General features: G+C 37.1%; 3 protein-coding genes, 1 long non-coding RNA gene and 6 pseudogenes across 23 annotated transcripts, besides 5 other annotated features; 4 read left to right on the top strand and 6 right to left on the bottom strand.

The window, feature by feature from the left end:
* On the top strand, nt 13672–15723 carry RBMXP1 (RBMX pseudogene 1; annotated as a pseudogene).
* HNRNPA3P4 (heterogeneous nuclear ribonucleoprotein A3 pseudogene 4) lies at nt 78596–79783 on the top strand (annotated as a pseudogene).
* Nucleotides 116720–117919: an enhancer, noted in NCBI's record as "MED14-independent group 3 enhancer chr6:48078458-48079657 (GRCh37/hg19 assembly coordinates)". NCBI's record gives its function as "activates an origin of replication core promoter dependent on BRD2, BRD4, P300/CBP and CDK7 cofactors, and independent of MED14, by STARR-seq in HCT116 cells {active_cell/tissue: HCT116}" and the evidence as "EXISTENCE:reporter gene assay evidence [ECO:0000049][PMID:35650434]".
* Nucleotides 116720–117970: a biological region, named in NCBI's record as "MED14-independent group 3 enhancer GRCh37_chr6:48078458-48079657".
* Nucleotides 116969–117468: an enhancer, noted in NCBI's record as "NANOG-H3K27ac hESC enhancer chr6:48078909-48079408 (GRCh37/hg19 assembly coordinates)". NCBI's record gives its function as "activates a minimal SCP1, AML or CMV promoter by ChIP-STARR-seq in primed H9 embryonic stem cells {active_cell/tissue: H9 hESC(primed)}" and the evidence as "EXISTENCE:reporter gene assay evidence [ECO:0000049][PMID:30033119]".
* PTCHD4 (patched domain containing 4) lies at nt 117444–371968 on the top strand. Of its 9 annotated transcripts, none has more exons than NM_001384253.1 (5): nt 117444–117592; nt 158715–159688; nt 160000–160411; nt 219527–220007; nt 348705–371968. In NM_001384253.1, the coding sequence occupies exons 2-5, from the start codon at nt 159684–159686 to the stop codon at nt 350336–350338; spliced, it is 2532 nt and encodes an 843-aa protein (NP_001371182.1). In that variant the 5' UTR covers nt 117444–117592; nt 158715–159683; the 3' UTR covers nt 350339–371968. The 9 variants fall into 9 exon arrangements, with proteins under 9 accessions (NP_001371182.1, NP_001397839.1, XP_047274786.1 ...); NM_001410910.1 differs by lacking the exon at nt 348705–371968 and adding an exon at nt 326706–329031; XM_047418830.1 differs by lacking the exons at nt 158715–159688; nt 160000–160411 and adding an exon at nt 126456–126514.
* Nucleotides 117469–117970: an enhancer, noted in NCBI's record as "NANOG-H3K27ac hESC enhancer chr6:48078407-48078908 (GRCh37/hg19 assembly coordinates)". NCBI's record gives its function as "activates a minimal SCP1, AML or CMV promoter by ChIP-STARR-seq in primed H9 embryonic stem cells {active_cell/tissue: H9 hESC(primed)}" and the evidence as "EXISTENCE:reporter gene assay evidence [ECO:0000049][PMID:30033119]".
* Nucleotides 254194–254488: a silencer, noted in NCBI's record as "tiled region #3755; K562 Repressive non-DNase unmatched - State 24:Quies". NCBI's record gives its function as "represses a minimal TATA promoter and a strong SV40 promoter by Sharpr-MPRA in K562 cells {active_cell/tissue: K562}" and the evidence as "EXISTENCE:reporter gene assay evidence [ECO:0000049][PMID:27701403]".
* An 844-nt stretch (nt 371969–372812) lies between the features above and the next one.
* On the bottom strand, nt 372813–375685 carry LOC107986601 (uncharacterized). Its single transcript, XR_001744150.2, has 3 exons — nt 375481–375685; nt 374000–374103; nt 372813–372902 (listed from the first exon to the last, which is right to left on the bottom strand). It is a non-coding gene; the product is annotated as an uncharacterized LOC107986601 (long non-coding RNA).
* A 26574-nt stretch (nt 375686–402259) lies between these two features.
* On the bottom strand, nt 402260–446609 carry OPN5 (opsin 5). Of its 9 annotated transcripts, none has more exons than XM_017010416.2 (8): nt 446445–446596; nt 442007–442126; nt 436669–436839; nt 433078–433412; nt 420246–420487; nt 416910–416967; nt 410648–410778; nt 402260–404658 (listed from the first exon to the last, which is right to left on the bottom strand). In XM_017010416.2, the coding sequence occupies exons 1-8, from the start codon at nt 446572–446574 to the stop codon at nt 404619–404621; spliced, it is 1227 nt and encodes a 408-aa protein (XP_016865905.1). In that variant the 5' UTR covers nt 446575–446596; the 3' UTR covers nt 402260–404618. The 9 variants fall into 9 exon arrangements, 8 of the variants coding, with proteins under 8 accessions (XP_016865905.1, XP_016865899.1, NP_859528.1 ...); XM_017010410.2 differs by lacking the exon at nt 446445–446596 and having other exon boundaries at nt 433078–433170; nt 433330–433412; nt 442007–442410; NR_033806.2 differs by lacking the exons at nt 410648–410778; nt 442007–442126; nt 446445–446596 and adding exons at nt 434870–434949; nt 441359–441573.
* On the bottom strand, nt 405091–405251 carry RNU1-105P (RNA, U1 small nuclear 105, pseudogene; annotated as a pseudogene).
* Nucleotides 475385–475875, top strand: RPL27AP7 (ribosomal protein L27a pseudogene 7; annotated as a pseudogene).
* Nucleotides 506627–530061, bottom strand: ADGRF4 (adhesion G protein-coupled receptor F4). 2 transcript variants are annotated; one of them, NM_153838.5, is made up of 10 exons: nt 529847–530061; nt 521303–521411; nt 520363–520417; nt 517755–517906; nt 516033–516284; nt 513464–514843; nt 511794–511835; nt 511290–511349; nt 510196–510252; nt 506627–507432 (listed from the first exon to the last, which is right to left on the bottom strand). In NM_153838.5, exons 2-9 carry the CDS (start codon nt 521393–521395, stop codon nt 510199–510201), a joined length of 2088 nt encoding a protein of 695 aa, NP_722580.3. In that variant the 5' UTR covers nt 521396–521411; nt 529847–530061; the 3' UTR covers nt 506627–507432; nt 510196–510198. The 2 variants fall into 2 exon arrangements, with proteins under 2 accessions (NP_722580.3, NP_001334784.1); NM_001347855.2 differs by having other exon boundaries at nt 529935–530061.
* On the bottom strand, nt 513040–513358 carry RN7SKP116 (RN7SK pseudogene 116; annotated as a pseudogene).
* On the bottom strand, nt 530847–572169 carry ADGRF2P (adhesion G protein-coupled receptor F2, pseudogene; annotated as a pseudogene). Of its 2 annotated transcripts, NR_184444.1 has the most exons (11): nt 571982–572169; nt 565064–565240; nt 555150–555250; nt 550756–550798; nt 549507–549658; nt 548337–548570; nt 546015–547376; nt 541608–541649; nt 538040–538099; nt 534893–534969; nt 530847–533651 (listed from the first exon to the last, which is right to left on the bottom strand). The product of NR_184444.1 is annotated as an adhesion G protein-coupled receptor F2, pseudogene, transcript variant 1 (transcript). The 2 variants fall into 2 exon arrangements; NR_184445.1 differs by lacking the exon at nt 565064–565240.
* Nucleotides 572170–576716: the final 4547 nt, after the last annotated feature.

The following is a 576716-nucleotide window of genomic DNA, read 5'->3' as shown; positions in this document are numbered from 1 at the left end:
GGATTTAGGAGTGCTCCTGCTGGGAGTGTTAATCCTGCTGGGAGGTCCAATCACACAAGAATTGGACCTCTAGTTATTCTGTACCTCTTCATCATGTGCAAAGTAAGGAATGTTAAAAAAACAAAAACAAAAACAAAAAAAAAAACAAAGCACGTATTTCTGTACGAGTGAAATAAACTAAAATATTCCACACATAGAGTAAACCTCTCCTTATTTTGGCAGTTATAGAAATATCCAAACTGTCTTCTCATTCTATTTATTTTATTTTCACTTCTGTTTAATGCAATCCTAAACCCATTTATGTTTTCATTTTTATGTATTATATATTCGTTTCTAGAATCTCGACTTCATTCTTTTAGGACTACTGTCTTCCACGAGTGGATAGATTTTTTTACCCTGCCGATACATTTATTGTGTTCTTTATTTATTTAAATGGAGTAAAGAAAGTAATTTTGTGAGTCTAGTCATTCCAAAATTTAAAGATTTCACAGGTCTATTTCTATTGTAGGCTGTTTTTTACTGGTTTTAACTCAAAATACCTTGTTTCCTTGTGTGTTTATCTACTAGCATGTCTTTGTTATTGCCTATAAAACCCATGTGATGAGTCCCTGAAACCTAGGCTAAAGTACCTTCTTTTTATAGACAACTTATATTTGTTTCTCTCAATGGTACTTAGGCCCCATCACCAGTGTGGGAACAGTAAATAATAATATATTAAAGTTTCAAATAGTTAGAAATAAGATGCTGAATGTTTTCATCACAAATAAATGATAAATGTTTAAGACAATGAAGGTGCTAATCACCATGATCTGATCACTATACAATGTGTGTATTGAAACATTACTATGTGCCCCATAAATATGTACAATTACTATATGTCAATTTAAAAAAGTAATCCTAAATCCCGGTGATGTGAATCCCAGGTCTACAAATCCAAATAACATCAACTAACGAATAAATTTTCTTAAGGGAAAATCCTCTGTCTGTCTTTCTGCCCTTATTCTGCTCAGAGTCAAGTAAACTCTCCCTGAAATTCTCTGGAAGTGTGAGGAGGAATATGGATTTACCTTTCTTACTCTTTTTCAACATGAAGTAATGACTCAGAGTCCAAGTTCAATGCTGAAATAAAGAGAGTCTAGTAAACTCAAGCAGAACTTTAGATATCTGTCTCTATTTTCCATACATGTAACTCGCTTTCATAATTTATTCTTCAAGCAAAATTGACTTAAATTGCTTTGCTTATACCTCTGAATTTCAGCTTTCTCTTAAAGTTTGGCCTGGTAATTTCTTACTAGCTTGTCAGTTTTTATAAGATAATTTTTAAGATCTCCTACCTAGCATTTTGTTTGTTCTCTATCAACTTAATTTTCTGAAAAGCATAGTTGATTATAACTGAAAATATTGATTAGAACATTGACACATACTTTGTTCTTGATTAATATTTGCATTTGTATGTACATTGCAGCACTATTTATAATAGGAAAGACATGGAATCAGCATAGGTGCCCATCAATGGTAGAATGGATAAAGAAAATGTGGGTACATATAAACCATGGAATACTACACAGCCATAAAAAGGATGAAATCATGCTCTTTACAGTGGCATGGATGCAGCTGGAGGCCATTATCTTAAGCAAATTAATGCAGAAACAGAAAATCAAATACCACATGTTCTCACTTATAAGTGGGAAGTAAACAATGGGTACACATGGACACAAAGATGGAAAAAGTAGACACTGGGGAATACTAGAGGTTGGAGGGTAAGATAGGGGCAAGGGTTGAAACACTATTGAGTATTACACTCACTACCAGGGTGACAGGATCAATCATACCCTAAACCTCAGTGTCACATAATATACCCATGTAGCAAACCCGCATATGTACCCCATGAATCTAAAATTAAAGTTGAAATTCTATTTTTAAAAAATTAAAAAATAAAGGCATATCTCTGCAGCAGTACCTGGGGCGAGGCACCCTTTCCCTACCAGTTTACAAAAAAAAATTTAAATTAAAATTAAAAATAAAAGTAAATAAATACATTTTTAGTCTCTCTTAGACACATTTTAACATACCACTACCCCTTTATAATGGCTTTTTAGTTGAATGTGTGCATAAGTGTATGTAGGGCACATGTGAGCATGCTTGTATATATTCAGACCTTAACTGTAATACAACTCTGTGCCTTTGATAAGGCACTGATTGCCTTTGGACCAATTTTCTTAGTTGTAAATTGAAGCAGTAGAATTAAGTGATCTCAAATATCTGCTCTAGTTTTATGAACTATATTTCTATGATATAAAGGTTGCATTTTGAAGTAATGACTGTCTTTTATCCTTTATATCTCTTCTATAATTTTCCAGGCCAAGATATTTTTCACAAAGTCCTGGGGAAAAAAAATCTCAAAAACAAATAGAAGTGGTTCCTTACTGCTATAAAATAAAGGTCAGCTCCTTTGCACATGCATGAGACACCAGGTGCCATGGATCCTGTCTGCCTTGCCAGGTTCACCCTTTACTGTTCCTTGCCACACAATTTCTGCTGTAGAAACAACATATTGATTCATGCTTCTTTTCCTCTCTCCATCCTTTTTACTGCATTTCTTTGTTTAACCTAACTCCTCTTCATCCTTTCAGATCAGCCCAGGTATCCTCTCTTTCAAAATTTCTTCAAATTCTAGGACAGGCTTGGTGTTTTCTCTGAGAGATTATGCTATCATAGCACTTACTTAACATTATGCTGAAACCACCTGCTTCTGTTAACCATCCCTGATACAAGCCTGGAAACTCCCTGAAGACAACACTTGTCATTTATCTTTGTAGCCTCAACATAAATAATGTATAATTGCTAAAAGAAGATTAAATCTGATTTTCTCCTCATTAGGTAGTGACTTTTATTTCTGACTTTCAATATGTTCTACATCAATACAAACTTTATTGTTTTATCCATATTTTATTAATTATTTTAATACTGAATTATCGATTGCTTCTAACAGTAGGACTTCGGCATTTTACTAATCTCTTAAATATGACGTTTTATATGATGGTCAATATTTCTTCTGAAAAACATACATTCAATTTTGTAATTAGTTTATACTGCTGAGATAGGAAAAAAGATTCAAAATTTTTTTGGAAATTTACTATGCTGAAAAAATTAGACTAATAGGTTCATTTCATACATTGAAATGTATCTGAGAATTGTGCCATTTTGTATGAGATGGATAACAATTTTATGTACTGTTTAATTATTCTATTATTAATAATTGAATAATTAAAACATAGCTATAATTTATTAAGTACTTATTTTATTTCAGATACTCTTCTAAAAGTTTTAAACATAACTCAGGTGATACCTACAACAATGTTATTAGTGCTAGTAGCATTGTCTTTATTTTATAGAAATTTACACTTAACAGAAATTCACTTTACAGAAAATTAAATAGAAGCCTTTCTTAGTGACTAGTTGTCCGTGAATTTTTTATTTGAACCTAGTATACCTACTGAAGTGGATTAATTTAATTGTTAATCAACTGAAAAATAATAATGGTATTAGATATATATAGTAAAAGAGTATCTTGCTAGGGTAGTGTGGAGGGAAGATAAGGAATTAAAGCATACATCCTAACCTTTAGGGGTTTGCTATCTTATAGAGGAAACAGCGTATAAAAATCTGCTGTTTCATGAGTTATTCATTTTTTTTATTGCTTAGATATTTAAGGAATGTCTAAGTCATTGTTTTTTGGTACATTTTCAAGAATAAACATAGGAAAAAATTAAATTATAATTAATTCAAATAGTAAGGTTTGCTTGTAGAAAAAAATGTGTTTTTTCCCATCACTTTGAAAATGCTAGTGATAGTTTCCTTTGCCATGTCAAAGATTTTTAGCTTGATGCAGCCCCATTTGTCCATTTACTTTTGTTGCCTATGCTTTGGGGTCCTACACAACAAATCATTGCCCAGACCAATGCTGTGGAATTTTCACCCTTTGTTTTCTTCCAGTAGTTTTACAGTTTCAGGTCTTAGATTTGAGTCTTTAATTCATTTTTAGTTGATATTTGCATATGGTGTGCGAACCCCGAATATCTGAAACAGATCTCAGTTGATTTAGAAAGTTTATTTTGCCAAGGTTGAGGATGTGCACCCGTGACACAGCCTCAGGAGATAGTGACAACATGTGCCCAAGGTGGTCAGAGCACAGTTTGATTTTATACATTTTAGGGAGACATAAGCCATCAATCAACATATGAAAGCTGAACATTGGTTCGGTCTGGAAAGGTGGGACAACTCAAAGCAAAGGCGGGACAACTAGAAGTAGGGAGGGGGCTTCCAGGTCATAGGTAGAAAAGTGACAAATGGTTGCATTCTTTTGAGTTTCTGATTAGCCTCTCCAAAGGAGCCAATCAGATGTGCATTTATCTCAGAGAGCAGAGGGGTGACTTTGAATAGAATGGGAGGCAGGTTTGCCCTAAGCAGTTCTCAGCTTGACTTTTCACTTTAGCTTAGTGATTTTGGGACCCCAAGATTTATTTTCCTTTCACAAGTGTGTGGCAAGGGTCCAATTCCATTCTTCTGCATACAGATAAGAGCACAGTGAATCTACAATCTACAGAATGAGAGAAAATATTTGTAATCAATATGTCTAATAAAATGGAAATATCCTAAATAAACAAGAAACCCAAAATTCTCAACAGCAAAATAAATAAATAAATAAATAAATAAATAAATAAATAAATAAATAAATAAATGAAAAGACCTGGGCAAAGAACCTGAATACTGAATAGACATGTCTCAAAAGAAGCTATGCAAATAGCTAACAGTCAAATGAAAATATGTATCATCACTAATCATTAGGGAAATGCAAATTGCTTGAACTCGGGAGACAGAGCTTGCAGTGAGCCGAGATCACGCCACTGCACTCCAGCCTGGGTGACAGAGCAAGACTCCATCTCAAAAAAAAAACAACAAAAAAAACCATAGATACCACCTACACCTGTCAGAACAGCTATTTTCTTTCTCTTTTTTTAAATTTTTGTTATTTTGCTTTAAGTTCCGGGATACACTGCAGAATGTACATGTTTGTCACATAGGTGTATGTGTGCCATGGTGGTTTGCTGTGCGTATTGACCCGTCATCTAGGTTTCCTCCCCTCACCCCCAATCCCTCAACAGGCCCAGGTGTATGTTAGAACATCTGTTTTCAAAAAGACAAAATATAAAAACAAATGTTGGCAAGGATATGGAGAAAAGGAAACCCTGTTCACTGTTGGTGGGAATGTAAATTAGCACAGTCACTAAGGCAAACAAGGTGGAGGTTCCTCAAAAGACTAAAACATAGACCTACCATATGATCCAGCAATCCCATTGCTGAGTATATATCCAAAAGAATGGAAATCAACATATTGAGGAGATAGTTGCACTTGCATGTTTATCGTAGCACTATTCACAATAGCCAAGCTATGGTATCAGTCTAAGCATCCATTAACAAATGAACGGATAAAGAAAATGTGGCATATCTACATAATGTAATTCCAGTCAGCCTTTAGAAAGAAGGAAATCTTGTCCTTTCAAAATAGGACAAGTATACTTAGTATACTGAAGGACAGTATACTAAGTTAAATAAGCTTGGCACAGAAAAGCAAATATCACAAGTTCTCAATTACATGTAGAATCTAAAACAATCAAACTCATAGAAGCAAAAACTGAATGCTGGTTATCAGAGTGGGGGTTTGGGGAAATAGTCAAAGGGTATGAAGCTGCAATGAGACAGGAAGAATAAATGTTAAGTATTTAAAGTGATGGATATGTTAATTAGCTTGATTTAATCACTCCATACTCTGTATATACATGATAACATCACTTTGTATCCCATAATTATAAAACCGGTCAAAAAATAAAAATTAAATAAAAATCATAAAATACTGATAATAAACATTTGATAAGATTAATACTGAATAACAATATTTTTACTCATCTAGCCGCTTCATTTATAAATAAAAATTATAAGATTAATAATGTTGATAAATGTTGAAGGTGAACCTCAGCTGAGCTTCCCCAAGGACTGTCAAAAGCATAAGGATTATTGTTAAAAGAACAGTGTTTTTTGGACGTGCACTTTGATAGTCCCAGTTATTATGGTACAAGTCATTCAATTTAATTGATTTAAACTGAACCATCTGCTGTCTAATTGGCTCATAGCCAGTGGGATTTATGTTAGTAAATGAGTATCAGAGAGAGAAATAATACTAATGGGAAGTTTATGTTTCACTAAGAATTTCTTCTAGTGAATCACTTGAAACTGGAAGGTGGAGGTTGCAGCAAGCCGGGATCGCACCACTGCACTCCAACATGGGCAACAAGAGCAAAATTCCGTCTCAAAAAAAAAAATAAATATAAAAGAATGTCTCCTTGTTCATCAACAAAAATTAAACATATTAAAATGTATGCAAATCAAAAAGCCTACTTTCAAGACTTCTTCTAAACAAGATAGAATAAGTAGGATTAGATATATCCTCCTGCCCAAAACATTTTTAAAATGCACAAAATAAATGAAACAAAGGTTTTGAAGACATTGGATATTAGACAATGACAGCAACAACAGAGATAGTAAATAAACAATGTGAGCTCTCTGATTGTCCCAGTATACTTTCTGAAGAGGTTTCCAGGTGGCAACGAAAGAGGAAAACCAGATAGAGCCTATGTCTTGAAGAGACATAGTAGGGAACGTAGGGAAGACAAAGTTGATAGAGTTTGCAATGCAGAGTACCAGAAAGAAGAGAGCTGCCCAGACAGAGACCTCTAGAGATCTGGAAGAGTTCTCCCCGAGTCATGAGCCGAATACTAATCAGCACAGGAACACGGGAAAACAATTTGAGACCAGAGAAAGAAATGCGTGAAAAGACAGAGGTAACAATCCTTTGTACTTACACAGGGCTGGAAAAGTAAATCGTCATTTCCACTAACTAGAGTACAAATCCTAATAATTCACAGGGTATTGGGTAGAGTACGTTAAAAATTTGTGCCTCAATTGTGGAGCAAAATTAGCCATAGGTCAAATTCTGCTGTGGTCCTGCCTAACAAAATTTAAAGGCAATAAGCAGATACAAACTGCAAGAAATGTTAAAGGAATTCCCACAGGTAGATGGAAAATAATCCAGATGAAAATAAGCATTTGCAGAAAGGGGTGATTTTGTGCCTCATTATAGGTCACATTTTTCTGCTTCCTTTGCATGCCTTGGGATTTTGCATCACATATAGAACTGAAAATTCAACTTTGTTGGGTTCTTGATTATTTATTTTTCTTTTTTTTCTGCATTTTACAAATACTCTTGAGCTTTTTTCTGGAATATTATTGATTTGTTGACAACAGTTTAATCCTTTTGGGTTTTCCCTTTAGCATATGCTAAAAGCCCATACAGAGGAACAATAGTATAAAATACCTCCTAAGAACATTTCTGCTTTGCTGTTTGAAATGAAGGCCAATTTATCACTACTGTGATGATTGTCTCATAGAATATTTTACCAAATGTTTATTTGAGATTATCTGATGTCATGATAGCCATGATCATGATGTCAGACAGCCATGGTGGCTTTCTTAGATCATGCCCTCACAGACCTTGCAACCTGACTATTCCTATCTGTTGTTTGTGGAATTGGCAAGCAAATTTTGCGCACCTGTGACAGAATTCTTGATATTCTTCATGGATTTTGTCATTCTGTTCAATGAGAGGTTCTTGCATGAGGACTTTAATCATTAATATTGAAATATAAAACTAAAAAAAAATGAAATGAAAATTTGGTACTGGATTACCCCAAATATTTATTTTGGACATGAGTACTTCTCAAACTACAGAATTACAACCCTCAAGTTTTCTTCACCAACAAGGATATTGTAACACAACAAAAGAGAAAGTTGATATATTTCAGTAAGTTACTGGAAAGTGTGGTGTCCTCAGTTCTTAGTCTTCTTGGGAGACTTTGCTTGTTAAACAAAGAAAGCAGAGAATTTATTGAAGAAATAAAGACCAGAGAGTTTATTGAAGGAAGTAGACTCCAAGAGAGGAGTGAGCTGACTAGGCTGGGAGCAGCGACAGTAGCAGCAAGGGTTAAGTGTCAGCAGAGATTATTTAAAGAGGCAGAATAGGCTGCTTGGAAGAGAATGGACCAGCAACCTTGAGAGTTCTATGTTGTGGTTTTTATTATGTCACACTCTTTCTTTAAGTTTGCACCTCTGTATTAAGTCTCTGCCTTTGTCTGTGTCTGGTTTCCCATTTCTGCCTTAAGTCCCTGCCTTTTCCCCCACCTAGTTCCCACCCCAGGTTTGTAGGATTCTCCCTTACTGTCAGTTGATGCACATGTGCAGGCCCAGGGATCAATACAAATCTTACCTAATGGCAGTGTGGTTCATTACCAACATCCCAGGAAGGTCGTATAAACAGCAGTTAAATCTGTGGTTATAGTGCCTTTGTTTCTCTTAGGAATTTCCCCTTTGCCCTTTTCCCCTCCTTATCAGCATGTAGCTGACTACATTCTCACAGTTCAATCATAGAATGAGTGATTACTGGGCATCTTAAGAGGCATTTTGGAGAGTTCCTTCTTACATTGGTAATTTCCCTTCTCTCTGCTCATACCTAGCATGCATGTTTTGGGTGGTCTCTGGGCTATGAGATTTTCCAAAGCTTACTTTTGTAGGGACTCCCCTTCTTGCTCAGTCTAACTATCTGCCTGTTCTAACAAATACATATTACACTACAGGTGAGATGGCTAGATTATGGAAAGATAACTCTGATTAATTTACCCAAGAGTAAAATTATTCTGAGGCAAGGAGGATAATCCCTGACTACTGATCCAAATGGTAAGATGTAATAGGCAATGGGTGTGTCACATTGCTGAGTTTATACCTCTAGAGCATAATCTAATACTTTCATATACATTTAAAAAACATTTATGAAATTTTGGGAAGAATCCTTCTGAATTTTTATGTGTGCCATGTTGCTGATCTTACATACCTACAATGTGTCCTAATTTTTGCATATACATAAAAACAAAACTTTTTGATATTCTAGAAAATAAATCTACATTCATATGAGTTTTCTCCAATTGTTCTGTTCTCCAATTATTATTGTGGAGTTTTTGCACATTGGGATTATTTGAAAATAATTCTAGACTCATAACTCATCCATGGTCTGGGTACTATGGGATGTCTAGATTGGTTATAATCTGCTCATTTGTTAATATTTAGGGATCTTCTAAAAATAATTCTTTCACAGTTTGTTTCATCTGGAACCTCAGTGTCCAAAGTATATGCATAAAAGTTACACGGTTTCTAACACAGAGAATAAAGAAATTTCCTCTGATAATATTGACAAATTAATAATTATAGGAAAGACACTGAAAGAGACTAAGGATTGTTATAAATTTTCAAGACTTGGAGTGTTTTCTGTTAACCAAGGCAAATAAAGTTCAGTTTACCTCAAGGATTTACTATTTATTTTAAGTCTCAACATTCACTTTTTCTATATATTCCTTTACTTCTTGTACAATCAGACAATTTTATTTCACCTGGAGAGCCATACATTATCATTTATAGTTGGTTTATATTCTTCTAAATCTCTTTGAATTATACAGCCACTTTTGGAGGTTTTGTAAGTTGGTAATTTCTCTTTCCAATTTAGATTTTCTGTTTCCCTTCTTTTGGGCCTGTGAACATTTACAAACAGAGAACAAGGATCCCTTTAAACTGCTCTTGACTGTACTTCAGGATACTCTTTGAAAATGTTCTAAAATCTATTTTCTTTTTATTTTTATATATTGAAAAAGTTTTCTTAAGTAGTTGTGAAAATGCATTACATTGAAAATTTTCAATTTTTTTCTTGTATTTCAAGGCCATTTTTGAATTATGCACATCTGGGTTATTTAAATCATTTTCTGGTCTCTCCCATTCTGCTGTTTATGACATTTTTTTTCCAGAAAAGGGGTTAACAATTAAGTAAACTCATTGACATAGATATGATTGTCCAGAAGGTTTTTTAAAAATCCATAAATTATAGTACTTAACATGGCTTTAGACTGGGATTTAAAAGCAATCTGAAACTTCACATTCTTGCCATGATGTTATAAGAAGGATTAGATTTACCATCCTGCTGGGAAACAAAACAAAACAAAAATAAAACAGATGTCTTTCAGACATTGACTTTTAAAAGACATCCCTCAGGACTTTGATTTTTCAGAGAAGTGAAGCAGTTGAGACTAATCTTGTAACTGTTCTGGTTTGCTTCCTAGACAAAATTTCAAAAGCACATGCACAGAGAGGTAAATCCAAAGCCCCCAAGCAACCTCATGGAGGTGAAGAATGTAAATGGGGAAAAGGGAAGGTTGAGGCAGCTGGAAATTGTAGGGGCAGAGATCTTGAAAAGAGAGGGCACTATATCATTTCTTAGGTCTAGTAGTAATTGTTTTATAAATTTAGGAGCCCCAGTGTTAGGTGCATATATATTTAAGATTGTGATACTTTCCTGTTGGACAAGACCTTTTATTATTATGTAATGTCCCTCTTTGTCTTTTTTAATTACTGTTGCTTTAAAGTTTGTTTTGTTTGATATAAGAATAGCTACTCCTACTTGCTTTTGGTGTCCATTTGCATAAAATGTCTTTTTCCACCCCTTTACCTTAAATTTATGTGAGTCCTTGTGTGTTAGGTGAGTCTGTTGAAGGCAGCAGATACTTGGTTGGTGAATTCTTATCCAATCTGCCATTCTGTATCTTTTAAGTAGAGCATTTAGGCCATTTACATTCATTTAGTATTGAGATGTGAGGTACTATTCTATTCATCCTGCTATTTGTTGTTTGCATATCTTGGTTGTTTGAGTTTTTTTGTTGTTGTGTTGTTGTTGTAATTGTTGTGTGTGCATATTGTTGCATTATAGGTCCTGTGAGATTTATGCTTTAAAAAAGTTCTGTTTTGATGTATTTCAAGGATTTAGTTCAAGGCTTAGAGGTCCTTTTAGCAGTTCTTGTAGTGCTGGCTTGGTAGTGGCATATTCCCTTAGCATTTGTTTGTCTGAAAAAGACTGTAACTTTCCTTCCTTTATGATGCTTAGTTTCACTGGATGCAAAATTCTTGGCTGATAATTGTTTTGTTTAAGGAGGCTAAATATAGGGCATCAACCCCTTCTAGTTTGTAGGTTTTCTGCTGAGAAATCTGCTGTTAATATGATTGGTTTTCCTTCACAGGACCCCCTATTCAACAAATGGTGCTGGGATAATAGGCAAGCCACATGTAGAAGAATAAAACTGAATCCTCATTGCTCACCTTGTGCAAAAATCAAGGTGGATCAAGGACTTACATCTAAAACCTGGAACCATAAAAATTCTAGAAGATAACATTGGAAAAACCCTTCTAGACATTGGCTTAGGCAAAAACTCCATGACCAACAACCCCAAAGCAAATGCAACAAAAACAATGATAAACAGGTGGGGCTTAATTGAACTAAAAAGTTTCTGCACAGCAAAAGAAACAATCAGCAGAGTAAACAGACAACCCACAGAGTGGGAGAAAATCTTCACAATCTATACGTCTGACAAAGGACTAATATCCAGACTCTACAAGAAACTCAAACAAATCAGCAAGAAAAAACAATCACTTCAAACATTGGGCTAAGGACATGAATAGACAATTCTCAAAGGAAGATATACAAATGACCAACAAACATATGAAAAAATGCTCAGCATCACTAAGGATCAGGGAAGTGCAAATTGAAACTACAATGCAATACCAACTTACCCCTGCAAGAATGGCCATAATCAAAAAATAAAAAAATAATAGATGTTGGTGGGAATGTAGTGAAAAGGAAATGCTTTAACACTGCTTGTGGGAATGTAAACTAATATAACCACTGTGGAAAACGGTATGGAGATTCCTTAAAGAACTAAAAGTAGAACAACAGTTTGATTCAGCAATCCCCCTACTGGATATCAACCCAGAGGGAAAGAAGTCATTATACAAAAAAAGATACTTGCACACACATGTTTATAGCAGCACAATTTGCAATTGCAAAAATATGGAACCAGCCCAGATGCCTATCAGTTAATGAGTGGATAAAGAAATTGTGATATATATATATCCCATGTGATATATATAATATATATATATATATATATATATATATATATATATATATATATATACACACACACACACCATGGAATATTATGTGGCCATAAAAAGGAACAAAATATTGGCATTCTGGCTTTCGCAGCAACCTGGATAGAATTGGAGACCATTATTTTATGTTAAGTAACTCAGGAATGTAAAACTGAACATAGTATGTTCTCACTTATAAGGGGTAGCTAAGCTATGAGGATGCAAAGTCATAAGAATGATAAAAGGGACTTTGGGAACTGGGGGAAAGATTGGGAGTTGAGGTAAGGGATAAAAGAGTACAAATCGATACAGTGTATACTGCTCTGATGATGGGTACACCAAAATCTCACAAATCACCACTAAAGAACTTACTCATGTAACCAAACACCACCTGTTTCCCAAAAACCTATGGAAATTTAAGAAGAGAGAGAGCTATGCAGACAAGAGCTTCAGAAATCTAACTACAGTGCCCTTTTATATCATTGTTGAATACTCAGATATGCAAGTGTGGAGTAAAACTCCATGAGGCCAGGCAAAAAAAGCAACCAAGTATCTATAAGAAAAAATTTCCAGAGCTCACACAAGGCAAGCTCTAACAACATATATTGAACTCCACCTAGCCAGAGTGAAGAGTTCTTGATTATTTAGCATATTTAAGAGAGTAACTTTTCATCAGAGGCGACAGTATCTTAGTAATTTGGACAAATTATCAGTGGAATAAAGGCAACTCTAGACTGCTCCCAGAAAAGCTTTAAAAAATGACTCAAAGGGATGACACTCATCTATAAGTAACCAACTTCCTGTCAAAACAAAGCCTAACAATTTTTAAAGGAAGAAAACAAGAATCCAGCCATACCAACATCAAATCTGTAATGTTTAGCATAAAATAAAAAATGACTGCTAAGTAAAAAAAATGTAATCCAAAGCAGGAGAAAAATAATCAAATACAACTATAAATGACATAGATAATGGAACTAGCAAATACATTAAGCAGTTATTATAAATATGTAAACATATGTAAAGAATAACATGAACAAAATAAAAGGGTAAATAGAAATTTAAAAAACAAACAACTAGATAGAACTTCTAGAGTTGAAAACTAATGTCTAAATGAAACTTTAACTAGATAGGATTAACAACACATAAGACATTACACAAGAAAATATCAGTAAATATTCAAATTTAGCAAGGAATCTATTAAAATTGAAAAATAAAGAGAATGAAATAATTTGTTTCAGTAACCCATGGAACAAAATAAATTTATGTGCAGACATGGAATAGGAATTCCAAACAGGGTAAGGACAGAGAAATAAAAAAAAAAAAAATTGAAGAAATAGAGGTTACTATATTCCCAAATTTAAATAAAGTTACAATGCTAACTCAACACCTAGAAAGATTTTAAAATGCCTATAAAAATAAAACAAAGCACATCAAAATAAAATTGCTAAAAACCTATGATAGAGAAAATATTAACAGTATCCAGAGAAAAAAGACAAATTATATAAGAAAAACAAGGATTAAAATGTATGCATATTGGTTGTGCAGTAGTGCTAGTGGCTTCGCAATTTGGTCCTCAGACCTGGCAGCCGCCACTGGTGCTGAGCTGGTAGGAAGCCCCTGTCGGTGAGCTCGTTGGAGCTTGAACCCATTGTCACCCCTCTGACTCACCAGCAAAAAAATAAATAAATAAATAAAAATAAATTTAAAAAAAATGGTTGAAGCAGATTGCCCAGAAAAGTTCTTCATTGGTGGGCTTAATATGGAAACTAATGAGAAAGCTCTTGAAGCACCATTTGGCAAATATGGACGAATAGTGAATAGTGGAAGTACTCTTGATGAAAGACTGTGAAACCAACAAATCAAGAGGATTTGCTTTTGTCACCTTTGAAAGCCCAGCAGACACTAAGGATGCAGCCAGAGACATGAATGGAAAGTCATTAAATGGAAAAGCCATCAAAGTGGAATAAGCCACCAAACAATTATTTGAAAGTGGTAGACGTGGACTGCCTCCACCTCCAAGAACTAGAGGTCCTTCAAGAAGTCTGAGAGGTGGAAGAGGAGGAAGTGGAGGAACCAGGGAACCTCCCTCATGGGGAGGACACATGGATGATGGTGGATATTCCATGCATTTTAACATGAGTTCTTCCAGGGAACCACTCCTAGTAAAAAGAGGACCACGACCAAGAAGTGGGGGTCATTCTCCTAAGAGATCTGCACCTCCTAAGAGATCTGCACCAGTTCACAGCAGCAGTGAATGGAAGGAAGAGCTCCTTTATCACGTGGAAAAGATAGTTAGGGAGGTCCACCTCGAAGGGAACTGCCGCCCTCTCGTAGAGATGTTTATTTGTCCCCAAGAGATGATGTGTAGTCTACTAAAGACAGCTCTTCAAGCAGAGATTACCCAAGTTCTTGTAATACAAGAGATTATGCACCACCACCACGAGATTATACTTACCGTGATTACAGTCATTCCAGTTCATGTGATGACTATCCATCAAGAGGCTATAGCGATAGAGATGGATATGATCATGATCATGACTATTCAGATCATCCAAGTGGAAGTTCCTACAGAGATTCATATGAGAGTTATGATAACTCACATAGTGCTCCACCTACACAAGGGCCCCCACCATTTTATGCTGGAAGCAGTCGCTATCATGATTACAGCAGCTCACGTGACGGATATGGTAGAAGTCGAGACAGTTACTCAAGCAGCCGAAGTGATCTCTATTCAAGTGGTCTTGATCGGCTTGGCAGACGAGAAAGAGGGCTTGCCCCTTCTACAGAAAGGGGGTACCCTTCTCCATGTGATTCCTACAGCAGTTCAAGCTGCAGAGCACCAAGAGGTGGTGGCCGTGGAGGAAGCCGATCTGATAGAGGGGGAGGCAGAAGCAGATACTAGAAGCAAACAAAACTTTGGACCAAAACCCCAGTTCAAAGAAACAAACGAAAAGTGAAACTATTCTGTCATAGCTACCGAAGGACTACTAAAAGGAAAAATTGTGTTACCTTTTTTAAATTCCCTGTTATGTTCCCCTCCATAATTTTTATGTTCTTGTGAGGAAAAAAGTAAAACATGTTTAATTTTATCTGACTTTATGACATTGCTTTTTAACAAGCAAATGTTAAATGTGTTAAGACTTGTTGTACTAGTGTTGTAACTTTCCAAGCAAAAGTGTTCCTAGAGGCCACTCCTATCTGATTTTTCCCAGTAAATGAGGCAAGCAATTCTAAGATCTTCCACAAAACGTCTAGCCATGTAAAATGGAGAGATGAATCATTCTGCCTATACAAACAAGCTAGCTATTAGAGGGTGGTTGGGGTTTGCTACTCAGAAGATTTCAGGGTGTCTTCCAGCTGAAATCTCAATGTTCACAGCATGAAAAACCTGAAATCAGAGGCCTATGCAAGGCAAGTGCTATTCACGCAGTAGATCCAAAAAAGCAAATGGATAATGCTGGCCATTTTGCTTTTCTGACATTTCCTTGGGAATCCCCAAGAACCTCCCCTTTCTCCTCCCCGAATAAGACCATTTAAGTGTGTGTCAAACAGCCACAGAATACTAAAAAAAAGTTTGGCCAAAACCAACCATGAAGCTGCAAAGGTGTCTGCTCTTACTGTTTCAAATTTTTGCAACTCTGTAATGTCTCACTTTTAAAGGAACAGCTTGATTGCAACGGAGAAAATAGATAAGCAATAAAGTTATCTCCAACTTCCTAAAGGCTTATGACTTCTAAAAAGTTAATCTATCAGCATTCCACATCAGATTTAAAGCATCAAATGCCTGTGAAACAGCAAAGATGGTTGAGGATTATGCTCATTATGGTCGTGGAGTGCTGATTTATTCACAGTAGATAAAGCTGGCAGTCAGATAAATCAAATGCTAAGAGTTTTTGAAGCAGAAGGTGGCTGATTGTCGATAAGTCACTACAGTTACATAAGAAGTGCTGTCAGAACTGGTTTGGTGCAATCAATAGATTTTGCCTTCAAGGGTTCCTGTGGACCTGAGGATGGCATCAGTGTTGATTAACATTCATAACTAGGGAGTGAGTAGTAGTTACTTAAAACAATAATTGACCAAATGGAAAAGGAGAAGTAATTAAGGAAATTGGTAAGTGGAGGTAGTCAGGAAGTTCTTGTGTTCCTTTACATAGATTTTATAGCTTTGGTTTTCATTTTGTTTAGATAAAGTCAAGGGACAACTCTTCAATTTAGAACTTAAGTTGAATCATAAAAATGATGAATAAGTGGTAGCTCTGTCTAGTGAAATGTCTATGTCTGTCAGTAAGTGAAACATTTTTTGGTGGTGGCTTATCCAGAAACAGAGTTTAGTTGTAGAATAAAACTTAGAGAGTGGTTGGGGTTTGCTACTCAGAAGATTTCAGGGTGTCTTCCAACTGAAATCTCAATGTTCTCAGCATAAAAAACCTGAAATCAGATGTCTATGTAAGGAAAGTGCTATTCACGCAGTAAATCCAAAAAAGCAAATGGATAATGCTGGCCATTTTGCTTTTCTGACATTTCCCTGGGAATCCACAAGAACCTCCCCTTTCCCCTCCCTGAATAAGACCATTTAAGTGTGTATTAAACATAGAAAGTAACAAACATGCTAAGATGGCAAGCACACTGGAAACAAGTAGTCCACTTTTGCTGATTGTTTTACAAGCTCACTTTACCTCCCAATCTTGGAAATAAGTTTTAGTTTATTGCTTTAGAGACTAGAGCCAATAGTATAATTTTCTCAAAGGAAATAGACTTGAGTTGTTGGATTACAGGAACTAACTCAACTTCTAAGATTTTTTTTTTGTCATAATTATGGCACTGTCATGTTTTACCATTTGCAACTAGGGATAGTAAGTACAACATTTTAAACTCTCGTTTGACAGACTACTACTAATCACAGACCTGTAATAGGTAATGACCAAATTTATGTGGTTGTTGCACTTCCATAGTTGTCTTAGCCCAATCCTTCCATACTCTTATGATTACTTGGGTTAAAGCTTCTGTGAGGACCTTTTTGGCTCTTGAGATATACTAGATATTTAAGATATTTAGATATCCTAAAGATAGCATAGGATATAGAGATTGTACAAATTGTGAATGAATATTAAGTTCAAAGCAAGGAGTATGTTAAAATGACCAGACACCTGTTTGATAAATAGTTTACTGACCTAGCAGACTTGTGGAAAAAGAATTAGATCTTGATTCTTCTGGGTTTATACTGGTTGTAAAACAGAATGATATAGAAAATGTTTTCCTTGTTTAACTGGTAGTTGAACATAGAACTTGGGTATTATAGATCACTTTTCACTTTTTGGAATGTTATGTATTGAAACTTAATAAAACTTTAACATGGCAAAAAAAAAGTATGCGTGTTGCCTATGGAAAATATACAACCAAAAAGTTAGTGGAATAACCTCTTAGAAGGTGTAGAAAATATTATTGCAACCTAAAATCTATATTCAGTATAAGTGCATATTTCAAATACAAACTCAAATAAACATCTCTGAATATAGCTAGCCCTATAAATATATAAGCAATTGAATTAGTAGTTTGTAAACTTTACCTCAAAGAACACACAGTCCCACATACATTCATAGTTATATTCTATAAATTGTTTAACAAATAAATACTATTCTTACACATTTTTTTTTTCAGAAAACAGAGGTCAACATTATCCTGATAACAAAAGTCAAAAAAGAAACTTCAAGGAAATAAAACTGGGACATAATATCTTCATAAAGATAGATACAAAGTTCTTAACAAAATATTAGCAAATGTTGTTAGCAGTAGGTGTCCAGGTTCTTGGCGTCTTGAACAAGGAATTGAACAAAACTCACAAACAAAGCGAGGAAAGCAAAAGCTGGGATTTATTGAAAATGAAAGTACGCTCCACAATGTGGGAGCCTGAGCATAGGGGCTCAAGAGCCCTGTTTACAGGATTTTCTGGAATTTCAATACTCTAGAGGTTTCCCATTGGTTACTTGGCATATATTCTATGTAAATGAAGAGAATGAGGTGAAGTCACAGAGTCATTTACTTGGGTTGTGCCCTGTTGTAAATGGAGAGGATATTATTTGGTGTGTGTGATCTAGGTAAATGGAAAGGATGAATGTGAAGTTACCAAGTGTAAATAGCATGAATGGAGAGGAGGAAGTGCAGTTACAAAGCCATTCACAGTCCTGTCATTGCCGAAGTGCTTTCATTTGATTTAGTTCTAGAAAGTCAGCATGGATTGGTCTTAAGTTCCCTGCCTCCAGGTCCTATTCTCCTGCCTCAATGTGATATATCATAGCCCAGTTAGTTTTATAGCAGAAATGCAAGGTTGGTTTGACTGTCAACCTATATAATTTACTACATTAATATACTTTTTAAAAAGCTATGATTATCACAAAAGATGCAGTAAGGGCTTTGAGAGCATGTAATACCCATTCAACTTGATAAAAGTCAAGTTGAAAAACTCTCAGCTAAAATCACACTTAATAGTAAAAGATTTAGTGTTCTTCCTTTAATATCAGTAATAAGGAAATGATTTCCACTCTTATTATAAATTCATTCAATAAGTCAAAACATAAAACATATGAACATTAGAATGGAAGAATTAAATCTGTCATTTACATATGACATATGCAGAAATGTGTATGTGCATATACATTGAGGAATCAAGACAAAGCTACTAGCTTTTGTGAGTAGGCTAGCAAATGCTGCAAAGTATCGGGTCTCCACACAAAAATCAGTTATATCTCTATATACTAACAATGAACAGAAATCGAATTGTAAAAAATATCAGTCATAATAGTACCAAAAACATGAAATGACTAGTGATAAACTTTAAAAAATATGTGCAAAGCAAACAAAGAATATTGCTGAGAGAAATCTCTATGCAATCTCAATCAACAGGATTACTTGTTGAAATTGACAAGCTTATTTTAAAATATACACTAATAGATAACAAATAAATAAGTAATTTTAATTTTTAAAGAAAATGTTAGAGGACTTACACTGCGTGGTTTCAGGATATAATATCAATACAGACATAATCAGGCCAATTTGTTGTTGTTATGAAGACAGACATATAAATCATTAGAATAGAATCAAAAGTCTAGTTAGCTAGGTACATAGATAAGACAGATAGATATTAATTTATCTTTCACAATGTTGCCAAGTCAATTTAATGAGAAAATTATACTGTTGAAATACTATGACTGGAACAATAGCATATTTTTATGGAGAAAAATAAAACTTTGTTCTTAATTCACATCATACAACAAACAAATCAAAATAGATTATAGACCTAAAATTAAGAGATACAAGTATTAAACTTTCAGAAGATCAAATATTTTTATGATTTTAGGTTGGTTAGCAAAAATATTTTATATAGAACATAAAAAAGTATGAATAACAAAAATATTCACATTTAGAATATATCAAAATGAAAAACTGCTGCTCTTTAAAACATACCCATAAACAAATAAGGCAAGTCATAGAGTAGAAGAAAATATTGGAAATGAATATATTTAACACAGAAATATAAGAAATTCATCTAGACTATATAAGGAACTCTTAAAATTCAATAGTAAGAAGAAAAAGAATCAATTTTAAGTTAGAAAAAAGATGTAAATATTTATTTGATTTAAGAAGATATACAAATGACCAATTAGCACCTGGAAAAATTGTCAGCATCATTAGTCATCAGGGAAATTAAAACTAAAATTATAATCGGATACCACTACAAATCCAATAGAATGGCTAAAATGCAAGACTAACAATACCAATATTGATAACTGGTTACTCACATACATTGCCTGTAAGAATATAAAATGACAACCTTTGAAAAATGCATTTTAGCAGTTTTATATAAATTTGAACAGATATCTACCATATGACCTAGCCATTCCATTTCTAGATATTTGCCCAAGAGAAATGAAAACATACACCCACACAGAGACTTGTACACAAATGTTTATAGCTTTTTTATTCCCCATAGCCAAAATCTGGGAACAGTCCAAATAGCCATGAACATGTGAATAGATAAACATGTTAGCATAACATACAATTGAATGCTAAGAAGCAATAAAAAGGAATGAACCGTTGATACAACTTCACAACATGGATGATCTCAAAAACATTATGTTGAAAAAGAAGTCAGGCACAGAAGAGTAGTTACTTTTGAGTCATTCATATGAAACTCAGGAAAGAATTCCAATCTTTATAGGCAGAAAGCAGATCTGTGACTGGGGCTAATGTGGGTGAAACAGGATTGACTGTGAAGAATCACAAGGAACTTTTTCAGGTGACGAAAATGTTCCATGTCTTGAGGTAATGATGGTAGTTACCTGTCTGTACACATTCTTCGAAACTCATCAAAATATACACTAAATTGGGATGCATTTTATTTTAAGTAAATTATCCCTTGATAAAGTGTATTGTATTGAAATACAACTTAATCTAAGTTTTATATCTTAGAGAAAATTTAGATTTCCAAAATAAGAAATATGATTCTATATATTTTCATAAGTCTGTGCATCAGTCTATACACCAAGCAGTATATAAAATTATTATACTTATTTATGTTTTAATAAATTAATTTAACATAGTGTAATAACATGATGTAATAGAGAAAACCTTATGCTAAGGATGAGAATCCCAAAGGCAGATTCCAGTTCTGCTTATTGCTGGATATGTGGTCTTCATCAAAGCTACTGACCCCCTCCATGTGTCACTTTTCATACTTAATAATGAATATTATAATACAAATCCAATACAGTGCAGTAATATTCAAATGACAAGATGATTTTGTCCTTTACCACAACTTTAAAGCATTATGTAAAGATAGCCTTTTTTCAATATTATCATCAACATTACTTTAAAAAGTAGACATTGGCTTTGTTACAACTTGTTCAGGGAGTCTATGTTTCCCACAATAAGAGAGAGCTGCTTTATGCTCTAATGTCATCCAGGATTCAGAGAATTTTTAACTTTAATATTAGATCATATTTACTTCAGTGAAAGAGGTGAAAGGCTATTGGAAAAAATAAAAATGGATGGCAGCTTAGCCATCAAAAAATACAATAAAGCTTGGGCATTGTGGCTCATGCCTATAATCCCAGCACTTAGGGAAGCTGAGGTGGGAGGATCGCTTGAGTATAGGAGAGTGAGACCAGCTGGGGCAACACAGTTAGATGTTATCTCTACAAAAAATTTAAAATAGTAGCTGCATGTGGTGGCATGCACCTGTAGTCCCAGCTGCTCAGGAAGCTGAGGTGAGAAGATTTCTTGAGCCCAGGAGTTCCAGGCTGCAGTGAGCCATGTTTATACCACTGCACTCAAGCCTGGGTGACAGAGTGAGACCCTGATTTAAAAAAATAATAATACAATATGTACCATCACATACTGGAAAAAGAATATATACCCTTTTGATTCTAGGTGAGATTTGTTTTCTATGAATATATCTTAGTTTGATATGTCTTATTGGAAGTAAAGTGTATATATTATTATTTATTTGTATGTCTATTTAAAACTAGTAACAAGGAGCTAGGCAAAGCTCAAATGAGGGCATCTTTTCCAAATTTTATAATTCTTTGCTCATTTATGCTTAAATATACATTGATTTTGCTATATGCTAAATTTTTAAATTTTTGTTCTGTATATGAGTGTATTTTGTATTAAAATGAATGACCAACTATAGCAAACCTACTGTAGAAAATAGTGAACTGTGATAATAAATACTTTCTACTCTCTTGTTGCAAAATAAACTGGATCACTTCTTTAGGATTAAGTAGCAAAATAAAATAAAACAAATTCTAACAGAAATACAATGAGTAGCAGAGAGACAAGGAAAAAATCTTAGTTTTATAGCTGTATTCAGTTGTAAAGAAGGTAAGACATATAGTACAGTAGAAGATTGAAAAGTCAAGGAGGAAAAGAATTATTTAACTAAATAAAATGGTTTGTGAAAAACTAACAAATGGAAGACCTCCACAAAAATTTGTAATGGTTTCCTGGCAATGTTATTGGCTAAATAATGGAGTAATGCCCCTGAGAAATTCTAAGTGCACTATTACTTAGGAAATGTAAAAACTTGTTTGGGCTAATTGTTAGACACAAAGAGATTGGACCTCAGATTGAACAAATTCCACAGTAAATGGAAAGAACTTGGCTTTCTGAAGGCTTTGTGAGGGCAATAGCTTTTTTCAGTCAGTGAATCTAAACCGCAAATTTGCTTGGTCAATAGATCAACATTTGCATCTGGGAAATCCATTATTTCCCTTCTATAAGGCCTCACTTTAATCCTACATTGTGATTTTACTAAAGAAAAGTGACTCCTTCACCTCCCCCAGAAAGTTAATATTTTCTTGTCTATTTAGCATTGTGAGTTAACTATTGTTGTGATTAATGCAGTTTCTTGATTTCAAGTTGTTCTCATTTGTTTGAATCCTGAAATAGCTTTAACGAATGGACTGTGACTATAAACAATTCCAATTAAAAAGCAATCACTTTTCAACTAGCTTTACAAGAATTGATTTTCTATTAAAATACTCAGGCCGTGTTTCAATCACAATGCAATAAAGTTCCCATTTTAAATTACAGCAAATGAGATTGAACCACTCTAAACTAAACACACACCTAATACTTCCTAATATTAAGACTCCAAATTTCCAAATTATAGGAGAAAGACCAGATCATTTTAATCCATGAAAGTTTAATTTGCTCCTTGACCTCTCATTCTTCTCCTACAGAGACTCTTCCTTATTTTATCCATTGAAGATATATTACACGTACAAGGCACTGTTTGAGGCAAGTCTTGGAGCAATAAAATAACATACCTGACCACCTCACAGAAAGATCTTACGACCACCATTTGAAGATTTTATAACAGAAGACTTAAACTGTATGTAGTAAACTGACATGAAAGTCAAAATTACATGCAGTGTCTAATTCATGTTGGCCTAAAGGATGGAACAGATCAGATGGTGTAGTGTTTTTTTTTTTTAATTTTAGGGAAAATAGGGATCAGTAGGAGGTAGGCTGCTCAAAGGGTGCTTTATAGGAGAGGTGAGACTTTATATTTCTATTCTATACATATCTTAAAATATCTTTGGCATGCCAGGGTATGAGCTATTCTTGGAAATGCAAAGATAAATAAATACATACCCTGAGTTTATAGACTAAGGACTGAAACATACCTACAAACAAATAACAACAATATTACTTCAACTGAAAACAGAGGAATGAGACAGAGAAGGCAGCTTAATGAATTGCTTGAGCAAAAGAAGAAAATGGAAATGGGAGATTGGCATTTTTTGAATAACTAGTGTCTGCTAGATACATCATTTTGTATATCATCAATTAAAAAACACTGCAAAGCATTATTATTATTATTATTCTCATTTTAGAGGTGAAGAAATTGAGATGCATAAAAATTTAAGTATTTTTCCCAAGATTAATGGTAGGATTAAGATTTGAATGCCAGCCTGCCAGCTTCAAAACCCTTCTTCTCAAAAAAGTAAGTGTCTAGGAACCTTCCAGTTATAATCCTGAATATAATTCTACAAGGGTATAAGACTGCACTAATTTATCACAGGTAACTGTCTAATATCATAAAGAAATAGACCTAAGATCTACTTCCTCAAAAATATTTAGGCTCTATATAGGCCTCTGCAAATTTTCTTTGCAAATGGGATGCAAATGGGGTACAAATGAGAGGAATTTATTTTATTATAAAACTAGCACCAAACTTTTGATACTGACTTTCTGCTTGGAAACTTCCAGCAAAGTTGATTTTGGGGAAAAGAGCAGGAAGCTTTGAACATGGAAATGCGGAAGCAATATTTCGTTCTAAAACCTAAAATTGAAACTTGGATATTATTCCAGTCGCTAATGCTGCATAACCATCCCCATAGTTTATTGACTTAAAACACCTGTTTTAGCTTTCTCATGATTTTGAAGGTCATAAATTTGGGAACGGCTTAGGTAGACAGTTTACCTCTTGCCAAACTGGCATTATCTGCAGAGACTGGACCCATAGGATATGCTTTCAAGGCGATCTCTTCACACGCATGTCTGGCATCTCTGCTCTTTGGCCTCCATTCTCTCTCTCAGATCCTTGGCCTCCATTCTCTCTCTCTGTCTTCCCCCCCCCCCACCCACAACATGGCATTTCAATCAATCTGGGCTGTTTATGTAAGTTAAATATCTCACATCATGGCCACGCTTCTTATATGGCATTGACTACTCTCAGAGTAAGAACTACAGAAGCAAACAGCCCAAGATACCCAGGGTAAGTTGCAGAGATTTCTATGACCTAATTTCAGAAGTAGCAAGACATCACTTTCCCAGATTCTATTAGCCAAATAAGTCATTCAGACCAGCCCAGATGTAAGGGGAAAGGAGAAATAGATGTCACCTCTTCATAGGGATTTGTGTATAGAGGGAAAAAGAAAATTGATGGTACCTATCTTAAAGACAAGCTTCTGCTGCCATGGAACAGTTCTATCGTAAATAACTATTGAGGCTTTTAATCAATCATCATCTAATGTACCCTAATTTTAAAGTGTTTTTATCACAGGTATGTAAATTAAGTAAGTAGAAAGCAGCACAAACTCCCCACTAGAAATTACGTGGGCCAAAATAAGCAAAGAATTCTATCAGCAGGTAGAGTGATCTGCCTAGAGCACCACTGTTTTTTCAAGGATGTGAAAAAGAAGTTTGAAAACATAGATTAGTTTGACTGGAAAGTGCATACAACTATTAATGAGCTTGATCCTGTGATATGAGGATCAAATATTTTGTCCAACATTTCCATCTTCATTTTGACTGGTGAAATACACTGGGTGTGATTTTCCTGCTGAAAAGGCTTAGTGAGGATTTGGTCATGTAGCCTGAGTCAATTCCAAAGATCAATAAGATCCCCACCCTCAAAGACATGAAAAGGAAAAAACAAACAAACAAACAAAAGCATTATCTGGTATCTGGTAATGATCTATCTGAATCATTCTGCAATGCGCAACAAACATCTCCACTCAAGACCAAGCCTGACTCTATCTCCAATAAATCTAAGCTGGTACCTGGCAGAGAGAATGACCATGTGGGAAATTCATAAAATAATGAGAGACTTTCCACCCAGACCCCAAGTCACCTACGTTGCTACACACTCACACACACACACATCACACCTTTGTTCTGATAGCTGTCTCTGTGACCAGGCAGCAAATGAGCTGGTGGTTTTCTTATTTTAACTCCTCTGAAGATTTTCACTTACATAAAATGGAAATGAGATACATCAAAGAAAAATTGTGATAGAAAAGTTAAACAGGCAAGGAAGACTTTATTCAAGACTATTGCAATAAGAGAGAGAGACTGAATTCAATTCCACTAACACAAAAAGGTATTAAGCACTGGAGTGAACTAGTAGAAAAGTACTGATGGGCATTAGGCGAGAGGTTGGCCATTTGATCAAGCCATCTATATTTGCTAATTGTTGCTTATGTAAGTTAAGTTCCTACTCTCCCACCAAAACTGGGAAATAGGAAACTCTCTCTTGATATTTACATTTCAAAGGAATGGCTCCCAGGTCCTTGAGAAAGATATTCCTGGGTTGTGAAACTGGTAAGATACTAGCACTGGAAGAAAATTAATATCTCAAAGGGACAATATCGGGGGAAATTCAGCCAGATATCAGGCAAAATTCACCCCCGATATTTCATGTAGTTTCTTTTCTATTTTCCCTAAGTGTGGGCCAGTATGAGAAATAAAGGGACAGAGTACAAAAGAGAGAAATTTTAAAGCTGAGTGTCCAGGGGAGACATCACATCGGCAGGGTCCGTCATGCCCCACAAGCTGCAAAACCAGCAAGTTTTTATTAGTGATTTTCAAAAGGGGAGGAGGTGTACGAATAGGGTATGGGTCACAGAGATCACATGCTTCACAAGGTAATAAGATATCACAAGGTAAATGTAGGCAGGGCGAGATCACAGGACCACAGGACGGGGGCGAAATTAAAATTGCTAATGAAGTTTCGGGCACGCATTGTCATTGATAACATCTTATCAGGAGACAAGGTTTGAGAGCAGACAAATGGTCTGACCAAAATTTATTAGGTGGGAATTTCCTTGTCCTAATAAGCCTGGGAGCGCTACGGGAGACTGGGGCTTATTTCATCCCTACAGCTGTGACTGTAAAAGACAGCCACCCCCAAAGCAGCCATTTCAGAGGCCTACCCTCAGGGATGCATTCTCTTTCTCAGGGATGTTCCTTGCTGAGAAAAAGAATTCAGTGATATTTCTCCCATTTGCTTTTCAAAGAAGAGAAATATGGCTCTGTTCCACCCAGCTCACAGGCAGTCAGAGTTTAAGGTTATCTCTCTTGTTCCCTGAACATTGCTGCTATCCTGTTCTTTTTTCAAGTTGCCCAGATTTCATATTGTTCAAATACACATGCTCTACAAACAATTTGTATAGTTAACACAATCATCACAGGGTCCTGGGGGGACATACATCCTCCTCAGCTTACAAAGATGACGGGATTAAGAGATTAAAGACAGGCATAGGAAATCACGAGGGTATTGATTGGGGAAGTGATAAGTGTCCATGAAATCTTCACAATTTATGTTCAGAGATTGCAGTAAAGACAGGCCTAAGAAACTATAAAAGTATTAATTTGGGGAACTAATAAATGTCCATGAAATCTTCACAATTTTATGTTCTTCTGCCATGGCTTCAGCCGGTCCCTCTGTTCAGGGTCCCTGACTTCCCGCAACAGGACAGACAAAGAATTTACAACAGGACATTTTATAAAGTAAATGCTCTAAGAAAAGGGAGGTCAACACCTATAGTCTGGGAAAAACCTGTCTTAAGTTTTTTCAAGCTGAGGAGAATGTCAAAACCTTCTTGGTCAAATACATTTAATATACCAAAGCTAGTATATATTATCTAAGGAGTCTTACCTCAAAAGGGATTCTAGGTAACTCACATGAAAACTCCAGCCAACCCTGTCTCTACAAAACAAAAAAGTACAAGCTAAAAGATGAACTCTGAGCCATAGCAAGGACTTTAAACTGCCTAATGGACTGGGAAACATCCTTCAGCTTCAATTTCTCCCTCCAGCCAAGTTGGAATAGAAAGTAATTGTTATGATGATGTCCTGCACAGAAGAAAACCCAATCTCTACCCAGCTTTATCCAAGCTTAAAAGAAAGCCCCAAAGCATTAATTTTGCAATACGTAGAGAGTACTAGATTCAGCAATCTTATATGCTTTGTTAAAACTAATTTGCAGCCTTAAAATTACATTTTATATAGGCCATGCCCCTTCAGGCATTTCAGTTGTACCTAAAATTCTATGAAATAGAATCCCCTCACAGAGGAGCTGTCAGTGTCACAAGCCTAAGAATGTTTGCCCTTGAGATTAACACTGTGGTTCTGAAAAATGCTGTCTATGTGTTTTACCATTTCTGAAATACTCTGCTTGTAAATCACACAGAGCATTTGCTGACATTTTCTAGGAGGCAGAAATTTACCGCTAGGCTTCTGGCATAGGACATAGAAAAATAATAGGAGACAAAAAACAGGCACTTGCGATCTGAAATTTATCCATAAAACTAAATTCAAAAGATAAATAAACTTGCATATGCTATATATTGTATGCCCCAGTCATAAGACAGCATTTTAGGATACTTCAGAAAAATTATAAGCTTTTTGCCCCAAATCCTTTCTGATGTTTTAGTTTCTATAATTAAGCATTGATAGATTTTACTTGAGGCTCTGCTATCAGTAAAAATTCAAACATCTCAAGGAAAAGTTAGAGTAGACAATGATGATACACTGGCCCTTCAGTACCCTGATAGTTCAGAATGTAGATAATGAAGTTTGAGGAAGAGAGTCCCCAACTAACTCATGGTGGATGTCTGAGTTGCTAAAACAATAGTGCTTGCAACTATTGTTGTTTATTATGCCAGCATAACATAGCCTACATAAACATTAATTTTTTAAAAATATTAGAAAAAATAACAAGCAAATTGGACCTAAAGAAAGTCAAAGAAATGGAAACAAATATAAAAGTGTAAATACTGTAATAAAAAACAAAAATCTACAGATTTATATATAAATAACCAAAGCTCGATTCTCAGAAAACACTGATAATGTTTTATCAATGAAATTGATAAAACTTTGGTGAGACTGATTAAAAGAGGGTAATGAAATAACTAATACATGGAATGAAAAAGGGAATAACACAGTAAGCTCCAAACATTAAAAAGACAATATGATAATCATACATATATGAAGGTTTGCTTTATGTATGTCTAACTCATCTGTCTGAAGTTTGGTCAGGCTGAGGGCAATGTCAAAGCTGTCTTGGTCAGGTATACAACCAAAGCTGGAATATGTTATCTAGGCAGCTACACTACAAAACGGATACTAAGTAACTCATAGAATATATAAACAAAGAGAAGAATCTTACTACAGAAAGGACTTTAAACTCCCTAAGGGACTGAAACACATCTTTCAGCTTCAATTTCTCCCTCCAGCCAAATTGGAATAAAAAGTAATTGTATTATTAAGTAACACTAAAGAATGGTGGAGAAAGGAAAGTCTCTTCAATAAATGGTGCTAGGTCAACTGGATATTATAGATTGCAAAAACCATTACAAATAATTTCCTTTTATCAAGAAGCAAAGTCTCCCCTCTGCCCTTTGAATCTGGGTTGGCTATGTCGCCTCACTTGGTCAGAGGGAAATGGGAAACATGATGATGTCAACACAGACTGAAAAGTGCTGGTACACTCTGGCTTGCTCTTTTGTTTGTTGTTGACCTTGAGAATTCCACATCCACCACCATGAAAACAAGCCTGACCTATCCTCCTGAATAACAAAAGCCAAATGAGCCAGCCAGCTAACCAACAGACATATGGACAGACTCTTGGTAACTGTATTAGTCAGGGTTCTCTAGAGGGACAGAACTAATAGGATATATACAGGATACGTATATATATATATATATATATATATATATATATATATATGATATAGATAAGATGTGTATATATAGGATATATATATATAAGATAGGATATATAGGGGGTTATCATATATTATATATAATAGGATATATATATCATATTTTATATATAATATTATATATATTTTATATAATTGTATATATAATATATATGTAATTGTATTATTAAGTAACACTAAAGAATAATATAATATATATAAAATATGATAAATATATGATATATATCCTATTATATATATTATATATAATAACCCCATATATATCCTATTATATATATATCCTATATATACACACATCTTATCTATATCCTATAGATATATATGTATCCTGTATATATCCTATTAGTTCTGTCCCTCTAGAAAACCTCTAGAGAAGAGATATATCCTATTATATATATATAATATATATAATATATAATAACCCCATATATATCCTATTATATATATATATCCTATATATATACACATCTTATATATATCCTATAGATATATATACATACATATCCTGTATATATCCTATTAGTTCTGTGATTGAGTCCAGCAGATTACAGATTACCCAGGTGAATTGACAACCCACAGAGTCATAGTGGGTTAGCCAGGTATGATGGCAGGTGCCTGTAGTCTCAGTTACTTGGGAGGCTGAGGCACAAGAATTGCTTGAACTCAGGAAACAAAGGTTGCAGTGAGCCAAGATCCTACCAGTGCACTCAATAAAATAAAATAAAATAATATAAAATAAAATAAAAATTAATAAAAGCTTAAGTTTTGAGGTGTTTTGTTATGCAGTGAAAGCTAATTGATAGAGAGATTTATATTTTAAAAAAGAACATTGACCACCTTGAAGCATCATCCTTAAAAACAATAAAGCTTCTAGGATAAAACCTAGGAGAATATATCAGTAGGATAGGGAATTCTCAAAGACAGCATAAAACATAAACAATATAGAAAAAAATTGATAAATTGGACTTCATTATAAGTAAGAATGCTCTTACTCAAAAGACAAAATTAAGGAATTGAAAATGTAAGGGGCAGAGTGGGAGAATAAATTTACGACTCCTTTAGTCAATATATGGCTCACAAGTAGACTACGTACAGAACTACATATCAATTAAAAAAAAGAGAGATAACCTTAAAAATGGAGAAAATATTTCAATCCTTCACAAAAGATGACAACTTAAGGTCAATATGCTCATCATAATTTGTAATCAGTGAAATTAAAATTTAAAATGCTCTGAGAGATATGAGACATGTAGGTGAAAGGAATTTTCTAGACAAACAACTCTTGCAAAACTTCCAGAAAAGCTGAAAAAATGAAAACGTAAATTGCATGTGTGAAGCCATCAAAAAGCTGTTGAAGCCACCAAAACCAGAAGGTCTAACATATGCAGACAAGAATAACCTAAGAGAAGCAAGCTTTCAGCTCGTTTTCACTGGGAGCACACACCAGTTCTGAGTTCAGGGAAAGAGGTGAAAAAATCCATTTTTAGCTTTTTTTCTTCCTATGTTGTATTAATTATTGGTGATGAATGATTTATTTTACATATATTGAAGGGAGGATGTTGACATAAAATAGACAGTGTACCTCTGCCGACTTGACATGATTCTAGACTAATTGGTTAATAATATGGCATTATGTTAAAACAAAAATGCATAAGGGACATTGGTAAAGCCCATAATATCAAGACATCTGCGCCTTTAATCCTTGTCTAATATTTGATTGATACCTGCTATGTTATGATTTCATATGACAGGACGTACTCAGGAAATAGAGCTTTTCTTTGTAACAACGAGTATATCTCTTTTGTGAGCTGTTAAAGCCTTCTTCTCTCAACTCTAACCACAGCATCTGAACAAAGTTATTTTGTACAGTCTTCTCCATAAACTCCTTTTTGACCCATTTTGACATCTCAAGAGAGATCAAATCTGTACCTGCCCAGAAAGCTAGGCGATATGTTTGGAATACAGATTTCATCCAGCAGCACAAACATAGAACAGAAAAACGGATTATCAACTAATAGTTTTGAGAGTTGATCATTTCCTCTATGAAAGCTCTTGGAAAAGATTTTGAGAACTCGTGAAAGGGTATTTTTGTAATGAAATCTACCTGTTCCCCAGCCTGTGTTAAAGAAGTTATAAGGAACTTTTAAATGTTGAAGTAGCCGAGGTAGATAGAATGAAAAAAAAGTATGGATGACATGCAAGGCCATTCTTAAATTCTTATATACTTTTTTTTTTTTTTGGAGACGGATTCTCTGTCTGTCGCCCAGGCTCCAGCGCAGTAGCGGGATCTTGGCTCACTGCAAGCTCCGCCTCCCGGGTTCACGCCATTCTCCTGACTCAGCCTCCTGAGTAGCTGGGACTACAGGCGCCCACCACCACACCCGGCTAATTTTTTTGTATTTTTAGTAGAGATGGGGTTTCACCGTGTTAGCCAGGATGGTTTCGATTTACTGACCTCGTGATCCGCCCGCCTCATCCTCCCAAAGTGCTGGGATTACAGGCGTGAGCCACCGTGCCCGGCCAATTCTTATACACTTTTAGTATCTCTTATTTATAAAGCACACTTCACTTATAAAACATGTCATGTGTGTTGTCTCATTTAATCTTCCTGTGTTTTCATCTGCTACAAGCAATTTTAGCATATCCATTTGAAACTCCAGTCTTGTGAATATTACCTCCATAAGAAGCAAACATAGGATTTTGTGAAAGAAACTAGCCTTACTTCATGACTGGTATTGATGGATTTGAAGGAAATTTCTCAACCTCTTTATAATGACCATCCATTTTATGTCATATTTTCAGAACAAAAAAAAATGTGGTAGGAAATTACCTGACAGCAAAGATTTTTAGAAATTACAGTTGAGTTTGATGAGAACTTGTTGGTTGGTCACTGAACTGGATTACATTCTAGGTGCACATGGACTCTAGAAATCTAAGCTGGAACTACATAGAGGTATTTAGGGGCATGTATATCTCTAGCTTCTTTTCACATAACAGACCAATTGGGATATCTTCACAGTTTGTCATTTTGTCAAATGATAAAACATTGGGGACTATTAAATGATTTTACTAATTTTAAAGTTTAATAGGTATTTACATTCAGACATCTGATAGACAAGTGAAAATGGAGAAGAAAATCTCCAGGAAAGTTAATTATAAGCATACAGAATACAGAGAATTACCAAAATGCAAGGAATAGAAAGTTCCCGGAAATTGTCTAATTTTTTTCAAATAATCTGTAACTATTTCTACCACAAAGTAAAGACTCCTAGGAAGGTAATTCCAAATTCCATCTTATAGAAAATTTAGTGTCTACTTATTTACAATCAGCATTTAGTATCTACTTATTGTTTTACACTGTGCAAAGTATTGTGAAAACAAAAACAAGCAAAATCAAACAAAAAAACAACCTTCATATAAAATTCTGGATACTGTGGTCTAAAATAGAAATAGACAAATTTCAATATTCAAGGAAATGGAAGTAGAAAAAAATTCATGTTTGTATTTTTGGAGAATCAGTTTGGCAAAGTGAACATGGACCTGGAGAAAAGAAAAACTCAGCATTGGAAATTACTTTCTGAATGTATTTCAGAGATTTTTCTGAAGATGAAATTTTGTATTACTCTTGAAGTCTTACAGGGATAGGATTGCAGTTGTTGAGCACTCTTGACAGATTTTTTAGCCCCATATTAAGAAGAAATTTCTTAAAGAGTTCACTAAATGCCAAATGAGCTGCCTCAACAAATAGTGAGTTCCCCATTAGTAGATATGTTTATGTATAAGCATGACAAGCATTTGGCAGGGCTGACTTTTCAGATTCTTTTTTTTTTTTTTTTTGAGACAGAGTCTCGCTCTGTCGCCCAGGCTGGAGCGTAGTGTGCAATCTCGACTCGCTGCAAGCTCCGCCTCCCGGGTTCACGCCATTCTCCTGCCTCAGCCTCCCAAGTAGCTTGGACTACAGGCGCCCGCCACTAGGCCCGGCTAATTTTTTTGTATTTTTAGTAGAGACGGGGTTTCACCGTGTTAGCCAAGATGGTCTCGATCTCCTGACCTCGTGATCCGCCCGCCTCGGCCTCCCAAAGTGCTGGGATTACAGGCGTGAGCCACCACGGCCGGCCCCAGATTCTTTATAAGACTTGAGAGTTCATCTTGTAAATGAACCAACTTTGGTGGGTTCTCTTTCATTTCTGAAGTTAACAAGTCAGTTGAGTAGAAAAAATTAAAAATAGCAAAACTAAAGAAAAATGTACTCGTAATTAACCAAGGGACACTGTAGAAAGGAAGATTCTGACAATAAAGCCCTAAGCTGAGTAGGGTCGGGGTGCCGTGCTAGCCAGTTGTACCTTCTTTGTAATCAGTAAAAGGAAAGTAGGTCTGTGATGAAACTACGCTATGAAGAGAACAGGGCTGAAGCAATGAACTTACACCTATTGGATAAGGTGGGGTATGTGAAAACAGTGAGGGTGGGAATAGCAAGAATTATTAGAGGAAGTGAAACAATGTGGCCTCAAGGAATGGGCAAAATCAGGTCAAGAGGAAGAAAAGGTATTTTAGGCAAAAATTTAATTCTAAAAAAGGATTCTTCCTTTGCATGAATTTTCGTCACTTTGCTGTAATACTGAAAGCATGCTTCTGCTTCTTGATGTTTTGATATTGTGGTGTTGGCATGCATCAAGGGCAATCACAGTGTTGATGAAATACGCTGAGCCTGGGCCAAAATTCAGGCTCACACAGCCCACTGATTCTGTATTAGGAAAAATCCTTGTGCAGTGGAGGCAGTGTGTTAATAATTACACAGGTTGGGTAAATTGCTTAGATAAATGTAGAGCAGTGTCAGATATTCCTATGGGGACCACCTGATTTGTACCCCGCTGGAAGTCATATGTCCTTTCTTCAGTGTTTGAGAATATGACAAGCCCCAGTGAATAGAAACAAAGAGACAGAGTCCTGAGTAAACACACATATTAATGTCAGAAAGATTCGGAAGCATCAATTCAGGATGTAGAAGGATGGTCCTCAAACAAGATTCAAATATAAACTGCCACAGTTTGGGTCAGTGAATATTTCTAGGGAAATCTAGCAGTTCATCTGAAACCAAAATTCAATCATACTGCAGTCCAATAACATTGTACAGTCAGTTCTGTTACAATACTTGTGTTGAAAATCTGAAGTTGTTCCAATGTGACTGATATATTAAGAAAAAATTAGAGGACAAGCCAGATTTTTTATACACTTATGCCAGACTTTTTATTCATGAGAAATACCAAGAGAATGCAAAAAACTGCACCCAACTCAGCTGAACTATGCAGAATATACAAGATGCACTCACCTCAAACATCTACCAGCCACCTCAGCACACCGCCTGTGTTTTAAATTCTGAGCTGCACTCATTACTATCTGGTGGTACAGTGTTCCACACCATTTCAGTCAACCTTCCTTCCATCACTTCACAGTAACTCAAAAGCTGCAACTTTTTTGATGCCCACTTCCACAAGGGAATTTAAGTCTTTTTCGAGAAATATTGCATTATTTATTTATTTCTTAACCATTTAATATGTGCAAAACTGTGCTACTATTTTAGTTAGGTTCTTATCTTTTTGTCTAATGTGTTACTAACAAAATTTTCAGTGTTGTGCTCCTAGCCCCCTTTTCTCATAAGCCCTATGGTTTTTCTTGTGTTAGTTTGTATAATGTGATTTTTAGCAACATATGCATCATCTTAGAGCAGAACTTACCATACTATGAAATTTTTGTCTGGAGGTGGAGATGTCATTATGTAGAACAGATGAATAATCCATAAACAGGTATCTCAGACGTCACTGATCCAAGCTTGCTACAGATATCTGATTGCCACCTTGTAGTGAACAAAAAGAATACTCGGAAAACAAAAAGCATCTGTGAAAAGAGGGAAGGAAAAGAGGAAGGAAGAAAGGAAGGAAGATAAAGAAACATATCGATCATAATTGCTCCCATGGCAATCCATACTGTGCTGTTAGGTAACTGTCCTTTTTGAATAAAGTTTGTTCTCATCCACCATTCCACCTCCACCATGTATCACCCATCAAAATCAGTCTCTTTCAGTGATAAATACACTACATGAGCTCATCTGTCCACTTCTCCCCACCGCAGTCTGATCTCAGAAGAGCTGCTTAAGGTGGCTTTTGGATACAAAGAAATAGTAAGTAGCCTAAAATATCAAAGCTAAGGCTATCAACTAGTATAGATCCACCTTTCTTTACATCAGGCCTTGGGGGAACTTTATCAGATTACACCATATAGGTACTTCCTATAGTTGAGCCTCTGATTCATTCAGAAAATCTCTCAGCATCTCAGTTACTCTTCCAGATACAGTAAATCTTCATCACTTGTGGACTCTATATTAGTGAATTAATCTACTAGCTAAAATTTCTTTTAACCCCCAAATCAATACTTAAAATGATTTCAGAGTCATTTGCAGAAATGTGTAAAGTGTTAAACAAATTGAGTTGCTGAAAAGGGTGTGTTCCCAGCTGAGGTCACACAACGTGATGCTCTGTCTTCTCTGTTCCAGCTCATACTGTAAACATGTCCTTTTTGTAATCTATGTAATGCCATTTTTTTTTTACTTTTATACTTTTTTTTTTTGGTAATTTCATGGTTTAAAATGTTCCTGTGAATGTAGTGCTGAAGTGCTGCCTAATGTTCTTCAGTGCAAGAAGGCTGTGACGTACCTTACAGTTTAATGTGTGTTAGATAAGCTTTGTTCAGGCATGAGTTATAGTGCTATTTGCTGTGAGCTCAATGTTTATGAATCCAATATATATATTACATAAGATATCCTTAAAGAGAAACATACATAAAACAAGGTTATGTATTTATTCATTGACAAAAATGTGACCAGAGACTCAAAGGAGCTTAACCTCTTGGAGGAATGATTCAGTATTCACTAATTCAGTGTTCTCAGTGACTTAATAGAAAGTAACTACTGTGAATAAGAAGAACCAACTGCACTGAAGATTAGTGTTATAATTGCCCTTTATATGTCAATATTTTTGCATTTCCCTCTCTTTTCTAGAGATTAGTCACAGAATCCACATCGAACTACGTATGACTTATTTACTCAGATGCTGCAGAAAGAGAGTAATATTGGGTTGTGATTATGTTGATAAATCTGACAACGACCAAAATGGACAATTCAGGGACCCCTGTGTTGATTCCTCTGCTTTTAAGACCTGGGTGTTGACCTACCTGCTTGGATTGTTTTTGATTCTTGTACTAAATAGATTGGTAGAAATTGTGGAAGCTTGCTTTCCTTAGATTTCATAATAAATGTAGTCATTTGGAATGCAAATAAAAACGTAACCAAAAGTGTAAAAATGTTTTTTGACATACAAATATGTTAATAGGGTATGACAAGGTTAAGTAATTGAGAGAGAAATTACTTACTGTTCTTTCTTTATTCTTTCCTTTCCCTTCATTCCTTCTTCATTTTGAAAATCAAGATTCCATGCCAATAAAGAGCACTGTGTATCAGAACTAAAATATTTTCTGCATTTTGGAACTTTAGACATCAACTTTTTAACATACACTGAAAAGTCATAGCAAGGAGTATACAATACAAATTGTTATTGAATTAGTCCTGTGGACATCCCCACCAACACATATCATAGACCTTTGAGTAATACTATCTGGGGAGAACAACGATTACAAGCAATATTTGTATAACTAAATGTTTACAGTGTGAAGAATATGCTCATAATAATTAAGTCAAAAATTATCTTCTTAATTATTTAGCTTATCTTTACAAACACACACATACTCAATACATTATTATATATCTATAATAGTAAGTTTTAATTCTAAAAACTGTCAAGTACATCAGATTAGGTCTAAATTATCTGCACTTATGCATAAGAAAATTAATGTTTCATTTATAAAGTCATTTGCCACAGTAAATGAGATTAGGTCACAACAGAACTGGATTTTAACCCAGTTTTTTCTCCAGATCTCTAGTTAATCTTCTATATGTGCAGTATCATAAGCATAATAACATTGATTACTATGGATTAATTTTAAAATAATATTGAGAACAAATATTTTCATGCTTTATGAATTAGAAAAATTTCCCATAACTCTATTGGTAGACTATAGTTTGAATTTTCTAAGAAAATTATTTTGTTTGCTAAAAAGTGATTTTCAATGAGTATACTGTTTCATAAAGAACAAGGAATTATATCATTAAATATTACTTCCTAGAATTTAATTTACCTCATGGAATTATAATAAAAACATGGTAGTATATTGATTTATTTTGAAAGTTTTCAGAAAATTAAATCTTATTTTGATAGAATGATATTTGCAAAAACAATAATAATTGGAAGACAGCAATCTCTCCTAATAACATTTAGTAATTTTTGTTTATCCTGGCAATTTTAGCCAAAGTTTCTGAAATAATGTAGTTGACAAAATGGCTGCTCTGAAATGTAACCAAAAAATGACATTTACCTGTGATGACAGTGTATCAAGCTTTTAAATAGTGAGTCTTTTGTTTTAGAGAAGCACAAATAAGTAGAATACTCACTGTGCAATGTGCTCTAAGATAAGAAGTTTACATAAGAATTCTGAAATACATTAGAAATTGTTTTAATTTTTAATTTTAGTTTTAATGGAAGTGAACCATCTGTCTGCCAATACCTAGAATGATCAGAGGGCATTAAAATAACTATTAAGTTGCTGTCTTGTGGTGCTGAAATGTAGAGTGCATATGGCAACCTGCACCTATAATAACGTTTTTATTTCTCTTGATTTTTATCATAATTCCAGATGTTTATTTGCTCTTTCCTAGTAGCCTAGAAATGTAAACCTTCAATAATAAAAAAGCCTGTTCTAGGTTCTTAGATTATGAAAATAATCAATAATGAGTACAAGAAAAATGGATTATTAAGCCCAAAAATAATCTTTAATATAGGATTGTTGTAAGACTTAGATGAATTAACTGTAAAGTATTAGAAAAGCTTTGGGGACATAGGAAGCATCATATGTTTAATAAATTAATATGTTGTTATAGATATAGCCTCTACATATTTAAAAATAATTGACAGTATTATGGGAAAATATATATGAAAATAATTATACTTACAGTTTTTAAGATAACTTATTCAAAAATTTATCTAGCTTGAAAACCAAACAAATCACGTAGTATTTGAAGAATACATTTAATGAACTTTATTAAATTTCTACACAGGGAATTATATAGTTTCTTTTAAGGAATCTGTCTGTTGTTTCAGGTACAAATAGACTATCACAATAATTAACCATGTAACAGACTTCAAAGCAAATTTCATGAATGTCAAAGAAAATAATGAATATGTTCTTAATAAATTTAGAAATAAATAACAAAACAATAGCAAAAAAGATGTATGTTGGTAATTTAGAAAAAAAAAACAATAAAACCACGCAATTTTACTGCCATTTTTCACTTAAAAATTATGAAGTACAAGGAATTGTATAATAATTAAACAATTACATTTCAAAAGTTGTGAGAAATAACTAAAATGGTGTTTAAAAGACATTTTAAAGAAATAAAATCCTAGGAAAGCAAGACAGAAAATATCAAATAAGAAGGATAGAATAGTTGCAAAAACACGGTAATAATATTTTTTAATAAAAAAATACAGCATGCAGACAGATAAAGCAGATATAGGAATAGATATTTTAAACATCAGTGAAGTTGAAAGCCTTACAGTTTGATGAAACTTCACCCTAAAAATAAAATACAATGGAAAAATCAGTAGATACTAATGACTTTTAAAAGACATAACTTTTTTAGCTTTCTCAGTACTAGATAAGTGATACAGTAGCTGTCATATATCCTATCATAGGATACATATTATCAACACAACTTATCCTAATGATGGTAACTTTGATCACTTGGTTAAGATGTTGTGTGCCAGGTTTCTTTACTGTAAAGTTATTATTTTTTCCCTTCTTCATACTCTATACTTTGGGACAAATCACTTAAGTCTTTCCTACACTCAGTGTGATGGAGGAAAGGATATAGATATATTCCACTTCCTAGTGAAGGGAATATGTAACTTACATTATTTGGAGTTCTTCTGTGAGAACGATTTGTCTTTCTTCTCCATTTACTTATTTATTCAATTTACTTGTTATATATATGCAGCCTCTACATATTTAAAAATAAATTGCATGTGAACTCCTTTTTTGCCATTAAAAGTTATGTCAAAAAACCGCAATTACTTTTGCATCTACCTAATATTTACATCAGCATGGACTAATAATGTATATTTGTTTTGTACTTTGGGTTGTAATTTAATACCACATATTTATCGTGTTGCTCAAATGTATCCAGCTTTGTCCATTGGGAGTTTTTTCAGGCGGGCTTCTATGTCCCTTTGGCATAACCCCTTTGTGTTTTTAGCACATCCTTACTTTTTAGCATTACTGGATAGCTCTAGGCTCATCTGATGTTTTTCTCTCCTCCAGCCCTAGAGTCTGGTTCTTTTTATTGGGATCTGGTTCTTTTTATTGGGAAATGTCATTTAGAAATCAAGATTTGGGTACCAGGTATATATACTTGTTGCTACTTAGATGTTACTGTTTCCAGGCCCTCTGAGCAGAGGGCTAGCAAATACATGTGTGCATATGAACTCCTCTATACACATTTCCATAATTAGGTCTGTAACAGTTCACAAGTATATATGTATTAAGCTAAATATGAATTCATACTAATATCTTCAGCTCTCATTTAGTACCACAGAATTCATTCTATCCTTCCTTCCTTGCTTGTCTGCAATTTCTCTCCCCAATGTGAAAAACCGAGCACTAAATGTCCACCATTAATTTCCTTTTTGTACATCCCTAGTATACATGTAAAGCAAGTTTAGAATTATTAAACTGTCCTTCTTGCCCCAACTCAGTGAATAACAAACTTACTGCTTGCCCCGCCTCTGTGAATAACAAATTTACCAACTAGAGTACAGAATTGATATATATAGCTCCTTTTTGTCTTTTTTTATTACAATTTCCCATTAAAACAGCGCTTCTTAAATTTATGTATGAGCTTTATTACTTTTATTATGTTAAACCCCTAGGCTTTAAAGGTTGATTTGTTTCCACAGCATAGCCTGAGTTACTCTGATGCAAATAAAGCTAAGCAAGAGCTTTCAGGAAGATTTATTGTGCTATGAAATAGTATATTCTTAAAGTGATTAAAACTCAATGAAGTTTTCTATCTTGTTAATTTTACATGTTTTGGACCTTTCACAGTTTTTATCAAGCCAAGACCTTAAATGAGTATTTCTCAATTCTTCCAAGCATGGAGAGTCCAGAATGATTTCAGCTATAGGCAGACACAGTTGAAAGTAATAGAGACGAATTCTATCAGGTTGAGCTGGGCTGTACATAAGAAGGCCCCCACTCATGTTAGCTTTTTTTACATCGTTACACCGTTCTTTAAATGCTTACATGCTAATAAGAGGAACTGAGCTCATCTGCAGAGTTCTAAGATTTTACATACAAATGCTTGTGTAAGCAAAGTAGCTTTCTCCCTAGTACACATTTCTCTAATCAGGTGAGTTAGGGAAGGGCTTCAGAGGGACACTTAGATAGCAATACAGGTGGTGATGTTGTGTTTTGGCAGGGCGAGGGGAGCTGAGGGAGGAGCAGAGAGGTCTAGAAAATGTTTAAAATATCTAAAAGAATTTTAAGTTGAATTAAAATAGGCTGAAGCAAATGTTTATATCTTGGTTGTATAGCTGTTTTTTGTTTTTGTTTTTGTTTTGAGACGGAGTTTTGCTCTTGATGTCCAGGCTGGACTGCAGTCCCGAGAGCTCGGCTCACAGCAAACTCCACCTCCTGGGTTCAAGCGATTCTCCTGCCTCAAGCCTCCCGAATAGCTGGGATTACAGGCGTGCACTACCACACCCAGCTAATTTTTGAATTTTTAGTAGAGACAGGGTTTCATCATGTTGGCCAGGCTGGTCTTGAACTCCTGACCTCAGGTAGTCCACCTGCCTCAGCCTCCCAAAATGCTGGGATTATAGGCATGAGCCACCGCGCCTGGCCAGTTGTATAGCTCTTTTAATGTTGCTCTGTAAATATACATTAACTGAATCAAAATTGCATCCTGAAACAAAGAAACTGGAAAATAAGTTTTAAAACTGGAGCACTGGTGACTAATCAAAGATTTTACCAGAAACGAGGGAAAACAAATTAGGACAGGAAGACGTGGTTTTCCAGAAATTTGTTAAAAAAATTTAATCTTTATTCTGAGTTAAATGTACCACATTGTCTTCATTTACATCTTATGTCTTTTTAAATTTACTCTTATACAGAGTAAAATATGGGATTATGTGAAGCACTGAGTTAAGCTGAGAACAGAACTGTAAAGTGTTGGAGCAGTCAATTAAGACAACACATGGAAATGAAAGTAACCACCAAGTGTTTATCTGCCTACTGCCATAGTACAGGCAGGAGGTCAAATCAGAGAAAGTGCTGGATCCCTCACCATTCCATTTTCCATTTCAAAGGCCCCCATACAAAGGCCTCCAAATGGGAGCACCTGGGATGCAGGGATGCAGACAGGCTTCTATGTGGGCAAGGCCAGACAGAAGGGCCTGAGTCCTTGCCTCAGCTCCTTTCGGTGACTTGCAGTGCATTAGATATGGGCCACATCCAGTGTGTGCAGGGCAGCTGTGCCCCAGAAATAATTATTATTAATAATTATTATTGTGTATTCCTAAGTTTTTAAAAATGTGTTGACATTGGGAAAATATATGATTTTTCTTCCTTTTCCTTTGATTTTCTTTTTATTTTATTCTAAGTTTGAAAGACTTTTGAAATGGTCACAAAAGATTCCTAAGTGTCCTGTCTAATGAACTCTTCTAAGTTATCTTAAAGTTTCATTGTCTTTGCTCTGTTTCACTATTCTGTAAGTTGTTGAAAACTGATAAGAAGGCAAATATATCTATAGATATATATGCAAATATATACACACGAGAGTTGCATCTGATAGAATGCAACTGATTATTGCCCTATGGACAAACTAGTTTTGCATTCCTTTGTAAATTCATATCAGCATTCCTATTGCTTACAATGTGTGATTTTTCGAATTATCCAGGTTTAACCTCATACTGGTTCCCTCATTAATTAAACAGTTAAATAAAGTCTTTGACATAGATATTCATTTTATGTCATAGGAGATTCATGACTTTGTCATATTTTTTAAAATTCTATAAGTAATATATACAAATTTAATTAAATATTACTAAAGTCTGGGAGACAAAAATGGCAAGCACCTCAGCAAACTATTCCCATGTGCAATCTTGTTCCTTCAAAAGTCAATACTCCTAAATACTCTGGCCAGTCACCATATTTATAAATAATTTACTTACACTATGAGGTCTTTTTGTAAGTTTTAGATGCATTGACTTCTTGTGTTGATGAGAGGACAGTTTTCTAATATCAACTCTACACCTCACTCCTGACATCAATTTGCTCTTATTTCAATTTCTAGTAGACCATTCCCCTTACCATTTGCATGGATTTACTCCTCCCTCAAAAGCTTTGAAAATAAATGCCATCTCTACACAGAGACTTCCCTGTCTAACCTTTCAGCTATTATCTCCTCTCTTTTACTTTCTCTCTCAGTGCTTTCTAAATTTGCTACATCACACATACAAATAATTTATAATTGGCATTTTGCTTGTTTCCAATAATAGTTGTTCTAATTGTTTTGTTATTGTTATTGTGTATTCCCCCACCAGATTGTGAGCTGCATAAGAGCAAACACCAGTCAAGTTATTGAATGCCTTCTTGGTAAGAAGAAACCAGACGTGTGTCAGAATCAGCCTTTTTGTCCTTAATAATTTCACTATCTAATAGAAAATATAGACATATAAGTATCCCTATAAATGGTATATTTTAATTGCCCAGGATTCCATAAATTTATTTCAGAGCCCATTTGCAATAGAGCAAACTAGAATCATTTGTAGTAAAATTAAATTTCATCTACATTGTCACAAGCACCCATGAAAACATTGTCATAAGCACCTATTATGGGTAAGGCAGTCAACTGAGATCCTAAGGCTCCTGGTGATGCATTAAAATCGCATTAAGGAATACAATGAAACATATATAACTTATTTCAAAAAGGAGTTACACCAATAGATGGTAGCCATTGTCAAAGACCAAATGAAAGAGGCAAATAATAAATGTTTTCTGAGGGTAGAGTGACATCATTCTGGCAAGGACAAAAGGGGCATGTTTCAAAGAATAAACTATGTTTAAGTTGGAGCCTCTATATATGACTTAGGTAAATGGAGAGAGAGGAAGAGACACCTGAGAATGTGTACAGTAGGTTTAGTCAACAATAAATAGATTATTTTGTCTGTGGCCAATGCAGCATATATAAGAACCTCCTTCTGGAGGCTCTATCCAGCCTTTCTGAATCACAAGACTAGTCTACCTGTGTGATTGTCCTGCTGAGTCTTCTGCCTCCCTGAAACCTGTGAAGATCATAAAACTCTTACTCTACTTAAGTTATAACAGATAGTTAGATCAAAAAATAGCTCAGGTTTAATGTAAGCATTCCCAGTGGGGCTCTTTCAATTCAATCTCAAATTATATTTGCTCCAAGGAAAGCACACAATGAATCACAATGAAGGGGGGTTGGAAATGCATCAATAGATAAAAATAGCAATGACTGTCTTCCAAGTATACATAATTAGGGAGAATTCTGGGGTTATAGATGACTGTTTTAGAGAACATATGGGGACAATTTAGTCCATCTTTATTAGCTCTACATTGCAAATCAGCATTTTTGAAAAGAACTTTTAAATTAATATTCTAATTTCTGCTACGTTAGGGTCACTGAGGCCAGGGGCTCCTCGCCTCAATTATGGGCAATTCTTTGCCCCTTAGTTTTCATCACTGAGCACAGAAAACTGCTGAAGGCAGAAGGCAGGCTCTGTTGTTTCCTCTTCTCTCGGAGTCCAAGAATGGTAATTTAATTCAATTAAAAATTGTATTCATTCAAACTATGGCACAGATCTCTGACTTGCAAGAAAAAGCTTCAATCAAGTTAATTTAACAATTTTTTCCAGATGTCTCCAATGCCCTCTAAGACTGCAAGCCTGCTCTTCCCCAGTCTTCTCTACTGTTCATCCAATTGCCTCTCAGATCACTGAGAATTATTCCTTATTCTTCTTTCTTGTTTCATTCCCAGTTTCCAAAACTTCAAATGGTCACTGGGTCCTGCAAATTCTGCCTCTTCGGTATCTCTGGACTCTGCCCCTTCCTGTCAGATTATTCCTGGATTATTGTGATAAACCTCTAGCCAGTTTATCTGCCTCCAGTCTTGTCTCCTAAAAATCTCACTTACTCAATTGCTAAATAAAGTTTCTAACACTTGCACTTGTCTCTCCTTCTTCCCTGCCATACTGCAAGCTCCAGATGGAAGTTATGCTTATTAATACTGTTTCTCAATGCCTGAAACATGTATGGTATGCTAATTATGTGAGAACACACAAAATGTTTTCTTGAAAACTACCATCGTTTATCTCATTTTTGTCCAAAACTCTCCCTATTGAATCCCATCCCAGTTAAGCAAACATTTAAACAAATATAACACAAATGTCATTAATAATATTTTTAATCCAACCCCTAACTGGAACCATCAATAATTTCATTAAAAATATCTACAGAAATGCATTAAAGTCCTCCCTACTTTTTAATGTCTAATGAAAGAAAAAAGTCAAAATAATAAATCAAATCTTATCTGTGCTGAAAGTAGGAGAAACTCAAATTTTATACTATTACTCTAAGTAAAATGAGCCGAAAAATTATAATTTTAAAAAATTTATTTTAACCATATTGGAAATTGATGAGAAATATAAAACACCTCTGAATGTCATTGGCCTAATGCAAGGTTTTCAGAATTAAATGAAGGAAACTATTCCTACAAAAATAGTGTCAAATAAGGCCATAGATGTGGGTGAGTTGTGTGGAGGAAAAGGATCAAATCTGCACCCATGCTGAAGATTGGCATGGGTCATCACTCATGGCAAATAAAATAAGTTGTGTGAACAAACAGTACGGTATTTCTGGTATTCAAAATAAGATGGCTGAGATGTAGACACAAGCATATTTTGAAAGTACAGACCACAGACAACTGTGCAGGCACAAATAAAAATACATATAAAATAAGGGATCAAACAAAAATCCTTGAGCCATTGGAAAACCCTTACTTTACCCTCCTATCTGAAGATGGAAAAACAAATCTGACCCTGGAAAGCACCTCCCACAGAACAAGGTGACCCCCAATCATGGGAAAGAGCCTGCCTTAAGCAGACCAGGAACTTCGTAAAATATCCTAAGAGGAAAATCTCCCAGAAAACAAGATAGTAGAAAAAAAATTAGATAATGTTTTCTCAGGGATTAGTAGACCAAGTAGATAAAAAAGCTATATTGCAAATACCTTTAGTATCAAGCACCATTAATACAGTTGACCTAATAGAGTAATTCTCAGAATCTATGTTGCATCCAAATACCAAATCATTTAATTTTAAAAATAGAGAACAAGCCCAACAAAAACTCTGTAATCAAAATTTATGAGAGTGTGACCTGGGCATTGGATATTGATCTTGAGACTCACTGATCTAATAAATATATACCCAAATATATATCATACAACAAGGATACACTTTATAAATTTGGTGTCCATGGAACAAATATCAACCATATATTAGGGCTAAATAAATCATCATAAAAAAACTCAAAGGACAATCAAAGTATTGAACATGATGTCATTTGACAAGAGAGCAATATAATCCTAGAAATAAGTAATAGAAAAATCCCATCAACTTAAAAACTTTAAAAAATCTATAAATAATTTTAAAAGATCTTTTCTGAATAATTTTTGGACCAGTGATGAAACTAGTATCACCATCTAAATTTTAACAGCTCCATTGAGATACAATTCTCATGTCATATAATTCACTGATTTTAAAGAGAGAATGCAATCTTTTTCAGCATATTTACAAGATTTTGCAACCATCGCTAGTCTTATTTTAAAATATATTCATCTCCCCTAAGATAAACCAAATCCATAACCATTAGCTATCACTCATTCTCTTTTTTCCCATGCCCCATTAAGCCACTCTTAGCCCTCTTCTATTAGTAACCACTAATCTACTTTCTGTCTCTTTAGCTGTGACTCTTCTGGACATTTTACATAAATGAAATCATACAAAATATAGTCTCTTGTGACTACATTCTTTACCTTAGTGTAATATTTTCAAGGGTTATCTGTGCTGTAGGATTTGTAATTACTTAATTTCCTTTGTATTAATGAGCAATATTCCTTAGTATGGATATTCCTTAGAATGGATACATTTTGTTGATCCATTCATCAGTTGATGGACATTTGGGTTATTTCTATTTTTATTATACATAACACTGCTATAAACATTCATGTACAAGCTTTTGTGCAGTTCTATGTTTTCAATTCTCTATCAATGTGTGCATAACTAGGAGTGGAATTGCTGGGTCCTATAATAACTATGTTTAACGTTTTAAGAAACACTCAAATTGTTTCTCAAAGGAGCTGCCTTAGTAAATTCTAACTAGCAATTTTCCAGTGTCTTAACGTTTTTGCCAACTCTTGTTATTGTCTAACTTTCTAATGATAGCCCTCCTAGTGGGTTTTAAGTTGTATCTCATAGTTTTGGGTTTACATTTTCCAAATGCCTAATGTTATTGAACATATTTTCATGTGCTTACTGGCCATTTGTATATCTTCTTTGGAGAAATGTCTATACAAATCCTTTGGACATTTATTAATAGGGTTTTCTTTTTATTATTAAGTTATAAGGGTTCTTTATATATTATGAATACAAGTCTGTTATCAGACATATGATTTGCAAATATTTTCTCAAAATTCATGATTTTTCTTTTCATTTTCTTGATGGATGGTAAGCTGTTATCACAGTTCATGGTGTCTATAGGAATTTTCCCATGTCCAGCCAGGACATAATAGCTTGGAGGTTCCTTATTTTATTGCTTCTGAGATGCAACAGCGTCGGTCATGCACATAGTCTTTCATACTGCCAGGGAGGGATGTAATTTTATTTTTGAGCTAGGTTTCCTATTAATTATCCTGGAGTCAAAGCAGCTGACTGATCAGTCAATGTTTGATCAAAGATTAAGTTTAAGCCCCCTGTGTCAATGAGACTTCCCTGTGTTGATGGGTTTGTTTGAGGATTGGGGAATGGTTTCATATCTGCCCCACATCCTAGTGATTGTTCCCGAGTGGGTGCAGCTTAGCATATGGGCACAGCCTTCCAACCCCCAGAGATCTAAGAAGTCTGTGATCCTAAGAATGGTCCTCTTCTCTCTCCCTTTCCCTGGTTCTCTCTATTGAACGTCTAGCTACTCAGCTATTTTCATTGTGTTATAAAGCCACCAAGGCCTCCTAATGACTCTTCATTAAAATCTGTGTTATTTTCAGCAAAGCCGTCAGGCATGTCTCAACTTTCTGTTTCAAAACAGCCCTCTCCAGGAAAGCTGCAGAGCTCTTGGTCCTTATGACCTACTTTCCACACTGAGCTGAACTCCTATTCCACTGCACCATAGCTGGGACCAGGGACTCACTTTTCTTAAAGTGTCACTCTCACTTATTGAGTGGGAGCAGGGACCAAAGGGGCAACTCCTGTTTTTTTTGGCTTGTTATTGTTAGCATGAAACCTCTGACCTACAAGTGAGCTGGAGCAGGGGCAATTGGAAAGGCCTGATATTTCTGGCCTTCCACACTTTAGGCATACCCCTTGCTCTACAAGTGGAGTCCAGGCAGGGAAAGGGTAGGACTTCTGCAACATGAGGCTAGGGAGAGGTGATGAGAAAAACCAGCAACTTGCCTTTCCCAGTATGAAATCTTAATCCCAGAATGATAGCTTTGGGGAGAGAGACCCTTTGTCTTCCTGGTTGTACATGCATCTGGTAGAGTTTTGTAAGAACTGGAGTGGTGGGTAGTGATAGTGGGGTAAAACATGTCTCAAATACCAAAAATTTTCTCTAGCCTTACCAGAATTTAGTAGGTTCTCTTGAATATTTTCCCCCATTTTCCATATGTCCTTAGCACAAGTTCTAGTGACTTTAAATTATAGTTTACCTATTTTTTATCAGATAAAATGTTGTTTTGCTATGCTTCCATTATTCAGGAAGTCCCAGCCATGAAATATTATTGAATAAAGCCAATGCAATTATTGCAAAGCAGCATTCAAAAATTATTTTTACAAATATAAGGGCTATGTTTATTTATCTCTAATAAACCAACTTGTGGGATTAAGAAACACTCTCCATTTCCTTTGTTAAATTTTCTGAAAAATACCTACAACACAATGAATGCTCAAATCGAGTTTCTAGTATGTTTTTCTCTTCCACTTCTGCTCTTGTAATTGTATCAGTGTCAAGAATCAGTGGTGCTTTTTACCTTTCCTGTTTAGGACTAGAGGTACTTCTTATTTTAGTAATATACTATTTCTGAAAAGAAAGTTGTTTCTGTTAAAGATCAGCTGAATTCATTGCAAAATCATAATACAGAAAAGTTATTTTTTAAAAGACTATTTTTAGAGCAGTTTTAGCTTCACAGCAGAATTAAGTGGAAGTTTCAAAGATTTTCCATGTATCTCTTGCTCCCATACATGCATAGCCTCCCCATTATCAACATCCCCCCACCAGACTGGTCCATTTGATACAATTGATGAACCTACATTGGCATGCCATAGTCACCCAAAGTCCATTGGTTACACTAGGGTTCACTCTTGGGGTTGTAGATTCTATTTGGAGAAATGTATAATGACATGAATTCACTATGATAGTATCCACACAGAACAGTTCCACTGTGGTAAGAATCCTCTGTGCTCCACCTATTCGTCCCTCTCCTGACAACCACTGATTTTTTTTTTTCTGTCCCCACAGTTTTGGCTTTTCCAGAATGCCATGTAGTTGGAACTTTTCATTTTGTAGCCTTTTTAGGTTGGTCTCTTTCACTTAGTCCTATGCATTTATGTTTCCTCCATCTCATTTCATGGCCTAATAGCTCTTTTTATTTTTAGCACCGAATAATGTTCCAATGTCTGGATGTATCCCAGTTTGTTCATTCACCTACTGAAATACATCTTGGTTGCTTCCAACCTTTCATAATTAGGAATATAGCTGCTATAAACATCCATGTGCAGGTTTTTGTTTAGACATAAATTTTCTACTCCTTCTAGTAGATACCAAAGAACCAAACAAGCTATATATATATATACAAAACTAAAAACAGAAACAAAAACAACAACAACAACAACAAAACCCTCTACTTTAGTGTTGGCAAGATAACGATAAAAGAATGCTAAAACTTGTGGGTGAAAACATGATGAACAAGAATATATTTAGACAGTCTCAAAGAATCTCCCCATTAAAGTACTAATTAATTACCAAAAAAAGGAATATTAAGTTTACAGAGGAGAGCAAGTGGCCACCACGTAAGGTATAATGGGATAAAGCAACATCATAAGCAACCAGATGGCTAGCACTAGAAGGAGCACTGCATAATTTATGTAGAATTCTCTCAGACAGCATAACCTGAATAAAATTATGAAGACACTTCAGACAAAGCCAACCTGGAGAACATTCTACAAAATTATTGATCTGAACTCATCAGAGGGAGGCAGAGGAACTCGTCCAGATAAAAGAAAGCTAAGGAAAGACATTCAACAGTTGAAGGTAATGTATGATTCTGGATTAGATCCTAGGTCAAGAAAAGCAAAACCTTCCTGACATTATTTGGTCAATATGCAAAATTGGAATATAGAATGTAGATAAAATAGTACGTTAAATTTGTTAAATTTGATAGCTGCATTGTCATTATGTGCAAGAATGTCCTTGTCCTTAGAAAATGCACACTAAAATATTTAGAAGAAACGTGGTGTGATATATGCAACTTTCTCTCAAAAAGCTCAGAAAATATATATATATATAAGATGGGTTGTTATATTCCTAAGTTTGGATCAGCTACCAACATTTTATTCTTTGGCTTTCAATGTCATGAAATATCGCCAAGGTTTTAAGCACTAAATTTTGTCTGTCACCTAGGTTATCTTCTTTTCCTTACAAGTGCTTACCTCATTTATATTGATAAGTTCATCTTCAGCAAGTTCTTCTGGATATATATATAATTAATGGCAGAAGTGTTAACATTCCTACACTCAGATATTTCTTCTGTAACTCCCTTTACGTTTAAATTGAATTTTACTTCCAGTGTCATGAATTTTTATTTCTTGGCTGCACTTTCATCTTTTTCAATTCCCCCTTTTGATTATTCATATTTTCAAGTCATGTGCATTTATTACTGGGAGATAAGGTGGCAACAAATCTATACCACTGTTGTTGTGTGAGTATCGAATAACAGATGTCCATCGGCCAATCACTGCCAGACTTTGAGAGACGTGATGTGATAGGTCATTGATCATGGTGCACATCTGTTATTTATTTAGTGACTTGTGAACTGAAGATCTCCTGGAAAGTTATGAATCACTTTCAGTTGATATACTATGGTAACTAAAATTTAAACCTTTTTTATTGGAGGGTTGGTGTATTTAACTAAACTGTGATAACTGAAATTTGTGCATATCAGAATTGTGCAAAGTAAAAACTCCCTGTGTGTGTTATATGTGTTATGTGTATTTATGTGTAAGTATTTAAAATCAGTGTGTATGCTTATCTGTAATTCTACATGTTAACTAAATTTTCTGATTTAATAACCAATCATCAGTCACGATGTTTTGACTAAGAGGACTACTCTAATATTTTACTTTTCAGAATAGAAATATCTTAGAAAAAAATACACACACACCAAGCAAAAGAAGATCACTGAAGAAAAAGTATTTTAGTTTAGAAATTTATATCTAACTTTGAGATTTGAGAAATCCTTTATTTCAATTCAGAAAAATAAAAGTAAACACTATTCTACCCTCCACCAGGTAGCATTACTTCATAATAAAAATGATTGAGTTCCCCAAAAATACAAACATGCTTTAAAACATAAGAAAAATAAATAGATAGACCGGAGATTGCCTGAAGATTCACTGCCAGATATTATTGAAAGTGCATGGGAAGCTAATTTGTTAACTTGCTCTTTAAAGACCCTTTGACTTATGAAAACACAAGAAGTTTGTAAAATGCTCTCTTGTTTAGATTTGATTTCTGAGCTGCGTTAGTTCCCTAAGGATAATCATTTCTGGCAAGGCCGTAAATAACATTATTTTAAAAAAATAAAAGGTCGAGTGAACAAGGTCCACTGCTCACCCTGCTTTACTTTCCCCGAGATGGTCAGTCTGAGTCAGTTCATCATGTTTTTGGCAATCCCAGTCTCTTGAATCACCAATTACTTGATAATGGTGCCAAAGAACAAATGTTCTTATCTCTATATACCCTGAAAATCTCTGCAATACTTTATGTTTCAGAACTTTAATTTCATATTCTCTCTGAATCTGAGATTTTTGAGTATGATTGAGTCTGCTGTTGCAGCACTCCCAGGACTTGCCCAGAGTTATTGTGATGGGCAAACTATTCATCCTCATTCTGCAGGAACAGAATGTCTTTCGAAAAAATTTCATCAGTCTAATGGCAACTACCCAGGTGGCACAAGTAATCTATCTTTCTGAGAGCTGCTAGAGAAAAGTACTGTGCTTATCAATCCAAATTATGGTAAAAGATGACACAATATTTGCCTATCAACCTGCTCCAGTGTCATATAAGCACAGAATAAGCTTCATTCGTGAATGGTTTTCTAAAATTAAATTAAACAAAATGAAACTCCTTCCCTTTAATTGAGTTTGGGTATTCTGCTGCTTGGAAAGAATAACACATCAGCCAGTTTACACATTAGCAGAAAGCATTTTATAGAAGAAAGGCTTTACCACCCATTGGTAGAAAGATATGGGGCCCTTCATTTATTCAACAAATCTTTTTGTTGAATAAATCTGAAAATGGAAAACTAAAGCAATTGCCCCTGAAAAAGATATAACTTTGGTTGTTAATCATTCCAATCAATAGTTACCTCAATTATTGCAAAGGTTCTGCAAAGGCAAGGGCAGAGCAGGGATGTTCATTGGCTAATTAAATGTATTATGTTCCAATGCACTACTATGTCTTCATTTATACAGATCTCATTGAAAGTAACCAAATACACACTGCTTCAGAAATATTGTAGAATGCATATTATCTCTTTATCACTGTACAATTTCTAACTCGATGGATATCAACAGTACAATTACTATGAAGAGAAGAGTTTGTGATCTGTATTTGGTTATAAAAAGAAAACTTTATACTTTAAAATGGTAAGGATGACTGACACAAGACACAGGAATGAGAGTTTTGACTGAGAAGGTGGCATAATTTTTGAGTTTGACCCATGCTTGGGGAAGATGGAGCTGTTATCAAAACTTGTATTCAGAAGTAAGCAATCTTGAGAAAAAGAGCAATCCTGTAGGCCTCACACTACCTGACTTCAAAATACATACAGTCTCTGACTTACCATGGTTAAACTTAGGATTTTTTGACTTTACAATGGTGCAAAAGCAATAAAGCGTTCAGTAGAAACCATACTTCAAGTATCCATACAATCATTATTTTTCACTTTCAGTGGAGTATTCAATAAACTACATGAAACATTCAAAACTTTATTATAAAATAGGCTCTGTGTTAGATGACTTTACCCCACTTTAAGCAAATGTAAGTGTTCTGAGAACATTTAAGGTAGGCTAGGCTAAGCTATAATGTTTGGTATGTTGGGTGTATTAAATGTATTTTCATCTTATGATATTTTCAACTTATGATAGGTTTATTGAGACTAGAACCATCTTAAGTCTAGAAGCATCTGTATATGTATATATAGACACATAGATAAAATAGGCAATTACTTATATTGATGTCAGAAGTCAAATTTTTCACTGTAAGAAAAAACATAAAAATTATAAAATCAAAAAGGTAAAAAGCCTGTAATGTTAAATTTAAATTGCAATTTTATCTATATACCTTTACTTTTTAAAAAAATTATGTTTCCTAGGTCTACTCATTACAAAATTCAAATGACAATGATAAATCAGGGGCAATAAGAACCTCTGGTGTCAAGATTGCAGACTGAGAGTATCATAATGTTCCACTAAAACATACTAGCTCTTTAGAGAAATGACGGATTTAAGAGTGGGGAAGGAAATATATAAAACTAACCTGGGATATCTTGACATATCAGAAAGCAAGCGAATTATGAAAGACATTGTAAAAGAAGTTCCAAACTGTATAGTTACATAAAACAGGCAAATCAGAGAAGTGTCCACATATATAGGAGCTGATGGGAAAAGGCTGTCAATGACCAAACATGGGATAACTTGATCATCAAGAAGTATAATGAGAGCAATGGATTAAAAATACATAAAATATTTAAATATCATAATATTTTTAAAAATTACCTATTAGTCACTGTTGGAGGTTGCCAGGGTGACAATATTTTAAATATTGGTAAATAAATAGAAAACAATCAGGTATTTATCTTGCCTTTCCTGTGTAGACTATAACTAGTTGATGAAAGAGTGTTCTTTTTTATAGAAAAATCACAGCTAATAAGAGCACAAGTAATGAAAGAATCAGAAAAAAGCACTATTTTAAAAAGTCTAATGAAATTCTGTATATAGGCAATAGTTTTCAATAGTAGCTAAAGCCATTTAAGGAAAGATTGCTTGAGAATTTAAATGATGTTAACAGGTTTATAACATCAGAATCCGTGGATCAATCTTTATAAGTAATATGCCTTCTGGTGTAATATGACAATAAATATACAGCTCTACCTATGAATTACTCCAGCTTCTCCTTCCCCACCCAATAAAAAAAAATTGAATCTGAATCTAATCAAGTCTCTATATCTGTCAAATTTATGGGAAATAAATGGGATAAAGGAATATAGTAAACAACACCAGGAGGCCACCATCCGCAAAATGCAGAATAAGGCAAATTTTATATGAAAATTCACTATTTCCTTCAATATATAATTGGCATTTTAAAGAGGAGAGGGGAACTGTTATGCATTAAAGGATATATAATCTATATACAAAGTATGGGTTTGCTTACATCCTCATATTGGCAAACAAAACATGAAGACATTTTTGAAAGCAATAGATTGTTTGAACATAGATTGGCCATCAGGCAAATTTAAAGAATTTTTCTTTATTTTACTGGATTAAAAAGATGATTATATTATTAAAATTATTTATCTGTTGAAACAATGAAGCATTTGTGAATGAAAAGATGATTTCTGGATTTTTTTTAAAAAATAATCCAGTAAAAAGAAAAAACAATGGAGAAATGTGGATTAAAGCAAGAATGGCAAAATATTGATAACAATTGTAGCTGGATAAGTCCATGGAAGTTCAGTATACTATTCTCTTTAACGTATGTTTAAGTGTTTCCATACATAAAGAACCTAAAAGGGGAAAAAGTGAACTTCAACCTATACAACCTGAAAGTACAGCTGGGGAAAGAAAATTACCCACTTTTCAGTTTTGTACGCCTTTGGAAATTTGTATATTCACTCATGCCGTAGGTTAAATATATATATCTTACCAATAGTTTAATTATTTGAAAAAAAAGGGCATGTTTTAAAGAAGCAACGTTACCACAGAGACAGAGAGGTCTGTGTTCCAAAGTTTTAGAAATAGGTAACAATAATCAAGATCAATGGTTCTCAAACTTCTGGTCCATTTTCACTCCTAAAAATTGTATATGATTCTAAAGGTCCTTTTCTATGTGGGTTATGTCTATGCTTGTTCTATATTAAAAATTAAAACTAAAAAAATTCACATATATTTAAAACAATGACACACTTATTATATGTTTTCACAAATGAACTATTTTATGAAAAGTAACTAGATTTTCAAAATAGTTGATGAGGAGAGTGACATCGTTTTATTTTCCTTCCAGTTTTCCTGCTGTCTGGCTTAACTGAAGATTCTCATGTTGGTTACTCAATGTTGAAATATATTATTTTGCTTAAAGTTGATAAAGAAAATTCAGCTTCATGTAGTTTGAAAAGGGAAGATTATTTTCATAGCCTTTTCAGATAATTGTGGCTATTCTTCTTTGATACTGCCCCAAAACTAGATAAGCCATAGTTTCTTAAAGATCAGGTGCAATGTGAAATTAACCCTTCATACTCAGTGACGATGAAATCCATTTGTCTCTCTTGCACATTGAATGGTTCTTTTACTGATGCCTAAACTTTATTATTTTACTAATTGGCCATTTGGAAAATATTTGTTCATTGAGTGATGTATATTTCTCACTGGTGACACATTGTATTCTACAATATTAAAAATCACATATAATATAGCCACCAATCTCATCAAAGAAGGCCAAACTCATAGTGACAGATTCAAATGTTTAAAAATTCTAACTTTTACTTAAAATCACAAATTTTATCATGGTCAACAAATACTATCATTGTTTTCCTTGAAATGGCAGGCTTATCACATTTCTTTTCAATAAAATGTCTGACAAGTAAACACGTCTGTACAACCATAGTTTGTGTGTCAATTGTTCTCTCAGGTAAAGTGGTGTTACACACACACACACCCATAGCAGCTCATTCAACTGAAAACTCAAGGAATCACGTAAGTGTGTTTTTTAGAGACAATCATTATACTTTGGTATGCATCAGAACTGCTTTAAGAATGCATCACATTTCATCAAATGGAATACTAAAAGCATCTACTCAAGCATTGAAAAAAATCAATAATTTTTAGTGCTTCATCAAGGACATTATTAAGTGTAACCAGAACTTTAATCATTATGAGGGCATGGCAGTGAATATACTGACTACTAGTACATTTTGGTGCTATTGCCTTAATTCTTGCTAAAGTGTCAGCAATTTTACCTACCATTAATGTAAATAGCATGGTGAAAAAGGCAAATAATATTTATGAAAACAGTTTTCACTTTATGAATCCCAAAACTGGTCTCAGAAACCTCCATGGGTCTTCAGGCCATGCTATGAGAACTGCTAGTCAGCTTTGACCATATTACTTCAGTTCCCTTACACGTATGATACAATTGTTAACAATTTTAATATAGGTAACTCATTGGAATTACTGTGCAGGACTCAGAGAAGTGCAGTATTTTAAAGCTTATTAAGTCATTAACAGCCTCAGTCAGGCCAATAAGTTCATATGTATAAGTTTCCAGAGGAAAACATTCAACCTATAATAAATTATTTATTCATTTTGTTTTGATTTTCTCAAAAGAAAATTTATAGAATGCTACATTTTACCTTCCGGGCATTTGAAAACTTTTAAATACATTTATATAAAGCATATAATGATGCTGAATTATCTTTTTTAAAATTTTTAGATAATTGGATACTCACATGGAGCTGTTAGAAATAATAGAGAGAGAGATCATGTGTACTCATCACCAAGTTTCCCTCAATGATAACACCTTGCAAAACTATAGCACAGTATCACAACCAGGACGTTGACATTGATGCTGTGAAGATACGGAATATTTCCATCACCTCGAAGATCCCTCCTGTTGATTTTTTGTAGCCATACTCATTTCATCCTTCTTAATTCCTGGTGACCAATAATCTATTCATTTCCATAATTTTGCCATTTCAATAATTTTATATAAACAGAATCACACAATGTGTAAATTTTTGCAATTAGCTTTTTTTGCTTAGCTTAGTTTGCTGGAGATTCATCCAGGTTGTTACATGCATCAGAATTTTTTTCCTTTTTATTACTGACTAGTAATCTACAGTATGGATATACCACAGTGTGTTGAATTAATCCATTGAAGGATATTCGGGTTGTTTTCTGTTTGAGACTATTAAGAAAAAAAAAAAAGCTGCTATAAACATTCATGTACAGATATTTAAAGACAAGTCTTTACGTCTCTGAGATAAATGTCCAACACTGCAATTGCTATGTGATTTGGTAGTTACATACTTAGTTTTTAAGAAACTGCCAAACTATTTTTTTAATGGCTGTACTATTTTATATTCCTACTAGCAATGTGTAAATGATTTAGTTTTTCTGCTTTCTTTCCAGCATTTGGTGTTGTTATGATTTTTTAATTTTAGTTCTTCTGATTGGTGTGCAATAATATCACTTTGTGGTTTAATTTACAAGTATTAGATCATTGTTATAGTCCCATAGGTTTCTGAGGCTCAATTTACTTTTTCCAGTCAATTTTCCCTTTGTTGTTCAGATGAATAATTTCACTTTTTTTCCTTGTAGTTTACTAGTTTTTCCTCCCTCCCCTCTGTTTTGCTGTTGTACCCATCTACTGAACTTTTTATTCTCAATTGTTCTTCTCTCCATTTGTTTTTCCTTGATATCTTCCATTTCTTTACTAAGACTTTATTATTATTATTGTTTTTATTTATTTTTCTAAAGCTTTCTATTTGTTTTAACAATGTCAATAAATTCTTGATGCAGCATTTTTGCCATGAGTTCTTCAAATCCATTGTAATGGCCTCATTACTCCTGAGCAATGATGAAATCCTGATTCTTTGGTAGACCTCCTCTGAGACCACCCTAAAGGGAAGAGAAAAGGGCACCTCACTACTTATGACCTCTATAGGTTAGAGCCGTAATTTCAAAAGTCACAATCCTGGATACCATAATCTCAAATGTTGAAATTCCAGAAGATCAAAATCCCAAAAATATCATTCTAGAAAAAATGATATTACAAATTTTTAAAAGACACTTATTTATATCTTTAAAGGGGGTTTATTTGAGAAACATAAAAGCACAACAGAACACTTTACAGGCCACTTTACACAATAAAATAGGCAATAATAACATATTTTTGTAAGCATAAACAGTCTCAAGGGTATAAGTTATGAGCAGACAAACTATATTCATAAAGATATAGGTCAAAATAAAATTGTATACATCCATATCACTGTGGTTGGCAGTTGTGTGTACTCAACTTTATATTATAATAATTGCAGTTTTTATATTATATTTTATATTATAATAATTGTCATCTGAAATAGTGTGACAGACAACCTAAGTCTTTTGACAAGATCAATCAAAAACTGTGATGGGTTACCACCACATATGCAGTTGCCCAAAGAGTAGAGCTCTCTAGAAATGTTATCTTTCACAAATGCAGATGGACAAAAAGAACATCTCTTCGTTTATTAAGGAAGTTTCAATATTTTTACATACACACACAGTGCATGAACACAAAATTAGCTTTGTGATAATGCACTTTTGTGGAGTCAAATTTGAAAAAAAAATGCATAAAACGTATTAAAACTCTCTTAAAGTCTTCATTGTACAATTTATACCTCCAGTATTGGAAATGATGCAAGGATGAAAGACAGCATAGCAAAGTGTTACAAAAAAAAAAAAAAAAAAAAAAAAAAGCTGACAATTTAAAATAATAGAAAAAACCTTAAAAAAATAAAAAACAGAAAAATTTTAACCTTCCCCCCAAAAAAATTGACATGTGATAAGGTGTATTACAGGGACAGACAATGGGTAATTTGCACAGAGGTTGTCTGTAAGAGCTGACTGACTTTCACTATCATCAACTATATTTTGAAATCTTACATCATCACAATGAAGAGCCGCTTTTTTTTTTTTTCAGGGTATGGCTCTCCTCAGAGAATACATTCACATTCATATTCTAGTTGGTGCTTCTCTTTTAGAAATTCTTCCATGATTTGTTGTACACCAAGCATTCCCTTTTAAATGTTCCCATCTTCTGTGCTATGTTTCTATGCTGTTTTCAGCATATGAAAATTTATTTTGCATATACTCAAATAATGACCAAAAATTTGGTGAAAACAGTACTGGGATACAACAGCAATACCACTGCATGTTTTCTTATCCTGCCAGGCACATAATTACTTTGTAATTAGTCACTTCACTGGTTTCTTCAGGCAAATGTGGCTTTAATTTATTGAAAGCTCCCAGAATTTCTTCAGGTGGAAGGAAAGCCAATGCAGACAAATAAAGCATTTTTAAACTGAAGTTTTTGTTGTCACCCTATAGCATGGCCAATCCACTCATTTGAATTTTCCATCAAATACATTGGGCTGAATGAGGAAAAAACGTTATTGGTAACACATTGAAATTCACTTTTAAAAATGTTGATTCCACCTAATTGCAAATCTGTCATGGTTCGGGGATTCAAGTGAAATCTATTTTTTTTTTCTGTGAAGTCCACCAAATCTTCAAATAAGCAAATGAATACTTTACCTTTTCCAGTCATCAATACATAAATGAGCAGATAAGTCCTAAAATGTTCAGGTACAACAGGTGCATGAATTGCATATAGTTGATTAAAACTCGAGGAATTTTTAAAGTGCCATCTATTAGCCAAAGTGCAACACATGCTAGTTTTTCTGTTAGGATTAGTGGTAAATATAAGAAGCCCATATATTTTGACAGTCAAATCCCTAACCAAGAATAGTTCACCATTTGATGTGTTTTGTAACACGTAGAGGAACCTCTCTATCAGCAAGTGTCTGGTTCAAAAGTCACTGAGCTTATGGAATTCTTTTTATTCTCAGATGAAGGACATTTTTTTGAAGGTAAGCATGGTGCTCTGTTGAAGGGGCAGAAGTCATACACAACTGAATAATTTGGCAAGGAACATTCCTTGTGTTCTTTGTCTGCATTTTCACTTCTTCTGTGATCTTTAAAACACTAGAGACATTGAAGGCAGATCTTCCCCATCTAGTCTACTCAGAGTCGCACACTAATCTCTGAAAATATCCTCACAGACACACCGTAAATGATATTTTACCAGGTTTTTAGGTCTTCCTTAATCCAGTCACATTCACACCTAAAATTAAGTGCACAAGTGCACCCCTTGTCAACTTGACACCATACACAACTTCTTAAATTGTATTCTAAATGAAACAGTAACAAGGTAATAGTTCTATTTAACATGATGCAACTATCACCATACTTGACCCCATACAGAACTTCTTAAATTATATTTAATTTCCAAATGAGACAATAACAAGGTAATAGTTCTATTTAACATGATGCAACTATCCTGTGCACCGAAAATGCATGAATTCCTTCCCCAAGATTTGACTTTTAACATTAGGGGTTTTAATTCTTCAGGATTGTGATTTTTGGGAGATTAGTTATCAGGGATTTTAAACTTCAGAAATTTTGATCTTTTGGGATTCTGATCTCTCAGGATTTCAACATTGGGGATTTCAGCATTTGGGGTTTTGCCTTTCAGAAACATGATCAGAGCCCAGTTTTTACTAATTCCAGGAGTGGGGGTGCCCTATGGGGCCAGAAAGGATGAAAGTCCCAGCTCCATACTTGGCCTTCTCTGAGACCACACCTATGGTACTATTAGGGGTGCCTCCTTACAGCCCTGCAAGACTGGATCCCTCCTCAGACTTTGCTGGCATGGGTGGAGGTGACGGCTTAGGAGTTTTTGTTTTTGTTTTTGTTTCACGTGGGGTTTCTGTTTAAAAGTTTCCTGTCTTGCTAGGCTGCCTCCTTCCCATTTCTTTGGCAAGAATAAAAGACTTTGGGGGAGGCATTTTTTTATCTGCACTGGTTCATATTTCTAGGTTGCTGGCTTCTTTAGCTCCCTGTCTGCAGTATATGATGAAAAACAAAACCCAGTGAACTCAACAACCATATCATGTCTCAGGTCCCAAGGTCACTAGTTTAGTGGGTCTACCTTCTTCTCTTCATGGTTCAAAATCTTCTTTTTCCTTTACACACAATACCAGGGAGTTTTAGTTATACTTAGCAGGAAGAACACGGAAAAGTAAGTCTGTTCCATATCCCTAGAAGTGAAAATCCAAGGCATGAAATTTTGTAACTATGGCATATGACATATGTAGATAAAATCACTTTTCTCTATTCTATCTGCATGTTATATTCTTGTATTCAATTTAGTCCATAAATAAGTACTCAACAATTAAAAAACATTGTATTGCTTTTATTGGCTATTACTTATCCTGAATACAAGTATACGCTTTGTATTAACTTGAACTTTACATTGAGTAAATAACGTTCCCTACAGGTATTACTTCCTCTATCTTCTGCAATATTTATGAATAGTAGCCTTTTCCTCCCCCCTTTTCACTTAAAAAATGCTTAATTTCTCTCCTCCTCCCTGGCATGAATGGTTTCTGATTAACTTATTTTGAAAAAGAATTAAGAGAGGTAAGATATAAAGGAAAACATGGTTATTGAATACCCCTCCTCACTGGTTACAGCCTAAGTGGAATCCCTGATAATTAATTCAGTGCTTTGAGTGCTTTTCTAAGGATTTAATTATGCCTCACAGATAAAGAAATATAAAAAAATTATGAATAAGGTAATACAATTTTATTGAACATTAAAAATGGAGCAGATCCAGAATCCTTTTCTTTGTAGCTTAGAGTAGATGCAGACAGATATACATGTAGTTGGAGAAAACAGAAAAACAGAAATGGTACTTGAGACTTACCTGAAGGACTCTCTGAGAGTTAATATTTTAAGTCAGTAGGGACATATGTGAGCCATCAGTTCTTAAAACACTGAACCATGCTCTCTAGAAGCCATGTTAGTATGTCAATCTAACATCGGTGGCTAATTTCTCATAATGAAATAATATATCAAAGAAACATGGGGCAAATACCCCTTGAAACAGAACAAGGAAGGAAAGCATTCAAGTTTGTTGCACTATCTGCAAACACTTGCGGATCAGAGCACTAGATGACAACACCAATTGTGATGGTTAATACTGAGTGTCAACCCGATTGGATTGAATGATGGAAAGTATTGTTCCTGGGTGTATCTGTGAGGGTGTCACCAGTGGAGGTTAACATTTGAGTCAGTGAACTGGGAGACACAGAACCACCTTCTATCTAGGTGGGCACCATCTGATCAGCTGCCAGCACAGCTAGGATGAAAGCAGGCAGAGGAACGTGGAAAAACTACACTGGCTACGTTTTCTGGCCTCCATCTTTCTCCCGTGCTGGATGCTTCTTGCCCTGGAACATCATACACTCCAAGTTCTTCAGCTTTTGGACACTTGGACCTACACCATTTGTTTGCCAGGGGCTCTCAGGCCTTCGGCCACAGAATGAAGGCTGCGCTGCGGGCTTCCCTATTTGTAAGGCTTTGGGACTCAGACTGGCTTCCTTACTCCTCAGCTTGCAGCCAGCCTATTGTGACACTTCACCTTGTGATCATGTGAGTCAATACTCCTTAATAAATTCCCCTTCATATGTACATATATCCTATTAGTCCTGTCCCTCTAGAGAACCCTGTCTAATACAATTTCTCTTAATGAAATAATATATCAAAGAAACATGAGACAAATACCTCTTGAAATAGACCAAGAAAGGAAAACATTCAAGTATGATGCACTATGGTGTGCTATCTGCAAATGCTTGCAGATCAGAGCACTCAATGACAACACCAACAAGAAATGAAATGGAGAAGACATGCTGTAGAGGGAGAAAGGCCACAGGAAGTGCTGAAATGGAAATGGTGAAGCACTGCTGTTTGGTTTTGTAGCTACACACATTGGTGTCACTTTGAACAAAGCCCTTATCTTCTTAGTTTTTCTGAGTACTATTTACTTTATCTGTTAAATAAAAAGCATGCCTGTAATTTTAAGATTACAGTACTGTAATGTACCCTGTTAAAGCTACATGTCTGGCTTCATAGTCTTACACCAGATCTGAATAATAAAAGCTAGATATGTTTAAGTAACAAATGGGTGATTATTATTTATGACAGGGAAAGAATGAGTAGGAAATTCCATCAAACTTGATTCCAGTTGAAACTTGATTATCACATTAATGCCTTGATCAAAGGCATTTCCACTCAAAATTGTCTCCATTTTATAACATATAAATTTAAACATTATTTAACAGGCAAAATCTAAGAAGAATTCACAAAATGTCACTTCCTTGGTGAAATGTATACATTGAGGAGAATTAGCCAATCTGCCTACTCTTCTCCAGGCCTCCACTAAAGCAGTGCTTCTGCAATGGAAGCCTGGTGCAAAAACAGCAACAAACAAGTTTGACAAACAAAGAGCTTGCCAGTCCGGGGGAGGTGAAATGCAGAAGAATCTCCACTTTTGTAAACCTCTATCTGGAGAAGCTTCATTTCTATTTTAAGCAACTTCTAACCTACAATAGGGCCACAAGAGTTTCTTTAAAATTTCTGGACAAGAGTAAAAATAAAAACAGAATTCAACTATTGAATGACTGAAAAATTATAAATGAAGAAAAGAGAGCAGAACACAACTTTTCACAGCAACATATTTCCAAATAAGGGTTTTGCATTCAATCTTTAGTAATGTTTAGTTTGATTTTTGAGGTCTTAAATTATGTTTCATGCTGCCTTTACAAAAATACTTTCTTAATTTTCTACTAGAGTGGGAGGCAAAGAGTACAACTTTCAAGAAGTGGAAAATGTAAGGTCTAGATATATAGTTCTACCAGAGTCAGATCAGAAAAGCCTCATCCTTATAATTACTAAGCTAGCACTTGAGAAGTGCTTTCATACCCATGCATGAATATGCTCACAATAAAAACTAGAAATAAGCATTTCATAGGTAAGAAAACAGGATTAGATTACTCGTTTTACTTGCTTATATTTAGCAGCTAACAAGTAATGGGAAAATGATTCAAACCTAGGACTCAGTATTCATAAGAGACAAATGAGACTGGAGAAGAAAAACTGAGGCAAAGCAAAAAGCCATTTGATATCTTCTCTTGCAATTTATGTTCTTCCTATTCCATAATTCTGACCCTATTATCAGACTCTGTTGTGCAAGTCAATTTTAGTGATAGATATAATTTTGGAGACTACTGAAGTCTTGTTGTTTCCTTACCTGCAGCTATATAGTGGAATTCCATCTGTTTGTTGAATTGCAGTTAGTTTCGTTTCTTGAGTTTAACATTTTAATCCCAGCATGAATGGATTATATTTGAGAGATCGAGCATTTGTAGTTTTATCAGGTTTTACTTCAAGGTGGCATAGAGGAATAGGAAGAGAGAGAATGAGATTACTGAGATCACGAGGTAGGAGTCGGTGAAGGGGTGTGTATTCAGGAACTATGACCTCTAAGTATGACCTGTATCAAAATCATTCTTAAATTTTTCTATATCCTTTTAGTTCTCAGCATAGAAAAACATACTATGAGTAATAGCAGAGGAAGATATGAGAATTTCAGGGCTGCACTATTTTAAAAGTTTACTTTTTAACTTTTTTTACAAGTAAAGAGTATACTAACAGTATCCAGAAGATCAAAGAACTTTCTCTTCCTTGAGTTACTACTTTTGTTCAAGTGTTTAAAAGTAGGCAAAAAGGGCATCTATCTTTCTGAGATAGATGTTAGTCTCAGTAATTGCTACCAGTTTGAACTCAAATGCCTGACAGGCGCAGTGCTAAATTCCTCAAGTGCTTTAGCATATATTATCATTTCAACAACCCTGTAAAATAAATTATCCATAATCACCATTTTGTACATGAGGAAACTGGAACCAAAGAGGCATAACTCTTGCTATTGTCATTTAATTATTAGCATGATTGTCTTAGTCCATTAAGGTTGCTGGGTGCCTTATAAACAACTAAAATATATTTCTCATAGTTCTGGTGGCTGAGAAGTATAAGATCAAGGCACCAGCCTATTCAATGTCTAAGTAGGGTCCAATCCTGATTCATAGATGGCAGTCTTTTCACTATAAACTCACATGGGGGCAAAAGGGGTAAGTGGTATCTCTCAATCCTCTTATTATAAGGGCTCTAATCTCAGTCATGAGGGGTTTGCCCACATGACCTAGCAAATCACATCCCAAAGGCCGTACCATCTAACACATCATCATCACCTTTACCAACAACCCAAGGTGATGGTGATGTATTACATGGTGAGGCCTTGGGGGTTAGGATATCAACATATAAATTTGAGGCAGAAACAAACATTCAGACTATAGCATAATTTGAGCCATAGTTTGAGCCGTATCTTTAAGAATCCAAAGCCCTAGAGATGAACCTCTGCATTTAGAGTTTTCTTTGCAAAGAGGGTGGAAGGGATAAAAACATAATAAAATCAACAATACTTACAGTTTATATAAAGTGAGTGTTAATTTTATGTCAAGCGCTGTATCAAACATTATACATGAAGTTTTTTTAAAAAATTCCCACAATTTTATGAGGTAAGAATTATAATTTTGCCATTTTGATGATGAGAACATTGAGACAGAGAAAGTGAATAACTTTTCCAAATGGTAGGACATGAAATCTAAAAAAGATAGCTTAATTCTAAAAGTTGTTCTCCTACCAATCAGGACTCAAAATGGATGATGGTTCAACAGGGGCGTCTCAACAGGGTGCTGTTATGATGGCATTCTTGCAGAAAGCTTTGCATGTAATTGATAAGTTTCCAATTTCCACTGCTGTTAAGATAAATCTTTTTCTCTGTGTAGATTATGAAAATTGTGACACCTTTGAGAACTAGTAATAATGAAAACTTTGATCATATTAACTGAGACTATATTATAGAAATTCAGTTAACACCCAAAATGGATGTTTTGTTATGTGATCTTCTCACTCCTGACATTTTTCTGAGATGGTCTTGTTTTTATAGTTAGAAGTAAACTTTTATTTTAAGGATCAGTTTTTTTAATTGGGCATAGAAAGTTTAAAATTGACTGGTCTGTTTGAAATTTTATGCAGCTCTCATTCTAGGATTAAAAATCTTAGGAATCATTTATAATACTCCTTGTCAGGGATTTCTCCTCAATTAGATTCCTGGGAATGCTTTCCCTCTGCCCTCCTCCTCAATGCCTGGTCCCCTTCTGCTTCATCATTCAATAATCAGATATCAAGCGATGACTCACTCTGCCCAGATAGACTGACCTGGTACCCTGATAACTTCTTCTCACTCATGTTATTTATAATTTCATTCATCTTTGCTGCAATTTTTCTGGGCAGAGATTTGGAGTCCCTACAAATACAATGCTGTACATCAGGGAATTATTCTTAGTGTCCTTATTAAGAAGGATTCATTTATTACACAAAAGTTATGCTATTTCAGTCCAAATATAGAGAAAATGTTCTCTTTATACTAGAGTATATTTATTATCAACAAGCCAATAAGTTACCCAAATGTAAGCTAGCGCTAGTTCTAGTTACTACATTGATTCTCGTGTTTACATAAATTTGTAATAGCTGTAAACAAAACAAAGATAATAAATAAAATAGCTTACAAGAAAATTAATTATTTCTTTTAGTTGGTTAGGCTTTTTTGTTGCTAAAGCACACTAGCTTACTAGTATCATGATGCTACTCTAAGGAAGGTCGAATTTATGGCTCTCTAAATTATGGTTTTAATGTAAAATACACAAGAACCTAAAGGTGCGATTCTGGCAACTTTGCCCCCTTTGCATTATTAATCTAATCATCTTTATCTCTTTGATTAGTCATACACTTGATTATTTCAGTGTGAGCTGGCAAAGGCAAGCAATCACTCTAAAAGTACCGGTGAAAAGTAACATCATACCTAGTAATGGCAACTATGAAAATGCTTTCTGTCTATTTGCCAAAAATGTGGAATGAAACCCTTAACTGGGATTAAGTGTCACTAGCATATACTGAAAAGTGAATGCGTATTGGTTCATCTATATTAGATTAAAGTTCTATGAGTTCATTTCTTTATCTGTTAAGATGGGAATAATTAATTCACGTTAAACTATAGTTGAGATAAGAAGTTACTATATATATTATGTATATATACATAATATACATATATATTTATATGAAAGTTATATTTTGTGTATATATACATATTATGTATAAATATACATAAATATACATATATATTTATATGAAAGACATCTGACACATTATAGATTATCTGGAATTAGTTCTCATTGGTCCTCTACTCAGCTCAAGCATTACTTAACACACACTTTAATGCTTATCAATTTTAAAGGCAGGGAAGGTCATTGCAATACCTAACTTTAAAATTAAATCATATTTTTTGGAATTATTTTAAGACTTTCCTCCTATCAGTTCCCAGTCTTATCCACTGTGGTATAAGCTGAGATAGCAAAGACATTGAACAACTCAAACATAACCCAGAAGTGCTGCGTTTTGTTTGGAAACCAATCTATCTTTCCAAAAGTCCTTGAATTTTACAAGCATAGTCATATATCTAATTGAAAGTGATTTGGAAAAATTCAATTTGATATTTAAAGAGAGTCATTAAATGTAAATATTAATGATCCACTGATTTCACTTGTGATGCACTTACAGAAGCCCAACAAATTGGAAACTGAAAAAAAAAGATCTCACATTTGATAAGGTGTCATCTGCATTAGTAATCTTTTAAACACAAATTTAAAAGGCAAAAATCTAAATTTATTTAATCAAGCAATCTTGAGCTTTTGGTTTGTTTGTTTGTTTTAATTCTTCTATTTAAATTCAGTTCTAGAAGTGTCCTGAAGATACATTTATGATGGTGGAAAAACTACCCTGATTTATGGTGATTTATATGTATAGTCCATAAGCAAACACCTGGAAAACTAAGTTAGCTTTGATTGTAATTTGGGAAGATAAATTGATCTATCTTCACGTTTTTTTTATCTTAAAATTGTGAACATCTGTGTAACTGAATTTTTGGTTCCCAAAATGAAGAAATGAAAATAAGTTTTCTAAAGCAAGAGTAAAGGAAAATTATACAGACATAATTTTAAGTTACTCTGTTATAAGAAGTTTCCATTTCATTTCCTTTGGCACATTATCTAACTGATTTCCTAATAGACATAATAACTCCTTTAGCACTATTACTATATATAGTGGCAGTTTATTTTGGCCACTGATATCTTTCTTTCTCCTTCAAATCTCAGCACCCAGGTCTCCCAACTCGCATGCTATCACTGAAAAATGCACTTCAAGCCACTGTGGAGGCTCCTTAATTTGCTATTGTGGTTAATCCCTACATAAGAATGAAAATACTTGTTATTTCCAGATACTTATTGTTATTCTTTCTGAATCCATGTACTCTTCCTTCTGTCATATCATTGTTTTCCAGTTCACTCACTTGTTTTTGTTATTTTTATTGTCCATAAGGATGAATCCATTCATACTTCTGCTGCTCTCTTACAAAGACTCCCTGATAAAGAGAAATATTTAGCATGGTTGTTAGCCACTGAGTATTTGAGGAAAAAAATCCTGAAAGTTATATTTTTAAAGGGAATAGTAGAACAAGGAGACTTTCTCTCTTTTGGCTTCGTGGATAGGTCTGGAGAGAAAATTATCTAATTTATTCAAAATAGCACTGATTCTATGAACAAATTTCTCATAGTTGATAAGAGAAAAAAATAGGATGCAGGAGTACAATTCTGTTTTGAGAATGATTTTAATGGCACAATATTTTTTCTGTATCAGGAGGTAATATAAACCTAAGATCCTGATAAATATTACTCTGAAGCACAGGCAGACAATTTTTTAAAAGGATACATACCCACGTATTTACATATATACCCTGAAATATATATCCTGTCAGCTAACAGGAATGAGAAGCAATGAGCCCAGTAGTAATGAGAACACCTAGCACCTAGTTCGCAGTTTCTAATACCGTTCTTCAGTAAAAGGAACCAAAGATTCTTAGAGAAATGACTGATACCAGGGCTGGGACAATTAATGTGCAAAAAGAACCTGGAGTATGTGGTAGTTCAGAAAGTAAATAAGGGCTTTAAAAAGAACCTCCAAGATAACAAAAATATCTTTATAGTGATGAAAGTAAAGAACTATTACTTCTATCTCCTTAAAATCTCTTCTATCTTCATATAATGTACTTACACTATGACTACAGTAGTGAATACATGATTTATATCATGTCAATTGTTTATTTCATTGGATCGATTATGACTCGTGTTTGCATGAGCTAGAAAGCCCTTTCAAACTATCTTCAGTAAAAATTGGAATTTTTAGGATTATATAAATTAAGAAAAAAACTCATCTCTGTTCTATTGAATCCAAAAATTAATCATAAGATATATAATAACCCTGATTTTAGCAAGATCTTTCTCTCTCTCACCTCTTTTTCAATGTCTAACTTAAAGAATCCTTGTCTTTGTCCATTTTGTGTTGTGGTAACAGAATACCACAGACTGAATATTGTATAAAAACAGAAATTTATTCCTCACAATTCTGGAGGCTGGCAAGTCCCAGATCAAGCGAAGGTGCCAACCTCTTATGTGGACTTTCTTACTATAACCTCACATTTTGGCAGGTGGAAGGCAAGAGAGAATAAATACAATCACCATACCAGAGACTGCAGTCACCACCCAATGCCCTGCTTATTAGAAAGCATGACACTCTTGCCTGTGGCTCTGAAGAAGTGGCTCAGAGATTTTTCCTGGTTGGAGAGGTAGAATAGGGAGTTCCAAAGTTATCCCCAAAGGAATTGACTTTGTTTGAAACACAATGTGAGGAATTTCAAAGTTAAGGTTAGTCTTCAAAGCAAGGGATATTTTGGTGGTAAGCAATTATAACAGTTTGGTAGCACCATTAGGCCAATAAGCCAAACCACAGAGTATCCATTTGACTGGAGAAAACCAGGGAAAGACAAAGCTAGGAAGAATCCTTCTAGAGCCAGAACAACAACAACAAAAATGGCCTCAAAACTACCTCTGCAAAAGGACTTAAAATTAAGTTGGACTATGGAGCAATTTATCATCCTGAGATTCAGGCGAAAAACTGGCCAAGCTTAATGTCATGGCATGATACAAACAGAGGCAGACAACTCACAAGATCAGAAAAAAGAAAAAGAAAGCACTGTTAAAATCACTGTGATTTTAGTGTGTCTATATGGATGCTCAAGGCTGTTTCCTCTAAAGGGTGACATTAGAAATAGTGAAATATGACCCCTATATAGTAAAAAGAGAAAACAACAGAAACTGTTTGCATAAATGCCGAATATTAGATTTAACACAGAAAGACATCAAAGAAAGTCTTATACATATGTTCAAATAACTATGTACATAGAAATAAAGGAGGATATAATGGCAATATCTCATTAATAGAGATTATTAATAAACAGATATTTATTGTTAAAAAACCTGAATATTAGAGTTGAAAAGTGCTATAACTGAAATGAAAAATTTACAAGGCATGCTCAACCTTAGATATAAACTGGTAGAAGAAAGTATCCTAAAACCTGAAAGTAAATCAGCAGACATTTCACTGTCTAAAGAACAGAGAAGTAATAAGAAGAATAATTAATGTACCCTAGAGAAATGTGGGAAATTATTAAAGTAGCAGCATAGACATAACACAAATACAAGAAAGACAAAGGGAACAGGAAAAGAGCAAAGATATACGTTTTCTAAAATAATGGTTAAAATGTGTAAACTCTTATTAGAAACATCAATCTACACATCCAAGATGTTCAACAAAATCCATGTTAAATAAACACAAAGACATCTATATCCAGACACATTATCATAAAAATGCTGAAAGACAAAGACAAAATCTTGAAAACAGCAAGTAAAAAGGACTCGTCATATTAAAAAAAAAAAAAACAATTAACAGCTGACTTCTCATCAAACACAAATAACATCAGAAGGCAGTGGGATAACATATTCAAAGTGCTGAAAATGTAATGTCAACTAAGAACGTTATTTTCAACAAAACTATCTTTCTCAAAATTAAAGGTATAATAAAAAGTTTCCCTAGATAAACATAAATGGAGAGAACCTGTTGTTAGCAGAATCACCTTATAAGAAAGACTAAAAGAAGGACAAGCTGAAAACAAGTGATTCCAGATAGTAATTCAAATCCATATTAAACAAACAAATAAAGACAGCTGGTAAAGGTTATTATATGATTTACAAATAACAGCAAAAATGCATATTTATCTACTTTCTTCTCTCAACTTATTTAAAAAGCAATTATTTAAAATGAAGTGTACAAAATAGAATTTCGAGGCCTATAATGTATGGAAACATATTTAACTATAACAGGGAAAGAACCTTTGTGAGAACAAAGCTGAGTAATCAACTTTATACTTGATCTGCTTTCTATTTTTATTCATAATTGTAACAATATATTGTTGGGTTTGCAACATATATAGATATAACATTAGTAACAACAGGGTGGTAAGAGAGAAAATAGCTAGATAGGAACCAAATTTCTGTGTCTCCCTAGAATTCAGTCAGTATACATGTGAAATACATTTTGATAAATTAAGCTGCATATTATGGCTCTAGAGCAACAACTAAGAAAATAACTCAGTAGAAATAACAGCAGAATACACATTCTTCTCAAATATACATGGAGAGGCTTACAGTCACTGTAAGAGAAAGACATTGGTAAGCTGCAGACATTTTCCCAGACCCAGGACCAAGAACAGGATGCCATTTTTAATCAGAGCACATACAAAGTCAGCTACTCTTTGATGACCTGGCCATGTGGCCATGCAGGCATTTAAGTCTCGTGCCAGAGATTGGAGGACCTGCTCTGGAGTGGGATAGAGGCCTCTATATCCAGAACCGGGGAAAAAGCCTCAGCAGCAGATGCTAGAATTGTGCTCTCTGCCATCAAGATCTTGGGGAAGAAGGAGAGCTGCTATAGCTGCAGTTTCTCCTGGGCAGCAAAATTGCAGCCAGAGCCAGCCGGGTGACCTGGAACTGTCTATGTGTGCCGTTGGTTAGTGCCCTAACCAGTTCCCCTGTGACTGTGGTGCAGCAGGGCTCTCTCCATTCCATCCTAGGCAGAAATACACGCATTTAGAGTACCTGCTTGCTTGGATCAGTAGCCTGACATTCAGGATATTAGATCTTTGTCAGATGCCTAGTTTGAAAATATTTTCTCCCATTATGTAGGTTGTTTGTTTACTCTATTGATAGTTTTGTTGTGCAGAAACTCTTTGTTTAAAAAGATCCCATTTGTGAATTTTTGTTCTTGTTGCAATTGCTTTTGAAGTCTTCATCATGAAATATTTGCCAGAGCTGATGTCCAGAATAGTATTTCCTAGACTTTCTTCTGGAATTTTTATAGTTTTAGGTTTTACATTTAAGTCTTCCATCCATATTGAGTTAATTTTTGTATACAGTGAAATGTAGGGGTCCAGTTTTAATCTTCTGCATGTAGCTAGCCAGTTATCCCAGCACTATTGATTGAATAGGGAGTTATTTCCCTATTGCTTGCTACTACCAGCTTTGTTGAAGAACAGGTGTTTTTAGGTATGCTGCTTTATTTCTGAGTTCTCTATTGTGTTCCATTGGTCTACATGTCTATTTTTTTTTTACTAGTAGTGTGCTGTTGTAGTTACTGTAGCCTTATAGTACAGTTTGAAGTAAGGTAGTGTAATGTCTCCAGCCTTGTTCTTTTTGCTTAGGATTTCTTTGGCTATTTGGGCTTTTCGTTGGCTTCGAATGATTGTAGAACAGTATTTTTCTAATTATAATTCTAATAATAATTAATTATCAATTAATAATGATTAATTCTAAAAACATCATTAGTAGTTTGGTAGGAATAGCATTGAATATGTAAACTGCTTTGGGCCGTATGGCCATTTTAACAATATTGATTCCTCCTATACATGAGCATGGAGTGGTTTTCCATTTGTTTGTATCATGTCTGATTTTGCTCAGCAGTGCTTTGTAATTCTCATTGTAGAGCTCTTTTGCCTCCCTGTTTAGCTGTATTTCTAAATATTTTATTCTTTTTGTGCTTGTTGTAAGTGGGATTGCATTCTTGATTTGACTCTCAGATTTGATGTTATTAGTGTATAAAAATGCTGTTGGGTTTTGATTGATACATTGATTTTGTATCTGCAACTTTGCTAAAGTTGTTTATCAGACCTAAGACCTTTGGGCAGAGATGATGGCATTTTTTAGGTATAGAATTGTATCATCTGTGAAGAGAGATATTTTGACTTCCTCTCTTCCTATTTGAATGGCTTTTATTTCTTTCTCTTGCCTGATTATTCTGGCTAGGACTTCCACTACTATGTTAAATAGGAGTGGTGAGTGGACATTTTGTCTTCTTTCTGTTCTCACAGGGAATGCTTCCAGCTTTTGCCCATTCAGTATGATGTTGGTATGGGTTTGTCATAGGTGGCTCTTATTATTTTGAACTAGGTTCCTTCAATGCCTAGTTTGTTGAGAGTTTATAGCCTGAAGATATATTGAATTCTGTTGACAGCCTTTGTGTGTCTATTCAGATGATCTCATGGTTTTTGTTTTTAGTTCTGTTTATGTGATGAATCACATTTATTGATTTGCATAGGTTGAACCAACCTTGAATCCCAGAAATAAAGCTTACTTGATAGTGGTGGATTAGCTTTTTGTTGTGCTGCTGCATTCGGTTTGCCGTGTTTTGTTAAGGATTTTTGCATCTATGTTTATTAGGGATATTTGGCCTGAAGTTTTCTTTTTTTGTTGTGTTTCTGCCAGATTTGGGTATCAAAATGATACTGGCCTCACAAAATAAGTTGGGGAGGAGTCCTCCTCTTTGATTTTTCAGAATTGTTTAGTAGGATAGGTACCAGCTCTGTTAGAATTTGGCTGTGAATCTGTCCCATTCAGGGCATTTTTGGTTGGTAGGTTTTTATTACTGATTCAATTTTGAATCTCATTATTGTCATGTTCATGGATTTGATTTCTTCTCAGTTTAATCTTCAGAGGTTGTACATCCATTTCTTCTAGGTTTTCTAGTTTATGTGAATAGAGTTGTTTGTAATAGTCTCTGAGGGTTTTTTGTATTTCTCTGGGGTTGGTGGTAATGTCCCCTTTGTCATTTCTTGTCATTTCTGATTGTGTTTATTTGGATCTTCCCTCTTTTTTTTTATTAGTCTAGTTAGTGGTCTATCAATCTTATTTATTCTTTCAAAAAACAAACTTTGGGTTTTCTTGATCTTTTGTATGATTTTCTCATCTCTGTGTAATTCAGTTCAGCTCTAATTTTGGTTGTTTCTTTTCTTCTGCTAGATGTGAGGTTGGTTTGCTCTTTTTTTTTCCAGTTCCTCTAGGTGTAATGTTCAGTTATTAATTTGACACTTTTTTCTAACTTTTTGATAGGAGTGCTTAGCACTAGAAAATTTCCCCTCACACAGCTTTACTGTGTCCCAGTGATTCTTGTATGTTGTATCTTTGTTTTAATTACTTCCAAAGGATTTCTTGAATTTTCCCTTAATTTCTTTGTTTGTCAAAAAGTCATTCAAGAGAAGTTTGTTTAATTTTCATTTAGTACTATGGTTTTGAGAGATCATGGTATTGATGTCTATTTTTATTGCACTGTGAACAAGAGTGTGGTTGGTATGATTTCAGTATTTTTTTTTTTAATTTGTTGAGAATTGCTTTATGGCTGAGTGTGTGGTCAGTTTTAGAGTATGTGCCATGTGCAGATGAGAAAAACGTATATTCTGTTATTTTTGGGTGAAGTGTTCTGTTGCTGTCTGTTAGGGCTATTTGGTCAAGTATTGGGTTTAGGTCCAGAATACCTTCGTTAGTATTCTACTTCAATGATTTGTCTAATACTGTCAGTGCAGTGTTGAAGTATACCACTATTATTGTGTGGTTCTCTTTGGTAAGTCTCTAAGAACTAGTTTTATGAATCTAGGTGCCCCAGTATTGGGTGGATATATACTTAGGATAGTTAAGACTTCTTTTGAATTGAACCCTTTATCATTATCTAATGTCCTTTTTGTCCTTTCTTTATAATTGTTGGTTTAATGTCTATTTTGTTAGAAATAAGAATAGTAACTCCTGCCCTTTTTTGTTTTTCATTTACTTGATAGATTTTTCTCCTGTCCTTTAGTTTGAGCCTATGGATGACATTGTATCTAAGATGGGTCTCTTGAAAACAGCATCCAGTTGGGTCTTGCTTTTTTATCCAACTTGCCACTCTATGCCTTTTAAGCAGGGCTTTTAGCTTGTTTACACTGAAGGTTAGTACTGATATGTGCTGATTTGATCCTGTCATCCTGTTATAAGCTTGTTGTTATGTAGACTTGATTGTGTGGTTGCTTTAGAGTGCCAATGGTTTATGTAGTTAAGTGTGTTTTTGTGGTAGCTGGTAATGATCTTTCATTTCCCTGTTTAGCACTCCCTTAAGGGTCTCTTATCGGGGGAACCCACCCCCAATATTTCAATGTAGGTTCTTTCTATTTTCTGTAAGTGTCAGCTGGCTGAGAAATAAAGAGAAAGAGTACAAAGAGAGGAATTTTACAGCTGGGCCTCCAGGGGTGACATCACATATTGGTAGGACCATGATGCCCACCTGAGCCTCAAAGCCAGCAAGTTTTATTAAGGATTTCAAAAGGGGAGGGGGTGCAAGAACAGAGAGTAGGTCACAAAGATCACATGCTTCAAAGGGCAAAAGGGGAACAAAGATCACATGCTTCTGAGGAAACAGGACAAGGGCAAAACAGAACTACTGATAAAGGTCTATATTCAGCTGTGCATGTATTGTCTTGATAAGCATCTTAAAAAACAGATAACAGGGTTCGAGAGCAGAGAACCGGTCTGACCTCAAATTTACCAGGGTGGGGTTTTTCCCCTCCCTAGTAAGCCTGAGGGTACTGCGGGAGACCAGGGCATATTTCAGTCCTTATCTCAACTGCATAAGACAGACACTCCCAGAGCGGCCATTTATAGACCTCCCCCCAGGAATGCATTCCTTCCCCAGGGTATTAATTATTAATATTCCTTGCTAGGAAAAGAATTTAGCAATATATTCCCTACTTGCACATCCATTTATAGGCTCTCTGCCAGAAGAAAAATATGGCTCTATTTTGCCCAACCCCCAGGCACTCAGACCTTATGGTTGTCTTCCCTTGTTACCTAAAATCACTGTTATTCTGTTCTTTTTCAAGGTGTACTGATTTCATATTGTTCAAACACACATGTTTTACAATCAATTTGTACAGTTAACACAATAATCATAGTGGCCCTGAGGTGACATACATCCTCAGCTTACAAAGATAACAGGATTAAGAGATTAAAGTAAGACAGGCATAAGAAATTATAAAAGTATTAATTTAGGAACTGATAAATGTCCATATTAAAATGAAATCTTCACAATTTATGTTCCTCTGCCGCAGCTCCAGCCAGTCCCTCCTTTTGGGGTCCCTGACTTCCCCCAACATCTCTTGTAAGGCAAATCTGATGTTAATAAATTTCCTTAACATTTACTTGTCTAAAAAGGATCTTATTTCTTTTTCACATAAGAAGCTTAGTTTGGCTGTATAGGAAATTCTTGCTTGGAATTTCTTTTCATTAAGGATGCTCAATATAGGCCCTAAATCTCTTCTGGCTTGTAGGGTTTCTGCTGAAAGGTCTGCTGTTTGCCTAATGGGGTTTCCTTTGCAGGTGACCTGCCCCTTCTCTCTAGAAGCCTTTAATATTTTTTTCTTTCATATTGACTTTGGACAGTCTGATACTATGTGTCTTGGGAATGGTCTTCTTGTATAGTATTTTGCAGGGGTTCTCTGAATTTCCTGAATTTAAATGCCAACCTCTCTAGCGAGGTTGGGGAAATTTTCATGTGCAATATCCTCAAATATGTTTTCCAAGTTTCTTGGTCTCTCTCCCTGTCTTTCAGGGACCCCAGGGAGTCATAGGTTTGGTCTCTTTACATAATTCCATATTTCTTGAAGGATTTCTTTGTTTTTTAAAATTCTTCTGTCTTTATTTTGGTCTGAGTTAATTCAAGAAACTGTTCTTTTAGTTCTGAGATTTTTTTCCTTCAGCTCAGTCTATTCTGCTGTTAATACTTTCAATTTTGTTACTAAATTCCTGCCATAGGTTTTTTTTTACCTCTATCAGATCAATCTGTTTTTTTTCTTGAATTGGCTATTTAATCTTTCATCTCTTGAATCATTTTATTGAATTCCTTACATTCTTTGGAATGGGTTATTTGGAGGTAAGGAGACACTGTGGTTTTTAGAGTTACCAGAGTTTTTGCACTGGTTCTTTCTCATCTTTGTGGACTGATGTTCTTTAACTGAGGTGTAATTTGAGTATAGTCAGTTGGCTTCATTTCTGGGTATTTACAGAGGGCCAAGCCTTTGCATAGATCTTATTTGTGGTTAAATTCTTGACTTTGGTTTCACAAGACGGTGTATTAGTAAAGTATTTTTGTTGAAATCTGGGCTGTCATCCAGTTGACTGCACTTCACCACAATGGCTCATAGGTAGGTTCTTAGCCACTGGCTCCTCTGCATTTCCTTGTGCTTGTAGCCATGCTTCCTCTCTGTGCTCTGAGAGTGGGCTCCTCTCCCACAGATCTCAGCCCTGCGGCTAGCACAGGCTTTTTCTTCCCTTGCCAGCTTGGGAGAAACAGGGGTGGGGACCTTGCAGTGGCAGTGGCAGAGGGTCTTTCACTTGTTTCTTAGGGCTCCACCTCAGAGAAATGCAGAGGCCCTCTTATCAGAATGATCAGCCTGGGGTGGGGCAGCTTTGTTGTGAGACCAAGTTGGGGGAGTTGGGAGTCTTGTCTGGTGAAGAGCAGGTGCTGGTCTCATGGAGAAGACAGCTGTCCTCTTCTCCACACGGCAGCTGTGGTGTGCTGGAGGTGTGAGTAAGGCACTCAGGTCTTTGTTCCTTCCCCAGCCTGGTGACAGCAAGGGCAGTTACCAATCAGCGGCAGTGGCAGAGGGGCTGTCTATTGCCTCTGGGAACTCCACCCCAGAAAGACACAAAGCTGCTGCCAATGGGAACTTTCAGCCAGTGGTGGGGCAGCTGCACAAGCTTATTTACTTCTCAGAAATCTTTAATTTCCTGATAGCCATTAGTTCCTGAAATTTATAATAGATTTCATGGCATCTGATGATAATTACACAAGTGTAAGGTTATAAAGTTTTGTGAGGAATAAGATTCAGAGAGAAATGAATACTAAAAATTATTTTTAAATTTTCTATTTATATATTGTTATAATGAGCACTAAGGCAAAAAAAAATTTTAAACATTTTAAATATTTAAAAAACTAAAACACATTAAAAAGCTATAAAAGCATTAGAGGACTTTATCCCTATACATTTGGCTTGCCCTTAGAAATAAATTAATATTCAGAAAGCATATTAATACCACAGATACTTCTCCACAATAGTAGCAACTACATCTTTAATAATTAAAGAAGACAGGTATATATAGAAGAGTGAAAAAAGGACTGTAACAAATAATATTATTGGTTTTTGTACATGTCGATAAATTCTGATAATGCTACTAAGGCAATTTTCATAGAGCTTGAGGAAATAGCATTGAGAGTTTATTATGTGTAACTCATAAATAGAAAATATAAGAGAGAGCATGAATGTGAGATAGTGACAGGCAAAATAACCCAAGTCCTGAAGTGATGGTAAGAAATGATAAAGGAGTGGTAGGATTAGAAATAATATTTCTGATATTGAATTCGAGTTGGAAGAGGAGAGTCTGGTCTCAAAATGGAGGTGAAACTGCCTCCCAGTAGCCCCAAGCCTGCTGCCGCCAGGGGGAGGAGGACCATGATCCAAAGGAACCATAGCAGTTGAGAAAACTCTTTACTGGTGGTCTGAGCTTTGAAACTACAAATGATAGTTTAAGAGAACATTTTGAGAAATGGGGCACACTCACAGATTGTGTGGTAATGAGAGACCCCCAAACAAAACGTTCCAGGGGCTTTGTTTTTGTGACTTATTCTTATGTTGAAGAGGTGGATGCAGCAATGTGTGCTCGACCACACAAAGTTGATAGGTGTGTAGTGGAACCAAAGAGAGCTGTTTCTAGAGAGGATTCTGTAAATCCTGGTCTCCATTTAGGAGTGAAGAAACTTTTTGTTGGTGGTATTAAAGAAGATACAGAAGAATATAATTTGAGAGACTACTTTGAAAAGTATGGCAAGATTGAAACCATAGAAATTATGGAAGACAGGCAGAGTGGAAAAAAGAGAGGATTTGCTTTTGTAACTTTTGATGATCATGATAGAGTTGATAAAATTGATGTTCAGAAATACCACACTATTAATGGGCATAATTGTGAAGTGAAAAACAGGGGTGGGGACTTTCTAAACAAGAGATGCAGTCTGCTGGATCACAGAGAGGTCATGGAGGTGGATCTGGTAATTTTATGGGTCATGGAGGAAACTTTGGAGGTGGTGAAGGTAATTTTGGCTGTGATGGAAGCTTTGGTGGAAGAGGAGGTTATGGTGGTGGAGGTGGTGGTAGCAGAAGTAGTTATGGAGGAGATGATGGTGGATAGAATGGATTTGGAGGTGATGGTGGCAGCTATGGCAGTGGTCCTGGTTTTAGTAGTAGATGGGGCTATGGTGGTGGTGGACCAGGATATGCAAACCAAGGTGGTGGATATAGTGGCGGTGGTGGAGGATAAGATGGTTACAATGAAGGAAAAATTTTTGGCAGTGATAACTATGGTGGTGTTGGGAACTATAATGATTTTGGAAATTATAGTGGACAACAGCAATCAAACTATGGAACCATGAAAGGGGGCAGTTTTGGTGGAAGAAGCTTGGGCAGTCCGTATGGTGGTGGTTATGGATCTGGTGGTGGAAGTGGTGGATATGGTAGCAGAAGGTTCTAAAAACAGCAGAAGAGGGCTACAGTTCTTAAGAGGGGAGAGAGCAAGAAGTTGTTAGGAAAGCTGCAGGTTACTTTGAGACAGTCGTCCCAAATGCATTAGAGGAATTGTAAAAATCTGCCACAGAAGGAACGATGATCGCTAGTCATAAAAGTTACTGCAGCTTAAACGGGAAACCCTTCTTGTTCAGGATTGCCATAGCCACAGTTTGCAAAAAGTGCAGCTATTGATTAATGCAATGTAATATCAATTAGATGTACATTTCTGAGGTCTTTTATCTGTTGTAGCTTTTTCTTTTCATTACATCAGGTATATTGCACTGTAAATTGTGGTAGTGTTACCAGAAAGAAAAAATTAAGGAATTTTTAACTTTTCAAAAAAAAGAAAAGAAATAAGATTTCTTTAAGTTCTTCAGTGTCTCTGATTCTAAAAGAGGAAGCTTCATTTAGCATAACATTTTGTACGGTCTCCTTCTTCATAAGTCAAATGCCCAGAGCACTTGATGTGCCTTCCTATGGCATTCATTTCATTCTTCCCAGCCTTAAAGTAATCTGTTTACTTTTCGTCTCCTCCATTAATAATATGAGAGGGCATTTATTGAAGAGTGACTGTGTGCCAAACACTTAAGAATGTCTCTGATATATGTTATTTCTGATTCTTAAAACAGCTCTGTGAAAAATACATTAGTATCCTTGCTTGTAAAGACAAGATCAGGAAACGAAGGCACAGAGTAGTTGACTCATTTGTCCAAAGTCTCCTAGTAAGTTTTGAAGCGAAATTTAAGCTTAAATACATGAAACTGAATGAATATGTTCTTTTTACTATGACTCTTGATAACCTCCTGAGGACAGAGACTTTGTCTTACTCATTTTATTCAAGTGAAGTGAATTATGTAATATAATCTAGCATCATGTAAATATAAGTGGACTAGGAATAAAGAACTTTGGGTTCTGATCACTGGTTAACTGTAAAGTCTTCTTGAGTAAACAACTTCCTCTCTGCCTGCTTTCATGCTTTATTTCTCCAATTGTTAAATGGCAGTTCAATGTCTGGAGTGAGAATGTGGATTTGGAAACAGGTGTGAAAGAGAACTTTCACTGATAATGCATCTTTATTTCAACCAGAGACTATAGTATGTTTAACCCCTCACTTAGTCACTGGGAAATCCTTTTAACCCTCATTGTGGTACAAACATCTCAATTTTGTTTTTATACTTCTTCATAGAATGGTAGCCACAGAGAATTATCTTCAATAGTGTCAAAAGAAATCAGTTATTCAAACAAAAGTTTGGAACCCAAACAAGACCAATAATGTATTTATTGGTAATATGAGCTTCCAATAATGCCCTTGAAAGCTAACACAAGGAAAATCATGTCAGTGTATTTAAAGCATCCTCCTGTTCCTCTTTTTTTTTTTTTTTTTTTTAGTTTATGTTAGCACACCCTCAGGTATATTTTCTTTTTGGCTTGCCAGCAATGTTAAGTTAGCTGGTGTTTTTATGAGATGCCACAAACATATTTTCTTTGTTGTAGATATCTACAAGAAGCAAGTGGCTTGAATTGTCACTTTCTCTGACATATTTTGCTGCTTTTTGGTTTCTGATATCAGTTTTTCTAACTCATGAGTTCTCAGTCAGGGCTGAATGCTCCTTCCTTTAGCATGAGTTGAAAGACTGTGGTAACCCACAGAAAAACTGACTGTGATATTGCTTTTCAAAGTTCTCCAAAAGTTGAAACTGTGCTTCTTTTACAGCCTCCTGGAGAGTATGCCTATATGGAGCATCTTGCAGGCATTTCACATTCCTGCTCTGACTTGGACTCCATCTATAATTACATGGTGATTTTAAAATCCATTTGAAAGAGGTATGGCTAGAGAGGATTAGCCAGCTTATTAAAATATCCTTTTTTTCTATAAGGTTTTCTGCTTTTCCACAGCCAAAGCCTTCACATGGTTGGATGTGATATGACAGTTTGAAATAAATGAATTGAAAAATAAAACTGTTAGCATTTGAGATTCAACCAAATCAGAGAGATATTTTTTATATACAAAATAGATATTTTATGTGTTAATTGCTAGGCATATGCTGGCAACCCTAGCTCAGCTGTGTTGAAGTTAAACAGCTTTAGATTTTAGGATTCGAAACAATCTTCACATGATATTTGGAAGGGGTTACACAGCTACTTTGCACTGGCAGATTCACCTCCATGAATAGAATCTTCGTTTTTCCTACCTGCTTTCCTTTTGCAATGATACAAGGTGATGTTCGCCACGGAGAATTTCAATAGGACCCTGTTGTCAGAATCTATCACGATATTAGGTTTATTTGGCAGTCGGTTAGGAAGTAGACTATTTTATTTTTGGCCATTAATTTCCATTGTGCATTTCATTGAACACTCTAGTTTTAATTATCTATTTCCAGAACTGCACATTTTAAGCCACTGTAATCACACAATGTTTGTGTTGTCATTGGTTAAATTACAATAATTTCACTCCAGAAGATTTGTTACCTTCACATGGGAGAGTGATTAAAAACCCATTAACAACTAGCCATTTAGCCATTATTGGCCCCACACCCTCAAACGCCATGGAATTCTAGAAAGAAATATAAATGAGGGAAGCAGATCCCAGTGAGAGGGTCTATTGTGACCAGGGCAGTTTATGCCCCGCCTACCTGGATTCAGGTAGTTTAAATTTGTTTACTCAAACTCAGATTGCAAGTTCACAGCCCATGTGGGGAACTTGGAGTGAATAATCAGTTCTGTAGTTTCTCCATTTCTGGCAGAGGCAGGAAATGCTGGTTTAAGGACTAACAGTTTTCTTCCCGGCTCTAGACAGTGTGAATGGAAAAGGCCTATACCTACCCAGTACATGGAAGTTAAAAACGTAATAGGCAAGTGAATGCCCTAATCAAGATGAACTTTGCCATGTCTCCAAAGTTACTTCAGTGCAAATCAGAGCCTCTCTGTCTTTATAGTTAAGAGAATATGGTTTTCAATCAGCATTCTTATTGGCTGTTTCAATACTAATTCCACTAATCATCTCCTAGATTCTCCATTAAAAGGTTAGGATTGGAGAACTATTAGAATTGCCAGGTTCCAGTGTCTAGGAACTATATAAACTCAGCCTGTATAACACCATGCCTTCTCAGAGCTGTAAAGATATTATGAATTCCCTATTCCACTCTCATTTTATATGTGAACACTCTATAAGCCCAGCTAGAGTGAATTTCTGGAAGTCGCACAGTTGGTAAGAATGAAAGACTGCAATGTAATTCCTTTCCCTCAGTTTTCCTAAGATATATAATATTGAATATATGTACATTCTATTCTACATTGCTTCCTTTTGAGCTACCCTATCTTCTCCATACGATAGTTTATATACTGATGTATACATGATTAAGTATGGAAACTAAATTCCCCCAAAAAAGATCTGTGACATTTAGAGTTAAGTCAGCAACCAGCTCTAGTAGCTGAATATATTTTAACTGCTGTGCTGTTACCAGCATGAGCTATTGATAAGCATTCTTCCTAATGCAGAACCTGCCTGGCAGAGCAGAAGCTGATGTCTCCTATGATACATATGACCACAACAGAAACCCTGCCTCAGACTGACTAGCAGTCTCAAAACCAAGGTCAGCACTTAGCAGGGAGACAATACATGGTAGTGGGTTTTCAAACATGGATTATAAATGAATTACAAATATACTATACATAGCAGGATAGGAATGGCAACATATTATCTACAAACCAATGCTTAAAGGATATTGGTCTTATCTTCTGAGACACTTCTACAATGTCCCTACCTTGAACTTCACCATATCCTCAATAGCACTCTCTGCTCACAAATTGAGAGGTGTTTTTATATGTCACTTCCATTCCTCTGCTAACATATTTACTCAAACATATCCAGCTTCTTTATGTTCAGAATACATCTGTTTATAGAACATCCAGCACACTTGGAATAGATAAGAGTCTCAGTAAATGCTCCATTTTAGTGAAAACCCATGGAGGGAAAGCAAAAAGGAAAATAAATTACAAGATAAAGTAAAACTAGCAATGCTAGAGGGGTCTAGCCACCACTATGGGAGCTACAGAAAAAATTTGACTACCTCATTTTGGTGGAATCAGCTCACACAGGAAGTGATATTTGAGGATTAGCAAATTTCTAGTTCAATGAGAACAGAAATGCAAAAAATAATTGCTTTATCTATTTCAACTCTATTCAAAAACATTCATTTGGACCTGGTTTTGCTACTAAATTGGTTTTTAAAATATAATTAAGGACTAGATTTTTGGAGGTACACGAAAATGAAGGAATCTGGAAGATGGCACGTTTAGAAGTTAAGAGGAGGAAGAGTTAATTTTTGTCACAGGAGGCCATGTTTCTGAATTATGAACCATGATATAAAACTCGAAGTGCTGGTTAGAGGGCTGGTATGAAAGATATGCCAATTTAATCATAAATCAGTGAAAGTTTAAAACAAACAAAAAACCCAAATATATATGCCACTAAGTTAGGGCAGATTTTTTTTTTAAGTTTTAAGTATAATAGGAAAATGTTTAAATGTTTACTACCCGCACAATAGTTTAAAATTAGATTATCTTCATTCCTCAGCTGCTGCTATCTTTGAGGTCAGCTGCATTGCATAAAATAATATGGGAACCCTTGTTGCCTGTTACGTAATTACAATCGTGGAAGAGATAAAGATTACATTCCATGTGCTGAGACTGATAGGAGCTGAGGAATAATGTCATCTAATGGATTTTTGTTTTATTTTCTAAAATGTCTTTGTCCTCTGGTTTCCTAGGTCTTTTCTGTGTTAAGAGAATTGGTGCTGCTTTGCAGAGAAACATTACCTTTTTTCTAGCTAATCTTCTTTGTCATTTTCCCCCAATACCTTCAATGAATGTTTACCAAGAGACAACTAAGTGCCAGGCACTGTTCTACGTACTGGGAAGATGAAGGGAAAAATGAAAATATTTTACCAAAACACGGTTTCTTATTTATTCTGAATGAAATTAGGAATCTACTTTGGGAGATAACATTGAAGATAACAACCAGATAACTGCTTGAAAAACTAAAATATAAACAGTTAAAAGAGGCTGTAACTAGGGACTAAAAATAAAGGTAGGAGGGATGGAGCAAGAGAGTTGCTTTTCACCATAAGCTCTTCTGTATTATTTTATTTTTTTACTGTATTTATGTATCATTTGTATATAAATTAAAACTAAGTAACTGATGCCTTGAAAAGGAGCATGGAATGTGCTTACGTCCTTAGAATGAGGCTGTAAAAGACACTGAAAATAAGAATAATGAAAAACAGACTAAAGGAGTAAAAGACATGACCCTTAAGATTTGTCAGTTTAATAGAGAAACATCACAAAGCATGAAAAATCATCTAATGCTATAAATTAGAAAGCGGGTTGGTTTTGAATTGGGGATGCTGTTTTGATATATTTATATACATACATGTATGTATGTATATATAGTTCTGCTAAACTTTCTTAGGATATTTGGAATCATGGCATCACTCCATTGCATTTAACTGAACAAATATTTATTGAATCCTTATTATTTCCTGGGCACTACCCTAGATGCAGAAATTCTACCATTGAATGAGGCAGACATCCTTCTCCCCATAGAGTTTACTGTTTAGTAGCAAAACTAAGAGCCAGGGAGATTAAATTCATCCTGCCAAGACTCAAATATCAGGTTGATTATACAGCAACAGTAGACTAATTGTTTTCTCTCTCTCTCCTTTTTTTTTTTTTTTGTAAGAGACAGTCTTGCTCTGTCTCCCCGGCTGGAGTGCAGTGGCACGAACATAACTCACTAAAGCCTCAAACTTTTGAGGTCAAGGGATCCTCCAAATTTAGCCTCCAGAGGAGCTGAAACTACAGGTGCCACATACAGCTAATTTTTAAAGAGATGCTATGTTGCCCAACCTGATCTTGAGTTCCTGATCTCAAGCAATTCTATGGCCTCAGCCCCTGGAGTAGCTGGGATTACAGGTGGGAGCCACCATGCCTGGCTGTTTTATCTCTTAAGTAATTTAGAACCTCAACATTTTTAACTTCAAGTGTCAGCTCATTCCTTTAATTTGCACTGTCGTACTGAGTTCAAATTCATGTTTTGGAACAGAAATCTGTAATTTCTTCATTAATCACATATGTGCAGTATGACAAAATACAAAATATATATGTCACTTTGTTAGGCACCAGACAGAAAGAACACATATACTATAGTCTAGGAAGCTGGTGGTCCTTGTTAACCAGGGTAAAATATTTGGTCAAACAGTTGCTTTTCATGATTGTAGTGTCAGACACATCACCCAGGCTTGTTGGAAGAATTAGTGGGTAGTTATTTGTAGCCATTAACAACAGCATCCTACCCATGAAAGCCAAACCATGAATAAAGTTAGCCAACCTATCATCAAAAATGGAAGAGGATAAAGTTTTAATAAAAGACGTGTTCTCTGCCTGACACCTGTAATCTGAGTTGACTGAGCATCCACTAGTGTTGGGCCTGACAGGCAGTAGAAACCAACTGTTATTGCAAAGCAACAGCTTGAGTAAGACTGTGCTCCCTGGGCCCTTCTCTAGTATATTTCATAACAATTCTCTGCTAAACGTAGGAGTCATCCCAGGGGCAAACACCAAATAAGGGGCAGTGCCTCCTCACACACTATTAAAGTGAGGGGCACAGAGAAAGCACAGAGGGCATTAAGTGAAAGAAAGAGATTTCAAGCTTATTAATCATTTCTCAGGTAAGATTTGGAAAGCAGCCTATTACTAAATCCCTTGTGACTCGGGTTATAGAGGGTTGTCAAAACAGTTGGTTTCATCAGGTTGTAATGTGCAAAACAGCCATGGCACTCTGCTACTGCATGTTAAACCAACAGAGCGAAGCAATTAATCTTAGAGTCTTTTAAATGGCATTTTTTTTTCTAAAAGAAAAGAAGTAACATCATCAGCTACATTTATGCTAAAAACTGGCACAAAGTAAAGGATTAAAAGATAGGAGAACCAATACTAGCACCCTTCTAGCTTATTTTCATTTAATAGTTTAGCAATTCCATGACTCAGATATTGCTTCCCAATTAAGTATATTCATCAACGTGGAGCCATTTTCATTCCTCTAAAGATTAAATATTGATGCCTTTGTACACAGTGGGCAATGATTATACATTTCTCTCTACATTTATGTTAACTTCATTGCATCTCAGTTATGACAAAATATTTTCCCATGAAGTTTTTGTTTCTTTCTCTAACTTCTAATCATTTAAGAAATTTAATCAGTAAAGAAATTATAATCATAAAACACTTTATGGTCAATAAAACAGAACTTCATGGTCTTTAGTTTTTAGTTCAATATTCATTCAATGACTTCCTTTCCTTAATAAAAAATGATATTAACAACACCAATCATTTTCTTTCTTATTCACCCTTATAGATATCTCTATATAGCTTCAAACATGGATGGGGTTGAGAGTGGATAAAATATACTTATTACCATAGAAGAAGAAGTTTAAAATCAAGTAGCCATAATAAGGTGATATAGTAAGCGACCGATCAGAATAGATTGGTTTCTCTCAACCTTTTTTCATTATTGTTCCCAGCAAAAAGACTTTTTATATTTTTTTATTGTTTCCTCCTGGTGAATTTTAATAACATAGCACACTATGTTATTTTTATATTTTGACCTTTCTGGAGGGCTAATAGTTAAGATTTTTCTGCTCCTCAAGAATCAGGTTTTGCCTTCTTGGGAAATGCAGGGCTCCACTGAGAATACATGGAATAGGTTAAAAACATTCTTCTTGGCCGGGCATGGTGGCTCACGCCTGTAATCCCAGCACTTTGGGAGGCCGAGGTGGGCAGATCATGAGGTCAGGAGATCGAGACCATCCTGGCTAACACGGTGAAACCTCGTCTCTACTAAAAATACAAAAAATTAGCCAGGCGTGGTGGCGGGCACCTGTAGTCCCAGCTACCCGGGAGACTGAGGCAGGAGAATGGTGTGAACCTGAAAGGCAGAGCTTGCAGTGAGTAGAGATCTTGCCACTGCACTCCAGCCTGGGCAACAGGGCGAGACTCTCCATCTCAAAAAAAAAAAATTCTTCTCAAATATTTTCATCACAGCATCATGAAAGAAATTTAACAATGTATTAAGTGTCTAGTATGTAGTCCAAAATATTTACAAAGCAAAATTTCTTCGAAGTTTTATTTAAAAATTCTTACACAGTTGCCATTCTAATTCAGAATATACCCATGCTTTCTTTGGTTTACAGTACATTTTCCCCAAATCTTTTATTAAAGTAGACCCACTCTGAGAACATGTCATGTGTATCCTGTGGCTCTTTGTATCCTGTCATGTTGTAACATATCCTATTTTATCACTGATATTTCTTTTCAACAATCAGTATTGAAAGGCTCATGGATTCTTGATCACTGACTATAGATGACTAAAATGACTCATGCTGATATGGTGCAACTCAACTCAGGGGCTTCCTGCCACTCTTCTACCCAATTCCTGGCCTTCTCCCTCAAGGGAAAAAAATATATTCCTCTCCACAAAATTTTGGGTTACATGTTTAAGAAAGGCTTCATGGGAAGCAGGAAACCAGAAGGAGTTTGCCAGGATAGACAGAAAATCAACGATGTCTTTGAATATATTTCTGCCTGCCAGATTTCTTTCTCCCTGCCTAAACATTCGACACTGCAAGATGTTATTACAACAACATGGAAGGTAAACTTACTTCATAATATGTTGAAAAATAATTTATAACTGTTCTAAATTTTACTCCTAAAAATATGCTCTTGGATTGTCATGTTGCAATACCTGTCTCTGGAATGCAGTGAGTTAAAATATCATGAAGCACTGTGTATCATACAATACTAAACAAATAGTACTTTAAAGCTGCACCACTAATGTATGCTTACTGAAGAGAAATTAGGGAAATGAAACAGGAATAACATTGCTATAAAAATCATATAATTATTTACCTACTACTTAGAGATAACTGATATAAAGTAACATCATTTCAGGTCAATAATATCCTTTAAGATATTTTTAATTTTTTTGCTTTTTAATTTTTACATTAATTGTATTATACTTTGTATCCCCCTATTATGGACTGAGTTTGTTCCCCCAAAATATATAGGCTGAAATCCTACTCCCTAATGTGATTGTATTTGGAGATACAGCCTTTAAGGAGGTAACTAAGGTTAAAGACATCATAAGGGTAGGGCCCAAAGCCATTAGGACTGTGTCCTTATAAGAAAAGGAAGAGAAGCTTTGTACTCACACAGGAAAGGTCATGTGAGAACACTGTGGGAATGTAGCTATCTGCAAGCCAGGAAGTAAGGCTACACCAGAAATCAATTCTAGTGGCATCTGTTTCTTGGAATTTCATCTTCCAGAATTGTGAGAAAATAAATTTCTGTTGTTTAAGCTACCCAGTCTGCAGTATTCTCTTATGGCAACCTAAGGAGACTAATACAAGCTTATATATTTTTGGGGGGATCACTTTAAAAGACAAACACCTTTTCTTTTAATAAATATGTTTCTATTATTACTTGAAATGGTATAAACTCCTATTTATTTCAAATAAGAAGACAAAGGTGTTTCTTTAGCATTCTAGAATTATGAGAAAGCCTAATTAAGTAAAATTAGATTTTATTATGACTAGTTCTTCAATTTTATAACCACTAATGGTTGGCTTCCAGTTAACACATTCTACCCACCTGTTTGTACTCTATTAATTACTTAATTAACCTGATTTTTTCATCATCCCTACTTGAGTTGGGGGTAACTATAAAGAACACCTTTGGTTTTCTGCAGTTGTCTTCCTCATAACTGTTAAAGACCTGGATGGATATTTTGTCTGCTTTAGACCTTGTATTGAGGAGTTTAAGAGCCAACTCTGACATGTATGGGGAAAAAGTAGAATAGAATTTCAATAGAATTGGGTATGGAAAGGGATACTTCACTTCAGGTTGGTATCACTTCCATGGTCTGCCTTCTACTTGAGATCTTATGTCCAGGTGATAACCAAGGCTGATTATTTGAGCCCCCAAATTGAAAACTTTATGGAAACGTATACTCAATTTTTATAAAGACTTAACTTTAAGGATTGGTGTAAGGAGCTCCCAGTTTTGTTGCTCAAATCCGTAAACATTTAGGCAAATACTTATGCAGTAGTTAGGTTTCTAGTAATTGTTACAGAACTGTTTCAATGTAAGATTGTCCCTGGGCTCTTAGAAATACCGTAATCCAAATACCAACCGTTAAAACAGATACCAGCTGCTGGACACAGCACAGAGTAAAATGGGTCATGGTGACTTTACTGATCTTTGGGCTGACAGGAGCACTTGCACAGTGAATTCTACAAGGTACTCAGAGGTGGTGTAAGGACATGGAGATTCACTCATCATCTCATTCTTTATTCTAAGCATCACAATCTCAAATTTCAAAATGAACATTGTTCTTATTCCCAGAATCCTATTTGTGTTACTAATGTTCATAAAATAGAATGCAAAATCTTGATCTATCGTTACACAAACAAACCCTCAAGTAAGTCTGCATCTTGATTACATTTTTGAAAGAAAGTACATGAATGTAAAGCCAATATCTATATATTGTTGTCTTTCTCACTGCAATAAACTTGCATATATACACACCAACAGCATTCATATTAAATAAAAACAAATTTTGGGGATCATATTCCTTTAGCACAGATTAATTTTCATAAGGCCACTGCCATTTCTTGCATCTACTGTACTCTGTAGAGTGAATGCCAGTCTTGTTGGTGCTGTGAATGACAAATCTATGTCTGATACAGCTAACCATGTTATTTAAAGTAGCTCTAACTGGAGGAGGATCCTATTTTGTATAGCATTCTCTTCCCTTGCTCTATTTTCCCTTTATCTTTCTTTAGAGTTCCTTATTTGAAGTTATTGACCCTTCCTAACTTCAAAGATGACATGCACTTTATCTCCAAAACTGCTGGAAATTTTCTTTAAAACAGTACTAGTGCCTTAGGGGGGCATGCTAAAAGAGAAATTACTAGGTGCCCATCGATGGTGGATTGGATAAAGAAAATGTGGTGTACGTACACCATGGACTATGCAGCCACGAAAAAGAACAAAATAATATCCTTTGCAGCAACACGGATACAGTCAGAGGCCATAAACCTAAGCTAATTAATGCAGAGACAGAAAACCAAATACTGCATGTCTCATAAGTGGGAGCTAAACATTGGGTACTCATGGACATAAAGATGGGAAGAATAGACATTGTGGACTACTAGAGAGGGGAGAAAGAGTGAGGCCATGGTTTGAAAAACTACCCATTGGGTAATATGCTCACTACCTGAGTGATGGCATCATTTGTACCCCAAACCTCAGTGTTATGCAATATGCACGTTACGAACTTGTACATGTACTTCCTGTTTTAGATTTTAAAAAAAGTTGAAGTAAAGCAGACCTGGGGTATAGGTAAAGATTTTGGGCAAATATTTATGTGGAGTGCCTTCCCTTGCCCCCAGATGCATTTCTGATTTTCTCATTGTCTTTGGTTTTAAGCACTTTTATCATGGTGTGCCTAGGTACTATTTTTCATAGACATTATCCAGTTTGTGGTTTGTTAAGTTTACTGGGTGTTTAGACGTTTATATGTTTTTTACTACACTCAGGGAACTTTCAGATGCATCCAGATGGGTACATGCCCTCAGGAAAAGTTGCAACTAATCAGTCTCAATTCATCACTCCTTTAAGAGCTTTTAATTCTTGCCTTTTATTTTCTTAGGGCCCTGCCTCTGGAAGGTTTTTTTCTGTAAAGCGCTTTGAGACTGCAGGAATTTCTACTGGTTTTAAAAAACTATCTTAACTATTTGGCAACCCATGTGATAAAGCTTGGGAATTCCACAAACATACTGAGAAAGAAACCAGCCAAGAGTTGAAGTTCCTTGAATCTCCAGATTTTGGGTTTTTGTTTGTCTGTTTGTTTGTTTTACTTCAGTTTGATGTGACTGCTTCTGGGTTCTTTTTTTCTCTATTCCCCATCAAATATCCTCTGCTCCCAAAAGCATAGATTCCCAAACGTTGTTCCATAACAAAAACTATCAAAGGCCTCCAAAATAAAAGCAGGTACAAACTCTGAAAAGGTCTCCCCTCTCTGGAATTTCAGTATCTCTAGTCCTCCTTGCTTTTGCCACTCCTGATACTTTTAAAATCACAATGTTTGCAATTTATTTTGGTTTCTTGGTTTAGTTTTGTTTGTTGGTTTTTTTGTTTTTTCAAAGAAAGCATTGGAATGCTACCAACTACTCCAAAACACAAGTCTGTGGTATGGTTGTTAATATCTAAAAGGTCCTCAGTTGACTCTAATTCTGCATAAAATTCCATATCACAAGATTCAGTACATTGAGACAGTGAACATCTTCTAATCATATAAAAACACCAAAAAAGTAATGAATACATAATTTATAACTTTTTGAATAAATTTGTTTGACCAAATAACTTTTTTCATTTTAGCAAACTGAGATCACCTGACATGAGAATTTAAGGAAGGGGTATTAAACGGAAGCATGATTAAGAAAATATACATTTTAGTAAGACAAATATTAGGGGATATACCACCACAAAGCCAGAGAAAAATTTGAGCACCAAAAAAAAGTAGAAACAATTGCAGATGATGGAAGAAATTACCGCAAAAGGGAAAAAAGTATGTTTTGCCTCTGTAATTATTCTAATGTTTGGTTTTTAGCCAAAATGTAACAGAGTCCAAAGAGAAAAAAAAAGTATTGTTCCTTCTTCATTCTCAGTAAAGGATCATACAATTTAAAAATAACTGACCAACAGCAGTGATTTTTTAGGTGTGTTCTGTGGACTTCTAAGATTTATTTTGCAAGAGATGTGGTGGTAGCCTGCCTCCATCACGGCCCTGCAGTGATTCATGCCCACTGGTATTTATGCCCTTGCATAATCCCCTTCCACATAGGGCTTACCCGAGTAATTAATAGGATTTATCAGAAATGAAGGAGTATGGCTTTCAAAGCTAGGTCATAAGGGACATGACAACTTCCTTCTTGCTTTCTCCTGGACTGAACTTTCTTCTGGAAGTCATCTGTTATATCGTGAAGACACTCAAACAGCCCTATGGAGAGGTCCATGTGGCAAAAAACAAAGGCCTCCAGCCAAAGGCCAGCAGCAGTGGGCCAGTAAGCCACTTTGAAAGCAGATCCTTTTTCTCAGTCCAGCCTTCTGTTGAGTGTAACCCTGACAGATTTTCTGCGAGCCTATGAGAGACATTAGGCTAGAACCACCCAGCTTTATGATTTTTGACTCACAAACCTGTGTGAGATAATAAATGTTTACTAGTAAGCCACAATTTGGGGGAGGGGAATTGATTACACAGCAAGAGATTACTAACACAGATGACTAACAGGGGTATTGCATAGTAGAAGATAAAAGATAAAAGAGGAGAAGATAAAAGATAAAGCAACTACATGGAAATTGTAGCACTCCATCTTTCAGCTTGATACTATTTCCGACATTGTTCAGGAGTAGCCCTACCATTTGTATTCTAGGCATCGGAATATTATTTAAGAGAAGTCCCTTGAACAAATCCATTACAAGTGATAGTCTCCTTTACTAGACCTTAAAAATTTGCTTCCTGGCCAGGCAAAGTGGCTCACACCTATATCCCAGCACTTTGGGAGGCCAAGGCTGGAGGATCTCTTGAGGGCAGGGTTTGGAGATCAGCCTGGGCACCACAGTAAGAACCTATCTCAACAAAATAAAAAAATTAGCTAGGCATGGTGGCACTGCCTATAGTCCCAGCCACTTGGGGAGCTGAAGTGAGAGGTTTGCTTGAGACCAGAAGCTTGAGGCTACAGTGAGCTGTGATCATGCCACTGCATTCCAGCCTGGGAGATGGAGTGAGATCCTGTCTCTAAAATTAAAATAAAAAGATTACTTCCTGTCCTACTTTCCAGATTTTCCCCTTCATCCTCTCTTCAAACTCAATAATCCCTAGCAGTAACAACCAATACCCTCTTGCTAAAGAATACTATATTGTAATAAAAGCCATGTTGCCAATGTAATTAACACATATATTAGATTATCAAAAAGAATCAAAGCAAATGCAGAAGGTAAAGGAAAAGTGACACTCAGATGTCTACGTTGTCATGTTTGTAAAACATATCATTTTTCATCTGTTCTCTCACACATCCATTTAGATTAACATGAATTTTCAGCACGTGCCTTCTGAACACTTGCCTCTCTTTATGTGCTTTTTAAAAGAGTCTATCAGCAATTTTAATATCCACTCTGTGAAAGAGAGTCAGCTGGAGTTGTGGGTTTACTAAATGTGTTACTAGACAAAAATCATTAGTGAATCTTAACTCCTGCCTGAAATAAAAATATAAAAAGTCTGAGTCATAGGCAGCCATTTGATCCATCCCACAACACTGAAGGAAAGTTCACTTCTTTTTAACTTCCCTCACTCCTCTCTGGCCTTGAATTTTCTCATCTGTCTATCATAGTATATCTGGAGTTTTGCATCCAGATGGAAAAAGGCTAAATAGCAACACAAAGCATTTACTCAAACTGCTGAAAACGTCTCAAGAAGGAGTATAAAAGTTTCAGGAAGGACAATTACATAACCATTTGTCTTAAAAATCCATAAGTGAGGCTAGGACACACAAAGAGGATCAAGATGAGATTTGGCAGGGTGGAACCGAGAGCTTGAGGGAAGCTTAGTTTGTATTTACTTGAAATTATTTTAATTATGTTGGACCACAGCCTTATAAGTTTGTACTAATGATATACCACAACTGTGTTGAGTACTATTTTAGAAAAATAAAAACTGATACAGAAGTTTAAAGGTGATAGTGAAGAGAAAAAGTGAATGATGGTACTCAGTATTCTGTATAGATTTCCAGAGATAATTTATCATTTAGTTTTTAATGGATATTTGCATAAGAATATTAGTGGGCAAGGTGACAGTTGATAACATTTTACTGATTCTAAGATTATTCTTTCACCTCTTTCCAAAAGAAAGACATACATTTATTTCCATCTTAGTTGGAATATACCTACATAAATGGTGACTCATAAAAAAGTTACAATGCCAATGAATTTTTTATATTAACAGAGAATGAAAATGTCCTCAGCCAAGAGACAAGCCAATACTTTGGAGTCTTGTTCACCAGCAAACTTTGTGAACAGAGACATTCCTGTAATCCCTGAAATAACACAGCGTAGGAGACCACCTAACCCTCTTACCATGCAGAAAGCATGAAGGCTTTGGACTTTTAGGTCTCTAAAGAATGGAAGATAGAACAATTAAAGGATGCTGGAGAAGGATTTTTAGCAGTCACTGATTCAGCCAATAAAAATAAGAACAAAAAAGAAAGACAACAAAAAACTCAAGTTTATCGAAAGAATAAGCGTCAATTCCATGCCCCTGTGGTTTTCTTAGTCTCCTTTATGTGTATTGTATGTTTAGACTTTCCAAAGCTCTTTCTCAGACTTTATTCTTTACCTTAGTATTCTCTCTGTTAACTTCTCACCCAAAGGTCCTTGAATTTCCAAATCTTTATTGTCGTCCAGACCTTTCTCCTGAGTCCAGATCCCTGCATCTAATCACCTACTCACTGTCCACATGGTATGCCCTAAAGGAAATTCAAAACCAGTAGATCCAAAGTAAATTCATCATCTTTTCTGCAAAACAACTTCTTACCCAGGTTGCCCTAGCTCAGTAAATGAGAGAACTATTCATCTTGTTTGCAAGACAGAAATATAGCAGTCATCCTTGAAATAGGTTGTTTTATCCCCTACAGAAACAAATCTTTCCTTGCTTGTTTTTATGTCTGAAATCTTTCTAAGCTGTCCTCTCCTTTCCACCCACAGCACTTCTACCATCCCTGTCCAAGGTAATCTCACTTCCTGTCAGGCTTCCACAACAGCCTGCTCACCACTCTCTCCTCTTTACGTAGGCTCCAACAATCCATTCTCCACAGAAGGGGCAGAAAGATCTTTTGAAAAAGAAGATCTTATTATTCCCAACCCGCAAATTCTTACAAAGGCCTTTCACTGTTCTTAATGTGATGGGCAAAGTTCTTGCAATGACTGGAAAGCCTTGTTTTTTCCTCACTCCTTCTAGGCATCATCTTCTTCTTCCAGGTCCTGTAATGCCATGTTTCCTCACACACATGCCCTGTCTTCCATCAGTCTGTAAAGCTTTCTTACAAACACTCTGCCTAGTCACCTCCAATTCATCCTTCAGATTGCAACCCAAATAGACCTTCTTCAGGGAAGTCTGTTCTGAGCCCTCAGATTAGAACTATTCCCTAATCTGTTATGAGATCTGTCTGTAGTTTCTGTATATAAATTCCATAGATTGTTTCTTTTATTTTTTTTTTTTTTTTACCAATTTGAATGGTTCTCTGCTCTTTCCAACAACTGATTCTAAATAAGAGACATTGGCAGAAAAGGAAGATTTAGAAAAATTTATTTGGAATTAAGAAACATTTAGATATTTGTTGTCTGTATCTTATTTTTGGTGAAAAGGTGTTCCAAAACCATTTTGCACTAAAAAAGGAAATACTTCTCTTCTTTCTATACATATCTGCTATGGTCTGAATTGTGTCCCCACAAAATGCATATGTTGATGTTTTAACTTCTGCTGTGGATGCATTTGGAGATAGGGCCTTTGGGAGGTAATTAAGGTTAACTGAGGTTTAGGAGATGATGAAGTCTTGAGAGCACAGCCTCATAGTTGAGATCAGGTCCCCTATGAAAGGGCTTGAGGGAATGGGTTGCTCAGTTTTGTTCTTCTGTCATGTGAGGACACAGTGTTCATCTTCATTTTGCTATGTGAGGATACCTACATGCCATCTATGAAGAAGAGGCCCTCACAAGACACTGAACTTGCCAACATCTTGATTTTGGACTTCTCAGCTTCCAGAACAGTGAGGAAATAAATTTCTTCACTTTTTAATAAGTTACCCAGTCTCAGATCATTTGTTATAACAGCACAAATGGACTTAAGATAATACAAAGGTGCCAAGGATACACAATGGGAAAACAATAATTTCTTCAACAAAAGATGTTAGAATAACAGCATATCCACATTCAAAAGAATGTAGTTGGACCCTTAACTTATACCCTATGCAAAAATTAACTCAAAATGAATTAACTATAGTTACACACCATACCCCCAAATATGTATAATTACCATTTGTCAACTAAGAATAAAATAAAACTTAAAAATGAATTAAATGCCTAAACATAGAAAACTATAAAACTACTAGAAGAAAGCATAGGGAGAAAGCTTCATGATATTGGATTTGGCAATGATTTATTGGATATGACACTAAAAGCATAGGAAACAGAAGCAAAAACAGACAAATCAGACTACGTCAAACTTAAAAATTGCAGTCCCACAAAAGAAATTATGGAGTGAAAGCAACCTAAAGAATGGAAGAAAATATTGCAAACCATATGTCTAATAGTTAATATTCAGAATAAAGAACTCCTACAACTCAAATAGCAACAACCAAAAGCAATCCCATCTAAAAAGTGGACAAAGAACTTGAATAGATATTTTTTCAGAGAAAACATATAAATGAACAGTAAGCTAAGGAGAGGATGCTAAATATCCCTAATCATCAGGTAAATGCAAATCAAAACCACAGTGAGATATCACTTCACACTCATTAGGATGGTCACTTTCAAAAATACAGAAAATAACAATTGTTGGCAAGGATATGGAGAAATTGGATTCATTGAACACTGTTGATTAGAATGTAAAATTAAGCAGCTACTGTGGAAAATAATATGGAGGCTCCTAAAGTAATTATAAATAGAATTACCATATGATCCAGTAATCCCACTTCTAGGTATATAGCCAAATGAATTGAACACTTTCTCTCAAAAAGGTACTTGCACACTCATGGTCACTGCAACATTGGTTACAATAGCCAAGAAGTGAAAATAACCTAAATTTTCATGAACAGATGAATGAAGAAAATGTCATATATATATTATATATATATATATATATATATCAATTAGAACTATTCCCTAATCTGTTATGAGATTTGTCTATAGTTTCTGTATATAAATTCCATAGCTTCTTTTTTTTTTACCAATTTGAATGGATCTATATATGGAAATATATACATATATATATATATATATATATATATATATATATATATATATAATGGAATATTATGCAACCTTAACAGAGAAGAAAATCCTGCAGTGTGTTACAAGGTGGAGGAAATAAAATTGTCACAAAAAAACCAAATACTTCATGACTTCATGATTATTTAGATATCAATAAAGATATCTAAAATAGTCAAACTCCTAGAAACAAAGTAGAATGGAGGATGACAGGGGCCAAAGATCAGGGGAAAAGGGAGATATGGTTCAGTGAATACAGAGTTATATTTTTGCAAGATGAAACAAATTCCAGATATCTGTTACATAAAAATGTGCATATAACTAACACTACTGTACTCTACACTTAAAAATGGTTAAGACAATAAATTTTATGTTGTGCATTTTTGATCACAATAAAAACAATTAAAAGCATGGGAACATGATGATATATTTATTGATACACAGAATGTCATTACTTAACATCATCAGTAGGTTCCTGGAAACTGCAGCTTTAAGCAAAAGGACACACAGCAGGTCATTGAATAACATTGTTTCCTTCAATGTTGTTTTGTTCTAAGGTTGATGAGAAAAAAATGGTTTTTCACATGTTATTTTGCTTAAAATAGTTTAATAAAACAGCACGGCAAAAAATAGCGAAAAACCTATGGATAATGTTAAGTGAGAATTTACTGAATTTACTTCTTTAGAACTGAATTTATAATAATCAGCTTAACATTTGCAGTGAACTGGCTTCCTGCAATGGAGTGACTGAAACGGGAATACTTGTTTATTTGAGCAGGCATCCTAGAGATTTATCTCATTCTCTCTCAATGTATACAATCATAAAAAAAAATCAACCGTCAAGTTTCAGACGTTTTTTACTTTAAGATTCCCAATAAAGATGAATTCTAGCAATGTTTGGTTGGATATGTAAAGCTAGAATTCAGGTCAGGCCTAGAGATCACCCATATTTAGAGGTGAAAGGAAAGCTGTGGGAGTGAGGGATATAAATAGAGAAGTGCAGAGTGCTAGGAACCTTGGGGGACATTAAAAATATATGGGCCTAATAAAACAAGAGCTGGAGTAGGAAAGTTTAAAAGGTCATAGGGGATATTCAGCCACAGACTTCTAGCCTTAGCTAAAAGATTGTGGGTATATTCCAAAAGGCACCAAATAAATATTTTTTCCACTAAAACAGTGTTTTTGGTCTCTTGTTTCTTATGTTAGTCTAAAGTAATAGTTAATTTCCTTAGGAGATCTTTTCTTCTGTATTTTACAAAGCATTTATGTTCCACACACACGCACACATACAAATACCTTGGGCAGAGAACTAAATTCAATTCTAAAGCACAGCTTGATACAAGTGTCAGAGAATTAAAAATAAAAAAAAAAGCAGCAATTAAAAAAAAAAGCTACTTGCTAAAAAATCACACAAGACCTGAAATGCAAAAAAAGGGAAAAGTATTTGGAAGATTGCAGAGATATTCATGCTTTAGAAAAACTGGATGAAGAGGCAATTTCTACCTAATTGTTGTATCGTCAATTTGCCAATGATGACAACCAATTTGCACATTTAACTAAAAAGAAAAAATATTAAACAACATCTGAATGCAAACGAGAAGTTTTGGTTGTTCCTTTTAATGGGCAGGTGAAACAGTTCTACAAAACCAAACATTCAACACAGAGAAATAAAACTATCAGCATTCAGTTTAACATTTAACTAGTAATTGTGGTAGTTGCCCTTAAAAATGTATATACATACACAAATACTTTGTATAAAAGCAACACAGAATGTCGTATGTCTGGGAGAGAATGAAAATGTATAGCTATAGTTCTCAATGAAGCTGTCTGACCATTTGACTACTTTAATTTTAGACAAAACTTCTATTCTCAACTTATTAAACATAATTGATTGGATATGCCCATTGCCAAAGCATCAGTGATTTGTAATCTGTAATGCCAAAAAAAGTAACTGAAATAAGAATAAGAAATTCAACCTAAAATGATTAAGGATGTCTTTGGAATGGATAATTGCCAAAAGATGTAATTTAGAGACAAGTTAGAAACTCCTGTTGTTCTGTCTTCCTAAGATTTTTTTTAATCAGATCAATCACTTTGCTTACAATGCTACAGTTACTCTGCCAAGTGGGAACGCAGAGAGGGAAAATAATTGTATTGAAATATGCAGATACAAGTATAAAATATATAAAATAAACAGAACCAGGATTTAGAGACATGTATGTGGTCTGTGGTCCTCTGCAGAAGCATCATTCCCCTGCAGTGCTATTCTCTCACCTCAACATTCCTGGTTGGAGGAAGCACTAGCCCATCCCTTTAACTGTAAAATAGGGCAGCAAGCCCAAGTTAGGGGCTTTTCTTCACCCACTGGGCATACCTGTCCTGTACTTGTCACACTTTCATTATTTACTTATCTATTTTTCCTGCTAAAGAGTAAGCTCTTTAAAGAAAGGGGCTGTTTTATCTTTGCATAATATCAAGCAATAAGAAACTCCTTTTTTACTAAGTTATTTGTTGTTTTCCGTCCTCTACTCAGTCTAGTAAATTCTAAGACAATTTATTCTCTTTTCAACCACGTTCATTTTGGAGATAAGAAGTTTCTATATTCATGGTGCAATTCTTGGCTTTACAACAGCCTTAGTGCCATACCCGTGGCTTCATCTTCCAGCTGGAAGAATTGACCTCCATCCAGTGCCTAAGGTATGACTATATTGTGGGAAATCAAGATCATTATACTTTCATTGTCCTATTCCATGTGTCTTTGTATATTTTAAGATCACATTTTTAAAGCAAATACTTACATAACAATTACAACATGTTAATCTACTAACTCATATAACCCACAATAATCCTTCAAGTCAGGAACCTTTATTAGCATCCCATTTCAGAGAGAGAAAAACTGAGACAAAGGGAGCAATAGGCAGAGCTGATATTTCAACCAAGGTTGTCAACCTGAATCTGTGTCCTCCATTCTGGCCCTATATAGGTACATTTCTCCATGATAGGTAAATTCTATCTGCCAAGTGCATTGAAAGCCCCTTGAGGGAAGAAGCTACAATGAATTTGAATTAAACAGTGAAATTCGAACCTGGAGATAGAATAACACTAAATAACTGTGCAAACTTTGATGAATCAGTTAGCCTTTCTGGGTTGATTATAATATGAGTATCTCCAAGGTCCATTCTTTAATATATATTACGATACATGAGATACTCTCTACAAAATAGTTGGCATGTCTGAGACCCTGAGTAAATGTTAGTTTTCCCCACCTCCAAAGCACTGTGATGCACTGAAATTTGCATTGTCCTCACAGCCCAAAAATAGAGAGATAAAATAAGCTTTAGTAAATACAAATTACCTGATGAATAAGAAAATAGAGCATACAATACTGAAAAAGAGTAAAGCAACCCAAACTTTCCATGCGCTTGAGGTCTGCAGTTTGTTTTTCATTGATGCATTTTCAGTGGCTGACATGATGGCATGAGCAATTTAGATAATCAGTAAAAATTTCTTAAATGAACAAACAAAATGTAAAATCTACACTGATATTTTATTGTTTTTAGCAATTATTACTTTACATCATGTGGGGATTTGGAAGAACATTTTGAAAAACAAAAGACATGAAAAAGAAGAAATTAAAACAAAAAGAAAAAATAAAACAAGATGTTAAAGAACATATATCAGACAAATTTCATTGCATTTTTATAAAGGTATACATGAATAGTGTAAAAAAAGGGCTTTTAAAATAAATGTACTTGTCCTTCATTTTATAAAGCAGCCAACATTTAAAAATCTAATACAATTTTACTGTTAAAATCAGTTTCATTTCTTTGGACACTAGTATATTCACTTTCATACATACAATGAAAAGTGGCCAAAGTATTTGCTGTAGATAAATTAGTAACCATTGAGAGCCACATTAGGGAGAATTACAAGCCTCAATATTTTATATATTGATTTGTAGGTGAGACTGCGGTCATTACAAAATTACTTAACATTTCAAAAAGTGAGGATCGGCTCAGTTCAATTACCAGTAATACATGGATAATAACAACATCCATCTCAAAAGGTAATTGTGAGATTTTCAGAAGCTAAGCCATGCAAAATCTCTAGAACAGTGCCAGCCACAGTGAGAGTTCAACAAATATTTGCTACTACAATAAATTAGTTATCTCCGATAACCAAGATGAAGGAGAACAGTAAGGATACCAAAGATCATGTACCCATGAGAAGATCTGTGTCTAAATAATTAATTTGGTACAGTGTTATGGTCCAACTTCTACAAAGGCTATATGGTGGGAATAAATTGTAGAAAATGGACTTCAGAAGATTTAGAACACTGACTTATTGATCATTTTAGAATTTGAGATATTACTGGAGAAATAGCGTTTTAATAACATAGAGCAAACTAAGCAAGAAATAAATATATTTCTTTGTTGTCATTTGAGGTAGATTTCCTTGTAGTGAGATGGGGGATGGTGAAGAAGGCAGCAGAAAAATGAGGAAAATCTCTTAGATGCTCAAATGTTAAAAGGCAATAGTATTTCCCAGACGCAGCACTGGGAAATGATGATGATTGTCATGCTGCTCCCTCTCTCTCCTTGCCAATAGTAAAGGCATGAGGACTTAGTCGGGTTTGAAACACTTTCTCTACATTCATCAGCTATATAATGAATGTAGAGAAAGTGTTCCAGAGTTACCTAAGCTCTCTAGGCCTCAATGTCTTCATCCGTAAGCTGGTAATAGTAGTAGTAGTAATCATAATAATGCATACATACATACATTAATGGATTGCAGTTATAATTAGCAACACTATAGGTAAAGTATCCTAATGAATACAAGAACCCTGATGAACAGTAGTTGTTGTGTTATATTGAAAGAGAAGCTGAGGTCCAAATTCTGTTCCGCTATAAAATAGGTGCATGATATTGGGAAAGTCATACCAATTCTCTAGGCTCAGTTTATTCACATAACAGATAAACCCTGTGACTGCTTATGAAAAATCTATCTACTTATAAATGTTCAGTGTCTCACTCCTCTACAGAGAATGAGAACTGTGGTGAAGCACTTGCTGTGTCACTTAATATTTAATAGACATTTATATATTCTTCAAAGACTCTGAATTATGAATTTTAGTCCTAAAATACCTTTCCCTTAGACTTACTAGCTTTATCCCATAATATAGTAACGTGTGTCTGAGAATGCATGTCATATGCACATGTGGAAACCAATGTATACTTGTGTGTGATGAATATTGGACAGATCAATAAGCAAAAATAATGGGGACATTCAAAACTTAGGAGAGTTCCTCAGGAATCTTACTCTGAATGCCAATTACATAGCATTTGTCAATTGTGACTGTTGATATGTGGAAATTTTGAGTGAGTCTCAAGCTTCACTCAGTAAACTATGTTGTGAAATTAACATACATTTTATGAAGGTCTAGAATATTAGTGGCTCTTCTATTTTCAATTTAATGAGCGAATATAAAAATGATTAGATTTATAAATGGTAGATAGGACCCAAATTTAGTTCACCTTATCTCCTTCAAACTCTAGTTCAAGTTTGCTGTTTAGTATTTCTTTAAGTACAAAGATTTTCTTTTTTTTCTTTCTTTTTTTTTTTTCATTTCTGGGGGAACCTATGAAAAACAAATTGATGAATCCTTAGGGCATGCCATGGTGTCCTGGTCCACTTCTGTGAAAGCCAATGTCTTCTTTGGGATATGTTGCTTACATCCAATAACTAATTAAAATCATCAATATAAAATGAACTTCATGTTTTAGTAATTAATTAGGAAATTATTTCAAGATTGAGCTGTTGATAATAGCCATCTTAACAGAGTATAATGATTCAAACAGCAATAATGTCAAAAAAATTACATTTTGAAATGCAGGTTTTGTCATAATATTCTGTTGAACATCTACTTAGCTTGTATTTAGGCTGTTCTGTTGTTTACATATGTAATTCTGTCTGTTATTACATGGTGTTGATTGTGTCTACCTCCCCTACCTAAGCATGGGCCCATGTCTTACCATTCTTTTTTATGCGCCACAACATCTATTATTTACTTCAAGAGCTAATAAACATATCACCACTTTTGAAGTAGCTCACCCAACACTTGGCAACAGAGTAAGCATTCAGGAAGAAAAAACGTTGGCCAGGCGTGGTGGCTCACGCCTGTAATCCCAGCACTTTGGGAGGCCAAGGCGGGCAGATCACAAGGTCAGGAGATCGAGATCATCCCGGCTAACACGGTGAAACCCCATCTCTCCGCAAAATACAAAAAATTAGCTGGGCGTGGTGGTGGGTGCCTATAGTCCCAGCTACTCAGGAGGCTGAGGCAGAAGAATGGCATGAACCCGGGAGGCAGAGCTTGCAGTGAGCCCAGATGGCGCCACTGCACTCCAGCCTGGGCAACAGAGCGAAACTCCATCCCAAAAAAATAAATAAATACAAAAATAATAATAATAGAAAATGTTTTGAAATTTTACTAGAATGAAAAACTGTGATAGTATGGATTTATCTTCTAACTTTTGAAATCTTAGGAGAATTGCTAAGCTGTTCATGCTTCAGTTAAAACAAACAAACAAAACAAAATAAAACAAAAACAAAATTAAATTATCTCCCAAAAATGAAAATCCATTTTACTTTATGAAACCCTTAGGAATTTTTACATACTGCCTAAGAAAATATCTAGTGATGTTTCTTATGGCAAACTATTCTTCAATTCAACTTAAAGCAATTATAAATAGAGAAATATTATGCATACATTAATATAAGTATGATTGAGTTTTTAAGGCAGACATAAAGCACCTTTATAAAGAAGTTCACGGATCTTCAAGGCTATGTGTGTGGTCTGTAGTCTTGGTTTTAGAAGGTCGGTCTGGCTCTCTGCCACTGCCAGCGTCCCATATTAGGTACAAGATTAAATGAAAAGCTGAAAAGAAAAACAAATAGGTTCAAAAGTTCAGAAACACAAAAGACTTGGGCAGGTGTTTAGAGAGACCAGTACTTAATATCATAGACTTCCAAATCAGAGATAAGGCTTGATATCAGGCTCTGATACCTACTAGATTCGTAATGTTAAGTGCTTTATTTATTGTCTGAAATTTAGTTAATTTATCTGTAATATAAAATTACTATTATGTTCTTTATCAGATTGTTGTTAGATACGATCATTTATGGCATATATGAAAATGTATTAGATACATTTATTATTTGCATTTTTCAGAGATATAAGAGAGGAACTTTGATGTTAGTAATTCCCAAGAGAATTTTCTCCAGCGATCATGCTTTCATGTAAAGTTTTTCATCATTTGAATTCTTTTTTAAATTTTTTTAAAAATGTTTATTTTAGTTTCAGGGGTACATGTGCAAGTTTGTTATATAGGTAAATTACATGTGTTGGGGGTTGGTTGTACAGATTATTTCATCACCCAGGTAATAAGTGTGGTACCCAATATGTAGCTTTTTGATCCTCCTCATCCTCCCATCCTCCACTCTCAAGTACACCCCAGTGTCTATTGATCCCTTCTTTGTGTCCTAGTGTATTCAATGTTTAGCTTCCACTTTAAAGTGAGAACATGCATTATTTTGTTTTCTGTTTCTGCATTCGTTTGCTTAAGATAATGATCTCCAGACCCCTTCCTTACACCATATACAATAATCAACTCAAGATAGATTAAAGATTTAAATGTAAAGCCTAAAACTATAAAAAAAAAACCCTTGAAGAAAACCTAGGAAATACCATTCTGAATATCAGCTCCAACAATGATTTCATGACAAAGATGTTAAAAGCAACTGAAATCAAAACAAAAATTGACAAATAGGACCTAATTAAACTAAAGAGCTTCTGCACAGCAAAAGATACTATCAACAGAGTAAGCAGACAACTTACAGAATGGGAAACAGATATTTGCAAACTGGGCATCTGACAAAGCTCTAATATCCAGAATCTATAAGAAATAAATAAGTTAACAAGCAAAAAACAAACAAGAAAAAGTGGACAAAGGAAACAAACACTGTTTTGTTTTTGTTTTTGTTTTTGAGACAGTCTCACTCTGTCACCCAGTCTGGAGTGTGGGGTGCCATCCTGGCTCACTGCAACCTTCACCTCCCAGGTTCAAGCAATTCTCCTGCCTCAGCCTCCTGAGTAGCTGAAACTACATGTGCATGTCACCACACCCAACTACAGGTGCATGTCACCACACCCAGCTAATTTGTTGTTGTTGTTGTTGTTGTTGTATTTTTAGCAGAGATGGGGTTTCACCATGTTGGCCAGGCTGGTCTCAAACTCCTGATCTCAAGTGATCCACCTGACTTGGCCTCCCAAAGTGTTGGGATTACAGGCATGAGCCACTGTGCCCAGCCAACACTTTTCAAAAGCCGACATAAATGTGACCAACAAGCATATGAAAAAATCAACATCACTAACCATTAGAGAAATGCAAATCAAAACCACAATGAGATATCATTTTGTACAAGTCAGATGACTATTAGTAAAAAGTAAAAAAAAGAAATAGCATATTGGCAAGGTTGCAGAGAAAGGGAACATTTATACACTGCTGGTGGGGATGTAAATTACTTCAGTCAATGTGGAAAGCAGTTTGGTGATTTCTTAGAGAAATTAAAGCAGAACTACCATTCAACCCACCAATCCCATTATTAGGTATATACCCAAAGGAATATAAATCATTCTACCATAAAGCTACATGCATGCATATGCTCATTTCAGCACTATTCACAACAGCAAAGACATGAGTCCACCTAGATGCCCATCAGCAGTGGACTGGATAAAGAAAGTTTGGCATATATGCACCATGGAATACTACATGGCCATAAAAAGAATAAGATCATGTCCTTTGCATCATTTAAATTCTGATCTTAATTATTTATATGCCACGGTGTAGAAAGCTGTAAATCCTCTCTGCCCTACATTATGTTGTTTACAAGATTTATATCAGAGGATGGAATAAAGACCCAGAATGCCTACCTACCAGATACATAGATGACATAATACTGACATAAGTAACAAATTCACTGGATGGCAAAATCAACAGGCCAGAAAAATGGGCACAGACACATAAAAAGTATAAAATCTAATAGGGATTGAAATAAATATTCATATTTCATTCCCATCCAATAAATGAACTATACATTTTCAAGGTAGAGGAGATTGGTTCTGGGGAAATATCAGGATTTGTGAATTGACCATGTGCTTCCTCTATGCCGACATCACTACTATTATATTAATTGGGTCCAAAACATATCTTCTACTTGTTGCTCTTGTTTTCTTATCCTTTGGAGTTCATTTATTCTACCATATCTACTCATTCCTACTTCTATCTATAGATTGGCACCTATAGACTGAAATGAGTGTTTTAAGAATATGAGTATTTAATACTTAATATGTATATTAGATGCTATTTCCTCTCCTAAAATATCAACTAAACTAAAGGATCAAGAACTAGGAAAAGTAAGTTCTAACAGTCAGAGAAACCTGTATTTGTATTCATATATACACATATACACACATGTATTCAGATTCTGTCATTTGCTAGCTGTGTGCTTTGGTTGTATAACTTTTATGAGCCTCAATTTTCTCTTCTGTGAAATAGGGGCAGGCAGTACATATACCATAGAATCTGTGATATATTTAAAACTTTCAGAAGGCTTTTAACTCCCTTCCTTCTCCTTCATGGAAGGCAGCTGCTAAGATTATAAAATAATTTGCTCTAAATGAGGTGAACTTGGGTCTCCTTGTGAGCACTATATTGAAACAGTAAATAATCAATGTAAAGAGAAGGTGAACTAGGATAGTGTGAAATAGGGGCCCTGAATATAAACAAAATGGTTAAAGAACCAAAGGATAGTTAGATGAGAAAATAAAACTTGGTGCAGTGTAGGGCTGGGCATAAAGTTTGTCTTCAGATACATAAAGGAATGTGATACAGAAGAGTGAGTCTATTGCTGCAAAGAACAGAAGTAGGAACCAAGGGTAAAAGTTACCAAGGGACTGCTTCGGGTTTACTATAAATAGGAATTATTTATTATAAATAAGAATTTAGATGGAAAACCTCAAGCATTTGATGAAAAATGGTCAGATGTACTATAGAGACATCCTCACACTGGGTAAAAATAAATGAGCTCTAGGTGACAACATTCATTTCATGTATATCATATATGAATATAAAGATACAAAAATAATTCATTATAAGCCTGTAAGTCTATTATTTCATGATAGATGACACAGAAGTTCCTGATACTTGTAAGAAAGAAAAATAATTGATGGCAATTGTGGAATCTCTGTGTCTTAGTCTGTTTTGTGCTCACCATAACGGAATACCTAAGACTGGATAGCTTATAATAAACACAAATTTATTTCTCACAGTTCTGGAGGATGGGAAGTCCAAGATCAAGGGATCAGTATCTGGTGAGGGACTTTCTGCTGGGTCCACACATGGCAGAAGAGTAAACAAACTAGGTGAACACTGCATAAAGCATTTATTATAAGGGCCTCAATCTCATCTATGAGGGGGGATCCATTATGCTAATCACCTCTTAAAGACTCTACTTCTTAATACTATCATATTCAAATGATAGCACTCTGCTTTGGATAACTTGAAATATATACTTGTAAGACATGTAGCTATTGCCTCAAGTATCATCACCTCTAAAATAGCAGGGCCTTAGCCCTCTCAAAATTTCTCCAAGTTATATGCAGGAATAACCAAAAGTATGCCTCATTTGTATTCAATTAAACCTATCAGCAGCGTATGTCCCCAGGTTTCTGTCCTGTTCTTACTCTTGTAATTTTGTTTTCCTGAATATACATCTCCTGAGCAAACCAGAGTAGCCTCACAACAGCCACTGCAGCCATGGGAACACCATGTCGAGCGATGAATGTTCATCTGGAAGTTCCCAAGGCTGAGTTCCATGGCCCACGGTTTCATGCAGAAACAACACCATCTTCCGCATCTCCAGGCCATTGTTTTGTTGCATGGGCCCTGATGCAGGTTTTCCCATGCTCAGAATTTCCCAAAGTCCCAACTTAGCAATGCCATCAGCCCTCTGGCTCTACCCTACCCTGTCAGTTCAAAACCAAGCCAAAAGGCCAATATGAAACAGGCTCCACACCAGCTCCATCCTTCCCTTCTACCCCTTTTTTCCTTTCTTTCTAATTCCTTGCTCCTGCCCAACCCAATGAAGACCAACTCTGTTTCTAGTTCCCAGTCACTAAATAAAAGCATCAATGCATAAAACCAAATAGATGTGGTTGGTATAGATTTATGTTGAGAATGCAAATAGGCAGTATGTTGGTGATGATATTTAGAAGGGGGGAAATTATTGTTTATTTTAGCAGCAGCTGGCCCAAATATCCTGTTTCATTTTTTTTTGTTTCAAGAGGAAGGCAGATTGCAAAGCTTTCTAAGATAACTTCAAATGTGCTAATATTATAATTCTATAAAGAGATTTCTTTCATGCGCTATAGAAATAGGCCATTAAATTTGCATGTCTAAAGGAACTTTTCACTAATTACTTTGCTTAAACTCAATTAGTATATCAGCCCATGTAACTGGCAAGAAAAAGGAGGACAAAGTAAATTATCCAACTTTCTTTCAGTGTGTGTATTAGAGAGGAATAAATCAGTCTCTTTTAACAGTTATACCTATATTTTAATCTGACTTTATAATGTGAAACAGTAAATTGCATTGACCTATTTTTAAAGGGCTTATCTGCTTGGTCTGCAGTCTTAAATAAAGACTGATTTAAGACTCTCCCTTAGAGGGAAATTGAAGATAGTAGAGTTAATATTTCAATATTTTTGTTTCTATGTGTCTTTTCTAGAGAAAGAAGGTTTCTTCTTTTCTGTCTCTCACCTTTCTATCCCCATGAAGTAACTTAAATGCAGTAAAACATTTCTTCTGTTAATCATGTTTTTGGGGCCTATTGCTTCAACAAATACATGACTGTATGAATCCTATTGCCATAATTTTACAAAGTAGAGGCTCTTCTTCCTACCTGGTTTATCAGAGTAGGTTTGCAGTGGCTATTCCAAAAGCAGGAATTCTAGGAACATCTGGCAGAGAGGAATTCAGTTTTAAGAGACATAAATTGTACTTAAATATTTCACTGAATAGCTGCTTGAGTTTGTACAAGGAACTTAACCTATTACTTCCTACTCTCACCATCCATGAATATGATTAAATATTCTATCCTTCCCACAGTTTTAAATAAGGATCAAATGAGATACTAGACTGGAAAATATTTATTTATTTATCCAATCTTTAAATACTGTTTACTTTTATACACCATGTAATTCTGTTTAAAATAGTATTATTTATAAAGCAAATAGCGTCCTACGCAAACCTTTAAATAGTGTTTACTTTGTGGGAGCACTATTCATAATGTTTATAAATATCAATCCATTTTATTTTCAGAACAGCCAGGTGAGTTGCAGCTATTACTATCCACATTTTCTAAATGAAAAAACAAAGGCACAGAGAGGTTAAGTAACTTGCACAACCTTTCCCAGCTAGTAAGTAGCTGAACTGAGATTTTAATACAGTCCATCTGGATCTGAAATACATCCTCTTAATCCCTCTGCTGTGCTGTTTCTCACTTTGAAAACTCCAATATGTTGTGCCAATTTTAGGCACTATTATATTACTTTTTACTTTAATTGCTTTACTCTCAAATGCGGATAGTCATACGCTGAAGGTTTACAATGTTGTGTCAAGGGTGTACTTCCAGATGCAGCCTAAGCCACAGAAAATTTATTAGAAGATTTGAGGAAGAAATAAATAATTAAACTGTTAAATTATTTAAAGTGTTCCCTTTATTTTAAAATAATCACAAATATTTTTAAAGAATAAAGCAAAAATCACAAAATTTTCATAGCAAGACATGAAAATTCAAATAATTTTAATGTGCAGAACAGAGAGCTATATCCCCATTAGATGCATATTTTGATGGAAATGATGGACAAGGATGAGAAGCCTTAGGAATAGTCAGCATCTCACTGAGAACAAAAAAAAAATTGATAATAATGATGTGTTTCTGAGTTATATATGGGATTTCTTATGTGGTACCCAGCAGACAGCTTTATGATTCTCATATATCTTTCCATTTCATGTTAGTTCCCTCCTAGATTTTAGATCACCAAAAAGGATTCTCTGGATTTGCACCAGGAACACCAGGACAAGACACTCATCTGCAGCTGTTGAGAGTATCACAGCTGATGGATTACAGCTATGTCTTCGATGAAAACTGCCCTCAGCTGGCTGCAAGGAACAGCCTCACTGAAAATTATGCCTCTCCTGGAGGTAGCTGTGGCCAATGCCTGTGGAGATACAAAGGCTAAGGCCTATACCTCAATTTGGGAAAACTCTGAAAGCCCAACCCAGCTGGAGCTTCCAATAAGGGGTGAGGCCTCAGTTGCATCCCCATGGTAGGCCCGCTCCTTTCTCTGCCTGTGTCCTCCATACTTCCTTAGAGATTTATCTCAGCATACTCCCCCAAAACCTTTGCATGCAACTCTGTCTCAGAGACTGTTTCCAGGGAATCCAATCTAAGACAACTGCTCTTTGGAATGTTCAGCTCCTGTGGTGTGGACTTGACAGATTAATTGACCATGATCATTGTTCTTTTTTTTTTTTTAAAAAAAAAGTCCACAGTGTTGAAGAGCAAAGCTAAATGAGAATGAAATCATCATGTTTTCAAGTATCAGAATGGGCTATACAAAGTGACTCAAAGCCATGTTCAAATGTGAGGATTAGAACCAGAGCATATGAGGGAACGAGATCTGGCTACTCAGAGAAGACATGGCTGGTACCACTTAACTGAGGTAGACAGTCTTACTGGCACAAGAGTTCTTTTCAAGGAGTGAGAACAGTCCTGTGTTAAAGGCATGACTCAGAGATGGACAGTCCAGAAGCAAAAAAAATCAATATGAGAGTGTACAAATGGACTCAATAAGAAAATGACAATAATGCTGCAGTATTCTTACAAGGCAGAAGAAAATATCCTAGTGAATTGCTGAACTACTCCTGACATTGTCTTCATCGCGAATCTTGTTATTGATTAGTTGTTGCCTATATAGGTCCCATGCTCACCACTTATTCCTAAGGATTTTGTCATCTTTACATAATAAAAATTTAAACATTTTCTGAAAATTATTCTCAAGCAATGGCAAAAATAGAGCATGAGATGTATAACCAGGTTCCCATCTGAGACAATGAGCAGGTTATTAAATAGCTCTGAAATCAGTTAATCTCCAGAATCCCTATTTTTCTTCTCTGTAAAATGAGGCAAAAATAATTATATAAATATTACAGACTTATTGCTAACCTTAAATGAGTTATTGCAAGTGAAAATTATCTCTAAATTATCACAGGTTTACAAAAATGTTTATTTTTAATCACTAAAAGAAGCTTTTATAAAAAAATTAAGCATAGCAATTTTAATTCATTCCTTAAGAAAATCAGAAACAGTATCACACTGAAAATAACACTAGATAAAATATAAAAATAACTTTCATAAAAGGTACATGATATTGGAAATTACCAAGTCAAAGCAGATGAGAAAATGGAAAGCAACAACTAAATGAAGAGGGAAGTTGCTTTTGCTTTGAGGGAATTTGCAAATTGTAGCACATTTGAATTTTCATTTTGATGACCAGCCAAGGCAAGATGGATAGAAATCTAATGGAGGAAATACAATGGTGAGGATTCTAGTAGGACAAAGTTCTCATAGTAATATGAAACACCAAACAGCTGCATTCTCAGAGTAAAAGTGAGTCAATCAGCCTTCATACTAATTTGTAGCCTGCACTTCACATTGCAGGGCTAGCTCTACTAACATCCGACTTTGATTCAAGACGGCTTTCAGGCCGGGCATGGTGGTTCATGCCTGTAATCCCAGCACTTTGGGAGGCTGAGGCAGGTGGATCACCTGAGGTCAGGAGTTCGAGACCAGCCTGGCCAATATGGCGAAACACTTCCTTTACTAAAAATACAAAAATTAGTCAGGTGTGTGAGCGTGCACCTATAATCCCAGCTACTTGGGAGGCTGAGGCAGGAGAACTGCTTGAACCCGGGAGGCAGAGGTTGCAGTGAGCCGAGATTGTGCCACTGCACTCCAGCATGGTTGACAGAGCAAAACTCTGTCTCAAAAAAAAAAAAAAAAAAAGAAAGAAAAGAAAAGAAAAGAAAAAGAAAGAAAGAAAGATGGCTTTGAGTGGGTTATGTCCCAGGCACCTGGGGCATAGTTATATCCAAGTTTTACCTGGAGGAAGTTGCATTCATGCTGTAGCTCAAGCATGAACCACTCACATACCAATGGAGGCACAGGAGGAAATGGAAAATCAGAGGAAGCCACAGAGAAAACAAAGTCTTCACGTCTGGTAATCACTGGAAAAATACTAAAAAACATAGTGCTTATTATACATAAAAGAACAACAGTTTATAATATCTGCAGAAAATAGGAAAGTATAAAAAAAGTCATTATGCATTTGAAAGAGAGCTAAACAGACTCGAGAAATTAAAAGTACAAAAGCTGTAAAAAAAACTTTCAAAGGCCCCACCTCCTAGGACCATCACCTTGAGGGTTAGGATTTTAAAATGTGAATTCTAGGGGCACACAAACCTTCAGACCGTAACAACATTTATTGGAAAATGAGTTAAAAGGATGTGCTATATGCACTTCACTTATTTGCCTTTTTATGCGGAGAATAATATAATGTACTCCACAAAACATTGTCTTTTTTGCATCCATTATAATGTTTATGTAAAATTAGTTAAAATTGCACAATAATTACCACTTAAAAGGTGTTTCTACGTGACTGGCTCTAAATTGGGCTTGTTAAATATATGATTCCATTTAATCACATATTGTTAACCTCATTTGAAGATAAGGAAACAGGCTCAGTATTACACTGCTAGTCAGTAAATAAGGAACGATTTAAATTCTCGTCTGACTTCAAAGCACATCCTCATAATCATTATTCTCTAATTTTATTTTTTTAATTTGTTCCTTTCATGTTTGAGGAAAATATAGGTGCCACACCTGGAAAGGAGTGAAAAATATGCTGAAATAACAGTTATCCGTCATATTTATTAAGCAGTGAGCTACTTCTGTACATTACCCTAATTTTTCAAGAATAATAATTTATAATTAATATTTATTCAATTAAGTAGTCAATTTGTACTTAGTGGTTAAGATAAATTTATATTTAATTTGATTATTTAATAGAGATAACTGCTTCATACATTTTTTATATTAGAGAAAGCATAATTACTGCCAATATTGATCTACTGGTATTTATTTTTAAAATTTTGAAAAGTTTAGTTCACATTTGTTAACCTGAAAATCTGGAGAGTGACTGTGATGACCATTCTGGTCCTTATGCTTTATCACCTACCACCATTATTGACCAGGCAAGAGTAGTATTTCCGATCTGGGCCTGCAAACAGAGAGATGTCTATATGGTTTCACTTGGGAAAGGTTCTGAGAAATTGGAACTATGATGATTACCTTCCTTTTATTTGTGTAATGAAATGAGAAAATTTTATAAATTTGAAAAATGTGACAAGTTGGAAAATACACTTCCAGAGATGGTAGTCATCTAAAAAAAAAACAGTGTTCACAGAATTAGTTTAGAAGTCAGGGATTTGGATCTGTGATCATACTTCTCCACATAAAATATGGGCTATTCTTCTCCCTGAGTAGCCGTCAACCCAGGTGTAACCCAGTGGTGCTGAATTTAGAGGCATGACATTCCCAGTGTCATGTTGGAGTGGGGATGGGGCTGCCTATTTTATATTTGAAACAGCTCCCAGCCATGGTTGGAATCATGAACATATTTCATTATTGACAAGTGAGGGGTCAGCCCCTAAAAGAAACAAGCAGGCAAGCAGAAGGATGGTTTGAAGTGGTCTGGTGACATTGTTGGAAGGGTTGTAGAAAGTCCCAGCCTGAAACAAGTCAATTGCAATGTTCACAAGCATCCAGGTGCTGTGTCTATAGAAGGATACCCCAAGTCTGATGTGTTGTCAGAACCCAAGAAGATAATAATGCCACAAAGGGGACAGGCAAAATAGAGAAGATTATTCTGAAGGGCCATTGCCTCAAAGGTGATAGGAGGCTCTTATTACTGAGACAGATCAGCTCTCCACCTCTGTCAAGTTTCTCGAGCATAAGATTGAGGACCTCACTGAGCCAGCCTTCTTTGCTTTCTTGATATCAGTGCCGGAGGAGGGGTTGGGACTAGGCTGATGGGGCTGAGGACCTCACTGAGCCAGCTTTCTTTGCTTTCTTGTTATCAGTGCCTAAGAAGGGGTGAGACTAGGCTATGGGACTGGGGTTGACATTATCCTATTAAGAGAAGAAAGAAATCTGTGAGGGGAATGGAGGATCTCACTCCAGCTGTCCCTGTTCCTGTCATGACTGCCTCCTCACTCTGTAGTTGCAAGGCCTCACAGAGGAGCCTCAGCTTTTTCTTATCTGTCTTTAGCATCAGCATTGACACAGAATCATACACTGTGAACTAGAGTGCTTCCACAGATAAGAGAAACGCTGCTTCAAAAGATCTCTAATTAATTCATTTGTTCTTCCTCAACAGACACTTAATAATCACCAGGATGGTTAAAAATCCTATGTGACAGACAATCTAGCATTCACCATTTAAAAAGTCTACATATTTACATCAGTATAAGATATTTGCCAAAATAATTAAAATTTTAGTTAAATGTGATGAGTATCTCTCCACAAATAAGGCACTAACTGAATTAAAGAAGATAAAAGATCACTTCACACGCACAAACACAGATCTTATTAATATGAACTGAAAATGAATCTTCAGAATCTATGTCTCTTACTTTAGAACATTGGGACTTTGGTTTATTTCCTTAAACTTATCCAAATTCCAAAGGTTATTGATTCTGTTACTGACCACATTTGTAAATTCTTTCTTTACACTAGAATGTAATCCTTTAGTATCTAAAGACTGAATACCATTTAAAGGGTCAAAGTATTCCCTTTCTATCTTCTCTTCTGTAGTGAGCTTCAACTCCTTCTTTCTCTTTTTTTATGTCTCCTTGTTAAGGAAACAAAAGTAAACAGTAGTTGAGTATGTCTGTTATTTCCATCAGGTTAACAAAAATGTGAGTCCTTCTTAAATAGTTCCCTGTTGTTCAGTTTATGTTCTTGTCTGATATTAACAAATATAATTTCTCTTATTGTCTTGGGCTATTTTCATAGATCTCAACACAGTCTGAGCTTTGGGGTATCCTGACTGTATTGCTACCGACCTAGATGCTCTGTCTAAGGCATTGTTTTCACATTAAGAGTTAATGATTCTAGTGATCTCTCTGCATCCATTCTCCTTCCTTTTGTATGTGTTGTTTTAAAGGCTAACTTCAGAGAGCTCTGTATGTAGTCAACGTGTTCTCTTTTCATCTTCTGTGGAATTATCAGAGTTTCACTGTAGAAAATCGCATCTTTTTCTGTATCAAATTTTATTTAAATGTATTTATATAACAAGAAAATGAATATGGATTTACTGGAAAATTAATACAGAAGTTTAGAAAATGAAAAGATAAATTTCCCCTGTGCCCACAACAATCCCAATTCCATACCCAGAGGTGGTTGTCATTTTTACTTTTATGTTTCAATATCACTTTATAGTGATGTTGTCATTTAAAATAGCAGAAGATATATTATCTGAGCATCTAAACACCATAACTTTCTAAAATTTTAGTATGTGTTTTGATCCTCAATTTATAAACCAATGTGCTATAATAATTGAAGAAATTATAGTTCATGATGCTATTGTGCTATATATAGGGCATGATGCTTGGTAAGGTGCTGCAGCTGGCCAGTTTGTGTTGCCATGGAATCCTGGTTCTTTGTTATATAGGCAGAGGATGTGGAACCTGAAAAAGGGGTTGCATTGACGTCACAGTATTGCTGCAGGAATGACATAGGTCATCTAGGATTATCATTTGTTCATATGTTTTGACAGTTAAAGCTCTTTTTAAACCAATGAATTGTTCAAGTATGTATTATATACCTTTTTTATTATAGTGCACTATGGATTTGAAATGTCTAAATGGTGGAAATAGCATTGAACTAAAACATGGCAAATCGTGATTATTATGGATAAATGATACATATGTGGGTATTTGGATTGTTAAAAAGCAAACACATGTATTGTGCAATTGTTTTCATGTTGGTACATATATAGTTCTGCATCACACTATTTAATAGCTGCATGGTATTGTACAGTTTACATATCACTTGTGATTTCAACAGGAAACACTTTTGGGCAGGTTGAAGGGAACCAGCAAAAGATGGTGAAATACCCAGGTATTGGCAAAGGAAGAAAGCAATTACCACCTCTCAGCCTGAGAAAACAAGGAGAGGATGTTCTTTGTTACTGGATTCCAGTGAATGCTGTGGTCATGGGAGGCTTGCCCAGACTTGCCCAGTGAGAAGTCTGGCCATCGGTAGAGGGATGCAGCCACTACCAACCACAGTATGGCAGAGAAGTAGCAGAGAAGAAATAAAAGAAATCCCCTCTCACTCTCCAATTCTGTTGTTGCCTCCATGCGCCAATCCAAACCGAAAGCCAGAAGGTAAGGGAACCCCACATCAGCCTCCAAGCAATAAGAGCAGGACAGAGAAAGGATATAGAGGGGCAATCACAGAACAGTGAACAATGCATGTGTAGAAGGGTCATTCTGTAAACCTTTATTAAAGGTTTAATTTTAACTCAGTGAATATTAAAATGTTCTGCAGAATGAGAGGCATCTTAAGTAAAGTAAAAAGACAAGTACCAGATTGGGAGAACATATTTGTAAAGATAAAAATATTATATATATATATATATATTTATATATATATATAAAATAGAAAAGATTACTAACCACAGTATATTTTTAAATGTTACTTTAAGAACAAACAACCTAATAAATCCATCTACCTATTAATATCTATCACTTCACAGTTACCTTGTGTGTGTATGTGTGTGTGTGTGTGTGTGTGTGTGTGTGGTAAAACCATCTGGACTCTACTCAGCAAATTTTCAGTATACAATACAATATTATTAACTATGATTCTGATGCTATACATTTGATCTCTAGACTTATTCATCCTATATAACTGCAACTCTGTAATTTTTGACCTACATATTTCCTTCCCCTCCCTCCTCTCACCTCACCCTTTGTAACCACTGTTCTACTCTGTTTCTTTTATGTATTCTATTTTTTAAAAAAATCTGTGTGTAAGTGAGATTATGCAGGGTAGTTTATTTCTTTCAATGTCTGGCTTATTTCACTTAGCAAAGTGTCCTTCAGGTTCATCTATGTTGTCACAAATGTCAGAATCTCTATCTTTCCAAAGACTAAATAGTATTTAATTGTGTGTGTGTATACACATACCACATTTTAAAATCCATTCATGTGTTAATAGATATTTAAGTTGATTCTATGTTTTGGCTATTGTAAATAATGCTGCAATAAGCGTGGTAGTACAAATATCTCTTGGACACGCTGATTTCATTTTCCTTTTGAAACATACTCAGTGGTGGAATTGCTGTATCATATGGTAGTTCTGTGTTTAACTTTTAAGGAACCTCCGTGCTGTGTTAAACTGGCTTTACCAGTTTACATTTCCAACAGTTGTATACAAGGGCTCTCTTTTCTCCACACTCTCACCAATACCTATCACTTGGTTGTTGTTTTTTTTCTCTCTTTTTAAGTTTTATTTTTAAAATAATAGCCATCCCAATAGGTGTGAGGAAATATTTCATAGTGGTTTTGATTTTTATTTCCCTGATGATTAATGATGTTGACGAATTTTTACATACCTTTTGGCGACTTGTATGTTTTCTTTGGAAAAAAAGCCTATGCAGGTCCTGTGCTCATTTTAAAATCTGGTTATTTGTGGTTTTGTTTTTTGGGGTTTTGTTGTTGTTTATGTTGAGTAGCATGAGTTTCTTATAGATTTTGGATATTAATCCCTTATCAGATATATAGCTTGCAAATATTTTCTCCCAATTTGTAGGCTGCCTTCTCATTTCATTGATTGTTTCCTTTACTCTGAAGGAGCTTTTTAGTTTGATGTAGTCCCACTTGTTTATTTTTGCCTTTTTTGCCTGATATTTTGGTGTGATATACAAAAAACTCATTGTCAAGGCCCTATGTTTTCTTCCAGGAATTTCATAGTTCCAGGTCTCACTAAAATAATGTTTAAATGATGAACGGTATTTGTCGTCTTAAGATAAATACTTGGTTATGTTTTACTACTTTTTTAATACAGTAAGAAATTTAATTTGATGATTTTAAAAAGTTGTATGTTCATATATGACATTGGGCTATTAGGTTTTTATGACAGTCTTGTGGTACTGGTGTTATAGTAGCCTTGTGATGAATAAGGAAACTTTTATCTTTATTCTTTGCTTTGAAACAGCTTAAATAAAAAGAATTATTAGACAACTCATAAGTCCCTTACAAGATGATTTGAATTCACAAAATAAGCAGATGTCATTTAAAACAGTACTACTTTGAAGTTTTTTTAGTTGTTTTTAGTTTGTTAAGGTATTTTACTTCATTTTCCCAGACACTTTTGTCACTTTTGTTGTCCTAGAAAATGATTATTTCATTTAAATTTTTAAATATATCACCATAAATTTGCACATAATGTTATCTTATTTTTCATTTTCTCAACATCTGTAATTATGTCCTGTTTCTTTTTCATAATGTTATTAGTGAATTGTCTTTTTTCCCATTAATCAGACTTGCTAGCATTTTTAATATTTTGTTTATTAATGTTTTCCAAAAATTCATCTTTTAGCTTTCTGTTGTTGTTGTTCTCTGTATTATGAAGCCTAGATTTATCATTGTTTATATTCGTTCTCTCTATATTCTTGGAATTATTTTCAACATCTCTAATTAAAGGTTTAATCTATTATTGATACTTTTCATTGCAGATAAGGCTATAATTGTTTCTCCCAGAATCAACTTGGAGGGAAAGATAGTAAAAGAATAGTTTTTATTTTTATTTATTTATTTTTTTATTATTATTATACTTTAAATTTTAGGATACATATGCACAACGTGCAGGTTTGTTACATATGTATACATGTGCCATGTTGGTGTGCTGCACCCATTAACTCATCATTTAGCATTAGGTATACCTCCTAATGCTATCCCTCCCCGCTCCCCCCACCCCACAACAGTCCCTGGTGTGTGATGTTCCCCTTCCTGTGTCCATGTGTTCTCATTGTTCAATTCCCACCTATGAGTGAGAACATGCGGTGTTTGGTTTTTTTGTCCTTGCGATAGTTTGCTGAGAATGATGGTTTCCAGCTTCATCCATGTCCCTACAAAGGACATGAACTCATCATTTTTTATGGCTGCATAGTATTCCATGGTGTATATGTGTCACATTTTCTTAATCCAGTCCATCATTGTTGGACATTTGGGTTGGTTCCAAGTCTTTGCTATTGTGAATAGTGCTGCAATAAACGTACATGTGCATGTGTATTTATAGCAGCATGATTTATAATCCTTTGGGTATATGCCCAGTAATAGGATGGCTGGGTCAAATCGTATTTCTAGTTCTAGATCCCTGAGGAATCGCCACACTGACTTCCACAATGGTTGAACTAGTTTACAGTCCCACCAACAGTGTAAAAGTGTTCCTATTTCTCCACATCCTCTCCAGCACCTGTTGTTTCCTGACTTTTTAATGATCTCCATTCTAACTGGTGTGAGATGGTATCGCATTGTGGTTTTGATTTGTATTTCTCTGATGGCCAGTGATGATGAACATTTTTTCATGTGTTTTTTGGCTGCATAAATGTCTTCTTTTGAGAAGTGTCTGTTCATATCCTTTGCCCACTTTTTGACGGGGTTGTTTGTTTTTTTCTTATAAATTTGTTTGAGTTCATTGTAGATTCTGGATATTAGCCCTTTGTCAGATGAGTAGGTTGCAAAAATTTTCTCCCATTCTGTAGGTTTCCTGTTCACTCTGATGGTGGTTTCTTTTGCTGTGCAGAAGCTCTTTAGTTTAATTAGATCCCATTTGTCAATTTTGGCTTTTGTTGCCATTGCTTTTGGTGTTTTAGACATGAAGTCCTTGCCCATGCCTATGTCCTGAATGGTATTGCCTAGGTTTTCTTCTAGGGTTTTTATGGTTTTAGGTCTAACATTTAAGTCTTTAATACATCTTGAATTAATTTTTGTATAAGGTGTAAGGAAGGGATCCATTTCAGCTTTCTACATATGGCTAGCCAGTTTTCCCAGCAGCATTTATTAAATAGGGAATCCTTTCCCCATTGCTTGTTTTTGTCAGGTTTGTCAAAGATCAGATAGTTGTAGATATGCAGCATTATTTCTGAGGGCTCTGTTCTGTTCCATTGGTCTATATCTCTGTTTTGGTACGAGTACCATGCTGTTTTGGTTACTGTAGCCTTGTAGTATAGTTTGAAGTCAGGTAGCATGATGCCTCCAGCTTTGTTCTTTTGGCTTAGGATTGACTTGGTGATGTGGGCTCTTTTTTGGTTCCATATGAACTTTAAAGTAGTTTTTTCCAATTCTGTGCAGAAAGTCATTGGTAGCTTGATGGGGATGGCATTGAATCTATAAATTACCTTGGGCAGTATGGCTATTTTCACGATATTGATTCTTCCTACCCACGAGCATGGAATGTTCTTCCATTTGTTTGTATACTCTTTTATTTCATTGAGCAGTCGTTTGTAGTTCCCCTTGAAGAGGTCCTTCATGCCCCTTGTAAGTTGGATTCCTAGGTATTTTATTCTTTTGAAGCAATTGTGAATGGGAGTTCAACTCATCATTTGGCTCTCTGTTTGTCTGTTATTGATGTATAAGAATCCTTGTGATTTTTGCACATTGATTTTGTATCCTGAGACTGCTGAAGTTGCTTATCAGCTTAAGGAGATTTTGGGCTGAGACAATGGGGTTTTCTAGACATTCAATCATGTCATCTGCAAACAGGAACAATTTGACTTCCTCTTTTCCTAATTGAATGCCCTTTATTTCCTTCTCCTGCCTGATTGCCCTGGCCAGAACTTCCAACACTATATTGAATAGGAGTGGTGAGAGAGGGCATCCCTGTCTTGTGCCAGTTTTCAAAGGGAATGCTTCCAGTTTTTGTCCATTCAGTATGATATTGGCTGTGGGTTTGTCATAGATAGCTCTTATTATTTTGAGATACGTCTTATCAATACCTAATTTATTGAGAATTTTTAGCGTGAAGCATTGTTGAATTTTGTCAAAGGTCTTTTCTGCATCTATTGAGATAATCATGTGGTTTGTGTCTTTGTTTCTGTTTATATGCTGGATTACGTCTATTGATTTTCGTATGTTGAACCAGGCTTGCATCCCAGGGATGAAGCCCACTTGATCATGGTGGATAAGCTTTTTGATGTGTTGCTGGATGCGGTTTGCCAGTATTTTATTGAGGATTTTTGCATCAATGTTCATCAAGGATATTGGTCTAAAATTCTCTTTTTTTGTTGCGTCTCTGCCCGGCTTTGGTATCAGGATGATGCTGGCCTCATAAAATGAGTTAGGGAGGATTCTCTCATTTTCTATTCATTGGAATAGTTTCAGAAGGAACGGTACCAGCTCCTCCTTCTACCTATGGTAGAATTTGGCTGTGAATCCATCTTGTCCTGGACTTTTTTTTGGTTGGTAAGCTCTTAATTATTGCCTCAATTTCAGAGCTTGCTATTGGTCTCTTCAGAGATTCAACTTCTTCCTGGTTTAGTCTTGGGAGAGTGTATGTGTCAAGGAATTTATCCATTTCTTCTAGATTTTCTAGTTTATTTGCATAGAGGTGTTTATAGTATTCTCTGATGGTAGTTTGTATTTCTGTGGGATCGGTGGTGATATCCCCTTTGTCATTTTTTATTGCGTCTCTTTGATTCTTCTCTCTTTTCTTCTTTATTAGTCTTGCTAGCGGTCTATCAATTTTGTTGATCTTCTCAAAAAACCAGCTCCTGGATTCATTGATTTTTTGAAGGGTTTTTTTTGTCTCTATTTCCTTCAGTTCTGCTCTGATCTTAGTTATTTCTTGCCTTCTGCTAGCTTTTGAATGTGTTTGCTCTTGCTTCGCTAGTTCTTTTAATTGTGATGTTAGGGTGTCAATTTTAGATCTTTCCTGCTTTCTCTTGTGGGTATTTAGTGCTATAAATTTCCCTCTATGCACTGTTTTTAAAGTGTCCCAGAGATTCTGGTATGTTGTGCCTTTGTTCTCATTGGTTTCAAAGAACATCTTTATTTCTGCCTTCATTTCGTGTACCCAGTAGTCATTCAGGAGCAGGTTGTTCAGTTTCCATGTAGTTGAGCAGTTTTGAGTGAGTTTCTTAATCCTGAGTTCTAGTTTGATTGCACTGTGGTCTGAGAGACAGTTTGTCATAATTTCTGATCTTTTACATGTGCTGAGGAGTGGTTTACTTCCAACTATGTGGTCAATTTTGGAATAGGTGTGGTGTGGTGCTGAAAAGAATGTATATTCTGTTGATTTGGGGTGGAGAGTTCTGTAGATGTCTATTAGGTCTGCTTGGTGCAGAGCTGAGTTCAATTCCTGGATATCCTTGTTAACTTTCTGTCTCATTGATCTGTCTAATATTGACAGTGGGCTGTTAAAGTCTCCCATTATTATTGTGTGGGAATCTAAGTCTCTTTGTTGGTCTGTAAGGACTTGCTTTATGAATCTGGGTGCTCCTGTATTGGGTGCATATATATTTAGGATAGTTAGTTCTTCTTGTTGAATTGATCCCTTTACCATTATGTAATGGCCTTCTTTGTCTCTTTTGATCTTTGTTGGTTTAAAGTCTGTTTTATCCGAGACTAGGATTGCAACCCCTGCCTTTTTTTCTTTTCCGTTTGCTTGGTAGATCTTACTCCATTCCTTTATTTTTAGCCTATGTGTGTCTCTGCACATGAGATAGGTTTCCTGAATACAGCACACTGATGGGTCTTGACTCTTTATCCAATTTGCCAATCTGTGCCTTTTAATTGGAGCATTTAGCCCATTTACATTTAAGGTTAGTATTGTTATGTGTGAATTTGATCCTATCATTATGATGTTAGCTGGTTAGTTTGCTCATTAGTTGGTGCAGTTTCTTCCTAGCCTTGATGGTCTTTACAATTTGGCATGTTTTTGCACTGGCTGGTACCGGTTGTTCCTTTCCATGTTTAGTGCTTCCTTCAGGAGCTCTTTTAGGGCAGGCCTGGTGGTGACAAAATCTCTCAGCATTTGCTTGTCTGTAAAGTATTTTATTTCTCCTTCACTTATGAAGCTTAGTTTGGCTGGAAATGAAATTCTAGCTTGAAAATTCTTTTCTTTAAGAATGTTGAATATTGGCCTCCACTCTCTTCTGGCTTGTAGAGTTTCTGCCGAGAGATCAGCTGTTAGTCTGATGGGCTTCCCTTTGTGGGTAACCCGACCTTTCTCTCTGGCTGCCCTTAACATTTTTTCCTTCACTTCAACTTTGGTGAATCTGACAATTACGTGTCTTGGAGTTGCTCTTCTCGAGGAGTATCTTTGTGGCATTCTCTGTATTTCCCGAATTTGAATGTTGGCCTGCCTTGCTAGATTGGGGAAGTTCTCCTGGATAATATCCTGCAGAGTGTTTTCCAACTTGGTTCCATTCTCCCTGTCACTTTCAGGTACACCAATTAGACGTAGATTTGGTCTTTTCACATAGTCCCATATTTCTTGGAGGCTTTGTTTGTTTCTTTTTATTCTTTTTCCTCTAAACTTCTCTTCACACTTCATTTCATTCATTTCATCTTCCATCGCTGATACCCTTTCTTCCAGTTGATCGCATCAGTTACTGAGGCTTGTGCATTCATCACGTAGTTCTGGTGCCTTGGTTTTCAGCTCCATCAGTTCCTTTAAGTACTTCTCTGCATTGCTTATTCTAGTTAGCCATTCATCTAATTTTTTTTTCAAAGTTTTTAACTTCTTTGCCATTGGTTAGAACTTCCTCCTTTAGCTCGGAGTAGTTTGATCTTCTGAAGCCTTCCTCTCTCAACTCGTCAAAGTCATTCTCCATCCAGCTTTGTTCCATTCCTGGTGAGGAGCTGCGTTCCTTTGGAGGAGGAGAGGCGCTCTGATTTTTAGAGTTTCTGGTTTTTCTGCTGTTTTTTCCCATCTTTGTGGTTTTATCTACCTTTGGTCTTTGATGATGGTGACGTACAGATGGATTTTTGGTGTGGATGTCCTTTCTGTTTTTTAGTTTTCCTTCTAACAGTCAGGACCCTCAGCTGCAGGTCTGTTGGAGTTTACTGGAGGTCCACTGCAGACCCTGTTTGCCTGGGTATCAGCAGCAGTAGCTGCAGAACAGCGGATATTGGTGAACCGCAAATGCTGCTGCCTGATCATTCCTCTGGAATTTTTGTCTCAGAGGAGTACCCGGCCGTGTGAGGTGTCAGTCTGCCCCTACTGGGGGGTGTCTCCCAGTTAGGCTACTCGTGGGTCAGGGACCCACTTGAGGAGGCACTCTGCTCATTCTCAGATCTCAAGCTGCATGCTGGGAGAACCACTACTCTCTTCAAAGCTATCAGACAGGGACATTTAAGACTGCAGAGGTTATTGCTGTCTTTTGTTTGTCTGTGCCCTGCCCCCAGAGGTGGAGCCTACAGAGGCAGGCAGGCCCCTTTGAGCTGTGGTGGGCTCCACCCAGTTTGAGCTTCCTGGCCACTTTGTTTACCTACTCGAGCCTGAGCAATGGTGGGCACCCCTCCCCCAGCCTCACTGCCGCCTTGCAGTTTGATCTCAGACTGCTGTGCTAGCAATGAGCTAGGCTCTGTGGGCATAGGACCCTCCGAGCCATGTGCGGGATGTAATCTCCTGGTGTGTCGTTTGTTAAGCCTGTTTGAAGAGTGCAGTATTAGGGTGGGAGTGACCCGATTTTCCAGGTGCCGTCTGTCACCCCTTTCTTTGACTAGGAAAGAGAATTCCTTGCACTTCCCAGGTGAGGCGATGCCTCGCCCTGCTTCGGCTCACGCATGGTGCACTGCACCCACTGTCCTGCACCCACTGTCCGGCACTCCCCTGTGAGATGAACCCGGTACCTCAGTTGGAAATGCAGAAATCACCCGTCTTCTGCATCGCTCACGCTGGGAACTGTAGACTGGAGCTGTTCCTATTTGGCCATCTTGGCTCCACCCTCAAGAATAGTTTTTAAAATGCTTTTCATTTTTACTTATATAATAGGATGAGGTTAAAATGGACGTTTTGGCTGAAACTCGAGAACACTAGAAATTACATCTCAGGGTAAGATAACCCTATAAAGAATAATTTTCAATCAGATATTTGTAAGACTTTAGGCAACTGTTAAGTTCCTCACTCACATCTAGGCTATTAAAGGGTCAGGAGTTTCATTTGGTAAAAATTGTGGAAGAGGATTTCTCTGGATTGAACTTTGCTGAAGAATCACAACCACTGTCTCTCTCCTACAAGGAAGAAGAGTGAGGAGTTTGCTACATCCCAGCTCCACATCACTGGAAATGGGATTTGAGGTAATGACTAGGAGTTTAACCTGTATTCCCTGCAGTTAGAAGGACAGTATTGGTAGCCTGGGGTCTGAGTCTAGACTAAGAAATGAACATGCAGCAGGCTGTAGTGGTTTTGTGGCAGCAAAATCATGACCTGAAGTTTGGTGGGAAGCTGTTCTTCCACAGTTTATTGGGAAAAAGACTTGTAATTTCCATTGACCAGACCTTCATAGAGAGGCAGCATCATCTCTCTCCCAATCCCTTCATCCAACCGCACCAGCTAATTAGAGGACCTGATTAGCTAGAAGGAGAGAAGGAGTAAAAGAATTAGGGGAGGAAAAAGAGGGGAAGCCAATCAGCTTCCTTTCTTTTGTTGTTTGTCCACAGTAGGACCTACAAGGGAAAGGGGGATATGCCTGAAATCAAGGTTAGATTCTTTGATGATGACATAGGACTGGACATTTTAGGGGCTGAATTGAGACTCTAGTAAATGAATGAACAGGAATTATTAATTTATAATAAATCGTGAGGCTACCCAGTTTACCTGAACAGGGAAAAGGGGAAGAAATATCTCCACTCATCAACTGTAAAAGACAATGAGAAGCAAAACTAGAATCACTTTATGACTACATCCCATGAGTCATGTTTGTTCCCATTATAGTTATATTGGCTTGACCTGATGATTTCTGAGAGGAAGTGTTAACATCCCCTATTATGGTTATGTCTTTACCTACTAGTCCTTATATAGTTCACTGGGTTTGCTTTAGCATATGTTAAACTGTTACAGCTAGGAGAATAAAGACTCCTAACTGTTTTATAAGTTCCTAGTAAAAGGGACTTTGTGTCATAATAAAATAGGCCTCTTTACCCAAATAATTGATCTTCACATTGAATTCTATTTTTTAATTATATCACTGTTGCCACAGCCATTTTTAAAATAAATTTTACTAGATATTTTTTTTCCATCCTACATTTTTAAACAGTGTATCATTTTGTTTGGGATGTGTCTCTTAAAAATACCATTTAGTAACTTGGGTTGTCTATTTGTTCTTATTCTGGTTTCTTTTTTCCTTTTTTCTTTTTTCTTTTTTCTGTTTAACTTTTTAAATTCAATCCAATGTTATCTCTGTCATAGAAAAATTTATACCTCCATATTTATTTTGATTACTTTTTATGTATTTTTAAATTGCTTATTATTTTTTAAAATTATTTTGACATAATGAAACAAACATGGTAAAACATTTTAGGTTATTTGTTTACCATGTAATTTTGTTACCTAAGTTGTTCTCTTGAGGTTTTGGTCAGGATTCTCTATCCCAAGTGGTAGATGCACGACTCAAAATAATATAAGAAAAAAATGTATATGTGTTTATGTGAAGGCTGAAGCAAGAAACACACAGAACAATGAGAGGAAAGTGACCCTCCGTGTCGACAGAATATCAGGGCTTAAATAGCATCAGAGTAATCTCTCCACCTTCCTGTCGCCAAGCTTATCTTCCTCTCTTTATTGTCATCATTTTCTCAGGCTTCTTATTCTTGCAGCTCCTACTTGAATAGTGATGGCTTTAGGCTCATATTCTTATAATTCTAAATCCTGTGGGATGAAAGAGTTCTTTTCATTTTTTCCTCAGTAAAACAAAATTGCAGGAAAGGATTCAGATGAACTTGGTTTTGATCACGTTAGAACAGTTACTGTTGCTTGGGAATTGAGTCATCATGACTGAAAAGAGAGGTTCTGTTAATGGGAGAATAAGGGAAGGAATTATATTGCAAGGGACGACATCACATTTTCAGGAGGCCTCATTGATTCTGGGTCAATCTTGTTTACTCTACTGTTTAGACATTTTACAATCCATATTCATTATCTTAGTGACTTACATTAAAATTTAATACATATTTGAAGATATACCTATTTTTCTACATATATCTTGATTGGTTTAAGTATCTAGATGCAGTTCCAAATGCAACAGAAACTTCAACTTGTTTCACATCTCCTTATGCACATCCACTCACATCCACCTACCATGTTGATATCACCTGAATTGTAACAGGTTCATATTGTTTTCAATTTTATGAGATATGTGCCAGTAATTATTTGCTTTCACTATACTCTTCCTGTCCTGTTACATTTCAATAATAGTAATGTTTTCTGGATTTGCCATGCTGTGGAAAATTATCAACCCAGCATGTGGTGTTCAGTTTCATTAATATGGCCAGTAACTGAAATTGCTTATGGGGAATTTCCAATGAGGTTATCTGCAGAAAATCTACTTACGGTAGACATTTGTTTGCATAGTAAACATGCACCTAAAAATTCTGGTGTTCATTAAATCTCTGCATAAACAAATTCAGTTTTAACTTCTGCATCAAAACACCTAATTCAGAAAGCTCCATTCACAGCATAGCCTAGAAGCTCAGGGAGGCCAAGGAGTTTGCTTCAGACATGCAGTGAGGCAGTGACAGACTGACCCTATAGATGCTGCATTCTAAACCTCATATCGTAATTATTTCCCCATTGCTACAAATCCACAAGTACATTGCTTGTAGGATCACGAGAAAAATATGGCTGAAGGTAAGTTTTTTCCTGGATTCTGAAATAATCAGAGAATATTCCTAGGATTTATATTCTATATTTCCATTTCAAAGGCTTTCCTTTTCAGCTAGCCTGTCTCTCATCTGCGTCTCTCATGTTGCTGTTATCCTGTGGAATTAATATCCTGTACCCAGCTTATGGAGGACAAAAGAAGCAAGCAGATTTGAGTATCTTCTGTGAGGCAGGAAGTGCAAACAGCAATGATACCAAGTTCTAGAACAGAAATTCCTAAAGTGGCTAGATGGCCTGCTTCTTCAAGGCCCGTTACCACCTGTCCAGCACGCTAGCAACTGCTGGCCCTGGAAGCAGGTATCCCTTTAAGGGCTGGAATTGTGCAGGCTGGCGACCACTATTTGGAGATGCTGCAGTTTGAAAAGCCCTCTCCAAGTGTGCATTAGTAATCTGGATCAGGTCCACACCAGCTCTGCCAACCTCATTACTGCCAGGAAGGAAGCAGCTTCTCAAATGAAAGGAAGATAAATAAGCTTCTTTGTCATAGCAATTCCAGACAAAAATAGCTGAAATGTTATTTAATATGAAACAAATTACTGTAGAGGTTCTGAGCTTGTCATTTTAAGGAATCTGTGTCTAGGTACTTAAGTCTTCAAAAAAAAATTAAGATACAATATGCTGTGTATGGAGCAATTTCAAATGGCCCCTTTTTTGGTATAATACTTAATTTTACTTTCAATTTTTAATTATAGCTTATATTTGATGATAATTCTTATTTCCATTATTTGAATCTCCTTTTACCCATAGCTACTCAAACAGGATGGGGACATCTCTGGAGTTAACAAGACCAAGAAAATATTTTTGTTAAGATTAGTCTCTTTCTGCAAGCACTAAGCGGTAATAGATATTACCAAACATAAGCATAATCATGGCAAGAAAAACATCAATTTCATAATCATGAAACTCCAGGCAGGTGCAGTGGCCCACGCCTGTAATCCCAGCACTTTGGGAGGCTCAGGTGAGTGGATCAGTTGAGGTCAGGAGTTCGAGGCCATCCTGGCCAACATGGTGAAACCCTGCCTCTACTAAAAATACAAAAATTAGCCAGGCATGGTGGTGAGCACCTGTAATCCCAGCTACTCAGGAGGCTGAGGTGGGAGAATCACTTGAACCTGGGAGGTGGAGGTTGCAGCGAGCGGAGATCCTGCCACTGCACTCCAGCCTAGGCAACAGAGCGAGACTCTCTCTCAAAAAAAAAAAAAAGAAGAAGAAGAAGAAGAAGAAGAAAAGAAAAGAAATTCCAGTTACTTTTCTCCATCCTTGACTTATCTCATTTTTTTTCTTTGAAGTTCAAGTAACTCCTGTGTTTGCTACTTTGCACCTTGCATCGGAACTTCAGTTCTCCTTGTTGCAGTTGTTTTGTGTTGGGAAACCATGACATTAATGATGCTTGAAGGTATCTTCAGGGGTTTTTTGCTCCTGGGCTTTTCCTGATGTCCAGGAATGCCAGTTTGGGTGATTGTGGCTGGCAACACTAAAAAGGGATATGGGCCCTTCTTACTGAGGCCGTGAGACCTGACAGGTAGGTGATGTACAGGAACTCAACTACTAATCAAGAACTTAACTGATGGAAGCGACCTAGTCTCTGCTTTCTACTACCTTCTCTTTCTGAAATTGATGTTAAGGGACACCTGTACCCTCTCATTCTTGCTGCAAGGCTTGGCCAGACTCATCCTATTTCACATATATTCAGAAAGGTGAGCTGTTACTATTTGCAGATGGACTGAACTTAACTTCTGTATTTATGATGGCTTTGATTTTTTTCTTCCTACAGCAAACCTAAACTGTACTATATCTCTCTGTTTGTTCTTATAATAGCTTCCTAATAAGGGCCTATCTTCTTGTCTATATTATAAGTCCTCAGAAGACAGGGGCTTTGTCCTTCTTATTTCTAAGATGCTAGACATAGAGTAATTGGTCAGTGAAACCTTGCTGATTTAAATAATTCAAAGACCCAAAGTGAACTTTATAGAGGCAGGTTGGATAACACCCCGAAATATTTCTTACTCTATTATTGACTGTTCTTAGTGATTTATTAATTGTAAAAAAAATGAGCATGCTACTTGGAATTCTTTAGATTTGCATTTAAATTCCAAATCTATAATTTATCTGTGGTATGATCTACACTTCTTGAGTTTCAATTTCCTTGTCTTTCAGATGGGATAATGATGCCTCTTTTAGGAGATTTTCATAAGGATTAAACTAAGTGACATAAAACTGTTAAGCATTATATCTGTCATATACAAGATGAATTTCCACATCTTAACAATAAAAAGATCTGTTAATTATTTTTGTATTTCTTTGTTATATTTTAAATTAAAACTATTAATAACCATTATTTTTTAAATTATGCTTGTCTTTCTCAAGCACATTTAAATTTTATAAGCTTTTATTCTCTAAGTGGAAGCTAAATTTAGTCAATAGTTTTCTAAGAAAAGAGTTTTTGATCTATGGTAATACGTTAATATTAAATGTTTAAATTAAGTAACAAAGAAATATAATTATTACTTAACTGTTTGTCATAAGTTTACCTAGATTTACATTGCAAAAATTATTTTAACAAGAAATAAAATTATGGTCATTTTTGGTTTTATTCCTATATCAATATTTGTGTATATAACTACAAAATTTTCAGTTGAAACAGTCAAATAATCAATGCATTCTTTTTACATTGATTATTCTAGTGTATTAATTCTTACTTGTCTAATGCAATATATATTTATTCTAGTTTTGTATTGATTATATACTTCAATGCAAAAGAATTCTTGTGGTTCCCTTACGTTTAAATTCTCCAAGGTAGCATAGAAGGCCCATCACAATATTGCCCCATGCTGTTGCTGTCTTCAGATTCATCTTTCAACTCCATCCCACATTTAGTTTCTTCTTCAAGCACAATGGCACAATGAATTTCTTTATTTCTTTTTTTTTTTTTTTTAGGCAGAGTCTTGCTCTGTTGCCCAGGCTGGAGTGCAGTGGCACCATCTCGGCTCACTGCAACTTCTGCCTCCTGGGTTCAAGTGATTCTCCTGCCTCAGCCTCCTGAGTAGCTGGGATTACAGGCGCCCGCCACCACGCCCAGCTAATTTTTGTATTTTTAGTAAAGATGGGGTTTTACCATTTCGTCCAGGCTGGTCTTGAACTCCTGACCTCAGGTTATCTGCCAACCTCGGCCTCCTAAAATGCTGGGATTACAGTTGTGAGCCACCACGCCATGCCATGCACAAGGAATTTCAAGACATCCCCATTTACTGTGTCCCCTTATGTGTCTGTGCCTTTGCCGATTTCTTCCACATTCAATCTCTATCCTCCTTTCTCTATCTGCTGAATGATTTTTTCTTCAAGAACTAATTGAAATGTCACTTCCTCCACCCTCAGATAATTAGTTCCTTCCTCCTCTGCACTTCTACTGTATTCTTCTCATAAAATTATTATAAAATTTAGGTTATCTATAATTGATTTGTCTGCCTATCTATTAATATCTATCAGAAGCTTCTAGAGAAGAGACCATATCCTATTCATCATTGCTTCCCCATAGCCTGGCACAGTACCAACAAAAATATTGTGAATATGTCCAAGTAAATTTGTCTTTTTTTTTAAATGTGTGAGGTGTGGCATAAATGTTTTAATTCTCATTATTTAGATGATAATATGAGGTTAGGTTCCAAAATCACAGAGTAAATCAAAGCCCTAGCTGACATCAGAGAGCAGGCATCCTGACAACTGATGCACTGCCTTTTGCTCTCTACCAATGAATTTCACTCACATCTTCGTTTCATAGAAACACAACAGTTATATTTGTTTTTTTTTTTTTTTGGTTCCTTTTGTTTGTTTGTTTTTGTTTTTGTTTGTTTGTTTTTGAGACGGAGTCTTGCTCTGTAGCCTAGGCTGGAGTGCAGTGGCGCAATCTTGGCTCAGTGCAAGCTCTGCCTCCCGGGTTCAGCCATTCTCCTGCCTCAGCCTCCCGAATAACTGGGACTACAGTCACCCCCCGCCACGCCACACCCGGTTAATTTTTTTTGTATTTTTAGTAGAGACGGGGTTTCACCGTGTTAGCCAGAGTGGTTTCGATCTCCTGACCTCAAGATCCGCCCGCCTTGGCTTCCCAAAGTGCTGGGATTACAGGCGTGAGCCACAGCGCCTGACCTATATTTCTTTTTTAAAAGAAGATCACTATGGAATAAGTTTTCCTGTTCCACAAGGAGAAGAGATATCCTATGTCAGACAGGTATATCTTCGTAGGTGCAATCCAAGGAAATATTTGCCAAGACAACTATACATTTTTAGTGTAAATGGATTTTCATTTATACATATTATTTCTTTAAAAAACTTTAGGTACACTGTATACATGTGAAATTATACTTTATAATTGGCAGTAAGGAAACAGACACGTATAAAGTACACAATTTGGTAAGTTTTGACACATATATACCTCTATGAAACTATCAACACATCAAGATAATGAACATGTCCACAATCCCCGAAAATTTTCTCATGTCCATTTATAATCTGTCCTACATCTTTATAATCTATACTACCCTGTCCCCAAAATGACAGTGCTTGCATTGAAGTATTTTCTCTCTCTACCTATTATTTTGCTTTTTCTAGAGTTTTACATAAGTAGAATCATACAGTATGTACTCTTATTGTTTGGTTTGCCATTTTTCACTCAATTTAATTATTTTGAGACTCATATATTCTGTTACACATATCAACAATAATCCTTAAAGTCACTTCTTCCTCTAACCTGCTGAGATTTCAAGGAAGAGAAACCATATTTATCTGTTATCTTAAAATATCATTATATTTACTCACATTTATCATGTTACCCCAACTCTTCCTTATATTCTTAGGCCATCAGTCACATTTCTTTCATTGTATTGTCCTTTGAGATATAATCTTCTTTATTCAATCACATATCTTGGAAAGGAAGGATTTGAAAAGCTATCCTCAAGTATTTACAGAGGGAAAGTTATTTCTTGACTCGGTCAAATCCATATATCTTCTAATGTTCTGTCAGTGCTGCTCTCAGTTGATTGTATTACACAGCATTCAGTGGGGCCTTTGCAGACTTCCTTATTTTCTAATTGATCTCAATGTTTCTTCATTTTATCTGTAATGTAACCCTGTATCCTCTTTCTTCCCCTTATCTATCAACCCAGCAGAAAATTATCCCAAAATTCTCCAAACAAGTTCCCTCAAGTGGATTCTTCTCATCGTTACCACTCGTGATTCATATCTTCATTTCCTCGCATTATTTCTTCACAAATTAGTCCTCTGGTTGTGCCATAATACTGTCATTCATCCCTGTAACTTTCTTTTTTGTGCCTTTATTTTTCAGAGAAAGAAAGAATAGGATGCTACTGGTAGAATACATTCCTTTTTATCTGAAACGCCCTTTCTCTTTCAGTCCGATTTTTACCAACCATTTTTTCTAGAATCACTTTGAATTTCGTCTAAATCTTCTGAAATACATCCATTTTAAATCTATGCCTCTTTTCTATGTGTTCCCATAACAATTCATATGCACCCCTATTACACATTTTATGTCATTAATTTCGTGGTAGGATGAAGTTTGCATAAGACTATTTTCTTGTTTCTTGCAAGCTCTCAAATGACAGCTTTGAATCTGTGAAAATGCCTTGCCCTCATGGGATGGTCAATAAATATTATTTCAGCAGCTTCAGTGTAATTCTCCCTTCTCAAAGGAGATGTAAAAGCTTCCATGGTGACCTTCCCATCATCCCTATTCATGGACCAGTAGGTTTCTTTATAGTCAATTTCCTTCTTTTCCTCGCCATTTTTTTCTTCCTTTAAAGTTATAGTTAATTAATATATGAAGGTGGGGAAAAGGGGTGACAATGTAGTAAGAGGTGATTAAAGATTAAAAGTGGGCAGGGAGGTTGTCAGATTTAATAAAAATTCTTTTCCAGCAATTTCTCCCATCCTATACCTTGAAATTACATGAGGAGAAGCAATATTATTTCTTCTGTTTAATGGTATACTACTTTGATCTATTTTAAATTATCACCCATTATTAACACATCATTTTACAAATCCACCTCTGCATAGTCCCCAATACCTTTGTCCTGCTTGCAAAAAAAGAAAAAACAGTTAACTTTCCCCCAAAGTTAGGAAATAAAATTTAAAAAGTTTAATTTCTATAATACTTTAAAATGCATTCTATGGCTTGGAGTGATTCACCTAACTGTCCTGAATTCACATTTTTAAAAAGAGAACTGCTTGGGCAAGTCACTTCACCTTTTGGGGATTTCAATTCTTCACCTGAAAAATGAAGGGGTTTGAAGTAGATGATCTCTGAAGTTCCTTTTATCTTCAAGTCTCTATAAATCTGTGACTCTAAAATATGTGCCTTGCAGGAATCCTGCAAGAATTAATGCTTTTAAAATAATTTAAGACTCAAAGATGAAAGGTTTTATACTAGTGCCAAAAACTATTTTTATCAAGCGAAGCATGCCAGGGAAGTCTGTTGTGCCTGGGGATAGCTGCTGTCAGTGGCATCCCCAGCACTGCCTGTGCCCAACACAGCCCCAGATAGTAAAAGAGAATAAAAAGAATTCCACAGAGGGAGCCAGAAATCATAGTGAGTGGAGAGCACAGACATTCCTAAAATTCAAACAAGACCATGATACATGATAACATGATATACTGATAATATGTTCGTGCAAAAACTAGTGCTTACAGAGAAGTGTTCATGAAAGGATCTTGCCTTGGTGGCCTCACTGAGACCCATTCCCATGCTAGGGAAGGGGAGTTGGTGACATTCCTGTGTATCTGCTTGCACAGTGTATTCCCCATGACGTTTTATGCTAAACCTGTCCTGTCCTGACCCTTTCTGCCCTATCACAGCAAACCTGTTTGGTACCCCCATTTTGGCTACCTAAGTAACTAAAGTGATTATCCAATCATTGATTAAGATGTCAAGACCATTTATAAATTATTAATTTGATTTTTCTCATTTTGCCTGAGAGTAGTCAATGAGCTATCAAAAATTATAATTAATACATAGTTAGTCCAGGACTGAATACCAGGTCTATGGCTCATAACCAGTAGTTATTTCACCACAGCTTATTATCTTAATATTCTCTCATCTTAATACCTCTCAATACTGGCCGATGGATCCCCTAGCTGCATATTGACAAAATGCTTCAATGTTTAAATGCAAAATAAAAAATAGATAGTTTAGTATTTGGTAAGGCCAGTGGAGAAGATATTGTAAATTAACACTGCAAGAGCTGTTATGAATTCTTCCACACCATCTAGGGATAATAAAGGAACCATGGCTAATAGGCTTATCTCATCAGTGGATTCCTATTTTAATTTCTCCCTGGGTTTCATTTTCCAAATATGGAATGGGAAAATTAGAATTAAAACCACTGAACTCAGAGAATCATTTTTGTTCAGGGTAGATGAACCCCAACAAATTTAGGACAGAAGACAGATGTATGAAATATATTAGAGTAAGTTGTCTCGTGAAATTTTATCTAGGTCTTTATTGTGTGTGTGTATGTGTGTGTGTGTATGTGTGTGTGTGTATGTGTATGTGTGTACTCTTAATCTGGGCATCTTAGAAAATAGAATTTCTCGTGGTGGCTCATGCCTGTAATGCTAGCACTTTGGGAGCCCGAGGCAGGTGGATCATCAGAGGTCAGGAGTTCGAGACCAGCCTAGCCAACATGGCAAAACCCCGTCTCTACTAAAAATACAAAAAAAAATTAGCTGGGCATGGTGGCACGGGCCTTTAATCCCAGCTACTCAGGAGTCTAAGGCAGGAGACTCACTTGAACCCAGGAGTGGAGATTGCAGTGAGCCGAGATTGTGCCACTACACTCCATCCTGGGCAACAAAGCGAGACTCCATCCAAAAAAGAAAGAAAGAGAGAAAGAAAGAGGAAGGGAGGGAGGGAGGGAGGGAAGGAAGGAAAGAAAACAGAAAAGAAAAAGAAAGTATAATATCTGCTTCAATAGACCTTGGGTGTGGTCCAAAGTTCTGTACTCAGGTGATGCTGATGCTACCAGTCTGAGGACCACATATTAAATAGCAGTGCTCTACCTTTAGCATGCTTCAGAATTACCTGAAGAAATTCTAATTTTGCAGAGATTCTGATTCAGAAGGTCTGGGTGGGGCCTAAATATCTATCTAACAAGCTCCCATGTATTTGATTGAGGTCCATATTTTGAATACTACTACTATGAGCATTCCTTTTATAATTTCATTTTTATTCATTTTTATTATTTTATTATTATTTTTTATTATTATTACCTTTACTAGCCACTCAACAATGACAATAATTATGCTTTTTGTTTTAGGTTAAGAAGAGTAAAAGCCATAAAAAATTTAAAAGGTTAAAATGAGTGCCTAATGCATACTAACATATAATGATTTTTGTTAATCTGTATGTTTCCTCACATCAGTAATCCTAAATGATGATAATTTTGCCAAGGTTTACCTTGCTATTGGTGACCATCAACCCAGAAGTAGATGTAAGTTATCAGAAATTGCTTACTGTGAAATTTTCAAATAAAATTTTCAAATAAAATTTAATAGAAAAAGCGATTTCAGGTTCACACTTGTTTGTAAGTGTGAAACTGAAAACTTTGCCACAAATTAAAGTTGTAAAAAAATGGACTCTATTTAAATAATGTGGGAGCATGCTCTTTTAAAGGATGACTGAACGTGCTATTGTGACTTTACATCTGTCATGAATGAAGCAATCAAATCAAGACTGAAGTGAAACTGTTGATGAATATTACATGTGTCTTCTTTTAATGATTTGAACATTTATGGAGCCCAGCTGCCTACCAATGCGCATTCTACATTATGATGTATTGTCTGCATTATTGAATGGCCAGCCCCATGCACGGTGATTTCAGGGGATTCAGAAGCCCTTTATACCCTGGTTTTCTCGTGAAACAGTTATTTTACCCCTTCTGAGATTTTTTTTTCCAGCCTAGTGTAGAAAAAATCATAGGCTTTGGAATTAGGCAGGTCTCAGTTAAAATCCTGGCACAGATATTGACAGAATAACCTCTATGATTCTGCTGCAAAATGGCACCAAAAATATCTGCTTGACAGTGTTGTTGTGAGCATTAGAAACAATATAAGTTAACTATCCATTACTTAAGTAAAATGTTCGGCAGATAGCAGCTATTTACTATGGAGGGGCAATGTTTTCATAGGCTTCCCTGAGAATGACGTTCCCTCCAGACAAATCCAATGATCATGTAAAAATGACAAATGTTAATCTAAAAATATTGACACAATATATAGTAGATATGCAGTGACTATAATAATTGCATGCATTTCTGAATGCATATTTACTTAATATTTTTCATAATTAATTTTGGAATTTCTAACACTAAATGCATCACCTACTCTGAACTTTAAACAGACAATAATAAATTTGTATAACACTGTAGATTCTGAATTAACTGTATCAGATATTATGTTAAGAACTAATATATATTGCATAGTCTACATCTAGTGATAAGGACTGAAACTGGAGAAATAGTTCTGAGAAACTATATAGAACAGTGATGAACATTTAAAAATAAAATCAAATTGAGTCTTCAACTAAAAGAGACTTCTGAATCAAAGAAGGCAGATGGAAAATACGAAAGAAAGAAAAGAATAGAATTTTTAAAAGAGGCAAAGTAATTACAGGTAGTGCAGAATGTGGACAAATGGCAAGCCCTAATCATTAAGGTAGGCATAAGATGAGACACACATGGGACATAAAATTGTGATTCACAACTTTGGGAATAAGAATTTCAAATGCAATTGATAAATACATTGAATGCTTTCACAATGAATAGGTTTTGCTCAACTGGCTTTGTGAGATATCAAATACTATTTAAAGAGCTGATTAAGTGGATTGACGTTTAAGAACAAAAAACTACAAAATCATATACAAGATTGCAATTCAATAACGGGTCAATAAAGGTTAAAATTAAAACAATAATCTATACATTAGTTTTCAAAAGATTCATTGTTGGTCTCTAATCGTACATATCTGAATATGGTTATTAGTTGTCTTTACAATGACTATATGACTAAATGCATTAACATGTGTTAAGATTTTATTATCTATCACTAAAATCTGTTAAAACAAAAATTTCTGTGTGGTTATCGCTATTGTGATTCTTCTTTATCCCACAGAGACAGAATAACAGGATTTCAACCTATTCCACTACTTAATTTGTGATCATAATTTCCCAGAGTCTCAGAGTTCAATATTATGGAAAGTATTAAATAAAGAATACTTAGATTATTCCTAAAACCATGTCTGCTTTAGAATACAGACATGGTAAATTCTTCTGCTATCACTACTATTTAATTGCTATTAGTCTTTTGGAAATTTCTGCCCTTGCTGCTACTGATCTCACTCCATTATGGCACTGGTGTACCTCTGTCTTCAACATAGGAAAGCTTGCATCATAGTAATGATTACCCCCATTCCTATTTATTTATTTATTTGTTTTGAGATGGAGCTTCACTCTTGCTGCCTAGGCTGGAGTGCAATGGTGTGATTTTTGGCTCAATGCAACCTCCGCCTCCTGGGTTCAAGCGATTCTCTTGCCCCAGTCTCCTGAGTAACCTGCATTACAGGCGCCCGCCACCACACTCAGCTAATTTTTTGTATTTTTAGGAGAGACAGGGTTTTACCAGGTTGGCCAGGCTGGTCTCGAACTCCTGACCTCAGGTAATCCACCCGCCTCGGCCTCCCAGAGCGCTGGGATTACAGGAGTGAGCTACTGCACCTGGCCATCCCCCATTCCTTTAAACTAGAGATTTGGGCAAAGCTTATGTGACAGGAGAAAAGAGAGCTAATTCTGACTGTGTGAAACATGTAAATTTTCACTGCACTAAAACCACAGCGTTTTAGTTCATCGAATGCTTAATGGTATTCCTACAAGATTTGTCAGACTTAGCTGGATTTTTGCTGATTTTCATATCACAGCTTTTAAGAGATAAGTCACCTTCAATAACTTTCACATTTACACAATCATCCAAATTTAGGAGCATTCATTTTATGCACAGCTTTTGTTTGCTCTATTCCATAGTCGTCTTTAACACTATCAGTTGACAGTCATTAAACGGAGCCCAAAAGGTCAATTGCTTTTTATGAAGAAAGGAAATATTGTAAACTACAAATCACTTACCCATTTAAGAACTTAGGATTTTCATTAGATTTCCTTAAACCAAATCAACCTATTTGTTGAGCATCTAAATTATGTTAAGAGAGAAAAATTAATCAGTTCTGATTTAGGGGACCCACCCTTCCAAACGGGGCACACTAAAAGGCTGTCAAATGAGACCTCTAAAAAACACAAAGAATATTGCTTTGTGTTTTATCAGATCAACAAAACACTACATGCTACCTTATAAAACTTATGGGAAATGGCAAGGAATCTATGATCCTGAGTTCCCTTATTGATGGTCTTGTAACCTAGCATGCCCACTTAAAATTTTATTTTGATTTTTGAAATAAAATTATGGCTACAGTCTTACTTTACTGCAGCCAATTGGGTTATATATTTTTAAATAACATTAATATTCTTACTGATAAGTTAGTTGTTTTTATGTCAACATGTTCTGTATACTACATGATTTAACTAAAATCTAACTGCTTAAGGACCACCATATAATTGTTCCATTAAGACTAAATATACATAGATAAAATGACTGACCCTTGTCTTACTGGCCTAACTCAAAACTGAGAGCTGAAGGAAAGGAGAGTTCACACAACAGTAGGTTAATTCTTTTAGATAGGTATGACTTTTTCCATTTGCTTTGTCAGCTTCCTATTTAAAATAAATATGCAGGCTTTGAAGAACGATAATTCTGAATTTGAATCCAGGCTCTGCCATCTAGTGGTTATGAGACCTTAAGAAAGTTATTTATCCTCTTAGAGCTTCAATTAGTTTACCTAGAACCCTGTAACAATGATTACTGCCCACCTAGGACTATTTTGAAGATTAAATAAGACAATGTATGCAAGGGTCCTGTCTCTTAGTAAGGGCCCCATGAATGTAAATTAGTATAATTAACATCATTAATATTAACAGCATCATTATTACATTATAATTCCTTATTAGTAACTTATATTAGTAGACAATTTTGTTTATGAAATTTGTTATTTTATTGCTTAAAAGCATAAAGATATTAGTTATAGTCATAGAGGAAAAAACAACTACTAAATATAAGACTCAGAGTGTTGGAGCTGCTGAAAATACTGGATAGACTGAAGATACTGGATAGATCAGAAGAAACTGGACAGACCAGAGGAGAAAAAAACTGAAAGATGGTCACAAAGAGTTAACATTAAATCCATTTCACATTTTTCTGGGCTGAGGCTAGACCTGTCCTGAAACAAATGCCATGTCACATTACTGCACAGACAAAGACATAGGCATAGAAAAGAGGGGAGGATTGGTGGGTAGGTGATAGGAGTGGAATTGGCAGCAGTCTCTGTGTCTACCATGTCAGTGTTTTAAGTGCTAGGCTTCTCTAACTCTGCTGAAAGCCTACTTTGGAACAAACAGTTCCTTTATATTTAATATATAATTTTGAAAAAAATAGTAACTAAAGGCATTATTAACGTGAAAAGATTCTTATTCACCCATTTAGAAAAGAACAAGAATAACAAAAGTGGTAGGACAGATATTAACATTTGTGGGGTGATTAAAAAATACATAGCAACCATAGAGCCTCAAGGTGGAATTGTTTCATTTCTTTCTACATATTGGATGTTTTCCTTGATACACATACTCACTTTATAACTTTATAAGTCTGAGTCTTTTTCCCCCATGAAAATAAGAAAAGCTAAGGGGAAAAATGCAAACGCCACTTTTTATTTACATCATTCTACTGTCTCCTACTCATAGACACAAAATGTTTAGTTCATTTGTAAGCAGACTTGCTCTGAAAAATAAGTGAGTATATCTTCTCCTTTTTGCCTCCACAATCCCTGTTCTGCCCTGCTATTTTTCATTGATATATATTAGGGAAAAAAAAACAGAAATTGGTAATATTTCCTTGTATTTGAATTTTTTTGATTTTTTTTTTTGATGGATACTAGACTTTTATTAAAGAATATTCTTCTAGTGCAGGAGTCTGCCACCTACAGCCCAAAGGCCAGATTCAGACTGCTGCCTGTTTATTTATAAATAATGAACTAAGAATGGGGTCTTCTTCTTTAAATTGTCAAGGTAAGAATATAAGAAAAGAATAATAATTTTGTGCAAGTGAAAACTGTATGAAATGCAAGTGTTAGTGTCCATAATTAAACTTTTATTAGGACATAACGCTGCTCATTTGTTTACACATTGTCAGTGGCTGCTTTCACACCACTACATCAGAGTCGAGTATGTGACACAGACCATATTTTGCACTCTTATTGCTTTGCACTGCTCTTTGGTCCACTGTAAATCATAGTGACACAATTATAATTCTACAACATTTCGGATGCTGTGAATATTGCTGTACCACTTTTTTTTTTAATTATTGTTACAGGTCATGTCAAAACCAAAAAATATTAGACTCTGAACGTTGCAGTCTTATAGTACAATGGAGTGTGGATTCTTTCATTGTCAAATTAGATGAAAAAAAGTTTGTTTTTTAAGCAATGACACGATAGCTCAGCTAAAAGAATAAAATATTGCCATTACCAGACTAAGCACGCATCACATCCCTAACTCATAGATAAACAGCAATCTGAAAAAAATAGAAAATTGTAAATGGAATATCTTATCATGACAGAATTTCTTCAAAAAATGAAATACAAAAATGAGGCTGCAACTAAATTTCTCAGCAGCTCACTTATCAGCCAAGCAAGGAAATCCTTTTGCTGATGTTGTAGTATAAAATCATGAGTGATTGCAGCAACTAAAGAAATGCAGCTAGAGAAAGTAATTAGGACTGTCAACTTTCTGGCAAGAATAGTTTCTCAAAGAATTGAAAACACTGTGAGTATATCAATAGTCAGCTAAAAATGAAAAAGGCAAATGATCTTGAGAGGCTTTTCTTGGTTCTTGATGATCAACTCATGTTATCAATTCTAGTCAGTTGTTCCTTATTAGAGAAGTCAATGGCAAGTTTGAAGTGACTGGAAAATTAACCTCTATCAATATGCTTATATGTGAGAATGTTCTAAAAAAAGCCAAGAAAACACTAATTAAGCATGACCTGAAGTGGAATCTGCTAAGATGTGTTATAACTGATAGTGATAAAAATAAGTATGAAGCAGAAAATAACTTAATTTTTATAAATTTACAAAGCTTGTAAAAATGTAAGGTATTTAAACCCCTTGCTATGCATGTATTATTCATCAGCAGGTACTTTGCAGAAAATATTTGAATCCATTGTGTGCTATTGAACCATACCATCAACAGTAAATTTCCTTCACTCTTGCAGACTTAACTATCGGGTGACTGTGAGCTCAGGGCCCAGACTAATTTTTTTTTTTTTTAATGAGAAGTACTCTTGCTGGTTGGGTGGCTCACACCTGTAATCCCAGCACTTTGGGAGGCCGAGGCAGGGGGATAGCCTGAGCTCAGGAGTTTGTGACCAGCCTGGGCAACATGGTGAAACACCGTCTCTACTAAGATACAAAAAATCAGTCAGGTGTGGTGGCGTGCACCTGTAGTCTCAGCTACTCAGGAGGCTGAGACAGAAGAACAGCTTGAACCTGGGAGGTGGAGGTTGCAGTGAGCTGAGATCGTGCCACTGCATTCCGGCCTGAGTGACACTGGGAGACCAAGCGAGACTCTGTCTCAAAAAAAAAAAAAAAAGAAAGAAAGAAAAAAAGAAAAGTACTCTCAATCACTGTTATAAAACACTGAGCGGTTTTGAAATTAGATATTCCTGTAGAATTAAAAGTGTTTCTTAAAGAACATTAAGAAAAGCCAAATAGTGCTTATATGTGAAATGTATATTTCAGTAGTCATTTCCACAAAAACTGATATTGAGTCACAAATAATGTCAAATGTTCTATATGCATTGTGCTGCCAAACATTAGAACAATTAACTAGATGTACACTCTTCCACAAATTAGTAGTGAGCTAAACTACTCACTACTAAAATTTTCTGACCTAAAAATACAGTTACAGCAGCATTTTTGTGACTATGATGAAAGTGCAAAGGAATTTTCATATTTCAAAATCCATTTAACTGCAACTGTGGAGTTTCCATCTAACATTCAATTGGAAGTGATTAATCTGAAATGTAATCACATGTTAAAAGTCAAATATCAAGAGAAGTATCCAGTAGAATACAGAGATTCCTTTTATTTAAGATATAAACAAATCCAATTAAATCATATGCTTTGTAGATTGCTAACAGTAGTTGGCAATAGCTGTGTGAAAGAAATTTCATAGATGAAACACACAAAATTTCATTCCAGATCAACATTAAGAGATTAATATTTGCAATTAATTTTGATGGTTGAGAACGCTAAATTCGAACCCCATATAGGAGGTTTTTTTTTTAATCACTGCTATAGCAAATTACCACAGACTTAGTGGCTTACAACTCCCATTTATTATCTCACAGATATTTAGCTCAAAAGTCTGAGTATAATGTGGCTTAACTGAGTCCTCTGCTTAGAAATCTCTTGAGACGAAAATCAAGGTATTAACATAGCTGTGTTTCTTTCTGGAGACGCTGGGGACAATTCTACTTCTAAATTCATTCAGATTTTAAACAAATTTGATTTCTTGTGGTTGTATAACTGAGGCCCCCATTTCTTTGCTGACTGTCAGCCAGGGGCTAATCTTAGCTCTTAGATACTCCAGACACATTCTTTTTCATGCTTTCCATGTGGCCCTTCCACCTCTGGCAGGTTAAGTGCCTCTCATGCTTCTAATCTCTCTAACTTATTTTGCTGCATCTCTCTGACTCCAGCTTCAGAAAGTTCTCTGTCTCAAAGTGCCCACCTGAATAATTCTGGTAAATCTTCCATTTTAACCCCCATAATCCTAATTATATCTGCAATGTCCCTTTTGTTATAGAACATAGTCAAAGGCTACAAGGATTAGGATGTAGACATATATCTAGGGCCATTATTCTGCCTACCATATCCAACTAAGCAAATGTGATTACCCAAAAAGAATTCCATTCTTCTTCTTAGTAGAACTATGTTACAAAAATTATACTCTATTATTACTATTGTATTTTGTTAATTAAATTATACTCTACTATTACTATCTGTTTTGTTAAGTAAAATATATGAGAATTTGTTTTTCTCTTGTTATATAGTTACCCATATAATATTCTCTATTTTGCCTTTTAGCCCATAAGCCTAAAATATCTAGCCCTTTACAGAAAAAGCTTGCCAATACCCTATCTAGTGAAAAAGTATAAATATGTATATATGAATATATATTAAAATATATATATATGCAGACTTTCTGGAAGAAAGTTTAAAAATATTTTTCCAAAACTGAAAAAACAAAAACAAAAAATACTGTGCAAATATGCCGGTAATTATATTACTTTTTTTTCCCCTGGGTAACTATTTATATGCTTATATTTAGTAACAGTTTTATATTAAATGATGTTTATTTAGCATTATTTAAAAAGGCAGAAATATGGAACTAAGCCAAACATGTACCAATAAGATGGTTAAATAAATGAGAGTAAATCTGTTCTGCACTAAATTATATCAAAATAAATATAAATAATTATTTCGTATACCATTCGTTATATACATTTCAGTGTTTTTAATAATGTCAATTTCTTATATTTTAAGGAGAACTCTAGTTATTTTTATAAATCTAATTGACTTAATTTTGTGGGAATATAAAAGAAGTGATTAAAAACCTTTGGTTTAAAGTAGTTAATCCTGAAATCAAGCTCTGTAAATATTGTGTAGGGATATGGAGAAATCCTCAAAAAGAAAGAGCTAAAGAAAATGGCAGGGATGGCATCTTGGGAGTATAACTGAAAGTAGGAAGATGTGGATAGAAGAGTCTTATTTTTAATCACAGGGCATATGTGCTATTTGAATTATTTTGACAAAAGTATAAAAATATGGAATTATGCATTGTGTGTGTGTGTGGTTTCATCTGTTTAAGAAATATGTGATGGAGACTGTCCTATCATCAGGAAATTATTCCAGTTCACAGATCAGAAATGACTGAGGAATTGAGAGTACAGCTAATTACTAAGGTTGCTTCTTTTGACCAAATAGGCCAGAGCTTGAATAAAAGAAACATGGATTGAATGAATTTTTATAAGACCTAAGAAGAAAGTTTCATAAGCCACATTTTTTCTTTTGACTCCCCTGTTCTGATGTCTTCCTTCTTCATTCATTTCCTGACTCCTGAACTCTGCTGGCTACAGAAGAAAATCTTAAGCCAAGCTGTTTTTCCTGTGGCATATTTGACATAGGCATTGGAATATTTCCCCTGGATTCATGAATAGGCAAGGTAGGAGAAAGTCAAGAAATAGACAGTTATTCTTAAAAAGGACATATCCAAAATAGGCCAAGAACACAGAAAATTTTTCCACTCAACAGCCTGAATATCAGAATGAACAGGGCCTTTGGGTGGGCAGGCCTGATTTTAAATTTCAGTAACTCCTAAACCCTGGACCTCAGTCCTAGCACCTGTAATAATGGATAGCAATTTCTATGCCACAGTTTTCTTTAGTAATGAATTAGACAATAAATACAAAGTAAATAGCCTACTGTTTAGCATAGAGTAAACATTCAACATAGCTAAGTTTCTCTGCTGACTATCATAAATTTTTCACACACAACTATATCCTTCTTAATGCCTACAATCCTACAAATAATAGCAAAACATATCTATATACACTTATAGCTATTAAATATAGGTAAAATAATTTCACTCTCAAGCAATTATGTACTTCCTTTGATGTCAGATAAGCACTTTGAAGGCAAGAAGCACATTTAATAATTATTTTATAACTTTATATAATATGCATACTAATTCTATTAATATATTTGAATAAATATATTTGTTATTTCACTTAATCCTCACGCTAGTCTAAGAGGTGTGAGCTTTTATTATCCCACTTTACAGATGAGGAGGCTAAAGTTTAGAGTGGTTAAATAATCTGACCAAGGTAACACCACTAGAAGGTGGCAGAAGATGGATTTGAGAGATTTGAACCTAGATTTGTTTGTATCCAGAGTCTATATATCTACCATGCTGTATTGCCATTATTCCTAAAACAGAGCAGAAATGTCAGTCTTGCTGTTTTTACACTTATTTTTCAAGTGAATTCAGGAGGTATGCTGCCCGCTTTTAATGTACACATCCACATTTAATCTATCACCAAATTACATCTATTTTCACTTGTAAGTAGCTCTCAAATTTTTTCATTTCACACCATCCTTGTGCTATTACCTTCATAGGTAGGGTTTTGTACATAGGAGGGTTTTGTACATTTTGGTTATTCAGTAACTCTTTGGTGAGTGCATTGAATAAACGTGGTTTCCATGCCTCTTTATATTTTTGTACTTGCCCACCTTGCCTTTGTCTTTTGCTACTTCTGCCCCTGCATTTACACTTCAGCCATAATGAACTTTGTTTAGATCCTGAAGATCACCAAAAACAGAAACAAGTATCAGAAACATACAATGCTAAAAACAAGAAAGGTAAGCCCCAGACAATCCATTAATACCGGGAGAGCTGAGGCTGGTGGCAGGGCAGCTAGGAGGGCCAAACAAAGAGGTACTTGGGAACAAAAGGAGAATGTACACAAGGCAAACAGGAATTGAGACCCACATCATCAGCCACAAAGATCACGCCTCAAGATTGAAGTTAGCCTGTTGTGTCTTATCCTTAGTGACATTTATACTTCTTTTATCTTCCGTAGTTCTCATCCATACTTCTCTGACACTGGGAAAGCTATTCTAGAATAAATTAAGTAGCTATTATGTGATTATGTGTCAGGCATTTGCTAGAAATTAGAGTACAACTCTAGAGAGCATTAGGAATTCCCCCCAGGAAGCCTACAGTCTATGTAGGAAGTAGGCATGGATTACCTCAATACAATAGAATAAAGACTACACTAAATTTTACAGCTGCTCAGCAAAGAAGGGGCACTTTGCCAAAGATGAGGTCTCACAGAAAGACGTTTCATCACAGTTTCTATAAATGCCTATTGATTTTGCCTATGTCAACAAGATAACTAAATCCCCAGACAGTCTATATGTTTTCTGGAGATGTGTCAGTATATGTGGCATGTGAACAGTCATATAAAACTTGGATATGTACTCATTTTGTTTACATTGCTTTTTTTTAGCTAAAAGGCTGAATATTTGCCAAGGTCATAGTAGAATTCTTCACTTTGTTTGACAGGCTGAAGACTAAATTTTTGAATGTCAAACATAGTCTGAGTTTTTTATCTAACATCATTTCACTTATATTTTCTGAGGAAATTTGTTTTTTCCAGCAAGAAATCTCTATTTGAAACAAAGTCATCTGCTGATTCTGCTACACCAGCAGTTAGGCTCTTCTATTTCTTTCCTCTCAATTTCTACATCAGTCTGAAGGGCAAAAAAAAAAAAAAAAAAAAAAAAAAAAATCATCATAAGGGGCAGGGTTTTGAATTGTATAAGAGCAACTAGTTCTTTCCTATAATAATCCCAAATTGGCTATAAATTCTACCCAAATCTCTTCACCAATATACTATAATATTGAATGGGAAGTTATTCAGAAATCACAGTTTCAGCTCCTAGGAGCAGTGGTATATGAAGGGTTGCCATGGAGGTGGAGAGGTGGAAGCACTCCACCCCAGGTATAGGCAATAATAGCACTGGCTGTAGGAAATTTAAAGAAATAATAAAATAGACTAAACACTGGTCTGCTTTTTATTGTCACAAGGTATTTTCATTCTAAACAATGTCAGGGGTCAAACACTCCGCCCTACTAGATTAGAACACTCTCTCTGTGCCAAACCCTCCCTACAAAGTCCCCTTCTCACTGCCTTTTTCTCCTCTGCCCTACTTGGCCAGGGATGCTGTTACCAGAAGTAGGGAATACTGTACTCTTCTATTGTTGTTTTCTTTACAGTGATATGAATGTTGATATTTGATAATGTAATGATAAATACAGAGCCCATTAAGTGGCAACATCCCAGTTGGTTTCCCATTAGATGCCTCTTTAATGGTGAGTGTGATGCCCACTTTTGCTCAAGAAAAGGCTTCATAAAATTCTTTAATTTGTCAAACTCTGATGGGAGAATTGTCAGGGAACGGGATTCATTTTCATGGTTACGACTATGCAAGGTAATTAATGAGAAACTCATCCTTAATAAGCAGGTTTCTCTCTGGGTACAGTAACATCACCAAAACCTCAGTTTGGTAACCAACAACCCAATTTGAATGTAAGCATACACTTTTGGGAAAATATGCAATTTCTTTTTTTTTTTTTTTTTTGTGATGGAATTTCGCTCTGTTGCCCAGGCTGGAGTGCAGTGGCGCGATCTCGACTCACTGCAAGCTCCGCCTCCCGGGTTCACGCCATTCTCCTGCCTCAGCCTCCCAGTAGCTGGGACTACAGGCGCCCGGCACCACGCCCGGCTAATTTTTTGTATTTTTTAGTAGAGACGGGGTTTCACCGTGTTAGCCACGATGGTCTCGATATCCTAACCTCGTGATCCGCCCGCCTCCGCCTCCCAAAGTGCTGGCATTACAGGCATGAGCCACCGCGCCCGGCCAAAATATGCAATTTCATAACAAACATTAAGAGAGAAATATATTCTGGTTCTTCCAGAAGAAAGAGATACATTTTTAGAGTACTTTGAAGAAGGCCTTGTTAAAAACATTTCAGAAAAAAAAGAGTTTCTGCTGAGAGAAAGGTAAAAAAGGAAGAAGAAAATGAAAAAAGGAAGGAAGAAAAAAATGTAGAAAATCCTTCAGTTATGTTATAGATTAAAACTGACCAACTTATATTACTATTGGATTTAAGAAGAGAATAAATCTAAAAATGCTTTTAAAAATTTGTTGTACTTCTTCCCAAATTAGAAAATGTTTATTTAAATGACTAAAAATTGAATGTGCACAAAGCAGCATGTCATCTTTGTGCATTGATCCAATAAGACTCTGCACCATACTATAATTTGGCAGGCAGTATTTAATCTTCAGTCCAGCTATTCCTCTGTGGCCACAATATTCCAAGTATTTTTACAGTTTCCATCTTTTTCCAGACCAATGCCAAAGCTTGTGTTCTTGAGTGGTGGGCCACTCCCAATCTTCAATGGCTCTCTGTTTGGTATTGTGCAAATACATGAATCACCAGGGAAGACAGACTGAGACTTGAGTAGGGAATCAGAGGCTGCTCTTTTTTAAGATGTGGCAAACCTAGCAAAGGAATCCCAGGAAATCAAAGTCTAGAATATCATAAAATCACAGCTGGAGAAAATTTAATCATCACCTAGTTAAATTCTATTACAGGCACACTTCATATTATTGCACTTCACTTTATTGTGCTTTGCAGATATTGTGTTTTTTTTCTCCTACAAACCTTCAATTTGTAGGAACCCTGCATTGAACGAGTTTATTGGTGTCACTTTTTTAACAGCATGTGCTCACTTTGTGTCTAGATATCACATTTCAAACTTTTAAATTAATATTATATCTGTTAAGATGATCTGTGATCAGTGGTCTTTGATGGTACTATTGTAATTGTTTTGGGGTGCCTTAAACTGCACCCATACAAGATTGCAAACTTAAATTACTGTGTGTGTTCTGAATGCTCCACCAACCAGCAGCTCCTTCATCTCTCTCTCTCTCATCAAGTCTGCCTATTCCCCTGAGATACAACAATATTGAAATTAGGCCAATTAATAACCCTAAATGGCCTCTAAGTATTCAAGAATGTGAAAGGAAGAGTTGAACATTTCTCACTTTAAATCAAAAGCTAGAAATGATTAAGCTTAGTTTGAAAGGCATGTCAAAAGTTGAGACAGTCTGGAAGCTAGGCTGAGAGAAGTAAAGATGCTTCAGATAAAAACCTTGAAGCTAGCAGAGGTTGTTTCATGAGGTTGAAGGAAAGAAGTCATCTCCACAAAAATGCAAAGTGAATCAGCAAGTGCTAATAAAAAAGCTGTAGTAAGTTATCCAAAGATCTACCTAAGATAATGAATGCAAGTGGATACACTAAACAACAACTTTTCAATGTAGACAAAGCAGCTTTATACTAGAAGAAGATGCCATGTAAGCTAGAGAGGAGAAGTCAATGTCCTGCTTCAAAGGACAGGCGGACTCTCTTATAAGGAGCAGATATGTCTGGTGCCACATTGATCATTCCCAAAATCCTAGGGCCCTTAAGAATTATGCTAAATCTATTCCACCTGTGCTAAACAAATGAAACAACAAAGCCTGGATAAGAGCACATCTGTTTACAGTACACTTTACTGAATATTTTAAGTCAGCTGTTGAGACCTATCACTTAGAAAAAGAGTCCTTTCAAAATATTACTGCTCACTTGTTAAAGCAGACTAAATATGGCCTGAGTAGGGCTACATACTTCTATATTTGAGTCCTTGTGGATGAACTGTAACCTAGCTTAATAGTCAGACAAAATTGAAAACCTAACTTAATAGTATGCGCCCATAACAATAGCTGAGCGTTGGGCAATCCCAGCAGCCATACTTCAACCACTCATAGACTGCTGAGTGTTAAAACTGCACTCAAATAAGGCTAACGCAGAGCTGTAGCAAATCTTGCTGTTTCTGTACATAACTTTACCTTTTTTCTCCATAAATTCATTCCGAGCACAAGGCATCCCTGGAATATCTGTGAATCTGCCGTGATTCTGAGGGCAGCCTAATTCATGAATCATTAATTGCTCAATTAAACTCCTTTACATTTAATTTGGAGTAAGTTTTTCTTTTATCACATTGAAAATGCACCTGGTTACCCACCAGCTCTGATGGAGTCATACAAGAAGATGGTCATTGTTTTCATGCCTGCTAATACATCATCCATTCTTCAGTCCAGGAATCAAGAAGTAATTTCAACCCTCAAGTCTTATTATTTAAGAAATAAATTTTGTAAGGCCCTTAGCTGCCATAGATACTGATTCCTCTGATGAATCTGGGCAAAGTAAACTGAAAACCTTCTGAAAAGAATTCACCATTCTGGATGCCATTAGAACATTTATGATTTATGACAGAAGGGCAAAATATCATCATCAATAGGAGTTTGGAGGAAGTTGATTCCAACCCTTATGGATAACTTTGAGGAATTTAAGACTTCAGTGGAGAAAGCAACAGCAGATGTGGTAGAAATAGCAAAATAGTTAGAATTAGAAGTGAAGTCTGAAGATGAGACTGAATTGCTGCAATTTCAAAATAAAATTTTAATGGATGAAGAGTTGTTTCCTATAGATGAGCAAAGAAAGTGGTTTATTGAGATGGCATCTACTGGTGAAAGTGCTGTGAATATAGTTGAAGTGACAACAAAATACTTAGAACATTACATAAATTTAGTTGATAAAGTAGCACAGGGTTTGAGAGGAATGACTCCAATCTTGAAAGAAGTTCCGCAGTGGGTGAAATGCGATCAAACAACATTTCATGCTACAGAGAAATCTTTCATGAAAGGAAAAGTCAAGAGATGTGGCAAACGTCATTGTTGTCTTATTTTAAGAAATTTCCACAACCACTCTAACCTTCAGCAACCATCACCCTGAGCAGTCAGCTGCCATCAACATCAAGGCACGACCTTCCACCAGCAAAAAGATTACAACTTGCTGAAATATTAAATGACCATTAGCATTTTCAGCAATAAAGGATTTCTTAATTAAGCTATGTACATTTTTAGATGTAATGCTATTGACAACTAACAGGCTATGGTATGGCATAAAGATAATTTTTATATGCACTGGGAAACCAAAAAATTTGTGTGACTTGCTTTATTGCAATAGTTGCTTTATTGTGATGGTCTGGAAATGAACCTGCAATTTTTCTGAGATACAAAATATTAACTGTACTTTGTTTTGGTTTGTACATATGAATCTAAGGTTTATTGACATGGAATGATTTGACCAAGGTGATATAGTGGTTAAGCAGTTAAGTGATTAAACTAACTAGTACAAAAAAAAAAAAAAAACCCACAAAACTTGATTGTCTGAAATCTTCTCCAGAACTTTAACTACTTTCCACCATAGAAAAATACTACCTCTGGGGAAAATTCCATACTTATGATTCATTTATAAATGGGACAAAAGTGAGTGTCTACAGGCTTTCTTTTTACACTGTTAAACATATAGTTGGATATTTTACCATTAGAATAAGAATGGTGTTTATCATAGGCTTTAAGCAAACAACATGCAACAACATAACAAGACTGAACCCATGAGTCATCTTTGATGTACCCTCTTAAATAGGATGAATTTTAGGTCATCAATTAATGCAAATTCTATCTAAACTTCTTATTACTTTAAGAAAAGATGCTTGCATGGACTCCTTACATCACTGAGTTTCATCTCAAAGATATAGTGAATAGAGATAGAAGATTTTCCAGGTGAATAATATATATGCTTATATTCTATTTAAATAAAGATAATTTAAATAAAGATATGCTTATATCCTATTTAAATAAAGATAATTTTTAAAAATATCAGATATTATTGGGCTTCCTTCCTGTACCATTATAAAGCTTTTTAACATAAATGAATTAAAAATCAGTAAGTCAATTCATTTGAACAGATTACAGTTCTATTTTCCATTTAGAAAGCAGTCTCCAGAAGCAAATTTGCTTCATACAGAAAAACTCAGCATCAAGGTTAGTGTTAGCTGCCCAAGACCCAAACATCCCCAACATCTTATCATGCTTCTTCCTAAAGAAACTGGTTTAAAACAAAACAAAACAAAACAAAACAAACTCTGCATAAACTCCCCCGTGACAATGTGCTCAGAGAGGAGGCTGGCCCCATTCCCAGCACCAGTGTGAGTCCAGATTGGCTTCAGCCAATTACCACATTATCATTCCTCTCACCAGTGATTGATTTAGACATGGGCATGGGAAATGAGACTTAAGAGGAAATCTACTGGAGGCCTTCTGGGAAAAGCTTCTTCACTCTTACAAGACACAATTGCTGAGGCAGCTTCTTCCTTGGGATCTTGTCTGTCTGCGTGTGTTGCCTGTGGAGCAAGCATGAGCACAGAGCTCAAGCTGTGGGCATGGGCAAGGCCGAGAGGAAAATGACCTGGGTTCTTAATTACACTCTTGAGTCTCTAAATTAACCAGCTCTATAACTACTGTTCTTGTGGACATCTTGTTATGTGAGATAAGAAATGTCCTTATTATTCAAGCCAGTTACAGCTGCAGACAACCAAAATGCTAAAGACCAAAATTGCCTCTAAAATGTAAAACGTTATATCTCGGATACGCCCTTCTGCATACAAGAGGCCTGAGCCAAGCGATGAGGCTAATCCCTGGCAAACTCCTTAAACCCGTCACAGAAGAAGGTCAAAGAGCATCTTCTTAAAACCCACAAGCCAGCATTCCTTGAGATGGCAGTGGCAGAAAAAGTCTGATGTAAAATGACAAAAGGGGGTCAGATGATAGCCCTGAACTTATAATCAGGACTGAAGGTGAACAGGGCAAAGAATCCAGAAAGAGGGTGAGTTTGCTGCCTGATCATCAAGCTCATCTGCTCTTCTCCCTTGGCACAAAGTTAAACTGCATTTTTTTCAGCCTCCCTGGAGGTTAAGTGCAAATCAGAGAGATGCATGAAAAAGTGATGTTTCTCATGCATTTCAGAAGAAACCATCAAAACCTCCCAGGTGTGCTTCTTCCGGCTCTTTTCCCATTTGCAACTCTGCAACTCATAGGCTAGGAAATGACCTCAGGAAGGACTTTGAAGTCATCAGCGGAAGGTGGATGAATGACTTTGTGGAATCCAGGCCTGAGCTTGATTCCTTTCCTGGATGACCAGAAATATCCACAAGGGACTGCTAACCTTGAACAAGATAAAACTTTGTTTTATTCCACTGAGCTTTGGAGGCTTAGCATGTTAGAATGGTTAGAATTGGTAGTATTAGAGCATAAATTAATGTGGCAAACTTACTGAGTTTTTGTGAATACTGCTATGAGTGAATTGAGCAAGTGAATAAATGTAATCTATATTTATGAACAAACAGGACCAAATAATTAGGTGTCTTATTTAAAACATCTAGGAAGTAAATTATGGAATTGGCCTAGAACTCAGCTATTCTGTGTCCAAGTCCAGTTTTCTCTGGTGTCTCATCCTGCAAAAGTACAAGCTAATAAGTCCCAACTTGATTCTAAGTCTTGAAAACTCATACTGACAAAGATATATCAGAAAACATGAATTCTGTTTGAACTAAAGAACCAATTAATGTGTTGTTACTAATTGGTCCCTAAATGCACCACTTTCAGCTTTATATTAAGCCCTATTTTAAATCAGATTTGCAATAATTACCATGTGATTGATATCCACTGATGTTTTAGTGAAAATTAACCTTCTGTGGGCTAATCTGGAATATTGCTAACATTTCCCTTCTTTTTATCATATAACTTATCTTTCTAATGAATCCCTAATAGTATTTGGCATTGACTTTTAACAGTATAAAAATTGAGCAACCATGCTTTTCTTCCTTATTTTAAATTATTTTTCTTATTAAAAATATATATTTTTGTTATAGAAAAACAATTTTTAAATCACTGATAGACCCAGACTTTTCACTGTAGAAATGGGAGGTTGCAGGAAAACAAGGGAAAGGGGCTACAATAATCTATGTAGCAATAGATGAGAGTTGGAGTCATAAATATAAACTCATAGTTGGCTTAATATAGATGCAGATAGTTATATAAAAACCATTACAGATACACAACACACACACACAGATATAGATAAGTATACATCCATGTAATGTCATTGCTCTGTCAGGGATTAGAAGCAATGATAACTCAGTAACAACCAGCATATCTGGCACCCAGATCTTTGTTTGTAGTACCATTCTCCAATAAAACAAAGGCTGCTTGGAGAAGTGGCTGATTCTAGGACTGGGATAGGACAGATACACAAGATGAGCCTGCAGCATTTTGTAGTACCAGGAAGTAGTAATACTCCTAGAAAAGAAGAAAATACCCCACAGTAATGGAATATCACAGAGACACAGGAGGCAACTGAAAGAATTCCTTTCAGTGGCCAAAGCTGGAAAAATTTAAGCAAGAAAGTATTTTCAAATTATAGCCCAAAGTAGAAAAGAAATATCCAGAAATATCCATGAGTCCATGCCAATATAAATAAAAGACTGGCTGGATGAATGAATGAATAAATAGAGAAAATAGACAAATATCTTGTGCACAAGATTTGCAAATTACGGACTCCAACCTTAAGGAGGAAGGAGGTAGAGCCTAACTCTCCACTCCTTAAGTGTAAGCTGCACATAGTGACTTCTGTCCAAAAAAACACAGTACAGAGGATAGTAAAAAGATTAACTTTACAGTGGAGAAACCTGAAAAATGCCACTTCAGTTGAGTGATCAAGGTTCACATCAACAGTGATAAGTCACTTTGAAAGAATGCACCCTCGATATTATGTGATGAAAATGGCACTTTACCTTTCTGTTCTTCGTCCCAAAAATCTCCTAGCCCCAGACTAATCATGAGAAAAACATCAGACAATTCCCAATTGAGGAATATTCCACCAAATATCTGACCAATACTTCTCAAAACTGTCAAGCTCATCAAAAGCAGGGAAAGCCTGAGAAACTGTCATAGCCTAAAGGGTCTTAAAGAGACAAGACAATGAAAAGCAATGTGGTATCCAGGATAGGATCCTGGAACAGAAAAATAACATGAGGTAAAAAGTAAGGAAAAGTAAATAAAGTATGAACTCATAATAATAATGTATTAATATTGATTCTTTAATTTCAAAAATTTACCAAACTAATGTAAGATATTAATAATAGGAGAAACTGAGCATAGGTTATAAGGAAATGTTCTACACTATCTGCCAATTTCCTTTCATTTAAAGCTATTCTAAAATTAGCAAATGCATTATTTTATAAGTTCACCCACAATCCCATCATCTAGCAATAAACGGAAACATTCTAATGCATCTTTCATCTTTTTTCTATGTGTATATTTTTTATTTTGCAAAATGGTTTCATATTGCACCTAATTCTTCAGTTAACATTCAGTGAATGTATTTCCATGCCATTATAATTCTACAACATGATTTACATTTATGTCAGAGTGGTTCATCTCAGGTATATACCATACATTATTTAGTCAATTATACATTGGTATCTTTATTCTTCCCTAATTCTATTAAATTTATTGAAGAAGGAAGTGTGGGAAATGAAGCGAATAAGAAAAAAGACAATAACACTGACATATTTGTTTGTTGTGAGAAGAGAGTACGCTGCCTGATGCTACCGAAGGAAATGAAATGGGCTGAGAAGCAAGATAGCCAGAGACCAGTCTCAGCTTTACAGAGAACTCTGAGGGTGGCCTTGAAGTCACTTAATCTCTGTCATTTCTAGTGTCCTTACTTATAAAATGGACTTGATAAGTTATGCAACAATGTCCATTTCTAAAATCTATTACTGCATATTTTGCATAAAGGCTATTAAAAAATTTAACGTAGAGGATATAGCCAAGTATATTTAATGTAATAACGAAGGTATAGAAAATGGACGATAGATACATTTCCTCTCTGCTGTATAGCCAAAACTTTCCCATCATGTGTCACTAATGGAATACATTATATAAAGTGAGAAAAAGATCTGACAGTGGCATGCAAAAGTGACTCCACTGAAGGAGAGGAAAGACTAGTCTATGAATGTGGCAAAGAGATTGAGTTTGACTGAATACAAGAAAAGGCAGTGTAACAATAGAATGGGCTTCCTAGAAAAATTTGTGAATTTGGGAATGTTGTAGCATGGGCCAGATGGAGAACTACCAGAGATAATATAGAAGCTATTCCTGCACTCAGTAGAAATTCAAACAGAATGGCCGCCAAGGTCACTTTCAATTTAGAAAGGGCGGAATTTTTATTTAATCTTATATATGACACCTTCTTCTAGACACTTTTCCTTAAGCATTGTCGCTGTTTCTGAGCTCTCTGCTGTGTCATTGGTCTCTTAACTGAAGAATCAATTCCAGTAGAAAAAAATAAAAGGTATATATTATGACAAGGAGTCCTTTAGCTTGTTTGTATGCATAGATGGTTCCCTTTCTAAGTATCTAATTAAAAATGGGCACTTTCACTGTTATTAAGAAATTGTGCACAGAACATCTCTTGAAACTCAATCTTTTCTATGAAGTCATTCCAAAAAGAACAGAAACTTTGGAAAGCAAATCTCCAGTTCACAATCACACTTTAGAGTTTGCCCTAAAAAATTCATATATATATATACACACACACACACACACACACACACACACACAAACACACACTTATTAATATTAGTTTTTGAAGTTGACCTGATCTGAAGCTGAGATCCTCATCTTCACACTTTTGGGTGCTGAAGGAGGAATTGTATCTGGTGGGGGTTTTCTTTCTTATACAGTGAAGGAGGTTCACTGTTTTTTACAAGTGACTCCAATAGGTTTCCCTCTACCCACCCGACTCTCTTTTTTTTCAGGCAAAACTACCTGGTGTGTCTGGAAGTGTCTGTTTCTGGAATTCCACTCACAGGGGAAAATTAGCCTGAACCAGATGGCTTGAAACAGTCCTCATGGGTGAGGGGTGGAAGGAGACACTGGAAAAGGGGACTGAAATCAGCTTTAGGAACTTTCTGTCCTTTAATCTCAAGAATACAGAAAGTGAATGTAACATGTTATGAGAAACCTCATATTGCCTGTAGATCTTCACTTTCAATACACACACACGCACACGCACACGCACACAGGCTACTGCTATTGGCAAATGCCTCCTCTCCAGCCATCAGAGGAAAGAAGCTATCCAGACGGTCCCAACGCACCAGGGATAGATGGAGTCTCCGCAGCCCTCAGCTGCAGCGGACTGGTCTGTGGAATCACAGCGAGGAAGGTGTTGCGAGGAAATCCCTTGCATGCTGTGTGGTGTGTTAAAAATGCAGCATCATCCTCTCTGCTCCTTTTCTTCGCTGAAAAGCAGAATTCGAGGGCACAGGGAAACTGGAGGGGCGAGAAGGCTGTCTCCTGGAGCCCTGGGGCTGTCTCCCTCCATGCCCCACTCCTTGGGCTCTAATTGCCCTTGCTCCAATGGGCCAGCAGCACCTTCACCATTTATTTCCTCTTCAATTCACTCCAGCGGGGAGGGAAGAGGGAACACAAAACTCTAAAAATAACTGTCAGCATCTTAAAAAAAGAAAAAAGCTTATCTGCCCCCCCACCCCCAACGTGCTCCCGCCCTTCTCCCTCCTCTCCCCCCCTCAGCCCCCCCCCCCTTTATGGGGCACATGTCTGCTTCTTACAACACCGAGGCACATGGTTCCAGTTAGGCACCGAACCCCACCAAGACAGAGAGGAAATCCACATCTGTGGGACGCTCCACACGGAACCACCTCCAGCGAGGGAGGCCAGGGGACTGCAGCACCGAGATGAAGGGCTAGACCGAGGGAACGCTGCTCATGCGGTGAGAGCCAGCGCGGGAGGCGGCGAGGGCGCGGGGAGACCGGGGAGGGGGTGGGCCCCGCGGCGCCCGCCGCCCGCCCCCACGCGCGCTGTCGGTATTTGCCCGCCTTGCTGCAACTTGCTGCAGTGTTTGAAAGAGTAGTAGGAGCGCATGGAGGTGGGGCCGGGGAAAGACCAGGCGGAGTGGTTGTGGGGTGAGCGCGGAGTGGGTGGGGAGGCGGCGGCGGTGGGGAGGGGGGACTGGCCCCAGGGGGTGGGATGGGGGAGAACGGGGTAGCCCGGCGCTTACACATGTCACATGTGCTTTTTAAGACGGCCGGGAGCGCCTGCGAGCTGGATCTGGTGGAGGATGCTGCGGCAGGTGCTTCGCAGAGGGCTCCAGTCGTTCTGCCACAGGCTGGGTTTGTGCGTGAGCCGGCACCCGGTCTTTTTCCTCACCGTGCCCGCAGTCCTGACAATCACCTTCGGCCTCAGCGCGCTCAACCGCTTCCAGCCCGAGGGCGACCTGGAGCGCCTGGTCGCTCCCAGCCACAGCCTGGCCAAGATCGAGCGCAGCCTGGCCAGCAGCCTTTTCCCCCTGGACCAGTCCAAAAGCCAGCTCTATTCGGACTTACACACCCCTGGGAGGTATGGCAGGGTGATCCTCCTCTCCCCAACCGGGGACAATATTTTGCTCCAGGCTGAGGGGATCCTGCAGACCCACCGAGCCGTGCTGGAAATGAAGGTGAACCACAAGGGCTATAATTATACTTTTTCCCATCTGTGTGTGTTGAGAAATCAGGATAAGAAATGCGTGCTGGATGATATTATTTCAGTGCTAGAGGATCTCAGGCAGGCTGCCGTCTCCAATAAGACAACAGCCAGGGTGCAAGTGAGGTATCCCAACACTAAATTAAAGGTATGCTCCTTCTGCATGCTTCTGCCAATTAAAGAGGCAGCACTTCATTTCTTGCCCTAAACAAGCAAAGAAAATGCAGAGGTCTCATCCTTAAGACTCAGAAGCTAATGCTTCTTTCATTTCTGGGGGGAAAAGATGGGCAACTGAGTGAAGAAAACAGGCAATGAATGGTATGACTAGATATTAAGAAATTCAAGGCCAAACAAAACAAATACCAAAAATAAAAAAAAAAAGAAAAATGAAAACAAAAGTTATTTCTGAGACCCTGCAATTACATCTTTGTTCAGGGTTAATAAATCAGTGAATGGAAGGGGGAGGGGGAATCCTCAACAATTTGTGGGATTTCTTTTCATTATGGGGCTCAATGTATTTCTTATTACTGATTACACATCCACCTGGTGTCATATCCACCTATTTACATCTTCAGCCTGGCTTGATTGTTAACATGTGGGGAGTTTGTGTTTTGGTGCCGTGTGAGTGTGTGTCTGAAAGCAGTGAGTTATGAATGTAGTAGGGATTCCAGGAATGATGTGTATGGGTGTTTGCATAGCAAACGAAGCAGGAATTTTCTGTGTATAAAAATAGGAATGTGCACCTAACTGATGTACTAGATAACTGAGTCCAGTGATCTTCCTTTCCCATAAAAAATTCCAAATGAGAGCAAGATTATTACAACAGCCTTATAACAAAAGGAAAGAAAAAAAAATCACAGTCAGCAAAATTTACAAAGAACGGTCATTTCAGCATTAAATATATTGTGCTGTTTAGACTCTCAATTTAAATTTTTTCTCTCAAATGAGATTTCTAAACTCATTCTACACTGTCAAGATTGAGCTGCTGCAGGCAATGAGGCATGCAGTCTCCAGGTGACTGAAGTTTCAGGGACAAATGTGACTTCCAAAAGAGTCACTGCACCATTTGTCTGCTTGACCCTGTTCATGCCCAGAAGCTGCACAGCCAAGAACTCCCAAGACAGGTGTTTCCAAAGAAGAAAAAAATTTTTTTAATGTATGTGAAGATATGTGTGTGCATCTGTGGAGATAGTGGAATAGAAAGGACCCCAGTTTCAATAAATGAATGACCTAATATAGGAAATCACTAATTTGATATAGTCGGCATCTATACATTAAAAAAAAAAACCTTTTTCAGGAGTTTTGAGAGAAAAAATCTTTTTCCTAAATTGAAGGAGGATTTAATGCACTTAGAAACTAGAGATTCTTCAGGGAAACCTTATAACCTGCTTTTTTTTTTTTTCTTAACATGGTGTCCCCATTTAAATGAATCCAGAGGCTGACAAGGGTTTCAGCTTTACAAAGCTGAGCAGCCCCTTGATGTTTAGTGAAACGAAACAGATGATTTATCAGCTTTAAATCTAGGTTAGGGTTTGCCTGCTTCAAACTTATTGATGGGAGCATGTTGGATGTGTGGTTAGGCAGCATGCTTTTCATTTCCCCGAATCCTTTGCCATCAACATTATTGCTTGCTAAAGAAAAGGATGTGGTGGAGAGGTAATCTTCCTAACCTATACTCTTTTAATTGAGTTATTTCCTATACCAAACACCTGGAGTAAAGAAAGATTTGAAACTTTGTCATATATAAACTTCAGTTGGTTTTTCCTATGGAGTCAACTTTGTAGTTCATTAGTATGCATTATTGGTTGGGTCCTCTAGTGCTTGTATTTACAGTATCCTCCAGGTGTAAAATTTTTGTTCAATCAGCCACTGAGGAGATTTTGTTTATCTGGTAATATCATTATGCTATTTACAGTATAAAATCCCTGAGGTATTCAGTTTACTCATTTAATAATCATTTGTTGTGCTCTTATGATTTACTAAATGCTCTCCTAAGCATGTGAGACAGAGTTTGGGGCAAGAAAAGCAAAGTTCTCACTCTCGTGAGGCTTAGCAGTAGTAGTCTGGGTGACAGAGGGATCCCGTCTCAAAAAAAAAAAAAAAAGTAGATGTCAGTGTCCTCACCCAGAGTAACCTGCAAGCTGGAACTCTGCAATCTTTGAGTGCACCATTGACCCAACACCATGCTAGGCCTATAACAGGTGCTTCATGGAAAATTTATGCTGTTTGGTGGTTGATATACATCTTAGTAGAAGTCAGAGGGTAATTGCTAAAGAAGGGAATCATTAATTACAAAGGTTAATATCATAATAGCATAAAAAGAACAGAAGTGTTACACATTAGCTAAAGTTCTTATTCCACAATATTCTAGTATCTATCAATGTTTCCTCAAATGTGTTGTCTTAACTCTCTCTGCCTGGCATCAGTGGGAGTCTTTAAACTATGTTTGGGTAAATTGGGCTTTTGAGATTTTCTGAAAGCAATGGGCCCTCTCAAGTGTTCAAACACAATCTCATGCAATACATAATGGAATATTTAAAATATAATCTTAGGAGTACCATGGATGCCTAGAATCTTGTCAAAGGCTCTCCAGGGGCTCCCAGGATCAGAACTCCCTGGCAGAGAGCAAAATGAGATGGCCTTGTTTTAATTACATGTTATTTAAAAATGATTTTGGTTCCTGTGTTTCAAGGGCTCTCAAAGGATGCCTCTATGATGCTAATACACACTAACATGTGAGAACTCCTGGTGTACAAGATTTGAGGAAAATTTTTATATGTATTTTTTTAGCCCTCAAATTCATTTTGCTTTCTCCTGTTCTACTGGGTCACCACTCTTCCCAACTCTGACCAATATGGAAAATTTTAGTACTGGAAAATGCTATTGGAAGGCAGAAAATTAGGAAATTGCAGAATAAATAGCGGTGGATGCATAACATGAGTATGAATTGGCAATTACTTGACATTAAAGAAGCAGGTCAGTGCTTAGGGACAGGCTGAAGATGTGTAAACACTGATTGACTGACAGAAGTGGTCAGAAACCTTTGTTATGACAACAGAAGGTCATCTTCCAAATATTATTAAGACACCCAGGGAGTCCTGGACACAGAAAGGTTTAGAACTTCTGATAAACATGATTATGTTGACAAGGTGATCCAGACAAGCAGGGACACAGAAAGGTGCCTTCCATGGAATTCCAAATAGAGGCTTAGATAAAACTGGTATCAAAAAAGCAGCCATCGACTTAGAATACCACAAAAGAAATGGTACATATACACGATTTCAAAAGCTGTGTAGAAAATATGCCAAAATCTTAAATCCCTACATCTATATGACATGACCTCTGAAATTATTCCCTTCATTATAATCTTTCTTTTATATCTCTCACTAGGCACACAAATCATATCGTATATCCTTTCTGTACTATTCACTTTCCCCACCCCAACCCAATCTAGTTCTGTGTAGATAGTATTCACAACAAATAGTCATTAACTTATTGATTAATTTGCACACTTATACTGCTATATCACAAAATTATCATCACTTTTTCAACTTTTGTGGCTTACTTTTATTATAAAGGTATTCTTTGTATTCTCCAGCTGTCTTTAAAGTGCTTTTGACCCAAATATTTAGGGGCTATTTTTTTTCAACTATTAAAATATACACATCATACTATTGTATACAGTAATAGAAATGGGCAGACTGAATTTTTAAGTAAAATACTTAACATGTTGTTGAAGTCTACCTCTTGATTAAAGTGAGATAGGCCTTCAGAGTCTTTAAGCAACGACTTTTCTGGACTCTAAGAAATGTTTTCATTATCATTCAAGGAGGTCAGGTGTTTACAGGTAATATTTCCCTGTTTTTAGGTAGGCCAACATAACCTCACTTCTCCACCTGGCTAGTTTCATGAAAGCAACAATTCTCATATGTCCCCAGTTCTTTATTTTAGCTGCAGTAAAGACACAGGTAAAGATTTAAGCAGACAAATGTAGTCCTTCGATATGGGTTTGATTCCAAGTCTAGATCCCAACATCCTGGCCAACGGTGATAGAGAAATAAAGCAAATCTATTTCCCTGAATCCTGCCATTCCCATTATATGCCATTAATAACCACACCTCTGAACAGATGTTAAAGTGAAATCAGTATGTACTTCAATGTACCACATTTGAAATAAGAGCAAAGATAGACTTTCCTGCTTCTTAACAGAAGACAGTGTTCCTTTGGGTACATTTTGGGTGCATGCTCCAGGTTTGGAAGATGTTGCCGTTAATTATTTAGCTCCAATCTCAATGGAACAGTAACTTAAGCCAACATGAAAAGTGAGGACCAGCATTACTTGGGGAAATTTTCAAGCAAAGTTATGCTATGGACTTCTTTCTCTAATTCTAAAACCGTATAAGGTATACATGTCAGGATCTTCTCTGATATTTTGATTTAAGCTTACCTTTCTGACTGAGTAAAACATCACTACCTTACTGAATGTTCAGTTTGTATCCTACATGGTGCTAGGTGTTTCAAACACACATGCTATTTAATCTTTACAAGTTTTTAAGTCAGGGGGATTATTTCTATTCCCATTTTTATAAGAAAGAAAACTGAAGACCAGGAGGTTGACTTCCTTGAAGTCCCCAAGCTAGTACTTGCTGGAGCTTGGATTTAAATCCAGTTCTGTCGGGTACTGAAGCTCATATTCTTAACCACAATACAATATTAGATCCCATGACATCCTCCATCATTCTCTGTAACAACAGCCCTTTATACTAAGAAAGAAGTAGGGCTCTAATTCCTGACATCTGAAATCCATGACAAAATACCAGTACTAATGTTTCACATTATTTCCCTTACTTGCTCAGAGTGACTGGCTCATAGGAAGGTGACACAGAGTGAAGCTTCTAGTTTGGGCAAATTCTTACTATCCCCTTACTGTGGAGAGTTTAGCAAATTCTTCACTGGCACAGGATTTCATCTTTAATATCATTTTCTATCAAGTCAGAACAAACCAAGGTAAGGCTCCAGGATTAGCTAAAAGTAGATTCCTGTAACCTGGCCCAAAGTTTTGAGCCAGTGGCTTATGTGCCAAAGAAGCTTGAGTATTCCTGGCTTCAAATGGCCTGAAAAAAAAAATTTATGGGATAGCACAATATGCTCTAAATTGAGAAATATTCAGGAGACCTGAGTTCTATGAGACCTAGGTTTCTGTACTGGTTAGAACTCTCAGTTCTTTAAGGATCAATTGTGTGACATTAGGCAAGTCTCGTCACCAATGTAGGCGTCAGCTTCTTTCTCTGTAAAATGATAGAGTCAGGCCAGGGATTGTCAGGATTCTTGTCAGCCAATGAAAGTCTATGATTCTTAGGTACCATTCTACCACATAGTAGATAATTATCATTATAGTGGATTTGGGGATATATTCTAGTATGTTTTTCTTCTGGAGTAAAGTACATGTGCTTTTTTCCATTTGAATGATGCTACTGAAAGACTTTGATCATAGCACCCAACTGAATTATTGTACATATTTTTCCTGGCCATCCTATTGGGATAAGTTCTTTTATTGAATTTTTCTGAGCACCCAAAGTGGGCTAAAGAATTGCTTGGCACTGGGGCCTAGTTTCTGCTCCTTGGTTTCAGCAAGGCCTTAAAACCAGATTTAAATCTGGTTGTAAATTTTTCATAAGTACTTTTTTAAGCTTCCTTTTATTTTCCTAAGTCAAGGATTAAAAGAGGGTTAAAAAAAAGTGGGGGGTGGGGATAGAAAGCGTTCTCTCCATTCTTCTTCCCATTTACTTATCTTCAGCTTATCTGATGATAGTTTCCTTTAGTGGTTCAGAACCACCAAGGACTTGGGGTGGGGGTGGAGAGTAGAACTCAAAGACATACCCACATCATGATGGAAGTGTATAAGGAGACCAAGATCATCCCCACCCCGCCAAAAATACCATACTTCTTTCCATGTCCTGACACCATAAGCAATAATGCACTCTAACCGTTTTTATTTTCTTAATCTTTTCTACTTTAAATAATTCTATATTACAAGTGAAGCAATCTTTATGTTGCATTTTTCAAAATACATTGTGTATGCAGAATATTTTGCATTTTAACCCACTAGCGATTACACCGTGATTTGACCACATTGCTTTTAATTCTGTTCTAGAATTGACCAGCTTTTGCCCAGACCTGTTTCAGATACATCCAGACATAGGCTCAATATAAATATTTTTAAAGAAGAAATATGAAAATTCCAACCTCCTAGTTTTGCCCAAGACACCTTTTGATTGGACAGCAGATCTATTTCTTCCCTAACTTAGTTAAACAAATCACTCAAGTCTCCTCCCCAGGGTGGAATCATGGAATGACTCATTTCTCTAGAGTGTTTCTGCCAGTGTGCTGGTGGACAAGGGTACATTTACAACAGCCCTGGCATGCAGAAGTATTTAGGCAATGGTTCTGACTTAAAAGCATGCCAAATTGCATTGTAAGCCACATAATTAATTTCAGTTTGTTTTCTAAGACCTTGCTCCTCAAAGTGTTTTGTATAGACCAGCAGCATGAGCACCACCTGGGAGCTTCTTTGAAATTAAAACTCCTCAGGTCTTACAAAAGACCTACTGATCAGAATCTGCATTTCAACAAGCTCCCCAGATGATTAATATGCCCCTTTGTGTTAGAGACGCTCAGATCTAAAACTCAAGGTTGACCTCAGCACTCCTAATTCATGATGTGATTTGGAAGACTCATATATTGTTGAGACTGAATATGCCATAAGAAAATATGGTAATTGAGACTCTCAGCATATCGTTTATCATGGTGTTATCATGGAAACACCAAAGAGGTATCTGGAGAATTATCAAGAGGCTGTTCTATATTGAAAAACCCTCATCCCTATCATCTACAGTTGAGCCTGTCACCTGTTTAAGCTTTAAGCTGATTACAGTCGTTCAATATTTTCTAAAACTGTTGAAATTAAATCCAACCATCTCTTTAAGAAAAAAAAATCAGCAGCATTTTTCTCAAGTCCCTTTGCAGTTATTTCACAATAGTGGCAGCATTAAACCTTAGTTACTCCAATTATGTTAATATTATATGAGAACGCAAGATATGGGAACCATACATGGGAGTATTTGGAGGAAAATGAAACACAAAATTACAGAAGAGTGTACCTTTAAAGTGGCATTGTAATCTATGCTTTCTTCAGACAGGATTATTATGGAAGAGCCTCTCACTGAAATCAAGTCTCATTTTCTGTCATTGAGATGAATTCAGGGCCTCTGAAAGGTGCCTGATGAACAGCATTCAAAAATGAATGGATTGTGTTTAGTTACAGGATTTGTGTTGGAACAGTCGATGGTTCTCTTCTGGAGCTCCCCTCCCAACATGGAGAGACCTCACCTGGGATCTTCTAACTTTGCCATTTCAAAGGCTGAAGGCGTGTCAGGCACGGTGGCTCACGCCTGCAATCCCAACACTTTGGGAGGCTGAGGTGGGTGGATCGTTTGAGCCCAGGAGTTCAAGACCAGCCTGGGCAGCATGGTGAAACCCCATCTCTATGAAAAAATACAGAAATTAGCCAGGTGTGGTGGTACACACCTGTGGACACAGCTACTTGAGAGGCAGAGGTAGAAGGATGCCTTGAGCCTGGCAGGCTGAGGTTGCAGTGAGCCAAGACTGCATCACTGTATAGCCTGGACGAAAGAAGGAAACCCTGTCTCAAAACAACAAAACAAAAAGACTGAAGACAGAGCATAGGTTCTGGGTTCTAGAAAGCTAAAAAGGTATGTAAAGGGCTCTCATAGTTTCAGGAGGTTATGAAAGAAGATCAGGTATTCATGACAGATGGAAGTTTGTTTGGATGTTAAGGGTTCAGCCTCAAAGTTTACTCTTCCCTTTAAATTTGAGCTCCGTTCTCTTACCTCACCAGGTCCTTTAATGACATGGAGAGTGAGCATGTTCAGTTCTGATTGTCAGTGCAGGCCATACTAATGTGGGTAAGACAGACATCGTGTGGGTAAGATTCAAAAGCCATTCACATACACATTCATTTAGGAAACTTTTGTGTCTGCTAAGTCACATGCAATGTGTTGGCCACTGGAGATTCAGTGAGACAAAACAGATGTGGTCCTTGCCCTCCGGGAGCTTGAGTCTTGTTAAAGAAAGCACACACACACACAATCACATAGATAAATTCATAATTACAAATTATCATGGATGAAAAATACATGATGCTGTGAGAATAGAATACCAAGTTTTGGGGTAAAAAACGGTTTTCTTGAGAAAGTGACTGTGAGCAGAGATCTGACGGGTGAGAGGGAGTTAACACACAGGGGTGGGTTAATGGTAGAGACAATAAAGAATATGATGGAAAGGACGTGGTGCCCTAGAAGCACTGAAGGAAAGACACTGTGGATAGAGGTTAAAGAGTGATGGTGGTGAGTGCTGAGGGTCATGTAATGAATTTCTTGAGAGTCAGCATAGGTCAGGGTTTGTATATCCAGATTGTGTTACATCTCAGACCTACCCCCATTAAGTCTATGACTTTAGGTACTTTTTTGTTTGTTTGTTTGTTTGTTTGAGACAGTCTCACTCTGTCGCCCAGACTGAGTGCAGTGGCGTGATCTCGGCTCACTGCAACCTCTGCCTCCCGGGTTCAAGTGATTCTCCTGCCTCAGCCTCCCGAGTAGCTGTGACGGCAGGCACCCACCACCAAGCCCAGCTAATTTTTGTATTTTTAGTAGAGACAGGGTTTCACCATGTTGCCCAGGATGGTGTGTATTTCTTGACTTTGTGATCCGCCCACTTCCGCCTCCCAAAGTGCTGGGATTACAGGCGTGAACCACCCCGCCCTGCCCATTTTTTAACTTCTTTGTAACACTTCCCTCATAATAGCCCTTACCTTACAGTATTGAGTGTATTAAATCAGCTCATAATACCTTAGGCAGTACTTCTCATACTCTAATAATCATCTAAGAATCTTGTTAAAAATGCAGATTCTTCTTCAGTAGGTCTGGAGTGCAGTGAGAGTCTGCATTTCAAGCAAGCTCCCGAGTGACACTGATGGTGCTGGTACATGATCCACACTCTGAGTAGGAAGATTATAAGGTGCTTAGAACAGCACCTGGTTCATTATACATTCTTAACAAATGCTAGTGGGTTAAGTTCTTGAGCGTTGACCTTCAGCATTGACCTTCTGCCCTTATCCGGAAGACAGGGAATTACCTTCTTTTGAATTCATGATTAGATTTAAAAATCATTTTTGTTTCAACTCTCAAAGCTGAAAATCTCTCCTATTTTTGGTAGTCCTCATTAATTCCTTAGTAAGTGTAATAAGATGGACATAGACCCTTCTGCCTTTTGCACTGAAGAACTGGAGCTGCCTGCAGGTCATTATTCGGAATGTGACCTCTCTTTGCTAAGGACAGTTAAAAGTAGCAAAGGAAGATCTCTTGGACCCTTGTCTCAGTGTGCACTGGGTCTGAAAGTATTTTCAAGATTGTATTTTTATGATATTCTAAATAGAGCTAGCCTTGACCACTTTCTTCCCTCTTGGTTTTGTGAGATTATGGTTTTTCTATTTCTCTGATGGTTCTCTACCGTTTGCTGGCTTACTTTCTTTTCCATTCCCATAAGCATATTTTTTAATAATTTTTTTTCTCAGAATCCATTCTCTTAATATTCTCATTCAAGCCAAGCATCTGCTATTTTCTTCCACATCTGTAACTTTTTCAATGGCATCTCTATGCTACCATTAACTCAGACTCAGTGTCTCGGTCATCTATAATTAAGTTTCCCCCACTCAGTCAAAACATATAAACAGTAATATCTAATTAATCATCGGACCATAATCATTCTACAGCAGTAGTTCTCAAAGTGTAGTCCTTGGACCAGCAGCATTGTCATCACCTGGGAACTTGTTAGAAATGCAAATTTTCAGACCTAATTCGGGATCTGCTGAAACACTGGGGCTAGCGCCCAACAAGCCCTGCAGTTGATTCCGATTCCACTTAAAGGGTGCTCAGTCTTGGCTGAGTGTAGAAATCATTAGTGGAGCTTTAAAAATACTGATTTCATGGATCCCATCTAGAGAGATTCAGATTTAATTAACCTGGAGATGGCCCAGGCACTGTGACTTTTAAAGGCACCTCTGGTGACTATAACAGATTACCAATGCTCAGAACCAAAGTCTTTTTTTCAAATATATTTTCATTTTCATTCTTGGCTGTCTCTACCTGAGGCCTTCATTGTCATTTATCTATTCAAGTGACAACCTAATCTTTCTCACTATAATTTATCAGGCTTAAACCTAGTCTACATTACAAGATCATGTGAATCTCTTGATTATTCTCTTCCTTAACCAACACTTACAAGCACTTCCCATTTCAGGAAGAAAAAACTACAAACTCCTGACCATGGCCACTGAGAACTTCCCTTAGCTCAGCCTTCAAGTTCCCTTGTAGTTTCAGTTATCATTACATCAAATGCTGCAACAAACAAAAACAATCACATCTTGAACTTTCCTGGTTTCTTATCATCATTCATACTCTTCCTTTGGCTTGGAATTTATTGCACAGTCAAAATCATACATATCTCTTAAAAGCTGAGGCCTTAAAGCCACTTTTTCCATGGAGCTTCTCTAAGTACTTCCAGAAGTAGAAAGCATTTTCATGTACTTTAGAGGTAGGTAGTTCCCTTAGTCTCCATCTAACTTGTGTTATAAATGTACAGTGAATCTCTACTAAAGTGTAAGTGTATGTGTCTAATGAACTAATAGGGCATTTAGCTTTCTTAGCATAAATTAATTTGCCTGGGAGGATATAACCAGCAAGGAAATCTGCAGGGCAAGTCCTTGAAGGAAGTTGTAAAGGAATCAAACCAAAGCCCATTCCAGTCAGTCTGATATCCTATGATTTGTCCAAGCTCTGGCTACAGAAAGACATTGAAAGCCATTTTCATGAGTGGTCCTGAGATACACGAGGCACAAGCAACAGCTTTGGGCTCAGAAAAAAAAAACAAAAAAAACAAAAAAAAACAAAAAAAACCGCCGCCAGAAGAGGGAGGGAGAGACTTTTTACCCACCTGTACACAGCACCCATGTGGCTTCAGCTAAGGAAAGGTTGCAGAGAGCATATGCTTGGGCACCTGATGGGTTGCCAAATATAGCAAGTAAAAATACAGGACACCCAGTTAAATTTAAATTTCAGATTTTGTTTTAAAGAATAACTTTTTGGTTTAAGTATGTAATAAATATTGCATTCTTTACTTATCTGAAATTCAGATTTAACTGGGTGTGCTATATTTGATCTGACAAAAATGGCACCATGAGAGCTTGCAGAATCACATCTGGAGACTTCAGCACAGACTTCAGTGTCACATGGTCACCAGTGCTTGCAGTTCTAACTCACAGCAGTGATCATCAGCCAGAAGGTTGAAGAGGAAGACCATGAAAGGCCTAGAGGAGACTACTGAAACATATTCTGTATTCTAAGGACCCCTAGAAATGCATAGGTGAAGGTCTGCAAGGGCCAGAGCTCCCATCATATTCAAGTGGGAATGCCAGCAAGTGAAATTTAAGTTACTCTTAATATGACCTCTTTTGTATACTCTGGCCTTAAGAAACCCGAGTTACATTTATTGTTTTAATATATCCAAGAAAGTACACTCAATTAAGATTTCACTGAATCCAAATGTCTTTTGTTTTATATTTAACTATGAGAAAATAGAAACTATATATACATCAGAAAAATTTGATTACTGAAAATAAATGACAGGCACATATTAGTGAAAAGTTACAGACTGAAAATATTAACAGGCTAAAACCTGAACCCCTAGACAGTATAGGTTACCCTTTCTATGTATGAAAAATTTCATTAAAAACAAAGGTGAAGCATACTGTTAACATTTGTACTATAGCACTAATAAGTATATGTGTTACTTAGAACCTTTCTTATTTTCCTTCAAAATTATGAAGCTTTTGAAAGTAGCCTTTTATAAAGCTTTTGAGGATATGTATTGTATCTCGTTTACATTTATAGCCTTCTCCACATAATTTAAAAACAGTTTTGCATATAAGAAAGCCTTCAGTAAATGACGGATGAAATGAAGTAAATGTAAATGTATTTGTTTAGGAAGGGAGTTCTCATTTAGTGCTGATTCTGGTTGCCTGAATCTGTTTAATTCAACATTTACCATACTTTTCCACTAAGAGTGGGAAACATTGGATACCATCCTAATATTCCATATGTGGCTCTTGCATAGTACCCTTCCTTCATGGGAAAAACCTAGCTTGTCATTTCTTCTTCCCAGGAACTGAGTCTTTCCGTACAATTCAATGTAGGGGACAGTATCTACAGGGCAAAGACCTGGGTAGGTGAGGCAGAGCCTGCATAACAAGGCATGAGGCCAGAGAGGGTAGGGCGCCAGTAAGTGCCCCAGGAGACAGATACTCACCCTGCAAGAACACCTCAGGGGAATGAGAGAAGCTCAGGGTTTGAACTAGTTTAATGACCCCCTTTTATAGATAGAGCATACGTCTCTGAGGGAGTAGCACATAAAGCTGATATTAGCAGCTTGGCTCTTATTTTCATTTCATTCTTTCAATTATTTTCACCTTGGGGATTGTTTTTAAGGAATTGGATTCTTTCTAGGCTGTGAGCCTTTAGACTTTTTTATTAGCTAATCACATCTTATTAGAGTATCTCTTCCAAAGCAGTGTTCAAATTTATATTTTTAGAGTTAACTTCTCTTAAAAAGTGGTTTATAAACTGATATTATCTTACTCATCTTCCTCTTGATTGAAAAATATTTTGGTAATTGATAACTAACTTGATAAGAGCTTCTCACTCCCCATCTTTCCCTCTCAGCTCAATATCCTGTGAATTCATTGACTGGAAATTTATTTCCCATCTTTAACTATAAAATACACAGTTGTCATCATAGGTTGCATGTCTTTTTTATCCTATTTATTTTTATTGTTTTATCATAAACTTATAAGCATCCATTGACAATCAGACCCACTTAGACTAAAGCAACAAATGTTTTTACTGGGTGGATCCTGTTTCTTGATGGACTAGTAGGGGAGCCAGTTATTGATCGAGTCTGTCTTTAAAATTTTTTACATAATGATGAAGTGGGTAACACATAGGAAATAGACAAATCTATGAATCAAATATCTCCACTTACTTGCTGTATGACTTTGGATGTGACACTTAACATCTTTGTCCCTCAGCTTTTCTGGGATCAAAAAATGGTATTGTTAGTATACACCCTGCAGATTTTCAAAATTTTTAGCACTTGGTAGTTTTTAAAATAAATTGTAGCTAGTTTATATTAATATAAACTCAGAATCCTAACATCATTGGAAGATTAGGAAACCACGTGATAAATCACTTACCATCCCTGCACTAATTCTATAAAAAAATTATTTCCAGCCTTTAACTATAAAATACACGGTTGTCATCATAGGGTGCATGTTATTTTTTATCCTATTTATTTTTATTTTTTTATCATAAGCATATTTATAATCATTTTACCGGTTGCACAAAAGTTCACCAAGTAGCTATGATGTAATTTACTTAACCATTTATTGGTAACTTTAGAATACTTCTGGGGCAGTGTTTTGGGACTGAATTTTACAATCCTTAACAGACATAAGGAAGAAAGTAAAACCTTCTGACTTGCTAATAGAAACTGTAGGGAGAAATAATTCTTGTATGATTTAGAATGTTGCTTTCATAAGTTTAAACTTATGAAATTTATGCTTCCATAAGTTTAAACTTTCATGTAAACTTAAGAAAGCAAAATATAAATATAGGTCAACAAGTTCCAGGGGAGCAGTTGTTTCAAGAAAAACCTTGGATAGAAATTAGGAGGACCTGAGTTATTTATAGGCCAACTCCAACATGCTGTAAATTGCTTTGTTAAGGACTATATCCAAGATTAAGCTTCTAAGAGTACCTTGTGGCTTATCCTATTACTAAGTAATTTTTACTCCTTTTCACTTGGTATAGTTCAATGATTCTTCAAAGAAACACTTCAGGAACTTTTCAATTATGTAATGTCTGGGGCCCCTCTTAAGATCGATTGAATCAAAATATCTGGGGAAAGAACCCAAGCATTGGTGTTTTTCAAGATCCTTGAATGATTCCAGTGGATAGCGAAATTGAGAAATACTAAAGAACCTGAAACCGAAGAAAGATCCCCCTATCTTACCTAGCTCTTTTGTGGACGGGATGAGAGGATAAGGGAACACTTTAAAATAGCACCCATGCTGCTTTCCCTGAAACTCAGCTTCAGGCCAAGTTTGGGGTCTCAAAGGAGAGAACATCTGCCCTGACACCAGGTACCACGGTACCATTTTCCTGCCTGGTAAGTTGCCCCCATGGGAGCTCTGTAGCTAAAGGGAACAACTTTATCCTTTCCTGTACTTCCCTAATCTATAAATATTGGCTAGAAATATGGTGTCTTAATCAATTTGCTATGCTCCTAAGATGTCCCGGATTGCTTATCATTGGGAAAATATGTCCGGAGACACTTTAAAAGGCACACTAGTTTAACACATTAATGCAAGGGCATTCATTTTAAAAAGGAAATATGTAGACTCATGGTAAATATTTATTATGTTGATGATAGGGTCAAAAGTAATAAATTTTCATAGCTTAATGAAGTAAAATATTAAAACTTACTATAGACTTTTGATTTTTATTAAATTGTTATTAGCTCTCTGATTTCCATCAAGATAAACTAAATTCCTAGGCATCCTGAGATGGTCATTGTTTGTTTGTGATTTTGCAACTAATTTATTAATGTTATCCATTGTTAACCTATACTTTTGCTAAGCATATAGTAAGAGATAAGTATATGTCAAATTAATGAACGACAAAGTGAATTACTCTTTGACTTTTTAGCTGTCACGTTTTGAATATTAAAAGCATGATATTAAAGAATTTTAATCAGTCTTAGCTTAAACAAGACTTACTTGACATTCTCCGGCCAAATTGCATGTTTTCTGTCTCTTCACCTGTAAACAAAATGTTATACTCTTCTTCTAGATGTATTTACTAGTTTTAGCAAACCTGAGATCTCTCATTCATTCATATAAGGATCCTGGCTCCCCCAGATCAGTGTGGCAAGTCAACTCATATTCAAACAGTATTAACATAATATCAATTAGAGGAAAAGCATGTTCATTAAAGTGCAATGAATATTTAAAGTAGTTCCAGCTACATCGAAGCCATAATCATCCAAGTGCCCTTCTTGGGTCAGTAGAAAGCTTTTCCATTAGAAGTCCAGTGGGTTCACAAATCATTTACTCCCTCTTTTATTATTTTTAAACGGCAATTATAAATCCCTTGATACATAAGGTGAAAGGATGTTTTCTCAGTTAATATGAGTGATGTAGTATACACCACTGGCCACTGATAACTGGAAATTTTACATTACAAAAGGAGAGCCAAACATTTAGTACCCCATTATCACCTTTATATTAAATACTCTGTCTTTGACAGAAAGGCAAAAGCACTTTACATAGTTGAATCCGTATCTGCCTTATATTTTGCAATGCCATATAAAATAGGGAATTAACTCCTTTTCTATTTACTGCTCTAACACACCTCCAAAGAGTTTAACGTAAGCATCATATTTTGTGCATAGAGTTTCACAAAATGTATCTCCAAAAATTGTGGAGGGTTGTCTCATCTACGCACTTCAGGGAGCTCTGTTATATCTAAATTTCCTTAGTAACTTACTCACTATTTAATGTCTCTCCAGAAGAAAATTTTTTCTCATTTCTCTTTAAAACAAGCGATTGCTATTTGTTATTCTTCTAGTGGAGAAGGAGAACCAGTCATTCCTTTTTTTTTTCTTAAACTGTTCTTTACCTGTGACCTTGGAAATGATAATTATATTTTCTTAGCCTTCACCTCTCTGACTAAAAATCTCTCACACATAGATCTCATTCTCAACCTCCTACCCTTTTTGTTTTTAGCTCCTGAAACATTAAACTTTTAAGTTCAAGAAATTAATGCACCTCCTAAGTGCATATGATGTGTTATTTATAAAGATATCTAGGTGTCTTCTCAACTTTCTCCTCCCTGTATTTGTCTTATTTCAATGAATACTATTCTCAAAAGAGATGTATTCTGTGCTTACATTGTTTCAGACACTGTGCTTGGCACTGGGGTTATAGAGATAAGTCACAGGCTTTCTTTTTCAGAAACCTACAATCTAGTCAGGAAAGAAGACAGGTAAATAGGAAGTTAGCAGCACAGTCGGGTAACTTGAATCTTAAAAGTTAGTCCAAAATGATCTAGAGTTCTAAATAATTCAGAATTGTTGTTACATCAGATTCAGCCTCCTCAAGAGCTCTATACTTTTAAAAAATGGGCTTTACTTGTTGGTGAAAATCTTTCAGAGCTGCTTATCTCAATTGGTAATAAATGTTTTCTTTTTCAAAATTTATTCATTAAAATTGAGGTCAATGGAGAGCTGCTCTCTGCAAGCAGGGAACTATTTTGCTATGATCAGTTACTCTGAAGGTTATGAAGTCAGCATAAAATCCCAATAATGCTATAGACTTAAAAAATGAATACAAAGCAGGAAAATTTTATGGGTATGGACCAAGAAATATTAAGATGAAAAAACATGAGGGTTATTAATCATCCACAGGACCTGGCCAGAAGATTGTCAGATAGTGGAACTTTCCATGACCCCAAAAATTATCCTCCCTTTGGTCTTTTTTCCCTAGTGTGTAAGAACTGTTAAGGTAATTGTGGGACTACTTAACAAGCAAAAGTGAAGAGTATATATGACTTCTTTTATAAATCCCGAAGCATCCACAGCTAAGATGGTAAAATTATGAAGTAACTATAGCTAAGATGTTGAGCATTTTTAATAAGGACTAAGAACAAAGACTTAATTCCTACTTTTGTTTTGGGTAATACCTGATTTAATAAACATTCTGACTTCATGCCTATTTGGGTGATTTATCAGCATTTTTATTCCCATTAAACAAAGGGGGAGTAATTTTTATACCTTTATAAAAGGTCATATTAAATCTTTAAATCATTAAATCTTTAAAATTTGTTGATTAAAAATAATCAACAAATGTTATCTCACAGTTTACTGATTGAAAGGTTGTTTGCTGTGTGTTCCTGAGAATTGATGTTCATCTACAAATTGTAGGACTCCAAGTCTCTGTGTTAAGAAATATAAAATGAAAATGTGCATTTTTCTCTTTTTTCTTAAGGATTATTTTGTACTAGCAAAGTGAAGTACAGCATTACACAACTGCCCAATTAATTCAATTATCATGAATAGAAAATCTAGATATTGTTATCTGACTGTCCTATGACAGCACTTTTGTTTTAGTTATCTCAGTAATTATTTGGCTCTGTATTTTGTTTCCTTTAATGCACACACAGTAAGACTTCAGGTTGGGAAGTCTCTTTCTTTAAATTTTTTGAAGACAGGGATAGGTCAAGTCTCATCTGATATGGATCTATGGGAGCAGTTCCACCATGTAATGGTGGTGTGTGCTCAATGGACCAAATGCTCCATGTCATTTGGAACAGGACCTGCTCCAAATAATGTGCATGAATTTATTTGGTTGTCACCAACAGCCCTTAGAGCACTATATTATTCTCATTTTTACAGTGAGAAAACTGAGGCACAGATAGTTAAGTAACTTGTTAAAGTCCACTCAGATTGGATGGATCCAGTATTCCTACTGTAGCACCTACATTCTTACTCATTCCTAAAGCATTGACCAGCCATATAGTTCCCTCAGTCTTCAGTTTCGTTGTCCATAATATATCTAAAGTTGTTTTTGATATTTTTCATGGGAAACTCAAGATTAAAAGTGGAAAAGGATTTACTGTATCATCAAATTCATTCTCACTTAGAACTAATAAAAGTATATTCCCTATAGCATTTTTTCCAGAAGGAATTTAGTCAGTTTTATTAAGTTCAATTTATGTGCACATCATGTAATTGATCGAATTTCTGCCACTTTTCTTGGAAGACTCATCTGAAGCCCTAATAAACCTGACTAATATCGTGACACTTCTCTATTATAAAACTATTTCTCTTTATTATGATGTTCCATTATTCCTTTTTCTATTAACAATGTAGAATGACCTTACATAATTCTTCTTTTCTTAATAAGCCATGTTGATACCTAGTTTTCATTAACAGGCTAGAAATCGAAAAACACAACTTGGCTTTGTAGAATAGAAGCCAACGTAAACAGAAACATATTTGATGTAGTTTTACATTGAGGTCTTTCTGCCACAAATTTTGACTGGGGGAAACTGGTAGCCAAAGTTTTTCTTATCTTATTTAATAATGACTACTCTGAGAGTACCCAAAATATTGAAGATATGGTGAATAAACATTTATGGAGTCCTTACTGATAGTAATAGATTGTGTGTTACCAAAGCAGTATGAAATAGTAGCTCAACCAGCAAAGAATTTACGATGTAGTTCACATGTCACATATATACAGAGAGTCTACAAGGCAGTAAAGGCCTAATGATGGATGCAAGCACTACTTGCTATGGATAGGAGTTTAGAGGAAAAATGGATCACCTTTATCTTTCCCCAAGGCTTTTAGGATGAAGTGAGATTTGAGCTCATTCCAAAAACAAAGGTTGGAATCAGGTGGAGAAATGCAAGAACACTTTGCACAAAAGAAGAACCAGTCTTTAGAGCATGCTCACTTGGGTAGTAAATCAACATTTTTATCCTCATTAAACACATGAGTGCATTATTTTAGTCTTGAGAGCTAGGCAAGGTAGGCTAATTAAAGACACAGAAAGCCACCTTGGAACAGCCCAATGTAGGACCCTCAAGTATTTCAATATTTCAGAGAACTCGAAACATGTGTAAGTTCTCTAGGTCAGGGTTTCTTGACCTTGGCACTATTTGGGGCCAGATGATTCTTTGTTGTGAGATTGCCCTGTGCATTGTGGGATGTTTAGTAGCATTCCTGGCCTCCACCCTCTAGATGCTAGTAGCATCCTCCTCCTCCCCCAAGTCGTGAAAAACAAAAACAAAGTCTCCAAACATTGCCAAGTGTCCCCTGAGGCACAAAATTGCCTCCTGTTGAGAACCACTGCTCTGGATCTATGAACATTGAGTGAAATAGTTCTCACAGATTTCTCTGCCCACAAGCCATCAAGAAAATCGTCTTTGTACCTCATCTAAATCCCTCACAGTGAATGTTGTCAATCATCTTCTTCAGTGGTCTCAGAATGTGTGCCTTCCATGTCAAAAGTACACAGGCCACTTGGCAGGAAGCCAGACTCTACTCTCTGAAGAATTTCTAGGATTCCCAGTGAAAGCCACTAAGAAACACTCACTAAAATATATTCTCCACTGAGGAAAAACTCTCTAACCTTGTTCACTTGTGAAAGTTGTAGTCCTATTTAGATTAGAAACCTATTTCAATTGTAAATCCTGTTGGTCTGGGAAGCTCAGCATTTAGGAGAGAACACAGCTGGTGCTTCCTGGATGTTAAATAATTCATCTTCCTCATTTTGGAGAGTCAGAAACAGCGAGCTGAGATGCTAAATCCTCAGTAATACTGCAAAACCTAGTCACTGGCACAAAGGAGGGAAAAGGCCTACTAAATCACAGAGGCCATCCTCCACAGCCTTAGGGGAAGCTGTAGAAAAAATGTTATTTGCTAACTTGATTTTTCCCCATTTTGGCAACATAGGAAAGATAGGTTGCCCTGAGAGAGTTTTGTGAAACTCAGTTAAACAAAATCAGCCTGTTATATGTCTCTCATGCAGACAGTTCATTTTTCAAGTGAAGTATTTTGAACTTTCTAAAAAATATTTTCCCCAGAGATTAGAAGATAATCATGGAAAATGGGGAACCACCTGCTCAATTGCAGTTAGTAGAAAATAGATGACATTTGAATGACTGCTTGATGATAAATATTTCTCATTAAAATTTCTATTCTCACATTTGGCTATTTATTGCATAATCTATTTTAGGCCAAATTTTCCTAGTACCTGCTTTAAGTGCATCTAGCATTTTCATACAACCCTGGAAACCACATTAAATTCTCCAAAATGCTCAGCTTCTTCAACAGTGTTTCACAACAGTTCATTACCCCTTTTTCAGGTAACTAGTAATCTTAGAACTTCTATTTCTGTTCCATGAAAGGGTTTTTTTTTTTTTTTTTTTTACTAGAATGCTTATTTTATATCTTAAGGACACAATATCCATTTTCATATGTGAGAGAATTCTTATGTGTACTATTACATTTGTATGCTCTTATCTTAGTCATATCAGGCTGCTGTAACAAAAATACCATAGACAGAATGACTTAAACAACGAAGATTTATTTCGCACAGTTGTGGAGTTTGAAAAATCAAGACCAAGGCACTATCATATTCATGGTCTGATGTGGGCCCCAGCCCCTGGTGCATAGACTGCTCTTTTCTCTCTCTGTCCTCACATGATAGAAGGGGCAAGGGAGCCTTCTGGGGCTCTTTAATAAAAACACTAATCTCATTTGTGAGGACTCCACCCAGATTACCTAGTCACTTCCCAAAGGCCCCACCTTCAAATAGCATCACATTGGGGATTAGGATCTCAATATACTAATTTTGGGGAGAGATAAACAGTCCATAGCAGCTCAGTTAAACCAAGTTGCATTGATTATGGGGCTCTCATGAGAATTTACAATGCTGAATGATCTCAAAAATCATTATGTTTTGATATGTGCTGCCTAACTGGTTGACTCTATAAGACATAAACAATCAAACACATTTTTTCATTGGTCCAGCTATGTAGTTTTGCATTTAGGTCCACTGAGAGTAAATGCAGAGAAAAGTAAAAGGTAGTAATAGAAGTCTATGTGCAACCATTGTGGTTATCAAAGCAATGCAAGTTTCTAAGTGATAATTAGAGGGGGATTTTCTTGGGGTATATAAATAGATAAAAATTGAATTTCCTAACTGGAAGCTGGCCAGGAGTGGTTTGTAACAGCTATATTCTCTTGAAAAAAACACTACAGTCATTAGAACAAGAGAAGGGAAGGGAGAGAGTTCTACCAAATAACATCTCAGTTTTGGTTCATTTATTAAACTTTATTCTCATCTCATAAGAACAAAGGGGGAAAAAATCATTCTGGTGATTGGACCTATGGGCCAGGCAACCCAATATTCAGGCTCTCATAGTGAATCCAAGACATTGCAAGCAATATTCAGTTTATGACAGTGGTGTCAGAGGAGGTGTTATGAGCATCCACACTGTTTTTTCCTTCATGATGTTTTCTTCAGAAAACATTTAGAAGTTAGGAATATAACCTGATCTACTTATAGCTTCTTAATAACCCAGATTGTTTTAATATGCCCCAAAGAGGAACAACTTAATTAAAACAAGCCTCAATTTTAATACGTTTCAAATATTTCTTCCTGGGGAAACTTTATTTTATGTGCATTTTATTTTATTTGAAAATTGACAAGTTGTATAATAAATTAGATGTTATACTGCAGGACAAGATATGTATTATTAAACAAACTGCAGGACCTCTTAAAAGTCAGAACAATTGAGAAAGCTGTTCCAAAATAATATCAGTAAGTTTAGAATTATATAGAATAAAAACTGAAATTGCTGAAGAAGTTTAAAATAAGGGTCCATGGAAGTAATATAGATAATACATTTCAAACAGTTGTTTATAACTAACATTAAAAGGTAGAAAATAATCAATCCATCCTATTAATTGAATATATATTCATTCAATTTAAACTGAAGTCATGGTACTGAGACTATAACTGACACTTCTAATTCTATCAGAATCCTATTAAGAGGAGACTGGGAGAATTCACTCAAAAAGCTTCATAGGAACAGTGCTTCCCCCAAAAGCTACTTGCATCTTCAGTTATTTTGTTTCCATAAAGGAGCAGCTCCAATACGAATGAGTGATGTAAGAAGACTTAAATGTGGGCAAATGTCTGGGAATCAGTGGCCCAACAATATACAATGAAAAGGTCTTAACCATGAAGGAATGACATTAAAAATTAGCTAAAGTAAACTCGTTCAGAGATAGCAAGTTTTAGGATTATTTTCTGATTTGTTCTCCTAAGTAACTTACATTCATTTGTCCCCTGGTATTTACTCTCCAATTTTCCTTTTTCACTGGATGTCTGAATATCTAGTTCCAACAAATTGTTAAGTAAAGAAGCTGGCAAAGTCACAGCTTATACCAAGACATGGCAAGTGTTAAGAATATAGCTAATATTCTTGATATGGATTTTAAACACCTTGTTAAAAATTTGTTTAGCCATTGATTTATTCAACAAACATTTCAGTGAGGATCCCTTATATACTTGAACCTATGCTGGACCCTGAGGGAATGAAGATGCGTTAAAGTCAATCTCTGTACTCAAAGCTGCAGAGCTGAGTGGGAAAAAAAAAAAAGAAAAAAAAAATCTCTGGAATCAGACCAACTTGGAATTGCATCCTGGCCTTGTTACTTTATAGCTGTGTGATATTGAATAAATGATGTTATCTCCAAGCCTTTGCTTTCTTATTTTAAAATGGGGATAATTACAGGAAATATCCTATACATCACTGGAAGGACTGAAATGAGACATGCTTTTCAGTGTCTACAACAAAATAAGAAATGAGTAAATATTAGCTCTTATGCTCTGAAGGGAAGAACAATAAATAAAAATAAATTCAACAAAACCATAGAGGTCTCTAAAGGGGGAGTGCTAGGCATCTGTTGTCACCTTATGAAAAAGAAGAATGAAAATGAGCCATCTTTTGTGGGTAGAGGCATTGCTAGAATAATCAAAACCTGAGATGTTAGAAATATTACGACTCAAACACTTTTAAATGTGATCAAGGAATTACTCTATTTCTCACCTCTGCTGTTAGAGGAGAGAATGGAATCAAACCATAGTAAAGGATTAGGCCAAAGAAAACTTTCTAATTCTAAAGGTTGTTAGTAAAAATTAATCACTCCACAAAACATATTTTTAGAAGTACAGCATGCAGTTGTCTCTCCTGGACAATTTAGATGCAGGGCCGACTGGAGCCAGAGGGGTAAAATCTTGAGGATCTTCCTCTCCTCCTGTGATTGATGTAGGGATGATATGCAGAGTTGACAACTTATAATAACCATTGTGGCAGAGATGGAAGGGCTGTCATAAAAGGTCTGGAGGCATAGGTGGCAGTTGTATTTCTATAAGAAATGGGGCATATTCTGTAATGTGTGGGATTGCATAATCTTTCAAAGGTTTGATGTGGAAACACTAAGATATAAATTCGGCTTGCAAATTCTACCTAGAATTGTAGCCTCTAAATCTTATGGTGCTATTCCATTGAAGTTCAATGGTATGAATGCTGTTTGACAGGATTTTGAGGACTTCATTATTTGGAATCCATGCCAAAAATATTTGGAGATTTAAACCTCAAAATTCCTATCTTATTCATTTCAATAAAAGAGGATTCTTAGCATGATAAAAAAGTGGGAATAAATAAAATTGGAGCATACCAATACCTGTTTTTCATGCTCTAGGCCAAGTGTCAGTAAACTGCATAAGCAAATGAGCATGGCTGTGTGCCATTAAGACTTTATTTAAAAGAAAAACTGGCAAGGGCCAGGTTTGTTTGGTGGGCTGTACATTGCCAACCCCCACTTTATATTAAAAAACACAGTGTCACTCAATCATTATTTTTTTCAAAATGATAAATAATGTTTTTCTTCTACTGGAAAACAGATACCCTCAGCTCCAAGTTTGCGCTGTAAATCTGTTTTCTTTCTGTCTTCAAAATGTTGCATCTACAACTGCACTTCGACTGGAAGACTCAGATCTACAAAGAAAAAAATAGACAAATGTATTACAAGTTTCTATTACATACTTGCACTCAATTTGGAAGTAATTTGTGGACACTAAAAGACTGGATGAAAAGAATGTAGTTCCAGATAACAGCAGAATACCCTCATGGTGTGTCAAAACTTTCTGACAGGAGGGAGTAGAAAATGTCAGATTCTTCCTCTTTCATGCAAAAAAATTGCTCAGTTCATGAAACTGCCTTAGGATGCAAGTACAAAAATTAAAATATTAATGAAAATACACAAAACAGCAGCTTTCAACAACCCCCACCAGTCTCAGGAAAGAATTCATAAAATAAGAATTTCACTGGGTCCTGTAATGAGGATCAATTGGGAAAAACAAGGTTCCTATTCTTATTCATTTCTCCTATTCTTCCCCGCAAACTTCACAGTTTTTACGTTCTAATTCTCATATACTGCAGGCAATTTTACTTTAGATTTTGGATCAAGGGTCTAAACCTGAAAACTCTCTGCTTCTGCCTCCAGGTTAAATAGCATCTTGTCTTAAGATCTGCTAGAATTCTGTATAACTTTTACAGTGCATCTGATAAGCTTTATCCCCTCCAGGAGGCAGACAGCCTCACTTTTATAAATACTTGGCATCTGGAAGCATGTTTTTAATTTTTGAATATTGCAATGAGCTTGGCACCTATTTTTGGTGGCATTTCTTAGAGACATTGTACATAGTCAGAACAGCAAGCACAGGCATTTGAATTTAAGGAGCGATAACATTTTTGGGTTTGAGACTGTATCCATGCTTTGCTGTTACAAAGAAAATGCATTATAGCAAATGACTTAAACTAAAAATAAAGAAATTTGCAGAAAGGGCAAATGTACTTAAGGTAAAACTTTGAGATTAAGATAAAAAATAGTGAGATAACAGAATCTTAACATTCTAAATTACAGTCTTGATTTTGAAAGTCAAAAAAACGCTGCCTTTCAGCATAAAAATAATTAAGTATTTTATAGGGAGTGAATAATAATTCTCTAGTAATTCTATGAGGTGTATGTTTCAGATTGACATCTGGACATTACTAATATTGTAAATACAGAAGAGAACAGTTTGGAGAAGAAGGTTAGATTTGTTGAAAAACCATTCTGGGAAGTCTTAGAATCGATGTGGAAATTTACTGAAATACTTTTGTGTATTTCTCCATATTAAAGGTATGTTCATACCTTCTAGCAGTGAATATATTTAATACATTGGTTTGTGTGTGTGTTTGAGCCTTTTTCAAATGCACTGTGTTTCTCTCATTTCTCCCAGCTCTAATGTTTGTTCCCCAGTATTATCAACATAGTCACCGATACTGTCTCTCTGTTCTGTACAGAATGGAAATCCAACAGATTACGTTTGATACATTAGCTGGGGACTAGACCCAAGATCACAAAGATTCATCAGAAATCTGAGCAGACCTTGCTTTGGCTCTTTCTTTTTGGCTACTATTCCTAGGTAAAAATTAAGGCAATGGGAGAAGTCAGGTAACAGTCTGAGGTGCTGGATTTTGTTGGCAGTAGTTTCTGATTAATCACCTTATTGATAGATGTAATATTTATTCAGTTTTCAATATCAGATGTCTGCCTAATGTTTTGACTAAAGCAAGACCTAGAAACTGCAGAATAGAAAGAACTGCAGGGTAGAAAAATAAGAAAACTGCAATGCAGTGGCCTGGGAAAGTTGACCAAACTATTGGTCAAGCAAACAGCATCTTGAATAATAAAATTGGGTCAGCGTCTTGGTTGGAAAGGGCATTCTGATCCGTTTCTCTGTTCAGAATGCTGAACTGATATTTCTATCACACCTTTCAGCCTCTGTGAAAGACTTATTTTATTGGGAGCAGGGGACATTTTCACCAGACATAAATTGAAGCTTATATTTCTATTGCATTTTGCATGGAGGTGCCCTGTATTATATTGTGTTGTATTGCATTTGCCTTTAGATCCTTATTTTGAAGATTAAATAACTAATATTTCTGGAAGAAAGTGATTTCTCCAAGGACACAAAGCTGAAAAAGAATAGGCTTAAACATAAATCTTTTGACTGCTTATGGTGTTTGCCTGTCTGCACACTGCCTGATAGGAAGCTATGTAGAAATCACCTGTTTGGGGGCTTGGATTTCGATTAATAATTGCTCAACGTGAGTGGTGACAGGAAGCCAAAGGATTAAAGAAAGGGTGGGGAGTCTTTCTCTTTTCTTGGAGTTAATCAATGTGAAGAGAACAAAGCATTTGTGTCTAACAGTGTATCATTGGCCTTTTGTAATATCTCCCACCATTCAGCTTGTGAACTTTAAAATAGAGGAGGCTAGTCTGTTTGTTTTCTGCAGTTATGACCTTGAGTGCCAAGATTCTAATTAATTTGTCAATATGCTTCTGTGCATGTCTTAAACTATAGCAGTCAGCAAAGAAATTTTGCAATGAGCAGCTCTTTCTTCCAGCAATCCAAACACTTTTAATTTTTTTTACTAGTTATATAAACATTCACAAATAATTTCAGATAGCTTTTTAAAAGATAAGAAAAAGAGAGTAAAAAAGAAAATAAAGATGTGACTACATGTATTCTAGCAATTACGGTTAAACTTCAAATTCAGGTCAGTTTTCTGGATGTTAAGCGATCAAATTAAAAAAATAAAACAAAAAAATGCATGACCCTCTCAACAGGAAGTAAGGGGGCTACTAGTTTTTCTTATTGCTGAATCTTGAAGAGTTGACATACCGGACAATAATCTCAATAACATCTTTAGCAAGCACAGAGGAAATTTGCACATAACTGCGGCGATCAGTAACCTGTGATAAAAGTTGAGAGTGCTGAATTAAAACACTTTAATGATGGAAGTTCTGTGAGAGGGCTAAATGATATAGTTAGGTGTGTAGACCTCTCATGTTCAAACTGGTACTGAGGAGAGATTTTAACATAGTCCACAGAGTCAATGGACAACATGTTCCTTAGGTAGTCTTTACCAAGTGTTACTTTATTTAGATAAACATTTGGTTAGAGTTGGATTTCTGAGTGTTTGAAGTTGGGTTATTTGATAGGGAACTAAAGAGCTGATGTCCTATATTACTAAGTAAGGGAAAGTGAACATGGTCAGAAACTACAAGAGGTGGTAGCAGGACTGATGTTTCTTTGTGAAAATTGAGAGTCAAATTACATTCTCACCTGGGTGGAGGTCCACTTTCTCTCAATTCTGTGGTCTAAATCAGTTTGCTCACTCAACTGAACTTGTCACTGCTAAGTTTATTTAGGAAACAAAGCTCATCTCACTGTAATCCAAAGAAACTGGTAATTTATACTTACTGAATATTTGGATTTTAGTTAAAACATGATATTCAAAATGGAACTGCCGTAATCATTACCATGGATTATATATATAATGTATATATTAACGATGCAATTTTGAAGACATCTCTGAATACAATAAAATACTTGGTACTTCAAATCCATGCTTCACCAAAATGAGATTTTACGTCTTTGTAGGTGCTGCACTGAGGCAGTGTGATGGGTCAATAGGAAGATTGCTCTTGGAAGTTAGACCAATCTTCTAGTTGGCTTCTAGTCTTAACTCCATCCATTATGAGATATGTTGTCTTGAACAGCCTCTTGACTTCTCTCTGTAAAATGTGAATACTAATAGTATCCATTTCACAGAATTGTTGAGGCATTAAAACATAGGAAAGCACCATCTGGCATATAGTTGACACTTAATACATAGTTTTTACTTTTTCTCTTTCTTAATACCTCTACCATGCTCTAAAGTTGTTCATAAAAAAATACTCCTTGTTCGTAATATAGAACCACCCTTTTGGCCTTCAAATTTACAACTGATGATTTTAAACCCTCATTGTGGGAGCTAGGAAATAGGATGCACCAGACATTTTTTTTTTTCCTTTCTTTCTGACTCCTCTGAGGCAAAAACTGACTTATAGTAGGTGTTTCACTGAGGGAGGGAGGAAATTGCCTCTGGACCATGGTGACTATGCTTCCTGTAGCTCCACTTGTTATAAGGAAAAAGTTAGGATGAACACTTGCCAGGGATCCATTATTGCACTTCACAATAGGAGAAAATAGTCACTATAAATAAAGATGGAAAAATATCAACAAAGATGTAACAAGAATATAGAATAAGAGGGAAATCAGCCTCCTTGGATTGATAGACCAACCTTATTACCCAGTGTGGCATGGCCTTAGTAGTATGAGATTAACTCATGCATGTACCTAAACTAAGAATTAGAATCATAGCGTCATAAAGTTTTAGGATTGGGAATGACCTTAAAGGTTGCCCATTCTCTTGCTGTTCAAAGTGACATCCACTAATCGGCAGCATCAGCATAACCTTGAGCCTGTTAGAAATGCAGAGTCTTGGGCCCCATCTCAGACTTATTGAATCAGAATCTGCATTTCCACAAGCTTCCCAGGTTTTTCTTCTGTACACAAAAGTCTGAGAAGAACTGGCCAGGACTATACTCATCCAATTTTCATATAAGCTTCAAATATGATATCATATGTAAATATCACATATTCATCTGAGTCCTTGATAAAAAGTGTTCATGGAAGCAATGAACAAGGTTGGGGACAGAGACCTTCAATATTCCTCTGAAAAAACTCAAGCCTAATCTAAGTACCTAAGTCCACATATTATTACACATTTCAAATTCATCTAATTGAATATCATCACCCAAAGTATTTTTTCTCTACCTTTTCCACAGTAATACCATGAGAAATTTCCTCTAGCATTTTAATTGTGTAATACATCATACATACAGGAGAATACATAAAAGAAATAGGTATAGTTTAAAGGATAATTATCAAGCAAACACCCATGTAAACACCACCAAGGTTAAAACATAAATCACTGCCAGTAGCTCAGTATCTCTCTGGCATCTGTCCCCAGAAACATACTTTCACCTCCTCTCCAGTGTTAATAACCAAGGAAGTATGACTTTAGTGACCATCTCTTTCCCTTATTTTCTTTTATAGTTTTTTCAGATAAGCATTGAATCCTAAATAAGATGATCCTGTTTTTCCTATTTTTGAACATTATATAAATGGAATTCTATAGTATATGTTCCTTGCTAATCGGACTCAACCTTCTATTTGTGTGATTTATCCATATTGATTTGCTTAGCCTTATTGGTTCCTTTCCTTTTATGTTATAGCATTTCATTGAGGGGTAATTTCACAATTTATCTACTCTAAAGTTCATGGGCATTTGCATTGTCTGCTCTTTGGGGCCACTGTAGATAATACTGCCATAAACATTTTTGTGCCTGTCTCCAAGTGCATGTATGCTAAAATTTGTCCAGGCTCCCCAGCTAAGAGAGTAATCTCAGAATCATGGAGTCTCTGCATTTTTACCTTTATCTGATAATTCCAAAGGTTTCTCAAAGTGGTTCTGCCAATTTATATTCACACCTACAGAATAAGTAAGAATCTTATCATTGTCCATAACAAACCTTTTCAGATGTTGTCTTGACGAAGTCCAGGTGCACTGGGTTCTCTATAATTCTTTGATAAATCAACCTGTGGCTCTATTTGAAAACAAAAGAAAATAGAAACCACAGCTCACACCATCTTTTCATTATCCCAGTCTCTTGTGTTAATTTCTTACTCACCACTCCTTGAAATATCATGCCTTAAATCAACATCAATCCTTATAAACTCAGGTTAGAAATTCACTTTTTTTTTTTTTTTTTTGAGACAGACTTACTCTTGTCGCCCAGGCTGGAATGCAGTGCCATGATCTTGGCTCAAATGCAGTGCCATGATCTTGGCTCACTGCAACCTCTGTCTCCCGGGTTCAAGCGATTCTTATGCCTCAGCCTCCCGAGTAGCTGGGATTACAGTGGGCACCACCACACCTAGCTAATTTTTTTTTTTAAGTAGAGATGGGGTTTCACCATGTTTGCCAGTCTGGTTTCAAACTTCTGACCTCAAGTGATCTGCCCGCCTCGGCCTCCCAAAGTGCTGGGATTACAGGCATGAGCTGCCACATGCAGCCTCTAGAGATTCACTTTCTTCCTTTCCTTAGAACCCAAATTACATTTGCCCATCCCCAGGGCTCTGGTACTCCTGTTTTCTGTGGCTGCATCATCACCATAGGCAGCTCAGTCTCCTCACTTTCTCTTAGAACAGTGGGTGGTAATTAACCCCGGTCAGGAGACACGGATAATTTAAAGGCATCATTCGACAATGTTTTCATCATCTTCTATTCCTTCCTCAGTTTCAATTCCTTTTTCCCTAAGTTACCCCTTCATTCTCACTGAAAGAGGAAACAGAAACTAAGTATTAGTTTTAGTCTTTATTTTTTCTTTTTGGTCAGCCACCGAGAGTGACATTACTAGGCCAGAACAGTGGGCTTATTTCTTCTATGATTTTTTTTTATCTGAACAAAGATAAACAAAACAAATCAAACCTCAACAATAACAAATAAAAGGAACTTTTTTTTTTTTTTTTACTTTTAGCATTTGGTGGCTCATTTTAAAGTTAGCCTTCTGAACACTATTCTTATGGATTCGTGAAGGTCTTTTAAATCATCTTACTCTTTTTATTATTTTGACCTTTTCTTTTAAAAGTTAAGCTCATTGGAGAATACTGTGTGCCACCTCATTTTCTATAGGCTCTTCCCCTTTTCTTCCCTCGATGGAATTACTTCTGTTTACATAGTCTGAGTGATGTTTTTGAGACTTTTCAAATCTTTGATCTTTCTTTTTCTGTTATGAGTTACATGTCATAAATTCTGTCAACTTCTTTTCAACTTTTGAAGTCTTCCTTTCTGAAGTTCACAGTGCATGTCTGACTAAGCCTAAGCTTGATCAAAATGAGATTTAAAAAAGAAGGAAAGACACAAATCTGTGCATACTTCCTTTCTAATAAAAGGGAACCTTGGCTTCTAGAGTTTATGTGCCTCTACACTGCTTCGGTGTAAGCATGTCAACTTTAAGTACAGTAGTTCCCGCTTATCCACAAGGGATGCAGTCCAAGACTCCAGTGGATGCATGAAACGTCAGACAGTACCAAACCCTGTATATACTGTTTTTTCCTACACATACATACCTATGATAAAGTTTAGTTTATATGTGAGGCACAATAATATATTGACAATAACTAATAATAAAAGAGAACAATGATAACAATATACTGTAGTAAAAGCTTTGATAATATGCTCTCTCTCTCTCAAAATATCTTACACTATACTCACTCTCTAGTCATGACGTGAGATAATACAATGCCTACATGATGAGATGAAGTGAGGTGAATTGCACAGTCATTGTGACAGAGACTTAGGCTACTACTGATCTTCTGTATTCCTAAGTCTGTGTAACCATCCTTTACTTGCAGTAAATGGCTTGGTGTCACTCATCTTCAGGGGATCCCTTGCTGAAGAACAACAAGTTGCCATCAATAGAATGCATTTTCTGTTCATGTCTTCCACTCACAAATGTAATGACTTTTCCATCTTAACTAATCCCTTATCAGGCACAGTGGCAGTAACTTACAGTGTGAGGTGCCACAGCAAAATTAACCTAATTTTCTTCCTTTCTCACAATTTCATGAATAGAAAATTGGTTCTTAATTGTAGATCTTAGAGACCTTAGCATGTGACTTTTTTCTTTTCTTATTAACAACTTTCACCTATTGTCTTTAAGAAAGCACTTTGTGGGTTCCTTTTGGCATATTGGAGTTGCCAGCATCCCTACTCTTGTGTTTTGAGGTATAATTAAGTAACGGTTCCTTGAACACAAGTACTGCAGTACCACAACAGAATTTCTGATAACTGTGGCAGCTACTAAATGACTAATGGGTAGAAAGCATCTACAGTGTGGTTTCTCTGGACAAAGGGAGGATTCACATCTGGGATTTTATGGTGTAGGACAGCATGAGATTTCATCACACTACTCAGGAGGTTTTGCAACTTAAAACTTATGAATTAGTTATTCCTGGAGTTTTCCATTTTAATACTTTCAAACCATACTTGACCACAGGAAACTGAAACTGCACAATGTGAAACTGTGGATGAGGGGCACTACTGTAATTTTCTGCTCCCTCACCTGAGCACTTTGACCTTTTGTCCTGGCTATGCATGACCTTAGTCTGGCTTGGTAACATCAACTCTTTGTCTTTGCAAATTGTATTTCTCTTGAAACTCTTCGCTTAAGTATCTCTCTGCTTATACACACATACTTAATTTCTCGGAAGTGAAAAAAAATTAAACTTTTTGCCATTTTCCTGGTGTGAAATTTGACCTAATACCACTGAGATGACATTGCAAGCACTGGAGGAAGCTCTAGGACAGTGATTCTCAAGCTCGAGGGTGTATCTGTTAAAAAAAAAATGTTATTCAATGACACCATTAAAGAATGTAAGGCAGGGTTTATTCAGGGGGTGATCTTAGTAAGTACAGGGAGCACTGCAATGGGATTTTTCAGTGGGGGAGAGAGATAAGGCTCAACTCTGAATACAACCAACGAAAGTGCGAATTTATAGCCAAGGAGCAGGACGGGTGTTTATGATTAGAAAATTACTAAGAGGAAACATCAGTGGCAAGGGAGATTCTGGCTAAACTGAGCTGACAGGATTCCTGCTGAAGGCAGGCCAGGGTTAGTAGATATCAGCTGGGGTATAATGCAGAATGAGGAACCTGATCAGATATTGAAAGTGATCAGATACTGAGAATAAAGGATTCTGTCTAAACTGACCTAGGAGGATTCTTGCTAAAATTGGACAATGCAAACATGAACATGGAAATCCAAAAGCCAAGGCTTGGTTAAAAAAGATCTCAGAAGAGCTTGAGTAGAGTTTCTTCAAGGAGAGAATCTTTGTCAGAACAGACTCAACTGCAAGTTTATTAAAACAGCTATTGGTAGGCCCTATCCCCTTTTTCTGATTCATAATTTTTTAATATAATTTCTGATTCATAATTTCTGAATCATAATTCAGAGAACTGGCAGTTCTACCAAGTTCTCAGGTGAGTTGAGGCTGTTGGTCCAGGGAAAACACTTTGAAAACCACTGCAACAGAGTGAAATACCAGAATCTTCTGGAAGATTGATTTTCCCAATTCAGAGTGACCCAACTCATCTTTGTAATTTGTTATTATTTATAATAATAGAGTCTGAGCTGTTAGATGTATTATCATCTTCCAAGTACGTGTTTCAATGGTATATTATATGACTAGGAAAAATCATAATATTTCAATGTATTTCTCTGCAAAATAAAGAGAGCCTTATTCATCTACTACACAAATAATAAAAGGGGAAAATATAATTTCAGCGCAAAAGTAAAGAAAAAGCATTTTGCATTTGATATACATTTTGGTATACAAGAATAATAGAGCATCAGGATGAAATGGTTCAACTCTTATGAGAAATATGTCCCCGCCCCTTCTTCGGAAGGGTGAAGTGAACGCAGAATGTGTGTAGCAGCAAATGATTCTGGAAAGGAAGATACCACCCTGTCCCTGACGAGGTAGCTTATGCTCAGATACCTGTATCCAGCATGTTATTATTAGTCACTTCTTTAAGACATTTTATCTCTTAATCATTTTTTAGGAAGTGAGGAGATTAAGGAGTGAAAAGCAAAATTTTCATTGGCTGCAAAGAGAGTTTATTCTGATAAAATATGGTGCTTGTGGTAATTAGATCCGATGGAAGTGCTGGCAGATCTGGAAAATTCTGTAGTATGCCATGGCTCAGGAGTAAAAGAAATAGCAGTGAAACAAATTAAAACCTGAGTATTACTCTGGGTGAATTTAACTCTCACTTAAATGTCAACAATACTATCTCCAAGATCCATTTTATTGTTTTTCCACCCTCAGCCTTGTTCTATAAGATATTAACCAAATGGTCCCTGGGTAATCTTCATTTTTTTCCAAGGAAATTAAGAGAATGAAGTAACGGTCAACTGCCAACCTTTACATCTAGCCCCTACTTCTAATTCCTCATGTCAAGGCCCACACCCAAATGCCCCATTTATCAGGTTCGACCTGAACAACCACATGTAGTCACCCAGTAATAACTGTCCTTAGACATCTCTCCTTATCCAAATGGGCCATCACTGAGACCTAAACCTGTCATTTTAGGTCATGTGTACCTGCATTTCTTGTAAAATAAACATGACTATTATATTTGTCACACAACAGACACTGTACAGGTAATTTTAGTCAAAAGCTTACAGTATACCCAAACTTCCTGTTTTTCCCTAATATCCAGGGGCCCAGGATTTTCTACAAAATATAGTATCCACTAGGGCCATAATTCTTTAAGGGATCCTTATGTTTGACTTTTCAAAACCTGTTTATTTTATGGATGGTTACTTCAGGGACTTGCTGAAGGTGCTTTCCAAGGTAACAGATTGTTGCTCTGGACTGCCCTGCTCATGAGAAGCAAACAGCATCCAATTTAATTATTCATTAATTCCCTCCTGAATTAATATTCTTAAGAATAATTTTCCATAAAATGGTGCTCCCAACCCTATTGTCTAACACATTATCATAGCATCTCGTAGTAAAAATTTCAGGCCCAAGTAAAAGACCAACACAGGCTCTTGAAATCAATGGAAAAGATGTTTGAGAGAAGGCAGAAACTATGTAAAAACACTCAGTGTTGGTCCAACTACCCTTTTGACATGAAGAAAAAATATTAATTACCTGAATTTCATCCACCTGCCTGTGAATTTCATGTTTTGCTCTTTTCTATTGTCATGACTGGTATTACAAGTCTCCATGCATCTGGATGTAGAGTTTTCAGTAAGTATAATATTTCTTAATGCCTAGATTCACTGTGAAAAAGGCCATACATATGGCCTGGGGCGTTTTTTGCAATGTGAGCACCACAAACTCCACACTAAGTCCATTGAAGGAAAAAAGGGGAAGGCCGGTCTCACTAGATGGAGAGGTGCAGCCACAGTGACACTCCTGTTGCTGAACTTGGATGGAGGCAGATGCTCACATGGTTGGTCTTAACAGTTAGGGATGAAAGAGCACATCAGGCTCCAAAGATTACCAGAAAGGATGAAAAAAGTACAGACTGTCACATTTTTTTCAGAGGTCCAGAGGGCTTCTCACTCTCAGCTTCTTGCAATCTCTACAGAAATAAATGTGAAAAATTCTTTAATTATAATATTCCGGCTCCACACAGTTCAGGATAATGGGATTTCCCATGATACTGGAAGGAGGTTGAGCAGAGTAACCTTTGAGAGATGATTTACTGTAGTGGCTATAAGTTGATTTCAAATTTTTGAATTTCATGTATAAATTAGACCAATTGGTTTCTTTTTATAATCATAACCCTGTCCTTTTCTGTTCAGAAAAGACACACAATTCTAAAAAAAATATTTTTAGCTGATAAGATGCTTACAACTCTTTGTTCAATAAGTAAATTTTGAGAGCTACTTTAGTGTAGACAATTGCAAAACAAAAGAAAACAAAATCAAACACCGATTCCACCTTCAAGGAGTTTCCAGTAAAAAGGTAGAGAAATAAAAATAATGAAAATGCCGTTTAATAATGACAAATGTCATTGGAGTGATTCAGAAACTACCACAAGACATTAGAGGAAAGAGATTTATTTCAGTTTAATGTTCTTAAAAATTATTATGTCAATTCTAACTTGGTATGCCACAGATAAAAAGTTTCCTTGCAAATAAATTGACAGAAAATTCTGAAGTTTCCTCAGAAATACTGTAGCTTTAATGGACTTATTGAACAACTTAAAAACATGTCCATTTTATTATAACCAGAAAATGTATTGTCAAAATATTCTTAATACAATATGTTATTGCTTTGTAAATAAGAGCTCATTTTTATAATTCTTGATTACTTAATTTCGCTTCTGTCTATTTAAAGTGTTGCTGTGTCATATTAAGTTAGAATTTTGGAAATGTCCCTTCCCACTACATAAACACACACACACACACATACACACGCACACACACACACGCATACACAGAGAGAGGGAGAGAGAGAGCGAGCTATTTTTCTCCTTACAGTATACTGCTGACTCATGTGGCCTTGAATAATCAAGCTACTCTTTACAAATAATTCTTAGCATATTCAATGACCTAATCTAACACCACTCTTTTTATGACTATTTCCATCTTTACAGATGTCTGGCTACGAAACAGGAAATTTGTGAGGTCATCTCTAAGGATTTTCTTCATATTGCACACAGCAGAGAAGAATGTTTTTTTTTCATACACACTTTCTTTTAACTAGTTTTTAATATCTGAGATAAATTTTCTACAATGTGTCATTGCTTTATAATGAGCACATTATCCAAAAAAAAAATGCCTGGGGTTTGTGGAGAATAGCCATGTCAAGGACAGAGGGTACATCATTATATTAAAATGCAAATTTACCATTAAAAGGCAAATCCTTCATCTCAAATGTTGAACAGGATGCAACTTCAACTTGACTGGAGGGAATTCAGTGTTTTAGGCATCGAAAACATATTCCGACTGAAAACTATTCTTAGGATCTGAATCACTTTTATTTCAATGAATTGGAAAATATGAGTGCATTTTAAGCCCATGTCTTATAAAAAAATCATTCTGAGATACTTAAACAAATGTCAGCAAATGGGTTGTCATCCCTTAGAATTTCTCCTCTGCTTAATATATTTTCCCATCCCTTGTTTAATGTATTTTTGGGGAAATGCTTCATCAATGGAGACTATACAAGAGGTGTTACTATTTTGCAGTACTGTTTGCCTCCCTGAATTTTCCCGAATGTGTTTTCCCTATTCCCATGGATTCCCCCCACGGCTTCTATTCTCACATTCTTCACTCTCTCTGGACAGGTATGGCTTTAGCCACAGTCTGTAAGCTGATAACCTATGCCATTTTTATCCTGTTAATGAAAAAATTATTCTTAACACTTGTTAAAGAAAGTAATTATTCTTTACTCAGAGGGACACTATTGTGATAGGTGCAGGGACCACTGCAGTGGGGTCTTGCAGCAGGGGAGAGAGATTGGGCCCAACGCTGAGTACAACATGGGCAGAAGGTAATTTACAGTCAAGGAGCAGGGTGTGGGTCACTGGATGAAAAATTACTAACAGGCAACATAGGGATAAGGGGGCTTCTGGCTAAACTGATATGATAGGATTCTTGCTGAAGGCAAACTAGGATGTTTAAACATTACCTGGTGAATGGTGGCAGAGGAGAAACCAGATGTGATTAGAATTAGACTAGATATCAAGGGGTGGGAAATGGAGGGGTAGGGGTAAGGGTCTTGCTAAAATTGAATTTTACAAGAAAGTGCACAGATTAGCCTAGGAGAAGGTTCAGGAGCCTGACTTAAGTTTCCCTGAGCAAAGAATCTTTGTCAGTTTCGCCTTTTGTTCAGGAAAAGAGACATTCTCCTTTCCTTGGAACAACATAAGTCCATTGTTCTCATCAGATAGTCTTATCCATTAAAGACTTTCTGAGTCACCTTTTGGGACTTCGTAATAGAGAATATTTGCTGGATGGTACAAGCAGTCAGCCATTTAATTAGGGATATTTCTATGAAAATAAAGAAAAACAAAGATTAATAGTTAGAAACCCAGTTTCTGAGTTCAGAGGGCAGTCAGTAGAGAAGATTTCTAGATGTTTGGTTGGTATCACTGCAGTTTATTTCTTGTTAAAGAAAAACTTATTTTATTAGATGGTGGAGGATGATGGAGTGAGGATGGCAGTGACAACCTGAGAAATTTTCTGACTTGCAGTTTGAATTGTTCAGTGATATTACTGGGTATTCTGGTGAATGTTCTGAGTGGCCTACACAGCAGCAGACATGAAAGTTGCCTACACATGATTTGTGATGGTGATTGACTTGGAGTTTATATCAAGTAATCCAGCTTCAGCTTGCAAAATCCTGGAAGAGAGCTGTTTTCATTTTTAGTGGTGCTAAGTCAGGAAGGTAGGATAAAAATTAGAATGTTAGTTTCAAGAGTTGTAGCCAGATATTCAAGAAAAGTAGAATTCAGAATCTAGTCCTGTTTACAGGTAAATAACAAAAGCTTAAAGATAGCAAACAGGACTAAAATTTAATACCCTCAAAAGTGTGCCATAATTTTCCATGGAAACATAATTTTTCTCTCTACAGTCACCCTTGTTTCTATCAAATACAATAAATTACAGCAAGACTAATATAGTTGCAAAATATGTCTTGTCTCATTAAACATGGCCTGATTATTTACATAAATGCAAAATAAGTGGTCATTGACTACATAGACCTTTTTTTCTTATTTATTTATTTCATTTATTTTATTTTTAGTTTGGTGGGTAATATTCATAAGGGATCTCAGATCAGACTTTAAAATCCTCTCAAGGATAGGAAGCCAAGCCAGACTTCACCTGTAGTACCTATAGATTTGGGTAACTTCTCTTCTTGAGGTCTCTAAGATGTTCTGACTTTCCTGGGCCTACCAGAAAGTGACATTCCTTACTCACTTGTAATGCTGGAACCCTGTAAGTCAACTACCTTGGCTTTTCAAGGGACATTGTAAGCTTTAGCTTCATAAAGTCAACCTTAGTTTCTTAAAACTCTGTGGTCATATCTGATTTTATGCATCATTTTCAAGTATAATACTCTAGTCAAAACCTTGGTAATGTAACCATTGTTTCTACTTATGTCCAGAAGAACAGATTCTGTTTGAACTTATGCAAATAACTGTATTGCCATGAAAAATAAGAACACTCAATAAGCGTTTCTGAATTCTGGAAAGATCAGATAGGGAGAAAAAGCAATCGTTTCACCTTTTTTCTCAAAGGCATATTTTACTAAATGGCTACAAATTATAGAAACTTAAAAGAAAAGGAAGGGATTATTTAAGTCTAGAAAATTTAACATTTAAAAATAGCAAAATTTCAAGCAGAAAAGCCATAGGAATTAAAATTGTCCTCATCAGTTCTTTCAGTTTCATATGATTAATTTTTGTTCTGCTTGATATTGGGCTAACAATTTTATCAATCCATCAGTTTTTTCATTAGTTGTGGAAATTTTTTCTCACTTCAGTAGCATGGTCTCAATGTTATCAGAGATTTGTCTTTCATAGTACTGTATATGTCAGAGTTTTTTATAAATCTCTTTGAAGATGAAGCATTTGGCTTAGAATTGATTACAAATGCTTTCAGAGAAAAATCAAAGTAAAAAACTATCTGTAGTGACAACAGATTTAAAATTGTTCAGGTTAAGAATCTGATGAGAATTTTCCGATAAGGAAATTTGGTTATTTCTGTGGCATGTAATGTTTAAAACAGTAACCGGAATTATGATTGATAGTATTATACCAGCACATATCAAGTTTGTAGGAATTTCATAGAACTTCTGGAACACATATTAATAACATGTAGTCATACAAACATCATATAAAGAAGATTTAACATTATTCTTATTTGACAGTGCTTCCCATATAATTTATTATAACAAATAACTGAATTATTTTTAATATCTCATTTTACAGAGTGAAAGAGCAAATCCTTTGAGATTTTCTGGGGGCCACCTGAGAAATCTCAAAGTTAGTTTGAGGTAAAAAAGAACTTCATTTAGAATTTAATTTTTGGAAAGTTTATCAAAAATGTCAAAAGCCTTAAATATTTGATTAGGTGAGTTGTCAGATTACTATGAACAATATTTGGGTTATCTTAAATAATCAAGAACATGATAAAGGTTGACACAAAGCAAGGGAAATTATTTTGCTAAGACACAAAATCTTTGATTTATAGGAAGATTATTTAAAGGGTAAAGAAAGCCCTTTAATTTCTTATTAAGAACAGACCAAAAAAATCCAAAAATACTCGGTTACTTAGAGAAAAAAACAAATTGTAGTTTTGCACCAGTGCACTTTTGATATTGTCTTTAAAATTTTTTTCTTTCTTTAAACATAAATGAATCCATTTAAATTTTAGCTAGCTTCATCACACATAAAATTCCTTTTTCAAGATTTCTTTTCCACAGACCTTCTATGACTTTTTTATATCCACTCAATTTTTGTCCTGTATTTTTCCTCTTTATTATTCTTGAACAACCAGTCATTCTACTTTAAAGCAAAATTACTCACTTTTAACCTTAGCCAAATCAAACCTTTCATACCTCATATATTTTCTCATCAAAAAAAACAAAAGAGAAACATCCTAGGCCAATTGTGGTGACTCATGCCTGTAATCTTAGCACTTTGGGAGGCCGAGGTGGGCAGATCACTTGAGGCTAGGTGTTCGAGACCAGGCTGGCCAACAATGCGAAACCCTGTCTTTACAAAAAAATACAAAAATTAGCCAGGCATAGTAGTGTGCATCTGTAATCTCAGCTACTGGGGAGGCTGAGGCACGAGAATCACTTGAACCTAGGAGGCCGGGGTTATAGTGAGCAGAGATCGCACCACTATACCCCAGCCTGAGCAATAGAGCGAGACTGTCTCAAAACAAAACAAAAAACCAGAACAAAAAAACCACATCCTGGTTTCCTTGCCTGCTTTTTATATACGTTACTTTCCTTCACCCTTATTATTTCTGGTAGTTTTGATTACATATGTTGAGAGAAAATTAGGAAGTAGACAGTTGTGAATTGTCTTTCCCATACTAGGAGTCTATAGCAAACTAACAAATGTTATTAATATAACATTGCAGGTTTCTCATAGTCATACACTTCTTCATAGTACAATTCTTCATGTTTACCAACAGACCCAAATATATTTATCTTATCTATGCAATATGAAAACAAGATGCCAAAAGTTTATGAACTTTAATTTATATTCATTAATGAATGTTCCAGTAGTTTATGTTAGAAATGATCTAGATTTATAATAAATATCTGTTACTTAGCATAACTCTAAAGTTGCAAGTTAACAAGAGATTTTGGAAACAATTTTAAGGTAGACATATTATAACTTTACACAAAGCTACCCATCATCTCAAGCTATTTTCCTGTTACCTATTTTTAACCTTATTTGCCTAGTAAACCCAAACAGAATTAAAATTTGTTTATGTTATAGTAATACTGACAATTTAAAAGATGTAGTGTTTTCATTAAACCAATAATACTAAGTTAATCTTATTTATCAATGTTTTACCAAAGTCACATGAACTGGAAAAAAACATTTGGGTTAGTTTTTATGTTCCTGGGAGTTTAAGGAAGATTTTATTTATAATAAGCACTTATTTATCTCTTAGCCAATTTGAATAGAACTTTTTAAAGGGATTCCATTAATTAATTTGGTAGTGTTATCTGGATGTAGAAGAAAAATATTACATATACATATCATATATACATACACATGTATAAACATACATAAACATATAGACAGATGTAAACAAAAATCTTATCGCTTTCATTCAAAAATTTTAGCCATGACTCAGTAGAACACAGTAATATATAACTTACCGGTTCATATAAAATAGTTGGCTCTCATCTTTTCTCCACTTTACTTTTTTATCTGAATTGTATTTCTTACCAAAAAAAAAAATGGGACAAATTGAGGTTATGTACTCAATAAGAGCAAAAACTTTTTACGAATAATCATCAAGAAGATTTTTAATATTTTCGTCTGCCCCAATATGTAATCTTGTGGAGGCTATGGACTATCTTTTAGGCTGAGGGTACATCTAGCAGCTGTCTAGGTGTCTCCAAAGCCCATCTGAGTGGATGAAAGATCCAATCTATTTCCAATTAGATGGTTTTCTCTTTCAGTCTCAAGTGGTTGTTTTTGAGAGACCCTGAATCCCTTGAGAGCTTCCAGTGGAGCATAGGGGACCTAAAGCCCCAGTGAATGTAGGGAGCTAAGGAACCAAAGTGTGAAGGGAAAGGTCTGGCAGGAATTGGCAAAGGAATAGAGGCAGAGATGGGTTTGAAGGGGACATATAGAAGAAGGTGGTAAGAGGAAGGGTGAGGAGAGAAGTTGATGGGAAGGGAAAGGACATAGAAGAATGACTCTCAAGAGATCCTAAGTTCCCCAAAGAGACCACTGAAATTCCAAATTGTCTGCTGCAAAATCATGTTAACAAAAAGGAGATGGACAAAGCTGGCAAAACATATCGTTAGTAAGGGTTTGAGATGAAAGGCTTCAGTTGACTAAGAAGTTCCCATGAGGAAGCCAGTATCAAATATAGTGAACAAAGAAACCTCACAGCCAGCCAGGAAGAAAGACTTCTAGCCCAGGGAGTCAGGGACTAATTCCCACTCAGAACAAGAAGCCATGAACACTTTCCAGCCCAGGAGGTTTCTTTCAAAAGAAGCTTGCTACCAGAAAGAACTTCTAACACACATATCTCATCAGATAGTTTTAAAGATTTTCAATGGTCACTATGCCAAATTCCTTAGGGTGATACAGAAGACCTTTCTAATGTCTCCCTCAGGTTCATACTTATTGTCTGTTCTGGATGAGCAATAGCTGTGAGGTCATGTTCAAATTGCTGTTGGAGAGAGTGGTAGGAGTCATTGCCCTTTAAAACTAGGGAGATCTCTTTATTTTTCCAATTGAGTAGCCCTGTCCCTGAGTGCCATTCCATTCCTTCAGAACCTCTCTCAGTATTTTCTTGCAAACAGCTCCAATGAGGTCCAGGCAACTGCCAGCTCCAGTTCTGAGAAAGTGTTATTTTGGGGGTGTGTATGTTATTATTGGTATTTTTAACAATGCATTGACACAGCAATATGCATTTGAAAAGACTTATCCTAAATACCTGCTTATGTAACAAATTACAGGGCTATTGCTTCAAATAGCCCTGATCTTTCAGTCAAAGCAGACACCCACTTAGCAAGTTAATTGTTCCTCCACAAAGTACTTCCATGTAAGTGAAGAATGTTAGATTGTTTTCTTTATATAATCTCTCTAAAGAAGAGAATCTTTGCCCTTATTCATATGGGGTGACATAGTCACCTTGAATTCTCTGACTACTTGCAAAATTATAGGAAATTAATCTGTGTTGCAATAAGGGAGAATGACAGGCAATGTTTTTAAGAACAATGGACCAAATTTTTATATTTTTGTGCCTGTAGCTTTGTTTATAACAGGTGCTGTCAAAAATTAGTTTTTTCTCAAGTGTGTTAAATTGGGAGCAACGTCTCTGTGTACCTTTTATTGTATTTGCATTTCCCACTGTGTATTTTTTCTTGTCACTTTAACATTATCAGGTCATTTCAATTAAGATATCTACCATCCACGGGGAAGATGAAATACATTGAGTTTATCTTAATACTGTACCAGACACAGTGTTCTTGCCATTCTTGAGCAAACATCAGTGATGTCTGTGACATGTTACAGTGTATTATAAAGAATGTTTAATATCTATAGCAAGAATGAAATATTGCATTGAAACAGATATATTAAAATTAAAGTTTGCTGCAAATTATTTTGATGAGGTTATGTTTCTCTAGCAATCCAGTAGAGTGTTCAAATAATGGGGCAGCAAAAACAAAATGAAACCGTGTGATGTAGAATCATGTCATCTGGCTTTTGCATACTACCATTTTATGTATGAAATTTAAAGATAGGTGATAAAATAAAGCAGCTTTGAGAAGCTCCTTCATGCCTGCACCAGATGCTTTTAATTATAGAAGGATCCTTCAGTGGAGAAACTTCTGTACTGTGGAATCAGGAGGTTTGGTTCTTACTTCCATCTTGCAATCTTGCCTGCAGAGAACGCCACAAAGCTTCAGGCACTCTTTCCACTATGGAGCTTGTCCCATCCAGAAGCCCCATCTGTTTTGTGCCTGAAACAAAAGCAGATGGCAGTGCTGACACGAGGCCTGACTCTAAGTCCCAAGGGATCATAGAATGCCTACAGTGAAGGAGGGTAAATTCTGTGAGCTCAGTTGTCCCAGCAAATTTACCTTCACAATGAATTGTTTTCCAGAGTAGAGAAAGCCTATGTCTAGGTGGTCATTTGAAGTATATTAGAAGGAAAATTGAACCAACTTTTTTAGGTTTCTCCTAAAATTACCAGGCAGAGTCTGCCTTTCAAACATGTGTTGACCTAAGAGCAAGTTCTAGGTCGTGTTGAGAGTGGAACCTCCTGGACTGGAACAGACACAGTTGGAATCTTTCGTTCATTTTAGCTAAATACACCCTACTTAGAGAGTCCTGGACACTTTCTGTATTTGTAATGTAAGCTGAGGGTTGATAGAATATTGCTTGTGTCAAGAGCCATGATTTGTTTTTATTTATTTTATTTAAGTTCAGTGAATCATTCTATCATAATTTTGTAATGAGGTAATAACTGTTGATGGAGCCCTACAAAATAACAGACAGGGTGCTATCTCTCATCAAATATCATCAAACATAATTCTTATAATAAAGCTTATGAGCTAGACAGTCCCATTTTATAGCTGAAGAAAGACACTTAGAGACTCTAAGTAATTTTGCAAGGTCACAGCAGTCGTAAGTGCTCAAGTCAGCATTCAAACTCAAGTTCTCTGAATGTTAAAGCCAAACCACTACTGCAAGCCATATTGCCTGTGATGCCAAGGTGGTTTTGCCATCATTGCTATGGTAACCAGGTCATATGACCCCTAGCATGAACTATGGGTCTTTCCTCTGAAGACCTTGAAAGAGATTTCAGTCTATTTCTTAACACCTTGTAAGAACAGTTTTGGGAGCATTCTCTATGCTAAAGTTTTGACCTTTTTTAAAAAAGGTAGTTATTTGTGAAGAAAAAATATTGATTGCTAAATTATGAGAAACCGAGCTGCTGAGACTAGGCCCTATTTGGGAACATTCAGAAGAAAATTAAAACCAACCTAAAAGAAGAGTGCAATTTCCATTGGAAGTTTTGTCTCCAAACCTCATGAAATAGGAGGTAGGCGATATCAGAAGGGATACAATTAGGAGGGATATTTATATGTGATAGCAAGAAGCTGCATTCATGCTTATGTAGTGGTGGCAGTTAAGCTCTCCAGGGCTAGAATGAGCATTGTCTTGATTTAAATTGGCCTAATTTTGACTACCAGACTCACAAGTGATGACTGCTTTCATTATAAGGAGACTATCTAGCTTAATATTTTTCTCTATTGCATAAAAATCTAAGTAAATCAATTGTCAAAACCTTTTGGGGTTATCCGGTCATATTTTCTTTGCTCATTGTAACTTACTACCACTGGACTTATTAAGGTTACCATATTTTCAAAACAAAAATGGGGATATATGATAAATAAATGTTTTTAACTTGCAAACATTATTAATTTAAAAATCTCACAAAAGTATAAAACTAAAAACACACGTAAAGAAGTCATCCATGAATTGATCTCATTCAACAAATGAAATGGCACGAAATTTTACCTTCCTTATTAAAGCTAGTCCAAACATATTTAACATAGTTTAATGTGCTGCTGACTTATTTCCTTGCTTACAACATATTTAGCTTGATTGGGTCACTACTCTCCTACATCAGGCAAGTATTTGTAAGTGGAATGCAAGCTAACTTTAATATTAGCCTTAAACAAGACAACCAGAAAGGCAATGCTTTTTTTTTCCTTTCAAGAAATTAAAAACAAAGAATTATTTTCTAAGTATATAATGATTTTTGGTTAATCTTTTGTAATAAGTTAAATTATCAGGTGAAACACATACACTTTGCTTTTGAGTTAATTTTTCATTCAGGTACCTTACAAATTTAAAAACAAAATTTAATTTACCTTCCAAAGGCATTGAGGTGCTCCTTTCCTAGATATCCAAGAGTATGGAATTTAATACAAAGACTAGGCTATGCACTTGACTAAAATACATCACATCAGCCCAGAAAATGTTAACACTCTTGCAAAGGTAAGCTGTTGCACCCTCGTCTCCTATTCTGAGAAAAGTAATATTTAACTTCCACATGGAGTGGAAGATAAGAGCATACTTACTTTCTTGGCTTTATTAAAAGACTTTCAATTATTTTAATATCTTTGAAGCTGAATATCTTGGTTATAGTAAGGAACAATTGTACAGACCTCATTAGAATGTATATCACACACTGTATTTTCAAAGCATGTCTGTCCTTTTGGGGATTAAAAATAAAAGGTAATTTAGCAAAGATAAAATGGACTTAAGCAAGTGTTGTATTCTTTATCTAGTATTTTACTGACATAATTCAATAATTATCCCTCACTGTGGCTTTGAGGTAGTTATCTTTCAAATAAAGGAAGGAGAGAGATGAGAGAGGAAAGAGGAGGAAAACAGGGAGAAAGGGTTAGAGAGAGAAATAAAGGGAGGGAGAGGGGAAAGAAGAGGAGAGGGAGAAAGGAGATAGAACAAGGAAGAGGGAGGGAATATTTTTCACATAGTAGGACAATGAGATATTAAAATCTCAATCATATTCAGTAAAGATACAAGGGTGTCACTTTTGTTTTATCAAAAGATTAAGACACAACTAACTTCACTCCCAAATGTAAATAAAGGCTACGTTATTGATTTCACATTCTTTCTTATGTGCATTCCTGTACATTTCCTTGAGATATGTACTCCATATTTGTTTCATTTGGCTTCAGAAAGGTACCACCTTCATCCCCTATCTTCAGTGAACTTAGAAGTCTAGTTGGAGAGATAAAAAAGATACACAGAGAACAACAGTAAAAGACAATATGCATTAGTAATCCGAAGACGTTTCTTTGAGAATAAAAATTTGATATAACCTTAGACAGCAAAGCAAAATAGAAATTAGAAAAGTGGACTTCATAAATGACAGTACTGTTTCCAAACTACATAAATCAATGGCATATTTCCTAGAAGTTGTATTCAACTTCATATTCCAGACTTCAGCAATTACAACTATCTGTATAATCCAAGAAAAAAAAAATAAGCTAGCTTTCACTTAGCATGATAGTTTATGCATAGCAAATACTCAAAAAATAATTATTGTTTGGTTGGTCAAATGATTTGGCCTTGTTTATGAAATTAAAGAAAACAAATGTATGAGATGGAAAGGTACAAAGGCAAAGATTAAAAAGAACCTTATGTGGGCCAATTCAGAAGTCAAGTTCAATACCAGGAGAGTGATATTGAGCCAACAAGGTCCCCATGATCTTTTCTTTGAAAAGAAAACACCATTTAGCCAAGTGCAAGGCCAGATCAGCTCAGGAGTTAAGTGTGTGTTAGCACTTTTCCCTACCATTAGCAGCCAGAAATCTGTTGCTATTCACTTTTAGAGGTAAAATACTATCTTTTATTATGTCTCAGTGGGCAAAACCACAGTCTTTCATGAAGCAGAAAAACTTGTTTCTACTGTAGTATGTATAATATACTATCTATACTAAAGAAAATATAGATTTTATACTATTTTTAAAAATAGGATTTTTTAAAAGACAGTATAAAATAACCTAACCAAGAAATCGGAAATGACCTATAATCCTATATTAAAAACAACTCAAGTTTAGTTAGACAGATTGCTTAGAACTTGAGCCTGGGCACAAGGGAATCCTGATTCTTGATCCTTCTTCCTCTCCCATTGCCTAAGTGAAATTTGTTATTTTTGTTGGTGAGTCAATCAAATTTTGTAATGATAATATAAAATAACCTAACAAAGAAATCAGAACTGACCCATAATCCTATACCAGAAACAAGCCAATGTATTTCCCTTGAATATTTATATATATATACATTTATTGTTACATAGTAGTGGAGATCATGCTGTAATGTGTATAGTTTTGCAGCCCCAGCACGTATCTTCACTCTTCAGTAACGTCTTCTGTATTGTAAGTCTCCATGCTGCTTTATTCTCTTAGCATTTTATTTATGTGCTTTGTCTCTAAACAAAAATATAAACTCTTCAAAGAAAAGACTTTATCCTCCCTTTATTTGTCTTTATCTTGGTTTCGACATGCAGGATAGCAATGCACTTTCCCAGATATTCACTACATGTATTATTAGTTTGGTGCAAAAGTAATTACGGTTTTTGCCAACGAAAGTAGCAAAAACCGCAATTACTTTTGCAGCAACCTAATATTTGTTTTAATTGATTGAATTTATGAGAATCATTAGAATGAGTAGATCACTTTTAACAACTTTCATAATTTTAGAAAGTAAATTTTTTCCAAGAATCCCTCAACACTCCAGAAGTGGTGGTTCTTTGGAAAAAGCCCAGGTATGGGAAAAATTTATTTTCAGAATAGTGTGCATTCCATAAGATCTGAAAAACCTCTTTTTTAATGTTCCCATAATCAGTTAGGTAAGTCTTGCCTTAGACAAAGCTGTAAGGAAGGAAAAAAAATCATGCCATGCCCTATCTCTAGTGCTCATAGCCATCCCCAAGGCATACCTGGAGTTCATTTTTCACATTGCAGCGAAAGAGAGCTTTGGAATAAGCAAATTTCACAATTTTCACTGCCAGTGTCCATCTCTGAGAAATCACTCTTCTCTTACCCTCCTTCATTATATATTCCAGTAATTCTCCAAGTCTCAGGAATACAACATGCTTACTTACACAAAGGGCAGATCTACACCTTTGTGTATGCTGTTTCCTCTGCTTAGAAGACCATTTCTTTCCATGTCCACCAACCAAATCTTCCAGCTTTATTTGGATAATTGATATTTATGATTCAGGACTCAGCTAAGGTAACATCTTCTTTAGAAAGCCTCCTTAGTACCCACTAAGTTAGGCGATTCCTTCTCAGTGCTCTCTTGACATCTTGTGTTAATCACTGCCACAGTACATATATTATTATTTTTTTTTTTTTTGAGACGGAGTCTCGCTCTGCCACCCAGGCTGGAGTGCAGTGGTGCCATCTCAGCTCAGTGCAAGCTCCGCCTGCCGGGTTAACGCCATTCTCCTGCCTCAGCCTCCCGAGTAGCTGGAATTACAGGAGCCCCCCACCACGCCCAGCTAATTTTTTGTATTTTTAGTAGAGAAAGGGTTTCACCATGTTAGCCAGGATGATCTCAATCTCCTGACTTCATAATCCGCCCTCCTTGACCTCCCAAAATGCTGGGATTACAGGCGTGAGCCACAGCGCCCGGCCAGTACTTATATTTTTTTAAAATGCCTGCCTACTTACTTATCTTTCCCTGACCCCACACCATAGGCCCTTTGAAGACAGGCACTGTAGCTGTCTACCACTCTATCCTCACCCCACACCATAGGCCCTTTGAAGATAGGCACTGTAGCTGTCTACCACTCTATCCTCGATAGCGGTATAGCACAGAGCATGTGCTCACTGAATCTTTCTTGGATGAATAAACAGTTGCCTCTTTCCTTGCCTCTTTCCACCTGTGCTGTGTGTCACATCCTTGGGTACCCCCACATATTCACCACACTGGCACCCCATGAAGGTACCTAGAATGCCGAAGGTTCTCATCTTCCGTAACTTTCTTGTTTCCATGAGGATGTTTTGAGCTCTACTCTGAGTTTTGCCTCCCCAATTTGTCAGTGTGATCTACTTTTCCAGTCAAAGGTGTTAATGTTCCAGATGTCATAGTCCTATAGCCTCTGGTTGTAAACTAGAGCCTTTTTAGAAGAGAATTTCTTAGTCCAAAAGAAAGGCAATAATGGCAGGACTTTTAATCTTTCTACTGAAGGGGGACATTATACATAGGGATTTGCTGCTTTCCTCAAATGCTCCTGCGTTAGTGGTGGCCAACTTCTCTTATGTAGGTCAACATCAGAGCTAAGTGTTGTTTGATATCGGAATGCCTGCTTTTAAGAACCACTGTGATCTCTTTGTGAAAGACTCATTCATGTAAGAATAGTAATATTGCTTTTTATGGAAATACTAGTATTTGATAAGCAAATGGTAGAGAGAATACTGGTAGACATCTGGGGATAAAATGAATTTTACTATCTAAGAAATAATTTAATTCATCTGGGCTACAGAGGTGATTTATATCTAGGTAAATTAGGGCAAATTCCTTATCCTTCTCCATTTGAGAAGAACTCTCTCCAGAGATTACTCAAAGAAAGGGCAGACACATGACTTGGTCTAGCCTCAGAAGAAGATAAAATGCTTCTTGTTTCTATGGAAATGAACACTGGTCATTTTGTGTTTTCCCTTCCTTTTTATTTCTTTTATTTTTTTCTCTTGGGGCAGATTTCTGCAGCATACTATGTAGTGTCTAATGACTTTACCACCAATGAATCATTAACTATAGGGAAGGTAAGACCTTTAGCGATAATGTAAGCGACACTTTTTATTTTGGAGATGAGGGTGCTGGCATTCAGAAAAGCTGAACAGCATGTCTTCTGTCACCCGGCGGTATAGTAGCAGAAATGGAACTTGAAACCAGGAGTCTTGGCCCTGTGCCCTATGTTCTTTCCACCATATTACAAACATTTGCTGGGAAATATGGAATAATCTTAGATGGATAAGTGAATAAACAGTATCATTCAAGCATTTTATTTATAACGTATGTTAATAGAAATAATAGCCAATTATTTCTGAGCACTATTCTAAATACTTATCATATATCCACACATTCAATCTTCTCAATGCCTATATAATTCTCATTTTAACCAATAATAAAACTGACACACAGGGAGCTTAAGACCCTTGCACATCTTGTCAGTGTTGAGTTTGGGACTCTAAGCAAGGCAGTGGATTCTTGGCTCTGTGTACATAACCATTACGTTATAGTACCTATCATTAATATATACATATAAAAATTATTCAAATATATGGGCAGTTGTGTTAAGAATGTGGAGTCAGACACACGAATCAAGTGATTGGCTGTGCCACTTAGTAGCAGTATAACATTTCTTTCACTGTATCCTCTCTCTTGGTCCCAATGTCCTTATTGTTGACTTGAGGCTACTCCAGTATAGCACTTCTTCATAGAGCAATTGGAAGAGTTGCCTAAGATAATGAGAATAGAATTCTTATGTCTTAGAACTGATTCTACCACATGTGTTAAAAATTTCCAACCAAGTCCCAGTTAATTGATATGTTGGAGTTCTCTTTTAAACTTATTTTATATTCTGGATGGCTAGAGTTTTTATTTTATTTCAGCAATACAGAAATCTTGTTTTTTTAATCTTCTTCTTTGAAAAACATGTGAACTACATCACGGCCTTTTTCTAGCTTACTAATGTGACAAAATAAATTGAATTTATTACTTATTTAGGGCATGTTAATGCTTTAAAGTCTTCATTTTGAGAATGACTTTTGATTCTTCTTTTAAAAAATAAATACCTTGTACAAACTAGGTATTTCTCATTATTTTCTCATTTCTACTAAATATGAAGTTCTGGTGTGGAAAATAAAGATAACCAATATTTTCATTTAATCCTAGTTTATGTATATACTTGACCCTGGTAATAAAACAAAGATATATAAGTTAGAAAATAAATATGAGGAAAAATCTGATTAAAAAAAGAAACAATATTCCTTTGGAAATGTCACCATCTACTAAACACAGGAAGACTTTCTTTTCAGTGATAAAAAACAACTAACCATCTAAAACTTTCCAATATCTTTGCAGTGTCTGCCTCATGGAAAATCAATGAAATCTGAATTGCAATTGTCTTGGACAAAAGCTGTGCTGTCATATTATCTTGCAGTCACAGAAAGTGTCTGAATGCCAACCTAGTACATAGGAGGAACAAATACTGTACTTGCTCTCCTATAGTTTCAAACCATCATCAAGTAATTTTTTTCTCTGCACTATTGTCTGTGACATTAATGTCTCCATCCTCTCTTATCACTTTAATTTTTTTTAATCTTCTCTCTGAGAGTTTAGTTTTCTACTCTAGAGCTATTGAAAGCTCTGCATTGAGTGGGAGTAATTTTTAAAGCTACAGAACAGTAACCTGAAACTAAATAAGAGCTTTCGAACCCAAGATTTTTTTTTTCTCTTCAGCATTACTGCTGCTGGAGAGATAATGTGATGAGATGATTTATGGCCGTGAGATAGCATCATGACCTGTAATTCCAATGATTCACCTTGGAACAATTTACCTACTAGAAACTGCCTCAGCTGACATTTTCTTATGCTGCATCAAGAACCTGAAATACTACAGGGACTTCCTAACTGAGCTCTTTCCTTTAGAATCACCTTTACTTCCTAAATCATTTTCCACAGTGCAATGAGAGTGAGAACTTTTGAAAGTAAATCATGTCATTCGCTTGCTTAAAACTCATCAATGGATTTGTATTGAAGGATAATTAAGTCCAACTCCTTAATAAGGCTTTCATGGCCTTTACTGAAGAGGCCCTGCTGCCTTCTGTAGCCTCAAATCCTATTACTCCCTTCAGGTCCCTGAGCATCTTACGCTGGCTTTTGCCTGCGGGCCATGATACATGCAAATTCTTTTTTCTGGCACTCCCTAAGTCCCCCTGTCTGTTGACTAGCTTCCTGCACATGCTTGGTGTGCAGCAAAAATGAAAAAGAAACATATTTGGGGGAAATATTATACTAGAATAAGCAGACTGAGAAAGAGATGTTGTTGTTTCTTTTCTGTATCAGCCTCAAATTTCTACATATGCCTCTTTTCATTTGAGTTCCTACTGTTCTCAGGCACCTTGATCTGTCTCCTACTTGTCCTGGTCTTAGCAAACTAGTCTCTAAAAAGTAACCTATAATTAGTTATATATATCTTAAGGTGAATTTACTCAGCTAATAAATATTATGGAATGTTTATTACACATCAGGCTTTTTCTAGGCACAAGGAAATTATCAGTGAACAAAACAGGAAAGATGTCAGCTTTCAACAAGCACACACTCTAGCAGAGGACACAAAAAGGAGCAATTAAATGATAAAATAAGATCATTTCAAATAGAAATCATTTGTAGGAAGAAGATAAAAGGTCTATGCAATAGAATGATTGCAAGGAAGGCTGGTTTAGGTCTTGTGGGTCAAATATTTCTTTGAAGCTAAGTCCTCGGTGACCAGGAAGTAGTCTTGGCAGAAGAAAGCATTTCAGGCAGAGGGAACAGCTGATGCAATGATCATAAGGTGGAAATTAACTTGGTTTCTTCAAGGAATAGGAAGAAAGGTTAAAAAAAATAGTTGGAGCAGAGTTCATGAGAAGGGTGATAGGAGACAGGTCTGAGGACTCCTCTAGAAATGGGCTAAGCAGGGCCTTTGAAGCCTGGCAAGAGGCATCTGTTGTATTCCTATTGCAAGTGGAAACCAGGGGAGGGTTTTAGGTGTAGGGATGATGTTGTCTCATTTAAATTGTACAAATAGACTCTGGCTTCCATGTGGAGAATAGATTGAAGAACAACAGTGTACACAGGGATATGAGCTAGGAACCAAAGTCATCTACTCTTAATGATGTCAGTTCAGTTCAATGAAGCACTCACATAGGAGAGCATTGAAAACAGCATGTTAGCATCTTGTCATATTCTTACTTTAAGACTTGTCTTTATTGGGACATAAAGGTGATTTACACTTAAAGGAATTTCAGAACTTTTGTAGGAGGTTTTTGGGGAAAAGAAGAAGTTGAATCAGTATACGAGTATGAGTCATTGCTAGGCAGTTGCCTTAGTGGAGAGGACGACATTGGAAAAGGGGGTCTGCAAGTGAAATAACTTTTAATCATAAAGAACATTTCATGGGAGCCAAACTGGCTGCCCTGAAATCGCTCCCCTAGGACTCTAGAAAGGACTGGACTTGGACTCAGAAGATCTGAGTTTCAACCTTGGAATCATCCCTTTAGTAGGTTTAACTTCTCTGAGCTTCTAGGTTTGCTCATCTATTAAACAAAAGAGCTTCATCATGTGATAAGTAAGATCTTTATCAATTATACAAATAATCCATTAATGACTCTATTAGTTATAATGATATCCTTTCTGACATCCAGGCATCTCCAGTGAAACTTTATGCATTGTATTTTCATAGAAAAATAGAGCTGAAAATTACTTAATTATTATGTAAACATTTGTTTATATACTCATAGTTGCTCATTTTATAGATAAGAAAACCAAATAAACTAGCCATGAACTAATGAATTAGCCATGAACTAAGGAACTTTTACCATTAATGTGAGCTGCACACTGCAACTCAGCTCACATGATTCCTGATTAAGTGTTCTTTCATTATTACTTGTAGTCATAACTTCAAGGAAGTTCTGTCCACAGGATAATTACAATATTTCTTATATTAATTCTTTGTCTTTCCTACATAGAAGCATCTGTGAGCTGGTGAGTTTGGAAGCGAATAAACTCTTCTATAATCCCTTACAAAATAGTATAATTTTCCCATACAAATAATGTACAAAAGTGTATTTCTCAGAACTATAATTAGTTGGATTTTTGGGCCAACTGCAGGTACAAAATGTGGACCTTTTAATGGAGCTTTCAATTCCAGAACATCCAAAAACCTTATTTATTTTGTTCTGATGCATAGAGAAAAATATGAGTAAGAAATTCTTTCTATTTGTTATATTAATTTTAAAATAATGGGAAAAGAGGGATAGAAGTGTACCTTTTATAAACTTTTTTTTTGTAAAAATGGGAATTAGACAACTTCAACAGAGGAGTTAGCAGCTAGCCAAACTCAATGAAGATCTGTTGTTTAAAAACCGACACTAGCCTTCTTTAAAATTTTGTCTTTTGTCCAGATACATTATCAGCACCCTCTTTTATTCACTGTAATCTCCAAATGAGCCCCAAGAGATGAATAAATCATTTTGTTGCTGCTAAAGATCTCTTGAGAAATCTTTTTGATGACATAAATAAGTAAAGACAGATAGCTGCACATTTTAAGTAAATAGATAATGCTTTTTAAAAACTTTCTCTTTCAAATAATCAGAAGTAGAATTCCACATCAAAGTGGGATTTCAAAGGTGTAGAAACAAGGGTGGAGCTAAAAATTATACCAAGCTTAAAACAAAAATAAATGCGCCTAATTGGGGATCAATTAGTGTCAACTTAAAGAGCAGAAATTTTCCACAATTTCTCAGTTCTGGGATGAGATCCCCGCCTCCTTTCTCAAAGCATGCCCACCTTTCTACTTGCAGCTCATGGTAATATCCCATGAGATTTAATCAAGAGAGAGCCTTGGGAACCACAGCCAAAATTTCCATTTGATTCCAAAAGGAAAAAGATGGGAAAATTATAAAGATTACATGGAAGTGGGAGACATTCTGAGAAAAAAAAAAAAAACTCAACTGAAATTCTTATTGGATTGTTCCTTTAGAGTTAGTAACATTGAGATAAATAGAATGATTGTATTCATTTAGTATGTAGGGAGAAAGTGGAGTGACTATGAAATTCCTTTCTTGTTCTGAAATTGAGGCAGTAATTAAGAGCCTACCAACAACAACAAAAAAGCCCAGGACCAGACTGATTCACAGCCGAATTCTACCAGAGTTACAAAGAGGAGCTGGTACCATTCCTTCTGAAACTACTCCAAACAATAGAAAAAGAGGGACTCCTCCCTAATTCATTTTATGAGGCCAGCATCATCCTGATACCAAAACCTGGCAGAGACCCAGCCAAAAAAGGGAAATTTCAGGCCAATATCCCTGATGAACATCAATGCTAAAATCCTCAATAAAATACTGCCAAACCGAGTCCAGCAGCACATCAAAAAGCTTATCTACCACAATCAAGTCAGCTTCATCCCTGGGATGCAAGGCTAGTTCAACATATGCAAATCAATAAATGTAATCCATCACTTAAACAGAACCAATGACAAAAACCACATGATTATCTCAATAGATGCAGAAAAGGTCTTCAATAAAATTAAACACCCCTTCATGCTAAAAACTTTTGAAAACTAGGTACTGATGGAACGTATCTCAAAACAATAAGAGCTATTTATGACAGATCCATAGCCAATATCATACTGAATGGGCAAAAGCTGGAAGCATTCCCTTTGAAAACTGGCACAAAATAAGGATGCCCTCTTTCACCACTCCTATTCAACATAGTATTGGAAGTTCTGGCCAGGGCAATCAGGAAAGAGAAAGAAATAAAGCGTATTCAAATAGGAAGAGAGGAAGTCAAATCGTTTCTGTTTGCAGATGGCATTATTGTACATTTAGAAAATCCCACTGTCTCAGTCCCAAATCTCCTTAAGCTGATAAGCAACTTCAGCATAGTCTCAGGATACAAAATCAATGTGCAAAAAATCACAAGCATTCCTATACACCAATAATAGACAAACAGAGAGCCAAATCATGAGTGAACTCCCATTCACAATGGCTACAAAAAAGAATAAAATACCTAGGAATACAACTTACAATGCATGTAAAGGACCTCTTCAAGGAGAACTACAAACCACCACTCGAGGAAATAAGAGAGGACACAAACAAATAGAAAAACATTCCATGCTCATGGATAGGAAGAATCAATATTGTGAAAATGGCCAAACTGCCCAAAGTAATTTATAGATTCAATGCTATTCCCGTCAAGCTACCACTGACTTTCCTCACAGAGTTGGAGAAAACTACTTTAAAGTTCATATGGAACCAAAAATAGCCCATATAGCCAAGACAATCCTAAGCAAAAAGAGCAAAGCTAGAGACATCACGCTACCTGACTTCAAATTATACTACAGGCTACAGTAACCAAAACACCATGATACTGGTACCAAAACAGATATATAGACCAATAGAACAGAACAGAGGCCTCAGAAATAATGGCGCACATCTACAACCATCTAATCTTTGACAAACCTGACAAAAACAAGCAATGGAGAAAAGATTCCCTATTTAATAAATGATGCTGGGAAAACTGGCTAGCCATATGCAGAAAACTGAAACTGGACCCTTTCCTTACACCTTATACAAAAATTAACTCAAGATGGATTAAAGACTTAAATGTAAGACATAAAAACATAAAAACCCTAGAAGAAAACCTAGGCAATACCATTCAGGACATAGGCATGGGCAAAGACCTCATGACTAAAACACCAAAAGCAATGGCAACAAAAGCCAAAATTGACAAATGGGATCTAATTAAACTAAAGGGCTTCTGCACAGCAAAAGAAACTATCATCAAAGTGAACAGGCAACCCACAGAATGGGAGAAAATTTTTGCAATCTATCCATCTGACAAAGAACTAATATCCAGAATCTATAAGGAACTTAACCAAATTTACAAGAAAAAAAAACATCAAAAGGTGGGCAAAGGATATGAGCAGACACTTCTCAAAAGAAGACATTTAATGAGGCCAATAAACATATGAAGAAAACCTCATCATCACTGCTCATTAGAGAAATGCAAATCCAAACCACAATGAGATACCATCTCATGCCAGTTAGAGTGGTAATCATTAAAAAGTCAGGAAACAACAGATGCTGGAGAGGATGTGGAGAAATAGGAACGCTTTTACACTGTTGGTGGGAGTGTAAATTAGTTCAACCATTGTGGAAGACAGTGTGGCGATTCTGCAAGGATCTAGAACCAGAAATACCACTTGACCAAGCAATCCCATTGCTGGGCATATAACCAAAGGATTATAAATCATTCTGCTGTAAAGACACATGCACACGTACGTTTATTGCAGGACTGTTCACAGTAGCAAAGATTTGGAACCAACCTAAATGCCTATCCATAATAGGTTGGATAAAGAAAATGTGGCACATATACACCCTGGAATACTATGCAGCCATAAAAATGGATGAGTTCATGTCCTTTGGATGAAGCTGGAAACCACCATTCTCAGCAAACTAACACAGGAACAGAAAACCAAACACTCACTCAAAAGTGGGAGTTGAACAACAAGAACACATGGACACAGGGAGGGGAACATCACACACCAGGGCCTATCGGTGGGTGGTGGGCTAGGAGATGGATAGCATTAGGAGAAATACCTAATGTAGTTGATGGGTTTATGGGTGCAGCAAGCCACATGGCACATGTATAACTATGTAACAAACCTGCACGTTCTGCACATGTACCCCAGAACTTAAAAGAATAATTAAAGAAAAAAAAAAGAAATTCCTCACTTGGAATTCCTGGTGATCCTACTAACAGCATTTTTACTCTCTGTAAATATTGTAAACTTTTTGTGTTTGCAACACACTCTCAAGTATTAGGGTTGCTTTGTCACATGTTAAAAATGTAAATACAAACAAGTGCCTTAGATATAAGTGTCTGAGCTAAACAAGTCCACAAGAATTAAGACATGTGTCTGCTAGAGTACATAATACCTCCCAGTTCTGCGAAAAACAAGAGTTATCACACTATTGAGTTTGTTGTCTTCTGCCCTACCCACTCTAGGAAGAACTGTTTCTTCTCCTGATTTTACCCCTTTATATCCTTGTTAGATAAACATCTTGGCAGGTTCAGTTGACACACAGTCTACTGTGACATAAACATACCTTAGTGCCTGTCTCTCACCTGGTACTTGAGCATACTTTCAACACTATACTTCATCATGCAACCTGCTACTAGCTTCAGTATTCTGAGAACCATTGCCATTGAAATAAATGATAGTTGTGGCAATAATAAACTTTCCAAATTAATGATAATTTGTTGACAGCTCTTCGAGATTTCTTTCTTCATGTTGGGGCACACTGGATGAGAAATACCGTTCTCAACCTGTTTTAGTAACTCTTCGGCCACATACATGTGCCTTAAAGAGCAGTGATTGCTTCTCTTACCAATTTCCTACTCTCATGATCTTGCCTACTCTACCTCATGTCAAACTCTGAAAATGAATTGACTTTTGGCAATTCAATCTGAAATTCTTATCAGTCTAATTTAGGGGATTTGTCTACTGTCATCAATAAGAAAAGGTCAACCTATGTCTGAGGCAGGTGTTTGGAGAGAGCATTGTAATGTATGAATAGGTGTTCACATCATATTTAGGAAATATTTCAATGCCATTAAATTAGTTGTAAGAAACAATATTTTTTGTACTGCTCTTCGGTATGCAATTATATTCCCAAAATATAGAGAATATATAAGAATATTCATGTTTGTGTGTACTTGTATCAGTGTTGGCATAGGTATATGAATGAACCCTAGAAAGATTAGTGTACATTTATAGAACAGATAATTATCTTAACTTTTGAAATATTATTAATTCATGGCAAGCTTTACTTTTGGCTGAAACTGAATCATAAAACTTGATCTTGTATTAAGGATTTGTAATGGATTGTTACAAAAGGAAATGTTGGGAATCGGGATATGAGTGAGAACAAAATATTTATCTACGTTTCTCTATGCATGTGGCAATTCTTCTGTAGCTTTGTAATACTTTTTGCATATTTTCTGCCCTTGATCATCATACATGGTATCCCATGTAGCTCCAAATGTTGAATATAAAATTCTAACTTGCCTCTCCACCCACATCAGTTTCACAATTACTAGCACCTATCTCTGCCTTCCTTGTGCTCCTTCACTTAGAGTAAGAATCTATTCCCTGGAATATACATCCGTAACTGAAGTCTCTTCTTTTTCTGTTTTCAAGGATGGGAGGAACAGTTTTATTGGACACCAACTGGGCGGGGTAGTGGAAGTGCCAAACAGCAAAGATCAGCGGGTCAAGTCAGCCAGAGCCATTCAAATCACCTACTACCTCCAGACCTATGGCTCTGCCACCCAAGACCTCATAGGGGAGAAGTGGGAGAATGAGTTCTGTAAGCTTATAAGGAAGCTCCAGGAGGAGCATCAAGAACTCCAGCTCTACTCTTTAGCATCCTTTAGCCTCTGGAGGGACTTTCATAAGACCAGCATCCTGGCCAGAAGCAAGGTCCTGGTGAGCCTCGTGCTGATCCTGACCACAGCCACCCTCTCCAGCTCCATGAAGGACTGCTTGCGCAGTAAGCCCTTCCTGGGCCTCCTGGGGGTGCTCACAGTATGCATCTCCATCATCACAGCAGCAGGGATCTTCTTCATCACCGATGGAAAGTACAACTCCACCCTGCTGGGAATCCCGTTCTTCGCCATGGGTAACTATCCATCCTTGTGGTAATCGGATTCTTACCGGTTTGGGGCAAGGTAGTATATTTCTTGAATTCTCAGGTGGAAATCTGTTTTAATTTTGCATTGGGGTGTCTATGTCATTACATAAAATTTTACTTGGGGTTGTGTCTGTTTCACCTTATTGGGCCTTTCAGGAAATTATGGGATAAGCAAAACCATCTACTCATTTAATTTAATGCTGTCAAATGTTTTTAAGTTATACAACATTGGAATTCTCTACTCAGATCCCTCAAAAATAACAGATCAGGGATTATGAGAGACCGAGTTAAGGAGATCCAAAATCTACTTCGAGCAAAATTTTGTGGTCCATATTCATGGCCATTCTCAAGTTGATGGGAGTGAAGAGTGAATATCATGGGATGAAAATTCTGAGGACCAATGATGTGTCCTAATCTCAAAGAACTTCTTAAGTAAGCTTTGTTTATTAATTTATTTCAATGTTTCTGCACAGAGTATACTCCATTCCCCTACCTCTGTATAAACTAAAACCTTCCTGCTGCCACTTAGAAATATCCTCTAATTTTTTTCATCTTTGGTGAAAAGAATTAATGAATAGCCTTAGTCAAGATTATCTCATCTTGTAAGTTTTCCTCCAGCTATACATAAATGGTCTAGAAAATACTATGTAGGTGGTGCGTGTGTGTGTGTGTGTGTGTGTGTGTGCGCGCGCGCACATATTCTTTCAAAGAGAAGATCAAATCTGGGAATAAAGGCACGTAAGTGCTTAGCAACAAGACTGATGTGTCTTATCAGAAAAGAGATGATGATAGTGATAGCTGTTGGTTCAGCAAGAGGGTTCTACACATCAGGTGTGATGTAATTCCCTATGTGTAGTGATTTAGAGAATGAGCTGCAAATAGCTTATTGGTGGTGAACTGACATGAGCAAGACAGTCTTCATATTAGACATCTTAGGGCTTGCTAGGGGTTTTGCTAAAACTGCTGGTGAACTAATTAGGTAATGGAAAGATCTATGAGGAAAACAGACAATTATATATTCCATACAAATAAAGAGAAGCGCTACCTCTCCTGATGCTGGATTGTAATATATGTCCTATGAAGCCAGAGAAGTGTTTTCATTCCTTAAACAAAATAATTGTTTCTCACCCTCCAGGTTAAAATCAGCTCTGAATTACAGCTTTATTGGCAAATTTAAAAAGATGCAGGCGTGTGGTCAGAAAGTCTTCTAGGTGACATAGGCCCTTTCTTTTTCAACCTTAGCAAATGTTTTTGAGAATGAAAATATGAAGTGTGTTTATATGATAGATGATGGGATCTAACTTATTTATCTATTAACTCAATATCATTGTGGCCATGTTAAGTTGTTAGTTCATCTTCTTTTTTCTTTTCTTTTTTTTGGGGGGACAGAGTCTCGCTCTGTCTTCCAGGCTGGAGTGCAGTGTCACGATCTCAACTCACTGCAACCTCTCTTGCTCAGGTTCAAATGATCCTCTTGCCTCAGCCTCCTGAGTAGCTGGGATTACAGGTGCTGGCTACCACTCCTGGCTAATTTTTTGTATTTTTAGTAGAGACGAGGTTTCACCGTGTTGGCCAGGCTGATCTCAAACTCCTGATTTCAGGTGATCCACCCACTTCAGCCTCCCAAAGTGCTGGGATTACAGGCGTAAGCCACCACGCCCAGCTAGTTCACCTTCTTAAACCTCAGTTTTTTCTCATATAAAATGGGGAATATAATGATGTCAGTTTCAAAAACTAGGTTTGAAAAATGTAACAGTATATAATTAAAGCTCATAGCCTATAGTAAATGCTAAGTAAATATCAGCAAGTTTTACTATTTAACCTGATGTTTTAAGTGCAATGGATTCACTAATGAATAGAAAACAGCCCTTGGCTTTAGGAAATTGAGCCTTCCTGGATTTTGCATATCATCTCTAAATACATATTAATATTGTTAGTAAATAGTATCTTTCTTTTTCCCAAAGAACTTATTCTATAAAAAAATTCTTGTCACCAATGACAAAGATGAGTCTAGATTTGAACCATTTACACTTGTTACATTTTTTTGAATGAAGTCTCATCGCTTGAAATAATAAGATTTATAAGAACCATACAGCATGATTTACAAATGAAACATAGTTCATTGGAGGTTAACAAATTGGACACCTTACTGCTTTCCAGGGTTGCTTTCTAAAACTGCTGATGAACTAATTAGGTAATGAAAGCATTTACCAGAAAAACATACAATTACATATTCCATAAAATAAAGAGAAAAACTACCTCTGCTGATGCTGGATTGTAACCTAGGCTCTGTGAAGCCCGAGAGGTATTTCCGTTCTTTAAACAAATAACTGGAATGCTAAAAGCCACAGTGAGGGAAAAGTCTAGACCCTTCAACACACACTTTGCACCTCTCCCAGTGACTTTTAGAATCATAAATAAACCCTTCACAGTGTAGGTGCAGACTTTAGGAAGACTGCTTAATGGTCCCTCTGAAGTATTTCTGCAATTCAAGTCCTTAAAATCTTCTGAAAGGATCATTTCTGCTATTTCTGAAAACATACCAACAGAAGACCTAAGAACATATACTTTAAGATTTTTGCTCCATAAAGGGGGCATTTGTTTGGTTGTGTTTTGTTTTATTTTTAAAATGATTGTAGTAGAAAAGAGGCCAAGATTGAGAACTGGTGAAATAAAAGGAACACTCTGCTAGGTTTTCATCCCAGCATTTCTACTAACTCTGTGTGTTATATTGGGCAGTTCTGTGACATCCCTTTGCCTTAAGTCCTTCATATATAAAATAAAGGATTTGGAATCTTCAGCCTTACAATTTGAAGATTTCAAAATACAATTTGTTTCATCTTTGAAGTTAGTATTTAATCCTTTATAAAAATCTTTAAAGTATATGTTATCCTCAAATCTCTAATCTATAGTCTCCTTTGTTGCCTTCTAATGCCTTCAGAGATAGAAAGAGAGAGACAGAGAGGCTTAGAATAGAAAAATCACAGCTTTGCATACAGAGCCTCAGATACACAAAGCTGTGAGACATAAAAGCATATTGCTATGAAGGTGGTGAGGTGGAATGTGAAGTTGAGCATAAATACGTTGTGTTTGCCACATATATATCTGCTGGTGGTATACACGATAATGGTTGAAACCAGTTTTTGATGAATTACAGTTTACATGGTGTCAAAACTGCATAATCCCTAAGTTAGCTGGGTATAAGGGAAAGAAGCCCAACTCTTCTAGTAAACCTCTATTTCTATTCCTGTCTTCCTAAGATGACTTCTTTGAGATAGTGAATATTTATTTACTCCATTATGTGTCAATACTCAAACCATTCATGCTTATCAGTATCATCCCTGAAGCTGGGTGTGTCGCTGATACTGTTTGTTCCTCACACTGAACTGGCTTAGCTGTCTTCTCTTCGACTGCCTATCTTGCCTCTGTACTGCATCTCCTTGTTCTTTTTGTCTTGTCATTCATCCACTTAATATTCTCAAAGTCATTTCAGAGGCATATATACTGTACCTAAATATCCCACATTTTTTAAGCCAGTGACAATTTTTATACTTTGTCCTGGTGTTCTCATAAAAAAAATTATATGTGTCAAATTGTATGTCTCAGATTGGGGTTTAGAAAAAAAGATTATTAGAGGTGCATGCAGTCTCTCTAGAGAAGTATTCAGAAAGAATTCCAAAATTCTAATAATTTTTTTTTTCTTTTGAGATGAAGTCTCGCTCTGTCACCCAGGCTGGAGTTCAGTAGCATGATCTTGGCTCACTGCAACCTCCACCTTCCGGGTTCAAGTGATTCTCCTGCCTCAGCCTCCCAAGTAGCTGGGACTATAGGCGTGTGCCACCACGCCTGGCTAATTTTTGTATTTTTAGTAGAGATGGGGTTTCACCATGTTGGCCAGGCTGGTCTCAAACTCCTGACCTCAGGTGATCCACCTGCCTTGGCCTCCCAAAGTTCTGGGATTATAGCATGAGCCACCGTGCTGGGCCATAATTTTTTAAAAAAATACTTGAAAGGACCTCATTTAGTGCTAGCCTAACATCCTTTCTCTCTCTAAGCACATACCAATGAGAATGGCACTAATTTAATTTATAACTCATTGTCAGCCTTTTTTTCACCTCATTTGCTTTATGTGGATGTGTTTCCTCTTTCTGGAAGAAGAAATATGGGCTAATATTACACACAGATGCCAAGCTGGCTCATTCTGTGCTTTGCTGATATTCTATGGATAGTTGCCAGGAACAGTAGTAGCCTCGGATCACTATTATTTTTTTGTCCATTCTGAGTCTGCGTTATGTGTAAAAGTCTCACTTCAGTCAGCTTGACACCACAGGACACAGTGATGACTCGTTTTTTGCAAGTAAAAACAAGCCTTTCAGATACAGATTTTCACTCATTTTTCCAAACTGAGACTCATTTAAATTGTTTATTAATTTTCAAAGATTTATTGAGCATCTACTATGTTCAAGAAATTTTTGGGTTCTGAAGTAAAAGGCATTGAACAGAAATGATCAAGTTGTCACCCTCATGAACCTTACGTTTTAGGACTGCAAAAGGGATGAATAGGACAACTAAATAGAGAAATATAAACTATGTTATATGATTTCTAGGTGATATAAATAAAACAAATAAAGCAGAATAAGGGATAAAGAACATAAGTGGTCAGATAAAAGCCTTTCTAAAGAGTAAAATTGAAGCAGAGAGCTAAACGAAGCACCTGAGATGAGTGGCTCTGGCAGAGAGAAATATATGTGCTAAGGCTTTAATATAGGACCTTGCTTGGCGAAGCTGAAGAAGAGCAAGAAAGCGAATATGTCTGGATCAGAGTCTGATCTGAGTATGAGTGTTACAAGAAGGGGTCTAAGAGGTAGTATTGGGTCAGGTCATATAGGACACTGAGAATTAACCTTCGGGTGAAATTAAAGCTGTTTGAAGTATTTTGAGACAAGAGGGTGTGGTCTGACATACTTTATAAAGATATTTTTGTCTACATTACATAAATTAATTTGCAATGGGGCAAGAATAATTCTACAGAGACTATTTAACAGGTTATTGCAAATTTTGCGTGGGATATAATGGTGATGTGAAATAGCGTGGGAGCAGGGATGGTGATAAAAAGGAATTAGACTCAGGATAAATATTTGAAAATAGAATTGACAGGACTCAGTGAGGGACTAGATATGGCATGTAAGAGAAAAAGAATTGTCAATGATGACCCCAGGCTTAGAGGACCAAATAAGTGATAGAATGCATTTGCCATTTACTGCAGTAGTGAAGTCATGAGAGGAATTCACTGTGGGAGAAAAACAAAACCAAGTGGCAAATGTGGAGTCAGTAATATAACACAGTACATAGATCAGGTTCAGAGGAAATATGTAAATTAGAGCTGAAGATACAAATTTGAGATTCATCACAGCATAGCTAATATTGAAAACCATAGAATCCAATGAGATCAAGTATAAAGATAAATATAAATGAAAAAATAAGACATCCAAGATTTGAGCCCCGGAGCATTTCAATGGTTAGAAATTGGGAAGATGAGGGATTCAGAAAATGACACTAAGAAGGATCAGGCAGAAAAATAGCATGAGAAGCAAGAGAGAATAACGAACCAGCAGCAGAGTAAAGAAAGTGTTTTATGAAGGAACAAGAGAGTGATTGTTCCAAAAGCGGCTAAGAAACTGTGTCCGTTAAGAACTGAGAAGTAGCCATCTGATTTAGCAATATAGAAGTCATTGGTGACTTTGAAAAGAGCTGCTTGGGGGAATGCTGAAAATGAAAGGGTAATTTCAAGAGATTCAATACAGATTGGAGGGAATGAAGTGAAGATAGTGAATAAAGACAATTATTATTATTATTATTATTATTATACTTTAAGTTTTAGGGTACATGTGCACAATGTGCAGGTTTGTTACATATATATACATGTGCCATGTTGGTGTGCTGCACCCAGTAACTCGTCATTTAACATTAGGTATATCTCCTAATGCTATCCCTCCCCCCTACCCCCACCCCACAACAGGCCCCAGTGTGTGATATTCCCCTTCCTGTGTCCATGTGTTCTCATTGTTCAATTCCCACCTATGAGTGAGAACATGCGGTGTATGGTTTTTTGTCCTTGTGATAGTTTGCTGACAATGATGGTTTCCAGCTTCACCCACGTCCCTACAAAGGACATGAACTCATCATTTTTTATGGCTGCATAGTATTCCATGGTGTATATGTGCCACATTTTCTTAATCCAGTCTATCATTGTTGGACATTTGAGTTGGTTCCAAGTCTTTGCTATTGTGAATAGTGCCACAATAAACATGTGTGCGTCTGTGTTTATAGCAGCATGATTTATACTCCTTTGGGTATATACCCACTAATGGGATGGCTGGGTCAAATGGTATTTCTAGGTCTAGATCCCTGAGGAATCGCCACACCGACTTCCACAATGGTTGAACTAGTTTACATTCCCACCAACAGTGTAAAAGTATTCCTATTTCTCCACATCCTCTCCAGCACCTGTTGTTTCCTGACTTTTTAATGATCGCCATTCTAACTGGTGTGTGATGGTATCTCATTGTGGTTTTTGATTTGCATTTCTCTGATGGCCAGTGATGATGAACATTTTTTCATGTGTCTTTTGGCTGCATAAATGTCTTCTTTTGACAAGTGTCTGTTCATATCCTTCACCCACTTGTTGATGGGGTTGTTTGGTTTTTTCTTGTAAATTTGTTTGAGTTCATTGTAGATTCTGGATATTAGCCCTTTGGCAGATGAGTAGATTGCAAAAATTTTCTTCCATTCTGTAGGTTGCCTGTTCACGCTAATGGTAGTTTCTTTTGCTGTGCAGAAGCTCTTTAGTTTAATTAGATCCCATTTGTCAATTTTGGCTTTTGTTGCCATTGCTTTTGGTGTTTTAGACATGAAGTCCTTGCCCATGCCTATGTCCTGAATGGTATTGCCTAGGTTTTCTTCTAGGGTTTTTATGGTTTTAGATCTAACATTTAGGTCTTTAATACGTCTTGAATTAATTTTTGTATAAGGTGTAAGGAAGGGATCCACTTTCAGCTTTCCACATATGGCTATCCAGTTTTCCCAGCACCATTTATTAAATAGGGAATCCTTTCCCCAGTTCTTGTTTTTGTCACGTTTGTCAAAGATCAGATGGTTGTAGATATGTGGCATTATTTCTGAGGGATCTGTTCTGTTCCGTTGGTCTATATCTCTGTTTTGGTACCAGTACCATGCTGTTTTGGTTACTGTAGCCTTGTAGTATATAGTTCGAAGTCAGGTAGCATGATGCCTCCAGCTTCGTTCTTTTGGCTTAGGATTGACTTGGCAATGTGAGCTCTTTTTTGGTTCCATATGAACTTTAAAGTAGTTTTCTCCAATTCTGTGAAGAAAGTCATTGGTAGCTTGATGGGGATGGCATTGAATCTATAAATTACCTAGGGCAGTATGGCCATTTTCATGATATTGATTCTTCCTATCCATGAGCATGGAATGTTCTTCCATTTTTTTTGTATCCTCTTTTATTTCATTGAGCAGTGGTTTGTAGTTCTCCTTGAAGAGGTCCTTCACATCCCTTGTAAGTTGGATTCCTAGGTGTTTTATTCTCTTTGAAGCAATTGTGAATGGGAGTTCACTCATGATTTGGCTCTCTGTTTGTCTGTTGTTGGTGTATAAGAATGCTTGTGATTTTTGCACATTGTTCTTTCGAGGGATTTTGCATTAAAAAGAAATTAATATTTGCATGCTGATGGGAACACTCAGGTGAGAAAGAAAACTTTATAGGAAAGCAGAGAGAGGAAGAAACTGCAGAAGCAATGCCACTGAGTAGGAAAGGGACTAGATTCAGAGCATAAGTGGAGTCATTTCATAGACAGTTCACCTACTATAGGTAAAGGAAAGGCCTAATACATGGACAGATCCAGATAACTCAGTGCATATGGGGATGAGAGCATGTGGAAATCCTCCTCTGTGCCTTCAGCTTTGTCAGCAAATATGAAGCCAGTCATCAGCTGAGAACAAACTTGGGGAAGGAGGTGTTGGTTTGTGGAAAGTGAAAGGAATTTGAGTCACCTTGGAAAACTGGAGACTGAATTAAAGAAAATTCGGAAAGATAACTAGAAATCTCTAAACGCCCACTTGAAGCTTGTGTTCATGAATTTTTTAAAAAAAGAAATGAGTAAACATGGTTGCTGTTTTCTTAACCCCTAGGCACATATAGCTGGGTAGAAGAATTAAGTAGGTGTTGAGTTGAATTTAATCAGAAAACAAAAAATGAGGTTTACAGTATATACAAAGATGTGACTATAATGACAGATCATGAAAATTGTGCGGGTCAGGGTCAGCTAGACTAGACTATGCTGTAATAACAAATAATGCCTTGATCATGTTAACATAACAAAGATATATTTCTTGTTTGTCTCTCAGTTTGATGTGGGTCAGGAAGACCTCTTTGCCACCTCTGTTCCAACAGAGACTCAGGGATCCAGGATGCCTCCATCTTGTAACCATGAATCCTCAGAGTTTGTGCTCAAGGCCATGCAGGCAAAAGAGAAAATAGAGAATTCATACCTATTTGTAACAGCCTTACCTCAGAAGTGATGCAGTTACTTCTTATACATTCTATTGGCTAGCCAACAGCACGGAGTATAGAAAACACAGATGGGCAAATGGATTGTTTTATGAGCATCACTTGTCTCTTTCACATAAACTAAACCAAACAATAAAGGAAATGGCAATATTATTTCCTAACATCACTATGGTAAGAAATTGATAAGTTGAAATATTATGGTTCTTTCTGGGTCAGATAATTGTTTTAGGTTGGAGTCTGTTCTAATTATCTGTGACTAGATACCTAGTTAACTATGTTGGAGATTTCTAGTTATCTATGACAAACACCACAAAATTTAGTAGGATAAAACAACCACTTTATTATGTTCATGGATTCTGTGGGTCAGTAGTTTTGAGAAGACATAGCTCTTCTGACCTCTGCGTTGTGCACGTCTATTTCCCAAAGCGTGAACCAGCACAGTGTTTAGGATATAGTGGGCCCACTAAGACTTAATGCTTGGCTAAAGTTCTTTATAATGATTACTTTACAGTATTAGAAATGTCTCTAATATGTTGCCACAGGACTTATTTTACTCAGGATCATCAAACACATCAAAATCCTTCCTAAAATAATTCCATTGCTGTAAGAGAAAGGACCTTATTATGACATCTGGAATGTTTAGTTGGAGCTATTTCTTAACCATATCAGTTGTAGTCATGCTACTTTGGTGACAGTCACCTCTTTTGAAAAACACTGGCCAATGATGTGAAAATATTCCCATGCTTATGCTTAGAGGCTTAGAGTCAGACGACTTGGAGTCCAGTCCAGCTCCTGCCTCTTAACCTGCTAGATGTCTTGTCCCTGGGCCTCCTTCATCTTACTCTCTCATTGGATGAGGAAGAACTCATTGTATTTTAACATCTCTTCCACTTTAGCTCTTTAATGAGTGAATCATTTATTTGACACTCATTCTGTATGTCATCTTTTCTAGAGTTTTGACTCACTGGGGGATAGAACTGTGTCTCCTTGGCATCTTTGCCATTGTCTAAAGTACCCATAGTCAACATTTTTAAACATTGACTTATTGGTGGCTTTTATGATTGCTAGAGTTCTTTGAGCAAGAAAAGTCTTAACTTTTGGTTGTTTTTAGCTTAGATATTTTAATGTGCCTATTTTTATGTATGTAATTCTTTAGTTTTAATTTTCTTGCCTATTTATTTCCTTCTCTGTTCTTCTTTTAGAGCTTTGACATGGACCTACTGTGTCAGACCTTTCTAATGAAGTGAGACATTGTCTCACTAACTGGTTTTGCTAGACCTTTTAAAGGAGGTGGAAAAGATAGCTATCTTGGCATGAGAAGTAAGAGGTGAATTTTATGTCAAGCATTTGAGGTAGCATTGACTAGTGTGTACTTTTTATTATATAGCACTGTCCAACACTGCTAGTAATTTTCCTGACTCCTTAAGGTTCTACATCTTCTTTGGAATCCACCTCCGTCTCTTGCACTTTTTACTGCAAATGAGTTTCCTCAAGTGGTTACTGAAGTTTAGGAATGAGAAAGAGTACTGTTACATAACAATTTTACTGAGGGTGAGATGCATATGGACCCATTTTAGTAATCTTGTTTATCTTGAGAGTAGCTGATATGCTAGTTTAGATTTTTTAAATGGAAAGATTTGTAAATATGCCTCCTGTTGTTCAATATGTGCTGCTCTTGCTTTTTACTTCTTGAGTCAGATAGTGAATCAGGATTGAATAGCTAAGCAGGGAGGGACATGGGAGTGACATCAATTTATCTAGCACATGGTAGAATAATAATATGGCAGGTACTTCCATTTCTCCAGCATCTAAGCCATCCTCAAATACATGTCTATCAAAAGCAACCTTAACACTTCTCATTAATTGAAGTCCACTTTACTGTCATGTCAGAATGTCCCAAGAAAAAAAAACATTCCTGGTGCAGGACAGCTGCAATTGCCAACCAGAATGGGATTTTTTTCTGCAGTACTGAATCAAGCAAGGTAAATGCTGCAATTGAAACTCTGGAAACTTGTAGGGTGAAAATGCATTAAGGGTTATGCCATTGTTTTTCTGAAGAAAAATGTGTTGAAAAATGGGAGATATACTTCCTAGATTCAATTATCTTTCAAGCCAGTATTATCATACCTAGTGATCTAACAAAAAAGAAAATTGGCAGAGAAAGATAAGATACATTCTATGTTTATTTGATGGTCCCAGAGGCCAACCTTAGGCTTCCAAGAATTGAGGAACCCCTGTGGACTAATTCCCACCTGCCTTCCTGGAACATGGTGGCTTATATTTGCAGCAAGTGTTTGTGTATCATAGTTGTTGGCTTCTTTGTTAATGATTGAGTAATGTCTTAATCCAGACCAAGACAAAATTCTAATATTCAAGACTTGACTTACAGATATCACTATGTACCCTTAGCAAATCAGTCTGAGTACAATCCTGAGTTTGAGTTTAATATAAAGAAGATGCTGCTGTTTGTTTTGCTGCTTCCCCTCGTTGACTTAGTCTAAATGGAAATAAGACTAGGTCCAGGCCAATGATACTTGAAGTGATTGTTTCCCTTTTAGGTGTAACATTCTAAACTAAATATTCTATTTAATGATATAAAGTAAGATAGTATATTAGTAAAGAGTATTTATTAACAGTATTTGAGGTGACATAATAAAAGGCATAAATAATATAGCCATATTACTAAATGATAAAAGCCAAGTAATGAAGGAAAATTAGATAATTTTACCAGAAATAAATGGGGACAAAATTAGGTAAAACTACTTTTTAGCACAAAAAAAAAGAAAAAAGAGAGGAAGGAGGTTAACTGGCTCACTTCATCGAATGAAAACCAAATAAGATCACACAAAAGAGATCACTGAAAGGCACCTAACATGTAGGTTTTGGGGTGAGACTGGTGAACATAATGAGGACTCATTATAATACTTAGCAGTAAATTGATGGCTTCATTCTCTATAATTCTATTACCTTCCTCCTCCTTTACCCTGCCATGATCAAGAGTCGAGGCAAGGGTATATACTTTACTGTGTTGCCACAATGCGGGGCAAATAATAAGTGGTGTGTTCAATAATTATTTCTTGAATGAATGACTTGTGATTTTACTAGCTCACAGCAAAGATAAAGGTTATTTTTTTAGAAAAGTGTTATACCCCTGAGTGTAAAATTATGTGTTCTTTTAAAAAATTTAAATCAATGGCTTTTAAACAAAGCCATTGAAAGTGATTGGGTGATGAAGGGATTTGGGTGTTTCAAGTGTAAGTTTAGTTTAAAAGTTGTACCTTTTCATGTTTGCGTGGAGCTTCATGCACTTAAAAGTATTCAATGGCCATTTTTTTATGAATATGGATTCCTTATTTGCCAAGAGGTAAGTAGGGCAGCTGTTTCTATTAAATAAGAAAGTAGTCATCAGGACCATTCTCAAGACTGTGTGGTCAGGATTACAACCTGCATTTCTTGACTTTGCCTCCCAGGCTCCTTGGCTCTGCTAGCTGTTCTCCAACTGAGCCCGGGGCTTCTGGGGTGCAGAGGGTACTGCGGGGCCTGAGAATAGTTGAGCCAGCAGGAGTCTCACTTACTCTGTAGCCCAGGCTGGGGAGCAGTGCTGCAATGTTGGCTCACTTCAAGCCCTGCCTCCCGGGTTCAAGTGATTCTCCTGTCTCAGCCACCCAAGTACCTAAGATTACAGGCATGCAACACCACACCCGGCTAATTTTTGAATTTTTATTAATAGTAGAGATGGGGTTTCACCATGTTGGCCAGGCTGATCTCCAACTCCTGACCTCAAGTGATCCGCTCGCCTCAGCCTCCCAAAAGTGCTGGGATTACAGGCATGAGCCACCGCGCCCAGCCACTCTCTCCTGATTCTGACCATGCACTTTGCTCTAAATATTTCACATGACAAGTTTCCGTAAAGATTTAGTTTGAATAAAAAATTACTATGAACGAAAAAAATATATAAAAGTTTGAAATAATCTTACAACAAACCCCTGTGACATGAATTTACCTATATAACAAACCTGCACATGTACCCTTAAAATAAAAGTTGAAAGTTAAACCTAAAATAAAAGTTAAAAGTTTGAAAACTGCCATTCCTCTACCATTCGACAGTGCCTCCTTCATAATATAATGGAAGGTAGAAATTATACTAGACATGAACTAAATGTGTTTCATAGCATGGGTGGCTGCACGTCCATCAAATATTTTATCCATGTACTTCCTGGAGTCATTTTATTGAAGTGTTCCTGGAGGTATGATTTTTACTTAACACCTTAACTTTCTCTCCTGTAGACAAGTTAACCCAATCTCAAAGGCTGGAGGCAATGATGGTTTATGGTTGCCAGGAAAAACTAAGTAAGATGCCAAGATATTCAATGACAGAATTATCTGTAATTTTGTTGTATTCCAGGGGAAGAACTTCTGTCTTATGGGTCAAGAAATTGTTTTATAAAGGTACAGTGGCAAACCAAACTCTCAACGAAGGAATCCCATTAAGCATGTTGACAAGAGATAAATAAGTGAGTGAGAATCTCTGTCTGGTAACCTCTCCAAAAAAGGGGCTTACATGTATCTTCTAACTAGGCTTCATTTTCTCAAGATATGTAAAAAGACCAGTTATTATTCAGAAGACTTTGTGATGAGCATAAATTAAAGCAGTGCTACCTGATGAATTTCTTTGTTCCTTTCAAAGAATGCTGCCCCAATGCCTCCCAGATGCTGTCCCATTGCTCCCTGGAAACTTCTGTGTATGTAAAACAGATGCTCACCTTGCTAGCCCCGATCATTCCATGTTGGCCACCTCCTTTTGTTGGTAAACTTTTGCCAAGATGAATCAATATCACTGACTATGTAAGTAAATGAACTAAGTAAATAGTGTTTCTGATGGGACTACCACACATTCTTTCTCCTTTCTTTATTTATTATAAATATTTTACTTATATATGTCAATAAACAGGTCAAATGAAACAAACGCTATCTATCTAGACCAAATGAGTTTAATCCTCAGAGAGTGACCATCTTTTTATGATTTCTAACTGTTTGAGGTTCTTCCCTACTGTTCCCTCCTGTAAACTTCCTAGAACATTTTTCTTTTTGGTTGTGTTATTTATTTCAGTCTATTTATCCCTTTGTCCATTCTAATTCTTCTTAACCTTTTCCTGAAAAATGAAAATCCTAAAGCAGAAGCAAGTGTGTTCCTGTATTCCCTCACCCTATCCAAATGCCATTACCAACATGCCATCTATATGTACTCAGCTCAGCACTGCTGTGTTTCCGTAGCATTTCAGCCAAGGCAGAGAAGTCCCTCCAAGGAAACCCATGGGTTTAGTGTCTGAATAGCTTCTAATTCTAAGCAAAACCTAGCTGATATCTATCCAAATACACAAGGCTGTTTCATATCTTGTGATGTTGCTTTTTCCAGAAATTACCTTCCACCTCTTACTTGTGATCTACCAGATTCAAATATTCTTTGTTCTATGTCATTTTTTACTGACCTCCAAATTTAAGAATCACTGATTGGTTTTCTCTTTTGCCTTCTCTGTACCCTTGTTTACATGCCTATCATCACTTCCCATGCTAGACTGCAAAGCCTTCATTAAAAGGTCAAGACTTGCTGTTTTTGTGTCCCAGGCAACTAGTAGAGGGCCTAGGACAATATAGGAGGAATTTTAAATTATTTTTGGACTGACTGAATGAAATATGCTCTGTCATATTGACCCACTATGCATAATTGGCTTTTACCTTGGGTGCCTTGCATGGGGTTCATGCTGGTCACTCTGTTTTCCCTCTCCATTGCCACCATATTTTCTTCCCACCTTTCTCTTTTCTCATCTTTGCTCTGGACAGCAGATTCCTATGGACTGCATCACCCAGTATCCCTTGTCCTCTGGCTTTTGGTTGGGTTTGGCCAATAAAAGTCACCACCAGAAGATAGTAGGGTAGAAGGAAAAACAGGTCAAAGTCTTTCTTACCTGCTCCCGCCTTCCCTGATCTAGCAACAACTTCAGTCTCTGGGAGGCAGCCTCTGCTCCATATCTACAGCCATCGTCAGGCACTGGTAATACTATTTTGTCTCTTATACTTTAAAAGTGATAACAGCTTCCTGCTCTCAATAGTCTGAGTACCTCAATGTACTTTTTGTTGTTCTGTTTTGTTTTTCCATTGGCTCTGCCCATATCTCTATAAGTAGTCCTTTAATTAAGATCTTTTTATTTCTACCATCTGAGGGATTTCTATATCCTTCTAAGCCTCTCAATTTCTTACTAGATATGAAACAGTACCCCCATGTCCTGCTGGATCTGAAGTCCTGCCCTAAGGTCCATCCACTTGTTTTAATTCATTGCCTAATTCTTGCCAAACAAACATGTTCAAAGGAAATGGATTCTACTCTCTACCAACCCAGCTGCTGGCCATCAGCAGACTTAGGAGCAGTCTGCATTGTCCACCTGACTTTGAATATCAACTGACACCTGGATATCTGCTGCCATATTCTGCCTGCTGCTTTGACATCTCAAGTTCACAAAGTCCTTAATATATTGTGCATTGCATCTCCTTTCAGAGGCCAGGCAACTGTCAAGGTTCATTTTACCTACTTTTATAATTCCTAGAGTCTGCTTTCTCCAAGTGGAAGTCTTGAGGGCAGAGCTCCCTGTGTAGACTAATTTTTATATCTATCTTAGCTATTGGGATATGTCGACTTTGAGAAAGAGCCTGAAGAAAATTCTTCTAACATACATGTTTTTACCATCATCATTGGTAAAATCGGAGGCTGGCATTAAAAGAGGTTATGCTCTCTACAAAGCAAGAATAGAAAAATTATTGCATTGGTGACTTCCATAATCATTTTTAGGTCATGGTGGCTATTTTTTTCATTTACTTAGTTTAAGCTAAAAGTAGTTTGACGTATAATTGTTGCCTTACAGTCAGACTTTCCAAATATATATAAAAGAGGCTGCCTGTCCTTGTTTCGTGCCATGGTGCCCATGCTTTTGCAGCTGAAAATAGCATTGGCATTCATTCCTGGCACATTATACTGCAGGCTTCTATCTAATTTGCTGTCCACACTCACCCTGAAGTCCTTTTCAGCACTGCTGCTTTCCAAGTATTCCCTTCTCATTGAGTATCTGTATCTCATACAATGCTATTCATTTTTCATTTTCAAGGTTGACATACATCTTTCTACCAATCTCTCTTCACTCTATTCTGGGTAGTAATTGGGCGTGTCTGTGTTTAATTCATGTTTTCATTACAAAAGTAACGTAGCATATTTATTATAGGAAAACATTCAAAGAAAAAGAAAGTATCAAACCACCATCCAGATACTATTAGTAATAAAAAGTGTGTACATAATTTTATTACATCTATACTTAAATATATATATACAGAGATATCAAATGAAAGTGAGATGACTGTATATATGTTATTATGCATTCTGCTTTTTAATTTAATAATAATCAAGAATTTCCATAAGTGCAGAAACTGTATAAAACCTGCATGTGTACTATTTTTACTAATAGCTATATGTTGACACATATGAAGACTGCTCAAAGGAAGAAATAGAACAATACCAGCATTCCAGAAACCTCCTGAGCACGTTTTCTTAATTACAACTCCCTCCCTCATCTTTTGTGATAACATGTAAATTGGAAGGAAGTCTTCTGGTAATCAGTTTTTAGCTTTTCTTCATAGTTTCACCACATATGTTATTACGTGCGTGCATATGTATGTGTGTGTGTATATATATATGTTCACGTGTGTGTGTGTATATATATACACAATTATATCATCTTGGTGAATTAAATATTTTATCAGCATAAAGTGGTGTTCTATCTCTAGAAATAGTTTTCTGTTTTAAAGTCTATTTTCTAATATTACTATAGCTTCATCAGAATATTTTGTTCATATTTGTCGTTTCTCCATTGTTTTTGTACTAACCTGTTTTCTTACATTTTCCATATGTGTCTGGTAAATTGTGTATAGTTGAATGTGGAGATTCTTCCAGGCTAATGATTTTTTATCTCTTAGTGGAGAAATTTAGTCCCTTTAGTTCCTTCAAAATAATTTTGGATATGATTGAATTTAGATCTATTGTCTTATTTTTGCTTTCTAGTTGTCTCATATGTCTATATGTTATTATTGTTCTTTTTTTATTAACCATCTTTTGGATTGAATTAATATAATTCATCACTCATTTTTCCCTTTTACAAATTTGAAAGTTAAAAGTTTTGATTTTGATTTTGTGATTGTTATACAAATTACAGTATTCATATTTAGGAAATCTAAAATTAATCAAAACCTTCCTTTTCCTTTTATATATAATAAATAGCTTAGATCATTTAAGCTCCATTTAGACTTCCTCCCGACTTACATGATATTGCTGTCTAGCACTTTAAGTCTATTGTTAGTTTTTTTTTTAAACTTCATTAGACCTCGTTATTTCTTTTCGATACAGCTCATACATAATCTTTTACATTTACTAATACACATATTTACCGCTGTTTAACAATTGCTATTTCTTCTTACATCTCTGACCTTCCATCTGGGATCAGTCTTCTTTCTAAAGAACATTATTTAGTTCTCTAGAAATGTCCTGCTGGTGCAAACCTCTCTCCATTTTTTGTTTGTTTGTTTTACTCAGAATGTCTTTTTGGTCCTTATATTGAAAGCTGTTTTTACTGGGTACAAAATTCCTTTATTATATTGAAAATAACTATTCTCTATCATCTTTATCGCATTGTCTTTTTCTCTGACTGCTTATAAGATTCTTCTTTGTCTTTGGTTTTCTGCAGTTTCGCTGTGATATATCTAGATATGACTTCCTTTGATTGATTTATTCTATTTGTTTTGCTTTGAATTTGTCTCACTGAGGATTCATTGAACCTCTTGATTTCATGGTTCATGGTTTTTACAAAATCTAAAAAGCTATCAGCTTTATCTATTCAAATGATATTTTTATATTATTCTTTCCCTTCCCTCTTGTCCTCCAATCAAACATATATTACAATTTCTCATGTCTTTTATACTTCCTTTTGTATTTTCCCCTTGTCTCTGTGCTACATTGTGAAAGATTTCTTCCATCTGATAGAACAGTTTGCTAATTTTCTTCTTTGTAGCATCTAGATAAAAGAGAATATGTAGCTAATATGAATATGTAGCTAAACATATTCATTAAATTTTAAAATATTCATTAATGGATTTTTATTTCTACAAGTTTTAGTTCTTCTTGGAGTTGCCTATGTCTATACCTGTTTCCTGTCATCTGAAGATACTTTTTCAAGATTATTATTTATTTTTATTAAGGTAAGCACACGTATTAGTCCATTTTCATACTGCTGATAAAGACATACCTGAGACTGGGAAGAAAAAGAGTTTCAATTGGACTTACAGTTCCACATGGCTGGGGAAGCCTCAGAATCATGGTGGGAGGGAAAAGGTACTTCTTATATGGTGGTGGCAAGAGAAAATGAGAAGGATGCAAAAGCAGAAACCCCTGATAAAACCATCAGATCTCATGAGACTTATTCAGTACCATGAGAACAGTAAGGAGGAAACTGCCCCCATGATTCAAAATGTCTCCCACCGGGTCCCTCCCACAACATGTGGGAATTATGGGAGTACAACTCAAGATGAGATTTGGGTGGGGACACAACCAAACCATATCATTCTGCCCCGGCCCCTCCAAATCTCACATCCTCACATTTCAAAACCAGTCATGCCTTTCCAACAGTCCCCCAAAGTCTTAACTCATTTCAGCATTCACCCAAAAGTCCATAGTCCAAAGTCTCATCTGAGACAAGGCAAGTCCCTTCCGCCTATGATCCTGAAAAATCAAAAGCAAGCTGGTTACTTTCTAGATACAATGGGGCTACAGGTATTGGGTAAATATAGTCATTCCAAAGGGGAGAAATTGGGCAAAACAAAGGGGTCTGAAATCCAGCAGGGCAGTCAAATTTTCAAGCTCCAAAATTATCTCCTTTGACTCCAGGTCCCACATCGAGGTCACACTGATTCAAGAGATGGGTTCGATGGTCTTGGCAGCTCCACCCCTGTGGCTTTGCAGGGTAGAGTCCCCCTCCTGGTTGCTTTTGTGGGCTGTCATTGAATGTCTGTGGCTTTTCCAGGTGCATGGTGCAAGCTATTGGTGGATCTACGGTTCTGGGGTCTGGAAGACAGTGGCCTTCTTCGCACAGCTCCACTAGGTGGTGCCCCGGTGGGGCCTCTCTGTGGGGTCTCCGACCCCACATTTCCAATCTGCACTGCCCTAACAGAGGCTCTCCATGAGGGCCTCGCCCCTGCAGCAAACTTTTGCCTGGGCATCCAGGTGTTTCCATACATCTTCCGAAACCTAGTCAGAGGCTCCCAAACCTCAATTCTTGACTTCTGTGCACCTGCAGGCTTAATACCATGTGGAAGCTGCCAAGGCTTGGGGCCTCCACCTTCTGAAGCAACAGCCTGAGCTGTACCTTGGCCCCTTTTAGTCACAGCTGGAGTGGCTGAGATGCAGGGAACCAAGTACCTAGACTTCACACAGCACAGGGACCCTGGACTCCATCCACGAAACCACTATTTCCTTCTAAGCCTCTGGGCCTATGACAGGAAAGGCTACGTTGAAGACCTCTGACATGCCCTGGAGATGTTTTCCCCATTGTCTTTGTGATTAACTTATGCAAATTTCTAGAGCTGGCTTGAATTCCTCTTCAGTAAATGGGTTTTTCTTTTCTATCCCATTGTCAGGCTGCAAACTTTCTGAACTTTTATGCTCTGCTTCCCTTATAAAACTGAATGCCTTTAACAACACTCAAGTCACCTCTTGAAGGCTTTGCTGCTTAGAAATTTCTTCTGATACTCTAAATCATCTTTCTCAAGCTCAAAGTTCCACAAATCTCTAGTGCAGGGGCAAAATACTGCCAGTCTGTTTGCTAAAACATAACAAGAGTCACCTTTGCTCCAGCTCCCAACAAGTTCTTCATCTCCATCTGAGACCACCTCAGACTGAACCTTATCGTCCATATCGCTATCAGGCTTTTGGGAAAAACCATTCAACAAGTCTCTAGGAAGTTCCAAACTTTCCCACATTTCCCTATCTTCTTTTGAACCCTCCAAACTTTTCCAACCTCTGCCTGTTACCCAGTTGCAAAGTTGCTTCCACATTTTCGGGTATCTTTTCAGCAGTGCCCCACTCTACTGGTACCAATTTACTGAATTAGTCCATTTTCACACTGCTGATAAAGACATAACTGAGACTGGGAAAAAAAGAGGTTTAATTGGCCTTACAGTTCCACATGGCTGGGGAGGCCTCACAATCATGGTGGGAGATGAAAGGCACTTTTCACATGGCAGCAGCAAGAGCAAATGAGGAGGATGCAAAAGCAGAACCCCCTGATAGACCATCAGATTTCATGAGACCTATTCACTACCACAAGAACAGTATGGGGAAACTGCCCCCATGACTCATATGATCTCCCATGGGTCCTTCCCACAATACATGGGAATTATGGGAGTACTATTGAAGATGAGATTTGGGTGGGGACAGAGAGCCAAACCATATCAGCACAGTCTCTAAGGTTTTTATAATTAGTTCATTACCTGAGGTTTCTGTGGCTCTACTGCTGTTTGTCATTGGTATAGGTTTCTTGACTCAATCACCCTGTTTCTTTGTGTGTCTGGTTATCTATAAGTATGTGATAGTCACTATTTTTGCAAAAAATTGTATGGGTGTTTTCAGATTCCTAGAATGGTGTTGTCTCTTCCAAAGTGGCTATGTGTTTGTATCAGCCTAGAACTTGACAGCACTACTAATTGGAAAACATTTCAAATCTAGTCACAGCTTTAGGTTCCCTGTCCAATGTGTAAATGTATACAAAGACCCATCTATAATACAATGTCTTATTTTTTTCTTTTAATATTTCTTTTCCTCCTCTGCTTAGCACAGAGACAAGCTTCTATAAAATGTTATGTGACTGGGGTCAGGCACAGTGGCTCACACCTGTAAACCCAACACCTTGGGAGGCCAAGGCGGGCAGATCACCTGAAGTCAGGAGTTTGAGACCAGCCTGGCCAACATGGTGAAAACCCATCTCTACTAAAAATACAAAAATTAGTCAGGGTACGGTGATGCACATCTATAGTCCCAGCAACTTGGGAGGCTGAGGCTGGAGAATCACCTGAACCTGGAGGCAGAGACTGCAGTAAGCTGAGATCACGCCACTGTACTCCAGCCTGGGCAACAGAGCCAGACTCCATCTCAAAAAAAAAAAAAAATGTTATGTGACTGAGAGTAAGACATGGGGATTAGTTTTCATGTGACATTGTTCTAAAGCTATGGCTTTGGAAATCCAAGTTTGAATTGGAGAAGGTATCTCAATAAGACTTCTCATCTTGAGCAACCCTTGGAATTAAATTTCTGAACCCTCTCATTCCTTCAGGCCAGTAGCCTCAAGGAATTAGCACATTCAGAAATGGCCCTTTAGTGTATCTATGTGTTTATTTTTTATCAAGCATTTAGCATTTTTTTTAACTAAAGCATTAACAAAAATGACATAATCTTGGAATATTAAGAATCATAAGCAGCTGCACCATCACTTTAAATGGCTGGATACTTAGTCTTGTTTTTTTTTTTTTAATCTTTTTTTTTATTATACTTTAAGTTTAGGGTACTTGTGCACAACATGCAGGTTTGTTACATATGTATACATGTGCCATGTTGGTGTGCTGCACCCATTAACTCATCATTTAGCATTGGGTATATCTCCTAATGTTATCCCTCCCCCTTCCCCCCTCCCCCCACCCACAACAGTTCCCAGTGTGTGTTTTTAAGCCTTCACCATTTGAGTCTTTTTCAAATATGCATGTGTATGTTCTTAATGTTAATATTTACTGCCTCTAACCCAATTTTTCTCTTCATGTAATTTCCTAGGTGACAATTTGTTCATTATCTTCCATTTTAATCCAATAGATAATATTCAAATGCAAACTTTTTCAAACTTGCTTTTACTGTAGATCAATTATTACATTTTTTAATACCCTGGTATCTCCTTCTCAAAAAAAAGGTTTTGCCACCATGAGAAGTTTCAAAATACAAGATGCAGCAAATTGACTTTATCCAGAGTATGACGCTGCAACACACCACTGTTGCGTGTGATATCAAGCAGGTATTTCCCCTGGCAGTGGCATACCCATGATTGGAATGTTGAGTGGATACAAAGCAGACTATATCACTGGTAACCTTATTCTACAACTTGATGTATGCACATTATGGGAGAAGAAAGAAATGATATTCATGGTGATTCTTACAATTTACTGTTCAAAAATATTATTTGAAGTACTCTGGGGAGGAGCTTGATTAGACCAAATAGATAGAAAATGTAATACAGCTCCACTAGGCAGAATAGATTCAATGACTTGATGACAGTAAGATATAAAGAATCTCTTATAAAGCAGTTGAAGACAGGTAGAAGCAGTCACATATATCTCCATATCAAAAGATTCTTAACTAATACCTCAGGAGGCAGGCTACCAACATATTGTCCTGACAATAGGGAATGTTGGGATTTGTACGCTGGAGAATATATATGCTACTTAAAAGCATTCAAATTTAATTTTTGTAAGTATACCACCTATCCAAGATCTTGTGGTTAAGGAGCCAGAGTAACTAACAATGAAGATGTAATAATAACTAAAATATATTGAGCATTTATAATGTCCCAGTGATGAACACTTACCAGGTGTTAAATGACTTAATTCTCCCAATAATCCAAAATATAAGAATGATTGTCATAAATAAGGACAATGATACATAGATAATTTTAATAATTGGCTGAAGGTCATATCAGATAGCATGCAATAAAGCTAGAATACAAACACAAGAGCTCCATCTAAGTTCTTCTACTAAGCACATTATCCCTCCATATGTTTATAAATAGCTATTCATTTAGACAAAAGTTCTACAAACAGGGGTCATACTGTCTACAGATTTTCTAAAACCTCAGACATACTTCTTATATCATAAAAGGGATAAATTTCATACGTAATGATATTGTATTAATATATTATATCAATACTATTAATATATATGCTTACATAGACAATTACTCAGTTCAATATAGGCTGAAATTTTTCATGAAGCAGATCTGCTTTGGTCTCTATTCAAAAATAATTTAGATGTTGAAAAACCAAACAAGTCAAAAAGAGCAAACAAAATTTTAAAAAGAAAAATTTACTTCAATATAAGATCATACCACCACAAGCTTTCCTCAAAATGCACATTCCATGGATATTGAAAAAAAAAAGGAATGCATTTAAATGAAAATCTTTATGCTGAAATGACAACCTTTCTTTCCTTAAATGAACAGTGAAAAATAGGGCATGGCAATAAAAAATTATCTGAATATGGATATATAATACAAATAGCAATTGAATCGGCATGAATTTTATTTAATTAAAACTAGTTCTTTCATCATCCACTAAATGAAGGAGTTTTTTTCTAAAACAGGAAAATTAAATAGGAATAGTTATATCATAAATTGTTCTACTTTTTTACATATTTCCAACTAGCAATGTTAAAAATATTTTAAGTCTATATAAATGACTTTCATACACTTTCTTGCTGTCTATGTATATGCTTTGCTACTGCAAATAATTTTATTACCATCTGAAAATATTAGATTATCCTAGCTAGCTACTTCATAAAATTGCATCTGTGTCCTAAAATTTGTCCTTGTACCACTTATCAGTTTTAGCATATTCTTCATTTTGTGCTGTGTGGCCTTTTTTTTCAATATTTATTTAAGGCATAGAGAATCAATTCTATCAGCATGATGATTTTTATTCAACTATGTCAGCTTAAAAGAGTAGTAAGAATGGAAGCTATACATAGAGAAAGCAGGAGTCAGTAAGAAGTTAGCTTCTTAGAATAATTCCAAGGAATCATATGAAAAGATATATTAAGTTTGATGCATAAAAATCAGTTCTCATAAGTAAATGAAAATTTGTTGGAATGGTCATAATTATATTTGAAATTCCCATATTTGGAATTCCCAATGCATTTCACTGCAGAGAACTGAGCTAACTTTATACTCATTATAAAGTCACACAGAAAAATCTTAATAAATAGAAGAAATAAAAGTTTGTCTTCAAGATTTACATAAAATCTTGACTTATAAACTACCTAATTGCTTTTTGTACCTTTGGATTTCTCCTAGCCAAGTTATATTACATTCAAATTTATTTTATTTTAGATCATAAGTGCAATTATGACAAATTACCTGAACATTAAATTAATTAAACCATATTTATAGTTTTATAATATTAATATTTATTTTTCTTTCTGGGGCATTATCTTCTGAAACTGTGCCCATGGGTATATTTAGATATTCTCCAAGTATTTATTTATCTGCACTGAACCTTTATATGAAATAGAGGCTTTCTTATTTAAAAGAATCATTTTTAATGCAATCACCAATAAATCATTGTATTAAGATGATATGGTTTGGCTGTGTCATCACCCAAATCTCATTGACAATTGTAATCTGAATTTTAATCCCCATATGTCTAGGGAGGGACCTGATGGGAGGTAAATGAATCATGGGGGTGGTTTCCCCCATGACGTTCTGGTGACATTGATTGAGTTCTCATGAGATCTGATGGTTTTATAAGGCAGTATTCCATGCACATGCTTGCTCTCCTCTCTCCTGTCACCATGCAAGATGTGCCTGCTTCCCCTTCTGCCATGATTGTAAGTTTCCTAAGTCCCACCCAGCCATGAGGAACTGTGAGTCAATTAAACCTCTTTCCTTTATAAATTACCCAGTTTCAGGTAGTATCTTTATAGCAGTGTGAGAACATACTAATACATTAGATTTGGTTTAATGTCTAGCAAAATAGAGAATCCTTGAATTGTTTTTAGTTTAAATGATTATGAAATCAATAATTGCCAATTTATAAATATACTTATTTATATAGAAGCATTACTAATGCAAATATATTTCTAATAAAACACTTATTGATGATGTTTGTCACAAAGCATTTACAGCATATTATTTCTAATACAGTTTATTTAAATATACTGTATTACAATGGGAATGAAATATGTTATTATTTTTGTTTAAATATTACATATGTAATATTGTCATGAATTTACATAAGATTGGGTTAAATACCATTTGGTTTACTGACAAATGTTTGATATTTATGATTCATAGTACTTTGCAAATGCAACAATCTAGAATTATCCTGTTTTACTGGGTTCTAACACTGGACTGACAGATTAGCCTAGACTATCATAATATTTAGAGGTTTTTAGAATTTGAACTTCATAAGTGTTTCAACTGTTCGCATATTTTGCTAAGGTCATCGGTAATTTACTATCTTCTTTATTCTCCCCAAGTATGTTAAGGTAACTTTAGGTTAGGCATTTACCATCATTTTATCCTTTTACACACAAAGACTGAGTTTTGTCATATGGTTGCACTATAAAAAACTAAACTTGGAAATCTTAGTTATTTGCCCTTCAAATCTTGAAATACCAAATGTACCTTCCTAAATAGAAAAAACAATCTTTTTTTCAAAACTGTTTTAATGTCATGCCTTTAAAATGTTCTCAGAATGTTTGTCTGAACAGTAAGAAAGTGAAACATTTAAACCACTGAGAACTAAACGTTTGTCTTGTGAAATTCAAAAACATAGTTTGAACCCTGCATAAATTCAACATTGGCATTACAAGGCACCATTAAAACTTTTTAGATCATACTTTTTAATATGGTGAAATTCATTTTTCTACTGCAGGAACAAAAAAAAGCAACAAAAATCCCTCATATACTTTAGTACCCAAACAATTTTCTTTCTTTCCTCCATTTTATCTCCAACATAGTTTTCTTCCCTTCAGCTTGACATTTATTTGACTTTTTGATGTCTATTTTTAATTTTACCCTAACTTGCAGAAATATGTAATCAACATAAGTAATCCTCCAACAGTATCTCCATTATCTCTTTAATTCAATTAATTTCTGAAGGTATTTAGGGCTTATTTACTTTCTGCTTTGTCATGTACATAATATATATGATTTCATAGCCTTTTAAAAAATTTCAACGTTATTTATCTTGGTATACACTGGATGCCCTCCAAAATAATCTTGTTTGGAAGTCATCTTGTACTATATTCATAAGTTAATTCATTACTTCATTCAAAATTCTTATTGAGCACCTATTATCTGCTAGGTGTTGTGCTAGGTAGAGGGGCTAAAGAGATAAAACAGACGGCTGGGTGCGGTGGCTCATGCCTTTAATCCCAGCACTTTGGGAGGCCGAGACGGGCGGATCACGAGGTCAGGAGATGGAGACCATCCTGGCTAACACGGTGAAACCCCGTCTCTACTGAAAATACAAAAAATTAGCCGGCCTGGTGGCGGGCGCCTGTAGTCCCAGCTACTCGGGAGGCTGAGGCAGGAGAATGGCGTGAACCCGGGAGGCGGAGCCTGCAGTGAGCTGAGATCGCGCCACTGCACTCCAGCCTGGGCGACTGAGCGAGACTCCATCTCAAAAAACAAAAAAAAAAAAAAAAAAGAGAGAGATAAAACAGACTAGTGTGACACCTTCATTTGTTGAGGTTAAGTTTTCATTTTTACACATATGAACAAATAAGGACTGTTTAGGACATGACAGGCACAGAGATAAAATATTAAGCACCGTGAAGGGCCCAGAGAAAAAGAGCAGATTGTGATAGATTTGTTGGAGAAAATCCAAAGGGAGATGGGACTTGATATCAGCCTAACAGGTAAACAATGCTTCTAATTAAACATGCTGCTATGGATATTTTTAATAGCTCCCCTCCTTTACAAAGTACAGAAAGCAAGCAGAGAAAGAGTCACAACCCCAAACTATAAATTGTGAATACCTACTGTACTGGACTAAGATGAGAGATGAAAGAAATCAACATATATCCATCTCCTTAGATTTATGTCAGGCTGGAGATATTTTGACAGTTAAATGTCACAATTCTGAGAAGTGTGCACACCATCTTTTTAACAGAGGGATGAGATGCAGAAGTCGTGGCAAGTCTTGGGAGAGTCAGAGGAATGTCCCAAGAGAGCCTTATCTACTACCATAAAACGTTAGGAAAAGTTGAGCAAAACAGGAGTAATCTTTCCTCACAAAAATGAGCCTGGATGACAACTGGAAATGCAGCGGTATGGAGTATCTCCTAATCTAGGGAACTGCCACTTAAGAAGGGTCTCCACAAACCATTTGTGTCCTCCTGAATGTCAAAAGCCAAGAGAAGATGCACAGAATAGAGTAACAAGCAGATTTAGTGAGGGAGATTTTAAGACTGCTTGAGGGCAAGCCCACCTCACTTCTGCAACCAGCTCCTGAGGGTTCAGCAAACAGCTACCCCAGATAACATTGCCTCTATTTAGTAAAGAGAGGCACTAGCACACAAAATTAAGAAAAGAACATAAGCAAAATACAGCTGATAAAATTCTACCAAAAGATCAGATTTTTCAATTTTCCCTAAAAATAGAAAAAATCTCAATGCATGTTCCATAAAAATACAAACACCATGACGCCTCTAGGGGTTACAAAAATGTGAAAAATGACCACAAAGCAAACAGAAAAACTGAAGAGACAGCAAAAAGAGAGGAAAAACAAGCTGGCAGAACTCAGAAAAAAAATAGAAAGAAAAAATAAAGGCTTTATTAGAGAAGTGAGCTGCTTTGGAAGCAACAAAATACAAAATAAACAAGAGCGAAAACATATTTAGAAACATGCAGGAGAGACTTGAGGAAATTGCACAAAATGAAACAAAAAGAACAAAAATAGGAAAGCAATTAGAGAAGAGATGATTAAGATGGAGACAAAGGCATCAACATAGTGATAAAATGTGATTCTGAAGAAAAAATAGAAATATGGAATAGGCATAAAATATTCATCATTACCCAAGTTGTTGTTCAAGCATGAAGGCTAAAGACAGGTGATCTCCTGCTTGCAGTAACTACTACGGGAATACAGCACACATGACCCTTTCCTGAAAAAGAAACTCCTTTGCAAGATGCAGTCATAAAAAGAAGAATCAAAATAAAAACTCCAATGGAGTAAACATGATAAAGCTACTTACATACAGAAACAAAGTCTTCAATTCTGAGAATTACAGATATAAAACAGAATGCAACTATTATAAATATTAAAATGTTAAATATATATATATTTATTTGACAAATTTGGGGAGGAGAAAAAACAGTGTATCACTTGTCTTTCACAGTAGGGAATATATAGGTAGTGCTTAGTGTTGAAACATGAAGTTAAAAAAAGTTATATTCTTTTAATTTTTCATAACTTTTAATTATTTTCATTTAAAATAATTACTTTGAAACTTTATCATTATAAATAAAATTTCATGCAAAGTTTAATCATTTATTTTGAGGAACTTATTTAAAGAAAAGGATGTGATAACATTGAAGTTATCAACAGAATTCAATAACTATCATTGATATTAGACAAATGTATATAAAACGTGATTTGAAAACATCACTTATATAATCAAAATCCATTTCTTTGAAAATCTATGGAAGGATAGAGGGAATTTTCAAGGTTTTACATAAGAAGACAGCTACAGAGAACCAAACGATAAGAACGGAAAAACTTTAGATTAACAACACAGAGAAAGAAGAAAGGTATGAAGAAGCAATGAGTGAAACTATCCAAGTACAACGTGGAGTAGATTTTTCCATGACTAAATAAAAATTGTAGCATATAAACAAATGAATATAAAAATGTGGGTTTTGTGGCCTAAAGTGCATGAATTTACCCTTGTTATATAAGAACTCTGGGAAATCTTCTTCCTTCAGGTTTTAGTTTTCTTATACATAAAAATAGAATCATTTCTCTTCCATGCTTAAAAAAGTGTGTTTGATTTTAAAGTTATTGCAGGGAAATACTTTTTACTCTATGCATGAAATAAATTGAATATAAACAAATATTCTTGTTTGTCAAGTCCTAGAGGTGTCAAGGTATATTGGTGTGTCCATTTTGATGAATGCTAAAAATATGGTTTATTTTAAAATTCATTAGAAATAAGATTGTTGCTTTTAAAAGCAGTATTGCTTTCCAAGTAGAGCAGATTTAGTAAGTAAAAATGCACTTGTTCTATGGCCATCAAAAATACAGCAAAAAGAACTATATGAATGAGCAGTGGTCAATTTTATGAACTTGCAGGAAATATGAACTTAGAAGATTTCAGATCTCTATAGTGCTTTACCTAAGGATAGTATTCTCCTCTCCAAATTTTTAATTCAATTTTATCTGATATATGGGTACCTGGGAAATCAAACACAGATTTAAAAGTATGGCATATCAAATTGGATATTAGGTACTAATTGAATATTAATATTAGACATAAATATCTAATTAACATGATTTGTTTGCTTGCTAATAAATAATCAGCAAATTTCTGTCATTTAAGAGCTTAATTTTTCCTACATGTTATTATAAATAATTTAAAACATAACCAAAAAAGCTGAAAGAATTGTATCTACCATTTAGATTTTACAATCAACATTGACTACACTTTTTTATCACATAGCTATTCATCTATTCATCCTCTATCTATTGATCAACCATCTTATTTTTTATCCATTTTAACTTTCACCCCATACACATCCGTGTGCATGTCATTTACTAGAGTTCAATATTTGTTTAGTTCTTTTTTCATTTATGTAAAATTTATATACAATAAATGCACAAGTCTTAATTGTGTCACTCATTGACTTTTTATAAAAATACATACCTTTGTAACTCAAACCTCATCAAGATATAAAACACTCCGTCATCCCAGGATGTTCCTTTCTGCACCTTTTCAGTGAATCCCTATCCCCACAACCATCCCTCAAATGTAACCACTGTTCAGACTATATGTCACCATTGATTAGTTTTGCCTTTTCTAGAACTTCATAGAAATAGACTCACGTGGTAAGCTTTGGTAGAAGGCTTCTTTCACCAGGTGATAAAATTTTTAACTGTTATTCATTAAGAGTTTTTTTTATGTCTATGAACTCAATATTTCAATGAAAGCATAAGAATAAATAGAATATTCATAACAAGAATGAATAGAATATTCATAACAAAAATGAATAGAATATTCATTCTGGTTATTTCTAAGTTTAATAGAATCTTGATATAACACAAGGAACAGAGGATGAGTCTGTGTACTTTCTGAAATCTTTTCACCAGTGGTATATGTCCCACATTTGAAGAAACATGGAAAAATTCAGTTTTGAATCCTGACTTTACTCTCCCATTATTCTGTTGGTAGACAAGTTACTTAACTTTTATTGACCTGTTTGCTTAACCATCACTGGGATAGTAAGATCTGTCTCATAGAGTTATTGTGCAGAATAAATGAGAAAACTTATGTAAAGTGCTTAATGTAATACCTGGAACATAGGAAGAATGAAATAACTGATAGCAATTCTTATCATAATTAGAAACGTATAACTTAGTTCTTATGTCTATTCTAAGCGAATTAACACATTTAATACTCACAAAAACTATGAGGTAGAAACTATTATTATCTCAATTTTTATATTATGAAACTAAGATATAGAGAGCTTTAATTATTTTTCCAGAATATACACTAAGTGATAGAGCAAGTTTCACACTGAAGCAGAGCTCTCCAGACCTCTAACTCATACCGCCTCTTGGTAGTTTAGTAGTGCTCTGTAATAAACTGGTGTGAGGAATAATGGTAGAGTAAGAACTGTGAGTAGCAGTAATAGTAGTAGTGTTGGACTAATATTAGGAGAAATGGAAAGAATCAGAAGGACACTAAATCTCAGAGTGAAGTAAGAAGGAGACTCTACAAACAAAAGGAAATCCTAAAAGAATCAAGAGAAGGAGGAAGAGGAAGAAGAAGTAAAGGAGGAGAAGAAAAATAATGAGAAGGGGGGAAAGGATGAGGGAGAGGAGTAGGGAAGCAGTAAGGATTATTTGCTAATTTCCCTGTTTCTATTTCTATCAATAAGTTCATTACTTAAGGAACGACTAGAGTTGGAAGTTTCCTAGGTCACAGGATTGAGTCTTCCTGGAGCTGTCAGGCTAAAGCAATTTTACCTTCATGGGCTTCAACATGTTAGTCGAGAGGGCACGGAAATTCTAAAATTAATCCACTAAAAGAAATAGATTTTTGTTGATTTATCTACACTTTCTTTTGTCTTTTAATGTCATTTTTCTGATTGTATAAATAGAGTGTGCTATTTATGGAAAAACTTCAAGATATGGAATAAAACAAAGTTGAAAAATGTCATTCTTTTATTGTCAGAAGAAATACTTTAATTATTTTATAAATATATATGTTTTAGCTATCTATTGCAGCATAACAAATTATCCTATGATTTACTTGCATAAAACAATAGCAATTATAATCTAAAGTTTCTAGAGATTAGGAACCTGGGCATGGCCATAATGAGTCCTCTGTTTCAGGATCTCTCACAAGGCTGGAATCAAATTTCAACTGGGGCAGGATCCTTTCCAAGCTCACTCAGTGGTTGTTGACAGGGTTCAGTTCCTTGCAGGCTGTTGGAGTGAGGATCTCAACTCCTCATGAGCTGTTGACCAGAACTTATCCTTAATTCCTTGTCACAGAGAACTCTTCAAGATGCCAACTTGCTTCATCAAAGCCCTCAAGAGAATTTACAAGCAAGATGGAAGGAAGTCACAGCTTTTTGTAAGCTAATCACAGAAGTGAGATTCCACCACTTTTGCTGATTCTTATTTATTAGAAGTGAGTCACTAAGTCTAGCTCACTCTCAAGGGCAGTGGATTACAAAAGAGAATAAATACTAGGAGGTGTGGATCATTGAGAGTCACCTTGAAAGCCTGCTCACCTTATATATAACCATTACTTAACTTCTGTATAACTCTGTTTCTTCATTGGTAAAACAGAGTACACAATTAGAGAGGTGAGCATACAGTTTTACTCACCTCTCTAATTATTCCCTTATGATAAACTCCCAAAAGTGAAATTGCTAAGCCACAGAATACATGCTCTTTTAATAACATCCTCGAATTACTTTTCGATAAAGTTATGTTACTTTATCTTCTCAGCAGGGAATGACAGTGTCTATTTCCTCAAACCCTCACCAATCCTTAAAAATTTCATCTTAATAACTGATGATAACTTGAAAATCATGAAACATTGCATTTTCATTTAAATTTATATATTCTTATTGTTGATGCTGAACTTTTAAAATATCCATATTGATAATATAAATTTTTCTTCTGTAAATTATCTATTTATATTCTTTCCCATTTTTAAGAGGGACATATTCTTTGAATTGTGGCTTTGTAATTATATTTTTATTTATTTATTTATTTATTTATTTATTTATTTATTTATTTTGATATGGAGTCCCGCTCTTGTGGCCCAGGCTGGAGTAAAGTGGTGCAATCTTGGCTCACTTCAACCTCTGCCTCCCAGGTTCAAGCAATTCTCCTGCCTCAGCCACCCAAGTAACTGGGATTACAGGTGCACGCCACCACACCTGGCTAATTTTTGTATTTTTAGTAGAGATGGGGGTTTCACCGTGTTGACCAGGCTGGTCTGGAACTCCTGACCTCATCATCCACCTGCTTTGCCCTCCCAAAGTGCTGGGATTACAGGCATGAGCCACAGCGCCTGGCCAGTAATTATATATTTCTGTAACGTAAATGCCTCTGGAAATATTGCTGCATTGAGATTTTAGCAGACTTTCAGCAGATAGGATAATTTATTCCCCCTATGAGAAAAGGATGCTGAGAAGACTAAGGAATTCATTCTTTCTCTCTGGAAAGATAAAGTTGTGCATTTGACCCCATTCTTGAAAGACAGACAGGGAAGTATTGATTTTCTAGCTGCTAAATCATACCTAATGAGGGCTTTTCAAGGGTTTTGGGGCTCCAGCAACAAGCTGAGTGAACAACATCAATGGCATAGCAGTTTCAGGAAGTGCTTTACCAAAGCAGAAAACATAAGCAATTGAAGAATGAAGTAGTCCATAAATGCTCGAAAAAGGTATTGCCAACCAGAAAGGACAAGACAGATGAAACATCTGAGAGCTGAAATGATGTTCAAAAGGGGCAGAAATGGGATCAAAGCATAGATAAGTGGAACACTTGTTTAAGAACCCATCTCAAAAATATGACCCATCTCTTTTGACACTTACCTTATGTACAAATGGCCTAGAAAGTGTCTGTAAAGTTGAAGAAGCACACTATGCACTTTCCAAGGGCAAGAGCTTCCCTGTTCATCTTTATATGCAGAGTGCTAACTACAATGCCAAGCTGATTAATAGGTGCTAAAGAAATATTACTAGATTTACTAAAGAATTAAAGTAATAGCACAGTCAGGAAGAGGCGCAGGTGGGTGCAGTAGTGACACGTGGATGCATGGGGGAAGGAAGACAGAGTAATTATTGGTGAAGAAGTGGCTCTCAAAATCAATCTTACAATGCAAGACAAGATTAGTAGCTAGCAAACTTCTAGTTGAAAAATCCATGAACCAAGAAGGTTAGGGTTGATAGGTGTGGCAAACCACCATGCCACACATTGTCCTATGTAACAGACCTGCACGTTCTACACATGTATCCTGGAACTTAAAGTAAAATATAATTTTTTTAAAAAATGTAAAAAAAAGAAGATTAGGAAAACAGATGCCGAGAAACAATAAAGGGATACCTTGGTATTTGAATAAACACCTGCTTCAGCCAGAATGCATCATAAATTTTAGAATCCATGACAGGAAGCATTTTTCAAGTGGATTAGTCATTCATTTACTTATTCAATAACTATACATTGAGCAGCCAGTATGTGATGCTACTCACCGGGTATATGATGATGAACAAAGCACGTGCTATAACTTCAAGATGCAAACAATCACAATGAAGCTTAAAGGCCATGATGAGATAAGGAGATAATTTTTAAGGAGTTCCAGTGAGGAAGCCCAACCCAGCCTTGGAGGTGAAGAAGGCTTCCCAGAGGAGATGAGTCAACTGTTTTGTTTTGTTTGTTTGTTTGTTTGTTTTACCATGGAATCTCCAGTACGTAGGAGGGTTCCTAGTAAATAAACAGTCATTGAATGAAAATAAATGAATGAATGATGATGATGCTGCTATAGTTTGATTATAAATTACAGTTTAATGTGAGACGTTTTCAACTCCAGATTGGTTTCTGGCTGATATTTTTGTATCTATTGTCCAACTTCCTTGCTTGCCAATAATTTGTGGTCAGCAAATAAAAATCAGTGTTAATATTAGCATATGTTAAACACAATTAAGAATGAAAATCAGCAAGAAATAACAATGCTATGCCTTCCAAAATCAAATATTTTTCTTATATTCGTACAGCATTCTCAACCAGGGGCAATTTTGCCTCCCAGGGGATATTTAGCAATGCCTGAAAACATTTTTGATTGTTGGGACAGGAGGAATTCTACAGACATCTGGTGGGTAGAGACCAAGAATGCTTTAAACATACTACAATGCACAGGACAGCCCCCCCCACAACAACAAAAACCCAGCTCCAAATGTCAGTATTGTTAAGGTTGAGAAATCATGGATTTTCAGAAATCAGGGTTTGTGCTTATTTGGCACAGACCATCAAAAGATGGTTTTATCTTTGAACTCTTAAAACACTTCTAGCTCTCAAAGTCCATGTTTAATTACAATGAATGTATTTGGCTCCGTAATAGAACAAAATACATTAGGAAGCATGAAGGAGAAAATGGAGTTTGGCTCTGGGACAAAGGACATACGAAAGGTTAGCCATTTCCCTGCTGCTAAAATGAGATGAAATATTAGAGCCAACTTTTCTCTTGTTTTCTTTGCAGAATGAAGCCTGGGAAAAATTAACAAGTAGAAAATTGTTGTCTATGGCATTTCTCCTGACTTATCCCTCATTATTTGTACTCATTCCCGTCTTCTTCTTTATGTCTTCTCTTCATGTGCAGTCAGCTCATACATAAAGGGCCCAATTAATTGTATTGCCCGTCGTCACCTACTCTTTCAAAATTGCCTTTCTCTGGGTGTCCTGTTCTTAACACTTGAGAGAGACTCACATCAGTGGCAATTGCTGGCAATAGCTTTGATGTTACTACTTGATAACTGGATTTTCATTTTTAAAAGGATGGTATATGCTTAACCCAAAGTAATTGATTAATAATGGTAGGATTTCAAGCAGTGATTTGCAAGAGCATGGCTTTAACTTCACTTTGTTCTTTAGGATTGAATTTGTATGTAAATTCTAACTGTATAAACGTAAGATACTATAACCAAGGTTGGTCTTCATCGTTGGCAACAGTACTGGCTGCAGTTAACCACTAGTAGTGGTTAAAGTACTAAAATACTTCCATACTTATAGATATACAGCTACTGCCCTAAACCTCCTGAATGTGCAGAATTATCCCTGTTGACCCAGCCCCACTGCACACCTTTCTCCAACTGCCCACAATCCAGCAACTACGAGGTAAATGCCTGCCCCTGTTGGTGCCGTCTGGCTCCAGCAGCTTCTGCTCTGATTCACAGGTTCCCGGTTGTTAAGTTGTTTCAACAGTGCCTTGATTATATCTCCAGCTACAATCACTGTAGCATTGTTTTTATTGTCATTTTTGTTGGTGAAGGTGGAGCTTATCTTCTTAGACTCCATTAAGTAAAAGTAAGTGAAAGCTTCTTTTCCTTGTTGTTTGGGTACTTGTTTGAATGTTTTCAAGGGAAACAGAAAATCTTAGGTATGAACCAAATTTTGGCATTTCACAATAATTCTTCTTAAAGGTTTAAGAATTAAATAATGAAACACATACACATGTATCTTTGTTCAAGAAAATTAATTATAGTAAAATATCCATTGCAAAATATGTGGCCATTCTGTTTGTGTCTCTTTCAAATGTGAAATATATACATAATGGTATAAGTTAAGCACACATTTCTGACTCATAGGAATAAGAAATATAATGTAGTGATGTGTACATGAAGAAAAAATAATAAATGAGGAAACGAGGAACATGAAACAAATAGTTTAATTCTAAGAGTACTAAAAACATAATGAGAGATTATAATATAGAAGCATGATAAAGGGTGAATGACATCATTCAACTTGCAAGCCATAAAATTCATTCAAAAATAAGTCTTCAATTTCAAGACTCTAAAGATACTTTAATATGAATATAATTATTATTAAACAATTCTAATCAATACAAAAAGTAAAAAGACAAGTGTAAAAAATAATTCCAAGTCTCATCACTTAGAAGCATCATCATTAACATTAGGTGAAGCTCATTCTAGATGTTGCTCAATTAGTACATATGCAGACAAAAAGATAGATGGATAAATGGTTTAGATATATAAGATAGGTGATAGATTGATACAGAGCATATTAAATTTTATTTAAATAATTATATGATATTTACTTAAAATTTTTAAAAAGCAAAAGAATTTTTGAAGCTAAAAGACTTTGCTAAACTTTATACAATGTTCAAAAAATTTGAGGGCTATCCATTTCTAGAATTTCTATGGATAAGGGAATAAGATTATGCAAAACATTAGGAGATTGTACAGTTTTAAAAAATATTTGTTTCCCTTTTTCTGGCCACCCTATTTCTTCCCTATCATAAAATATTTTGAAATTGGTATACTTTTTTATAGCTCCGTTTCCCAGTTCCTGATCTTTGTTAGTTATTATGTAACTTTTTCTAACATAACCATTATCCTCCCACTTGCCTAATTTAAGTTCTACCTTTAAATGGAGCCCACACCAATGTTCAGCTTTTTCAGTAAATTCATATACAATTATTCTGCTGTTTTGTGATTGATTTAGCAACTGTACATCATCTATTGACTTTCTATAATGAACTGCGAAGATTTAGCCCACTTTTACCACTTCTGCCATGTGTGTTTCTCTCCCTACATCATCTCATTATTGTTTTACCATCATTTATTAAATCAGTGTTCAGTGCTCACATTAATATGACTATGTAAATATTTTTTTCAAATCTGGGCTATTATTACATTTCTTTCCTACTCAGCTTATTTTCTTAAGTTAGTAATTGTCTTGCTTTTCTGTTAATAACCCTAATTCTTCCCAAATTCAGTTTCAGTTTCCATGTCAAGTAATTGGTTAAATCCATTTCTTCCTCCCAGAACAGTCACTCCTGGAGCCCTCTGGTCTCTTGAGCCAGTCATCTAGTCACTCTCTAAGTCTGTTGCAGTATCTTCTACCTTGAAATTTCCTATAGATTTGATTCTGAGGATCCTCTTTTTCTATGTCCAGTGATGGTGGCCTTGTTTCTTAAATCTTGAGTCTTCTTGTTTACATGGAGTGCATTCTGAGGAAGGAAGCATAGGAGGTAAATTTTTAAGATCCATGCATCTGAAAATGTTTTTATTCCATCCTCACACCTTAAAGATAATTTGGCTGCACATCAGTTAGAAACTTCTTTCTGAAATTTGGAGGCATTTACCCATTATCTCCCAGGTTCCACAGTTTAGCTGCTATAGTACCAGGTGCCAATTTGATTCCCCAGGCTTTATAGGTAACTCTTTCCCACCTCTCTTAAAGTCTAGTGTTCTGAAACTTCAGGTTCTGAATTGGTGCAGGTATTTTTTCATTCTTCTGCTGGGTACACAGCACAGTGGGCCATTTCAATTTGGACGACCTTCACATATAACTCTTCTAGAGGGATTTTTTTTTTATTCAGCAATCATACTTTCAATTTCCAAAGAGCTCTTTCTTGTTTCTTATTGTTCCTTTTTTAATCGTCTGATCTGGTTTTATGAATTCAATCTCTTTTCTTAACTTTCTGAAGCTGTCAATTATAGTTTTTATGTTCTTTCTGTTCTTTTCAATGTCATGCTTTTCTCTATGTCCTTTTTCCTGTTTGTTTGGGTTTCAGTGTTCCGACTTCAAGGCTCTCCTCGAAAATCTTGTGATCCCTTGGTGTCTGGTATTTTGAAAGCATATTGGAAGCTATGTGCTTGTGCTTGGGTGTAACTGGCTGGCAGCCTTCATGGTAGAGTGAAGTAGTTGACGCCAGATCTCTTGGGCCAATCAGTTTTTCTAGAGCAGTGGTTCTCAAATCTTGAGTTTGATATTCACACCTGAGTGCTTCAGAATCACTTGGATGTCTTGTTAAAACAAAAATTGCTAGGCCCCACACTTGGATGTTTTCAGTCAGTGCACAGAGTCTGAAAATTTGCATTTGTAATAAGTTTCAGGTGATACTGGTGTTGCTGGGCCTGAGGCCACAATCAAGAACCATTTGTCTAGAGAAAACTCAATCCAATTTCCTGCCTAGTGGGAATACATCTGTTAACAGGAACAAAAAACAAAGCAATCAGACAGGGAATCTCACTCTTCAGTACTGTGTTTCCTCTAAAACCTTCAGTTTTAGGAAGATTCTCATTTCAGACCTCCACTGTACTCCGTGTCCTGCAAATCACAGGTCTCTAGTAATTTCATCAGAGTAGAAACCTCATCCTACCCATGGGTCTAACTGCCTCTTAAGAAGATTTCAACCAGGCCTGGTCTTCTCAGGCAAGCCTCACACCCTTACCTCCTGAGATCCAGCTTGCCGCAAATTCTTGCATTTTTCTAAGATTCTGCAACTTGAATTCTTATTGACATCCTTCTGTTCAGGCACTCAGGTTTCATCTTTCCCCATGCTTAGTCAATTACCACTCTCCCACCTGCTTTCTATTTCCTCACTTTGTTAAGAGTTCATCTAATATTGTCTCTTATTTCCACTTTCTTTTTAATGACGTTTATATTTTTTTGAAAGCTACATTATCTTCATGGGGCTCCAAAAAGGAGCAGACTTAAATGCATGTGCTCAATATGCTCTGTATTATTAGAAATCTCCTTTCTCTTCTTGTTTTTCCCTTCTCTTCTTGTAGCTTCCTTTGACTACAAGAAAACTAAGTCATAAACAACAAATGTAGCCATAGGTGTCTCTTTTATGGGAACAACTCTCTCTTATCCCAGCTACATCCATATGCTCAGATTGTGCTCTCACCTTTAGGAACTAATGCGACCTCCTTAAGGTTTTGAAAAGAGTTATGGGTCACCTTTTTTGGCCCCTTTATTTACTTTGGTTATATTTGACGGTATTTGATTCACAGTTTATTATTTGGATTGTGGATATGCTCATATTTCATTGAGGGTAAAATTTTTTTCTGTAATTTTCATTTGCTGTCAATATTGGTAAATTTCAAGAAAAAAGACTGGAGTCTAAATTGTATTCTGCCATCTGTAATTGAAATTTTCATTTCTAAGAATTTTAAATGCCCTGAAGTTTTATTTATGCCAGCTTGAGGTAAAATGAAAATTAAGTACTGAGAAATTCTTCAAGCCCCCTAAAAGAATATTTCCTTCTAATAGTTATGCAATTTTATTTTTTGGGGGGGGTCATTTTTTAAAGAATTTTATGCCAGCAAAATTTAACCTGAACCATGTAATATACCACTTTAATATTTAAGTTTACTCATTATTGAGTTTAAATATAATTTTACTTTCTATAGGAACATATATATGATAGGTAGGAAGTATAAATTTAAAAAATCTTTATAAGGATAAGCCAATAAAAATGCAACAAATAATTTTTCAGATTTTCTCAGGCGATGCCTGCTGGTGTTAGATATTAAAAGATATTATCTAAACCCATGAATGCAAAAAGGGATTTCAACAAGTAAATGCACGCTTGATAGGTTTGTTGCCCCATTTGTTTTCTGTCACCATAAGCAGGTGACTAGTAGGAGTACACAAGAGGAAAATACAAGTATGTGAAAATAAAACAGGCTCCTAATGTACTGCTGAAATCCTGAAGTTTACGGGATGAATAGATGATCAGTAACTCCATTTTTTAAAAATTTTGTCTACATTTAAGTTGTAGTCCTTTCTCTGTTTTGTATTGTTTTCCTCAAGAGCCAGTGAAGTTTTTTAAAGCAAGAATTTTAGCAATGTCAAGTGGAATTCAAACCATGAGAAATAAATAGTTCTGGATTATTATAAAGTTTATGCAATATATCAGAAACTGTATTTTTACTAATAGGGACTTTGCAAGTTAATCATAAAGGAATTTAACAAAGAAACAAATTACTGCAAATTGAGAATAAGAAGTAGAGAAATCAGTGAATAATGTACAGCCCATTATTTGGAATGAGTAGGTTGGGCACTTTAATATATCATCATATAGCATTTTCCTCTTTCTCTCTCATTTTCATTATAAAGTTTTCCTTGACTGAGTCTTAGAGTCTTGTTTGTATTTATAGAGGACCTTTATCTTCTTTGAGGTTTCCAAGACATATTTTCCTGTCCACCTTCCTACCATCTCAAAATTATTTTTAAAAAAATACTATTTGAGACTGTTTTCAAACTATTTGAAAGGGAATGTATGAAAAGTAAATGATTCAGGAAAGCACCTAGTTCATTAGGCTAGAGAGTGGCCAAAGGCTTATTTACAAATCCAGGCATATCTTGTTTTATTGTGCTTCAAGTCATCACACTTAGCAGATGTTCTGTTTTTTACAGACTGGTTTGTGACAACTGCACCCAGCAAGTATATCAGTGCCATTTTTCCAAAAGCACGTGTTCATTTCATGTATCTGTGTTATAATTTGTTAATTCTCGCACTATTTCAAAACTTTTAATTATTTTTATATTTTATATCTGTTGTGGTGATTTGTGATCTTTGATGTTACTATTGTAATTGTTTTGAGGTACCACAAACCACACCCATGTAAGACATCAAACTTAATCAATAAATATAGTCTGTGTTCTGACTGCCCCATTGACCAGCCTTTCCCTCATCTCCCCCACTCTCCTTGGTTCTCCATATTCCTGACATACAGTAATATTAAAGTTAGGCCAGTTAATAACCCTGCAATGACCTCTATGTGTTCAGTAAAAAGAAGAGTCACACATGTCTCATCTGAAGCCAAAAGCCAGAAATGACTAAGCTTAGTAAGAAACAAAACGAGAGGTAAGCCAAAAGCTAGTCATCTTGCGCCAGCTAGCCAAGTTGTAAATGCAAAGGAAAAGTTCTTAGAGGAGAGTAAAAGTGCTACTCCAGTGACTTCATGAATGACAAGACAGTGAAACAGCCTAATTGCTGATGTGGAGAACATTATAGTGGTCTGTAAGGAAGATCAAACCAGCCACAACATTCCCTTAAGCCAAAGCCTAATTCAGAGCAAGACCCTAAATTTTTCAATTTAGGAAGGCTGAGAGAGGTGAGGAAGCTGTGAAGAAAAGTTTGAAGCTAGCAAAAGTTGATTCATGAAGTTTAGGGAGAGAAGATGTTTCCATAACATAAAAGTGCAAGATGAAGCAATAAGTGCTGGTACCAAGTGCAATCACAAGTGCTGCAGCAAGTTATCCAGAAAATCTGGCTAATATGATGTACCAAGGTGGCTACACTAAACAACAAGTTTTTCAATGCAGATGAAACACCCTTATATTGGAAGAAGATACCATCTAGGACTTTCATAGCTAAAGAGGAAAAGTCAATGACTGGCTTTAAAGCTTCAAAGGATGGGCTGACTCGTGTTAAGGGCTGATATTGCTGGTGACTTTAAATTGAAGCCAATGCTCATTGATTATTCCAAATATCCTAGGGCTCTTAAGAATTATGCTAAATCTACTCTGCCCATGCTCTATAAAGGTAACAACAAAGCCTGGATAACAGCATATCTGTTTATGACAGTTTCCTGAACATTTTAAGCCCACTGTTGAAACCCACAGCTTAGAAAAAGAGTCCTTTCAAAATATTACTGCAAATCGACAATGCGTCTGGTTACCCAAGAGCTCTAATGGAGATGTACAAGGAGATGATTATTGTTTGTATGCTTACTAACACAATATCTATTCTGAACCCATAGATCAAAGAGTCATTTTGACCTTCAAGTCTTATTATTAAGAAATACATTTTGTAAGGCTCTAGTTGCTCTAGATAGTGATTCCTCTGATGAATCTGGGCAAAGTAAATTGAAAACCTTCTAGAAAGGATTCACCATTCTAGATGCCATTACAATCATCCATGATTCATGGGAGAAGGTTATCAACATTAACAAGATTTTAGAAGAAGTTGATTCCAACACTCATGGATGATTTTGAAGGGCTCAAGACATCAGTGGAGGAAGCAACTCTAGATGTGGTGGAAATAACTCTAGATGTGGTGGAAATATCAAGACAACTAGAATTAGAAGTGAAGCCTGAAAATGGGACTGAATTGCTGCAACCTCATGATAAATATTCAACAGATGAGGAGTTGCTTCTTATGAATGAGCAAAAAAAATTGGTTTCTTGATATGGAATCTACTCCTGGTAAGGATGCTCTGAACATTGTTGAAATGACAACAAAGGATTTAGAATATTACATAAATTAAATTGAGAAAGCAGTGGAAAGGTTTAAAAGGACTGGCTTCAATTTTGAAAGAACTTCTACTGTGGGGAAAATGCTATCAAACAGCATCACATGCTACAAAAAAATCTTTCATGGAAAGAAGGGTCAATTTCATTGTTGTCTTACTTTAAGAAATTGTGACAATCACCCTAATCTTCCACAACCACCAAGCTGATCAGTCAGCACCATCAACATTGAGGCAAGGCCCTTCACCAGCAAAGAGATTATAAATCACAAGGCTCAGAAAATCATTAGCACTTTTTACCAAAAAATATTTTTAATTAAGGTATGTACATTCTCAGACATAATGCTATTGCATACTTAATATACTATAGTATAGTGCAAACATATTTTTATATGCACTGAAAAAGCAAAAAATGTGTGACTTACTTTAGTGTGATGCTCAGTTCATTGTGGTGGTCTGGAACTGAACCTGCTATATAATCAAAGTATGCCTGTATGACCAAATGAATCTTTCACATTTCTTTGTGTAAACAGAGCCAAACATTTCTCACTACTAAATTCTAAATGCTGAAAAGTCTTGAAACCAACAAACAAGGTTATCTTTCATTCTGAAGTATGTCATCTATCTCTTACTTATATTTTCTCCATATTTTATTCCTCAATGCACTTACATCAAATGGGAACTTCTTAGAACCAAGAGGGTTTTTTTTGTTGTTGTTTTTTGTTTGTTTGTTTGTTTTTGGTTTTTTTGAGATGGAGTCTCGCTGTGTCACCCAGGCTGGAGTGCAGTGGCCGGATCTCAGCTCACTGCAAGCCCCGCCTCCCGGGTTCATGCCATTCTCCTGCCTCAGCCTCCCGAGTAGCTGGGACTACTGGCGCCCACCAATTTTTTGTAGTTTTAGTAGAGACGGGGTTTCACCGTGTTAACCAAGATGGTCTCGATTTCCTGACCTCGTGATCCGCCCTCCTTGGCCTCCCAAAGTGCTGGAATTACAGGTGTGAGCCAACGCTCCAGGCCAGAACCAAGAGTTCTTGATTTTCCTATTAAGCAATAGACTTTGCATTTAAATTAGTATTATTACTAAGTTCTGCATCACAATTTACAGATAATAGGCCCCTAGTAAATGTTAGTTTTCTTTTTAAAAATTTCTTTCATTAGTTAAAATCATTAAACTCCTATTAAAACAAGGAAATCATTCTGTCTGTACTATTTTGAGTTTTTCTGAGATCTTTTTAAAGAGAATACTTTGGAAATGTTTCTCAAGATCTTTTAAAAAATACACAGATGCTTTTAAAACTTCAAGAACAACAGAGCTACAAAGTGCAATTTCAAGTCTTCACATCTACAGGTGATATTTTCGCAACTTTGTCATGAAAACTTATCTATCTTTAAATATATTCTAGTTAGTTTCAGTTAAAAATAAACCTAATTTAATAGCTGCTCAGGGCATTCAAATTTGCTTACTGAAGCACTAACACAAGGGAAATTACACTGAGGAATTTTTTTATTTGAAAACATTTTTCCCGTTAGTACCCAATTAAAAATGCACAGAATGGTAAGAGGAAAAATAAAGAGTAAATGTGGCTCATGAGAAACCTGAATAAAGGCCAGGTATTTTCCAAATAACAACTGGCAGGAATCCTTTTATAAATACAAATACGTAATGGCAGTTATCAATATTGTACTGTCATACCCCAGAAAGTATTTTATTGCCAAAAAACCCACTCGAGTGTGCTGTTTTTTTAATCCTTACAATACTGTCCAAAAGAGCAATGACATACTTCATAGAAAATAAAATGTTATTTCAACTAAACTTTACTGCTGTAGTAGGGTATCTTCCGCTAATTATTGCAAAGTAATTACAGCTCTCAAGCAAGCAAATACACTGTTAAACAGAATGTGGAACTTTGGTTTTGACATAACTGTAACAAGATTAAACCACTCACTACCAAGATGAAACTACTTTATACAGAAGTGTTGTTGCAGGTACCAACACTTAGACAACTGGTGCATAGTTCAGAAATACTTTGCGACATTTACAATTGTAAGCCTACACTTTTTTCTAAAAGGAAAAAATAAAATAAAAGTCTTCCAAGTAGTGTCATTTAATATATTATCGTCAGTCTATGGTAGAAATTTGTACTTATACAATTTCCAGCCCCCAATAGTTAGGCAGGTCCATATGAGGTTCTGGTCAATAAATAGGAGCAAAAGGGATCTGTGTATCACTTATAGGTTGAAACTGTGGAGGCTTATATGTGATTCTCCAGTCTTGCTCTTGTTCTGCTGCAACAGATGTAGAGTTCTTAGTGCCTCAATGCAACTTCCTTTAAAAAAAAATGTGGTAATAACACTTAACATGAGCTGTATCCTCCTAACAAATGTTTATGTGCATAATACACTATCATTAACCATAGGCACAATATATTGTATGGCAGATCTCAAGAAATTATTCATCTTGCTTAGCTGAACTTCATACCCATTGAACAGCAACTTCTCATTTCCCATTCCTCTCTTCCAGTACCTGCCAATCACTATTCTACTCTCTGCTTCTATGATTTTGACTATTTTTGATAATGCTTATAAGTGGAATAATGAAGTATTTATCTTCATACAACAGCATTATCCTCATGCAACAGTATTATCCTTTATGCAACAGCACGTTGGCATAAAGTAGTTTCATCTTGATAATGAGTGGTTTAATCCTATTACAGTTATGTCAAAACCTTTAAGTTCCACAGTCTGTTTAATAGGGTATTTGCTTGCTTGAGAGCCACAATGACTTTGCAATAATTAGCAGAAGATACCCTACTACAGCAGTAAAGTTTAGTTGAAATAACATTTTATTTTCTAGGAAGTATGTCATTGCTCTGTTGGACAGTATTGTAACGATTAAAAAATCAGCACACTTGAGTGGGTTTTTTTGGCAATAAAGTGGTTTATTTCATTTAGATAATGTTCTCCAGGTTAACCCATGTTGTCACACATGGCAGAATTTCCTTCTTTTTCAAGGCTGAATAGTATATCATTGTGTATATGTACCACAGTTTCTTTATCCACTCATCTGTCCACAGACATTTACTTTGCTTTCAACTCTTGTCTATTGTGAATAATGCTGCAATGAACATGGGAGTGCAGATATCTCTCGGAGATACTGATTTCATTTCCTTTGGATATGTACTCAGAAGTGGGATTGCTGGATCATATAGTAGTTCTATTTTTAATTTTTAGGAATCTCCATACAGTTTTCATAGCAGCTACACCATTTTATTTTTCCACCAGTAGTGTACAAGGGTTCCAATTTTTCCATATTCTTACCAAGACTTATCTTTTTATTTATTTATTTTTAATAGCAGGCATCCTAACAGATGTGAGGTGATATCTCATGGTGGTTTTGTTTAGTGATTTAGTGATTATTGAGCATCTTTATATATATTTGTTGGCATGTGTTTATTCTTTTAGGAATGTCTATTTAATCTTATTCCTATTTTTCTTTTTTTCTTTTTTATTTATTTATTTACTTATTTATTTTTTTGAGATGGAGTCTTGCTCTGTCGCTCAGGCTAGAGTGTAGTGGTACGATCTTGGCTCACTGCAACCTCTGCCTCCCGGGTTCAAGCAATTCTCCTGCCTCAGCCTCCCAAGTAGCTGGGAGTACAGTATTTTAAGAGAGGTGCAGTTTCACCGTGTTACCCAGGCTGGTCTTGAACTCCTGAACTCAGGCAATCCATCTGCCTCGGCCTCCCAAAGTGCTAGGATTACAGGCGTGAGCCACCGCACCTGGCATGCCTATTTTTCAGTCAGGTTATTTGTTACCTTGTTTTTTTTTTTTTTGCTGAGTTGTAGGAATCCTTACATATTTTGGATGCCCACTCCTCATTAGATATATGGTATATTAGTCCATTTTCATACTTCTTTATAGCCCGAGACTGGGTAATTTATAAAGAAAAGAGGTTTAATTGACTCACAGTTCAGCATGGCTGAGGAGGCCTCAGGAAACTAATAATCATGGCGGAAGGCCAAGGGGAAGCAACAAACCTTCTTCACAAGGTGGCAGGGAGGACAAGTGCTGAGTGAACGGGGAAGAGCCCCTTATAACCTCACGAGATTCTCAGTTCTCGTGAGAACTCACTCACTATCACAAGAGCAGCATGGGATCACTGCCCCATGCATGATTCAATTATCTCCATCTGGTCTCTCCTTGACACTTGGGGATTATGGGGATTACAATTCAAGATGAGATTTGGGTAGGGACACAAAACCAAACCATATCATATAGTTTGAAAATATTTTCTCCCATTCTGCAGGTTGACTTGTGACTTTGTGATTGTTTCATTTGCTTTGCAGAAGCTTCGTTGCCTGAATGCCTAAGTCATTAGGCACAGCAAAGTTCCCCTTAATCTGCAAAGGCCATATAGATTGAACAAGAATGAAATCTTGACTTTGTTAAATCACTGGAATTTTTTTTGTGGTATAAATTTTTCAAGAAATTCTTTCATATTATACAAAACGTCTGATTTATTGACATGAAGTTTTTCATAATATTCTCTTATTATAATTAAAATATCTGTAGATCTGTAATGATGTCACCTCTTTCATTCCTGAGACTGATTTTTTCTTCTTTATTTTTCCTAATAAACCTGGTTAGATTTGAATTAATTTTTTTCTGTCTTCTCAAAGAACAAGCTTTTGTTTTCATGATGCTTCTGCATTCTTTTCTAATGTTCTATTTAGTTTATTTCTACTCCAGATTATTGTTTCCTTTCTTCTGCTTATTGTAAGTTTATTTTCATTTTATTTTGCTAGTTTCCTAAAGTGGAAACTGAGATGTCTGATTTAAGATCTTTCTTCTTTTCTAAAATAGGTGTTTAGTGCAGTAAATTTCTCCCTAAGTATTCTTTTAGTGGCACACATTTTGGTAGTGTGTTTAATTTTTATTCAGTTTAAAATAATTTCTTTTTTTAAAAAAAATGTTTCTTTGAGCCAGGAGTGCATTGACTAAGGAATGATTAGTAAATGACCTTTATTACTATCCCTGATAGTATTCTTTACATTGAAATTTACTTTGTTAGCCAGGCAAGGTGGCTCATACCTGTAATCTCAGCATTTTGGGAGGCTGAGGCAGCTGAATCACTTGAGGCCAGGTGTTTGAGACCAGCCTGGCCAACGTGGTGAAACTCTGTCTCTACTAAAAAATACAAAAATTAGCCAGGCATGGGTAGTGGGCACCTGTAATCCCAGCTACTTGGAAAGCTGAGGCATGAGAATCACTTGAACCTGGGAGGTGGAGGTTGCAGTAAGCCGAGATCACGCCACTGACTCCAGCCTGGGTGACAGAGCAAGACTCCGTCTCAAGAAAGAAAAAAAAAAAAGAAAGAAATTTACTTTGTTAAATATTAATACAAACAATTTCACTTTTGTAAGTATATTATTTAAAAGTACATTATATAGTTTCCCAATTTTTGAAGACAGCTCAACAATTTTTGTTATTGATTTCTAATCTAATCATATTTTAGAGAATACGCTTTGTAGAACCTGAAATTTTTTTTTAATTTATTAAGACTGTTTGATGGCCTAGTATGTGATATGTTGCGGTAAGTGCTCTCTGTAAATTCTGCTGTTGTTTGCTCCATAAATGTAAGCTAACACTCCAGCCTGGGCAACAGAGCAAGACACTGTCTCTTTTTTTTTTTTTTTTTTTAAAAAAAAAAGGCAGCTAGGTCAAGACAATTGATAGCAGTTTCCTAGTCATCTATCACCCTGCTGATTTTTTGTCTACTTGTTTTATCAATTAGTGAAAGAAGAGAATTAAAATTTCTGACTATACTTGTGAATTTGTATTTATCTCTTTGCAGTTCTTTTTTTCTTTCATATATTTTGAAGCTCTGTTATTAGGTAAATAAGCATATTATTTTGTCTTTCTAATTACTGTTAGAATTAGTAATTCTAAATACTAGTCCTTCTAATGTTTCATTAGGATCTAGTTATTATTAGGAGGATTATTATGTTTTTCTAATGTATTATATTGCAGGAATAATTAAGAAATAATCTTCATTATTCCTGGTGGTATTCTTTACATTGAAACTTACTTTATTCAGTATTAATATGGTCATTCCACCTTTCTTTTGGTTCACGTCAGCATGATATAAATTTTCTACTTTTTTTCTTTAAACATACTCGTATGTTTATATTTAAAGTGAGTTTCTTGTAGACAAAATACAGTTAGGTCTTGCATTTTTATCCAATATGAAAACTTTCGTCTTTTAATTGGAGCATTTAAACCACTTGCATTTTATGTTATTTTAATGGTTCAATTTAAGTCTATCTGCCTATTTACCTGTATTTGTCCCATCTTTTCTTTGTTCCCTTTTTCATCTTTTCTATCAGCATATATAGAGTGCTTTTGTTATTCTATCTTATCTCCTCGGTTAGCTTATTAGCTATGATTCTTTGACTATGTTTTATTATTACTTAAGTGCGTGCTTTTGAATTTATAGCATAACTCTTTATCAGTCTACCTTCAAGTGGTACTTTACCACTACATACATAGTATAAGAACTTTACATAGCATACTTCCATTTCTCACTTGTTGGTCTTGTCATTGTTATCACATATTATTATTGCCACATATTTTACATATGTCATTAACCATATACTACATTGTTAATATTTTTTAAAGTCAACTATCTTCTTAAAATATTAAATAAGAAGAAAAACTCTGGGGTTTTTTTTTGCTTATAACATTTGTATTCTTCATTCCTATTTAAAGAACGATATTTTCATCTTTTTTTTTTTCTATTTGGAAGACTCCTTTTAACATTTCTTGTCCTTTTCCTCTTCGTCTTTGATATTTTCTGTAGATGTAGAATTCTAGATGGACAGATTTTTTTCTTCAATATTTTAAAGAGGTTGTTCCATTATCTTCTCACTTTTGTTTTTTCTGATCAAAAATTTTCTTTAATTCTTATCTTTGTTTCTATGTATATAATATGTCCTATTGCCTTGGCTGCTCCTATGATTGTCTCTTTATTCCTGGTTTTGAGCACTTTGAAGATGTACCTCACTGTAGTTTTCATCATGTTCCTTTCACTTGAGTTTCTTGCGTCTATGGGTTTATAATTTTCCTCAAATTAAAAGACCTTTGGCTACTACATTTTCAAATATTTTTCTGCTCCCCCATTCCTATCCAGGGATTCCAATTCTATATATATTAGACTGCTTGAAGTTATCCGACTGCTCACTGACATTCAGGGTTCCTTTTTAAGCATTTTTGTCTCAGCTTGATTCACTATAGTTAGTTCCCATTACATGTCTTCAAGTTTACTAATCTTTTCTTCTGCAATGTCTAATCAGCCCTTAATCCTATACAGTATATTTTTATCCCAGGAATTGTCATTTTTATTTCTAGAAGTTTCCTTTTAATCATTTTGTACATCATGTCTGTTTAACTTCTTGAGCATACAAAATACAGTTATAATAACTGGTTAATGTCCTTATCTGCTAATTCCAACATCCATTTCACTTCTGGTTTAGTTTAAACTGATTGATTTTGCTCAATATTATGGATCATATTTTCCTGCTTCTTTTAAAAATTGGTAATTTTTATCAGATGCTAGAAATTGTGAATTTTACCATGTTGAAATCTATGTATTTTTGTATGTCTATGATTGTTATTGAGACTTATATTAGAAACAGTTTTCTTTCTTGGAAACTGATCCTTTCAGCTTAACATTAAAGTTTTGTTAAGTGAAATCAGAGCAATGCTCATCTAGAGCTAATCATTCCCGACTACTGATGGAAGACCCTTCTGTACATAGTACCAATGCCCCACTAGATGTTTTTCCAGTCTGGCTGATGGTAGCAGACACTATTCCATGCCCTGTTTGAACACCAGGTCCTGTTTCCTCTGAATATTGTTTTTCTTCCCCTGTAATTTAGGGTAGTTTTCTCACACATGTGCTAATCAGTACTCCCCTGAATTCTTGAAGCAGACTCTGCAGATCTGCAGAGTTCTTGCTCCTGTAGCTACTTCTCCAGTATTCTATTCTGTGAGCTCTATCCACTTGAGTATTCTCACACCCTCAGCTCCGTCTCAACTCAGGGAGTACACCAGGTGCTGCCCAGTGTTCCCCTCCCATTAACATGGCCTGGAAACTCTCTCGAGGCAATGATCTAGAAGTAATGGCAGGGTTCACGTCATTTGTTTCCCGTTCTCAGGGATCACTGTCTTTAGTTGTCTGATGCCCATATTTTGAAAAACACTATTTCATATAGTTTATCCAGTTCTTGGTTGTTTTAGGTGTGGTCTTGTCTTTTAGATGTTGTCTTGTGGTCTTGTTCTTGTCTTGGTTGTTTCAGGTGTGCAGAAGAATGGTAAACCTGGTCTCTGTTAATCTATCTTGACCAGGAGTAGAAGTCCAGGTCACTGGAACTTTAATTTGTTACTACAATATAATCTAATCTATGCTGATTAATATACATATATTTCCTCAACATTAGAAAGACTACAAATAGAGGGTATTTTGGCTTGAAATAAAAACAAAACCCACAGTAATTTAAGACACTAAACTTTTGTCCATATTTGTTAAAAATAAAAGGCATCACATTTTCTATCAGTAGCTAAAGAGTGGGCTTTCTTAAATACTGAGAATTCTGCATAATATGCTTTTGGAAAATAATGTGGAATTGATTTTCTTTCACCTCCAATGGACAGACTTTGCTTAGCATTGATGTGTATATATCTTAAAAATTTAGTCTTATGGCCGGGCGCGGTGGCTCACGCCTGTAATCCCAGCACTTTGGGAGGCCGAGGTGGGCAGATCACGAGGTAAGGTGATCGAAACCATCCTGGCTAACACGATGAAACCCTTTTTCTACTAAAAATACAAAAAAAAAATTAGCCGGGCATGGTGGTGGGCACCTATAGTCCCAGCTACTCTAGATACTGAGGCAGAAGAATGGCGTGAACCCGGGAGGCAGAGCTTACAGAGAGCCAAGATTGCGTCACTGCACTCCAGCCTGGGTGACAGAGTGAGACTCCATCTCCAAAAAAAAAAATAAAAATAAAAATAAAAAAAATAAAAAAAAAAACTTGTCTTGTATTTGAATAGTAGAAACCCATTTTACTATTTCTTGGGCTGGAGGGAGTAGGATAGGAACATAGGATAACTAATTCAGATTAAACTTTATAAAAGATGCACCATATGTCGATTGGTCTGAAAATTCGTAACAGAAATAGAAAGTACATCTTTAGCAAATAGTATTTCTGAATGGTCTTAGAAATAATGGAAATTTTACCTACAGTAACATATGTAGCTTAAGTAATAAGTCTCAAAGTGGGATTTGAGAATTTGTATTCTGTACAATCTTTCTTGAATGAAACTATATATATAATATATATATTATATATATATAAACCTTAACCATCATACTCTTTGAATTTTATTTCTGTTTAAAAAATATTTAATATATAAAAGGCAAGGTTTTTTTTTTTCTTTTTGAGACAGAGTCTCACTCTGTCACCCAGGCTGGAATGCAGTGGCATGATCTTGGCTTACTGCAACCTCCGCCTCCAGGGTTCAAGTGATTCTCATGCCTCAGCCTCCCTGAGTAACTGGGATTACAGGCACCTGGCACCAAACCCACCTAATTTTTGTATTTTTAATAGAGACAGGGTTTCACCATGTTGGCCAGGCTGGTCTCGAACTCCTGACCTCAAGTGAGCTGCCCTCCTCGGCCTCCCAAAGTGCTAGGATTACAGGCATGAATCACCACGCCCAACGAAAGGCAATTTTTTAAATGATAGAAAACAAATTCTCACTGCTCTAAGACAATTATCTTCAAATGATTTTATCTTCCAGTCCTTATCTGTGTATGTATGAATAGTTTAAACCAAAAAGTACATAGAATAGCTTTTAAAAACCATACTCTCGGCCAGGAGCAGTGGCTCACGCCTGTAATCTCAGCGCTTTAGGAGGCCGAGGCAGGCAGATCGCGAGGTCAGGAGATCAATACCATCTTGACTAACACGGTGAAACCCCGTCTCTACTAAAAATACAAAAAATTAGCCGGGCGTGGTGGTGGGCGCCTGTAGTCCCAGCTACTTGGGAGGCTGAGGCAGGAGAATGGCGTGAACCCAGGAGGTGGAGCTTGCAGTAAGCCGAGATCATGCCACTGCACTCCAGCCTGGATGACATAGCTAGACTCCGTCTCAAAAAAAAATAAAAATAAAAAAAAAACCATACTCTCTGGCTTCAAATACTTGCCCTGTCATTGTCTAGCTCTTTGATCCTGAGCAAGTTATATCTCTGTGCTTCATCCGTATAGTATTACCTATCTTATGAGGAAGTTTGGAAAATCTAATGAAAAATATTTCTAAAGTACTTAAAACAGAAGCTGGCACATATTAAGCACTGACTAAATATTAGTTATTGTTACACATATTTGTATCGTCAGGATTCTCCAGAGACACAGAAGAAACAGAACCAAATTGGTAAGCTTACTCTCCACTCATGTGTAATATCTCTCAATGAAAAGAAAATCTCACTTGATGAAAAGGATATTCCAGTGCTGTACTACTCATTCATTCAGAAACAACATAAATGGGAATTGAGCATAAAAAGAACTAGAAATACTTTCCTAGATGTCAAGAACCACTATATAATGAAACTAATATATAACTAAAAACTTCATTTATATATTCATTAAAATAAATCATAATAAAAGTTTAATTTAGGTAAAAGTTGTGAGAAAGTGAATGATGGCTCTATACCATGGGACTTGGAAAGGAACAGGACAGGCCTCCTGCCCTCAAATCCAGGCTTATCTCTTACTATACTCCTAAATGCACACACTCTCAGTGTTTTTCACACATTTTTGATAGTAAACCACAATTATTCTGTTATATATTATGGCCCAGGTTATACATGTATGTAACCACAAGTAAACACTTCACAACATAAGCCTTACTCTTACTAAATAAAATGCACTTTTATATTGTTTATAATATTCTATTCTGATCCATTAAAAAAATGTCTGATTTTCTGATTTGATTTCATGACTCACTGGTAAGTTTCTAATTCCGTTTTGAAAGGTTTCCTACACTCCAGGAAAACTGGACCACTTGCTCTTGTCCAAAACCAACCATAATGGTCAATCATTTCTGGATTTACTCAAACTTTTCCTTTGTTATGAATGTCCTTGCTGTTTCTCTTCATCACATGCAAGCCCCACCCCCGTCAGCTTATACTATTTCTCTTTTATAAATCAGACTCATAATTCGAGAGCCTTTGACAATATCCATTTTGTTTATTTTTTCTTTCTCTGATTCTTCTCATCTGCCCAAATAAGATATCTCCAGCTGTACCTCTGTCAATTTATTTATTCCTATAGTATATGGTTCCTTACATTACAAATATTTTTACACATGCTCCTGTTAATGCCTTATACTAATTTTTCTTATTGTTTCAGTTACCTATTGCTGCATGATAAGCTTCCTCAAAACTTAGTGGCTTAAAACAATGGAATTCATTTTGCTCACAAATTTGCAATGTGAGTATCCCTTAATAGAGATAACTCACCTCTGCTCCACTCAGAGTCAGCTGGGATGGCTCAGAGACTGAGTGTAAATCATTTGATGGTCATGCCTATGTTTGGCTAGTTTTTGCTGAGACTTTGGCCAGGGTTGGAGGCCAAAACACCTACCCTTTCCATGGGCTTGAACTTCCTCACAACATGGTGGCTGGTCCGAGAGCAAGCTGGGTGGAAGCCATATTACTTTTTTATGACCTAGTCTCAAAATCACATACTGTCACTTCTGCTGCATTCTATACTTTGAATCAGTCTTAAAGGCCCACCTATAGCCAAGGGATGGGTAAATAAACTACACTTACAGATAGGGGAGTAGCAAGGTTCTGGAAAAACATATAGGAGGAATATTCCCTTAAACACTTTTGGAAAATACAGTATACTACACTAATACTACAACAGTTTTACTAATACTACAAAATACCAGTAATGGCATATATTAAAATTGCAATACCAATACTAATGCTGCAACACTTAAAGAATGCCTCTAATGTCAGCTACCTCACTTTAGTGTACTTCATGTTCATGTCCATCTATCACTAGACACAGGTTTCATAAGAACAGGATTTGTATCTTAGTCCTTTTATTTCAAAACCTTAGCAAGAGGTTTAGCACAGAACAGGCACTTAATATATGTTTGCTGTATGAAGGAAAAGTTTAGGATCATCACATCTTAAAAAACAGTTAAATGATGTCCTTTTTATTTTTTGTTTGTTTGTTTGAGACAGAGTCTCACTCTGCTGCCCATGCTGGAGTGCAGTGGTGCAATCTCAGCTCACTGCAACCCCCACCTCCCAAGTTCAAGTGATTCTTGTGCCTCAGCCTCCAGAGTAGCTGGGATTACAGATGTGTGCTACCACGCCCAGCTGATTTTTGTGTTTTTAGTAGAGATGGGGTTTCAGTATGTTGGCCAAGCTGGTCTTGAATTCTTGACCTCAAGTGATCCGCCCACCTCAGCCTCCCAAAGTGCTGGGATTATAGGTGTGAGCCACCGCACTGACCTAATTATGTCCTTCTTAAGCAATTCTAATTCATTAGTAAATTTCTAGTGTCTAGCTTCACTTCAGTAGTAAAGTGGAAGAGATTATGTCAAAATAGGACATGTTTAATTAGTTAAAAAAATATACTGCCCCTTAAAAATTGAATTAGGATGTAACTATTTGCCACAGGAAATGTTAGGGGAAAAAAATTGCACATTCAGAAGATATTATGAGATGTAGCATTTGTTCCTGCAGTTCATTTTGGCAGACAGCATTCAAAATTAAAGGAAGATTCCATCTTAGAACAGATAGTGTTTTATGTCATCATTTAAGCAGTCAGTGTTTTCCTGGGAAATTATTTCATAGTCCTCAGTCACATCAATACATCACCCAAATACTCTTTTTCTTAATGGAATATTTTTACATGCAAAGCACTTTGGACCGAGATACACGTGGCTTCATTCTACTTCTCTATTAATGCATTTTATGTGCTCCATTCTTTATAATCTGATTCTAATTTTTCAGTGACTATGTTGATTTTAACCTAAATCAATATAATATCATCTTATGTTCATACTATAACCTATAGGGATATCTCAAAGCATTTAGGCTAATGGAATTCCCTCTGAGATGTACAGTTCAGGAGTGATATTAGCTATATTCTAAGTAGGATACTGATGTGTACAAAGATGACATCTTGATTAAAATCTCATCTAAACTCAGAGATAAATCTAGCACTTTCATGTAGGTAGATTTCTCAAAATCATTTTCCCCACAAAGCAAGGTGGTTAACTTTTTAAAAAATTCAGACCATTGTAAAATGCTGATGAAAGATAAGGACCTCACTTTCAGATTGAAAGTAAACAAGCATAATTATATAGTCACACTTTTTTGCATACAAGTGTCAAAATTGTCATAAACTCTCAGGAGAACATCCATTATTCAGAAGTTAAGGGGGGAACTCCTTTGTTCTAGAGGGTACATTCTGTCATTTATAGTGTCGTCATCATCATCATCATCCTCATCCTATCACAATTATATGTTTTTCTACAGTAGTTTAGTATTCTTCAATGTTCATGAGTCTTTATCATTTGATTTTAAAGAATAATTGTGTGTATATATGTATATGTGCATGTATGTATATGAAATATACTGCATATATATGTGATATATTTTCTACTCTATGTGTATGTGTATAGTATATATACTATATACAGTCATATGTAGTCATGAGTCATCTAATGACAGAGAAATGTTCTGAGAAATGCATCATTAGATGATTTTGTCACTGTGCAAACACCGTACAGTGCACTTACACAAACTGAAATGATATAGCCTAATACACACTTTGGCTATATGCTATAGCCTATTGCTCCTAAACTACAAATCCGTACAAAATGTTCCTGTACTGAATACTGTAGGCAGTTATATTACAGTGATAAGCATTTGCATATCTAAATAAAGAAAGGTATAGCAAGGTATAACAAAAATATGGTATTGTAATCTTATGGAATCACTGTTGTATAATGCAGTCTGTCATTGACTGAAATGTTGTTATGCAGCACATGATTGTATATATGTGGGTGTGGTTGCATGGGGGGCGGTATATACTTATTCTACAGTTAATTTAGCAAACATTTACCACTGAGTATATACTTTGTGCCAGGTAGTCTCATAGAAGCTAATAATTAAAGGAATAAAAAGTCCTCTGAAGGAACTCATAACTTTTGGTGTTGATAGACCGACAACAAAAAATTACAGAGTAATTGGAGTGCTAAGCCAAGAGAACTATAGCTGCGATAGATAAGAAAATATTGCAGCAGCACAGCTCAAGAGACAATTAATTCTTCCTTTGGGGAACTCTATTGTAAAAGCTTACATTAAAATAGACATGGACTATCAATGCTTTATCAATGAAATAAGCTCAAATTACCTTACCACTACCACCATTCATTTTCGTTGTACCCTTTTCTGTAATATTTATTTCTGTCCAGTTCATTCTAATTTTTCTTCTAATCCATGCACACATCCAGCCTCTCTGAGCCGTCCTCTCCTATATTTGACTAACAATATTAAAAATCTTTTGCCATAGCATAATCAGGAATGAAATATTCCTTTGTTTCTCTTCTAAACAATTGCTTGGATGTGCAGTGTATTTTCTACTCTAGAACTTTGAGGTAACTTCAGTCATTGATATATTATCTTGGTATGTTATATAATATCTCTATCCTGCTTTTTTTTTCTTTTCTATCTTGGGAAACTTTCTAAAGATTATTGTAATATATTCATATGTAAATTAATCTATTTTTATTTTGTGCAGATTGTCTTTGACATTTATCTACTTAATACTCTTCTATTCTTCTGTTTTCTGGCAAGCTGATGTCTGGTCAAATATTCTTCTGAGATGTAAAAAGGGATCTTTGTATAGAGGAGGAAGGGTTATTTAGGAACCAAAACAAATACAAAAATATCCAGCCTTCCTTGTTTGGGGCATGGCCTGTCTTCAGTTATTCAGTAAATGATTTCTGAGTATAGAACTGAAAATATCATTTCCAGATCTTACTGCCAAATAAAAATCTGGGTCCCTTGTGTGTAAATGGCTGCAGTGATATATTTTTATTGTAGTATGTTGATATAATAACTTGACTGAGTAACCTAGATAGTGCCCAGCACTAGTCACACATCCTCCAATTCAGTGTGATATAATTCTGTGAATGATAAACACACAGTGTCTTAGAGTCATCTAGGCTGATATCAAACCCCACTGAGGATACAGGAGCCACTTCTCCCAATGCCCCTTTGGGCTAGGAGTGATAAAGTCTCCCTATATACTAACCCTGAAGTAATGAGCTACTACTAGAACTGTAGTTTCCCTACATCCTGCCCATACTTAACTTCTAGAAAAACTACTTGAGTTTTCAAAGACAAGAATTAGATTAAAACACAGGCAAAGAGGATCATGCCACAATATCTCCTATTTAAAAAAAATTCTCTTGACTTTCATCCCCTTGCAAAAATCACATCTTATTCTTTTGCTCACATTTATTGCAAAATCCTTGATTTTTTTCTTTTGAACTCACTCCAATTAAGCTTTTGCTCATCTCACTCCACCAACATTAGTGACAAGGTCACCAATGAACTCACTCTTCCCAAATTCCATCAATTGACACATTGACTATTCCATTCTTAATTTGACCTCCAGAATCCTGACTCACTTGAGTTTTTGATACTAACCAGGCTGCTACTTCTTATCCCCTTTTTATGGTTTTTCTTCATCTTCCCAACTTTTAAAAGCCAATCCTTTCTCTATCTATTGACTCGCTTGGTGACCTCATAGAGTCCCATAGCTTCAAATCCCATCTATGTTCCGTCATCCCCCACATTTACAGCTCTGTAACCTACCTCCACTGCTTCCATTCATCTAGATATAATTTCTTCATGGGTATTCCATTTAGATGTCTAATAAGCATCACAAAACTAACTTCCCCAAAATCAAAATCTTTTTTTTAAAACCTCATTGAAAATCTGCTTCGCTTCTTAGGTAACTCTTCCACTATTCTTTCCTTTGCTTTGGCCAAAAATTTAAGAGTCCTTGGATTCTTTATCCTCATCTTTCTCATCCAATATCTATGTAACCTTTTCATCTCTACCTTCAAAATGTATCCAAATCCAGCTACTTCTTCCTACCTACACTGTTCCTCACTAGCAAGATTATAATTATTGCTCACCTGAGCCTCTGTAATGCCCTCTTAAGTACTGTCCTGAGTCTTGCTCCCACCCAGCTTATATTTTCCATGTGGGAGGTAGAGTGCTCTTTAAGGTGTAATTTATATTATGCAACTTTCCCCCTTCAAACCCTCCAGGAGCTTTTCAAGTAAAACAATCCAAGTTTATGTCCTTTGTAGGGACATGGATGAAACTGGAAACCATCATTCTCAGCAAACTATCACAAGGACAAAAAACCAAACACCGCATGTTCTCACTCATAGGTGGGAATTGAACAATGAGAACACATGGACACAGGAAGGGGAACGTCACACTCCGGGGCCTGTTGTGGGGTGGGGGGAGGGGGAAGAGATAGCATTAGGAGATATACCTAACGCTAAATGATGAGTTAATGGGTGCAGCACACCAACATGGCACATGTATACATATGTAACAAACCTTCACACTGTGCACATATACCCTAAAACTTAAAGTATAATAATAATAAAATTAAAAAAAAAACAATCCAAGTTCCTTACTGCATTAGTTAGCACCTCTAAAGGAAAGAAACAGAACATTCAAACTGGGGTTGTATAAAAGACTTTGATAAAGGGAATGTTGGGGAAAACATGGCTTATAGATCATTACCCCAAGGCTAGTAAGGAGGGGAGACTGTATCACTGTTTGTTCTGAAGGATCAAAGAAAGGAGGAGTTGGAAATCTGGGGGGAAAAAAAGAGAGAGAGACAGTTGCAAAGAGAGAGCTGCTTGATAGTATCTGTGACCTTGAGTCAAGGACACAGACAGCCATAGCAACCCCTCAAGCAGATAATCAATACAATAAATTCCCAACTGCCTTCTCCCTACTGCAGATTTCCCGCTTGTGGCTTTGCATTTCCTGCCAGGGAGCCTATGGATGCAACCTACATAGATCAGCCTTCAGGGCAGGGACCAGGTGGCAAAGGTTTCAAGGGACACAGAGATATACTGCAGACACTAATCAAAGCCACAAAGACCCTTTCTGCCCCACCTGGTCATATCTTTTAATGCTTTCCCCTTACTCTGTTCCAGCCACATAAGCCTGCAGGTGTTCAGCAAGCTTCATCTGACTTATGGCCTATATACTTGCATTTCCCTCAAACCTTCCCATGGATGCTTCCAACTCATCAATCCAATCTGTCCTCGGCTAGCTCTTTCCTACAGAGGCCTGTCCTAACAACCTTATCTAAACCAGGCACAGGCCAATCCATCCCCGTCACTTTGACATCCCTAGCCCCTGCATTATCTTCATATCCTCTTCGTGATCTAAGAAATATGCATTTATATGATTGTTTAGTTGTGTATTCATTTATTTTTCCAACTTGTTTATTATTTGTCTCCATGAACAGCATTTAATTTTCAGAAACGAAGATACTTGCTTTGACAGTTTACTATTGGTTCCTAGAGCCTTCAAGTATATGCTCGATAATGTTTTGTTGAATAAGTGAGCTGCAAGTAATTCAATAAAAGTGGAGAGAGGGTAAGGAGGGGACAGTGGTGAGAAATACAACTGTATAAATATAAAGTTCTAGGACTAAGCAAGACCTGGAGTTCAGACTGGATCCCAAGACTGAGTGAAGCCATTGAAAGGTGTAAACAGAGCTGCTCCACATTCAGATATACCATGTTAAAAGATCTTATAGGCTGCAGTGTGCGGAATGGATTAGAAGGAAGTCAGATTAAAGGTAAGAGACCAGTTAGAAGAATAGTACAGAAATCCAGACAAAGACAAAGGAATGGAGAGAACAGAAGAAATTTCAGCTCCCTCTCTTATAATGATGCATTCTGTTTCTCATTTTAAAGTTTATAAAATCAGATATAGTAGCAAAAATAAATAAGCTAAAAAAGTATATTTGGTGGACAAATTGTGGTAGCCCTCACAATTCCGAACTTCTGATGTTCATGTCCTTCTGTGACCCTCGTCCTTGAGGGTGGGTGGGGCTTGCAACTTGTTTTAAAACAACAGAATACAGCAAGAATGGTGGGATGCCACTTCTGTGATTATATTATATAAGACTGTGACCTCTGTCTTGCAAAGAGCCTCTCGTCATTGCTGGCTTTGATAAAGAAAGATCCATGATTGGAAAGCCCACAGGGCAAGGAGCTAAGGGTAGCCTCTAGGAGCTGAGGGCACCTCCGGCTGGCAGCCAGCACTAAATGGAGGCCCCAATACTACAACAACAAGGAACTCAATCCACTGACAACAATGTGAGCTTGGAAATGGACCCTTCCCTAGCTCAACCTTGAGCTAAGACCACAGCTCCAGCTCTGAAGCAGAATACCCAGTTAAGTTATGCCTGACTCCTGACCCATACAAATTTTTTGAGGGAAGAAATTTCTGAGAAATCAAGCTGAAGAAATTATTGAACACTGCACTTTGAAACAAAGAAATATAAATTATGAAAGAGAGGCTAAGGGACATACAGGACAAAGTGAGAAAATTTAACAAACCTTTAATCATAGTCCCAGATGGAAAGAACAGAAACAATGGCGGAAACATAATATTGGAAAACAAAACTAAGACTATTCCAGAATTTATAAATGCCTCAATTTCTCAGAGTCATGAGGTCCAAAGGAATTCAAGCAGTTGAAATAAAAAGATATCCATATCCAAATATTTATATTGAAATTATAAAACACTAAAGACAAAGAAAACGGTTTAAAAGCAGCTAGAGAGGAAAAGAACACCCAATGGAACAAAATTTAAAGTGATATTTCAACAACTATGCATGGTAGAATACAATTATCTTTAATGCACTGAAGTATATAACACTGTCAACATGGAATTCTATATCCAGAAAAAAAAACTCTTTTGAATAAGGGTAAAATAGTGACATTTGAGACCAAAACTATACTGAGTTTAGTAAAGATGAATTAATAATAAAGGAGGAGCTAATGAATGTAATTCAAGAAGAAAAAAAATGACCTCAAAAGGAAGGTGTGAGATACTAAAAGAAACATGAATAAAAGAGAATATAAACTCTCTGGTAAATATTAAATAATCACTGATTATATAAAAAAATCTAATGATAGGGTAAATGTGTCAAGATTGAGCTAAAAGATTGGGCAAAGTTAGTATATATGTGGAAAGTAGCATATCAATATAAAATTTTCTTTACTTGTTTGGGGGAAAGGTGAAAATATTGATAAACTTCAAGCTTTTCTGAGTTAAATATGCACATAAACATTTCTAGAGTACCCATTAAAAATAAAGAAATAGGGCCAAGCATGGTAGCTCACACCTGTAATCCCAGTACTTAGAGAGGCCAAGACAGGAGGATCACTTGGTGTCAGGAGTCTCAGACCAGCCTAGACAACATAGCAAGATCTCATCTCTACAAAATAAAAAAATTAGTTGGGCACGGTGGTGCACACCTGTAGGCCTCAGGGGGCTGAAGTGGGAGGATTTCTTGAACCCAGGAGGTCAAGGTTGCAAAGAGCTATGATCATGGCACTGCACTCTACCCTAGGTGACAGAGCAAGACCTTATCTCTGAAAAAATAAAAACTAAAAAGAAATAGAATAGAAATTGTGCACATAATTTCAAACTAAGAGAGGAAAGGTTTGAAGAAAACTCAGTACCAAACAAAGCAAAAAAGAGTAATAAAAAAAGAAACATTAAAAACAATAAAAAAGCACAAAATAAGAGGGTACAAATAATCCAAATATATTAGAAATCACAATCGATGTAAATTCACTGAACTGGTTGGTTAAAATAGCCATATTGCATTTTTTAAATACAACTATATGCTGTTTATAAGATATACATCCTAAACATAATGATAGACAAAGGATGAATGTAAACTAATAGAAAAATACAAGTCAGCCAATAATAACCAAAGGCAGGTAAAATTATATTGATATTGGGGGAACAAAAGACATCAAGGCAAAGCCTTTACTAAGAGATAAAGAGGATCCTTACACGTTGACAAAAAGGCTCAAGCTATCAGAAAGATGCAACAATTCTGATATATTCTTAATAGCATAACTTCAAAATGTATAAAGCCAAAACTGGCAGAAATATGAAAATAAATTAAAAATTTACTATTGTAGTGAAAGATTTGAACTTCTCTCAATAATTGATAAATGTAGCAGAAAAAAAGCAGTAATAATGGAATATTTCAACAACACAATGAACAAATTTACTCTACTAGGAATCATGCACTGAGAGTGAGAACATACACATATTTTTAAGCTCAAATGAAACATTGATGGAAATTGACTATGATCTGGACCTTATATCAAGATTCAACAAATTTCAAAGAATCAGTATCATATTTACCACATTCTCTAACATCAATGCTATTGTTAGAAATGAATAAGAAAAATTTCATTTGTTTGTAATTAAAAGTATACTTCTAAATAATTGTGGGTTAAAGAAAAATTTATAATTAAATTTTTAAAGTATATATTATTGAATAACAAAATACTACTTAAGAAAACATGAACAATGAAGCTAAATTGGTAATATTTACATTAACTAAAATATAAGGTCACTAAGAATATCCTGACAAAAGATTACAAGAGCTTTATGAAGAAAATTATAACAATTTATATTTAAAGGCAGTAAAGATGATCTAATTAAATTAATAATTTATAATTTTCATAGATAGGAAAACACTATATCATATAAATGTCCACTTTTCCAAAATTGAGCCATATGAAGGTAGTAAAAAAATCAATGAAAGTAAATAAACTTCAGCTTCATCATTCAACCTGATTGTTCTCAAAAAAATATCTTTTGCACAAAAGAAAATCAGTTCTTAGAAAATAACACGCAGAATGATTACATTTATAAAAAGTGTAAAAATAAGCAAAACTAAACAATATATTGTTTAGGCATTACTTAGAAATGAGGTAACATTATAAAAACAAAATGATTTGCTTAAAATTTAAGAGAGAGTTTACCTCTGGGAGGGGGAGAATTTAAGAAAGGATATTTGTAAAGTATTTCTTAGGCTGGTTAGGTGTACACAGGTGTTAGTTTTGTTTCATTTTTCACTAAAATAAACAAGTATGTTATACATGCCAGTAATATTTGTTAAGATTATACTTCTCAAATTGAATAACTGAATTCTACTCTGTTCTGGAAGAGATGGATTTTCAGAGAGAGTAAACCAGGCGAATTCTTGAGGCATTCATCTTACTTAAGATGTTTAAAATGTTTTAACATTATCAGTGTGAATTAGCATTGTACCTAATGATTATAGTAAAATTTTCCTTCTCGGTTTCCATGGCAAACACATTATTCCTTGCCAATTACCCATCGTATGTCATTGCTTTGCAGACATAAATGGATTCCGTCACCTTTGGATTTGGCACTTTATTTTTATCACCTGCTTAGCATCTACTTATACTGATGATTTCTTCTGGATGCATGACTCTACATTTATCCACATTTTCAAATGGATCCTTTCTTACAGGATTCTATATTTCCCTACACCCATTAGCATATCATACTTTATTATAATTTCTCAGTGCTTCTCTTCACCTACTAAACCACAGGCACTGTGAAGTGAGGAGTAAGTTTGCTTTGTTCTCCATTGTATTTCCGGCACCTAACTCAGTGTTTGGCAAAGAGTAGGTCTTCAATAAATGCTTGTTGAACTAATGAATGGACAAGAAAGATGCTCCCAAGTTTCATTGCAAACAGAGATGTAATTACAGCAGCCTAAAGAATAACATGATGACTATTCCCATTTGCTTCCCTGTTTTTCAATTCCTCTACCCTTAGCACTGTACCTGTTATTTAAATGGAGGTTTTCTAGTAGAATTCTTAATGTAGATATGTCCAGCCCATTCTCAGGTTTAAAGCCCCTGTTAAAGCTTTAACTATATGTCTTAATGAGTCACTTGGACTATATAATTTGAAGGAATAATTATTGCCATCTGCTCTGCTGTTGATATTTTGTATCTTATTCTTTAAGGGCAATTTTTACAACATATTCACCTGCTAGAATCTAATAAATGTTTCAAAAATGGGTTGCAAATGCTGCCAAGCTATTGTCATTAATGTTTTCTGAAATTTTTTTGAATAATTTGTTATTGTTTAGGGGTTATCCTTACTTATGAAAAATAAGATTTGCAACACTTGGATTTTTAATCGTGCAATTGTAGGCAGGTTAGTCTCAATCTTTCATTGATTTCCAAAAACCATTGTGCAGTGTGTTTGCTCCAGCTGCAGCACTATATTTAATTTTAGACCATGCCATTTTTATTATAGAAACATAGAACAGTGAGATATTGGAATAGAAAGATTCTTTCAAAATCATCTACTTCTGCCCTCTGATTTTATTTATTGCTACCAGTCTGCCATTCCCTCTCTGAAATGGTGTGTGCAAAAGTAGAATCTATTCCTGAAGATTGATCATTTCTGGAGATGGAGGTTTTTAGTTCAACATCAAAAAAAGTGTTTAAAAAGAAATTTATAGAAAATATTTACTACTAATAAAATAGTAACTTAGGATATTATGACCCTGACATTTTGACAAAATAAGATGGAAGGGCCTTTGTAGCCAGATGGAACTGTGTTCAAATGCCTGATTTTCGATTATACTAACCTAAACCAGGGGAAAGAAACTTCCCTGAAGGGACAGATTGTGGATATTTTAGGCTTTACAATAACTCTCTTTCTAGGTGCTCAGCTCTGTATTTGCAGCTGAAAGTTACCATAGGCAATATATAAATAAATGAGTTTGGCTATGTTCCAATAAAACGTTGTTTACAAAAACAAGCAGCAGGGGGGATTTGGCTGACCACTGATAAACTGTAATTTTCCAGGCACATGAGCTTGAGAAATGTATTTAAACTTAAAGCACTGTAATTGACTCTTGCTTGATAATTAATACAATAACTTTCCACCCTTCACTGCCTCCCCACAGCACGTGTAAATTTTTCCTCTCTGGATTTAAATTTTCTCTATCTCCAGTAGCAGAGTGCCAATCCCTAGTAGGTATTCATCTAATGTCTGTTGAATTACTGAATGATAAAAAATAAGGGTATTCTTAGGAAAACACAAGAAAATCATAAATATAAAATAATCTTAAGTTTTGTGCACAATCATCAAAGCATTTTAAAAACCTAAAGCCCCTTTCTTTCTTTACAAATTTTACATAAACCATGCACGACATTGTACATGTTCAAATATATGACTCTCAAATTTACATTTATAAGAATTTCAAATACAAAAAATAAATTTTCTCAGTGCTTAATCTGAGATTTTTCCCAAAATGAATGGGATTAGGAAATTGGGCATGCTCTAAAGAACCATCTTGATAAATTACTGATACGTGCATTCAGCTGGAATGAAATAGACTAATTAACTAGAACAAGTTTCTCATGAAACTGCATACGGAGGGGTTATGCCACAAGAAAGTTCCAAACTGCTGTTGCAGACCACAGAATTGCCACAGAATATTTTCTGATATAAACACCTGGAAAAATATTTTTTAGGTTACCTGACATATTCTTGCTGAATTTCTCAACTGATGAGTGAAACACTTAGAAACCAGAGGGAATCGTTTTGCACCTGAGAGAACTAACAAGACAGAGATTATTTTTTCCTCTCTCTCCCCTTGGTGGCATCTGCCAAGAACAAAAAGTGTACCTCATTTTGCAAAACTGAGCAATGTCTGCTAGGAAAAGCATAGAATGTCAAACATGAGGTTGCTACAGTATGAGGAGATCTGGTTATTTGTTGTTGTTGTTGTTTGCTTTTTGAGACAGGGTCTTGCTCTGTCACTGAAAAGACCTGCTTTTTTAAACCAAATTTTCCCAAACTTGAACTTTCAGCTGTCTGTGCCTAACAGGGCGACCTTGGCAACCTTCACCAGCTGTGACAAGAACAACAGCAACAGAGAAAGATCCTGCAGCTTACACTTTCTGTCCTTGAAGCTGTTTTGTGTTATTATTTTTTTAATTGTGTTTTGCTATTCTTTATTCCGCAATCCCTGAGAATTTATGAAGGACAACCCTTACATACTCATGGGTTTTTATAAGCAAGGAAAATTATTTTTCTTTAAATGCATCAACTAAAGAGTTCTATCCTTTTCAAAATAGTTATTCTGAGACCATAAGCTTATGCCAGTGATGGTGTCATTGTCTAGGATGTATTTGCAACTCCCCAGTTGGGATCCCTTTGGATTCTCTGCAATGCTATTTTGAACATCTTTGAAAGTAGCAGTGTTTCATCCTTTGAGAGTGTGTTTGATTTTGTATAAGCAGCCCTAAATCATTCAGAGTTAAAGCACATGAACAAGGTGAATGGCCAAATTGCATAATATAGACAGAAATACTGAGGCTTGGGAGCTTCCTGCACTGGGAAAAAGAATATTCCAAATTGTGCAATTGCTGATTTTCCAATGTGACTGCTAGATTCACATTCAACACAACTTCAGAAATGTCCACATTCTAGTAATGCTTGAAGCATTGGAATCAGTACCTAGTTTGACACTGATTTTCTTAAAAAGAGACCACTTTTAAGGAAATATCAAAATGTGTATTTCTTTTAATTAATTTTTAAATTTTCTTTAGAAAAAAATCTTAGTAGTAAACATATATCAGCCTCTATTCTATGCATTTTACAAACATTAGTTCACTAAACCACATAACCACCCTGTAAGGTAGGTACTATCATTAACTTCATTTTACAAATGAGCAAACTGAAATCAAGTAACTTCCTCAAAGTCAAACAGCGAATTAGTATTGAGTTTGACTTAACCCCTACTCAGTTCAACTCCAGAGTATTTTGCATCTTTCTAGATGGCATCAATTTTGCTACTTTATGGCTCTGCCTCCTAATAGTCTGGTCTATACCACGTGGATTCATGTGGGTAACTTCTGTCTCCCAACTCATATTCTCCCACATAATTTAACTATGTCAAGTTCTGTCAGGGAGAATGGTATTTCACTCTAGATAGATATAATATAGGCAACTGGGAGCTTCAAAACCATTAGAAGGGATAGAGGATAAAGGACTGAGAAGGTCTCCCCAGGCTTTCAGAAAGTCAGGAGTTGCCGACCTGCAGGGCATGCCAGCAGCTTCCATAGCTTCCTCCACACTCCAAGATTCACTTCTGCTGTGGTACATGTCTTTTGCTTTTTCTGGAAGAACACAAGTATGTCTTCTGCTTTTCTTCAATGTCCCAAAAGTTTCAAAAGTGTCTCTCATTGGTGGACTTTAATCAGAAACCCAGCTAGCAAGGATTCTGGAAAATGTAGTTCCCATGTGTACAGCCCCTGTGTTACGAGGGAGAGTGAGTACGGAGGCGGGCTGAGTTGCCAACAGTCAGGCATGCTGGAAGCTAAGGAAGGTTTGTTTCAGAACAATTGATATGGTGGCTGTGTAGGCAGGCCAAGTAATAAAAGGTCTGGAAGTGAGACTCTGTGTCAGGAAGTCAAGATTTATTAGTTATCTGCTGTGGATCAGCATTGGAATGGGTGCTATGGGAGATATTAGGCTTACCACCCCCTTTCACATTTTAATATTGATTTGACTGTTAGCTCGAGATGGCCTATTGCTCCCTCTTTAAATGGGATCAAGAATAGTATGATTCCTGATATTAAGAAGGAGTGAGTAATTAGAAGGAAAAGAAAAATGGAAACATCTAAATTGGTTTTTCCCATATCTTATACTCTGGGTGACTTTCCTATTAAGTCATATTTTTCAAAGTGCTGTTTCTTACATAAATAAGCACAGTAAGTGGTGAAGGGAAATGTCTATTTTCACAAGCTTTTACAAGGCTGTGAAAGTTAAGGCTTTAACTATTTATGGTTTTAATTTTAGGCTCAGATGCAGTACAATGACCTAGAAAGGCTAATGCTTTATGGTATAAAGTTTAAAAAATATTCAGCTGAATGACTCTGGGGAACTCCCTTTGGAGATGAAAAACAAAATCATTGGTTAAATTGCTTCCCTCTCTCTCTCTTTTTTTAAATAATTTTTTTAGGAAAGTCATCCACTGTGGGGAGGTGAAATATATGGGTGACATGGAAACCAAGCTTTGGTAAGCAGCCCCTAATACCTCTTCTTAATTATACTGCATGGGGCATAATGCAGGAAACATAATCTAGATAATTTAAACTCAATGTACAGGCTAGTTACAGTGGTTACATTACCCAGTGAAATTATAATGGCATTGAAGATGTAGTTTCATTTTTTATTGTCTTTGTGGTCATGTATGACATCCAAGATGAAAAGGTCACAAAAAGGCTGTGGTTAAATCCATTTCTACCACTGGATAAGGGACCTTTGCAGAAAACAATTATGATCATAATTATAGTTTACATCTGCACAATAATAGTACTTTCATGTTATGTCAATGTCTTTTACAACATTGCTAGTTCAAAGCGATGTATGTCTAAATCACCAAAAGTTCCCTTTGTTATGGGGAGTCAGATCTTAAAATTTCAAGTAATATTATGGAAAGTATGGAGTTCAGCATCAAACCAGAGGTAAAAGACCAGTTTCAGGGCAACATAGGGGGCTTCAGGAGAGCTCATTTAAACAAAGAATGTGCTCTTTCTTTAAGAATTTTGTTCTTTGTTTAATAAATAACAGGTAAAACTGCGGTGAGATTAGTGAGCATCACGTGTCAAAACTGTAATAAGCACTTTAACATTTTTAACTCATACATCCTCCCAACAACCTCAGGATTTGGGCTAATAAAAGCCCTACTTTAGAGATGAGGAAACAGATACACAAAGGTAACCAACTGGTGCAAGGTCACGTTGCACACAAAGGATAGATACAGAAACCAGCCTGATTTCAGAAGCTTGAATCACTGACACAGAGCAGAAGTGTAAGACAAATGTTTTCATTGCATTATAATCACATTATGATTTCCACAACACCTCATTGAAACAGTCCACTACTCGCTTCTGGGTCACTCCTCCTCCCCTTGTTTTTGGCAATTTTAGCTCCAGCCTCAGTGTCCCTCTCTCCCGTATTATTCCTCTCTTAATTACTACTGACTTTAATGTACCTGTAGGCCATGTTTTCCAAATATAGTCTCCAACCAGAGACATCAATACCACGTAATCCTCAGGCCCCTCTCCAGACCAACTGAATTAAAATTTCTGGTAGTAGGGTTTAGTAATCTGAGTTTTAATAACTCTTAATGGGACTTTGATTCAGTTAAAGTTAGGAACCACTGTTATGGATAGTCCACTTCCTTGGTGTCTTAGTTCTTGGACCTCCTTTTCTCCAAAGAACTTGTCCTCAACTCAGGCTCAGCTACCTCTTCTCCAAAGAACTTGTCCTCAACTCAGGCTCAGCCACTTGCTCCTACAGCCATAACCTATGCCTTCCCCATTTTCCCCCTGTAACTTTGTGTCATGCATTCCCTCTCTGAACACTACCTGCATCTTTCCAACTCACTCCTTCTTGTACCCTGAACTCCCTTTCCACTCGACTGTGACCTCCAGTACATTGATTCTATCAGCTTTCATTGCCCCTCACCCTCTTCCTGGCCCCTCTTTTATCCTTATGTAGCTTAAACTTCATTGTTAATTATTATAATCACTCCCTTGGAAAGATTCTGAACACTTTGACCCTCTCTCATTTTCCTGACATTTCCAAATAAAACTAAAATTATAGTTAAATCTAATTCTGCCTGCCAGCAACTGTACTTGTGTAGCAGAATATGGTTGAAGAAAAACACACAAGCACACCACTATTCTCACTATAAATTCATTACCACATACCTGAATTTTCCCTGATGCAATGCTTCCCAGCAATTACATTATGCATCCCCAGTCCATTCACTACCCACTTGCCTAGTACTATGTTGCAGTTCTCTCCCATCGCCTTTAGTTGATGGTCTTGTTTTATATTTCACTGAGAAAACAGAAGCATTCAGAAGAAATTTCCGTAGGATCACAATCTACCTTTTAGCATCTGTAGCCACAGGCCCTCCCTTTTCTTTCCTGGCTTCTATCTAATCCCTTTGCTTCTTTGTTAGATTGTTGATGCCTAGAGGTGTTCTATAGACCAACAACATTGGAATCATCTGAAAAATTGTTAGACATACAGAATCACAAGCCCCATCATTCCACTAGACAATTCATGTCCAGTTCCCATTGACCTCCACACTGCTAAATTCAATGATTAATCCTCAGTCCTCATCTTTCTTGACCTATTAGCAACATCTTACAGTTGATCAGTCCCTCCTCTCTGAAATATTTTATTTCTTTTTCTTTTTTTAAGAGGGAATCTCTCTCTGTCGCCCAGGCTGGAGTGCAGTGGTGCAATCTCAGCTCACTGCAACCTCTGCCTCCCGGGTTCACGCAGTTCTCCTGCCTCAGCCTGCCGAGTAGCTGGGACTACAGGTGCGTGCCACCATGCCCTGCTAATTTTTGTATTTTTAGTAGAGATGGGGTTTCACCACATAGGTCAGGCTGTTCTTGAACTCCTGACCTCAGGTTATCCACCTGCCTCAACCTCCCAAAGTGCTGGGATTACAGGTGTGAGCCAACCCGCCCAGCCAAAATATTTTCTTTACTTGCCTATCAAGTCTCCTTCTTGGTTTTATTCCAATGTAGTTGCTTCTTCCAAGTCTCCATTGCAGGTCCCCTCTCTTCTTCCAACCCTCTTTCAGTTGAAGTGCCTTAGACTCAGTTCTTGGTCATCTTTTCCATATCCATTCATCTCTGCAGTGGTATCATCCAGTCCCCTGGCATTAAATACCAAATATATGCTGACAACTCCAAAGGTACACCTCCAGCCCAAACCTATGTCCTGAACCTCAAGTGTGTCCTGATGCTCATAGACCTAATAGCCATTTGATGCCTAATGGACATCTCAAACCTAGAATGTCTAAAACAAAACTCGTAAACCTTCCTCACAAACTTCCTTTACCCACAGTCCTTTCTGTGTAGGTTAGCAGCAAACTCCAATCAGTTATATAACCAAAAATATGGAATAATCCTTACCAGCTCTCTTTCCTTCACAAAGTCCATAAGGAAATAATGTTGATTTTATCTTCAAAACGTGGCCACACCCTCACCCCTTCTTACCATCTCCATTGTTACCTTACTGGTCCAGGCCAACATCATTTTTCATGATGGTACTACAGTACTTTCCTGACTAGTCTCTCTACTTCCGCTCTTGCCCTGTTACAGTTTATTATTGAAAAGCAGCCAGTCATTCCCTTAAAACACCAGCCATGGCATGCTTTTCCATGACTCAAAACTTCATAGTTGATTCTGATTTTACCCAGATGGAAGACCAAAGCCCTCACAGTGGCCTGCAAGGGGTTACATGATCTGACTCCACTGTCAATCTGACCTTTCTTACGATTCCTTCTGTTGCTTACTCTGCCCCAGCCACATGGGCTTTCTTGCTATTTTTGGAACACAGCAGACTTGCTATTGCCTGCAGCCTTCACATTAGCTGTTCCCTCTGCCTAGAATGCTCTCCAGCTTAATTCACTCACCTTTTCTAACCTAGCTTGACCACCTCTAGGTTAAGACTGGAGCGTTTTTGGATCAATCCTCTTTATCCTACTCTACTTTTTTCTATTGTACTCATCACAGGCTAACATACTATATATTTTACTTATTTATTATATTATTTCTTATCCTTTTTTGTGTGTATTAGAATGTAAACTGTAAAAGGGCAGGGATCTTTGGTTCATTGATGTGTCCCAACTGTTTAGAACAATGCCTAGCACATCACAATAGATGTTTAAAAAATGAACAAGGACTAAGTAAAGGGACAAATGGGGTGTTTGTGTCTTATAAATAGAACTTCACTGGGATATAGGAAAAAGAACATTGAACTGGAAGCCAAAAGACCTGGTTTGAAATTCTGGATTTGCCATTACTATGTTGGACAAGTCACTAAAACTTTCTCAGCTTCAGATTTTATCTCAATCAAGAGAGAGTCATGGTATCAGGGCTTTTCGAAATTATGTTTGAGGAAATGTTTTTGAAAGTACAAAGTGTTTAATAAAGAAGGGACCATAAAATTTACCATCTAAACTGAAACACTTTTTAGAGTGAAAGAAAGCACTCTTCCTAATTATCCAGGGGGTGTCCAATGTAAACCAGGACAAAGAATCATCCTCTATGTATCAAATCATATTGGATAGAACTTCAAGATATGTCTCTAGAATCTTATAATTCTCATCACGTCCACCAACACTGCCCTAGTCCAAGCCACCATCTTCTTTCACCTAGTCGACTGCAATAGCCTCTTGTTTTGTCCCCTCTTGTTTCCTATAGTGTTTTCTCCACCTCACCCTGAATGATGCACAATTATATGTAAATCAGACCAGGTCATTTCTGTGTTTCCAAAGATTCACAAGCTCTCCCTCTCACTCAGGATAAGACTCAACTACTTTGAATGGCCTACAATGCCCATTGTATCTCTGACATTCTCTCGTCTGCTTAAATGTCACCTTATCACCCTATGTGATAAAATACCAAGTCCTCCCTATCAATCATACTGCCACTGGTACTCTCTACCCTCCTTATCTGCCTCATTAGTTTTATTTTTCTCCATACTACTTGTTATCACCTAAAATTATATGCTTTGTATAAACGTATTCATTACCTGTCTCACTCATCAGAATATATCAATGAGAGCAAGAATGCTTCCTTTTCTGTTGCTGTATACCAGCATCTAAAATGATGTCTGGCACCTAATCAGTAATCTATATATTTGTTGAATAAATGAATATATAACAGAAATTGAAAGCATAATTAAATGCATACCAGATATAAATGAATGTGTTTAAAGCAATAACAAGAAAATGAGTATATGTATGTGTATTTGGTACTGATGAATTCCTCCTAAAATGCTTTCTTGGGGTTTGAGGCCTCCCTTGATGCTGTTTGGTATCTGAAGAAAAGAATATTAAGTCAGCCTTAGTGGTGATGTAAAGGAGAACTGGCAGAAAGCGCAAGATGAGCCAGGTGGTGTTACTTCTCTTGAATTCTTGCAGACATCTGAACAATGCAAAGTGCCCCATGACATGTTCTCATTTTAAAGGACTCCAACATACTAATTTTTCCCCTAATTGAGACTACCATAAGAACACACCTCTAAATACAATTCAAAGCCACAAATTAAGAGGTAGCATACGAATGATAGACTTCCCAATTGATCTTATAGTTTAATTAATTAATTTAACCCAAGAACAAAATCGGATATAGTGTATAAGGTTGTGTGCAATATGTGAGAACAAAATAAAGAAAAATGGCTCTGATTTTATAACAAGAGCCCTTAAAAGTATCCAATTTCTAAATCTATGACTCCATCACACAAACCCAACTTACTGGAAATTAAATAATATTCACTGTAAAACAATACCAAAAATAAAAACAAGTAACATAAGATATTTTTCAACCCTATTTTGTTATGTGAACATAGACTTATTTAATTTTAGACATGGGTGGAAGAAAATATTTTAAAACTTAATTTAATACTACTGTGCACATCCAATATATAAGTTGGTTTACAAAGTCCCAGAAGTTTGAACATTTATTTAAAATCTCTCTTCTCAAAATTGACATGGGTTTTGTAGTCATATACAAATAATATCTGTATTTTCACAAATATTTCTCACCAAGAGATGAAGATAACAGAATCAAAGTGGGTGAGGAAGTGAGTAAATACATAAATTGAAGGTATTTTGGGGAGTGATTTATTGAAGAGCTGCTACTTCATTTCAGACCCAAATGCTTTATTTTAAAATAAATACAGTTCTAGGAGTCTAAGGAAAATGTTTAATAAGAAAGAATTTTGAAAAGTGAACCAAAAGTCACACTGGTCAAATTTAACTGTTTCTTATATACTTTTGCAACTAAGTCACACATATATATTTTTATGCTACTAGATTACATTACCAGATTTAGATCGGTAAGATGTGCTGGAAAGCAAGCATTATACTCATTTTTTTTTTCTTGGCTTAATATCTAGAAAATTTCCATACATAATTGTGCTGCAGGACTTTTTCGTAGTTCAGCTAAAGATGGGGTTCTTTGTTCCATGGCCACGAAAATTCAGGCTTGCAGACAATTTGAGTGGTGAATAAGACAGGGTTTTACTGGGTGAAAAGGAAGCTAAAGGGGAAACAGGAACTCTCTCAGAGCCAGAGTCCCTGGAGAGCACTTCCCGCCTGCAGCTTGAATCCAGGTTCCACACAGGAAGAGGAGGGTCCCGGCTCCTCCCTGCCGCAAACTTCCTGAGGCTCCCCATCAGTGGGCAAGCTAGTTGGAGTTTCGCCTGGGACCCCCTCCCACCTGGCTGTCTCATTAGAGATCAATGGAATAGTTTCATGAGGAATTTGGTGATATGGATATACATGTACATTATATATATAGTAACATTTTAAACTGTGAACAGATTACCCTGTTATTCTACCAAGATAGTATAGAGATAACATCTGAAGTGTTTAAGTATAATAATCAAATGAAACATAATTTGATTAATAATAATTTGATACCTTTATTAAGAAGTAATTTGTTTTGTAATTCATAATAATCAAAATAAATGGCTAGCAGTTTAACAATAATATAATCAGGTAAATTCAGTTATTGTTTAAAACAGAGAAGAAAGAAGCTGTCCTTATTTTTGTAATTATAGATAAAGCATTTTTCTATCATAAATGAAGATTGGCCTCAATAAATAACTAGTACTCATGATTTCCAAAAGAAAGAACTTATATTAACTAATCTTATACTAAGTCTATGATTTTTCAGTAATTAATTGACTTGTGTCTTACTGCCCTACCTACTAGGCCAAAACTCAGTTTTTGAGAAGTATATTTGAATCCAGTTCATCTTGCAGGATTCATTAGGAATTTGCAGCACTTAAAATGTTTTTGGTTCCTTATTGAGATTTATAGTCAGGATGGATAAATATTTATAATCACTTTGAAATTTATTTAGACTAAAATGATTTCAGCCAAGCTCTCTCCAGTGCACAAAATGTGGGCCCTTGAAGAGCTACCTGCATCTTCGTGGACACAGAACTCTTTCTTGAAAAAACTTTTAATTCTCTCACAGGAGAATCTAGAAGAATATCCAGTAATGACTATTATTTGCTTTCATGCTTGCTCTTAGAAAATGCATCTGAAGTTATTGAAAGCACCTATGGAGCTCACAGTAGGGGAATAACCTCCCATTCACCATTTGTTCAATTGGGTTCCTGGATTTTCATTTCAGATGTCAACCTGGCCTTCCACTGGGTTGATTATCAGAGCATATGGTTCCTCCTCTAATCAGCCATATCAAATTCCTGCAGGCTAGGAACTTGCAGAAAGTGTAACCTTGAACTCTCACTACCTGACTGTGATCACAAGTGCAGCAGCAAGAAGTATTGTTTATTGTATGTGTGGCCTACATTATGTGTCATCTTTCTTCTAGATATTCTATACTCTCTTCCTTTGATTAATAATACAAAAAACTTAGTACCAGTGCACTACTCCAAGTCTTCACATATACCAACTAATTTAGCCTCATAATAAAACTATGAGGTGAATTATTTTATTACCCTCACTTTATAGATAGAGTCAGGGAAATGAAGTAATTTGTCCAATGGCACATAGCCAGGAAGTGGCAAGGTTGGGCTCCCAACTCAGGCCTGCTGTCTGCAGCCCGTGCTCCTGACCCTCACACTGTACCACACAGAACTAGCCTTGCGCTTGCTCCAGAATATGTGGGCGCCCTTCAAAACTGTGTTTTTCGGTAGCTTTACTTTGGCATTGAGCCACCTACTGTATTGCAGGCCATTCTGAGATGTAGCCTGATAAAACTCATCATTAGACTCATTGAAAAATATTACTCTGAACATAGTTACTGAATCACACCATGTACCTTTTAGGAAATTTCTCTCACATGTCAGAAAGAAATAAAACCTTATGCTCCTTATCGTATGAATGCCATTGGTCTCATTCTCATAATCTGTTGTGTTTATCCCTTTATTCCAGCCACTGGTAGAAGCTCCAAACCTAATTTTTTTCCACCTCTAGCCCCCATCTTTGCTCTTGACAAACATTCTTTCCTTTGTCTGAACTTGAGTCAGCCTCCTCTGAACTCACTTTTTAAATGCCTTACACAGCACAGTGCTAAATCCTCCCAGCAATCCCTGAGGTCACAACTATTAGATATGAGGACCAAGTGAGGATAGATTACTTATGTGCAGTCTCCTGGATAGTGAAGGCGGAAATCAGCTGGCTACAGAGTTGATGTTCTCAACTGCCACACCCTGGGGATTCTTCAGTGGAGAGCAGAGAATGCAAGCTAAGCAGGAGTGTTTCTAGAAAGAGGAAATTCCTGTGTAGAGAATAATGTCAGAGGTTGTAGGAGCAGTCCCCATGGTGCATACAAGTTGAGGCCCACTCTTAGGTTTTGCAGCATTATATGGATTTCTATAATGTCCAGTGTGTCCCAGAGAAGGAAGCCCTTTAGTCCTTGGGTCACTTCACCTTTGAATCTCAATTTTCTCACCACTAAAATGACTATAATTCTGGTTGCTGTTTATCTCCCCTACAGGAACTTTGGGAGGATACACGACACACTGTCTAGGAAAACTTCGTGGCCCCTAAGAGATGAGCATAATCATTACCCCTGCTATTGTGTGCCATTATTATGCTAATAATACACTTGTCAGCTTCAGGCCGAAGGAAGAATCTATATGTTTATTCAAAGAGCATACAGCCTAAATGAAAATGGAAACTTGCTTCTTCATATTTATTTTTAAGCATATTCACATTTGGAGATTATGTTTTAAAAGTACATAGCATTTTTACAGCAAGTAAAGGAATTATTTCATTGCTCCTCAGTCAAACAGCAACGATTTTACAATTACCTGTTTTTCTCCATCTGAAATTACCACTACAAATGTGCTCCTTTATTCATGCATTTAATTCTTAGCTTTTCAGCTGCCATTTGAAACCCTTGGCTTTTGATGTGCGTTCACAATGCTGTGTTCATCCATCTAGAATTACTTCTTTTTCCAAAAATGGGAAAACTTGTCCCAAAAAAAGTGCCAAGTACACATATATAACTCTGATTGGACTCTCATGATATTTGCATGTGTGGTGGTTAAGACCATAAAGCCACTTAATGACCAGGAACAAGGACTAGAGTAAGACTGGTGATCATTTTAGACATGGCTGCAGCCCCCTCCTGTTCGTGGTGAATGGGGAGTGCTAAGCAGGATGCTGCCAGGTCCCTCATTCAGGAACGCTTTGGGTGGATTAATGAACCTTCTGGGAAGGATGCTGTCTTACACAAAGTCAGCGTCAAATAAAACACAATGCTCGGCCGGGTGCGGTGGCTCACGCCTGTAATCCCAGCACTTTGGGAGGCCGAGGCGGGTGGATCACCTGAGGTCAGGAGTTCAAGACCAGCTTAGCCAACATGGTGAAACCCCATCTCTACAAAAATTAGCCAGGTGTGGTGGCAGATGCCTGTAATCCCAGCTACTTGGGAGGCTGAGGCAGGAGAATCATTTGAACCCAGAAGGCAGAGGTTGCAGTGAGCTGAGATCACACCACTGCCCTCCAGCCTGGGCAACAGAGCGAGACTCCATCTCAAAAAATAATAATAATAAATAAAATACACTTCATGAGTACATATGTATAACTTCTTCATAATACCAATATTTATAATATGAAAGGAGACAATATTTCCTGGACGTTGCCTATGTAATGTGAAGCTGCTAACTCACTCAAATTCCAAACTGGTCCAGAACTATCACTTGGAATATGCATTTTCATAGAACTCTGTGTACCTTCTGAGCATACATAGTTCTTATGAACTTTATTTTTTTAGGTTTTCTGGAAAGTAAATCTCCTAAAATTATTTTCTTTAATGTGTGTCTTGGATCCCTGGGAATATGTGCCTAGGAATACATAGAAATATAGTGATCTTGTAGACACACATAGCTAAGGTTTTGCTACAAGAAACCTTACCTTGATGTTGTAGAGTCTCAGAACTTTATTTTGGGAATTTATATTTTAAAAATCCATGTCTGTTTTACAGACTTTATATCAGATCCTAAACATCTGTATACAAAACGAAATTTTCATCCAATTACCTGAATATATTTAGAATGAATCTTTGGAATTATTTAATGTAGCTGAATGCTTAGGTGTAAGACATTGTTATGTGTCTGTAAAATACCCACCTTTTTTACCCTTTCAGAGAGCTTTGTGCTTACCCCAATGTGCTGCTTCTCCTCCCACTCCTTCTCTTTCCTTTCTTTTGCATCCACTTTAGAAAAATATATACTATTTTCTAATAGTTGATTTAAGGCCACTGACCCAGCTTTAACCAAAGGGCATGAAAGTCAATAGAACTAGTCAAAACAAGCTTGAGAGTAAGACTGCAGAACAAGTTTCTTACTTCAGACTCTATGCATTTTGTCATGTAAAAAGTGAATCTGAGAAGCTGTAGAAAAGCTGTAGAACAAAGAGCAGGTGTCACTGCTTCTGTCTAGCATGGTCTCCGATTCACCAATCTGTGAGGGGCGTAGAATGCTCCCACCAGGGTGAAATGAAAAGTGAAAGGGGCCAGAAAGAGGGTCACATTCAACAGCAAATAATACCTGGCAGTAAGCAGGATGGTCAGGATGGCTTGTGTTGGCACACAGACTTTGCACACTCAGTGGATATCCACAAATCACCTGTGAAACAGCACCAGAGCATTTAAGAGCCTGCTTCTCAGGCAATGATTCAAACTTTTTATAGCAGCCTGGAGTTCCTCTCTGGAAAATAATAATTTCACATCTATAGACATATATGGCACTGTAGTGTCACAAACTAAAATGTAATGGTGATTTGTTAGAATGTACAACTTTTTTACCTACTGCAAGATGAAAGGACTAAAGTTATGTTCTCTTCAAAATAGGCAGCATCTTAAAATGACCGCAAGTTTCAGGAGGGAAGAATTGCAGTGCTACAGAAGCATCCCTTTGAGCTTATCAGATACCCTTCTCTATTATGATTTATATTAAATATCAGTGTAAAGGTTAAAAAATAAAAACTGGCCACTTGGGTGCAAGTAGGCTCTTGATATTCAGTGACCTATTTAATGCTTTTTAAGTAGAACTTTTTACTTCTGCTAAATCTTCTGAGTTTGAATCTTTAGTTCAAATGAACGTTTTCATTTTGGTATGTAAATTATCTTTTACATGTGGATTATTTTACTTGCTTAGCCAATTTTTTTTCATTTTATACTGTTTCTAAGACAGATTTTACATATCAATATACTTACATAATATTTGATAGGATGTCTGGTTATTAAAATGAAATATTAGATACCAATGTATGATTTTTATAATAATAGCCTCATTCTAATGCAGCTCTATTTAGAACCAGACAATTTGAAAACATTCTCTATACCTCAGATGTGGCTAGCATCAGCTCAAATCTTGTTTTAGATTAGAAATTTCCACTCTAATGTGGAAAATCCATGATTGCTTATAATACTTCTCCTCACAAGCACCATTATGATAGGTTATTTATACATTAGTACATTGCATATTATTATAACTCATTCATTCAACATTAAAAACACATTTATTGAGTATCATCGACACCAAGTACTAACTCAGGACAAAGATGATCAAGACATGTTTCTTATCCTCACGGAACTCACAATGGGTGGGCAAAAATGTAAACAGGAATTGCTACAAAATAATATAAAGGCTATAATGTGATATATATCTGAATATAATACAATAGCATATAGCTATATACAAAGCATAGTGCTATAACAAAGACAGATCAATTCTTCATGGTTGGGAGTACATAAGGAAGTAACATTATTCAAGATGAATTCTTACAGAAAGAATGTCAATTAAATGGTAGGCCTGTTATCTGTTGGTATAGTTTAATAAAAATCACTGAAGACTAAAGAAAATGCTAAAAGTAACTTCAGTCATTTTATTTCCTCAGTAGTTTAGGGAGACTTTTTTGGAATCTCATCCCCTGTCCAAGGCCCCTGCCTTTGATCCACTATAACATAGTATTCTTTTAGATCTCCTAGTTTCATTCTCACTGACTTTCCTATTTATAGAAATAATTGTCAGTGCCAGTTGTAGAAACTCTTTCCTGCTAAAGTTGGAATGAAAATATTTCACTCATCTTAGATAAGGGATGCTCCTTTCAAAATTATTTAGATAGGCTTTTTTTACTGCCTTAGGAGCAATTTTTTAAAACTGAGCCAACTAGAAATCTTCAAGGAGGTGTGAGCTTGGAAAAAGCAATAGTCCAGAAAAACAAAGCCACTGGATGAAGGAATCCCTCCACGCCTCACATGGGCCACAAGGTGTTTATATGGAGAAAGACAGAAAACTGTCACCATGTATTTTATGTGATTTAAAATTTTATATGAAAGACAATGATGCAATCTATCAAACTTTTATAAAAATCTTTGGGTTTTTCATCTTGGTGCATATGAGATCAAAAAATAAGAAATAGGATGGGTACAGTGGCTCATGTCTGTAATCCCAGCACTTTAGAAGGCCGAGGCAGATGGATCGCTTGAGCCCACAAGTTCAAGACCAGCCTGGGCAACATGGCAAAACCCTGTCTCTACAAAAAATAATAATAATAATAATGAAAAAATAAATAAATAAATAAAAAACCATTGACTTTTTAAAAATGGAAAAAATAATTTAATCCAATATTCTCATATTTAAAAATAGAAAATACAAACCCAGATTGATAAAATGTCCTGGAAGAGATGACCCAGATAATTGTATGTATGGAATTAGAGAGAGAATTAGACCTCAAGTCCTAAGTTTTAGTAGAATGTTCTTTCTCCCTCTCCTTTTTAATGTAAGATCCAGTTCTGATCCCTTCATCACATCTTGTATCACTTAGATTAAAAGGTCATTGTTTTGTCCCATTCTTCATTGTGTGCCAAAATAATATTGTTTGGCAAAGGGCTCAAGCAAAAATTAGTTGCATCCCTGAGAGCAAGCTGCAACTCATGAACAACAGGACCAGCAGGGAATGAGTGCCTATTTCAGCATCTTGCAGATAGGCTACGGAGGGACTGCTTGACCTGAGGCAACATGTTCATCCCTACTACCACCCACATTCTCCCTATATCAATGGCAAGCAACAAGAGGCACAGCCCCACAGAGATTTTGCCTCCTTGTAGATCTCTCTTTTTAATAGAGCAAGTATGAGGTAGGGGATAGAGGGCACATAAGCATATCTAGTTCAGGCTCCAAGTAGCTGAGCTCAGGTGCCGACTCTTTTGGTTAGTCCTGAGAAATGATGGCTTCCAATGCCTAGAGAACTTGGGGGATCCCCAGTCCCATGAGAAGTTGAGTGGGTACAGCCTCTTCCCTGGAGGCAAAGGGCTCTCCAGTCCTAGGTAGCTCACTGGTAGGCAGTCCAAAGGGAACTCATCAGACAATGCTACTGGCCTCCCACTAAATGAACTTCAAATGGTGCAAGTGTTTCAATAATCCCCTAACTATAGATTTCAATGAGAAAACAGTAATAGTTATCAGGTTTTAGTGTCAGACATTGTGTGTGCTAATACTTTAGATATACAGTATAACCTTTAATCCTCACATCTACCCTGAAGGCAGATGTTACTTCCTTCACATTACAGATCAGAAAACTGAGGCTATTTGCCCAAAGATTATTAGTAATGTAGCTGAAACTCAAATTCAGATCTATGTTCTTTCTACTACAGGCTATTTGTTTGCATTTACAATAGTATCTTATTTTACCTATGAAATAAAATAATAGAATCAAAATATTAGCTCTGAAACCAATACTTTCAAGCCTATAATGTGCTTATGAATCAAGTGAACACAAATTACAATACAGATTCTGATTCAATAGATCTTGGATGGGGCCTGAGAGTCTGCATTTCTAACACAATCCCAGGTCAAGCTGATGCTGCTTATCCAGGGAACACACTTTGAGTAGCAATGCATAAAGTATTTTATGCATCACCTACTCTTTTTCATCCTATGGGATTTTAAGTTACAGAAAATCAGACATGTTATAGTTAAGAAATAAAAAATAGTATCCTAGTTCTATCAAACAAGTAGCATCTTTTCTCAGAAGCAGTCATATCCCATTAGAATAATATATTGTACACCATTAAGCTCTTTGGAGAAAATATATTTGTATAAGAGTGTCAAGGGAGACATCTATTCATTGGCCACTGTCAACCTAGAGCACTCACCTTTGCTCCTCATCTCCAGGAGAGACTTTTACTCCAACGCCCTGTCAAGATTGTGACAATTGCATTTACAATGTTGAGGTGAGGATGTTCTTCACGTGTCCTTTGATAACGCAGATAAGTTGAGCTACAACACCTTTGAATGCAGTTGTATTTTGTGTTTATTGGGCTCGACAGAAAGAGGAAAATGAACAAGAGTCTCATTTGCGAGAGTCTTGGAAGCCTCATCTGCCAACCCCCAGCCTCAGCCTCTGCACAACAAATTGCTCATTGATGTGAGGATCTCCAACAATCAATCCCCAGAACCTGTTCTGTACTCAGTTGAAGAATGATGAGATAAAGGAGGCATATGTAACTGGAAGCAAGTGGGAAACAAGCCCTGATAAATTGCCCCGAGACTGAAACAGAATAAGCAGAATACTGCATCTGACCAGAAGCGAAGAAAGGGCCATGCAAATTTATTGGGAAGCAAAGAATAACTAAAAGCAAGCCAACAAAGAAAGTCACAGACCCCTGTGGAGTCCCACCTTTGTGGTTGTCATCACAGGTCATGTGTGAGATGAGACAGGCAAAAATTTAAGGAGCTGTGATGCTTCTGTGCTTCTTTTAGGATTGCAGCAAGTCAGAAAGAAATCTGTCAGGTCCTCTGGGAACTCTTTGCTTTGATGGCATGAGTTGGTGCCACTCTTCTCTAAGAGAGAAGAACTTTTATGGTCAATTAAACTAAGAGTACTAGGAAAATACCCTGCCAGTGAGATGTGTAACTCTGTCTATAGATGGCTGCAGATAGTCACCATAACAAATGCCATATATTCATAAACATGATATAGGAATATCAACAAATATTCATGAATGCCTTCTTTGTCCCAGACATTTTTCTGAGTACTAGAGATATAGCAATAAACCAAAAACAAACTTTTTGCTTCATGAAGCTTAGATGCTGGAGGAGGAGACAACCACCAGCAGTAACAAAAAGCATATACATACACACACACACACACACACACATATATATAATATACACATATAAACACATATACATATATATTAAAAGCATATACATATATAAAATGTATACATATGTATATATAAAATGTCTGGTTGTAAGTGCTTTTTTATATATATAAAATGTCTGGTTGTAAGCGCTATACATATACATATATATTAAAAGCATATATACATATATATTAAAAGCATATACATATATATAAAATGTATATATATGTATATGCTTTTTTATATATAAAATGTCTGCTTGTAAGCGCTATGAAGAAAACAAATCAAGATAAGGGGAAAGAAACTTGGGAAATGCTGTGTTATATAAGGCGGTTGGGGAGAGGGTGTTTACGAGGAAGTAACATTTGATCAGAGGCTTGAATTAGTTGAGTAAAAAGAGAGAACAAAGTTAGACTCAAAGGATTATATTTGCATTCTTAAAAACATATTACAATCTGCTCTCAACTGGTTTTGAACAAAGTCTCAGTGAAAATTGCTTAGAAGCCCAGGGCCAAAGTTCTTGAACCCGTTCTTTTGAGCTACTAGTTACAGAATGCCTGTTATGAGTGGGGCACTGTGCTAAGTGCATCACATACCTCATGTCTGTAATCCTTACACGTCTATAAGGGAGACATTATGTTCCTCATTTTACAAATGAGATAACTGAGACTCACAGAGTTTAAGGAACCAGCCCATGATACTCGAAAGAAAGTGACAAGATTGGATTCACTCTGGGGTCTTTACCCACTTACCCTTAACCTCCACACCTACTCCCTCATTTTGAATGCCTCTGTGCCACTGAGTTTCAAAGTCATCTTAATCTTCACTTTGATAATAACCCAAAATAGCCTGTTAAACATCTTTCTCTTTCTCTCTCCTCCTTCATGTTCACTCTAAAGTGAATCTCGACTCTGGGCTTTTCCATGTAGTCATGACTCAGTTACACTGGGCAGCAGCAGGACAGTGCTGGCCAGCAATAGTCTGGATCAAGCATCCAGCCAAGCAGGAGAGACAGCAGCTCGGGATGAGGGGGAGGCTCACAAGAACCAGATGCTGACTTTGACCAAGATAGTGAATTCCATGTAGAAATAAATCAGGGAATAAAGGATGTAGCCGGCAAGGTGCAAAGCCCAGACAGGTAGAAATATTTAGGGCAGTGTCAATAAGAACTGGAAATGTCAAGGGGAGTGCTGACCATCCAGAGTTAGTTTTTTGTTCCCCATTCGTATTTTGTGAGTGATGTTAGCCTCAGCCAAGCACTGTGAAGTGGCACTCAGAAAGAAGAGGATTTTAAGGAATCACTGCCCCCAGCTGGGACAAGAAGCACGTGCCAAGAGAACTGAGGTGACATTCGTCATTCACCTGAGCTGACTCCAGATAACCTATTTAACCTATGCAACTAAGCATTCTTACATGTTCAAACTCATTTTTATGTCCAACAAATAAAAGTTCAGATGAGAAAAACCTAACAAGGAGCCTATACCATTTACAGTGGTTTTATAGTTGCCATTATCATTAACATGAAATATAAATCACCAACTTGACATCATCCATGCTCTTTGCATTTGGAACAAGAAAAGAAATCAAATGAAGGGCACAGAAACCACACTATAAGCTTATATCAAGTGTGGAAAACAAAAACAACACCAGTTTTATTCTTAACCTTAAAGACATCTGGTTGGAAATGACACAGAGGTCTAAGCAACATCGATCTGTGCAACTTAAGTTTCTTTTTATATGTAAGGACTCTGGAAAAACAAAATATCAAAAGTGCTTAGTGCTATAACTTGAGTAAGGCCAATAGATCTTTGATTGTGTTGGTGGAAAGAGTAGTAAGACTATAAGAATTCCCAATGAAATATAGTATATAATATACTTCCAAGTTCCAGAAATTAGAAAAAAGAAAGCCTGTAAAGAAAATGAGACTGCACTGCCTAAAACATATAGGGAAGTCTTTTTATCAAGTATTTTGATTTTCTCTTTTATACTTTGAATTTGAAGAATATTTTTAAATGTTATTTTTATGATAACATATTTAACTAATGACTGACAGAAGAGTCAGTATATCTGATGAATTTTCCAGCTATTAATAATTTCTCTGATATCACTTTCTCTCTATACTCCTGTCCAGCACTAGTCAGTAAGACATCAGCACAAGAGGAAACTGAAAACTCAGATGATAAGAACCAAATATGTACCAAAGGCTCCAAAAAGCAAAATAAATATTCAGATAGACAAGCTCAGGCAGTAGAAGCTACCAAAAACAGTGTCAGCAATAAAGATATATGCATTCAGCAAAGGAATCCCAGTAGGACTGAGCAGTAATTGGGAACCAGGCATGTAAAGAGAGTCCATTTTTAGGCAAGGAAAACCAGTAACAAGAATAATACTCGCTACTGAATCCAAGGGACTGAGCTCTGAGCTAGGGAATCCTTATATGTTTCCTTGTATCACAGAGTCCTGTTGCAGATGAGCTGAGCCTACTGGTGAATGACCAGCCAGCTGTGAACATGCACAAAGAGTTCATTGAACAAGGGCACCCCGCCAAGGGAATGAAGGGGGATTGAAATCCAGCCCAGATTCCACTTGCCAAGCCATATGCTCTGTGTGGCTCTGGATCCACATGGAGGAAGGGATTCCTTTATCTGGTCCCCACAATGAGCCCTCTCGCCAAGTTGTGAACTGATGGAACTGCAGCCATTTAAATAATAGCCTCTTTCTAATTCCCACGAAGGAGCCAGTTGGGCCGGCAGGGGGGCTGGTAAAGGAAACCAGACACTCATATCCACAATGGGAAGGTGGTGGTGAAGAGAGAAAGGAATGGAGATGGGATAAAAGGAAAGAGTCAGAGAGGAGTGAAGTCAAGACATTAAATGTAGAATTTAATAAAATAAGTTTACTTCATGATTTCTTCCAGGAACTACCTTGTATTCAAGGAGTCTCCTAAAACTAGTGTTCAGTTGAAAATGAAAATTTGAATATAATAACTACATTAGTTAAAATTAAGCTTGGCTATGAGTAACACAAATCTACAAAATAGTAACTTTTTTTTCTTTTAAGACAGGGTCTTACTCTGTGGCCAGGCTGAAGTGCAGTGGTGCAATCATACATCACTGCAGCCTCAAACTCCTGGGCTCAAGCAATCCTCCCACCTCAGCCTCCCAAGTAACTGGGGCTCAGGCATGCACCACCATGCCTGGCTAGTTTCTTTTCTTTTCTTTTCTTTTCTTTTCTTTTTTTTTTTTTTTAGACAAGGTGTCTTGCTATGCTGCCCAGGCTGGTCTCAAATTCCTGGTCTCAAGTGTTCCTCCTACCTCAGCCTCCCAAAGTGCTGGAATTATAGGCATGAGCCACCCTATTTTGCTGCCAAAATAGCAACTTAAAATAAAAATGTATTCTTCTCTCAAGTAAAAGTTTGAATGTGGACAGTCCAAGGCTGGCATAGTGACTCCTCTTCTGAAACCCATTGTGATTCTTGGCAGCCAGCTACAGAAGATGTCCTTGTCTTCAGGGTCCAAGAAGGAGATGCAGTCATCGTGTTTATATTTTAAGGAGGGGGATAAAAGGAGTGGTAAAGAGCTCATGGCACTGTCTCTTAAAGAAATTTCCCAGAAGTTGCTATACTATGTTTCAACTAATACGGCATTGTCTAGGGCTTAGTCACATGGCCACACGTAGCTGCAAAAGAGAGTGAGAAATATTGTCTTATTTCAAGTGGCCTTAAGCACAGCTGAAAATTAGGGGTAGCAAGAGGGAGAAAATGGATATTTGGGTAAGAGATTAATAGTCTTTAATAGAGAGACAAAAGCTGATTTTTAAAAACAAAGCCAAAAGATAAGATCATTTAATTAACAAAAGATAAATATAAGTGGATAGCAAATAGGATGGTGAATGTGTAATGTACTATTAACCAAAAGCGTAAAACAAAGCAGAGAAATGGCACTTTCTCCTATCATATTAACTCTTGAAAAGAAAAAAATGCTGAATAATTTATAGAAAAGTGTCAGAGTTAATAATAACTATCTTGAAGCAGTGGGACTACAAATTTATTTTTGTCATAAGATCATATTTTATATTTAGAGTAGTGACAATAATATTTTCTTTAAATGTTAGCCAGTTGTTTTGCTTTTTGTTTGTTTGTTTGTTTGTTTTAATCGATGTCTCTTTGTTTAGCTGTTGCTGCAGACAACTTCAGTCCTTGTCTCAGTGGCCTAAGCTGACAGTGTGGTGAATGGAATGAGACTTTGGTGATCACCTTTTCTTCCTTCCTCTTTCTATAATCTCAGCAATAATAGGCAGAATCTATTTAGCTGTTCTCAATAGGTCCCCAATTTCCTTATCTTATCCTTTTCTTTAACGCTTGGGTGGCAGCCATCATTCTCTTAGGAATGGAATTTTACCTTTTTTAAACCTACATGTCTATCCATAAGCTAATTCTTTACACTATGTGTACTTGTTTGTCCAGACTTATGTCTTTCTGATATTCTTCTCTAATATAATTGTATGGGTGGATCTTTATAAGTGTTGTGGAGCAAAGCAGTAGACAATGGTAAGGGATAGTCATGCTTATGAGAAACAACCAATTCTGTGGGCAGGATTGTGAATGCAAATGTTGGTTGAATCCACATCCAATATTGGATGACAATTTCAATTTTTATCTTGAACTCTTCTTTCTCTTCTGGGATACAGATTCATGCATGCAACATTTTCATTTGATGGAAATTAAGTATCTCAAAATGTATCAAATTCAGAATACAATGCTTAATTCCCCTCACTCTGCATATACTTGCTAATTCCTAGGTTTCCCCATCTGGACCCCCACCCTACAGCTAATGAAATCACAAGCCACACAATCACTCAGGTAAAAATCCTAAATCATCATCGTATATACATATACATTTTCTGCCTTTGCTAGCTCCATCCTATCCTCAGTAAGTTCTATTTGACCCACTTTCAAATTATATCCCAAATCCAATCTCTTCACATATGTCCTGTGGTACCTTTGGTCCAAGCCACTATCATTTCTTGTTCAGTTACCACACTAGCAGTCTGTGTTAGTCAGCTTAGGCTGACTGCTTAAACAATCAATACTTGAACTTCCAGCTTAACACAGTAAAGGATTATTTCTAACAGGGAGGCTCTGCTCCATACAGTCATTCAGGGACCGGGTTCCTTCAAGCAGTGACACCACCATCACCTAAGTCCTCGAAGTGCAGCACAATCACATGAGGAGTTGTAAGGTTCAGATCCTAAAGTGGCCTCCCTCATTTCCACCCACATTCCACTGGCCAGAAGTCAATCACATGACCCGACCTCATTGCAAGGCAGACTCAACAACATAGCCTTTCTGTCTGGCCAGGAGGAAAATAAAACATGTTTTAGTGAACACCGAGAATTGTTTTTGTTAGACATATATCCTGCTTCGACAACAGAATGTCTTTTGGAAAAATTAAAAATCACAGCCTAACACTGCCCTGTTTAAAGCCTTTTAATGGTTGCCCTCTGGGATTACACAAAATGCAAACTTCTTATCCTGATTACAAAATCCTACATGATCTCTGACCCTGACACTTCCTTTTATTTATAATTTTCTCCCCTCTCTAAGCACGCTCATGGCCTGGGGCTTTGGTAAAAACCAGTCTCTCTGCTAGAACTCTCTTCTTTCCTATCTTTAGATATTTAACTCCTTCTTATCATTCTGATTTCCTAATTGCCAACTCCTCAGAGAGGCTGTCCATAATCAACTGATTGAAAGTACTCTCCTTACATACCCAATGGCTCACTCTCTAATTACTATATTTTGCTTATAGCATTTATCATGATGAAATTATCTTACATATGGTTTTATTTTTATTTATTATTTTCTGAAGGCCTTCACTTTGTTAAGAGCAGGGATCTGGTATGTTTTGTTTTCCATCAAATTCATCATTAGAACAGTGACTGATATATCACAGGCTTAAAATATCAATTCAATTTGTTGAATGATTGAATACCTATTTTAGTTGAATGTGAGTTTGGGTTCAATTGCTCTAAAAGGAACCCAAAATAATGGTACTTATAATCAAAACTTATTTCTCTCTCAAGTAAATAATTTGGGTATAAGAAGCCCAAATTTAAGCAGTCCAGGGCTGTTATACTGTCTTCACAGAGCCAAACTCCCAGATCTCTTCAACCTCGTTGCTTGGCTATCACTACGGGTTCGGTCTAATCTAACTAGTTCACTATGGCTCGCACCTCATCCGTATTCCAGCCAGCAGGGTGGGAGAAAATAGGACCCAACCTTCTTTATCCAGGACTCAGAAGTTGAACACATCATTTTCTCTTACATCTCATTGCCCAGAACTTAGTCATGTGATTACACCTAGCAGTAAGAGTACATGAAAATTTCAAAGTTAATCTATGTAACCATTTTAACATTGTACCAGGATAAAAACTGGAGTTCTGTTATTGTAGAAGAAGGAAAGATATACTGGGAGAAAACTAACAGTCTCTTCCATAGTATTTGAAGTGATTTTTTTTTCCACTTAGAATTTTATAAGGGAAAAAATTCCATTGAAAAGAATTGAATCCACAGTAATGAATGACCGCTACAGCATTTGGAACAGTTAAATATGCCTATAGCTAGCCAACTACAAATATTGTGCAAATATTCTAACATTACTCATCCTTTTCTTTTAATTACTCAGAATACCTTAACGAAAATGGCATAGAGCAATCTCAGACTTATTTCTTATTCAACTTTTTTGGTACTTTGTTGTCCTGGTTCTTGTCTTGTAGTCCAGGATCCCACACCATTGTATTTCCCCAGGTTGATCTGGATTTTTTTTCTAGTTTAGAGTTAATAGAATAATTGCAAAGAACTCAATTTCAGGTTGGATCTTTAAAATGCAAAAGCATTCTATCTTTACTACATTAACTATGCCAATAGCATTTCCATTGATTTAGCTATTCTTGTTCTTAGAAATACAGTAATATGCACAAAATGAAAATTCAAAAAGGGTGGTTTTCTGGTGCAGACATGAAATTTTTTAGGTCCAAATGTCTGTGAATGCCCTCTGCAGCTGCTATTGGAGGGTTAAAAAAAATCCTAGGATTTTGTGTGGAAAAGATAACATCTGTGTTGAGTCTAAGATAGAAAACACGTACTTAGAAGCTGTTTCCTCTGCTGATTTTTCCCCTCTCCTCTTGGCAAATCATCTTCCTAGACCCATCCATCCCCCCGCCACCTCTAAGCTCTACTGCTTCAGCAACTGAAGTTTGACGTTATGCCTGGAGATGAAATTCTGCTCAACTGCAGTTTTAATTTTTCTATTTCTTGTACACTTTTCATGGTTACAACTATATTATTCATCATCTTGCTACTTGGAATTTTTTTTTCTGTGAGGGTCTTTAGCACTATCAGAATAGAAATAAATTGCAGGTATGTCTATCTTCAAGAAAGTATGATGAAATCCCCAGAAATATTTCAAACTTCCAATAACTCCACATAGGAGACATATATACTGTACATTCATTTGGCAATTGTAAGATTTCAGACCTTTTTTCTCCAGCGAATGTCTCAATTTATTTGAGTTTGAGGAAATTTATAAAAGTATATGCATAGTAGAATCAAGTGTTTTCTTCAAGATGGTTGATGAACTAAAAGGGTTATGGGATACCTAAAGAAGGAATAGTAAAGAAAACATTTCAAGACCAGTGTGAGGTGGTTTATAGTGTCCTTGTGTTTTTGAGCATCTACCTACTTAGTAATACACGATTTGTATATGTGAGAGCCATTGTCCATTTCGCTGATTATGCATTTTCATCAATCTGACTTTTGTTATTTAGACTGTGTAGAGTGACTGATGATGCTTTCAATTCTAAATCAGTTTAAAACATGACCTTGAGCAATTTACTTACCTTCTTTGTGGCATGGGAATTTCAAAATGAATGACTAATTCTTTTACTCTGATTCTTTTAAAACATAGTAGTCGTTTTGCCCAAAATAGCATTATTGAAAAAAATATATAAATTAAATTTTGAAAAATATAATTATGTTTTAGATACAAAAATGTAATCATATTTTGCTTTGCTCAAAAGTAGTATTATTGGAAAAAAGATACAAATTAAATTTTGAAAAATATAATCATGTTTTACATACAAAGTTGTCCACTATATGTTACTTTATATTATAATTGTAGTTTAGAGAATGAATCTCTATAGACAAATAAGCAACTTGATTTTAATTCAATGAAGATCTTTATTAAACCAGGGAATTTCTTTAAAAGATTAACTGAGGAGTACCACCCCAGGAAGATGTAAATACAAAGTTGTTTTATTTTTCTCTAATTATTGTCTCCAACTCAAGCTTTAACATTTTGGACAGATTCTATAACTTTAGGTGAAAAACTTTTTAGTTATTACAATTCAGCCTGTTTCACAATAAATCTTCAATTTTGTGGCCCATTAGCCATTATCAACTAGCCTTGTAGGAGGAAGCATGGTATATTCCTCCGGTTCTAACACCTTAGAGTATATGTGTGTGTGTTTGTGTGTGTGTGTGTATGTGTGTGTCTGAACTGGGGGTTCAGAAAGTTTGATTCAAGGGGGTAAGAAAGTTTGGTTCAAGGCTGCCTACTTCTGCCCCCCTTTTCTAGGTCTAGCTCTTTCATAATTGGGAATGGAGATAAGGGGGCAGATTTTCCTAATCGACTGATTATTTGTAGGTGGTGGGGAGAGAGCCTTTTCTTGCTTTGGCTCAAAATGGTCCATCCTGCTGCTGGAAGCCTCAATAGTTGTGGTAGTCTTCGCCTGGATGATGGGGGTGGTTTGCTGAGGATTCCCTCAAAGAGGGTCAGCAGTACCAATGCTTGGATTCTGGGGTGGGCTATGACCTCATTTGGCCAGTTTCCACCTAGGCAATTTGTGTCCTGCCTCCTCCATTAACATTTCTGCTCCTTCAGTGAAACTAGCGGGACTGCTAAGGTCCTTTCCCATTTACTGAGAGAGCCACAGGAACCGAGAGGAGAATATCAGCATCCTCTTATCTTGAGCCACACTGCACAGTCCCTTCTCACTCCACTGATGTCAGGTCCTCCAGCAGCCTTCAGCACTTTGTGGGATTGGCAGAGCAGAAGCAGTCACCGGTCTTTGCTCACACTCACAGCTTCAGGGCATGAACACACATCACACTCTCTCAAGAAACCTCTCACCATGCACTGGATGATAACACTGAAACAGGATTCAGATTCTGCAGCTCGGAAATCTTTCAGCAGTGTGTATAAAGGATTCTTACAGTATCACCACCCAGTCCATCCTCACTCCCCCGAAATTCCTCACTTTCTCTTTTGCACTGAGACAGTCAATGGTATCTTGCAGCCTTTGTTACTGATTTTGTGAAGTTAGGGGTGTTCTCAGGTACTTTGTGCTTCGTTGTGCCAGTACGGGGCAATGCTGAGGCAATGCAAAAAGTCCTAGTCTATGGTTCTAATAAAGATGGTAATTATAAATGTCAAGCACTGTAATTTATTATCAAATGTATTACAAATAAAATAGCATTACAAAGAAATTAACTTCCAGGTGTGCCTTTTAGTTTTCACTCTTTTTCAGCTTCAGTTTTCTAACATGCAAAAAAAAAAAAAAATCTGTCTTCTATTTTCTATGAGTCTTTTCTACCAGCTGAGAGCCTTTTGGAACTTTCCACCATTTTCTTCAGAGCTGATGTAACCACCTTTAATCTGCGAAAGATGCTTAGGACTTTCAACGCCAACCAATAATTTTCCTCTCTACCCAGGAATTGTCAGCATCTTGAAGCGATCTCCATAAAGAATTTTCTTATAATTTGTCATAAACTTGAATTCTGACTATGCCTCAATAATGGTTAATATTACAATATAAACCTAATACATAAATCAACATACCTAGCAATGTAAAGAAATGCTGGCAAAATAAATGTCATTTTCTTAAATAAATAAGTGCTTTAAGATTTAACATCAGCTTTTACAATCCATATTGACATGCATTTTGGAGAGCCTGAGGCAACCCTTTTTATGGCTTTACTTTTTAAAGCAGAGAAGTAGTAAAAAGCCTGTGACAATTAATTAGGTTTCTTTTCCATGGAATTACCACTGTAGACCTTTCAATATGGATGTTTAATCACTACCTCAGGCAGACATATTTTATTGGCCCAAATTTGAAATGAATTCTCATAAAGATTCAGGAAGTAGCTTTGGAGAAATTTGAAAAAGTTGATGAAAGAGGAGAGAAGAAAGAACATTATGATAAATAGTATATCACTTTCATGCTCCCTTTTGACTGATTTACACAGTACTCACTCTTTTATTTCTTCTTTCTTTATTGATTTACTTGACTGTATTAATCAGGGTTCTCCAGAAGAAAAGAAACAACAGGAGATGGTACAAATATAGATAGATAGATAGATAGATAGATAGATAGATAGATAGATAGATAATAGATAGATAATAGATAGATAGACAGACAGAGAGACAGACAGACAGACAGATAGATAGATAGATAGGTTCTATTATATAAAAATCTTTTTATATATTTTAATTATAATAATATTATATTAATACTAATTAGAGAGAGAAAGATTAACTATAAAGAACTCACATGATCCTGGAGACTGAGAGCTCCCATAATATGTCTTCTGGAAGATGAATACCTAGGAGAGACAATGGTGTAAGTTCAAGTCCAAGTATAGGAGAAAATTGATGTCCCAGCTCAAAAACATTCAGTCAGAGAGAGCAAATTCTCCCTTCCTTTGCCTTTTGTTCTACTCTCACCTCCACTGGGTTGGATAAGGCCCATCCACATTGAGAACAATTGGCTTTACCCAGTGTACTAATTCAAATGCGAATCTCATCCAGAATCACCCTCACAGACATGCCCAGAATAACATTTAACCAAACTCCTGCACATCCTGCAGCCTAGTCAAGTTGACACATGAAGTTAATTGTCACAATGACAGTAAGAAAACACTTAAATGGCTGCTAAAACAAACACAAAACATACTGGTAAAGAAAACAAAAAGATTCTATCATCCATACAGATATTTTGTGTATATAATACCAAACATAAGTGTATTTGAATGTATTTTGTAAATTAACTGCATTTTCCCACTGTTATTCATATTTGTGGTATGGCATAGCCAGATCATTGGACAATAACAAACATGAGAGAAAAAAAATCACTATTATGTTAACACTTGTACATCACATATATTCAGAAACAGAGTCCAGCAGTCTGGATACAGAGTGTGCTAATATCTACCTCAGAGATAACCTGCATCAGAATTGCCTAGATGCTTTTTAAAAGAGCAAGTTTCTGAACTCCAACTCAATCACAGAAAAATGTTTAGAGAAGGGGCATTAGAATCTACATTTTAACAACCTCTGCAGAATCAGCCTCCTCCAGCATTCTTCAGTTTCGGCATCTCTGCTCATAGACTTTTTCTTTGAAATAACTGGAGCCTTGAAATGAGAAGTGGTTAGAAAATAATTTGGGCTCTCTTTGTTTCTGTGCACTGGGGTCACTGCTTACAGTGGTAGTCCTTTTCAAAGGGGTTTCAACTTCTACTTTTATCTACACCAATCTAACCCAGAATATATAATATTTTCCCCATTATGAATCAATGACTTTATCTTATTAAGCACTAGTTTGCCCTGAAAGTGCAAAACCTTTACTCAAAATTCAATCATTTTCTTTCTCTGATTTTTTACCAGAGTGAAAAAATAAATTATGACATAAAAGAGAAACACATTGCTTCAGTTTCTGGAAATGAGGATTGGGATTGCAAGTCACCCAAATCAAAAGAAGCTAAATAGTGTGAGATACTTGTCCTCATTAGAGGAAATAAATATGACTTTTTCTTGGTGTGCAAAGTGATATTTCGCAAACCTCATTTTATAGTGCTCCCCACTGGGACACTGTCATTATAAACAGAATATTATTTAATCCTCATAAAAACCCTATGAGATTAGTACTACTATTGAATTCCCATTTTACAGATGAGGAAAACTGAAGCATAGAAAGCTAAGTGCCTGGCACAAAGTGACACAACCAATATGGGGTAGGGCCAGGACTGGACCCAGGATCCAAACAGAATGACAGAAACTCAAGTTTTTAACAAATACAAACTGTAAAATTGGGGATAAATTAGCTTGTAGCAGTGCTGGTCACTCAGAACTAGAGATGACTGTCTAAGATGACTTTTAAGAGAGATTCTCACTCTCATCTTGAGCAATCACATGGGGAAGCAAGGCGAAAGATAGAAAAGCTAGACTAAAAAGAACATTTTAAAGATTATTCGGAGGAAGAGGAGGGAGAAACAGGAGTTGCTCAGCATTTCCACTGAAATTCAAGTCACCAAAATTTCCCACTTTGCACTCTGTGCTGCTCTTGGAACAAAGCCTTGCAGATAATATTTTTTTAATGTATAGTTCAATGAATTATATTATTTGACAAGATGAAGGGTTTATTTTACCTCAAATTATCTCCCTACTATTGTTACAGTTCATCAATTATTGATCCCAATAATAATGTCACTAATTCTTATTCATTTGAATTATTAAATGTCTGAAAAAGAAAACATTCAAAGAAGGTATGAAGGAAGGTAATAGTGAGACTGAGGAAATGGAAATACAGTTGGTAACAATGAAAAATGGACATGTAGAGAGGAGAGCATTAAAAAGTAAGTGTAACTATTTTGGCATTTAGTGTTGGGGGACGCAATGGTCAAGGATACCAAAAGTCTTGTAATGCATTGGCAAGGCCAGTTTTACAGAATTCTCCTACTCAAAATGTCATAACCTGTCCAACTGAGAACTTCTGGCCCAGAATTACAGGACAAGGCATTGTAGGTTTTTCTAATTTCAGAAACTTACCCTCCACTGGGATGGGGTTTGGTGGGGGATGGGATGGGGGTGGGAATTTCTTCCTTTTCTAGATCAAGAAGGTGTCTATTGTCTAGTTGCATGAAGGATATGTTTTATCCTTTGGTTTTCCAGATCTGCTGCCTTTTGTCCCTTGAGCAAAACCCTGCTACCATCATCACAGATGCTGGAGGGGAGTGGGTAATAACCCTAATCAAATGGTCAATTCTCTATTCTCTTCTTTATCAGCCCCAGAGCAACATTTGACACAATTGATCATGCCCTCCACTTGAAACACTTGTGTCACTTGACTCCTTGTTGCCACATTCTTCCAATTATTTTTCTACCTCCCTGGATGCTGCTTCTCAGTCTATTTCATTGAATCCTCCTCCACTATCCACCTTCTAAATATTGAATTGCTCCAAGGTTTAGTCCAAGGGTCTCTTTGACATTTCTCAGCATTTATTCCCTAGATCTCATCCAGTCTCCTGGCTATCTATACATGAATGATTCCCAGAATTCATCTCTAGCTCAGTCTTCTCCCTTGGACTCTGGACACACATGTTTAAATGCCTACTTGACATCAGAATGTAGATGTCTACTCTACCGGTCATCTCAAATTTAACATGTGCAAAATAAAATTATTGGTTCCTGCCATCCTCAGAGCCCTTTCCATGACTATTCCTCATTAAGTCTTTACCAATTCAGTCAATGTCATCACTGACCATGGGGTTGCCAAGGCTCAAAACCTGGACATCATCCTTTACTCCTTTCCTCCAACTTCATTGTACTGTGTTACACAAGGTCCTATATGGAAAAAGAATCCACAGTAGGTGACTCAAAAGAAGACTTGTGATGTAAAGAAATAGTAATAAAGGAGTTGGAAGAAGCAGCATAGAGATTAGAAACAAACAGGAAATTGCTAAAACTTTAGTGCTTGAGGGAGAAAGTGAGAGAGTGTCACCAGAGCCCAAGAGCTGCCCTTGGGTGGGGAGTGGTAGGTTTACATAGTGGCTTACATACAGAAGACAGGTGGCTTATCTAGAGGAGATGCAGCCATTTGTAGGATGCACTGCCTGAAAAAGAAGGGAAAAGAAATACTCTGGATATTTTTTATCCCCTTGCTCTCCAGTCTCCTGTTAGTGCTTCCCTTTGACCAAAGCTAGCTGAAGACCAGAGTGCAAGGAACCTTTGGGAATATATTTTCCAGGGGAAAAACTGGGAATGGATCCAAGAACAGTAAGCAAGTGACCACCACAAGCACTAATCATTCTTTGGCTTTATTTTTACATACAGCTACTTGCTGTTGTTGTTGATGATGTTGAATATTTGTCTCCTCTATTAGGTCATGAGCTTCACTAAGAAGATGTGCTTTGCCAATTTTGTTCTCTCCTGTATGTCTGGTGCCTAAAACAGTGACCAACATACTGCACTGTGAATAAATATTTATACGTGAGGAGAAGGGGTAGATTTTAACTAAAAATGTTTATAACATATTCTTCTATCCAAAGTCTCAGCGAGGGTGTTATTGCTTTTCAAAACCCCTTAACATCTTCAAATCATATGGCTATCTCTTACCAAGAGAAGAGACTACACGTCTCTTGGAACAATGGATATTTAGGGAGTGGATACTAAGATTCAGGAGGGAGGGCTATAATGATGCCATACCAGAGATTTAAAAAATATGTAGACTCACAAGGAGTCAGTAGCTTACAAGGGCTATCTTGATTTAAAGAACCAAAGCTAAAAGAATGTATTTTTCTAACACATTCTCTTTATTATTTGTATGGAAATGTGTAGCTTAGACTGGAAAATTGTTTCTAAAGGGTTTTATTAAGGTGATTCCATTATTAGGGGAAGACAGGAAAAAAATAAACACACAATGAGAAATAAGGCTCTAATTTTATGAACAGAAATATGCAAAGTAATATGCCCTCCCTCTGTGCTGTGGTTGTTCAAGTTATAGGGGGCTAACAGACACAGGTTTGAACTAATGGATTCTCCATCTTGTGGAGGTGTTTTGAGTAGCTCCATATGGCAATGGACGTCTTGACTAGGTGAGGCAAGAGGTAAACAGTGTCTCTTCTGCTGATCCATCATATCATAAAGTGAATAAATGATAAAAACAAAACACCAAAATATTAACTAAGGAAGATGACATTGTATCAATGTCTACAATGGAGAAAGTCCTAGAGGAGACAGAAGTGTTTTACACATCCAGTGAAGAGCAACGGCAATAGTGCCAAGATCTTAAGTATCTCCTACTAAACTCACTGCTTTTGGTCAGATTTTGTAAATATTAATCAGTTATTAATGACCTCCTAAAAGCAGCTAAAAACAAACACGTTTATATAAATTTAATAGCAAGTTATTACGAAGTTTTCCCAAAAACATTGGAGAGATAAACTTTAGACTGAACCTGACATTTCTCATGCCAAACCATAGCTGGGGCTATGATGTATAATATTATAATGTCATTAATTAGAAGAGAAGGACAGAAGGGAGTGAGGAAGAAAGGAAAAAAGGAAGAATGGACTTGGCCAAGAAAATCTAAAAGAAGTCAAAAGATAGAAAAAAAAAGTCCAGGCATGGTGGCTCATACCTGCAATCCCAACACTTTGGAGGCCAAGGCAGAAGGATCACTTGAAGCCAGAAGTTTGAGGCCAGCCTAGGCAATATAGTGATACCCTGTCTCTACAAAAAATAAAAATAAAAACAATTATCCAGCGTGTGGTAGTTCTAGTTACTCAAGAGGCCAAGATAGAAGGACCGCTTGAGCCCAGGAGGTCAAGGTTACAGTGTGCATCTTAACACTGTAAAATATTAAAATATTTAAATTTTTATTGAATATTAATAAGGTTTTGAGCATATAACTTTTGTCTCTAATTTAAATATATTAAGAAAATATGCATTGCATGCTTACTGGTTTATGATAATATCATGTGAGCAAAACCTTTCAATTTCCCCATTTTAGGTTAGCATTTTGTACTTACATACTAATCTACATCATATCATATGAAGAAAAGATTTAACTTAACATTTCTCAGAGATTGGAGAACTGGCATGACTTTGCAGAATCTATAGTCTCTAGGTGTTTGATGTGTATTCTCTCTGGTATTTAAACTACCTCAAATTACAATAATAATTTTTATCTCAGGATTACAGTTCCCTTCTAGATTTATTTTGACCCTCCTGACTAAAGTAGCATTAAGCCTGTATATTAGTGTGAACAAATCATTCAAAACATAATTTGTGGTTTTAATTTTAGTAAATATATATTATTGCCCAATGTATACCTGGCAACCTGCTAAGTAGTTAGATATTTCATTTATGCAGTATTCCTGAGAGAGAGACTTTTTAAATGAGCAAAGCGTTGTGTCTTTTCTATTTGCATCATTATTATTATTTCATTATTCCATATTGTAATCTTTTCAAACGGATCATTAGTCACCTACAGTTTTACATTTACTCTCAAGGAAGAATTTTATTAAAATGAATATTTCATAATAGTTAGTAGGAAAGATATGGGTCCTAGGCAGCTGAATTTATAGTCATGGCATAATTAGATACAACCAAAAGATTTGGTGAGTTACATTTATCATTTCTGCTAAAAACCATGACATTCCTTAAGAAAACATTGGTAGAAACCATGACGAGGTCTCGATAAGATGCGTTACTGAGAGGTGGTGACTTCCAGCCCAGAATAGATTGACAAAGAGTGGCATGAGGGAAACTGACTTAGCTCACAGACTCCTTTGGGCATTATGTTCAAAAGGACCCCCACAATGGGGTAATATCATATTTATATCAGCTGATCCATTCACTAGAGTCCATTCATTGCAGAAGCCATGTGGAGCAGAATCAGCTCTCTGTCCTGGAGGCATTAGTCAATGCATGTGATGCTTGAGGTGGAATCACGACTTTGAATTCTAGGCAGGAAAAAGGAGACAAAATCCCAATTCATGGGCAAGAGCTGGAGGGTGAGGGGCAGACTGAGAATTGATTGATGGCCATTAGAAAGTTCAGTGCTCACCCCAATAATAATAGTAACTGGACATTTGGAGCACCACGTTATAAGACCATGTTATAGATCCTAGTTTTCTTTTAGCTGAGTCCCTCTTTAGACTCATCATGGAGGTTCTGGTCTGCCTTTTGGGGCTATGGTTCCAATGACAACTCAGTTTTCACAGCCTTTGCAGTGCTTTTTGGGTCTGCTTTGTGTGTGGGCTACTCAGGGGCCAATCCATAGCTTGGGCAGTATTCTATACTGTAACTCTTCTCAAATCTTTTACAGTGTTAATTCTAATCAATTTCATGTAAGGGTTGCTAAGCGTTTGCCCATATAAAGGTTTAAAGAAAACCTTTCTCCAGCTTCCTCCTCTCCAAAATCCTCCCCTTCTAACTAATTGATAGAGGGAGAAACATAGCTTGAGGTGGAAGTAGGGGAGTCCAGGTTTCCCCTACAGTCTGCTGACACCATCCTGGCTACAGGGGATTCTGAAAGCTGTGTGCTACCTTGCCACAGGTGGAATTGGAAGTCCAGGCTCCCTGCTCAACCTTTGCCAGCAGCACAGGGGAACAGAGGTAGGCATGGTTTTTTTCATGATGTTTTGCTGGAATGGGGCGACTATTGTCAAAAATATTGGTATCCTGCTGGACCAGCTATTTTCTGGTCCTTTGGTGATAGAGAGCAGACTTTTAACAGGACTTTTTGGCTGTGCCTTTTGGCATTTCCAAGTCATGGGCTTCTCCAGCCCCAAGCCTAGGGTGTATGGAAGGCAAAAAGAAAACAGAGGGCATTCATCCCATGCTATTAAAACCCCTAGCTCCTTAGTCAGTCTATCTATTCTCTTCATTCCTCCTTTCACAGTTTTCTTCTTCTTGTCTCTTGTATTATGGCCAGGGTTTTATAATTATATTTAGTGGGAGACAGAGAATGAAATGAGTCTTTTCAATCTTGCACAAAATCAGAAGTCTCACCTTATTTATTATAATCATTAACAAAGCCCATTCTACACAGTGGTTGTGCTTCTGGGACCCTGGACTAATGTAAAATAATACCAAGACCATTTGGCTGCAGAATCTCAGGAAATTTTACTGGTCTCATGAGGAGGCAAACAGTCTTCTACTGAGAAAAGTTTTCTCTGTTCCGAGTACAGTCATTTCCAAAACCCCTTCCCACCAATTCCACTTGGACACTAGAGACTTGTAGCTCCATCCAAGATTTGAAAACCTGTTCGTTTCAGATGGTGTTCTATGTGGAAAGAACAAAATGCAGGCATTATGCTGATGTATACCGTTTAAAATGGTCCTACTTTGGAAAACAAAGATGGGAGGAAGCATGTCAGAGTTGACATTTCCTGTCTCTTTCCTAAACTGACTTATGATTAAGTTTCTGCATGAGTAATAATTATAGATCAATAAATACTAATACAGTAAATTCAAAATAACTCTATAAGTGGGCTCCCCAAAAGTGAAGGTCTCACTACTGTAAAGTTAGTGAAATGGTGAGAGTGAGCCTTCTGTGGGAAACTGCCAATCCCCTTATATCCAAACTGTGCAAAATACAGAAATGTCACCGCAGAGATTTCACCATAATTACCACTTATCTAACACTGATATTATGTCAAGATATACACTAAAGATTTTATCCTGGGTAGAAGATTTTGCTATTCACTTTCTATAAATGAAGAAATTGGGTTTTGGGCAAGCAAGAAATCTGCCCACATCATGTAGTCTGAAAATGGAGGTGCAAAAAGAGAAAATGAGAAGATCTAGGTTCCAAACACTTGGCTTTAATCAGTACTCTATCCTGCCCCACCCCTCAAAAGAACCAGAGTATATGGCTCGTGGCCTAACACCAGGCTCCATCTCTTGAATGCGAGTAAAGTTTGCAATATGTCTCATGCTGAGTGAGACTGATCCGACAAGTGGAAGTGATTCCAGCTTGGAGGGCAAGGAAAAGACTGAGGCTTGGTGGACTCTCTCTCTAGCAGCAGGAAAACATTCTTGATAGTCTTCACTGTGTGCAATGACAGCTGTGAACTGGCCTAACTGAAACTTCACCACAGCTTGCTTTTTATTTTTTGGTTTAACTAATATTCATTAAACTCTTCGTGTGTGTAGGCACTCTTGGAATGGCTGGGACTCCACAGCTCTCATAGAGATCCAACCTGAATTGAGTAAGTCTTGGCCACAAGACAGGGTACATTTGTGAGATCCTGGACTTCTGTGAAGTATTTCAACTTTATTTGGAATCTTCATTTCTTATTCTTGGCTTCTTTTTACACTGTGAAGCCAGGCACAGATTGACAGATAGAAGGAAAATTGATGGGCCCCCAGGGGCCCCACAGACAACAAGCAACAAGCAATAGAGTCCAGCAAGCTGCTAGCTCAGTAGGGGAAACAGTTGTACTGGCAAGCTGTCTGATCATGGCCTCAGGAGGTGCTGATGGCAAGCCATAGGCCGACTGGTAGCAACAAGAAAAAGGGTAGAAAGGAGCTGAGGTTGAGAGATGCAGTTACAGAAATTACTGTGTTTGGAAATAATTAGACAAGAGTTCAGTGACATGATCGAGGGCATTCTCCCAGTATTTCCCAAGCCTCTACTCTGTGTGATGTGTTGATGTATTATGCACATTGGGGATACAGTAATAACTACATTTCCTCACCAATCAAGCTAATATAAATTTTCCTTCCTTTGGGCTCCACTAGTGCTCTTGTTCCAAGTAGTCATATGGAATTTATAATTTATCATAGTAGGCTACATGTAACAATTACTTGCACATTTTTCTTACTCTTCAGAGCTATAGTTTATTGAAAGCACAGACAGCTTTCATTTCTCTTTGCTACTCTCAATATAGAACCCAGAATAATATTTAGTTCATAGTAACAATATAATAAATGTTTGCTGAATTAAACCATAGACCCAACTTAGTCTAAGCCACCATCATCATCTCTCTACTAAGCCACTGCAAACCAGCTCCTGACTGGTCAGTCCCTGGACTTCAATTAGTGGCCCGTTTCAATTCATATTCTTTACTGCAGCCAGAGTGGTATATAAAAGGTAAAATCTACCACGTTTTTGCCTATATCCTTCAATGACTTTGACTTACAATAAAATTAAAACAATTTCATATGATCTACAAAGCCCAGTATTTTTCAAACAACTCATCATCTCCAGCCACGTTCTATGACTGTTTCCACGTTGCTGTCAAAAGTCTATCCATTCATTTATGTGTGTGTGTGTGTGTGTGTGTGTGTGTGTGTGTGTGTGTGATGGCTGTATTTTCTTCCTAGTTCTTCTTCTAATTCTCTATTTTACCACCTTTGCACATCATTTCTTGTGCATGAAATTCTTCTTCCCCATGTTTTCACCACTTCATGTCTTAACTCAAATGGCATTTCCATTGGCCTCATCTAATGTAAATTGTTTTCCTTGTTTTCTCACCATTGAACTCTAAGCCTTTTCTTCATAGCATTTAGAGCTTTTGTAATTTATACTTACTAAAGGTTTATGTATTTGATATCTCTCTAGCACATTAAACTTTGATTGCTAAATGTTTTCAAAGAATATTTCTTGAGTGAATGTATGAATGATATTCATTATCTGTTATTAAAAGACTAATCATATTTTCATACTGTACCATTCACTACAACCCAGAAATAATCCTCTCTACCTTCTGCAAAGTTTGTACACAATTGTAATGGTTTGCTCCTGTTCTATTTTGCACATAAGAGATAGCTTTACTGCTATAATCCTCTTTCCAGGAGATTCTAAGTCAGAGGTGGGCAAACTTTTTCTGTGAAGAGCCAGATACTAAATATTTTCCACTTTGCTACGTGTATGGTCTGTGTCACAACTACTCAACTCTGCTATTGTAGGGGGAAAGCAGCCATAGGCAATATGTAAATGAATGAGTGTGACTGTGTTCCAACAAAATTTATTTCCAAAACAGGCCGCAGACTGGTTTAGGCCCACAGGCTCTAGTTTGCCAACCTCTGCTCTAAATGCCTAGAAACACAGCTTTAGATAACACATCTGTAATGCCTGGGTTATCCTAACTGGCACTGACCCTTCATCACTTTTATCCCTGTCTTCTATTCTCATGATGGCAACCAAGGTGATCTTATCTAATGGCCTCCCATCTTATTCTATGCAAAATCCAAGGTCTTTGCTGTGATTTGCAAGGCTCCATCTGCCCCTCACCATTATCTCTCTGAGCTCATCTCCTATCAATCCTCCCTTCTTTCAGTCCACTCCAGCCACCCGGGCTTTGGGCCACTCCTTGAACATTTCAGGCAGTCTCCTGCTTCAGTGCCTTTGCCCTTGAGGTTTTCTCTATCAGGAATATGCTTCTCCTGAAGACATTACAGCCAGCTTCCTCCCTTCTTTCAGGCCATCTTCTAAAAGTGATCTTCATGGTGAGACCTTTCTTGGCTGCCCTATCAAAAATCCACCACTCACACCCCAGATGCTTCTAACCCCTCTGTTCTGCTTCAGTTTCAAAATTCATCAATATACAACATATTAAATAATGTGCTTATTTATGTTATTTATTGTTTGTCTTTTTCACTAGAATGTAAGTCCCATGAGGGAAGGGACTTGCTCTGCCTTGATTATTGCTGTATTCTTAATGCCTAGAACTGTGCCTGACACATAGTATACATTCAATAAATATATATTGAATGAAATAATGAATTAATGGGCCAGGCATGGTTGCTTATACCAGTAATCCCAGCACCTTCGGAGGCCAAGGCAGCCAGATCGCTTGGGCCCAGGAGTTTGAGACTAGCCTAGGCAACATGGTAAAATTCCATCTCTACAAAAAATACAAAAAAGTCTGGCATGGTTGTGCATGCCTAGAGTCCCAGCTACTTGGGAGGCTGAGGTGAGAGAATCACTTGAGCCAGGGAGGTTGAGGCTACAGTGAACTGAGATTGTGCCACTGCACTCCAGCCTGGGTGACAGAGGGAGATCCTGTCTCAAAAAACAAAAAGAAAAAATGAAAGAATGAATGAATTAATTAATTAATTAATGATCATCTCCCCCTATAGACACCTCTGTACCTGAACGAAGATACTATCACAAGTAGTTTTTTCTTTTCTTTCTCTTTTAATATTCAAGAAACTAGTCAAGCTGAAAAAAAGTTTGTACATATTGTACTCATCTTTGTGCTCAAATTAAGAATACTTCAGAGTTGCATTTTGGCCACTTCTTTCCTTCTAAACTATCTCTCTCCATTGACAGGATAGATTTGAAGGAAAGGAAATTAAGTTACAAAACCAAGACAACTTGTACCTTTTTCCCTCAATTAAATGCACACACGAAAATTTGATATTGAGAAGTTTTGCTTAAATTATCTGTGCTAACCAGACCTTCACTCTCGGGTCATCATAATGCCAAAAGCGCTCTTTTTAGAGAGCTCCAAGACAATTTATTTTATAACTTTAAATGGAAACTATTATACGAATGTATGTTTACACTTTGTAACAAAGAAAAACATCAAAATTTTTAATATTCAAAAGTGTACATGGGTTATTTATGGACATACAAAATTGGCTCAAGGTAAGATGTATTTTACAATGACCCCTCCATAGAAAAAGAAAGATTAGAACGTGAATTCATTTATATGTAATTAAAAGGAGGCCACAGTAAGAAAAATTACTTGAAATTTTTAAAATTGGTTGCTTTGTTTGAAATGGAAGTGAAAACTATTGCTAATTAATCTTCTAGTTGAACTTTTCACTAAATGTCTCCCATTTCATTATCAATTTAAATCCTCTTCATCTTTCTGGGTTCTAGAATCATTTCCTTCACGCAAACTTTCCCATTTATGCATTTCCCTGAGCTTTTATAGTTTTACCCCTGAATTTTATGCAGTACCTTGAACATAGTGGGTAGGGACAACAGATACCAAATTTCCTATTTTAAAGTGCCTTCAAAGTATCTTGAATTCTTATTTAAGTATTTCTTGAATATATGCCTTCACCCAGTGAGACTGTAAGCTCCTCAAAATAGAATGTATCTGAATCTCCCTCTCTGTAATTCCTCAAAACCCAGAGCATGTGAATGTTGAATAAATACCTGTTTAACTTGATTTTTTAAAAAGAAATATTGATGTGTATGAAACATTTAAGAATTAAAATAATGTAATTTTATAGTATTTAAAATGGAGTACATCCATAAAGTCTAGTATTGTGAGAGGGACATGAAGATGTTGATTCACCCAGAATCAGACAGGTTATTATGTGGTTGCTGTTGTTGTTGATGATGGTGATAACTCTTCAGTTCCCCAGTGTTTTTACTATACTAAGTGGGAAATATGAGTGAGGCTAGAAATATAACATAACTCTTGTTACTGACTTGCTCATACTATTTTTAAGGCATCTCCACTGAATTTACCTCAAGCTAGAAACAAATTTAGTTTGGAAGAAAGAAAGGAGAGAAGGAAGGAGAGAAAAAACTGGAGAGGAGAAAAATATCACATTTGGAAGATTATATGTGAAGACTCCTAGGATACAATAAAATCATCATCATCGTCATCATCATCATCATCACCACCAATACCATCAGAGCAATCTGAGAGTTCATTCTAGTCTAAGAACCCAGCCCTCTATTTTTTGGAGGTTAAGTATCCTCCAGGTATTTCTTTCCTCCCTGTGCTTAACAGCTGTGTGTCTGTAACCCATACTGTCTTTTCTATCTCCCACCTGACTCCTCTCATGGGAAACTAAATTGGTTTAAATCATATGGAAGCATTATAAGTACTGTTTAGTGATGAAAATAAATTGATTCCAATCATATAGGTACTTTCCTAAATACTGACTGATGAAGTTTAGATGTGCTGTAATTTATAAATAAAATGAAGGAGGTTACCTGGCAATATGTGAGAGGGAGGAACAATTATCGTGTTTGAGATTTAAAGGAAAGAGTAATGAACACTTCCCAAATAATTCTATGAGATAAATATTACCCTGATACTAAAACCAGACAAAAACATCACAAGGAAGGAAAACTACAGGTTAATAACTTTATGAACTTGAGTGTAAAAATTCTCAATAAAATACTAGCAAGCCAAATTCAATGAACAAATGAGGTTTATTTCTATTTATTTTTATTTTTTTTTATTTTTATTTTATTTTATTATTTTTTTTTTTTGAGACGGAGTCTTGCTCTGTCGCCCAGGCCGGACTGCGGACTGCAGTGGCGCAATCTCGGCTCACTGCAAGCTCCGCCTCCCAGGTTCACGCCATTCTCCTGCCTCAGCCTCCCGAGTAGCTGGGACTACAGGCGCCCGCCACCGCGCCCGGCTAATTTTTTGTATTTTTAGTAGAGACGGGGTTTCACCTTGTTAGCCAGGATGGTCTCGATCTCCTGACCTCATGATCCACCCGCCTCGGCCTCCCAAAGTGCTGGGATTACAGGCGTGAGCCACCATGCCCGGCCCAAATGAGGTTTATTTTATAAATGCAAGAGTGGTTTAACATTTGAAAATCATTAACATAATATACCATCAATAGAATTAAGGTCAAAAACCGCATGGTCATCTCAATAGACAAAGAAAGGGCATTTGACAAACTCTAACAACATTTTATGACAACAAAATAACTCTCAACAAACTAGTAATAGAAGGGAACTTGCTTAATCTGATACAGATATCCATAAAAACCCAAAGCTAATATCATATTTAATGGAGAAAGAATGAACTTAAAAGTTGTACTTCAATGAATACCATCAAGAAAGTGAAAAACAAACTCACAGAATGGGAGAAAATATTTTCAAATTATCTATCTTATAAGAGACTTGTATACAGAATATTTAAAGGACTATTACAGCTTAATAATAAAAACACAACCCAATTTCAAAGTGGACAGAAGATTCGAATAGACATTTATTCTAAGAAGATAAACAAGTGGCCAAAAGTATATTTAAAATGCTCAAAATAATTAGTTATTAAAGAAATGCAAATCAAAACCACATTGAGCACATCATATCCATTAGGATGACTAAAATCAAGAAGTAAGGCAATAACAAGTATTGATGAGGTAGGTTAGGAACTCTTTACACATTGCTGATGAAAATGTAAATGATGCAGCTCTTTTGGAAAATAGTCTGACAGTTCCTAAAAATGCTAAACTTAGTATTAGCATTTTGATTCAGTAATTCCACTGCTAGGTATATACTCAAGAGAAATGAAAATATTTATCCACACAAAACTGTACAAATGTTCATAGCAATATTATTCATAATGGCAAAAGGTAGACACAATCCAAATGTCCATCAACTGATGAATGGAAACATAAAAAGTGGTATATGCATACAATGGAATATTATTCAGCCATTAAAAAGGAAACAAGTACTGATACATGCTCCAATATGGATGAGCATTGAAAATATTTTGATAAGTGAAAGAAGTCATGAAAGTGTACATAATTGCATGATTCTATATATATGAAATGTTCAGAGTAGGCAAATATGTAGAGACAGGAAGTAGATGAGTAGTTGCTGAGGATTGGTGGGTTAGGGGATGAAGCCAGGGAATGGAGTCACTGCTAATGATACAGAAGTTCTTTCAGGTTGATGAAATGTTCTGAAATTGATTATGGCAATCATTGCACAACTTTGTAGTATACTAGAAACTTTTAAATTGTACACTTTTAATCAATGAATTGCTTGGCATTATATCACAATAAAGCTGTTAAAAACAAACGGAAGGGGTTCACTTTCCATTTCTTTTTTTCTACTTCATTTGCAAACCTTATTAGGATAACATGCAAAGTTATTTCAGCAAATACTTGCTCACTAGACTCATTTTCTGTCCCTAATAAAATGAATTCAAACTCAAGAATCTTCAACAGCTATACAACATTCCACCTATGTTATGGAGCACAATAAAGGATTACTGTTCCCACAGCCATCTCACAAATACTGTCTCATTTGGTGTCCATCAGGGGAAATATTTGTATTCAATCTGTCAAAAACATGTCCTAAGCACCTGTGATAATTATAGTACAGTGAAAACTCAGGTATTTGGGAAAAAAGAGACATCAGATGTTATTTCATGGAGTTGGCAAAATAAGTGAAAGGGCAAGACCAAGATAGGAGCAACTAAGAAATATCTAACTATGCATTACATGGGAAAATTCCTGTGAGAATCCCAGGAGTTGTGGCGGATGTGATATTTTATAGACTTGCTATTGGAAGAAGAGTTTCTCCTAGACCTGTATCTGCTTTAGTATCTATCCCTTGCCTCTGGTAGGAGCAAATACTTTTCCACTTATGGATACTTCTAGTCTTCTCCCTGAAGGAAGAGTGTAAGAGGAAAGCCTTCCATTTCTTCATGAAAACCAATCACTGGATTTTTCTCCAGGGAGAGCATGACCCCTCTCATTGGAGAAACAGAGGGAATCTGACACCTAATGTCCCCAAAACCAGCAGGGACCTAAAAAGAAAGGACACTTGCTTCTCTTCTTCTTCTCTCTTTTCTTCTTTCCCCTTCTCTCTCTTTCCTTTGTTCTTACACCTTTTCATTTTCTCACGGGTGGCATGACCTCTCTCCTCTTGCAAGGGATTCGTGTCTCTCTGAAGTGACTTTGCCTTTAAATAGAAGTCGTCTACATCAAGTTGGGAGGTAGAAGTATCCTCCTATCTAGTTTACCACAAGCAAACTGATCAACTCATTGCTGCTTAGCTCAGGTCTTTGTGTTTACTTTATTTACAAGAATCCTTGAAAAAATGTGAGTGGTATCATGTAAACATTTAATTGTTGCTGAATTTCCAGCATTACTCATAAGATTGTCTTTTGCTGGCCCCATGCTTTCATTCTTGTTCAATAAGTAAAGTTCCTAAACACAGTATATGTTTAACAGTTTTGACTAATTACTGTGTATGGGAAATCACTGAGAAGCACAGGATCGGGTCTAATAATGGAAGTGGTGCTTTTTATGCAGAAATTTAAAAATTAATATTACACAACAAGTCTCTGGAGGTTACCCAAAATTTTAGAGACAGGATTATGATAGTTTAAAATGCAGTTTTTAGAATATAGAATGATGTTTTGAAAGGATGAAATGATGGCTGGGTGCAGTGGCTCACGCCTGTAATCCCAGCACTTTGGGAGGCCGAGGCAGGTGGATCATGAGGTCAGGATATCGAGACCATCCTGGCTAACACGGTGAAACTCCGTCTCTACTAAAAATACAAAAAATTAGCCGGGTGTGGTGGCACACGCCTGTAGTCCCAGCTACTCGGGAGGCTGCGGCAGGAGAATTGCTTGAACCCAAGAGGCAGAGGGTGCAGTGAGCCAAGATAGTGCCACTGCACTCCAGCCTGGGCAACAAAGCGACTCTGTCTCAAAAAAAAAAAAAAAAAAAAAAAAGAAAGAAAGAAAAAAGAAAGGATGAAATGATAACAGATATAGAATAAAAAACCGCAGCTTCAATGTGGTATATTTATGGCATGTCTATTAAGTTAGAGATGTACTCTCACTAGTCATCACATAGATATTGTGTGGCAATCCATCATCTCAATAAATCAACTCTCCTCCTTGCTAGGCTTTTTGTAGTAGAGAATACATCAAAGAAGCTAAATAAGAGTTAAGCTGTCATCCTTATAAATAAAAGCACAGTGTTGCCCAAAGTCCTTGGTAAAGCTGGAATAGAGACCTTATCTGGGACCAGAAGCCAATGTAGGAATCTCCACCTAACAAATCCAAAATCTAGATTTTCTTCCTTCACCTGAAGGGAGAATTAGGTCTTAATGACATCTCCCTCCCCAGGATTTACTTAGCAGCCAAGTACATGGAGGACTGTGGTTTGCCTCATAAATTCAGTTGCTGTTGGAGACAGAATGCCAGAGACCAATGTTAAGAGACGGGTGACTGGTATCCTTTTACAAAACAAGTCCAGGACTGCGTCATGCATGGAATGAGAAAGCTGAGAGCAAGCCTTGGCGCTTCTTACTTGTCTGTTATACAAGTAGTGCAGGAGAGAGAAATGAGATTCCACTTACTTACTGTTTTAGAGGAATAGCAGCCAACCTATTGATAAATTGCAGCAAGTGTTATCAGACTCTCATCATCAGGTCAGCAGTTCCCAGTGCTTGGAGAAGAATAGTTAAAGAGTGAAAAGAAGGAGTAGAAATGTTCTCTTTAACACTACCCAAATGAAAGTGGAGTAGGGGTCCCCAGTTCATGGAAACATAAGAAGTAGGGAACGATCATCTCCACCTCAAAATACTAGAACACCAGAAAACACGGGAGCTCAGAGGCACACATTCATTCCTCAATTTTACAAAAAAAACTAATATTTACTGAGTGCCAGGTACTGACATAGGAAAAGATGATACAGTAATGATGGCAAGACACAGTCATTGCCCTCAAGACTGATCCTCAAGGAGATCAGTCTCCTTACACTGGAGTAAGAGTCTGACGATTTGGGTTTTGGTCGTGTCTACCAAAAGAACTCTGTACATTTGCATGTCTCTGATTCTTCCAAGCCTCCATTTCTTAACCATTAAATGAGAGGAGAGTGTAATATGCCTGCCTCACAGAGAGTTAATGGGATTCAGATACAGCGGTGTTCTCCATGGTCCCTTTGTGTACATCTCCCCATTTAGTGGGTCCTTCCTTTGTACCTATCCTACTTTATCAATACCTTAGGAAAGAATATGAAAAACTCATTCACCCAAAGAAATAAAAAACTACTGTGCTTATAAAGTGAGTCTTCTCAGGAGTATTTACATTTTCATGGAAGATTAACTCCTAAAATTGAATATGGAAAATAATTTTCATGTATACATTTCCATGTAGTAACATCTTTTCTCAGCATTGAAGCGGCAGGCAACTCCACTAGCAAATCAAAATAACCCTTCTTCATGGAAAACAGCAATGTGGCAGAGAAAACCTATTTTTTTAAAGCATTTATTAGTTCATTCATAGACTCAGTAAACTTATCCAAAAAGAATTGTTAGGATACTCTGCCTCATAAGAGAGAAACGGGTTTCTTTCCTTTGAGGACCTCCACCGTTGGTGAAGACAGAATTTGTACAGTACTGACTGGACCACATTTGTCACAGAAATCATCTCAATCATCACATTAGAAGACAGTGTCACTACCCACTACAGTACAGAAAATGAAAGAAGTATAACAATTCACAGCAGGTAAATGTTCATCTCTCTGCCATCTTCCTTAACTGTAGTTAAGAGATGATCACAGGGGTTATCATCTACTTCTCCCCAAAACCTCAGTCTGCTTTTGAGCTTAACAAGTTTATCTACAAAACATCTTAGCACTAGATTCAAAAGTATTTGTTTAGTGCCCACTATCCGCATGACACTGCTAGGTGCTGAGGGGCAAATCAAAGGCACAGGCTTTGGTTTCAAGGCATTTTCATTGCTATATGATACTCCAAATGGAATCCTATGCAGACATCATCTGAGTAAAAGTTAAAGTAATGAGATGATTGACCTGGAGTAGAAGGAACATACCATGCTACTATCTCCAGTATTCGAAGTATGGGTATGTGGCAAAATACTTGGCATACGAGGATACAACTGGGAGCAAATTTTGGAAATTTAAGATGATGAATTCCAACTCTAAATATGGAAGAACTTTCCAAATTCTAGAAAATATCTGTGCAACTTATGTACTTGTTGGGCACGTGGAAGGAGGATACATATGTTAGAGAAAAAGTTGAATGTGCTCTCATGTAGCACCATGATTATGCATATGGTAGGTGTTTAATTAATATCTGCTGATTAGTTGTTTGATTTATTTGAAAGGCAGGCTATCTTATTGAAGATTCCCATGTCAATGTTAACTAATCTACCTCTTGAGAAATCTCAGTGAGTATCAAAGAGATAAATTTTACAAGCTGCTAACATGCTTTTATCAGCTCATTATTTAAAATTTCTGAAACCTAGGTTGTTGTCAGTCAATTATAAGTGAATATGGTCTGAAAAGAAACAATGTGGACCTGTTTTATTTTGTTCTGTAACTACTGAAAAAAACCCTAGAGTTTTTATATAGGTTTAGAAACCTTCAGATCATTTGTCTAAACTTTCTGGTAGTCACGTGGCCAAGCTCATCTTTCCCTGGGGTCCAGTTAGCTATTTTATCATCTTAGCTGTCTGCATGGGTCTTCATTTGACTGTTTTTATTATTGTTTCTTTTTTTTTCTTTTTTGAGACAGAATCTCACTCTGTCGCCGAGGCTGGAGTGGAGTGGCACAATCTCAGCTCACTGCAACCTCCATCTCATGGGTTCAAGCGATTCTCCTGCCTCAGCCTCCCCCAGTAGCTGGGATTACAGGCATGCACCACCATGCCCAGATAATTTTTTTGTATTTTTAGTGGAGACGAGGTTTCACCATGTTGGCCAGGGTGGACTTAAACTCCTGACCTCAGATGATCCACCTGCCTCAGCCTCCCAAAGTGCTGGGATTACAAGCATGAGCTACCACACCCAGCCCTTATTATTCTTTCTTGATGAATCTTTGCCTAATGCAAATGAGCAGGACGAAGTCCATGGACATTATCAAGATGGAAAGAAAGAATAAAATTTATCACAAGAGAGCAATAAATGTTCTGGCATGTTATCATGATTGACTTCATTTCTACTGATAGCTTCAAGAATGAATCTTAGAAATGTATTTTGATATACTGTGAGTATATAGCCAAGACCCCAAATGAATGTTCATCCATAAATAAAAATGATGGCTAACATTTATTGAATGTTTAGTAAGTGCCAAGGGCACATTATACAGATTATCTCGTTTACTGTTCTCAGCAACACAGTAAGATAGGAGTTTGCATTCTTTGTCTTGCATATGAGGAAGACTACATGGAGCAGTTTCTTGTTGAAGGTTATCTAGTTGGGAAGTAACACAGATGGGGACTGAACCTGGCATAAAAACCAGAGCTGGTGCTCCAGACCCCTCTGCCGTGTTGCTATCTTCCCCACCTGCTATCCTCAATTCCCTGACTTCAAGAATTAACATCAAATATTTTTTGAAAGAACTTCTGTTTATAAATTTATGTTGTAATAAGGCCAAGGCTAAGCTGTGGACTGCTGAAAGGGGACTGATTGCAGCAAACTGTGGTGAGAAGAGGGCCTTTTCCATTTGAAAGGAAGCCTGTACTGTACTCATCAGGAATAAGTTCAATTGACTCCTGCTCCTGCCATTTCTGAGAGAGTCCTCTGGCAAGGGTCTTCCTGCCCCATGGGCTGATAGAACTCAGCTGGCTGCCCAGCAACTCAACCGTGTTCTCCTCCTGAGTGTGAATGGTTTGCTGTTATTTGCAGAATAAATTAGAGATGAGAAAGCTCTTTTTCAGCTTCACCCTACCAAATGAAAACAACTCAGCTTATTCTGAATAAGAACATACATATAAGGAATGCCTCAATTAGTTTAATCCAATTAACTAAACCCTTTGTTAATCAGCATTTTTCCACAATTAACTTCTAAAGACAAAAAAGACAAATTTCAAAATAATCAGAGAAGAAAACTTTAAAACTCTGCTCTAGGCCTGGTACACATTCAACTTAAATTCCTATGCTGCTACAACTATATAATATTACTCAGTAATAGTTAACATTTAAGGGAGCACAGTAATTGTGTACCAGATATTTGTACTAAGGGACTCATGTATCTGTGTTTCATTTAACACAGCAAGTCTTTGAAGCAGATACTGTTATTCTCTCCATTTTGCAGGTTAGCAAATCGAGCCATGGAGTAGTTCATTTGTCCATCTAATAGATGGTAGTGAAGAAATGTAAACCCACATAGCCTGATGCCTTGACTCATATACCATATTGCCTCTTGATTATTAATGCATGATAAAATGATGACTCCAAAGTATATTATTCAATATATGGAGCCAGAACTGGGACCAAAATGCCTGACTCCACAGTGCATCTTTTTAGTTGCTACACATACAACCTTTTCTTTTTGTCAGGACTAGATACAGAAGAGGAACAAAAGTCTAACACATTTTAGAAAAATCTCTACAACCTGGTCGTTGTGGCTCGCGCCTGTAATCCCAGTACTTTGGGAGGCTGAGGTGGACAGATCATGAGGTCAAGAGATAGAAACCATCCTGGTCAACATGGTGAAACCCCATCTCTACTAAAAATACAAAAATTAGCTGGGCGTGGTGGCACACGCCTGTAGTCCCAGCTACTCGGGAGGCTGAGGCAGGAAAATCGCTTGAACCCGGGAGGCAGAGGTTGCAGTGAGCCAAGATCGCACCACTGCACTCCACCCTGGTGACAGAGCGAGAGTCCATCTCAAAAAAAATAAAAAGATCTCTAATAAAGTTAATCAACCAATCAGAGTTGAATCAAAAAGGAAGTTCTGGTTGATTAATTTAATGACTATTCCAATGATCAGAATCATCCCATTCCTGAACTTTTGGGTTAACTGGTTTTCCATTGGCTTCAGGGCATTCTGTTCAGAAAAAAATCCAGCTGTGGAATGTTTTTATTTCATCTTCATTGGGAAGAAAGGCCACAAAACATTCAGGGATGCCCCTTAAAACTTGTCCTTTGAAGCATTATGCTTTTATCAAGCATCTGTGCTACAGCTTTGAAGATTTTTCTCTTGAATCATATTTAGTAGAAATCAAAGCTGTGCATAATCTAAGTTTGCAAAGTAAGAGTCCTTCCATTTCATAAATACATCCTAATGATTGAATCAGACATTTTAAAAACATTCTCCAGCTTTTGCTATTGTAAAAATCCTAAGTCAGCATCCATTTTACTCTTTATAGGATAAAAGATCTCCAGAGCTTGCAATTAATGAACTGTTAAATTCAGGCATATGGATGTGATATGGTTTTCAAATGGGACAAAAAGAAGTTATTAAACTTTAAAGTGATGACATTTTACCATATCTTACCGGGCAGCACTCAGGAAATGTCCTTCAAATGAAAGAATTAATTTTTATTCCCTAAATGATCCCTCAACAAATGATAAGATTGTCATAATTGTTATTTCTGCAAGTTCTTGTATTTATTATTTTCTTTTTTATTCTAGGTCTTAATTTTTAAAGTATATGCTTGTATTTAGTTTATAAACTACCAATTCCTTCCTCTTGACCATTGTAAGATTTTCAGCCCCACTCCAGATTATTCCATTCATTGCTCTTCTCTGCCTAAAGCAATGAATTTTTAGTTCCACATGGCTCCTCCTCCCTCCTCCTATGTTAATATTCATGTTATCATCTTCTCAAAATAACTTCCCACTTCTCATATGCCCAACTGGCATTCTCTTTTCAGTGATAACACAACTAACATATTACCAGGAAGCCATCCCTTTTAGTGGTGGCATGGTTTGGATATTCAAATCCTTCTGGGCTTAACTCTCACCCAATGTTCCTGTTATAACTCCTATACTCAAATGAAACTTACTTATAAATCAGCAATGACAACAAAAGTTTTAGTGCATTTTATTTTCCAAAAATATTTGTTATAAAATACCAGCATCCTCCAGCCAGACCACCAAGAATACTACTATCATTGAACACATTTAGGTTTATTGACTAATTACAATGAGGAAAAACCCACGCCATCGGGGACCATGGAGTATTTTAGGAAGAAGGTATTAAAATGGACTTATATGACTGTTGCAAATGTTAGATGATTTGGAAGAGAATTCAAGGGAGCATGGTTGTTTACTGTCAAGAAGAGAGGGTAGTTCTATGACTGGTTATCTTAATAATAGTTATCTTAGTAATTATTATACCTAGATGGAGAAAATACTAGAGTAAGGGTAAGCCGTGATTGGTAAAGGAGGGCCAATTACCACTACCACTTTTGAAAGGAAGAGATTTAGTCCATTTTACGTTTTGGGCAATGTTTGTGTTTTTTTCAGATTTGGTTCTGATTATGGAGGGGTCTCGTTTTGTCTCGGTTCATGCCGGTCACAGAATGGCCTTGTCTGATGCTGTTTTGCGAGGTTGTCTGTGGTCGAGAAGATAACACTCAACACAGCTGGGAGTGCCAGAACAACTCCTGGCAGCACCATGGCCTACTTGACAGCACCCAGCCCTCAGAGGCTGCATTTCTTTCCTCAATCTTTTTTTTTTTTTTTTTTTTTTGAGACACAGTCTCACTCTGTCACCCAGACTGGAGTGCAGTGGCATGGTTTCAGCTCACTGCAACCTCCACCTCCCAGGTTCAAGCAATCCTCCCACTTCAGCCTCCCAAGTAGCTGGGATTACAGGCATGCGCCACCACACTCAGTTAATTTTTTGTACTTTTTTTTTTTTTTTTTAGTTGATGCAAGATCTCACCATGTTGGCCAAGCTGGTCTCAAACTCCTGACCTCAAGTGATCCACCAGCCTCAGCCCCCCAAAGTGCTGGGATTACAGGTGTGAGCCACAGTGAACGGCCCATATTCATTTTCGAAAACTTGAAAAGCATGGAAGGTACAGAGAAAAAAATTGAAAACTTCCTGATAGTGGCTATTTAGCAGGGAAAGAGAGAGAGCAGGAAAGCAAGCCATCCTGTGTGTGCTGGCTCTGCAGTGGTGCTTCATCTTTTGGCAGCACCAAGGCCCTGCAGCAAGGAAAGCTGAAAAGAGAGCTCCGGGAATCCCCCCCCTTACAAAGCCAACTCAGCTGGGGCAGTAAAGACATCAGTAACCAAGCTGCATTCAGAAGTTGGCATTCCAAGTCCAACAATTTGGAACGTTCTCCATGACAGTCGTCCTGCAGTTGGCAGCACTGTGCTTTTCCATTCAATGTAGCACTTACTGTGTTCCAAGCACATGTACTAACTTATCTAAAACGCCTAACAATCCCATGAGGTACATCTCACTGTCACCCTTTTTTACAGATGAGGAAACAGATACGTGGAGGCTTACAAAAACGGCCTGAGGTCACAGATCTCAGAAGTAGGAGATATGGGATTTAAACACAAGCAGTCTGTTCTGGGGGAATTTGCTACTAACTACAATATCAAATCGTGTTAATTACCAAGTTTGGCCCACTTTGAGTATGAAAATCTTGACTGCAATTGTCAAGAAGTTTTAGGGCATCCCCATCTCCCATCTCTATTGCTATTTCTCTTCTCACTTTTTCTCTCCATATATATATATAATATATATAAAAACATACAAATTTAGGTGTATTGACAAATATACATATATACACACACAGACACACATGCATACATAAACACACACACATATACTATATATGCATATATGTGTGTATACGTATGTGATATGGGTGTATATCTGTATATATGCACAAACACACACACACACACATATATATATATACACACATACACTGGATCTTTAAGTTTTTTATACTACATAGAACTACAAAATAAATTCTGGATATTAGCCCTTTGTCAGATGAGTAGGTTGCGAAAATTTTCTCCCATTTTATAGGCTGCCTGTTCACTCTGATGGTAGTTTATTTTGCTGTGCAGAAGCTCTTTAGTTTAATTAGATCCCATTTGTCAATTTTGTCTTTTGTTGCCATTGCTTTTGGTGTTTTAGACATGAAGTCCTTGCCCATGCCTATGTCTTGAATGGTAATGCCTAGGTTTTCTTCTAGGGTTTTTATGGTTTTAGGTCTAACATTTAAGTCTTTAATCCATCTTGAATTGATTTTAGTATAAGGTGTAAGGAAGGGATCCAGTTTCGGCTTTCTACATATGGCTAGCCAGTTTTCCCAGCACCATTTATTAAATAGGGAATCCTTTCCCCATTGCTTGTTTTTCTCAGGTTTGTCAAAGATCAGATAGTTGTAGATAATATCCAGAATCTACAATGAACTCAAACAAATTTACAAGAAAAAAACAACCCCATCAAAAAGTGGGTGAAGGACATGAACAGACACTTCTCAAAAGAAGACATTTATGCAGCCAAAAAACACATGAAAAAATGCTCATCATCACTGGCCATCAGAGAAATGCAAATTAAAACCACAATGAGATACCATCTCACACCAGTTAGAATGGCAATCATTAAAAAGTCAGGAAACAACAGGTGCTGGAGAGGATGTGGAGAAATAGGAACACTTTTACACTGTTGGTGGGACTGTAAACTAGTTCAACCATTGTGGAAGTCAGTGTGGCGATTCCTCAGGGATCTAGAACTGGAAATACCATTTGACCCAGCCATCCCATTACTGGGTATACACCCAAAGGACTATAAATCATGCTGCTATAAAGACACATGCACACGTATGTTTATTGCGGCATTATTCACAATAGCAAAGACTTGGAACCAACCCAAATGTCCAACAATGATAGACTGGATTAAGAAAATGTGGCACATATACACCATGGAATACTATGCAGCCATAAAAAATGATGAGTTCATGTCCTTTGTAGGGACATGGATGAAATTGGAAATCATCATTCTCAGTAAACTATCGCAAGAACAAAAAACCAAACACCGCATATTCTCACTCATAGGTGGGAATTGAACAATGAGATCACATGGACACAGGAAGGGGAATATCACACTCTGGGGACTGTTGTGGGGTGGGGGGAGGGGAGAGGGATAGCATTGGGAGATATACCTAATGCTAGATGACGAGTTAGTGGGTGCAGTGCACCAGCATGGCACATGTATACATATGTATCTAACCTGCACAATGTGCACATGTACCCTAAAACTTAAAGTATAATAATAATAAAACAAAAACAAAAACAAACAAACAAACAAAAAACTACAAAATAAATTGTCAAAATGACTGAATGCAAACTCTGGATGAGACTATATGTCTTTTATCTATACACTAAGATATATATATAAAATATACAACTGCTCTGAAAATTATACAATGAGAATCTGCTACTAAGTTTTATTTTTTCTTATTAGAGACCTAATAAAATCCTGTAACCTCCTGAGTGCTAAGGACTGAGTGTCTGTTCATGCTCATAATTATTTCCTCTTTTCTTTGCAATATTCTGCTCCTTTTCCCATCTACTCTTTTTTTTGGGGACTGAGTCTCGCGCTGTCGCCCAGGCTGGAGTGCAGTGGCGCTATCTTGGCTCACTGCAAGCTCCGCCTCTCGGGTTCACCCCATTCTCCTGCCTCAGCCTCCCAAGTAGCTGGGACTATAGGCGCCCACCACCACACCCGGCTAATTTTTTGTATTTTTAGTAGAGACGGGGTTTCACCATGTTAGCCAGGATGGTCTCGATCTCCTCACCTTGTGATCCACCTGCCTCGGCCTCCCAAAGTACTGGGATTACAGGCTTGATCCACCATGCCCGTCCCTACTCTCTGCTCTTTACTCTGACTCATTCTGTACTGGGATGGGAATATTTCAAGTGAAGTCACTTCTTGCTTAAGGACAAGATAAAGCGAGGCCCTCCCTCATTGAACAACATTATCAAAGGTTTCCAGGTAAAACCATCATACATGTCCCTGGCAGTAGCAGCTTAGAGAATTCCTGTTAAACACCCCCTACCCTTTGTGGGCTATATAAGAACCAAGAGGTAGAAGCTTTGGCCATTGTATAAATTGAGCAACCTTTGGGGCTTGATAATCATCTATTTACTTTAGATGATACTAAATTAGAAGCAGTCAGTATACAAATACACACTGATCATCACCTCAAGACTAGACATTATGGGGATTAGAAAATATCTAAAGAGTTCATCATCTCTCAGGCAAAAGGAGTGTCTTATGAACCTGTTTCTACCCTGTCAAAGAACAACATAGAACAAGTAATTTCATTTCATATTCCATTCTCTGTTAGATATCCATAATCCTGAACCAGCCAAATTAATGAATAATATGCTAATTTCCCAATTAGGTATAATTGACATCTATTTCCACCTCTGTCAATGTGAACTGAACAGAGGAGGAAATGGGAGAAAAATTCAGAATCACTGGGTGACACTCAGCAAGTTTCCTTCTCAGTAAAATGAGGCAAATAATATCTATTTCACAAAACCCATTGCTGAATATAGGGCTGTTAATAATAATTATTGTAAGAACTAATGATAAATAGTAACATTTATTATTATTAAAGTTATAATTTATATTTAATTCCTCAATAAATTTTATAAGTTATATAAAATAATTCTATTAAAAATGTATAGAGTAAATTACATAAAATATATTAAATATAAATTAATATATTTATATAGATTATACCTATTATTGTTAATCTAGTAAGTATCATTACAATAATAACTATTACAAGAAGAATGTGTTCAAATATCTTTAAAATTTCTACATGTAGATCATGGCCAATTCAGTTTTAAAAACATTTATTGAGCATTTACCATAAGCCAATAATTAATATACAAAAGTGAAAAAGGCAAGTGCCTAACCTGGCCAGTGAAGAGTTTCTGGACTGGCTAAAAGATGGGCCCACCAACGGGCAATCTCAGTCTAGCGTATAGTAAGTACTGTGATTTGGGTTGGAATACAGGGCAGAGATGTCTAAGTTGGTGGAATGCGGGTGAGTAGGGCAAGCGGAAAGTGTTAGAGATCACGCATGTTCGAGTGGTGAGATTATGCTTGAGAACATGCTAAGTAGGAATCAGCCAGCTAAAGAGAAGGAACAATGGATAAATGATCCCACATAATGCCAAAGAAGTGAACAATAACTTAAAATACTGATGTATTATCCAGACTTTTTTGCATCTGCTTTGCTGGACTGAGTTTTCAGTTGATTGTGGTTTTATTTTTTTTATTCATTATTCATTCATTTAGTTGGCATTGGGATGTCACGATCGGGGGTGATTTTCACAAACACAATTATTGAAAGTGTAGCTAACCAAATGAAGAAATAACTTCTAAGGGAAAGTAGTAAGCTTTCTTTGGAACAGGTCATAAAAAGGAGTATTTTTTTTTAACCTCTATTTCTTACGTCTCTCATATCGGTGTCAAGCTTTCATATCTTGATTAGCATGTTCAAGTGAAAAGGAAAACCCACCAGTATGTCTTCTGAAGGCAAATGAGAATTCTAATTCTGCTGATTAAAATAAACTAGAAACCCACAGATCATGCTTATTAAAGCAACATAGCAAAGAAAAACTCAGTAGAGAGCATTAATTGAGTCAGTTACAATTAGTTCCAATTGAATTTCATCCTCGTTAAAAGTATTTTCTTTGGAATTGTAGGTTTTGGAGAGATTGAGTGTAGGATTAAAATGGCAACTGTAAAAATGATATTGGATTTATAGAACAACATTGCTCTGGGAAAAAAAAAAAAAAAAATCTTGCCATCGCCGTGGCTCGCGCCTATAATCCCAGCACTTTGGGAGGCCGAGGCGGGCAGATTACTTGAGGTCGGGAGTTTGAGACCAGCCTGGCCAATGTGGCAAAACCCATCTCTACTGAAAATACAAAAATCAGCCAGGTGTGGTGGCAGGTGCCTGTAATCTCAGTTACTCAGGAGGCTAAGGCTGGAGAATTACTTGAACCCGGGAGGCAGAGGTAGCAGGGAGCTGAGATCTCGCCACCGCACTATGGCCTGGGTGAAAGAGTGAGACTCCGTCTCAAAAAAAAGAAAAAAGAAAAACTTCTCTTTAGGCCTAACTACGTCACCAGAGAGTTTTCCTACAGCAATGTTAGATGCAATTACAATATGGAAGCTTACATTAGAAGAGTAGGAGTTTGGAAAAAATGTTCTTAAAGGAAGGCTGGAGCTGTTTCTCAGAGAAGAACCATCTTACTTTAGAAGTCATCTTTATTTGTTGGAGAATGATTACTAGAAGCTCAAACGGAATTATAACCAGTTCTGAGTGCTCCCCACCTCACTGAGGACTGGTATCAGTTTTGTTTGGTAACAATAATTTTTTTTTAATTTAAAAACACTTAAATATTCACTCTGGCAGACCTGCACGACCATGACCATGAAGAACCTTCATGATCTTTATCTTTTTCATGTGGCTCAATTGCAAATAGCAGAACTTACCAAATCATTGTTAAATGGGGGCATGTTAGCAAGCTGCCATGTAGGTTTTCCTTATTGTTACACCATGCTTCTAATTGCTTTCATTTGGAAAGAGAGCTCCCCATCAGCATCCCATCAGACTTGTGGAGTACTCAATACACACACACACCCCCTTATTATTTCTATTCATCTCCCTCCTTGAATTTTTCTCCCAGTTTTTCCTCTGTCCAACTCTTTTTTACCCTTAAGAACTCTCTCTTTTATTTCAAAAAACTGTGCTAAAGGAAATATTAGTCATCTAATAATGTCCCGAGTGAGTTACTTATTATATTAATCTAATGCAGTGTGCAAATATATACTAATGTAATTCAGGGAAATCATGACCAAAGTGTGGCAGTCAGATTTTGGAACATAAATCAAAAATATACTGTGGACAATAGTATACCAGCTCGCTATAGCAGTGAGCTAATCTCTACTGAGGGAAAAAAAATAACAATTATAAACTTTAAACACACAACTACCTCTTCATAGTTTACAGGGGTTTTTGTCTCTATTCATGTTATCCCATCAGCCTAAACTGTCATTAACATCATCCTCTGCCTAAACCTTTTGAAGCTTTCCCTGATCCCTCAGGAAGAATCAGCCGCATTTTCATGGTACACAGCATACAGCCCTACTTAGTAAGAACAAAATTCCTCTTTATATATTAGGTAACTGCATGTAAAACAAGTCCAGAACTTGAATGGAGTTGTTCTTAAAACAAGCAGTGGCCTCAGGTGAGAATTAAAGATTTTGGTGGGAAAATGGGACAGACTCAAAGAACAGTTAGGACTGGGTACTGGGAAATAATATAATGTAGTTCCAATCATCATTCAGTGGGGCATGTCACATTTATATGTGATCCATGCATCACCTGAATTGGTGGGCCACCAGTGTCTTTGGGGTGGACACTGGTGCATCAGTTTGAGGTGGATTACTTGAATTGGATTAAGAATCTCTGAGTAAGGGTGGAACTGCAGGGAATAAAATACTATTAGAAAAAGCTAAAGAGAAAATTGGGGCTTCTTTCAAGAGAGCAGATGCTCGAAAAATGGTTCCAGCCTCAGAATGGAAACCAAAGTGAAAAGTAAGAAACAAAGACAGAAAACACTGCAGAAATTGGAAAACAGACTCTCCATGGTTGATTGGCATCTGGACAGAGTTGCAAGAGTAATCCTAAATTCTAATTTTTGGTTGGTAGCAATCCAGTTCTTTGAATTAGTTATATAGGTAGTTACCTATCTGAACAGATGGGTAGATACATAAATGAATATATACATACATACATACACACACACACACACACACATACATACATAAGCTTGGAAGATAAATAAACAAATGACTGGAATAAATTCTTGAAGTTGTTAACAGCAGTTTTCTGTGTTACGGGATTCTGGAATAATTTGTTTCACCACTATTTTTCATCTTTCCCAAATTTTCCATGGAAATGTATCCTGATTTTATAATCAGAAACAGATAATTAAGTATGTGTGTGTATGAGTGAGTATATTATTTCTTTTTCTTTTGACTAAACCAATAATTTTCAATTGAAGCCAAATTTGCCCCACAGGCAACATTTGACAATGTCTGAAGAAATATTTGGTTGTTATAACTGTGGGGTGTGCATCTGGCATCTAGTGGGTAGTGGAATGGTGCTAAACATCCTCCAAAGTTCATGACAGTCCCCGACAATAAAGAATTATCCAGCCCAAAGTGTCAATAGTGCCCAGTTGGGAAACCCTGGATTAAACAAATAAAACTTTTATTAAACTTTTATCTCTCCATACAATTAATTCCATTGATACTATACACAGTTATTTCATATTAATTAATTAAAGTTATTTTAAAGTCTAAAATCCTAGTAATATCTAGCATTTTAATAAATATAGACATTCTAAATGCATTAGCAGGAACTTAAAATAAATAATTATGCTGTTTTCACAGTAGTATATTTTCTCATTATACGACAATAGAAGTAACATCTACAAAAAGAAAACTCACTCTGACATATTCTCTTCTTTATTCATGCTCTTGCTTCTTTATTTTTAGAGAAGTATTGATGGCTTTGTTACAAGTGCCAATATAATTTTTTAGGTATATATCCCTATTTTTAAAGCAGTTGCATTAGAAGCTATAATCTTGGTCTCAGAATTACTTAAGTGAAAATGACTTTCTGGACAGTTGTTGAAAAAGATTGTGTTCCTTGTTTACCCTTATATCTTATATATCGGCTAGCAAAAGTTATTATATAACAAACTCTAAATAAATATATATTGCATTGAATGAAAGTAAATAGTATATAGCTCTTCTGGATACAATCGATATTTATATAGGTACAAAGATGTATAATAAATTTTAGAATAAGTAATAAAAAGATCTATTTTTGGACCCATCTAGAATCAAGAATTATAGTTTATTTAATTCAAAAAGAAGTTAATGGGCATCTTTTGGGCATCTATCACTTTACCAGATGTCCTGCAGAGTATAAAAGTAAGATAAAATGCATTCCCTAGCCATGAAGAATTTGCAATCCAACCAAGAGATAGAACATATCTTGAGAAAACCATTTAATTCCAGAGCAAAACAGCACATGGTTGTGGGCCAAAATGAGTGACTAGTTAGGGCAATAAAAATTTAAGGAATATATATATATATATCACTGGAATCATTAGAAATGGATTCATAGCAAATAGGAGACTTTAACTGACCCTTAACAGACCAATGAATAGAATTTTAATATGACCAGAATTGAGGAAAGTATTTTAAGGGACAGAAAATAACATAAACAAAGCTAAGAAGATAAGACTAATGAGGAACATGCACACAGGGCAGTGAAAGAGTTACCTTGACTGGAGCAGGCAATACATTTGAACTGCTAGAAAATGGGCAGATTATTGTGACAGTCAAATGAGTGAATATCAGTAGGAAAATCCTATAAAATATCTAAACATATGAGTGGGATAAAACACGCCATCTCCAAACAAAGTTTGGAAATTGTATTTTCAGTCTCGACCACATTTAAAGTGATTACCTAATCTAATATGGTTTAGTATCATCTTCCTACACCTACAGGCCTTTGTACTACATAAAGCAAAAATCTGGCCTACATAGTGTACCTAATGTTCCATAAAAATGACCACTATCAAAGGCAAGCCAAATTTAGCTGTAGCTCTATGTAGCCTTTCCCCACCTTGTGACTACAAAGATAGCAGGAGTCCTCATTTCTGAAGAGAGATGCTCTCATTAAAGAATTATTTTAATTACCTTAACCCTTATTCTAACATTGTATTTTAGTCAAGGGAATAATAGAGCAAGTACTGTATTCTGTCTCTTCAAGGAGTTTTGCCGAAGATAGGAATGAACAATTAACATTGTTAAGAATCATTAGACTAAATGTAATACACATATGTTGAGCTCCTGATAAAATGCAAGAAGGAACAGTTCATGACCTCCAAATGAAAAAAACGTGCCTTTTCCTAAATGCAGTTTACACGAACCTTTCTACTTGTTATGATAAACTCATCTTTCCTGATTGGAGACCCGTAAGAGACAGCTTTGAAGAATAAATAGGCTTTACATTAGCGGTAAAAAGAATTCCAATGCCTAGCTTCCTTTAGTAGCTATTAATAATTGATAAAAACTACCAAAAGTTTGGCCAATGTGTCTTTAAAAATCAAATATTTGCATTATATACATTTAAGTCTGTAAATACTATAGTCAAATTAACTATGAAGCAAGAATTCTTAGATCATCTTAAAAGAGGTTTTGGTAAATGTTAACTGACCTAGGAAACATTGTTGGTTAGGAATGGATTCAGCTGCAAGTAACAGCGTTACCTACAATGGCTTAGCCAAGATTTGGTTTTCTTAGAAGAGAATTCCAAAAGGAGGCAGACAAGATCTCATCCCAGTGGCTTCATTATACTATTTCAAACAAAATGCCCTCTGGTTTTCTAACAAGCATCCTTAGATGACCTTCAGTTACATTGCATTGTCCAGAACTATGTCACATGAAACACCTCTAGTTGAAAACTAGGCTGGGAAATAATATTTTCAAGTATGTACATTGTAGTCTCAAATAAAAGAAAGGGAGGAATTATACAGGTCAGTTAGCAAAAGCTATCGGCAATGCAATTTCAGAGCAATTGCAGTAAGACCCCAGCTATCACATCTTTGTTAAAGCACTACTAAGTAAATTAAGTTTGTAACACCTAACTCCAATATCTAAGTGCCACATTTAAGTCCTTTTTCCAGGTTTTCATAAACTAGTTGATTTTGTGCCTTTCAGCTATGTCTTTGTCTAATGGATTCCTTGGAGAACAGCCCAAGCACAGCTTGTATCCATTCACAGAAAAGGTTCCTATGTAGTATTGCTATGCCCACAAGGGCAAGAGTGATCTATGAAGATTTCCACTCACTCAGAAAGCTACCAATTGATATATTATGGATGGTCATTGACAGGTCCAATTCAGGGAAGTGAAAAAAGGGGAAATTGCAGATATAGTATAATACCTTTGTTTACTCAGCTGCTTTCTCCTTTTGCTAGTAAAAAAGTGGTAGTATCTTAAGAGCTATGAAATTCCTCAAAATTACAGCTCAGTAGCTACCAGAGTCTGGCATACACTGGGTGTTCAAGTAATATGTGTTGACTAAGCCTTTTGCCTACTTACTCTTATCAAAAGGGACACAAACATTGGTTTAAAACAAGTATTCTTCATTCACTTTAACGAAGCAGTCAAAAGCATTTAGTCAGCATCCATCTCACGTGAATCAGAGCTCTATGAGGAGCCCAAAGGAAGTGCTTGCTAAGATTTTTCACCCCGAAGGTCTTGCCCTGTCTTTTATGTGACGTGGCAGATTTTTTTTTTAAAAACTCACATCCGGAGCTAATTAATCAACTCTTTGGAAATTGGTTTCTAAGCCATTTGGCCACCAAGGAGATTATCAACATTATAAAATCAGTTTAGAGCCATTTTTAAGTGTTTAACATACTTTTATAATTTCCTAAATCAGCATATAAATCAGCTTGAAACAAAAGTTAGGAACTGTCAGTCAATGAATCAGTTAACCAAGCACTTGACATGATGTTAAGGGTCATTTGAAGGCGCACAAATAACGGCCCCTGCCGTTGACAAAACTGTCTATTTAGGAAGACAATATGTGTTCAGGGGAAAAACATCATGTAATAACGTAACATTATATTTACAACTTGTCACATTGATAGAACAGACAATACATGTTTCATTTTTCCCAGAATATCAATAAATTTGGGCTTTGCTAAAGTGAAACAGGGACCAAATGTATCCTGTCCATAACTCAACTTTTGAGGCCCTGATAGGAGGATCACAGCCCTTTGAAGATTAGAGTATAAAGTGCCATTTAGCATAGATAAACTATAAGGAATTCACTTGAGCCATAGGAGGAAATAAAAATAATTATTATTTTCTTTTTTTAAAACATTAGGTCATGGAACTAAAGGAGTGTTTGAGCTTCTGTCCGGATGGCGGAGAACCAAAGAGAACTTGCCCTTCAAAGACAGGATAGCAGATGCCTATTCTGATGTGATGGTCACCTATACCATGACCAGCTCCCTGTACTTCATCACTTTTGGCATGGGTGCCAGCCCATTCACAAACATAGAGGCTGTGAAGGTCTTCTGTCAAAACATGTGTGTCTCTATTCTGTTGAACTACTTCTACATTTTCTCCTTCTTTGGCTCCTGTCTGGTCTTTGCTGGCCAACTAGAGCAAAACCGCTACCACAGCATCTTTTGCTGTAAGATCCCTTCTGCAGAATACCTGGATCGCAAACCTGTGTGGTTCCAGACAGTGATGAGTGATGGGCATCAACAGACGTCCCATCATGAGACGAACCCCTACCAGCACCACTTCATTCAGCACTTCCTCCGTGAACATTATAATGAATGGATTACCAATATATATGTGAAGCCATTTGTTGTCATCCTCTATCTCATTTATGCCTCCTTCTCCTTCATGGGGTGCTTACAGATCAGTGACGGAGCCAACATCATCAATCTACTAGCCAGTGATTCGCCAAGTGTTTCCTATGCCATGGTTCAGCAGAAATATTTCAGCAACTATAGCCCTGTGATAGGATTCTACGTCTATGAGCCCCTAGAGTACTGGAACAGCAGCGTCCAGGATGACCTAAGAAGACTCTGTAGTGGATTCACTGCAGTGTCCTGGGTGGAGCAGTACTACCAGTTCCTGAAAGTCAGCAACGTCAGTGCCAATAACAAAAGTGACTTCATCAGTGTCCTGCAAAGCTCATTTTTAAAAAAGCCAGAATTCCAGCATTTTCGAAATGATATCATCTTCTCCAAGGCAGGGGATGAAAGCAATATCATTGCTTCTCGCTTGTATCTGGTGGCCAGGACTAGCAGAGACAAGCAGAAAGAAATCACAGAAGTGTTGGAAAAGCTGAGGCCCCTATCCCTCTCAAAGAGCATCCGATTCATCGTGTTCAACCCCTCCTTTGTCTTCATGGACCATTACAGCTTGTCTGTCACAGTGCCTGTTCTGATTGCAGGCTTTGGTGTTCTCCTGGTGTTAATCCTGACTTTTTTCCTAGTGATCCACCCTCTGGGAAACTTCTGGCTAATTCTTAGCGTCACCTCAATTGAGCTGGGCGTTCTGGGCTTAATGACATTATGGAACGTCGACATGGATTGCATTTCTATCTTGTGCCTTATCTACACCTTGAATTTCGCCATTGACCACTGTGCACCACTGCTTTTCACATTTGTATTAGCAACTGAGCACACCCGAACACAATGTATAAAAAGCTCCTTGCAAGACCATGGGACAGCCATTTTGCAAAATGTTACTTCTTTTCTTATTGGGTTAGTCCCCCTTCTATTTGTGCCTTCGAACCTGACCTTCACACTGTTCAAATGCTTGCTGCTCACTGGGGGTTGCACACTTCTGCACTGTTTTGTTATTTTACCTGTGTTCCTAACGTTTTTCCCCCCTTCCAAAAAGCACCACAAGAAAAAGAAACGTGCCAAGCGAAAGGAGAGAGAGGAAATTGAATGCATAGAAATTCAAGAGAACCCGGATCACGTCACCACAGTATGAGGGGTATAGACCAGTGGATTATTTTTCTTTTCCAGTATTGCACAATGATGCAGGGCAAGTAAAGCTCAGACCTCAGCTGCTTGGGCTGGCCAGGGGTAACAAGGCAAGTCAGATCAAGAGTGCATTATTCATGACACTTCAAGGTGCCTGCTTCTTGGGGGGAAGAGGGAATAAAAAAAGAGGAAAAAGTTATTTGCAACCTTGTTCTCCTCTAAAAACAAGTTTCTGGATGTAATCTGAGAGCTCTTCCAAGGAATGGATGAATCAATGGAGTGTTAAGATAGAAGGCCAAAATAACCAGCTTCTTTTAAAAATAAAATGCTTAGGAGTGATGGAGAAGCAAGGAAAGGTGTCCTTCAAATAGGGGGAAAGACATGGGAAATGTGCCATGGCACTTTTCATGCTTGTTTTTTGAACAGGTTGGTCAAAGGAAACCTATGCACTTGGGAAGTACATATTTAATACTGTCTAAACCAAAGGACTTCCCAATCCATTTTATGTGTACATATATATGTATATATCCCGTATATACATATACTTAGTTTTGTCTTTAGGGTACATTGACGTTTATGTGGAGGGAGCTGTCCATTTGAAGATAGGCTGGCTTTTCCCTAGAAAGTCAAATCAACCTTAGCCAAATTTATAGATTCATTAATAGCCGTTCTAAATCAACCCAAGTGTCTCAGCAGTCAGTGTGTCATTCAACTGTGGGATGAGCAAAATAAACAGAGATGTGAGTTCATTAGATTATGCATATCATGTCAGCAGTCATCTAGACTTTTGCTTTGGATGACTTCACAAGAAAACACAAAAGGCATTTGAATTAATTACCACATGGACAAGGTTTACTGTTTCATATTAGAAATAAACAGTTGATATGGATTTTCGTTGGCTTTTACTGTATTTGGAAGACTGATATGGCTGCTTTCAGTGAGCTCACCCAATTGCAAATGAGCGCTTTACACAGATTATCCATACATGAGTCTAAGGGTGCACAAGTATGTGTATGTGAGTTGGGGTACTCCATAGTTACACCGTTCTTATTTTAGATAGGGAAAATAACTGTCATGGAATATAGATAATTAACATAGGAGAAAGGAGACATAACTAGGAAACTCGTAGAGTGAAATAGAATAAAATGGACCATACCCACTCATCACATGCCATCTACTAGTTCTTAGCATAAGGAAACTATTCTAATCCTATAAACTCTAGTGTATTCCTTGCATTAGTATTTGGAACATAACCCAGGCCATGATCACTATAGTAGTGTTCACTACACCTACTGCAGTACCATTTGTAGCTTCTCACAATAGTGTTGCTCTTGTTACCTGGAAAGTGCTCCTCGGTTGGCCCACCTCCTAGGGTGATCGCAGCTCTCCACAGGTGGGATATTAACTATAACTGCTGCTGAATTCTTTCTCAAACAAAAGTACTGAGGTAAATGTTTTCATTAAGTTAAAGTTTAAAACTACTCCCAAGCACCTGTTGGGTGCTTACTTGGACTATTGCTGTGCCTCCTGTCACAGGAAATTACTAGAAAATGCCTTTTCCCATGCCAAGCAGTAACATAATTTATTTCCAGGTAGGACAGAATAAATGTCCGATGATTATAAAATCTGCTAGTAAGCTCTTTTACCTAGAAGAAAGCTACTACTTCCCATCAACTTTGGTTCTATGTTTTAATCAAATTAATAATACCTAAAATAACAAAACTCCTTGACTCAATTATGTTCAGAAAAAAGGTACAAACCATTCCATTCTCGTTATAGTCTCTGGAAATGAAGTTGATAGACTAATGAAGTAACAAAACAAGTATACTTAGACATATAACTTTCCAGAATATAAAGGGGAAAGGGAACAGACCCTAAAATGAAAACATTTAAGTAATATTTCATTTATTAAATGGAGTTTGTTTTGTTTTACCTTGAGGTAATTGGGTTTCAACAGGAAATGATCTATGTCTTCTCCATTGTGTCAGTTTCAGTGCAATATCTATAGATTTGAGTGGGGAAAATTATTGCCCATAATCATAGGGTTATTGTTTTTACATTATTTGTAAAGTCATGTCACAAATACTCCTAGCCTTTTGCCTCATGAACTGCTGTACTAGAATGAACTGGTATTTGGTACGAGTAGCCTCCAGACCATGATCTCATATCTGAAGTAGAAGTTTCAGAGGAGGTTTTTGGTTGGGTTTTGATTTTTTGTTTGGGTGGGAGTTTTGTAGTGGGGGTGCAGGGAGGAGGAGAATTCCTCTTACAGATTACCCATCATTTGTAAAGATTTGATATGGAAGATTTTTATCTCCCATATCAAAATATGGGAGATAATCACTGAGAAAGTTAATTAACTATCACTCCTTTTCTTCCCATTGTGTGCCATGCTCCACTCATTCACCTATTTTTTAAAAGATTGGCTATTGGGGTTGGTTTTTTCTTGGTTCCTATAGACCATTCTGCATGCAAAGAAGAATGGCAGGCTGATTTACAGGGAAAGAATCAAGCATGCCAGTTGTCAAAAGCACATGGAGGAAATGGTATACACTGCCAAATGACCAGGGCAGATCTAATATTATGTCTCCATCCAGATAGTCTCTGTTTAGATAGGGAAAAACAGTTCTTTTTTAGTTTATGTCTTCAAGGATCAAAGTGTCTAAGATAAATATGAATTTCTCATTGTTCGAGTGACTAGAGGGCATTTTGGAAGGAACATTATCTTTTCCAGGACACCGTAGTACTCTTTAGAGAACTGTAGCAATAATTTACTGAAATGGAATTATTTGTTCTGGAAGAGTTAATATACCACCTAAAGTGTCTTAATGCAGTCCTAGGAAGTAATTTAATCCTAAGAAGAATCTAACAGAGCATCGTCTGACCTCCCAACCTCACTGTGAAACAGATGTTTCCAAGAATTCCATTTCCTGAATACTAAGATACATCCTAAGATATGAGATCATGACTTGCAGGTCACCCCCAATCCCAACCTTTTTTGGTAGCTTGTATGCACCTCTCCCTAGTTTTTCCAGTTTGCACTCATTGTTTTGTTCATTTATGAAGTACTAATGCCATTCAAATTAGGAACTTATCTGTTGTCAGCAGATGACCAATCAACTCCTAGAAGAGAAGAAATTTGTGGGAAATATGTTAGCTTTGTGTAATATTTTATTTAATTGAAACATATATGCCCTTAAAGTAAGAGGTTATAAAGTTTGAAAAAACTACTCTTTTTCTGTATGTAAACTGGAATGTGGATTTATTTCCTTCCATCAGAATTTAAATTTGAATTGGAAAGTGCCATGTGAGCTCCACTCTCTTTGATGTTAATAAACTTCAAAGAGGTACTCACCTAAATTACAGAGAGATCAGCTAAAAGATTTTTTACCGTTTATGGTTAAAGGTAATCATACCTTAGAGATTTGATTCTTTAGACCAGCCTTAATTCTTTTTAATGAAAGTCATGTTTAGATGTCTTCCCAGGAATTCTTGCAGTTACTATGAACCTCTTTGAAGGCTGTGCATGAGTATTCTATGAAAGAACTATTCTCCTCTGTTGTTGTATCATGTAAGTGGCCCTTTCCTATTTGATTCCCATTTATTTCCACAGAATTTAGGTTTTTACCTTGTGAGGTGAGAAGAATAATGATGACAAATGTTTTATGATGCTATTATAGTTATTCTTGAATGTTAAATTCAAGACAGTAAAAGCTTTGTCCATTTTGTAATTATCTATCACATTTCCCCGTAATAAGCTAATCCTTCTAGGCTTGTGGTTAGAGCTAAGGATTAACTATTGCCATTCAGAATTACATGTATTTTTATAAGTTGACTGTAAATATCATAATTACAGTCACATATTTTTATGACCAAATAGTTATGAATGCACGGCACTATGCATGCTTTGTTATTAATAGTACATAGGTTATTAAAGACACTATTTTCAGGGTTATTGCAACTTTTATTAAAATTTCTTACATCACCTATTCATAAATGCCTCATGGCTTTTGGTCTTAAGGGCCTAAAGTCCACAGAAAGTTCCATCCCCAGGTAAGCAATTTAAGAATTGCCTTCCCTGGGTATCAGTAACAACCACCTCTTCTAGAATGGACTTCGGAAAATCTCAGAAGTGAAATCTGGCTTCCAGGCAAAGGGCCTAGTATATTCTGTATTGGTTAGTAAATAAACATAATTTTATGTCTTGTGTTTGCTAATCTTATGGTGAAGCAGAAAATACAATGCCATGAGACTGACATTTAGATATTGTCTCTTAGAGATTGGAGAAGTCAATGATTTGCTCGGCATCCTACTACAGGGATCTTTCTGTTCAGTCTGGTTTGTTGGTGTCTGCGAAGGATATTGGCAATCTTTGCAAAAGTGAATCTGAAAACTGTTACTTATTCCAAAAGAGCCTCAGAAGCACTTTTCTTCCCTTTACAAACAAAAAACAAACAAAAAAAGTTTTAGCTTTTTCTCAATTACCAAAATTTTGTGACAATTTTATGACATTGACCCAAAACATATTTATGGCTGAATTGGTATGCCCTTGCTATTTCCCCATCTTCAATCTCAATATGAAATTGAACATCATCACTGTGGTGCGGACCTTTATGCTAATATTTTAAATCAGTGAGCTGCAGATATATAGGATAGGGAAAAATCAAGTTTTTTACTACTTTGTCTACAAAATAACTACAATGATATTGACCCAAATGAAAGCAGCAAAATCATAAGTGAAAGCAACAAAGCCACACTGCATGAGATCCAGCAGGGGAGGGACTGTGTATGGGTATAGCAGCAGTAAATTACCTTGATTTATCAACTAAAGGACCAAGATTAATCCACCATCACGTTTAACTTAGGAGCACAAGAGGTGGTGTTCTGTGTTTGAAGTGTTGTGGAGTTAGATCAGGCAACATTTGAAATGACACTGGAAGGATATTGAGAGATGAGCCCACATCTCAGAAATCAAGATGTCTGTAAGTAGGTGTGATAGAACAAGTGGAATAATACCACATATTCTGTGATTTAGAATACAGCAGAGAGAATCACGTGGTGTTGCAAAACTATAGATTCTCAACTGCTAGCAAACTTGATCATAGGCAAATACATTGCACTTGAAGACTGGGTTCTCATTTGTTAGATTCATAACCTAATCTTTGCAGTGGGAGGTGCTCCTGAATTTCCAAGCACAAAGGAAGAGCCGTAGACCCTTTTGTTAGTGAAAGTGAAAAGCTAGGGAGACTCTTTGTAAAGAAGCTTAAAGTAAGCACCGACATAAGCATCATTCATTCCCAGAGTGGCTCTCATTGACTATATTTTGTGAGTCTTTGAGTCATAATGAACACTTTTTCTAATCAGTTTTTTTCATACTTAATGAGGACTCTCTATTGCTGATAGAGAAGCCACTTGCTTTTCTTATAAAACGGAAAACAACTCAAAAGAGCAATATATAGGGTTAAGAATATATTTATAGTATAACTTCCTAGTCTACAAATCACATTTTATGTCTTCTGCATCTCTAAAGATGTAAAAATTAAATGGGAGTGTACCTTAAACTGAAAACCTCTATAAGGTAGATATTTTTAATATAATAAAGTATTTATAAAGGAAACTATCACTGATTTTGCACTATCTTAAATTATAGAAAGCCAGCTTCTACTATTTTTCCCCAGTTGAAAATTTCCCTTAAGAAAGGTCTCACAGGTCATGGTAATTATAAAATCTTAAAAATCAGAAAGAAACTTTAGGAACAGAGTAGGAATCACCACTGATGGTGTGTGATTCCTGCTGTGTATGATTTCATTGCACTTATCTGAGCTGAGGTTTTTAGAAGCCATTTGTAGCTGAGCTCTGGTTTCCCAACAGCTAATGGCATGGTCTAATAGAGGAGCATTACGGTTTTCTTTCCCTCTGTTGCCACAGTTTGTAGAGTAAGCACATTGCCCACAAGGCTCTGTCAAACCAGAGGGGGAAAAAAATTCTAATGCTTTGGAAGACTGCATTGAAGAATTTCCTAGGAATAACTAGGAAACACTCTCATGGACGAAAGATTACTGGTGTTTAATAAAAATGTATAACTTTTCAGTGCTATATAAATTTAACTTATATTCTCAGTAGCGGCAGTCTACAGTATGTTATGGGGAGCATTTAAATTATCTAATGTAATATGGTTACTAGAATCTCTCCCTGGACACGGAAACACCTTCTATCATTTTATCTGATGAATTCACTGGTTGTTGGTAGCAACACTGATAGAGCTGGGGAAAAAAAAAAAAGAATAAGCCGTCATATTCTTGCATCTCCTGGTACAGTCTGTAGCATCTATTTTCAAGTAGAATAAGGGAATTCTGGCATCTTTTCTTCACAAACATAAATGTGCTACAAACTGATAAACTAGACCTTAAACTAGTCAATGCAAATATCCCAAAGTTTTAGTAGTTTAAGCAACAACTTTATTATACTTTCCTGTTAATTATGCATATTTTTCAGCAGTAGACTTTTTTGCTCTGAACTAGGAAATCTGTCACAGATTGAAAAGGGCAGAGATCTCTCCAAGCTACCTCATAAGGGTATTTAAAGACAAAATGGCATGCAATCTTTGATTAAATGGCAATATATTAAAGCCACAAAGCAATATTATTTATCACCTTTCCTTGATGCTCATTCACTTTATCAAATTAGACAAGGCAAAATGTAAAATGAGCACTCCTATATGCAGTCCCACTTATACATTCTGGTTAACATAATATTCATTAATATGAAATCTTTCAAGGCAGTTGTTAGTTGTCTCCCTACAGATATCCCAGAGCTCAAAAATTGACTCAGAAAGAGAGTAATCTGACTTTGATTAGAGGCAGCAGTCTACCCAGTAAGATGCACAAATAATCTGTGAATAACTTCAGAAAAATTCCAAGTGCATTTCACTTATCACTTTTCTTGGAGGAAAAAATCTGTTCGGGTGTTTGTTTGTTTATTCTAGGCAAATAGAAAGAGACAAAGTTACCATTATTTGGCATTTTACTTAAGTTTTCTTTTCCTCTGGAAGGCATTGCTATTATTTTCTGCTAAATCGGGGTTTTTAAAACACAAGTCACTTACGGAAACATTAGCATCAGTGAAAAGAAAACTCCTAGGGAGAAACAGTCTTCACCCATGCATAGACAAATTGTAGAAATGAGAGTAAAAGTTGAGCATTTTTATTTTCTTTCCTAAAACAAAACCCACTTGTTCTTAATCCTAGCTAGACAAAATACCAGTTTCTACAGCAAAGAAGGGTGACTAAATGTATGAAATTATGAAACTTTGATGTATTAACACTACAAACCTCATGGCAAACCATCAATTCCAGATGTCTTTACCCATAACAATATTCCTTCTAAAATACTCTATTACATATAGGTTCATCCCATTCATGAAAACAGCCTCATTTATCACTCCCAAAATAGTACAAACAAAGCCATTTTAGGTTTCTGCTCTGTAGTTCTGTACCTTGGGCTCTACAACTAAAGCTACCTTACTGAGGAAAGCTTAAAAACGAATTGTGAACAAAAATGTCAAATCAAAAAAACATTACCCAAGTTGTATTTCCATCCAAAAATATCTCCTGTGAAATAGAAGACTGCTGTGTAGCCATTTTAGATCTCACAAAGAAGAAAATATTCTAAAAGTACCTATTTTTGATCTTACTAAGAACCCAAACCAAAAGTCCTTCCAAAGTTTCCAAAGTTTCCAATTCACCTGAATTTGGTCCATTATCAAAATTTACCTCTATGTTGATCAGTGAAAAAACATTTTGCAAAACAGGTTTTTCTTAACTATAATAGAAACAAATAAAGAACAAATTATTTCCCATAGATTTGCATGTGTAAACACACATTTAATAATTAAATGAATCTCATACCTCAGTCAAGGGAAATTATGTTCCAAATATTTCCTTGTTCGGTTCATCATTATTTTCATGTTTTGGACACACTGAAATACAATAATTTTAGTTAAATTGCTCATAATTTATCTGCATGACAAATCTATTATCTAAAGCTTACAGGTACAAATCTTAAGAAAAATAACAATTAAATCTTAGCTACTTGGAAAAAAAAGTCATCAAAATCATATTTACTACAGTGCCACTAGGCAAAGTTAAACAGCATTTCTGGCTATCTCAACTTTTTATTTTAACAACAAAAGAAATCTAGTTCCATTAGTCATAATAATAGAAATAATTTATATATTAAAGTAGTGATAAATTATACAGGTGTATATTCTATAGTTCTTAGGGTCAAATATGAGGTCTTTTAAAATCACAATCACAAATGCTGTAAAAGCTAGGTTATTCTTAAATTCGCCAGATTTTTCTTCATTCTTTATTGTTAGTATTAAATGCCCCACAGAATATTATAATATGCAACTTATTCCTCTAACCTCAGTGAGAACTTCGAGCATGCTACCTTTTAATTCTAGGCTAAGAATTAAACTTCCTAAACAAAACATCTTATAACATCACAATGTAAAATAACATAATCTATGTTTTTTTAGTATTTTATTGAATCACAAGTTCTAAAACTTATAATGTAATTTTTTATCCTTTAAACATTCAAGAATACATACATTAAAATAATACTGTGATGATATATATCAATTATCTCTCCGTGGTTAAGATAAAGCATTCTGAAGCAAATACAAAATGTCTTGGCATTCCTGAGAGATATTTTTATGAATCCCTAAGTTCACAAATGTCTCTAAAACACATAAATTACTAAAGCATTACTAAAAGATTCAGATAGCACTTTAACACCCCTTAATAATTATGTTACCTTCAAATCTACAGCAATTTATAATCGGGTCAAATAAATTCTACCTAAAATTTATCACTGCATTACATTGCATTATTGTAGTAATATTAACTATAAAAATACTTGAACCAACATTTTTCTCACCATATGAGAGCTGCAGAAGATGGAGACAATGAGTGAGCCAGCGGCTCCTCAGTAGTACCCAGAGATTAATCACAAAGCACATCCCTTTGGCTGCACGCTATACAGTTTCAAGCTGGGGCATAATTGTTCAGGGGCTATCAGCACCACTTCTAAGTCACTAAAACCAATCATGTTAAATATTTCAATATCCAAGTCCACTGTATTTTGATGAATAATGTGGTGGCATTATACATAACGCATAGATAACCAACATTCAAAATATGTAAGGTCACTTGATGCCAAAATTATACTTAAACAATTTAATATTCCACAAGCCACTTCAAAAGCTTTATCATTGCAAAGCTCTCCTCATTATTGACGTATGATGAGGAGACCAAAGAAGTCTTAGTAATATTTCATTTTATATAGTTTGCCGTATGTTTTCTTAAAAACAAGGATGCCTTTATGTCTTTCCTGGAAATGTTTGGACTTATTCAATAGCCATTTTCCTGTCCAAATTTAGTATTTTAATTATTAATTTTATTCTGCTTTTTTCCTTTAAATATGTTCAACTTTTATCATTTCTAAAATAACTTTTCTTTAGAGTAATTAAGCATGTTTTCTCCTTTACATAAAAATAAGCATGGCTAGAAAGGAATGAAATAAGAACTCAGAAAAATTAAGCTGGACATTTGGAACCTATTTGCAAATACTAAATAAAGTTTGCAAAAGTACTATTTATTGTCATTTATATGTGCTTCAAGTTGAAATTCTCCACTGATTTTATTTTAAAAATGGCAACTGACATGCCAAACTATGAAGCACACAATGTCTGCTTTGCAGACGTTCAGTAATTATCCATTCAGTGAAGAAAAATATAAAAGACTTCTCCAGCTTATCAGTTGCCTGCTCATGACCTAATGAAAAGGAGGTTATTTAATAATTTCAATCTTTGAGAGCCCATATTCAGAAGCTTTTGTTGTTGTTTTGTTTCATTTTCTTGAATTTTCCTATATAGCCAGTTACACAATAATAAGGCCCCATATAAAGGAAGAATTTCAAGTTTGTTGGTAATAACTGTCCTTTCCTATAAGTTGAAATGCTACAACCTAGAGCTATACACATCTTGATAGTAAAATAAGGGAGAATGTGATCCAACATAAAGAAAAATTAAGGACAAGGGTGTTTTTTTAAAAAAAAAGGTAAAGTGAGAAAAAATTTTAAAACGGATCTAAAACTGTTGAAGAAGGGACTAAACAACTGAACTGAAACCTTTTTTTTATTTAGTTTCTGTTCATTAGCTTAGTTAGGCTTTAAAAACAAAGGAACACATTGGAAAGTTTCAGAAAAACCCTGACATATCTAAGTCTCCAAAAAGTTTGTTACTCTTTAAAAAGATAGAACTAGAAATTCAGTCCCATTTTAGGATCAAGATTTGATGTAGATGGGTTTCTGAAGTACCCCTAGATGGCTTGTGATTGTACCTATTTACTTACCTCATATTTAGGAGCACCTATATTGGTCTCTGTGCTAGGCTCAGAAGAAAATACCACTAAACTATTCATAGTTCCTGACTTTGAGGTATGCATGATCTGTTGAGGAAATTTGCAGCTGGAGTATTCAAGGAAAGTAAGGAAGGAATTATGAACTGATCCACATTGAAGTGTGGGTAAGATTCTAATAGATAGAGATGGAGGATGGGCTCAACAGTCAGGGAGAAAAAGTGAAATATACAAGGGCAGGAAAGCAGGTTGTCCAGGATGAAGGCTATAACAGATGAGATGATAGCAACCCAGAAGAGACTTGTTACAGATGGGAATAAAAAGGAAGCGCCCATTGTGAGTGGTATTATAAAGCATTGCCAGGATATGGGGAGTTACTTGGATTTTGGAGAGGGATCATAAAGAAAAAGCTCTTTTTATGATGTATCCTTGGGCTTAAATGCAGTGAATGGTTTACAAAATGTAAATACACAGTCTCTATTTTTGAATTTTAACTGTTAAAATCAAGGATCCCAAAACTGAGCAATATCACATAAATTTATAATCTCTCTTGCTTTGAAATGTAGTGGTTGCAAGAGCCAGTTTAGAGCATGAGTTTGATTCTCCTGATGATGGAACACCGTCCACGTTCTGGCACAAAAGCCCTCAAAGTGTGAGAGTAAGAGACTGACATGGATTGCTGGGAACCCAAACTCTCCAGAACAAACAGCTCAAACTAATACACTCCAATTAACTATCTCTGTTAATATTATTTTAATTAACAATTCAAATAATACCTGCCTAATAGAATAGGTATTATTGTCCCTGATTTATAGATTGTTCCCAGAAAGAAAACATTGTAAACAAGTACTATGTCCCTATGGTAAAATATATCATCTTTTCATCATAAATCAGTATGAAAGGTGCATGTACAGAGAAGTCCAAATGTAAATTATATGTGATGAAAAATAACTGCATAGATTTTCTCCCCATCTATCCTTTTCTAAATGTAAATTTTAAGACAATGAGTTTGTTAAAATGCTTAAAACTATTTTTTAAATTCACTTCCTTATGATTCACTGATGCTTTCTTTGAAGATCACATAAGGTACATATGCACTTAGTTTTTAAGCATAAACCTAACTGATTTATACATTACCCTTGTCCTTTTTAATAGTTAAAGTTTTAATTATAATAGTGGTGCTCCCCAAAACCAGCAATCATATTACAAGATGTTTGGAGGAATATATTTTAAACTTTAAACCTGAAAAAAGCATTTCCTAATTATGCTTTTTAGAGTTATAGATAAGGTTGGAGTTGGCCTGGGGAGGCCCCATTTTCCAACTGGTTCACGAGGAGGACATCTGTTCACAGAAGTAGAATGGAGATAAATCCAACAACCAAGTGGCCATACGAGACCATGGTCAACAAACACACTCTAAGAGACATTTTGGATAACCCTAGGAGTAACAAAGCTAGTGGTTCTCAAAATTTGCTGTACTTTGGAATGACCTAGAGAGATGTTTAAAGTCTCAATGCCCAGACTTCATGCCAGACTACTTAAATCAATATATCCTATAGCGAGACCCAACCTCAGTACTTCTGGGAGTTCCCATAGTGATTTCAATGTGTGGCTCAATTTGAAAAACAGTGGCTTAGACAACCAAGTCAACACATTTAATCCAATAAATACTGATAGAGCCTTTTATTAAGTGAAGTTTTAAAAAGTCACAAGACAAAAGCGTCTGTGACATCTATAACTAGAATATAAGCCAGAACTTGTACAGAGTCCAAAAGGAGATATCCAGAGGGTAGAGAGATGATTTCTAGTAGAGCCAAACCTGGTATGAGTGTGTTGCATTAAGATAGCACTTAAGATGAGGTAAGATTATTGGCCTGAGCACCCCATGTGACGGGACCAGACTGAGCAAAGCCATAACATGCAACAAAAGCACAGAATATGTTCCTGGGTCAACGAACTCAATTTAGCTTGAGGGTACATTTCCAGTACAGGAGTTGAATTTGTACAAACCAGAAAGTTTCATATAAGGACCTGCAAACATCATGCTGCAGAATTTATATTTGATTTGATGGACTCAGATTACTTTTTATTATTATTATTATTAGATTCAAAATTTAGAAGTATTAATCTGCAATGTTCTAAGTGTAGGTTAGACTGGAGATGAGAGACCTGAACCAAAGAATTAAGTTAGGAGGCTGTTGTGGTCATCAGCAATGAAGGTAATATTGGCCTGAAATAGAGTTGTGGCACTGAATATAAAAAGGAAGAAATAAATACAATTCACAAAACTTATATCTGTAAGATGGCCTGAACACCCAAGAACTTTGAGTGTCTAAAACACAACAATATTCACATTAGTGAATTTAATGTGGTATAACAGTAACTAGTTATTAGCTCTGTGTGATCTATTTACTACAATACTCTAATGTATAGTTTAATCTTCACATTCCTGTGGTTTTGACATGCAGCGTGGCCCATTTTTATAACATTTGTAAAGCTTTACCACAAATTTTCAGGAAATTGCTTTATCTTTACAGAACAGTTGATTTGGTTTTCTGCATATCTAACTTGGGGAAAAATGGTTTATATTGCATTAATTAAATTCAGTAAATAAAAGATGAGTCAAAGAGGAAGAAACGAATATCTTAGGAACATAAATAGGCAGTCTAATCTTTTATACTTTTTTCCATGTAAAATTACTGGATACTCAGGTATATATAACTCTTATCTACATGCACGTATTATAGCTAGAGACACTACAATAGTATCTAGATTAATCTACATATATAAACATCAATTTAATTAGCAAATAATTCTTGAGATTTATTTGCATTTCAGGGAATTTAGCAGTTCAGGTGATTTATGCTTAGAAACAAGATCACTGTTCCTCCCACAATCAGAGATCTGCTCTGCAGTCATCTTCTATGAAAGTTATGTATAAGGCACATGCTTTTATTCTACCATAAAGATGTAGTATTGCAATGTTATGTCAGCACTGGACAAAGATGGATATATATGTAAAATGTAATTTTCACAACATATCCTTACACATAGTTACACATTCATTGGATGGCCTGTCTCTAATTCAAAACTTTTCCTATGGTATAATTGTCCTGTCAAATATTTCACACATACATGGTTTTAACATTAGCATTAAAATGACCTGTGAAAATAATCCATATGAACTCTTTGTATTCTTCTACAGTCATAGAACTAAAATACGTGAGGATGAGGAAGCAGATAACAACTTGAGAAAATGTAAAAGAGTTGGAACTTGGAGCCACAGTGCCATGCAATGGGGCCACACAGCAGCTTGATCATCCACGTAGCTTTATGCGATGCCCTTTGGGTCATGGCTTTCACCAGGTAGCTTACTCAAAAAAAATGTAATTATCTATTAACCCCTTTATTCTCCAAATCTTTCATTCAAGAAGAATTTTAAACATCTTCTATGTGCCAGACACATAGAGAGTAAATGCAAAGAGAAATGAGAGGCAGCCACTACCCATCAAGGATTTTAGCAAAGCAAACTAGTAGGTGAAATAGCCATATATATATATGTGTGTGTGTGTGTATATATATATCTCAAAAATAATGGGCTCCATTTATAGAGCAGCGATTCTCCCACTTAAGCATGTATCAAAATCACCTGGAGGGCTTGTCAAAGCACAGCCTGCATATCCCCATCTCCAGAGGTTCTGATTCAATAGATCTGGAGTGAGGCCTGAAAATTTACATTTCTAACAAGTTTTCAGGTGATGCTAATGCTACTAGTCTGAGGAACCACACTTGGACTTTGAAAATCTCTGAAATCTAAGTTTGTGAACAGCAACAGACATTCTGAGAATAGTTGGATTAAATCTGTCCAGGGAAGAAGGTGAGGACAAAGGTCAGCTTCTCACCACTAGGCCTGAAAGGCTGCATAGTTGAAGAGTGCAAAGACATTCCAGTTTGAAGAAAAGAAATTACCTGAACTAAGGCCATATCTGACAAGTCTACCTGTTGGTAGAACTCATCTAGAAGACTTTTTAAACTCTTGAAGGGATGGCCTTAGTAATCTCTATTTGTAATAAGTTGCTCTGGACAGTCTTTTCATGAAGAAAATTTAGGAACATGGAACCAAGGCGTAGAGTATAAAAGAATGTGTCATTTTCAGAGAAGTCCTGTTATAGACTGGTTTAACTAGAACCACTGTATACTAGAACTAGCACTCTATACTAGAACTAGATTCATGTAGGACATGAGTTAAGTTTGAATTTCCAATAATCAGTGAATGAAATTTTTAGTACAAGTATGTTTCATGCAATATTTGGAATCTACTATACTAAAAATACTTGTTTCTCTGAAATTCAAATTTAACTGGGCATATTGCATTTTTACTTGCTAAATCTCACAACCCTAAGAATGTAGGGTATGTGTCAGGTGGAGAAAAGAACCAGAAATAATGAGGCTGAAACACTATTATATTATTAGGCCAAATAATAGTAAAGTACTATTTTTCATGTGGGATATGCAAGTGTAGCATGTAGCTAATGAAGCTTAAATTTCTGAGCCCATTGCTTACATAAGTCTTTTGGAGGCCCTAGGACAGTCCTTAGCAGTATGTTCACATCTTATGTTTATATAAAATTTTCAAATGTATGATATTTTTGCATTCTTTTCCTTAAAAGGGGACTCCAAAAATGTATACACTTCAGGCTCAACAAAATTTTGATCTGCCCCTGCATGTGGGACCACATAAGTCTCAGATACAACACAAAAATCATATTGATAAATACCAACTCTTAAGTAAAAAGTTAAGTACAATGAATGCCCAGAGAATTTGAAGATCTTTTTGTTCCTATATTATCACGAAATGCTACTTGAAATTAAAATGGCTTCAACACTGGCAAAATGAAGCCTATTCTTTGAATTACCCTCAATGTGTGAAATTAATGTTCCAGTAGCATAAAGACAGTATTTGATTTCCCAGATATAATTGACCATGGGTCATTATGTTCATGGAGCATCTTAAAGAACTAGTGTTCCAGGAAGCAAACATTGATAATGTCATGTTAGAGAAGCCTGTCTTTGTTACTGAAGAGCAGATGAGTATTACAATTCCAAAGGAAACAGTATTAATGGGTCTGTGTGGAAATCAGTTCTTATTTTCTAAACAATATTGCTGATTTCTAGCTATTTGAGTAATTTATAACCTAATAGAAGAAAAGAATACTTAAGGAAAAATGATTCATCAGCATGAATTTCAATTAAAATAACACAGAACTAATTTTTCCCTTCTGTCCCAGTACAATTTCAGGGAATGAGAAGTAAGCAAATGGAAACCAAGTTAAACTAGACCATAAATAGTAAAATATGAAGAAAAAAATTGACAAATGGCCAGGAAACCAAATAAATAAACAGGTTGATATTTTATTTTTCATTCTTTTGAAAATGATATAGCATTCTAGAATAATTGAAAAATTTTGATCTTGAATAAAAGACTTCAGGAAGGTTATTTCTTGGAGAACTTCAATGAAGGGAAAAGGGGGAAAGCAGCCTACAAAAAAAATTTAGTATGTGTTGAAAATGGTTGTAAGTAGATCTTTGGTCCCAACAGCACAGCTACTAAACTATGATATACGCCAGACCCAAGATATTAAAAAAAAAGCCATAATGCAACAAAAGTAATGATTGGCAAAACCGATAATTCATTAAAAATCCATCAGGCCTCCTAAAGGCCAACTTGGTCATACCTATACAATAAAGAAGTGCTGAAACTCCAATCAGAGTTACACACAATATGTAAGTCAAATATCTCTTACCAAATGTTCCAATAGATTTTCTTTTTGTATTAAATTCGAATACTTAGAGTACTGGGTTATGTTCAATAATAGGAAGTCACAGCTAAAAGTCGACAAAGAGAATAACTGATTGGAAGAACTTTTTCGATAACAGGAAATATGGACAGTTACCTAGGAACTAGGAAAATAAAATGACCTGATGAACTAGCCATATCATTCATTCATTAATCCATCCAACAAACATGGATTAAGAACCTATAATGTGCCAAGTGATGTACAAAGTCCTGTGTGAGGGACAAAGCAGTTCAAATTGCTCAGCGGAATACTTTAATGTCTCATAAAAAGAAGAAAGTAACTATTTGCTTTCACTGAAACATTTGTTATGAGACATTGGCAAAACTAGAGTTATTATTTATTTGCCTGCTATTAACCTAATTAACCTGCTATTAATCTAAAAATTGTTCAAGATTCTTAGTTAACATGTCTTCCATAATAAATAGAAGTTGCTATACTGATTTTTTTGTTTGTTGGACATAAATGTCAATGAGTACTAGATGTGTTTTGGACAAAATGGTAAGATAGGAAGGCAAGGATGCCTAATGATTGATTAGTGTATTAAACACAGCAGATACAGCCTTGAGGGTATACATCTTTTTGTTTGAAATTAATACACTTAAACAAATTAGTGAATGTAAGTGTAAATAGGTTCCCAAACTCATAATTTTACCCAAAAGAAATAAATACTAGTAAGTAAACAGTCAGGCAAGAATTGAGACACAAATAAAATTTTTTTAAAAAATAGTTTTATGAAAGAACATCAGCAAGGAGTGTTAATGAGTCGTTTTCTACCCTGTTGCCACCTCTTCTATTTAGCACAGCAATGACTAAGACATATTTAGAAGGATGGCCTAAAGAAAAATCAGGACTAAGTAGTTTAGGTAAAAAGAAGAATTCATCTACAGATGGAGAAAAACAATCTTGCCCTTCTTCACGCCAAGTTCCAACATGTTTGAAATTTAGCACTGGAGGGATTGGGAGAGCTCAATAATTAGACTGCGATTGAAATGTTCCACTAAAATAATGATTAGAGAGGCATCCAGGGGCACTTTCTATCTTCTTCATTCGACCTCAGCATGGAGCACATCAACTCTGTTTCTTAGTTGGACTATACTACCTTAGATACAGAACTGATTTTTAAAAGTATATAAAATTATTTCAAGTCTAAAAATCATAAAGAGTTTATCTCAGGATAAATAATTTTTATGAAAGTATTTTATCGCCAGTTCATTTGTAACCTAATTGCTTTGCTTAAGTAGATAAATCCCAAGCAATGAGTGAAATAAACTAGTAGACTAGTGGGTTTTTAACCCTCTACCTATGTCTCTCAAATGTTTATAATTTCTGCTCCACTAATAGCCCTGACCCTGCTAGGTAACAATACTCTAGGAAATTGAAGATATGAGTTCAGAGAAAAAAAATCATAAAGGAAGATAGACATTGTGAAGAATGGGCAGTAGTGCTAATGTAAAGAAAGAAAGAAGGCTGCATGGATGAGGGATTACATTTTCTGTAGGACAGGAAGAAGAGATCTACAGATGTATAGGTATAAGCTCTAAGTTGGGATAAGCAATGATGTAGATTACTAAACAAAATCAGATCATGTGTCTTATCCACTGAGTTCTACCTTAATGTTTTTGTTTTCATGGCTATATTCTCAAAATACCTGAATTTGTTTTTAGAGTCATATATTTCTTTGTCTTTTCTTAATTGACAGTTTTATATATTTCTTTCATTTCTTTCTTGATTACCTTGAGTTTAACATCATGTGCTATATGGGATGAAGAAAAAGTATGATGTGTTTTCTACCTTTAAATTGCTTGCAATCTCTTTAAAGATGCTGACAGAAGAAATAGTCACTCACAATAAAGCACAAGAAATGATTGCATGATTCATACTTTAGAGTTAAGAGAATCTGGGTATAGGGAACTATTGGCATTAAAGGGGAATACTTCAAGAAGGAAATGCAGCTTCAAATAGGCCTTGAAGAAGGCATTTTATCTGCCTAAACAAAAGAACCATCTCTTCACAGACATTAACTTGGGTGGGAGATTCACGAAAGAGGGGAAGCCCCACCCAGTCTGTTCCCCTGTCTCCTGCTCTGACCACTTCTCCAGCCACTGCCCCCTTTGTTCTCTCTGCATCAACCATGCACCCCCTTTGGTCTTTTGTCATTGCAGTTCCCACCACCCTGAATGCTCTTCTTCCCCCAGTTAGCCACAGATCTTCCTCCCTCACATCTTTTTGGTTTCTTCTTAAATATTAAATAAGTATGCATTAGAGAGGCCTTTCCTGACAATCTCATGAAAATATAGTAAATCTCCTCCCTTCTTTCATATTTGTCATGGGATTTGTTTATTGTCTGTCTGTCCCCAGTAAATTGAAAGCTCTAAGGGGGCAGAGATATTTTTCTGCTCTGTAAACTGCTATAAGCCCAGTACCCTGAAGGGTGCCAGGCACATGTTAGGCATTCAATAAATATTTGACAAAGGAAGGAAGGAAAGGAGGGAGGGAGGGAAGAAATTAGTTCAGGTAGACCTTGAAAGCTTCAAGTGTTTCAGTTGCAAATATATTAGATGTATCTCATTATCTAGTAAGTCATTTTAAGGTAAACTTACTGATACATTTGAAAGTTGTTTGCCCATGAATTCTTTGCTAGGTAATATTAACATCTACCCCTGCACTCCCTTAAATATTTATCAGTAGCTTAAACTTTAACAAAAGACATGGTTTCCTTTGGCAGAGCAGGGACTGTGCTCGTATCCTAGCTTGTCAATGGAAAGAAAAAGAAATACTGCTGAACAAGTGAAAGATTATCATGGCAGCCACATCCTTAAATGGGAGCAATTGGTAGCCTGCTGCTTCTCAGGCTTAAAGAAGTAAAAGATACTGCCCCAAGCCATTTTCAGCTGGAATTGTAAGAGTATGCACACAAATACACAAAGTTACCCTGACATAAGCGTGAATAAAATATATTATCTGATGCTCAGGAACATTTCCTTCTTCCCTCAAAATGAATAATTTATTGGTTTTCTACCTGCTGTTTCCAAGCTCACATTAATGATTCATTGATTAGTCTCAAAAACAGATGCTTGTAATTAAATCATAGGTTCTGTAAGATCATTAACTGGTTCTCTAATGGCTGAAAGAATTAAGGAGAAATGGGGTAGTTTAAATTCATAGATTCAAGAAGGATTATAGGAAGCATATTCTGTACAAATGTGACATTTGCTGTATTGTTTTCCTTTCTGATAGAAATTTCTCACCTTCTAAATTTTCATTTGTATGGAACTTGTTTTAGTTTTCTTAACATCAGCAGGTTTATTATTTATTCCACCCACAGAAATTCTGACTCAGATGGCTAGTGCAGTGTAGCCTTGTTACTTGTGTTCAGATTTCTTATTGCTCTTTGTTTTATGCCTTAGTTTATCCTTATTAGAATCTCTCCAAAATAATTGATAATTTATGTTGGTCAAGTAGCATTCCATTATCTGTGGTAAAAAATGCTTTATTAATTATACCACATAGGTTTCAGCATGTGCAAAGTCTTCTGAAAGTATCATAAATGATAGTTGTTTGGGAGATGTGATAACTTTTATTTCCATTAATGTTTACATTTCTGCCTCATTCTCAGCTGAGATTGTTACTTATATTTTTATCCACTTGAATCTTGAAGTTAAGGTAAGCTGAATATATCTAATTGTCTTTCATACACATTACTTTGTTCTACAGAAGAAATTTATTAATGGAGTAAGGTGAATATGATAAACTCAAATCAGATTTTCTTCTTATGTCTGCCCCTGAATCCAAAATTGGGGGTGCCTGCTATAAAATCAAGTATGTTTATGAAAACCTTCCCTCTCCTATAATTGCTGGAGTATTCATTCAGAGCTCTCACTTGCTATATAATTTCTAACCAAACACTTTCCAGGGAATGTACAACAAGGAAGTACATGGACAACACTCAAATTCAAATGTCCATAGATGGTGGAATTTTACCACTCTTTAGCTTACAAGCTCAATCAACTGAAACGTTTCAGAAATGTTTGTGTTTGGGGTTTGGGTTTGAGATGTGAAACAAATGACATCCTTAAACATGTTATTGTTAGTCTTCAAGGTACATATGTGTACCTTGATATAGAACTATTTATAGTTACAGTTTGCTAAAAAATTATTATAATGAAATTAACTTTGGGAGGTAGATGTTAAAGTACCAGCTTGTAAAAAGAATGTTTAATGCCAATCATTTGTATGTTTAATACCTGTGTGCTCAATGTAGTGTCATCTTTACTAGATGATTTACTTCACAATGTTTTCATTCCTGTTCCCCAAATGAAAATAAGTAGTCTATTAACTAATTTACAGCTCTTAGTTTTGGATACTATTGCAGAGACACAGGAGCACTTTTAACTCAAACACTATGGTTTACCATAGTTTTGCGGTGGTATGAAATTGAGTTAGCACTGCAATGCAATATTGAAAAAATCAGAATGCAATAAAGAAATGTAGATATCACCTGTGACTACTTCATGTACTACCCAGACTCCTCATTTATTGTTTGAACCCAAGGGTTAGTTTTTTATCTTGCCAAAAGGACATGATCAGGAAGTCAGTGTGATACCGTCTTGCTGCAGTGCAGAAGTTTTAAGAAGCAAGATACTTTTTAATGATGTACTATCACAGGATAGAAGTTATGCCCTACATGAAACTACGTATTCGCAGAAACTTTGTGTCGTCAATGTGCATCTGTTCTTACTAGTCTGGAGGGAAACAAATAAGATTTCCAGTTTTCTGCTGATCCAACACCATTTCCCATAGGCAGCACAATACACCAGCACACAGTTAGCAGCACTTTGGGACAAAACTGTTGAAAGGAAAGAAACAGTGATTATTCTGAAAACATGTAAAGCAACACTGATCATAAGTAATTTTTGTTAGGTGGGACAATACTATATAATATGATTTCTTGTGTCTAAATTTTCTCTAAAAGATTATTTGGGCTGGGTCCAGAAGGCTCCAATTTCCCTAAGCAACCTTGATCATCAATGTTGTCATGCTTCAGCTTTTGGCAGTTTTGATTCATTACCAATTATTAATATCATTATTTAAATATGAATATTGTCCCTTCCCATTATGAAAAGCTATTACAAACATATATGGATTTATATAAAGGTTGATGACTATATGCTTTTTTATATTAGAAAATCATGTGAAAACAAAATTAATCTGATGAATGCTGTTAATTATTTTAACTTTTTTATTAGGTATAAAATGTTCATAAAATTATTCTCTCTATAACTTACCAAGATTTATTAGCTTGTGTAATTTTTATAATCAGAGGAGTCTGGTTTTCTAATTAAAGTTTTGTCAAAGAAAATGAATGTGTGGCTCTTTCCTTCCTTGGAAGCATACTGTAAAAATGCCAAAAATGCAATCCAGGTTTTCTCTCCTCCTCTATGTGGTACGCAAATGAAATTGTATGCAGCCAACACACCTGGATCTGGGGCTATTTTCAATTCCCACTATCGGCCTGAGGTAGGGTGATGCGGTGGTGGAAAAAGCCTTTATGCATATCTGAATACCATTAGAACAAGTTAAAACCAGGAAGTTCATGTAATTAGCTGATTATACTGGGGTCCTAATCATGCTTTCTTAAAAGTCACTTTTCCTGTCTACTTTCAATTTGAGAGAAAGCGCTAACATGATGTCCTAAACATTATCAGCTTTCCTCCAGGAAGAGCTGTCAAGTCTCTGAGCCTCATAAGCCTTAATTATTCCATTTCAAATGCCAAATGAAAAACATTATTATTACTGAAAATATAATCTCTGAATCTCAAAACCCTGATATCCTAGGAAATAATGACAAGAACAATCAGGGGAAAAGACAAGCACTAAATCACATACAATGTCACTGCCCTTGCCAAATTTCCTAAAAAATGACAACCAAAAAAGAAAATATTATCAGAAATAGCTATTATTTGAAACTTTTATTCTCCAAAGAGCCCACCTTACCAGTTTGCTGGAAGCAAATTGTATGGGATAAATTAAAAGAGTGACAAGCAAGAAAACTACCTCCAAAAATATCAACTTCAGGGCCATGTTTCATTGTCATTTCACTCCTTTGATCTTGAAAGCTTACCAGTTCCCTTAGAGATCCCTGTCAAGATGCAAAGGTCTCTGGAAAAAGTAATATGGTAGGTCCATAGTTGTGAATACTAACAGCTCAGTTATCATTTATTCATTAACAACTTAGCAGGGATTAGCAAAAATGGGAGCTGGCTTTTTTCCTCTGAGGGATGATTTGTTATGCTCTAATTGGAAAAAAAAAAAGAAAAGAAAAGAAAGTTTAGGATGAGAAAAATTTTACTTCCTCCTTATTTTACCAAAACCCAGAATTCCTTAAAAAAAAAAAAAAAGTCAATCCAATGTACATAATTTTAACACAAGGGTCACATGTCTCAAAATACCCAAAACTGCATGGTAATGCCACAACTGGCTGTCAGGTAGATATTTTACTATAAATAACACTATTCAAGCTATTATTTACTATTACCTGCCATATCTAAGCATGGAACTGTCCATATGGGCTTATAACCTCAGTTTATAACCTCTGAGCCTGTGCATCATGCCTTACATATTAAATAGTCCACAGATCACCAACAGTCTAGGTATGAATGCTAATCTAGGCTAAACTAGGCTCTCTGTATCCTAATAATTCAGGATGAATGGAATGTTTGCCATAGAAAGGAGGTAGCTGTATCTTCCTTCTGTATTGTACAGCAATTCCTTATGTATTGCACAGCAATGAGCCTGCAGCTGAATTTCTATGTCTAGTTGAGGGCAAGCTGCTTCCAGAGTGTCACTGATGAGCTGGAGCATGTTCAAACAGGATGACCAGTATAATGAGGTGTCTGGAGATCGTGTCATCTGAGCAATTGTTGAAAGGGCAGGCAATTTTCTTTTCTTGTATTTTTTTTCTATAAGGCAGGAGTCCTCAGGGGAACAAGTGAGCTCTCTTCAAATATTTGAAGAACTGCTTTGTGAAAAATGAGTGAGATTTATTCTGATTAGACTAAAAAGTAGGCATAGATATCAGATCAATGCAGGGAGGAACTTTTTTATTGTACATGATTGCTGTACAATACAAAAGGGAATAAAAGTGGCCTACTGGACCAAAAGGACCTTGATAATTGCCATTTGGTAAACTGGCAGTTACAGTTTATTGAAATATGAATCTAATAGTAAAGAGAAAACCAGTAAATATCCATGTCATCTCAAAAGGATGTGATGAGGACTACACATTACTAAAAATTCAAGTCAGGGTGGGACAGAAAATGAACATATAAGCAATATGCCCATATAGTCAGACTTTCAGAAAGCATTTTAGATAATATTATCAAAATCTTACTTGCAAATTGCTCAGGCTATACATGCTCCCATGGTTGAAAGGCTGACAGTATCAACAAATGAATAGAAATGAATCTTGCTGAAGGAAGGTGTCATCTGCAGCCCCTGGAGTCAAACATTGTTTTACATCTTCATTATTGATTCAGAACAACTGATAAATGAAATCTGCAACTGATAATAAAGCAGGCAATGTCCCCAAACCTCACAGGAGAGGAAAATCAAAAAACACAAGCATAAAGATGTTAAAGATGCAAGCATTAGAGGGAACACAAATGAATTTGGCTCAGAAACACACTGGGAAATTTACCAGAAACTCGGATTTGGAGGTGCAGTTAGGAGAAACACACACACAAAAAATAGTTAGGCTAACAGAGCTGAACGAAGATATGAGAAAGCAAGCTGAGAGTGCATTTGTAATATTTATAAGTAATAAATAGGACAATGCTATTTGGGGTGACTTGCAGTATAAAACTGAGAGATGAAAATAGTTTTTAGATACCACTAAAATGGAGAGGGCTGGCCATTTTTAATCCCAGAAGGGTTTGAGACAAACTGGGAAGATCAATAGTGAGAGAAAAGGTTGGAAGCAGTTAGGTTAATACACATACAAAAATAGGCTGTGGCTCAGGAAAAATAGAGCAGTGACACACAGTGGCGATGCAAGTCAGGAGGAAAATAATAAATCTCAACCAGTGAGCCCAAGATATTCAGCACTTGTTCAGCCTGTTGGGTTCTCATGGTGACCGGTGCTTGAAAAAGCAACTGACAGCATTTCTCAAGGCAGAGAACAAGTGCCATTATCCCACTACTATGAAAACTACAGGAGATAGAAGGGCATGCTATTTGGTATAAACCAGCGTTTCTGAATTTTCAGGTGCAGAGCCTTTCTCCAAAGGCCAATGCAGAAATCAAACATTTATAGTAGATGAGCACAACAGCTCTGAGCCCAGGAGCCTATCCCTCAGCCTCCCTGGATAATTTTGAAAACCAATGGTAAGTGAAAGGGCAGAAGATCTCTTTTGTTATCTCCTTTGTTTCAAGCACCTCTAAGTGGCTGAAGACAACAGTTAGGCTTGTCTACAAAATGAATGAATTCAATTAATGACATCTCAGGCTCCTTCCTTCTCTGGTCACAGTAGGTATGGGCTCTGCAAATTTAGCAAATGAAAATCATGATATCCTAACTGGTACTAACTGAACTATGCCAGAAAACCAGACGTTCTTCCTAGGTCAGCTTCCACTTGCTCTCCAATATTTATTGCCCAGCCTTCTATCCAAGCTGCAAACATCTAGATTCTGCTTGCACACATCTTATAGTGGGAGGCTGACTCCCTTGTGAGGCAACACATTCTGTCTTTAGACAATTCTTAGTAAGTTCCTCCCTGCATTGATCTGATATCTAAGTCTACTTTTTAGTCTAATCAGAATAAAACTCACTCATTTTTCACAAAGCAGTTCCTCAAATACTTGAAGAGAGCTCACCTGTTCCCCTGAAGACTCTTGCCTTACAGAAAAAAAAATACAAGAGAAGAAAATTTCCTGCCCTTTCAACAATTGTTCAGACGACACGATCTCCAGACAGCTCATTACGCTGGTTATCCTGTTTGAACATGCTCTTGCTCATCAGTGACACTCTGGAAGCAGCTTGCCCTGAACTGGTCGCAGAACTTCAGCTGCAGGCTGATTGCTGTACAATACAGAAGGAACATTTATTACCTCCTTCTTGCAGCCTAAGGTCATATTAGCTGTCTCTGCGGCCACATCACACTGTTGCCACAAGCAGGATACAGTCATCACACAAACAGAGGATTATTACTTCTCAGCCACTCTTCTGCTATCTTCTTACTGAGTAAACATCGAGAACTCAGTCCTTTGTGATGTACTAATATGAAACAGGAAAGGGAAAGCCCTAGGTGGCCATGATATAGTTAGTGCCTACGTTTCCAAGAAGCCAACACCAGCGCAGGAGAGAAGTTATTTTTTGCCAGCTTCCCTGACTCGAACCCTATGTAACATCCTCAAAAAATTTTGATCCAAAAGCAATTTCTGTGTCCACTGCTCTATCAGGAGTGACTCATTTATTTACTCAGGCAGCCAATGTTTATTGGTATCCCCATCTATCCTTTCATATTTGGGGATTTAATTCCTAATTTGGACAACATTTTATAATTTCTAGGCTGTGGAAGAGAATGAGCAGTAGACAAATCCCACCTTCCTTCTATTTTTATTTACAAAATTTTGTTTACAAAATTGCAGGGCATTCAACCAGTTCTCTCTAAAGCAGTACTGTATGCTCCCCTTCCTTCACAGGAGAACAATTATTACTCATCATACCTGCTGCATCTAAAACATAAAAGGTATGTTCTAAAGTGTTTTGTCCTAGATACCAGAAGTCATTTTCCATCTCACCTGTGAAGAGCTTCTCCTTGCCCATGATGCCATTGGCTTTCTGGAAGACAGGTTAGTCTTCTGAGTCTCCCAAACCTCTATGCATATCCTAACTGTGTAATTTTCAAGCCATGGAATATTTGGCAAGTTGCCTAACTTCTCTGAGCTTCTTGTCCTCACAGATAAAAATACGTTTTATCATATTCAAGTGGCCAAAACTCATTATATGTTTACTTTTCTTCTTCTACCTGGAATTTTCTGAGTGTGGTTCAACCAGGTGACATACAGGTGTCCTCATTACAGTCTTCACAGCTGAAAGGCACTAGCTATTATGGAATTTCAGGTGTTTCCTTCACAGCCCTTAAGCCTCTCCTGACCCCATGGGCTGTAGAACATGCAGAAACACTTTAGCCACCAGAAGGCCAGTCTCCAGGACTACTCATTCTTTCCCAAGTCTAGGATGCTGCCATGTTGAAATGTTTCTTCAGTCTTTCATTCAGTCATCCACATGCAGCAATGATTACTTGAGCAATTAGTCCATGACAGGCTCCAGGATAAACACAGGAGATATAAACACTCTGTGCCAAACAGTGTATATTTTAGCAGGTGAAGACCAACGTGGTTTTCAAAAGTGCTAAATGAAATAATATGTTATTTGTTTAGATTAGAAGGAGATTTAAACATACAGATAAAAAAGTTTTATGCTCAAACTTCCATAACACATAACTGTGATGCCCTAAGCACTATATTTCTTCTCCCAAGTCCCTGGTAGTGCTGGACATCTGGAGTTTTCATTCTCAGCCATTTCCCACAGTGATTTGCATCTAAAAGTTTTGTCTTCCCTAGGGCCCTTTCACTCTTTTGTTCCTCCTTCCTAGAGAGCTATAATTTATCCCTGTGCCATGTCCTCCAAATTCACCTGCAAAAGAAACTTCTGGCTACCAGGCTCCACCCATGTCAGAAGGTAATTGGAGGTTATAAACAAAGTCCATACAAAGTATGAAAGAGCACAAAGGAAAGAATATTTGCTTCTAAGTGAGTGGAAGTAGAGTGTGAGAAAGAGAACGATGTCATAGAAAACATTTGTAAAGTAGATCACAAACTGTGAGGAGAGAGAAACCTATTTGCCTTATTTGCCATTGTTCTCCTTGGAGCATAACTGGATCAATCAAGTGTTCAGATGCTAAAGAAGATTGAGACATAAAATTTGTCTACATTTTCAGGCAAAGAGAAAAGAAAAAGAAAAAAACTCCGTGTCTTACCCAGAAGACACAGAGTTCATGACTCTTCTCAAATGAAAAGTCAGGGAAATTTGCTGCATTCAGAGTCTAGTTAGAATAAATTTTGTGTAGCCCCTGACACTAATCCCACGTAGCTTTACCCCACACTACCTTGGCCCTTGGCAGAGAGGACTATCTCAAGAGTTAAAGTTTTGTTTGGTGAGCTTAGATTTAAAAGTTAAGACATTATGTGGTCTTAAGGATGCTTCCCTCAGGCTATAATGGAATCTAGCGGGCCGTCATCTGTCACTCAAAGTAAAGCAAATTATTACTTGGATTTCAGTTGTCCTTGCATGCATCTTTTGTTCTCACCGACACCAAGTTTGAAGTAGAGCTCAGCACATCTTTCCATTTCTGAGAAGAGAAAAAAAAAAATCTGCTCACATCCAGAATGTTAGTGAACGTAGGGATTACAGGAAGATTTAGGAATGGAGATGAAAAGGTTTTATGACGAAAGTTTCTTTTTTAAAACTTTTTATTTCCATAGGATTTTGGGGAACAGGTGGTATTTGGTTATGTAAGTAAGTTCTTTAGTGGTGATTTGTGAAATTATGGTGCACCCATCACCCGAGCAGTATACACTGCACCCAATTTGCGGTCTTTTATGTTCAAACTTTCATAGCAAATAACTGTGATGCCCTCAGTAATGTGTTTCTCCTCCCAAGTCCCTGTTAGTGCTGGACACATAGAGTTTTCTTTCTCAGCCATTTCCCACGGTGGTTCCCATCTAAAAGTCTTGTCTTCTTAAGAGCTCTTTCGATCTTTTGCTCCTCCTTCCTAGAGAGCTATAATTTATCCCTCTGCCTTGTCCTCCAAATTCACCCGTTCTTGCTCAAGCCCAGATGTAAAAAAGAATCTTCTGGCTACCAAGGCCCACCCACCTTAGAAGGCAACTGAAGGTTATACATAATAGTCACAAGAAATGTATATTTACTTCATCACATGTTACTAAACAGCATTGAAAGTTTGACAAAACTTTCTTCTTTCAGTATTTCTCATTTCCACATTTCCGATTTTCATTATTTTACACCATGGAGCTTGAAATTTGAAATATTTGGATTTATTTCAAATCTTATATCTACTTCTCACCTACTTGAATGTGACCTTGAGAAAGGTATTTAACTTTTTTTTTTAATTTTTTTTTCCCAAGACAGAGTCTTACTCTGTTGCCCAGTCTGGAGTACAGTGGTGCCATCTCGGATCACTGCAACCTCCGCCTGCTGGGTTCAAGCAGCCTCAGCCTCCAGAGTAGCTGGGACTACAGGCATGTGCCATCACGCCCAGCTAATTTTTGTATTTTTAGTAGAGACCAGTTTTCACCATGTTGGCCAGGCTGATCTCGAAATCCTGACTTCATGATCCACCTGCCTCGGCCGCCCACAGTCCTGGGATTACAGGCATGAGCCACCACACCCGGCCGTATTTAACCTCTTAATGTCTTGGTTTCCTAATCTCTTTAAAGTGTAAATGTATTGATTCTATGAATGTTGTTGAGAGATTACTGTCTACTATTTGTGCATTTATTCATTCATGAAATAATTATTTTATATATTCATATGAGTGCTTATCGGTTTGTATGACATAATTAATATAAAACTCTTAATATAGAGTTTATTATGTTGAGTAAGCCATTACCATTATTACTATTTTTTTCATTTTTGAGAAAAAGCCTATAAAAATTTCCACTACTTCGAAAATGTATTCCTCCTGATCTTTGAACTTGTATTCATTCAGCAATTGCCTTCTGTTTCTCCATCCATTTATTCCTGCCTCAACTTTGAGGAAACCAGGTATGTTGGGCTTTTTGACTACTTGAATCTATTACTCATCTCATATTTTCAAAGAATTGGAAGATAATGACCTTTATTTAACATCATCACTGTATTAATTATAGAGCACTCTTTCTTCAGTACCTTAAAAGCATAAGCCAAACTCCTGTTATCACTGAGTTGGGGATGTATGGGAGTTGAGGTATCTTGATCAAGTTCCAAATTGGCTAATTTTATTGTCCATCAATAGAATGAAGAAGTAAAACATGTTACCAGTTTTTATTGATTTAAATTTTATTTTATTTATTTTATTTTATTTATTTATTTATTTTATTTAAATAACTCTTAAAAATTCAGTTTGCATTTTCCTTTCTTTCAACTTAATCTTCTCATTATACTCATCAAGTCAACCCAGATGACGTTGGATAAAACAGAATTAGCTTTCCCTACAGATCGAAGCCCAGATAGCAAATCCCTGAAATAAATAAAGTATTGTGGTTTTAAACCACTAAGTTTTGGGGTGGTTGTTATGCAGTAATAGATAACCAGAACACTACTATAATGTAATATCTGAAATCATGAAAGGCAGAGTATCAGGACTGGAAAACACTCTGGAAGCTAGCAACAGAAATCTTTTTATCTTTCATAAATGACCTTAGTAGACTAAAAGAAGTAAAATGACTTGCCTATGGTCAAAGAGATAGAATTTACACAACTAGAACATACATAATTTGCCTTTCCTTTCCATTATTTAGGGCTTCTTCCTGGGCTGTCTTTATTTTTTATGTCCTCCTTTTTTTCTGGAATAATTTTAACTTATTTGAAATATTTTTCTTTCTAAAATAATTCATGACTTATTTTGATTCACATTAAACATTTATAAAGGGATAATATACTTGGTATATTTATTTTACATTTTTTTAACCTAAGTGATGCATAGTTACAACTTGTTCTCCATCACCTATATCAAAGCCAAAACTTGTAAAAGGAAGTTTTTTTTACATAGTTTCAAGGCATTACTTTTTCACCCTTAAGGTGGAGACATGAAGCTGAATATTCCCGAGCAGGAATTTATGACAAAGAGGAAATGCCCCACCAGAGAGTGAAAAGCTCTTTCCAGGCTAGTTGAAGTGTAGAGACAGGCAAAGGTAGAAGTGTACAGGAAACGTGTCCCAGCTTCCCTTCATTGTGCCAAAATCCCAGTTATAGAAAGCCATTTTATATATGTTAAGGAAAAACTGAAAGCAAAGGAGTTTTTCCTTTGTTCTACCTTGAAACCTTGGGAAGAGTATGCTGGGATAATAGGCTCAAAGTCAACGTGGAGCACTTTAGCACAATGAAGCGGCTAGGGAAAATGACCAGAAATAAATGCTTCTCTTCACAACCTTCATAGGGAGTGCAGGGACAAAGAACCTGCTGAACTTTCAGAATGGAACCAAGGGACACTGAAGGAGCCAGTAGATTGATGGGACCTGGAAATCAGGCCCAAATGACATAGAGAATTCACTACTCATAACAATAGGTAGGACCACAGCCTTCAGCAATCTCTGTCAGATGGGACAATTTGTACCTCAACAGTCACCAGTTCAAGGGCCAAACCATACCATCCAACCCATAGCAAAGAACCTAGAGGATCCAGAGAAGACTGAATGAATCTGAAAGCTCCTCCACTCTCCCCTTCATGTATTTAGAAGCCTTATTGCCAGAAAGGGGAAAGGGAATCATCTGAAAAATGAGTATTTAACTAAAAAAAAAAAAGGATTATCTCAAAAACTATTTAAACTAACACTGATAGGGAGTTCCATTTTACTGATCGTTTGACTGAAATAGGCTGTATCAACCAGAAGAGACTGATACACCAAGCCCAAGTGTTCTGCTTTAGAGTGAGGCACCAACTCATGAAGAAGCCTGGCAAAAATAAAAGACCACACTGCAGATCAGCATAGTGGTTTGCCTCTTATTCCTCATGAAAACTAAAAACAAACAAGCCATTTAAGATATAAAGATGGCATATGCCCACAACAGCAAATATGACCAGATACACAACTACAGCAGATAAGAGATGTCAACAAAGTGTTGGAAACTTGAAAGCAGATGGACGTTTAGTGACTGATCTAGAAGACTAAATAAGGCTGAAAACTAAGACTACAAGGAAGCAACTACTGAGAAGCACACCAATTTTCACCACAGAATACAAGAAAGTTTCACAGATTGAATAAGCAGGTTATCTGGAAGCTGGTAGTATGGGTGGATCTAAAAGCAAGAGTTAAATTACTCACCCACATCCAGTCATCCTCCATAGACCAGCATGGGGCCAGTGGAAGATGAAACAGATGAGGGGCCTAAGTTCACAAGACTCCACATAGGGTTTAGATGCTTTTTGTCTTGTGGGAAAGAAGGCCATTGGATGTGGGAACAACTAGAAGAGTGGGAATAGATGAAAAGATGAAAAAGAGAGGACTGTGGGGAAGTCATGAGGACTGAAAGGAACACAGAAGAGGGGAGCATGGAGATTCATGAAAGACACCCTCCAAGGACCTATTTGACAAGGCCCTGTATACTTGTGTGTGGGAAAAATAAGGTATAAGATAGATATACCAGGAACAATCCCCAGGCTTTTGATGTTGCAGTGTTTCAAATCACTGGTTGAGCATCCCTAATCCAAAAATTCAAAATCTGAAATGTTTCAAAATCCTACACTTTTTGAGCGCCAACGTGATGCTCAAAGGAAATGCTCGTTGGAACATTTTGGATTTGAGATCTTCTAATTAGGATACTCAACTGGTAAGTATAATGCAAATATTCCAAAATTTGAAAAAATCCAAAATCTTAAACACTTCTTCTCCCAAGCATTTTGAATAAGGGATATGCAACCTGTATTAGCTTGAACCACTTGGTAAAATAATGTATTAAACCTCCACTGGGTCTGGTGATAAACTGTCTTAGGTAGATGGAAGGAGCTCACTAACCCCAAACCCTGTAGCTGCCACACAGACCCTGGCCCACCCCATTACAAAGTGGAAGGAAAGGAATAGGACTAAAGAGCAAACAACTCCAAGTTCAAAACCTTGAGTTCAGTTCTTTTGACAAATCCCCAGAAGGTTGCTAACATCTTCCCCTGCAGATCAGAAAGAAAAGTCTCTGATCCTATAATTGTACTATTAAAGTTAGGATAGTGGAGTAGTTAAATACAAACACAGAGATTGGAATCCCTAAACTTGGTTTTAATCCCTGCCCCGATACTACCTAGTTAGTCATTTATTTACCCAGCAAATATTTAATGAGCATCTACTATGCACCAAGCATTGTTCTAGGCACTCAGAATGCATCAGTGAAAAGATAGACAAGGTTCCTGCTCTCATCAGTCTTACATTCAAAGAGAGACAACTAATGAGGAAATATATTTTGAAGAAAAAGACAGTTATAATTATCGTTAGAAAGGAAATAGAGTAGTGTGAAAGGGAAACTTAGAAAGAAGCCAGAAAAGTCCTCTTTGTGAAGATGACAATTGACCTGACCCCTGAGGAAGCCAGTCACACAAAATATCCGTGAAGAGAAGAGAGTGGCAGGAAGAGAGTATAACAGGGGCAAAGGCTGTGATGCAGGAAAATCACGAGGAAGGCCAGCATTTCTAGAGTCCAGTGAGCAAAAGAAAAGTGGTGTGAGAAATATTGGAGAACAAGGTACCTGAAGAACTTGAATATTTTTCTAAATACAGTGAAAGTCCATTAAGGGTTTTATGTTCATGGTTGACAGGCTCTTTTAAAAAAATATATATCAAATGATTTTTTTTAAATATCAGTTGGTTAAAGAAGGAGTTGCCAGCAAAGGAAAATGAGAAGAAATGAACAGTGAGATGCATGGAAAACTTGGAGAGTCAGGTGTCAAAAGACAAAGCCAAGAGAAGAAAGAGAAAAAAGTGACTCTCTGGGTATAATGCAAATTAAAATCTTGAATGGAATAAGAAGAGAAACATATGCATTAAATTCTGAAAGATGGGAGTCATTGGCAAATATGAAAATAGCATCTTGAGTGGAGTGGGAGAAGGCAGCCAGACTGCGGGGGCTTGAAGTGAGCTTGAAGAATGACTGGGAAATGAGGAAGTGGAGACAATGAGGGGAGACAACCCTTTCAAAATGTTTTGCCTTGGCCAAGAGCCAAGAGATGAGGTGGTAGCTCAAGGCGCTGTAGAATCCTGGAGTGAAGGAAAAAGAATGTCAAGTTGTATGCTAGTGGGAACTTCCAGTTGAGAGGGAGAGGGCGATGATGATCAAAAAGAGATGTAGACCTTAAAAATATACAATAAAAAAATAAGAAAAAGAATGGAAGAGGGTGTGTGACTGCAGCTGCACAATGTTGAGAAGAGAATGGACTTGGGGTATTTCATACATTGTAAAGGTGGGGGGAAAGACTGAGAACATATATATATATGTGCATGTATAAATATGTAAATGTGAATCTGGCTCAAAATATAAGGAAGTTTTTCTGTATTCCTTTACATTTCTCAATGAAGAATGAACAAAAAGAGATGGGAGAGGGGAAAGTTTGAGGAGAGAGAAGAAACTATTAAGTAGACTTTTTTAAAAGTGGGAAAGTGCATAAGGCAGGTACCAATCTTATCTCACAGCATTGTTGTACAGCAAATGTAACTTTCTATACTCTTTTATAATGGAGCTTAATCTGCAAAACTCCACTAGGTGATGGAAGCTTAATGTTAGCCAATTTGGGAGCTTACTCTTTTCTTAAAGATTATATTTGATTTCTAGTATTGGCTGGGGGCTTAAATAGTGCCTGGGCATGAGGGTTGTGACCTAGTGGTTATCAAAACCACCCCGGCATCCACCAAGATGTCTTTGTTCCTATTCTGTCTTGACTCTTGAACTCACAGAGATCATCTTAAAGTTGTCCCTGGTCTCCAGCTACAAAGCCCTTTCAAGGCCACTTTACCCTTAACTAACTTTGTTCCACTATGAAACATGAGATTGTTCCACTGCCAGAAGTAAGGATTTTAGAAGTATTAATGTCAAGGATTGGGAAGAGGGACAGACAAAAGGTCATTTGATGTGCGGATATTAAAGAACTGATAGTTCAGGCTGTTAACTGGCTCATTTATATGGATATTACAGTTATCATAAATGATGACAGAACTAGAGATAGGAAGACAAAAAGTCGGGAGTCAAAGTCTTACAGGAAAGATTGCAAGACAGGAGGCCAGTAGTCAGCAGCAAGGTTAAGAAAAAATGATAGAAGAGTTGAAAGCACCAAGTTTCAAAGGACCTGCATTTTTGTTTTGGGGTTTTTGTTTATTTGCTCTGAGATAGGAAAGAAGAGACATGGTTTGGAAGCAACAATTGAGAGCCAGGGATATGCCTACACAATTTTCTGGCCTTGAGTTTTATGAGATGTGAGAGAAAAACGGGGTCTTTATTTGAGAGAGCCATGAGAGAAGCCTCATCATCAAAGGAAACCCAGGTTAGAGAAAAGGCAAGGATGTAGAGGGAGCATTCAGAGAACCATTTGAAGATACAGAGAAATCAGCAAATCACAGTGGAGAGAGGAAGCTAGAGGTTGGATGAGTCTAGAAGTTGCACAGAGTAGAGGAAGATGAGCATCCAGTGTTCTATGGTTTGAATGTTCATGTCCCTCCAAAATGCATATGTTGAAACCTAGCCCTCAAGGTGGTAGAATTAAGAGGTGGGGCCTTTGAAAGGCTATTAGGTCATGAGAGCTCCTGCTCAAAAGGGATTAGTGCTCTTATAAAAGAAGCTTATTGTCCCCTTGCACCATGTGAGGACACAGTGAGAAGATGGCATCTATGAGGAAGAAGGTCCTCACCACACACTGAATCTGCCAGTGCCTTCATTTTGGACTTCCCAGCCTCCAGAACTGTGAGCAATAAACTTCTGTTGCTTATAAGCAACAATGTCTAAGATATTCTGTGACAGTAGCCCAAATGGACAAAGATACAGTTGATAAAAGATGACAGGGAAGGCATGGATATATGACCATCCGAGATTTCTTCAACTCCCTGATCCTGAATTACTTCTGTGTAAATTACTTTACTATGGAAATTACTTCTGTGCATATACTTTTCATTACACATAGAGTAATAAAATGTATATGTACATAGAGTAGATGTAAAAATTAAAGGAAAGTACTGGGAAATATTTATATGCTCAAGCCTGTAAAGAAGGGCATAAAATCAAATATGGACACCCCAATCACCAAAATCAGAACAATCTAAGAAAAATGTTAAGATAGAATAAATGTTAAATCTTAGATGTCCAAGGGTGTGGACTTTCAGAGGGAAGAGTGGACAGGAAGAGCTTTGATATATACTGTCCGAAGGCTCCTGAAAGGTGGAAACTTACCTGGGTCTAGAAGCCTAGGTGGAATTAGTGCAGAGAGAAGAGAGAATTTTCCAGGTACACCAATCTTTAAATTTTTTTTAATTCCCTTGTCACTCCCCTTTGAGGAATAATGCTAAGCCTTCAGGCTCTCTTACATGTGATTCTTTCCACTGAATATCTTGGAATGATGCTCCCTTTTATCATCCCCACGTTTTCTCAGGATCTATTCTCCAGATCTAATTAGTTCGGCACTTCAAAGCCAAAGAGGCTTCTCTCTGTGCTTTTTCAATATATTAACATCAACAAGAAAAGTTATCTTTCACATATCATCTTTTCATCATACCCCTCATTTTATTTTTTCTTTTTCTCTTTAGATTTTCATTTTCTATTAATGCATTCATAGAGTTTGATGCTGTGTTTATTATAAAAGGCAGGTGGTACCAAATTATAAAACAACAGGGGCTATACAGGAAGAAATAAAAATCTTTTAATATTCTTTTCAGAACTTGAGAGTCTTTTCATTTTTCTCTTTTTATAGCACATAATTAAAAATAACTGCCTCCTGTTTAGAGCTCACTATGTGCTACCCACTGGCCTAAATACTTTCTATATCTTATCTCATTTAATCTTCTCATAAACCCCAATGAGGCAAATACTACCTGTATCTCTATGTCCCGATAAGAAATTGAGGTTAGGTTCAGATAGGTTAACTAACTTGCCCAAGATCACAAACCTAGGAAAGGGTGGAGCTGAGGCTTGAATCAAGAGCTTAGCCATGACCATTTAGTATCACTACTTGTGAAATATAAGCCCCTCTTTGACACCTATGAGTAAGTGAATCTAGCCACAGGCCCTTGAATCTATAGACAACCAACATCAATTTTCCAGATCTTCAAGGCTCTGTATTGCAGGCCACGGAAGACAACTAGAATGATTGAAGGATTCATTGAGGAAAGTTCATGAAGAAGCCACTGGTCTTTTGAAAACAAGCTGCAAGATGTCACTCAAACAATTGCCACGAAGATAAAAAGCATTGGCCTCTCTCATAATTTATCTAACTCTGAAGCTAGTTGGAAGGAAACATCTAAAATGAAAATTATAAAGAAAATTTGAAGAGGAACATTTGCGCTCTGCATCTGAAATCATGCTTTCAAAGGCATTGCTGTTGTAGCATTAGGCTCATTCTTATTAGCAAAATTTAAAAAAAAATCTAGCTATAACAAGCCCCAAAACTTTTGGATCTCCTGTCTGGCAGGCAATTTTGCTTTCTTAAGCATTTTGATAAGTCATCTTTGCTCTCCTGCCAAAAAGCCTCTGCTGAGAACACCCCGTTATTAGTACAAATCTAAGGAGTTATCACCCTGTCCTATTTTCAATTGAACTTGACCTTGGAGAAATATTAAAAATGACTTGTTTAGAAGAGAGAAGAAGAGAATTACTTCATTCTCCTGCCTCTGTCAGCTCTTCCTAATCAGAGGAATTTCACACCAAGAGGAACCTGTGACATAATGAATTACTAAAGTGTGAAATCTACCAGAGGAGGTGTGCTGCTGCTCTACAATGATGAGGCTGAAAATGTACTACTGTAAACAGATTTTTATAAGACATCCCTTGTCATTTTGCCAGGTGAGATGAAGTAATTTCCCCATCACTGAATCTTTAGATTTGGACTTAGGAGGAAAGCAAGAAAATGCTTGGTTCTATTTTTAAGAAAAAATTGTTATTATAGTTCACCTTCAATTTGATCTTCAAATTTTATAAATGATGTTACTTACATTTTACAATAAAAGAACAAGAACGTATCAATTTTACCAGCCAGAGATCATTTTAAATTTAACAAGAACTCATATTTTTTTAATTCGGGATTCTTCAAAGTGTGTTCAAGTCCCCTCTGGGGAGAGCTGGATGTTTCTGATCATCTTTTGGGATCCTCCACATTTCACATGGATCAGCCCCACTTCAAACTCATTTTCTTTTGCTTCGTCACCAAGGGCAATGTCTCATAGTCACTGACTCGACTTTCTTCTTTATTTAGCACATCTAGTCAGTCCTCTGCTCCCGTCAATTATTTTAAAGGTGTCTCATTCTGTCTTAGTCCATTTGTGCTGCTATAACAGAATGCCACAGACTGGGTAATTTATAAAGAATAGAGATTTATTTTTCCACTGTTCTAGAGGTTGAGAAGTCCAAGATCAAGGCACCAGCAGGTTCAGTTGTCTGGTGAGGGCTCTCTGCTTTCAAGATGGCACCTTGTTGTTGCATCCTCGAGAGGGAAGGAACGCTGTGTCCTCACACAGGGAAAAGCAGAAGGGTAAGCTAGCCAAATGCTGTGAGAAGCTTCTTTCATAAAAGCCTTAATCCCTTTTATGAGGAAGGAGCTTTCATGCTCTAATCACCTCTTAAAGGCCTCACTCGCATCACATTGGCCAGTAAGTTGCAACACCTGAATTTTGGAAGGGACAGTCAAACCATAGTACATGCCTACCCTTTCACTCCCATTTCCATTACTACCACCCTTCTGGTGCTGGTCTTTGCAATGACCTTTATATGAGGGAAATCTGGCCCTCCTAGCCTATAGTCGGTTCCCAATACCATCAGAATAAAGTGCCAATGCTTCAAAATCACTTACAAAGCCCATGGTCTGGCCAAAAGTTCCATCCTCAGCTTGATCTCCTAACTTCTGCTTCTCCCAAATTCAGTCCCCATCTTCAATAGTTATGAACTGCTTCTAGTTATTCTTCCTTGCTGAGTGGCCAGTCACTATGTTCTCTCTCACTGCTGCATCCCCCACCTCTTCACCTCACCCCTCCATCCCTTGCCTGGTTTCCCCAGTTGCTGTCACCCCATAGGTCTGGTTCGAAGCTGCTCCTGTAGTGTCTGTAGTTCCCCATAATAGGACATTTCCATGTCATCCTATTGCAGACTTGCTTATTTCTCCACACAGAGGAAAATACATGAGTTTTTGTGATGTTTGTTTGTTTTTTCATTACATTTATTCCTAAAGCCTGGCTCAGTGCCAGATTCATAGCAATCACACAATATGTCAAATAAATAGATAGAGTAAAATTCATTATCTAACATGTACCTAAAATGTTATTACCTGCTAGTTTTCTCTCAACATTGATTGGTGTTTGTTTTAGGCAAAATAATGGTCTCAAATATCTCCATGTCTTAACCTCCAGAACCTATGAATAACTAACATTGCAGATGGAATTAAGGTTGATAATAAGCTAACCTTAAAATAAAAAGACTATTCTGGATTATCCAGGTGGACCCAATTTAATCACAAGGGAATTGAATGGGAAAGAGGGAGATAGGAGGATCAGAATGAGAGATATGACATCATAAAAAAGACTCCACCAGCCATTGCTGGCTTTGAAGATGGAGGAAGGGAGTGATGAGCCAAGAACTGTGATCAGCCTCTAAAGCTGGAAAGTCAAGAAAATGAATTTCCCCCTAGAGCCTCTAAAAAGGAATGAACCCCTGCTAGCACCTTGATTTTAGCCAAGTGACTATTGACCATCTCAGACTGTTGACCTCCAGAACTGTAAGTTTAAAAAGAAATGTATTGTTTTAAGCTACTGTGAAAGTTGTCAGAATTAAGATGCAGTCACTAATATTAAGAAAATGGTGACAGGCTGGGCGCAGTGGCTCATGACTGTAATCCTAGCACTTTGGGACATCAAAAAAGGCAGATTGTCTGAGCTCAGGAGTTCAAGACCAGTCTGGGCAACATGGCAAAACCCCATCTCTACTAAAAATACAAAAAAAAAAAAAAATAGCTGGGCATGCTGTCATATGCCTGTAGTCCCAGCTACTCAAGAGGCTGGAGTGGGAGAATCACCTGAGCTGGGGAGGCAGAGGTTGCAGTGAGCTGGGATCATGCCACTGCACTCCAGCCTGGGTAGCAAAGCAACATTATGTCTCAAAGAAAGAAAGAAAATGGTGACAGATAGAGCTGAGGAAGGCCATGAAGAGAGGGTTCTCATGCCTGTATATCTGATTTAAAAAAAAAAAATCAGGCACTACAAAAACTAACAATTTGCATAAAGGCTTTCCACAAAAAATACTTCTGCAAAGAAATCTGCCCAGTAACTCCCTGTCCAGCCTTGGACTGGCATCACGTTTGTTATTGATCTTTGTAGACAAGGATAATTGCTTCAAAACAATAATGTAATTCTTCTCATTTTTAATTTTAAAAACTATCAAGCAGGTGCACTGGCTTACACCTGTATTCCCAGCACTTTGAGAGGCCGAGATGAACAGATCACTTGAGGTGAGGAGTTCAATACCAGCCTGGCCAACATGGTGAAGCCCCATTTTTACTAAAAAGTAGAAAAATTAGCCAGGCATGATGGCACACGCCTGTAATCCTAGCTACTAGGGAGGCTGAGGCAGGAGAATAGCTTGAGCCTAGGAAGCAGAGGTTACAGTGAGCAGGGATAATGCCACTGCACTCCAGCTTGGGAGACAGAGTGAGACTTTGTCTCAGTAAATAAATAAATAAATAAATAAATAAATAAATAAATAAATAAAATAAATAAAGTGAAAACTTTCATCTTCCTTTACCTCCCTGAATATGCACATAGGTTACTATGACATGTGTATTCTCATTGCAATGCTCTATTCCCAAACAAATATATTTTCTTTTAGAGATTCTCTCTCTGTTATTTAGGTTGACACTAAGTTTGTGGCGATTTGCTACAGCACCAATGGGAACCTAACACAGTCTTCCATCAAATTTTCATCTTGGGTTAAGTTCTTTTTATGTAGAAATGTTTAGCAACTTCCCCAATCTGGGGTAATGCTTCTTCATGGAGGGGTGTGTGTGTCTGTGTGTGTGTGTTGTGTGTGTTGGAGTGGGGCATAGAAGGTGAATAGACATCAGATCACCCCAAAAGTTCTTCCAAAATCTACCATCTTAAATAAGGCAGTGATAGAACGGTGTATCAGGAAAGAATTGGAGAATATTTTTCAAAATATTCAAGTCTCCCTCTACACACAAACATACAGAACAGAGGACCACTGCTCTAGAATCTGTGTCTGTTGACCTTCTCGTCCTTGAACCAATACAATTTCCTCCATTCAGAGAAAAAAGTGTCTGACAGTTCTCATAAGGATACTCAGGAATGAAGCCCAAAGCCAGGATGGGAAAGAAAGGAGTCCTATTTCCAGGTTTGGAGGTGGGGGGAAAGAGCACGGTGAACTAAAATGGCACAAACTACTTTGGAAAACAGTATGAATGCAAGAGATGATGTGCTCTTTCTATTTTAATAAACTACATTCCACCAACAAAAGATTTAAAAAGACTTCAAAGCTGAAGGAAATTCAAACATTCCTAGAAATGGCAACTGCTTACTCACTTAAAACCGGCTGTCAGGACTGAACTGGTTGGGGCCCTCAGAGAGCAGAGTTCAAAATAATCATTTTGCAGATGAGGAAATCAACATTGAGAGGGGGACTTGTCCTAGTCACACATGTTTGTGGCGATGACAATTTTAATTCCAGTTTCAGTGCCTTCTCTCCCTACCCCACTTTCTCTATAATCACAGGTATGGGGCAATACATGCAAGCCTCACCTTCAAATGATGTGATTTTGATCCCTAAAATAAACCCTGAACTTCCAAACCTGCACCATCAGAAAGCTGGCTGAGAACCCTCTACAGCTTTCAGGAAGTGCACACTCTCCAGTGACTACTTCAGATTTAGTAGTAGACAATAAAAAGCCAAAAAGGATGTCTAAAAGACACCACTGGAGCCCAAAGAATCTAAATGGTAAGGGATTCCTTCCAGTGGGAAGAACCAGCACTACCAGATAGAGCTGATTAAGGAATTTACTTCACTGCTTGGGTTGGGAAGTATCAAAACACCTGCTGAGTTGGATTTGCTAGATGCCATAGCTCTCTGTGATTCAGTACATCCCTTTCTGCACTTTTCTGAGTGGAAGTCTTCATGGTAATTACCCAGTTCCCACCCTCACCATTGTCTATTGTGTGCAGTTGGGGGTGAGGGGTAATAGACCATAGGGTGACTCACCCAAACCTGATAGAAATGACTCACATCACCCTGAACTTCTGGGCCCTCCTAATGCAATTTACCAGATGAGACTTTGTAGTTGTCTTTCTTGATGGGAATGGAGCAGGTGCCGAAGTGTGTCCTGTCAGTGAGAAGAAGGGTGCACATAGGTATTTGGCTGGAAGAGAGATAAGCCATGGGAGAGACTGCTATATGTCTCTCATTCTCTCCTTCTCTCTCATAATAATTAAACTTCATGTTCTAGCCATGGGATAACATGCCCCTCAACAGAATAAAGACCGCTTTTCTTAATCTTTGTCATAATTAGATGTGGCCATGTGACTAAGTTCTAGCTATAGAATTGTGAAATAAAATGATGTATGAGACAATGAAACTTCCAAGTTATGTCCTTAGAACAGACATGCTTTTTCTCCTTTCCACCCTCCTGCTCTCTGGATTGTGGAAACAATGGGAGGAGCTGGAGAAAACCACCTTGATCATTGAGATGGATGCTACACATTGAGAATGGCAGAGCAACAGGTGGAAAGAGCCTGGATCCCTGATGAGTGAATACATTCATCATAATATCACTAGACCACTTACCAGAGAAACAAACTTCTGACTTATTCCAACCACAATCATTTGCACTTTCTATTTTAGATATTGTGAGGGGATTGTGAAACAAGTTGATGACTGTACTTGCAGGCCTGTGATGTTGGTTTATAATTAAGAGTTAAGCAAAATAACAAAAACTATAATATGATTAAGTTCCAAAATATCTTATAAACTGGATTCATGAACTTTTTATTTAGAGTCATGGCCCCTTCTAACAGCGATAAAGCAAATAGAAATACAATCATTATTTAGATATGTAGATCAAGAAAGTGGAAAAAGAACAAGCCAAACACTTAAATAATGATGGACCCACAATCAGAATTTTTAGAATTTAGTGCTACTGATCACAACCTCATTTCTTCTAATAGCAGCTTCATCCTGAGATGGTCAAGAAGACATTATAGCCCGGCGCGGTGGCTCACGCCTGTAATCCCAGCACTTTGGGAGGCCGAGGCAGGCGGATCACGAGGTCAGGAGATCCAGACCATGGTGAAACCCCATCTCTACTAAAAATACAAAAAATTAGCCGGGCGCGGTGGCGGGCGCCTGTAGTCCCAGCTACTCAGGAGGCTGAGGCAGGAGAATGGCGTGAACCCGGGAGGCGGAGCTTGCAGTGAGCCGAGATCGCGCCACTGCACTCCAGCCTGGGCGACAGAGCGAGACTCCGTCTCAGAAAAAAAAAAGACATTATATACTTTTTATCTTTACTGTGATATTTGCAGTTGCACACTACAATGACTAATACCAAATTCAATCATTAAATGCAATGATATTAATTTAAATGTTAGCTTTAACTTCTTATGGCATCACTTCTAAAAATTTGTCATACAAATAATCACACGTGAAAAACTGCAAAAACATTATAAACAACTTAAATGTCCATCAATAGTAAACTAGTTGATATGGTCTGGCTCCGTGGCCCTACCCAAATCTCATCTTGAATTGATCTTGAATGATAATCTGAATTTAATCCCCATGTGTCATGGGTGGAACCAGGTGAAGATAATTGAGCCATGGGGGCAGTTACCCCCATGCCATTGTTCTCATGATAGTCAGTGAGTTCTCACAAGATCTGATGGTTTTATAAAGGGCTCCTCTCCCTTCACTCTGCACTTCTCCCTCCTGCCAGCTTGTGAAGAAGGATGTATTTGCTTCCCCTTCTGCCATGACTGTAAGTTTCCTGAGACACCCCCATCAGCCATGCAGAACTGTGAGTTAATCAAACCTCTCAGTTCTTTACAAAGAAATAGCCAATTTCAAGAAATTTCTTTATAGCAGTGTGAAAATGGACTAATACACTGGTTGAACAAATTATAATATATTCTTATAACTAACAACTATACAATGGATAAAAAGAATGAGGATATTGTATGTATGAATATAATCACCAGGCTAAAATGTTAATTGCAAAAAAAAAAAGCAAGAATTGTTTTAGAAATTTAGTCTATTTACCGAAGGGTAAACAAATTATGTAAATGAATTATACAAATCTGTCTAGTAATATGGATTGGCTTTGTGCTGGGAAAATGAGTGGAGAAGGGACAGAAGCGGTTAGGAAACTTTTCACTCTAGATTCTGATGTACCTTTGGGAAATCTCAATCATGTGAATCTATTACCTATTCAAAAAGTAAATCACATTTAAACCATAAGGATATTGTGCAGCCTGTATTGGACAGAATTTAATGTACTTCACAGTGATTACCCCAGTTGGTTTGAAATGCCAAGGGAGTAGGAGGTATTTTTATCCCTCTTTTGCAGATCATGAAGATCAGGCATGGAAGGGTAGAGCACTTGGTTCTGAATCAAGACCAAGAGTGAACCCAAACAAATACATATGGGACTCAGTGTTTGTTTGGTGAAACAATATGGCTCAGTGAGTACAATCCAGGCTCTGACAGCAAATGGCTGGATAGAAACCCAGCTCTGTCAATTACAAAACAAGTTCTTAATTAAATCTCATTTTTTTCATCTATAAAATGAGTGATAACAATAGTATCTACTTCATATACATAGGGTCAGTAAAGACTGGATTAAATAAGTATTGTTGCATTTCCAGCATGTACTAAGAACTTAATAAATAACAGATATTATTTATCCCCCTCATTATATTTTAACAACGACTTAAAAAGTCTTGAACTAGTATTAAGAGTTAATATTTTCACTGGTGCCAACAAATAAAATAAACAAAAGAACAACCACTGTGTCATGTGTTCAACAAAACCATCTCATTTTCCACTTGGCCACACAGGAAGACTCATTTTTCCATACCTTGTTATAGTTGGGGTGGGACATATGGCAGTTTTGGCTAATGGAGAGTAGGTGGAAGTGACAGATAAAACATTCTGGCATGACTTACAAAATCTCACCGTTTAAGTCTCCATTGTCACTTCCCCCTTTTGTAGCAGTCTTGGAGACTGCATGCAGAACATGAAGATGTCACAAAATGGAAGGAGCCTGACCCTGTAGAACTGTGTGCACAGAGTCCCTCTGCCCATTGGTATTGGATTGTGATGCAAGTAAGCAATAAACTTCTTTTTTTTTTTTCAGTAGAGATGAGGTCTTGCTATGTTGCCCAGGCTGGTCTTGAATACCTGGGTTCAAGTGATCCTCTGGCCTTGGCCCTCCAAAGTGCTGGGAAGCACCTCTAGCAATAAATCTTGAAGCAACTCAGATTAGGGGTTGACTTGGTGTTTTTCATTTGATTGATTGGTGGTATTGGTAGAGCATAGCAGAGCCTTTGTTTTACATGGCTTTGTGAAATAGCGCTACCTGTCAGTAGCAATATGTTAGAAGGTTTCAAATGTTTTCACCTCATGAGAGTGAAGAGACACTCATACTCTCATGAGTAACTCTCTTCCATGTTTTCTGTTTTGTTTCTTTCCCAAAAGGCCATAATATGGGATTGAGATGTTTGCTATGGTGCTGGGTTTATAGGACAGTGTGTCCCTCTAAATTTCTGGGGCCTTTGTTGCAATATGCACAGATTGCCTTAAATACTTACAGCCAGTGGGGAAAACCAGCTCTTCTAACGAGAAAATGTTACCTGCTAAGATGAAGGCATAAAGATAACAATAGAATATTTATTGGTTATTCCAGTTTTTAGAGGGTGAACTTCAGATATTTCCTTTTGCTCAGACAAGGAGATAAGTAACATGCTTCACAGAGATATCCTGAGTTTCTTGGATAGCTCCCAGTGCTGCCAAATGTTTAGAAATATTCCCAACTACTGAGCATTTTTACCTAAACCTTGTGGTTTTAGAAAAGTCCACACAAATCAAAGTTATGGGCAAATGGAGAATTACTGAATTGTGTAATTTGGCTGATCCCTTTAACGTAAGGCACACTTATTTTAGTTCTGTCAAAGCCTCTCATTTATTACCCACGGTGTTGCTGAATCTTTAAATTTAAAATAAACAATACCAACAAAACCAGAATGACTCAGAATGCCAATGCAGTATATTTTCTTTATTGAAAAAAAAAAGTGCACTTGAATAACACAGCTGTGACTTAAAAAGAAAAGAGAGAAATTATTTTAAATGTGTGGATAAAGGGAAACTGACAGAGATAAAAAGAACCTAACCCATTTTTCCTAGTGCAATAGTCAAGTGTGTCCTTCAGTTTAACACACAACTGGGCTAGAGAGAATGAGTCAGAAACTGTAACATTTTCTGAGTGTTCTCATAGAGAGTACTTACAAATGCTGTATGCAGGTTGACTTGACAAATTATGCTTCTAGAAGTTTCCCAGACAATATTAAAAGTTCTAACCATCTACAGGAAAAAATAATTGGTGGTTTCAAGCACATTTTTATAACAATAAATACATTAAGAAGTTCAGTTGCTATCACAATGAATGAAAAGCTTAAGCGACTCTTTGCCTTCCCATTGCTTAGAATATCCTTTCCATCTTGGGTCACTATTTTACAAAAATCTGTGAAGATTGAAGAGGGAGTAGCTGATATATGTTACATACTCATGATTAAACTTCGATAACACTTCAGTTGGCATTGGCTGTGTATTTTCTCAAGTTTAAAAGCCAAATACAAATAATACTCTAAATTATTTTCTGCATTTCAAAAAATATATTGGAGTTTGCCATTCATTTCTGAAGCCCTGGTGAACAGGTAAGAGGTTTCTTGGCCTCAGAATATAGGTTCATATTTCTTACCACAGTCATCATCATTACTATGACTGTCTGCATCCAGATTATTGGGACTAGCAGATTTGTTCCTGCCCTCTTTAAAAGAACAACATTTTTGAGGTGCAACATATCCACTGATTTTTAGCATCTATTCAACAGGTTTTTATACCTATTCATAGAGAGCAGAACAATATAGATACTCTATAATCTCTGAACCATATTCTCGGAGGCCAGATTCATCATCTATTTATTTACACTATTTATTTAGGAATACTGGGGTGGGCATGGGGGTTGTTCGATATTTTACCAAGCAGCAAGTTGAATGCTTGCTTTAGGGAACTTCAGTTAGATCTTAGAGATGGAAGCCCAATGGGAAGGAAAGAGTTCCAGGAGTAGTAGCCAAACCCTGATGCACTTGTAACTAGAATTGCTCACTGTAATGTACCCCACTAGCAAATGATAAAAGCAGTTTACTTCTGACCTTTCTGTAAATAAAACTGATTATCACAAGAGAAAGAAATACCAAATTTTCCCATTTGAGGGAACTCCAAAAATAATGCAATAACTCACCACAAGTGTTTTAAATTTGTTTCGTATTGTATCTATGCATACACAAGTGTACATAAAGATATACATACATACATATATATGCTATATAAATAGATGAATGGATGAATGAAGAAAAAAGAAAGAGAAAGAAGGAAGGGAGGAAGGAGAGAAAGAGAAAGAAAGAGAGAGAGAGAAGGTGAGGAGGAGAGAGTGAGAGGGAGGGAGGGAGGGAGGGAGGGAGGAAGGAAGGAAGGAAGGAAGGAAGGAAAGAAAGAGAAAGAAGGAAAGAAAGAAAAAAAAGAAAGAAAGAAAAGAAAGAAGAAAGAAAGAAGGAAAGAAAGAAAGAAAGAAAGAAAGAAAGAAAGAAAGAGAGAAAGAAAGAAAGAAAGAAAGAAAGAAAGAGAGAAGGTGAGAAGGAAAGAGTGAGAGGGAGGGAGGGAGGGAAGAAGGAAGGAAGGAAGGAAGGAAGGAAGGAAGGAAGGAAGGAAGGAAGGGAGGGAAGATAAAAGAATGAGAAAAGGTTTTTTATCCAAATTCTTCCGTGGAGTGGTCAAATATACAATGTAGCTATCATGGTATTTGTTATTTTATACTTTGGATAGCACACTACCTGTCAAAACCCCAAAAATATTTTTTAAATAAGTAACCCTGGGCATAGTGGGATTATACCTCAGTGGATTTAGACTGCAGTTTCATCTCCGCATGTGAAAATTATCTTTCATTTCAGCCCTTCCCTGTGTTATATTCACTAGGCAGAGGTAGCAGCATGTCTGGAAGTGAGACAGCTATTCCTCTCTAGGCTCATCTTGTCCAAATGTGCACATGCTCCAGAGGTTCCTCCCTCATCATTCCACAGAATACAAACCAGACACATTGCAAATATATTAAGTCCCTGGTTCATTCTGCTACTTATTTTCCTTGTTCATCTGCCTCTGGGTCCTTGATTTCTCTTTCTATGCCCTGGAAGTTAGGGCCATATCTCTTTAGCTTGATTTCCTAACCTTTGTACCATACAACCACATGCTCACCAAGACGTATATTGAATACACTTTGATGATTAGAGCTTCCCTAAGGATACAAGAGTCGCTGTTTGACATGTCACCATGTACCTCTCTCTATAAGCAAAATGAAAGAGGAAGGTTGAGAGAAGAAGTCCCATGGCCTAGCATCTGGTATTCTGCACAAGACTAATTTTCTAGAAATAAATGCTTCAGGTATACTTCTCTTGGTGCTCTTTTTTGACCTCCACCTCACTCTAGCCCCAATGCTTTAGCCTAGATTTTTCTATATTAAGATTGAAGCCAAAGAGAATAGTTTTGGTTTTCTCTGATTCTGCTGAAAAATCTCAAGCACTTTGAGATTCTCTGTTTTTGTCTAAGCGTTTGCCTGTTTAAAATTTTTTTTCATATGTGTAAATAAGGAGTTATGTGGAAAGACTCATGTCATGCTGTGAACACTAATATTATATTGGAGGGAAGGTCATTGATTATGTTTGCCTTTATGTCTTTGTGCAATATTGTTCTAATTGTTTCCATTAGATAGTATCATTATTTTAATTTGCAAAAATCAAATAAGAACTTTTTAGAAGTCTTCTTAGTATTTTTGCAGTACCTCTAGTCTCTTTAGGATGAACTAAAATATGTCTACATTTTCTCTGATTTTGACATTATAACATAAGAGGCAAACTTAATTATATGGGGAAAAATTTTCCCCTAATAAATCAACTTGCCACTCAAAATATTTGCAATCTATATGAGGCTTGTTCTGAAAAATAAATTAAACTGTTACTTTTGGGGATTTAGCAATGGAGATTGTCAAATTTTCCCTGAATAGTATGGTGACAGTTACTGACAACAGAACTGCCAGAGCCTATTCTAAAGCCAGAAAGACTTCCCACCCCTTCCTTTCCACCCTAACTTAACTCACCTTTCACTGATTTATCCTCTCCACCTCTCCAACAAACTATATGCTGCATTCTTTCACTGCTAACTTCATGTGGCCCTGAGACTTGCAGTCAGGCATCTTTTTCACTTTGGAAATAATATATACCATATCTTCCTATTGAGCAAGTAATTACGGACTTTTACCAGATCTCCACAAATCCCTTGGAGAGTTACCCTCAAATAAGCAAATTCCAGACACTTCTTCCTACCCATGCTATACTCTAAAGCCTCCTTTTTCATTAATGGTATTATTTGTGTGGAGTAACAACCATGCTTGGGGTATTCTGCAAAACATCCAATTAACCTCCAGTAGATAAAGCAGGTGGAAAAGCCCTGAACCATGAAGTCTACTGCAGCTGTATTACTTACTTTCTGTGCTACCTGGGATGTCTTTGGATGGCAGGGGGCTCTTTTAGTGTCAACACCTCCAGGAATGAAACATGGATAGGCTGACTGACCTTCCTATGGCACATGAGTGCTTTGGACATTAACTGATTTCAAATTTTGGTGTTAGCAGGAGTTCCCTGGAAGCACAGAATGAGCATTTTTCACTCTGGATTATCTCAACCTAATTAAACCAGCCAGAAAAAAAAATTTAACTATTATATCATAATGACCACTGACTACTAATATGCATACTCGGAACAAGGAATCAGGTGGCCAGATGAAGAAAAAAAAAATTCACCTTTCCTTCTTCCTAGTGTCATGGATCCCAAAGTCAATACTTAGTACATCTCTTAGGTTGATACTTAGGTTGCAATTGACTCTTTTGTTTTGCCCTGGCTCACTGCTCTAGGACTGGTTGATCTTCCTCTCATCAGTAAGACTGTTTCAGAAGAGCAGGTCTTGTGCTTGCACACCTAGATATGTCAACTCCTGCAGAAGCTCTGTTGTTACTTGGTGCTGCCTTTCCACTCTGGCTTTATAGCTTGTATTTTTTTAACCATTATCATTAATAGTCATTTGCCTAGAACTTTGCAGATTCATATATTATTTGACCACTAGAAAATATTTTAAGAATTTATTGTTAATGTCCATTTTCAAATAAGCAAACCAAAGCTCAAAGAGATCAAATTGTTTTCCTGAGGCCATGTTGTCAAAGGTATAAAAAGTGATTCCTTAACCCTGGTGGTCTGATTCCAGGACCAGCTCTCTTTTTGCTATATCATGGTGCCTCCACATATTTAATAATATGTTTTAAATTTACACCTTCCTTAATTACGAGAGTGGATATAATAAACAGTGGGATCATGGTGCTTTACTCTGTGTCTCTCCTCTTTTAATCTGTCTGGAGACATTTATTTTTAATCACCGACAATGAATGACTGCTTATTATATAATTTTATGGTCCAGGTCTAAAACCTACTGAATTGCCTTTGGTAATTATACCATGTGGAAAAAAATCTATCACATTTGCTTACCTTGACCTACTTTAACGAAGTGATAACACTCATTATTTGCAGCCGTACATCCAAATGTTCCCTATCTCCATGCAAGTTTGTCTCAGCCAGAATAAATGCCCAGTTAATCAGAGGTGTTTAGTTTGCCTTGCTAATGCTCTAATAATGCTGGTGCTTAATTCTCTGTAGCTATTACACAACTATCCTTCTTCCCATAATATCTTTGAAAATAATTGCATCTGTATTTTAATTTTTGCATATTTTTTTTTTTTTACTCAGGGAATAATATACCAAACATGTCATCTAGAAAATAATACATTGACCTTGACAAGGAATGTGAGATAGATGGTAAAGAGCCACTCTTCCACCTCACCATTTGGTCCTCTTCCCAGCTATATCATGGATACCTTCACTGAGGAATCCCTGAATGGTTCCACAGAGCCCCTCCCATCACTGTTGGGCCATGAACTGGAGCTTCCAAAACAGCCTGGGGATGACTGCATATCACAATGAGCACTGGCAGGGTTTTCCACGTGTAAAGAAGCAATGGACTATGATGGTAGTTCACAGTTTGTCCTAAGAAAACTAAATCTTTAGATTTTCCTTTCCTACCTGAAAATATACAAAACATGATATAAATGCTAAGATAAGCACTAGACCTTGCCTCTGAAAAATCCTGAAAACAATATTAACACTAATGGACTCTCCACTATCAAGTAACTCTGGATTAAGGCAGTCTCCCTTCCCTCCCAGTTCTTTGGTTCCCCAGTGTACACCAACCAGAACAAGCCAGGAGTTGGGGGAATATCCTATTTGTCAATGCAATATTCATGGTGCAGCTAAAAAAAATTGCCCTGGACATAAATATCAACATTCTGATTCCAGCTCTGTAATGAACTTCAAACCTCTGGCAAGATATATATCTTTTCTGTGTCTTATTTGCTAAATTAAAAAAAAATGCTTAACCTAATTTTTTTTGAAAGGCATTGGGAAGTTTAAGCCAATAGAGGTGAAAATAATCTACAAAGCACAAAACAATTTTTCTATGGAAATAGAAAATATTACTAAACAAAGTTCTTAGCCTAATGACTCTGATTGTGTATGTTCTGTTGTATTTTTGTTTCCCTTGTTAGCATAAGAAAATAGGAGTACAACATTATTGATTAATAATATTTTCTACTTCCGTAGAAAAAAAATTGTTTTGTACCTTTTAGATGATAGAAGGTACAAAACAACTTTTGTACCTTTTAGATTATTCTCTCCTCTATTGTCTTAGATAAACTTCCCAGTGCCTTTCAAATCAAAAAGTGGAATACATTAAAGCCACCAGAGGATGCTCATGTCATCAGATATTGTTAATACCCCTTCTCCAACTGCATAGCATGAGGGTTGGGAACTCAGATTCAAGAGTCATTCAGACCTGGGAGAAAATCTTGCGCCTGCTATGACCTTTACCAAGTTATTTTCTATTTCTGAGCTTCAATTTCTTCATCTGAAAATGGGGTAATATGTTCATCTGTCAATCTCACCTCATAGGATTCTTATAAGGATTAAATGAAGTAATGCCCATAAAAAGCATTTAACAGAAAACCTGACACATAGTGAGTGCCTGGCAAATGTGGTAAATACTGTCTCTTAACATTTCTTCCTCACAATGTAAATAGACTCTCCTGGAAATAAAGAATTCCAGACTCAATTAAGTTTGGAAGATACTGCTTTAAATTAGTTCTTAGGTGAAGAACCATTAATGTATTCCCGTATGGGACAATTCTTCAAAAAAGAGAGATGATATCTAACACTTGCCTAAAACGTTTGGAGATTAGAACACTTTATTTTTGCAGTAGTTTTGCAGGACTAGGTTTCTGGGGATCATGCTTTGGGAAATCTTGTTCTCACAAATAAGATATTCATAATATTTTCACGAAATCCCAGGATCTCATTCGTCTCAAAATAATGGGGAGAGATGGGGAAGGAAAGAGGTGGATGAGTGTCAACATGAACCACAATATGCTATGGGTTGATCACTATTGAGGCTGGATGATGGATACATGGGAGTTCATCGTAGGATTCTTTCTCTTTTGTACATGTTCAAAAAATTCCATTAAAATTTTTTAAAAGATATTAAACAAACCAGAAATATATATATATGTATACACACATATATGTATTATATATACCTACATACATGCTGTATCTTAATACATACACCAAACTCTAAGAGAAATGGCTAACCTCCCGAGGTCTACAGACCCACTCGAGCAAAAGTAAATCATCTGCTTCTTTCACTAACTTGGCAATGAAGCTCTTCTCATACTTCGGAGCCTAATGAGGTCAACTGTGGTGAATGGCAGTCAAAGGAGAACCCAACTGGGTCATCCAGAGGCAAGTATCATCTCTACTCATGTCAACCTTCTTCCCTTCTTCCCCATAAAGCCTTTTACAGAAAAAATAGGGGAATAGAAATTATATTTTTAACTTAATTTTTTTCTGTCATATTCCTGCCAGATGTGCTACTACAGTCAAAATCAACCAAGGTTTTGACAGGAGGAAAAACAGAATCAGTTCTTGAATAACAGAGACTTGAATCACCAAACATTCAATGGACGTGGTACAACAGTAGTTTTGACTTGAAGACTCATGTTCATCTGTCATTTTAACTGAAGCTGTCTTTTGGGAGTGCCAAGGTTTCTAGCTGCCAGGGAATCCTAAGGACTTGCAATTGGCCTAGAACCCATTTCACTTGCCAAAGTACCTAACTTATTACATTAAGAAAATTCTCTCTCCTGATAACAACAAAATCACCAATCAACTATCACTTTTTGGCTTTTTAGACAAAAATTCTCCCTAACTTCTCTCTTGTTCTAAATGTTATTTTAACCATACCTCACTACTTTTTATTATGCCCAATTAAAGGTACTTGCATATTTGCATCGTGTCTTTCATGGTTTAAACTCACTTTGGCACATTAACAAAATCCTATTATTGTTTATTTAATCTTTAGAAAGTTCACAGATAACTAACCTACCTGTCACCAAGATTTGTGTTTATGCATTAGGCATTTCCCAACTGGACCATTTCACAGACTCCTGGCTGGCCCTTCTCATTCATTCATTATGTGTTTACAATTCACTCAAAATTTACAAGATGCTTAAGTTTGTTTCTATTCTCTAAATTTCCCCTTTCCACTCTCCCCCTGGCCTGGCATAATGACTTTCTTCTTTATGTAAGAGTTACCTTTAAAATTAAGGTAGAGTCTTCTTACTTTGTTTCTGTTGCATAGTTTCCAACAAAGTAAAAAGAAAGAAGGGAAAAAGCTATTTTATTGAATTATGGGGATAATTTCAATCGCATTTGACAAAAAAAAAAAAATTGATTCAGGTTGTCTTAGCTTAACCTCTTATTCTTCAAAGACTTTTGAGAGGAAGCATCCCGAGGAGCTTTAAGTAGGAAAAAAACACATACACAAGGAAGTAATTCAATTTCAAGAACTGGACAGTTTCTGCCTACATGGAACTCACATCTGGGAACCTGCAGTTGGGCTGGGGCAGTAACCTACATATTAACTGTAGTAAGAATATTTGGGGAATAGAAAGCCCACACTCTCCTCACTGAAACTGGAGCTGGCCTGGAAAAACTTGAGAGGTGCTCAGATGCTGTTGTAAAGGCATCAGGGACAAACCCTACTGATGATGCTTCTTATCAGTGAAAGACCCCCCTGCACTGCTTTGCCAGTCATAAAAACAGATTTTCACCAATCCACACTCACCTCTGCCCAGTACATCATCTGCAATAGAACAAATCAAATTACAGATGGGGAGTGTAGCTGCTCCAGTCAGAGACACAGCCTGATCTCCTTGAATCAGGCTTTTCAGGCCAGCTTTCACAAGCCCCAGTTCAGAAGAAAGTGAAGTCCTTACTGACGAGACCGAGGTGTGCACTGCAGGATGTTTAAAGCGTGGGTTTCTGGCACTCTTTAGTTATAACTCTGCCACTATACCAGAATGAGATAACTCAGTTAAGATACTTGGATACTCCTAGGGTGCATCATTGTTTTGATATTCCTTGTGAATTATTTTTTCCTGACAGGGTAAGTGGAGTGGAGGCGAGAAGTCAGAAAAATAACATTTGTAAGCTAATTTCTCTGCATATGCCAGACGCCGTGTAAGCACTTCAGATGCACTCTTCACAACCAGAACATTTGTTATTCCCACTGTAGAGAAGAAAAAATTGAGTTTTAGGGTGAGGCACACAGCCAGTAAGTGGAGAAAGTCCAAAACTAAATTCAGAGCCTAAACATACCACACACACACACCAAAAGAACCAGGATTGCGATGGACATTGTCACTGAGATGGCTTCTCCCCGAACCCACAGAGTCCTCTTTGCAGGTGCATCCTGCCCTGTTCCCTTCCTGGATGTTCTAAAGGCCACAATTCTAGTTCAGGCTCCTTTCTTACCTATAGAATCTCCAAAGTCTCCCAATACATATCCTGGTCTTCTACTCCTAAGCATTGCCTAGAATGAAATGCAAACTCCAAAGACTAACCTGTAAGGCCTTGCAGGATCTTCTCCCTACTCACCTGTACTGCCTAATTTTCTCCCATATACCCTTCCTTTTCATTTTTTAAGACTTTTTTTTTGCCAGAAGAGAGCGTGAACACAGTCCCGCACTACCACAAATTGTGCAGTAGAGTTTACCATATTTGAAGGTATCTCAGGGATCAGCACATCTGTCCTGAAATAGATAAGGCTTGCCATGGGAAAACAATCTTAGGATTTGTGGCGTCTCCCTGCCAGGTACGTATCTTCTCCTACATACCCTTCAATCCATCTGATATAAACTTTTGTCTGTCTTCCAGGTATGACTCAGCTGGGGCTTCTGGTTATGTCACTCCACCTCCTTCTATGCCTGAAAACTTAATCTGTTCTTTAAGCTTTTGCTTAAATAGTGCTTCCTCCTTGAAGCCAAACTATCTCTCCAACCCCTGACTCTGCCTTTTCTGTTTAAGTATAAGCTCCTTGAGGGTTAAATTTGTGTCTCATTCAACATCAATATGCAATCACATACTGGGCCACGGCCACATAACTAACCAGAGTCAGAATTCAGTTCTGATGACTCTCTTAGCTATGTTCTTTTCAACAAGTATGTGGCTTGGGGCTTTGCTGAGATCACAGCAGGATTTTATGCTATTTTCTTGTGTTACTCAGAGCAACCAAGGCAAACTGTATCCTCAGAGGTGTGTCCTTTGAAAACAGGAGAGGAAAGTCTTATCCCACTTTTGGATTATCTAGAACAGATTAGCTTGTGGAGTTGTGAAGACTGAAGATGTCGTTTGGAGGACTTGAACAACAGAAGTGTGGGAGGATAAAAACAATCAACCAAACTAACATTTTTTCACGGTATAAAAAAACCTGTAATGATGTTAATTCATGAACAAATTTTTATTAGCTCTCATGGCCAATCTGCCTACAGAACAGACTCCATCATGGAACTACACTGCCCTTCTTGCCAGGCTCCACAACACTCTCATTTGGCAAGACAATTTCAAATACACCCTGTTACATACCAGCCTCTTCATCTCAAGAAATACAAATTCCAACCAACTACTCTGGATGTGCCTTTGAGTTTCTATGGAACTAAACTGGGCACCCATTTAGTTGGTGCTGTCATGTTTCATTTCAGCGTAAAAATTGGGAAATTTATTGAGCAAGAATCTGAATTAATCTAGGACAAAAGATAGGAAGAGTACAGTTTTGGGTGTAAGGAAAATATTCTCTATCTCATGTCAATAGCCTAAGTCATATTTTTTTCAATAAGGAAAGGCATTTCCTTTCTTCCTGCTAGCCACCATCCACATTCAATGAATAACAAACTCTTGTCCATGTTTATTTCCAAACTACTTCCAAAATCTAATTACCCTCTCTCTGCAGCCCAGGTACCAGCATTCAGACCCTTAACAGCCCTCATATGGATGTATTTTCCCTGGATTTCTTCTTAAAACTATCCTTCAATGCTTCTCAAACTGTGGAGTGTATAAGAGTCACCTGGAATAAGAATCACCTGCATTTTTTTTTTTTTTTTTTTGAGACAGAGTCTCACTGTCACCCAGGCTGGAGGGCAGCGGCGCCATCTCAGCTTGCTGCAACCTTCACCTTCTGGGTTCAAGCGATTCTCCTGCCTCAGTCTCCCAAGTAGGTGGGACTATAGGCACGTGCCACCGCGCCCAGCTAATTTTTATATTTTTAGTAGAGAGGGGTTTTGCCATATTGGCCAGGCTGCTCTTGAACTCCTGACCACTTGATCTGCCCACCTTGGCCTCCCAAAGTGCTGGGATTACAGGTATGAGCCACCATGCCTGGCCTCACCTGCATTTCTTAAATGCAGATTTGTAGCAACTATTCCACAGACAGTCGGATGTATGAGGTGTGAGTGGGGCCCAATGATTTACATTTTAACCAAGCATCCCATGAAACTCTAATATAGGTACTTCAAATGCTGCATTTTGATGAGAACAAGGACAACATTGGCCTGAAACTATAGGATTTAAAATAAAAATCTTAAAACAATTTACATATACTAAAATTGCTCACATATTTTTCCCACAGTCAACTGGAAACAGTGAAAATTATTGACCATGATGACATAAATGTTCAAAGACCTTAGTGAATTGAATCCTTTCCGTCTCTTGCCCAACTTCTCAGAGCCTCCAGAATAATACTGTGCCAAGACATTCAGTGTGCTCTTCCTCACAAAGCTCTCTCTGGTTTTGAAGACCCTCCTAGAATTTTTTTCTGACCAACTTCCATCGGGGATTGCCTCTTCATGTCCTTGGGTTCCATCCCCTCCCACACCCATGTGGCTTAGGAGAGCCCTCCCTGTGCAGTCTCTATCATAGCATTCCCCACAAGGTAGTGAGACTATCTACAGTTGACCCTTGAACAACACAGTTTTGAATTGCACAGATTCACTTATATATGTGAATTTTTAAAGAAACAAAAGTTACACCAAGTGTGCCTGCCTCACCTGCCTCCCCTTCCACTTCCTCCATCACTTCTGCCTCTGCCACCCCTGATGCAGCAAGGCCAGCTCCTCCTCTACCTCCTCATCCTACTCAACGTGAAGACAATAAGGATAAAAGCTTTATGATGATCCACTTCCACTTAATGAACCGTAAATATATTTTCTCTTTCTTATGATTTTCTTAATGTTTTCTCTAGCTTACTTTATTATAAGAATACAGTATATAATACATATAACATATAAAATATGTGTTTATCGACTGTTTCTGTTCTTGGTAAGGCTTCCGGTCAACAGTAGGCCATTAATAGTTAAGTTCTGGGAGAGTCCAAAGTTATAGGCAGGTTTTCAACTACATGGCTGATCAGTGCCCTTAACCCCGACATTGTTCAAGGGTCGACTGTACTTTCTTATTTGTTTTTCCACTACACCATGACCTATTTTCATATAAGGAGCATGCCTTATTTTTTGCCTAGCTTCCTATATAGGAAACACTCAATAAATAACGTCTATTGGAATTTATCCTCAGATGCTATCACACCCCCATACAACTGGTTCCCTTATCCGAAAAGCCAAGTTAGGATTTGATGCACCTGGTCTAGGACCTCCCGACTCCCTTAAAAGGAATAGAAATCAGCTCTAATTTCTCATCTCAAGTGTAAATCAAGCAAGGAAATAGAATTATTGTAAGAGACCTAGAGTGGGATTTTAAATCAAGCGAGATGAAAGAAGAAATCTACATACAGAATAAATCGGTCAACCATATAGCAAAGTACTAAGAGTCACAGGCTTTAGAGACAGCCTGAGAAAGCTGGAATTCCAGCTTTTCCATTGACAGGCTGTGTGATTTTGAGCAGGCTCTATAAATTCTCTGTGCCTCAGTTTCCTAATAGGGGACAAAGAATAACCCCTAAGGCTGTTAAAACAAGTAAAAAAGTAGAGCAGACTTCAGCAAAGTTTTTCCATAAAGGGCCAGAAAGTTCCTATTTTAGGATTTGCAAAACTGACAGTCTCTCTCTCTCTCTCTCTCTCTCTCTCTCTCTATTCAAAAGGAGAAGCAGCTATAGACAATATGTAAACAAGTGGGCATGGTTGTGTTCCATTAAAACTTTATTTACAAAAACAGGCATTGAATAGAGCAACTGGAGTGTATTGAGGCTGAGCAGTGGGCCAGATTTGGCCAGAGGGCTGTAGTATACTGACTTTTACATAAAAACAATCCTTGGCATATGTTAAACTTAATAATATTGTAGCTTTTATTATTTTGCTTGGAGGAATTTGCTTCCCAGCAAATAACTCAAGTTTCAACCTTTTATACAAACTTTAATCATATTCTCACTGTAATGAGAACACATTTTGCCTATTTGTATTAATTGCAATCAATACAGAATGAGCTGACATCTAAGACTCACTACCTCAGAAGATTTCCTCCCATTCCTCATTTATGTTTGCATTAGAAATAAAACCAGCAGGGTATTTTCTGGAATATCGCTTCCCCTATAATTTCAACCATTCTGAAGTGCAGAACTTAATTTGAAAAACCTGTAAGACACTATAATGGGAAACACGCCAATAACAGCAGCAGCCTGACTAATGTGAATGGTTTTGTTCATTTGAAAATAATTTATATTGAATGATGAACTGTTAATAATTGTATTAAATTAAATTAAATTAAATTCTGAGAACACTGAATGAAACCGAGGCACTAAACTACTGAATGTGGAATAAATTACTCCCTTTCTCCTCTCTAGTATCACATTTTTACTTATACTGTTTTATATATATATATATATATATTTCTACTTATACGGTAATATATTTTTTATATATATATATATATTCCTAATTTTCAGAATTACTTAGAGATCTCTGACCAGCAAGTCATGGCATTGATGCCACTACCCAGTAAATTTAGGGTGTCCTGGGGTGAGTTCAACAGCCACATATTCTTGTGATTCTTATTGTGCTGCTAAATTACAAGTACAGTTACTTAACCACTTCTGATATTTGCTCCAGGAGCTAAAAATAAATTTTTTTGACAAACAAATTTAAAGAAGCCACACCTGCCTCCTTTTTGTACGAACTTTTGCAAGCATATTTTTTTGGCAGGGTTTGTCTAGAAGTTGTTGCTCTCCTCTGCCCACACAGTCCTCAGCTTATTAGATCTTATAAATGTCTGTCTTCATTTGCAGGGCTTGGACCAGCAGCAGCTGCTGCAACCCAGAATGAGACAGGAAATTCTCTTGCTTATTGATGGTCTCAGACACTCACATTTCCTCCACTCTCCCTCTCCCTTCCACCATATTTGCTCAGCCTCAATACACTCCAGTTGCTCTAACCCTTGTCATGAACACCTTTGAGCCAGTCATTTCTTACAGTGAAGTCTACATAATTTCCCAGCTCCCAGCTGACCTGACTGCTGATTTTCCATGCCTGCCGAGGTATCTCATCTAACAATACCGAAAATAGCTCAAAATAGGTGGGTAGGGTCATCTCTCACCTTGGAACACCTTCCCATGCTTTGAAGAGATATCATCTCTGTGGAGTGTGTGGTTTCATCACCATCCTGAGCTAAGAGCCTCATCTGTGCCCCATACACAGGCTCAACTGCAGATTGAGATTATCCTATGGATGAATGCCCTGCCAAATCCCCACTGGCAGTGAGTTTCTGCAAAACACTAGCTTGGATGTGTTTGTACAATGTTCAGGCCCAGTCCTATATTTAGAGAAGAGTGCCTGATTCTCCACTTTCTGGAAATGTCGTGAGTAACTTGCTGCTTCAGTGCTATTATTCTTCTTGACTTCCAATCATTTAAGTCATTTTATCAGCCTGGTCTCACACATGGCTTTGCTTCTACATGGATGGAATGTCAAAATGTGTAGATTCAGATCTATTCTGAGCAGTTTGAATAAATCCCACATGCTTGCTGACAAATTTAGCTCATTTTTCAAATGGATTAGGTGCTTTTTCCCCCTCTAACTAATTAGATTTTGTTCATTTTATTCATTTGGATGTGTATATATGTGGATCGGGCGGCTATTGGAAGTGAATACCACTTTCAAAGTAGAAAATACTTAGATAAGTGTAACTCTTGGTATTAAGGAAAATACCCTTCTTTCTGAACAAATTAGCTCTAAGTAGTCAATCCTAATATAGCTGTATGCGAAGAAATGCTGACTCACCCAACAGCTTCATTTTCCCCTTCCCTGGTTTCTTGAAGAGGTGAATGGGCCTTTGTCCCTAGTGTTTCACTGGAGGCTGTCATCTCAGAATTCTCCCCACAAGATAGCTGATGCCATAATCTCCCTTTGTCCTGAGGGTGAAACATACCTTAGAGAGTGTCCCGCTCACAGATCCCCAGTATCCAGGGATACTTTCAAGACTCCAAGTCCTTGCTCTTACACAACTGCCCATTGATTAGGGTACTATTTCTCAGGACACCTCTGACTGTGACCACATCCAATGGGAAAAGACTTAAAAACACATTAGTCTTAACAGAATCATTGACTTAATCAAATTCAATGGGCAGGAAAGTCATCTTGTTAAATTACAGATTCTGATTCAGTAGTAGGTCAGGCATGGGGCTCAAGTTCTTTTTTCGTAACCAGCTCTCAGGAGATACCCAAGCTCTGGGTCTGCAGACTACATTTTGGGTAACAAGGATTTAAACCACCCTATATGCAACAACATCATACACAGACATTAACGAGTTTAAACTCCTAGACAAGCCTCCAAAATTGAATATTTTCTACTTTAAATACACTTTTATGTATTTAAAGTCAGAACTAGAGGTCTTGATAACTGAAAATTTCTGTAACTGGCATGAACCTCAATGAGAATTTCTGTTTCTGCCTGTATTCCAGAAAAAATCTACAGTAAGAAGTTGTGCTCCCAACTCAGCAAACTCTCTAGTGGAAGGCTGAATATCTCAACCCTTTCATGAAAGCTAAATAGGCAACGTGCTCTGACCCCCTTCTTCATCTCCAGTATGTCTCCATGATGACTCCCACCGGAGTGGAGTAAATCTCTATTCTCCTTGGTCTCATGCCACCTCCAATCATGGCTCAAAAGGGCAAATATGTCTCATAGCATCAGTTCCTCACACTACAAGTTTCCTGTGGCAGAGCTACCAGTTGCTATTTCCACAGAATCTTAGTGTGTTTCTCACTTTCTCAAACAGCTTGAACATCTCCCAGATCTATGGTGACCAGACATATTGAGAAATGTCCTCCTACCTCCTCAAGAACAAGATTCACACCTATCACTACAAAACCCGCTTGGAATAATCACCTATTTCCTCTAATAGTGATGATAACAATAGTTTCCTTTTAATTTATATTTTCAATGGGCCAGAACTGTCCTGAGAATCTTACAGGTGATACATGAATCACAACAAATCCTAATGAGATGAGACTGTCCCTATTCCACAATGAGGACAACCAGCGACACTGAGAGATCAAGTAATTTGCCTTCACAGCTGGTAAATGACGGCACCTGAGTTTGAGATCAAGTCTGCTAATTCTGAAACTGTACTCTGAACTTCTATGCTGTGTCTCCAATGCTCTAGGTATTGTTTGGAAGAAAATGTTGTAATCCACACTGCCCCAAATCACCTGGCCAGCTCCATTTTGCTATATCCTGAGGAAGAAAACTGACTCAAGAAATTTTCCTTTTCTCAAACCAAACATTCAAACACCCAAAGATAACAGGAGAACATTGGCTTGGCAATGATTGAATTCTGCTCTAGAAGACCTTGCAAAAGCCCCATATTTCTCTCCTCATCAGGGGAACAGAGACATATGCAAATCAATTCCCAGGACCTCTCCTGATATTTTGCAGTTTCTCTCATCAAAGTAAACCTATAGGTCTTCATCTAAAAACTATTACAATTAAAGTATTTACAATATACAGAAAGGTCAAAACTTTGCCAAAGCCCTCAAATCCCTAAGGAACTAAAAACACATCCTCCCCATCTTTTGTATCTTCCAAACATTGAGGACAGTGTATATGGCAGGTGCTTAAAATTGCCTGAATGCAAAGCTGAATGAGTGAATGCAGTATTTGCCTATGTAGATGTGGCCAATGTTAAAACCAAAATAAAACAAAACCAACAAAGCACGTGTATACCTGAAAGAATTTTTTCTCTCACATATGTTTTAAGTAATAGTTGCCTGTCTATTTCAGACCTCGTGGTGCATGTGAGGGTATATTTGTCAGGCTAAGGAAAGAGGGTTCAAAGTAATTGAGAAAAGCAGTTTCAATGATAATGGTTTGATTGAAATTTCTTAAAGTACTTTTAGAATATATCCCATGCAGTCCCATAACCTGGTGAACAAATATGCTGAAGGTTAAATCATTTAAAAATCATAGAGGGTCACAGTGGTGACCAGGAATTTTTGCAATATGGCATCCACTAATAGCATGAGGTTTTGAGCAAAGTCTGTACTGAGTGAGGGCATGCCCTTAAATGTGTTTTCTTAGCAAATTCCCTGTGGGTCTTATATTTCTTGCCTTTTGCCCCATTTTAACAGAATGGTCAACCCTTTGACCTCCTGGACAGTGAGGTCTGGCTCCCTCTCTATAAAATTAGTTATTGAACCAAAGACTGATGCTATCTCTGCTAACCTTTTTACTTTAATGACATATATCTTCATTCTATATATAATGTTCTCTGATGTTTTGGCAGTCTTTAAGACATTTCATTATGCCAGCATCATTGATCCCTGCAACAGCCTACTCATCATCTAGCTCTGACTCTTCCTCTTTCCCTCTCCTTTCCTTTGTCTTTTCTCCCTCATTTGCACTAACTTAATGGAGAAGCATTTTTATTCGTAGATTTGTGGCTCAGGTTGCTAAAGGTCATTAAAGGCAGTGGTGGGAAATTAAATGAGATAGATTTTTGTAGTTACCATTTCAGTTCTAAATAAGCATAATGCTTGATTCTTTCAGGGGTGCAAACCTGAAATTACATTTCTAAAAGTCAAAAACTTGGATTTTACTGTGAAATATATTCTTATTGCTTCATTCCACTTAGAAAAACTTAAAATATATTTAGACTTTATGATAATTCTTGAAATCCAACTTTTCAAGTTAGTAGGGCATTTCTACTCTCAATTTCCATTTTACAAACTTATTTACTCATTTATTTGTTAACAAGATAGGCCATGTTTAAATGAAAGTCCAGGGATCTAGGATTTTATATTCTTGGTTTAATACTCTAGCTCATGTTTCCATATCTCCCCCAAGTCATTACTTGTTTGATTTCAACCATTAACTTTCCAAGTGTCCTTTATGCATCAGGCACTGGGCCAGTTATGAGAACCCAAAGGAGAACAGGCATAGCTACAAGCTCAAAGATTTTGCAGTCTTTCTCATAACCCTCCCAGACATAAAATGCAATATATCTTTTCTAAGCTAAAATTGAATTTGTAGATGTGTTTGAGGTCTGTATAGAGTTTTCTCAAATCATTGGAAGCCACTGGGGAAGCAAAACCCACTCAGGAAGTTATCCACTGACAGTCTGGTGTACATGAGCCAAACTTCAATGACTCCTTGTTTTTTCTTCCTCCATTCTACCCCAAGGACCACATCTCTATCAATTCTGGTGCCTCCCAGCTCTCAGATTATTACCCAAAACAATGTAGAACCAAAGCATGGAGGACTTAAATCATATTTTTCAAATTGATAACAGATATTAACTCTAGGATCTCCTCCAAAGCTCCGACAATTTAAACTCTTTTTTTCCTTTTCACTATGCTAATTTTTCTTATACATGCATTTATAAAGCCATGTTAAAGACCATATTCTAGTTAAACAGTTAAATGAGTCTATTTTTAAACAGTTAAACTATCTGTCTTCAGGGACGTTTGTACAATGTTAATGTTAAATTCCACCTTCTAGACAAATCTACACCAACCTGAGTGTTCTTTTCTCCTTTTCTTACCTCCACCGCCATCTGTCATCCACTTCCACAATCATCCCCCCACACAAAAGAAGAAGAAGGAAAAAAAAAACCTCCTTCACTTCACTTTCTTCAGGTCATTTAAAACCAGCAATTTCTCTTTTAGCATTTTTGTTCTACCTGCTTCACTCTGCAACTCAATAATCTATAACTATATCGTTATAATGATATAATGATATAATCTATATATCATTCAGTATGACTTTAGATTATTTTTAACTACCGGTTTTGAATATCTTTACCTATGTTGCAAATGCTCCGCATTCAACATATTCTAAATATAATTCACTCTCTCCCCCATCCCATTCACTTTCCTGTATTTTTCCCCTCGGTAGACACCGTTATCTACATTATTTCCTAAGCAGATGGCCCCAAGTTATCCTCAACTCTTCTTCATCCATGTAATCAATTACCACTTTTTTGTCACTTTTTAAAATATTTTAAACCTAAATTTTCATCTTCATTTTTAATGCCATTTTTTAATTCAGGTCCTCATAAGTTGTAATTTTGTTATAAAGCCTCTTAACTGGTCTGCCAACCTCTAATCTTGATTCCCCACTCTCATGCAGACAATCCACCTTCCACACTGCCACCAGACTGGTCTTTCTTCCCCAGCCTAAAATCATGAATGGTCTCCCTATCACCGTCATGGTAAAATCCATATAACAGCATAAACAACAAAGCCTTTGGAGTCTGATTTGGCTCCTGCCAGACTACCACTCTCAGCTCCACTTCTGACCACCACCACTCGCCTTAATAATAATAAGAGCAGTTGTTGGTACCCAGGGGTGCTTCTCTATCACCGGCATATTGCTAAGTGACTTATGTGGATATTATTTCATAAGTCTCACAATGACCCTGTGATACTATTGTTATTATCCTCATGTTTCAAACTTGCCAAAGGGCACAGAGGAGGGGTGCAAACCTGACTGTGCTTTACAGCTGTGTCCACCTCTATCTGACGTGCCACGTGCTCTCACACCTCTATAATGTACAAGTCTGCTAAAAAGTTCCTTGCCTCTCTATTCTAATGACAATTCTGCCTCTTCTTTTCTCCAGACTTTGATATGCAGGCATAAGCCCCAAGCAGAGTTGTTGCTTGTTGTTGTTGTTGTTGTTGTTGTTGTTGTTGTTGTTGTTGTTGTTTTAATCATAGAGCATGTTTTCCAACATCTATTTGGCATTTATCTTAAACCAGTGACACACATCAAGTCATTCCTCATCCCACACCCCTGACTGACAAAGAACAAAGACAAAGGAACTGAAGGTTCCATGTACTGAGGTTGAGCCTTGGAGGAGGGTATGATTCTCTACAAACCTTCAAGTGGAAGGAGTGGAGAGATTATCAATGGTGTGAGAGGGGCCACCCTCTTCCCCTATTCGCTGTTCTTGCTGGCAGTTACCAGAAAGACAGAATCACAATTGATGAGCAAGGCTTAAGTTCATAGCAGAAGGGGAGGTAGATGGAATAGAGAAGCATAGAGAACACCTGTCTAGTCATTGAATTAAAAGAACTGCAATGTAGATGGCCCTGCTTATCAGATTAGGAGAAAAGATAATAGACAATGAGTAGAAAACCTATTTGGACATAGTATCTACGTGCCTTCTCCTTTCAGAAGCTTTTAAAAGGCAGGAATCTGTCTTTGAAATCACTCCATCTCATTCATATCTACATCTCTTTACCTGTCTGCCTCAAAAGGTGTTTGTTTAAAAAAAGGATGAACAAAAGAAATAACAAGCTAACAAATAGAAGAAACAACACTTACGAATAGCTATCTTCACTAAATTCACTTCTTAAGCAATTACAACTCATAATGCCCTGTTACATCCACTGTTTTAGTAAGTAGAACTTAATGAGAAAATCCACGCAGGTAAAATTATCATCAGCGGAAATTACTGTTGTCTTCAAATTTGGAGATACAGGAGAGTTTTCCATTGAGTGATTTAAGGCAAAACTGATTTCCCCAGAGGACTCCTTTGTGGAATCACTGCCATCAGAGTACAAACCTCCTCCAGCATGAAAAATGGCTGTGAGAACCAAAGTACCTACCAAAGAGCCATGGCCCAACATACATGATTGTCCACCTGAATGAGCCCCAGAAACTGCCTCCCTAACCCGACATTAAGAAACAATAATGACAATGATGTAATAAAATTAAATAACCCCCTAATATAAAACTTCTCAACATTTTTCTCACTATCTCACATTCAATTCTGTTTGGCATGACAATAGGTTTTAAAGTACGAGAAAAGAAAGTTCCAGGGACGCTCATCCTGATAATATTCCTTAAATTAGTATCCTGTAATCTAGTTTCCATTTAGCCATTGGAATTTCCCAGCAACCCCTGGCTTGAGGAAAACTGTACAAAATATAAAAATATAATATAAAGACAAAAGTGTGGCCACAATCAAATGTTTACAGCAGTGAAGAGGCAAATAAGTGAATACGAGTGTCCATAGTGATGCTGTATCCATCTTCATACCTCTTCATGAATTTCCAGCACAGCAGAAGACTTCCTGACTGTGGTTACGGTGTGCAGCCTAGATATAGGAGAAGAAAAATGCAATTTAATATCTACATATACACACACATAAATACATATGTACATATACATACATATGTATATGTCAAACGACTACTATGAGGATTATGTGCACAAATCTTGAATTAGCAACAGACAGAAAATAATAATTCAATTTGAAATATTCAAAGTCAAGGAATTATTTGGGCAGAGTTTTCCAAAAACAAGCCACTCATTTACAGCACATTTCGTATGCCATCATGAGTTTCCTGTTTTCCAGAACAAACTTAATTGCACACCTACCTGCACTATATATGTAGGCCTTGTGATTCACCTACTGAAGGAATGTTCTTTATGAAGACAGCATTGCAAGCCAAGGTGGTCAGGGGAGGTTTGATTATGATAGCAATGCCAGAGTTTGCAGCTTTGTTCTCCCTTGTTATCTTCACTCAGTACCAGGAATGCAAATGACTCCATCCTTCACTGCATACCCCCAATCAAATGTTCGAACCCCCAGTGCCTTTTGAACATTTCTTCTCCATTTGAGATAGGCCTAGCATCTGCAGCCTCTTTTCCCTGTCACTGCCCATAGGTGGCCTCACTGGTCTCTGTGTAGGCAAAGGCCTATGACTCCATGAGCTGTACTGCCATTGTCTTCCTTTCTCAGCCTCTGGTTCGTTAGCTTTCAACAATGTACAAGAGAGTCATCTGGGAGAGGTAAACAATTAAACAACGGAAGCTCAAGACCAATCCAGACAAAGCCAAATCTCTATAGTTGGGGCCCAGGCAGCAGTCATTTTTCAAAATTCCCCAGGTGTCTCCATTACACAGCCAGGGTGGAGCAGTGCTGTTTACAAAATATGGGAGACTACATCTGGATACCCAGGTGTAGGAAAGAATAACATTCCAGAAAGAGCTCTTGGCCACATTTGTTTCCTTTGGTTCACCAACTTCTACCAAAATCTCAGAGGATTCAATTCAGGAGGAAAAAATGAGTTTAACTTGTAATAGACTGTTAAAATTACCCAAAATTTATTTCCACAATCCCATATTCAATACATTAGCTTTATTATTTGATTTCAAAATATTTCCCAAGAGGGTGTCCCCTTATAAGCAAAAACATTTCAGGGCTCAGAAAAGAAAAGAATAAGGATATTGATTAATCCAGTTTAATTCACTTGTTCTGGTTTGTGCAATAATTCTAAACTAGCTTCACATCACTTAACCTTGCTCTGCAGACCTGCACATTACTCACTTGCATAACTTCTTAATAACAACAAAGAGAAATGAGGTTTCTTTTTGGCTTCTTTGTAAAGATAAAAAGAAACCTCTGGTGGCTACCATCCACCCGTCTGCTCTTCTCTGAAGCAGCCCCTTCTAAAATCTACGACTCAATATCTCTTCAGCATTCCTTCCACAAAGAGGCTTCAACCTCTAGCACCTAAGGGCTCCTCACTGCTTCAGCTCTACCGCCTGCTTTTTCCCCGAAAGCTGACCCTCTAGAGAAAAGAAATAGCCCTGTCCTCCTCCAGCAGAGCAATTGCTATATTTCGTATAAACGGCTAATAGGAACCAGTGAACCGAGCTGTCTCTTGCCTGACTGATTTTCCCAAAGGTCTGTGGCCCTAAGTCACTTTCTCCCACATAAATTTCCCTCTTCCCATTGTTGAGTATTGAATATTTATGGGCTGCTCACAGTTGTGAGTGAATGTACAGAACACAGAGGCAGTCTGAGGCAAAATTACGAGGCACGTGAAATTTGCTTGCAGTCATTCCTGTCAAACTCCCATCTCCTTCAGATGAAGAAGTGTGCCGTTACTTTCTCCCACAACTGCTCTATTAAAATTATTCTCTCTATCTGCATTTATAACAAAATATCAATAGCCAGTGAGGACATAGTGTTATTACTTCAGAAAGAGATGCTTTTTAGCATTTGGATTTAACTGTTCAATTCAACAGCAAAGGCAGTAACCACCAAAAAATATGAAAGCACTACTAACAATTGTCCCTTAGATCTTTTCACACATCAATTTTGCTTAATTCTTACAACTTCAGGAGATGGGTATTGTTACTGTTTATTCCAATTCTAGGCTCTATGTAGTTAATTTGTTCAAAGATATAGAGCTATTGTAAACGTATTGTAAACAACTGAACATTAAATACTGGTCTTCTATCTTCAAATTGTGTGTGTCTTCCCCTATACCACAGCAATAATGATAATACCACCTTTTATTTGTGCCTTTTTGTCATCTTTTCATTTGACCCGTGGTGAGGAACCTAAAGTCCAAAATATTTGTCACTTGCTCAGGCACAATGAAAGAACAAGACAAAACCCACATCTTCTCATAGCTAGTTCTACTTTTTTGTCTACTGTCCCTTACTTATTCAAGGGAAGAAGTATTAAGAAATATCTAGAAAATCAAGTAAATAAGAACAAAAAGCACTGAGACCAGGGGCCATCTCAACACCCCTCACCTCAGACCATGAATTCAGGTGCCTCTTCCACTTTTTACTGCTAATACTGACCATGAGTGGACACAGAAGACCACCAATAACCCCCAAGTCTTTACTCACCCTGAGCCTTTTGGGTCTTTAGGAAAAATGGTACTGGATTCCCAAACTCTTTTCACTGTGTAGCACAAACAGTATCAACCAAGGAGGATACATTTTGAAACCCAGTAGACTTGAATTTGAATTTCTCCTCTGCTACTTTCTGGCTGTTTAAACATGGGCAGCTTACTTAACTTTAACCTTACTTGAACCTCAATTTCTTCTTCTGACAAAGAAAAAGAATAACCCAAGACTCTTGTGAAATAAAATAAAAGAAATCTGGCACAGAGCAGAAATGTCATCTCCCTTCTCCCCTTCCTTCCTCTGCCCGCCCAACTTTTATGCCCTTAGCTAGTGGTAGTGATGTGCCAGACAAGAGAACCATTCTATTGTGAGATCAAAGCCATGTGAAACAGTACTCTTGGAATAAAATGGATTTGGTCCCAGATATGCAATGTACGAGCCATGCATAAATAGTGGTTGTTGCTCAAATGGACACATCTCTGTATCTTAGTTGCTCCACGATCAAAAAAGAATCACTTCTCACTATCTATCCATGTCATACAACCTCTACATAGCTGATTACTTGATTTCAGGAATTTTGATAAACAGAAAATAAAGTCCTTCCTACACTACTCCTAGGCGATGAGCTTTAACCCTAAGAAGACAGCACATCTGAGTACCTTGAACCCTGCCGGATTTTGAAACAAAGAGAGTGTAATTCATTTCCAGCTTCTGAAGTTTTACCTGAAGCCTTCCAGAGACTTCTTCTTGGTTGCTTTCAAACCACCAGTTTGGCAACAGGCAAATTTGTAATCAATAACTTGGTAAATGATGGGATTGTACATCGCTGCAGATTTTGCAAGTAGGGTTGGCACCACAGAGAGCTGTATGGGAATGGAGTCTGGCCTTCCAAAAGCTGACCACACAGACACCACTGCATAAGGAATCCAGGCAATCAGGAATCCAGCACAAATCAACATCGCTACCTGATGAGGGAAAGCAACAGAGAAAAGAATCAAGATGACTGATAAAGGACATGAGTCTGAAACGATGGGTATGGAGAAGGATCAGGTCACCTCTCACAGCCAAGAAAGTCTGTCATTGTTTTCATTTACTTTGTACATAGGAATCATTTCATATGGACTTCTGAGAAGTTCAGCCAAAAGAAGTGATTACAATTTTTTATCCCATTTACCACATCCTATCTAGTATCCACTCTAGAATTTGAATGTACCCAAAGACCCAAAATATAACCCTCAAATAGCTGTCAGATTATGACTCCATGGAGCAGGAAATCATAATATTTCTGGACTTCTCAACCCACATTCACTTAAAAACTCGATGGAAAATATATTCACCTTGATGAAATTTTAAATCATCCATATTCACCTCAGGAAACAGAAATTCTGCCCTAGTTTGAAATTCTAATTTGCATGTTCAGAAATTTCTATTAAATGTTATTTCTTTTAACTCAAATTTTTGTCAGGTGTGAGACTCAGGTACTGGAAATTCACTAGGTACATAATGTAAAATAAGTCATTGAGATTCAGCCAAAGTGGCATAGTTGTATGGAACAAGACTTTTTCAGAAAACACTTTTCACTCTCACAAAATTATAATCACCTTCGGAGCCTCTTTATTTTCAGACCAAAGAATAATTAGCGATAGGGTTTTAAATACCCTCAGAAGTCTCTTGCCATCTGCAATTCAGTCCCTTTAATAATGTAGTCCTAATTAGTGCTGTGTAACTACCCGCCTGACCCCTATGCATCATCTCACTTCAATTCAACAAACTCTTTTTAGCAAGTGCTTTGTGTAAGACCCTATGCCTAGGGCTGTGGGGAATACCAGTAAAACCTAGAGCCTGAGTTGTATCCCTCTAGAATACAAATAACTACAGTACAAGGCTGAATATTATTTAAGTGGCAGCTCAGAGGAGGACACATATACATCCTATGGGGCAAATTGGGGCGTTTCTTTTTTGAGATGAAGTTTCGCTCTTGTTGCCCAGGCTGGAATGCAGTGGCGCAATCTTGGTTCACTGCAACCTCTGCCTGCCAGGTTCAAGCGATTCTCCTGCCTCAGCCTCCCAAGTAGCTGGGATTACAGGTGCACACCACCATGCCTGGCTAATTTTTGTATTTTTGTAGAGACAGGGTTTCACCATGTTGGCCAGGCTGGTCTCGAACTCCCGACCTTAGGTGATCCACCCACCTCGGCTTCCCAAAGTGCTGGGATTACAGGCATGAGCCATCGCGCCTGGCCTACTGAGGAGAGTTACAAAGAGGACGTGCACCTTGGCAAGTAGAAATAAAGAAATAGTGGTGAAACAAAGTAAAGGCATAGACAGGAATGTGAGAGGTCTGTATAGGAACCAGTGAGCAATTCACTGTGGTAGGAGAAAGCAACAAAGGGAAATGAGGCAGGAAAGAAAGATTCAGGGTTTTGTATGGCATTATTGAGCTTGCACTTAATTCTGTATTCTTTGAGACACTAGTAGGTTTTTGAGCAGGAAATATGATGAGAGCGCTGCTTAGGAGGATTAGCCTGTAGAGTAAAATGGCGTAGAAAAAAATAGAAGGTAGAAAGATCATTGTTTATTTATTCAATCAACAAGTATTACTGAGCATCTTCCACATGTTTTGTGTGAAGGATAAAGCAATAAACAAAGCAGACACATCCCTGCCCATGTACAATTTCTACTCTTAGCATGCTTGGTTAGGCAAGAGTCTAAAGAAGAAATAAGAAATTAGAGTATTGAGACTGACAAATGTAATCAAAACTTTGGTTTTTATTTAAAACTTGTGCTATTTCAGGCCCTAATTGAGAAAGCGTACACTAACTTCAAAGTATCCTTACACAATGTTATCTACTAGGATATTCCTTCTGTAAAATAAATTTGAAAACTGTATTCAAATCTGTCTTCTGCGTAGTAAGACACCTATTTGTTTTTTGGGGGGGTTGTTTGTTTGTTCGTTTGTTCACCTTTGTTTCCACCTTCCCAGTGTATGTCTTCTACCTTAGCATCACCAGCACCCCTCAATCTGCTAGGCTGCTTTATGAAGTTGACATCATGGGCATCACATGACCCAAGTCTGACCAAGCAGAGGACTACACATTCCTGGCTACAATAATAGGAATAGAGAGCAGCGCATGACTCAAAAGATCTTGATCAGACCCACCTTGGGGATTTTATAAAGGAGTTCCAGGAAAATTGGACTTTCCTATAATCTCTGAGTAAGGATGGAGCTATGCCAGGTATCACTTCCTTTTACTCCCGTCCCCAACTTTAAGAAGCAAAATAACAATTCCCAACATCAGGGTCATGACAAGTTCCAGAGAATCAATGATAAGGAGTGAGACATACAATGTTTTATTAGTAATAATTAAAGCAACACTATTTGCGAATGCCTTTTTTGTTTTAGACAGTTAATTGGATGTGTTTTTCCCATAACAAGGACATATGTGTGCCCGTGCATTTCAGTACACTTTAGCGGTAGGCAGGAAATGGTCCACAGCCTTCGGTCTACTTGACCTGTGGAACAGCCTGTCTATGGGGTGTGTTGGCCCTAGGAACCCGCCTCTGTGGTGTGTATAAGAATGAAACATGGAAAATCTAAAGTCTAACCTAAAGTCTCAGGTTCTAAAATTCTACCCAAGAATTTCAGAACTCATCTCTGAACATTACCTGCAGCACACACACACACACACACACAATTAATAATATCAATTTTTTTTCCATTTTACAAATAGAGAATCTGAATCCCCAGGAAATCAATCAAGTGAGCCCAGATCTCCTGCATGATCTGCAACCTTGCTTTCGGTCCTTGGCCAAAATTCTCACCTATGCTTAGCAGTTAAACTGTCAAGTCCCAATGTGCACACGCAGCTCTCCTGTTGGACTTGCTTTCCTATCTTTCTACGAAGCTTACCCAGGAGAAATTTTTATTTGGTTATGTCTGTGTGACTTTTGCTTGTAAATGGAATGGATGCCTCAAGGCTCACAGTGAGGGCCTTCTTTTTCTAAATCCCCAAATAAACACTAACTATAGAAATAAAGCTTGCTTTAGCAGATGTCTAGGGACTTAACATAGCTCCATCTTTGCTTCTTTGGTGAGTCATATGATGAGTTCACAGTATCCCAAAAGCTGTTTTCTGTGTTGCTGCCAAAGTCATTGACAAAAAATAGATTAGCACTTAGTCCATAATATTTTCTACATTTTACGTGTTTTCTACTTTTAGAGGAGTGTGCAATTGGGGAACAGGAAAGACTTAAAACATTAGCATTATGTTATCCTTCTTAAAAGGACATAGAAGAATTAAATATACTTCAGTTTTACAAACACATAGCAAATGAATCACTGTGGTTTTTCTGGGATTAGAATAAATCTAAATACTTTAAATTGAAAGACTTAGAAATTGAGTTTAAAGCAGAAAGAGGGATAAAAGGCTAGATCTAAAAAGTACTACACAATGTTATTTATGTTTCTGAAGTGAATACAAAGTTAATATAAGGCACATTCACTTTCTATAACCTTTCCATTTTAAAATATACTCCACAAAATATTAAACATTTAAATGTAAAAACTATTTTAAGATATAGGCCACGAAAGTTTTCAAAACTTTCATGTTACACTCCGTTTTTGTCAGCATTTTCTACTCAGCTTGGAATATATTTAATCTTTTCATCAGTCTGTTTTTGACTTTCCTCAATTCTAAGTGTGTCTTAATTTTTATTTTCTAAAATTTCCATTCCAGATATCCTTAAGCCAGTTCTAACACAGGCTCCTGTACCCATCAACTTTTTCTAAGTTGTTTATTTTTTTTTAATTACTTCACTTTTATCACTGCCTTTTTAGGTCACTGAAAAAGCAGTAAGACTTCAAATCCTAAATTAGACAATTTTTGTGGGCGGAAATTCACAGGGTACATGTTTAGCTTCTACAAAAGAATCACACAACTGCAACCCAGTTCATTTTAAGTACATCATGCTACAGAGGACCAAGGGATATAGCCAGTTTCCAGTGCCAGTTCAAGCTGGTATTGTGTCACAAAAGCAGTGTTGTCCATAATTGCTCAATTCCAATTAATTAACCAATTAAAGCAATAATCGAATAATGTGGTTGAAAGTAAATCCTCCAAGGCTATGCCTCTGGGTCTAATACATCTGAAGCATTCCAGCAGGTAATGTTTCTAAGAAGGAGTTTCCCTCCTTTCAATGTGCTGAGGCAGTGTGGAATAGTGAGAAAAGTCATTGGCATGGAGATACTCTGAGTAACTCCATGATACCAGTCATGGTTCAGCTCGACTGAGCAGTGTGAGTGGGGCAGAATCGCTGATTTTCTAGGAACAACTATTTCAGAGGGGGTGCCGAGCTCCTCTCTCCAGGCTCCTTTGCCCAGATGCAAATAAGACTTCAGCTAATACTTGAAGCTGCATGCTACCTTGAATAATAAAATAGATTAGAAGATACAGAATTGATGTGAAAGTAAGGTTGAAAAAGAGGGCCAAAGAGATGAAATAAGTTCCCCATCAATAACAAGATTGAATCACATTACAGAACCAATTAGAATGGGGATAACAAAGATATTTCAGTGGCTAGGGTGAGAAAATGTTCCCAGGAGAGATCACCTCTATGCATTAGGGAACAGGAAGAATGCACGTTCTGCCTCTTTCAGGAGACAGCACAATTGACAGGAGCATGCGGGTGACAAGATTTTGTTTTTCTAGCTTGGATCTAGCTAGATTTGATTCTGGCCAGTAAGAAAATAATATTAAAAGACAGTAATTCCAGTTATGAGACTACTACCTTCCACGTATAGAGCCATCTGTCATTGAGTGATTCTACCAGTGGCAAGCAGGAAGGGAGGGAACTTGACAACTGTGACCTACCTTCTTTGGTTCCTTCACATACACATACAAATAGGAGTGGTGACACTTACTTAGCTTTCACATTACCTTTTAAGAAATTAAGAAATTTGACAGCTTTGAGTGTGTCTAGTTGGAATTTCTTCCTTCCTTCTATTTTATCCACAGAATGATAATTAAGGTCAACTATCCTAAACCTTCCTCCATAAACTTGTAAAGAAAAAATTTCTGACATCTTTGGTGTACCTTCCATCTGTTAACCCTCATTGTGATCTAAGCAATAAACATGAATTCATACTTCAAAAAAAGAAAAAAACAAGTAAAGAAAAACAAGAATTTCACACTTCCCAATTGCAATTTTCTCGAATCTTAAAATACCGCTACTCTATAAACAAGCAAAAGCTGCAACTGAAAAGAGAGGCAGTAAATTAGGTCATGTCACTCTATGCATCTGTGTTTTGGGGTTTTGGTCCAAAACTGAATACAATATTTCCTGACTAGGCAGTGGCTGGCTTAAAGAACAGAAAATAACTTACAAGTATCTGGTTCAACAAAACAGGAGAGACTTCACTGTTAGTTATAGATGGCCCAAAGCCCTTGAAGTGGGGATGTGCGGCTTGGAGAGGAACAAATACTCAGGTTGGAAGGCCATGTGGTTCTAGTAACAATAGCCATTGCCAGAGACCTTTAAACAATTGAACAAATCTAGTCATTTTCATAGACATGCAGAGTTTAGAAGGTAACTGAGATATCATTTCATTCTCTTCCTCCACTTTCACAGATGAGAAAACTAAGGCCCAGCAGGATTAAATGGTTTGCTTTAGGTGAATTCATCAAGATGCTGAGTTACAAGCAGCAGAAGTTGACTATGGGTGAGTGAGATAGAAAATACATTTATTTAAAGGATACTGGTTAACACAAAGTAACACTGGGAAGCTGCAGTTTACATTGAGATCAAGCAGAGAGAAATGCTACCCAAAACTGTGACTGAGAACTGGTTCTGATGCAGAAACTCCTGCTGCTGTAGCCATGGCCTCAGGAAAGAATTCCCTGCCCCTAGATGCCATATCATTAGTTTCTGGGACACACTGAGGGCTGGTGCCCAAGTCCATAGCTGTAGGGGAATTCTGGGAAATGAGTAGCTGTTCTTTTCAGCGTCTTTTAAATTAAGAGGCACAGTGCTTCTCCTCTCACTCTAAGCAGGGCACAAAACGTTGGAAATTCCTCAGATACAGAAGGCTTTCAGCCTATGGCAGGCAAAATAAAAAACACACATTGACTATGTAACACCTCTCAAGGAGCTAGTGGCAAAATTGGGATTGACTCCTAGTTTAAAACTTTTTCATGATTAAATTGCTCTGAAGTAATCCTTCCTTCCTTCCTTCAACAAATATATATTAAGCACTTACCATGTATGAATCATTGTATTAGGTCCTGGGGACACAGAGAGAAAAAAAAAACATGGTTGTTACCCGCTCAGGTCTCATCAAGTAGTGGTAACAAAGAAAAAAAGGGAAATGAACAAATAATCCCCAAAATAGGTATGAAATCGTAAATTAATTAAAAATTGTGATATGTTCCAAGAAGATAACGTAAAGGCTGCAATGAAACATTGTAATAGGAGGATCTGAATTCAATTTTTGGAAATGCTTCTCTGGGAAGTGACATTTAAGCTAAGAACAGAGGGATGTAATTAATTAATTGGTTTTGGGGGTTTTTTAAAGCAATACAGTTCAACTTTCCCATGAACTGCCCTTAGAGTCCACACAGGGGGTCTTCTGAATCTGATCCTTCAATGATAAATAACATTTGATGAGTTATAAAAGGGAGGAGTCATTTAAGGGAAATGGAGCTTTATGTTTAAGAGTTTTAGAAAGATTTCACAGTCAATGTAAAAGAGCAAAGTGAAGCAAAATGCCCTGTCAGGTATAAAAGAAACAGAGGCCCTAGAGCCAGAGTTCAAGGGACCTCTTAACATTCATCAAGGTAATTAGATTAACTTAGTTTATTCAATTATGTATTTATTCAAGTAATCTTGATTAAACAGCTAGCAGGTGCCACGCTGTAGGGTCCAGTGGCAAACAGGACCCACAGCATTTTCCTTTGCCTCACTTACTGTCTTACAAAAGAGAGCTATAAACATGTGATTCAGTAAAATATGACCAGTGTCACTAAAGATAAAGTGCCAAGTGCTCTGATGGCTCATACATAGCAGGTGGACTTTAACCAGGGAGAATCAGGAGGGCTTTCTGGTATAAATAAGGGACACTAAGAGAAATTCAGGTGCCCAGGGGATCTGTATCATAACTGTAGACCTGGAACATTGTAAATGACTGATGTGTGTTAAATGAATTACTATGAAGTACCAACATGTATAGCATAATAATATTTAGAAAAACTAATTCATGCTTCTGGGATTGTCTTCCTGTCATTGTACTGAAACTGCCTTTGCAAAAATTGTATCAGTAAGAAAAACTACAACAGTGAACTGAGCTGTTCTAACACCCCCATCTTGACTTTCCTTTAATTATTCCTGGGATTGGGTGCCAGGCTGACTTTGAGAGACATTTAGGCTCAAGTTTAAATGATAACAGGCCTTTCCCCAAATTCAAGCACTTTTGAAAAGCTAATGGGAAGCTGTCAAACTGGGGGAATGGGAGGACACTGAGTTCTGCTAAGGTGCAGACCTAAATGATTGTCAGCCATTATTCTGGAGGTTACAAGATATGCAACTTCCCCAATTACTCCTGCAAATAACATCAGTATTGTAGAACCTCAGATTGGCCTTTTGAGATATCTTTTCAAGTTTTTTGCATGTCTGACACTCATAGCTCCACCTGGACCCCAAGGCTCCTGTGGCCCCACCTGGGCAGACGCAGCTCAAGAGGAGAGCTTCCACCCCCTATGATTTCATTCCCAACCCAACCAGTCAGTAGCAAGCACCCATTGCATAGCAATCCCCACCCCTTCACCCAAACAGCCTTTGAGATACCCCTCACTTACAAACTTTGGATGAAATTGATTTGGGTACTAACTCCATTTCCCATCTGGCATGGCTGGCCTCATGGCTATTAAACTCTTTATTGTAATGCCATGGTCTTTCTTTGTGCAGCAGGCAGGAAGGACCCCTCAGGCAGTGACTCTACCATTCCCCTTATTTAATCAGTAGCAAGAGTATTCACTGCATTGTGTGAAGATTTTTAGAAGCAAAAGTACCTAAAGAAGTAAAACCTTCATTTCCCAGCTTCTAAGTTTTAAAACAGAAATTTGAAACTCCCAGGAGAGAAAATAATTGAGAAAAAGGGTTTTGAGTGTGGGGAAAAAAAGTGACTTTGAATATCCACAATTAGAGGCTTAAAGGACTCAGGGCATTAAGATTACTGTGTGAGAAATTTAGAGGATGTACATGGAAATAAGAGCCAGTTTTCCCACTCCCAAATAGGTACAGGACCTACACCCTGAAGGCAAGTGGGGACATCAGAGGAGTTGGTAACCTACCCTGAGAAGGTGTCCTGAACCTACCCCACTGAGCTGAACACCAAAGGCCCGGGGTCAGGGTGGAAGAACAACAGAACTCTCAGGGATGTGAAAGCAGAAAACATGTGCCTCACTTCCCAGGGCCCCAGCCAAGACCCAAGATGCACCGGAAGGGTTGCAGCGGAAGGGTGGGGAAGTAGCTTACAGTGCTGATGAGCCTAAAGATGACTTATAGTTGGAACAACAAAGATGCAAAGTGACCCATGAAAACTATAACTAAGACCACAAGGAACCCTAAATATCTCAGCAATGCCAGGGTCAATGAATGACAACACCCAGACCAAGAGTCCCCAACCCATTAGCACTGGCATTGTGAAAACCTTCCTGAAACTTTTAGGTAATCCTGGGAAGAAGAGAGAAATTACTGATTTCACTGAATTTATCTTGACTGTCCAATAAGAAATCAGTTTTACAAGGTCAAATGCAAGCATAGAAATGAGCTTATGCTGAGTCATAGAAATATAATCATATGTATATGTATATCATGTATATCATGTATATCATGTGTGTGTGTGTGTATATATATATATATATATATACATCACACCTCTGTTTATAGCCTGTGAAATTTCAGGCTGCTACAAAAGTCTAGCAAAACCATCATTTTTAAAAATTAATTAGAAAAAAGCTACAAAGTAGAGAAAGGTTTGCAGACAGAATGCCAACTTTTAGCTTCACGAGATCAGACCGGCAGAATACTGGCCCCAGTCATAACCCAGCTAGAAATAATTAAAGTACACAGAAAACTAAATGATTTTGATCTCAGAATCCCGTAAGGTAAACTTTAAGTAATCAGCTTTTAGACCAGGCTGTTCTGAAAATCAGAAGTACCAAGAGAGCAAGCAATTTGACAATCCTGAGCAGTAGCTAAATGAGCAAAAAGGTTTCTAAGGCTGTGGAAGGGCCCAATATAAGGCAGTTTCTACTTATTTTTACTCAGTAGAAAAATCAAGGTCAAAATTGAGTAGTAGTTAAAAATAGTTTCAATTTAGTACTGAAGATGTCACAGTAGTTATGTTTGTTTCTCAGTATCAGTTAAATTTTGTCTTACATTTTCTGCACAAATATTAATAATTAGAAACACTTGTGTTTATGTTATTTTAATATAGATTTATATAAATAAATGAAATATAGACATATTAATATAATATTACATATTATGTGATATCATTAAGTATATAAATTAAAAGAATATACATATATATGTAACAAAATTATATATATATGTATTCCTACACTTCATTTAACATTTCTTTGGTTAATCTGGTCTAGAGTGAGCCTAACTATTTGATCTACCCAGTCCAAGTCAAGCGGAATAATACAACAAATCAAATTAAATGGGATATGTGCTGAGCTATACCTCATATGTATAATGACCTTCAAAAGCATTGACTCATATGTATAATAAGTTCTAGAAGTACTGACTGGTCTAAACATTGACTAGGTTCATTTTTCAATATGGGTTGAATTTTGGCTTAAATTTTCTGCACAAATATTAATAATTAGAGATGTTTGTATTTAGGTTATTTTAATACAGGTTTATATAAACAAATAAAATATAGACATGTTCTTAATATAATATTACATATTATGTGCTATAATATCATTTAGTATATAAATTAAAAGAATATACATAACAAAATTACACATATGTATTCCTACACTTTGTTTAACATTTCATTTAACCTGATCTAGGGCAAGCCTATTTGATCTACCCAGTCCAAGTCAAGCAGAATAATAACAAATCAAATTAAATGGTATATGCTGAGCTGTACCTCATATGTATAATGAGTTCCAGAAGCATTGACTAGACAAGCTTCTCACTCCTCAAGAATACACAAGAGGACAAGATGCTAGAATGTGAGGGGGTCAAGTTGAGCAGTTCAACTGACAGGAGAGAAGATGATGGGTAACAAACTGGGAGAAACTGAAGAAGAGCCTCATGGCAATCAGGACCCAGATTTATTGAGCAAGGCCAACAAAGTGTCAAGGCCAATGACATAATAGGGGATGGAAAACAGAGAGGTGAGGGGGATGGCAAGAAGAAAGCACATTTTGAGACATTTCAGCAACTGTATGCAAAGTAAACTTCGACGTCACATACCAGTGTGATGAATGTCTGCACATCATTTCTTGGGCACACTTCCATAAACTACTGAAAAGCAAATTTTTCATCATTGGTACATTTGCCCAGTTTCTAAAATAGTACCTGGTACAAAGTAGGATTTTGATTAAATATAATTCAACTTTAACTAGGATTGATTTATTTAAATTTCTTTTTTGAAAGATGCAGGTAAGAGCTAAAGGGAGAGCTAGAAATGAAGAACCTAACTCATAATGCTTCATTTTATGAAAATATTTTCCTACTTTATAGCCAATTATAAGACAGAAGAAGTTCATGCTTCCTGAGTCTGCATTTTTGTCCAAGAACTGTTCTATTATTAAGCTATCAGTATAGATTTAGAGTGATGAAAATATCCCTCAAAGCTTCCTCTACTTGGCATGTAGAGTTTGAGCATAACAGTCAACTGGAGCCATCAGGAATCTAGCTCACAGTATGTGATATGGTTTGGCTGTCCCCCCACCCAGATCTCATCTTGAATTGTAGCTCCCATAATGCTCATGTGTCATGGCAGGGACCCAGTGAGAGGTAATCGAATCATGGGGGCAGGACTTTCTCATGCTGTTCTCATGATAGTGAATAAGTCTCACAAGATCTGATGGTTCTATAAAAGGGAGTTCCCCTGCACATGCTCTCTTGCCTGCCACCATATAAGACATGACTTTGCTCTTCATTTGCCTTCTGCCATGATTGCTAGGCCTCCTCAGCCATGTGGAATTGTGAGTCAATTAAATCTCTTTCCTTTATAAATTATCCCATCTTGGGTACATCTTCATTAGCAGTGTGATAGCAGACTAATACAATATGCAACCAAGAGATCTTTGTATAACTCCAAAAATTCTGCAATTTGGAGAGAGGCATATTACCAGAACCAAGTCTCTGACTTACTAAAAAGCCATCTCTTATCTGGGGGAAACTGTGTTTCTCTGGGTCCCTGAGACTAGTGGTCTCCAAAGTGAACATGAGAATACTCGAGGGTAGGATACCAATCAACGTGATTGATTGGGATACAGGAAGAAATAATTATAACTTCAATCTACCTTTATTTTTATCTTTAAAATAGAAGAGAAAATTTGGGGGGTTAAATTAGGGGGTGCTAATATTTAATACAAAGCTTGATGGTATTACCTGTATGTCATTTATATTGATGGCATGTGTTGGAAAATATTTTTTCAGTACAAGGGCAAAAAATCATGAACATGTGAAGACCACTGCTTTAGACTTTACCAGTAATTCCTAACAGGCATAAGGAAAAAGGAGAAACCATGGTTGCTCTAACACCTTCTATGCACCAGATGACAGAATAATATACTTTATCTCTTTGAATTCCCACCGTAACCCAATAAGACAGATATCACTATTCCTGTTATGCAAGTGAGGAAATAGGGATTCAAGAAAGCTAAATATCTAGTTCTAGGTCACAAACTTGGCAGGTACTGGTGATGGGATTAAACTCTAGTCTTGTTCTTTTCCTTACTCCACAATACCTAAAGAACTGTCACCTCTGAAACTACCGTTTACCAAGGTACTCAAGCCTGCAGAAACTGCTCGTGTTCATAACACAAGCTTCCCATGGGAAAGCACACATGGTAAACTCTTACTCTATAAATAATTCAAGTGGTAGAATGTCCCTAATGATGTCCCAAAGTCCATGCAACGCAGAAAATACTGTGAGGCATTGTATGATTCATAAAAGTTATTCTTATTACTGAAATAATGAATATGAATCAATAGTACCCTATTCAGCAGAGCAGATAAGCCCCAAATTGATGGGTTATACAAATTTTGTAGATATTGAAAATGTGTGTGTGTGTGTGTGTGTGTGTGTGTGTGTGAGAGAGAGAGAGAGAGAAGAGAGAAGTGGGGGTACAGAGACAGAAAGAGGAGAGAGATACCACAAAGAAAGGCTTAGACAATCATCAACGAAGTTCAGAATTACGTAAAGAATAGAGATTCTAAGTTCTCTCAGTCTCCAACGTTCCCTATCCTTTGTACCCTATGAAGTTGTAAGTAGTCAGAAAACACATGTGTAAAATATTAGTGCACTTACCTTTGTCAGTTTCATTTCCAGCACATGGCTGCTATGGATCCGACTGTCGAAATGAGCTACTTCTTTGGAAGAGGACTTAACCTTGGCAATGATCTTTACGTAGGAGAACACGATCACAGCCGTTGGGAGCAAGAGGCAGAAGAAGAGGATGTTCAGGATGAAAACCTGGCCCCCTACCGAGGCCTGGGCCAGCCACCAGTCCAGGGTGCACGAGGTTCCGAAGGGCTCAGGTACGTAGTCCCCCAGACCTACCAAGGGCATGGTGGTCCAGAAGGAAGCATAGGCCCAGATGGCTGCCAGGCAGATGTAGGCGTGCTTTCTTTTCAGCCAAACCCCTGGAGGCGGAAGAAAAGCATTACCCGGATGTAATCTGCCCTACACCCAGATACCTCCCCTCGATATGTCAAATTCCACCTCCAAAGATTTATTCCATTGATTTCTGGGAGACCTGGGCAGATAACTGAAGCCTGAGGGAGAGTGGAGTAAACGGAAAAAAGTTCCAGAGCTTGGGCCTTTCTCCAGGAGAACACAATTGGAAGGTTTTCTCTAGGCATCTGGGAGCTTTGGGAGGGAGAAGTGACAACAGCTGGGAAAAGGGACAGGAAAGAGATGAGAGGATGCTGAAGACAATGGAGGCCCTTGAGAAAACATCTCGGAAAGGGTGTGTTAGTGGATCATCCAGGGAAAATCCTTCTGGGAGGTGAGGAAGCACAAAACATGGCTTGTGTCTTTAAAACGCCCTTCCTGCTAACAGCTTTTGTGTTGCTAGTCTTATCTGGCTTCCTAAGAACTTGTGGAAGGGGCTTGGTGGCTCGTGATCATGACACTATGGTTTGAGATTAAAGTCCTTGACTGTGTTTAGTAATTTGTGGAGCAGGTTTGGAATCTTCAAACGTCATTCACACAACAATCGCGCTCACACAGCCACAGCGGGAGAGGCAGAGAATCTAGGTAGGTTGCATCATGTTCTGCAAAGTAATTCTGTGAAGATATTTTCAGGAAGACAAAAAATGAGCTCCGTTTTTCAGCACTAGTTTCTGTTAACCAAAAGAGAATTCCAAGCGGAGGAAATAGTGCAGTCATCTAAGAAAAGCTGTAAAGCACTAGTGATCATTTTCAGAATTCAACACAACCACCAAAGACAGGTCGGCCTGATTTAGTGCAGCAGCCTCCACAGGAAATTACCTTCACACCTCACTCATCACCTCGAACGAAGAGGGCCAGGAAAGTGACTCTTTACTGCCTTGGTTTTGTGTTAGCAGAGAAGAAATATCAAAATATATTCAACAAAAGCTAAATGATTACTTCAATATAGACTCAGGGCCTGCCTCTGCTTAGTGCAATGTGAGGTTTGGAAAGTCGGTCAGGCCTAATTCTTCTATGTCTAGTCTTTGACTGACCTTGTGCATGCAAGACTATATTGCATATGGGTTAAATAAAATAATGTAAGGGGCCTGCTTTGCAAACTAGAAAGTGCTATATTAACATGAATTATTTTACTCCTGTGTAAGTGTATCTCATTTAGCGCTAATAAGAAATATAACAGATTGTTTCTATACTCTATTGTCTCCATTTTTTTCAAATACATGGCATTTTGTGTCATGAAATGCAAATTTCATGCCCAACCAGATAGGGGTGGCAATCATGTAGCCACAATATAAGTCAGCTCTTGTTTCTCCACTAAAACTGATAAAACATTGGCACAGGTAATCACATATATTCATGGGAATGTGCATAGGCATACGTATAAGCATTTATGGTTAGGGTTACTTGTGAGGTGTTTTATACTTACATTCCAGTATGGTGAAAGGCTGTCAAGTACAGGAGGGAGTAGATTAGTAGATTGGTTCTGTGTTGCTCCAGAAGTCAGAACTAGGACCAATGGGTGGAGGTTACTGGGAGGCAGTTTTGTCTTAATATAAGGAATAACATTGTAACAATGAGAGCAGACCAATCAGAGAATGGGCTGCCTTGTGCAGTAGTAAGCTCCCCGTCACTGGTCACTGGAATTATTCAAGAAGAGGCCAAGTGGTCATCTCTCAGGGATGCCTTAAAACAGTTTACCACGTTACATGGGAGAAAAGTCTACACATCCCCAAGCGACCTTCTAATTCCAACATTCTGGGACGCTGTGTGGAGGGTTTAATAGTGCATCAGATTAAATGATGAAACCACACTACTGAGGTTCAACCTTAGAAGAAGCTGGAAAATATACACAGTTCCCACATATGGAGTTATGACCTGCAATGATCCTGGCAGTGGGCGGCATCATCTCTTTAACTGACAAAGCCTAAACTCAAGAAAATATTTAAAAACAGAGGTATCAGGGTTTAGTATTCCTCAAACACTCTCAGGAAGTTTAACTTTTTTGCCTTCTTATCTATAAAATCTATAGTTAAATTTAAAATCTCTTTGGTATGAACAAAAATAAGTCTATAGAAAGAATTAGATGTTGACGTCACACAGAATATGTATAGTTGTATATTTTATATCTTACTGGAAATTTTGATTCAAGCTATTTCTATTGGAAGTTTTAAATGTTTAAAAAAGGAGATGTAAACTTTAAAAAAAAAAAAAAAAACGTAGTGCTGGATGATGAAGAGAATGGCTCACAAGCCCCCGCCTCCCACCCACCCAAGCATGGATTCTTTGGAGTTTGGGGATGTAAACTATAACAATACAAAGGGAAATTCTACCACATTGACAGTGTCAGGTCAACTTGATTTTTCCCACCTCAGTCTCCAGGCCCTGCTCTGACACCACAGTCTGTCGTCCATCACAACCACTCTAATTGACAGATTGACAATCAAAGCAACTTTATCCAGAGGAAGTCAGTACTGTTCCTTGGTTGTGCCTGGTTCTCAATATTAAACTTAAAGACCCAAATGCAATTCTTTCAGGTTTGATAAATTCCGAGAGCTCCAACAAACAAATGTAGTAGAAATTATTTTTAACCTGTAGAATGGTCTAATCATTAAAAAACATATATTTAGTCCCTGGAAACTTATTTTCTGCTGATTCACCAATTCTTGTAATCACTCATCTTTCTACCAACCAACACCACAAAAAAAAATATGTTGAGTGATATTTCTACATGTGTGTCCTTTCATGCAGAAACAGCTACATGACTCTAACTTGGAGGTGAACTTTTTGGAATTCCTTATCTCTGAAATCACAGGGAGCGTGAGTCCTAAGGGAGAATCTTAAACAGCTTTTCTTATAATTACACTTCCTAGGTGGGGAATGAGCTAAACATCTTGGACTTAACACCCTTTCGATGCACTTTATTTCTTTTGTTTGCGTGGGAAACATGATGGAAGCTTACACACTATACAAGAAAATGGTACTTTTTTAAAGCATTATAACCAAACACCAGACATTACTATAAAATATGTATTAAAAGAAATCTACTTTGACATAGGTTAAAATCCTTAAACATGTCAGAACAAGATGATAGGCTATAAATAGAAATATTCTTGATCTCTGAGGTTATTCATAATCTTTGTTTATTACCTGCATAAAATATGTACAGTTCTAACACTCAATCCACCTAGCTTTAACTGTCAGGGAATGAGAAACCTGCCAACTTACCATAAGATAAATAGCAGATTTTCAAATATCGATCCAGGCTGACAGCAGTCATGGTGATAAGGCTTCCACAGCCAAAGAAAAATCCAGCCCATCCATACCAGCGGCAGCCGATCCAGCCAAACACCCAGCGGTGACAAAAGCAAGAGATGATGGTGAACGGCTTGCCTACAACTAGAGCACCAAGTGACTTGTCAACAGACGTTCCTCTGGTTACTATTTCCCCACCTACCTCAACTCACCTGAACCTCCTCCCCTAAAGCACGGGGACACATGTGAACGCACACACACACCCTTGATTACACAGATTTCCTAGATTAATAAAAGCCCAGCAGTTATCTATGAATAAACTCAGTTTGAAGCTACCCAGAGAGGACTTTCAGTCATCCCAATAGCCAAAGACAGTGAAAGGATATAGAAGGAAAACTTTAAAGTAATTATTACTTTTGAAAAAACTGTCTCAAAGAGACCTGGCTTCAGGAATTACAGACATGATACTAGTAGCCAGTGACAACGATCTGGTCACTTTTAACATGTTGTTGCAGTCTTTCATTCGAAGGCTTAGAGAAAGGGGAAATGAATAAAATCTCTGAGAGAAAATACACTCTTCAAGCACAACTTTTCTATTCTAGAGAAGTTCTTTCTCACACTAGTCTGTTAAGATTTTTTTTTTTTTTACCAGAAATAGATGTTAAGTTTTATTAAATGCTTTTTTGGCATCTACTGAGGTGATCATAACATTTTTTCTCATGGAATCAGTTAATGCTGGTTATTAATAGATTTGTTTTTGAAACATACTTACATTCCTGGGACCAATGCAACTTTTCTTAATAATAAAACTTCCAGAAAATTGTCTCAATGAATAGAGGAAAGAAGAGATGGAGAAAGAGAAAATGAAGAAAAGGAGGAAAAAGACAAAAATAATATGCAAAACAGTGATTTCCTTCCACCTCATCCTCCTCCAAGTGGGGCCTTTTAGAACCTGTATAAGGCATGAGATTCCTTATAATGAAAAGGGGAATTTGGTTTTTTTCTTTCTTTTGGAAGCTGCATCCTTCTAGGAGGAATATGGTTTCTAACACCCCAAGATAACCTTGTACTTTAGGAGTTAAGTGTCTATGAAAGGGTTTGGGAGGGGAAAGAGAGAGGTTATATATCAGAGAAAGCCTTAATTAGAGAAGCAGTGAACTAGCTACTGTGAATATAGAAAAGGAGGAGGTTTAATAGCACTCTGGAGAATAAAGATTATAAAGAGCACTGGAGAAAGAAAGTGTGAGTTTCAAACACATTTTAAAGAATGATGTAGACAACTTTCTCTGAAATGTGAATTTGTCCTTTTATTTATTTAAAAAATAGAACATATTTAGTCTTTTACTATTACCTTGTTACTATCAATGAATAAAAAGTCCTTAAGAAACCCCAGAAAGTTGAGTATTCACAGGGAAGCAATAGGATGGGGGAGGTGAAGGAGGGAGGATAATTATATAGCCCAGCAATTTTCATGTGTTCATGCCTAGACCAGAGAGGATTCATGGAGCTCCTCTATGAGAGAGAGACACAGAGAGAGAGAAAGAGAGAGAGAGTGTCCCCTGAAGGGGAAGTAGGTAGGTCATTTAGGGAAAGAAATATTAAGCAACCAAGGTTCCATGCTCCACCTTCTGTCAATCAGGAAAGATAATTTTTTTCACCTGTTTTATATATTCAGCTTCTAAGTCATGCTCTTTTTCAAAGAAAAAAATTCACTGTTTTAAAAAAATTGTTTAGGAATTTTATTTTAAAATCCTTTTTGTTAAGGTTAGAACCAGATTTCCACATTTCCTTCTGTTTCAGTTGTTTCTTTTTTTCTTCTTCTGTTAAGTTATGTCTTATTCAAATACGGTATAGCTATTTCAGTAAATGTGAGGTCCAAGCTGTTTACAACCAGATCCAGATTTCTGGGATTTAAACTATTTATTCCTTGACCCTCCATTAGAATTTTTTTTTTCACTTTCTAGAAAGCATTCTTCTACTTTTACCTCATAACCTGTAGCCCTCCCTATTCAGTCCTCACCACACCCCCCACAAAAAAAAAAAAAAATTACTGAGGAAGCTCTTCAAACCTCTAACTGATCTATATCACAAAAGAAGGTTCCCTAACCTTAATGTTTTAGGAAAGCTAAGTAACTGACATTCACAGCCTGCAGGTGCTAGCTCCCAGCTCTCCCAGGTGTGTTCCTCTATGGTTTACAAAAGTATTCAGGAGTTCCTGTTAGTTCGGTGAATCAACACATATTCACTGAATGCCTTCTGCAATCTAGACACACGTCTCCTCTAGTTGTCTAGATGGTTAGTGCCATCTTTCAGCTTGCTAGACTAGGTGCCCTCATATGACAGCCTCCTAATTCCAATGAGTCCACAAGGAAATGGAGTGTAAAATAACTATTTAGGTTTGTGGGGTTTTTTTCCATTCAACAACAAATTTTTCAATGCCTGGTATGTAAGAAACACAGAGCAAGGTGCTAGAGGACAAAGTGGAGATCAAGACTGACAAGTTTATTTTCTAACAGGTAAAGCAGACAAAAAAAAAAAACACCTAAATTTGTAATATAAGATGTGGTATGACAGAAAGATAGGTAGTGATTAGTACAATGAAGGAAAATAAAGCAGAGAAAGCAGGTAGATGGAAACTGTTGTTTTACATAAAGACATTAAGGAAGACTTCTCTGAGATGTGACATTTAGGTAGATACCTAAATCAGTGGGAAAGAAGTCAAATAAACTTCTGGAGGGAATGGATTAGAGGCAGAGGAAACAGCAAACTAAAAGGCTTGAGGTGGGTGTCAGCCAGGTGGGTGCTAAAGGCAGCAAAAAGACAAGTGAAAGTGACAGAATGGAGTAAGATTACATCTGTTGTGCCTGGGATCCTGATTAGCAAAAGCGATTTCAGGCTTCCTTCTTCAGTAGAGCTTTGGATTAAACTTTGGGGTGTCATCTAGAATGTCTCTCTTCCACTTAGTAGAATGTTTCCAGAACCCGGCTGCACTTTAGAATCGCTGGACGGATTGTTTTGCTTTGCTTTGAAATATCAACATCCAGGGTTCCATCCCTCCCCACAAACCTCCCAATATTGTTATTTATCTGGAGTGAGTTCAGGCATTATACATATTTTTAACACCACCACCGCCCCCCCCCAGGTTATCCTAATATAACACGACTTTATCCTAAGAGGTTATCCTAATATAACACGTGTATATAATACACACGACTGGGAGCCCTTGATATTTAGTCAACAAGTATTAGTTGCATAAATGCCATACATCTGGCCTCCAGGAGGTGCTTATAATGGAATATAGCTGAGCCAGAAAAAAATAAAGCAGGCAAAGTTTTAACGTTTATTGGAAGGGAAAATGCATTATAGATGTTCCAAAGTTGAAAAAAATGATCTGGGTTAGTGAAACCTGTTGTATGAAAGAAAGTGGTTTCTGGTGAATTACTCTGAAGACGTAAGCAGAGTAATGAGGTGGTTTGCACCATTCTAGAGCCGACTTGCTTGGCTGAGAGCATATTTCAACGCACCAGGCCAATTAAGGACATTTTTATTCAAGCCTAGTCTAGTTCAGCAATGAGCCTGCTATTATTCACCGATGAAGGATGTAGCTGGAATGACATGTTTCATTCAGGCATGTTACGCTCAATACCAGGTAGAGCACCTTAGGGGCCCGCGAGGCGAGCTGGCCAGGAAAGCTACCGTTCCTGTTGCGACAGCGCCATCGCGTGGCAACAGGTAAAAATGGCAGCCATTTTGCAGCCTCACAAATCCCCTGGGGTTCGTCCTGTTTATTTTCACAAAACCAGGCATGTCTTGCTCTTCTTAATGTGCGTGTGCATTCACCATAAGCGTTCATAATGTTTATGCAGGTCCATACTGAATAAAGCCTTCCCAGATAACCAAGACCATCCAAACTCTGAGTAAGCACACATCTGCTGTGTGCTAAAGAGTGACTCAGAATGCGGAGGATTATTATTGAGCCTTGTTTTTAGAGATCGGCAGAAAAATCCACTTGCGAAGAGAGAAACAAATATCGGAAAACTCTTTTTTTTTAATTAAGGTCTCACTTTTTCACCCAGGCTGGAGTGCAGTGGTAGTACCATAGCTCACTGCAACCTTGAACTCCTGAACTTGATCAAGTGCCCAGCTATTTTTTATTTGTTTTGTTTAGTTTTACCCAATACCCAGACTTCAAGGATAAATTTGTTTTGTAGAGATGAAGTCCCACTACATTGCCCAGGCTGATCTTGAACTCCTGGCCTCAAACTTTATACCCATCTCAGCCTCCCAAAGCTTTGGGATTACAGGTGCAAGCCACTGTGCCCAGACACGAAATATTTTTTAAAGGAGGCTTTTGACGGGAAACTACTAACAAGTTTCTAATGGTAAGAGGAGCTGCTGTGTACTGTTCAAACAAATTACCCTACTCTAATGACCTAAAACCATAAGCTAAATAGCAGATGTTGGGATTCAAAGACAGATTAGAGTCCATCTAAGCAACTCTGAAGTTGTATAGAAGAAAGTGAAGAATGATTTACTTAAAATGGTTCATATTTTTTAAATTGAATTATAGTGAAGGAGAAATTTTTTTCCAACTCCTTGCCATGTTATTAGAGAAGTGAAAAAGAAGCCAGTGGTTCTCAATTTTGGCCACACATTAACATACCTGTAGATTCTCATTTTAAATATCCTGATGCCCAGGTAACACTCTCAACGACTTAATTCAGAACTTCCCCAGATGATATTTTGTGAGTTGCATTTGAGGACCACTGAACCAGAAGCTTCCTATGCTTGTGATATGTCACTAAGTCATGATTACATATATCATCAGCAGGGCACCTCTTTCCTCTTCCTACATTCACCTCTCAACTGCCTTCAACTGTCTTCAACTGTCATTTACCCTTCAAGATTCCTTTGTTGATGTTTATTTTAATCAGACTTCCATAAGGGTTGAAGAGGTGTAAAGAAGCTTAAAATACTGACCTGGGATTTGCCTCCTGATTTCTGATTTCTGAATCATTTAGCCCACTACACTTTGAGACATCTGAGGTATCACATATTATTTCAAATTGTGCCTTCAGCATCTAACATGCCTGACACACAGAAAAGACTCAATAAATATTAAATGAATAATCTTGTCAGCCGGACAGCACCCCATTGACTTACCACAAAACTCTGAAAGTTGATTTGTGAAGCGAAGAGTGGAAGGAGATGTGAAGGGAAGAGATGTCAGGGGGTGACGTTTGAGACAGTGAGTACTTTAGAATGGGGAGTAGTTTAAACCCACAAAGAAAACACAGCATGGTTGTGTTACCTGAAATCCCCAGATCACAGACTGCTAAATTGATAGTCATTATTTCAGCGGGTCTCAGCTTCTTCTTTCGTCTAGAAGACATGTAAAGGACATATCCATTTCCAAATGTGGACAGAATCCCTACAAGGAAAAATAAAAATTCCAATCGTTAAAACTAAGATTTCGAGTTCACTCAGATATGAAACACTTCTCAACTTCAAAAATGGACACCATAGATTTAGAGGGTAGTGAGAGGACTCTAAATAAAAAAATCTAAATTAAGAAGATGAAATAAAAAGCATGAGTTGTGAGTGACAGGCCAATGGGGCAGGAGTCAGGGATTATAAGACTGAACTTACCCAGAAAAAGGCATCGCTAACTTCCCCGCGAGGCTCAGGAAAGTGTGGGAATCCCAATGGTCAGTTCTTGTCCTGGCCCCCAGAGTGGAGTACTTTCCTCAGCCATTTTTATAGATTATTGGCTTTATAGAACTCCCTCCCTCTGATCAGTAGGGTTAAACCCTTAGCTCTTGATAAATTCTGAAGATGAAGCCAACCAAAGAAGGTGCCTTCAGTATCACTGTCAACTCCTAAGGGAGCACCAGTGTTCAGGAGAGGCAGAGGCCAGGTATGACTGGCATAACTCCCTTCAAGAAAATGGACATCTCCCAGAGACGCCCCAGGACTTCCGCCTCTTTGGGAGACATGGACACTGAGTGTCTGGCAGATAGGACAGCCTTCAGCTGCTACTGGACTAGATATCAAGGGTAAGTGGGTGACAATCGAGAACCTGGGCACTGTCCCTCCCACCAAGGGGAGAGAAAGTGACCCTCAACCCACCGAACCTACCAACAATGCCATAAGTGTGTTCCCACTTTTTCATATCCTTTTATTAATGACTAGTTGCCTTTGGCATTACAATGAAACTGTTCGAAAGTTCTTACAAACCCAGTTTAAATCCAAAAAGACCCAATCCCTACTGACTTTATTTAAGAAAAGAATACACCTACTTCCATAGCTTAACATGTAGAGTAGATTTCTTCAGGAATTCTTGCTTCATAGTGTAGCTGTGTATAAATGAGAATCTGGTACAGCTGCCTTTAGTAGTAAGGAATAAGGAGAGTATTAACAGGAGAAACCCAGAGTTTTCTATTTTAATTTCTACTTCTCCACCACAATTCATTTTGGGGGCAAAGAAAGAAATGTGTGATTCAGCTGATGGTATGAAACCACCAGGAACTAACTGCATTGTGCTCTTAGGAAATTCTGACTCCCTGGAGTCAGTGCTGCTTAATGGTCCATTAAAACCTCTTTAGCTTTCATAAAGCAGAAGAAGAGAAAAATAAAAGAGATTACGGAGTTCCAGAGCAAACCAACTAAAATGAAACAGGTCTCACTCAAGGAAACCAGCTAGGAAAGCAAAATGTGAAAACGTGGCTTGAAAAAGTATAAACTTAATGCCACCTACTTTGTATCCAAAAAGAGTAAAAACAAGTATCCATTTTCGTTTGATACACAAGGCTCATTGAAACACCTTTCATCTGTCTACATCTCTTTTGAAAATATTTGTTTTCTTACTTTTCCTTCCTTAAATTTTCTTTACTGACCCTGCTTCATAAGGTTTCACCCAGTGCCCAAAGCATTATCAAAAAATAGTCACCTCTCTATTCATTGCATGTAAATTATTCTAACAAGCAATATATATATGTTATAGATGAGTGTCAGGAAAAAGCAAATTTATTCTTAATATTACTGAAAAGACAACCAGATTAAGAAGATAAAGACCAAAGTGGGGACACTTTTAGATTATCAAATCCTATATCATTTATGGATACAAAAATATCATATATATTAACTGTTAATAAACTCAGTATTTACAATAATAGTAAAAGTGTGGAAGGTAGAAAATGGGTTTGTAATTTATGTCTCCTGTATTTCAAACTCAGATTTATATTGTTATCTTTCCATTGTCTCTTAAGACTTCTAGTATTTAACAAAGCCCACCAAGAATGTTTATTCCACTCTGGCTCCTTAAAAGCAATCTGGACACACACATCTTGGCCAGGCGCGGTGGCTCACGCCTGTAATCCCAACACTTTGGGAGGCTGAGGTGGGCAAATCACTTGAGGCCAGGAGTTCAATACCAGCCTGGCCAACATGGCGAAACCCCGTCTCTACTAAAAAACACAAAAATTAGCCAAGCATGGTGGTGCACACCTGTAGCCCCAGCTACTCAGGAGGTTGAGGCACAAGAATTGCTTGAACTTGGGAGATGGAGGTTGCAGTGAGCCGAGATCGCACCACTGCACTCCAACCTGGGTGACAGAGTGAGACTCTATGTCCAAAAAAAAAAGGAATCTTGCAACATCTACACTAGCCTATTCTAGGAGAGTGAAAACCAGACACACGGCCAAGTCCAAGAAGTGGATCTAGGGTGAGTCCAAACCCCTCCAGTCGACCCCTCTCCTCACCCTGCGTGACTGTTCTCTAACATACCATTGGCTCCACCTCCTAGTGCCCTGATCCTCCTGAAGCTCCCCCTGTCCAGGGACTCTTTTTCAACCTGTTTTTCTGGCTCCATCTCAGCAAACCCACTGGAATATGATTGTGGACTTTCCTTCCAACTCCATGTGTATCAGGTGGGAAATTCTCCTGATTTCCTCACCCTGGTTGCAATCCTCCTGCAATCCTCCCTGCTTAAGATTGGGAATGGACTGATAGGCCTCTCTGTTTTGTGTTGTCTGGAGAGATTTGTCAGGTTATTGATGTTACTTTTTTAATTCATTCCTTGAAAGTGATGGAGCTATGCTAAATACAATTGATCAAGTTGCTTATTTTTCTGCCTTTTCTGTTAATTGAAAGTACTTAAGTTTAATAAAAATGCAATGTGGATTTTACAGAGATAAGACAGTTTCTGTTCCAGCAGAATGTTTGCCCATTTTATTCTCTGCTCTATTCCCAGCAACTTAAAACAGTGGCAAAGAGTGGGCGCTCAATATATATTTATGTTGAAAAGAGATGGGGACTCATTTATAAGAAACAGAATTTAAACTAGTAAAACACTAACAACAATAAAGACAAAGACCCAGGGAATCACTTTACAGCAGAATTTGGTTGAATCACATGAGTTCCTTTTGCCTCAAGTACTGACCATAGAGGGATATCAAGTATTTTCTAATGAGTTTTGCTACTTTCAGGAGGTTAAATGAAATTCTTAGCCAGTAATAAATAGATGAGAGAGGGAGAAAAAGAGAGAAAGGGAGGAAGGGAAGAAGGGTGGAAGAGAAAGATAGAAACAAAGAGAAAAGAGAGAGAGAGCAAGTTTGACCCAACATCTGAAAAAATTAAAGGCAAACAAACCTAAAGACATAACCCACCTTCACACTGGTCACCCAAAGTTAAAACAACAATTTTAAATTTAAGAAAAGTATGGTTTCTTTTCTTAAATTTAAATAGGTGGTTAAATTAAATCCTAACTGTCTAGATTAGTGCTATCCAGTATAAATGTAATGTAAGCCAGAAATGCGAGCCACATATGGATTCTAAAATTTTCTGGTAGCCACATTAAACAAAGTAAAAATTTACAAAGTAAAAATTTAATTTATAAATTTAAAATTTACAGTAAATTAATTTTAATAATATATTTTATTTAGCTTAACATACCTAAAATGTTGTATGTTCAACATGTATTTAATTTTTAAAAATTATTAATGAGATATTTTATACCACTTTTTGTTGTACTGAGCCTTCAGTATCTGGTGAGTATTTACACTACAGCAACTTTCAATTTGGAAAAGCCACATGTGGCTACTGAATGAATGAGATCATGCAGTCTAGAAGCAGGTGCACCCTTTCGTCAATTATGCACAAAAATCTTTTGACCCCGGACTTTCTTCCATTTATCACCAACACATTTTTCAACTGTCACCAAAATGGCTTAGCTATTTTGATGCGACTTTACTTTTAGGTGAAGTAAACTCAGTGTTTCTGCCATTACTATAGTACTATAGCACAATAGCACAATTGAGTTTTGCACAGTTGTGAGAACAGGAGACTGACCTAGATTATTTTTAAGGCCCATTCTCAACCTAAAACTTATGATTATGTCAAAAACATTATTTAAAAAGCACTCTGTTTAAATAAAATATCATTATCATTAATTTTGGTATTCAGAAAGTAAATCTACTCCCAAAGTAACCAAAATGAAATGGATAAATAATTTTGCTGTAAGAGTTCTTGGATTATCAATGGAATTTTATTCCTAATAATAATGATAATAAAGAGTCATTTCTAGGAAACATTTATTGAATGCCATAATGCCATTCCATCTTCTGCCTTTCCCCACTCTTCGCCTCCACTAAACTATCCACTTAAGTATCAGAATCCTTTCACAAAATTAACATATCAGCCCATGAATTTTCTAAATGCAGCCTTTGCACAGAAGAATTAAGGAAGCTTACCAATTATTGTTAGGTAAAAGCCAGCCACTAAATCCGCTTCCCAAGAAAGTTTGGAAGCAAAAGGATCCCCATCTCGAAGGTAATGGGGCAGGCGCTCGTCCTGAGGCAGGGCAGTGTGATTTAACGCCATTCTGTTCTCGAACCACGAGGGATCTGAAAAGCAAACCAGTAGAGATCTCAGCAGACCTGAATAAGCCAGCTTGAACCATTTCATAATCGTGGCTCCTGTTTTAAAACAAAAAGCAAGTTCCCAGGGTCATGCATGATTCTCTAATTAATAACTGGTAAAAATTTTAACATTTTTTTCAATGATCCAATTATGTCATTACTCAGTTATTCGGTTGGCAGATTATCCAAGCCTTCATTTTCTCCTCTGTTTTCTCATGCTACTCTTTGAGCCACTTCTTTTCTCCTTGGGGTGATTAAAAGGTTGAAGGCCAAACTGTGCAATTTACTGTTTCTTAGCAATTTTTGTAAAGGTCTGAGCAGGAAATGATATTGTATGGAGTGTGCACACATACACACACACACACTATATATATATAATTTATGTATATAAATTATATATAATATATAAAAAATTTACATATGTATATATATAACTTGTCAGAATATAGTATTTTTTGATTATCCAGATTTCCCAGAAAATCATTTCCATTGTACATTCAATGAGGTTTAGAGTTTTGTAAGGAAAGAAATAGAGCATTCAGTACAAAGGAACATGGACACTTAATTAATTGAAGCTAAGAGCTAGGTGATTGTCAAAGTGATCTTGAAATTTGGAGCTATTTAGAAAGGATTCAAGCTGGGTTGTAACTCACAGGCACATCCACAGGAAGGTTTGTTTCTCAAGTTTCCTAGAGCAGAAAGCAATTTCATTATTTCTCACCACTGCCCCAAATCCATACTTTCTATTTGCTCATTTATGCTTCTGGATGAAATCTTGAGCATTGAGGAATTTCTCAGATACACAGGTCTTAGTACTGTTTCTTTTGAATTGGAGTTTTAAAAGGTTTACACAAAGTCTTTGATGGGCTTTCTGCAAAAATAAAAGTCACATGATATCCCTCATCCTGAAACTTGGAGTCGTGTGTTGTTCTTCAGATAAAGTATGCTGCTGATGTTAAAACTTCCTTTGGAAGGGTCATTCCTTTGTCATGATTGTTCCTATTTGTTTTGAAAGGGGAAGAAATACTAGTGTGGCTGTTTCTCTTTTGAACTTGCCTATTTCAAATCGAACCAACAGATGTCACTGTTCAGCTCTCTAGGCAACAATTTCGGGCATTATATGAGACAGCAAGTGGAACACAGAGTTGTGTGCCCCACAGGCGGTGACAGGGTGATCGGCACATATCTAACCATGTAATTCACCTTCGCAAAAGACATGAATTTAACCCCTTTCTAACTGCCAACTTACAGCTTACAGAGGAAGGCTAGTGACCCTTTCAGTGGCCAGTTGGCTGAAACTACAGTCTCCTACACACAGTTTGAGGACAGTCATGTGCTAATGTTCATTCCAAATCCTTCTCCCTGAGATGGTTAGAAAGCTGTAGGAGAAATCTTTGGCTGCCAGATGCACCACATCCCAAGACCTACCCCAGGTGAAAGTTTATCTTTACCTTTCAAACTCCTGATTCCCCTTTGACTGCCTCTTGTTCTGGTAAACTCTCTCCTCCCCAAAGATTGCCCCCGCCCAACTGGCTGTCCAGTCCTGTCCTCCACCTTAGCTTCAGAATCATAAGATGAAGGTTGGAGTCCAGCTGTGATACCCACCCTCTGATCTTGAGCAAATCATTTAAACTTTCTGAACTGCAACCACTTCATCTGTAAAATGGGCAGTCTCCTTCTTACCTGTCACTCATGCTTGTTGTAGGAGCAATAGGATATCGGACTCGAAAGCATATTATGAATGGGGGGTCCTGTATATTTATTATATGCTGAGATGCTTACTTTTCCCAAACTTGCCTATCCATCAAGATATAGCTATTGTATAAGAGATTTCCTCAGGGTCCCATGCTGAATCAATGGATGCTTGTGTGTTAACTCAAGTATTCACTGAACATCTACTACAAACCCAGCATTATGAGGTAGGACAACAGAGGTTTACCATGTTATCTAGACTTAGGGAGGGTATCTATCATTTTCTGGACAGAGAAAAGATGCAACTAATGGTCAGAAAATATAATAATAATACAAGAATATAAAACAATAAAATGCTGCTTTACTTGGTTTTAGAGAATTTTTTTGAGATAGGGTCTCACTCTGTTGCCCAGGCTGGAGTGCAGCGATGTGATCAGTGCTCACTGCATCCTCGACCTCCTAGGCTCAGGTGATCCTCCCAACTTAGCCTCCCGACTAGCTGGGACCATGGCACACGCCACAACACCTAGCTAATTTTTTTTATTATTATTATTTGTAGAGACAGTATCTCTCTATGGTTCCCAGGCTGATCTCAAACTCCCGTCCTGGGGTCAAGGGCTCCTCCCACTTTAGCCTCCCAAAGTCCTGGGATTACAAGTGTGAGCCACTGAACCTGGCCTAGACAATAATTTTTAAAGCAAGGAAATAATACTATTTTCTGAGGAATTAACTAGACTGTGTGTGTAATATCAAGAAGTGTCCTTCCTATATCGAGAAGTACCCAGGCCTTGCACAGCCTAAGACTCGATATGTTAATAATGAAAATGATAACATAAAACTTCACTTGAGCCCCCAAGGGGCTTTAATAAGCAACGAAAACAGTAGAGAATATTTTCAGTAAGAAAATGACATGAGCTAAGATTTGGAGGAAAAAATGAACATAAAGTGTATAAGGGATGGAAAAAGAGTTGTTCCATGGGAACAGAGTTCATCATGGAGAGAAGTGGTAGCCATCTTGGCTTGGTAAAATGGGATCTTGTCCTGTAGAGCCTTGCCTGCCTGGCAGAAGAGTTGCTTTTGACATATCATAGGTGGACTTATTTTTTTTCTGACACTGATCAAAATTAATGCTATTGTTTAAGTTTGGAAATACAGTGTTTGAGAGTTTCTAGTTCTTTTCAAAGACACAACTTAGACACAACTCTTCCTGAGGAACACTGCGAGAAAGAGGCAGAGAATCCTAAATACATGGTTATTTGGGAATTCTTTTTTTTTCCACTCTTCTTTATACATTACAAACTCATTTTTCAACTTCACACTTTACACTTATTTTCCCCATATGTAATTTGTGTTCCATTTCTTCTCAGTCTATCCAAATTCCACTTGACCTTCAAGCTTTTATCCAAAGTCTACATCCTTCAGAATATAAAACTGGCTCCTTCAGTCACTACTAAAATACTCCTAGGAGAAATTAATCCACTTAATTTACCTAATTCTTCCTCTGGTTTACCTACACATGAGTAAAATAACTTTCAGTTCATAAAGAAATTAGAGGTACCAGTGCATAGTATGGGATCATTATCATTATTTTGTTGAGGTGCTATTTCATCATTGATACAGAATTATACTTTTTGCTGAAAACAGGCTATAGCAATGCAACCATCATAAATATTTTTGCAGAACACTAACTGTACTACTTAAAATAATAAATGCAACACATAGTCATGACTGAATTTGTTCAGAGATATGTTTTAGAGAGTTTCTTTTTCAGTATTGAATGTGCCTGAATTACCTCATTGTGTAAATAAAATAGTCATTTGTCGATTCCTTCCCTCTTTTACCTCCTGTATTTGAAGATTGCCTACCGCCCATAGTAGATAGATGCTGTCCTATCTACCTTCCCAGGTGGTCAGGGCCCTCAACACCACATCCCCCAGTTCCCTGGGATGGCATCCTATGATCAAACCAATGGTTCCCAATCAGCTGCATATCTGAATCTCTTATGTACTTATTTTTTATTTTTTGTATATTGTTATTGTTGTATTTTGTATTGTAGCTATTCTTTAGGTACTGTAGTCTGGGTACAACTTCCAGGGTCTATGATATTATTTCCAAGAGGATCAGTTTGTCGAATTTTGTAACCATGGAAGCTTGCCTTTCTTGCACAATATTTCATGGCACTATTGCTTGGGAAACAACATATGGGGGTTGGAGGAAAGTATCCTGTTTAAAAGTGGAGGAGAAACTAAATGACTTGTCAAAATTTCTGCTGAATTTATGATTCTGTGAAAGATATAAATGAAACTTCTTGGAGTAAGTTGTATGTGATTATTCATGTTAGCATAATCCTTTAAGCCATAAAATATACTCCACTGCTCTCACATCTGCTAATCAATGGTCTTTTGGACCATGAATAAATCTTCCTAAGACTGTTCTCATAACAGCTTATTATGGAAAAAGCTGAAAACATCTCCACTCTTCATCACCCATAAAAGTTTTAAATATCTTTTGAGTTACCAGAATTAGCCATTTAAAATCCTGTATTATTCCACAATGAAAAATTAAAGAATATCTTTAGATGTAGCCAGAAGTCCTCATGTCCAAATTGAATGGACTTACAAATAGGTATAAGCAAATACGGAAGAGAGAATGGCACAGGTTCCCCTCCTAACAGGAAATAAACACAAGTTCGTACCAAGAAACAGAGTCCAACTCTGTTAGACTCTATCTAGTCTTAAAATTATCTTCAAAAAATATTTGGCAATAAATTTCCCCTTGACCTGCTAAATTTTCCCTGGTTTAATGCAGGAAATACCAAAAAGCATGGGCAGTGTGGAGAGCCACTTATGCAAGGTGAAAGTGACCTGCCCAAAATGGTCTTCTCCACTGGCCTGCTCTGGCTTCTGAAACTTTTGCCATTTTTTGCCTGAAGCATCATCACCACGAAATTTCTTTCTAGGGATATACTATCTGAGAACATGAAATTTGAATCTACCGGAATCCATGAAAACTTCAACATAAAGTAGTTTCTGAAATTAGTTACTTGAAACCTAGTAGAAGCCAGCAGACCTCAAAATAGGTGTAAGATGGTGCAGAGTAAGTTGGAAACAAACATCGAAGGCCAGGAAATGTTCAGGAAGTTAACAAAGAAACACCCACGAACTAGAGAGATGTCCAAGAAAGGTAAGCAGATAATATTCAATATCTCGAGGTAAAATGTGCTCAGTGTTAAGCCTGATAAAATGTAAGTAAGGAAACATAGTTTATTAAAAATTCAGAAATCCTTTAGCTGGTTTACACAGGTCTTTAACAAGTGGGTGATTGCCCATTTCCACTACTGTTCAAAAGGATTACCCACAATAAGCCTACAGGAAAAAGGATTTGTGGTCAGATTCATTTTTATACCAACTTCAGAAATTTGTGCCAGCCTCTAGGCTGGTGTCTTATGATAAGGGACCAACAATTCAGGACTAAGCTTCTTTCACTCAACCCCAGCGAGCCAGCTGGCATGGGCCATGATTGTGTGCAGGGACGACCACAATGAAGACCAGCAAGTTTTCCCAGTCGTCCAGGGACAACCACACTGGAGACCAGTCAGTTTTCTTCCGTTACTCCTTCTGCATGCTAGCCTCTCTCCTGTCTCTATCGACCTTCGGATTTGACCTCCCCATTTGAGCACCACAGTGGTTTCAAGCACCTCCCCTTTCCTTTCCTATCAAAATCTTCTCTAAAAAAATGGAATTGATAAATCTTGTTGACATGGTATGACATTTATAATACATTTTATGGAAAAACACTAATTATCAAAGAGTTATGAAGCATTTTTAAGCGAGAGAAAACTATAGAGAAAGATACCTAGAAATATATATGCCAAAGTGTTAAAATATATTTTTATTATGTATAGTGTTAGCATGGTTATGATGTATAATGATGTTAGGAGTAATTCTTTCTTTACTTTTTATTTGGAGAGTGAGGATACTTGGTAATATAGCCACTTTTTTAATTGTTTAAAAATGGCATACTAATTTTGCAATATTGTCTATATTTTTAATAAAGAATTTGTTACAAATTATAACATTAGTGAAATTGCTACACCCATCCATTTATTCATTCATATATTTATTTACCACGGATTATGTGCAGGCGCCTACTCAGTCTATAAATTACTTCCCTTGGAAATTTGCCATTAATGAGATGCCTTACAGAAGCTGAAATTGAAGGTTTTTCTGCGAAAGACCTACTCACAGCCCTGAAGTCTCCCCACATAGGTAAGCAGCTCACATCTGTGCTCTAAGCATGTGCCAGCACTGCCTTGGATGTGTGTCAGCCAGAGGTCACACCTTAAGGATTTTCTTCCTAGTAATTGTGTCTCTTCTTGCTCATGAAGTATTCTATAAATTCAAAAAATTTAAGCTGTGCTCTTCATAATTATTTTTTTTCTGTGTCAGCATCTATATGTGCTTAACATGCAATAAGCCATAATGATACCAATAGTGATATGTCATAGATCAATTCTGTATTCCAGTGAAAAGATTTGGATTATTTTTACATCTATTATATAAGAATATAGTGTTTTTCTTTTATACATGAAAAGAAAAACCTGAAAGCACCTTGACATGCAAAGTAGCAATCAAGAAATAAAATCAATAGATTGGGGTCTCAAATACCCCAATCCAGGTCTCCAGAGGGGTAACCTTTACCTATTAGCTAGTGCTAATGAGATCCTTGCCTTCTCTACAGGGGAAATGTTCACAGCCACAAAGAAAACTAGTAATTAGCTGAGGTTTTCTGTCAAACAGAAATGCACATACGCTTTTCGGGCTTTTTCTGCCATGGTTCAATATGATGCTAGAGAAGAAAATAAAAGAGTAGTATTTTTTTTCAACACACTTAACTAAAAATATGGCAGAAAACATGGAAAAGAAGGGCAGGAGAAAGGAAGGGAAGTAGGAAGGCAAGAATCTTTTTCTCTACAGAACCAAGCCAGCAAAAGAGCAATCAATTCAATTCAATATTTTGTAAGCCTTGTAAAGAGCGGGCAGAGTTGTCTGTTGAAAATAACAACCTCCATGCCAATTTATTCCTAACCGGTTCAGCTTGAAACCAATTGACAAATCTAAGGTAATAGGAGAATTATGAGAAATAGACAGACCTGCTCTAACATTTTCTTAGATTGATAATATTTAAAGTGTCAACTGTCATGTAATGACTACTATTTTATCCAGCTTCTGAATAGTAAGTTTCAAATTAGTTTATGCCCACACTCTCTCCAACCCAAGTCTCTCAAGCAAAAGGGATGAGGTGTAAATTTTTATATAACAATTACTATTGTAATTTCCGGGCCTCAATATTTCTCTTTCTCAGAATAAGAGGCGCTTCCTACTCAAGTACTAGACAAGGTTGCCCACCTCCTGGCATGGTGTCCATTCTTCTATTTATCTCCCAGGGGACATTGCCTACATCCAAAAGTCCTTCTTAGCAAAGCAATCAAGTAACCCAACCCTCTGCTGATAATGAAAGGGGCCACCTGATCTAAACACTGGCCCAGAAACATGCGGGAAACCATAAACCCCAGAAATGAAACCGGAACCACAGAATTCCCCACAGCATCACCAAGGAATAACAGACCTGCAAATCCTTCTCAAGTTGGAAGCATCTTTGGACATTTTATTTATTGTAGGCAATTTATTTCCTCCTCAGCCCTCAAGAGTATAAAAAGAAACTTGGACAATAATAATAGTAATGTTTGAGAAAAGGGCAATAAATCCCCTAATTTACATCTCAAATTCAAACACTCCAGCTCTGAGCTCCTATATCCATACAGATCATGTTAGCGATGATTTATAATTATTAAGTTGCCCTCAGTAATAATAATAATCAACATGAAACATGCAGAATTTTCAACAATAGGATCTGTTTATTCCTCATCAAAAGGAAATATACAAGTTTACAAAAAAAAACTGTGAGGAACAAAGTGGCTAAACACCTGGGCAAAGAAACTCAGATTGCTTCAGAAAAGATCAGAAATTGCAATTTTACAGATTCTCACTATTTTACTGCTGGGTGCATTCTTTATTTTATTCCTGATGTGAAACTCTGCTTCTGAGATGTCTTTTATATGCGTTAGTTGACAGATTGGGCCTAAACCCAACAGTAGGAAAAAAATCCAATTAACTTCATTAATTACAGTGGTTTTCAGAATAAAGGCTCAGACAGAACAGCTTTAACGTGCTCCTAGTTCTCACAGCCACAAAGAAAAAGAAAGGAAAAAAATTCCCTGAAAATGAATTAAGAGTCATTGTTTCTTTGCCTCGTGTATCATGCATAAGCTATCCTCATAATTCCTTGTAATTGACCATTCAATTCAAAGTCCTATTTTCCAGACAGGAAATCTTAGAAATTCTTGTTTCTTAGTTGGTTTAGCCCCTTGTTAAAACTCACCGATTTAAGAGCCTGCCAGGGGAAGTTTCTTTCCCTGGGCTTCTGGCTGGGTTTGCTCAGGTCTTGCGACTTCTTCCTATTGGTTCCTTCCAGAGCAATAATACTCTAGTTACTTTGTGCTTCAGCTGATTTTGAACATTATAAGTGAAAGGTATTCATTTTCTAGACTTCCCTGCTCTCTCCACCCCTTTGGCAAAAGGACCAATCATATCTTTGGAAAAAGCAATCTCATCTTATTGAATTATGAGGAGAGATGCAATTTTTGGAAGCTTCACTTATCGGTGATTAAAAAACCACCAGCAGTTATTTGGCCCTTATATTGATCAGAAACAAGAATAATGTTGTCTGCTGACTGTACTTTAAGATACCATATGCTTGATTTTTTTTCTTTTCAGATTTAAAAGTCTCAGATTAATCATTAAATAATTTATAATTAAATCCTAAAGCCTTTATTATTTATTTCTGGTCTTAGGTTATTTTTTAACCAAGACATACTATACTTACCTTAATATATAACTGCTTAAGAAATACAACTAAAATAGAAAAAGGAAAACTCACACATCATTTTTTAAACATAAAAGTTAACACTTGTCCTAGCCTGGTTTACGACCCTAAAGGTTTGTCAGGATTGAAAATGCAGTTTTTGTTCTTTGGCATTAAGTCAAAGCCGCACGCTGTCATGTCTAGCAGTGAATGACACTGAATCCTTGTCACTGGCACTGTGCTTAGCGTTTTACATGCATTGTTTCATTTTAGCTTCACAAAAATAATGCTGTGAAGAAAGTTACTGTTATTATTGCCAGTTTTTTAACTGACGACTAATAATTGTACATTTCATGGGGTACTTAGTGATGTTTCAATACATATAATGTGGAGAGATCAGATCAGGGTAATTAGCATATCCATCATCTCAAACATGTATTATTTCTTTGTGTTATGAATGTTTGCAGCCATAAAGAAAACTAGTGATCAGGTGAAGCTGACTGTCAAGCAGAAATGAATACACACTTTTATTAGATTTAGAGAGGTTAAGTTAGCTTGCACAAGGTCATGCTACTTAGCTCCTAGTACTATTTCATTATATGTTTGTTGACTATATCAATGAACAAGACTTTAACCAACGCATAGCATTTCTTCAAATAATGTTTTTCATGGAGAAAAGAGGAGACATTATATTTATGTTAGAGAAAAAATGTAATGTGTCAATAAACACAATCACTTTAGGAAAGCCTCCTAAAAGGTAAGATTATTTCAGAGCAGCCCTCACAAGAAACATTCCTAGCTTTTCCATTATAATCTCAGTTTTAAATATCTTATCCCACCAACGGTAGAATTGTGCTTTTCAAATCACGTGATCCCACAGTTTTTTAAAGTCTCACTATAAGTCATACCTCAGCTCTTCTCCCATTCATTCACTTACCCTCCAACTATAATAGAAATAAGATAATGTGCTTTCAAAAGCCTCAATCTGGAGAACAGATTTATCTTTCTTGAAAGTTATGTGATTTCTTTTTTTAAAAAAGGTCAAAAATTATTGTTCTCCAAAAAAAGATGCTTAAATAAGAAAAGTAAAAGATGCTTAAATAATTGGGGTAGCGAATGGAGTCAGGAGGAAATAGAGCAAAGAACATTGCCTTCCTTAATTTGCATGTGGATTCTCTACTAATGTCCAGCCAGGCCTGGGTATGAATGTGTGCTTGCCATAAAATTTTGTCTCTGACTGTGGAATTAGCAGACCCAAGTGCCAGGATTAATTATACTGCTTACTAAGTAAATAATTTTACCCTGAGGTCATCGACCTTTTCAACTCCAGTGAACTTTATTTCAACAATTCACTTCTATGGTCATGCCCTAGTCTTGTGCATAACCTTGTACTGCTCCACCTATGAAACAATAAATTCTAATTATCACACCCACTGGCCACAATGTCCTATTCTTCCATGACACCCAAGTGCTCTCATGCCTGAATCTCTGTTGTACCTTAATTGATCACCTCCTTTTGTCTTCAATTTGCTTTCCCTCTTTACATATTAATATCTTAGAACCTCAAGGTCTATTGCATTAGTCACTCAACAAGCTTCACAAATTTCTGATATCCTTAATTTCTTGCTTGATCTGCCCTACAAAACCCAGCTTGAGAATTGTATTAGTCTGTTCTCACATTGCTATAAAGAACTACCTGAGACTGAGTAATTTATAAAGAAGTTTAATTGACTCACAGTTCTGAAAGTTGTGCAGGAAGCATGGCTGGGAAGGCCTCAGGAAATTTACACACATGGCAGAAGGCAAAGGGGAAGCAGGCACATCTTCATATGGCAGAGCATGAGAGAGAGAGCAAAGGTGGAAGTGCTACACACTTTTAAACTACCAGATCTCAAGAGAACTCACTCACTATCATGAGAACAGCAAGGGGGAAGTCTGCCACATGATTCAATCGCCTCCCACCAGGACCCTCTTAAAACGCTGGGGATTACAATTCAACATAAGATTTGGGTGGGGACACAAATCCAAGCCATATCAAGAATTCAGACATTCGATTTCTCTCCTACAACATTTCAGAGTACACTCTATGGAGCAGAGTCTCTACAAAATAGGTTTGTCATAAATTTAGACAACAATACTGTCAGGCTATCCCAAACATATTTTTCTGAAATATCGAGTTCTGAAACGAGATCTCTAAGGTAGCTTTGATGTGGGAAGGGAAAAGAGAGTTTATAGATGTTACCAATTGTCAATTCAAATTAATATGGCTCTTTCTCAACAAACCTTTTTGAGCCCTCAGCTTGAACTGGACATTAGCTTAAGTGCTGGAAATTTTTGCTTTCATGGCACTTGCAATCTATATGAAAAGAAAACTAATGACCATAGAAAGTCAGGGTTGCATCCAAGCAGGGGCCCAAGCATTGGGATTCTGAGAAGGGAGACTCTATCAGTTTGGAAGATATGGCATCTTCAATGCAATTTAGTAGTGGCCATATGACTGAGAGGGTTATATTATCTACCTAAAAGAAATCAGTAGGCCGGGCATGGTGGCTCATGCCTGTAATCTCAGCACTTTGGAAGGCCAAGACAGGTGGATGGCTTGAGCCCAGGAATTCAAGACCAGCCTGGGCAACATGGCAAAACCTCATCTCTACCAAATTATATATATATATAAATTAGTTTGGTGTGGTGGCACACACCTATAATCTTGGCTACTTGGGAAGCTGAGGGGAGGATTGCTTGAGCCTGGGAGGTCAAGTCTGCAGTGAGCCATGTTCACCTGCCACTGTACTCCAGCCTGGGTGACAGATCAAGATTCTGTCTCAAAAAAAAAAAAAAGAAAAAAAGGAAAGAAATCAGTGTATCCACTATGAGCCAGAAAATCTGCTGGGTGCTGAAGATACAACAGTAAAAAGACAAACATAAAATTTATTTAACTACAATTAAGGAAAGTACCTACCAATAAGCCACTCACAGAAAATAAAACTGTCTCCAAATGTAGTGTCAGCAAATCCCTATTTTAAAGATGGACAAACAGGCCAAGGCCCTCAGTTATCTCTTCTGCAAGAGGAAAGGATTTATCATTCTCCTAATTGATTTTGCACATCAGCTTTCCTTGCAGAGGCTGAGCTAGGTGCTCCATTTTTCATCATTAGTAAAAGACAAATACATCTCACCCAACTGTGCAAAACTGCCTGCACTGAGTCACACCAGCCCCAGACTCTAGTCCTGGGTGCTTACTCTGACTGCCCAAACCCAGGGAATGAGGAAACCTCTTTGTTAAGGATCAAGTATCTTTATAAAGGCTTCAAAGCCAGTTATTGCTTCACTAAATTCAGCCTCCCTCTCCTCCATTAACCTCTCTCCCATGATGTTTTGTTCATCTACTTAGAAGTAATACTAATTGTTGTACTTTTTTGCAACTACTTATCATTTATGTCCAAATACAATGCAAGATGTTAATGATTACTGAGTCATGTTAGTAAATGTATATCAAGTTAACCATTTATTAATGCACGCATTCATTCAACAATACTTATCAAGCACTTTTCTTAGTCCCTTTCTGCTGCTATGACAGAATACTACAGACTGAGTGATTTTTAAACAATAGAAATATATTTGGCTCACAGTTCTGGAAGCGAGTAAGTCAAAGATCAAAGAGTCACATCTGGAAAGGACCTTCTTGTTTTGTCATTACATGGCAGAAGGTATCACACAGTAAGGAAGGGCAAAAGAGGGCAAGAGCATGCAAGACAGAGAAAAAGAGAGAACCGAACTTTCATGATAACTAACCCACTTCCACCATGATAGCATTAATCCATTCATGAAAGTGGAGCTCTCAAGGCCTAATCACCTCTTTAAGGCCCCACCTGTTAATACTGTCACAATGGCAATTCCATTTCAACATGAGGATGGAGTTCAACATTCAAACCATAGTAGCACCTGCAATGTACCTGGCACTCAGAAAATGAACAAATGGACAAATAAATATATAGAAAGTCAAATGGTCATAGTATAATGGAGAAAAATAGAGCACAAAGAAGAGAATAGAAAATGCCAGGGGCTGGGGTGATGGTAGAGAGTCATTCTTTTATTAAAAGTAGCCATGGATGACTCACTATAAAAGTGACATTGGAGCAGAATATGAAGAAAGTGAGAGGGCAAGCCTGAAAGACATTTGGGATATGAAATTTCCAGGCAGAGAAAGGAGCAAAAATAGTAAAAATTTCAAAATAGTTAGCTATAATAAAACTTAAAGGTTGCACTAATTTATTTATCAAATAATTTGTTATGGGGCAGTAAGGTTCAGAGTAATTCTTATATAGAGCTTAAAATGATTTAGATAAGTTCAAATTTGTGCCTAGCTAACACAGAGCAGTCCTTTGAAACTGTGGACTGAGGGAGTATAGATACAGTCTAACATCCTGGGGGTTAAAAAACAACTAGATATATTACTAGTTGCAGCTCAAGTGACATGTCCAATATTTCAGTTTAGTTGATGCACAGTATTTTTGCTTCCTGTGTGGAAAGAAATTCATTGAAATGGCTTTTTGCAATGATTCTTTCCTTATCTAAAAGAAGGGGCAATTCTTTATCTTTTCTGATACTCACGTTTATATGCGAAGGCCCGGGGAAGTAGCGTTGACTTACAATCATCTGCCCAGGTGTCCCTGGTGGTAAATCAAAGTAACAGAGAAGATTAAGAAAAAATGAATGGACAAGAAAATCTTTCTTTATCAAATTGGGAGCCCAAGGATTAAGAAAGATCTTATATCAAAAAGTTGTATTGAAAGATCAGACAAAAAGTACCATGACTAACGATCTGAAGAATTTAGAAGCAAGAGAAAAGAGATAAAAGTAACTAATTCCTACTCTTTTCTTTTTTTCCATGAGGGAATGACACACTATCAAGTCTCACTGTACAGTACCTCAGCAATGTCAGCCTTCATCAAGACTTTGCCTACTGGTTACAATGCTAGCATGGAACTCTTCTCCTTCCTTCATTCAACAAATATTTACTGAGTACCTTCTGAGTATGCTTCCAATACTATGCTTGGCCCTGAGAACACGATTGTTGAGCAAAAGATATGGCCTACATCCTAATTAATTTTTCTGTCAGGCAGAAGAGACACATTTTAAAAAAGCAGTTGCAAGTTTTACAAAGGAGAATTCAAGATTATGTGGGAACACAGAAAGGGGAACATATATCAGTGAATAAATGGAAAAAGAAAATGTAGCCCATATACACAAGGGAATACTCTTCAGCCTTAAAAAAGAGGAAAATTCTGTCATTTGAGACAACATGGATAAACCTAGAGGACATTATATTAAGTGAAATAAGACAGACGTAGAAAGAAAAATACAGAATGATCTCACTTATATGTGGAATCTAAAACAGTTGATCTCATAGAAGTAGAGGGTAGAATGTTGGTTTTCAGAGGTTAGGAGCAGGGGAGTTGGGCAGATGTTAGTCAAAAAATTTAAACTTTCAATTAGACAGGAGGAATAAGTTCAAGATATATATTGAATATCGTGGAAACTATATTTAATAACAATGCTTTGTGTTCTTGAAAATTGCTAATGAATAGATTTTAAGTGTTCTCACGACAAAAAAAAAATGAGGGTAGTACATATGTTGATTAGCTAGATTTAGCCAGTCCATAATGTGTGCATATTTCAAAATGACATCATGTACACAATAAATATACAAAAGTTTTGTCAATTAAAAAACTTTTAATAAATTTATTTTTAAGAAAATAAACATAAAGGGAAAGAAACCTGGAAACATAAATCACAAAGAAATGAAGAGCAACAGAAATGTAATTATATAGGTAACTATTATTTAAATCTCCCAGAAGTATAATTGTTCAGGCAAAAATAATAAAAATATAGTATGAGATTAATAGTGTGTGTGTGTGCATATATATATGTGTTCACTAAAGTGAACATAAAGAACACAAAGGAGTGAAATGAAGAAATGCAAGTGTAATATCGTAAGGTTCTTATGCCATATGTGTAGTATCTATGTAGACTGTGATCAGTTAAAGATATATATTAATCCCTAAAGCAACAACCAAATTAACAAAACAAAGAGTTGTAGCTAATAAGCCAACAAAGGAAATAAGATGACATCATAAAAGAAGAAATGAAGAACAAAGAATAAATACTGTATTGGTCAGGGTTCTCTGGAGAACCCTGATATATATATTTTATATATTTATATATTTTTTATATAATGTGTTATAATGTGTGTGTTACTTATACAGTGAGCAAGAAAGAGAGATCAGTTTATTACAAGGAAATGGCTAATGCATTTACAAAGACTTAGTAGTTCCAAAATCTGTAGTCAGCAAGCTGGACACCCAGAAAAGCCAATGGTTTAAGTTCCAGTCCAAGAGCAAATCTAAAGGCAGGAGAAGACTGATGTCCAAGCTCAAAGACAGTCAGACAGAGAGAGTCTTCCTCTACTCACAGGAGGGCTTTTTTGTTCTATTCAGACATTCACTTGATTGGATGGAATCCATTCAAATAAAGGAGAGCAATTTGCTTTACTCAGTCTACTGGTACAAATGTTAATTTCATCCAGAAACACCTTCATAAACCCAGAATAATGTTTGGCCAAATATCTGGATATACCATAGCCCAGTGAATTTGACACATAAAATTAACCGCCATGGATGGGATAAGTAGAAAACAAATAGCAAGATGAGATACTTAAATTTAACCATACAAATAATTACATTAAATGTAAATGGTCCAAACACCAAAACTAAAAGGCAGATACTGACAGATTAGATTAAAAAATACCTAATGTAAATGACGGGTTAATGGGTGCAGCACACCAACATGGTGCATGTATACATATGTAACATACCTGCACGTTGTGCACATGTACCCTAGAACTTAAAGTATAATAATTAAAAAAAAAGTTCTTACCCTTTGGAGATATTCCTGTGACTCCAATAATAATAAATTGGTAATAAATGCTCAGAGTATATTGTGAAAAAAAAGAGCTAACTACATGCTGCCTACAAGAATTGCACTTTAAATATAAAGACATAAAAGTATTAAAAATAAAGTCTAAAAAAGAGATATATCATGCTAACACTGATCAAAAGAAAGCTAGAGTGACTATATTAAAATCAGAAAAAGTAGATTTCAGAGCAAAGAAATTTGCAAGGGATAAGGAAGGTCATTTTGTAATAATACAGGGATTGACTCATCATAAGGACATAAATGCGTAACATAATATAGAAAGAAAAAGTTTACATATCAATGACCTAACGTGCCACATTAAGAAACTAGAATTTTTTAAAAGGCAAATATAAACAGAAGAAAAAAATAAAGCTAAAAATAAGAATCAATGAAATAGAAAACAGAAAAACAATAGAGAAAAAAAATGACACGATTAATGGTCATTAAAATATTTCTTGAAAAAAAAAGTCTATGGAACCATGTATTCAATGGAATTCTCCTCAGTAAATGATTGAACCACGGGAATATGCCTGGGCCCCACTGAGGATTTTTTAATTCAAGTCCAGTTATGCATATTTAAAACACCTCTGCTAACTCTGATGAAAACACATCCACAATTAAGAACTATTGACTTACATCAAATAAAACTATATTTGTCCTTGATTTATTTTCATATCAATGTGAAGATATAGTGAGACAGAGTTCTAATAAAATCAATAATGCTTCAGAAATGGACATGTTGTGAGCAGTGACAAAACATAAGAATAGTGAGAAATCATTAGCACACGCAACTCTTCCACATTACAACATGCCCCCAACTACAGTGTAAGAGGCCATCCATGACAACCCAGCATGACAATCCGGTGTCTTTCTGGTAATTGCTACAAGCATAATGGAATATGAAACACAGCAAAACGTAGTTAGTTACATGTTACAAAATATCAGAAAGAGTCACTAGGTTTTTAAATAGTCAGAATAGACAAATTTCTCATCAAAAGAAACAAAGATTAAGTAGCACCTCATGGAGAGATTTATCATTATCGCCTCAAGGAAATGTTTTTCACCCAATGACTAAGATGATAAACTTTAAAGTAATGGTGATGATGGTAATAATAACTCTTACTGTTTCTTAAGTGGCTACTATATGCCAAACCCATACTTATGTGTGTATACACATATATATTTATATCTCTAATATAAATATATATAAATTTTATATATTATATATTATAAATTTAGATTACATGTATATATAGACAGAGAGAAAGAGGTGGGGGAGACTGTATTTGCCTAATAGTGATGTTTACCTTGTAAGTATGAGTAAGGAAACAGCTTGGATCCCAAAAGCTAAATTCACAAAGCTTTTTAATGCTAGATCAACATGCCAATCACAACCATATTTTAGTTTATTAAAAGTAATTATTTCTTGCTTAGACCCCATAAAATTCCATGAAATATCCTGGCTTATCAGTTGAAGACCCAATGGTGGGGAGAGGGTGGGCAGGAAGAAGGCTGCGCATGTGTTCCCTCCAACAATCCTAAATAGGAGCTTCTAAACCACTTGCATATGGGAAAATAAGTGTTTTTGACATGTCATCCACCCACCTTCACCCTCTAAGATTCCTGCCAGAATGAAGCAGTGAGGAAGACAGTGAATCAAAACTAGCTGATGTGTGATAGGCCCATTCTTGAGTTCTAGTGCAATTCCCTGGAAAATGTGTAAATGCTGAATGTGGTGATTAAATGATATACAAAGCATGTCAGTTAAAAAACTTGAAAAGGAACTGTGTGGGTGTGTATTTTGAAGGAAATTTCTAAAAGTTCTTATCAAATTGGCTCTCTGAAGATTTACAGAGAGCAAAGTCAGGAATACTTCCCTTCAGCAAAGAGTTGCAATCAGGAAGAAAGTGAGCAAGGTGAAGTAAATGATATTTTAAGACATGGTTATTTTAGTACCAAATGAAATTTCCATTCAGATATAATTTGCGAACCCCTTGGGTGACACTTCCATGCAATGAAATAATACTATAATGACACAATGACAGAATTTTCTAAATCTATCAACCCTTAAAATTTAACAGTGAGCAGAATTTTCCCAACCTCTCTCTTGCCAATTGAGGGCGTAAATATGACAGTTAGTCAGCTAGTAGCTGTGGGCATCAGGAACTACTACATAATGATGTCTGAGCAATATATTTCATTTACACATTTTATATAAACTTTCTTACAAATTGTTGAATTCCATGCAGTTTATGCAAACACTTCTTGTTTCTTTCTGTTTTCTAGTTACATTATTTATGTTGACTGTAATAATGTACCTTATAAAGAATGAAAACTGAAAACAGGAATATTCAAGAAAGTTCTCTAAGCACACAAACATAGATACCAATATGTGTATCACAGAATCTGTTAGATCAGATCCATGTACCTAATTACTCTTACTTTAGACACAGTTCTAACAAGCTTAGGTTTCTGGTTCCCTGCCTAAAGAGTGTTGGAAAAAAGAGGTTAAAAGTACAACCATTGTGGAAGACAGTGTGGCAATTCCTCAAGGATCTAGAATCAGAAATACCATTTGACTCTGCAATCTCATTACTGGGTATATACCCAAAGGATTATAAATCATTCTACTATAAAGACACATGCACACGTATGCTTATTTCAGCACTGTTGACAATAGCAAAGACTTGGAACCAACCCAAATGCCCACCGGATAAAGAAAATGTGGGACAAATACATCATGGAATACTATGCAGCCAAAAAAATGATGAGTTCATGTCCTTTTCAGGAACATGGATGAAGCTGGAAATCATCATTCTCAGCAACTAACACAAGAACAGAAAACCAAACAATGCATTTTCTCACTCATAAGCGGGAGTTGAACAATAAGAACACATGGACACAGGAGGGGAACATCACACACCGGGGCCTTTCAGGGGGTTGGGGGCTAGGGGAGTGGTAGCATTAGAAGAAATACCTAATGTAGATGACGGGTTGAAGGATGCAGCAAACCACCACGGCACGTGTATACCTATGTGACAAACCTGCACATTCTGCACATGTACCCCAGCACTTAAAGTATAATTTAAAAAAAAATTAGGTAGCACAATATTGGTGTTAAACAGATTTAAATTAAAATTAACATTGAAAAGAAAAAAAAAAAAGAAGAGAGAAACCAAGGCTTAGAGAGTTTAAGTAATTTGCCCAGAGGAGAAAAGGGTATAAGTGGGACTGGAACCAGTCATTTCAAACCTCGGTCAATGACATTCTTTGGGGGAAAAGAAAAATAAAAAACTAGATCTTTGTCGTTGTTGCTGTTTTCAAAAAAAAAAAAAAAGGTAGCATAATATCCTCAAAGTTAACCATATTGTACCATTTGACAGGATTTTCTTCTTCTTTAAGGCTAAATAATACTCCATTGTATGTCTATACAACGTTTCATTTATACATTCATCCTTCAATGGGCATTTAAGTTCTTTCCACCTCTTGGCTATTGCGAATAATGCTGTAATTAATAAATACGGTAATGAAAATATCTTTCTGAAATCTTGTTTTTAATTCTTTTGGATCAATGCCCAGAAGTGGAATTACTGGATCAAATGGTACTTAAATACAAATACTGCGTGATTCCACTTTTGTGATGTATCTAAAGTAGTCAAACTCAAAAGAATGAGAAAATAAAATGGTGGTTTCCAGGGGGCTGAGGAAAGGAGGAAGTGGGGAGTTGCTGTGCAATGGGTATAAATTTTAGTCATGCAGGATGCGTAAGTTCTAGAGATCTGCTTTACAATTATGTGCATATAGTTGGCAATACTGACTGTACACTTAAAAATTGGTTAATCCCATATTATGTGTTCTCACAATAATAATTTTTTATGTACAGAAGTAAACTAGAGGTATCAAACGCAGATGCAAGATGTGATTGCAATAGCCACTTTGGAAGACAGTTTGGCAGTTTCTTACAAAACTAAATGTACTTTTACCATACAATCCAGCCATTGTGCTCCTTGGTATTTGCCCAAATGAATTAAAAACATGCCCACACAAAAACCTGCACACAAATGTTTATGGCAGTTTTATTCATCATTGCCAAGACTTAAAAGCAAACAAGATATCCCGTAGTAGGTGAATAAATAAATAAACTGTTGTACATCCAGCCAATTGAATATTATTTGGCATTGAAAAAATGAGCTATTAAGCCATGAAAAAATGTGGAGGAAACTAAATGCATATTACTAAGTGAAAAAAGCCAATCAAAAAAGGCTTTTCATTATATCATATTACATTATATTATATCATATATTATGTATATTATATTATACATACTGTATAATGCCAACTATATGACACTCTGGAAAAGGCAAAACCATGGAGACAGTAAAAATGTTAGTTATTGCTAGGGGTTAAGGGAGGGGAGAGACGAATAGGAGGAGCACAGAGGATTTTTAGGACAGTGAAACTACTCTGTATGATACTATAATAGTAAATACATGTTATTACACATTTATCGAAACTCACAGAATGTGCAATACCAAGAGTGAGACTTAATGTAAGCTACAAACTTTGGATGAGTATAACATGGCAATGTAGGTTCATCAATTGTAAAGGTACCACCCTGGTGTGGGATGTTGATAGTGGAGGAAGTTGTGCATATGAGAACTTTCTGTACTTTCCACTCAGTTTTGCTGTGAATCTAAAACTGCTCTAAAGAAATAAAATTTGGCCGGGCTTGGTGGCTCATGCCTGCAATCCCAGCACTTTGGGAGGCCAAGGCGGGTGGATCATGAGGTAAGGAAATCAAGACAATCCTGGGTAACATGGTGAAACCCCATCTCTACTAAAAAACACAAAAAATTAGCCGGGCGTGGTGGCGGGCACCTGTAGTCCCAGCTACTCGAGAGGCTGACGCTGAACCCGGGAGGCAGAGGTTGCAGTGAGCTGAGATTGCACCACTGCACTCCAGCCTGAGTGACAGAGCAAGACTCCGTCTCGATAAAAAATAAATAAATAAATAAAATTTATTAATTAAAATGTATTAAATAAAATGTATATAATTACTTATATAATCTACTATATATAATAAAATAAAGAATTCCTAAAAATAAAAATTCAGAGATACTGAGGGTCAAGATCAATAGCTCTGCATATTGAGATGGACCCTAGGTGAATCAATGTATTACAGGACAATGCAATTATAAATAACTGATATTCACAATTACAGTTTTAACTAACCATTACACAAATATGTATTGAGCATTTTCCAGATGACAAACACTGAAAAGAGAGAAGATGTGGCTTGTGGTGATGTCAGTCATTGGGCTTTTAGTCCAATAACAGCAGAAAAATTAATATGTATAGCACATTACACAATAAGGTTAGAAAATTCCAGTGAGTTCCATATGTATGATTCTTGGGAGCTCAACCTGAAACCGTCAAAGACTGCTTAAGGTGAGATGATTTCAAGTATGAGAACTTAAAGGATAGCTAAGATTTAAATAGAAGTATACTGTAGTGATTATTAGCATAGCTCCTGGAATCCGATGTCCTGGGTTCAAATCCCAGCTCCACTACTTGCTAGTTGTATGCCTTTAAGGAAGTTACTTAAGATTAAATGAGTTAATATAGACCAAATGCTTAAAATAGTGCATAGGAGAGTTTGCTGTCAAAATTTAAATAGGAGGGTGATGAGCATGAATGAACCTAAAAGATGTGTACAAAATGAACTATGTGATCCATGTCGTCAGGCTATAATAAACAAATCACTGTATATGTGCACCCACTCACACATGTCTGCATGCTAATAATAAATCTGATGTGTTGAAGAAACCTCACAAAACTAAATGGTTAAAAAACAAATAGTGCAGAGAATTCAGTTATGACGAATACATGGGTTCCAATACCAAGTCTGACTAAATGACCTTAAGATGATACTGAAACTCTAACCTCTTTTCTCCATGAGCCAAATGGATAACAATATAATACCTGTGTTATGGGGTAGCTGTGAAGAATAAATGACATTTGACCTGTAAAGCACAGTGCTTAACAAAATTATTACTAATTTTCTGGTTAACTAAAGGAAGAGAATCTCTTTGATTGCAATGATTTTATTTAAAAAGTCCTTCAAAATATATTTATCTACATCTTAATAGACTTGTAAGACTCAGCTTGCTATCCAATTAGAATATGGCTTTTGTCAGACATAAGCTTTCTTTGTCTTTTCACGAGGCAACTGATTTCTTATCCTCTCTTTGTCCTCGAAAATCAGCTAAATGTCACCTATATGTAGCATTCCATTCTTTCCATTCCTCTCCAACAAACAGAATCATTAGTTTCTCACTCTTTCTGGTCCTCATGATTCTTTATACCAAGCTATTATAAAACATATGTCACTGTATCTTAGTTAATCCCTTATGCCCTCATTCAATTGTATACTTTTTAAATGGTGAGATACTAATCTTTGTACATGTCACCCCTTCACCTTTCCTTCTAATAAGCATTCTTTAAAAAGCACCTTGAGTAAATAATAATTATAATTAAATTTTTCATATTATGCAACACACCAGTGTCTTTGTTTCCACTCAATTTCTGAGGCTTTATCATTGACATCTACATATTTTATGTATATTAGAAATTCATGGCCATAATAAGAACTTTGAGGACCTGATGAGTTAGATTTCAATAAAAGTTTTACCTTAACTTCATTTATCTAATTCATTAATAAAAGTTTTAAATAAAAGTTTTACTCCAACTGCATTTTTCTGATTCATTAGATGTGAAAAATGGAAGGTAACATTTGTTGTAAAGCAACTTCTTTAATTTAAAAATGCTTAGAACTCTGAGCTAGCTATTAGCATGATGTCATGGAGGAGGCATTCCTGGAAAGTAATATTACTCATTCTCATCACCAATGTACATTTAAAGGTCGAAATCTGAAGCTCATCATCTTATATGTGGGCAATCACCTTGGGAAGTATTGACTTTTCCCTGTTACTTCTTCATTCTCAAATAATTGTTCTTTCCTAAAGTAACTTATCAAAGTTTAGCAGGACTCTTACTTTTATTGTGGCACTATCTTTTACATTCAAAACCTAAGATAGCATTAGCTGTTTGATTACAACTATCATTTCAATGAGGATCTAATTTAATTAAGTACCTGGGTTCTTTTCATGTCAGGTCTGCTTGTCTCTTACTGGTACGTTTTATTCTTTCAAAACTAAAATATAAATAAATTTATTAAAAGATATATATATATAGGCCGGGCGCGGTGGCTCACGCCTGTAATCCCAGCACTTTGGGAGGCCGAGGCGGGCGGATCACGAGGTCAGAAGATCGAGACCATCCCGGCTAAAACGGTGAAACCCCGTCTCTACTAAAAATACAAAAAATTAGCCGGGCGTGGTGGCAGGCGCCTGTAGTCCCAGCTACTTGGGAGGCTGAGGCAGGAGAATGGCGTGAACCCGGGAGGCGGAGCTTGCAGTGAGCCGAGATCGCGCCACTGCACTCCAGCCTGGGCGACAGAGCGAGACTCCGTCTCAAAAAAAAAAAAAAAAAAAAAAAAAAAAAAAGATATATATATATATATATCCCTGTTAAATTTCCTTTGAATCTATCTATCATTCTAAACCACAAAGATCATTCTTTTTCTGTTTTGCAGACTCACTACCCTCCTATAAAGAGGAGGTAACCCGTAAATTCAACAGGAGGCAAATGATTAATTAAACTGTGGTACATCAATATCATGGAATACTGGAGGCCATTAATTGATATTTATGAAAACTGTAAAATAGCACGGAGAAATGTTTATGATGTAATATGATACATACAAATTAAATCTTTAAAGTTTCATAAATGCTTTCACAAATAATGTAAATAAATATTTGTGGAAGAAAATACGGCAAAAGATTGATTCCAGGTGGTCAAATTATGGTTGCCTTTTTTTTTTCTTTTCTTGTTCTCTTTTCCCAGAATGTTCTAGTCTTCTACATTGATTTTTAAATTTAAAAAAAAAATTAAGAAAAAACAGATGGAGATTTTAGGTTATTATTCAGAGAAATAAGAAAAAGTGCAATTTTTCTAAAATTACTTGGCTAACTCCTGAGTTCCTGCTGCACTGCAGTGTTTCCAGCCTCACATGGAGAGGTTTTTTTTGCTATATATGGCCTCAAAATTTGTTTTCCAGCTTCTAAGCTTTAACATATGTACTTTAATCTGGACAAAAACATGTCCATGAATATGACACAATAAGATACACAGTTCATTGGCCCATAGGTTTTCCATACAAAGTGAGAATCATCTGGAATGTTTTTCTACCATTACTCTTGTTATAATCTTATATAACATTCAAGCTTCATTTAAGAACAACCTCCTGCATGAAATCCTTTCAGCCTCCCCAACTGGAGGTGTTTTTCCCAGCCTTTGTGACATTCCTCTGAAATGTAGCCTGTGTTGCCTTACTTTTCTTGTACATTTATGCCCTATGCTTACTCCTTCATCTCAACAAACACACACACGCACACACACACAAATGCACATGCACACTTACACATAATGCACTGATTGTGGGCAAGTATTTTGTTCTGGGAGAAAAGCTACTAGAAGAGTTATTTAGCAGTGCAATTTCTTTGTTAATTTGTAAGATGATTCTAGTTTGTAGAAGGTTAATATGTTTATTTTTTATGGAAGAAAATAAGTTGAAGTTACCTGGAATAAAATGAATAACAACAAAAATAAAATTATTCTTTTAGTCTATGCTGTTTGTCAGAAAAAAAAATCAAGAATCTAGGCTATAAACCATGCGGTAAGGGGCTTGAGCCATGTTTCTCCCCCACCCCACCCCCAAGTACTCAGCTGTAAGTTTCATGAGCACAGCTACCCTGACACGCCACTCCCACTTCCCTCACCGATGCTGCTTTTTACCTCAGGTCCTTTGGTGTCTTTTTCCAGTGTCTGCACCCACACTCATCTGCTCCAATACTGTTGACCATTTCCAACTCCTCTTCCTGCTCTCTTTCAGTCTGTGACATTGATGAGTGACACATTTGTTACCCCTGACAGTCTCACTGTCTTTCACTCTCCATGCAACAAACGTTCCCTCAGGTGATGTAGCTCTTTCAGCCAGTTTTAAATCACTCAGGGTCTAAGTAATTTTGGCCTCAAAAAGCAGCCCTTCACTCTGAAGTTTATCTCTCTTTCATTTCAGGACAGTTCCCAAGTCCTACGGAATCTGAGTCTGAAAATCTTCAAAGTGACATTTCCCAATAGCCTTTTTCTATGAACCCTAAGCCAATCTTCAAAAAGAAATACATAATATCCCTTGACTAATCCCCAGTCAAGAATGAGACCCTACTCTTCCAGAAGCACAATTCTTCCCTTGCCCTGTATGTATGGGGCCTTACTCTTCCTAATTTCCAAGAACTTGACTTTGAGCCCAAGTCCCATTTGTATATTTCCCCTTCTCCCAAACTTTCTGGGGGCCCCAAAGAAAAACAACATACCTGAGGTCCTGCTATGATGTTCTAGAGTTCCTGATGTAGCAATGTAAATTTAGCCCCTCAGCTATTCAAGGCTTTCTGTAATGCAGATATAAACTGGACTCCTAGAAGTTTGTGGGTATTGTGCATTGACGATTGGAGGAAATTGAAAAGGCAAATACTTGGGGCGGAAAAAAGCCCTAATATCTAGTGAGTTCTCTAACAGATAGGAATGAATTGTTTATTCATTATTGAAATTAGAGGTCCAATCACATTTTAAAAATCTTGCTGAAATGGCTGGGCACAGTGGCTTGCACCTGTAATCCCAGCTACTTGGGAGGTTGAGGTGGGAGGATTGCTTCAGGCCAGAAGTTCAAGACCAGCCTGGGCAACACAGTGAAACTCCCATCTCAAAATTTGCTTAAATTGTGACAATGGGTTCTAGGTACTTGGAAGCTCTTTATACTATTATCTTTACTTTTACATATGTTCAAAAATTTCTAGGATAAAAAAATGTGTAAGTTCAAATATAGATCTAAATTGTTTACCTATCTTAGTAAACTCCATGTCTAAGAACCTATCATGAGGGAACAATATAAAATTGTATTAGTTCATTTTCAGGCTGCTGGTAAAAACATACCCGAGACTGGGCAATTTAGAAAAGAAAGAGGTTTATTGGACTCACAGTTCCACGTGTCTGGGGAGGCCTCACAATCATGGTGGAAGGTGAAAGGCACATCTCACATGGCAGCAGACTAGAGAAGAGGGCTTGTGCAGGGAAACTCCCCTTTTTAAAACCATCAGATCACATGAGACTTATTCACTATCACAAGAATAGCACAGGAAAGACCTGCCCACACTATTCAATTACCTCCCACTGTGTCCCTCCCATAACACGTGGGAATTCAAGATGAGATTTGTGTGGGGACACAGCCAAACCATATCAAAAATATACAAAATATTATGCATATGTGTGTTCATCATAGCATTACTTTAAATCATAAAATGTTAGAAAGAAATCTAATTGGGCTCATCCATAACATTAAAATGTGTAGTAGAATAATATTTAATGACATAAGAAAAGGTTTCTTTTTTTATTTTATTGCTAAATTTAAATGAATCAGATAATAAAAATTATATATAAGATTTTGCTTAGTGAAAAACAAAATATGTATACAACATATAATGACTGAGTATATATTCAGATATGCAGATATTTTAGATATATGTCTAAATATAAACAATTTAGATATATATTTGCACATACACCATTCTTAGTCTAGAAATTTTTGAACATATATAAAAGTAAAGATGTTAGTATAAAGATGATAGTATATAGTGTATATATCCTATATATATGCACACACATATAGTTATGTATATAAACACTACATATTATATATTTATATATGTGCTGATATATATTAGAATGTAAGATATGATTATATATTAATATGTAATATATTATAACGTATATTCTTTATTAAATATTGTATTATATGTTTACATATAATAATTTTGTATAATTTATATATAATAAATTTTGAATATATATATATATAGTTTTAGACACCAACATATATATTTAGTCAACCTCATATATTCAGTTTTAGTCAGCTGGAAGTCAGAGATCATGGTGCCACCACGGTCAGGTTCTGTGACGGCCCTCTTCCTGGCTGGCAGATGGCTGCCTTTTCACCATGTCTTAACATGTTGCGGAGATAGAAACAACAAGTTCTGTGGTGTCTTTTCTTATAAGGGCACTAATCCCATCATGAAGGGCCCTCCCCTCATTACCTAATTACCTCCCAAAGGCTCATCTCTAAATACAATCACATTGTGGGTTGGTGCTTCCACATATGAATTTTGCAGACACAAGCATTCAGTCCGTAGCATATATCAATATTAAAATAATTATCTCTGGAAGATGTATTATTTCTTTTAATATTTCTGGGTCTTCTATGTTTACTACAACAAATATACATTGTCTTTATGTAATAAAGGGGAATAAGTACACAATAAATGCCCATTTCTGTGGCTTAGAAAGGCTTCTGCTTTCAGTTATAATAAGAACCAATTCTCCCATTGAGAGTAACTTTAAAAGTTTGTAAAATACAGAAAAACAATTTGAATGGCACCATCAAAATGGTACCAAAGCGACAGGTTTGAGAGGCTAAGATCATGGAAAGAAAACTCGGAAGTGAGTCTGACACTTTTCAAGGTTTTCCCATTCAATGCATTTGCTAATTCATAAGTAAAGTGGGCAGGAATGTTTAGAAGCTGATCAAAAACTGGAGAGTTGGAGAAAATTTGAGTAGAATTTTCTGCAGTCTTAGCAGCTATAAAGACATACCTGGAGTTTAGGGCTACCAACACAGTTAGGACTTGAAAGTTCAAGATCTTGTCCAGAAAGGAAGTTTGCAAAAGTGAACTTGGTACCCAGGGTCAACGATAAGTACCTGCTAAGAGGCTAAAAATCTAAGCAAGGCTATTAGCAATCTCACTGTGCTGAGCAGAGAACACATACAGTTAAGTGTCTGCTTATTTGAGGGAATACTGTATAAGCTACCTAAGATTTCTTGAAGAACTGCACCATAAAAATTAAGGTAGAGTGGAAATAGATCAGATCTTCAAACAGACAGACGTCAAGCATAGAAACCAATTAAGCCCTGGTTGAATTAAGGTAATCTGTTCTTCTCTGGAGGAATATAATCATCCAGAGCATGTACATTATTTCATACATGATGTCTGATATTCATTCAAAACTTACCAGGCCTATATATCAAGAGAAAAGAACACGATATAGAACAGATGGTAAAAATAGACTCATAGGGATGCAGATATTGAAGTTAATAAGCAGAGCATTTAAAATAAACTACGATTTACATGTTCAAAATTTAACAACAGGATAAAGAATTTCACCAGACAACTAGAGTTAATAAGAAGAAGTATAAAATGGAAATGGAAATCCTAAAACTGAAAAATACAATAACTAAAAAACATGCAATAAATAAGTTAAAGAGCAAATTAGACACAGCTGAAGAGAAAATTAGTGACCTATAATTTCAGTACGTAAAAAGTATCCAGGTCTAAGATTAACACATATATTTGTGGTCCCAGAAAATGACAAGAGAGAAAAGGGGCAAAAGCAATATTTGAAGAGATAATGACCAAGATTTTCAAAAATAATGAAATATATCAAACCACAAACTCAAGAATCATTATGAGCTCCAACAATGTCAAAGAAATCAATTTCTAGGCATATCATAGGAAAACCAAAGACAAGGAGAAAATCTTTAAAGCAGACAGAGGGTAAAAAAAAGACACCTTACTTTCAAAGCAGCAAGAAAGTGATAATGACAGGTGCTGTCTCAACAGAAATAATGAAAGCTACAAAGTAAAGTTTGTCTTCAAAGTGATGAAATAAAATACTTGCTAACCTAAAATTCTATTTGAAATAAAAATATACTTATAAATGAAAACAAAGGGTTTTTTGAAGTAATAACAATAATAGTTTCTTGCCAGCAGAATTGTGTAAATATAAATACTGAAAGGCATTCTTTAAGAAGGAATATAACTACAGAGAAAGGCACAGACATTGAAGAGTAAAGAGCAATGAAAAAGGTAAATATGGGGTTAAAGCTAAATAAATTTTGTCTTATAAAACAATAATAAAAATGCCTAGTGGACTTAAAAATATATAGAGTCTCTCTATGTTGTCTCAGTTGCTGACATGCCATCCGGAATGAGAAAGACCCAGAAACTTTGGGGCCACATGAGCCACGGCCACTGCCTCATCAGCAAGCACCAGAAGCACTCAGGAGGCAGTAGAATGCTGGTGGCATGCAACACCACAGGATAAACTTTGATAAATATCACTCTGGCTACTTTGGGAAAGTTGGTATGAGGATTACCACTTAGAGAGGAACCAGAGCTCCTGCTCAACTGCCAATCACAATAAATTGTGGACTTTGGTCAGTGAGCAGACACAGGAGAATGCTGCTAAAAACAAGACTGGGGCTCTCCACCATTGATGTGGTAGATTACTACAAAGTTCTGGGAAAGGGAAAGCTCCCAAAGCATCCTATCATTGTGAAGGCCAAATTCTTCAGAAGAAGAGCACAGGAGAGGATTAAAGGGTGTTGGAGTGGGGCTGGTGGTGTGAAGCCACAGGGAGGGAGGTTTGTTAAATGCTAACAACTGCTGCAAAAAAATAAAAATAACAAAACAAAATATATAGAATATTAAGATATGACAAAAAGGGCAACCAAAAAAGGGCAAAAGGAAGGTAAATGAAGTTAAAGCATCCCAAGGTACTAACATCCTTCAGGAAGTGGCAGAAATAGTGACTTACAGTGAACTGTAATAAGTCAAGGATGAGTATTTTAATCTCATGGTGAACTGTAATAAGTCAAAGATGAATATTTTAATCTCTAAGAAAACGATAAAAGAAGGTGTATAACTAAGATCATTGAAGGGTTAAATTATATAATAAAATTGATTCATTTTTTATTATAAAGTGGATGAGACAGATATAAAAAAATAGCAAAATAAGTGTAAACCCAAATATTTCAATGATGACATTAAATGTAAAAGGTATCATATTATAATTAAATGAGAAACACTGTAAAACTGGGGAAAAAAAAATCATATGCTCCTTTCAAAAGCCCCCCGCCCCCACCACCTTAAATATAAGGACACATAGAGGTTGCTGGAAAAAAGTATACCATCAGTGAGGTGTTGAAGCCGACTCACACTAGCTCATGAGCATCAGTGATCACATTTTTGGAAATATTGTGAGCCAGTTAATGTCCTGCTACAAGCTTGAAATCAGTCCTGGTAAGAGTGGCTACATCATGGAAGGCGGCAAACGCCACAAATCAGTGCTTCTCATTCCTAGAGAGCTGATTATTAAAAATGTACAACATACCTTGGTATATAATGGAAACAAAACCAAAAGAAAACCGATATAGTTATTTTAATATGAGTCAAAGTAGACATAAGACTACTACTAGATATTAAGAGGGACATTTTGGAATGCTAAAAAGGCAGTACACTGGCTAGGCATGGTGGCTTATGCCTGTAATCCCAGCACTTTAGGAGGCCAAGGTGGGGGGATCCCTTGAGGCCAGGAGTTCAAGACCAGCCTGGCCAACATGGCTAAGCCCTGTCTCTACTAAAAATACAAAAATTAGCTGGGCAATCACTTGAACCCGGGAGGTGGAGGCTGCAGTGAGCGGAGATCATGCCACTGAACTCCAGCTTGGGCGACAGAGCGAGACTTTGCCTCAAAAAAACAAAACAAAACAAAACAAAACAAAAAAAGGCAATACACCAGGAAGATAAAACAATTCTTGAAATATCTATGCCCACTAACATAGCTTCAAATATATAAAGTTGATAGGATTAAAAAGAGGAATAGTTCCCCCATCATGGTAGGAGATCTTAACATATCTTACTATTTTTAATAAAACAAAGGAAAAAATTAGTGAGGGTATACAACTGTGTTGTTCAATATGAAAGTCACTAGGCAAACGGGACTGACTATTAAGCACTTAAAATGTGGCTAATGCAAATGGAGAATAGAATTTTTTATTTCATATATAATTTTAATTAATTTAGTTTAAATTTTTTAAGCTGAAGCACTGTAAATTTTTTTTATTGTTAACCACAATTTTATTCTTTTGGTAAGGCTTCATTTCACTTTCATTATTGAGGACTAAGCTCTAATTCTTTTTTTTTTTTTTTTAATCTTGCTCAGATTCCTATCTAAAGGGTCTGGGGAGTCATGCCCCACAAACCATAAATTCTCATCAGATGAGGTTATTTAATCCCGTATATCATGGCTTACTTTCCAATCTGACTCTGGCATAACAAGGAAGATGCAGAAATGAGTAGAGATGCGAAAATTGGTATTATAACCAATACAATACTTTTTTTTTTTTTTTCAGACGGAGTCTCGCTCTGTGGACCAGCCTGGAGTGCAGTGGTGTGATCTCAGCTAACTGCAACCTCCGCCTCCTACGTTCAAGCAATTCTCTGTCTCGGCCTCCCGAAGAGCTGGGATTAGAGGCGCCTGCCACCACACCCGGGTACTTTTTGTGTTTTTAGTAGAGACAGGGTTTCACCACCTTGGCCAGGCTGGTGTGGAGCTCCTGACCTCGTGATCTACCTGCCTTGGCATCCCAAAGCTAATAGAACAACTTTTTAAGAAGACTGAACAAAAGGATGCTGCAAATTCTACAATGAATGGCAATTTTACTTTTCTATGACAAAGCAAAGCAAAAAAAGCTGTTTGTTTGTTGTGTAAAAATATTTTTAAGGATTGAAGTGAAGAATATTTATACATCTTTATCTCTATGTAAGAAGTTCACCCTCAGTAGTCAGAAAAATTGGCAACACTGTTCTCCTGAAATCAGGATTGAATGTCCAATTTTAAAAAGTTAAACAATATATAACATGATCCAGCCTTATAACTTAGTCCTTCTATAAAACAGCTTGAGTTTTGCAGAAAATAGAAAACCATTTTTAGATAGAGATATGAGAAAGTAAATTCTAATTTTAGAAATGAAAATTTTGCTAGAAAGTTCTGAGGAAGGTAAAAAAAGATATTTTACTTTCGATAATCTTGTAAATATCTTTGGTTGAGCCACTAAACCATTGATCATAGATTATGAAATTTTTCTAAAAAATCAAAGATTGACTGAAAATTTGAAAAATTGCAAGTAATTTTCTTTAGCTTTACTTGAGTCATACCACATAACAGACCCTGCCCAATTAATATTTGGAGCATACAGTGTCTTGGATGTTCCAATTTACAACAACAAAAAAAAATGTGTACATTTGCAACCTAAAAATTTGAACTTTTGGCATGGATATTCTTCAATCTTTTACATCTGTCAAAGAAGAATTTCAACTAGACACGAAAAAAATGGTTTCTATCACAACAGATGGTGCTTTGGTTATTTTAAATCAAAACTCTAGGTTTACTAGAATCTGAAACCACAGACTCAAGTTTTCCTCTTACTTCATTCCAATATGTAATACTTAGTGAAAATATTTGTGCTCATCTTTCTGAAACAGTCTCTATGAAGAGTGTCATGCATACTGTAAAATTCTTCAGTATGTAAATATAAATGTTATGAATCATCAATTTGTGGAACAATTAAAAGAAATAAAAGACAATGAATGTAATTGTCTTGTGTTCTTTGCCAATTGTTGTTGGTTGAGTTGTGGAAAAGTTTTACAAATATTTATTGCAATGTTAAGTCCAATTCTAAAATTTTTGAAACCAAAGGAATGCCTATCAAATATTCAATAATCAAAGGGAAAAAAACAGTAGTTTGATTTGTGCTTACTAACTGGTATCACACTGCATATGAAGGAGCTAAATTTTCAAGTTCCAAGGAAAGAAAAAGCTATTTAACCTACCTAGACAAGTGTGTGAATTTATATTGACAATGAATTTTTTTATACTACTAATCAATAATGATGATTTTTATACACTTTCATAATATGAATCAATATATAGAAGATTTTAGTTGTAATTGAAAATATGTAAATTGGTAACAGACACTACAGGAAATTTAGGTAAGGCTTTCTTGATACTGATAAATTTTAAATTGCTTTCACTTTTCATAATACCCCTTTGAAATTGATATTAATTTGTATATGGTAGTTTGTGTAGCTACTATTATGAGTTATTTTTGTACTTATTTTTATTTTGCGAATACCGTTTAGAACAAGAATACCCTGTCTTGTCCTTCAGTTTTGTTTTTAATTATTTAAAGCATAAGTTCTTTGACCAGACTTTATTTCTACTTTGTGAAATCGTAACTCGTATATTTTACAGGATTCTATTACAATAAATTCTATTTTATGATACAATGTAAAAAAATTTAGTAAATTTACTTAACTCGTATAGATGACTTTTTTTCTTTTTTGAGACAGAGTCTCACTCTGTCCTCCAGGCTGGAGTGCAGTGGCACAATCTCTGCTCACTGCAACATCTGCCTCCCAGGTTCAACTGATTCTCCTGCCTCAGCCTCCCAAGTAGCTGGGACTACAGGCACCCGCCACCACGTCCGACTAATTTTTTGTATTTTTAGTAGAGACGGGGTTTCACTGTGCTAGCCAGAATGGTCTCGATCTCCTAACCTCGTGATCCACCTGCCTCGGCCTCCCAAAGCACTGGGATTACAGGCCTGAGCCATCGCTCCCAGCCAACTTTTGAAAATTATATGCTTTCCTTTCAAAGTCAAATCAAGTTTTCTAAAACAGATAAATCTATTTTCTCAATGTGGATGTGAATTTTTTTAAACGACATTTTTGCCATTTGATTCGGGTACTAAAAACATTTAAGACTGGTTGGAACAACCTGGATATGTGAGTCTGTGAATCTACTTTTTCAACAGTAAATTTTATGAGATCTAAACACAGGTCAAAAGTTAGTACCTGCCATTGCACTCCAGCCGGGGCACAAGAGCAAAATTCCATCTCAAAAAAAAAAAATTAGTACCTGCATTGAGATGTGCTGTATATATAAATTATGTATCAGATATTGAAGCCTAAATATGAAAAAATTTCATTAATGATTTTGTACTAATCACACTTTGAAATGAAAATGTTTTGGATGTATTGTGTTAAATAAATATATGACAAATTAATTTTACCTATTTTTTACTTTATAATGTGAGCTACTAGAAAATTTTAAAATAAGAATTACATATGTAGTTAGCATTATATTTCTATTGGATTGTACTAATATAGAAGATTTCAACAGCAAGAATGATTGACGTGACTTAATTGACATTTATAAAACACGGTACTCTACAACTACATAATATACATATTTTCACGTGCACTTGGAACATTTATCAAAATTTATCATATGCTGGTCCCTAAAGCTAGTTTTAATAATTTTCAAAGAACTGAAATTACTCAAAGTGTAATTGCCAATGTCAATATAACACTCAAGCAAACAAAAATAAGCCAGCTGGATTTATTTTATACAGTGGTTGAAATGTCAAGTGTGATGAATATAAAGCTACATATAAGAAATAAATAGTGCATAAAATCACAGCACTCAATAATATAGAGACCTACACATGTGTTAACAATATATATTTTAAAAATAAATAGGCCGGGCCCTGTGGCTCACGCCTGTAATCCCAACACTTCGGGAGGCCAAGCGGGTCGGATCACCTGAGGTCGGGATTTGGAGACCAGCCTGACCAACATGGAGAAACCCCATCTCTACTAAAAATACAAAATTAGCCAGGTGTGGTGGTGCATGCCTGTATTCCCAGCTACTCGGGAGGCTGAGGCAGGAGAATTGCTTGAACCCGGGAGGCGGAGATTGCCGTGAGCTGAGATTGTGCCATTGCAGTCCAGCCTAGACAACAAGAGCGAAACTCCGTCTCTAAATAAATAAATAAATATTATGTGAAAGGACCTTAGGTTATTTTAGATATTATTGTCAATAAAATGGTTAAAGACTATTTTTAAACATGATTTTTATTAGTTTAGAAAAATGAGGTCTTTAGTAGTATTTCTGAATAACAAAAAAATAGACACTATAGCTTGATGAGTAACAATGTAATGTGAACTTTCCAATGAGACCATTTTTAAGACTCAACTTAATTTTTTATTCACAATGGTGGGAATTCTGTATTGCAGTATTTACCCACAAAACCCAGAACTTTCTACCACAGGAATATAATAATGGGATTTACTTTGTAAGAACACCATTATCAAATTAACAATTATGATTCATAAATAGATAAAATATATTTTTTCTTAATTTCCAGGACAATTAGTGGATATTCAAAAGGGGTTTCTTTTCTTTTACTTTTTCTTTTTTTAAAATAAAATAAAATAGAAGCTACTTTTAGGAGGAAAAAAAAATGAACCATTCAGGTTATTTGGGTTCAATACATGTAGAAATAAGATAGAAAACAAGCCATTATAGAAACTGGCACTTTGCTTTATATTTGCACGTTCAGTACTTGTTTCGCAAAGACTAAGAATGTGTGAATATTGTCCACCAGTTGGCTGATTTAGAAGAACTGTGCTCTAAAAGTCCCTAGTAGCCTAAACTTTTAATTGGACACTAAAAAAAAAAAAATCACTTGCAGTAATCAAAAAGTTCAATATTAGAAGTAAAAAGGATAATAAGCAGGAAGACCTCATAAAGCTATATTTATTTAAGGAGTAAAGACTAAATTGGCTTGCTAGGGAGGGTAAAGTGAATTACCTGTAAACTCTTCCACACAGCACTACACTCCTATTAAACACGTTGGAAGAGAGTCTTTGTAGCAAGAACCACAGAACACTTTTCTTCTCTCCAAAGTGGGTTTGCTCCCCAAAACTACAGGATGGTGAAGAACGTAGATCCCTCAGTTTTCTAAATTTCCCTCTGTCTGACCTTACTGTTTTACCAGTATTTGTTCTAGTCTTAATTTTTTTTATTGTCTTCTTCCTTTAAGCAGTCTCAAATCCTTTGTGGAATAGCACAGTTATTCATGAAGGAAAGCAATTAAAAATAGGCTTAAAAATATTATATTTTTTACCTTCTTCATTGTCAAGATCCCATAATATAACCTGTTAGCTATGTTTCTCAATCGATCATCCTTAATTTCATTTCTTCTTACCTAGGTTGCTGGGATGGCTTGTATCTTCATATGTAATGACCAAAATGTCCTGCAAGTTAATGAACATGGTTATTCTCAACCCAATGGCTAGTGCCTCCTCTCAGATTCATTTATTTATTTTTTTTTAATTCACAAAAGTAGGAGGCCTACTTGAAAGCTATGGAGAGCATTGTCCAGCCACTGGCCTCCTGTACTGGGAGAGTGTAAGCACAGTGGCCTGTGGGCCAGCATATCTCTTATTTATCACGGCCACTGAGGTCTGGAGTTAGGCACAGAGGTGAGCATCAGGCCAGAGCTCAATGAATAACCAGTCATTACAGGTAGACTGATGGAACTGGGAATCATATGCCGAAGAGTTAACAGAGCGTGGAATAATGAGGTTAATATAAATAGTATGAATTAGTTTTAGCAAGCATTGCCCAATTCACAGATCTACAGAATCAAATATAAAACCTAATCATTTCACCTCATTCAAAGCACTAGTGATCTTTATTCATGTATTTTCTCTGGAACATACTTACTTAAAGTCATGGCCGAGTATTAATTTTTGTCTTTGATGCTTTGAGGTGATAGGAGTAGGTTGACTGACCTTATTAAAATCTCTGTGAGGTTTTCTAAAAAGGTGCTCCATCGAGTGCATACAGACATGGACTCACACTTTCGCAGAGATAGCTAATGGCATGATACCCAAAGGATTATAAATGATTCTGCTATAAAGACACATGCACACATATGTTTATTGTGGCACTATTCACAATAGCAAAGACTTGGAACCAAGCCAAATGTCCATCAATGATACACTGGATTAAGAAAATGTGGCACATATACACCATGGAATACTATGCAGCCATAAAAAAGGATGAGTTCATGTTCTTTGTAGGGACATGGATGAAGCTAGAAACCATCATTCTGAGGAAACTATCGGAAGGACAGAAAACCAAACACCGCATGTTCTCACTCATAGGTGGGAAATGAACAATGAGAACACTTGGATACAGGGTAGGAAACACCACACACCAGGGCCTGTAGTGGGGTGGGGGGAGGAGGGAGGGATAGCATTAAGAGATACACCTAATGTAAATGATGAGTTAACGGGTGCAGCACACCAACATGCCACATGTACACATATGTAACAAACCTGCACGTTGTGCACATGTACCCTAGAACTTAAAGTACAATTAAAAAAAAAAAGAAAAGAGATTACAAAACACTGCTGTTCCTGACACATGAAGCCCATTAAAATCTGATTTCAAAAATCTAATACAGATTTCTTCTAGAAGTTTAAATGTAAACAAATCTTAAAAGCTATATGATTTATAAAGATAAATCTGCTGAAATATATATATATTGAGTCTAGCAGCCACTTACGGTGTCACTGAAGCCTTGCAGGAAAGCGGCATGCCTGGACTCTCTCTCACAACATTACTGACATGAATACAGGCTACTTCTATAACAATAATGACATTATAGAATTAGCAGCTGACTTTTTAAAGTCAGAGACTTGTTATACCTTGTAGGTATTGATAGCATTAGTTTTTAAATAGAAAATAATATAACCAAAAACAAATAAACAACAAAAAAGATAATGAACTTGGAAGTCAGACAGACCTGTCACCTTTCAGCCACTTGATTTTGGAGAAGTCTCATGACCTCACTGGGCCTCGGTTTCCTCAGCACCTGGTCAATAAACGTATTTCCATCTGCTTTATTTCTTCAACCATAAAAAAAATACTGATGAAACTTTTCAGAACTAGCAAGTCATGAAGATAAGATACAAAGTCAAATTATGTTTTTTCTATTGTAGTCAGCTGAAAAATGGCTTCCCAAGTATGTCCATTTCCTAATTCCCAGATCCTGTAAATATATTACCTTACATGGCAAAAGAGACTTTGTAGATGTCATTAGATTAAGGATATTGAGATAGGAAGAGTATCCTGAATTATCCAGGTAAAACCAATGTAATCGCAAGGCTCTTTAAAAGATAGAGACAGGCAGGTTAGAAAGACAAGAAGATGTGCCGATGGAAGGAGAAATTAAAGAGTAAGAGAGAGATTTGAAGATGCTATACTGCTGACTTTGCAGATGAAGGAAGGGACCACCAGCCAAGGAATGCAAGTAGTTTCCAGATACTGGAAAAAACAAGGAAACAATTCTCCCCTAAAGAATCCAGAAGGAATGCAGCCCTGCTAACATCTTGATTTTAGGACTTCTGACATCCAAAGTGTAAGGTAATACATTTGTGTTGATTGAAGCTGCTAAGTTTGTGGTAATTTTTTACAGCAACAATACATCTTTCAACACTAATTCCACTCAAACAATTCCATAGTGGATGATGTGGCATTCTGCCCAGCTAGTGGTAAGTTCCTTGGAAAAAATTGCAACACTTGTCAATAGACTGAAAATGTGTTCATCATTTGACCCAGTCATACCACTTCTAGGACTCAATTACAAGTAAACAATGATAAACTTGCACAGTGCTCATCCTGGTACTATTTATAATAACAAAAAATGAAAATAGCATAACTATCCACTGATAAGGGTGTGGCTGCATAAATTATGTAGCATGTAAATTATGTATGAAACATTATCAACTTATACATGCAGTACATCCTCAACTGTATTTTTTAATGCCTGGATAAGAATAAAATGACAATTAATAGAAAATATAACAAAATGTATGAAGAGGTTATCCTCTAGAAGGTGAGTAATTTTTATTTTTCTAAGTAATATCTTTGTGTATTTCCCAAATTTTCTATAAAGATATATATGATTCTACATATGATTCAATTATTAAAAAGAAGTGTTACACTATGTTGGTAAATCATGCCAAAATTCAATATGAAAATGGATTATTAATAAGAAAGAGACTCCTGACATAATAGAAAACCATCAATCTAAAAAAAAAGAGAAAAATAATCTGCACATTTAAAAATTTCAACATATTTTTTAAGTATGGCAATATCTAATTAAGCAAAATTATGTTTCACATATGTAACTTTTCTGGATAATTGAAGCCACTTATTCCCTTTACATTCTCACCATTTCAGTGATCTTAATACTACGACGGTGGAAAATTTTGAATCATGTGTTATATATTTCTTTTTTTTTTTTTTTCTTTTTTTGAGACAGAGTCTCGCTTTGTCGCCCAGGCTGGAGTGCAATGGCGCTATCTCAGCTCACTGCAACCTCCATCTCCCGGGTTCACGCCATTCTCCTGCCTCAGCCTCCTGAGTAGCTGGGATTACAGGCGCCGCTACCATGTCCGGCCAAGTTTTTGTATTTTTAGTAGAGACCGGGTTTCGCCATGTTGGGTAGACTTATCTCGAACTCCTGACCACAGGTGATCCACCCGCCTCAGCCTCCCAAACTGCTGGGATTACAGGCATGAGCCACCGCGCCCGGCCTCATGTGTTATATATTTCTACCCATCATTAGATCAGGAGTCAACATACATGATTTGTAGGATCGTTTGATACCAGGTGCACCGCTTAAGATGTGTGTATTTCCAATTCCTTACCTATAAACTGGAAATAAAAATTCATACTCTGGCTACCATACAAAGTGTTTGGGGGGGTCAAATGAGATAATGTGTATTTAAAAGCCTTCAAAACTAGAAAGTACTTTACAAAAATAAGAAATATAAATTATTTTTGTATTCTAGGAAATTCAGAGCTAATATTGTAAACATCAGTATTTGTTGGATGCTGCATTAAATGAAGCCACATGAGTTGTCTAAATATTCAGTGCTAATTGTTCTTCATTTCATAGGCCAATGTCCCATGTTTTTGTGAATTAAGTCTTCTTTTTAGAGTCTATGCCATGATTATTTCTTAAAAGGCATAAGAATGAATGGGGGAGAGAATCTGAAGATACAGGACTAAAATGTATATGTATATGTGTGTGTCTATGCATGTTTATATATATACAGGCAAACACACTTATATGCACCCTCTTTTTTGTTTATCCATGTTTTAATTGTATTTAAAAAACAGCAGTTCTCTCTCCTTTTAAAAAATTTACTACTCTATTTTTCATATAGTTAAGACTTTGGCCATAAATCTACCCTATATCCTCATGTCAGGAAAAATGCTCTAACTTCTAGTCCTGTGAGACTTCTTCTTTTTCTGCCATGCAGATTCAATCCTCTAGCCCTTCTGTTTCTTCTATACACATGGAAGATACAGGCCTCAATTCTGAGAAGAGAAGCTATGAGAAAAATGAAACAACCACTGACTCCTCAGGGTTATTTTATTTGCACTTTCTGAGTCATTTTGATTCACACAGGTAAGAGTCAGGGTTTAAATTAGACAATTTCTGGCTGGGAAAGTTATACTGTTCCTAAAATGGAATGTGGAGAAAGGAGGTGTGACAATAGTGTAAAATGACTCATCGTCAGCCACAATTAGACTTTCTCCATTGCCTGCCAAGTGCTTAACAGTCCTGGGCTCAGAGCTGCACAGTCTCTGTTAAAGGCCGCCTTGGCTTCTGGTAATCTTCCTCAGTTACTGAAAATTATTGATCCTGTTTCCACACATCTCAATGTTAATCGGTTTCTCCTGAAGTGTCCCCATGGACACCAGAGACCAGCTTGACCTGTTAAATAAGCAGAGTTGATTCCTATTAATATTTTCTCTCTTTTAAGTTGAAGAGTTAGACACCACCAACTGAGGCAACTTTTAATTTGTTCTTAAAATAGGACAATCATTTCTGGATGACCCACCCACATGAGTCCCTATCACTAATAGTGATTCAGCAGTATAACTGGTACCAAGAGAGAAGGCAGGACAGGGCGAGACCTAGATGGAAAGAAAAAGATCGCATAAGAGTTAAAATCATATGGTCATATGGGCTTTAGAATCAATGAATTCAAATCCTTGATCTATCACTTCTCAGCTATTTCCAATTATCAATAAAATGAAATATAAAATATAGATACTCAGTTCTCAATATAGTCCTCTCAAGAATGCAAAGAAAAACTTCCATCATGGGATGCTGGCATTTCTGGTTGCAGCATATATGTAATCTGCATTTAAAAAGTAATAAATTTAAAAATCCAAGGTGCCTAAGAGAAAACAATACAAAGAAACAAATCAATCTGTGTGTTTGCAGTTTTGTTTTTGGCTTTTGATTTGCTAATGCTTTATGAAAATCAAATTCTAGATCAACAGAAGATAGATTTCAACAGCTTCCACGATAGCCTGTGTTCCTTGGGACAGCATTGGCTTTATATCTAATACTTTCCACTGTTTTTTAACTGAGTCTGCTTGAAGGACACACACTGGGTTTCACTGCCTTATTGCATGTCCTGTGGCACCCTGAACAGTGTTAGGCATATAGTAGATATGCAATGAATATCAATTTACTGAAAGAACTCACGATTCTATTGTCCTCAGTGCCTCTGAATGCTTCCTATGACTGTAATGCAAATGTTTGTCTTTTTCTGCAGATGCCATCAGTTAGGTTTGCCCTTTCTAAGGGAACTCAACTGTTTCCTGGAGTGTTGCTATTTGAATTTCATACTTTTCTGTTGTAGAAACAAGATGATGCCCTCAACCCCCATCATTCTGAAGAAAGACAAGTGCAACCAACCTGCTTCTCCAGAGATCTCCCAAGACATCAACAATGGGGTCAAGGAAAACAGACACCCTTAGGGTAAGCCCCACTGCCCCGCAGAGGAAGAGAGAACTAGTATACTTGCTCTAAGAACTCACCTCCCGTTGACCTACAACCTTACCTACCCCCAGCATCAGTGTAAAGAGGGGGCTCTAGAAACTCACCCTCTCTGGCCCCCTCTAGTCAGAGCCTCACCCCACCCTCTCCTTTGGATCCACATTATTCACTTTATTCCTGTTTATGAAAACCACCTCAAAAGCCCCAAACTGCAAGGCCACCCCTCATCTCCCACATTGTGAGGGTCTGCTCATCCCCATTCTGTCCATCTCTTCCACCTTTCCCCCAATTCTGAGATCCTTCCATTGTGCTATTTGGATTCCTAGCAAATCACAGAGGACAAATCCCCCTTATTGCCATCTCTTCTCTGAATGTTCTCTCACTTTCTTGTTCTTCAAACAGAAATCAGGTCCTCGGGAGTCTTTCCACCCCACTGACACCCATGATTCATTGATTCTTAAATCTCGTTGCTGTCCACTGCTCCTGCCCTTCTTGGTGGTTTCACTCCCCTCCTTATGCAGCTGAAACTTCATAGTTAATCCTTTGCATGTACCCTTTTGCCCTTAACCCTCTCTCATTTGCTCCCACTTCCTTGGCAAACCACAAACTTGGCTAAATCCAACATGACATTCCCTGCAGCCCACTCTAGCAGTGGCTGATTTTCCCCCAGACCTGGAAGGGACTAAGTGTCCTCCTTGGCTGCCCACAACCTCCATTGCTGCTTTTGGGCTGTTCTCTTTCCTTCAATTCTGAATTTCACTGTAACTCTCATCTGCTGCCCCCAAGTTCTGCCTCTGCCTCCTTGTTTTCCATAGGAACTCATGGTTCACCGTCACTTCTTACTATTTTGGTGCTAATCCTTAGTCATTTCAATATACATGTAACTGAGACTTTTAACGCCTGGACTACCCCCATGGTCATACTCTAAGACCTCATGATTACCATCCTTTACAGAGCTGTGCACCCTTCACAGCCTCAGGTGTGTACATCCCACTCTCTGCCAGCTGCCTCCTAACTGCAGCTCACTCCCTCTAATGCTTTATGCCAACTGTCTTTCCACCACACTGACAACCAATATTCATCAATTCTTAAATCCCTTTACTGTTCACTGTTCCTTGGTTCCTTGATGGTTTCGCTCCCCTCTTTACGCAGCTGAAACACCATAGTCAACCTTTGCATGCACCCTTTATGCCCTTATCCTCTCTCATTTGCTCCCACTTCCTTGGCAAACCACAAACTTGGTTAAATCCAAATCAGCACCTTCTCTGCCTACAATCTCTTTAAATTTGTGACCACTAAATCAAGTGGCCTCTTTATGCTGCCCAGCAGTCATAAGATACCTTGCTTTCCAAAGTGACTATTCCACACATTCTCTTCTCCTCTGAAATTCCACACTTCCTCCCCCATTCTTATTCTCAGCCAATGATCTTTCTTCTATTTCTCTGAGAAAATAGAAGCAAATGGAAGAGAACTTCCACAGACTCCCACCATCACTGCTGCTCACCACCAGCATCTATGTTCAATGACTCTGACTTTCTACCTGTTACCAGAGCTGATCCTCTGCAAAGCCAGCCCTGACCCTTGGGTACTAGATCATAGCTAAGGGAAGTTTTACATTGCAACTCATTAATTTTTCCTAGCTGCAAGGAGCTTCTAAAAGAATTTGAAAAGGACATTTCATAACAGTTTGTCAGTACAGGAGATTTTACTATTATTAATATACACAACAGATCACAGTGAAGGAAAGACTTGACTTGGGTGGCCATGACAGCTGACTGTGGGCAGCCGTGAAGTAATGGAAAGAACACCAGTTAGGTGTTTCAATGCTAGTGAGTTTAAAGTGACCTTGGGAAATATTCCAGAGTTATAACAAACTGAGTTTGAATCATAATTCTGCTACCAACTGGCTTTACTATTTGGACAAATTATAAAGGCCTTTAGTTTCCTGTACATAACAGTACTGCCTCATGTGTTGTATTGAGGACTAAGTGCACAGAATCATATAAAATGTTTTTTTTGTTTGTTTTTTTTTTTTTTTTTTGAGATGGAGTCTTGCTCTATCGCCCAGGCTGGAGTGCAGTGGCGCTATCTCTGCAAGCTCTGCCTCCCAGGTTCACACCATTCTCCTGCCTCAGCCTCCCTAGTAGCTGGGACTACAGGTGACTGCCACCACACCCGGCTAATTTTTTTTTTTTTTGTATTTTTAGTAGAGACGGGGTTTCACTGTGTTAGCCAGGATGGTCTGGATCCCCCTGACCTCGTGATCCACCCACCTTGGCCTCCCAAAGTGCTGGGATTACAGGTGTGAGCCACCACACCCAGCCTAAAATGTTATTGAAATATATAATTTTCATGTTTAGTTTCTTCTTGATGTGTTCATTTTACATGGTTAAAAAGTAAAAATATTTTAATATCATTTCCATGCCATGGAAAGAAGAAAAGTGACCAAACCTTGCCCCAGCCCCCAAGATGTCCATGTCTTACTCCCCAGAATCTGTGACTACGTTACCTTACCTGGAAAAGAGAGTCTGTAGATGTGATTAAGGATTTTGACATGCAGAAGTCATCTTTTATTATCTGGGTGGGCCCAGTGTCATTATAAGAATGCTTAAAAGTAGAGGCTGGCGCGGTGACTCATTCCTGTAATCCCAGCACTTTGGGAGGCCGAGGCAGGTGGATCACAAGGTCAGGTGTTCAAGACCAGCCTGGCCAATATGGTGAAACCTCGTCTCTACTAAAAATATAAAAATTAGCCAGGCGTGGCAGTGTGTGCCTGTAGTCCCAGCTACCCGAGAGGCTAAGGCAGGAGAATTGTTTGAATCCGGGAGGTGGAGGTTGCAGTGAGCTGAGATCATGCCACTGAACTCCAGCCTGGGCGACAGAGCAAGACTCTGTCTGGAAAAAAAAAAAAAAGTAGAAAAGGTACTCAGAAGAGTGAGGTAGAGGAAGATTGACTACAGAAAAGGAGGTCAAAATGACTCAGTGTGAGAAAGACTCAGTGCATCCTTGCTGGCTTTGAAGATGGCAGAGCAGTGCCAAGACATGTGGGCTGCCTCTGGAAGCCGGACAAGGCAAGCAAGTGTATGCTGCCCTAGAAGCTCCAGAAAGGAACACAGCCCTGCTGACATAGCCCTGCTGACACTTGGATTTTAGCCCAGGGAGACCCATTTTAAACTTTTGACCTCCAGAACTGTAATATAATAAATATGTGTTGCTCTAAGCTACTAAATTTGTGACAATTTTTTATAGCGCTATAGGAAACTAATAAGCATGTGTGTTCAGTACAACCTATGCCTCACCCCCACTTTGCCCTGCTCCTAATGGTAACCACATTTACCATTTTCTGCTTTATTCTCCCTGTGGATATATTTTTAATAAACAAGTACATGTGTGTTTACTCTAGCTTTTTTCTTTCTTATGCAAATATTCTATGCTATATACAACAACTCTGCTCCTTGTTTTTTTTTTTTTTTACTTAACAATGCACATTCTTGTTCTTTCTTTGCCCCACAAAGTAGCCCCACCCATGACACAAGTTTTTGCAATCAAAATGTCTCCAGACCCTGCTAAACATCCCTCCCATTGAAAGCCACGTTCGTAGATGGAATAAATACCTCAATCTGGGGAAACATCTTTACAGGCTGCGGGTACAGAAGAATTTCTTTAAACACAACTTCAAAAACACAAACATAAGGCAAAATGTGGATCAATTTGATGACATCACTTAGGCAGTTGTATCGAGAATTAAACTGTAAGAGGGTAAGAGCTGAATCCAAAGGACCAACCAGGCAGTTCTTAAACTAATTTGGGGAATCCAAGGGCACACAGCAGGGAAATGGTGGAACCAGAATTCAAACCTGTAGTGTCTCATGTCATGCACACACTCTACCTCTGCTTAATATCCTTCTAGAGTGTCAACATAAGGAATATTGCAGGCTGGTAAAAGGCCTAAAAGAATTAAGTTGGCTCAAGTATTATCAAGTTTCCTTAAAAATAGGTTATGTGATGAAGTTCAGGTTTTATATTCAGAGGCTTCATAAAGTTATACACTTTCTGAAAAAAATACGATGGGAAGATCTGGGATAATGTGAACACATCTTTATACCAGGAGGAAGTGACTCATGGCTGATGGGAAAATTGAACGTTTTCAATGAATAGCAGAAAATCAGGTTAGAAGACGGAAGGGTAAAGCTATGCTTTAGTAGTTGTGTCATATAAAAATTGCAAAAGAGAGGCAGCTCTGGAGACCGTCTGAAGGAGGCTCACAGATGTTGACCCTGTTCAAATGCCACAGCCTTCAACCTGCCTGTTCAGTGGGCAGGGACGTTCGTGGCGCCTCAGCCAGAGGCCTCTGTGGTCATTAGAAGAGGGGATTCACCATCCTTCATTCTGTCCTGTGCATGCTCCACTACTCTGCATTTTATTTTATTATGGTAATAAACACACATTGTAAAATTTATTGTCTTACCCATGTTTAAGTGTATAGTTCAGTAGTCTTAAGCATATTTACATTATTTTGAAAGAGATCTCCACAACTTTTTCATCTTTTAGTGCTGGAACTATATATCCATTCAACAATTCTCTTTTCCCCCCTTCTCTGGAAACCACCATTCTATGAATCTAACTACTTTCTAGACCTCATATAAGTGATATTATGTAGTATTTGTGTTTTGTGATTGGCTCAATTTACTTGGGATAATTTTCACAAGTTTCATCTATGTTGCAGCATGTGACAGGTTTTCCTTGCTTTTAGGATTAAATAATATTCCATATTTACATATGCATACATATGTATATATAAAATATTCCATACGTGTGTGTTGCTTTCTACCTCTTACCAGTTGTAAACAGAATTGGTATGAGACCCCACTTTCAATTTTTTCAGATATATACCCAGAAGTTGGATGGCTGGATTGTATAGTAGTTCTATGTCCTATTTTTAATTTACTGAAGAATTCCCATACTGTTTTCCACAGCAATTATACCATTTTACAATCCCACCAACAATGCACAAGGGTTCCAACTTCTCTGTATTCTCGCCAACACTTGTTATTTTATGTTTTGTTTTATAGTGGTGTAAAATCAAGGAAAAATGACTGAGGCAAGTCTAGATCAATTTCGAAGTTTATTTTGCCAAGGTTAAGGATGCACAAGGGAAAAAGAGACACTAGCCACAGTTGGATCTGCAGCCCATACATTTGCCAAAGAAAGTTTGGAGACTTCAGTATTTAAAGGGGAAAGAGCAGGCAGTAGAGGAAAGAGGAAAGAAAAAGGAGGACAGTAGATAAAAGTGGTAATCGGTTGCATTCTTTTGAGGCTTTGATCACTGTTCACTGAATTCACATTTTACATGTGAAAAGAGGGGCTGGAGAAACAGTCAACTACACATTTGTGTGGCCTTCTCCTCAGTGAATCTGCATTTCTACATAAGATAAAGTAAACATAGAATAGAAGAAGCAGTCAAGTATGCATTTGTCTCAGGCAAGCAGAAGGATGACTTCCAATCTTATCCTTGTCCCTTACCTATGAATATAAGCTGTTGATTTACATTGTCAGGGTGAAATTCAACAGAATTTCTGTCTTAGAGTAAAAATCTTGGAGCCCACAAGGAATTTCATTGTAAGCAAATTGTGAGGGAGGTCCCCTGGGGAGGTAAGTGGCATTGCATCTTTGCAGCTATCTATTTGGAAACAAAACAAGAGGCAGTTTTGCACCATTCAGTTCCCAAACTTAATTCTTCTCTTTGGCATGGAGAGTTCGGGGGTGTCGAGATTTTATTTTCCTTCCACAGCAGCCATTGTAATGGGTGCGAGATATCTTGCACTTTTGAATGGCCATGGGTGCACAAGCAGGTCCAGATTCTGTATAGGAGAGGATTAGGGGTGCTTTCTGGTTAAAATAATGCTACATTTGCATCATACTTTATATAGCAGCTGAGAAAATGTAATTGTCCTTAACTAATATGGAGAGAATGGAGATTTCGTAGACCTTGTGAGGTAAGGTTTGGGTGGAGTGAAAGCCTATCACTGGCAAATGATGATTCCTAAGCAGGTCTTGTTGGCTTCGTGTTTTCTGTCATGTGTCCTTGCCATAAAATACTTTATTCCTGAATGTTTACAAGTTGAGCTTCTTTCTTCGTTGTATTATCTGGTGACCCAAATAAAAACTTCCACCTTTTATTTTTAATCATTTAACCAAAAACAATAAGCTTAGTGTCATGCTTGGAGCATTTTACTTCTGCTTTGGACAGATGTCATTTCAGCTATCACTCACTCTAAGATTTCAACCACCAGGTGGTGCCTAAGTGTTTATTAAAATCAGTTGTGTCTGCCCTGTTAGCCAAGTTTTAAGTTAATTTGCCTAATAAGTTATTTATGACTATATAGTCACAGCTACTGTATTAGTTTTTATCATTGCTGTGACAAATCACCAAAACTTATTGGCTTAAAATATCACAATGTGTTATCTTACAGTTTTGCAGGTTAGAAATCAAAAGTGGGCCTCACTGGACTAAAACCAAGGTGTCAGCTGGGCTGCATTCCTTCTGGATGCTCCAGGGAAGAATGCTTTTCCTTTCCTTTTCCAGTTTCTAATGGATACATGCATTCCTGGGCTCACAGCCCCTTCCTCCAAACTCAAAGCCAGCAGCAAAGCAGCTTTATATCTCTCTTGCCTCCCTCTTGCACTTATAAGAACACTTGTAATTATATTGGGGCTACCTGGATAACCCAGGATAATCTTACCCACGTTAAAGTCAGCTAATTAGCAAATTCAATTTCATCTGCAACCTTCATTCCCCTTTGCCATGTAACCTAACATAATCTCAGGTTTCAGGGCATGTCTATCTTCAGGGGCCATTACTTTGTCTACTACTGCTACCATAAGTTCTGGAACTTTTAACGTGTCTTGATTTTTTAATACTCTGCCCTGACATGCTAAAGTCAAACAGCATCAACATTTTTTTCTGGAGTATTCAAAGGATGGATGAATGGATGGATGGATAGATGATTTGATATTCAGACAAATGTGAGGTATTAATGTGTTTCACACATACAAATCCTATTTAACTTCATGACCTTCTCCTGCACCCCACTTGAGCTTATAGATATGAAGTGGACATTAATTCCAGCTACCATCATTACCAGGCTCAAACATCCAATTCCTAGCTTTTTAATTTTGAAAATATAAGTTTTTCAAACTTAAAACAAAAAGTTTTAAAATAATACTTGAAGATTTTTTTTTCCAGATTCAAAATGGGTTTTGGCATTCACAAAATAGGTTAGGATTCTCCTGGCTGTGGGGAGAGAAGACATGGAGAAGCAGGAAAATCATTTGCTACTGGCGAAGGTGTCTAAGACAGGTCCTGAGCTCTGGGGTTAGATCCCAGGTTGGCAGAGAGTGTAGGGAGAAAGCAGATGATAAGTTTGGGGAACCAAGAAAGGAGGAAACTTGTCCACACCCCTACCTGGGATTTTGGAATATAGCAGACAGACTCACAAACATTCAACACACTATAGTGGCAGGGGGTGTAGAGGGAAAAAGGCTGTGGGAGCTGTTAGGGGCAGAGAGGGATAAGCAACCTGACTGTGTTTCCCCTGACTTCAGAGAGACGTGAGATACCACCTGTATCCTCTCCACACACCTGAGAAAAGGACATGGAAGTTAGGAGAAAGAGAAGAGGAGAAAGAAGTAAAACAAGCCATTTGTCTAGATATAGTCATAGAAATCTTAGCAGATGCTGGGAAAGAGTGATGACTATCCCCAAAGACCAGATGGTACAGAGCCAGGGCAGATGCCCTCATAGAAACAGCAGCCCAAGATTTGAGACCTCCTTTATGCTGACACACAAAACTATGGAAGCCCCTAGAACTTAAATGGAATCTCAGGAAGAAAAGAGAGGGAGGGAGTAAGGAGGACAAATCCTGAACTGATTGAAATTCGCCTAGAGAAAATGAGTTTATTTTGAATGGGCTCAATTTATACATACATATATAATTTTGCTAAAGGTAAAGCAAGGTTTAAAATTAAGTTGAGATTTTTAAAAATTCTATTTCTTATACACATGAGTACATGGCTTGAGACTATATGTCTACTAAATACAGATAATGTCTACTAAATAGACAGATAAATAGAACTATTAAGCCATACACCTCAATTTTTTGCTCAAAACTATGCAATCATATTAATGTACTAGGTGAAAAATGATATACTTGAGAAAGCTTTGTGCATGTTAGAAAACCTAAATTTTGATTCTCAGTCACTAGCCCCAATTTTCTATCTATAACCTTTACCCTCTTCCTCATAGAAATAAGTGTTGATGTTTATGTGCATTTTTCCATATTTAATGGGCAATAAATACCAGTCACAAAGTCAAGAAGTTATTTGGGTGAGTATATGTCTAATACCATAAATCTAAAAATCTGAATTATACAATGTATATTGTGTAAGAATCTTAATCTTAGGCCTCTCCACAATTGCTCCACTAATAAAATACAATAAAAACTTAAAGGGTGAATATCAGGATTATCATTTGGTGTAGGGTATCAGCATTTGGTACCCAGCCAAAGACAAGCTCAAGTAAAGTATTTACTAAGATTAGTAATAGTATGGCTCTCTGAATTGGGAGCTGGGTGCTACTTTGAGCCTCTCCCACATAGGAATAACTGCTGGCCTCTTCAGCATAGGAATAAAGCAAGGGTTTCATTTATCCAAAGTTAATCATGACTTAATTTCTAGTTCCTACAGTGACACCATAAGCCTCACAGTAGTGTAGGGACACTAGAGAGGTTCTCAAGGCATTATGGAGGTGCTGACTACAAAATAGGAAAATAAGGCTTGGAAAAGCTTTTTAACAAACTCAGTCTCTCTCTCTCTCTCTCTCTCTCTCTCTCTCTCTCTCTCTCTCTCATTTTTAAGGTGTTGTTTGTGCATAAAGAAATAAACACAAGGCAATACTAACAAGACATGACTTCTGTGAGCTACAGTGAAAAGAATGAAACCCTTACTCATAAATTAATCATAGAGGGAAGCTCTCCAAAAACTACACAGATATAACTCTTAGCAACTCTGTTGTCACCCACTCCTAACTCTGGCTGACAGCAGATTGTAGAGTAGTTAAGGGTCATTGTTGAACAAGTCTCAGTTTTAATCTAGTAAAGAAAACAGAAACTTGAGAAATTAGTCAGAGAAAAGTATGTCCTATGACATCCTAATTATTCATTATTTATTCAGATAATTAAATGACGTAAGAATAGTAGGACAAGAAAAATAAAGATGTGAGTATTCAAAAATAGAGGGCTGTCTTTATTCATTTAACACTAGATTGTATACATAGAAAAATCTACAGATAAGAGATTAGAAAATATAAGTAAATTTAGCAAGGCTGCTAGATGTAGGAGCAATACACAAAGAAGGAAATTTTTTTCTACATAACAGAAAAACAATTAAAAACGAATACTTTTAAAATAACAAAAATATCAAAAAACACCAAATACCTAAAAGTGAAAAATATACAAGACACAGAGAAAACTACAAAACATGTGGAGAAATTAAAGAAAACCCATTGACCAAAAGACTAAGATGGAAGGGTAAACTATGTTGATGAATTAAAGACAAAAATCTGCAAAGATATTAACTTCCTACAAATTCAATTTAATTCCAATCAAAATTCAGCAGATTGTTTTTGTGTATATTGACAAACTGTATTTAGACTCATCATTGCATAAGGTTAGGCTTAGGACAGCAAAGTTTTAAACCTAACTCTGCCTCTTTAGGCTCAGGACAGCAAAGTTTTAAACCTAACTCTGCCTCTTTCTATGTGACCCAGACCAACCGACTTCACCTATCTGAGTCTCACTTTCCACTTCTATTAAAGTGGAGATAATAATGTCTCCCTCACAGGACTCCTGTGCAGATAAAATTGGCAAGTTAAATAATGTTTTTCAGTTATCTACTCCTCATATTTCCTATTTGTCTCTCTCCTTCTGTAAACTATAAGCTCTTTGAAGACAGGGACTGGGTTTTGTTCACAATTAAAAGTCCAGCGAAGATGCTCAATAAATTTTGCATCAATAAATGTGTTTTGAAATATACAATAAGAAACAGATGGCATTTCAAGCAAATATTGTGCAAGAAGGAGCTCCTGTAGGAGATAAGAAGGGTTTCCTAGTAAGTGGGCAAGTATGTGATTAAGGTATCTGGGAGCAGACTCCTACTCAAGTCAGGGAGGGATCTGGGAATCAGTCCCTGGGGAAAAGGAAAGACTGGAGCAAAGTGAAGGCCCAGATTTATATGGACTTAAAATCAGAAAGGAGGATCAATACATGGCACAGAGTCGCTATTAGGGCTGGTACAATATGGAAAGTTGGCTCCAGGAGAATGGTGGAAGCCCTGTTACAACTGGGGCACATGATCAAAAAATAAGCAAGGAGTTTCATTAGATATTGAATCACTCAGCTCATAATGAAAAAGACTTCTTATACTTCCTTCTGAAGGTCAAAATCAGTCCTAAAGCCTAAGGCGAGGTTGATCCTGAAGTTTAAGTGAAGTGAACTTCACTAGGGAAAAACATTTCTTCAGAGATTGGGGTCTAAGCAGAATCATTACATATTGGAGACCCTTATATACACATTGATTAAAACATAAAAAAAAATGAAATAATTGTTTTCTTTAACCCTATTGGGGGGACTTTTTATGTGCAGGTCTTCTCCACTTAGCTCCCTTTGGTGACAGGGCTGGACAGCAGCAGCAGGGGATGGAAGAAAGAAGCAGCTCTTCCTTGAAATCTTCTGAGACCTCAACAGAGGAAGCTTATGGGAATGGACAGGAAGCTGGACTGAGCTCACTTGCCTAGAGGACTATTCCTATGTGGAGTGAGCAGCTACCCAACTCCCAGAGCCCAGACGGGCTGAGTAGCCAGGGCTTGACTGGCCATGAGCACTGCCTAAGGGGTCTAGGATACTTCACAGGGTACAGTAGCCAGACCAGGAGTGGGTGGTGACAAGTGATCTCAGGGGGCTGACCAATGGAGCAAGGTCCAGCCAGAGCATGGGACAGCATCCAAGAACCAAGCTGCCCAGAGGAGGTGTGAGAGCTCTGGTCTTACAAGGTACAACTCAGATCAGGACACTAACCACAGCATGATAGCTGTTTAGTAAACCAGACCCTGCCAATACAGGAGATAAAGGAAACAACAACAGGCTGAAGACACCCAGAACCCCTGGCTCATCTTCATCTCACCTAAACCAGGTTGATGGTAGCAAATCCCAGGTCCTAATCACTGCTGTGCATGAAACTCTGAGCATGCTTTCCAAATTATTGGCATTGGCTCAAAAATGGGCAAAGCTGAGCTGGTAAGTAAAAGGCCTCATTATAACAGTGCAGAAGCTAGGAGGTAAGGGCTAAGGTGAAGATTCTAGGCAGACAGCATGATTCAGAGGTGACTCAAGTAGACTGTAGTAGGAAACCTTAAGCAGGAAGCCTTGAGTCTGCAGCTTAAGCCACTGCTTCAGTGTCTACGGTGAAAGATTCACTTATATTTGAAACACTTTTCTTTAAAAAACAGAGAGCAAAGATTAGACAGGAAATAACCAAGAAAGACACGTGACCTTACCCCAGAAAGACAAAGGTGTTCTTGTGGATCCCAGGTGCCTGGTCCAGCCCCATTCACCAAGACTGACTTCCTCATAGGAATATTATTGCACTAAGAAGTCCTTGTGAAAAAGAGACATGATTGAAACATCCTCTCTGCAGTTTTTCTTTGTGACAACAGCAGATCAGGGACTTGGAGATTCAGGATTGATTGCAGCCCATTTTTCCACTCTGTCCATGGTGAGAGGTGAAGAAAGAGATGGACAGAAGAGTTATGACTTACATGACTGGTGGTACTCAGGTGTTCTCAGAGCTCAGAACATATTCCAGAGCCTGATTTATTTCCTGATTTCTTTACAATAAATCACTCTGAAAACCAAGAACACTAGAATATAGACTGCTTGTACACTAAAATCAGAGCTCCTTTGGAAATGGGTGGCCCATTCCTGGGAGGAACAATCATATCTCAAGGTGCATTTATCCTGGGTAGCCACATCAGCCCTGTGTTTTCTCTTTACATAGTTCCAGTAGCCTGCAAGGTCACTGATGGGTAGCTCTCTAATAATGGCTTAGTAACTCAAAATATTTGGATCCCAGATTTATTTGGCTGCTATGTGGCTTATTTTTTTTAAGTGAGCCCTACTTCCATTGAGCACATGTTCTCTGTCAGAAAATTTTCATAAACATACAGTCTATCGTGCAAAACATCAGACTATCAATTACTTCCACTTACTCTGAGCAAAGAATATCATTAGTATACCAAAAAAAATAGTTTTCTATGAATGGCATCCTTGTTCACATTCCCTGAAGAGCAGAATCTGAGATGGAGGTTTGTTTGCATAAAGTTTATTGGGGAGTATTTCTGAGGGGGAATGAAAGCAGCCAGATTGGGAAGAAGGAAGAGATGAACTATGAAGCAATGAACAGTGGCCTCTGCTGATCCCACAGGAAGCTCTGGAGCTGAGTGGTCCTTCAGAAATGTTCCAAATTGAGCAAGGCCTTTATGGTTAATGTCATTCAATCATTGCATGCAAGCTGACCTTGGCATGATATAGAGAGAGGCAGTTTACTTCAGTTCTTGGAGGACAATGCTTAGGGTGTGATGTGGTTTGTCCCCACCCAAATCTCATCTTGAATTGTAGCTCTCATAATTCCCACGTGTTGTGGGAGGGACCCAGTGAGAGGTAATTTAATCATGGGGTGGGTCTTTCTGGTGCTGTTCTCATGATAGTGAATAAGTCTCATGAGATCTGCTGGTTTTATAAAGGGATATTCTCCTACACAAGCTCTCTTGCCTGCCACCATGTAAGACGTGCCTTTGCCTTCAGCCATGATTGTGAGGCCTCTCCAGCCATGCTGAACTGTGAGTCAATTAATCTTCTTTCCTTTATAAATTACCCAGTCTTGGGTGCAGCTTGAGAACAGCTGTAAGCCATTAGCCAGCAACACTCCTGGCAGCTGGGGGAATGAGTGACTTGATCCTGAAAGGAAGGTCATGGTAGTGCCTCACCACATCCACTGTAATTGGTTTCTTCAAGATAGTTGCTTTGAGAATATAAACGGATGGCCATTTTCACAACAAACTCCTTGCAGTACAACACTGCATCATGTTTGTCTTTATAACTACTACACTATACTAGCTGCTCTGATGCTTTTTGCAAATAGCTAACTTCAACAAATATTTAGATTGGAATTGCCTGAAATAAAATCCACCCTATTATTGGCCTATTATTTTGAAAATGGAAATAAAAGACCCCACAGTGGAGCTAAGAATAAAAAGCTTGTTTGTGCAGACTTGTAATGATAATAATGCATTGTATCCAACTTTTGTTCCAATAAATAAATACATATTCTCATGAAGAATTTCATTCATCTAAAAATATCTCTAGGCATGTATATTAGCTTGCTAGGTTAGCCATAACAAACTACCACAGGCTGGACAGCTTAAAACATAAATTTGTTGACTGGGTGTGGTGGCTCACGCCTGTAATCCCAGCACTTTGGGAGGCCAAGGCAGATCATCAGAGGTCAGGAGTTCAAGGCCAGCTTGGCCAACATGGTGAAACCCTGTCTCTACTAAAAATACAAAAATTAGCCAGGTGTGGTGGCAGGTGCCTATAATCTCAGCTACTTGGGAGGCTGAGGAAGAAGAATTGCCTGAACCCAGGAGGCAGAGGTTGCAGTGAGCCAAGATTGCGCCATTGCACTCCAGCCTGGGTAACAAGAGCGAAACTCTGTCTCAAAAACAAACAAACAAAAAAAACCATAAATGTATTCTCTCATAATTCTAGAGGCTAGAAGTCCAAGATCAAGGTGTTGGCAGGGTTGACATCTTCTAAGTTCTCACTCCATGGCTTGCAGATGGCTGTTTTCTCCCTGTGTCTTCACATGGTCTTCCCCCTGTGCTTTTCTGTCTCCTAATCTCCTCTCCTAATAAGGACATCAATTACATTGGATAAGAGCACACCCTAACAGCTTCACTTTAATTTAATTCCCTCTTTAAAAGCCCCATCTGCAAATGTAGGCACATTCTAAAGTGGTGGGAATAAGAACTTCAACATACAGATTTTGGAAGAGACATAATTCATCCCATAACAACATATGGGAAGGGTTCATACTGTAAATACCATTTTAGAGATAGAGAAACCAAGATGGAGATGTTGAATGTCTTGAGGCATAGGTCATGTTACCTATCCCAAAGGCTTATCTTCTTAATTTTAATACAACTGTAGGGACATCGCTCCAGCTAGAATTTTAGCATTCAGAGAGCGAGCTCTTACCACTAATCTCCCCCAGAACTTTCTTTGCGTTGAACAATTAAGTTACTAAAGTCATTCAAGAATAGAATTTGTCTTCTCCACAACTGGTTCCTCTGAAAATTAATATTATCCCATATAAGGTTCATTCTCTTGAACCAGTTTCAAGACCCAGCTATCTATCTATATATATTTTTTTTTCCTGAAGCAGATCCTTGCTCTGAAACTCTTTCCCTTTTCCTATCCTGAACCAGTCCTAATCACTAGAAGGACATTTGGAGGTTTCTTCTAACTCTTGCTCTCAAGCCTAATAAAAGTCTTAATACATAAGTCCTTGATTCCACTTCTCTAGTACTACCACCATCCCCTCATCCCCAGAAAAACAGACAGATGGGGAAGGGGGACTAACATTTCTCAGGTATCTACCATGTGTTAGACATGAGGGCAGGTGCTTTCATAGATAGCTTCTTTACTCTAAGCCATACCATAAGGTGTGTTTTATATTATCATTTTATAGATGAGCATTTAGACTAAATATTAGGCTCCAAGAGCCTAAATACCTTGCCCAAGTCACCCGTTGGAAAGTGGAAAGGACAGAACTGAAATGACAGACACACCTGACTCTCCAAAACCTAGCTTCTTTCCATTGGCCTATACCGCTTATGTATGACAGGCATCACAGAACCAAGCCCCAATCCAGCCAACTCTCCCCAAAAGTCCCCAGGCCCAAAGGTGTAGATGTTCATCGTCTTTACTTCCTGACTTCCATACCCCATTTATGTGTCTGAAAAAAGGTTCTATCCACTGTCTTAAAATACCCATATCATATAGAAGGGTGGCACTCTTCTGCACATGCTTGATTGTTTCTTGTTTAATGAGCTTCAACATTCTTCATTTGTTTTATCAGCTAAAGTCTTTTCTTTGCCAGCTCATCACATCCTGCACTGAGGGCTGTTAAATCTTCACAGGCCGTCTCCCAGAGGAAGTTGTGGGAATTGGGCAGAATGAGAGCTCCTTTCTCCTGTTGCCTCTTTCAGGGGTGCCCCTCAGTGACTGTTTCCCCAAGGTCCTGTAACTCTGAAAACCAGTTCTCCACTCCCCAGGCAGATTGCTATCCCTCAAACAGCTGGATTGCAAAAACAAAGCTATGTAAAAGCTGCCCCTTCTGTTTGCGATACAAACTTTCAGCCAGATATGCCAATGGAATGAATGAAATGGGTGAAGAGATGACAAAATACCACCTGGCCACAGTATGCACGTAAAAATGGATTTCTTTTTAAAGAATGATATCCTTTAGATGTTTGTCCCCTCCAAGTCACAGGTTGAAATGTGATCCCCAGTGTTGGAGGTGGGCCCTAATGGGAGGTGTTTGGGCCATAGGGATGGGTCGCTTACAAATAGCTTGGTGCCCTCCCCATAGCAATAAGTGAATTCTCACTCTATTAGTTCACATGAAAACTGATTGTTAAAAAACACCTGGTGCCTCCTTCTCTCTCATTTCCTCTCTCACTATGAGATACACCTGTTCCCCGTCCCTTATGCCAAGCTTCCTGAGGCCTCACCAGAAGCCCAGCAGTGCTGGCACCATGCTTGTAAATAGCCTGCAGAAGCGTGAGCCAAATAAACCTTTATTCTTTACAAATTACCCAGTCTCAGTAATTCCTTTATAGCAATGCAAAATGGACTAATACGAAGGGCTTTAATGGAACCACAACCATTGAGTCATTGACTTGTAACATTTACCAGGAGGGAGAAATCCATAGCAATAAAATTTGCCTTTAAATGAGTGGCTCAGGGCTGAGGTATTTCTGCCTAGGGTTCATGCCTGGATACTGGAATCACAGCAAGATAGTCATCCAAGAGCCTGGGCAGTGCCTTCCTAACAGATAGCCCCTTCACTCCACCCTGTCATCCTCTCCACATTTCTCTGAGTCTTTGGTTTCCTTAATAGGACTAACCATTGTTCTCCAAAACAGAAAGCTGTGCAGTAAGCAGTATTTATTATCTTTACTGTCACATACCAGATCCAGCCCCATCACCCCCACCAGGTATGCTAGGCCTTCCAGAATCTGACCCACTCTCCTTCTATGGCCAGCATGGCCTCCACTTTGGTTAGGCTGCTCTCTGCATGGTCTCCCATGAGTACTTCCCTCTCTGAAGTGCTCATGCTCTCCTCCGGACCTAGAATAAGCATCTGTTCAAATCCTTTCCAGCCATTAGGCCCAGCTCAGGTTCCACTCGCTCTCAGACCACCATCCAATTCCTCAATTCTCTGATATATTCATTGCATCAAGTCTTTGTGTAATAATTCAATATTAGATAAAATTGTTTTATATCATCTTTTTCTGTGGATAGATATTTGGTCACAAGCAGAAGACTAAGAGAGACTTCATTTTCTCCACTCGTACCCCTCAATGTAGGCACATACAGTAAGAAATCAATAACTATTTATCTGAATTAAACCTATTGAGCAAGAAGTTTCTCTTTCTTTGTTCTTCCACTTAGAAAGGTTTTCTTTTCCCCCATTTTCAAAGACTAACTGAATCAGAATCTCTGGGGGTAAGGCTCAGGGTTTCATGGTTTTAGAAGCTTTCTAGGTGGTTTTTAATGCATTTCAGTGCTGGAACTCACTATTCTTTATGGTGGTTTACCACGAAATACAGTCAGTTCTGCTATAATGCTTGTTTTGAAAACAAGAATTTGTTCTAACTGGATGGATATATTAGGGAATAATTTGAACATAACATGAATTTCATGTTTGCTAATATGTGGTACCATCTTCAAGAAACATTAGGTGAACCCAGAAAACTGTATGTACATGAATCAAGCAATGTAGGTGTATACAAAACATGCACACACTCACCCACACACACACAAACTTCAACCATCTACCAGCTCTCTCAATGCACTGCATGTGTTATAAGCTACACCAATTTACTTCTGGTGTTACAACTTTCTATCAATGTCAGATAACCTTCCTTCACAATAACTAACAACCTGCAACCTTTTTGACAGCTACTTCCAAAAGCAAATTTCAGATCTTCTTCAATGGAAAGTGTGTGTGTATATATATATATAGAGAGAGAGAGACAGAGAGAGAGAGTTATATTTATATGTTTCTTGACCATTTAGTATGAGTAAAACTGTGCTATAATTTTTATTCAGTTATCTTTTTTAATGTGTCTCTGACAAAGTTTTGCCACGTCTTATCTCTAATCCATTTTCCCCATAAGCTCTGTGGTTTTTATTGCCTATTTTGCAGAGCGAGGTGATTTTTAGAAATGCATATGTGGCCTTATTGCAGAACTGACTGCACCTAGTACTATATTTCTCTTACTATGTGCTACAAAGATGGAAAGCTTTGGAAAATATGGAAAAGAAAGACTAAATGGTATTAGCATATGGAAATCATAAATTTGGCCTCGTTACAGTACCAAATAAATCTACTCAACCAAAGACAATTATTTGGCTTAGAATTGCATAATGCTCAGGAATTTCTGGATTGAGAGAAATAAAAGTTGTTTTTATAGTGGCAAGAGTCAGGAAGGAAATGTGGATTAATAAATTAATGCTAAGGAACTTTCATACATCTAAAAGTTAAATTCATGTCTCTCCAATGAACATTTTATTTTCATTTTTATGAGAGGAGAAAAATTTGCAACTGACCTAGAATTTTCACCCTTTAAATAATTACTATTAGGTTGAAACCAAATCTTATCTTGTTTCTAAACCAATACTAAAAGTTCTGACATGCCCCTGCAAAGAGATATTCATTGAGTTGTTTTGTTGTTTTATGAAAAAGCGTGACCACTAACTGGCTTTTATGACTTCCACAATTTGAACAAAGTGCATTTAGTTTGAAACCAAGTCTTATCTTGTTTCTAAACCAATACTAAAGGTTTTGACAGGAGCCCTGCAAAGAGATATTCATTCAGTTGTTTTGTGGTTTGTTTTATGAAAAAACATGACTACTAATCGGCTTTTACGACTTCCACAATTTGAACAGAGTGCTCTACCCACACAAATGTCCTTCTTCAGTACTGAATGCCTCACTATAAAACCAAACTGGTGATAGAAATTTCACTGAGAGTCCCTGAAAGACACTAGAGCTCTTTGCTAAATATTTCCAGGTTCCCGCCCTGTGAACACATGGCAGGCTTGCATTCTCAGGCCTCCTGTAGGTACGGTCAATGCACTGAGGTGGATTGATAGCAGCACTGGTACCCAAGAATGTGTGGTACCAACGGAGAAGCCCATCTCAAATGAACTCACACATGCGCAAGTTGTGAAAGGTACATATATTCGTTTATGTCTAAAATAACAACCAGAATCTTCTTTATATATAGTATTTTTAAAAGACACATATACACAAACACAAACATGTGCAGTAAACTCAAACACACAAACAGTAATACCTACAAGAATTTTTTTTTCCTGTTTCACAAATAAGGAAACTTGGATCCTAGAAGCTAAATTAGTTTACTCAAGGTCTAAAATAGACTAAAATAATCAGCATATTAAACAGTTCTCTTGCTTTTCTTCCGTTCCCTATCTTTAGGAAACGTACCATGACTTAATTGTCTCCAAAGTAGACTCATTCTTCCTCCTGCCAACCCACACTCCCACTCCCACCCCCAACCCTACCCCTAAAATTGGATCGAACCCTCACTGTCCAAAGTACCCAGGATCCACGCAGAGTGATGGAGGACTGAGCTATGGAGCCACAGAGCAGGCCTCAGGAGTGAAAGACGACCAAGCCCAGCAGGGCCCTACAGCCCCCAGCTGGCCAGGGAGACCATAAAATGGCTTGCAGATTGACTCTTAATCTAGTCAAGATTGACCAAGAAGCCAGCCTCTTGCAGGGCACGGGTAGGTTAAGGGGTCCATAAATCATGCTCCTTAAAGCCCAGTCAGCAAATGTTATCCTCAGTTTTTCTTCGGCCGACCAAGAGCTTGGGAGTCACTCCTGACAAGAAGAGAAAGTCTTCCAAGGAAGCATGACCATTCCTCCTCACTCCAGCCTGCTTTCCATGGCCTCTTTCTCCTGGATCTCCCCTCTTGGTCTCAGGACATCCATGAGAAATGGGGCAGCCTGGGAAATATGGTTGAAAAACAATTAATAGCAAGAATAATAGCTTGCATTGGGTTTTTAACGTGTTAGCTCATTTAATCCTGAAACTATCCTGGGAGGCATGTACTATTATTAACTCTGCTTTACAGAAGACGAAATGAAGCACAGAGCCGTTGAGTAATTTCCTCAAGGTCAGACAGTAAAAAGGCGATTCTCCCAGCTGCAATTTTTGGTGCCCTTTGCCTTCCCTGGGCTGCTCCTTCCACCCTAAACTCGGTGCTCAGTGCCCTCTCTCCCGCTCTGCTGTCTGAACTTGGATTCTAGAATGCCTCTGCTGCTGTGAATTTACATTGTAAACCGTGTTGCTTCCCTCCGGGTATATGCTCAACCAGTCTCATTTATTATTGTGGAGTGAAAAACTCTGTATCCTTTTAGTGATAAACCAATACTAAACAGGCATAAACAAATACATGCAAGACACTGGAGGAACCCAGAGCCTTCCTGGTGCCCCTGGAATCTAACAGCCAGCTTGTCCTACCCTTGATATGAACAACAGAAGGTGCTGTGGAGCTGTGGCCGCCAACAGAATGCCGTGGCCCTCTCTCCCCTGCCTCCCAGAATGGGGTTCCCAATGAGAATCTATACCCAAAGCTAAGTTCCCTGTTTCTCCACCTCTGCAGTCCTCCTTCCCTGACCCTGGGACCACCTGACAGACCTGTCTCAACCCTGTTTCTAAGAACAATTCTGACCTGCGATCATTGGGATATGAGGAGTGTCCCCCAACACTGGAAGCCTCAATTCTCCTTGCAAGTCCAGTTCTGACCTCTCGACCCATTTCCCAGAATTCTGCCTACCTCCTGAGACCATGTCAGCCTTCGATCCTCTATTCTTGGTGAAGGTCTGGAACACTGCCTTCCCTCGTGGTTCAGCCCTGCCCTGGACCACCACCTCTCCTGGTGCTTACCAAACACCCCCAGTGTGCCTGGGGTTTTGCCCTGAACACTGTGTGTGGGGCCCCTGTCTCCGCTGAGAGACCCCCTGGTGCTGCCACCCTCCACTCTGGACTTTGGAGGATCATCTAGTGTGAATTTCTTAGCCCTGTACTGTAATCTTTGTTAGGTCCCCAACATGGTCTACCATGATGCCAGCTGCAATTATAGAGCCCTTCTGGTACCATGTGTGTCCAGATGTGAAAAGCATAGTCCCCAATACTGAGAAAATTCAATAGGCACAGAGCCACTTGCAAGGGATATGCTAAAAGAATCCAGTCCTCAGTTCCTCGCCTACCTCATGTAGCTTCAAAAATACAGCAACTTGATAGAGAATTATGTGATGAAGACTTCTTCAGAGAGTATTGTAAGGGCATTCCACCTCCTTCCTGGACTTCCTTCTAATACTGGCAGACTCCTTTGTACATCCCCAACCCTAGTAAGTAGTGTAGCTCCTGATCTTGCCTTCTACTGTGTTTCTCCAACTTAGACTACAGCCAACCTAGGATCCCCAACCAGGTGGAGATAAGGCCTTCACTACGCACTTCTTCTCTTGAAAGGCTGGACACAGTATCCCCCAAAGGCAGGGCCCCCTCCACCTGAGACAGTCTGATAAACCTAAAACAAGCGGTTCTTTAAGTAGGACCTTAATAGAAAGGCCAGCTGTGTTTTTAATAGGTCATTTGAATTAATGACTCTCTATTAGTGGCAAATTAAGAAACGTTATAGCGATGTTTCATCCCCGAGGAAGCTGACAGACTAGGAAATGGGCAGCGAGCAGAAGGGTCAACTTTTGTAAAGGTCTCCTATAAAATTCCAAATAGGAGGACAATTATTAAAGATAACAGGCCTGTGTTTTCCTCTCCCCGTTTTCCCAGCACTAACACATGCCACTCCATGTATATGACACAGCCCTCCACCTCTCTCTCCCTCTCCCTGCGACTGTATGTCAGTATCCCATACCAGCACAGCATATGGTTTGTAGGGTCTGTAACATGGATGTCCCTTAAAGGTTTTTCCAACTCAGAGTGTCTTTGGTTCCATGAGACTCAGCCCCTTGTTTTGGCCCATTGCTCAATATATGGACCATGACTTAGAAAGGGAAAGAAATATAAAAAGGATGTGGCTGCTGCCAAATGGTATTTTGTTTGAAAGTCTGAAACTCTTCTATAACAATGCAGAAAGGCCACGAAACCTCTCCAAGCAAACCCATTCCCAAGGTTGATCATCCCTGCCCACATTCCCCCAGTACCTCTCAGGCTTCTGGCTGCCATTTTGTGACTTATTCTCCTGCTTCCTGGCTGCCTAATGTGTGTTCTCCCCTGGTTTCACCTGTGTAGAAATATGTCTCAGGGGTTGGCTATAAGTAGGTAGCTAATTTGCCGCAACCCCACCCATACCCCCTTAGGAATGATTCTGGGTTCCACTTCATTAAGAAAGACAGACCTGTTGCTTTGTAATTCCAATCAATCAAGTGTTCTTTTTCAACAATGGGGCTATTATGAGTGTTATTACTCACTGACAAGATGGAATTAAGGTATGTGAGCACTGTAGACAGCAGGTGTGATGGGTTTGGTCATGTAAGCTGAGATGACATAGGTTTTACAGAAAATGTACATATTTTCATTTATGTGCTAGACAATAAAGATGTTTCCATTCTTTGAAAAAGATGTCCCCCTCTTCCCCTCCCACCTCATTCTGGCAGCACGTAGCAGGCAATAGTGTGGTCACAAGGGGCATTGGTGGATTGACACAAATTGCAAGTGAAATTTCTCTTTATATTTTTAATACTCACATTTCATCCTTGACGATTCATTAATTTAGATCCATTGGTTGGGCCTAGTGATGCATTCTAAGTGGGGGAAAAATAACAGTAGTGGTAATGAGTAATTATATTGACAAAATGTATATCCCTCTCTAGAGATAAATATGTGAAAATGAATACATGAAAAGGAGTACCCACACTGATATAGCTACACAGAAGTAAATTATCATATTTCACTGAATCTAAGTGTAAGCTACATCGTTATTTTTATGTTCTGCTAAAAAATAAAAAGAAACAAAACTTTCCAACTAAACTATGACATGCCATTGAATATAAGATACATTCCAATTTCAGAAACGTTAAAAGACGAAGAAAATGCCTATCTTAGAATAGATAAATTATGATACTAAAAGTCCCACTCAATGCTATCTAAATATAAATGGTAGTTATCAATGTATCCAAAAAGTTTTCGTTTTTAAGGAAGGGGCTCCTAATGTGAATCTGTAGGTTAAACAAATAACTTCTAATTAATAAAGTAGTATCAGCAATTTTACTTGGTGCCTTAAGAGACTGATAGCCAGGCCCAAAGTCTTCAAGATCTCTAAATACATAGATACTCCAATCCAAGAGAGTATGGTTTACTCAAAAGAGTCTCAAATAAGGAGAATGGAAAGAGATTTTAATGCCAATTGCTCCCTGTTGTGATTCTGCTACTGATTAGCTGGGTGGCCATGTGCCCATCCCATAAGTATTCTGGGCTTTGATTTCCATACCTGTAAAATGAATGGGTTGGACTAGAATCTCATTTCTAACTCATTTCTCATTTCAGCGCTCTCACATTTTACCAATCTGTGATCCTGAGTTCATGTGGTCCCATCTTGATGGGTTCAAATGTCAAGCTGAAATACATCCAATGTGAAACATTCCCTTGAAGGGTATATTCCACTGACCTTCAGTTTTAGCAGAACACTCCAAATTTACCGAATGAAGAAATGAATGAATGAAGTACGCTTTATTGATCCTCTTTGCCCACAGATCCTGAGTACTGAGCTATGGTATTTGTCTCTGCATAACCGGCAAGGACACGGACTCTCCAGGGCTGAGACTAAAAGGGGAAGGCTTACCTCAGCTGCCCTCGATTTCCCCTTCAGTGAAGACATCCTCATCCTCAAAGCATCTCTTATCTAAAGAAGCAATGACAATGAGAAGTACCTCACAGATGTTGGAAGAAACAACAGAATTGCCTGTCCTGAAACTTTAAGACCAGTAACCCTGGCAGAAGCAATATCAGAGGACTTAGCATAGTGACTGGCAAGTAACAAGATTTGGATAAAAGCTAGGGTGTAATTATAATTAGATTTGGGATTTGGTATTAGGACTAAAATTGTGATTATGATTTCCATTCTTTTCACCAGCAATACTTGCACACAGCCTCCTGTTGACTTGATAAAGAGCAAGAAATGACAGAATATTGGTGTGTTTTTTTTTTCTTTTCACAGCTGATTCCTTGAACCATCCTCACAAACTCAACTCCCCTGGAGTATGCTCTCCAATCAAAACTGCTTCATCCTCCTGCTTCCCCCAGCCACATGAAAACCATTTATAAGGAGGAAGCAAATTCAAATTACCTTGTGATCCATAATGGTTCCAAACAGCAGGATGAAAAAACCCTGTGGCAAAATTGAACAGATTCATGAGGGATGGTTTTTCAAAAAATATTCCTGCTGTTATTTTCATACCGCTCTTCTAGATACCTCCTAGGGCAGTTATTGGACATTAGAAAGTTCAGTTTCCACTAATGCAGATAAAAATGCACTGATGGGTGTTCCTTTGAGTCTGCCCCCACCCTTGGAAGAGGATCATCACCCACAAAGGAATGTGCAGGAGGGTTATTGATATTTATTGAATGGCTGTAGATGTAGGATAGTTTTCAGCCTTATGCAGTTATGTTACTTTCTTCCCAAATATTGAGGTAGCTGTTTCTACTCGTGATGACAGAAACATGTGACAGAAACTTGTAATTCAAAATCACAATCATGGAAGGTGTCTTAAGAAAACGAAACTTATATTCTAGTCTACTTTGAGTTGGAGTTAAAAGTCAGTAAATAGACAGCCAAGGCCTCTAAGCTGGTGGAAAAAAAAAACATTTCTACATAAAAGAAAGAGAATGCTACAGAGATTTATAAGGCTAGGGTCTTTTCACTATCAATCTAAGGAGAGTTCATGGTGAAGAAACACTCATCAGATTAAAATTTTAGGAAGAGCTTGCTGAGAAAGGAGAAATGTATATAACTAAAAGCATTTGGGTATTTTTCTTTCTATCAAGAAGAGAGAAACACAAATGAACTGAAAAAGAAATACAGAGCAAAATTTCCCAGGGTTTAATTAAATTGCAAAGTAAGAAAGGATGAGATCATTACTCACCAGAGTAACTTCAAGAGTGGGGAAATTTATCAAAAGTCCCAGAGTCTTTGATAAAAAAAAAAAAAAAATCCCTCATGTCAAAGATTTCACTGTAAAGCAATGCAACAGAAAGAGTATAATAAATGTGCTCTATAGTTACTACAGAATTATGGGTAAGATATATAATTGATCTGAGTTGGCATTTCTTTAAAGTCTGCTTTCTATTTTGTATCATGCTTTTAAACAGAATGATACTGACATGTTAATAGGAATACTTTGATGTTTAGTTACATTATTTAAAAGAGTAGTGGGGAACATTCTACTGCAAAGAACCAAATAGTTGAGGCCCAGAGAAAAGTGGCATTCCCAAGATCAGCTAACATATGGCAAGATCTGTTTCTATAAATAACAATTTATTTTTATTTCACAGGGACTAGCAGGAAAGAGGTATGAGAACTCCTGACTGGCTAACACCCAAAGTGAGTGGCAAGGCCCATTACTTCATAATATAGAAAGTGACTGTTATCTCACTGAGTTCCCAAACCACTGGATAAAGGATAAAAAATATGCTTGTTTTGAGGCATAACATGTAGCCTCACATATCCCTGACCAAAGAATAGTCCTCTATAAGTGAAGGTTAGCTTCTTCTAACATTGAAACTTTAGTAGGGATACAGGTGCATCAGTGAGGAAAGAAGGAAGGAGATTTCCACCCAACCACCCTGGTCAGCTAAATTCAACTTGACAATCAATACAGTCACAGATGCCATAGCCAAATAACCCTAAGATGTAAAAGGAAGTGGAGAGAACATTTTGTGTTATATAATTTCAAATCATAGCCATTTTTTTGTGGTCTAGTCGGAGTAACACAGAAAAGTCTCCCTCTTGGAACTTACCTGGAAAGCATTGAGCAAGGCAAAAATTATATGGAACGTCAAGGAAGTGCCTTCTATGAGAGTGGCTATTCCAAAACCCCAGGTCAGTCCCAGCAGTGGAGTGAGGATGGCAACATTTTTGCTGATCCTCATAATTATGACCACATCCTGAGACTTGGAACTGCCAATAGAGGGCCTCTGAGTGTTGACAGCAACAACCAAAACCACAATCAGATTTACAGCCACAATGACGAACGCCGGGATGGCAAATGCTAAAAGGGCTTTGGTATTGTCCCAGTTAAGCCAACAGGCCTCAGGTCTCATGTAGCCTTTCTCTGGCTCTGTGATAGCAACTGTAGTGACAGCAATGATCAATGGGCACCCATAGCCAATGGCAAAGCCAATGACCATCATTCGGGACTTCATCATCCTACGGAAAATGACCAATATTCCATAAATGATGAGCAATGCTTTGAAGAGCATCCAGAAAAACAGAGAGAGGTAGAAAAAGTGGCTGAAAAATGTCACTGCAACACACATGTTGTAGTCCTGGGCCTTAATGTTAAAGTGAGAGCCTATGATAAACCACACATTGGCAGTCAGAAGGGACACTGCTATATTCACGATGCACACGTGACGCATGTATGATATCTCCGTCACAACCACCCGGGACCACACTGTGGCTTCAATGATCAGGCAAAGAACCAAGCTTAGGATTGAGACGCTGAGCCCAATGCAGGTGATGTAGTCCAGAACTTTGTCGGTCATCGATTTGGAGGACATGAGAATGGAAAAAGACATCACCACACTGGTGTAGTTACAGCGGCATTTCACTTCGTTCCTGATATCCAACATCATTTGGCACGCTTTCTCATCCCATCTCCTTTTCTTGGAGTGCCAGCCAACACACTGGGCTCTGGCATTGCGGGTTTTATTGATCTTTTCGAAGGTGAGTATGATTTCTTGCAACCTTTCTGGTAAAACCACTGATAGCACCAGACCATTTACCTGTCTGGGAAGACTCACATTTTGCAAGTGGGCTTCTCTCAGGATAGCCCCCAAGGTTGGGAAAGCTATGCTAATGGCTTGGGATGCATTTGGCCACAGCTTCCTTAGCTCTTGCCTGGGAATCTGTACCATTCCTAAGATATCTTCTGTGGTATTGTTCATGCTCATGGAGAAATTGAGGCTTTTCTCTGAGGTATTATGGTTGATGTGAAACCCTTTTGTCTGAATGAAGAGTTCATTCACAATGTTCTCAGAATTATTGTGGATGTGGAGTTGTCTGGCAAACAAATTCACTGACTGCAACAAATCCGAGCTGGCATTTTTGTTGGGAATGAAAGCCCAGTTTGAAATGGCTGCTGTGTCGAGGATGTGGTTGGCCACTTCACTATAGCTCTGCAATGGAGAAAGGTGAACATTATACTAAGGATTTACACATTGTTGTACAAAGTTGATTTCTAAAACCTGAAATTTCTAAAGATCAGGTTACCCAATCTTATTTGGCATATTTCTCTTCAAATTCCCTATGTATTAGAATCCACATTAGTAAGGCCACACAGAGGGAAGAAAAGTAAAATAATGCAAAAAAAAATCACAGCTAAGGTTTACCTGCTTTATTATTGCACGCAGGGCAGCATTTCCAGACTGCAGTGTGTAGAACCCAAGTTTCCCATGAGATTTTAATGATTGTTTAATGGAGGAGAGTGGAGGTATGTTCTCTGGTCATCCAAGCTTGAGAAAGACTGCACACCCTGTCCCTATCTCCCTCTGCCTTACAAAGAATTCCAAAGTTCATTAGGATATTAAAGGCTCTGAAAAGTCCTGCCATATGGAAACTTGCCTAACTTTGTTTAACTCAGAACCTCCCACAACTGATGGGCTACAGATCTCCCTTTTAAAAATGGAATCTCCATTAACTTTCTCAGAATGGTTATGTTCTACAGCAGTGGTCCTCAACCTTTTTGGCACCGGGTACTAGCTTCATGAAAGACAATTTTTCCATGGACTCTGGGTGGCAGAGGTAGGGATGGTTTCAGGATGAAACTGTTCCACCTTAGATCATCAGGCATTAGATTTTCCTAAGGAGCACACAACCTACATCCCTCTCATAGGCAGCTCACAATAAGGTCCGTGCTTCTACGAGAATCTAATGCTGCAGCTGATCCAACAGGAGGCAGAGCCCAGGTGATAATGTTCGCTCACCCTCCGCTCACCTCCTGCTGTGTAGCCCAGATCCTAAGAGGCCACAGCCCGGTACCAATCCACTGCCTGGGTGTTGGGGACCCCTGTTCTAATATAATTTAGAAACATTAGTGTACATTCCGTCTTGCTCATAGCCATCACTACACTATGTGATATTTTCTTCAAAATATGAAGTGTGTACAAAGATAGGTATTAAAAATGTTTTAACTACTTGAAAACCTCCATAAACTATAATGAATCAATATCCCAAACCGAAGTGAAATGCCTGCTGTTGCTTTGATGGTTGCTGTCACTGTAGTTTTTGCCCTGGAAAGTATATTTGAAACTATTCAAATGAAAATTTTAAGAAAAACATCATTTTTAAATGATTAACAAAGAATACCTTCATTTTCTCTCGAGTAACATTATCAGACAAGTCTGTAGAAATATTTTTTAATAACTCCACTATAAATGCAATATTTCCAGATGTTGTTTCTGATGATTTCACCATGTCAGTGATGCAGGCATAATCAAAGGGGCAGTTCTTACGGATTCCTTGAGCTACACTCTCAATGGTCTCTGGAGCTCGAAAGTCTAGAATATGCAGAGGTATAGATGGTGCTGCTACAGAAAGGCGAGATGCACCAGTTGAGTCCTGTTTAAAACAAATGTAGTTTCATTCAAAAATGATTAAGTACCTACCATGTATCAGACTAAAGGAGTTAAAGCACAATCTACATGGGTAAGGTAGATGGAGAAGCAAAGAGTCCTAAAAAGTGGTTTTGATGCAGAGGGGGGTGGAGACGATACAGTGGGATCAGAAAGAGGCAGAGGATTTCACCCAAATTACCAGAAACCAGGATATTGACCTTTACTATTGGAATTTGCTTTCAGGACAGTGATTTTTAACTCAAGTATTATAACAAGATAATTTTCTACAGAGAAGGGAAAGAAGAACCACATGGAATTTCATGGGGGAGTGGATTTGGGAGGTTGGCAGGTCAAACACAGAATGCTAAGGAATGACAATTTCAGACTTTAGAGTTTACTAGTTAGAAGAAGTGATTTGCTCATTTTCTGATTCTTTTACCTAGACTCACTCAGAATGTGCTTTGTATAAAGCAAAGCAATTATTTATTTCCTTTCATTCACTTTCGAGTGTGACCATAGTTGCAAGGACTTCTAGGTGATTACCTAGGCTAAGTGACAGAGAAGCCAGCTGCAATCCCCTTGTAAAACCACTGTTAAAATTTTAGAAAATGCAGACATCCATGTGCTTCCATGGGATTGCAGGGGAGGTAGAAGAAAATAGTTGCTACCTGGAAGGATATAAAAGAGATTTTAACTTTAACTGGATGTGTTGTATGCATTCAATTCTGTTCCTCTAGATTGAGCACACATCTCTCCTTTCTTTTGGTCAAGAGATTGAAAGTATTAAAAAGAGATATCAAGGCCCGGCGCGGTGGCTTACGCCTGTAATCCCAGCACTTTGGGAGGCCGAGGTGGGCAGATCACGAGGTCAAGAGATCAAGACCATCCTGGCCAATATGGTGAAACCCCATCTCTACTAAAAATACAAAAATTAGCTGGGTGTGGTGGCACGTGCCTATAGTCACAGCTCCTCGGGAGGCTGAGGCAGGAAAATTGCTTGAACCCGAGAGGTGGAGGTTGCAGTGAGCTGAGATTGCGCCACTGCACTCCAGCCTGGAGGCAGAGCAAGACTCCATTTCAAAAACAAAAAAAGAGATATCAAAATAAATTTGATCCTAGATACATTTAGTTGATTAACTGATTATCACAAGAGGCATACCAACCCACCTTTAGAGCTAAAATGTAACCTCTAAGCAATCATATACACAATAGCATAAATGAGTTTCATATCTTTTTTTTTTTTTTTTTGAGAAAAGTTTCTTAGCGGGAGAAATAGAGAGCATATAGAGAGGAGGGAGAGTACCTGAAAGTTTGGGTAAGGAAAGAAGGTCAAGAAACAAATTTAACCCATTCTGTAGATTTTTCTAAGTGCGGATCTGAGACTTTTTGTCATGCTGAACAGATCACATTAAAAATGTGTCTACTTTCTGCTGGGGGATTGGCTTCTGTCACCAATAATTTGTGAATGCATCACCTTAAAGAGTTTTTCCACAGAAAGGCTTGTACATGTTTCAGCTGATTTTTGCCACTTTTTTTGATTACATGTAAATCCTATTTCTCCATGAAAGTCCTTAGCACAGGGCTGGCTGCAGTTGGAAGAAGAAATACAAGGTCCTTCGCATTTCTCTATAAAGAAAAAAAGAGAAAGAGAGAGAGACAGGAGCCCAATTAGGATTTCCACATTTTGACAGGTGCATCAAATTCATTCTGGAGATTTTTGGATTGCTTCCTGGAGGAGGCAATTGGGTTGAACTGGGTCCACGGCAATGAGTAAGAGCTGCCAGGTAGATTGTGCAGCTGGTATCCAGGCAGAGTAAACAGCACATGGAAAGGGGAATTTCACATCATTCAGAAAGGCTAGTCCAGAGCACCTGAAGGGGGAGTGGCAAGAGATGAGGGTGGGAAGGAAAGCAGGGGTTAACTCATGCAGGGCCTTGAATGCTGTGCTAATGTGGGAGTTACCAGAAGACATGATTGAACTTGTTTTTGAAAGATAATTGATGATAAGATAGAGCAGGAGTCCATAAACTTTTATGTAAAGGAACACATAAATGGAGTTGCTGGATAAAATATGGGAATCCCAGTTAAATGTCAATTTTATTTTCACACACAGTTGATTCTCATTATCCACAGGAGGTATGGTCTATAAAGTCACCATGAATACTAAGTGTTCTGAACAATTGCTCCTAGGGTAATATAAGGTTAGGGTCCTACAAGCTTCTGCTTACAACAATTTCATCAACTAATCAATATATGACCTTGTTTGATGTGTGTTTCTATATAAAGATACCTTATTTAATATATATTGTCGATTCATTAACATTGAACTCATGGGCAATAGCACTATAACTCATACCTGAACAAAGCTTATCTAACATATGCATTTTCTCCATAAGACACATTCCAGCCTTCTCTGGCTTAGGAATGCTAGGCAGGGCTTCAGCACTATGTTTGGTGGCTATTTTAAACAGCAAAATCACCAACAAAAAGCACAAAAATACAAAAAAAAAACTGTGATGCTACGTAGACTAGGAAAGAACAGTTGTTTATAGTAGGAGAGCTAGAACAAGAAGGTAAAGCATCACCTTGTCCAGCCCCTGCTGAAAACATATGCACTGGGCAACTCAATTTTTTGCTGCTCTCTGCATGTCTGTGAATGACCACAAAAGCACTGGGAGTATTGATTTAGGGAATACAAATAAATTTCAGCATTAGGCAAATATGCAAATATAGAATCTGCAAATAATAAATGACTGTAAATGCTCAGATAAACAACAAATAAGTTTTTAGTGTCTGTATGACCCATGCGATATTATTCATTGTTTATCTGAAATTCAAATTTAATCAGGCATTCTATATTTTCATTTGCTAAATATGGTAATTCTAGCCAGAGAGTAAATATTTTCAGCTTTGCAGGCCATATGAGTCTTAGTCACAACTACTCAACCCTGCCTTTGTAGTGTGACAGCAGCCAAAGACAATACGTAAATGAATGGGCATGGCTATGTTCCGAAAAAACTTTATTTACCAAAACTAGTGGCAGGCCAAATGTGGCCCATCGGTCAGAGTGCATGCACTTCAGATAGGAAGAACGAGGCTGTTGAAATATTCTCAGGTTAAGATAGCAGCTGGGGAAAATGGAAAGTAAATGATGCTGAGAGCTATTAGGGTGTTCAAATCAATAAAATGAGGTAACCAGTTGCCTGAGAGTCACCTTTAGTGGCTTGGGCAGCTCTGTGATGACTGAATTCACTGGAAAAGGAACCAAGCTTTGCCAAACCTTGTTTGCAAAATTTGCATCAAACCTTGTTTGTAAAATTTGCAACAGTTTTTGCAAGTTCATTAACCAGAGTAGTTCTCATTTTCTTCTTCCATATAGTTTGAATATGATGCCATAATGTTGTTACAAATATGGAATGAGACAGCATTTTATGCAACACTTAGATTCAAGTTGTCTTAAATGCCCAGTAAATGTTAGTTACCTTTCTCTCTGCTTTTCTTTCTGACTTCCACATCTATATAAGAATGTATTTGCCACCTGGCCATAATTGTGCAGAATCCAGTTATTCCCTACTACATGAGTGAGAACCACATGATTTCACTGAAGTACTCCTAGTGATTACCCCCTTAGTTTACTTCTCACTTCTTGAGAGTGACCAGTCTCATCACCATGATGTCCATCTTACAGTGCTTTAATAGAGTTCTCAGCACCAGAGTGTTGCATACATTTAAGCACCCTGAAAATATCTTTGAATGAAGGAAGAAATAATCTTGTCCTCTTTCCTTTTCTGCCTCCTGTTAACTCATTACTTTGAACAGATTTCTCTTTGGGATTTGGAAGTATGTATTTGTCTACTATTCTAGAGCACATGTGAATATTTGCTAACTCCCTTCATTGACTATGCCACTGGTAATGGTATAAATGTAAGAGAATCTATCAATACTGGTAAGCACAGAGGACTTACTGGAGATTGCTATTCAGTTGGAAAGCCTGTGGTCTGGGGACAAGCTTGCAACATCAGTGCCCTTCCTTTATTCTTCCCTGTCTTCAAATGGATGAAGACTGTTCTATAGCCACATACCTTGGATCCTTCCAGTCTTGGGTTTCCCTTCAGGGCTTTGAAGTTTATCTCCAGCCTGAAAAATATAAATTCCCAATGGTCCTCTTTACTGTGGGACTCTGCTCCCTCATCTCAGCTTAGAGGCTCCATATGAATATGAAAAGAAAATGTGTTCAGGACTAGAAAGAAAACTGCAGCAGATAAATGTGCTGGTATTGCGGTAACTTGCTGAAGGAAATGTGGATGAGAGCACAGGGAGAATGCACGCCCTCTGATAAGGGATAGAACCTTGATGGTGGTCACTTGGCCTTTCTAGGTGAAGTTAGTAGAGATGCTACATCTTTCAAAAAGTTTAAGCATCCAGGGAGAACACAGAGATGAGAATTAAACCACTAATCTGTTCTCTGCCTGTATTAACTGTAAGGATGAAATGAAGTTAATGTGGTCCACCAGATACTGTAGATCCTTAGAAGACAGAAATGAACAGGAATACTAGGAATACTAGGAATAATCACTAGGTAGCAATAATAGAATCACAAATCTCTTATGTCTATAAAGAACTATAAATAATATCTTTAAAAACTTCATCTTATAGATAAAGAATTTGGGACTCAGAAAAGTGAAACAACTTGTGCAACTAGTGGAAAGCAAAATTAAGATCTGACTCTCCATTGTTCAACTGCCAGGTGAGTACTTTCTTCTCTCAGCAGCAGTCTATCTACATTCTATCTACATTTCCCATTGCAGCTTGATTATTCTACTGTACTGTAGCTCTCCAGGCAAGTCCCTGCCACCTCTCAGCTTTTCTTTGTTCCCTTCTTTAGAAAGTTACTATCAGCAAGAGTAAAGTTGTAACCATTTGAAAATGTATTTAAAATGACATCTTATTTATCAGAAGTCTTGCCATTGAGGGCAACTGAGAGATTTCTCCTCGGATCACATAGGAATAGATCAAACTTACTTTTAGGTGAATCTTGGATCTATAGTGGGAACATTCTGTGGACAGAAAGAACACTAAGCAGCAAATCATGGTTGCCTGGGACTTCATTTTCATACATGAGGATCTTCACCTGCAATAGAGAAAGAAGGCATACCCACCTGAAGGTGACAACTTCACGCAACTAACAATACTTATCCGGCTAACCAACCCCTTAGTGAACCCACTAGATACTCTGAGATAGTCATGCCAAAGCAGCCTGCCCTGGAAAAGCACACCAATATCTATTTTCAAGCCAGCTAAAATGTACGAAAGAAAATAATTTCTCTCAACTGTTAACTTTTCTACAGAAGAAGATAGAATGATGGAAGAACCAGAACGGATGTAGTTTCACCAAAGCATCATTCCTTATTATTTAATTAACAAGTTTATTTAATAGTCATATTTATCAAGAATATCTATTTGCCAATAACTTTTCTAAGCACTGTCTTCGCATAAATTCCTTTAATCCTATGATGTAAGATGCTATTACTATCTTCATTTTATCATTGGGGAAAATAAGGGACAAAGAGTTGAGCAACTATGAGCCCAACATCACTCTGATAAAAAGTGGTAGAGCCACGAGTTCAACCCAGATGATCCAGCTGGACAGCCATTCTTCATCTCTGTAACAGGATATCTCTGTGACGGTGCTATTGACATTCTGGATTGGACAATTCTTTGCTGTTGGGGGCTGTCCTGTGAATTGTAGGATGCTTAGCAGCATCCCTGGCCTCTACCCAATAGATGCCAGTAGCACTCACTACCCGCCCTCAATTGTTGTCAAATGTGCCCTTGGAGGAAAAGACCTCCCCCAGTTGAGAACCACTGTCCTATAGTGTACTGTCTGTCTAGGCATATGGAGACAAGTAACTTAAAGTGAAATTAATAAACCCAACCGTCTGCTACCGGAGCAAGCTCTGAGACTCCCTCTTAGAGATGGATAAACTACTATACAGAGAAACTAGATGCGCAGGAAGATAACTCTCTATTCTTTTGCCATATCTCTGTTTCTTGCCTTTTTCCTGAGAGTTCTACCTTTCAAAGCCAAATCTCAAAAAAAATCCTTACAACAGTTGAGATTTATCAACATCATCATGATCATTACTATGACACTTTCATATGGGATAGTGGCAATTCAGACCCCTTATTGGCAATAAAGTTCCTTAAAATGATTTTCCTGGAAATCCAGATGCAGCAAAATAAAAAGATCTTTGATTTTAGAATCAGCAAGAACTATACTATAATCTGATGTCTACTATGGATGAACTAGCCTATTTTTTCATCCATTTCATAAAATGTAGATGATCATTCATTCTATCAACCAACATTTACCAAGTGTCACTCATTTGCTAGAAATTGTACCAGATGCTCAGCATACAGAAATAAAAGATGCTATTTTTCCTGTAAAAGATGTTCAGTGGGTAACAGACAAGTCAAACCAACAGTGAGAAGAGAGATCACCTACACATCACATTCAGTGAACACAACCAGGCAAAGACTATCCTCAGCAAACATAAATTCCCTTATGATCCAGTAGAGATGACCTAGGTCCTGATCCAACTAGGTTCATAAGGCAATCAGTGACCAGGGAGCCGACAGAGCTCACTGATCTGACATCAGACCCTTTCTGGGTAGAGTCAAGCATAAGATGGACTTTCCTGGGTCCAGTGAGCCTTCAGCTGAGATGACAAGCCACAGGCACTTACAAGAATGCTTCCAAATTATCTTTGAGTTTCAAGTTTCTAACCAATGAACAGAGGGGAAGGTGTGTTTATTTACAACATCATCTGGCAGAGCAAGTCTGAGCAAAGGAAAGAGAACATGGCAGCATGACAGGCAAGGTGTGGTAATAGATTTGATAGGAGCTGGGATTATGAATGTGGAATTCATGATCTTACAGTGTGGGTAGAAAGAAGTCTCCATGTAGGCCGTAAATTGATGAATGGGCCTAAGCAATTTGCAATGTGAATATTGTCCAAGATAGATGCTTAACTGATCATCACTAAAGAAAGTACCAGAAGAAACAGTATAAATTGTTTTAAAAGTATCCATATGTTTCACATATACGACTTTGGCTTTCAAAAATTTTTGACAGGCCGGGCACGGCAACTCATGTCTGTAATCCCAGCACTTTGGGAGGCCGAGGTGGGCAGATCACGAGGTCAGGAGATCAAGACCATCCTGGCTAACAGGTGAAACTCCATCTCTACTGAAAATACAAAAAATTAGCCAAGTGTGGTGGCAGGCGTCTGTAGTCCCAGCTACTCTGGATGCTGAGGCAGGAGAATCGCTGAAACCCTGGAGACAGAGGTTGCAGTGAGCTGAGATCGCACCACTGCACTCCAGCCTGAGTGACAGATGGAGACTCCATCACAAAAAAACAAAAACAAAACCTTGACAATGACACAATAAAAAACAGATCTTATATTATGACTCACTATGTACAGACATACATAGATATGTATCTATGTATGTATATCAGTGTCTATACATAAAACCAAAAAAGCATAATTTTTATCTTTACGATTTTTATGTAAAAATACTTATCTTTGCTACCTACAAGCAAGAACTCTGATATATCCAATATTTTTATCTTACATTCTTCTCTATTCTATTTGACATTCTCTCAAATACTAGTTGTCACCCACTAAGTTTAATTCACAAGACTCTAATGGATTGTAACCTGCAGTTTGAAAAACAGATACAGACTATAAGATTCATTTTGATTATCAAGCTGAAGATTGTTCACTTCTCTCATTAAAGTGATCACTTTAATCCTTTCTCTTTGCTAGCCTTCACAATTATACTGAAGTCTTCTTCACAGGGTGTGTGTGTCAAGGAGAAAAGAAACCTATTCTCAGGACCAAATAATAGGACCGATGCTGAAGGCAAACCCAATTCCTCTCCACATTTCAGATCATAGTCAGAAATGTGCACTAAAATGGGTGAAGGCGAGACGAAGGGAGGCATTTGTAAAGAATAGCACCTGCTGCCGGGTGCAGTGGCTCATCCCTGTAATCCCAGCACTTTGGGAGGCTGACCTGAGGTCAGGAGTTCGAGACCAGCCTGGTCAACGTGGTGAAACCCCATCTCTACTAAGAATACAAAAATTAGCGAGGCATGGTGGTGGGCATCTGTAATCCTAGCTACTTGGGAGGTAGGAGAATCGCCTGAACCCAGGAGGAGGAGGTTGCAGTGAGCTGAGGTCATGCCATTGCACTGTAGCCTGGGTGACAAGAGCAAAACTCCGTCTCAAAAAAAAAAAAAGAATAGCACCTGTTATCTGAGGCTTCAGGAGAAGGGTCATGTTTACTGTCCATTACCTTTAATATAGGAGTTTTGTTTTGAGCTAACCTTGTTGAAAGAAAGTATTTGGCATAATGATGTGATGTCATTTGTGAAGTCTAAAAATGTCTCTCCAACTAGTGCTAGGCCTCCAGCTGCACACAGCTCCTGAACGTGTTCAGGGAGTAAAGGATCCAACAGCTATGACATTTTCTGCAAATCATGCTTTGTGGAACAATATTGAATAATGATACATTTCATATATGTACATAAATAAAAACTTTTACTAGCATAAAATATATATGTAATATGAAATCATAAGCGTGACCATAAAATACATGAATTTGAACTAAGCACAAATGGCTGAAGGGTTTTGATTAATTAATTTGCTACTTGATCATTCATGTTTCTATAGTCTGGCATATGTAACTATATACCATTTGGGATGGTAATTTATATAGTAAATTTCCTTCCGATATTACAAATGTTGGGGGAGAATATTCAGTGACATTACCCAAGAGGAATCATAGCATTTTTATTTTAGCCCAGTTTGATTGGCAGCGATGGATTAGATAGACATTTTCAGGTTAGCCCTAATTTGGTTGGTTCTCTTCTCACCAGAAAGGGTCGAATGGGATCCCTCCTTTCAGAATTCAAATGTAGCTAAGGCCAAAAGCCAGAGTCCTCTGCAGAGAAGAGCTTAAGGATTCTGAGAATGAAGAATTTAAAATTTTATTAAAAGCTTTGGCAGCATAATTTATCCTCCTAATTCATCCATGGTTGATATTTTATAGAATGTAAAGGAGGAAACACACATCCTTAGATCTACCACTGATAAAGATTAATAATTAAAGTGAATTGGAGTTTATCAACATTCCAAACTGAAAAGTTTCAGTAAACACAAATATAGTATCTCTCCAGCACCTAGCACATGTCTATATGTAGTGAGTGGTCTCCTGAAAGGATGAGGGAAAGAAAAGAACAAGCATGCAAAACCTAAATATTAAATTAAATGTAACAAGAAGAGTGAGAATTGTCCAGATGGATATAAGCAAACCATGGTCAGTACCTAAAGAAGAAGCTTTCATATGGGAGCCTGATGGGGGCTAACTCACCCAGGTGAGGGACATACCAGTTTCTGGTAAAGAGTGGACAGCCAGTGCTAGATCCTATCCTATGTGGAGAATCCAGACTTGTTCCAGGCATATTCTCCTTAAATTACCTTTATTCCATTTATTGACTTCTGGTTCTACATTCTGTTCAGTTTGTCAACAAAATTGTGTATTCTCTTATATTCTCTATCTTTATAAACCCTCTGTGTATGGTGGCAGAAAAACACTTTGTTGGGAAGAGACGTCTCCATTTAAATCAAGATTCTAGTACTCAGTGAGGGGAAACAAAAACAGCAAGCAGTAATTGTGACAGAATAATGCTGGAACAAGACATATTTATGTTTGAGGTTGATGCATATTATCCACCATTTGTTTGTCAACCATTTGTAGCAGGCACAAAAAGGTTAAAGAAAATGGAACAGAAGAAAAATTTAACCTTGAAGGCATTTATATAGACTGACCTAATTTTCTTTGAATTCGGGGAGTGGGACTGCTCTACTTTTAGTAGGCAAACAACGGAGGCTTTTGTGTCTACTGTATTTGACCAAGGCCTTGTGTCCTCACATGGGTTTCTGTGGAAGACTGGTCTCATAAAAGCCAAAGGGGTTCCATGGTCATATCAGTTTGGGAAACGATGGGTAACACCACTGCCCAACTCCCCCCAACACACACACAGACACACACACAAACAGGCATGAACACATATCAAAGGTTCTGAGATTTCTTGTAGTAAGAAAACTGTTTCACCCAGGATTTACCAATTCACTTGATAATCAGAAATTCTAGGCCAGGCGCAGTGGTTCACGCCTATAATCCCAGCACCTTGGGAGGCCAAGGCGGGTGGACCACCTAAGACCAGGAGTTTGAGATCAGCCTGACCAACATGGTGAAACCCCCTCTCTACTAAATACAAAAAAATGAGCCAGGCGTGGTGGTGCATACCTATAATGCCAGCTACTTGGAAGGCGGAAGCAGGAGAATCAAATCGCTTGAACCTGGGAGGCAGAGGTTGCAGTGAGCTGAGATTGCACCATTGCACTCCAGCCTGGGCAATAAGAGTGAAACTCTGTCTCAAGAAATAAAAATAAAAATAAATAAGTAATCAGAAATGCCTTGAGGAGTTTCAAGCTGCTATTCCATCACAATATGTTATCTTGGAGGAAAACACATTAATCTATCCAGACTTAGGCTACACATGTATTTGTTGGGCATCTACCTAATGCCCGTCACTGTGCTGATATGTTCATGGGAGCTCTTTAAGTCATTCACAGCAAAGCTTGGGTGACCACAAGAAAGAAATCAGTTTCAGAAATGAAGAATTAAAAAGTGAAAGAGAAAACAAGAAGCAAAAGAACTCTTGCCTGAGGCTATCTGTGGCAAGAAGGTAAATAAAGGGTTAGTCATTTATAAATTCCCTCCAATTGCTATACTAGTCACCCAATAAGGGCAGCTCCACATCTCCTTCCCAAGGTGTCTGCAAGATGATTTATTTCAGAGATAAAAGCAACTAAGCCACCTAGAAACGCAGCTTCTTGGGACCTGAAAAAGTCACGTCGCAGGTTCCTTCTCCTCCACTTCCATAACCCGCCTCTTTCTGTGCATGATTATAAAAGTGTTAATTACCCACTATAATTCACCTTTGTTTTTCACACAGTACTAAAAAGCAATTCAAGCCTGCTGAATGGAGGCCAGGCTCCCTGCTCTAACATGGTCATTACAAAGAAAAAGATAACATTTGCTGGTCATTACAAAGAAAATAACATTTGCTGGCCTCAGAGAGTTACAGGCAAACACAGCTAGACCTGATTGTCCCAGGGTGAATGTGTCTAAGGATCTACCTCTCCATCAAGTTTACAGTAATCAGCGACTTTCACACCGCTGCCTAAATTCTAATCACAATGGGTCAACAGAGCACAACAATTTGTGCTCTTCCCCCCCAGAGCCTGAGAGAAATTAGGCCACACCTAGTGAAATAGGCAAAAAAATGTAAACACCTGATGTTTCTCTATCCTCAGCACCCAGCAGAGGATAAGATACAGAATAGACACTCAGTAAACATTTGTTGTATAAGTGAATGAATTGGGAAATGATTCCTGCAGAGTGACATCAGCATCTGAAGTTTTTGCTTTAAAATCATGAGGCAACTTTTCTATCTCAGAGGGTCAGGTGAGCACGTTTGCAACTCTAGATGATTTTGGAACCTGGTGACTTAAGTAGATGCCAGTCCTACTGTGGACCTCCTCTTTATTGTACTGCCTGGAGCCTTATGTGAAAAAAGAATTGAGCAGGAAATAATGCCATGCCAGGTTAGGGATGTCCGCCATGGGCACAAGAGGGTGTCATAACAATGCATGTGTCTTTTTCCACACTGTCTCCATAAGTCAGAACTAATAAAACCCTATTTCTCCAGACAGACCCAGATGACCCCAGCTGTTCTGAAACACCATCTCCTATTTGTCCCATCTTGCTTGTACCTGGAGCAGATTTTCTGAATGAGTTGGAATTTAAAACTACAGTGAGTCTGTCTGGGTACTGGAGCTTCTTTCTGAAACATGCCAGATGGAATTGTAGGGGATGACTCACACAGACTGAGTACTCCCTACCCGTCTGAACACGCTGAGTGCGGCCTGACATCAGGACTCCCAAAGAAAATTTTAAAAGGTCAGCTGGGAACTGTAAGTGTAGTCAGTCAGGAAGGAATGCATCAGAAGGTGTGATCTCGCAAACCTGTTCATGCAAAACACCCTAAGGTGAATGGCCAAGAATATTTGTGAATCAAGGAAATACTTTCCCAAAGGGTTCCTCTCCCCGGAACTGTACCACAAGGTGAGAGGGAGTGCCTCTTCTCACTTTTTTGCCAGTCTTCAAGGTGGCAATTCGCCTCTTACTCCCAGGCCAGACCATTGTCTGATGGGAACAACCAATCCAAAGAGGTTAACTAGAGGGCAAGGAACCTAAGAGTTAAGTGACCCACATTTTGGGGGGGGGGGTGTGTCGTCTGTGTGTGTGTGTGTGTGTGTATGTGTGTGTGTGTTGTTCCCCTAATTCTATAACTGTCTGTCTGTTTCCTCTGTTCCAGTAGTATAATTAGAACTCTGATTATAACATCAGATGGATAAACGAGTTGTTTATGTGTTTAAGACCCAGTATCTCTTGCCCTCATAGCAGAATCTATTTAGTTACCCTTAGAGTTCTCCCTTGCCATGGAAGAAATGCTTCACATAGAGCCTTGGGGGAAAGAAAGATAGAAAAGAACTATTAGAATCAGAAACATCTCATCTTTAGCTACTTTAGATGGCTTCCAGCCAATCTGTTTGTAGCCCAGCATCTCTTCTAAAAATTGGAATCTGGATTCAGATTCTGATAGGTTTCAAGAATCACATAATTTCAGAGTTGGAAGACAATTTCAGAGTTAGAAGACATCTAGATATCTCACCAACTATCTTGATACTTATAAAATTTTAAAGAAATTTATACGCCCAGCAATTGCCTCTGGTCCATGAAGAAAGCTCATGATGTGCTGACACTGAAAAACAAACAAACAAACAAATAAACAGCACCTAATGATGCAACACTTTAGACCTCTCACAACTGTCTTCAGAGTATAAGGAATATAGACCTTCAAGTAGCATAGAATTGGCCACTTGAAACAAGGGAAGATGCCTTTGCAAAAACGTGTTTGGCAGTAACTGGAGAAATGTTTTTTTAAATTGATACAATGATAGCTTTTTCAGGCTCACTAAAAGAAGAAACTAATCAAGAACACTTTTAAAACAACATCCAGCTTTACATTCAGTCTAAAAGACAGGTATTGAAATTTATCAAGCAAGGGGACAATGCAGGGACAGTGAGTTTATTTGCCTGACAGGATACTTTGCATTTTCACTCCTAGGAGTGAGCCATTAAAGCCTGACAAACAACTCTTAAAGAAAAACAAACGTAAAAGAGGCTTAGGAAATACTCCAACCTTGAGCTAGCCAATTTCTAAATCATGTTAGAGAAGTTTCCAGAAGAATCAAGCATTCCAGAAAATACCATCATATATCACGCATTTCCCCCTCCTGGAATATGTGCAAAAACAAGCCTTTCTTCAACAGGAAAATGGTGCTGGTGTAGGACATCTACTCACGGCATCCAGGAAGTAGATCTAGCAGCCCAGAGGTGGAGAATCACCCAGCAGGAAGGTCAGAGCTCAGCTCCCTAGCATGATGCCTCACCATCACGTGGCACCTCCCACGGTCCCTGGTCAGTGGCTGTGATCTGTCTTCTCCATTTTTGAAATGGGAGTCCAAGGGGCCCAGTGAGAACTGACTGCCTGTTGCGAGAAGCCGATCTGAGAACTGTAAAGTTACCCACAGTTTCAAGGCTTGTGCAAGTCTGTGATTCACTCCACTATGGGTCCATGAAGCACGCCTAAGAGAAATTACAGGTTTCTCCTGTCTGAAGCAAATCCATTAAAGTGAGTCACTTGTTTGTCTTTCAGTTCTTCATCCTTATCTCAGATGATTGCATGAGACTCTGCTTGCATCTGCTGCACTGGGATAATTGGAAGGAGGGTGATAAAATGCAAGGTTATGCCACTATTGTTGATGATTTTTAAAGGCTGATACTTTTTTTTTTTGCCTGTTCTGATGTTGAACTTGGAGGAAATTGGCTGATAAACTGGTGCATCAATTGTGATCTAATTCCTAACCTAGCAACAGAGAGATTTCTGTTTTATTTTTGTAATGACCGGGACAAGGAGTTCTCACTGAGCCACTACATGACTGTGGTAATTCAGACACAGAAGACACTGTGTCCACTTGTGGGGAATGCACACGGTTTGACTTTGGACAGGGGAGCCAGTTTGCATTGTTCTGCTAACCACCAAACAGTCCCACACATCCTAGTTCTACTGTTGTCTACTCACAGGCCTTCCTTCCCCAAAGATCTAAAGCAAACCCTCATTTAGATATTTCCAGGAGAAATGTGGACAATAAGGAGAGGTAAGTGAGGAGGCAGTTTTGTTATGGGTTTTATAGCAATGAAGGTCAAGGAGGTGCTGTTTATGGAAATGGGTCAGCTCCATTTAGGTCAGTAGTTAAGAAATGGCTCATTTGGGAAGTGGAAAAGCCAATATCAAGCCATTGTGTAATCAAAGGACTTTTTATTGCACATATTTACCGAACATACTCTATGTACAAGGCACCATGCTCTGCACTATGGGCATACAAAAGTGAGTAACACAGTGAGTAACAAAAGTGAATACCCCATTCCCCAAAACATATACATATGCACACAAAAAGACCAAAAGGAAATAAACAATATAACACAAAAGTGAAGGACATAGATTATAAAATTACAGGAAATCAGGTGGGGAGAATCAGCGCTTCTGGTTGGACCAATCAGGGAAGAATTCTTGAAGAAGGCAGAAAGTGAGGGAGAGCTCAGGCACACGTGCAGTGAGCAGATCCCTGTGATGTGTACTCTTTCCTGGCCAGGTAACTGTGTATTATGACCACAGTAATGAATGAAAGGATTTTTCAATGGTAAGCTCAACAGATTTTGCTGGCTGATACCCCTAATGTTGAACAGACCAAATCAAATGCTTAACTCTTTAATTTGGAAGTCAGTGAACTAGTTCCCATGAGGGTGTCTTCAGCCAAACTTATGCATGGGGTCATGGCTGTGTGTTTGCTTGTGTTTGCATGTGGGTGGGTGGGTTCATGTATTCACAGGACTCTAATTTAAAAAAAACAACTAAAACTAACATGTGAATTTGAATGAGCAATTATTATGAGCCAAGTACTATACTACTTTACCTACATTTATCCACTTAAAGTCTCAGGGATTTAAATGGCTTTCCCAAGAATCATTATGTATTAAGTCTGATACTTAAAAATCTGCCTTGGATACTATCAGTACCAATTTCTCCTAGAGTCACCTGACCAAATCACTTTCTTGGTGCGGTGTCAGCAGGAAACTGAATGTGTCTCTACCCAGGGTCATCCAGAGTCAACCTAATCCATGCAGTTCCTTGACATTTTTCAAGATGGTGTAGAGTGGGCTTTGGGATGCAGGAGAGAGGGCATAGCTTCTTCCAGGAATTCCCAAATAATTCCAGAGTTTTTCTCTAAGCATCCTTGGGGTTTCTTGGTTAATGATGAAGCTAAGGTGGGGTTTCTTTCCAACCATCCTGTCTCAGGGAGTGAGTATAGCTGAGTAGTGAGTACTTCCATAATAGATGTGACTGCTCAAGACACAAAGCAAATGCTAGGCCAATCCCTCCCTCTCTCCCTAGTGCTCAGAGCTGTTATCTGTGAAATGAAGCAATTGGAGTTCATCTTTTATAAAATTTGTCCAGAGTTACCATCCTATAACTATATTTGCTTCATGAAATTCCATTTTCACTTCAATATATGGACTCTGGGTAAGTGACATCTCTTTGTACCTAAGCCTGCATTGAGGAAAACCAGGACTATGTCTATCTCACCCCTTCTCTTGAAAAGAACATACAAATCTATTGGTAAATGGTAAATTAAAACCACTCTCTGACTTTATTTGTGAAGGATGCTTTTGTTGTCCCAAGATAAGCAATGCCATTTGAAAAATGACTATTTCTCCAGGTTGATGCATTTTTTTTAACTTCAGATTGATGCTTTTTGTCTGCTCAAACTTTCCTACTTATAGGAAGATTATTTGTAATAAGAAACAAAGAAAGAAAGAAAGAGAGAGAGGGAGAAAAAAAGAAAGAAAGAGAAAGGGAGAAAGAGAGAGAGAGAGGGAGGGAGGGAGGGAAGAAGGAAGGAAGGAAGGAAGGAAGGAAGGAAGGAAGGAAGGAAGGAAGGAAGGAAGGAAGGAAGGAAGGAAGGAAGGGACTGCACTCATACCTAAGGTGAGCCCCACTTTCTCCTTTGTAATGAAACGTCATCAATACTGACTTCTTGTTGGGATAATTAAAGGCTGCCCATTGCCCCTTTGCCTTCATCCACTAGTTAGATGCTGCTGCAGTCATCTATGTCCTTGCTTTGTAAAGAGGTTTTTTTTTTTTCCTCAAAGAGCTTCTACCTACAATACTGTTCTATCAGGTAACACCTGGTTTGAATGTTGAATTTGTTTACATACAGGTTAAGAAAAAGAGCAGCTCTGAATTGGAAATGTGATATTTCCTCTCTCCAATCCCAGGTATCAAAAAAGCATATTGTTGGTGAGGATTGACCTTACATTGTCAGTGTAGGCAGAAGATCTTTCAGTGTCTATATGGTCTTGAAGAGGAAGTACAGGGCTGGGAGCCAGCACACTTGGGTTTCTACCTCTGGCTCAGTCCTCGATTAGCATTGACTCACAACTCCAGACTTCCATCTCCTTAACTGAAAATGGTCATCTTTCTGTCTCAAAAGCTCTATGCTTTTCCCCTTGGTTCATGGCCAAGGAAGTTGTATCTAAGCCTAAACCAAGTTGACAATCCAATCTATTTAAATTTGAAAAAGTGGATATACTGGCAGTGGATTCCTTTTGAAAAAAAAAAATAATCTGCAATGTCCTACTTAGAGTCAGCCCAACTCTTTGTGACTATTCATGAGGCTCCTCCCTCAGCAACACACAGAATCCAGCCAGGTGAAATCTCAGGCCGCCTTTTCCAAGATGAGACAGAGGTTGCTTTCTGAAGACAAATGTGACCCAACAGCATAGAGATGGAAGCCCCAACAAAAACCACGGTTGTGGCCCCCTTTGTCTTTTTGTTTGCTGTGGCTGCCCAGCATGACATATGTAGCTATGTACAGTTGATGGACGAGAAATGTTTAGTAGCACAGAACAGCTTAGACAGAGGAGCCTTTCATCCTTTCTGCACATCACGCCCTCCTCCATCAGCACCACATGTGTGAGCTTCCTACATATTCTCCAGAAGCAAGAAGACAGGAATGAGCACATTTCTCCTTTGGGCTCTGCCATTCCTGAAATATACAACCCTGTCAAGAACAGAAGATCACAGCTTTAATGTACAGGTAGCAAGATTCATAGGCTTTACAACATCTGCATTATAAGCTCACTGTCTTGAACAATGAGCCCATTTGGGTACATCCCTTATGGCCGATGGAGAGTCTCCTCCCTTTAAGCCACTTTGGAATCCAGAGAACAGTCTTTTCTGTTGCCAACAAATGCTGAATTACACACCTTGTCTTTCTCTAAGCTGGGCCACCTCCTTTTCAGTGTAACACTTCTTGGAAAAGACCCACTTTTTATACAAGGCCCTGGACTGCTACAGAAAGCCACAAAGGCTGCTGGAGCCTGGATGTGTTGGGATGAGGGGTGGGAGGCCCTCTCTACATAGCTGAGTGCATCTATCTCTGTTTCTGTCTCTGTCATGCTGTATGTGTCTCTGTGAGTCCATCTCTCTGGGTTTTTTTTTTTTCTGCATTTCTCTCGATCTCCCAATGCATCTCTTATCCTCTCCGTGCATCTCTCTGTCTCTGTCTCCCTATGAATGTGGGTATCTCGATGTGGGTTCCTCTGTCTTCCTCTCTTTTCTGTCTCTAGATCCAGAGGGACATCGAGACACAGGATTGGAAGACTTGTGTCTGCACATGTCCTTGTGTCTAGGTGGCTCTCTTCTAGTCGTGAGCCACCATGTCCCTCTGTCTTTGTGTATCTGAATTTCTGTTTCTCCCTGTGGCTCCTTTCTCCACTTCTATTTTTCTATATATCTTTGTCTATCTCTGAGATCTCAAATGTAAATAAACGTCTCCATCATCCCTGAGGCCTCTCACAGCTATTATTTATCATAATACCTTGATCTTTTCAGGCTAGGGAAAAGAAAGGGGCCACAATGGGAAATCTGGGGATACTGCTGATATCATATAGGATGTCCTGGGATAGAGAACTAGAGAGAAGATTGAAGAGAGGGAGCAGCTAAGTAAAGCAGGCAGCTCTCCTCACTCCCATCTAAAAATCACCCAGGCTAATTTAAAAGCATTTTCAGACACGCCTGCTTAATTTTCAGGGACAAAAAAAATTTCAGTAGCTTAAGAATTTGAAGTGTGAATATATTTCCAACCATAGCTAGGTGAGAATAGACTGTATAGTAGAATCCTTTTAATGAAGAAAAAATCATTTCTAATTATAATTAATCAAATTGCAATTTTAAAAGAAATGTCACATATATGACATATATGGGAACCCCTTGCTTTGCACTCACCTCCTAGGTTAGGGATGTAGCCTGGTTTGTTAACTTGGGCCTTTGATGGGATGACAAGATAATTCAGAAGAAGCATTCTGTTGAAGACAAAGTAAAATTGCATTTATTAAATATCATTATTAGTCTGTTTTCAATTATCACAATTATTCAAAGCATCTAGGGAATTGTGATCCACAGCAATTTCTTTTATTCCTTCACTTTATTCCTCTCCTCTCCTTCTGTTGTTTTTTTTTTCCTTGAGACAGAGTCTCACTCTGTCGTCTAGGCTGGAGTGCAGTGGCGCAATCTCGGATCACTGCAACCTCTGCCTCCCAGGTTCAAGCGTTTCTCCTGCCTCAGCCTCCCGACTAGCTGAGACTACAGGCATCCACCACCACACCCAGCCTCGTGATCTGCCCACCTCGGCCTCCCAAAGTGCTGGGATTACAGGCATGAGCCACTGTGCCCGGCTCCCTTCTCTCCTTTTTTATATTGGAACTGCTGACAACATAGGAACTGACTGCTGTGAGAGATCCTCCTCCTCCTTGGCCTGGCCTGGCTCTGCCTACTGAAGGAGACCCTAATTTGGGAGGGTGTTGGACAGTGGAGAAGACATTGAGTGGCATGGAGAGAGAGAGACAGCAAAATGGCTCCAAGATCTCAAATAACTCTTTCTCAGCTGGTCTGCTGAAATCCTCAGCGTTAAAGCCAAGCCCTTGTAATGCACCTGTGTCCAGAGGATGTCCTCGTTTTTTAGAAATGTGTTGCCTAAGATAGGTAATACATTAACTCACTGGTAGAATTACTACCACATAAACATAGGCTAATTCATCACTTCAGATATAAAATGAACACAGACAAGCAAATTTATTATGCTGGGTTTGGGAAGCAGGACTGATACTACCCAAGCAGGTGCCATGAGGAGGGGAGTTGAATCTGGACTACAGAAGATTGCTACCTAGGGATTAGAGGCCTACAAAGCAGAAGAGAAGAGCACAGATGAAACACCTACTTCTGTCCTCTGAGCAGGGTTGATAAAACTAATTGCAGGCAGTGACCTAAAGTTAGTGAGCAAGAAATGAAGGGAGAAGTGCAAGAAATTAGGATAAATTTACCTAGTACCTAGGCCAGTGATTGTTAACCCAGATAGCACGTTAGAATCACTGTGGAGCTTTAAAGAATGCTTAGGCCCTACCTCCAAGAGTTTCTAATTTAATTTTTCTTGAGTACGGCCTGGAAAGTGTGTGTGTGTGTTTTTTTAGACGGAATCTCCCTCTGTCACCCAGGCTGGAGTGCAGTGGTGCGATCTCGGGCTCACTGCAACTCCTCCACCTCCCAAGTTCAAGTGATTCTCCTGCCTCAGCCTCCCGAGTAGCTGGGACTACAGGCATGTACCACCACACCTGGCTAATTTTTGTATTTTTAGTAGAGATGGGGTTTCACCATGTTAGCCAGGATGGTCTCAAACTCCTGACCTCAGGCAATCTGCACACCTCAGCCTCCCAAAGTGCTGGGATTATAGGCGTGAGCCACCATGCCCTGAAGTGGTATATTTTTAAAGCTTCTTAGGTGTTTCTAAGGTACAGCCAACAACACCACTGAATCAGACAATCGACAACTACTCATAAAATGCTGGATATTATTTTGACTTATCAGTCACATAAAACCACAAAGAGAAGTGGAAGAAATGACTAGGATTTTATGACACTGAAAAGCAGAATTTCTCTATGATGACCTGAATGGATCAATTCTGAAACACGTAAGGAAAGGAGCAAAGCTAAATTGGAAGGGATTGAGAGAGTCAGGACTCTCTCCTGAGAGCACCACGGCAGACCAAAGTGAAAGAGGAGAGTACTTACATCAGGGATGCTTGTTGGAGACAAATATTTTCAATGCCAGAACACTTCAGGGAGTCTTTAGATGAATGACCCTCAACCTTGAATGTACATTAGAATCACCCGGGGAGCTTTCAAAACCCCCAAATCCAAGCCACACTCCAGACCAATCAAATGAGAATCTCCAGGGGTGTGACCGAGGCAACCCCATTTTTTGAAGCTTCCCAGTTTATTTTAATGTGTAGCCCAAGTTGAGAACCATTGCTTTAGACATTTATTAATGTCATTTGCATTAAACTTTGGGTCTTTTTTTTTTTAAAGCTGAAAAGGGTACAGAGAAACCAGCAGACTCCCAAGTATGGAGACCAAAGACTAAAAACAAGACCAAAGGTTAGGTAAGAGTAAGGCAAAAGGGAACAGGAAAAGAGAGGGAAGAAAGAGAAGAGAAGAGGAGGGCTGAAGAAATCAACAGAGAGAGAATGGGAAGGCAAAGAACGAGGATGGGGCAACACTGCTCTCAGGGCCACAGGGTGCCCAGCCCCATCAATTAGCCTCTCTCCATGCAGATCCCCTGAAGCCCCAGTCCATGACAGGAGATGTGGACCCTAGCAGACACTGGCATGGGAGGCTCTAGATCACCTCCTTGCTTGTTTTGGGTGTATTCCTTGGGCCAACCCTGAATCTCCTTTTGCTGCCATTTAAAAGTTTTTTAAAAAATTGAGCGGCAGTTTTTCCCTCCCTCAAAACAGTTCATGGCCCTCATTCTTTGCATAACAAAACAATGTTTCTAAGTCACAGGAATAGAAGATAAGTTAACGACCCTGTTATAGTCCAGCCTGCTGTCCAATGACTGAATCTTCTCTACAGCAACCCTGTGCAGGCCCCAAGCCCACTTAAGCCACTTCAGTACCATGGCAGCTGGCCCCTCTTGAGCAGTTCTTTGTGTAGGATCAGAATTTGTTTCCCTGGAGTTTTTACACTTTGGATGTGGGCCAACTGATTGGAGTCATAGAGAACAAGTGAGATGTCATGGGAACCTAAGACTTCTCTCATTTCTTTCATCACCTGCTCTCCTACTATGTGGTTTGAGATTCACCCTCCAACGCCAGCCACCTTGTCACTCTCCTCTAAATTCATGTAACTCCACTTGCATCTCTTTGCATCCCCATATTCCAGAAAGAATCTCAACTGTTTAAGAGGCACCCATCACTTCTGGGAAATCCACACTGCAAAGTGTTAAGGTGAGAGTGTTAGCAACACTCCATATGCCAGAAACTCCAAGATTGTTATCTTGTTAAACTTTTAAATACAAAAATGAATATGAAAGCTTTACCTCTGATATTCTGGAGCTCCTTTTTGCAGAGGCTACTCAACCCTTTAAGGCTTCTCTTATCTGGATATTTAACAAAAGAAGTTAAGAATTAGAAGATCATAAGAAGATAACACGTATGCTTGGGCCTGGCAGATATTGTGGCCAGGTACTGTGTTAGCAGCTAGGTTCTGTTGGAGGGATATGGTGGCATCAGTGACCTCTGGTGGAGTAGTCTTGGAAAAGGTGGAAAGATGGGAAGAGAAAAGAGAGGTGGAGATGGCATAGGATACTCACTTTCAGGGCCTTAAATATGGACCCAATGCCTGAGAAATGCAGTTTGCCACAAGTTTGAGAATTCCTCGACATAGCTTCTATTTTTTTTTTCTTGAGATTCAGTCTCACTCTGTTATCCAGGCTGCAGTGCAGTGGGGCCATCTCGGCTCACTGCAACCTCCGCCTCCCGGGTTCAAGCAATTCTCCTGCCTTAGCCTCCCGAGTAGCTGGGATTACAGGCGTGTGCCACCATGCTTGGCTAATATTTTTGTATTTTTAGTAGAGACAGGGTTTCACCATGTTAGCCAAGATGGTCTTAATCTCCTGACCTCATGATCTGCCTGCCTCGGCCTCCTAAAGTGCTGGGATTACAGGCATGAGCCACCGCACCTGCCCTAGCTTTGGCATTATTTTTATGGAGCACTTCCGTAATCACTTCTCACAATTTGTCAATTATTCAAATCACCTTTTCTAGAGGAAAAAAAGTACTATACAACTGGACATGGTGGCTCATGCCTGTATGTAATCCCAGCACTTTGGGAGGCCAAGGCGAGTGGATCACTTGAGGTCAGGAGTTCGGGAACAGGCTGGTAAACATAGTGAAACCCCCTCTCTACTAAAAATACAAAAATTAGCCGGGCGTGGTGTTGGGCACCTGTAACCCCAGCTACTCGAGAGGCTGAGGCAGGAGAATCGCTTGAACCCAGGAGGCAGAAGTTGCAGTGAGCTGAGATCACGCCAGTGCACTCCAGCCTTGGCGACAGAATGACACCCCGTCTCAAAGAAAAAAGTACTATACAACATAGCAACAGTCCATGAAATTCTTCTTCCCTAACTAGGTCATCCTGTCCTTTTCTCTAAGTCTTGCCTGCTGAATACAGGCCCTCTTCTTATTTCTGCTATACAAAATATTATTCACCTTCCAAGGCCTTATAGAAGTTCTGTGTTCACAATTCATATATGCCAAAGTCCTCCAGCTCAGGGTGGCTTCCCCCTTCCCTGCAGATGCCGTATTCTTTGTCACACACAGACCTCAAACCACCCCTCAGGGTTGGAGGACGGTGTGCTCAAGGGCCCATTGGGATCCGTGAAGATACATTGGCACTTCTACTTACATTTCTTTGTTCTCACCCTTTTTTACTCTTAGGTTTCATAATGTATGTAACACTTTTTAGGTTAATAATGAACACATCTGGGGATATGTACTCACTGTGTTTTACTAATCCTAAAAGTTTGAAGACTACTGGTATATACAACTTTTGGTCAATGAATCATGTATGGTCCTGTGACACTTTGGAGTATTTACCTTTCATATCACAATTGCAAAGGTAAGAGGTTTTCATCTTGATAGAAGGTTCCATGACTTGGAGTTCTTTGCACATCTCACCTAACACTGGTAAACTAAGTAAAAATGTGGCTGCTGGTACTGTGGCTACAGATACTAGTTGTGTTATTATAAATAATAGAAACATAATCCTGTGGCATATGATTGGGCGATACCTTAAGTGCTTTGCGTTTTTACCTACAAAATTGCATTTGTTCTTTGTCATAATCTAATGGAGAAGGCAGAGAAAGCATTACTATCTCTACATCCCAACTGGCTCTGTTGCCAGGCTGGAGTGCAGTGGTGCAATCTTGGCTCACTGCAACCTCTGCCTCCCGGGTTCAAGCAATTTCCCTGCCTCAGTCTCCTGAGTAGCTGGGACTACACGCTCATGCCACCACGCCCAGTTACGTTTTTGTATTTTTTAGTAGAGACGGGGTTTCGCCACATTGGCCAGGATGGTCTCCATCTCCTGACCTTTTAACAAACCTTTGATATTAATATAATAGAATATTACTGGCAGTAGGCTGGACACAGTAGCTCATTCCTGTAATCCCAGCACTTTGGGAGGCCAAGATGGGTGTATCCCTTGAGCTCAGGAGTTCGAGACCAACCTGGGCAACGTAGGGAGACCCCATCTCTACAAAAACGTTTAAAAATTAGCTGGGTGTGGTGGCATGTGTCTGTAGTTCCAGCTACTCAGGAGGCTGTGGCGGGAGGATCACCTGAGCCCAAGAGGTCAAGGCTGCAGTGAGCCGTGATGATGCCACTGCACTCCAGCCAGAGCAACAGAGTGAAACCTTGTCTCAAAAAAAAAAAAAATTAACATGTCCTTTTCTCTAAGTCTTGCCAGCTGAATACAGGTGCTCTTCTTATTTAGTAAAAAATAAATAAATAAATAAAAAATAAATAGTAAAACATAAATAAATAAATAAACAAACAAACTCTGCAGTGAAGGTGGGGTGTTTGGGGGAGGGAGTGGATTATGTTTTTGTTTGTTTGGGGTTTTTTGTTTGGTTTTTTGCTTTGTTTTGTAAATCCAACCTGGTAGTGTTCCTTTTCATTTTTATTTATTTATTTACTTTAATTGACAGAAGGGGTTTGCTTTTGCTTTTATATCTGAGAGGATTGTTTGCTTTTCTTTTTCCAGAAGGTAGTACGGTACAATGGAAAGAGGGTGATCTTAGAAGCCTGAATAAACATTTGAGGGTTTGTTCATTTGCTTGGTTTTTGTCTTCAATGCTTATCACTTATCAAGACTCATCTGTATTTGAAGAGTTTCTTTTCTTGACTCCACTGCTATTCAAGATAGAAGTAGGAACTCACACTTCCACCCAACCTTGCAGCTAAGATATGACTCCATGACCTGAACTCAGCCAATCAGACATGACAGTGCATAAATGCAGATGCTGGTGTACCAGTCAGGCAGGTTGAGGTGATCTCCCAGGCAGCAGTAGCAGCAGCTCTGGCTTAAGTGTTTACTGCCCGACATTGGCCTGGCGAGCTGTGCTATCTGTGCCCAGCAAAGTGGGGAAGAGCAATGGTATCTCTTGTGGAGCATTTCTGTGCTGTGCATTGGTAAGTATTCCTGGAGTACAGCCTCCAAAACTCCAAGTCAAAGAGACCCTCCCAAAGATAATATTGTGAGATTTAATAAGTTCCTTTTCTGCTTCAACTAATCAGAGTGGGTTTCTGTAGTGATCTTGAGCAAGCTGTTCACTCTGAGTCTCAGTTTCCTCATCTGTAAAATTGAAAATAGTAATACCTACAATTGTTTTAAGAATCAGCCCTAATGTACATAAAACATTTATTCCCATAAGAGCTTGCAAACTGGTCAATATCATTTGCATTGTAAACAGCAGTGATCCAGACTTCATACATCTGTACAAATGACTGAAGTGAAAGCTTTTCAATAAATAGCCTTTACAAGTCTTTACATGGCCAGGTACTGATAATACAGAAAAAGCAACAAGAAGAATTTACATTCAGTACCTTTGGATCCAGGATGGTTCCAAACACTAGGATGAAGAAACCCTGGGAAACACAGAAGAGGGAAGAAGAGCCATTTACAAAAGAATCATGATGTTAAAACATACTCTTAGTTATTACCAATTCCTATTTCAATAAAATGAAAACAATTTTATGAAATCTCTTAATTTGTCATCCTTAGCTCACAACACCTAGATTCATTCAATGAATATTGATGAGTGTCTTCCATATGGCAGCCACTGTAGAGGTACCTCAGTAAACCAAAGAGACCAAGGTCCCTACATCATACAGGAATATTTTTTAAATTTCCTTTTACGTTGGACAAATTAAAAGTGTTTGCACTTAGCAGGAGGTGGGCCTCTCAACTGAATATAATGATCCAAGAAAGAGTCAGAAGAGGTGTTGGGCAATGAACTGCAGGCTTGCTGTCCCTGAACAATAAGTAAGAGAAGCTTCCACAGAAAACAGCAGAAACAGCTGTTGCTCAGCTTCCCATAACACCTTCAGCCTCCTTCTCTCATCCACTACAAAGAATATTATAAAACTTCTAGAGAAAAGTCAAGTGTTTACATTCTCAAAAAATTAATGACATTAAATAGGTTGAGTTTCTAAGCACATGACAAATATTCCCAATATGATGATATAGAAGGAATTAATTAGCTTTTATATCTTTTATTTTCCATACCAAAAAAACCCCATATAAAACCCAAAACAGGCTGTTCCTCTACAGCTATAGTCCATTTGAAGTTTTTACTTCTTTTTCACATACACTGGCACAAAACCCCCCTTGACGAAGGAAGGGCAAGTTGTAGTTCCATTTTTCAGTTAAGGAAAAGGAATTTCCTTTTTGGCATTCAAAATGTGATAGACAGGAACATTCATTAGACAAAAATTTCTCCTAAATTTGCAGTTACTCCGTCCATGGTGCATCTGAAAAGGGAGGTGAGATCATGACCTTTTATTTAGGAATAGCCTTGCTAAGCTGCTCTGACTTCATAAGTGAGTGTGAACTCTTACCTACCCAGAGGCCTGTTGAGGTGCATGGGTTGTATACAGCTGGCACCATAAAGATGTTACAACCTGGTATTCATCGCTGAGAACAATACCAAACCTACCGCTATTTGGTAAAAGCCCAGATGAGAGGTGGAGGACCTTACAGGGACCAGTGTACATCCTTGCAGCTAATCCAGCCCCCCAAACACACTAACATACACCTTTCTCTTCAGCCAGTCCAACTCTCAAAAGCTTAATCTCCATATGGCTTTTATGAGATTGTTCTGTGTAACATTCTGAGCCTACAAGGTAATTATTGAAATCTGTTATTGTATCTGCTACAAAAAAAATTATTGTTGGCATGGTCTATTAGGTTGCAAAGTTATCATTCTTATAAGGCCCCTTGGGACAAATATATTCCAGCCTGATTTTGGTACTAGGAATACATTTCAAGTCAGGATCTCTGTGAATTTGGCCCAGGAATTATATTTTTTAAAGATCTGGGAACAACAATTCTAGCATGTTTTTTCCACAAATATGCTGATGGCTAATATTCTTTGGCTAAAGAACTAAGAGGAATTTCTCTCCTTATAAGATTTTTAATTCCTTGGGGTTGGTCTATCTATATTTGTATCTGCAACATTAAGCATAATGCTTTGCACAAAATAAGTAATAAATGTAGTGTCTCTTCATTTGAGTGTATGTATGTGTTTAATTTCTTTATTATGCAACCTGCACTTTTATAGTTATGTAGCATGACTATAAACATGACTTTATAAACATGTAACAGGGAAATACTCCACTAGGATCACTTTTTGTCGGTCCATGCCACCTTAGAGAAAGTTATGTCAAATATCTTTCAGAAGATTTGGATAAAAAAATTGGCCATAAAGTTTAGTATCTGGTTGAGAAGGGAAGAGAGAATATACCTAACAAACAATTCACCAGTAGCAGCTTCTTTGCACTTCTTTTAGTAGGTAAAGCACAGTTTGGACAGGTAAATCTCAAGGTGTTCTCCCAGGTTTTGGTATATGTGCTTTATTTTTTTTCCCACAAAAACAGCTATGAGGGAGTCCCAAAAACTCACCCAGCCCACAATTATTCTCAGTAAATACAAGAGTAGGATGCCAACCAGAAGTTATGGATGAACAAGGCGGTTAATCGAGGCAGCAACTGACACCATAATAAAACCTCTATAGTAAAGGGGATGGTTGAGCTTTAAAACTAGTGCAGATATTCCCCTGGGGCTAGGACCAGGAAATCTTTACAGGAGTCTTCCTCCCACATCATCTGGGCTTCTCAATATGTTTCAGAATCGCTCCCCTCTGTCTGCTCCATCAGCCTCTGCTGCTGCCCCTCATCTCTTCTCATCCTAAGACTGCACTTCTCCTGCTTTTTCCACCCAGTTGGTTGAGTCTCCCATCTCAGTAGATCCATGGCTCCTCTCTCTCCTCCCTCAGTGGATGCTCTGATCCAGTGATATGCTAGTAAATGGCAATAAACTCTCCTCATTTGTAGTGTTTGCCAATCTCTATAGTTAATTACACCCACCATGGCCTATTTGAATCTTGCCCTGTGACATCGCTGAGCATGGATTTAGGAAGAGATGGGCAGTAGCACATCGTTGTACAGATTTTCCACCATGCAGACACAATAGAGGCAAGTAACCTCAAGAGAAAAGGTAGACAAATAATTAGGAAGTGATGAGTTCTGAGGATACATGACCTTTACTTTTAACCTAATTTGTTTAATTGCAAGTCTATATGATTTAATTGTTATTGATGACTGTCTTCACAACCAGCTCAGAACAATTGTGAAAATATAATTGGCAGCTCCCGTGAGCCAATACAGGCCAGCTCCAACACAGCACTGCCCAGTGCCCCCCACTGGGCCTCACTGACACTTTGTTCTCAGCTCCTCACTGCCCCATCTGTACTGGCGCTTAGATAGACCCCTCCCTGTTCCTTACTGGGATTCAAGGCAGAAACTAAATTGAAAGCACAAGTGATCCTATTATGACAGATAAAGGTGCTCATGATATCAAAATGCAAGTGCTCACAGCCTTGTCCAAAACAAAGCTCACAGATAAGATGGCCCTAAGGGAGACAAGAGAAGGAAAATGGTGTGGAATGAGTCATGAGCTCATGAGGGGTTTATGAAAAATAGGGGTTTTACCCAAGTCTTTTCAATGACTAGTTTTGTAAACATGCGTAAAGCAACTGATAAGTACCAAAAGCTATACAAATGTAGAATACAATTAATATTTTCTATAGAAGTGCAAAAAAAGTAGAGACTCAAAATATGAGATACCCCTATTATTATTAACATTGCTCTTCAAGACATCAAAGCATTTATTATAAAGTGAAATCATTTATACATAAATTCTGAAAAGGGAAAATGAGAAGATACTTGACTTAAGATATCTATTAGCAATTAGGTAAAGCATTTACTTGAAAATAGTCCTACTGGCTACCGCACACATTCAGAAAAAAAGACAGTGTTTTAGATATCTTTAGAAAAATAAAAGCTTTCTTTTCAATTAGTTACTATCTACATATTAACATTCAATATAATAAACTTTGGATCATTCACATACTATAACACAAAACAATGGAGAAAAATTTCAATCAAGAAGGAAATTATTGAATATGGAATGGTATGCAGCCATTAGAGAAATATTCATGCATAATGAGCTGGTAAAATTCTAGAGCATATTTTTAAGTGCAAAAGCAAGTTACACAATAATATACATTGTTTTAACCCGTGTTATGTGAAAATATGTTTGTATAAGCATAGAAAATTTGGCAAAGCATACACATGAAACTGTGAACGTTGCTTAATTCATCTAAGTGTGATAAGAGAAGAGAGGAGAAACTATCTTCAATACCTCTCTGTAGAGCTTGCCATGTTAAAATAAGATGGTTTCCAATGGTAGTTAAAAATCCTAAGTGGAAGGAAATGTAATAAATGTGCAAACTTTAATACCTCCAGCTACATACCTAAATTTTGGGGAAGGTGTTATTGCTTAATTTTTAAACCATAACAACTTAGCCTATTACTAGGCTGTCTATGGTCTTTAGATCATTTTAGTACTTGATCCTTTCCCATTCACCATTTAATTTCACTTTCCAAACACCCCTATAAAGTGAACAGTATTGCACTCATTTTATATGTGAGGAAAATATGGCTTGAAAAAAGTTGAGTAAATATCCCAAGATCATGTTATACATTATTAGTAAATGAAAGAGTCAGGATCCAAATCCAGGTATCTCTGGAACAAAAGTTTATTTCCCCACTCCATATGCTATTCCAAATCCATTGGCTTTTATGTAGAAATCTAATGTCACAAGCACCTAATCACAGAACATCTTCATGAATTCTCTCACTTTGCACTTGGTCAGAAGCATCTGGACTTACCTGGAATGCATTGAGCAGGGAGAAGATAATGTGGAAGGCCAGGGATCTGTCATCGATGACAGTGGCTACTCCAAATCCCCAGGTCAGTCCCAGAAGTGGTGTGAGGATGGCGATGTTCTTGCTGATTCTCACAATGGCTCTCACTTCCTGGAACATGGAATTGCCAATGGCAGCTCGCTGGGTCTTGACAATCACCAGTGTGACTGTGATCAGGTTTACTACCACGATGGCCAAAGCTGGGATCACGAAGGCCAGGAGGGCTTTGGTCATGTCCCAGTTGAGCCAGCAGATCTCAGGTCGTAGATAGCCTTTGCCAGGTTCAGTGGCAGCAACAGTGATGGCAGCAATGGCCAAAGGGCATCCATAGCCCACTGAAAACAGAGATGCCACCAGGACTGACTTGGGCAAGGTATGGAAAACAATCATGATTCCATAGAGGATAAGGAGTGCCTTGGCAAGCATCCAGAAAAATACAGAAAGGTAAAAGAAATGAACAAAAAATGTGGCTGCCACACATCCCTTGTGGTGTGTTATTGGGCCACTAAGAAAGGAAGCCACAATGAACCACACATCTGCCATCAGCAAAGTGGCTGCAATGTTAACAATGCACACATGGCGTAAATAGGTGATCTCTGTCTTTGTCACTTGGCTCCAGACTAGGACCTCAATGGACAAGCAAAGGATCAGGCTGCAAATAGAAATGCCCAGGCCTACATATGTGATGTAAGTCAGAATCAGACTCTCTAAGATGTGAGGTGACATAAGAATTGAGAAAGAGGTAAACAATTTGCTTGGCCTACATTTGCAAACAGCTTGCTGGGAGTTTTCTTGAATCATTTTGCAGGCCTGCTGGTCCCATCTGTTCTCCACAGAGTGCCAGCCAACACACTGTGTCCTCCTCTCCTCTGACTTGCTGATCTTTTCAAAAATCAGTGAGATTCTTTTAAGTTCCTTGGGCAAAATGGCAGACAGGACAAGCCCATTTACAGTAACATTTTCCAAAAGACTGGCTTCCAAAATAGCCCCAATAGTTGGAAATGCAATGCTGATGACCTGAGAAGGGGAAGGCACCTTCCGAAGTTCATCTCTGCTGATCAACACTCTCCCAGTGACTTCATTGCTGGTATCATTAATTCTCATAGAAAAAGTGAAATTTTTTCCAATGTTATCTCCAGATATGGTGGTGCCCATAGTATGAATGAAGACATCTGATATGTCAACAGGATGTTTATCTATGAATAGCCTTCTTGCAAAGGAGTTGACTGAATGTAGCAGGATATAGCTGCTGTTTCTGTCAGGAATGAAAGTCCAGTTGGAGATGCTTTTGCTGTTAAGAATGTGGTTGGCTATGGTGCTGTAACTCTGCCAATGAAGAACCAGTGTTAGTACTGAGCCACTCTCTGAAACTGCCAGCACATTCAACACTCACCTTTATAAAGCGTGCTTCTCCAATCAGCAACCTAGGCATACTCTGGGAACTTCTTAGCAATATAGAATCTCAGGCCCCACCCCAGACTTAATGAATCAGAATCTGCATCTTAATAAGATACTCAGGTGACTTGCATGTACACTGAAGTTTGACTTAGATGATAGAGCTACAAAGGAATTGCCTCACCATGCCCTTCTCCATTTATGCAATGGCCTCCTGCGAGCCAGGCCACTGGGCAGCTTTCCACATGCTCATGTCCATCATCCCCTCCATATCACACCTAGTCGAAACTAGCAACTTGCTTACCCTGCTCAGAGAACCTATCACGTGATTAACCTCTGTTGCATCCCAAATGTGTTGCAGGGCCCTATACAAGAACATAATAAATTGGAAATTCACCCTGGAGTCTGAATCTACTTTTTACTATCTTTGCTTTGAAGATTAAAACCAAGCAAAATGGACCCCGTTCTATTTCATGCTTCTGCAGTGGATAGGTATGGCTGTTTTCTTTGCCTTCAATTATTTTCCATTTTAGCAACCTATCCTGACTCACAAATGAAAATAAGAAGAGTCTTTCTCTCTCCAGAACATAGAATGTTTCTTAAATGTATTCAGTAGCCAAAAGATACATCGGTAACTCATACTCCAAAGTTCAATACAGTACCAAGTAAGTGCTCTCTATAAATATTTGTTGATTAAATGTTTACTTTTTCCATTCACTTATTCATCCTTTCTTTAATGAAGATTTACTGAACACTTGCTTTGCTAAACATTAGAAATACTGATGTGAAAGACATGGTTCCTAGTCCCTAAGAAGCTCACAGAATACTCCAACAAACCTGCATTCCTTTCCCACTGAGATAATGCTCTACCAACTATTCAGGGACACTCACCTGCATCTTTGCCTCATCAACACCTGTCCATATTGCTGTTGATATGTTGTGTAAGAGCTGCACAATTACGGCAATGTTTCCTGGTATCCAGGGAGACTGCTGAATGTTTCTAATTACACAAGACAGATCTGTGGGACACTTTTGTAGCAACATATCTGTTATGGTCTCAGACTTTCCAGTATATACACTTATTTTTATATTGTCTTCAAATGGCTGAACCAAACGTGAATCCTCCTACAATATAGAAAAAGAAAGAAATTTTTATATTTTATTTTTGTGTTAAATGTAAAAGTACCTTTACTAAAACTTAGGACAGCCTAACATAATGTTTTTCTATTTTACACTCTCAGAGTCACATCTGCTGTGAAATAACTTGACCAATACCAAGTTGTATGAACCAGCAAATAAAAGTCCCTCCTTCCCATCTACCTATTCCTTAACTCCCCTCTCTCCGAATAACAACTGTTATCTTCAGCATATCTCTTCAGATAACCTGTATATATAGAAATTTCTAGTGGCATTTAAGCTTATTTGTAATATTTATGAAGGGCAAATCATGAGCCATGAGTCTGTCTTAAAAATAGAAATTTGAAACTCGAGTTGGATGAATCAACTGGAACACCAAGATTGAAAATAGCAATAGAAAGTATCTCCCATAGATTCAGACTCTGGTTCCTACACTTTACGGCAGGGGTGGCAAACTACAGACCCAGGCTGGCTGCCTGGTTTTTGTAAATAAGGTTTTACTGGAATGCAGCCCGCCCATTCATTTAAATACTGTCTACAGCTGATTTCATGCTACAATGGCAGAGTTGAGTAGGCATGACAGAGACCATGTGACCCACAAAGCCTGAAATATTTCTCTCTGTCACTTTCCAGAAGTTTGCTGACCCTTGCTTTAGAGGACTCCCTTCTGGCCCTCCTGCAGCCTGCCCCTTCACATGGCCAGGTGTCCATGGGCACAGACTTTCAGATACCCAAAGTTTAGAAGGCTATTTTTGCATAGAAAGTGAGGCTAGTGGGTGCTTATCTATTCGCCCATCCCTACATGCTGCCCTGCTACATGGTCGTCCTCTTTCTTACTGAGGGCAATATCCACTGCCAATGGGAGGCTCCACTGTGCTCATAGAGTCCACATTAGAATCTATATTGCAAAAGAAAAGATATTACCTCAAAGATGTTGAGGGCATTAAGAGTCTGGCAGGTGTCAGTGATCTTGTGCCATGTCTTTTGCCTGCATGAAAACCCCATATTTCCCTGAGTGTCTGGAGGGCAAGGTTGAGTACACTGGGAGTAGTCTGTACAGACACCATCGCATACACCTGGGAAAATGAAAGGAGACCATATCAGATGGGAAGGTCTGGGCTCTGGGCCCACTGGGCCAATCACCAAGGTGTCACTGCAGTGACAGCACATAAATCCTGCAGACATCAGTGTCTTCTTTTCCTAAAGTGGAGGAAGACTGAAATGGATCAGTGGTCATCATCTATTTCAGCAACAAAATTTTATTGTTTCCAACAAAATCTTATCCTGAACTGTAGTGTGTAAAATAGATAAAAGTGGAACACGGCCAGGTGCGGTGGCTCATGCCTGTAATCCCAGCACTTTGGGAGGCCGAGGTGGGCGGATCACGAGGTCAGGAGTTCGAGACCAGCCTGGCCACATGGTGAAACCCCATGTCTACTAAAAATACAAAATATTAGCTGGGTGTAGTGGCACGTGCATGTAATCCCAGCTACTCAGGAGGCTAAAGCAGGAGAATCGCTTGAACCCAGGAGGTGGAGGTTGCAATGAGCCAATATTGTGCCACTGCACTCCAGCCTGGGAGACAGAGTGAGACTCTGTCTAAAAAACAAACAAACAAACAAAAAAGGACTGTCCCAGGTGAAGTGAGAGGAACGAACCCACAGTGCAGTCCACTAGTTGGAATCCACTGCTTCCAATGTTTGCTAAGAAGCCTCTCAGCTCAGGAACTCTATAATATGTTACATCATCAATGAGTTCTCACAGACCTGTTCTAGCCACTGGCCCAGTTTGAATGGGCTCAATCCAAAGGATCTATGGCAAAGAATTCTTAGACAAAGATGGAGCAGAGGGTGCTGGGAGGAGAGAGGAACAGGGCTGGGGTGAAACGTACAATTTACTACCTGGTACTATGCTCACTACCTGGGCGGGATCATTTGTACACCACATCCCAGTGATACACAATTTGCCAATGTAAGAAACCTGCACATGTACCCCCAAACATAAAAGTCAAAAAGAAAAAAACCACAAAGGTACAATTTAATATGAAGGAAAAAAATCAGAGTCATCAAGGATTCCATCTGCCATGCCACAGGACAGAAGGCTGAGAATGGCCCTCTATTACAATAGATGGACAGCAAAACTTCCATGTGATAAGTAACTGCTGCCAACATACCGTGTGGCCTGGCAGGCACCTTCTCCTTGCTTTTGCTTGCAGCCTAGAAAGGGAAAATCAAAACTCGCATCAAAATCAATTGTTGATATGCCAGCCCAATGGCTCACTTTAGTCACAAACAACCACAGTTAAATTAGCTATGATACCAGCATGGCCCACCCAAAGCCGAGTCCATGAATTATGGCTCCTCTGTGACCCCATTTTCCCTTCAGCCTGGACCACATTCCTCTCCCACTGCTACTCAGTATGAGCACTCCTCTCTCTCCAGTAAGAAAAGTCTATGTTCTATCCAGGAAACACATTATGAGCAGAAGTGGATTGACCAGGAAGTTGACAAAGGTTAAGCCTCAGAGTCCCTTGCTCGTATGGGACATTTTGAAGCCCTGGGAGAGGGTCTAGCAATGAGCAGATTGCTCTCCCCTCATGCTCAATGAGCAGATCATCTCATGTGTTCACATGATCATATGTTTTATTAAATTCTCAAAAGCAAAATGTTTTAACTACCTGCCATCTGTTAAGATCATCATTTTTTGCCATTTCAGTGTTCTGCCTCCTTCATACTCTCCCTCATTTTGGGTATCACCAGAGAAGCCGTATCTATTCATGGATTCTGGACAAGTTAAGCTGGGATACATTTAGTTTGAATTTAGTCGGATATACTTATGTAGTTTCCAGTCACTTCTGCATTACAGTGAGAACATCAACACTTAAGTGACATCAATGCTAAGAACATTTACAATTATTCACAGAACAAGAAAATTCTAAGTTGCCTGATATCTTGCAGCTCACATTTGAAATAAATTGGATAGAATTTTCCCAAATTTGATAACAGTCCTACATGTTTACATGCCATTACTAATAATAAATTAGAAACTCAAAGATACTTCTCTAAACTAGCAATAACAAGAAAAAAAATTTGATCAATAATGCTGCAGGAAAGACTGAATAATATTTCTATTCTCTCTATAGAAAAAAATTATAAGATCATGCAAGTATGCAGTCAAAAATGTAAGAACTAAAAGGTGGGCATTTCATTAATAAAAATATTGTTTTATTACTAAACAATGCTAAACAATACTATCCAGCATTTCTAAATTTGTTGTGATTCCTTTTCTCATTCTAAATAAATGTTCACTTTCCCCTTAGTTTTGTATTTGTAACATTGCATTCTTTTTCCTTAGGAGGACTCCTCCAAAACCTAGCTCCCCCATACCGTGAGCATCTCCATCACTCCTAATTAGAACCCCCTCTTTGTCCCATCCATCGAGACCATACCCGACCTTTCACTAAGAAAGTGTCACATAGTGGTCAAGGGATGTACTCTGGGAGTAGACAACCTGGGTTCAAATCTCAACACCAACATTTGAGACCTTGGGAAAGTTGATCCCTCTGAGCTTCAGTTTCCTCTTCCATAAAGTAGAGTAAGAACTATAGTACTATAATTGTATGATTCTTGCCCTAGAGCATGTTTATGAGGAATAGACGAGCTCTTCTATGAAAAGCACTAGGAATGGGCTCTAAGAATACTGTAAGTCTATTTAAGAATTTACTACTGTTATTACTCTGCACATAAACTTACTGAATTTCAGTTACATACAAAGCTCAAGTTTCCCCCTTCCAAGAGGTCTTTCCTGATCCAGTTCTGCACATGATACATCTTTTCTTCTGGCTCCTATAGGAATCATCATCCATACAGCCAAACACACATTCAATGCTTGGCATGTTCTCACCTGACCTGCCATTTTGCTATCTAATCTTTTTTGTAGAAGCATATTAGCTCCTCAATTAAATTACAAGTTCCTTAAGAACATGGACTGTGTATTGTGCTCCAGTATATTCCTCCAAGTAGCTAGTTCAGTGTCTTGTACATATGTGTGTATGCATATATACATTTTAGTATGCATATATATACTGACATATATGTTCATGTGTGTATGTGTGTGTGAGGAGCGACAAAAAGACGGTTTTCTTGCTTCTGCACTGGAATAGTGTTTCCTAGTGGCTGAGAAGAGCCTTAACCCAATTACTCCAACTTGAGTTCCAAGTTCTAATCCATTGAGGAAGAAATTGGAAATTCACTAACATAGCTCTGTGACTAACTCTTGGGGTTCATGCCAACTCATGGGGTTCTTCTTCACAACCTTACTTCTCTCTATGTTATCAAGAAACAAGGCTGAATATTCCCTCTTTTCTCTACCAAATAAGAACTTATGGGGAATCTGAATTGAGCTTTTGGGATCTCTCCAAAGTCAAGAAAGTATCACTGAGGATTCATACATGAGAAATCACTGACAGAAGATGACTTCTCATTTTATAGTCCAGAGAATCAAGCCTTATCTTATACGTGGAAGAATTAAAGTTCTTGCACCAAACAAGAACGCTAAAATAATATCTTCAGAATTTTGGAAGACTTTATATATCATCCAATCCAGCCCTCTTATTTTACAGTTAAGGAAAATGAGGCTTGATGTTGTGGTGATTTGCACAAGGCCATGTAGGAAATGCCCCTTACAGCTAGGACGAGAACTTAGATCTCCTGATTCCTACAATACTGCCTTTTCTAAACAGCCGGCCTATGTTCAAGTGCAATAGGCAGAGGGGACGAGTGGAAGGAAACATAGGCATCTCAAGATACTCAAAACCCATCTCGATAAGACCATGTTCTTCAATACATTGTGATAAATGCAGTTATAAGTCAACAACTCTGGATGATACTTGGTCCATTAAACACATCCAAGTGAAGTCACATTATATTTATCATGTATGTGGGCAGAAAGCCATGATATTCTGTTTACTTGGAGTTCTGAAAACTTGGGCTTCTTAAGGAAAGGACCTGATTAATTTCTTCCCATCTAAGTTTGCCAAAGCACATCGCATACTCCTTTGGTTATTTCATTTCTAGTGTAGCATCCAGTATAGATCACTTTAGCTTTGGATACCAACAGTCCCCAACCTAATACTGTGAAAAAAAGATACTTGCAAACCGGCAACCTGCTCAACCTGCTGAGCTGCCTGGGAGCATAGGCAGGTCAGGAGCCAGCAGCATCAGCAACTCAGCAGCTCAGCACCCAGCAGCTTGTCTAATGAGAAGAGAAGGATAGAATGTTCCCAGTAAGGTAAATCCCAATGATCAAGAGAAACAAAGCCAACCTCCCATGCTCTGCCTACTGTCCACATTCTGTCTTGCAGAAAAGTGTGAATGCGGAAATGGAATGAAGGGAGGAAATAGTAACAAGCTGTAGGGTTGGACAGCCTTCAGGAAATGGTCTTTCCAAGAGTCTCTAACTTCTCCCGGAAACCAGGTACCTGTTTAGTATTAGTGGGGAAGGGGAGCCATGGAGAAGATTCCCATGCAAAGACAAACTAACTTGAGGATAAAGTAAATATCATTTGAAAAACTCTTGGAAGGAACTTCCAAAGTCATTTTTTTCCTAAGAGGCTTTTGTTAAGAAGACATATATTAAAATGGAAAGATCAAGAAGCCGAGAATCTGAAAACAGAGGTTCTGGCCTTGGCCCTGTAACTGAGTAAGTACGTACCTCAAGCAAATCACATCCCACACCATGGGTCTCCATCTCCCTAACCGCAAAATAAGGGAGTGGAGCTTCACCAGTTGATCTCAAAGCTGCCTTCCAGAACTTGTGGTCAAATAATAGTACTCTCTTCAGAAGATGCTCAAAATGTTTTCATGTATCCTCTCTCTGTGCTCCTCTACAACTTATTTTAAATGAGTAACTAACAGGGAAATTAAAATGACTTATGGTGTCAGGAAAAATATTTCAGAAAGAGCCATAGGGCCTCCGTCCTACAAAATTTAAAAGAGTCCATTGCCAGAAACTCCGTCCCAGTGAGACCTTGTTTAACCACTGCCTGAGTTGCTCATTGCTTCTTCTAGCCCATTCATGGTGTTCACTATCAGGTTTCTTATGGGAGATGCTGTTGCCATTTTGGATGGGACAATGCTTCATTGTGCCAGGCCATTCCTAGGCCCTGCCTCTAAATGCCACTAATACCTCCTGGTCATTATGGCAACCCTTAACACCTCCACATTTTCAAGTGCCCCCAGGAAATGGTACCACCCTGGTTATGAGCAACTGAAACATTCACTATCAGAAGATATAGAACAAAGTATTTATTACTCTTAAATCACTTGAGCCTCATTGCATCTCAGGAACTCATGGAAAAAAGTTGAGAGAAAAGCAATGTGTAGCTATTGGTTAAAGTGGGTTTTGTTTAGCTGTAGTTGCAATTACTTCTGGCTGGGCCAGTCACTCTATCACCATCTTTTCCCTATACTTCAGCTCTCTGGTAACCCAAAGCTGGTTAGCTGATGGATTTTATTGCCAATTTGCTTTCCCCACCAGTTCATCCTCCACTCCTTCCCCTTTTCTTACCTGATACAATGTCCTACAGGACTCTGTGGGCAAAAGAAACACCAAGTAGTACAGCAAAAGTATATGAGTCATTGTCTTCCACACAGCTGACTTTCTTGTTTCTATAAAAAGAAATAAAAAGGCAAAATGTCTCCAATTTGAAGCTTTCATAGGTCCCATGCCACTGCAGACCCAGTCAGTTCACCTATGAGACTGGGCTGTCTTCCTCTTCCGTGCTGTCTACTCAGACCTTTCTGCTCCAGAGGCAGTGTCCTGTGGCCTCCCATTGACTTCGTTCTCTAGGAGGCTGCAGTGACAGCACAGGCAGCATTGGGAGACACAGGCAATTGCTGAGATATCCCCCACCCTCTGCTGTTGGCTTGCACGTCACTCCTAACATGAGAACCCCTCCAAAGGAAGCTACTGCCTGCCAGATTTCACCTTGCCTGCATGGATATAATAAATAACAGCCTATATTCAGGGAGCAGGAATGATGATTCAGTCTCTGGGTTAGGCAGGGCTGAGAAATCTGTGAATGGCTACAGTAGAAGATGAGCTGGGGTTCCTATGGGCAAACTCAGCCTAGAAATATCTTTTGAAGAGGCTTGGCCTATTATTCCTCACTCCCACCTAACTCTGGAACTATATGTTCATAGGTAATCTGTGATTTCTTCAAAACTGATCTTGAGCATGGTCTGTTATTGTTATTTCTACCAGAACTGATATCAAAACTAAACTGATTCCTTGACACCTAGAACAGTGCTTGATACATGGTTGGCACACAGTATATTCAGTAAAGAAAGAGGAAAGTAGGGAGGAAAGATGGAGGGGAGGTGGGTGGGAAGAGCTCATAATTTGCATCAAGGTCTGTGCTCTGTAGAGGACTCACCTAAGCTAAGAAATTTAATATTACACTTTAATAATGTTAATATTTTTTATCTTGAGTTGAGATCATTCTTGAAAGCTATTTGCTGTCTCTTCACTTTTAGATAAAAGGATTCAGAAGACTTGAATGTCATCAACAAAGACCAGAAGCAATCACAATGGTTTATATTTGGTATTTGACCATTTTTAGCCAAGAAGAACTCTAGCCCAATCATGCATAATTCCATAGGAAACAATGTCATTATTTTAAAGACTAGGCAAAATTCATTTTCCAGTCACGTTTCCTCCATTGAAATACTTGCCTAGCTAAAATTCCACTGAAATTCAATGATTATTTAAAATATTTTGTATTGCCTATCTCAGCCTATTATTAATACAGCTGTCCAAACATTTGTACTTCTCACACAAAGAGGCTACTTTGTTAATCATCACTTTACATGTATTTTGTAGCAACACAGATGGACACACAATTTCAAGTAAAATTGCCAGCCATATTTTCATCCTTTATTCCTACCTAAGTTAATCAAACAGATGAAAATTATGGTATAAAAATCATCAAACTGACCTATCAGAATCATCACCAATGCAATTACTGCTTTGGGCAAAATAATCAAAATTAGAAAAAATTAAAGCCATTGATGAATTTGATGACATAATGCTCATGAAACCTAAAGATGACTCCACGTTTTTCTGAATCAAGTTGATTTTATCTTTCAAAATTCTCATCATACAGAATGTTCTTTTTCTTAACTAAAACTAATTCTAAAAAATGATTTAGGGGATGACACAAGACAACAAACTGTCATAATGTCAGCATTACTCAGCACAGAAGCTCAAGTAGATCTTTTTAAAAAGAAGGTGTATGATCAGCTGAGTTCTGCAAATCAGGATGAAACTCATTCTGTTTGCTTAAAATTTTAATGTAATATGTTGAAAATCTGTTTATTAAATTGTCATTTTGCTTTGCATTTTAAATACAGTTGTTATAATTTTTATCAAAAATGCTTTTGATTATTACTAAAATTACATTTCTGTTATGTCCAAATGAGGGCTTTGTGATCTCTGTGGAAGTGACCTTCATTGTACTTTGCAGTAGTATGGCCTTTTTTGATAGTTATGTTGCTGCACAGAGCCCAGAAGTTTTGAACATTTTCTTTACTTCCCAAGTCTACCTTGAAATAAAATAACTGAGGACCACAACTCTGACATGCTGTCTTTTTCCACATTTCAGCAACAGTGTGATTTTAATTTTCAGCATATTTTTTACCTTTATCTAATTTATTTTAACTGAAAGAAATATTTCTTAAAGTTGACCTTTTAAAAAACTTAGCCGATAAAACTGATTGCTCTTTACATTAAGTGGTGTGTTTTAATCTGGGTTTGAATGAAATTATTTTTCTTTCAGAGTTGTTGACATTAAACCATAGTCATTAGCTTTTTTTCTAGTTCCATGAAGCAGAAAGTTTAAAAGAAGCAAAAGCGTGTAGTGGCAAAACAGTAGTGTGACTCTAATCTTTTGACCACCCACCTCCTATCTGCCAGATCCTCTGTCCTCATTTTCTTGTGAAAAGCCACAGGGGTCTGGTGGTTCTGACTTCCCTCCCCCGGGTCAGCAGGGGTAACTGGAGTATAACTCTTGCCTCTCAAACAAATGTTTGAAATGTTGGTTTCACATGTCCTAAGCTAAAAAATTCATTATAGACATTTATTTCAGAAAAGGCTTACCTGTCAAGAACATACAACCTAAAAATAAGTCACTTCGTGTGATTCATATTAAAATAAATAAAGCAATTTCATTAATATTGCAATTTCCTAAGGTGAAATGTGCCAAATACAAAAGCATTAGAATTTTTTTAAAGTAAAAATTAAGAAACTATTTTCCCTCTCCCTTATTTAAAAAAAAAAAAAAAGCGGGGGCTGGGGAGGGGGACAAAAAAGGGAACAGCAAAGTATACTAGTAGAATGTTTGGATCTACAAAGGAATAACATTTCCAACCCTCCAACCCATTCTCTGCTTTCCAGACCTAGAGAAGGTACTTAAGATGTTAATCCATGTGTTTGTTCAACAAACAAAAAATGAGCTCCTTATGTCTCAGCAATGTCCTAGCAGCTAGAACAAGGATGGCATCTTTTTGGCGGCCCCTCACAACTCTGGGAATTCACAGTATGAGAGATCTGATGCACACCCGGGGTGGCTGGGAACTTGGACTGGGGCTTTCTCCCTAGAGACTGTAAGACTCTAAGAATCAAAGCCTGTCGAATCAACATGACAGGAAGCATTCCAAAATTCCAGATTCCACAAAATGAGTCTCATCTTTGTTAGCAATTTAATTTCAGAGTATCTCTTCCTGTTTCTGTATAGAATGTCTGCACCTAAAAGCCATACAGTTGACTGACCACAGGCCCAGCTCCCTAACGTTAAGACAAAACAGGCAAAAGGAAAACATGTGAGCTGCAGGCTGGGACATGTTCGGTGTTTGGCTCCTTTAGAAAGAAAAAAAAATTGCTTGACTGAAACACACACACACACAGCAAGTGTGTGAAACACACACACACAGAAATGGAGACAAGCAGTTTTATAAGACAATTTTGAAAAAAAAATTTAAAACCTCTTCTCTGACTTAAGAAAAAAAAAGTATTGAACTAGAAATCACAAATCACAGTAATCCAAAAGGTAAACAAAACTCCAGACAGAACTTTATCAGCCAACCAGAAGGATTTCAATCACCAGCTTGGTCAGCTGACAGTCTGCGGCTGCTACTTGCATAATTAGGCTTTGTAATGAATTACTGAGACTTCAAGTGAGATTTCACAAAGTGCTGTAGAAGTTCCCAGACAGACTGTAGGCATACACTTCAGATGATCTCAGGGATGGAAGATTACACAGCATCTGTCATTAACCATCCCACTGCTTTCCCTTTAGTTAATGACCAATCCATCCCTCCTGCCTGAATACAGACATTATGGAAGGGAAAAGAATAATGAAGCAAACAGTTATTGTCTGTTTACTCTTTAGGATTTGAACCCAGGTCTGTAACTTTTTTTTAAGTATGTCATGTGGCTTTTCCAAAATAAGAAAGAGCTCATCTTTGGTTTGTTTGTTTGTTTGTTTGTTTGTTTGTTTTGAGGCTGAGTTTTGCTCTGTCACCCAGGCTGGAGTGCAGTGGCGCAATCTTGGTGAAAGAGCTGATCTTCGAATGGGGTTTAATTTTTTCAGAGCATTTTCACATACTGGCATACCTAGGAGATATTGTAAATTCAGTTCCAGACCACCGTAATAATATAAGATTGCAATAAAGCAAGTCAAAAGAATTTTTTGGTTCCCTAGTGCATGTAAAAGTTGCGAGTACACTATACTGTTGTCTATTAAGTGTGCAATAATAGCATTATGTCTAAAAAATGTACATACCTTCATTAAAAATATTTTCTTGCTAAAAATGTTAACAATTATCTGAGCCTTCAGCAAGTCCTAAACATTGTCCTGGTGGAAAGTCTTGCCTCAATGTTGATGGCTGCTAACTGATCAGAGTGACGATTGCTGAAGACTGGGGCGGCTAAAGCAATTTCTTAAAATATGACCACAGTGAAGTTTGCCACATTGATTGACTCTTCTTTTCATGAAAGATTTCTCTGTAGCACGTTATGTTGTTTGATAGCAGTAGAACTTCTTTTAAAATTGGAGTCAGTCCTCTCAAACCCTCCTGGTGCTTTATTAACTAATAATATTCTAAATCCTTTGTTGTCATTTCAGCAATGTTTATGGCATCTTCACCAGGAGTAGATTCTACCTCAAGAAACTGCTTCCTTTTCTGATCCATAAGATGCAACTTCTCATCCATTAAAGTTTTTTCATGAGATCACAGCAATTCAGTCACATCTTCAGGCTTCACTTCTAATTCTAGTTTTCTTGCTGTTTTCACCACATTTACCATGTTACTCCCTCCACTGAAGTCTTAAACCCTCAAAGTCATTCATGAGGGTCGGAATCAACTTATTTCAAATTCCAGTTACTGTTGATATTTTGACCTTCTCCCATGAATCATGAATGTTCTTAATGGCATCTAAAATGACAAATCTGCCGGGTGCAGTGGCTCATGCCTGTAATCCCAGCACTTTGGGAGGCCGAGCGGGCAGATCACCAGAGGTCAGGAGTTTGAGATCAGCCTGGCCGACATGGTGAAACCCTGTCTCTCCTGGGAAAAAAAAAATTAGCCGGGTGTGGTTGTGGGTGCCTGTAATCCCAGGTACTTGGAAGGCTAAGGCAGGAAAATCACTTGAGCCTGGGAGGCAGATTGCGCCACTGCACCCAGCCTGGGCGACAAGAGCAAAACTCCATCTCAAAAATACAATACAATACAATACAATACAATGACAAATCCTTTCCAGAAGGTTTTCAATTTACTTTGCCTAGATCCATCGGAGTCACTATCTATGGCAGCTATAGCCTTACAAAATGCATTTCTTGAATAATAAGGCTTTAAAGTCAAAATGACTCCTTAATCCCTGGGCTACAGAATGCATGTTATGTTAGCAGGCACAAAAGTAACATTAATCTCCTTGTACATCTTCATCAGAGCTCTATGAGTGACCAGATGAATTGCTCATTGCTATGAGCTGTAATATTTTGAAAGGAATCTTTTCGTCTGAGCAGAAGATCTCAACAGTGGACTTAAATATTCAATAAACCATGCTATAAACAGATGTGCTATCATCCAGGTTTTGTTATTCCATATAATTATAGAGCACAAGCACTGCAGATTTAACATAATTCTTAAGGGCCCTAGGATTTTCAGAATGCTAAATGAGCATTGGCTTCTATGCAAAGTTATAAACTGCATTAGCCCCCAACAAGAGAGTCAGCCTGTCCTTTGAAGTTTTGAAACCAGTCACTGAATTCTCTCTAGCTATGAAAGTCCAAGATGTCATCTTCCAGCAGGAGGCTCTTTTGTCTCCATTAAAAATCCATTGTTTGGTGCAGCCACCTTCATCTGTGATCTTAGCCAGATCTTCTGGTTAACTGGCTGCAGCTTCTCTATCAGCACTTGCTGCTTTACCTTGCATTTTTATGTATGGAAATGATTCTTTCCTTAAACCTCGTGAACCAACCTCTGCTAGCTTCAAATTTCTCTTTTGCAGATTCCTCACATCTCTCAGACTTCACAGAATTGAAGAGAGTTGAGCCTTGCTCTGGATTAGGCTTTGGTTTAAGGGAATGTTGTGGCTGATTTGATCTTCTATCTAGACCTTTCAAACTTTCTCCATAGCAGTAAGTCTGTTTTTCATTCTTATCATTCATGTGTTCACTAGAGTAGCACTTTCAATTTCCTCCAAGAATATTTTCTTAGCATTTACAAGTTGGCTAACTATTTGGCTCAAGAGGTCCAGCTTTCAGCCTATCTCAGCTTTCGATATGTCTTCCTCATTAAGCTTAATCCTTTCTAGCTTTTGATTTAAAGTGAAGGACAAGCGACACTTCCTTTCATTTGCACACTTAGAAGTGTTCCCATAGGAATACCCATCCCACAGGAGGGATTGTGATTCTCATTTCTGGGCCGAGCCCAAATGTGAGATTGTTATTCCTATACCTGGACCCAGCCAACAGGAGAGATGTTGACTCTGATATCTGGACCCAATCAACAGGTAAGACTGTGAATCTCATACATAGACAAGGGTCACAGAAAGCATTATGTCTCTCGAGCCTATAGGAAGGCATCAGGTGGGATCGTGACTTTTATTTCTTGACACAGCCCAAAATTGAGATTGCGTTTCTCCTACTTGGACCCAGCCAACTGGTGGGATTGTTATTAGTTGGCCTAATTTCAATATTGTTGTGTCCCAGGGGAATAGGGAGGCCTCAGGATAGGGTGAGAGATAGCTGGTCGGTGGAGAATACACACGATCTTAAGTTCATCAGCTAATATGGGTGTTTGTGGCACCCCAAAACAATTATAATAGTAACATAAAAGATCACTATTCACAAATCACCATAACAGACATAATATGAAAAAGTTTGAAATATGAGAATTACCTAAATGTGACACAGAGACACTAAGTGAGCCCATGCTGTTGGAAAAATGACACCAGTAGACATGCTTAATGCAAGGTTGCCACAAACCTTTAATTAGTAAAAAAATAAAAATAAAAATAATGCAATATCTATGAATAGCAATAAAGCAAAGTGCAGTAAAATTGGTTATGCTTGTGTAACTTTCATCTTGACATCATAATAGTTTTGTGAGGTAGGTATAGAAAGTATAGTTTTTCCTCTTTTATGAAAGAAGAAATTGTGGTTCAGATGTTAAGTGGTTTTCTCAAGGTCACACCTCAAGTTACTGGAAGAACCAGGTTCTCTTTTGACTTCTGACCAAGGCTCTTTGAACTCTATCATACTTTCCAGGTACTCCTGTCTGTCCTCATTGGACATGCAAAGTGCTGGTCATCATCTCTAGCAAGAAGAAGAAGAAGAGGAGGAATAGGAGGAGGAGGGAAGGAGGAGGAGGAAGAGGAGGAGGAGGAAGAGGAGGAGGAAGAGGAGGAGGAGGAAGAGGAGGAAGAAAGAAGGAAGGAGGAAGGAGAAGATTAATGATGTTGTGGTTTTCATTATCCCAAGTGCACATTTTAAAAGAGATTATCTAGAGGCAGCCTCTCCAGCAGTAGGAAGTATAGGCACTACCTCAGGTCAGTAGACCAAATTTTTGACAACCAGGCTGACTCTCTATATTCCAAACCATACTCACAGAGCTACCTACTCATATGTTTGGGGAAGCCCTCAGTTTTCCCCAGAATCCCAGTTTTTTAAACTGTAAATTGGCTGGGTGCAGTGGCTCATGCCTGTAATCCCAGAACTTTGGAAGGTGGGGGTGGGTAGATCACTTTGAGCTCAGGAGTTCAAGATCAGCCTGGACAACATCGAGATTAGCCTGGACAACATGGCAAAACCCTGTCTCTATGAAAAATACAAAAAATAGCCAGGCATGGTGGTTCATGCTGCAATCCCAGCTATTCAGGTGGCTGAGGCTGGAGGATCAGTTGAGCTCAGGAAGCGGAAGTTTCAGTGAGCCAAGATTGTGCCACTACACTCCAGCCTGGGAGACAGAGTGAGACCCTGTATGAAAAAAAATAATAATAATAACAATAAAAAAAAAATAGAAAAACTTTTTCATGTTCATTGGTTCCTCTGAGGATTGGCCAGTTTCTCTAAAGCTTCTGCATTGGACACTTTCCCCTTTATGCATGCAGGTTTCAATTGATGCCAGGTAATAGATGATGACTCACATCTGAAATGTAAACAGTAAATAGGGATGAGCATGTGCAGACGGCAGCTGTGTCAGGCACCTGGTGAAGGTGTGCCTGAGACTCATCCACGTTGTGACTCACCAAAAAGCCAAAGAGAGAATTTCATCTGACTGTCAGAGGCTGCCAGGATAAAGAAACTAGGAAAATATACAGAACTGGGTGAGGAACTCTAAATAACCAGGTAAAGCCAAACTTTTACGGCACTTGCAGCACTACTAGAACTGTGTCATACAGAAATAACTGGAAGCACAGAAAAAGGCAAAGCGTACAAGGCTGCTCATGGCAGTTGTATACAGAGTAGCAAAAAAAAGAATATGGAAAGTATAGATGTCAAACAATAATATAGTAGATAATAAACTTATAAATCTATATAAAGGAATATTATGCAAACATTAAAAACCATTATGAAGTGCTTTGATAATATTAGTATGAGATAGTATTATATCATACATTATTTTATTATATTATATAATATTATTTTATAATATTAATAAGAAAAGCAGTCTATCAGATGCTCATCCATAGAAAAACACTGGTGGGATTTCTCACCAACCTGGTAATGAATTAAAGAACATTTTCAGCATCTAACAAAATATTGAAATTACTTTAGTTGTAACAAAATGAGAAAAGGGGCAATCCAAAACTATTAAAGAAAAGAAATCAGAAATCCTGAAATGGAGTAGAGTGTAGCAGCAGAGCACAGATCCTAAAGTTTATTCTCCTTTTCTGTTCCCTTTAACCAAACTATAGAGTAGACAAAATCTTTAGAAATGTCACTAATACTTAGAAATCTAGAAAGAGGCAAAATACAGCAATTATTTTGTTTTTCCTCATCTAGCTGAGGATTTTAAAATTGGATGTTAGGGATACATTGTGAAATGGGGAGAGGGAACAGTGAAACTGCCTCTTTCTGGTAGAAATGAAGACTCCTGGGCCATACCTAGAGTCAAAGAAACAACTCAGAACCTTAAGACATCTGCCACTGGCATATATAACCCACGAAAATGGAGTAAGTCCTGATACCATGCATTTAACAAAATCGCAGTATCAGAGAGCTAAGCCTAGGTGGGTGGGTTGCCCTCCATTTGTCCCCCATCACCCATTGGAGTTATTCTCTGTTCTTCCACATCCTACTCTCTGCCCCAGGAAGCTAGCCTCGGCAGATTGTCTTGACTCTGGCTTCCGATTGGCTTATTCCAATGGGAGTCATTGGCAGGAGATGAGACGGTGGGAGGATAGAGAGATGAGGAGATGTATTCATTTTCTCTCCCTGCACGGTCACATTCCTAGCAGCGGCTGCTTTTCTCTGACTGCAGTTCCTGTTAGGCATTCTCTCTTAAGCCTCAGTTGGCACCTGGCTCTAGTAATTCCCTCCTCTGACCTCCCGCCTCCTCAGGCCTACGAATCATGATGGCTTTCCACTCCTGCGGCTCCCTGTTGTTTGCCTTGTTGAGTCCTTTAGCCCTTCCTGTAAAAAAAAAAAAAAAAAAAAAAAAAATTCCTCTGTAAAAAAAAAAAAATACCTCTGTAAAAAAAAAAAAAAAAAAAAAACAACTCTTCATTAACTTCTCTTCAGTTTCTTATTTTCAGCTAAATCTTCTTCAGGAAAACCCTATGGAGAATGCTATTTGTTCCTGGGAGCTTGCCCAATATACCAGGTGTCAGTGCTGCTGCAGAGAGCCTCTTCCTCCTGCTCTCCCCTTACACTGCAGAAAAGGAGATAGAGCACAAAATGCCCAGACCTCAAACCTTACCCTGGTAAAGAATGAAGTAGTGTCAGATACGGAGAGAGAGGAGTCAAGAAGTCATCTTCTGGGCCGGGCGCGATGGTTCATATCTGTAATCCCAGCACTTTGGGAGGCCGAGGTGCGCAGATCACGAGGTCAGGAGATCGAGACCATCCTGGCTAACACGGTGAAACCCCGTCTCTACTAAAAAAAAAGATACAAAAAATTAGCCGGGCGTGATGGCGGGCGCCCGTAGTCCCAGCTATTCAGGAGGCTGAGGCAGAAGAATTGCTTGAACCTTGGAGGCAGAGTTTGCAGTGAGCCTAGATCGCGCCACTGCACTCCAGCCTGGGCGACAGAGCGAGACTCCGTCTCAAAAAAAAAAAAAAAAAAAAAAAAGAAGTCACCTTCTGTGTATCAGAGTAATTTAAGCACGAACAATATAAAAGGAGATGCATCCCAACAATGCTAACACATTATAGAGAAGTGTTTTGGAGAAAAACAAAGCAGCAGAGCTTAAGTCAAAAAACCCACCATAAAAGTTAATATCACACACATGCACATACGCATACACATTTGCAGGGAAATTCTTCACAGTTAGTTTAAGATACAGAACAAGATAATATGAGCATTTTTTTATTACATGAGTTCAAAGAAGAAAAGATAAAATAACAGATCAAGATAACTCTTGAAAAATCAAAATACTATCATGAAATTCATAAGTAATTAGGAGCTTGAAGAAAGAGACATCAAATAGAAGCAAAGTATCAATATAAAGTGAAGATTTGAGGTAATCCAGCAGAAACATTTTAATGACAGAATCAGATTTCATTTTAGAAAGATTATTTTGCCAACAGTGCAGTGGGTAAGTCAGAAGGCAGAGGCCAGAACCGGGACGTCAGCGAAGAAGACATTCCTTAGTCCAGATGAACAGTAACAAGGACCCAAACCGAGGCAATATCAGGGAGATGGATTCAAAGAAGAAAAATGATGGAATCCGATGCCCGAATGAGAAAGAGAGAGGAGTGAAGAGCAGAGGCTGTTATTAACTTTGGAGAAAAAGACAGTAATTTTGAGGGGAAACGCATATATGAAAAGGGTAGCAAAAAGAGATGACATTGATGTTTTTCGAGTAAACTGTTTTGAGGCCGTTAATGAGAAGATGAAATAGAGAAGGAGGAGCAAGTCTGGAAACAAAGAGAAATAAGGGAGTTAAGCTGATATTTAGGTAGCATTTAGCCTGAAATATTTGTTTTTAGATTTGTGTATTTTCATTATGCAAATATTTTCCTGAAGCACTTCTACTATTGTTCAGATTTCAGTAGCCTTCATCTTGTTTTTTCTATAAAAACCATGTCGCTATTGCAACTGTAGGACACGTTACTCCATGATGCCTCCTACTTCTGCAAAAACACCCAGCACTACGTCATTCACATGAGTGAGGACTCAGAAATGAGAAAGCCCAACATAAATACGTAATAGTTCTAAAAATATGTGCAAATATATATTCGTATATATTGGTATGTATAACAGTTGTATGTATAATAGTTGTTATGGAGAGCTTATAACAGTTCATCTCAAAAGAATGATTCCTGACCTATCAATGGCTCTAAAAACTTTACATTTGAATGTTTACATAGTATAAACTATCATAACTGTGCTCACTGACGAGTAATAACTATTTTCTTTTTGACAAAATCAGGATATTGAAGTGAGAAATTTTAGGTAGCATCTCTACTCTGATCACATGGCTGTAGAGGCACTAAATATGTGGACCTCTTGCCTCAATGGCTTAAATAATTACACTAAAATATGCATACTCACCCAACCAGTCATCTTTTAAAATTATTTTACAATTTGGAGTTTCAGATTATTTGTGAACTTTAGCTCCAGCCCATGTTTGGGTTGCTCTCTCTCTCTCTCTTTCAGTAGATATAGGAGCACTATGAATAATTATTTGTGATTAATTACTTCATAAATGAAGAGATAAAAGTGTCCCCAAATGGATGTTCAAAAGTAAAAAGCAATATGAAAACAAGGGGCTATCTAACCCCTAAAACCACCAGTTCTCCATATTGGAGCCACATTTCCTACTTTGTTTCCTTACTTTTCACATTCTTTCTAGTATTACATCTGTTTTCTCTGTATTTGCTTTACTTCTTGCTAGAATATATCTTTTCAAACTTTTTAAATGAACATCTGTGGTTGAGAATTCTCTTAATCTTGGTATGTCTGAAAATACCGTATTTTACTCTCATTCTGGATAGCTAAACAAATGAATAAATGGTCAAGGTATCAGTGTTTCTATTCAAAGGGTGACTTGTTTACAATTTGTTTCTTGAGCAGGAAGAAAGTTTTGCACCAAAGAAGTTTTGAAATGGTTTTTCCAGCATGAGATCCCAGAAGGACAGCAATGAAGGAGAACTGAGACACAGAGGCTCAGGAAAAAGAGAGCATTTCAGAGGCACAGCCAGCATTTTGGAGGAAGTCATGGCCATCTGAATAAACCAACTAAGAATCCTTACTTAAAGTCTAAACTTATGACAAGTACACACAGATTGTGACTGCGTCTAGCGGCCATGAAACTAGCGAAACATGAATGCAAATGTTTTTGTTTTTGTTTTATTTATTCTTTTTTTTTTTTTTGCATTATAACCCATGCAAGGTAACACATTGACTTTCAGTTTAAACTAGATCTCTTCTGATCAATTCAGAATTTCCTCCTTCTTTTCCTCTTCCTTTTTCTCCTGGGATAATATTCTGGTATCATGAGAAAGACATCCATGGATGAAGCCTCCACAGTGGTAGCTTCTGACAAGAGGTACAATCATTGCTGGCTTTTGGGCATCAGTACTCAGCCCTGCTTCGCCCACACTGAAATAGCCGTGTCCCACTCTCCTCTCTGGTAGCCAGCTCCACATAGATCACATGGATTCTTTGTTTTCTCAGTGGCCAAAGACTATCTGCCTGGGTCAGGTCTGGTCTCCACCACTTCTCAGGGATATGGGAAACTGCCCGTCCCTCATTCTGTGCTCTTCCTTCTCTCTCTCTTTGCTCTGATTGCTTCAGAACTCACAGAACCTTTTCATCTCCCAAAGCCCAGTTCTTGCTACAGGAAGCCCAGTTCTCTTTTCGGAACCGGCTGAAAACATGTCACGACTTAGGCATTTGGCATCAGCATTATGTTTCTCCTGTCTTCCCTTAGCAGTTCCACCCCACCAAAGCACACGATTCACAGTCCTCAGGAAATGGCCCTGGGCACAGATATCAGTATCTGGATAATCTCTTAAAATTGGGTGTGTGTGTGTGTGTGTGTGTGTGTGTGTGTGTGTGTGTGTGTGTGTCATTGCTATAGAAGAATGGGCCAGTGAAGAGGTATATTTTCTGAACATTTTTTAAAGTTCTGAGCTCTCTACCTCAAAGGGTTATCACAGGTTTTTGTGATACACAACCAAAGAAATTGCCAAGTACCCAGAACTCAATTCCCACCCAGGCTTTTGTTCTTGTACAAACACCTGGCTTAAGAGGTGTTCCAATTACTAGAAAAAAGATAGGTATTTCGGGCAAGGAAGAAGAGTTTTCCTCCTGGTTTGAGAAAGGGAAGAGGTTATATAAACTCCCTAGGTATCAGCTCCCGTACCACGGAATGCCTGTAGAAGTGAGAAGACATTCATGGGTGACTCAGCGTGTGAAGAGAACTGAATATATATGGAACTCAAATGCCTTTGAGACCCAAGGCATTAAAGACCATCATAAAATGTCTCCGTGCCCAAGCTTGCACAGAAGGGATAGTGCCACTCTCTTCCAGCTGCAATGATGACTTGAGACTGCTTTAGACTCTCCAAATTCTTCCTAGATCCTTGGCAGAAGACAGCCTCTCCAAACACAACGCCAAGATGGAATTTCCTCAAAAATATTTGTAGGAAATCAAAGGGCAGTAGGGAGGACTCGTTCTATTAACTGATTTATAACTGATTTAGAATCTTTGAGGAAATGTGATATTTTAAAAGCCAGATGTGTTATGAGATAAAATGTATACCTGCTACAAATAGAACATTATGCCAAGCAGTGACCTTCATAGTATTTGCTAATATGCATCACCTAATGCAGAGCAACTTTTACAACTTCCTACTCTAATATGGATAAGATTTTTGTTTTTGTTATCAAACATGTTAATTTGTATTTTGCGATCCAAAACTTTCAGATTAACAAAGACCAATTCTCTGTTATTCCATTCTTTTGAAATAGATATAATTTGAAAAAACAGCGGTCATAATAAGCAATGGCTTTGTCTTATCAACAGCTGGATGTTCTCAAATTCAGCAGTTCAGGACTCACTTTGCATTTCTGTTAGAGGAATACACTGGACTCCTATTATCATTATTACATTTATTTTCCTAACTACCCCCTCAGCCCACCCATCCCTGTCTGGAAACTGCTTACCCATCCACATTTCCTGTGTGTGCAGCCAGCTGAACAGTGTACTTGGTCAGAGCTGACTGCATTAGGGGATGGCAGTTGATCCAACTGAACCCATCCATCCTCACCCCAGGAATTTTGAAATTTGGACAAGAAGAAAGAGATGGGACTCACTCTCTTTGTCAAGAGAAGCTGAAAAACCCAGCAATCCATAGCAGTGATTTCCAGCTTCAATCGTACATCGGGATTCCCAGAGGAGCTTTTAAAATATACTAGTGCCTGGGCCCCACTTCAGAACCATTTAAATCAGAATTTCTGGGGCTGAGGCTCAGACACTAATACATTGCCCCAAACTTTTTATCTTGAATAATTTAATTACGACTGAAAAATGGAAAGAATAGAACAGTGAACACTTAATATCCCTTCACCTACATTGTGCTGTTAACATTTAGGATAAATGGTCTTTTAAATTCCACAGATGATATTCATATACAGAACTGAGAAAAAACCCTAGGTGATATTAATATGTGATTGAGAACGACCTAACTGTAGAAAGAAGGACAGAGCAAAAGGAAGCAGATGCACCAAGAGGGGCAAAGATCATAAAGAGAGTCCTGAGGCCATTCAGACCCCTGTGTCTCATGCCCTGTGTTCTATGAGATCTCCGAGTATTACTAAAATAAAATCACTTTTGGGGCTTTAGCTAAGGAGTTGTTCATTGCAGTCAAAAGACTCAGGAGTTGTTCATTGCAGTCAAAAGATTCAGGAATAATAGGCAGAAGCAGTAGGTTCTATAGCCTCGTCCCTAAATAAAAATAAAATCAGGGGTTTTACTAGCCTGAGAGATGGCTGTTATGTTAAAAGAAATATATAAAAATAACAAACCCGGAAGCCATCAATTCCCAAGATAATGGGACTGATAGATCATTGCTAAACTATGGTTTTTTGGAAGTAGCCACTGTCTCCTGAGGTAGACTGTTTCCCACTAGTGAATTAAATCAAATCTCACACACACAACAGCAGTAACAAGGAGGGGAAGGTGGCTGTGGGCCTGGTCTGCCCATATCACCAACCCATGTCACTGACATGGGTTAGAATTACCAGAACATGCTGATGATAAAGAAGACTGATTTTCAGTTGGTTCTATTATCTTTTAGACATGTTTAGAAATATTATTCTCTATAGGAACTGCACCCCGTTAATGCCTGAACCCAGGGCAGGTGACTTCCACTGACAACCCCTGTGCTGTCCTCCCATGTCCAATTTTAGAAAGAGCAACCGGTTACCAGGCCTGGTAACTGAATCCCCTGATCTCATTATCTGTGAATAAGAGGTCTGATTTCTGTTCACAAGTTTCTATTCATTTTTCAAAAAAGACAATGATGTTGTAACTCTATATTATGCAAATATTATTAGAACAGAATTGTGGCTATATTATTTTAGGATACCATCTCTAAGGACATAAAGTACAAGTTTTGCAGTCTTTTAAGGCTAACCACTTGCCCAGAAATATATTTGAAATTATGCATTTGAGCTACCAATAAGTGGATTTTTTGAAACTATAGGACTATGAATGAATTTTGAAAGAGGAAACGTAATAAACCAAAAGTAATGTGGGAGAAATTCAAGCATCACTTTTATCTGTAAGTTCACTTTAAGAGGGAAAAACACATTTTGTCAAATTTCAAAGGATAAACAATTTTAAGCAAAACTAAACTTTTAAAATTCATATTCAACAAATACTGACAAAGAATCAGAAAAAAGAAAGGAATGAAGCATCAATTACACTATTTTAAAGAATAGTATAAAAAACAATGGAACTGTAGTTACATCCCCACAATACAAAGAATGACACAATGGAGACAAGCTTAAGAACCCAGAGAAATCTCCCCAAAGTCTGCCTTCCTCTTGAGAAAGTATCATCTGAGAAGAAGAATGTGTAAGGCCAAGAGTTTTCATTGCCATAGGTTAGTCGTTGGTGCAGGATTTTTTGAGAAAGTACAAAAATATTACTCAGTTTCAAGAAGGGTTTGAGGCTAGTGATGCCTTCATAATAAGCCAAAATTGTAGATAAAACATGACAAGGTCTGATGAGGGAAAATAATCATAAAAATGTTCATTAACTTCTGCATTTACACCTAGTACCTTGGAGATTATCAGAAAAAAAGGTTATTTATAGGTTCCCATTTCCTGTATTCTGATCTTTGGATAAAATTAGTGGAGCACAGAAGAACAGAGAAGAATAAATGAAAACAAAAATATTTTTATACAGACTTGTGCTCTTATTACGTAAAGTGCCTTAAAGTTAATAAATTCCTTCTTATTCACTGTACATGTTCCCTTATTCACTGTATAAATTCACTTATTCACTACATATGTTATTAATTAAACCTCAAATTACCAAAGCCTCACAAACACAAAATCATGAGTGGCTGCTCATCTCTGAAATTCCTCTCCAAAGGAAGTCACTGGAAGGAGAAGGAGGACCTGGGACTACTCACTGTGGCTGGCCAAAGACAAACTCACCGGCAAATTTGCCCCACTCCCTGGCAGCTGGAGATATGGGCATTACTGGCTCTCTTCTGTCATACCTTGCTACAAATCACAGGCTGGGCTCTTGTATGGATGAGAGTCAAGTTAGCCCCGAATGGCAGCTCCCCAGGCTGGACCCTGCGGTTCCCATAGGCAGTCAGCCCCATGTGCAGGAGTGCTGCAGCCTGACAGACAAGTCCTGCATGGGAGTAGCTCCTGCAGTGGGAGGGGCAATGCACTGGAGAATGGATGAGTCACACCAGGTGACAGACGCGGACTCTCACAAAAAGCAAAGGCTCCTGTCTTGGGCAAGGGATTTAAGACTGTGGTGGCAGCACAGGATGTGTGATGCATGGCTGTAGCTCATTTGTTCTTACAAATCAGCCTGAGCCTAAAGATGAAATTTGGAAACCACAAGTGCCTCTGCTTGGGGCTCTGGTACTAGCTGGCTGGCTTTCTGGTTACTAGGATTATGGTGGTATGGTTCCCTAATCATTCCTATCGGTCTCCAGTTGCAAACACAAGGTAGCATTGTGATTCCTCACCTCCTTGTGGTCAGTGGGGCATTTAAGTAATTCTGCATGGTGCCAGCAATTCAGAATAGTAGTTACTCCATGAGACTGGGTCCCTGAGTGACCGTGATAAGAAGAGGTCCCTGCTAACACATGACAACCATAAGAAAGGATTACTTCTTACTATTCTTACTCCCTGAGATTTGGGAGCTATTTGTCACCTCAGCATAACCTACCCTATACAAGGACAAAGACTCTCAAAAAGCAACATGGTCAGTGACATATCTTTTTTTAAATTTGAAACACTCAAAAACTCTTTTTTTTTGTATTTATGAACTTCTTAGCTTCCCCAATCCCATGTTTGAAAAGCTATATCTATATTTATCTAGAGTGTGGCATTTTTCAAAATCTTCACGAAGTTCTCCTAATATACTGAAAGGCACCCCTTAATTTTAATCTCAGCATTCCCCCTTCCTCATTTTGTTTCCTTAGCTAGTCTTGATCTTCTAGGAAGTGGCCAGGGAAGGATGGGAAAGTTCCCAGCTGCTGTGAGTGCTGTGCTGCTATTTTTCTCTAATTCTAGGTCTGTGAATCCCCTTGAGGGCTGAATAGTACCCTCTTGAAATCCACTCAAGTCTGCTCCTCAGATGGGAAAATTCTATCTTTTAAAAAATATAGGTTGGCCACAGTGCCTCACACCTGTAATCTCAGTACTTTGGGAGGCTGAGGCAGGAATGCTTGAGGCCAGGAGTTCGAGACTAGCCTGAGCAACATAATGAGACCTTGTCTCTACTTTAAACAAACAAACAAAAAAAATTAGCTGGGCATGGTGGTGCACACCTGTAGCCCTGGCCACTCAGGAGGCTGACATAGGAGGCTCACTTGAGCCCAGGAGATTGAGGCTACAGTGAGTGGAGATTGTGCCACTGGACTCCAGCCAGGGTGACAGAGTAAGACCCTGTCTCAAAAAAAATTTATATATATATATATATATATATATATATATATATATACACATACACACACACACACACACACACATATATATACACACATATATATACATATATATATACACATATATATACACACATATATATACATATATATATACACATATATATATATGCTTTATTTTTTAGAGTAGTTTTAGGTTTACAGCAAAATTGAGGCAAAAGTACAGAGATTTCAAAAATATCCCTGCCCCCCCATACACACAACCTCCCCCACTATCAACATCTCGCGGTAGGTGATGCATTTGTCACAACTGGTGAGTCTACACTAACATGTCCTAATCAGTCGCATTGTCATTATTTATACACAAAATGCCCAGTGTGCCATGCATCTGTGGATATATCAATTTATATAAAATATGACCCCTAACCTCCCAGAGTTCACACTTCTAGTTGGAAGAAGAAAACACATAAATATGAAAAACATACAAGATCTTCTCTACTAATAGCTGACACAGTCACTCCCAACAATGGAGGAGTTGATGGAGGCTGGCCTGGTCAGGAGTCACTTCATGGAGAATACAGGGACAGACCAGGCCTTAAAGGACACGTCTGATTTACACTGATGAGCAACGTTTTGGTAGCAGGAGAGACTTGTTCAGTAAAGGTTTATTGAGCATCTACCAGAGATCAGGAATGTAAAAAGTGGAAGTGTTCTTGAAGATCATCCAAGCCCAGCCCCGCACAGCACAAATCAGGAAGCCAACCCAGCTATTATTTCCAGAGCTGGGACTCCCAACTTTTGAAAAGGCAGATGCTTGTACTGGCCTAAACCAAATGAAGCAGGGCTCCCAGCCATGGCTCCAGCCTCATCCCCGGTCACTCTCTGACTCACACATCATCCTCTGGTGATGCTGTACTGATGGCTTTCATCACATTGTTTCAAGCCTCCAAGCCTTCATGCCTGCCGTGTGTGCCCTGTGCCTAAGGGACATCCTTGCCACCTCTGTTCCCTGGCTGACTCCTTGTACTCAGTCAGATTCAACCTAGCTGTCTTAAGTCTCCTCCACAGCCCTACGTGAAACTGAGTACCGGTCCTTTTGCATACATCTGCCTTATTGCTGATTTTGTAATGCTAGAATCCAAATCATCCCCTCTGCAATCATCTCCACGAAGGCTGTGGCCTGCCTTGTCCTGCTCATCTTGCTCCAGCCATACAAACTGGCTCACATTTCTTTTCCTCTCCACTGGCCTTTGCTATAGCCTGAAAGCCTCCGCCCCTCTCTACCCATAACTTCACCTGGCTGACTCATTCTCGTCCTCAAGTGCCTCTTCCCCTGTCAGCCCTTCCTGGCCATCTACTCTGGCCTAGCTTCTCCCTTAGTGCCACCATGGGACATGGTGCACAAGACCGGCACCATCTCATCATCTAGGTTTTAGTTTAAATGTCATCTCCTCAGGGAAGCATTCTCTGAAGTGGCAATCATTATTTACCTACCCCAGTCCACACTGCCTTCTTCCTTGCCCAAAACTCAGATTGGATGACCCATGATTATTTTGAATGAATTGTGGTAATATAGATCTTCTTCGCTGGTCACTAAACTACATGTAGGCAGGCCACCATTTCTGTTCGATGAATTTTAGGGGGAAGTCTGCTAGGGGGTGTGAAAGCTTCTAGAAAGAACCTTTCCCTGATAATTAAAACAGCTACACTAGGAAGAAAAAATGTTATCTTGTCCCCATTCTCCCACCCCTTTTTCTCTTCTGGCTTTGGAAATTGAGAGGGTGTAGTATCTGCAGCTATGGCAGTCATTCTGCAGCCATGAGGAAAACATCAATGTGTTGCAAATGGGGGAACAGAGACATGGAAAAACTCTTGATCTTTGATGACATGACTGAATTACTAAATCCACACTGGGATCAATAATCTCTGCGCTCTTAAAATATATAATTAATAGCTCGAGGGCTTAAGCCACTGTTAGGCTTTCTGTTACTGTGGCCAAAATAGCTTAATTTGGCCAGGCTCAGTGGCACACGCCTGTAATCACAGCACTTTGGGAGGCTGAGGCATGTGGATCACCTGATGTCATCAGATCTGACATGGCAAAACCCCATCTCTACAAAAAATACAAAAATTAGCTGGTCTTGGTGGTGCACTCCTGTAATCCCAGCTGCTCAGGAGGCCGAGGCATGAGAATCACTTGAGATTGTGCCACTACACTCCAGCCTGGGCAACAAGAGCGAAACTCCGTGCCAAAGAAAAAAATATATAGCTTAATTTATACTCTTAACATTCAATCTAAGGTAACACCCGTCATTCTCTATAACATTTCACTGTTTTCCTCAATCTATCACTAGTCAAAAGTATCATGTTTAGTGGTGTGCTATTGGTCAATTGATGTATCTCACTAGAAGGTAAGGACCACGGAGGTAGGGACTTTGTAATTTTGTCACTGCTGTATTTCTGTCACCTAGAACAATGCCTGGCACTCAGTAGGAGTCCAATAAATATATGTTACATAAGCGATTGGATGAAAGAATACTTCTGTTGTCAATTCTTTGTTTTTTAAATCAGACTGTGGGCTCTTCAAAGTCAAAGAATTCATATTGTATTTTTATTTCCTCAAAACCCAATAGACTGCTTGGCATATAGCTGGTAATTATTAAATGTTCTATGAATGAATACACATGTTCCCTATCTTTTCTTCAATAGTCACCCAGCATATGACTCGTGGTCATTCAGTATTGGACATCTATTGGAAAAGGTGATTGATAAAGGAATTCTGAACTGTTGTTTCATGAGTATTTAGCTTACAAGAGAAATTTATGATATGATCTTAACCTGGCAAAACATCTTAGAATAGCCATGTGGACCAAAATTGCAGATTAAACTCTTCCAGTAATGAATAGCTGATCTCCACAGGAGGCAATTTTTCTAGTCACATTGCAATTGTATTTTTCCCTAAGTAGGCCAAAATATGCCTGTTTGTTATTGACAGCTACTGTCAACTTTACAGTCCTCTCTCAAGTTTATTCATCTTTAAAACCCAAACCTGAAACAAATGCCCTCTCCATGTCCGTACACAAGCAGTTGAATTTGGCAGGTATAAAATTACAGAACAAAGCCATCTACCATGCCTCATTCACCGTAAGGTGCCATTGATTATGATATTCCCATTGTTTTATGAACCATAAAGAAAACAACGGTGGCAATTAAACTATGAAACAATGCGAGGAAACCAACAATACTAGGAAACTATGGAA

Source organism: Homo sapiens, chromosome 6, assembly GCF_000001405.40.
Source record: "Homo sapiens chromosome 6, GRCh38.p14 Primary Assembly".
Lineage (NCBI taxonomy): Eukaryota > Metazoa > Chordata > Mammalia > Primates > Hominidae > Homo > Homo sapiens.
Note: the sequence above shows the minus strand (reverse complement) of the source record. Positions and strands in the feature narration are given on the sequence as shown.

Coding starts and splice junctions, on each gene's coding strand:
- ADGRF4 (NM_153838.5), bottom strand. CDS start 521,395: ATGAAAATGAAGTCCCAGGCAACCATGATTTGCTGCTTAGTGTTCTTT. Junction 517,907..520,362: donor CAAGACTGGAAGGATCCAAG/GTATGTGGCTAT, acceptor TTTTCTTTATAG/AGAAATGCGAAGGACCTTGT. Junction 511,350..511,793: donor GAACCATTATGGATCACAAG/GTAATTTGAATT, acceptor TTGCTTCTTTAG/ATAAGAGATGCTTTGAGGAT.
- PTCHD4 (XM_017010891.2), top strand. CDS start 159,986: ATGTGCTTTTTAAGACGGCCGGGAGCGCCTGCGAGCTGGATCTGGTGG. Junction 160,586..219,526: donor ATCCCAACACTAAATTAAAG/GTATGCTCCTTC, acceptor TCTGTTTTCAAG/GATGGGAGGAACAGTTTTAT. Junction 220,008..348,704: donor AATCCCGTTCTTCGCCATGG/GTAACTATCCAT, acceptor TTAAAACATTAG/GTCATGGAACTAAAGGAGTG.
- OPN5 (XM_017010416.2), bottom strand. CDS start 446,574: ATGGCGTTAAATCACACTGCCCTGCCTCAGGACGAGCGCCTGCCCCAT. Junction 442,127..446,444: donor CTTTTACCTAACAATAATTG/GTAAGCTTCCTT, acceptor TTTTCCTTGTAG/GGATTCTGTCCACATTTGGA. Junction 436,840..442,006: donor CTGTGATCTGGGGATTTCAG/GTAACACAACCA, acceptor TTGGTGCTCTAG/TTGTAGGCAAGCCGTTCACC.